Below are 576,716 nucleotides of genomic sequence, written 5' to 3' on the forward strand. Positions count from 1 at the left end.
CCGTATACTTATTGGAATGAAATATTTTGATTTTTTTTTAAATAGCTTTTCATTTCAAAATGCATTTTATATCAGCTTTTTATTGTTATTTGCCTTTATATTATTTTATCATTTTAAATAGTTTTAGATTGTGATGTTAAAATAATGTCAACAAAATGCAGTATCTTTTTCAAAATCCAAACAAAACATTTTGATTGAACTGAAGCTAAGTTCGGGAGAATTTTGTTTTTCAGGAAATTTTGAACATTTGACTTTTTGCTCTGCTTTTAAATGATTTTTTTAAAATGGCTTTTCCTGTGAAAAAGAAAGTCCTATTTTTAGCAGGCCCTACCATTACTGAACTAATCTTTTGCTTTGGAGAGCATAATCCAAATTGTTGGCTGAAGCAGAAGTAAAAAATGAATTTGGCAGTGTCATCATAATGTAGGATTGCCATCTGTCACATTATTTCTGGGACCTGCCTGATTGATTATAGCAAATGCCTTCCGGTAATCACTGCTTGCAAAATTTGTATTATGTTCAAAGGTTATTTCAGAGCTCATGAGACAGCATTGCATTGGGATGTTGCATCACAAAGCAGTACCATTACAATGAAACATCATGCTGCAAAGCAGCTTGCTGGCAACATGTTATCATGCAGTGGTAGCTGAGCTTACCCTACTGGACACCTCCCAAACCATTGGCATCCCTAAAACTTGTCAGCAGCACAACAAAATCACACGTTCTGGCAGCCTTCAACACATTCAGCAGTCTGCTGACGAGCTCTCTCCTGCTAAAACTGCAAGGGTGCTCCTAGACAAGAATGAAGATACTTTGTCAGAGATGTTTAAGGAAAGCATTGAAATTTAACCATGAAAAATATGGGTATTACATAAATGTAAAATGACATTGCATTTTTAAATGTATTAATATTATTTTGTGAGAAATCTTAAGAGCATTTAATTGCAATAGTGATTGCACCCTGGTCCTACAAAGAAGTAAAGGCACATATACCACTTAATTGTGCAAGCTTTTTCAGGATTGGGGCTATAGACCAACAGTCACATAAAATGGTTACTTACCTTTAAATTACTATCGTGTTAATTCATTGACTGTTGTAGATTAACCAGGGGATAAATTGCCCACCAAATAGTCAAGGAGGAATCAAGAGTTGCTCCCTCAAGTAGCTAATGGTTCAGAAAGTAGATATGCTGAAAAAGATGGTAGCTTAAGGCTGTAATGATTAAATGAATTGTCTAGTTAAGAAATTGATGCCAATTAATACTATAATACTTCCATTATATTTCCACAGTTCTTCATCCTCAAGCTTTCCTAAAATATTTAAATAAGCGTAACAAACTAACATGCACATTTCTTCTTACAGGCCCTTTACTCTTAAGAAAGAATCATAATAGCTATTATTTTCCTAATGTGTATCACTCCTGAAAGCTCTCTGATAGTCCTTTATATTTCAACACAGTTAAAAGGAAGGTCTGTATTTTACTCTACATTGACTCATTAGTGACTCAGGAGAAAGTGCCACCTACTGAATCCCCAACATCACTTCCCACATCATCAAGCTGTTTCTTGAAGGTCTAGCATCTCATTTCTTAACTAGTATAGATCTCCTCTGCTTGTAAAAAGTGCATCTCTAATTGGATGGGAATGTTAAGTTAGCTGACAGCATGGCTATAAGGGGCACAAAATAAATTGGAAAGATCAATAGTAGAGTTCCTGAAATCCAGGGATCTTGACTTCAGTTTTAATATGAATAATTGCTCCTTATCACCAGTGAAAGATTTATGTTAATTCTAAGTTACATTAATTATTCATTGGCATATCTGCAATGAGGAAGCAGGTCAGATAAAAATTTCACTTTCTCTTGGAAGACTTGTTTACAAACTCCAGCCCTCAAACCACCAGTGCCAACCCTTGAAATATTGATTTTGTGGTTACTCTGTTTTACCAAGATTAATCTGGGGTTTTTCATTGTATTTAAAATTGTCACGCTGCATTGTTTCAGTTCAAACCGCTCCATAATAGTTTTAAGTTTAGTTCTTGTGGGCAAAGTAACAGCTGCTATTCCTTAGCGGAGGTTGACTCCATGCAGCTGATCTGTCTAAAGCTTACCTACAGACAACAAAGCCACAGCAGAATAGCTATGGAGGCCCATTATTTTAGTAATAAACTTGTGAATGCACAGCAAAATCCAGCTGCATGTCATTCAACCAGAGCACACCAAGAATGATTGTTTTATCTCTTTACATAAAAAAACTCAGATAGTTATTGGTGAACACTGAAATCAACATGTTCACCAGTGCGGGATCAGACTCGATCTACTCAGGTCCCTTCCGACCCTACAAACTATGAAACTATGAAACTACAGTGGGTGCATCTACACATGAATTTGATCTTATATCAGTTTATTTGTGAGTAAACTATTCATGAGTAAATGCTTCCAGGCAGGCATCTACACATGCAGGGAGGTAGTAGTAGATTTGCTGCTCCTAGAGGCAAACTGCTCCCACTTCCTGTAGCCCTGCAATGGGCCCCTGCGGCCACCAGGGGGAGCTCAAGGTACCCTCTGGGTGCTAGCCAGGGGCTGGCAGGGAACACTGGACCAGGAGACAGCTGCCTCCTAGCCAGGGCTGGGACATTGCTCCCTGCCCCTGGGGGACTACCTGCTATCGGGGTAGGGACAATGTCCCACTGCTCTGGCAGCAGGGAGTTCTCAACCCTGGCTCCCTGGTCAGGGCAGCAGGCTTAGAAACACCTGCAGGGGAGGGGCAGGCCCCAGGCCCCTGCCCTGATCTGCCAGTGGGTTAGCTAGCAGCGAGCCCCTGGCTGGGTGGAGATTCACCCCACCCTAGCCAGGGGCTCACTACTAACTGCACCACAGGTGGTTGGGTCGGACCTGCCCCACCCCTACAGATCTTTCCAAGCCCTGTGCCCCAATCACTCAATCGGTGGGTGCATGGAGTTGGGACCTGGCCCTGACTGAGACAGTTCCCAGCCCCAGATCCACAATCACAGGGTAGGGGCTGGAGATCCTGCTCCCTGCTCAGCTCCACAAGTGTGAGGCTGGGTGGAGAACAGGCTAAGGAGCTTGAGCTCCACAAGTGCAGACCTGGGCAGGAAACAGGGTCCCCAGCCCCTGCCAGTAGAGAGCTCTCAGTGCCAGCTCTGCAACCACAGGGACAGTGCTGGAAGATTCTTATCTCCCAGCCTGAGTGCCATGGTCATGGGGCTCAGGCTGGGAGATCCTTATTTCTCAGCCTAAGCCCCACGGCCACAGAGATTAGGCACCCCACTCCTTAATTGCAATGGCAGTCCTTATCTCCCAGCCCCTGCTCCCTGATCTCAGTCTTGGAGCATCCTGATCCAGGGGCACAGGGACATAATCTGCACTCAGGCTCTGGTGGTGGAGCCCACTGCAGGAGAAGGCAGCTCTGGCGGGCAGGGAGCAAGCTTCTGTTCCCTGGTGGCTGGCTGACCGGAGGCAGATTTGCTCCTGGTCAGGCGTCTACACGAGTGCTACTGCGCAGTAACTATTTACTTGTGATGAGCAATGTTTACTGCACAGTAAGCATGTGCCTGTGTAGATGCACATGCTTATTGTGCAATAAACTATGCTACTTTGCAGTACGGCATCTCACATAGATCTGCCCGGTATGTAGTTGTAAAGTTCTCCTTCCTAGGAAGACAGCATTTAAATCTTCAGGTCTGTAAAATTAGCATCTTTCACAGGCATTAAATTCATACAGAAATAATTTAGGAAAAATAATGAATAGGGGACTATATTTATATGGGAAGAAATTCATATGCATTACACGTATGCATACATTTGTAATATATAGGCTTGTAGTGATTTGACTTAGTTTTTTCTGGAAAACGTGATGAAAACACAAGGGACATGGATCCTTTCTACTGACTTCAGACATCAGTAGGGGAGATTTGTTAGGTTTCATTGGACAATCCAAGTAAAAGATCTGCTGCCAATTTTTAAGAAAAAGCACTTGTAAGTGGATAAGTTCAGACCAGGAGCCTGTGAGTATATAGTTCCTACAATAAAAGAGACAACAGAAGCACTTTGGAATTAGAAACAACAGAAGCATTCCCAATGAGACATGGAAAATGGGCGAAGGAAAAAAACCAACCTATTTAGTTAAATAAAACAGGCAGGCCAGCAGCACATATTGGAATTTGGGACCCAACCAAAGAGAGCTGACATGAGGACATACTTCAGGGAGGGACAAATACAGCAATGAATGGTGCCTTTGTGTGACTATTTTAATTAATTTTTGTAATGAAGCCAAAGTGCTAATTTACCACATCCCAAAAGTAAATAGAAAAGGTTATTCCCTTAATTTCAGAGGAGGAGATAAAAAAACCTTGTTGTCAAACTGCCAGTTGTCACTTGTTATTGCAATTAGCCGAATAAATCTGGTATGTTACTTGGAATAGTGGAGACTGATAAAATAATAGACAATATATATTTAATTATCTCCCTCTGCTTTCCCCTTCTCTCATGTGCATGCACATGTGCTTGAAGACACACACACATGCGCGCACGTGTGCGCGCACACACACACACACATTTTGATGAGCTAAAGTTTATACTTGTTGATGTCTGTATACCACACATGCCAAAAAGGATTAGCCTGTGGAGATTCCATGTACCATTAAGTATGCCTAAGCCATGTGATGGTTCTCTCTTGCATTCTCATAAATCTTCTAAACTTTTGAACATACAGCAAGGTACAAGCCTGGCAGAGTACAAAAAATACAAACATTACTCATAATCCATCTCGCCTTCTTATTCACTACTTGCAGTGGGTGTCAAATGAGTAAATTCCTGTGCAGAAGCTAATTACAGAGAGTGATTCAGTATAGCATGTCTGCAAGCTCAATTTCAAAAGGAGCAGAAGCAGCATTCTTCTTACCAGCACCGCTTAAGAGTATTTTATTTAATAAAATCTGCATTGTATGCTATTCAGAAAATGTTTCTGTTCCCATCACTCAGACTGAACACAACAGCTGTTTCTGTGAACTTGCCTCTGGAACAGTGCTATGCAGGTCATTGTCATGGGCCATGAGAAAAATGCACGGGCAAATCTGAGAACAGAACTCTGTGATGGGATTTGTGTGTGCATGCCTTGTCTGGTGACAATAGCAACATCTCTTGTTATTTGTCTGTCCCTTTCTCTGGGCTTACAGACAGACATAATACTGTATTAGGCATTCACTTAATAAGGTATTTTACACTCGCCATGTCAGAATGCACGTTTGACTCAGCTCATGCAGGATATGGGTAGAAATGCTGGAAGATAGAAGTGCTGTTCTAACAAGTTCTTGTGTAACAGAAACAGAGGAATGATCTGTGTTAGGCTGACTAGTTCAAACAAACTATACTGGCATTATATATTGGTCAGAAAGAAGTTTAATTATTATTATGTAACAGTGGTTCTCAACCCTTCTAGGCTCAAGGCAGCCTTCGATGGATTCAAGGCACCTCTCTATAACTTCTGTGAATTGAGTGGTAGCCTATTTTACAGATGTATTTATTACAATGTTTACTAACTTTCAACAGACCAGGGGCAGGGGAATGTCCCTGTGCTGATCCTTATCTGCTTACCTCTTACCCCTGGCTTATCTCCTCACACATTGCACTACCCTTCAAAGGATCTTGTGGCACCCCCAAGATGCCTTGGTACCCTGGTTGAGCATCTCTTAACTAGGCACTGTACAAAGCACAAGAAAAGCAATTCCTGCCCCAGGGAGCTTGCAATAATAGTCTATTTTTTATCTCATCATATTCAGAGAAACTCTTCCCACTGTAGAAAATACAACAACTATTTTCATCCCTCTTTTTTTACCCCATTTATTTCTATCTTCCTGAACAACCTTAGATCACAGAATCCTTTCCTCTGGAGTCTATCAATAACACTTAATTGAAGGCTGGCTTGTTCTGGGAGACTGAACAGTTTATAGTGTAGGACCGAAGCTAAATATTACATGCATTTTACTACCACTAGATTACTTGAGTTGTGAGTAACTCAGAATTAATGAACAGTAGCGTGGTGCCATCTACATAAAAAATAAACTTGGTTGTCTTTTGTATTATGTAGCATATTCAGCATCACCTGAAAGTCCCATTTACTTTCCCCAGTCTGATCTGTTTATTGTCTATTTATATTTAAGGATGGGTTTTTCAAAACTGTTCTGTATTCCTGGGTTCCTAGCTTTGATTCATGTTGTTTGGGAGCTGGTAGCCAAGCCCCCTGGACAACTTGGAAACACTGGGGCTAAATTCTTCAGGATCAAGAGCTGGATCTTACATATATCTGCAAGGTGCCACACACCCATAGCAACTACAGCTGTTGTGATACTTACCGTGTTCAAATGTACATAGGTGTAACACCCACACACACTTGGGTTGTGTATGGTAGTGTTTGCTGTTGGTGGTTGTGTATCATGTATTTGTGTGTGTATGTGGGCAAGATGGCCCCTGTTGTTTTGGCCATGTGCTCTGCACATAGAAAACAGGAGCCCATATGTGGGCAAAATATGTAAAATCCTCTGGCCTCATTGGCTAGAGGAAGCAGAAGACTCTCCAGGCAGACTGAGAGAGAGGCTGGAGCTGGCACTCTCTAGCTGGACAAAGCTCGGGAGATGTCACACCAGGTATATAAGAACAACTCAACTAAGGTTTTCTCTCTTTCTCTTGGGCTGCTACAAGCTGTGCAGTTGAATTGGGAGTCAGAAAACCTGCTCCCCATGGTGGGGGGGGGCGCTTTCCCCCTCTTCACTGGAAAAGCGAGTAAAAGCTATGTGAAGGGAAAGCTTCAGGTACAGGGAGAGAAAGTCTGTCTCAGAGTTTGAGACCCCTATTCCCTCCCTCTTTTCCTCTTTTTTTTGCTCGAGTGAGATAATACTGCAGTGGTATTAATTCCTGTAGCAAACTGATCAGGCATGGAGTCCTGGCAGTTTTGCTGGCAGTTTTGGCCACACAGGCCTTAAGTGAGGCACTACCATGGGGGTGTTAATCCCTGGAGCATATTGGCCACATGGGCCTGGTCCGCTCTATTTTGTAATTGTAGTTCTCAGCACAGTGGTACAGCTGAGACTGGATGTCCAGGCTGCAGCCATAGGCTTTTGCTGCCTAGTTCAGGCCCACTGAGATAGGTCTGGGCCTCCTTTTGTCCCTTTTGTAGTTTATATCCCAACCAAGCAGTGTGGCTGGGCACTAGCTGTAGTTCAGGCCCAAGCCAAGATAGGCCTGACCTTTCCTTCCAGTTCTTTTGCAGTTTTCTGCCCAGCAGAGCTGGGATTGGGACTAGGAATTTTGGGGTGCGGTTTGCTGACGAAAGCTGCAGTTAATTCCTCAAAGCCACCATGCGGAAGTGGAGGTTGGCGCTCTACCACTTCTCCAGGAACAAAAGAGCCCCTTGCAATGCAGAAGTACTCATGCTCTCGAGCAGCTCCCTGCGATGCAGCAAAACCAAGGAGCAGCTCATAGCACTCTCCAGTGTGTGGCCTGCTCTCCAGCCCATTGCTGGGTGAAGGTCTGCAGAACTACCCTTTGCGGAGCCCCAAGTCCCAGACTGTCTGGATGTGGATGAAGCCTTCTCAAGACTGTGCCACGTATAGACTTTGCTTTGTAGTTAATAGTGTTTTAAAATGATATTTTGTGGGTATTATTTTTTTATTTTTTGTAATAGATTTGGGTCTTTGTGTTTACACTGCTTGTGAGGAGGAGATTTTGTTTTATGTTAGATTTTTTTTTATATGGGACACCCCAGAAAATGTAGTGCTTCCAGATTTCTGGGTGAGGCTCGAACCATTATTCGGTATAATTAATTGAGTACCCCAAAATGTGAACCCAATCCTTTTTGCTGCTGACCGGTGCCTGGCAGAAGGGTTATATAAAGATTAAAAACTACGCAGAAAATCCTGTGACTTCTCCCTCCCTGAGTTCACAGTACAGAGTCATCTCTATCAGAAACTGGCTTCTGGTGGTGGGGAGCAGGGGTTTGGGTAGTTGTGGTCTTCAAGCGCAAAGGGGCAGCTGGGTCTATCCTGGTCTTCGACTCTACAGAGCTCAGGTCATCTGTATAGATTTCTTGCCGGCTGCCCAGAGACCAGGATTACATGCCATCTCTTCAGCATCACTGGTTGATGGCCATGCTACCATTTTCCTGGTCCACTGCTGTGCCTTACAGTCTGCTCAGAAGAGAGGAACAGCAACAGGTGCATATATTACTTGGAAAATTCAAGGGCTGAAATGCCTACAACTTCTGTTTCCCAATCCCCTCTTCAGGGTCCTTTTCTCTTGAATTCTTATGAATCTCCAAATGTTCATTATCCACTTTCATGGTGTAGGAGAATGTGCCACCTATGTTCCACCACTTCCTTCTCTCATTCTGCCCTGTGTACACAAATAGCACATTGCCACAGGATGCAGTGAGCAATTTATTGTCTAAAAATCAGTCAGAGACAGGGAACAAGACTGAATCTTGGACCGCGTCTCTCATGAGATGTTTCTATTCCTCCTTAATGCTCCATAACAGAATTAACAATGGAACATTTAGCCTTCCTTGATAGGTACCACCAGACAATATGAAAGTGTCTTTTTATCCTTTGATTTGTAGGAAATATGGAATTAAGGAAAAAAACACCTCAAACATAATTGCCTCTATAATTTTACAAAACTATATTGGCAAAACTCATTTTTCCCCTTAAAGGAAGGCTAAAAGCTGCAAAGAAGTATCCAGAATTATCAAGAAGGGAGAAAATTTTTCTTAATTTATATCAATACCAATACATAGAGTGGTCCTGAATGTTATCTTTAAAACATTGTTCTCGTCTGATTCCTGTTGATAGCTGGGTTCAGTTCTCTGCTCCGCTACAGATTTTCTGTATGACATTGTACATGTTACGTAGGTCTAAATCAGTTGTTACTAACTGAGGTGCTGCTGCACCGTGGGGTGCTGTGCAAACCTGTTGGGGTGCTGCAATGTTATCACTGCTGCCACCACAGGGTGAAACTGCCCATGCACCTGCTTTCAGGAAGCACCCTGAACTGAACTGAAAAGTGACTGCAGCAGAAAGGCACACCTGTCTGCATTATATTATACAGACAGGCATGACACTTGTGCTGTAGCTTTTCCCAGGTCAGCTTTGCCGTGTCTCCTGACAGTGCACACAGGGCAGTCCGCCTGGGGGCAGCAGCATTTACTGCCAGGCTGCTGCTGCCACAGGGTGAAACAGCACCGCATGTCTTGGAGCCAACCTAGAATGAGCTACAGCAGAAGTGGCCTGGCTACCCACATAGTGCAATGCAGGCAGGTATAGCTTTCTCCTGCCGCCCCTTCTCACTTTTGCTCTGATGTGCCTTCTGAAAAGACAGCCACCCAGGATAGTTCCACCTGCCCCGCGCACTCCTGTTTCCAGGCTGTGGCAAGAGCAGGTACTCCTGCCAAAGTCATTTCCCGATTTGGCTCTGGATGAGGTGCGCAGCACAGCTCCGTCTGGCCACAGCGGCACTGGCAGTGAGATGAATATAATGTCAATAATCAATTCATAACATGCTATTTAGTAACAGAATTATGACGTTTATATTATAATCTTGATAATATATTCACTTTTTAAAATGGGGGTGCCACTGAATTTTGAAAAGTTTTGGAGGGGTGCCTTGAGTCTAAAAAGGTTGAGAGCCTACTGGTCCAGATCGTCAAAGGTAGCTGGGCTTCTGTCCCTTCAACCCCCATAATGGCACTTCCTGACCTCACGGTGGTGTTGCAAGCGTCAATACGTGAAAGAGACCATGTATGAGCCACAGACACTGTCATAGACCATGTATGAACCACAGACGGAAAAGTGATCATGTAGGAATGGAAAGTCTCACTCACCCCTTTTTTTTCCTTTGGATATTCAGAATCCGACCTGTTGCTATTAGTGGCCAAGTGCTTAGGAATAGAAATAAAACCAGTCTTTCGCTGTCTCCTTCATTCTTTTTCAGGCTGTAGGAGAAATAGTTGCACAATTGGGTTTTTTTAGTTGTTTGTCGCGTGTGTGTGCACATGAGAGTGAGTGGGTAGGCTGTGTGTCTAGGTGAGTCTTTGAAAGGGAAAACTAAGTAAGGAAAAATGAGTTTGCTCTTAGTTCTGAATGTGGCAAGGCCTGCAATCATCCGCATCTTCTGGGGCAGAGGATTTCACAGTCTTGCTCCAGCTCCTCGCTCTCACATAAACAGCTCTTCTCCAGCCTGTGACATGGGAAGGTAACTGTTATTTTCCACAGAGGGGAAAGCGATCTCTCTGGTAGAAGGTCAATGCCCTCTACCAGGACAGAGACATTTCACTGGATTCTGTGAGAACGAGAAAAGAGCCCAGCGGGATACTCGCCCATAGTAGAGGCCGAGAAGAAAGATCATGGTCTTAAGATACTGGGGAAGATTGATCAGATAAGTGGGAAGAACACATTGGACAGCAGACAAATAAAAACCATCATTCACCTGACATCATTTGCAGGACAAGGACGACAGTAGAAAAAAATTGTGGCTTTACTCCCTTGCTGCATAAAAACAAATCAGAGGCAGTTGTTAATTTATCAGGATTAAAAAAGTAGAGACTTTAAAAAGACAGGAGACTTCTCAATAAAAACAGGCAGTTTTAACACAGCAGCCAAAAAAAGGAGAGATCTTTATCATATTCCTCAGTCTGGGCCTTTTCTCTTTCTCCTAATACTAATTAAGGGACTCGGATACAGCCTTGCTGACAGAATGATACTATCGGCCGAACTCCCTGAAATCTCCGGACGAGTTTGAGGAGAGGAAAGTCTGTCAGCTCTAATCCCCACTTCCTGTGAAATGGTAACTTTATTTGATATTTGTAGTATTACCAGGGCCAAATTCTCACTCCCTGTGCAAAGCCTGATTAACTGGGTTTAGTGGGACACAGCTTGCCGGAAAACTAGGTAGAGGACAAAGGAACAAGCTCTGACCCTATCCCAAATCCAGAGCCTGCAGCAGCCATACAGTTACCCAGCCTTCACTCTCACAGCCTCTGCCCTGCAATAAGAGCCACGTGGGCCCTGCCACAGATGCGTACCATTTTTGGATGTATTAGTCAATGCCTCTTCTCTTTACATCAGACAAAGGTATAGAGGAATCCAGCCCATGTAAAGAGCCAACAAAAAATAACGTTGATGGCTCAAGCAGAGCACAGGTCTTTTGCTGGCCTCTGGTGAAGGAAAGACATTCACCCACAGTTGAAGCAAGCTCCCCTGTACAGCCTCACTGTGTATGCACGCTGAAGGTGAAGCGAAGGTCCATCTGCTATTAACCTACAGTATTTGCACCCATCTAGGTGAGGTATGATTTATTCCTGGTTCTGTGTAATCATGCATTTTTAATGCTTCTCTCTGTCTTAGAAAATGCACAGGGTGCTCAAGTCACTGCGCAGATGATGGGAATAATCATCAGATCAAAAGAAACTGCCAGCAAACTCTTTAACAGCAGTATTTTATAGCTTACTGAAATTTCAAATGATGTTAGGTGGTTTTTTTCCTATAGGTATCAGTTGGGTAATCCCTTTAACAAGACTCTTGCTTATAAAATATTCTAAACTGTACACAAATGGCCTTTATATAGGCTGTATAGTATTGTTCTTTTGAGCTTGTATATGTTGTTCTGTCTGTATCATCCACACAAAACACACACGGCACTTTCTATTCTCAAATTCTGAGATTCAGCTGTAAGTGGATTTATTAAATCATAGGGCCAACAAATAGTTGTAAGTGTGTGCTGTCTAATAACACAGAGAGAGATACATTAAAGGAACCACAATGGCTGGAGGGTTAGTAAAGAGAATGGAGGCAAAATGTATATACATCCCATGCCTTTAGTAACATTTTAAATCAATTTAGGCTATACATAAGTATCACTCTTGAAATGCTAACTCTGGTCAAACATATGCTGTGCATTTTAGTTCACTATTTAAGTAAAGCTATTTACATATTGACCGGCACTTTTGTTTGGCTCCAATTCTTCTGTAAAATGCTTTTCCTTCCCCAAGGTGAATCTTTCATAGCAATGCTGATACCTTATTTTTCCCTGGCCTCTTTCCCCATCTAAGTGCCCAGTATTCTCCCAACACAATTGAACGGGACAAGACTCACTTTGGAGCCTGACAATACCACTGCTTTAATGGACAGTTGCTTTAGGTCCTAGGCTAAATGAAGTATCTGAGCAGATGGCCTGTGAAGCAGTTAATTCACCGGATGGAGATGGTAAACTGCAGAGTTTGGATGCAAGAGCATTGCATAGTCTCTTGTGGCCACCTCTAAACATACAGGCAAGGAGGGGGGCACTGGAGGTTGGTTGGACATACAGCAGTAGGTCTACACAGATCTACGTGCTTCCATGCATAATGCATCGCACCCAGTGCTCCATGCTGAGGAGCCAGAGAGGAGCCTCAGAGTTGTCATCTACTTTGCTTCTGGGTACGTACAGAGTTGATTTGAACAGTCTCAAGACGTTTGTCTGTAGAACAGGGATTGCATGAGTGACAAGAGGGTTGGATTTCATTCTGAAAGGACTGTTTGATGTGAAAATTAGCACTGGACCGATTTCTGGTAAATTTCCCAGTGAGTTTCAAGGTGCTAGTGTAAACTTGGAAAAGCCTAAGGGGGTTAGGAACCTGGTCTCTTGAGAGACTACCTCTTTCCTGGTACCAGACAGCTACAGATGGTAGTGGAGGAGTATGGGCTGAAGCTTCATCAGCTCCAGCACAAGGGAGTTGCTGTTTGGGTCTTCTCCACAAGGAGTTTTTAGAGATGGTATGTATTTCCCTCTGTCCCTTCTCTGCATACCCAAATCCCTTATGTTCTCTCAGACAGTGAGATGGAAACTTGGGTACTATGCTGACAGATAAAGGGCTGGAGAATGCAGAATGACTGAAATGGTCAGAATGATACACAGAGGTGATGGATTAGCATGTTCTTCTTTTTTTTTGTGTGGGGCAATCTGTCAGTAAAGACTTTTACCTGGAAGTTGGATAGGTTCAAGCATTGCACTGAAAATAGTTGAAGTTCTAATTTTGTATTTAAAATTTGGAAAGCCATCTAAAACTCTGCACAGACACCAGTGAAATAAAAAATGAACAAATAAGAAAAGCTAGAGAACTGGAAAAGGTAGTGAATTGGCATCACCTGCCAATACTTTTTCAGTTTGATTCAGCCTCTTTGTCCCAATAGATCGTGCACTGTCCTAATACAAAATAAAGGTCAAAACTCCAAGCATCATATTCAAACATGTATCAAGGTATGTGCAATAAATACTTTCCATTTCCCCATTCCTATTTATATGTATTTACTCAAATTCAACATGGGGGAAAAAAGGGCCACCGACATCGTGGCTTGCGGGCGGTCGCTGTGCCCCTCCCCAGCCTCCTGGGACATGAGTCATTCATGGGATGAGGTGTAGGGGGGAGGGAAGAGAGGTAAGACCACTTGACTCCCCCGCCATTTGCCCCACACCGCCTATCCCCCTGCTGCTGCTTTCCCCGCTACACTGATGGTGGGATGAATTTAAGACTACCTTCTGATGATTATATCCTATACACAGAAAATGATAACACATTTTTCAATATTCATAGCATAGAATCTAATTATTGGGGCAGGGGAGGTCATCTTAAATTCAAAGTCGACTTGGTTTCAGGTAACTATGCCATTCAAAATATAGTAGGATAAAGAAAATGTACATGTGGCTTAATACTATACTAGCACCAATCATGCATTAATTGCCAGTGCATTTTAAAATGCAAAATAATTTTAAACATGCCAAAGAATGACTAGGAAGCAAACTTCCATATTTTATTATCTTTCTCCTGCTATGATCAATTGGTGCCCTTGTTTCCCTTCCCCATCCTATTCCTATGCAACAGACAAGGAGCTGACAAATGCCATGGAGGAAAAGCAGTTTACAATTCATCTCTTCCGTTCTGTTCTAGGCAATGTCGCCCTTTGGCTCCCGTAGTAGATGATACACAGAGGACACACTATATGCATGGCTGCCACAGGGTAACCTCTTTGAAACACTCTCTCAGCTCCTCTTATTGATATCCTAATAAACCATTGCTTTTGGAGCATCCATTTCTCCAGACGAAGGTGTTTATTTAGTGTGAGGTTACAGTATTCTGTGTAAGGCTTGATTATTAACTTACTGTTCTGCTTGATTATTATCTTACTATTATCTTATTATCTTACTATTTAGGACAAAATGCTCTTTCCACAGAAGTCAGTGGCAAAGCTGTCACTGATGTTGCTGGGATGGGGCAGCGGCCCTCTGTAGTAGCAGCATACTGTACATGCAGCCTGCCTGTAGCAATTCTGAGGGTAGTGTGACCTGTTGTTTTAAGGGATCATCTGTAGCTTCCCAGGTTCAACCCAGTTCACCTATCTCTTTTATTTCATTTCTGAAAGCTCTGGTAGTTTTTCAGCTCAGTATTATGAAACCCCAGCTTACAGATGCAGTTTCCACAAAGCATCCAAGGACACAGTTAATTTGAATAGAAAATAACTTTGAAGATTGGCAAAAGGAAATATGTTTTTACTCAATGCATAATTAGACTATGGGACTCCTGGCCAATGGAGGTCGTTGAATCCAAGATCTTCATCAAAGTTGGACTGGACAGTTACATGGATAACAAGAACACACAGGGATATATGGCAACTATTAATATTAAAAATTGTTTTGGAAGGAGACAAAACCTCACATTTCAGGGTTTAAACCAATCTGAACTATTATGGATTAGGATGAGACCTTCCTAGGGAACAGATTATCTCTGATTTGCTGCAGGAGGGTTTTTTGCATTTGCCTCTGAAGCATCTGGTGCCGACTGCCGTTGGACTAGGTAGAACTGGGCTTTGATTCACTACAGTTCTTATGTGCCCATATTAAGAAGTGGCTTAAGGGCTTTGCTGGCATGAGGCCTTAAAAAGAATTCATTAGGAAAAAGATGTCATTGGTTAAAAACATTACTTTTGGATGGCAACGCAATGCCACTGATAAACAGTAATCTGTTGCAATAATCACTTATGTCAGCTTTTATGATTAAACTGGAATACAGGCAAAGGAAATCAAGAGATGTGGATGTGATCAATCAGCCCTGCTCACAGAGGGATGAGAGTGCATGTTATGGAAAGGTGAGTCTGGGCACGAGCTGGCTGGCCTACTCCTAGGCTTCTTCCAACTGAGTCTTCAGCCCAAACCATTCTGAACAAGAGAAGGAAAGAGGAAACAGAAGCATGAGAAACCAACATCTCTTGCAGACAGGGGGATGGAGAGTCTTACAACCTCTTCCTCCTGAGCACCCATGTTTTCTCCTGTTTCTGATGAACTTCCTAGCTCCCGAGGAAAAACGTTATTATTAATGAAAAGCTCCAAGAAACTAAAAAAGTAAGTGGAACAAGGATTCCACCTCTGTATCTTCTGATCACTATTAAAATGTTCAGTATTTTATACAGCACTATTTGATACTGACCTTCACATCACAACTTCATGAAATGTGATGGTCTTGAAATTCGCCATTTTCCTTCATGATAAGTGGAATTTTTCTCTCCATGGGGTGGGGGATGAACCCCAGCACTGCATATTGAAATCTTGAGAGTTGTGTCAATAGTTTAATGTATCATTGCACAGCTTGATATTAAAAAAAGGGTTTCAGTGCTTTCATTGAGGAGTTTTTGAAAATGAAATGTTCTTGCAGAAGTCCTGTGTACATGAGGGCAATGTCTGAGTCTTTCTGTGTTCCACATTTAGGTATTTTTGGTTTACCTTCTACAGGGGAATGGGCAACCTGTTTAAATTCAGGGGTCTGCAATTACCTATTAAAGTTTAACTCTGTTGGGTTATGGCTGTGTATATGTTAGAAACAAAATCTTGTTCTCAGTAGGAGAGAGTATGTCACAGTCTCTGTCAATGAAAGACTCTTGTGATTTCCCCCCCGCCCGCCGTTCTGTATAGAGGCTGCCCTCTCTACTTACTGATTCCTAGATTTGTCAGCTTTATGACCAATATGGGATACATAAAATTGCAATCTAGGCATTAGCAAGCAGGATAAGCAGTTCAGCCAAGTCATCACTCTCTTTCCAACAGTGACCATAATGGCAGTGGTACAAATATATTCATGTGGCTAAGAAAGCAGATGCATTTGTAAGTGTAATGTCTGGGTGAACAACAATGTGCTTATTACAGGCTTTCTACTGTACTATGCTTGTGCCTGTGTGCTACAGTCTCTTCTTCTTCAGCAATCCCTTGCAGTTGAGGATGATTGTCTTCCATGAATGTCTTATCTGTGGGTCTGGAGATGGCTGTCAAGGTCGATCCAGGATTGACAGTAGTGGTGTATTAGGATTTATTGGGGCCCTGGGCAAACAGAAAATTGGGACCACCTACCAGCCAAGGGCAGGTTCCCTCTGTCCCCACCAAGGGGCTGTGGCTGGGCCCACCTGGCCTCCTTCCAGCAACATAGGTCTTCCATGTACCACTGTGCAAGAGGAAGTGCAGGGATGTGTGGCTATTGGGTGCAGAAGACAGAGGATCAGATAACCTGCCAAGAAATTCAGGGAGGTAAAAGACCAAGGGGAGACCGGACCGGTGCAGGAAAAGTTCCAGCTGGAAATTTGGGAAGCACCAGAGAGATGGAAGGGATCAGGGAAGAAAAAAACCAAACAGTACCGATGGGGAAAATGAGTTATTGTGGTTGTTACGCAGTTGCAAGAGACTAGGATGGATTTGATTTAAATCAAATCAATTTAAATCATGATTTAAATCACAAGCTAGTTTAAATTTACAGGCTAGCTGACCTCCTCTGGTGGGCTTTAAACCAAGTTCGTCGGGGGATGGGGATCCACAGGAGCAAGAGACAACTCAACCAGGTGTAGGACCTGCCCAGGTAAAAGCTCAGGTATATATCAAGGGACCAGTTGTCTCTCCAGAAGGGGGGTGACCAGGGCTCCCTCGGGGGATTAAGGTGTCTCTTCACTAATGCAAGAAGCATGGGGGACAAGCAGAAGGAGCTTGTTTTCCTGCTTGCAAGTAGTAAAATCAACCTGGTTGGCCTAGTGGAGACATGGTAGGATGAAACTTTTGACTGGGCAGTAACATAGAGGGCTATAGGTTGTTTAGAAGAGATAGGAAGTGGAAAAAGGGTGGGGGGGGGGTTGCGCTCTATGTTAGGGAACAGTATACCAGTTCTGCCTTCCAAAGGGGACCAGAGGAAGGCTTAACTGAGACCCTGTGGGTCAAGCTTCAAGGAGGGTGGGGGGAGAGGGATCTGGTGGTAGGGGATTACTACAGGCCACCACATCAGGAGGAAGAGCTAGATCTGGAATTCTCCAGGCAGCTGGGGGAGGCCGTGCGTGCAAAGGATGTTGTGGTCATGGGTGATATGAACTACCCTGACATCAACTGGGAGGAGCAGTCAGCCAGGTCTAGCCACTCACAAAGGTTCCTGACGTGTGTAAAGGACCCACTGCTTGTGCAGGAGGTACTCGTCCCCACTAGGGGAAACGCCATACTGGATCTGGTGTTAGCCTCTGGGGACGACCTGGTGGGGGAGGTGCTAGCACAAGGGAGGCTAGGGGACAGTGATCATGAAATGATCCAGTTTGCTATTCAGAGAAAGTGGGTAACTAGCATAGTACAAATGTTTGACTTTAGGAAAGCCAACTTTGATGTGCTCAGGGCAGTAGTCAGGGAGGCACTCAGAGCCCAGGGGGTAGCTAGTATGGGGGTCCAGGAAAGGTGGTCCTTCCTCAAGGAGGCTATCCTTGGGGCACAGCAGGACACAATTCCTCTGTGCAGGAAGGAGGGAAAAGGGTCCAAGAAAACTTCATGGCTGAGTGCGATATCCAGGCTGGCCTGAGGGCAAAGAAAAAAGCATACTGGTGGTGGAAGCAGGGGGCAGGGACAAAGGAGGAGTACACCTCCCTGACCTGAGCTTGTAGGGATTTGGTGAGGAAAGCTAAAGCAGCACTGGAACTTAGATTAGCTTCTGGGATTAAGGATAACAAAAAGTCCTTCTTCAAGTATACAGGTAGCAAGAAGAAGTCTCGGGGTAACATTGGACCCCTACGAGGCAGGGTAGGGCAATTGGTGACGGACGCGCGAGAGAAGGCAGAACTCTTCAACAAGTTCTTTGCCTCCGTGCTCCTGTCCGCTGACAATGGGGTGCTCTCAGGTGACAGCGTAGAGAGGCCCAGGAAGGATGGGAGTCCCCTGACTGTTAGCTCAGATCTAGTTAAGGATTACCTGGAGGGCTTAGATGTATCCAAATCGGCGGGCCCAGATGACCTTCATCCGCAGGTGCTGAGGAAATTGGCTGGTGTCATTGTGAAGCCATTGGCACGGCTGTTTGAGGACTCCCAGTGCTCGGGCCAAGTCCCTGAGGAGTGGAAAAGGGCCAATGTGGTCCCTATTTTCAAGAAGGGGAGGAAGGAAGATCCTGGCAACTACAGGCCAGTCAGCCTCACTTCTATCCTGGGTGTCATGTCTGAATTCAACCTGTCAGTTAGAGTGCCGATGCCAGCAAAGCAAAAGACTATAATAACTTAGTAAGGACACAGGCCATAAAAAACCCCTCAGCACTAGTGGCCTTTATTTTTCCACTGAGAGATGCATTGCAGTTGGAGTTTGTTAAAAGTTCTGTTCTCCATGTTTTAGAAACTTGTTGACTGCAATGATAAAGATTGCAGGTGCACAGCACGTTTGACCTTTTGAACCTGCTGAGGGCAGTAAAGTAGGTCAGATGAATATGTATCTAGGTTGCTAGTTTAAGAACGTAATTGGCGGTCAGTAAATATTCACAATTGGCATGTAGTGATTGGTCAGTGCTGACTATAATTAAGAACAGTCTCCCGCCAAAAGGCGGAGAACTCCAAGCACACCAAGGAGACACAGTCAGCAGATTGGCCACCTGCAGACATCTCCCCGCCACCGACCTTCATTTTGGTGTATTCGTTTCTCACCGGTTTGTCTGTCCTTCTCGTCAAAGAGCTCTCAGAAGTTTACTGATCGAAAGTGCATTATAGTTTTCCCTGTGCATGAGCTGTTGACCAGTTCTGGGACTATTGAGTCGGGCAGCCACACCTAGCCTCCGGGTTAGAAAGCAAGGCCTTGGCTCAGGAACCCCGTGAACCAACAGACCCCTTTAGATTATTCTGTTTATGCACTGTAACTGAACAAATCAGGTCTCCTGCCTATGCTGCGACCATCGGTAGCGTAAGTACAATAAACTTTTCATATAATCACTACGCTTCAAGCCACCTGACTCCTACTCACTGCTATTCCCCACCTGTCCGGTCATCTACCCCTTCCGCGCCAAGCCGGTCGTGCCAACCCAGGCTCGCAGGTCGAGGGTACACCGGTGATCGAGACGCAACACTGGGGAAGGTCTTTGAAAAAATTATCAAGGGCCACATTTGTGAGAGCCCTGCAGGGGAAGTGATGTTGAGGGGTAACCAACATGGGTTCATGCCAGGCCGATCCTGCCTGACTAACCTGGTCTCTTTCTATGACCAGGTAACAGAAAGCTTAGATGTGAAGGAGAAGGTCGATGTCATCTTCTTGGACTTCTAGAAGGCCTTCGACACAGTGTCCCACCCAATTCTGGTGGGCAAGTTGAGGGGCTGCGGCATTGACAAATGTACGGTCACATGGGTGGCAAACTGGCTCCAGGGGCACACCCAGAGGGTGGTGGTGGACGGGTCGATGTCAACCTGGGAGGGTGTGGGCAGCGGAGTCCCCCAGGGTCTGTCCTTGGGCTGGTGCTGTTCAACATCTTCATTAGTGACCTGGACGAGGGTGTGGAGAGCACCTTGTTCAAGTTTGCTGATGACACCAAGCTGTGGGGTAAAGTGAATACACTGGCAGGCAGGGACCACATCCAGGCAGACCTGGATAGGTTGGAGAAGTGGGCAGATCTGAACAGGATGCGGTTCAACAAGGACAAGTGCAGGGTGCTGAACCTGGGGAGAGGGAACCAGCATGATGGTTATAGGTTAGGGGCTGACCCTCTCGGCAGCACAGAGGCAGAGAGAGATCTTGGAGCCAGGATTGACTCCAGGATGAATATGAGTCGCCAATGCGACAAAGCAATAGGCAGAGCCAACCGCACCTTGTCATGCATCAACAGGGGCATCACTAACAGGTCCAGAGAGGTCTTGCTCCCCTCTATGCGGCGCCGGTCAGGCCGCAGCTGGAGTACTGTGTCCAGTTCTGGGCGCCTCACTTCAAGATGGATGTGGACAACATGGAGAGGGTCCAGAGGAGGCCACTCATGTGGTTGAGGGCCTCTGTGGCCAGCCCTATGAGGAGAGTCTGAGGGACCTGAATCTCTTCAGTCTCTGCAAGAGGAGACTGAGGGGGGATCTTGTGGCTGCCTACAACCTTATCAGGGGCCAGCGGCAGGGACTCGGGGAAAGTCTGTTCACAAGGGCCCCCCTTGGAGTCACCAGGAACAATGGCCACAAGCTGAGGGAGGGTAGGTTTAGGTTAGATATTAGGAAGAACTACTTCGCTGTAAGGGTGGCCAGGGCCTGGAACAGGCTTCCCAGAGAGGTGGTGCTCTCACCTTCCCTGAAGATCTTCAAGAGGAGACTGGATAGGCACCTGGCTGGGGTCTTATGACCCCTGCCACCCCCAGTGCTCCTTCCTGCCCATGGCGGGGGATCAGACTAAATGATCTGTCTAGGTTCCTTCCGACTCATTGATTCTATGATTCTATGATTCTATGAATGACAATTTAAATCACTGGCCAGGAAGCCTCAATTTAATTATATTCTACAAAAAGTGCATTCTTGTTGCATAATCTTTGTTTGGGGCTATGAAAATAGGCTTCAGGATACCCAGCATATGTTCTACATTTCTCTTTAGCTCAATGTTCAGAACTTGGCTATGACAATTTCATCTATTTTGTCATGATTTTGTTCACAAATCATCATCGGATTAGGCCAGTTCTCAATATATCTGTCATAGCTGAGAGTACCCTGATGCAAGGGAGAAGAGCCCCTGAGAGACACCCCTGCCAGTCTTTGAGGGTGGGGTGCAGACCCAGTTAATCTCCCTGGGGGCTGGGACTTACCTGCAGGGCCAGCAGCAGTGTGGACTAGAGAGCTCCAGATGCTGCAACCAGCCCACTTTACTAGCTTGTGCTGGATTTGGGTTGGCTCGTGTGCAAGAGTTGACATCATAAGAGTGCAGCCCATGCCGGCTTAGGGGAGAGGAGAGACCCAGGACCTCTGCTGCAGCAGCATGGAAACCGAGCAAAGCTGGCCCTGGCAGGGATGGACTGAGCAGGCGAGAACCTGCTTGCCTAAGCGGAGGCTTGGAGGAGCCTCTAGACCACAAGACCCAAACCCCTAAGCAGAGGAAGCGGATGGTGTGGCAAAGAAAGTACAGAGACATGTCACCTTCTTTAATGGAATGACAGGAGCCACAACTGTGAGTTTATTCCAGGAGGGGATCTAGGGTCCCATACTTATGTTTGGGTCCAATGACTCTAAATAGTTGGAAGGTAAGGATTTACCAGATTAGCCCTACTGGGTGTGGCAATGGAAGCCTAATGAACTGTGACTGATGGGCTGAAAATATTAAGCACTGGGTTATCAAGCCCCCAGGGGGCAGAGGGTCTCGGGCACCTTGCTCAGAGACTAGGTGCGGGCGGCCAGTCGGAAGCATAGACGGCAATGACAGGATGGGAAGTGACTCTCCTTAATACACTGGGACTACTAACCGGGCCTAAGCTCGATTAGTTAACTGATTTGCTGACGGTGCCGTCCTACCATCAGATGGCCAGCAGCCTGACTAAATAACAACACCTGGTTGGTGTAAGGATGGGTATAAGGGGAGGCAGAACCCCAGGAACGAACTACCTGAAATGCTTGAGAGGCAAATGTAAACAATCAAGAATCCTCCCTCTTACAAAAAAATCAAGATGTGGTGGGCAAGATGGAGGGCATGCCTGGGTAATATGAGTAAAAGGAAGCCAAGCTGGCAGGCCCCAAGAACTGGCACTCAATAGACAGAAGCACCAGATCTCGGTGGCAGAATCAAGTCTGTTATAGCTGTCCACAATATTGCTCAAAACAGTCCGCTACTGAGTTCCATCACACGTCTTGTGGAACAGTTAGTTTGGTACCTCCTGCTTTCTTCAGAGAAGCTGCTGCAAATTGTTTATTACAGAAACGTTTTTCAATTTCAACAAAATTCTGCTCAAAATGTTTCTCTTTTGTTTCTACTGCCTCACCTCCTTGCATTTATCTCCAGACTCCTCCTTGCCCAAATCTACTCCACCTGCAACAATCCTCTATTCATTTAACTTCTTGAAACTTTGCACTTTTAGAGAGAGGTAAGGGCCTGACTCTGTGAACACAAATTTGCAGAGAGACAAGAGGGCTGATGGGCTGGTAATCAGGTCTGTTATCTCTCATCTCCATATACAGCTACTAACAAGGACGTTATCTCTAGAGACACAAATCCACAGTTTGAGAACTGAAACTAAGCATCATGGAGATGCTTAGTGGGATCTTCCAGACTGAACACTGAGTCCCATTGGGTAGAGTGGGTTTCTTTAATCTTTACTGATCTATAGAGGAGCCTCTGGGAGCCCCATAATATTGGGCCCCTAATATAGCCTATGGCCTGTTGTAACCTATTTATAAAACTTTTCTAAAAAGGTTACATGATTATATTGTCTCAAATGGTATATAATTAGAAGTTATAATTAAAGGTTCACCGATACATCAGTCCGAAATCATATTGGCACCAATATAAAGAAAATTGAGTTAATCAGAAATCACCCAGATGTGGCTGATAATTTGGCTGATAAATGCCCATGCATGCCTGCAGCCACAGCATGCAGGCAATGAGGAACACACCTAGGCAGCTTGGAGAACTGCATGCAGCTGGTAAGTGTATTGTGGTGGATAGGGAGAGGGGAAGAAAGGGGCCTGGGGGTACAGATCAATGCCCCCTGTGGTGAGGGAGGGAATGGCCTGGGTCTGGGGCAGGCACTGCCCAGCTGGGGCAGGGCAGAGTGCTGGATGGAGCCACGGCTCATTCGGGGGGCGTGGGGAGCAGGCACAGCTCCTGCCACTGCAGGCACTCTGGGAGGTCACAAGGGTGTATGTGCCCCTAGATCTGTGCAGGACATGGGCATGGGCAGGGTGGACTGCAGCTGTATGCTGGGCCCGGGGCTGTGTCAGGCTCTCCCCGGCATGTGGAGGGGGGGCGCCTAGGCTGGGTTGTGCTCAAGGCAGGCGGCAGTGGCACTGGAAGGTGGGCTATGGCGAGGGCTACGGTGAAACTTGAGGTGGCTGAAGCCCCCGCCATAGACTCCTCCCAGTGCCACCGCTACCCACCCTGACCACAGCCTGGCCCAGCCCCCGCCAGGAAGAACCCCGTGCAGTCCCAACTTCAGCCCGTAGGTGTAGCCCGCCCTGCCCCGCCCAACACAGATTCAGGGGCACACACTGCCCCCATCCGTGCCCTCCCAGGGTGCATGCAGTGGCAGGATCTACCCCTCCCCACATCCCCTGGGTAAGCCGTGGCTTTGTCTTACACCCTGCTCCAGCTGGGTAGCACCTGCCCTGCGCCAGCCCCAGCCCCAGCCCCAGCCCCAGCCGCACTCCCTTTCTCACCACAGCAGGTGTTGATCTGCCCACCCACACCCCTTCCCTTTGTCCCAGCCACCAGTGGAGGGTTTGGGATTGATTGAGAGTGTGGTCGGGGGGTAGAAAGGTAAGAAAGGTTTATTGACTTAACAAAAACACAACTATGCATAGTATACTAAGACAGATAACGACAGACAATAATTCACGTCGGCAACTTACCAGCAGTCCCCTCTGATGCCTGATGTACGACAAGTTTCTCTTTCCACAAAGCTCAGCGAAGTCAGGCGTCCCTGATCAGTACTGTCCGAGAGGTACTGGGAAGGATCCTGATATTCAGTCCTTGGGCTCCTTGAGATCCATGGGGCCACTGATCCAAGTCAACTGCTAATTAGTCCTTTTCACAGAGCTGTATCTTCCTTCTGAATAGTTTCCATGTGTGCCAGCCAATTTATAATTTCTGAGCTGTGCTGATAAGTTACAGCCATTCAGATTCTTTTTACTTCAACTGTCCTTAGACTGACTAATAGCAGTACAAGCCTTGCATTCCTTTGATAAGGTTAATTTTAACTATGCCACAGGGCCTTACTACTTTAAGGCTTTGCTAAATTTACTAGGCCTTACTTTATACAAGGCCTTACTACATCTTAAACTTTAATTAGGCTCTTAGCAACAACATATAGCTTAATATCTAAACAAAGGACAGAAAAACACTTGGTCTAATCATCATAGAGCCTTCAGCAAGCACCTTTATCACACAGACATAATTTTCAGCTGTCACACCATTCCCCTTCCACCATAACAGACTTACCAGCTGGATGCAGCTGTATCAGAAATCAGATTGGTATTGGCCAACATGCCTCCTTAAAAATCAGCTATCAGTATCAGCCCCCCAAATAGGTATGGCTGCACCCCTAGTCATAATGCTTATTCCATTATATCTTTGAGCTTTAACATATCTTAAATTTAAACTATCTTTATATAGGTTTATTTAAAAAAATTAAAATATGATTAAATAAAAAAAATCTGATTCAAATAAAAAATCCGGTTTTTGTTTTAAAAAAAAAAAAGTTGATTTTTATCCACCCCGCAAGAGACTAGATTCTTGGGCTCCATTTCTGTCTTTGATGTCTACTCACTTCATGACCCTATTAAGTCACCTCTGTGTTCCTCAATTCAGAGGCATAACAGGGCAGCTCCATGTCCAAGGCAGCCACAATCAGAAGGCATTGCTGGCTTTTGCTGTGCCCATTGCAGCACAAGTCAGCTGTTGCTGTGGCAGCAGCTACTACAAAGCAGTGCCCAGGGCTACTGCCCAATCACCGCCCTCAGTCATGTTATTGCCTCAATTTACCCATCTGTAAGAGTGCAACTGCAATTTTGACCTATGCAGATGAAAGCGGCTTAAGATCCTGACATGGAGAACTAATTAACTGATAATTATCAATACAGGAGAAACATCCTGAGTTGGAAAAAACCCCCATTTACCTCACATGTTCCTTCAGGAAAACATCACTTGAGGAGCCACTTGGAACTCTGAGTATAATTGCCCTTCATGTCCCGCAACCCTGGAGTCCTAATTACCTCTGAAAGTCCTAGTATAAGTTAAAAAAAGTGTGTTAACGGTTTTTCCTAGGAGCTCTTCAAAGCCTCAAAAAGATACAATTCTTGGGAAACACGAAGGAAATCTTGGTGAGTTGCTGCTGCTAAAAATAACTGTGGTCAGGAAATGCTGTTATCCACAAAGCAGATAATTAATCAACTGTCAGCATGAAGATGGTTGCGCTCTTAATCATGTGGAACTTAACAGCATGGGTTCAGTTGTCTTCAGTGGGAACCAGACTCTTGCCCTCGTGTATTGTAGGGCTTCATCTGCTCTCGAGGGGTCCTGTTGGAAGAAGGTTTTGAGGTTCTCTTCATAGGAAAACAGACCAGCACCTTGGCATCGGGGCCTCTAGGCAGAGTGGTTAACAGGGGCGACATGTAGGGGGTGCACGCAGGTGCACGTGCACCCCCTGAGCATGACAGTGCATCCCCTACAAAAAGGCACCACTGACATCGCCAGTGGAGTCTGCGGGTGGTCACTGCTCACCGCCCCACCACTGATAGTGCCACCGGTGGCTGCGGGTGGTCGTCAACCCTTGTTTGGTGCTCACCACCCCCCAGCAGTGTCTGCAGGACTTCCCCGCTGACTACTGCCATGCTAATGCTGCTGCTGTTGCACTCCTGCCACCGTTGTGCTCCCCCACCCTCCAGGGACATGCGCTGTTCATGGTGGTTAAGGTATTTTGCAATGTTTCCAGGGCATAAGTTTGAGGTTGACTCCAAACTTGTGCTGATGGCCATCACCCCAGCTGTAAATGGGAACCACATCACTCTTTCATGTATCAGCATCCCCACGCTTAAAAACGGCAGTGGGGGCTTAACGCTTACAGAAACATGGTGGGATTCATCCCACGACTGGGCAGTTAGCATTAGGGGCTATAGGCTTTACAGGCAGGATACAGAAGGAAGGAAAGGTGGGGGTGTGGTGCTCTATGTCAAGGAGCAATACACATCCTCTGCCAGCAGAATGGGGTCAGAGGAGGGGCAAGTGGAAGTGCTCTGGGTCAAGATACAAGGGGGCCATGGGGAGAGGGATCTAACGGTGGGGGTCTACTACAGACCCCCCAACCAAGGGGAGGAGCTGGACTGGGAATTTTCAGGCCAGCTTGCAGAGGCACTTAAAGCAAGGGATGTAGGTGTCATGGGTGATTAAATTACCCAGACATCTGCTGGGAGGAACAGTCAGCCAGGTCAGACCGTTCCAGGTTCCTGGCCGAGATACATGACCTCCACTTAATTCAGGAGGTGCACAGTCCCACCAGAGGAAATGCCCTGTTGGACCTGGTCCTGGCCACAGGCGGTGACCTGGTAAGGGGCCTCCAGGTTCTTGACCACCTGGGTGATAGCGATCATTGCTCGCTGGAATTCACCATCCAGTGCAGGGTGTCAAGGGCCAGCAGCAAGGTGGTAGCCCTAGACTTCAAGAGGGCCAACTTCAACGAGTTGAGGAGAACAGTGGGAGAGGCGCTGGGGTTCTCGAGAGCAGGGGAGCTCGGTGCCCAAGCTGAGTAGTCATTCCTTAAGGAGACAATACTCAGGGCCCAAGGGGTGACCATCCCAACAAGAAGCAAGGCGGGCAGGAGTATCCGAAAGCCCCCCTGGCTCACCAAAGGTGTCCAGGAATGCCTGATAGCCAAAAAGGTGGTGTACTACCGGTGGAAGGGGGGTGCTATCTCCAAAGAGGAGTATACCTCCTCTGCTCAGGCCTGTAGGAGGGCTGTCAGGAAAGCTAAGGCAGACATAGAGCTAGGACTAGCGTCCAAGATCAAAGATAATAAAAAGTCCTTTTTCAAATATATAGGGAGGATGAAGAGAGCACTGGGAAATGTGGGGCCCCTGCAAGATCCTCTGGGCAATCTGGTGGTTGCACCAGAGGAGAAAGCAGACCTCTTTAACCAATTCTTCACCTCTGTTTTCTTGGGCAGGGACCAGGACTTCTCCACCATGATGCAAGATGGACTTGAGGGGAACGCCTCCAGACCTCAGGTTGTGGAGGACCGGGTTAGAGAGCTTCTGGAGGGGCTGGATGTGCTCAAATCAGCGGGTCCAGATGCTCTCCACCCCAGGGTGTTGAGGGAGCTAGCAGGGGTTATTGCAGGGCCCTTGGCATGGCTTTATGAGTGCTTGTGGTGCTTGGGCCAGGTGCAGGATGATTGGAAGCTAGCCAAAGTGGTCCCCATCTTTAAAAAAGGGAGGAGGGAGGACCCTGGCAACTATAGGCCCATCAGTCTTACCTTAATCCTATGGAAACTCTTTGAGAAGATCATCAAGGAGCACATCTGTGATGGGCCAGCTTCAAGGATGATGCTCAAGGGCAACTAGCATGGTTTCATTAGAGGCAGATCATGTCAGACCAACTTGATTGCCTTTTATGATCAGGTCACAAAAGCATTGGATGCAGGTGTCGCTGTGGATGTACTGGACTTCAGTAAGGGCTTTGACACCGTCTCCCACCCCATCCTCATTAAAAAACTAGGTGACTGTGGCATTGATGCCTGCACAGTCAGATGGATTGTGGATTGGCTGAAGGGTCGTACTCAGAGGGTGGTGGTGGATGGGTCATATTCGACCTGGGGAGAAGTGGGCAGTGGAGTCCCCCAGGGCTCCGTCCTTAGGCCCTCGCTGTTCAATCTCTTTATCAGCGATTTGGACGACGGGGTGAAAAGCAACCTGCTTAAATTTGCTGATGATACCAAAATTTGGGGTGAGGTGAGCACGCTAATAGGAAGGGAAAGACTGCAGCAAGACCTGGATAGGTTACAGGGGTGGGCTGACATAAACAGGATGCACTTCAATACTGACAAGTGCAGGGTGCTGCACTTGGGCAGTAGAAACCAGCAGCACACTTATAAGATGGGAGACTCCCTTCTTGAGAGCACGGAGGCAGAAAGGGATCTTGGAGTCATTATTGACCCCAAGATGAACATGGGCCGACAATGCGAGGTCACGGTTGGCAGGGCTAACCAGACCTTGTCACGCATCAAGTAGGGCCAAGGAGGTGATCCTCCCCCGCTACATGACACTGGTCAGGCCACAGCTGGAGTACTGCGTCCAGTTCTGGGCGCCGCACTTCAGGAGGGATGTGGACAACACTGAAAGGGTCCAGAGGAGGGCCACCCACATGATCCGGGGACAACAGGGCAGACCCTACAGAGAGAGACTGTGGGAACTGAACCTGTTCAGCCTTCACAAGAGAAGGCTGAGGGGGGACCTGGTGACCATCTATAAACTCACTAGGGGGGACCAGAAGCATTTGGAAGAGACCTTGTTTCCCCTCGCGCCCCCTGGCATAACAAGGAAGAACGGCCACAAGTTGTTGGAGAGTAGGTTTAGATTAGACATCTGTAAGAACTACTTCACAGTCAGGGCGGCTAGGAGCTGGAACCAACTTCCTAGGGAAGTGGTGCTGGCTCCTACCCTGGGGGTCTTCAAGAAGAGGCTTGATGCCCACCTGGCTGGAGTCATTTGAGTCCAGTTTTTCTCCTGCCCAGGCGGGGGGTCGGACTCGAAGATCTACAGGGTCCCTTCCCACCCAACTTCTATGATTCTATGAATCTATGAAAGCTCCCCTTCTGCCATTTTTAAGTGCAGGGACACTGATACACGAGACAGTCTGGGTGCTTTAATTACAGAGGCTCTCGGAGCTGCTCTAATTAAAGCCTTACCCCCCAGCTCCTGGAACACATGTACAAATGCCCAATACTCCCGCTTATTTTGTTGGACTTTTCCTTCCAGTATTATTTTGTGCCTCTTTCCCTTCGGTTGAGTCCATGCCATATTTTCCTGCCAACCCTCACCCAATCATTCACACCATGGTTTCAATCCTCTTTGCCCTCTCACTGATTTCATCTCACCCCCCGCCCCACCAAGGCCCCTTTAGCAATATCCTATCCCGGCCCCACTAAGTTCATTCCGGTTCTTGAATCTATAAACCTATTTATAGCTCAAAACCTTTGAAAGGAGATCATTAAGGAAAAAATCCTGCAGGTGTAGAATTTTCTGGAATTTTCTTTATATGATACTGACTGACGGTAAATAATAACCTTTGGCACTTAGCATTCCTTCCAGATGAAAATCTCCAAGCGCTCCACAAATACAGATTCTTTAAGCCAGTGAAAACCAGGCAAATTCATCTTAAAGAGGATGCAAGCTATTTATGTATCTGAGTGTGAAGTGGCCTTTGCAGATCTTACACTGACACCACGTTCAAATGCACTATGTTTTTCTTATATATGCATTCAGTAAGGTTCACTCTTTCTCTATTGCTCCATTAAGGAACCTTCCTTTTTTTCTAGAGAATTAAAGAACAAATGAGTTAAATGTACCTGATTCAGGTTATATCGAAAAGATACTTTAAGCCTGGCATTCAAGTAGAGACACAGTAGTTCCTCTTTTTATTCTGAAGCCAGTAAACATTGTCATTCATCTATCAAATAGAAAGTAGTTTCACATCTATAAAGAGAAACGGATGGACTTTTTTATTTCTTAGGGCCTTCGCAGTATTATTTTAACATGAACATCAGAGCCATGTTAGACCACATCCAAACGTAATGACAAATGAATTAAAATTTTGTACAGGTGGTGTTTTAACTGCCTTGCGCTGATCTCACTAAGGAGAAAAATATAAACCTGCAGGGTTAAGTTTGACAATGTATGTACTACATATGGAAATGGCCAGCAATTTAATTTTAAGGGCTACAAGTCTACAGGGAAAAACCTTTGTTGAGGGAAAAAATTGCAACTCTGGAACACAACTCAGTCAAGCAAGCACTGCTGTGTCTGCTGCATCCCTCATTCAGACTCTCTCCATTTCCCCCACCATCCTTCAAATGTGTGTCATTCTGCTCTATGCCTCTAAGGCTTGGCCGCATGCCTTTTTGCCGTTTCTTTTCAGGAGAAATGTCAAACCAGTGGTATAAGAACAATCACATTGACTTAACCAAGCAAACCCATCTACCTTCACCTGATACAGTTTGACAGTGGCTGTAAGCTTAGCCAGGGCAGAGATTTCAAACAGTAGATGCATACTTTCATACTTCTCTTTCTCCCAAGTTTTTTTTATAGCTTTGAGGCAATATTCTAGTGACAAATGTCTCATTGTAGAAGGAAGGGTTTACTTCGAAAAACTTCTCCTTGCTATGCATCTTCTTTTTCTCTGCCTATCTATTGCAGTCTCTGGATGGAGGTCTCAGATGCATTCATTTTAGTGTTGCTGAGCTCTTGTATCAGCACCTGAAGCAGTAGTGTAACTAAATGGGGGTCACTGGGGTGCCGCCTTTGTTGGGAGGCACATCACCTGCAGCCACAGTGACATCAGTTCACACCACTGCATTTAGCTTGGCAGCAGCTGGCACTGCCACACACATCACAACTTCCCCAGTGCAGAGCTACCTTGCTATGCCTCTGAGATGAATGGACTGATCCCAAGAACATGGGTATGATGCTAGGCACTCAGGGTACCCACCACCTCACTAGAGCTCTTATCACCCTAAGGGATCAAATATGATGGACAGACTTCACACTTGATCCCTTGGGTGATAAGATAGGAGTACCCATAAATAGGGGTACCAAATATGGTCCTAATTATGAAACTGCTTGAAAAATATTAGGCCCCAGTTCATAGACTGTAGAGTAAGCACATATTAACTTCAGCTTCACTGATTTCAGTGGAACCATGCCCGTACTTCAAGCAAAAGCACAAGCTCAAGTTCTTTGTCAAATGGGAGCTTTAGGTCGTGCCAATTCCAAAGCTGCCATCCTCGAAACACACTCAGCTGCTGCCTTGCGCTGGAGGCACCCAAAATCTCTAGGCACCTCACTCTGTTTTCCCCATAAAGATCGCTAGGACTGCCCCATGCCCAGGAGCACCTCTGTCTTGGCAGTGGTGAGCAACTTGGTGTTTATCTCATCTTAAGGTCCATCTGGATCCACAGACAAGATGTTCCTCCGCCCATGCTGTTTGCAGAGCCCAATCAGTGCTGTCCAGTTGGTGGCTTGCAGGCTGAATGTGGTCCACAAGGGGTTAATTTGTTGACCCTAGGGTCCCACTGGATGCCACTCTTCCCATTATTTCTGCTGCAGAACAGCCAGAGGCTCTGGGCTCCCTTCCCTCCTCCAGCTTCTGTTTTCAGCCCCAGTCTAGGGGGCAGGGTTGTGGGGGGGGGCAGGCAGCACAGCCTATGGGGCAGTGGGGTGAGAGGGATCCACACGGCATGCAAGGTTCACACTGCAGTTGCCCGTGTGATCTCTCAGATGCTGAACAGCCCTGCAGTAGGGGTTTCTGCTCAGAAACAAATGGAGAGGTGGGAGCAGGTGCCTTTTTCAATTCAGTAACTCATTGGTTCTATTCCCTTTTTCGCCTGAGTGGGTTCAAGCCCAGATCTCCCAGGGTAGTCCTCTATCTGTCAGACTACAGCATATCCATTGGGTGTTGGGGGAGGCTCTCTCAGTTTCTCCAGCTAAAGCTGTTTCATGTTGCATAGAAGAAGCTGGCAATCTCCGAGGCAAAGAACTAGCACAAAAGTGAGGATACTTTCCTGTGAGAGACCACTCCCTCCTCCAACAACTATTTAAAGTATTTTATCTGAAAGCTGCTTAATATAAAGTGCATCAACATTCACTGGAGCAAGGCGTGGGTGTTAGATCTCTCCTCTTCTGGGCCAGTGCTTTAATCGCTGCTTGTACTCCTTCTCCCTCTTCCTGGTCTAATAAATCTTTAAATGTTCCATGCAATTAGAACAGTTTCAACAGAAGACTTTAATAAGAGCTTGCCGCTTGTCCCTGCAATGGTTTTGGAGCTGGGGAATGTGGGTTCATATCCCTCTCAGGCAGGGAAGGGGGTGGCAGTGGCCCTTTCTCCAACAGTTTTGAAAGAGAAGCAAGGTGATATTTTTTACATTTTTGGGTGATATCAGCCGTGTGTAGATGAAACAAGAGGCGTGTGTGCACAACACTTTAAAGCGGGCTAAATGCTTTTGTACTGCTTTAATGCTGTTGGTGTTCGCACACCTCTGCAGCATATTGTGCATTAATTCCAGCTGCTGTAGGAAATTCAGCGGCGTAATGCACCTTAAATGACTTGGGGGGCAGCAAACTAAAACTCCTTCGATGAGGTTTAGTTTGCTGCCCCTACAGCTGTGGAGTGAAGCACCAGGCTCTGTGCAGCTCCACGGTGCTGCAGGAAGCCCTGCAGGGAGCCTGGCAGCAGCCTGGGAAAGCAGCTCCACCCAAGAAAAGCAGCGAGCCTGATCTCCCCCTCCCTGCCTGCATGAGCTGCTTAGGGGCCTGGTGCTTCCCTCCACGGCTGCGGTGCCCCCCAGGACTGCCTGAGCCAGGTGGCGGCAGGCAGATGCTACCTGGTGGGGGGGCCCCAGCACTGCCATGGAGGGAAGCACCAGCCCCCCCCTGTGTACCAAAACCCCCAGTTTTTCTTTTTTTTATTTATTTTAAAATGCATTCCCTCCCCTTCCCCAACCATTTCTGACTTTTTCTCTCCCTCTCTATTCCGTATAGATAAGTATAAGTAAGCTAAAATGTAGGATAAGCTTTAATGTTTTTATTTTGGTAGTAAGTTTTTCGTTTTGGATATCCACTGTTTTATATTGTATAATTATTAGGTTTGTATTGATTTTTACTGTTGTATATTGTATTATTATAATTTTCGTATTGATTTTATTGTTTCATATGGATATTGTATGGTTTAGGCCTGTGTTTGTAAGTGAACCAAAGTAATATCAAGTTTCCATATTGTACGTCAAGTCTCTGTCTTGTGTCCTCTGCCTGGGCATCCCCTGTGTTGCAACTGATGGGTCACGTACCCCTCCCATGTAAATTGGTTCCCGGATGAATAAGAGTGATTGGGAATGACTGAAATACAATGGTAGCAGGCCTCTACTAAATGGCCTGTAACGACCGGGCCATCACCTCGCATTAATTCATCCAGGAACCATGGACCTCACCCAGGAACAGAGACAAGAACCCAGCATTTGAAAGACAAAAGACCCTGCAGAACCAGCAACTCTACTATTGTACCGCACCATTACAGAGACCTGAAACTGGACATCCCTGCATGGAGCACACATGCTCAGAACACCAGGGGCTGACCCTGGCCTGGGCATGCCTCCTGTCACTAGGGTCACACAAGGTCTGCCCCTATAAAAAGGGGCAGTGAAGACAGACCCAGTGGGAACGCCATTTCCATCCGGACCAGACCAGCTTCACGTCACCTACCCACCCCAGAGGCCCTGCCGATGACCTCCTCTGGACAACACCAAGCTAAAGGAGACCCCGACTGGCCATTGAGAATCAACTTCCAGCCTGGGATAGGTAGATATCACCTGCACACCTCCTCCTAAAATTTGGACTCTCTCTGTCTCTCTGTCTCTCTTCTCCTGGACTTCAGCTCCTGCACCAGGCCTCTCTAACCCCCGGTGCCATTGTGTGTATGTGTGTGTGTGTGTGTGTGTGTGGGTGCAAGGGAACCAATAAGACATTGTGTCACCATCTCCCCTGTTCAATAAAACCACTGTCATTTGCAACCCTGAGTTGGGTCATGTTTTACTGAAACACAGTCTCTTCCCTAACTTAAATTCCAGCCTCGTTCTCTCTCAGCTCCAGCCGAACCTCTCTGCTAGTTTCCTGATCGCCTCCCAATTCTATCTCCCCTTTTCTGCCACCTCTCAGCCTCTCCCTGCTTTTCTGTTTTCCCCCTGCTCCCCACTCTCCTACTTCCTTTTCCCTGTGACTTTCTGCTGCCTTTTTCTGCTTTCCCGCTGCCCTGCCGCCTTTCAGTTTCTCCTACCACTTTTCCTGTGATTTTTTGCTGTCCATCTCTCTGTTTTTAGGCTTCCCCCACATCTTCTGTAGTCCTCTTCCCCCACAACTTCCCAACTTCTCCTGGCTGTTCTTCAGTTTTCTCCAGCAGCTGGAGCCTTTCTCCAGCTCCCAGCACCTACTGCCACTCCCTGCAGCTTCTCTAGCTGCCCCAGAGCCATCCTCTGGCTCCCCACACCCAGAGCCCCTCTTTAACACCCACGCTTTCCCTTAGTCCCATTTTCCCTCTCCCCACCTACCTTTTCAGCTCCCCCGTAGCTCTGGCTCTGGTCCCAGCCTCTGTGCCAGCGTGGCTCCCCTGTTCTACAGGATTTGGGTGTTGTCTTTTAATCAATTAAGATCAATTAATCTAAAGTTACCCCTGAGCCTCAGTTCTTCAGCCCAAGCTACTGGTTCTAATCCTGGTCCTGGTAACTTTCACTCCCAGCAACTTTCACTCCCTACACTTCTACTGTCTTACCTTAACCTTTCCCCAGGTATCCCAAGTACAACAAGCACATACATACATACATACATACACAGTACAACACCCAACTTAGGAACTCACCTGTGTGTATGTGTAGGTGGGTGGTATGTGTGTGAATTAATGAATGCACACACACATATATATAGATAGATATCATTGTGTGTGTGTGGTATATGAATTAGTAATCTGCGTATGTGTATTGGATGTGCAGGTGTTGGTAACTGATTCTACTAAATGTGGTGTGTGTAAAGTGTATGGGCTTAAACTAGTGATAGGGGTGCATGAACCTAGACTGGCTATTTTGAACGTGTGCATATCTGAGTTGCTAGTGTGAGCATGTATGCCTAGTAGGGGTGAATGCACCTAGTGAGTGTAGGTGTGCTTGATTTTTCTGTGTGCATGTGCAATTGTACACCACGCTGTCCTGTCTAACAGCGCAATATTGAGATCCTAAGCATTCACCTGACCCCTCAGGGCAACACCTGCAGCCCAGGGATGGCTCCACCTGATGGCAGTTCACCCTCCCCACCCCCCCGCCGGAGAGGCAGGTAAGTGTGTGCGGGTGTGTGCACGACATGAGGGTTTAATCCGCCCTAAATTGAAGCAGTGTTTTTAAAACCCACTGCTTCAATTTAGCGCCCCCATTTTGTCTACACACTGGACCATCTGCAGAGCTGGGATGAAGTTAGACAAGCTTTGACAAGCATGATAGTCTTCTTCAGAAAAAGAGAGAGAAGAGAAGTCCTGGGTCACAAATTCTCATGGAGAAAAGTCCTGGTTCACAAATCCTGAGGGAAAAGAGGTGCCTCCAAGCAGCCCAGAGCAAAGCACCGAAGTCACAGAAAAGGGTGGGTTTCAAGACCTAAACCTTCTCCTCTGCATATCCAATGGGCTAGTTGGGGTGACTCTTTTTCTCAGTGTGTTGGTTCTTATGTATCCCTTCCTTGGGTGTCTCACTCTTCCCATATGTTGCATAGGGAATGTGGGCCTAACTGGCTTATGGATTCTGCTATAGTAGCCAGGTGCTTAGAAGTTAGAGGCAGAATGGTAAGCACGGCAGGGCCTCAGCCCTTTTTGTGGATACAGTCCTTAGCGCTTCCTGATTGGCTACCGGTGATATCCTGTTGAGATTAATAATAGTGGAAAGTTTGGTCCTGCAAGGACAGAGGATACAGATTGAACAGGGCTGGCTCATGGCAGCTACATAAGCCCTTCAGGAGGCTGCCATCTTGGCTACCACATTAAAAGCAGCATCAAAGAGTGAAATGAATCACTAAACTGTAGAGAAGTAGGGCTGGAAGGGATCTCATGAGGTCATCTATTCCAACCCCCTGCTCAAGACAGGATCAGCCCTGTTTCATCACATCCACACATCACATCATCACAGCCAAGTTTCGGTCAAACCTGGACTTAAAAATTGCTAGTGATGGAGATTCTAGGAAAGTCATCTGTTCCCATGCTCAACCACTGTTGCAGGAAGCATGCTGCTGAGCCAGCAAAACACTGTGCCTGGGATATATCATGGGGTACTGAGCAGCTGGGCAAGAGAGATCCTGTTTCCACTGACATATTTCTTCTGTGAGCTGTTGAAACCCATGGCTGCCTTTGCTAACAGTGCTAACTAAATGCCTCCCCTGAGAGCACACTTGACTAGCCACCACTCCTGGCTGGCTAAGAATCTTAAACATGGCACTGAAGCACGTCGTTGATTTTCTACACCATTGCCCATGCTACCTGCCACATCACTTGGGGCTTACTCCTGTAAAATCTCACCCAGAATGTGAGCAAGAGGTTTCCATATCTAAACCAAGCAACTAGCTGCTCCTACCTCATGGCTCTCCCTACCTTTGGTTCATTTAGTAGCTGCACCTGTATCCCTAACAATTTCAAAGAGGAGAGCAAGGTCCTCTAGTCCATTTGATCCAGTGAACTTTTGGGCACTGTAATTTAACATATTCTGGCATTGTTGAGGCCTGGGAGAATCTCTGAGGCTTGTGGATACCCTCCCAGTCCAAGTGCTGAACAAATGTTGCTATGCTTGGTGTTTTGGAAGCATCTTTCTGCCAGTCCTGAAGAGCGCTTGGCAAATAATTTGCGCTGTTAAGTGCTTTATGGGCAAGGTATTTTTCTTTGGGTCTGATGTTGTAACTACTGTTTACCTGAGGTCATGTCTGAGTACCTAAGCTGTTGAAAGTATTTAGCCTCATAACATCCTTGTGAAGCAGGAAAATTATATTGCCCCATTTTATAGATGGAAGACAGCCCAGAGGAGGCACACACAAACACACACTACTCCAAGCAGGCTGCCTCAAATACCAGAAGCATTGTAGCTAGTTCCATGAGCACTTGTATGGGCTAATTAGCGCTGCTGAGTGCCAGTTATCTCCATCCCAAGCTAACGAGCCTGCCTGAGATGGGAACAGTGGAGCAGAGTTCGTGAGAAGGAATGAGAGAAGCCAGAGAGCAACGGCCTCTTGGTGAGGTCAGTACCAAGGAGCAACTGGGGAAAACCATGGCTGTAGATCATGCTGTCTATTCCCAAAACCAGGTAGACCAACCGGAATCTTAGTACCTTGGGGTGTGGTATTACCTAAGAACCAGATTTGGGGTACCTGGAGAGTATGCTCATATCCTGATACGGCGACACCTAGTGAATAAAAGTGTAAGAAGACCAATTTTAACTGTAATTAAGAACCAGGTTAGCCGCGTGTCATATTTTTTTGAACTATCTCCTATTAAGTCGTGGCAGGTAAGAAAAACACATGCAGGAAACTCTGAGTTTTTCCCTTTTTATAATCAGTTTTAGGAACCCCCACTCACAGAGGCTTTAGGTGGGATGAGGTTGCAGAAGAGACACAGACTTACAAACACAAGGCCTGGGCCTTGTTGTTCCACATTTGTGCTAAGGGCCAATCCCAGCTATAAGCAGGTACCCAGTTGCCTAGGAGGTGTCAAATGAGCCAAATATGATCACTTCCTTCCTGTGGGTTCTGGGCCACAGAAACTGGTGTGCCTCAAGCACTCTGGCCTGATGGGCCATCTGGGCTCAACACACCTTTGATAAGAACATAGGAATTGGCATCCTGGATCTGACCTGAGACCCATCTAACCCAAAGGCCTGCCTCCAGCAGTGGTCAGAACCAGCTGTCTCATAGTAAGGTGCAAGAAACCCTACCATAGATAGGGGGGAAGGGGCACTTACTCTTCCTGAAGATCTCTTCCCCATTCCTAGTAGAGATTGGCACAGTCCTTAAACTTGAGGGTCAAACTTCCTTCTGAAAGTCTTTCTTAGCATTAACTGCTTTCAGAGGGGATAGTCTTGTCATCTACACAAACATACAGTCAAGCTTTGTTTCTGTTTGGGGGGGTGGGTTGCTGGTCATTTATCTGCCTCAGGGCTGAAAAGCCTTAGAACTGAAACATACTGTTATTACATTGGATCATTTGCCAAACATCATTTCTATTATTTGGGGCAGAAACAATCTCTACATTGTAAGGGTCATGGTCTTTTATGAGAAATATATACAGCAAAACTCACATTAAGTTGTAGCTTAAAGGATCTTCGATCAAAAAAGTTGATGATCCCTTAATAAAGAGGCTGAGGGATTTACCTGTTGTTGTCTCTACAACAGATTTCTAGTTGACAGCCCTTCCATATATTAGCCCCTCCCAGACAAACACTACCATCTCTGCCCATCTTCCCAAGAGAATGTGACATGATGATGCCCTGAGTGATTTGTCTCCCTGACTGACAGAAGAGTAATAATAGTGGGAAATCGAGGGGAACCAGGGGGTGGCATGGGGAGGTCTACAGAGGGAGGATGGCAGTTTGGGGAACATTGTGGGGAATGAAGAGATGGAGAATGGGAGTACAGGGAAAAGGAGGAACAGGTGCCACATACCCCTATATATGACGGTGAATGAGGGGACCTGAGTAGGGAGAAAGAGATATGGGAACACAGAGTCCCTGGGAAAGGGTGGTAGGACTTACAAGGAGTCCCTGACATTGAGAGAGATGGGAGGTGGCACAAGGAGCTTGCTGGGGGAACTGGAGAAATTCAAGGAGCCCCTATTGCGGCATGCAGCTACAAAGCATGCATCCCCCTTGCTTTATCAAACTCTTGTCTGGGATTTGAGTGTAAAACCAGAAAGCAGAACATGCAACTATTCAAAATGCAGAGCTTCCTGTACACAGACAATGAGTGTAGCCAGCACATGCCTGAAGGACAATGAATCACAATGCAGGTCTCCCATGCTAGAGCTCTGCCATATCCAAGACCAGACCTTGGCAAACACTCATCATGAGTGACATATGGTTGCTCACCTTACCTGTATGAACCCTGCAATACGCTCTGGGTAGGGCAAGTCCCTTAATAATGTGAGGACTTTAATGCCGAGGTCACTTGTAATTTTTCCTTTATTAAAATGACTTTCTTGTGATCTGTAATTAAAATATCTACCAAGCCTTAAGATCAGGCTGTTTCCATCATATTCAATAAAATATATGATATCTGGGTTTTGTAACTTGGTCTGTGGTATGAATTTCTATTTGTCCTCTCAGATGACTTTGCCTAAAGGGGTGATAATAAGGAAATGTGAAAGCTAGTGTCAAAATACTTTCTTATAGGCTGGAATGTGAAGTTTTTTATGGTTCTTGACATTTTCTTTTATCCTCCTGCTTCCACTTCCTCCCTTTCTGCTTATGCTTCATATTACTGCAGTGAGAGATACATAATTGGGATAATATTGCCTTCACATTCCTTGGGTATGGCCAACCCAGCCTCACACCAGCACAGGAGTTGGAAGTTCAGCTCCTGTTCTCCACTCACCTGGCATTAGCAGTAGCCGAGACCACTGGGGAAGAAGCACATTTCCACCTAGTGACATTGTCTTATGTCAGATCTAAGTGCAGTTTTTGCTCTTGGTCTTCCTTTGCCAGACCAAATGAGCCCACTCAGCTCTGGTGAGAGGAGGTGCTACGCGCTGCCAGGTAGGCTGCCTAGGCTCAAATCTTAATGTGTCATAGATAAAACTGGGCCATAGACGATCACAGATGGTCACAACCCAGGGGAGCAGGAACAGACAAGGTCAGGAGGAAGGGGTCCCGACTAGAGTTGCATGTCAAGGGATCCAGAAACTGAGGTTTGTAAAGGACCAAGAATTCGGCAGTCACCCTGGTAAAAACTCAGGAGACTGGGGAGGGGCAAGGGGCTGGGAAGAGGTCAGGAAGTCACTTAGTAGTGTAACTGGAGGTGGGAGGTGAGCAGAGCACCTGACCTGTATGCTGACTTAGTGCCAGGAATGTGCTGCCCCTCCTCCTTTCCTCACCAAGTCTTCTTCCCCTGGCACAAGATTAATAATCATGGGAAATGCAGTCTTTGCTTTGGCATTTGCCAAGCAAGTGCAGCTCCATGGCCAGAGTATAAGGGTGCGGGTGGGAAGAGAAGGGAGGGTAAGCAGGGTGAGTGGAGTGGCACCTCCATTGCTCAAGTTGTTGTCATGGGAGCTCTGTGCCCAATAGTGTATCTGGGAGGCAAGGAGGAAACAGAGCACCAAGGGTAGCCCCTGAGGAACCCTCTCTGCAGAGTGAACCTGTTCCCCCTGCTGCAGCAGCCCAAGCCTGTGCTGCTATAGCAGCAGTTGCAGCAGTCACAGCCACCACCTGACTATGGAGAGCTGGAACGGGTAAGACTCCTTTCCCCAACCTTTTGCTTTCCAGTGATCAGCATAACACCTCCTCCCCCAGGCACAGAAGGAGTTTGCTGTGTCTCTACAGTCAGTAGGCACAGGGGCAGGAGCAGGCAGGTATACCTGTAAGAGGCTCAACCAAAGCCACAGGCCAAACCAGCAGCCAGCTGTCAGAAGACGGGGGTCTGATCTGGAGTCTGGACTCAGGAAACAGGAATAAGTCAGAAGCCCCGGCTAGATAAGGAGGCATCTGTCCCATTGTGTAGCCTTCTAGGTACTGCAAAATCTGCTGCTGCTAAGTAGGCAGCATGCAGGGAACTGGAAGCAGCTGGGGGTAGTTAGGCCAGGGGCAGCCAAGCTCCCTTAGGTCACCAGGGTCAGCCGGGCTAATTAGCCGTCTTGCTGCCCTGAGTGACTACCCCCAATGTTGTTCCTTCATTATGCTGGGCAACACAGGAGACAGCTCCAGGAGAGGAGAAGTGAACTGGATGGTGGGTGCCCATTCACATGTATCATGCCAGTTTGGGTAGGAAACTGAGCCTTGGAATAAGCTTAGACCCATTTCCTCAAAAATCCTGAGGCACCTCAAACTCCCTGATTTCAATAAGGCTGCCTGCAGCTCGCAGCATCCTCTCCACACAAGCTGTCAGCTATAAGCCATCCATGGCAATGGAGCTTGTAGTAGGCAGCAACATTAATGCCTCAGACCCCATCTGCATGGTTCCTTGGAGGGCTTTGATGTGAGCCAAATCACAGCTATGCAAGACTGAAACGACTTAACAACAGGTGACATGCAGTTCTCCAATTTATTCTGAAACAGGCACGGTCTGTAAACATCGCTTTATGTGGGGTAGGGACATATTTACTACGTCAGTACCGCTGTGTTCAGCATGGTGGTTTTTCACTCCTCTTTGACACTGCGCTCCACCAGAGCTTTGTCATTTCCAAGCCTACATTTCCAATGTTTTGTATTGCTGCTGTTTTTTTTAAGTTTATGGTTGTTTGGAGGCCCGTGGGCATTTGGTATCTGGTCTTTTCAATGCAGACAGCTGCCACCATTTTGAAACTCGTGTTCTCTGGAATAGCATCTCAAAACTTGTGCTTCAAGGATGACATTCCCCAAGGCAGTCACTGTGTTACAGGCCGGGGACCCAGGAGCAGCCGTGATCTCTCCTGGTGCCCCCTACCGTGCCAAGTTGGCGATCAAGCACCCTCGTTCTCGCCCGCCACGTCTTTGATGGTATCTGTAGTCTAAGGGCTGCCTTCTTGTCCCTCTGGACACGGTGCTCTTATTTAATCCGGTCCCTGTTCTGTATAGATGGATTTTGGTGCACCCAGCCTTACGGGCTATGCGTGGCTCCTACTACCCCTTATACCACACCCCAAGCCTCTCAGATGTACTGGACGTTGTTGAGTCAGTTTCTATGTCCCGTGCCCTCACGGATGCCCTCCGGGCTAGTCTTCTCTTGGCAGCCCCCACCGGGGCGCTTCTCCGTGCCCTCACCCGCCCTGGGGCCTCCATCCTCACGCCCTCGCCCGCCCTGGGGCCTCCATCCTCACGCCCTCGCCCGCCCTGGGGCTTCTCACAATTGGGGCTCACGTGGCCATAGCCATGCCTGGCCCCCCAGTGCACTGTGCCCCTTCTCAGGGCTCGGGTCAGTGCATCCCCTCCTCGGGTCTACAACCCCCGGTGGCCATAGCCGTGCCTGGCCCCCAGACCCGCCTTCCTGGGTCGCTCACCCACACTGGGGCTCCTTGCCTGTGTGCTTGCCTGCACGACACTGCCCCACTGGGGCCAGGGTCTATACACCCCCCGCAAAACATGGCACCCTCTCCAGCGCCAGGAACCCCCACACTACTGGGGAGCTCCCATGAGGCCTCCTCCAACCCCTACAGCCTCACCTGGTCCTCCAGTATAACAACAAACAAAACCATCAGCCAATTGGCCCCAACTCAAACTCAAGCCTCCTGGCTAAAATGTACACCCTAAGCCCTCTGGCTAATCATCATTTCCATCCCTGCCAGGGCTCCTCCGCCTGGTATCCTCACCCATGAGGTGCTCAGGCCATCAGGCTCCCCAACTCGGCCTGCTCCCACAGAGCTCCATCTTCCACAACTGCCAGAGGGGAACTGCCTATGGCCTCAGCCTGGGCTGTTTCTATAGGCCAGGCCCTGCCCCCTCCTGGTCAGCTGACCCTTGCGGTTGCCCCAGCAACCAACACCTGTCCTTCTCTGGGAGCAGGCACTTCAGCGCACTGCGACACGCTGTTTGGATAGCATCTGTAGCTTCGTTTCTGGACCCCTATATTTCCACGTGCTTTTTGACGTGCCACTTTTACAGGATACATTTGTACTATTATAATTTGTGTTGCCAGCACTGGAGCAGCACTTGCAATATACTGTTGCAGGAGAGCATGGTGCTGCCCCCCCAAAAGAAAACAATGGAAGAAGATGAAGAGACTAGTGTAGCAGAAAGATGTACCATACAGCATGGAGGGAATCGCAGTGTGGTGGCAGATCTAGGCTCTTTAATCTGTCAAATTCCTCTAATATTCATTGTTAAAAGCAGTAACAGAAATCCTGATCCAACTGTAATGCCACAAAGCTTTTACACACCTGCACAAGGTAGGTTCATGCCTCTGTGAACATGTTTTGTAACTTGTGATTCAAAAAAAAAAGAGGAAGGCTCTAATGGTTGAGACAGGGGGCTGGCACTCTCCTAATCTCTTTTTCTGGTTCTCCCACTGAGTCAAAACGGTGGCCTTGGCAGATCACTTTGCTATATGTACCTCAGTTTCCCAGTGTGTAAAAGAGGGAATATTTTCTGCTTTCACAAGTATGTTATGAAACTTGGTCCTTGGAAGGGCTGCCCTCAGTTTAAGACTCCAAGAGTGTGTTTAGTGCTTTTGTCTGCAGGAACAGAGCAGGGTAATATTGCATTTTTGTGCTCTGATATCAGTGTGAAAGATCAAGTTGAATTTGGATAATACAAGACTTACGGTGGAACACCTGGGGCATACAAATCTCCCTGGCATTAGCTAGGCACACACTGTTTATAATTTTAGAGCTGCTTTACATGGATATGCTTTGCAAATAACATTTGGTTTTGTTTAAAAACAAAACAAAATGGTGAGATCAACATAAATAAGGACATCTGCAATGACCACACACAGTTTACAAGTCCCTTTCACATAACATTTTAACAGACTTCCCCCTTGGGTTGGCCAATGAAGCTGGGATTTCGAGAGGAGCTTAAGGGAGTCAGGTGCCCAAATGCCACAGAAATGCAGTGGGAGTTGGAAAGCTAAATCCCACGGTCGTTTAAAAATCCAGCACTATAAATTAAATGTAAATATTTCTGTCAGAACAATACTACCACTGCAGAAGTAGGACTTCATCCTATACGCCTGCAAATTAATAATTGCTGTATCTCAGTGGGGGCAAAATTGGGAAGATACAGCCAGAAACTATCTGGAACGTGATTAACGATGTGTGCCGTATTGCAGCAGTGTTCAAAGGCCCCAGTCAGCCCTGAGACTTCACCTGGGTCAGCACTGCACAAACGTGTAGGAAGCAGGGAGTTGCTTAGAACATGGCAAGATCAGTCCTGGACCATGGATATGGAGAGCTGAACTTTATGAATCAACTAGGAGCACAATATTTGGTCCCCCCTGGAAACACAGAGTGTCCAGGAAATGTGGTACCCCCCCGAGTGAGGCACCACAAACTTCCTAACGTGGCAGATCAGCAACAAGGCTAAGCCCCAGCCCCTTGGAAAGGCAAGCAAGACTGTTGCCCCTTTACTGTAAATCATTCTTATATACAAGAACTATTTATTAGAGGGTTTTAGAGGTTTTTAAGACCCAGCTAGAGAAACCCTTGGCTGGGCTAATCTAGTTGGGGATGGTACTCTTTTGAGCAGGGGGTTGGACTAGAAGACCTCCTGAGGCCCCTTCTAAACCTAATTTTCTATTATTCTATAAAGTTCCTTTTACATAATAAAGAGTAATTTCCACACCACAACATCCAGACTATAATTCCAGCTTTGAGACCCACATGTGATGCTTCAGAGGAAGGTGAGCTTCCTACCCACAACCATGGACCTAAGGAATTGTAATAGGAGAAAAACTTCTTTGTAACCACAGCAGTCACTAGCTTATGCTTTGATTATCCTGACCTCTCAATTTCAAAACCGTAACAGTATGTGCCCTAGGCCTGCTGTAACCCCCCTGATGGCTGCTTTAGTTCTGACTAATCTTTGCTCCTGCCTCTGTTTTGCCCTGATGACTTGTTAAAACAACTTGACGTTGTAAATGAAGAGGGGAGGCTGTCCTTAGCTGGTGAGAGCTAGGTGTTCTTCCTATTTCCCAGCCCACTTGGCTTGGAGTTCAGACCCCACCACTTCAAAGTCTCTCTCCTTCTTTCTCGCCTTTTTCCCCAGACCAATGCTGGGCCCCTCAGACCCCAGCCCTTGTCTGGTCTTCAGCCTTTTTCCTCAATCTCTTTTTCCTTTAGCGGAGGCCCCTCAGCCCAGGTCTACCAACTCCATCCCTGGCTCTTCAGGCCTCAGCCTCGCAGAGAAGGGTACCTGCCACATACCCCACTTGTGGTCCCCTGCACCCCTACAGCCACTCCCAGTCCTCCAGTTGTTCAGCAAGCACAGACAGACTTACACTAGCACAACTGAAATATAAGCCAACCGCCTCTACAAACTTCATCCCTGCTGATCATCAATACCCTACCACAAACTATAATTCCCAGGGCTAGGCCTTGTGGGTAGCCTGGGTAACCCTGGGCACTGCTTCCCTGGCAGCTTCCCTGGGGGAGCTCCCCCTCCCTGCAGCTGGCAGGGTCTGGCTGCCAGCTCTGGCTCAGGCCTTCAGTTTATATGCCTGGAAGCCATGCCTCCTTTCTGTCATGTGCCTTCTCCAGCTCTGCACAGGCATTTTACCCTCTTAATTAAGGGCTAGGTGCACTCCTGCAGCTGCATCCTGCGCGGGCAGCTCATCCTGCTGCACCCTCTCAAAGTGACAGGAGCCCCTTGGCTCCCTGTAACAGTCCCCTCTTTTCCCTCTCCATTGTGCCCGAGTAACAGGGTTTGGGTTCCCTGTTACACGAACTGTAAAAGTTATTTCAGTTCAAACCAGGTGCTGTCCTGACCACACTGAATTCCTCTGGCTGGCACCAGGTGGTGTCAAATGTTTTCTTGCCGCAAAACTGACAAACCATGCTTTCAGTTCCAGAACAGGTCAATCTGACACATACTAATACAAATCCCAGACAACAGTTTGATAATGGTCCAGAATTTGAACTATGAATGAATTACCAACCATGAATGCAAGCAAGTATATTAGGGGGAGAGGGCCTGTCTAGCTTCCCATTACCAGACAAGGTTTTTACTGATAGCCAGTTTGGGATACCTGACCTGCTTGTATGAGAAACCCATTGACCCCCGCAGAGTGTAAGGTGCTGTTTGAAGTACACACTTCAAGTCCTTCTCTTACCATGTTTCTAATTCAGTGGATGCCATCCATGGCAATCTGGATCAGTCTACACATAATGGGGCCTGATTATAAACACCAGATCTTGTGAGCCAAATGCTGCCCTTGATTGCAACTAACCAAATGAGGGATGTGAATGAGCTGGCCCAGCCATGACTGCAAGTAGAATCCTTACCCAGGATTTCCATTTTTTCTCATTCTGCTTTATAAATTAAAGGGGCTTTTAAAATTATTTGTATTTTTAAAGTATGCCTCGTTGCAGACAGGACATTGGCTGTCACCACCTGTCACTATCTGATTTTCCATGTCACAAAGGACTCCAAGACACAGAACATTTCAAATGATTATAATAATTTCAAGTAAAAGTAGACTTGTATTTTTACCTTGTCTATAAGAAGAGTTTGGTCAACAGTCAATTCTAGATTTTATAGATAAATTACCTAGAAGAAGGGGGCCATTTCTCACCATCTAGCTGAAGATTTACATAGCAAAACATGACAAGCAGTCTCTACTCTAACTGCAGAGCAGCAGCTCAAAGACAAGTGCTTACAATGCTATTTGTATGATTAATAATCAACATTTATTTCCACTATAGGAACATCTAAGGGATCCAACTGTAGATCAGGGCTTCAATATTCTAAGCAACGTACAAGCCCAGTTAAAGATATTACAGTTTAAATAGACAAAGGAGATAAAAAAGGTTGTGTAACCCCCATTTTACTGAGATTAAGGAACTTGCCCAAGGCCACTTTGGAAATCCAAGGAGCCAGGAACTGAAAAGAAATCTCCTGATCCAGTTCACTTAACACACGACATCCTTCCTCTTTTTTTTTTTTTTTTAAGGAACACAAGCTTTGCAACAAAAGCCATTGCTATTTGGTTGTTGCTAAGGGGCATACACCACAGGACACGCAAAATCACTCAGTTGCATAGAGCTTTTGGTTATCTTGCAACATTTCTGGATCTTATGCCTTTGTTTGGGTGTTTCTCATCCATGGTAATTCTCTCTCTTTTTTTTTAAACCCTTGTCTCTCACTTTGTGAGTCATCATTGAATGAACCTGCTTTTCAGCTGAAAATGAAAGCAGGGAACCCAGTAATTATTAGCAGGTCAAAACCTGGTTCAGTGAGAATGAGATGCCCTTTCATTCTTTCTTTCTAATATTAAAATAATACTAGTATGATCCATTCAATACCTTCTGATTGGCTTAATCCAAGATGAGTCTGCCCCAGGATAGGGTTAGAAAGAACCCCACTCCCCCTTTGTTGTTATAACCTTCGTCTTCATCAGCCCATCTGCTGTGCCAGTGGGATTATCCTTATCTCACATTGGATATGGCCTCACACAAATATCAATGCACTTTCTCCCAGGTTGCCATTCAAGCAGAGAAGGATCTTGTTGAACACATCCTTCCTGAAAGCTGAGGCTTGTTATGATGTCTACGAGAAACTTACTGAGTAACAGCGTCTTACCTGAAGAGACACTTGTGAACGTTTAGCATACCCTACCACCTATATCTGTTACACTGCTGTACACATATTGCCTGTCACACTTGCCCTCTGTTTGATCATTTACCGCTTGAGCGACTCAGAGAGACAGCTAGCTTTCTAGGGTCTGGAAAGGATCTAGTCCACTATGGGCACTGCCAGAAATAAATAGTAAAATTGCTCCCCACTTCCTGTTGCCTTTTTAATTTTGGTGAAAAAGCAGGGACATGATGATGGCTATTTTTTCTGTTTTTTCAGGAGCATCAAAGAGCCCAGATTCCAGCTCAATAAGTACCTGCTGAGTCTCGGACGTAGCTATCATTTGGTTGCAGATCCTTTAAAATACTTCCCAGCCTGGCAGTCCTCTAGGACCAACAAGGACATCCAAGAATTCAATGTATATTCAGCAAGTGCTCCTGAGTGAGCTCCCATGGGCCTGGTGTGGGTATGGCGGTAAGTCTGGACCAAAAACCCAACAACTTCCTTCAAAATGGTGGCAGCAGCAGAATATCCAATTCTGCATTCCTCCGCTGCATTGGAAGGATGCGAGACCCCTCTCTGGAATAAGGTATGGCTTATATGAATGCAAAACACTGTCAGTTAATGTGACGTCTATGGACCTATAGCTGCACAAGCTGTTTTAGGCTAAAAAGGAACATTAGAAGAGAATATGGAAAGCAATTTCTCTGTCCAAAACAGCAAGGGGGATTCAGGTAGGCAGAATGTAAGTAGTAGAGTTGGAGTCTAGACACAAACTAGAACTAATGCCACCGCTGTCTTGCAAAAAGTCAAAACAAGATGAATTACAGTTTTAGGCAATCGATGCAGAATTTTTTTTAAAAAAAGCAGTATACAAGTATCCCACATCTAAAAAAAAATGCGGAACATCTCAGGAAGGACCACATTCCATCCAGAGACAACTTTCTAGCAATGTTGCTCAGTTTGGATAGCCAAAGCAAGGACAAATTGGAGACAAAAAAAAAAAAAAAGATAGGAGGACAAGTGTTCACAGAACGTACAGAGTTGTGGGTTTGTACTGAGTTATGAGAGGAAACAAAGTTTAACGAGCATCTTAACAAAATGTTTTCATCTTGGCAAGTGCGGTTTTCTCTGGGAAATAAAATGAACCTTGTTCTTCAAAAGAAAACAAAGGAGGGAAAAGAAAGCAACCCAGAAGATGGGACATTATTTAGCCTCATCCTCCCTAAATGAACAATTCAGGTAAAGGCAGTGGGTTGTTAAACTGCCATCATGTCCCAGATTTAGGTGCCCAGATTTGCAGAGCATAGATCTGTTGCACAGATTTGGATGTCTAACATCTGTGGTGCTTTGTATCTGATTTTTCACAAGTGCTGAATACTCACAGCTTCTACGGAGGTCACGGAGCTGTGGGTGAGGAGCCCTCCTGAAAGTAAACTTCAAGCTCAGCACCAAAAAAATGGAGGTTCTACAAAACAGGTGGCCATATTTGCACATGTGGGACTACTATTTAGTCTTTTACCTTTGAAGGACTATGGCCTATTCAATGCTGAGTGATCTCAATGTTCCTTACAGATGTTACTTTAGGTGCTAGGCAACTTGACTTCTGGAGTGCCTGCCAGGCTATGGCAAGATGATCATTAATAACCTCTCACCTATGTGTAACCAACTCATCTCTCTTCAGAGCAGATGGTTCCATGGAGAGCCGAGTAGATATGTGGCTCTATATTGTTCCTGCAGATACTCATTCCCTTTTGGGAATTGTATTCCTCAAGGACAGTAGAAATGGAGGAATTCCTATTGTCCCATGAATGCAAGTACAGGTCTTCCTAGACAGCATGTGGAAGGGGATGTCTCCTTGTGCTCATTCCCTCACATGGGCTCATTGCACCGTAAAAATCATACACTGAATAATCCTACTGTAAGAACAGAGTGAGAAGTGTCTGACTGAGAGGTACTGACTTACGAACCCTGGGCTTTACAGCTTTGTTTGTATTGCCTGAACTTGCCGAGGCGATGGTTGTATGACAGCTTACACGCCTTGTGGTTTTTATTTCTCTGTTCTTTGGCAGTTCAGACCATCTGATTTTGCGGAAAATGACATGACATTTCACAATGCGGCTATCCTGGATTGCAATCTTGTCAGTTTTCTCAAACCAGGAAGGGTGAAGGAATTCCAGGAACACCCAGCAAGGGCAGGACGTGACGCCGATTACTTTTCTTGCCTCACTGTGATTCAGAACTGAAACAGTGACACTTTCTTCATCCCCAGAGACACAGTGTACAGTGATAACCAAGATGCCATATACTGGGTGAGATGAGATGCAAGATGTAGGTGCTGAGCTCCTCTGGCTGTTAGAACAGTTCAGAAAGACGCACCGATTAAAAACAGTAAAACCCCAAACAAACAAGCAAGCAAAAATCCCTTATAGTTCCTTAAGGAGTAACATTGCAATATTACCTGAGATTAGATTCCTTAAAGCACTAACTGAAGAATTCAGCAATGAAAGTTCCCGTGAATGACTTACATTCAGTTTAATCATTCATGTTATCTGATCTTTGGGAAGTGAGAAGAGAATTTTTCCCAGAAGAGACAGAATGATTAGGGTCGCAATGATCTAATGTCTGCACCTGGAAGGTGAAAAGTCTTGTTACTCATCTCTTAAATGCACATTTTAAATAGCATTTTTTTAAAAAAAAGGTGATGAGATGAGAGAGCATCTAAAATTGAACCACATAAAATCATCTCTTCCAATAGTATCAGATAAACTTTCTTTGTCAAATGGCAACTATGTTCTGCCCAATTAATAATTGCTGCTCTAGTAGGTAACAGGAGAGTGTTTTGAAAGTTGTAATGAGGATGCTACCATGTTTCACCATGAGTAATAAGTCTAGGATATGGGAAAGTGATGATTTCAGTTCTTGTCTAGCCAGATGTTCTTAACTATGTAGGTCTTAACTTCTTGAACATGGGATATTTTGGCCAGCAACTTAAAGTAGTGTGACAATATGACCTTTTATGTTTAGATATCTGTTTCTGCTCATAAACCTTATTGAGGACAGCATTAGGGATGTATATAAACCAAAAACTCCATCTTAAAGAGCAGATATGCAAAAGTTTCCATTTTAAAACTAAGGTATAAAATCAAATAAATGCCTGGAAGTCAAGATAAAAGTTCCTAGTTAAATGTTGTGAACAGCCTCAATTTACTGGTTAATATTAGGAACTGAGCAATACCTACACTCCTACATGAAGCCTCTGCACCATCATATTAGATAACATACAAACATGTAATAAAAAGATTTGTTTCCAAGCTTCCCATACAAATAAGAGATGTACTTAACCCTGTTGGTCTGAAGTCAGTCACAGAAGGCACCTTAGGTAGAGGTAAGGTGCACCTCCAGAAGGTAGAGGTGCACCTTATAGACTAAAAGAATCAGAAATGCAGAATCTTTTGTGAGCTTTAGTTAAAATGCCCCTGCTACCATTTTGAAGTGTGGGACACTGAATAAATGAGTTACCGTGGGCACTTAAATTAGAGTGGCACTCGAGAGCTGCTCTAATTGAAGCACCCCCTCCCACCTGTGGAGCACGAGTAAAGACACCCTAAGTACTGCTGCAGCCTTGTCATCTGTAGCCGTCATGGTAAATACTGCATGGCAATACTCTGAAGATATCATTGCTGCATAATTGAAGATAGGATATGGCTTCTGACTGAAGAGGAAAATCTGCACATTAATTTATTTATTTTATAATTTATTAAGCCTGCCAGAGGTACTTGGCATCTGATGTTTCAGAAGCACTGAGTACTCACAGCTTCTGTCAAAGCTACTTAAGAGCTGTTGCTGGGAGCCCTCTCAAAATTAGGATTCAAGCTGGGGTCCCCAAAAATTGAGGTTCTCCAAAATGAACAGCTTCTTTTGAAAGTGTGGGACTATTCTTTATTATTTTTCCTTTGTAGAAAGGAAATTGTAGCCTTGATCTTATTCACTGCTTTAACTGCCCATTGCTAACATTATGATAGTTCCTAGGCAGCTCACAGGACGCATGGAAGTGTCATGATTCTTGACTTCTGAAGTTTTTGGTGTTAATAACCTCTGTACTACAACCTCTGTCATGAGCAACCTACAGTTTCCATTATTGTGGGCCATCAGCAGCTTTCAGAAAACCCCTCTCCCAAGAAATGTCACCTCGTCCAAATGTCCTTCAGCAGATGCCATGCCATAGTGAGGACTCATGCTGCTAAAACTGCATTATGTTTATGAAATATGGGTCCATGTGAATGTGAGGCCAAAACTGAGGGCTGGGTCTAAGAACAGATTGCAATTAAAAAAACCCCAACAGCTAAATACTCTGAAAAAGGACTAGAAAAACATGATTATGTAAAAAATGATGCTTCATTCCCAATCAACTTTTCTTATGCTAGTTACCTGAAGGAGTGTTTTACCTCTATTAGCCCTTAAGACTCAAGCCAGCTGAGAAAGAACTAACATTTTGCTCAGTCTTTTTCAGCGTCATCAGCAGAACTGTTTACTGAGTCATTTTATACCCAATCAAGGACCATGACTGACCAGAAGGGGGTCACCCAAGGTTTAGTCTAAACACAATAGAGCTGTGTGGTAAGGAACTTGGGGTACTTTCCACTTGAAGAGGTCAGGCAGCCTGCAAAGCTGCTGGCAGGTGTCAGCCAGGGCTAACTGGGAGCCAGCCAACCCAGGGAGCCAGTGGGTGAGGCTTAGCCTGATAGAGGGAGTCACCGACTCAGGAGGAGAGCTGGGCTTAGAGCAGGTATAAGCCCAGGCCCTGCGAAAAGCCTGGCAGCAAGATCTGGAGCTTGCTGAGAGAACGCCACCTTAGTAAGGTGGCTGCAGCTCCAGCAGGTCAACACGGAGGGTAACACCTAAAGCAGTCTAGAGCTTTGGGTAGTAATTAAGGGGCTGGAGGAAGTATCTAGAGATCCAGCCTGGGATCTGGGTGAGCCCAGAGAGAGCAGCTCAGTGTGTGAGAGCTGGTCCAGGTGAGCCCAGAGAGATGGGATCAGCATGCAAGACCTAGTTTGGGGTCCTGACAGTCCAGTAAGAGGGGCCGTGTGTAAGAGACCTGTTGAGGGGCCTAAGAGAGTAGACCCATGAGTGAGTGTGGGTCAGCAGGCTGGAGGACAGATCCCAACAGACTCTCGCTGGCCTGTTAATGGGTCCAGCACCCAGGGAGGGGTCAAAGGCTGGAGGCAGCGACAGCAGAAGACTGCTGGAGCCAGAGAAGGGCCTGGAGTTCTCAACTGGCCTGAGGTGGGGCCAGTGCTTCACAGATGCCAAAGGTCCAGGTGTGGCTACAGCCAGAAACAAAGGGGTTAGAGAAACTGAGGTCCAGAATGAGGATGGCTGGGACAGGATGTAGAGGAGGGTCCACAATAGCTTGGATGAGGCTGAGCCCAGAATGAGAGCCACTGAGATCAGGGGCTAAGGAAGAGGTAGAGCTGAGGCCGAGGGAGCCTCGAGGAGTGACATTAGTAAGGGGCCAAGGAGCTTGTAGCCCTGGAGGGGCCAGAGTTGTCAGAGAGGAACAGCATAGCCCTGGGGATGGAGGCCAGGGCCTAAGCTCTTCCTGAATATGACCAAAAACTACACCCTATTGGGCTTTAGGGTCACTATGATGGGACTGCTCAGGGCAGAGCAGGCCTTAGAAAGTGCCACTAGGGCCAAACCACAGGGAAGGGCAAGTGTGGGGTGCCTTAAAATCCCAAGTCCTGCTGACTTTCAAGAGACCCTTTAGTTGGGGAAAGGCTAGGGAAGTGAACCCTGAAATAAAAGGAAGAGCAGGACCATACAGCCCCTGGGGCCAAGGTAGGGACTGAGAGAGTGGGACCTGAAGGCACCAGAGGCCCAAAGAGAGGGGCCAGAAAGAGTGGGACCCAAATGGACCAGAGACCTAAGGAGCAGCTGGGAAAAGAATGGGGCTGGAAGGATCCAGAGAGTGGCCAGGAACAAAGGGCGACTGGCGGGGTCACGGGAGAGACCAAAGAAACCTGGCCCCTCTCTGGGCTGCCAGGCGAGAGACTGAGGGCCCAGAGAAGGGCTGTATGAGAAACAGAAAGAACATCTGTGAGGTTTGGGGCATGGTGTAGGGGTAGAAAGGAGCCACACAATTGGCCCTGAAGGTCTTGACCACAGATAAGACCAAAGCAGCCTCCTGCATTTTATACAACTAATTACATCAAGGTGTGATGGGTGAGAAGGGTGGTCTGCCCATAGAACAGGGTAAAAGTCAATTTTTTTTGTCTCCAGGGGCTTTATGGCCATCCCTGGATATGTATTGGAGGGCTTCATTTAGTCTGAAGAATATTAATGGGACGTACGAGATGGATAGAACTTAACTCACCATCTGGAAGCCAGGCTTAGTTTGTGGGCGGGGTGGGGGAATACAAACCTCAGTCCTTTTTATTTTATATGAAATCATTGATAGCATATTAAAGGGAACCCAGCACTGCCATCAGCTATGCTAGCTAGCACTACGGAAGAAAGAGACTTGGGGGTCATCATTGACCACAAGATGAACATGAGCCTTCAACGCGATGCTGCAGCTACTAAAGCAACCAAAACACTGGCTTGCATCCATAGATGCTTCTCAAGCAAATCCCAGGACGTCATTCTCCCCTTGTACTCTGCCTTGGTGAGGCCGCAGCTGGAGTACTGCATCCAGTTTTGGGCTCCACAATTCAAACAGGATGTGGAGAAGCTTGACAAATTCCAGAGAAGAGCCATGCACATGATTAGAGGTCAGGAAAACAGACCTTACGAACAACAGGCTGAAAGCCATGGGGCTCTTTAGCCTGGAAAAGCGCAGGCTCAGGGGTGATCTGATGCCCACCTATAAGTTTATCAGGGGTGACCACCAGGATCTGGGGGAACGTCTGTTCACCAGAGCGCCCCAAGGGAAGACGAGGTCGAATGGTCATAAATTACTGCGAGACCGTTTCAGGCTGGACATAAGGAAGAATTTCTTTACTGTCCGAGCCCCCAAGGTCTGGAACAGTCTGCCAGCGGAGGTGGTTCAAGCACCTACATTGAACACCTTCAAGAGTAAATTGGATGCTTATCTTGCTGGGATCCTATGACCCCAGCTGACTTCCTGCCCTTTGGGCGTGGGGCTGGACTAGATTTTCCAAGGTCCCTTCCAGCCCTAATGTCTATGAAATCTATGAAAACTCTCTTCCTCTCAGTTTTTTTTTCCAGAGTCATTTTTCAGAGTAGAAACGCACTTTCAATGGAAAGATGACTAAGACTTTAAACTTGAAATTGCAGCTGCTAGTAACGATAAACTCTCATCCTCCTCTAGGCACAATTTTTTCCAGTCCCAAAGATCACATAGCACAGAGGATGAGTTTTAGTGTAGTTTTAAAGTTAGTCTATAAGCTCTCTCAGACAGCTTGTATTGCTATTTCCTGCTATTGATGCAATAAGCTATCATTTCTAACAGGGAATACAATGCCCCAGAAGCCTCATCACCAGCATGATTATGTCTAATATAACTCAGACATTATATACCAGTTAGAAAACAGTTTTGATCCCGCCTGTGAGTAGTAACATAAAAGGGGAATGAGGAGGTATTTTTTCCTGTATTGGCTACCTATATCCCCATGCAGCCACACAAGTTGGAAAGACGACTTGATAGGATCACGGATGTGACAGACTGGTATTATTTGTAGTATTTCTGGGTTTATGTTACAAGGCTCTGTGGTCTCAGTTTCTCTGGACTGGCTTGTGCAATAGGAAAGTATGTGTTAATGGTATTTTAAAGTGCTCTGCTAAGAGGGAATGGGCCATGAAACAAACAAGGAATCAATGTGCATATGTTGATACACTGGAGCCTAAATAGATCCAAGCCCCAGGACCCGGGGAGACTCCCTGCTGTTGCTGGTGCCAGGGACTGACTGCAGAACATCCTAGTGCAAAGTGACTAGGCTTGAAAAGGAGATTCCCCCAAAACAGGTAGGAGGAGGTAGGATGAGAAGAGACTGAGAGATGGAGGACTGAACAGCTAGGGCTGTTTACTTGGTGGCCAAAGAGTTGGCCTTGGCATTCTGGACCAAAGGCTCTGCCTGTTGTATTGCAGTCAACCCATAAACGTTAGCTTTGTTTAAGAAGAGCTTCCTGCCTCTGTATTATACCAGGTTTGACCTGAAAGTCAGTCCTTATCTCACTCCCTTGAGATTTTACAGGCTTTGTGATTTATGGCCAGATGGAGTGGACTGATAAGCAGAATTATGAACAATTTAAGCAGGCCTGATTATTAAAATTTAAGCTGACTCCTGAAGCTTATAGGTGTGAGCAGTTATGCCAAAATAGGCTGTGCCGCTGGGCTCTGGAGATCCTGTCTCTGGTGGGACACTACCAATGGCTGTACAGGTTTACTCAGCGTGCTCCACTCACGGGGTATGCCCCTCGACTCGTCGCCACATCTTGATTTTTACAGTTACATGGAGGGTCCTGATGTGTATGTAACAACCCCCAAGAGACCCTCATATGACGGACGGTCTTGGCGTTCCCCCCGCCTTTCACCTCCTCCACACGCCAACCGTGTGTTACTCTGAAGGGTCCCTCATTGGTACCCTTAACATGCAGGATCCAAGCTACCAGCCTACTCCTGAAGCAACTTGTGTGGTTGTGCACATCAAGCACCCCTGGATGCGCCTTTTTGCCACTGCAGTACCTGATCTGCAGCAATTATAAATGGCTATTAGTCAGGCTACTCCACACCTTCTCATTATTGAAACTCAATGACCAATTAAACATATAAATAAATCAATTTTTCTCCCCTCAATAAATACATACACTTCTAAATTTGCGCAGTCCAACTTGAAAACAAAAAATTCATATACTTCTACGTCCAGTATCAATGCAACCAAAAAAAAATAAGTGGCGTTGCCAATGTGCCTGGATACATGAGGCACTCACGCCGCCTGACTCACACACGTTCACTGTGCCTTCGTGGGCCAGCTGTCAGCATTCAGGTGGGGCTTTTCCTTTTCCTTACGCCTGCTTTTCCTCTCCTGGAGGCTTGGGCTCACCTGTTATCCAAGAACACCTCCAGGCTTTCAGTCAGTGGGGTCGGTCCTGTGCCCTTTCTGTCTCTGGACAGCTAGGGTCTTGCTGCTGCAGCACTCCTGCAGCAGCCTCCTCACTGCCCTGCAACTGCCTGCCCGGCTGATCGGGGCACTGGCTTATGATATCAGCCCCAGTGCGCACGCCCGCACACAGCGAGCACAACCTTCTAAACCGAGCCTGCCATGGTGTGGCAGACTTTGCCGTCAGTGTCTCCACACCTGTGGGTGAGGGGTATCCATGTCTCACCCTTACCAGGCTTGCAGTCACTGCTTGCAGGTGCCCCAGCATGCCTCCCAAAGCCCTCCCTTGCCAGTATCAGTATGTCCAGCATTCCCCGCTGTCACAATAGGAAAAAAGTTTGGGGGAGTACAAAAGCCTCAGAAGATGCTGTCTGCTGATGTTATAGAATCATAGACAGTTAGGGTTGGAGGGGACCGCTGGAGGTCATCTAGTCCAATGCCTGCTCAAAGCAGGACCATCCCCAACTAGATCATCCCAGCCAAGGCTTTGTCTAGCCGGGTCTTGAAAAGCCTCCAAGGATGGAGCTTTCACCTCCTCTCTGGGTAACCTGTTCCAGTGTTTTACTGCCCTCCTAATGAGAAAATTCAAGTGAGAGTCCATGGGATTTGTGTAGGACTGATGAAGGGTTAACCTAATGAAAAGGAAACATCCAGACTATCTCTTTTGGGGCTGATATTCCACCTGCAGCTGTGGGAGGAGGAGGCCCCCTCACCTGGCTGGGGAAGAAGGTCCAGCTCCCAAACCCCAGGGTATTTGGACTATAAGTTGTATTTAGAGCCGTCCACAGAGCAGTCAGAGCTTGCCCCGAAGAGGTGGATAGGAAAACTGCTGAGGCACTCTAGGACACTAGGGCTGATAAAACGTTTGCCCAGCAAGGGTAGTGAATCCAGATAAGTGTGTTATCAATCAGAATGTGGCCCTGAAAGGACTGTTTAGTCCCATAACTTAAGTGCCAGGAGCCATGGGCTCATGCTCTCTAGGAGCTACAACTAGGCTGGCTTCAGAGGTACTCCAAGAGGCCATATAAAGCTGAAGGTCCCAAGCGATACCCCTATGCCCCAACAACTATTTCTGCCCCTTCCCTGCAGGGACAAAAAGGGAAGAGCCCTGCCTTACTATGATTGTCAGTCTGGTTTTTGGCATACTCCTAGGGCAACACAACTACAGGCTGCCATCATGAGGCTATGGCAAAGCCAGCCATGTGGCTCTCTTTTTGCACAAGGAGCTGAATGCTGGTGCTAGGACTGCCTTTGTACATCTGGTTGCAGGCCAGAGACATACTGAGTAGCTCTAAAGTCTTACTGATTTACACTGAATCATGGCAAAGTAATTCTGAAAGAGACCTCAGGAGGTCATCTAGTTCAGCCTCCTACTCAGGGTGTAATCATCCTTGTCTTAGTCATCCTAGACAAAAGTTTACCTAACAGGCACCTAAAATTTCCCAAGAACATACTCCATAACCACTGTAATGAGAGTGATTTAAGTACTGGAAGAGATTATATAGTTAAAAACGTTTTCCTTATATCTAACCTACATAATCTTTTTTGCAATTAAGCCAGTTGCTTCTTGTCCTGGCTCCAATGGACATTGAGATCAACTGATCACTGTCTTCTTTATAACAACTCTGTGTGTGCCCCTATGTGAGACACTTTACTAAAGGATCACCATGGAACTGTATGCAGCGGCTACTGCACAGTAGATTAGTCTATTGCTTGGTTTTCTACTACCTGTAAAAATTGTTCCCAGTCAGCCCAGGTAGCAGGGGGCAAGGGAACTGTCCTGTCCCTCAGGCAGCTGCCTGCTTCCCAGATCCTGCTTTGAATTGGCCAGTTGGAGCCAGGACTGGAACATTGTCCCCTGCCCCAGCAGCAGGCAGCTCCTGGGCCACCGCTTTGAGATCGGAGCTGGGACAATGTCCCCTGCCCTAGCAGCAGGCAGCTGCCAGAGCAGGGGACATTGTCCCAGCTTCAGCTCCGATCTCAAAGCTGGGGCCCAGCAGCTGCCAGCAGGGGACAATGTCCCAGCCTCTACTCCAATCTTGGAGTGGGAGTTGGGCAGCAGGCAGCTGCCTGGGGCAGGGGTGTGGGGTGGGAGGCAGCTGCCCCAGAGATAGGACAGCTTTCCCCACTTCCCAGAGCCTGGGCCTAACCCCTGGTGCCCCCTGCCAGCCAGGGGCTGGCACCTGGGGGAGCCTATAACTCGTCCTGGTTGCCATATGGGATTAGAGCAGAGCAGGGCAGGGCAAGGCAAGAGTAGCCCTGCACTGAACTGCTCCCATTGGGATCACGTGTAGATGAGCTTCCAGGGAAAGCTTTCAGCGCATTAATAGCATGTGTAGACATGGCCTGTATGTATTAAAACTATTACTCAATCTTCTCTTCATTAAATAATTCCAGTTTTTCACTCTTTTCTGTCTATGTCAGGTATTCTAGACCTATAATAATTTATGAGGCTCTTCTCTAGACTCTCCAGTTTGTCCGTATCTTTCTTAAACTTGAATACAGTGCTTCCCCTGCGGTGCAGCTTCACAAGCTCAGACTTGAGTGGAAGAATGACTGCTTATGACTTTCACACAACATTCCCAGTACTCTGTTATCTTGGTGACTCATATGCATATTACTGCAATTTCCAGGTCTTCCCTACAGCACTGTATCCTAGGCAGTCACTACTCATTTTGTATGTGTATGCTTTATTGTTCTTCTCTCAGTGCAGAATTTTACACTGGTCCCGTTTCAACTTCACCTTTTTTCAAACCATTTTTCTAATTTATCAATGTCATTCTGAATGCCAGTTCTGTCCTGTAAAGTGCCTGCAATCTACCCACCTGATAGTAGCTTCGTTTAGTATGTCCTTAATATCATGGGAAACAGTATCAGCAGTCTTTCTAAAGTTGAGGGTTATCATAGCCACAAAGTCTTTTACCCAGTCCTAGAAGAAAATTATGTTGGTGAGGAATGAATTGTTCCTGACAAGTCTAAGTCGGCTATTACTTATCATCCAGTTATATCCTCTTTGAGTGAAAAACCTATTTCCTTTTGTGCACTTAATTAATACTTTTATAGCATCCACCCAACTGTTTCTGGTCCCTGTTTTATGCTTTGGATCCGTAAACCTGAACATTCAGACTGTGTACTTACCTGATTCAATTCTGGAAGAAATGAGAGGGAAGAGGCCCCTCATATATTTTGGCTGAATGCTAGGGCACTTGTGCAAGGAGCCAAAGAACTTACTCACAGGGGATTTGAACCCGCATCTCTGACTTCCCACCCCAGTACTCTTGTCATCACATCACAGAGTAAGCAGCATTTGCTGCTTGCTCCTGTATTCCTTCTGAAGTTGTTCTACTCTTAACTGCATAGATGAAGATATGCAAGGCCATGAAGCATCACACACGTTGAAGAAGGAATCAGACCTTGGGTTGTAGGCTGGACTGTTGCTCCAAGTGGGGCAGGAACTTCACTACAGAAGTGCTCTCTGTCCAAAGCATCCAACAAATAGTAATTGCAAGGGACAGTGGCTCAGCTTTGAAAGGAAGCCTAGAAATGGGTCTGGGTAATGTCTGGCCTGGAATGTGGTGGTTACTGGGGAAGCCAGAAAGTCAAGTCTCCTTTGGGTCTCTGGCTTACTGGGAAAGTGTGCTACCCACTTGGCCGTTGGGGCTAAAATAGGAGAAGGCCCCTCCCCTCCTCCAGAGTCTACTACTTGCTAATCAGGTATTTCTGGCCACCTATATATTTTTGGGCCTCAGATACCAGCATACCTCCACAAGGGACACATATATTATGTAGCCCTGTACACACCTGGCCAGTGCACAGTCTACTGAGCATGCTCAGGCTGTGCATCCACATATCCACACTGTGAGTGGCATTTTTAAGACTTGCATGACCAAAAGATGCCACTTAGATTTACAAACGGAAACGGAATTGGCAATTGCAATATGATAGTGTGAAGATGTGTGTCAGCTGTGCCATAGCATGGGGGGGAGGGAGAAGTGGGGTAGCATGCGAGGTGACTGCCGAAAGGGGCGCCAACAGCACTGCCGAGCAGGTCGTTTGGGAGGGGCACGGGAATGGGGGGAGGGTGGCTCCTGCTACTGCGTGCACTACCAGGCAAGCATGGGGGTGAGCATGTGCCCTTGGATCGGTGCACAGGGCAAGGGCGACCTGCCACTGCGGGCTTTCCCCCGCGCGTGCCAAACTTCCTTGGTGCAGCACCGTGCACCAGTATTTTACAAGTACCAAAGTCAGGCCAACCAGTCTGTAGTTCCCTGGGTCTGCCTTGCTCCCTTTTTTAAAGACAGGCACGATATTTGTCCTTTTCCAGTCAGTTTGGCCCTCACTTGATTTCCATGTGCTCAAAGATAATAGACAAGGGCTCTGCAATTGCTTCAGCCAATTCTTTCAGTACTCTAGGATGAATCTTTATCCAGCCCTGCCAGCTTAAAAATATCAAGTTTACCTAAGTAGTCCCTGATTTGTTCTTTCCTTACAGCAGGATGAGACCCTACCCTCCTTGTCCCTGATGCTAATTGTGCTTGTCATCTGAAAAGTGGCCTTTTTATGAAGACTGAAGCAAAAATATTTTGGCTTTCTGCACACTGTCAGTTGTTAGCTCCTCTTCCTCATTCACTGGGAGCCCCTTACTTTGCTTATCTACACTGAAAATAAGAGAAAGACAAGAGAATATTTCTTGTTGCCTTTTATATCCCCCCCGATAGCTGTATCTCAAATTGTGCGGTGGCCTTTCTGATTTTGTCCCTACCTGCTCGTACAAGACCCTTACATTCATTCTTAGTAATTTTGCCAAGTTTCCATTTTATGATAAGAATTCTTTTTAAGTTTCAAGTCACTCAGGAGCTCATGCTTTAGCCACCAGATAGCCATTCCTGTGCTTCCTATCCTTCCTTTCTATTCTTTCCCGTAGTTTCTCCTCTTCCCTCCTGCATTTTGAGTGTCTATTTATGGGTTAATGTTGGGTTGGGTTATATCAAATTTAGCATATACATTTCTTGGCAGAAACTAGGTTTATACTTGTTCTGCGAAGTACAATCACATTTCTGGGCATAGAGTAATCATAATAACCATAGTTATTTCCTCAGCATCTTTGCAGTCCAAATTGGGGGTTCACTTATAATATAGATATTAAAACTACTTTTGATCATTTCTTTCAAATCGCCTAACATTTCACATGTTCTAACAATGGAAACTGATGTGAAAGTCTACAAGCCTTGCTGTTTGTATTCAAAGTCATATGCATCTATTGCTCTTTATGTAAGTAAGTAATGTAAATCTTTTTAGAAGCAAACAAAAAATTAGCTCACCATTGGAAGCTGTTTGAAAAAGATAAAGTTTAAAGCTTTGCATGAAAAAGTGGTGCTGATTTTGCAATCCAAATTGCATTTGGGGGAGAATTATATCATGGCAGTGCTGGAACAGAACAAAGGACTGTTGCCACAAAAGACTGGCACAAATTGACCTTTTGTTGCAGATTCTGTCACTCAAATACATAATGAGCAGAAAAGCTACATAAGCTGTGCTATAAGTAGGTCTACATATACTTATTTACCATATCTCTTGCAAACTATGGCACATGTTTTAAACTACCATTCACCCATGAGTAAGATTCTTGCACCTCATGTTGATTTTTACGCTAGGTAAAAGGGCCTGAATGGCATATAAAAAGCTGCTAAAAGTCCCACTTCCCACTGAAGGAGGATTTCCCTGCTACAAAGCAGAGAAAAATCTCTAGAGCAGTAGTTCTGCCATTCAATATCTTTACCAATGATTTAGATGAGGATGTGTAAAGCACATCAGCCAAGTTTGCAGAAGATACTAAGTTATGGGGGAAAGTGGTCATGCTAGGGGATAGGATGTGAATCCAAGTGGATCTGGACAAGCTGGAAAGACAGGCGGAGTGGAACCAGATGCAGTTCAATATGGATAAATGCAGAGTGCTTCATCTGGGGAGAAGGAACCAACTACACAAATATAGGTTAGGAGGAGATGTCCTGGCCAGCATGATGGCTGAAAAGGACCTTGGGGTTATGGCTGATCACAGGATAAACATGAGCTGCCAGTGCAATGCTGTAGTCAGAGCTAATAGCATACTGGGATGCATTAGCCAATGTGTCCTGAGCAGGGCTAAGGAGTTATACTGCTTCTTTACTCGGTGTTAGTGAGACCACAGCTGGAGTACTGAGTCCAGTTCTGGGTACTGCACTTCAAAGAAAAAAAAAAAGGATGTGAAAAATTTTGAAAGTCCAGAGAAGAGCCACAAGGATGATGAAGGCCCTGGAAGACAAGTTTTATGAGGAAAGAATAAGGGATCTGGGACTGTTCAGCCCCGGGAAGAGAAGACTGAAGAGGGACTTGGTGGCTGTCTATAGGTATATAAAGGGTGAATATCAGGAGGTAGGAGATAAAACTGTTCACTAGGGCACCCCAGGGGAGGACAAGGAGCAATGGCCATAAACTGGTAGAGGATGGATGTAAGGAAGAACTTCTTTATGGTAAGGGTGACCAGAATTTGGAATAGACTTCCCAAGGAGGTGGTGCAATCTCCAACCTTGGAAGTCTTCAGGAGGAGACTTGACAGACACCTTCCTGGGATCATTTGATCTCAGCAGTATTCCTGCCCAGAGCAGGGGGGTTGCACTCAATGATCTCTTGAGGTCCCTCCCAGCCCTTTATTTCTATGATTCTCAATTTTTTTAAGCTTAAGGCACCGGTGACAGGGCAAACTTGAGGCTGGATCTCAGGTTGGCCCCCCCACCTGCCTGGGGCAGTCTGCCCTAACTCGCCTGCCATGACTTGAATGTTCTAAAATATAATAAGCGGGAGGCTGCCCATCACTACCCTGATGCCAGGGGGCACTATCCACGGTTCCAAGCCTCCCATACACCATGGCCCATGCCTGACAGATGACATCCTGATTATATTTGCTCCCCGGTCTGAGGCCAGAGCAAATTCAGTCCATCGTTAGCCTCCTTCTCTCACCCATGCTGCCCTCATCTCATAGAGGCCACTCACACTCCACCCCCTCTCACAGGGGCCTTTGACATACCGCCTATCACTAGGCCACACTCCACTGCCCTTGCTCCCCTTTGGGCCTTTGGGCTTCGCTGCTCTCTCTCTGGCACTACCACACAGCAACTTCTGATCCCGCTAGTTCACCCTCTCTGCGTGGTGTAACCTTGTGCCTATGCTGGGCTGCTTCTGCCCCTAGCCCCTCCCCGGGCAACTGCTCTCATGCTCTCGTTTTTGGAGGCTGGCCCATGTACTGCTGTTCAAGTCGCCTTTGCACCCCTACTCAGTACACCCCTGGTGCAGTGCTTCAAGTCACCCTCTGCAGCTGCACCCCAAATCACACAGTCTTTCAGGCACCCTGCTGCACCCTACTCTACACGAGGCAAACACAGTCACTCTTCATAACACCCCTACCCTGCTCTGGGGTCTTCAGAACCCTTTGTCCCTACTGGGCTCAGGTGCCTACTAACAGGAGTGCCTGGCCCTACTGCTTCCCTACTGTCTACACAACCCACCAGATGGTGGCGGCTGGGGTTAAGGCCCTCCTTTCACCAGGGAAGAAACTGGCCTGGCATTTCTTGGGGGCTGTCCCACCATGAACAGCCCCCCTCAGACCACCCATCCCCAGCAGCATGCAGTTTCAGGTCATGCCCAGGACCAGGAGCCTCCAAACTATCCTTATAGCTCCTGTCCTTACTTCCAAGAAGTTCCAGGAGCAGTAGCTTGGCCAGCTGCTGTTACTGCCTCAGCTGCAAGCAGCAGACTGCTGCCTCTGCATGGCTTGGGTTTGTTTGAAAATGACCATCTTAATCAGGCACCTGCTGGCTGCCTGTCTCCAGCCCTTAAAGTGGCAGGCACTCCAAGGTGCCTGCCACAGCATCCCTCAAAAAATGCCAACTTTGTTTTCACTAATTTTTCATTACAGAAAGATAATAGAGCAATTCTTTGTTGCAAGGAACTCAGAAGCTAAGCCTAAACAGTCTGCCCAGCTAAGGGTGGCCTGGGTCATGGGGGCTTTCCCTCACCCCAGTTCTGGCCCCCTGAGCTGAGATCTGCCAAACTGGGGGGCCCAGCACTCTGGGGCTTTCCCCCACCCCATTTCCCCTCCCTCCCACTCTGCAGAGGTGTACTGGTGAAGGCTAGCCTGCATTCCCTGCGCAGTGGGGTTAGTGGGGGCCCACAAAGCATCCTGGGATGCTGAGGGACTGTGACGTCAGTTGAATCAGGAGGGAATATCGAACACAAGTTCAACAGAATGGTCTAACCTAAACTGATTAAATCTGATGCTGCATGCCTCCAGGGCTATCTTAAACCCAGTACTGCAATTTTGAAACCTGTCTGTGTGCACTGAACTTCTGTTCTGTTACAGGTTTAGACCGGTTTCACTTATACCAGTTGATTTGTTATTTTTGTCCCTAGCCAGAAAAGCAATGACAGGTCAGAACGTTTTTGCCATGCTGTATTCCTACTTATAATTTCTGGGTTTATCTTATGAATTAAGAGTAGGTGTTTGCACACCCAACAGTCTTAATATTGAGTACCCTTAAGAGGTTCCCGTGTCACCCTAGTTGAGAATCACTGCTCTAGAGGGCCTCCTCGCAAAGCCTGATGTAAGGGCCATGCCAAAAGCACAGCTAGTTTTGCAGCACACATCTCACTGGAAATTCTGGGCAGCACTGCAGTCCATTAGCAATTTGGGGAAGGTCTTGCACCTTGGCTATAATGCTACTTAAGTCACACAGGGGTCCTCTGTAGCACCTACAGCAATCCAGGGCAAGGACAGCACAAAGGTGGCTTTAAACTACTAGCGCTCCCCCTTCTCCTGGGCTGGAAAGTCTGTCCCATGTGCAGCACAGTCAAACAGTTTGTTTCTTCTGCCTTTGCTGACATAGCAAAGGTTTGAGGACTTGATCCAAAGCCTGTTGCAATCAGCAGCATCCTTTGCAGTGACACTTGTAGGCTTTGGAGCAGACTCTCAGAAAAGCATCATTCTTCCAGAAAGCGTTAAGCACTTGGTTTGCCTTAATGCCTCCTGAGTAGGGATGAACTTTAAGCACATGATCAAGTGCTTTCCTGAATGAGGGCCCTAAATCTCAGCAAGAGAGAGCCATGTTGCCACTGAATTCAATACTCCAGGAAGATACCAAAGGCCTTGTCTCACTTTACACTTGCAATGTGTTTTATTGAGGTGACAGAAGGCATCACTACAAGTAGTGCTTACTACGATCTAAATTAAACATGTCCTAAGCACCAGGGCCCTTGAAGACTCCAGTGCACTCCAGTGTGCTGCGGGGGCTGGGAATGCCAAACAGCTGCTTGTAGGTCCCAGCCCCCGCAGCTCCAGATCCTGTTGAAGATACCTGTTTGCCAGCCCCAGTCCCCTCACTGCAGTGATGTCTCTGGATTGTATTGGCTCCATGGAGCAGTCAGGGTACTTGTACATATGACACCATTACCATGTACATGTGACAACAATGTCACTTTGTGTGGCTTAAAGGAATCACACTGTACATGTGCAAGATTTTGTGGGGTTTTAAATGAGTTTGCATTGTTACAAGCTAAACTACATCCCGGTGCAGTGTATTAGTTTGTAATGATGTGTTGCAGCTATTTGTCTGCTCACTCCCCTCAGCCATGGGAGAGTTAGGCAGATGCCCCAGGAAAAAAGATCGGGCCCCTCTCCACATCTGTCTTTAGCAAGAACCTGCTGAAGGCAGAAGCGGTGAGGGACCCAATCCTTTTTTTTTTGGTGGAGTCTGCCTGCCTCTCCTGTAGCTGGGGGGTGAGCTGCCAGTGGGCCAAGTCTCCCCTGAGCTGTGGGGGGCCCCAGTTCTTCCCTCCACGATAGGAAGCTGCTAGTGCTAGCTGCTAGCTGCCCCCCGGATGAGCTGCTAGTGGGGCGGGTGCTGCCCCAGCTTGGGATCAGGGAAGCGTTGGATCAGGCCAGGTGCTGCCTCTGAGGTGGGGCAGCATCCAGCCCATTAGCAGCCCACCCAAGTGGTCCCAGGAGGTGTTGCCATTGTGGAGGTAAGGACCAGGGCCTCCCGCAGCTCAGGGGCCACTTGACCCCCAGCTGTGGGCAGGCTCTAATGAAGGGGAAAAAAAGGATCAGGCCCCTCACAATAACAGTGATGGAAAAATAAAACACCACCACCATTTTTCAATTTGAATTTAGGGGGCATAGAGTGTAACCCTAAGGACTGAGCCCCAGTCACGTGTACAAGCGCCTCAGAGGCTAGCTCAACAGGTGCTAGGTAATACCACTTGGCAATACTGCTCACTGGAAGACTCCTAACTGCTATGCTACCGTGCATGTTTTACTAGCACGTGGTGGATGCTGGTGCTTTAAGTTCAGTTAACGCATCCTAAGTGGAATGTGTGCAACAAGGCTCCAAGACTTGTGAGTAACCCTCCCATTTGTCTCTTATGCGGATGCACTGTGCACTCACTATAAGCTGATATGAGATTAATTTTCAATATCTAAACCCATCCCAACAGTTGGCAGCAGCACCTGGGGGACTGGCAGGAAGCCAGGAGCCCCCGGAAGGGTGTGAAGTCCCTGCAGCCCTATGAGCCAGCCCACTACCAGCATTTGTATCCCTGCATCTTCCATCCCAGCCTTCGCTTATCCCTTGATAAAGCAAATAGTGCATAAAAAGGAGGGAGCATCATTTGCTTACCAGCTACAACCATTAGAGAGGATGATGAATCTGAAAGGGAAAGAGGTTTCTCACTAAAATCTATGCCTCCCTCACTGTAAACAGTGAAACAATACGCAGCCTCTTTGATCATGCTCTGCTTGTGTTTTGTATCCTATTTGTCGACAATTGAAAACACTTTGAAGTATCATTTGGATGGCTTCCAAGTTGCTGTTTTATAATAAATGATTAGTCAGGTTTCAAGACTTGCACCAAGTTGTTTCTTCGAACAGTAAAGGCTCTGATCATATGAGGTTATGACCCATCCATTTCCTTCCATGCATGTTGGGTGAGTGTTATCCAGCAAGTTTTACCAAGCGCAGGTACCAGAGAAGGGTGTGAAAGGGAAAATGAGCAAGAAGGTCTGCTGAGATCCTTTGAGCGAGCCACAAGCGAGGGAGCAAAATGATGAGCTTTTTTGACAACAACACTGGATGGGCAGTAACTGGGAAGACTCCCTAATAGACATAACCCCCTCCCACACACACATATTTTTTATATGTATATCACAGGGGTGGGCAATTACTTCAGTTGGATGGCCACTTAATGACTTCTGATGAGCTGTGGATGGCCATAAGGGGAGCCCTGCCCCTTGACAGGTGCCCTGCCCCCTGATCGCTATTTTGGGACCAGAAATCCCACTCCCTAACCCCTGAGCTTTGCCACTGGAAGTCCCCCCTTGCCCTTGGAAGTACTTCTTTTGTGGGGACTTGCCAACTTGGGACTGGAAAAAAAACAAAACATATACTAAAAATCAAATATGTACTATAACATATTTCAATTTTATTTCAAAATATATTTTTCCCCTGACTTGCATGTGTTTGTGCAATGTATATAGAGGTGATTACATAATCGAAATGAAGTCGTACTCTTGTTTACTGTGTGTGGGGTGGGGTGTTGTTGTCGGGTGAGTGTGAGTCTGTGTGTGGGGGGAGATTTGTGGGGGGCTGTGTGGGAGGGGTTTGTGAAGGCTTGTAGGGTAGTGTGGGTGGGTGTGGGATTTGTGGGGGGTTTATGAAAGGTTGTGGGGAGGTTGTAGGGGGTGTAGGTTTTGTGGGGGCTTCTGGGAGGTGGGAGAGTGTGGGTGAGAGTATGGCTTTTGGGTATGTGTGGGTGAGTGTGGGGTTTGTGGGAGGGTGGATGTGGAGGGGTGTGGGTCGGTATAGGGTTTGCAGGTGGGTGTGGGCCCCCCTGCCACATCCCTCCCCACCTCCATGGTATATAGCCCCTGCTTCCAGTTGCAGCAGCAGCAGGCAGCAGGGCCTTGGGGCACTCATGGCCTATGGCAGGCAGAGCCCCTTGGCAGCATGTGGCTCCAGCTGAATCCCCGGAGCTGCATATGGCAGCACAGAGCCTGCCTGGCCCCATGGTGTGTGCCTTCAAGCCAGACCAGCATGGCAGATGGGAGCCGTGTACCATCAGCCTGGCCTGGGCCAGCTCTGTGCCTCCACATGGGGCTTTCAGCACTTGAGCAGGGGCCACATGTGGAGGCACGGAGCCCACCCAACCCAATGGCATGCAGACCAGGAACTGTGGGAAGTCATGCACCATCACGCCATGTATGCTCCTTGCCTCCTTGTGCAGTTCCTCACTGGAGTGCTAGAAGTCCCATGTGGAGGCATGGAGCTGGCCTGGCCCATGGTGCGTGGCTCTCACCTGCAGTGCCAGGAGCCTCACAGGCTGGCACAGAGCCAGCCTGGTCTGGCTCAAAGGTGCGTGCCATGTACAGCTCCTGGGATTCACCTGGAGCTGTGCGCTACCAAGGGACTCTGCCTACCACAGGCCATGAGTTGCCCTATGGCGCGCTGCCTGTTGCTGCTGCCGCCACTGGTGACAGGGGCTGTGCACCTGGGGGGAGGCTGTAGTGGGGGCCCACAACCACCCACAAACTCCACACCCAGATCCCCCCCTCCTACAGACAGGAGCTCCCCTCCCCACTCACCAATAGCAATAGCGCTCAGTGCCTCCACATGGGGCTACCAGCTGGATGGCTGAGAGCCCCACAGAAGTCCAATGGCATGTGAGCTCTGCAAGCCCACTTCCTGCCAGCTTTCAGAGGGGCAGCCATAGGCCAGTAATAATTGTATGATGGAAGGGCCCCGTGGGCCAGATAGAATGGCCTGGAGGGCTGGATCCGGCCCACGGGCTATATTTTGCCTGCCTTGGTATATATGGTGGTACTGAAAAGCTTTAACCATGACTGGGGGCCCAGTGTACTGTACATGCACACAATAAAGGAGAGTCTAAATAGACATGATGAATGCACAGTGACCAGCCCAAGGTCACAGGTCATAAATAAAGTTTAAAATAGAGTTAGAGGCTTCTTGGCTCACTGCCCTGTCCAGTAGACCGTGCTTCTCTCAGAACTATCTCCATCTGCCTTGACATACACTCTACTTAATATCCATTACTCTTTTCTTACTTAAGGAATTTGTACCAAAATTAAAAGATTTGTAATTTTTTAGGCTCGCAGAGACTATCATGACCTTCTAATCTGCCCCTCTGCATAACCCAGAGCATAGAAAAGTATTAAAAATAATGCCATTTACATTATCTCAAATAAAACACAGAAAGATAGGATTCTGACTCAAAATATATTTATAGGGATGAACCCAATAAAATTCCTCTTAGGTGTGTGTTTCATAGTTTCATACTTGGTAGGGTTAGAAGGGACCTGAGCAGATCATCTAGTCCGACCCCCTGCCATAGCAGGAAAGAGTACTGGGGTCTGTGGCAGGGCACTGTGTGTGACTGCAACTTCAAGGCCCTGGAGCTGGCATCCGCCAGGTACCTAATCAGGGCAGCCATTTTAGGTTCAGGGCTGCCCATATAAACCAAGTCAGTTTAGCTGTAAGGGGCTAGGCAACAACACTGCCTGGCCAGAGGGCTGCTGAGTTTCATCTGGAGGTAAGGGAGGAGCTGTAGGGGATAGTAAGGAGGCTCCTGGTCCTGGGTATGACCTAAAACTGCACCCTCCCGGGAGTGGGTGACCTGGTGGGGCTCTCAGTGGTGTGGGAGCCTGCAGGAAATGCCAGGCCAGTTACCACCCTGGTGAAAGGTGGGTCAGGGTGCCTTAACCCCTAGCCTCCACCACGAGGTGGGTTACCCTTTTATGTGTAGGGCCCAGGGGGTGGACCCCTAAAGAGAGTGAGGGGCTAGAGACTCAATACTGACCAAGAGAGTACCCTTGACTGGCCTATGCTGGGGCCAGGACCAGACTGGTTGAAAGGGCCAGGGGCCCACCATGAGGGATGCCCAAGAGCCGAGGGCCAGGGGCTCCAACTGGCCTGGAGGTGGGCCAGGGCTGGTAGCCAAAAGTCCCAGGGGGACCACACCCGAGAGGGGAAAATGGCTTCAGGGAGCTACATAGCTTGTATGAAGATGGGTGAGGTTGCCTGATGAGAGGACTCTAGGTTGGGGTTCAATCAGAAGAATTCTGGGGCCCAGTTTGGGGCCAGTGATAATGAGAACACCTAGATGCCATCTGCGAGGCTTGGGGTGCGGTGTAGGGGAGGAATGGAGCCGCAGATAGCACTCCCTGGAGTCGCGGCAGAAAATGGGCAGCCTCCCACTTAATTAACAACTTTATTAATCAATTAAGATCAAGGCATGGCTGGCAAGAAAGCAGGCGGTTGGCCTAAGAACAGGTGGGTGGGCCATGTGGAGATCGGCCCCAAGCAGGCCCCCTGTTACAGGGTCAAATGACCCCAGCAAGGTGTACATCAAGCCTCCTCTTAAAGACCCCCAGGGTAGGAGCCAGCACCACTTCTCTTGGAAGTTGGTTCCAGATCCTAGCTGCCCTGACCATGAAGTAGCACCTCCTGACATCTAGCCTAAATCTACCCTCTGCCAGCTTGTGACCATTATTTCTAGTCATTCCTGGTGGTGGTTGGGGGAACAGGGACTCCCCCAATGCCTGCTGGTTCCCTCTGACTAGTTTGTAAACAGCCACTAGATCCCCCCTCACCCTTCTCTTGTGGAGGCTGAACAGGTTCAGGTCCCGCAGCCTCTTCTCATAGGGCCTGCCCTGCTGCCCCCTGATCATACGAGCGGCCCTCCTCTGGACCCTCTCCATGATGTCCACATCCCTCCTGAAGTGTGGCGCCCAGAACTGGATGCAGTACTCCAGCTGCGGCCTGACCAGTGCCGCATAGGAGGATCACCTCCTCGGACCTGCTTGAGATGCATCTGTGGATGCATGCCAAGGTGCGGTTGGCCTTCCTGACTGCACCCCCACACTGCTGGCCCATGGTCATCTTGGCATCAATGATGACTCCAAGATCCTTTTCTGCCTCTGCACTGACGAGAAGGGAGTTCCCCAGCCTGTAGGTATGATGCTGGTTCTTCCTCCCTAGGTGTAGCACCTTGCACTGGTTAGTGTTGAATCCCATCCTGTTCTTATCCACCCACCCCTGTAACCTGTCTAGGTCCAATTGTAGCCTATTCCTCCCTTGTAGCGTGCCCACTTCCCCCCACATCTTAGTGTCATCTGCGAATTTGAGCAGGGTGCTTTTTACCCCCTCGTCCAAGTCACTGATGAAGATGTTGAACAGTGCAGGCCTGAGGACTGAGCCCTGGGGGACCCCACTGCCCACATCCCTCCAGGTCGAGAATGACCCATCCACTACCACTCTCTGGGTGCGGCCCTCCAGCCAACTAGTGACCCATTTGACTGTATAGGTGTCGACAAAACAGTCCCCTAGTTTTTTAATGAGAATGGGGTGAGAGACAGTGTCGAAGGCCTTTCTAAAGTCCAGAAAGACTACGTCCACTGCTACCCCAGCATCTAAGGATTTGGTGACCTGGTCATAGAAGGCCACAAAAGGTGTTAGGTGTGTGTTTATTGAGTCCTGCAGTATGTTCATAGTTAGTAATAAATCTATTTTTTGTTTTACTTATAGGAAAAATGAAGCCCTTGTACTCTGTGCCTCAGTTTTCCCATCTATATAATGGGAATAAAGGAACTTCCCTACCTCATAGTGGTGTTGTAAAGCTCTGGTGAAATGCAGTGAAATCCTTGAAATATGCATGTACTGAGTATGACTGCCAGACCAAGGGAACATCCATATTGTATAAGATCTAAAAAGGGACATAAGAAAAAAAACCCAAGTGGTTGTTCACCTAGTGCAAGTCAAATCTTAAAGTTTTTACTTAGTCCTCATTTAGGTACAATAATCTATAACTTCTATGATGATTTTGGCTGAGGTAGCCCTAAGGAAAAATAGTGTAAAGACACCAGGACTTGGTCTCATTAAATATGCATGCATGTGCTGTCTGTAATGAGTCCAGTTCTTGAGCATCTGACCTGTAGCTCACAATGAAGACATTACATGGTGTAGAGTTTTAGCAGCTCCCTACTTTACTATTGGTTTACTGAACATCTATACCTATCTATACACCTATATGCGTAGAAGTCTTTAGAACCACTCCTTGCTACATACTAAACTTTAAACTTGGAATAGGGATATATAAGCTTCAAGTCTGTCATCTAGTAAGGAACAGATTCAGTCCCAGGGCCCCAAAATGTAAAGGAACAGCACCAACGTATTGTGCTTCAGAGCAAAACAGCTTTCATATTCATGGAGTGAAATGAATCTAGCATGAAGTTGCACACCATACTTCTGGTGCTGAAGGATTATCTGATGGCTGCTTTTGCCAATATGTTTATTAATTTTCTGATATAAATATCCATATGTTTTGTTAAAAATATTTGATTTAGAAAATGTAATTCCTCCCAGCCTGTTTGTAAATACAAAAATCTTGGAACTGTTTTGAAAATAATTTCAATTTGCTTACTCTTTAAATTCTACCTTGGTTGGACCAAGATTTTGAGGGACAAAAATTAGTTGAGCGTGGTTTTATGCAGAAATCACCAAGAGTAAGGCTTTCACAACTGTATTCTGCATTGTTAAGGAATTCAATTTGTTTCTTTTAAAGATCTTGTAGTTGGAAGGGAAGCCATATCAACAGAGCGGCATGTTTGCAAAAGTGCATAAGTGATTTGGGAGCTTGCATCCCATGTTCAAAAATGACAGAAGCATCTAAGCCTAGGTTATCCAAAGTCCTGAGCTATGTCACTCCCTTCTTGGGGTCATATCATGCCATATTTGAGGTCAGGAAGGAATTTTACCCCATGGTCAGCTTCGAACGGGCTCTGGGGAGGTCTGACTTCCTTGTAGTGGAGGGAGTGGTTCTCTGGCCACAGGCCACTGTCATTCCTCTATTTTACCTGTGGCACATTAGGGTGTTACGCCTCGTGGCTGTGTCAGGGCTGACTGTAGTTTTACTAATAGGCTAGGCAATGGATTTTTATAGGATAGTTTGGACAGGGATAATCTTGCCCCAGTGGGGGCCTCTGAAGGTCTCTTCCAGCCTTACTTTTCTGTCATTCTAAGATGGCCTGTAGCTGCTTTTGAAAATGGTACCTCAAATCTATAGGTATTAACATGGCTACCAAAAACCAACTGCTTACTTACAAGAACAGTTCTGTTCTTCATTATACCCAAGCACATGGTTATTACTATTAGCTAACATCTATATAGTGATAGTGTCTAGAGCAGTGGTTTTTAACCTGTGGCCTGCAGACCCCTGGGGGTATGTAGGCTATGTCTAAGGGGTCTGCAAAAAACTATGATCAAACCAACGTAAGTGAATACCCACTTACAATTCAAAGGGGACTACACCTCCATTTGAAATTTTTAAAAGGGGTCCATATCACCATTTGAAATTTTTAGGGGTCCACAAGGGAAACAAGGTTGCAAACTTCCCCTGAGAAGTGCCCCACAAAGGTCTATGAACTGTAAAAATAGATAAGAGACTTTATGTCCCAAAGCGCTTACATGTTGCCTTAATGAGACTTACCCCTAAGGAACTGTACAAGAGCATCTGCAGGTGTCGGCTATTTGCAATAAACCTGTTGCTATGAAGGTCACTACTTGGCTCTGCTCATATTTTCTACTCCTCCTACAGAGATCCAACATGGTCAGTTTGTCATGTGTTTATCTAATCCCATGGGTATAGGACTCCTTTGGGAGCAGCCAGGAATTTCAAATATTGCTTTGCCTCCAGTGGCATATTGCTTTTTGATCCTTCAGAGTCCTTCTAATCCAAAACCCTGAAGCCACTGAAAACAAAGTTCTTAAGGTTTTCTCAGGTTATAGCTACAAATATATATAAAACATAAGAATTGCTATTTACTGGGTCAGACCATAGGTCCATCTTGTCCGGTATCCTGTGTCGCACAGTAGATACTGAAAGGGAGAGTGAACATGGGATAACCAGTTTTTTTCCAGGTAACATTGCCTATCCAAACTATCCTATACAAATCCATTTTCTAACATATTAGTAAAACTACAGTCAACCCTAACCCAGCCACAAGGCATAACATATCACCAGGTAACATGTAAAATGGTTGAGCCAGTATACATATACATCTATGCACAATACTTTCATGTGAAAATTACAGAACCAAACGGCTTAAATTCAGATTTGGAGTAAATCAGTGGAACTCCTTTGATTTCAGTGAAGTTGCATCATGGCTACCAGTTTCCAGTCTGTTTATTCCTCATTCAGGTGTTTTCTGTGGGGCTTGACATGACTTCTGCTCCTAACATGACAGCAGGGCCACAAGGGATTCAGTGAGTAGCTGTACAGACAAACATGCAGGCTTGCAACTAAAGAGCAAGCCACATGATGTCCTAATTCAGGTGATCAATGAGAATTTCTCATAATTTTCTTGCAATCAGGATAAGATTCCAGGTCCATGCTAGTTGGCCACCACAACAGATTGTACCACCCAACCTGTATGACCCCAGGAAAGCAGGACTCCTGCTTATTCTGCTTGTCAAAAAAATAATCACCCATGTTCCAGTAAAACACTAACATATTTTGAAGTACTAAAACCCTGAAGACCTGATTTAAAAAAACAATCCTGAACTCCACGTTCTATTCTCATGCAAAAACATTCCACACATTGCGGGATTAGGTAGAATTCCCCTTCCTCTGTCTTGCCGTCATGTAAAATTTGCTTTTAATAACCGTCAGCTTCCTGAGCCGCAACCATATCTGCTCTGTAGTGCTGTTATTCACCAGGGTAAAATAAAACTCCAAGCAGGGGGAATGCAGGTGTGTTTATTCTGGGCCAGAGTAAAACAAATGTGCTTTCCAGCATGGACGGAGAGACATGCTAAATGCTAATTTGTCAGTCAGAGGCAGGGGTGCAGCAGAAACTCCCAGAGATGGGTTCACTGGGGACCAGGAGCCAGAGCTACATCTGCTTCCCCTTTGGAAGAGCGCAATGCTCTCTTGATCACACAGGCCCAGGATTGCTGACTAGAGCTGGGGAAGGGGATGTCCTCTTTCTACTCCTCTGCCCCTTGGAGGAAGTTAATACCGGTGTTAGTACTAGTCTTGAGCATTTGGAGAGCAGAAGAGCTGCAACTGTATAAAACCCCTCCCCATCAGCACAGGCAGTGGCAAGAAGGCTTCTTGATCATCATCAGTGATCACCATCCAGCCCGTACTTAAAAGGAATCATTTTCTTGATTTGAACCCATATTACTGCACCTGCAGGGTGAGTCTCAAAAAGAAATCTCGCCATCCTTGAGCTAGTAAAGGTATGGAAACTGCAGACTTGATGCAAATATGTGGGATTGTGAGCCCATAAGGCTTCCACTGACTTTGATGGACTTTGCTCATGCCTGAAATCCTCCTTATGAAAAAGTCCTGTGGAATTTAAGAGAGGTAAAGAGCCAACTTGATAAAGGCCTTTAGGAGGGGTTTTCAAAGCAACTGGGGGCCAGATCCAAAAGCACTTGAAGGAACCACCACTTACACAATGCAACACCCGCATTGGAAGCATCTTGCCCCAGAAGGGTGATCCAAATTGTCAGGATAGGGTACTCAGAGCATGTGGATGTTGATCAAAGAGTAGCTTAGAGCCAGTCAATAGGAAATGCTTGATATAGGGGCACGGGTGAACTCCCACCCCTTTTGGGGCTTAGGAAACACACTCACAGCTGTATACCTGAGTCTAAGTCAGCTGCTGTGGGCCTGACTCTGGTCCTGATCTGGACTCAGGACCAGAGTCAGAGCTGCAGCAGCCACTTGCATCCCCTTCCACTTTGTATATGAATCTAAGGTGAGGGGCTTCCTCCCCACCCCCATGCTGATTGAGGAAAAACCCCTTGTCTTAGATTAAATACAGTAACAGCTTCTAAAATGGCTAATGGCTTAGTGGGATGGGAAGGGGAGGGATGAGCTGGAAATGGTGTTGCTGGCGAGGGTTATATGTTGCAGAAGGAAAACAAAGGACAGAGGTAGAAAAGGGAAGTTACACACACAAGTCCTCTCTCCTCTGCTTATTCCTGCAGCTGTCTGTAAAACCGTTGTGATATGGTCCGTGCCTGTGATTTCTCTCACCAACCCTGTTAGCCACCATGCATGCACTCCAGACATTTCAAAGCACAGCCAGGAGTGGCAGGATTCACTGTGAACCTTTCCTCTTCCTTTTCTGCTTCTCTGAAGTTTGAATTTTGTTGTGCTAGATGCTCCAGAAAGACACAGGATGTCACCAGATCAGTAAAACCTCATTGCATTGACTTGTCTTCAAATTTTATTAAAAAAAAAACAACCCGTGACAAATTAAGAAGGAAAGACACTTCCTACCCAGCTGTGAAGCATGCAAACTGAAATGGAGCACTGAATGCTGTGGCTTGTTTGCTGCTAGCCACCAATGTGTATTAAAGATAAGTAGTCATCACAGAGCGTTGATGTCCCCTTTCTGTACTTCTGATATATGCATCATTATTTCGACAGACAAAAGCCATTGGTAAAGGATTGCATGCAAGTGCATTTATGGAAATAAATCTTGACAGTCTTTTTATTCCCCTTGTGTGATGACAGAATCAGCAACTCTGAAAAGCCATTGAAATATTTTTTCGCAACTAAGATGATTCACGATTTCCTGTTGATATTACTGTCTCTCCACAAAGGGTTTTCTTTTTTTGAGTCTGAGGAGGAAGAGAAGAAGGAAGAGGGGGACATGGGGAGGAGGAAATAATAGGAGAATAAGTGAATAAGCTTTGCTGCTCCCAGTTATAGTCTTTTCCTCTGTAATTCTGAACTGTCATTTTTCTAAAAAGGCATATTCAAACACATCCCACACACCATACAGTACAGCTTCGCATGTAGGAATAGGAGTCAAATACAGAGATATATTAAAAAATGATAACATGTTAGGGTTAGCAGCTGCTAATTTTAAGGAATGTCTGTGTTAAGTTAGGTAGTGCTAGTGATCAGTCACACAGTTGGGGTTAATACCCTCTCCAGCGTGCACTGCTCCGACCTTCTGCTAGAGGGCTGGCAAGCAGAGGCATGGCTAGGGGCTACAAATCTGCTCCATGCGTGCCCTGCTCACGGGGCCTCTAGCTACAGTAGAGGTTGGGGTGGGGTGGGGAGTGGGAAGGGGCCCCTCAGGTCACATGGATCACCCCTTCCAACCCCCAAATCACCTTGCTGCCCCCTATCAGGCCCTGGATCCCCTCTTTACCCCCAGATATCTCCCCACACCCCATCACTGCCTTGCCACCCCAGGCAGCCTGAGGGCAGTGGCAGCAGCAAGCAGCAGATTTCCCCTCCCTGTCTGCTCCCAAGTTCCCTGCAGCCCGTGCTGCCCCTGTGCACCCACAGTGTCCCCCTTCTCCCCCACCGCCCGGGGCCTAGAGTGATCAGTGGTCCTATTTTATATCAGACCTTCCTGTTTTTAAGCCCTTTGTCCTCTGGCCACTTCTAAATGAAGAATTGGATTGCAAAAAGTCTTGTTTTTCAGTTAATTGGTGGAAATACATGTCAGTCATTTGTCTGTGTGATTCCATTGGCTGTGCCTAGAGGTAGGGCCTGCAGAGCCAAGAGGAGCAGGGAGGAGGGAGGTGGCCTTTTTGTGGTGGCCCCACCCCTTGCTGCTGATTGGCCATGGGGCTTAGTAGCCCCAGCGCTCATTGCTGATTGGCTGAAGGCGCCGGTGGTCTCTCCCCTCCTCCCCGCTCCCCAAGGGGATGTCTTGTATTCTGGGGATACATCAGTGGCCACCCTAACTGGGTCCCTCAGCTTGCCTGGTAGTACCTTGCCCCCTGCCCTGCCACCTTTCCTCCGGCCTCTGCTTCAGTTGCAGGGCCTGGTGGGGGCTGGATCTGTGTGCGCTGGGGTGATGTGGTCTGCAGGCACCCAAGAAGCAGGCAGGGAAGGAGAAGCCCCTTACTAGCACCTCCACCACTCTTGAGCTTATCAGGACAGTAGGGCAGTGATCCAGGTGTGGAGGGGCTGCTGGGGAGCAAAGGGGGCACTGGGGTAGCAGAGGAGCAATTTGGGGGTGGAGGGGCTGGTTTGGAGGTTGGGGGGCAATTTGGGAGGTAGAAGAGGCAGCAGCCTAGCAGCTTCTCACCCACCCACTCCCCCCTACCCACTTTCTCTTACCACCAATAATCTTACCCCTCCCCATCCCTTCCCCATGCCCCCCTTCCCTGGCTCCCCTACCACCCTCACACCACCCCTGCACACCTGCTGCCCAGCTGTTTCCAGATGTCAGTACAGATATGTAGAATTCTGGATGATAGCTAGTCTACCTGGGAGCAGTGCCTCTTGGGATACTGGAGGACTACAAATTAATTGTTTTATTTCAGATGAACACTTAGAAGTTAACTTAAACTAGGTAGTCCAGCTCAGAGATAGTCCTGGCCCCCAGTGGCATAACTTTAAGATGCCTAAAAGGGCAGGTAGCACTAGCTAATGACCCTCAATGTGTGATCATTCGAGTTAAGTGCCCTTAACATGATCTAATTGTAATGTGTAATCTCACACTAAGTGGAATGCAGCAGATGAGGCAAACAACAGTCTAGATGTTGAATTAAGCAAATAACAGCCTAAATAACTTCTCATATTATTTTGCAGCTGTTTGCAACTTGAAGTCAATGGAGCTCTAACCGTTTACCCCAGCTGAAGACATAGTCTGCTGAGCATTTCTAGAGGGAGTCCAATGTTAGAACCATGATATTTGTATTCAGGAATAACTCAATAGCCATCTTTTCCCTACCCTGCTCTGGTGGTGAGTGGCTAAAAACCCAGAGGTTGGGAGTTTGAGGCCATAGCAGAAGTCTTCAGGCTGTGGCCCTGTCAGATTCCAACAACTCTGTGAATTTTGCTAAATTCCTTGTCACAAGATGCACAAAAGGAAAGGACCTCTTTTCCCTGATATGAAAATAAAATGAAACATGTCGCCAAGCAACATTTCACCTGGAACAGTAGGGAAAGACTGAGCAGAAACCCAATTAGAGGCAGAGCAGAAATCTTTCAGAGGCATTTATAAAGAATCATAAACCACATTTCAGTCCTCCTAGTGTCCGTGACTGAATGAAGAGAAATTGCACAGAGTGCAGAATCAGGTGACTTCCCTTGCAAAAGCTTTATTACCTTAGAAAATAAAATTCAAGTGTCCATGTCAGCTGCCTTGTCTACAGGTCACAGAAATGATTTTCCACTTTTATCTTCCCCCATAAATGTGGGCACCAGCAGACTTAATGTCCTAAAGAAATGGCTGTGTTGTTACCATCCCCTACTCTGTGTTTTCAGGAAAATAACAGCATGCTGGCAAGTGCTTCTGGAGTGAAGAGTTGTTTCACCAGCAATACCTTCTTGCCTCTGGTTTGTTTATGGGGGATCTTGTCTGAAGTTAAATGGATTCCCTAATCCATATATTTTATGTCTGTTTGGCCTATGGTGCCTTTAGGTCCTATGGTCACAAATGGCTAATTATCTTAGTTGGACTTTTAGCCTCACTCTGTTTATATAACCTTCATGGAAGAGCTCAGCAATCTCTTTTCTACACAAGTATCTGTACAGAGAGGCAAGGATGTGAGGGCTTCTTTTGAAAGCAGCGACATCTATGAACTCTTTGTGCTGTGGTATCCCTAAGGCCCTGACATTCTGTCTTTTCATTTGGTTCTGCATCAGTTTCTTATGTCTCCACATGTAGCTTTTAAGTATATTTTTAGACATATGGACAGTTCAAACACTTTGCCTGGAGCCTGGCACTTGCCTTTAAACTTGGGCCTAGGTATGCATTAAAGGGGGGCCTAAAGTTAGGCTTCTAAATCCTCACTAATGTTTCTAAATATTGTAGCCTCAAATGCATGAAGCTGTCATTGACATTTTTAAGTCCTATATTCAAAGCAGCTTATTTCAGATAAGAGATGTTAACATTCTTTAGAAAAAGACATCAGGTGTTTTGTGCCAGAAAGCTGCAGATGCTGCATAAGCTACTAAACTTTATCAGAAACATAGCAGATTTAGCAGACACATCCTTAATGTATGGAAGGAAATCAGTGGAACTGCACTACTGATAAGCGAGAAGAGAATCTGGCCATCAGACATTCAAAACATGTGACCCAAAATACAAACAGCTTTACTTAGGGGCTGCAAGCTGAGTAAAAAGTAGAAGTAGAGGAAACAATGAAGGCACAGACAGAAGTACAGCTCCCTAGTCTAACTCATGGCACTTCACAGAAAGCACCAAGAGTTAAACCAATCCTCCCTACCCAACCAACATTTGCTGTTGTGTCCATAGGGTGGGGGATCTAGCTTTAATTTGGAGCCAATCCAGGGAGAGAGGCTGCATCTCTGGAGCCCTTCCCCCAGCTCTGCCCTGCCTCTCCCAGCCCCTGGCGCTGTGTAGGGATGGGAGGGGGAGAAGACGGGGAGGAAGGTCCATTTTTTAGTTTTCCCAGCCTCCCCTGGAGTAGGGAGGTAGGTAGATTGGAGCCCCCCGCCCTCCCCCCACAAGTTGAGGGGCTGCAACCCATCCACCCCAGCCTCCAGCATGGCCTGAATAACCCCCAGAAAGAGCTCCCTCCACACCCTTTCCCCCTCCCATTCTGAAAACAATGCCAAAACCAGGGCTGAGTTGCATCAGCCCAACCCTGATCCTGGCACAAGTTAATGAAAGCTTTCTGCTTTGGGGCATCTTCATCTGAACCTTCACGGGTTCAGATTGTCATGGGATTGGGCCCTTTTAAAGTGCTCTGCAGCTGTGCACCTGTGTTTGGTCCAAGCTTTAGAATGCTTGCAGGGGCCAGATCAGGCAAAAATCGTCATCTCTGTCTGCACCTAGAGTGATCAGCGAATCAAACCTGTTAAGGAAGCAGAGTGCTCTCAGTTGCCATTAGAAAAGATTCAGCTGTTGGATATTTGGAAGTGCACATGCCAAAATGGGACCCTCCTTCCTCCCCCTCAGCCCGGTCTTCCAGAAGCGTTCCAGACAATCCCCTCTTCGGCTGAGGGATGGGGGTGTTGTGGTGCGAGGGGTAAGGCATACTGCTGATAGCCCAGAGGTTGCAAGCTTGAGGCTATAACACAGATGCTCACAGCATGGCTGTGTCAGATGCCAACAAAGCTGAGAATTCTGCTAAATACCTCGTCACACAGGGACACAAGGAAGGAAGCCAAGGGGTCTGTGGAATGAGACGGGGACCATGTGCTCTGCCACCCCTAAGGACAGCCGCTCGTTCTCCTCTCTGCCTAGACCTGAGGTGCTGACAACCTTCTAGCCACTAGCCTGTGCTGTTAGAGCTGCAGGCACTGAACCCTCGCGGCTCAGCCACCAGAACCCTTCTGAGTCATGCCTGCTTCCTGCTGTTTCTATTCTTAAGCCTGCTTGCCACCTCTGCGGTTATCATCTCATTAAGGCATAAAAGCAAACAATAAAAGCAGAACAGGCCCATTCCTTTTCTGGCTGTTCTGCTGTTCGTCTGCCTGTTTACCCATACTGCTTCCATTCTGAAAACTGTGGCATCATTTCGATCTGATGAATGAAGGATTTAGACCTCCCTGCTAAGCAGCTGAATGTGGTTACTGAATAACAGGGCTACCTAATAGGTTTGCAGTGTCCTCTGAACCAGCGGGTAGTTGAAGGGTAGTGTGGAGAGAAGGTTGGGACTGAAATGGGGACTCTAGAGGGAGAGGCTGGGACTGGAGCGGGCAGACCAGGGTTTGAAGCATGGTATTGTCTGGTTGAGGGTCTGGCCCTGGGACAAAGAGCACTAGAGACACTCGCCTCCCAGATGCAGCATGACATGTAACCCAAGAGTCCTGCTTCTTGCAAGTCCTCTGCTGTCAGTTTATATTTGTGAAATCCCATCCCACATCCCCATCTACTGCTGGTCTGCAGAGAGGATGACAAGCTATTTCTGCTCTCATTTACTCCCTTTGCTGAAGTGACAGGTCTGCCTACTCCATCCAGCTGGCTACTAGAAGTTGGGGGCATGGCCACAAAGGGATGTGGCCTGCTGCAGGATTTAGGGCTCCCAAGCCTGCTGGGAATGGCCCTTGACAGCAAGAGAGTGAGTGAGGTCTGTGGGAGAGGACTTGGTCACTCTGTGGCTGCCTGGCTTGCCACTGCCAGACCCCCCACCCCACCACTGAGCCTGTCCCTGTCACATCCCCACTGGACCCCTGTTGCATCTGCTAGCCCTATGGATCCAGCTTGGGTGGAGCCCCATGGATTTAACCTCATACCCTGTTTTGGTGTCCACATGATGCCACTACAGGGAGATTCTGCTTTAACCCCAACCCCAACCCTCCCCCCCCCAGGAATTACATCCATAAATTCATCAAAAGAATATTCACGGTGCAATCAAGCACTCAAAAAAGGGCTGCCTGTGCATCATGAATTTGTCTCATTGCATGTATGTACTGTAGTAACATCTTCCATTACATGATCCCCTCCTCTACCCCCTCCTTTGCCTCATTCAGTTCATAGGACAAACTAACCACTGGGGAAGGATCAGGCTTGTACCATGGAGAAGACTGGAGATCTTGTATGGGATCATGCCAGTACAGGCTATTATAATGCAAATGCAAAAAGGGGAATATGGACACAAAGATAACCTTTATTGCGATACATCTTAGCTTTTCTGTACTTGTCCTCGCAGCCTTTCATGTTTTCTTAATGTAGCTTTTAGTGTTCAACATGTATGTAAGTTAGTGAAAAGGCAATTCAAAACACTCAGATGACATTGTTTTTCTCTAAGAGCATCTTGTTTGGAATGGCCGAGTGGGCAAAGGCGAATGCATAATGGTTATTCTGAAAGCAATTAGATTCTGACCCAAGGGGAATATTTTCTGAATGGGATGAGCTTTAACAGAGCAGCCCCTTTTGTTGTACTCTTTCTTATATAAGATAACTTTATTTTTCTAGAGTCGACAGTTGGGTTAACAATGAACACATTAAGTATCACATGAAAAGTGCTTAACCATGAACATATATGTGTGTAGCATTGTAAAAATAGGTTAAATTCACTTCTTAATTCATTACCAGAGAAAACTGTAAAATAGAAATTTACTTGTATGTACCCTTAACCTGAAAAACTCTCAATTCAGTTTAAATGCAGCTACCAAACATTTAGCTTTCTTATTTGAAGGGACACAATTGTCATGCAAACAGTTGTTGCTTTGCATTAAAGCTGTGACATGAAACAACAAAAGCAACTGGCATTCAGCATCAAAACTAAAGATTACTTTCCCATCTTGGAGTGATTCTGATGACATGAACCTACTGAGGTGCTTCCTGGTAAGTGCTGGCAGGGCTCGGGGTAGGTCTTTGGTAGTGCCCAGATTAATTAGGCCCTCCACTTTGGCCTGAAATGATCCTTATTTACCTAAGACTCGGTTTACTGCATGCACTCTGATATGAGGCAGACCAGCCACCTAGGCAGCTCGCTCCTGTGCAAGCTTTGCAATGATTCAAATTAGTGCTGAGAAGCATCTATATACTTCATTTATGTCTCTGATTCCTGAGACAAGACCAAGACGTGCTGAACACTGGGGACAGAGTGGCAGTGCTGTCTTTTTGCACAATACCATTCCCTCAGGAAATCAGAAATCTAGGTTCAAGGCAGCCTTCACCCTGAGGAGATACAGATCCATATCTTCCATTTCCAGAAATGCTCCCTGACTATCCACCATCCGCGCTTCCTGGAGCAGGGACCAGAACCCGGTACCTCACCTTAGCGCCTAAGAGGAGTAACTGCCTCAGTAGAAACACTGGAGTTACATGGGCCTAACCCAACGACCTGCGGGGACACATTCCTCACCAAAAACCACTCTGCCTCCAGTCTCTCAGGACTACTCCTGGGAGGGAACAAGTTACAACTGAAACCACTTTTCAGAGCTGGGCCTATGAACTGCACTTCATCAGCCTCCTAGGTAGTAGGTACAGAAACGCATGGACTCAATATACACAGTGGAGTTCTGGCGCACTGCGACCGGCCAGACATCTGACAGCCCAGGCACCTCTGCACTTTTACCTGTGCTGCTACATCCCCCTTTCCCCGCTACCCCCCCACCCCAGCCTGTCCCTTCCCCCCGCCCCCAACATCTCCATTTCTATTTTCACTGACTGGCTTTCTTACCTGCATTGCGGGCCAGGCCAGCCTCTGGCTTCTTCACTATTTCTTCCATCCGGGGCCATCTGCAGGTATTTCCTCAGCCTGACAAAGGGGTTTTCAACCCTGAAGCTTCCTAATATATATATTTTTAAGTACTCCTTTGTTTTCATAATAAACATATAGACATAAAAATACAGGATAGGCCATCACACACCATGAGTAACATCATATGTCCAACACAACACAACACAACACAACACATCATTGTAGAATCATAGAATCGTAGAAGTCGGGTGGGAAGGGACCTTGTAGATCTTCGAGTCCGACCCCCCGCCTGGGCGGGAGAAAAGACTGGACTCAAATGACTCCAGCCAGGTAGGCATCAAGCCTCTTCTTAAAGACCCCCAGGGTAGGAGCCAGCACCACTTCCCTAGGAAGTTGGTTCCAGCTCCTAGCCGCCCTGACTGTGAAGTAGTTTTTGCGGCTGTCTAATCTAAATCTACTCTCTAATAACTTGTGTCCATTGTTCCTTGTCATGCCAGGGGGCGCTAGGGGAAACAGTGTCTCCCCTAAACCCTTCTGGTCCTCGCTAGTGAGTTTATAGACAGTCACCAGGTCCCCCCTCAGCCTTCTCTTGTGAAGGCTGAACAGGTTTAGGTCCCGCAGTCTTTCATTGTAGGGTCTGCCCTGTTGTCCCCGGATCATGCGGGTGGCCTCCTCTGGACCCTTTCAATGTTGTCCACATCCCTCCTGAAGTGCGGCGCACAAAGATGGACACAGTACTCCAGCTGTGGCCTGACCAGTGTCGCATAGAGGGGGAGGATCACCTCCTTGGCTCTACTTGAGATGCACCTGTGGATGCACGACAAGGTCCAGTTAGCCCTGCCAACCGTGACCTCGCATTGTCGGCCCATGTTCATCTTGGAGTTAATAATGACTCCAAGATCCCTTTCTGCCTCCGTGCTCTCAAGAAGGGAGTCTTCCATCTTATAAGTGTGCTGCTGGTTACTGTTGCCCAAGTGCAGCATCCTGCACTTGTCAGTATTGAAGTGCATCCTGATTTTGTTAGCCCACCCCTGTAACCTATCCAGGTCTTGCTGCAGTCTTTCCCTTCCTATTAGCATGCTCACCTCACCCCAAATTTTGGTATCATCAGCAAATTTAAACAGGTTGCATTTCATCCCATCATCGAAATCGCTGATGAAGAAATTGAACAGCGCAGGCCCGAGGACCGAGCCCTAGGGGACTCCGCTGCCCACTTCTCCCCAGGTCGAATATGACCCATCCACCACCACCCTCTGAGTACGACCCTTCAGCCAATCCGCAATCCATCTGACTGTGTAGGCATCAATGCCACAGTCGCCTAGTTTTTTAATGAGGATGGGGTGGGAGACGGTGTCAAAGGCCTTGCTGAAGTCTAGAAAGACTACGTCAACGGCGACACCTGCATCCAGTGCCTTTGTGACCTGATCATAAAAGGCAATCAGGTTGGTCTGACATGACCTGCCCCTAATGAAACCATGCTGGTTGCCCTTGAGCATCGTCCCTGATGATCTTTACTTCTTGCTGTCAATTCCTTTATAAAAAGACTGGCTCTGTGACAGCTCCGTTTGGGGACCTTTGATGGTGCTGCTGATGCTACTGGTGTTGAGCCAGCTAATTTATTTTACTTGTTGTCCTGTAAAGCGGAGGACCAGGCGTGAGACTGTAGGCGAGGAGGCGACCTCACTGGGGCACACTGCCGTGTTGTGCAGAGGCCCCAGCACCAGGAAGGACACACCTTAACACACACACAGTGTCACCCCCCCACATCACGAGTTTTGCCTGGTAGCAGCCAGAGGTGCAGGGCCCCAGAAGCCGGACTCCCCCTGCACTTATCTCCTTGACAGCTGGCAGGCTTTGTAGCCTCAGCAGAGGCCACCACCCCTGTAGTTTTCAGCCCACTGCGCCTTAACACGCACAGGGTCATCTATGTCACAAGTTTTGCCTGGCAGGAGCTTGAGGTGCAGTTCACCCCAAACCCCTGCACTGATCTTCTTGAAACTTGGCAGGCTTCGTGGCCTCAGCAGGGGCCACCACCCCTCCAGTTTTCACTCCCACCCCTCCGGTGGTGTAACACATATGTGTGACACGAGTTTTGCTTTCAAGAATTTGGGGTGCAGTTTCCCCCAAACCCCTGCACCTATCTTCTTGAAATTTGGCAGACTTCATGCTCTCAGAAGAGGCTACCACCCCTGCATGTTTCATCCAAATCAGACAAACAACAACAAAGTTATAGCTATTTCATTGATTCTCCATTATACCCTATGGCCGGATCTCCGAAGCGGCTCTGAAACTTCGGAGCCACTTTGGGCGAATCGAAGTGGGAAACTGATCTGGAGCTTTGGATCAGATTGCTGGTGTCTGAAGCGGCCGGATCCAAAGCCTAATCGAATAGCTGCCTACTCGCACAGGCCTAATAGCCACACCAATGCCATGCAGATGTCACTCGGTCACTACATTATGGGGCTTCCCAGCCCCGTCTGTACATTCAGTCCCACAGCCCTTTGTAGCCCCCTCTCAGTCCAACCTCTAGAGTATCTTGAGTGCCTGTGGGTCTTTCTCCTACAGCCTCACTGTAGGAGCCCCAGGAGCTCCCCTCTTTGAGAAGTCAGCGTCATACTGACCATTCCAGGTCAGGACCTGATCTTATACAACTCTGAGCACCGCCCTTGTGGTCACATAAGTCCTCCACCTTGCATAGGGGTTTCCTATTAGCCCAATAGGCCTCCTGCTCCTACTGCACTGCTGTTACTACCTCCAGGTAGGCTCTTACAGCTCTGTAGCCCCTAAGCTTGGTTTTCCCCTGGCTGCTTAATCTAGTATAGTTGGCATTAACCCAGCTGTTCTTTTCCTCTTAAAGTGGCAGGGGCAGAGCCCCTGTTACACTCCTGTCTCTTTTTCTAAAGAAAGGTGTAAGGTGCCTGAGTCTTGGAGAAGGCCCAGGATGTGAAACCTGAGCAGAGCAGGCACCTTAGCTCCAGAGACAAGTGAGATACCTTTTTTCAGCATTCCCTGTTGGCTACAGCAGGGGCTCTCTGCTCAGCCTGGTGACTGTTTGGGACCCTATTCCCAGGGTGCTGCGCTCTTCCTGGGCACTGTATAGAAAGTCCAGGAGCTAACTTGGAGCTGTAGATTTGCTCTAGTGTAATGTGAAAGTAATGTGGGTAATAGCAGGTGGAAGGGGCAGTCTGCTGAGCTGTATCGACTGTTCATCTGGGCTGCAAATCCCAGAAATCCCTAGAGGCGGGGCACAAGGTAGAGAAAGCTGAAGGCTCAGTGTTGCCAGGTGCATGATAATTATCATTTTTGCATGATAATTTCAACCCTTGTATAATGTTAAATCAACAATGCTAAAAGTGTTCAAAATTTACAATAATTTTTGAGGCAGCTAATTGACCAAGAAGTCTTAACTGACTTTCGGGTTTGCTGTCAGTATTTTCTTATGACTACTTGCCTGGAAATAAAAAAATGCTTTAGCTTTGATGACCCAGTTCTCGCTCACTCCAGCTTACAGTGAGTAATATTTATATATATAAAAGCCTTAGTCTGTCTGTCCGTAACACTTTATTTGCACTCTGATTGGCTGTCTTGCTAGCCCCAGTGCCCCAGCCCTCCAGGCGATGGCAACATAGTGGACAGAGGGAGCAGAGCCGGGGGGGGAAGTTGGCTCCCTGCAGGCCTCAAAAATGGAGCAAATGGAGAGGAGGGGTGGGAAAGGGGGAGCCTGGCTTCGAAGATGGGAGGATGGGGACAGATGCAGACCCCTCTCCAACCCCCACCCATCATTCTTGATGGGCAATTGGCTAGTAAAGTAAATAACAAGACATATTTGCATATTCGCTTGCACACTCATTTGCATATTTTTCAGTGTGTGATAGTTTTTCAGCAAATATGGTAATGCTGAACTTCCAATATGATCATTTCATATTTAAGACCTGGCAATGCTGGTGAGGCTGGAGTAAGGGGAAAAGACAGCAGCGTGCACTTGGAGCCTGGTCAGCCCTACACAGAGGAGTGCACAGCGGAGGTGGAGATCTCACTGCCTGGGTCAGCCAGGACTGGGGACTGAAGGAGCTGGACTCAGAGTTGGGGACAGCTAGGTATAGGCTGCTGTTTGAGAGCACTAGGAACCAAAGACTTGTTTGGGCACACCTCTGATGGTGTGAGTGGGGAAACTAAGGTGCTGAGTGTATGTTATCACAGTGTTGATGTTTCTTTACCATTTACCTGTTCCCTCCCTTTGGCACATTGGCTTGGGACCCTGACGCCTATGAATATAAAAGTGGGAACACCCCTTGCTTCTTGTACCAGTTTCTGGGTCTGCAGGGTTGGCACACTAGTAATCCCACACCTAGAGCTTTGGTAGGGTGGTACTCAGTATTAAAACATCAAAAGCCCTTTCTGAATTTTAGCCTGAAATGTTCAAGCCAAAAAGGCAAAACATGTCTGATCTCCTATGTGCAGGGGTAGCTATTTTGTGCAGGAATCAGGCTGAAAAGGCATTTGGGTAGCAAAGAAACAGGATGTTTGGGTAGCAAAGAAAAGACTCAAGAGCAAGAAAATTTTGACTCTGCCTCCTTTCTCATTTCTTTGTGCCAGTCCCTGCTATCTTGCCTCTGGTCCAGTCTCATTTTGTGAGTGGCATCAATCAAAGGAACAGATACCTCTGCAAGCACCTCACACTTCACCCACAAAAGAAATTACCATAGTCTTGGGTACACAAAAAGCTCAAATGAAGCAACTGAGCATACCACCCAAGTAGTAGAAATCTATGCAGCTTGCAGGCTAGATAAGGATGCATCAAGAGCTGATACACCAGGGGTGGGCAAAATGTGGCCCACGGGCCAGATACGGCCCACCAAGCCATTCTGTCTGGCTCGCGGGGCCCCTAAAAAAATTAGGAAATTAACATTAATCTGCCCTGGGCTGCCTGTCATGTGGCCCTCGATGGCTTGCCAAAATTCAGTAAGCAGCCCTCTGCCCAAAATAATTGCCCACCCCTGTGATAGACTTAGAGCACAGACAGATGGGAGTGAGGAAAAGAGGCTGTGGACCCAGAAAGGAAAAGGGCCTCTCAAAAATATGCCAGCCACATTTCCAAGAAAGCTGTTATTGTTTAAGAATTGCTGCATGTGGCTTCAAAGGATTTTCTTGTCACCCGTTTGTGTAATTAAGTATTTTGTGTATTTCTTTTTAGGAAGAACAGCAATATTTCTATTTTTAAATCATTTCTTTCATCTTGCTTGGATGCTTCTGGGAATATTAATATGACTATGAAATCTGTGCAGTTTCTGAAGTACATACTGCAAGGTCATCCAAATCCCCCACAGCTTCTTATTAGCAGAGAAAAAGAGCAGAGCAGAAAACTCCGCGCAGTCCACAAGGGACCTGGCGGTGCAATCTACTTTTCATGAGACGCGTTTGATACTGGATGTTATATGAAACCCAACAATAGATACGCTGATCTTAATCTGGGTATTGTGTTACAGATACAAGCAGTTCATTCGGTAACTGTCCTCTTCTCATTCATATCTAACCATTATGTTCACTTCTTCCATGATGCCTGCAAGACATGAAACAACAATAGGATTTCATTTATATATATTCAAATACGAAAAATAAGCCACAGCCAACATTTTTGCTTTACCATGATGTGTGCACCTTAGCTGAGTAACCATGTGATTACTTTAGTGTAAGCTCAGTGTTTCTTTCCCTACCTCTCCTGTTTCGTTATTCCTCCTTGTTAAATTAAGTCTGAAATTCAGTGCATCTATTAAAATGCACAAGGTTACTCATGCAAGTTTCCAGGATCAGGGGCATAGTATACAAGCTTTTTGGCCAGGGATCGTATCTTTTCTGTACTTGAGCACTTTTGAGCACTGAGAAACAATTAATTAATGGCAATAGTATGTGGCCATGGTACAAAGCTATGGGCCATCAACCAGAGGTCACAAATGAGCCACCTTTGTGTCCTTGATGGGTGTTATCTTCTAATTTAATCCTGAAAAATGTTTTACATTTAATTTTAATGTAACCCCTGGTTAGGTTGTATTTTCACCTACAATTTGTCATGCATTATCTATTCATGAGACCAGGCAGGTCTTGATATTAATTATTGTTATTATTACATCACGGCGGTTGGATATCTTGGAATGCCATGACAGCAATTCTGTTTTTCATCTGTTTCTGCAACTTTATGGTTGCTGTATATTTGGTGCTCAAAATGTCCCTGTTTTTTTACTCTGCATTTTTTAGTCTTATGGTGTACTTAATCTAAGAAACATTATGAATAGAACACCAACAACTATGATATTAATTCTTTAACTTGCTGCATGATATGTAACATCACACAGATTTCCTTAGACCAGTCATACACAACCAGGGGGCTGGGGCAACCAGGGCTGCCATGAGATTCTTGGAAGTATGAGAAGATAAATGAGGGATGAAGAGGTAAGTAGATAAAGGCAGGCTGAAACCCTCCTGTCTAGCTCCTCCCTGCTGTCTGGCCTCTATGCAAGGAGCCATGCACTGTAATAAATAAATTAGTTTTTGAAATGGGGTGCCTCTCAATTCACCAATATTACGGAGGGGTGCCTTAAGTCTGATAAGAGGTATCTTGAGTCTAAAAAGATTGAGAACTACTGTCCTACACCTTGCTGAATGAGCAGTCTCAACCTCAGGTTAGTGCCAACAGCTAATATTTTCAAAGTTGGGTGGTAAATCCTGTTTATACTCTTTAAAAAAATTATCTGGTTTTCAGAAATGCTAAACACCAACAAGTTCCTATGAAAGTCAAATAATAATAATAATGAATAAGAATCATTAATAGCCATGATTAATGAACAGAATCAGAGTGCTGCACTCCATCCATATGTCATCCTGTTGGATTGTACCTATTTTTACCAGGACCAAATGTGGCCCAGAAGCTCAAATCATACATCAGACCTAGAGGAAAACAGATTCTTGTCAGCAGGGGGTAGCTGCAGGGTCATACTTCAAATCTGACCCATAACAAATTTCAGCCAGCTCCTCAGCATTTATGGAAAAGAACCCTGGAATTTAACAGAGGTAAAATACATAGGATGGGATAGAAATGGCAACAGAAATGTAATACCGCCCTACAGAATTGTCTCTGAGGGCTTTTTTACACATGTGGGGTGGGGTGCTCTAATTACAGCAGCCCTGAGAGCTGCTCTAATTAAAGTACCTAGACTGTCTGGTGTATAAGCATCCCCATGCTTCAAAATAGTGGCAGGGACACTTTATCTAAAGCTCGTTGAACAAGCTTTAGTCAAAGCGCTTCCGCTGCCATTTAGAAGTGCAGGAACTCTGATACATGAGACGGCTGGCTGGAGCGTGGGCGACTGGTCCCGCTGACCAGGGGCGGGGGGTCCCCCTGTGGCAAATCGCTGCAGCTGCTTCTGGGAGTGGCTGCGGTGATCGGCCGGCACTTGCAGGGGGGCACCAGCGCTCCCCCCTCTCCCCTGCCCATCGCCTAAGCAGTGAGCACAGCTGGTCGGGGGGGTCCATCGGTGCTCTCAGGGGGTGCACGTGCACCCTCTACGCACCGCCGCTGGGCTGGAGTGTAGTAATTACAGCCTCCCAGGTGGTGTATAGGCACCCTAAATGTGTACAGAGTTCAGTCACAAGTGGTACCCTTCCGTAGAGTTTTTGAGCTAATCTGTATAATTGTAAAGCCAGATCAACACATGCAAAAGAAAAGCTGGAATCCTCTATTATTTGCTGTGCTATTTTCCCTGAGAGTGCAGCCAAGAAGACCCCGCTGTATAGGAAGGAAGGGAGATTCTTCCTGGACAATATGGTGTCCTTTTAGTTTTTCTTGTAGCCCTGGGCCTTGTATTGTTTTTCGAGAGAGGGAGGTGAACAGCGCTGTGATCCAAGGCCCCCACTGTTCACGGAGCTCAGCCAGTTGGTCAGCAGCACTTCTCAGAAGACAGCAGCACGGTGTGTAGAAAGGTTGGGTAAGGACTGAAGAGCCATAAAATTCAGCATGGCAGCAGCACGATGGCATAGTAACCTTCTTTACCCTCTACTCAACTTCTAATATCTAGCAACCTCCAAGGAGAGGGCCCCCAATTCTGGTATTCAGCTATTGCATCCCATGCATTCAGGCTGCATCATTTGCCTGGATGTATGTTGCCCTTCTAGCACGGTGCAGTCTGCTTTTCGTGACCTCATTGGGCAGCTCTGTCTCACTGAGTGGTTTTGCTCTCATTATAAGGGGATATCGTGCAACGCAGACCTTTACCTTAAGAGCTGAAATAATAGCACAGTTCATGGGAAGGTCAGAGCTTTGGGCTCATCTTTGCTAGAGAGGCCTGGTTATTTATTCATTATATTTAAAGTTTTATAACAGCTTGAAGGGAATGTAAGCCAGAGGCAGCATTTTCATTCCATCCTCCCTTGTGCAATTCTTGTCCTCAGTTCCTTATTTTAGTGCCAGTCTTTACAGATGGGAAAGGCATTAGCTTGCTCCCTCCCATTGGGTCCTGCTGAATTCCTAGGCTAGGGACAGACATTCAAAAAGCCCAAGCATGAATTGATCCAATCGTTGCAGGTTAGTCTAACCTGCAGAGATTGAACTGATTTGCAAGTAGAAAGACGTTCCCTTTTCATTCCCGAAGAGTCCCCCTCCAGCACCAAACAGAGCCCCCCTCCCTATCCCACAGTGTGGGCAGGTGAAGGGGGAAGAGTCCCCCTCTGGGGCTGAGCAGCCCTGCACAGAGCTCCTCCCTATCCCCTCGCTGCTCCAGCAGCAGGATGTGGCCAGATGCCATCCTAGTATAGCCCCGTTAAGGTGAAGGGAGCAGGGAGGAGGTTAATTTCTCTCTCCGTCCCTTCTGCCCCACTGCCAGGGTCTGCCAGCCCAGGCCACCCATCTCCACTGCTCGCCTGCAGACAGGCAGACCCCAGCTATGGTCATGGGGAGGGGAAGGAGGAAAGAATTAACTCCCTCCCTGCTCACTTTGCCTTAATGGGGCTATCCTGACTAGTGTGTCTGGCTAGAAAGCAGAGGGACAGGGCCAGCCCTGCTCTCTGGAGCAGAGCACAGCCCATCCCAGAGAGCATGCTGGGATGCTGGAGGACTCTGGTTTAACTTAATCCGGGAAGGGGTCTGGGATAGTGTAACCCGGGCGGTACTCCAAGGAGGTACCCCCTCTCCAATTGAAGGGAGCAAAGCAGGTGCACAAGTGCTGTGGGAGGTGTAGGGACTCTCCTCCCCCTATAGAGTAAAGCCAGACCACTAATGGGGACTTATATGGATACCTTTTAATACTGGGAACATAACTGGCATAAAATCAGAGGGTATAGTGGATACTACAATGCCCCAAGGCGGCAGGATTCAATAAAGGTTAGACACTTACAATCACTGACAAAAAAACAGGGTTAACAAAATATAAAACACAAACAGCAGAACTAACAATATGGGTTGGTGAAATATAAAAAGGCACAAAATGCAAAATGTTGAAGAAATATAGGGCCTTGATACCTGGAGGGGGAGAAACACAATGGCCCCTTTCCACTGCAAGAAAATTTGCTTTTTGTTATCTCACTCACCCCAGCTAGGACTTGAACCCAGATCTCCCATGAGGTAGGTAGGAACACAGAGGCCCTGTTCTAGCCTGCTAGGGGTCTTAACCTTCCCAGAGCCCCGGCCTCATGTCAAGGTGCCTGGCCTCTGATTAGAGGAGCTGGAAGCAGAGGTAGGAACCCCTCAGGTTACTGCTCAGATCCTTCCTAGAGCTGAGGAGCCTCTCCTGCTGGCTGCAGTCTCTTGTAGGGGATCCTGGAGCCCAGCGAGGAGCCTCTCCTGCTGGCCACATGACATGCTGCTAAGGGTCCCACTGCTGCCTGCAGGTCCTGCTCTTTCAGACTCTTCCAGGGCACTGCTCCTGGCTCAGCTCTGTGAAGCTCCTTCCTTGTTGTCCCTCACTGGTCTCTCCCCTGAGTCAGACCATGCTGCCCCTTTTATCCCCCTCCAGGTGACCCAAGGGGCCAATCGGGACACGGTGGGGTAAGTCTCTGGGGCCTGGTTGGTGCAGAAAGGGAATCCCAAGTCCTCCAATCAGCTTTTACCCCTTCAAAACCCCTGGGCCAAATCATTACCAGACTGGTGAGGAAAGGGAATCCCAAGTCCTCCATCCCAAGAATCATCTTTTGCCCTTTCAAAACCCCTGGGCTAGGTCACTGCCAGCTAGCCTGTCACAGATAGAATTTGCATAACGTGGTTTGACCCAAATCAGTTAAGTCTGATACTACATTCAACCAGGTTTAGCTTAAACCAGTTTTGGCCATTTTGAAACTGGTTTATGTACACTGAACTTATGTTCTGTTACAGGTTTAAACTGATTGCAGATCACTTAAACCAGTTTATGTGTAACTTCTGTCTCTAGCCCCAATATTCTACCAGGACAGCATTTCAGGTACAAATCCCAGATGCATCACTCTATTGTTAATTCTCCTGGTACAGAAAATCTCTCTTCTGACTCCATCTATGGAAGGGAGAGAGAGATGAGGCTAGGAACAGTGCTGAGGAAGGCAGGGATTGCTCCTTGCCAAGTCACTTTGCAAAGTAAAACCGTTGCTGTAGCTGGTCTCTAGGCACTGCTGGCTGAGCATTGAGAAAATGGGTCACCCAGACATCTCCCTGCCTCTGAAGTCCCACCCACCTTCAGATATATGGAGTCTGTGTGGGATGGCTGAGCGCAAGAATTAACCTGGCTCTGTTCAAGGTCCAAGAAAAGGTTTGAGTTCAAGTATAGGTTTCAGAACAGGAATAACTTGGCACTAATTCTGGTAGCAGTGCTTTTAGTGTGGGAGTTTTAGCCCTTTCAGGAAAGACGTATGTCAGGTCATAGGGTCAGGAGGAGTCTCCACTTGACAAGCATTTGCAGTTTGATTTGCCACTACCTTGCATTTAGTGCTAAGTCAATGCAAATTGCATGTAAGTACTGCCAAAGCAGATATCAGCATTCACTTTACCAGTGTTTTGTCCCCATTTTACACCAGCTACTTGACAGCAAAAGAAGATTAAAGTTATTGAGAATGAGAACATGTGGTGCATATATCAGGCTATCTATCTGTTTAATTTAGATTTTAAGACTAGGAACTACAGGTCCAGTGCTGATTACGTACTACTTTTACACACATGTAACTTCATTTGATTTCACTGGAGCTGCCACGTTTATACCAGTGAAACAGAAGTTAGAACCTGGCCCTAATTCCCAAATGTGGCTTAGTTTTTCAGATGCTTGCTTGGAGCCACCTGCTGGCTGCCTGCCATACTGCAACCTTTGATGATTTTCCCTACGTTGTATAGTACTGACACATTTAGAAGACTAACAAAAAGATGAAATCACAAACTGCAACATTTCCTCCAGTTTCACTAAATAGACATAACATGTTAACTTTGAAGATGTTACTGGAGGTATTGTCTCTTTGCTGTCTTTCACATGAGTGGGTTTCACAGAAATAGTTCCTCCACAAATCTCCAAGCACGTAACAGGAGTTAATTAAGGTGGTGTAGCAGGGCACCATCCCCAGCTAGCTACTGTTACTAGTAGCCTGCTGCTCTTGGAGTAGAGATAAGGTGCAGGTTGCTGGGACTAGTTAATGAGGGGATTGGCTGCACTGCACCTGGTCAGCTGGCCGGAGGAGGCAGGGCCGTAGGCCCATATAAACTCAGGCCTGAGACCAGGAGAGGAGGGCTGCCAGCAGCCAAGGGGGAAGCAGCTCTCCCAAGGCAAGCAGAGGGGAGAGGCCTGACTTCAGGTACAGCCCCAAGATGGGTAAAAAGATGGGGCACCCCTGGGGTGGCTGGATTAATGTTATAGCCGGGCAGTTTGGATTTTATGTTATAGCCCAGGGGCTTGTGTTTTGTTCGCTGTTTTAACTGGTGGATTGGGTGAGGCTGTTAGGGGATGGAGAAGGCCTCACAGGGGACCCTTGGCAGTATGGGGACCCTGGTGCCAGAGAGGACGCAGCAGTTGGAGGGGGTACTGACCCGAGCGCCCAGTGCGGGCATAGCGTGTGACGGGGCTGTGGAGAGCCCGAGCGCCCAGTGCGGGTGCAGTGCGCAACCGAAGAACACCAGTTCCATCTGCGAGGCTTGGGGCATGGTAAAGGGGTGGTTAGAGCCATGCATAGCCCATAAGGCTGGAGTGCCTCGAAATGCCCAATACAGACCGGGGCCCATAAGGGATTCAGGAGCCCTGGGGCCAGTGTACAGCAGGAAACTGTGTTCAAGAGGACGGAAAAGCAGCTTCCCTATCATATATATTCCATCAAAGACATGGTGAGTGAGAATTGAGGGTGCCCTCTAGGACAGCTTGGCATGGTAAGGGGGCCTTAGGGGAGATCATGGCAACTCCAAGGACACCAACCTGTTACAGGTGGTCTCACAGCTCTTCTGCAAAGATCAGTATCTTTTACCCATTTTACTGAGGGATAAGACTAAGGCACACAGGAATAGGCCTCCTGTACTTAGCACTCCCTCAGCAGAAGCGTGCCTCGTGGGCAGCCCCTCTACTGTAGTTCATTCACAGGCTGTTCTTGCTGGTCCCCCTTGGGTTGCCAGCACCAAAGGGAGCGGGCAGATAGAGGTATGCAAGGGAGTCCATGCTATGCTGCATTCCTGAAGGGTGTACCAGCCTGCATGTGCCATATGTGCCCCCTACAGGCCTTCAGCCTTCTCCACGCCCTTCATCCTCTCCCCCCTGTTGCAAATCCTGAGGTTTTCTGCCCTCTCTACACTACCAGCTCTCTCCCACACCCCTCTATCCTAGTTCCTCTTAAGTCCCTCCTTACCATCTTCCTTACCCCATTAATCCCTCTTTTCCCCTCTCCATACATTTCCCCCCTCTTCTATCTTCTTGTTTACTAACATGCCCTGATTTCCTCCATCCTTAATAAAAAAACAAAACAACCCTTCATCATTCATCCTTCCTGTCTCTCTGTCAAGAGCACTCAGATGGTACCTTGACTAATCTTCTGCACCTCAGTCTGATGTCTCTCATTGTGTTCCTCATGTCTTACCTTGGATAGCTTCCTGTCAAATTCAGTGAGAACTCAAAGGGAGCTCCTACTATTTCCTCCCAAATATATTATGCTGCCTCTATTTTCATTACAGTGCATAACACCAGCGGGGTTCCTTCCACCCAGGCCCATCACTCAGGAGTTATCTTCCTCTTTCAGCTGACTCAGAACAAGTCCCCTGCCTTACCATCTCTGCTGTTAAATCACTTATTCATGCACTGGCCATTTCCCTCTTTGGTGCTGCAGTTCCCTCGCACTGTGTCCTGATAATAACCTCTAACCTCCCTCCTACTCATCCAAAATGCTGCCCCTGAAATTGTTCCCTGTGCGCCTATTCAACAGGACAGTCCTCTTCTTTCTGAGTAATTTCATTTATGTTATCAATAACACTGCCTTCATATCACCTTCATCTCCTCTCATGTACAACTCGGTGTCCTTTTCTGTTGTACCCTGTGAAAAGACTACTGCACCTGGTAGCACAGTTTGGGGAGGAGGTGAGCAGCCCTAAAAGGGGAAAGAACATGTTAGATGTGCCCAAGGGGGCTGAGGGAGTTGGCTGATGTGATTGCAGAGGCATTGGCCATCATCTTTGAAAACTCCTAGTGACTGGGAGAGGTCCCAGATGACTGGAAAAGGGCAAACATAGTGCCCATATTTAAGAAAGGGAAAACAGAGGATCCAGAGAACTACAGACCAGTCTGCCTCACTCAGTCCCTGGAAAAATCATGGAGCAGGTCCTCAAGGAATCCATTTCTAAGCACTTGGAGAAGAAGATGATTAGGATCATTCAGCATGGATTCACCAAGGGCAAGTCATGCCTGACCAACCTGATGCCTTTTATGATGATATGTCTGGCACTGTGGATGCAGAGAGATCATTGGATGTGTATACCTTGATTTAGCAAGGCTTTTGACGTGGTCTTCCACAACATTCTCGCAGGCAAGCTGAGGAAGTACAGGGTAACTAAATGGACTGTAAGGTGGATAGAAAACTGGCTGGAGCATTGGGCTCAGAGGATCAATGACTCGATGTCTAGTTGGCAGTTGGTATCAAGTGGAGTGCCCCAGGGTTGGTCCTGGGACCAGTTTTGTTCAGTGTCTTCATCAATAACTGGAAAGATGGCATAGAGTACACCCTCAGCAAATCTGCAGATGACACCAAGCTGTGTGGCGTAGTAGATATGCTGGAGGGTAGGGATAGGATTCAGAGTGACCTAGACAATTTGGAGGACTGAGCCAAAAGGAATCTCATACGATTCAACAAGGAAAACTGCAAAGTTCTGCACTTATGATGGAACAATCCCATGCACCAGTACAGGCTGGGGGCTGACTGGCTGGCAGCCGTAGAAAAGTACCCAGGACAATAAGTGGAATATGAGCCAGCAGTGTGTCCTTGTTGCCAAGAAGGCTAATGGCATACCGGGCTGCATGGGTAGGTATGTTGTCAGTAGGTCAAAGGAAGTGATTTTTACCCTCTACTCAGCACTGGTGAGGCCACATCTGGACTACTGTGCTCAGTTTTTTCCCCCCGTCCCACTACAGAAAGAATGTGGACATACTGGAGAGGGTCCAGCAGAGGGCAACAAAAATGGCTTGGGGGCTGGGGCTATGTCCTCCAGAGATCTGGGCTGTGGCTATAGGAGTGGTTTGGAGGCCACAGGAGGTGCCTGAGAGGCACTCTGTATATTGAAACGACAGGGGCCATGGGACCTCTGGATTGAAAGCGTGGAAACCCAGCAGTGTGGAGGCCGTAGGGGATGCCTGGGTGATGCTTTGTTTTAAGCCCTGAAAGAGCCAGGACCCCAGGGACAGAGGCAATGAAGGGGCTGAGGTTGACAGCCAATGCCTGAGCAGGGGGACTGAGGCCAAGAGGCCGAGGCCCAAGAAGGTGAATGGAACTAGAGTGAGGCCAGTGAGGCTGCAGCAAGTGTAGTAGCAACACCTCAGGCAGGGTTTGGGGCCAGAAGATGGCTGCCCTGTGAAGAGCAGGGCAGAGTAAAGCATCCAAGGTTTAGGCTAGTCTCTGAAGGCAGCCACTCATATTTACTTTAATTAGACATCAAGTTGTGGCAGGCAAGCATAGGGTGGTAGTGTGAGAGACTAAGGGGATGGGACAGGTAGGAGCAGCTGGTAGGAGGCCCTATGACTCTCCTCTAGAAGTGGACTCTGTCACAAACTCCCCCCTCCCCACAATCTCTTGCCATGTAAGCGGGGGACAGCAAGAGACAGCAGCAGCTGGGGATGGGGTAAATGGGAGAACAGAGATGGCTTCAGGGACTGCTCCTCCCATGGCACGGTCTAAAAGAGGGTTGCAACCACATCCTTCTGCAAGGGATAGCTTCCAAGGCACAGGAAATACTCAGTGTTCTCCAGAGTCTCACCATGAATCTGAATTACTAGACCTGGGGACTGATCTTTAGGAGCTTGTTGATAGAGGACCTTAGTCTTCTGAATATTAAGCATCAATCCCATTTTCTTGTATGCCTCAGTGAAGTTGTCAACAATTACCGAAAGGTCTGTTTCCAAGTGAGCACACAATACAGCATCATCAGCATACTTCATTAGTGAGATTAGGGTAGTCTTGGTTTTGGCTTGGAGTTAGATGAGATTAAACAGTTTACTATCCATTTGGTAGTTTAGGTCCACTCCAAATGGAAGCTTGTTGATGGTGAGATGTAGAGGGGTGGAGCAATGACAGAGCCTTGTTTAACATCTATCTTAGCTTCAAAGGGTTGTGTGATAGATCCATTATTAAGAACCACTGCTCACATATTATCATAGAGCAAGCAAAGAATGGTGATGAATTTTGGTGCTCATCTGTACTTCAGAAGGATCCTCCACAGTGCTTCTCAAGTGACAGTCAAAGGATTTTGTGATGTCAAAGAAGGCCATGTAAAGAGGTTTATATTGTTCCTGATACTTTTCCTGCAGCTGGTGAGCAGTGAAGATCATGTCAGTTGTAACTCTTGATGCCCTAAACCCACACTGAGATTCCAGGAGTAGTTCTTCAGCAAATGAAAGGAGACAGTTCAGGAGGGTTCTCGCAATGATCTTTCCTGTAGTGAACAGCAAGGCAATCCCTCTGTAACTTCCAGTTGGACTTGTCTCCCTTCTTAAAGATTGTAACAATAATGGCATCCCTGAGGTTGTTTGGAATTTTCTCATAATTCCATATCTTTATGATGAAGGCGTGGAGTTGTGATGTGAGCTCCTCTCCCTCCTGCTTGAAGATTTTGGTGGGGATTCCATCAGCTCCAGGTGCCTTGTTGTTCGTCATTTGCTTGATGGCTTGCCTCACCTCATCAAGGGTTGGAGAGATTCCAAAATCATCTCTGACTCGGTATTGCGGGATGGAGTTGGGAACACTCTCCTCAATAGCAGAGTCTTGATTGAGAAGATCTTCAAAATACTCCTTCCAAAAGGCATTGATAGCTCCCTTTTCCTTGATCAGGTCTTCTCCATCCTGAGGTCTCAAAGGAGTTGGTCCATGAGTGCTCAGACCATAGATGGCTTTGGTGGCATTATCATGGATGTCAGTGAGATGTTAAATCTCCTTTACCTTGTCTTCCCACCATCTGTTCTTCATATTGCGAGTCCTCCTTTGGATCTCTGCCTTGGCTTGTTGGTGACTCAATTTATTTTACTTTGAGTTTATGTCATTCTGCCAAGCACAAAAGGCCTTGCACTTGCAGTTGATCAAATCTTTGATCTCCCATACATTTTCATAAAACCAGTTTTGATGTTTCCTGGTAGAGAATCCAAGTGTCTTCTTCACAGGTGCTGATGACAATGGAATTAAACACCCGAAGTGCTGCCAACATTCTCCTATTGCTGTTGATTGAAATTTGCCAGTTTTCCATTAAGGCACTGGTGAAACAAGTCTTGCTTGATTAGGTCCTTGAGTCCTTCAATGTTGATCTTCCATCATCATTGCTTCTCCTGCAGCCATCATTTAGTAGCCAGTTTCAATGACATAACTCAGCAAATGAGTCAATGATTGGCCTAGCAGTCATTAGCTCCTACCATAGCTCAGGTGATGCAGACATCTTTGCAATTCTGGGCATGAACAATGACATAGTCAATCAAGTGCCAATGTTTGAATCACAGGTGTTGCCATGAAGTCTTGTGCCTGTTTTCCGGTAGAACAGGGTGTTGGTTATGATAAGTCCTTGTTCTGTGCAATCAGTCAAGAGGAGGATGCCATCAGAGTTGACCTTTCCCACTCCTTCCTTGCTGATGGTTCCGTTCCAGAGGTTCAAGTCCCTTCCGACTTTAGTGTTGAAATTGCTGAGAAGAATAAATCTATCTCCTTCTAGAATGCCAGAAAGGATTTGGTCAAGGTTGGCATAGGATTCTTCTTTGGTTTCATTTACAGCATCAAGAGTCAGGGTAAACACACTGATGACAGTGGTGTATTGGCTCCCTGCCAATTTAAGACAAACAGTTATGAGGTACTCACTAATTCTGATAGGGAACATGTTGAGTTGGTTTACGAGTTTCATAGATTTCATAGACATTAGGGCTGGAAGGGACCTTGGGAGATCATCGAGTCCAGCCCCCTGCCCAAAGGGCAGGAAGTCAGCTGGGGTCATAGGATCCCAGCAAGATAAGCATCCAATTTGCTCTTGAAGGTGTTCAAAGTAGGTGCTTGAACCACCTCCGCTGGCAGACTGTTCCAGACCTTGGGGGCTCGGACAGTAAAGAAATTCTTCCTTATGTCCAGCCTGAAACGGTCTTGCAGGAGTTTGTGACCGTCGACCTCGTCATCCCTTGGGGAGTTCATTCTTGATGGCAAAACCAACTCTTTAAAGCCGACATTCTCCTTCCTGTTATCCTACAAGAAGAAGGTATAACCGTCTCCTTGTTCTTTGAGCTGCCCATCTCCTGCTCACCAGGTCTTACTTAGTGCAGCAACATCAATGTTGTGTCACCTGAGTTCTTGAGCCATAATTGAGGTGTGGTACTCTGGGCATTCACTATTTTCAGGTGTGTCTTAATTGATTTTGACCACAGGAAAGGTGATCCCAATGGACACAGTTATCCAGCCAGGAAAAAGGTAGTCAGACTATGTATAGGGCACCTTTTCTAGGCCCCTCCCTATGTGGGATGAGCAGAGTGGATCCTGAAAAAGGCTGTTCAGTCACAGTTGCAGTTGCTGAATTGCACTCCTGATTACCTGATCCAAGTGCTAGCTGATCTTCTTGTAACTGCTGCCTTCAAGCTGGTTCATGACTAAGAGCTTTCAGACTTTACAATCCTGCTCCCATCATCACTAGCTGGTTGCCAAAGGGCCTGAAGAATGTGCTGAAAAAGCTGTTTCCATGGAAGATGCCTGTGCACGATTTCTTTTATTGTGGAGAAGCTGCTGCACATCTTTTACACAGTTCTAGGCAGAACAAGAGACCTTGATCCAATGGCAAGAAGATGAAGACAATTGTAAATCTCTGTTGCAGCCTTCATCTGCCTTCACATCTGTTGAGATTCTAGGATCTTCTGCTTGCTCCACTGTTGATGACTTGCAGACCCATGGCTGGGGGCCCTGGGCAGGCTTATCATAATGGCAACTTGAACTCACTATGTCACAGCACCATCAAAGGATATATGTGGCTTTTGAGGAGGGAAAGCATTGCTATTTGCTGTCTCCACCACATCCTGGTGGTGCTGTGTGGCTGCTTGGTCCACAACTGCTTAGTCATCAGAGTTACCTCAAGGATGCTGAGGGAGTTGGTTGATGTGATTGCAGAGCCACTGGCCCTTATCTTTGAAAACCTGTAGCAATCAGGGGAGGTCCCGGGCAACTGGAGAGGGGGAGATACAGTGCTTGTTTTAAAGAAAGAGGTGGAGAAGGGTCTGAGGAACTACAAACTAGTCAGCCTTACCTCACATCCTGGAAAAATCACGGAGCAGGTTCTCAAGCAGTCCGTTTCTAAGTACTTGGAGGAGGAGATGGTGATTAGGATCAGTTAGCATTGATTCACCAAAGGAAAATCATGCCTGGCCAACTTGACTGCCTTCTATGATTTGAGGAATCCTCCATGGATGCAGGGAGAGCATTGGATGTGATATGCTTTGACTTTTGCAAGACTTCTGACATGGTTTCCTACAACATTCTCGTAAGCAAGCTAAGTAAGTCTGAGTTGAATGAATGGACTGTAAGGTAGATACATAAGTAGCTGGATAATTGGACTCAAAGGGTAGTAATCAAAGGCTCAATATCTAGTTGGCAGCCAATATCAAGTTGGGTGCCCCAGGTATCAGTCCTGGGGCCAGTTTTGTTCACTATCTTCATCAATGACCTGGAAGATGAGATAGAGTGCACTTTCAGCAAGTTTGCAGATGGCACCAACTGGGGGGAGCAGTAGATACACTTGAAGGCAAAGCTAAGATTCAAAGAGACCTTAGCAAATTGGAGGATTGGACCAAAAGAAATCTCATGATGTTCAATAAGGGTTAGTGCAAAGTCTTGCATTTAGGACGGAATAATCTCATGCATGAGTACAGGCTGGGAACTGACCAACTGAGCAGCAGCTCTACAGAAAGGGACTTGGGGGTTACAGTAGGTTCATATCAGTTGCCTATGAGCCAACAGTGTGCTCTTGTTGCAAAGAAGGCTAACGGCATATTTGGCTGTACTGGTAGGAGTGTTGCCAGCAGGGCAAGGGACATGATTATTCCCCTCTATTCAGCAATGGTGAGGCCACATCTGGAGTACTGTGTTCAGTTTTAGGCACTCCACTAACAGAAAGGATGTGGACAAATTAGAGAGAGTCTAATAGAAGGTAATGAAAATGGTGAGGGAGCTGGGGCATGTGACTTATGAAGAAAGGATGAGGTAAGTGGGCTTATTTGGTCTGGGGAAGAGAAGACTGAAAGGGAATTTAATAGAGGCCTTCAACTGCCTGAAGGGTGGTTCCAAAGATGATGGAGCTGGACTGTTCTGGTAGCAGATGACAGACCCTGACATTTCTCTCAGGGTCTCAAGTTGCAGCAAGGGAAGTTTAGGTTAGATATTAGGAAGAAGTTTCTCACTAGGAGGGTAGTAAAACACTGGAACAGGTTACCAGAGAGGTGATAGAAGATCTATCCTTGGAAGTTTTCAACACCCGGCTAGACAAAGCATTGGCTAGGATGATATAGGTGGGGGTGATCCTGCTTTGAGTAGGGGGTTGGACTAGATGACCTCCTGAGGTTCCTTCAACCCTAATTTTCTATGATTCTGTGAACTACGCTTATTTTGTGTTTGAACCCTCAGTCTTTAAAGAGTTAATGATTTTCACTAGTTTATGGATGAACTATGTTTAGTATATAGTTGATCTCAAAATCTGCAACAACTTGTAGAGTGTTCTGACAAAACTGAGCTACAAGTTACAAATATTAGCTATGTTTTAAACAGCAGATGGTTAGAAAATTCATTTCAAACTGTCTACACCATGTGGCATTGCCATGAAACATTGTGTGCTAACTTTGATATTGTGAAGAAAGATGAAAAACACTATTGTCAGACAGGAAATCCTATGAAGGTCTTTTGAAATTACTGGCTTTGCAGTAATTTTCTCTGTATTCCGCATGCCTATAGCATTCACTGAAAGAACTTGCCTTCCTTTCAAAATGCACAAGTGTACCAAAACAACTGTTTTGACATCATAGCATATATTTCAAAGGCCTAAAAGGGTGTCTGGATACAGAAGTCACAGGGCTGAAACTGCTATTACGGGATGAAGATCAGGAATCTGTTTGTTAACTAGCAATAACAAGTTCACTAAGATCTACTGCTTACAGTTTCTTACTAGTGTTCTTAATAACCTGAACTGATGGATATTCATTGGTTCTTCAGACAAAGGGACAAATACTAGACCACCTGGAGACACCTACAGTCTAAGCACAGCACCTCCTTGACTCATCTATTCAATCATGGGCTCTAAAAATAACAATGAGCATCACATAAGCCACATGAGGAATTGATGACTGCCAGACAGGTCACCATCTTGTCAGGTCCATTATGAACATCTGGTTGCTCCAGAACACCAAAAACAGCCAAAAGTAATGTAAAGGACTCTCAACACCAAGTCTCTTTAAGACTGGAAGGTCTGTAAGAATCTCCAGCAGTATCTCCATTAAAAGCTCTCTGTGCCCTATCCACAAATGAAAGCAACATTAAGGAACTATGGAAGGGGTTTAAAACTGCTGTCCATATGGCCTGTGATGAATCTATTGGCTATCACATCCATCAAAACCAAGATCTGTTCAATGAGAGTGACGCCAAGATCCAAGCCCTCCTCAGCTGGAAGAGAAGGGCTCGTTCTGCTTCGCAAGATGACACCTAGGATTTGGGAAATCAAAAATCAGCAGTAGCAAGGTAAAACCAAGGAGACACAACTTTATCCATTTGACAAACATGACATGCATAGCTTTTTCTGGGCAATGGAGGCCATCTACAGCCCAACTTCCCAAGGTCTTCCCTTCCTGTGATTGCAGGATGGCTTGACATTCCTCAAAGACAATGAATCTATCCAAGCTAGAAAGAAAGAGTACTTTGAGGCACTCCTGAAGCAGAAGTCAACTGCAGTAGATACTACTGCTGGGCATGTCCAGATAAGCAGGGTCTTCCCCTAACCTAGCTGGGGCAACTTGTCATTTGCCAAAGGAACAAGTAGCTGCTGTACAAGGGAACAAAATGTCCACGCATGTCTGGACATGCCCACTGAGTCCATCTCCCAGTACCTGAAAGGGGATCCCTCACCAACTCTCCTATCATAGAAGAAGTCTGGCATACCATCAAGGAAACCAAGAACAACAAGGATAGCGGACAGGATGGCATACTTGCTGAAATCTTCAAGTCTGGCAGCAAGGAAGTGGAATTCAGACTCCATGAATTTATTCTGCAAATGTGAAACAATAAAGAGATCCCTGAGGACCTGAGGAATGTCAACATCATGGCTATTTTCAAGAAAGAAGATAAGCCTGTGTGTGGGAACTATCAAAACATGCTCCTCCTTTCCGCAGCACAGAAAATCTTTGCCCGCATCCTCCTGAACCATATTCTACCTCTTCATAGGTTTCATAGATTTTTTTAGGGATTTTTTTAGACCTTTTAATTGAAAGGATCTGCTTGAGAACCCGAGACTCAGTCCAGCAATGTGTCTCTAACTAGGTAAGTACAGATTCTTGACTCTGAGTATTGGCCAAGGGGGCTTCCTTCAGTGTGGTGTCTCTCAGACTGGGTATACCTATTCCGAGGTAGATGACAAACTTCCAGAGGATATGTGACGGTGAGGCCCTAACTGACAGACATTTATTTGAAAGTGCAATGGGATCCGATCTGTGATCCCAACAATTGTGGCTCCTGCCAAGGCAGAAGCATGGCATGTGCATGGCAGGAGGCAAGATTGTAGGATTGGGGATCAGATCCCAATCATGTCATATTGCTGGTGCAAGGGGGTGACCAGGACCATGAGGAGGGGGAGCACCAGCAAGTTGGGTACCCAACAATCAGCTGATCATTGGGTGGCTCAAGGAACCCATGGGATGGGTTCAAGTTACCATATGGTCCCTGGATCCGTCCTGATTAGCTGATCCTGGGCAGAATTGGAACTGCCCCGGGGTTGCTGTCCTGGGGCAGTCCCAATCTGCTGTTAACTGCCAGGGACTGCCCCAAGATTCAAATCCTTGGATGGTCCCTGCAAGCCAATTATCAGCTAACCAGGACAGCTCTGGGGCTCAAGTCACAGAGTGGTCCCAATCCTGCCAAGTCAGCTGGACAGGACTGCTCCAGGGCTCAAGCCCTGAGAATGTGCCTGCTATACATTCAATTTAAGATGTAATGGAAACCAACCTTAACATTATTACACAAGTTTTACAGCTGGTTTCTTGTTCTGTTGTGCCATTAATCCCCACAAGGCATGGCTGGTTTACACAATTCAAGCACACTGGTTAAATGTCACATTTGCCTGGGCCCAGGCCCCTATTACACATTACATATATATTACACAATTAACTGGTAATTGCACAATAAATGTAGACCAGCTAAATGTACAAAGTAATTATTACACAATAAAAATGACTATCCATCTCTAAAAAAGAGGCAACCCACTATTAAATTAGTACTTGAAAACGTGTAACAACTAGATAGCTGGTTTCTATCCAGCTTTAATTTGAATGTGTAGCAGGGCCCTAAGAAATGGGAAACCGGAAGAAGGAAGAAGAAAGGGAGAATATAAATGAAAGAAAAAGAAAAAGAAAAAAAATGAAGAAAAATTCTCCCTGATGTGTTTGGTCATTGGAGATTTTACAACATGGTTCTAGGGACATGGAGTGTTATTTGTTTAGCATCCAGAACAAGGAAGCATAGGGGTAACAGCACTGTAACAAGATTAAAAAGGGGAATGCAGTCTTCCAAAAAAAATGAGAATCCTGTTGTAGGGTAGGGCAACCTTTCTGCAAGCAGTTTATATTGCAGTCTATGGGTGATTGTACACGTGACAAAAATGTACCTTTTTTGAGGTTTAATTGCATCACACTTTACATGTATAGGTTTGGGGTTTTTTTCCAATTTAAAGGAGTTTGTTATGTTTCAAACTGCCATGTAGTTTAGCTTGCAACATAGCTACTTGTAATGTTGCAGCCTTTCATCTGACAGCTCACTCCCTGGCCATAGCAGGGGCAGGCTGAAGGCAAAAGCAGCGAGTGGCTGATCCTTTTTTTGTGTGTGCAGAACCCACCTTCATCTCTCGCGGCCAAGGTTTGAACTGCCAGCAGGCTAAGTGGCCCCTGACCCTGGTCCTTCCTTCCACAGTGGTGGCACCTCCAGGGACTGATAGCAGGCTGGTGTTGCCCCAGCTCAGAAGCACCCAATCCAACACTTCCCTGAGCTTGCCTGGGCTTCCAGCACACTGTACACTGTCCCTGCCACCTTCTCTGGCCACCAGCACACTCAGCTGCCCTTTTGCCACCTCCCTGTGCTGCTCCAGGGACAAAGCACCCCATTCCTGGGTGGTCCCAGGTGGTCGGAAGGCAGTGGAGACAGTGCAAGGGGTGCTGCTTCCTGGGTAGGCTCAGCGAAGACTTGGATCTGGCAGGTGCTGCCTCTAAGCTGGAGCAGGACCTGCCCACTAGCAGTCTACCCCAGTGGCCCCAGGAGGCACTGCTACCATGGAGGGAAAGACCAGGACCACCCTGCAGCTCTGGGGCTGCTAGCCTGCCAATAACTCATGCGAGTAGGATCCACCAGAAAAAAAAAGTGGGGAGGGGGCCTATCCATTTTTTTTTTTTTTGCAGAGCCTGCCTGTGGCCAGAGGGTGAGCTGCCAGTGGGCCCTGAGCTGTGTGGGGCCCCAGTCCTTCTCTTTCCAGTGGTGGCGTCTCCTGGGCTGCCTGGGCAGGCTGCTAGTGGGCAGGTGCTGCCCCAGCTCGGAGGCAGTCCCCAGCCCGATCTAAATGCTCCCTGAGCCTGAGCTGGGGCAGTCTCTGACCCACTAACAGTCTACCCAGGCAGCCACAGGGGGGTGCCGCCACAGTGGAGGGAAGAACCAGGCCCCCTCTACACCTTGGGGGCCACTCAGTCCACTGGGAGCTTGCCCCCCCAGCTGCAGGAGAGGTGGGCAGGCTCCACAAAAAAAGAAAAGGATCGGGCCCCTCGCTGCTTTTGCCTTTTTTGGTGGAGCCTACCCACGGCTGGGGGGAGAGCTGCCAGTAGGCTGGGCAGGCCCTGAGCTGCAGGGGGTCCCCTTCCCTCTACCTTGGTGGTGGCCCCCACAGCCCCCCGGGCAGGCTGCCAATGGGCAGGCTTGGGGAAGTGTTGGATCAGGTTGGGTGCTGCCTCCAAGCTGGGGCAGCACCCAGCCTGCTAGCCACCTGTGTAGGCAGCCTCAGGGGGCACCATCACTGCAGAAGGAAGGACAAGGGTTCCCCACAGCTGGGGCTATGCAGCCCGCCAGCAGCTCGCCCCCCAGCTGCAGAAGAGGCAGGCTTTGCAACAAAAATAAAAGGATCGGGCCCCTCGCCATAACAGTGATGGAAGCCCCTACCTTGAAACAGTGGGGTTTTAATCATCACCATTAAAAAACTACTATTTTACTTTAGGGGACTAAACCCCTGTCACACATACAAGTGCCCTACTAGATGGGCACTATAAATACAAGAGATTATGTCAGTTAAGTCAGAGCCCAAATCCCTTAACGATTACAAGCATTGCTTATCTGTACAAAGTTAGTAACACACAGCTCTGGAGAACACGAGGGAGGATTTAGGTTTGTGAATCTAATATTTCTAAGTTGTTCATGAATACTGATTTCTTGAATATTTTGTTTCCTCAAGACTGAATAGAACTCCCCTTTGAGAAAGAAACCTCCAAAGTTATATTACTATTCGGTTGCACAATCATTGCTTAACTGAAGATCCCAGAACAAGATTTGGTACATGGCTTGCCAGCACTGCAGGTGTTGGCAGTAACAACTGCAATTTCCCTGGGTTGGTCGTAGCCAGGTTAAGGTGGCTCTGGAAACACTGTCCTTCTGAACTGGTGACCTAGATTTGGTTTATGGGCATGTTAGAAATATTATTAAAAATGCATTATCAATAGCTGTTAGCTCCCATCAATAGTGTTGTCCTCTGAATAAGCACAGCTGCCAGCCCTCCTTGTCTCCTTAATGAGAGAGGGAAGGGGGGGTTGGAAACTGAAGGAAAAACTCCAAGAGCTCTTTGTACTAAGGTATCACTCTCTCTTTGTTCTGCAAATTTACTATCTCTTTGTTACACTAAATCACACTTTCTTTCATGGCTCCCACATTCTTAGGCTAAGATAAGAATAATTGCAATCTTAGCCTTGAAGTTAAACCCTTCATAACCTCGAGTGCTTTCTGGGCAAGCGCAATAACCTAATACATATTAAGCCTATCCGCCCCGCATACTTAAGTAGTTAATTATAATACACATGGGATGCATGATCTGACGTATTCACATGCATGTTTGTATGAACCGGAAATGAGTTGTAAGAGTTCCTGCTTCTGTACACGTGCCAGAAGAGAGGGGATAAAAGCCTGCTAATGATCGTGCCCGGGGGCAGAGGGTTTTGATCTTTTGTCTTCTCTCTCTGACCCTATTTGCAAATATATACCTTTTGTCTCACCAACAATGTGTGCCTAAGGATTATTATTCAATGAGCCTCCAAAGAAACGAACCATGATTTTTACATCAGGCATGCTCAGGTCAGAGCATGATTTTGGCAGGAGTTTTTGAGTTATGCAATGTGATGATGCAGAAGGCAAGAAAGAAGGGCCTTACAGGCCGAGTTAGCACGAGACGGCAAAGCAGCAGTGAAAAGCAGCACTGGAGGAAAAGACAAGCGCCAGAGGAACACCAGAGTAGGCGTGGTCATGCTTTATAAGTGCGTGCCGCCGGCACGTAAAGGGCCAGAAGCCCACGCCAGAATTACAAGGAGCCCAACCCGGAGAGGCCAGGGGACCAGAAGCGAGGTCCAGAAGTTCTGGGAGGGGTGAATGGTGGAAGGCAGCCAGTCGGTGGCAAATCCACTGAAGTGGCTCGGGGGAGCCAAATGACTTACCCTCAGCTTGGTCCTGGCCATTGGGGACAGAAGATTGGGACTTAACCGGGGACGCTGAATCTAGAAAAGAAGAGAGAGAAGAACTGTGAGTGCAGTGGACCGAAGTGGCCCACAGGGGATGGTTACTATGGTGAACCCTAAAATACACAAAGGGGTTTTCACAAGGCAAGGACTTCCTTGCAAGTACTTTTAAGTATAGAATTTCATTAATATTATTATTCATATTAACTATATAGAAGTCTATATGTATGTATTTGTGTGTGTATGTTTGTGCGTAATAGAAATGATAATGTGATGTCATTAAATATATTAAAATACAATATTATTTAATGCTATAAAATGAGACCAGTGAAACTCTATAATGCATCTTCAAACATTAATGAGTCGATTCATTTTTAAGTATTTTGTTTTTGTAACTTTGCACATGTGGCTGGTCTAAATTTATTGCACAATTAAAGGGTAATTGTGTAATATATGTAACATTTAGCAGGGGTGTTATAATTATAAAATATTTAATTACAGCTGTTTCTTTTACATACTGAATTACAGAATGCATAAATAGTTGTGTAATGATGTGTGATTACATTCTGTATCAGGAGACTGAAAGCAAAATGCCTTAAACCATGATCTTAAAATTGGACTACTAAGTTGAGGTTTTTTTCAACTATGACAACCCAGACAGCTGAAAAATTGAAAAAACTCTGAAGTAAAATAATCTTCAGTAAGTTTGAAAATGGAGTAAAAATATCAAATGTTTTTCTGATATATGTTTTTCTGGTATATATATATATATTCAGGAGAATATGAATTTATGCCATTTAAATTTTTAAAAGTTAAATTGAAATATGAAAAGGAAGTTTTAGGACAACTTGTGTGACAAAAATATTATTCAATTGTGACAAAATATCATCTGTCACAAATCCTGATAGATGCAGTTTTTTTCCTTAGACAAAAACATTTGATGATCTGCTCAGGTCCCTTCCGACCCTAGAAACTATGAAACAAAGGCAAATCAGATTCACTTATCAGTAGGGATCCTGGTTTTCCCTGATAAAAAAAACTCACAAAATCTCTGATAAAAAATTGCAAATTTTCTCATAACCCACCCCAAATCTGTGATTAAAATGAATGCCTCCCCCACATCCCCTCCGGCCCTGCTGTTGCCTCTCATGCCCCCTTGCACAGGCCCCCCAGTCCTGCTGGTGCCCCTCACTCCCTTCCTACATCCCCTGGCCCTTCTGGTACCCCTCACTCCCCCCACAAGCCCCAGTACCTGCTCCTGCTCCTGCCCCTCACAGCTTCTGTGTGGCTCTGCTGTTCCCTGCAGCCTTGGGTCGCACACGCTGGGCTGCAGAAACCCCAGGGGAGGGCAGCAGGGTGGGAAGCGTGAGTCTGAAGTGGGCAGCATGTGGCCTCCACCCTGCACACAGATCTGGGGGTGCAGGTCCCCCTTCCTCCCCCCCCCCAAAATCTGCACAGCAGTAGGGAGCCAGCCTCGCCCCCCCTGCCCCCTGGATGAGCCACTTGTGGTCCCATCCCATTTCCCTCAGGTGCTCTGTAGCTGTGCATTGCAGCCCCAGGCCCCAAGCCCCAGGCACTGCCCAGCGACAGTATTGGTATTCCTGAGGTCAGTGGGAATTTCCTCAGTGTTCCAGATTTTAAGAAACAGTGTGTGGAGCTTGTTGGTCATAGTTTCCCCACCAACTTTGAAGAACTCAGCTGGTATGCCATCAGGGCCAGATGCTTCATTGTTCTTCATCTCTCTAATCACCTGTTGGACTTCTTCAGGTTGTGGACTGGGAAATGTTTCCCTTACTGGATTCTGTGGGATTGATTCAATGGTTTCATCAGCAGGGATCCGGTTTTTCCATTTGCTGTGGAAAAACATGGTAAAATGTGGATTTTCTCATCTGAAGGAGAAAAACACAGATTTTCCCTTTTAAAGGAGAAAAGCATGGATTTTCCCCTTTAAAGGAGAAAATGAAGGAAACTGGGTTTTCCTTTGCAAGCTGGCAGCCTTCCAGCTTGCCGGGAGCTGCTTGGGACTGGTGGGTGTGGGAGGGGGTGACAGGAGGCAGGGGGTGCCACATGTATGCAGGTGCGTACATGCACATGGCTGGCATACAGCCAGGCAGGGTGGTGGGAACAGGCCCGGCAGCTGGATGCAGAAAAGTCTATGGAGGGCAAGGGTTGGAGGACCAGGACTTGGGGACTGTCTGTGGGGCTGTGGGAAGGGGTGTCTGGGGCATATGTGTGTGGCAGGGGTGTGTGGAAGGGATGTGGAGCAGCATGGGAGCCCCAGCCTAGGGTAGGGGGGTGCCACAGGCTTCCCTTCCTCCTCCCTTCAGCCCATGGCAGGGCCAGACTTGTTCTGTTGCCACCCACATGAATTGGGGCTGCTGCAGCTGCTGCACTCTGGCCCAGGCAGGACAGGGCCTGGAGTCCCTCAACCTCCTGCCATGCTCTGCTTCATGCTGCTGCAATGCTGGTCCTCCCTGCTGCACCGCAGCCCCAACCCCAGCTGGCAGCATGGGGCAGCATGTGGTGACCCAGCCTTTGCCTCTGATTCCACATGAGGTGCACTGGTCCCTACAGACCACCATTCTGTAACGTGCATGGGGCTGGGCAGGGTAAGGGCAGCTGGGGGCCCTGTCCTGGTGTGGCTCTATGATGCTATAATGGTTCTTCTACCAGGCAAAAAGACTGAGACACAGTTGTCCTAGACTAAAAGTAAGTGTATTGAACCCTAACAATACAACTCTAGTTAGAATTGAAGCAGCAATAGCAGTTAAAAAACTTGAGGTTTGTAGCTAGTCAAAGCAGATGCTCACGACCCCGTAATGTTGCAAACACAAATCTCTGGTTCATCAGGCTGTGAAGCCTTGTCTGGGGCTCTTGGTTCCCACATCTGATGTCAAGACAGGGTCTTGGATCAGTGACGGGATCTCTTTAGGCTTTCTTCAGGGCTGTTCTGAAGGGTGCACTCCCTCCTCTTTTCATATACCATACAGCTTGCATTTCTTAATATATAAAATTAGCTCAAGCCTTCCTCCTAATGCATATTAATCATCTTGCTTCTATTTGCCAAATATGGTTACCTTTAACTGGAATTTTCTATTCTTAGGTAACCTTTTCATTCTTAGTTTGGGGTAGGTTTTGTTCTGTCTGTTCTTTTGTCCACGTTATATTTATTCAATTTAGATAACCAATTTACCAATTTGTTTCAAGTCAGGGACAGTGTTTTTCCATGTGCTCCTTTCACTGGATGCATGTCTCGAGCACAATTCAAGCTAGACATGCAGCTTGAGCTAAGCACAGAGGTCAGACCCAGGCCTGAAGGTCTCTGGGTCCCAACACTGGCAGAGCGCTGTGACTTGGGAGTGTGGGGCACCAGGGAGGATGGGGGACTGTGGGTCAGGAGTGAGGGACACTGGCATGGCCAGGGGGCTGTAGGTCAGGAGTGAGGGGCACCAGCAGGGATGGGGAGCTGAGGGTTGGGAGTGGGGGGCACTGGTGGGGGCTGCAGGTTGTGGGTGAGGCACACCAAGAGGGGTGGGGGACTGTGGGTTGGAAATGAGGGGCACCAGCAGGGCCAAGGGACTATGGGTTGGGAATGAGGGGCTGTGGAAAAGACCTACCCGCTGAAGATGGGAGGTGGTGGGACACCATACTGGGAGATGAGTGCGGGAAGAAGTTCAAAGAAAAAAAAATCAGATGAGCTGGAAGGAGCCAGGGACAGGTCCCACATCAGCATGAGCATGTTTTTTACGTTCCTGCAAGGGCCAATTGGCTGGCCGGATGCCTGGGGCCAAGATAAAAGGCCTGGCAGAAGAGCAGCAGGGGGACTGGAAGAGAAACTCCCAGCCAGTCCAGAGGGATAGAAGTACGTCCACAGTCCCAGGGAGGGGACCTGGTGGGCACCCCAGGAGGGGGAAGCCTCAGGGATCCATGACCAGTGTGAGCCAGGGGAGTCGATCATGGAGCCAGAGTGGGCACTGGCTGGCACCACTGAAGACTGAGGTCCGGTGGTACCCAGCAGCACCTTCAAATGAATGCCACGAATGGGCAGTAATGACCCCATCCAAGAAAGGGATGACGCGATGGGGAATAAGACGGTGCCAAGGACAGATGACACCTAGACAGGAAAAAGGCATCTGCAGAAGGCGCTCGGGGAAGGAACATCACCAATTGACTGTGGCCATCAGACCCTATGAACTCGAGTGTTGAAGACCATCCGGAATATCACCTTCGACAACATGAGTGGTAACATCGCGGTTGGTGGTAGGCAGGGTATAGGGGAGGTGGAGCCCCACATAAAAGGGAGCAGAGGAAGCGACCAAGGGAAGACTTCAGGGGGGCAGGACCAAACATCGTCCTCCTGATTCAAACCAATTAATCATCAAAGATGTGGCAGGTGAGGCCCCTGGAGAACCAACCTGAAGTCGCTTGGTGACCAGAACGTCTGTCCCAAGAAGTCATGGCAAGGTTTGAGAGGCATCTCTACCCGCGATGTACAGGGGAGAGGCACGGGAGGTTAGAGGGGCACTGGCAGGGCTGGGATAGTGGGGACTGTGGCTTAGGAATGAGGGGCAAAAGCATGGGCAGAAGCAGGCACTGGCATGTCAAGGTTGTTCAGCACCACAAAGCAGCAGGGGGACAGCTGCAGCAGCTGGGAGCTCTGATTTTCCATGATAAAAAATCAAACATCAAACATCAAAATATATAGGTATTTAGAATTTATTGTATTATGATTGGGGCACTGGTAGGCTTCCACATTGCTTAAAAATTGAAAATATATGAATAAAAAATTGTGTTTAATTGATACCTATAGAGAGAGCACAGCATTTCAATTGTGGAAAAATGCAGATTTTGGGTTTTTAAATCAGAGAATCTGCAAATTTGATTTTTATCAGAGAATTTGCAATTTTTAAGCAGAGAAAACCAGGATCCCCATTCATCTGTCACCATAGATTCTTGGTTCAGGAGCTTTTGCTAGTGCTCCTTCCAGCAGTTTTTGATGGACTCATTGTCTTTGAGGAGTGTACTTCCATCTTCAGATCTAAGTGGGAAAAGTCTGCATGGATTTGGTCTGTACAAAGCTTTGACTGAACCGAAGAAGCTCCGCATGTCAAGGTTGTTAACAAAGTGTTGGATTTCTTTTGCCTTCTCTTCCCACCATTTATTTTTGATTTCTCAAATCTTTCTCGGCTTCAACTTCAATCTGTTGAAAAATCCCCTGCTTCTGACTGGGACAGTTTTGCCAGTCACAGAAAGCTTTTCTTTTCCAATTGAGAAGGGCTTTGATCCCAGCATTATTTTCCTCAAACCAGTCCTGTTGGCATTGGATGACAAAGCAAATTGATTCCATGGAAGCCTCATGGATGGTCTCTTTTAGAGCTCGCCAATCTTCTTCAACACAAGTCTTATCATTTTCAATCCTAAGGTTGAGAGTTTCTTATTGAGATGTTTTTGGAGGGCTTTGGGGTGTTTAAGAGTGTAAAGGCTTTTGATTGTTGTACTGTCTTAGGACTAATTTGGGCTGCTTTCAATGTTTCAATGCAACTCTGATGGATATGACTGACCTTATTAAATAGTGATTGGTCCAGCAGTCATTGGCTCCTCTCATGACACACGTTATATGAGCATTTTAGATGGTCACGTGTGACACACATGAAATAGACAGTCACGGAAGATAATGAATCAGATACATTTTTTGAATTTGCAAACTAGACTCAAAACACGTAGGAATCTTCAGGTACTAAAGAAAACGAGCATTCTGTTGAGAAATGTCTCGGGAAAAGATGTGCAGGAGAAAATGTCTGTAAATATAGCATCTGTAGGGAAAAACATATTACAGACACAGGCAAGAGAAACACTACATCACAGCCTCAGCAGCTGAAGTGTTTAGACAAGCTTGTGGGTAAGAACAAGTCTGCATGGAACGGTTTCTTTATCTTTTATCCATCAAGGCATTCATCCATTCCTGGAAGAGGTATTCAGACTTGGGTAGGGCCAGGACTAGTATAAATCACAAGGCAAGATTTTATGCTGTGCACATCTGGTGTTGTGAAAGAGTCATCACCCGGCAGAGACTAAAGGGGGCTACACTTTAGTGTAAACATCCTACTACCCCTCCACCCCCACCAGCTCAGATCTAGCCTACTCACCCCCTCCAGCCTTCCCCAGCACCCCAGATTCCTGCTCACTGTCCCCCTTCTCCACTTACTTGTGGCTGCCTGAGCTGTCTGTCTCAGCGGAGCAGGCAGGGAAGGATTAATTCATAGATTCATAGATTCTCAGTTCGGAAGGATCATCGTGTCTGACCCCTTGCCCCTGACAGGAAAGAGGACCGAGGTCAGATGACCCCAGCCAGATGTCTGTCAAGCCCCCTCTTGAAGACCTCCAAGTTAGGTGATAGCACTGCCTCTCTTGGAAGCCCATTCCAGATTCTGGCCACCTTACTGTAAAAAATTTCTTCCTAATGTCTAACCTAAATCTACTCTCCACTAGTTCGCACCCATTATTCCTACTTACTCCTAGGGGTGCGCTGGTAAATAGCATATCTGCAATTCCCTTTTGTCTTCCCTTGATAAACTTATAGGCGGCTACAAGGTCTCCCCTCAGCCGTCTCTTGTGAAGACTGAAGAGATCCAGATCCCTCAACCTCCCCTTGTAGGGTCTTTCATGGAGGCCACTAATCATGCAAGTGGCCCTCCTCTGAACCCTCTCCAGGTTCTCCGTGTCCCTCTTGAAGTGTGACGCCCAAAACTGGACCCAGTACTCCAACTGCAGCCTGACCGATGCTGCATAGAGGGGGAGCATCACCTCCCTTGATCTGTTGGTCATGCATCTTGCTAATGCACGGCAAGGTGCAACTGGCCTTGTTGATGGCTTCGTTACACTGCTGGCTCATGTTCGTCTTGGAGTCAGCTATGACTCCAATATCCCTTTCAGCCACTGAGCCAGTCATCCCCTAACCTATAGGTGTACTGGGGATTCCTCCTCCCTAGGTTGAGTACCTTGCATGTATTTATCTTATTTCGTTCTGCTCATTGGTCAGCCTGTATCTGCTCCCTGCCCTCCAGTGTATTAACTTTACCCCATACCTTGGTATCATTTGCAAACTTGGATTAACCTGCCTGCCCAGGTGCCCCTGCAGCAGCTGCAGTGGGGCAGGCAGGTTAACCCTTTTTTGCATGCTCCCCTGGGACAGGCAGCACAGACCGCCACAAATGAGTAATGCCCCAGGGACAGAGGAACACAGGGTTGGGGGAGGCATGGGAGGAAACCCAAAATGGGAAACGTTTGGGGAGGGAATTTTTGCATTTCAGTCCTCTAGGCTCTTGCTCGCCTAAACATGTGACTGATCCAACCTAGAGCTAACACTAAAGGGCCTTGTGTCTTATGCTGTGAACTTCTGTAACTGGATGGGTGTCCCAGGAACAGTCGTCACACCCATGTGTGGCAACCCGATTCCTGCTCTCTCCTGCCACACCTTGGTCTTGTTAACAACACTTAGAAAGGGAGGCTGCCTACAGGTCTTGGAGCATACCCTAACTTGTCTGCTTCACCCATGGATCCTTCTTGGACCAGCTGCTCTCAATCACTCTTTCTTCCTCTTGGCCCATGTGTCTCCCACGGGTGCTTGTTGCCTTATGGGCTAATCATGGTCTCCAAACCTTGCCTACAGCCGTGCCCATGCATCACAGGTATTTTCAGTCAGCACTAAGGTGGGCACCACATCACTAAGCCACCGTAGACCTCTTGTCCCTTGTTGGGGTCTCAATCTCCATACCCACTGCTCTTACTGGTCCTGCACCAGTCCTGGCTTCTTGGGCTCCGGCCCCTGTCCTGCCTGCTTGGGCTCTTACCTCTGCCCTTCCTGGGCTGTGGCCCCGATCTCTGTCCCTTTCTGGACCAGGAGCTTTTAGACCCATTTCTGTCCTTCCTCATTTACCCCACACACAATATATATACAAGGGTAAGACTTTATTTTGAGCTATCATGCAATCACCTATATATACATTACTCAAAAGAACATAGAAGCCAAAAAATATATTTTAAAAATAGAATTAAAATGTTATAGTAGAGGCTTGATTTTTAGTACAGGATTCTTGTCTGTAATTTGTTAAAAGCGTATATTCTGAAAGATTTTGTGTATGTGGCCCTCAACAACTCACCAAACCTCATTAAGTGGCCCACCAGCCAAAATATTTGCGCAGCCCTGTGCTAGATGGTAATTGGTTAGCTTAACTTGGACAATGGTTTTATTTTTTCAGTGGGACATGGCATCTCTTGGTTATACTCTGGTTTGGAAACAGGATTAGGAGACAATGGCCAGCTCCCAGGGGTCACAAGCATTAGATCCAGCTGAAGGTCAGGGGAAAGGAAATGTGAAACAAGGAAGGAGAGAGCAAAAAGCAAAAGGAGCCCACCTGCAGAGAAAGGGCAGGCTCCTTCTGGTAGCCAATAAGCTTTCCTGCCTCAGTGCACTTGATTTTGAAGTGTTTGCACTTGATTTTGTTACCAGGATGGGTACAAGCCTGATTGCTCTGCTTTTGAACTTGCATACACCAGGGGTTTACCCACCGCCCAGGAGTCTGAGCAAGATGGTTGACTATGAGAACACAACTATGGACCGCAGCAAGCCTGGATTGTGCCCTGCTCTGGACAATTAGCATCATCCATGTGGCTATTATTTGCAGCTGCATCCTCCCACCCCAAACTACCTGGGCCTCCCCTCAGCCCTCTGCCAGACTGGGGGCTGGTGCCCTGCCCAATGTCTTCTGCTCTTGCATCTCCCTTTTCCTCTGCCAGCTCAGGCCAACTCCCCAGGGATGCCCAGCTCGCCGCCCCCTGCGCCTGGCTGCCTCCGCTTTCTGTCCTCCATCGCCCCTCAGGGCGTATGCGCAGCGCGCTCATTCCCCACAACTCCCCTCCCCCACCGCTGTCGTCACATCGCACTAGGGCTCCTCAGCGCGCCTGGCCCCGCCCCACGCGCTCTGCCATTGGCTGGTGCGCCATAGCGCCATCTCGGCTTAGCAGCGCCGATTGGCTGCGCGCCGCTGGTTCCCCAGGCGCGCGGCGCAGGCTAGAGGGAGGCTGCAGCGTCTCATTAGCATACGCCCCGCCCCTCCTCCCGCCGTTGCCTAGCAGCGGGCGCGGAGCAGCATCCCGCCCGGCTGAGCAGAGCGCGGGGGGCGGGAGATGCGCGCGTGCGGGCGCTGCCACCGCTCGGGCTGCGAGGCGCTGCCGGGAGCCGCCGGGCGCGCTGCGCGGGGCCATGTGGACCTTCCTGGGCATCGCCTCCTTCGTCTACGTCTACAAGAAGTGCGGGGACCTGCTGAGCGGCGCGCACAAGGAGCTGGCGCTGGCCGCGCTGCTCTTCCTCTCGCTCGGCTGGTTGCTGTCGTCCCGCTACCGCAAGTGGCCCCGGGCCCTGCTCTCCGCCCTGCCCCTCGTCGGCTTCCTTTGGGGCGGCTCCAACGACAGCTCCCTGCCGCCCGGCCGCCCCCGGGCCCCGCAGGTACGTGCCTCGCGGGCGGGCGTCGCTGGGTCCCGGGGCATCCCTCCCTACACCCAGGGCAGCCCTGACTGGTCCGGGGCCACCCCCTCCCTAGACCTGGGGCACCCTTCCCTGGTCTGGGGGCACCCCTTCCTGGTCCCAGGAAATCCTCTCCCAGGTCCCAGGGCACTCTTCCCTGGGCTCCCCTCCCTAGACCAAGGGCACCCCTGACTGGTCCTGGGGCACCCCTCCCAGGGCTCCCCTCCCTAGACCTGGGGCACCCTTCCCTGGTCTGGGGGCACCCCTTCCTGGTCCCAGGGCTCCCCTCCCTAGACCTGGGGCACTCCTCCTTGGTGCCAGGACACCCCTCCCTTTTCCCAGGACTCCCCTCCCTAGACCTGGGGCACCCTGCCCTGGCCCCAGGGCACCCCTCCCAGCGTGCTCCTCTGCAAATGCCCGCCCTTCATTGTTCCCCCTTTTTTTTTTTGACTATGGAAAAATGATAGCTCTCTTCTTTTCTCGTAAGACTGTTTCAGTTGCTGAACTGCATCTGATGAAGACTGCCCTCAGTCAGGGCAGTGCTATTGTCCAACCTGATTTATGTTCCTCTTAATTTACTAGGTGGTATAGTCATCATAGTGTCTGTCAATGTGGCAACATGTTACTTGGTAATGCAGATTCTTGGGTAGTCATTTTACTGATGCCTTCAAGGTTTTGCTGGTGTAAGCACTGCAGAGACGTGCCTTGCGCACAGCCATGGCAAAGTATGTTGGATTTCTTTCTGCCTGATGTCACCGGCAAAACCACCACTTAAATTCTGGCATGCAGAGTCTTTGTTACCGGGATTGATAAAAGAAGCAGGAAAAAGTGTTGGAATTCGGGTAGTGGCCATATCTTCAGCAGTTAGAAAAGGGATGTGCAAGTTTGATAAGGGAGGTAATGAGATAATGAATGAGAATTTCTTCTATTGGGCTCCTTGTTGCTTCCCTTCTTGTTTAAGGTGTCCTGGTGAAGCAACAGAGAGTGCAGGGTACAGTGCCCTTAGTCTGAACTGAATCAGACACGCATAAGCTTTCCTGAGCCACCGCCTTTTCTGTATTTCAGGTTTTAGGTGGAGAAGTGATTGTCAGGAAGGTGTTATAACCTGTGAGACTTTACAGAGGCAAATGATAACTCTGCTTATAGTTAAGGTTGTCTAACACTTACCAGGATACAATTTTTGCTTGGTCAGTTTGACAGACTTATATGAGCCGACATTTCCCTGCTGGGCACAAAGGGGAGAGAGAGGAGAGCCCCGAGGGGCGCTGGGGGGAGATCTGTTTTAGGATTAAAGATTCACACAGCTGGAAGGATTTCATCTAGTCCAGCCCTCTGCTTAAAGCAACAGTAGCCTTGTCTAAGTCACCCAGATATAAAATTTGGTTCATCTGCACTTAAACTTTTTGTGGCAGAGATCCCACCCCATCTAGAGTACTCTGTCGCAGTGTTCACCCACCGTTATAGTGATAAAGTTCTTACGATCGAACCTAAATGTTTATTTTTGCAATTTAAGCCCATTACTTATTGTCCTTTCACCTTGAAATGCAGAATATCTGTATATGAAGACTGTTGCCAAATCATCCTTAGGTTTCTCTTGTGCAAACTAAATCATCTCAGTTTTCCCAACCTGTCATTACATAATGTTTTCTAGATCTCTTGTCATTATTGCTGCTCCTTTGGATTCTCTTCAATCTGTCCCTGTCTTCCTTGAAGTGCGGCACCCAAACGTACTTTGTATATCAGGGTGGGGAGTTATTTGGGCTGGAAAGTCTTGTCGGGGTGCTGAGGGCGGCACACGCCAAAGTATTGGTGTTTACAACAGTTGGACTTAAAAATCACCACCCGATTTCCCACACACAAAATTACCATATTTCCACAGCGATTTCCACACAGTCACCAAATCACCAGTTTTTCACAGAATCACCATATTTCCACACACACGTCTACAAAACAGGTCCCCACCCCCCATTTTTCCACATAAAAATTACCATATTGTCACAAAAAGGTCCCAAACGACCACACACAATTACCATTTTTCCACAGAAGAACCACGTTTCCAGAAGGGTCCCAAGTGGCCCCGCACAACGGCAGGTTTTCCCCACACACACTCACCATGCGCCCACATGCGTTTCCACACAAAGCTCCAAGGCATAGCGCACAGCCGCATTTCCACACAGCATGCCCCCCCGACAAGACGACCGTGACCCCCTCTTGTCTGGCAGCACCTGGTGCCAGGTCCTGCCCATGTCCTCCTCTGCACCACCACTGCCCTGGTGTGCGCCATGCTGCGCTGCCTTGCTACATGGTGAGGCCAGATGGCGCAGGGCGGTGTGGGGCTCCCTGGGATGGCGTGAGGAATCTGCGGGCTCAGGGCAGGCAGCACGGAGCAGCATCCTGTTGGCACCCGCTCTGTAGAGCAGTGGTCTCCAAACTTTTTTGATTGTGCACCCCTATCAGTAAAAATTTTTTGATTGCACACCCCTATCAGTAAAAAATTTTTGAGCACACCCCGCCAATATATGTATATTTATTTATTTATAAATTATATACATGTACTACTCAGTGTGACACTGTACAAAGTTTGGAGACCACTGTACACTGTACTACTGTACCTCCACATTGTGGAACTCCCACTCTTCCCTCAGGATACCTCACGTACCGTACGTGACATGTGACCGTCTGACATACGGACCAAGTGAGGGTGCCAATGTCAATCCATATATTAAATATTAGTAAAGCTTAATTTTTTTCTTATTTTTTTAGATAAAAAATAAATATAAATAGAAGTTCTAATATTTTCTTCCCACACCCCAGTGGATCATCTTGCACACCCCCTGGGGTGCGTGCACCCCACTTTGGAGACCACTGCTGTAGAGGAGCAGCCTGTGTCCACCTGCTGCTCGGCCATGACCCTTGGCACTCGGGATGGGTCTGGGAAGAAAGTGGACAGGGGCTGCGGGTGCCACTCATCTTCCTGCAGGACGTTTCTGGGCTGCTTTGTGCCAAGCCAGACCTGTCCTTCTGCATGTACAGTGGCTTGGGGCCCATGTGCTCTACTCCCACCACTGCAGGGGACTACACCCAATGCCTCTGGGTGCATGTGTTGCTCTCCCTGCCATTGCACGTGGCTGCTGTAGACCGCATCTGGAGTGCTGCTTCTTTCCAATGGGCAAGGGCTGGCATGGCAGCCAGAGGGGCTACACACAGCAGTGGTTCTCCATCTATTTGGAGTCTAACAAACACGATATAGGTCTACCCAAAATTTACCTGTGGGTTGCATAGAATTAGTTGGTGGACCAGGTACAGCCCATGGGCCATATTTTGCCCACACCTATTTTATGTGCTTTGCATACTGTGTTCCTGTTAGGATATAACTCAATACGCAGTTTGCTTTTTTGCAACTATGTTCCACTGTTGATTCAATAGGTTGCAATCCACAGTAAGCCCCAGGTCCATTCCTGTAGTATTGCAACTCAGCTAGTCTTTCTCCATTTTGTGTTTGTGCCTTTGATTGTTCCTCCCTCAGTGCAGTACTTCACACTTGTCTGTATTGAATTTCATCCTGTTTATTTCTGACCTTTTTCCAATTTAGGTCCTATGGGCATCTAGGACTTGAAATTTGGCAGGGGTGAGGCCCTGATGTGAGGATTTTACTTGCTGCAGCTCCTATAAAGATTTGCCCAGTTTGGGCCTCCTAAAACTCTCCCTTCTGACCAATGATGTCACATCAGCAGAGAGTCTAGTGTGCCCTGCAGCTCCCTTCATACAAGCCCTTCCTAGTGAGCTCAGCACACACTATACAGGCATGTCTCTTACTACTCTGAAGTCGTGTCATTGAATATCAATGACTGATGTCATCTTACTCAGTAGCTATGTCGTGCTGGGTTAGGAGAATGGGGACTCATACCTGCCTGGGATGGACAAAAGTGACTAACAAGAGATGGTTCACATTAATTCCATTTCATTTTTCTCATATATTGCTATTGGTAATAAATACAGACAAAGAATACTGGATAAATCATTTACATTTTTGTTGGCCTTCATTTCTCCATAGGGTAAAGGAGGAGTAGACGTCTTGGAACCAGTTCTGACAGAGGCTAATGCAAATATGACATTAGTGTCTCAAAATGAGCCAGAAGTTATCATTGTTGGTTCAGGCGTACTTGGTTCTGCTTTGGCTGCAGTTTTGTCAAGAGATGGAAGAAAGGTGACAGTAATAGAGAGGGATTTGAAGGAACCTGACAGGATAGTTGGAGAATTGTTGCAACCAGGAGGCTATAATGCTCTTATGGACCTGGGTCTTGAAGGTAAGTACACTTTAAAGTACAGTGAAATCTGGTAATTAGTCACTGAAAACTCATCACTATAGTTTATTTGTGCACTGAACCTGAGATTCCCATTTATTTGTATTCAAAACACTTTCTAATTTGTCGCTTGTAAATTGTAGTCATTTTCGAATGTACACACTACTAAATCATAATGGACTTTTCTTTGGATAAGTAGTTTAAGGCATGTGAAGCCACTTTGAATATTTTACTGTACAGATTTTGTGTTACAAAGGTAATTGACAAGGAAAAAAACCCATTGGAAGGCACACTTACAAAATATATCCAGTAGGTAGGGAGCTATCTAATTTGCAGGGGCTGCCCCCAATTTCATAGGTAGAATGTGGGACTGGGCATCCATTTCACAGATGCCTTCCCATGCCTTGGATTGGCCAAGGGGCCACAATGGTCCTGCCCCTTACCACTGATTGGCTGTGGGGGCTGCCTGTCATGTGCGCCTGCCCCTTGCCGTGGATTGGCTGCCAGGGCTGTCCATCATGCAGCCCCACTCCTCACACTGATTGGTGGAGGGGTGGGAGCAGCAACCATCTACCTAGGAGCCCTTCTAATGGGTAGTCCTACCACCCTTTTCCTCCCTGGTGAGATGCTGCAGCTCTTAATAAGATTTCTTTTCTTTCCATGAATTTTGCAGGCAAAACCAGTACCTATAGGAATATAGTCCTACCTATGGGAATATATGGACTGAAATGGATTGCTTGTATGTTTACAAACCAACCATTTTGAAAATGTTCCCTTTTGTTGAATGCGCACTGAAGACATAAACGTTTGAAATAGTGTCTAATTTTTACACAGTAATCCATGTCTTTTTCACTGTTCTTTAGGTTTTCACTAATTTTTTGGGATCTAATTTGCAGATACGGTGGAAGGTCTTGATGCTTATGTAGTACATGGTTACGTAATTCATGATCGAGAGAGTAAAACAGAGGTTGAAATTCCTTATCCAAAGTCAACAGAAGGTCGGGTGCAAAGTGGAAGAGCATTTCATCATGGGCGCTTCATCATGGCTCTCCGAAAGGCAGCCCTAGCAGAACCCAAGTAAGGAAGTTTAAAAGTTAATGAATTTAGATTGCCACTTTTGGGTACTGATCCTACAATATGATGCTACATGGCTGCTGCAGAGATTCTATCAATCTCTGAGGATGCTTCATGGTATAATGATGACATCTGCATAGCTCTGAAGCCATGTAAAGGCAGCAAAACTACTGCAACTTTAACTGCCTGATTCAAGGTCAAAGTGAGGGGGATTTCACTAACTTATATTGCCATAGGATTATGCAGATATAGCAGCTGATGTGTGTTCCTGAGTGGCAGGTCCCCCTCTCCTTTTATCCTAGAATCATAGAATCATAATGCCTTTTTTGCCACAGTCTTTACAGGCAAGGTTAGATCCCAAACTACTGCACCCGGAAGCATAGTTTGGGGATGAGGTGAACAACCAGCAGTGACAAAAGAACAGGTCAGAGACTATTTAGAAAAGATAGACATATATAAGTCCATGGCCTGGATGGGATGTACCCCAGGGTGCAGAGGGAGTTGGCTGATGTGATTGCAGAGCCAGTGGCCATCATCTTTGAAAACTCATGGTGATTGGGAGGGGTCCCGGATGATTGGAAAAGGGAAAACATTGTGCCCATATTTAAAAAAGGGAAAAAGGAGGATCCAGGGAACTATAGACCAGCCAGCCTCACCTCAGTCCCTGGCAAAGTTGTTGAGCAGATCCTCAAGGAATCCTTTTCTAAACGCTTGGAGGAGACAAAGTTGATTAGGAACAGTCAGCTTGGATTCACAAAGGGCAAGTCATGCCTGAGAAACCTGATTGCCTTCTATGATGAGATGACTGGCTCTGTGGATGTGGGAAGACCAGTGGATGTGGTGTACCTTTATTTTGGCAAGGCTTTTGATACGGTTTCCCACAACATTATCCCAGACAAGCTGAGAAACTATGGGGTAAATGAATGGATTGTAAGGGGTTAGAAAAGTGGCTGGAGCATCGGGCTGAGAGGGTAGTAATCAATGACTCAATGTCTAGTTGGCAGCCAGTATCAAGTGGAGTGCCCCAGGGTTGGTCTTGGGACCAGTTTTGTTCCATATCTTTATCAGTGACCTGGAAGATGGCATAGAGTACACCCTAAGCAAATCTGCAGATGACACCAAGCTGTAGCTTGGTGCATAGTAGATTTGCTGGAGGGTAGGGCTATGATTCAGAGTGACTTAGACAAATAGGAGGACTGAGCCAAAAGGAATCTCCCAGGAAAATTGCGAAGTCCTGCACTTAGGATAGAACAGTCCCATGCACTGATACAGGCTGGGGGCTGACTGGCTGGGCAGCAGTTCTGTAGAAAAGGACCTGAGACAATAAGCGGAATATGAGCCAATAGTGTGCCCTTGTTGCCAAAAAGGCTAATGGCATACTGGGCTGTATTGGTAGGCATGTTGCCAGTAGGTCAAAGGAAGTGATTTTCCCCCTCTATTCAGCACTGGTGGGGCCACATCTGGAGTCCTGTTTTCAGTTTTGGGCCCTCCACTACAGCGTGTGGACAAATTGGAAAAAGTCCAACAGAGGGCAACAAAAATGATTAGGGGGCTGGAGACATGACTTCTGAAGAAAGACTGAGGGAACTGGGATTATTTAGTTTGGAGAAGAGAAGACTGAGGTGCAATTTAATAGCAGCTGTCAACTACCTGAAGGAAGGTTCGAAACAGAAAGGAGTGAGACTATTCTTACAGATGATAAAACAAGGAGCAGTGGTCTCAAGTTGCAGCAAGGGAAGCTTAGGTTTGATATTAGCAAAAATTCTCACTAGGAGGATAGTAAAACACTGAAACAGATTATCCAGAGAGGTGGTGGAATCTCCATCCTTGGAGGTTTTCAAGAACTGGCTGGACAAAGCCTTGGCTGGGATAATCTAGTTGGGGATGGTCCTGCTTTGAGCAAGGGGTTGGACTAGATAACCACCTGAGGTCCCTTCCAAACCTAATTTTGGAAGCTGCTCCATCTGCAGAGTGGAACTGTGTAGATACAGAGTAGATCATCTGCAGATCATCCTGATGTATAACCAGAATGATAATTAATTTTTATTTGCTTTAGCATGCATATGTTTTCCTTCTATGGATATTTATAATATGTGGAAACAGTACATAATAGTCTATTAAAGGAGGATTACTAAGAATATGCAATCAATAGTGCATTAGTCTTTGGAACAATTAAGACATGAATTTCTAGGAATATGTATTTCAGGCATTGGGCAGGAACAAAATAATGGACCACATAAGGAGTAATCCAAGCATCAGGGCTTGATTCTCCCGTTGCATACATGTGTCATTTATATTTTTGATAACTGGTTATAAAACATTGGTGCAAATGGAGAATTCTGATTTGATATGCTGGTCTGACAAGTGTTTTTAGGTGCATGTTGCAGGCTTTCTTAGACATTGGGGCTGGAAGGGACCTCAGATGATAATTGAGTCCAGCCCTCTACCCCAGGGGCAGGAAGTCAGCAGTGGTCATAGGATCCCAGCAAGATAGACATCCAAATGTCTTTTGGACGCATTCAAAGTAGGTGCTTGAACCACCTCTGATGGCAGGCTATTCCAGACCTTGGGGGCTCGGACAGTAAAGAAGTTCTTCCTTAATGTCCAGCCTGAAACAATCATAGAGGAGTTTGTGAATATTCGACCTTGTCATCCCTTGGGGCTCTCTGGTGAACAGACGTTCCCCCAGGTCCTGATGAGCACTCCTGATAAACTTATAGGTGGCCACCAGATCACCCTTGATCCTGCCCTTTTCCAGGCTGAAGAGTCCCATGGCTTTCAGCCTCTCGTCATAAGGTCTGGACTCTCTCAAGCTTTTCCACATCCTTTTTGAATTGTGGAGCCCAAAACTGGACGCCGTGGCCTCACCAAGGCCGAGTACAGTGGGAGAACGATGTTCTGGAATTTGCTCGAGAAGCATCTATGGATGCAAGCCAGTGTTTTGCTCACTTTACTAGCAGCAGCATCACATTGAAGGCTCATGTTCATCTTGTGGTCAATCATGACTCCCAAGTCCCTTTCGTCCGTAGTGCTAGCCTGCATAGCACTACAAACCTATAACCATGCTGCAGGTTTTTCCTCCCAAGGTGGAGAACCTTGCATTTTTCAGTGTTGAAAACCATCAGTTCTCATCCGCCCATTTCCTGAGCCTGTCAAGGTTTGCCTGGATCACCCTCCTGTCCTCAGGTGTGGATGCTTTACCTCAGAATTTGGTATAGTCAGCAAATTTAGCCAGTCTGCTTCTGACACCAATGTCTACATCATTATTGAAGATGTTAAATAGTATAGGCTCTAGGACAGAGCCTTGAGGAACCCCACTGGTCATAGGGCACTACGACGATTGGCTTCTGTCAACCACTACCCTCTGGGTCCTACTGTGGAGCCAGTTCCCCACCCAGTGGATCATGGTAGTTAGCCAGTTTTGCCAAGAGGTGATCATGGGATACCAGATCGAAGGCTTTTTTAAAGTCAAGATATACGACATCAATCTCTTCCCCCTTGTCCAGGTGATTGGTCACCTGGTCGTAAAAGGAAATAAGATCGGTCAAACAAGACCTACCCTCAACAAACCCATGTTGGCTATCCCTCAGGATGTTGCTATCAGCCAGTCTGTTAAGAATGGCCTTATTGATAATCTTTTCTAAGACCTTCCGCAAACTACTGATGGGCTTGTAGTTTGCCAGATGCACTTTCCTCCCTTTCTTGAAGATAGGCACCACAAGCTTTCTTCCAGTCTTCGGGCATCTCACCAAAGCTCCATGAGTTCTCAGAGGTCTGTGCCAGGGGCTGAGCTATGATGCTAGCCAGCTCCTTGAGTACCCTGGGGTGTAAACCATCAGGGTCAGCTGACTTGAAGGCATCCAGCCTCTCAGGGTGTTTCTCCATGAGGTCAGCATTGATGGAGGGTAAGGAATCACCCTCACCTGAGCCTCCCTGTCCCATAATGGGAACGGGTGTCCCATGGGACTGGTGAAAGACTGACGCAAAGTACCCATTTAGCAAGTTTGCTTTTTCCTGGGCATTGGTTGTCAGTTGTCCATCTGGTTCAGCCGGGGCCTAGTCTTGCCTTTGCTTTTCCTCCGGCTCCCCACATATCTAAAAAAGGCCTTTCTATTGTCCTTGATACTTGTAGCTAGTTGGAGTTCAGTTGCAGCCTTGGTTTTCGTGGTTTGCTTGCTGCAGGTCCGGACTAGTGCAGAGTATTTCTCCTTGGAGATGGATCCAGTTCTCCATCCTTTATAGGTCTTCCTTTTAAGATGCAGGAGGTCTGCCAGTTCCCTGGAGAGCCAAGGGGGCTGCTGTGTCCTTTTGCTGCCTTTCCTCCGAGATGGGATGGACTTTGCTTGCGCATCCAGGATTGCTCCCTTGAGGAGCAAAGCCTCCTTAGCTTGTCAAATCAGCTTTCCTGAAGTCAAGAACTTCTGTATTGATGACTGACTTGCCAGCTGTGCAGCGGATGGTGACGGTGATCAGGTTGTGGTCGCTGTCACCCAGCTTCCCTTCAATTGTTAGGTCGCTGATTAGGTCATCCCCTGTTGCCAGTATAGGGTTGAGCAGTGCTTTACTTCTCGTTGGCCCATAGACTTCCTGCATCAGGTAGAGCTCATCCACACATGAGAGAAAGCTTTGCGACCACTCAGATTTGCCCGAGCGCTCTTTCCACAAGATGTCTGAGTAGTTGAAGTCTCCCATGACAGCCATGCACTGGGAGCATGCGGCTTTATCCAATTCCCTGGCAAACTCCTGGTCAAGATCTTGATCCTGGGTTGGGGGTCTCTAGTAGACTCCTACCATTGTGTCCCCTGTGCCGTGTTCCCCACAGATTGTAACCCAGAGGGTCTGCAGTCATCCATCCTGGGCGCCAATGTCAGCTTGCAGGGACACGTAGCTTTCCTTGACATAGAGAGCTACACCCCCGTCCCTTTTGTCCACTCGATCCCTCTTGTACAGGGTATAGCCATCTATACCTGTGGCCCCGTCATGGGTGGAGTCCCGCCAGATCTCCATTATCCCCATGACATCGTAATTATTTGTGTTAAGCAGGAGGACAAGTTCCTCCTCTTTATTCCCAAAGCTTCTGGCATTTGTGTACAAGCACGCAAGTGTCCCTTTGGGGGCCCTTGCCTTGCCTACAGTTCATTCCGGGGCTGGGGCAAGGGTGGGCTCCCTTAAGTACCTTGGCCTGCTGGCTTTGCAAGGGTTGCTTAGTGGGCCAGCAATGGCAGTAGTCCCCCCATCCCCTGGCGGGCTTAGTTTAAAGCCCAGTGGAGCAGGTCAGCCTGTCTGGCTGAGAAGAGCCTTCTCTCCAGTGGAGAGAGGTGGAGGCCGTTCCTTTCTGGCAGCTCACTGCCTCTCTCACCAAAGAGCGGGCTGTGGTCATGGAAGCTAAAGCCTTCCGGATGACACCTGCGCCACAGTCTTTTGTTCACTACCTTGATCGTCCTCTCCCTCCTCAGCCTGAGATTGGGAGGATCGATGAGAACACCACCTGTGCCCCCAACCCCTTAAACCCCACTCCCAAATCACTGTACCGCTTCATGACCCGGCTGGGAGCGCTCCGAGCCATGTCATTGGTGCCCACATGGATAAGGAGCATGGGTGTGAATGATTCAGTGGGGAAGCAGGCTCTTAACACCCTCCTATTCATATCCATCGTCTAACCTCTTTAAAAAAAACTACACAGACAACTGATACAAACTCCAAGACATAACAGCCTAATCTGCCACAGGTAAAGCAGAGGAACCACAGTGGCCACTATCCTGCTGCTGCAAAGGTTGTTAAAATTTAAATTTAAATATAAATTTGAGGGATCCTAGGAAGAGGGTCTTCCCCCCCACTACGGAGAAAGGCAACCCCCCCCCACAGCCCATACCAGTCTGACTGTGGGGTAAAATTCCTTCCTGACCCTAAATATGGCAGTTGGTCTGACCCGGGGCAGGCAATTATTTTGGGTGGAGAGCCGCTTACTGAGTTTTGGCAAGCCATTGAGGGTCACATGACAGGCAGCCAGGGGCAGATAAATATTCAGAAAATGAATATTCATTTTCTGAATATTTTAGGGGCCCTGCGGGCCAGATACAATGGTTTTGTGGGCCGCATTTTGCCCACCCCTGTTCTGACCCCAAGTGGAAGGACAAGAGCATTGGTACACCCCAGTCAAAATCCCTGGTCGGCTATAGCCAGCACCCAGTGCCTCTCAGGAAGGTTAAAAAAAAATCCTTGATATGTAGGACCAGGGAGGAAAGAAAATTCCCTTCTCGCCCCACGTGGTAACCAAGGAGGTCCAGAAGCACGGGAGATGCACGTGGTAGAACACCTTCATAGATCATGCCTGGCCGGTGGCTGTCCCACCTCTCCTTGAACACCCACAGTGATGAAGAGCTCCCAGCTTCCCTAGGTAGTGTGTTCCACCTCCCCACTTCTAACCATGATGTTTTTCCTGATAACAGTCTAAACCTACGTTGCTGCAACTTCGGGCCACTGACCTATGTCCTGCTTTCTGCAGCAAGAGAGAAGAGCTGTTTTTCCTCCTCTTTCTGGCAGCTTTTCCAATATTTGAAGACTCCTGTCATGTCCCCTCTTAAGTTTCTTTTCAGGAAGCTGAACATGCCTAGTTCCTGCAGCCTCCCCTTTTATGATTTGTGGTCCTAAAGCAATTTATCATTTTTTGTCTCCCACCATTGGACCCTTGCTAACTTCTTTATGTCGTTTTTCAAATGTGGAGCCTCAAGCTGCACACTACTGTAAATGAGTCCTAACCAGTGCCAAGTAGAGAGGCACTATCACCTTTACCTTGCACTTAATGCTTCTACTGTTGCAGCCCAAAACTTCAATAAGTTGGGTTGAAATTAGCTTTTCTGTAAACAAGTGACATGAGTGGAGTAGCATTTGCTTACATCAGTTCAGATTTGTTTCAGTACTTTGGCAAGAGGAGCTACCCACTGTCAGCAAGACAGTTGCTTGGGTTGCTTTGGGAAGCCAAGGGTACAGCTGACATTTGTTTCAGGACATATTGTTCTTCCTGATGATGTGATGCCAGAAGAGAAACTGCCTTTTTGTAGAAAGGATAGTTCTATCCTGTTGTCCCACTTTTGCTTATGTAAACAAAAAATTGTTATAAAAGATTAGTAAGGTCCTTTAGTGTCTGTTGTGTTTTAGACTTTGGAGAGCAACACCTTGTAACATTTTTTCATTAAACTGCCTCGTATGAGAGGGGTGTCAAGAAAACTAAAAGTTCAGACAGACTAGATATATTTTGTTTGCCTCATGTAACCTTCCACAATAAATAATATTATAACAGTCCTCTTCATTCTTCAGTAAAAATGTGTTTTTGTTCCTGTTCTGCCTAATACATTGGATAAATTATTAAAAAATATTAGGTTTAAAAATACCAACTTCAAAATGATGCCAGCATGGATCTCAGCTAAAGTGATCTGCTGCTTTATATGCTTATAAAAGGTAGATCTGTCACAGCAAAGCTTTAATTTTAATGGGGTCTGGTTATCCTACTCTTAGGATCCATTGAAAGTCCCATCCTGAATACTTGTACAGTTTTAAAGCTTATAACATGCATCTGGTTCTTTTCGCCCTATTTTTTAATTTTCTCTCTTTGCTTTGATTGTGTTCCAATTCTATGTACATGGCAGTCCAAATGAATATCAGATAGTAGAGAGATGGCAGACAATTTTAGTGAATGCCATAGGGCAGAGTTTTTCAAACCTTTTTTAAGCAGGGTACCCCTTCTGGTGGGGTACCCCTTCCAGACACAGAGCAGAGGGGTGGGGGGAGGTGCTGACAGACAGCCAGACGTGGAGCCGGCAGCATAGGGAGCTCACACGTGGCTGCCACTGCCATCAATACACTCCATGTTGCCACTGGGCATTGCTTTCCCATGCCCAAGTATCCCTGCATTGCCAGTTTCATGTCCATCTGGCCGTCATCACCCCCTCTCCCTCCCCTGGCTCACAGCGGCAGTGCAGGGAGGTCGCATGCGGCAGCTAGAGCTGCCCCTGCTGCCATCTATACACTCAGCACAGTGGAGGTGGAGGGTGTATTGATGGCTGGCCGCACGCAAAGTTGGTGGCACAGAGAAGCAGGGATACTTGGGTGCAGGAGAGTAGTGTTTGATGGCGGCACAGTGTGATATACGCCGGTGGTGGCCCCGCACCTCTTTCTTGCACCCAAATATCCCTGTTTCTCCATGCCTCCACGCACCAGGGGGGAGGAAGTGCTATTGGCTGGCCTCACGCAAAGCTAGCAGTGTGGAGAAGCAAGGATACTTGGGTGCGGGAAGGCGGCACCTGGCAGCAGTGGAGTGGAATGATGGACAGCGTGCCACTGCTTCCCAGGTACCCCTGCTTCTCCACACTGCTGGCTTCTCATCCAGCCGGCTATCGGACATGAAGCTGGTGGCGCAGAGAAGCAGGGGTACTTGGGTACAGGGAAACGGCAGTGCAGAGTGATGGATGGCGGGAGTGGCCTCACCCCCCAGTGCCATTACTTCCCAAGTACCCCTGCTTCTCTGCGCTGCTGCCACATAACCCTTGGGGCCTTCCCAAGCACCCCCAGGGATACTGTAGCAGGGTGGGGTCCCTAGGGGTGGCAGTGTTATCCCTAGGCTCATTAATCGTGCCACTCTTGCCCTATAGGCACCCGCTATCTTGCCCGCCATAGCTTGTTGGTATAATTGATATAGGGAGGCTGCCCTTGATTTTTGGGCTTGGACACAGTCTGGCTAGATCTTACTGAACCCTGTGGCTCATAAACCCCTTGGCGTCCCATGTTACGGTGGATGGTTCCCAAGTCTCTCAGCCTTCTGGGTTATACGCGTGGCTCCAACCGTCTCTTTACCATGCTCCAAGCCTTGGAGAAAGCACTGACGTTGTCTTGTCTAGGCCTTGCCATGATTTGACCCCCTTGTCCTCTCTGGGCTCTCCGCAGCCCTCATCTGTGCCTCACTGGCGCCTGTGCACCCCAGATACTGTGCCCAAGCTGCCGCTGGGGTCCCCACACTGTAGCGGGCCCCCATTGAGGCCTCCTCCTTCCCCTACCAGCCTCATCCAAACCACTCATGTTATCAGACAGCAAACAAACAACAGCAATCAAACATGAGCCCCAGGGCTATAATGTAACACAAAGTTCAAAGCATGCTCTTCCCCTTTAGAAGAGTAAAACTTCTTCTCTAATACTAGGTGCCTAGTAGGCGAGGGTACCTTATGGGCTCCTGGTGCCCCATTAGCCCTAAAGGTAGCATAGCCAATGGCTGTAACATCTCTGAGCCCTTTCTTCCTGAAAGCTCCTTCCCTTTCAGTTACTGGCAGGGAACTGAACTGCCTGGTCCCAGCCCCAGGGTTTATATGGGCCTAGGGCCCTGCCTCTTCCGACCAGGTGCAGGTGCAGCCAGTTCCCTCATTAGCCACTTGTCATGGCAACCTCCACCTAGGCTCTTATCTGGCTCTTTGTGTTCCCTCCCCCGGCAGTCTCTGCTGTAAGGGGAGCAGGTACCTCAGTGCCCTGCGACAGATACACATACCCCCGGTTGACAACCCCTGCCATAGAGTCTTACTTTCTCTCTGAATTTTCAAAACAGTAATAAGGAGTACAACGATAGGCAAGAATTTACTGGTAGGTTTATTCCTTGTACTAGGCAATATGTATTTATTTTCAGGTAAATTAGAAGTTAAATACATTGGATAACAAATAACAGTAGTATAGCTAAATCTGGCTAGTTAATTACTGAGATAACTCATCCTTATTGTTTTATTCACCACTGCATTATAATCCTGACAAAGTCCTTTTCATTTGTACACAAAACACTTTGGTCAGTTCATCATCTGCTGAAGTGTAATTAGTAATTTTCAAATGTGCAATGGATTTTGGGCCTGATAATTATTTGGATTAAAGGTACTGACCTACACCTGTCAAGTCAGCTGATGTTGACAAAACATTGGATACTTTTCAGTTTTTCATGGCTCAGTAAGATATAGGCAGTCCGCTGTTCCAATATGCAGAATTATCGTCTGCTTTGGTGATGAGTACATGTAAGTGTGCAAAACAAAGGTCTTTAATTATTTTACTTAATCAAAAATCATATAATTATTAAACAGCACTGACTTTTTCTGTAGATTGTACATTGTGGTTTTTGTGTAAAGTCATCTAATTTTCATGTATCAAGTCAGAATGCATTTGGTGTGCACTCCGAATTTTTTGTAGTTGATTGTTAAATATTCATAATGAAGAAAGAAATATATCTTTACTGTGCCTTGACATGGGGTCTTACAGTGTCTTGCGCAAAGTTGAAAATCACTAGCTGCTGATAATTATTCACTGATGGATATTCAGTCATCATTACCAGTCCACTTTGAGTGAGAGATTAACCAGATTTTACTCTAGTATTAATTACCATTTTAGTTCTGAGGATGTTCTACATCCATAAAGTGATTTAGTCACATCCTTGCTACTTTAAGTACCTATATCCAATATTAAGGTTTCACAGAGACACTCTGACCTCCTACTCAGCTGCTTTTAATCTTGTAGGTACTTAAAGTCCTTTGGTGATGAACTTTTCTTCCAGTGGGCATGTGTGCGACCTCTCAAATCGTGATGTACCCAAGCTGTTTGGCATCTACAGCCTGACAGTATTCTCAGTCTAGGCATTCGTCAGGTCTCTAGTCTGTGGCACCTGATTATCCAATAGACATGTTCTGAAAATGTCTGTCGAATCAGGCCAGGTAGACAAGCATGTTTTAATGTGTCCCACACTACCCAGTGGTTTAGAAATTAGGCCATTCACTTGGGAACTGAGACACGCTATGAAATCCCAACTCTTCCTGATTTAGAATGATGTGGGTCCAGGTCTTTCATGTCTCTTGAAAGTACCCTAATTGCTAGGCTTTTGGTATTCTTAGGTGAGCCTTTTTAATTCCATCCTGTTGAAGCCATTAATGCTCTATATAAATTATCAAATATTCATGAGGTGAGAAGGGAGAGGTTGATTCTTCAGCCCCAGTAGTCAGGGAGAGCTATGATCAAGTTCCTGCTCATATGAACAACTTATTTATACAAAAGTGGAACAGCTTCAACAAGAGAGAATGTGAGGAGGTCTGGCCTGAGAGCCAGTTTGTTCAGCCATCATGTTTAGGATGCTTTCCAAAGGTGTGAGAGATCTAGGTTCATGGACCTGTTTAAAGTGCTGTACTAAACCTGATGATTAATGCTCTGGTGTTTCACATAACTTCCAGACAAACTTAGGACACATATGGGTAAATGAATGCTTTTTGTTTGCAGAATGGGATCATAAACAAACAGTGTTGCGATATCTGTTTGAAAATTAGGCCCTGTGAGTCTCTTTGTTTTCTGTAATTTGTAATGTTCTTGTTTATTCCAGCACCCAATTCATTGAAGGGACTGTATTGCAATTACTTGAGGAAGATGATTGTGTGATGGGTGTTCAGTACAAGGATAAAGAAACCGGAGATACTAAGGTGAGATTGCAGATTTCACTATTCCGTGGTGTATCCTAGTCACAGGTACAACACTTAAGAAGTGGCTATTTCAGAATGCTGATGCATAATTTCCTAAATCATTAGGAAAATAAAGGAGATTTTAGTAAAGAGAGGTAGTGTTACCTTATGGATGGAGTGCAAGCCTGTGATTTTGGGTAAGTTCCTTCATTATCTGTGTGCTGATTTCTTTTTTCTCCCATACTTAAGTGTACATATGTAAAATGTACAGCAGTATAGAGTAGTATGTTGCATTAAGAAATGTGCGCAATTTGTTTAGGTGGAAAAATAACTAATTTCAGTCACTATAGAAAGTTGGAAGTTTCCTTGGATTTTTCCAGGTCCATTCCCTTAAAAAGATTGCAGTTTCAGTATCAGAAGATCTATTTGTTTTCTGATCATCTTGTACGTTCAGATGACAGGATTGATTTTTGTGCTTTACATATTTGCTGGTTTTGCAGTTCTGTGCCCTTGCAGCTTGGTGGGGTTGGGAGAGCTGGGGAAGCCGGTTCTACTCTGTAACCTTAGAAGTCACTCTGCTCACAACAAAAGATTTTTTTTTTACTAGTTTTCCCGTATCCTAAGGGAGGTTGGTATCCATCCTTTTGGCCTGCCCAGAAAGAGCACAAAAGTGACTGAATGCCACTCCCTCTGTGGAAGGGAGACCTTTGCACAGAGAATCCTCATCTAGGCGTAGATCTGGAGTCATATTAGAAATTCATATCCAGTAAACAAAATACTGTCCAGCAGCATTCATGAAATATGACCTTTGGTTTTCCTCATTCTTTACAGCCTGGAAGTTGAAAAAGTAAATTAAACTTAAGCTCAGGAACTTAATGTATGACATAATGACAAGAGATTAGAGTCTGTCATGAGCTAATAGCTGCTAAATTACAGTAGATGACAAGGTAAAAAGCATATGCTTATTTCTCAAGGAAGGAAACATTTATCTTTAAACAGTTTATCATAATGGCCTTATTATGGAAAATAATTATTTTAGGAGGAGTTGGTTGAAGGTATGATGATGCAGTAGAATGTCACGTAATATACTTTGTAATGGTGTACTGAATCTGCTTCATCTTATTAAAGGACAGCTAATTTAAAGTGCAAGGTCTTAGTGTCCCTTCAGTCTGAGCAAATCAGTTTACTCCTTGTCTATACTTCTAACTCTTGTTAAGGAAACTTTACTTGCTTAGAAGCAAGCATCCTTTTCTAATTTTTCCACTTCTTTTATTAAAGACTTAGTTCATTTCAAGCATTACTCATTAGTGCCCCTTAAAGAAGAAAAATTTTAATTAGTTTGCTACTGTGCCTTATTTTTAAAAAATAGGGGAGGAATAAAGAGAAGACGACCATTATAAGGTTTACAATTAGCAATTGCTGTATTTTTTTATCTGCCTCTCAAACCTATATTCTTATAGAGACCCTATATCCCCATATTGTCTAAATTCCTGTTTGGTAAAGATGAAGGAGATGAGTGAACCGACTTGTAAATTTCAGTCAAAAGGAATAATATATAGATCAGGCAATGTTGAGATACAGGATAAAAAAGCAAAGGTATATATAATTTTAAAATAGAAATATATTTGTCTCAGTTTCATCACTCTTGGATGATTCTTTTCACTTCAAAATCAGTGAAATGTTGAAAAACATATGCTTGAGGTAGTTTCATAATGTATAGTTTGCTTTCTGGAAGCAAAAAGGAGGTTGTATGTACTCCTTTTAATGGATCCAAATCATTGTGAATCAGCGTGTCCAAAATTAAATAAGAAGTGGCTATGCTGAATGAGTTGGTTTATTTGTTCTAATCTTGCCCTTTGGTGCTTTCTAAAGAAATAGTAATTAATCTCTGATAGAACTTTTTCATTGGTTAGAAATTAGGGATGTAAAAGGTTAAACTAATTATATTTATAATGTTTAACGTTTACCATTTACCTCCAGGCTTGGTGCTGCCTGTTGTTGGAAGGCAGAATGAACCTGAGTTGCAACATGTATGGCTGCTGAGGCAGGGTGGTAACTAGCAGTTACCTGGGGTGCAGCTGGACAAAGATGTGGAGGAGATGGCAGGGCTTAAATAGGACCACGCACAGTGGTGGGACTGCATGGAGCCAGGTGTCACCTGCCCTAATAGCACCCACAGGGGCTCCCACCTGCCAGGACAGCTGCACTACATTGTGCCATGACCAGATGGTGCCTCCAGCCCAAGAGCACCCAGGCCCCAAGTGGCACCTCCCTCCCACCCTCCCCTGAGCTCCGGTAGCTGTTGCTTGGTAAAGACCCACAGCAACACTCCCAGCCTGGGGTGTGTTGCTGCTGGACACGCATAGGATTGTGCCAGAGGCATCCACCTGAGGGCTGAGCATCCTCTGCTAGGAGGCAGAGCACTGGAGCAAGCCTTCAGTCAAGCAGAAGTAGCGTGGTACTGGCCCAGCTGCTGGCTGCATCCAGACAGGGAAGGGATTGTGCTGTTCCCTTCCCCATCTGGAGGCAGCCAGTGGCCGAGCCGTGCTAGAGCCATTCCCCAGACAATCAGCAGCACCAAGCTGGGGACCCTGCCACCCTGCACTGCTGGTACTGCTGTCTGCCTGCTCCTGCACACTCACCACGCAGAGCCTGCTGTAGGTACAGGCTTCAGTCCCAGTTGGCAGTGGAACTTGCTGCAATCCCACCTCTCATCCTCGGCCCCAGCTCCCCACGCTGCCCTGCCCCCTTGTCATAGGACCATTTAACTGTTTAACCGGTATAATTAGAATTTTCAGATGATATTTACATCCCTATTAGAAATTCATATGTAATTACTGTAGCCTACTGTAACCTACTGTAATTGGTTATTTAATCCTTTTTTTACTTTATGCAATTTAAGATTCTTAAAAATAAACTACAACAGCGGTGTTTCTCGACTGTAAAGCTGCTAGTCTTTCTCAGTTGCTCATAATGCTCTCAGCAGAATTCTTATTAAGTAGGAGATATTACAAACCCATCTTACTGCAAAGGAGATGTGGTATGGGGTGGTCCTTTTAAAACTGAGGTAAATGAATTCAGCTATTTTTTAATTATGCACATATTTATATTTTAATATCAGATTTTAAATTATGTGAAAACTAATATTCAGGTAAAATGTTACTTTTTATGTGTTTGAACAAAATATTATTTTTATATTACAGGAACTCCATGCACCTCTGACAATTGTTGCTGATGGACTTTTCTCCAAATTTAGGAAAAATCTGGTTTCCAATAAAGTTACTGTCTCATCTCATTTTGTTGGTTGTATATTGAAGGTAACATCTCATATATATGACACACAAGAAGTGGATATATCACTGCTTTTTTCCCAGGGCCTTGAAATTTAGTGAATTGCTTGCGTGATTCATTGAATTTCTGCTTAGATTTCCTAGGGTTCAGTTATGCCTTTCAAGGATTTGATCCATGTTGAGAAGAGAAAAGAAATGCGCTTTAAATGACTTCCTGGAAAAAATATGCCATCTGCCTTAAGGAGGGTATGGTTTCTGGTGGGGAAAGCTCAGTGGGAAATGGCATTAAGTAAAGTTTATTCAGCATGTGAAATCAGCATGCTTTTTTCTGTCTGTCAATCAGTGGATGAAAATTCATACTTTGGCTCAACAGTTTTAAAGACTGTTCTAATGTTTGGAATATTTGATGGGGAACAGCTACTGTACAAAGTGGCACAAGAGAGCTGGCCCAAATTGAAAACTGAGGCAAAAGGTAGATCCTAAGTGTACACTCCATAGTTTTGGCAGGTAGTGTTGTGAGTGTCTATATTCACAGCTCCCCTGTGGTGACAGTTTTCCTTCTTTCTAGAACAGAGCAAGGCCAGCTCAGAGACTGAAAGAAAGCCTTCGCTGCTACCCAGAAAATGAATGTAAATTTACCTGCACACAGGCAGATCAAGGATTTAAAAAGGGGTGGGCGGTATGCTAGATGCCACTGGTTCTGTAGCTAAACCATTTGTGGGGTGGGGGTGCTGGAGGACACCCTGGGGGTAGGATTGACAGGGAGCAGGTGCAGGAAGAGGGATGTTGCTGTCCCTGGCCAAGCCTGGCCCCCTGTGCAGCCCTTCAGAGGGGTACTTGCTCAGGGCTGCTGCACACTTGTCTAGCCTCTGAGGGCCTTGGCACATGTTCATTTAATGGCTTGATGGGATCTGTTTCCCGATCTTAACAATTACATCTCTTGCCATTATACATGTGCGTGGAAACGCATGTGAGTTTTGGAATTGGGGATCAATCCCAGTGCAGGGACAAGTACAAAGTCAGGTGCCTCGTGAACTGGTGTGGTCCCAGGCCTGGAACTGATAATCAGATGATTGTTAGTCCCAGACACAGGACTGCACTGGACCCAGTTAGAAATTCTGGGACAGTCTCAGGGCTAAGACCCACAATCAACTGATTGGGGGACCTGGTTCCAGGTCCCCCAACATGCAGTTTAGCCTCACTGATGTACTGCTAAGGCAGGAACCACATGGAGTTGTCAGAAGGCATACAGATGTGTGTGTGCTCTGTTGGCTTGTCTGACTGTTGCTGTTTGCTGCCATAACTTCTGAGAGGCAGCCTCATGTAGGCAAGGCCTTTTTCCAGGAGGCAGATAACTAATCACTCTGATGCATATTTTTCTCTGCATGTGCAATCATAATTGCTAGTAATAAACGAGATTTACAGAGAATTTACCCTCATGGAACAGTTTAAAAAACAGTGTTTTTATTGCTATCTTTTACTCAGCAGCTATAGTCTGTTTTAAACTGTGTCTTGAGTTCTGATCTTAAATGGTTTTCAACCAAATTAATTAGAATAACAATACACTCTGTACAGGAGCACCATTATCTTTCCCTTTCTATGGGGAAGAAGAGAAGTTAATTTGATAATTTTTACTTGTAAATTATTGATATGTGCTACCCTCAGATTCTGTTGAATCTTTTTTTTTAGGAAGATTGCAGTTAATATAGTCCATATATTCACACCAACACACATACTCTGTTCTAGAATGTTTTAGGTCCTGGGTACTGAAGTAGACTTAATGAAAGATGTGATTACAGAGAACTACAAGAAGCAACAGTGATGGAACATGTTGCTTTGCCGGTGCACTGTTAACATTAATTTTTAAGGAATTGATCTGTTTCATCTTCTGCATTGTCCTTGTCTGTTACAGTTAAGGCTCTGTACATGCTTAATTTCCTACATTGTCAAGTGCCATTGAAAAGCACATCACTTCATAGGAGTAATTTTTATTGCAGAACATGAAGTATGTATATGAATCTTTGCATGTTGAAGGCTTTTTGTAAAACCATCTGTATTGTAGTCCCTGTCTCCATATACTGGTAACTTCTTGATCCTTCCATTTTGTAAGCTGAAGTTTTGCCTACCTACTCTGTACGTAAGAGTGGCCCTATCTTGTTGAAATCAATACCAAGACCCTCAATTGATAGGTCTACATTGGATGAAAAAGGAAGGTCCGTGAAGACAAATTAACTTGGGTTTTAAATTTGATTGCCTTGCCTTCACTGTTATTTTAACCCAAGTTAGTTAACACACAGTAGCCAAGCCAGGCTAACATTTCCTTGCAGTGTAGACGTGTAGTGATTTCAGTAAAAAAAAAAAAAAAAAGTGTCCATGGCCATGTGTAGATGAAACTAGAGGCATGTGTGCATAACACTTTAAAGTGGGCTAAACACTTTTGCACCGTTTTAATGGTGTTGGTGTTTGCCTCAGCTGTATATTGTGCATTAATTCCAGCTGCTGTAGGAAATTCAGTGGCATAATGCGCCTTAAATTATTTTGGGCACAGCAAACTAAAACTCCTTCCAGGAGTTTGTTTGTTGCCCCTACAGCTGTGGAGCAAAGCACCGGGCTCTGTGCAGCTCCACGACTCTATAGGAAGCCCTGCAAGCAGCCTGGCAGCAGCCTGGGAAAGCAGGCTCTGCCCAAGGAAAGCGGTGAGCCTGATCTTTTTTTTTTCTGCCCTTGGAGCCTGCCTACCTGCCTGAGCTGTGCGGGGGCCCTGTGCTTCTCTCTGCATCTGTGGTGCCCCTGGGACTGCCCAAGCCAGGTGCCTGTGGGCTGGTGCTGCCAGAGTGGGGGCTGCCACTGCTGTGGACGGATGCACCAGCCTTCCCCCTTCCCCCTGCTAGAGAGGCAGGTAAGTGTGTGCAGGTATGTGCACAACATGGGGGTTTAATCAGCCCTAAATTGAAGCAGTGTTTTTTAAAACCCGCCACTTCAATTTAGAGTCCCCATTTCGTCTACACATGGCCCATAGTTCATAATGAATACTTTCTTTATTTGGTTTAACAAAAATAATCTTGATTTAACAAAGTTACAAGCATTTGAAAATTATGCACTACTGGTTATGGCTCTGATCTAAGAAGTTCTTGAACATGTGCTTAACTTAAAGTATATGACTAGCTGATGAGTCTTCTAGTCTGTTTAAAGTTAAACAGCTGCTTGTGTACTTTCCTGAGGTGTCTATAGTAGAAAACATAATTACATCTGTAGGCACTCCTTCCTCTTGCCTCTCTCTTGTTCATTTGAAAATAAATCCCATGGAAAAAATACTAAAGTGACCTGTATTGTATATGCACACAAATATGCTAAAATATAAAAACAAAAGATTAAATGAACTATATAACCTGTTTTACTGTTTAATAAATATTAAAATTGTCAAATGCAATGAAACCAAGTAAACATTGTTTGTGAAACTATCACATTAATTGCATTTTATAAAAATGGTTATACAGCTAATGTTAACGTAAAATTTAATGAGATATTCTGTTTTGGATATAATGGAATTTAAAGCTTATCAGGAAATGATTCTGTAAGAGGGCATTCTTTCACCCTTTTTACTAATCCTTTTTTTCCTTTTTTTTTTAAAGGATGCACCGCAGTTTAAAGCAAATCATGCTGAACTTGTTTTAGCTAATCCTAGTCCAGTACTAATCTACCAGATTTCTTCAAATGAGACTCGAGTGCTTGTTGACATTCGAGGAGAAATGCCAAAAAATATCAGAGAGTACATGACTGAGAAAATACTTCCACAGCTACCTGGTAAGATTTTTGTATTTATATTCTTCAGAACTGTAATGCATTGTTTACCAACTTGTGTGAGTTTTATGTGTTGCTGAAGTATTATCTATAAGTATTAAGCCATCTTTGGCACTAGGTGTAGTTTAGATGAATGTGCATGGATGTGCTTTTGCAGTCATAATTTATTTCACTTGGGGAAACTGGTAGAAGCTCTTTTAGCTGTTGCTCCTTTTTTCATGATATAACCTGCCCCTGCATTAGGAGTGTTTGCCAGTCTAAGACTGCTAGTAAATACTTTCTAGAGCTGCTGTACGCCTGCCTGCTATATAAATTAGGTTGTTTAGAGACTGTGACTCTGCTCTTGGGATGTAGTTTTCTGTGGCACAGAAAACAGTTGTGAGACCGAGGAGAGGAGCTGTAAGCTGGCAGATGTGGCTCAGGCAAAAAGCCCTAAAGCTAGTGTGATCTTGGAATGTAGAAAGTGGCACTTTTAACTCTGAAACGCTTGGTTTTCAAGGTGCTTAAGCTTTGCCTTTTCAGTAGAGGTGCACTGATTCATAGGTCCATATTGTATTGGCACCGATACAAAGAAAATGACATTATTGGCAATCGACTTTTTTGGCTGATAATGTAATCAATTAAATGCCATGTGCATGTGTGCAGCTGCAGCATGCATGCAGCTAGGAGTGTAGCCTGACAACTTGGAGAGCAGTGTCTGGCTGGTAAGTCAGGGGGAACGTGGGGGAGGGAAAGGGCACGGAGGGGCAGATCGAGGTCCCTGTGGTCAGAGGGGGGAGTGGGACTAGGGCAGGGGTGGGCGCCTCACAGGGCATGGGATGGAGCTACACCTTGTCCAGAGGGCACGGTGGAGGGGTGCCTTCCACCGCCGTGCACACCCTTGGGGAGGCATGGGGAGCATGTGTGCCCTGGATCTGTTATCTGTTCATGGGGTGAGGGTGGGCTGCCTGCTGCATGCTTGGGGCTGGGGCCATGCTGGGCTCTTCGCAGCAGGGGGGGCTGGGCCTGGGCTGCACTCTGGGAAGGTGGGGATGGGGTGGGTGGTGGCAGTACTGAGAGTGGGGGCTATGGTGACTTTTGGGTCGGCTGCAGCTCCTCCTCCTTGCACCACCATTGCCTGATCTGGGGGTCTTGATTTGCACCCCCCATACCCCTTCCTTCCCCCACCTTCCTTCCACCCAAGAGACTTATCAGCTGGACACTGCTCTCCAAGCCGCCGGGCTGCATGTTGCCAATCAGATCAGTATCAGCCAATCTGGCTGGTCAATAATCAGCCATTGGTATCAGCCCAAAAAACCTTTATTGGTCCACTGCTACTTTTCAGCCCTAAAAGGACAAGAGTGAATGACGTGTGGTGGCTTTATCTTGCCTTTTATATTTCCTAGCTCTCTAGTACTTGTGTTTCTTTTTGGTTGATTATACTTCTTACACCTCATAGTCTTCTGTTTTTATCTGCCAGCTTCCACATTCTTGATGGATTCTGGGCACTACTAAACAGCGTTGATATTTCTTCAGTGATATTTTTGTTACTAGGTAGGACATCATTTAGTCTGCATATGTACATGCAACAGTAGAACTGAAATTTCGGAAGTAGCTGTATGTTTTTCTGAAGATATTAGGGGAAGTAATTAGGCTGAAATGGACAAATGCATATTTAGAGGCTGATTTTGGGGTTTTCAGTTGCTGTTAGTTAAGGCAGAGCTGGAATAGTAAGATTAGTCTCCCTGAAATAGAACTTCTTTTGGCTCATCTGGAAATGATTGTAAGCATTCACATTTGAAGGAGGGAATTCACTGCGCCCTTTTTTCCTGCCTTGGATATCCCTTGATGTTTTGCCTTAGTAATTGTTCTAGGTTCTGATCCTGTGCCAATTAAGTCACTGGGAATTTTTGCAGTGACATTAGTAGTATCAGTATAGAGTCATTTGATATCAACAGATTCAAGTCTAATGTGTTGTCCTTTCTGACTAAAATGCTAGAATTATTGCTAGTACAGAATTTTTGCCTGATCCGTACAGCATCCTGAGTGATGAGCTTCCCTTTATTTCCACAACTGCATTCTTATTTTTGTGAGGTGTTAGGTATCCTCAGTTCTCAGTCAACTCAATTGGGATTAGTGCCAGAAAGGATTGTACCTTGACCTTCTATTACCTAAAAATTTCACAATGTCAAAAAGTAGTTCAGTTTACATCTGTAATGTCGGCAACTTGGAAAGTTTACAACCCCAAGAGATTATGGTTGCTTCTTTGCCAGTTATTTAACTTGAGGACCCTGAGTAAATCAGGTAACTAAATAGTCTGTTCGTTTCAGAACATTTAAAAGAACCGTTCCTAATAGCTGTTCAGAATGATCGTTTGAGGACCATGCCAGCAAGCTTCCTACCTCCTTCGCCAGTCAACAAAAGAGGTGTGTACTGGGTAGTAAGAACAAAAAATGTTTTTGTATGTTTTAAGGATAACTTTCCCAGTCATGTTTGTTTTATCTATTGTGAAAATGGCAAATTTAAACATATCTCTGTGTGTGTGCACATGTTCAGCACCCATTAGCAGCATACTAGTATTGATACCTAGAATTAAGGTTAACAGCTGGTCTATTTGAAGACATTCTGGGTCCATCTACACATGTGCTTTAATGCATGTTAGCCTATTTTAATGCTCAATAAAGTGTCACAAAAACACGTGCTTGCACTAATGCATTAGGGCTATGCAAAGCTTTGGATCAGGATTCGGAGATGATTTGGAGGCCGAATCTATGAATCCGAATTGAATCACAGGAAGCTTTAGGCTTTCCAAATTGATTCAGACCTTCCGAATCTATTCAGAAAAGATTTGGAGATTCGGCCATAGGGTATAATGGGGAATCAATTAAATATCTATAACTTTGTTGTCTTTTGGCTGATTCAGATGAAACCTGCAGGGATGGTAGCCTCTGATGTGATCATGACGTGTGCCAAGTTTCCAGGTGATAGGTACAGGGGTTTCTGGGAAACTGCACCCCAAAGTTCTGAAAGCAAAACTTGTGTCACGTGTGTTAAGCCACAGTGGGGTGCAAACTTCAGGGATGGTAGCTCTTACTGAGGCCACAAAGCCTGCCACATTTCAAGGAGATTGGAGCAGGGGTTTGGGGGAAACTAACCTCAAACTGCAGACAAGCAAAACTTGTGACATGGATGACACGGTGTGTGTTAAGGCACTGCAGGGATGGTGGCCCCTGCTGTGGCCACGAAACCTGCCAGCTGTCGAGGAGATAGGTGCAGGGGGAGTCTGGGTTCTGGGACCCTGCATGTCTAGCTGAGGTTTTGCTTGTCCACAGCTTAAGGTACAGTTTCTCCCAAACCCCTGCACTTATCTCCTTGAAGCTTGGCAGGCTTTGTGGCCTCACCAGGGGCTATCATCCCTGCAGTTTTGACCGTGCTGTGGCTTAACGCACACACGTGACATGAGTTTTGCTTTCAAGAATTTGGGGTGCAGTTTCCCCCAAGCCCCTGCACCGACCTCCTTGACACTTGGCAGGCTTCATGCTCTCAGCAGAGGCTACCACCCCTGCAAATTTCATCTGAACTGGACAAAAAACAATAAAGTTAGAGATATTTCATTGATTTCCCCCCCTACGGCCAAATCTCCTAATCAGCTCCGAAGCTTTGGAGTCAATTTGGCTGACTCGAAGCGGGAAACCAGTTTGGAGCTCTGAATTGAATTGCTAGCATCTGAATCGGCCAAACCGGAAACGAGTAGTTTCCTATTCGCACAGGCCTAATGTGCATTAAAATAGGCTAATGTGCCTTTTTTGGTACCTCACAGTGGAGGTACTAAATTTAATGCACATTAGGAAAAGCACTTTAATTAACATGTAGATGTGCCCCTTGTTTCCTTTTTGGGGGTGGGGGTTTTTAACAGGTTAATTGGGCTGAAATCTCATGCTCATCTTTCCCAAAGTAAATTTTCAAGGAAAGTTTTTTAAGAAAAACCCTCTAAACACTGTAATTTTGAGAGGCTTATATGTTATTAGAACATAGTGCTTGAGGTTTAAAATTTTTGGATGTGATGCATTTTGACACATTTTTAAGCTCGCCAGAACCTCTCAGGTTAAACTTTAACCATGCATTATTTAAATTTAGTTTCACGCAATAGTTTGTTTAATTTACATCTGTAATATCAGCAACTCAGAGGGTCCACAACACCTAGAGGTTATGATTTAATTCTAATGTATTAATATACTTGTATTAGAATGATAAACAATACAATTAATTAATAATTATTAATTCTTGAAATCGCTTTGATATTGAGTTGTTATTCAGGTGGTTTTCATGCTAGAATGTCTTCTTGGCTGAGTCTCAGCACATTTTAAAAGAGAAATAAAGGTCTTTTATTTCTAAAGTGATGTACTAGGCGTGTGTAGTTTGACCATAGTCTTCTTTCACACCTAGGTGTTCTCCTTTTGGGAGATGCATATAATATGAGGCACCCTCTAACAGGTGGAGGAATGAGTGTTATTCTGAATGACATTAAAATATGGAGGAGCTTGCTTCAGGACATTCCAGACCTTTATGAAGATTCTGCTATTCTGCAGGTAGAGTTAGTGCTTTCTGGTACACTGCATAGGTGACTCTTTATGTAATTTCAGACTTTTACTTAACATCTTGTATAAGTAGGGGCTGGGGCAGCTGAGAATTGGGAACGACGTGGGAAGATGGCTTGCTATTACAGTTGCATCTGCTTTAGGAGTCATTTGTTGGTATACTGTACTGCTATTCCTATGTTATTAAAGGACTTTTGGTGTAGACATGGCTCATCAACAGTTTGCTCTTGATTTCAAGAGATGGTTTTAAAGAACAATAAAAACAGCTCTTAACGCAGAACTTCAAAAAACGTAGGAAAATTAACTCATGATACACTGCTACAGGATATAGCTGCGTTTTGGAGGTATCATCCTTGCCTCTGAATTAGTGCTAAATCAGTAATGATTGTGATATTAAGGGGCTGGTGTTACTGACAGTGCTGATTTTTGGAGATGTAAACTCAAAGTCCAGAATGTTACATGTACAAAGTTACTATTCATCTCTAAATTACCCCTGTAGTTTGGGTTGAATGTGATTATTGTTGCCACATTGTTGCTGGGCACTAGGAACATTTCAGTTAAAAAGATGTACACACATTGGCTAAGTACAGACATTTGGGGGCATTAGGGGGAGGTTAAATCAATTCAAAATGGCTGCTTGATATCAGGTAAGTCAGAATGGGGTGGGGCTAACTGGGGGTGGGGGTTGGGGGGTCCAGTAGGCTGGAAGGGATTGGAGGCTTGCCTGGGGATGTGAGGGGCAGGTGCAACCTGCAGGTGGGGTGGGGGGAGCAGGCATGACCCATGAGGGTAGGAGGAGCAGGCGTGACCTGTGGGTGGGATAGGAGAGGCAGGTGTGACTCATGAGGGGTAGGGGTAGCAGGCATGAATAGTGGTGGGGGCAGGCAAGGCCTGCGAGGGGTTGGGGGGCCGGGCACCACCTGTGTGGGGGGGCAGGTGCAGTCTGCAGGTGAGGTGGCAGGGGTGGGGGGACAGGCACAACCCATTAGGGGTAGGGGAAGTAGGTTCAACACACAGGTGGGGTTGTGGAGGACAGGCATGACCCACAAGCAGTAGGACTGGCAGGCATTACCCTGGTTGGGGTGGGTAGGGCAGGTGCAACCTGTGGGTGGTGGGGTAGGCACAGACTGAGAGGGATGGGGGTGGGGAGGTGTGACCCACAGGTGGGGTGGAGTGGGGTCCCCCCTCAGGGAACCTACAACCCTATCCCTCCTGCCCCTCCCTGCCACCAGGATTTACTTGCTCAGCTCTGGCAGCAGCAAATACTGATAGAAGTGGCTGCACCTAAAGCAGCTTGTGGAATGGGGTTTGAGAGCCTTGACTGTGGCGGGGAGAGCAAGGGGCTGGGGAGAGAAAAAATAGACCAGTGCTGGAGAAGGGGGGAATGAAAAGAACAACCCCCAGGCTCGGGCCAGTGGCTGCGCAGGGGAAGTGGGCAGAAGTTCCGTGCACCAGTTTGACCTAGATCGACAGTGGAAAGACATGCATGAGCTTTCAGTTAGATGCATTTGCTACAGCAAAGTAAGGAAAGAGGAGATCTAATTGCTTTTTAAACAGCCTGCTGCCAGCATTAGTTTGGTTAATAATTTTACCTTGAAATGGGAAGAGGTATAAAAATCAGTAGATAGAAAGGACAGCAGGGAGCAATAGAACTTTTAAATGAAAATAATTTGTTAGTGGCTTAGAAGACTCTTAAATACTTTCCTATATATCCTGGCATTAATACTAATATTTCTTCCGTTTGCAGGCAAAAAATGCATTTTACTGGTCAAGAAAAAGGTCTCATTCTTTTGTAGTGAATGTTCTTGCTCAGGCCCTTTATGAACTGTTTGCTGCTACAGATGGTAAGTTTAAGACAGTTAAATAAAAGTCAGTTTTTGTGATTGTTATAACTTAGTAAATGGTGTGTGTACATGTGTAGGTATTCAGGCACTAGGATTTTGAAGGCTTTTTAAGACACACAAACCTTTCTAATTTCAGATATATTTTTGAGCACTTTAAAATAGCTGACTGACACTGAGCAGAGGAAATTTAGGGTGGGATTTTCAAAATCATCCAGAACTGACTGACCCTTATTACTGAATCCAGTGGACATTTTACCACTGACTGCAACTGGAATACTTAAACTGTTGCTGAGTGCATTTGTTCATGTTAACAGTTTAAAGGTGTGATTTGATTTTTTTTTTAGTGCCAAATGCATGATAAAATATCACATTAGTTAAATATAGGGTTATGAATTTAAACAAAACCCAGGAGTTAAACATCTCTAGGTTTTCTAAGGTATCACTGACATAGCTTGTGATGGTTACATCTAACCATCTAAGTAGAAAAATATAATTTACAAAAGATTTTAGGAATACTTGTCAGTGTTGGACTAATGCACCTCCAACTTGTTAAGTTGTTAATGTCTTCTGTAAACCAGTCAACATAAATGACTCTGTGATCATTGGTGTAAGCATCCTCATTGCAAAATAAACTTCATTTGCTGTATTGTTGCAGGCTTATAAAGATTTTGTAAAATGATTGTTTTAACTAAGTAACATAAATAAATAATGGAATGGCTGCTGTTATCTTTACTGTAATTTGGATTACCACCTTGTTTACTGGTAAGTATTTTCAGTTCTTATTGAAGGTAATTTTAATTAATTTTGTAGATTCTCTACATCAACTCAGGAAAGCCTGTTTCCATTACTTCAGACTTGGTGGAGAGTGTGTCTCTGGTCCAGTTGGATTGCTGTCTGTGTAAGTTGCATAAGATTTCAAAATAACTATTGTGCTGTACTAGGAGATAATATATACAATATTTCTGAATAGCTGTGATTGTATATTGTGGTCTACTAATGTTGACCTTGGCTCCCACTCCTTGGGACTCTGCATGGATAGGGGTTCTAGACTACCAAATATCATTACAGAATTGAGCAATTACAAATTTTCAGTAAAAAAAGTGGAAAGAAAAGTTTAGATGCCTTGACAAGGGCAGAAAAATTGAAGGGTAGCTAAAGATTTGGTGGTAGAAGAGCTGTCTGTCCACCAGGAGATGAGATGATATAAAGGTGTCAAAAGCAACCAGCCTTAGATAAAAACGGAGGAGTGAGTTCCTGGATGGTTTTTAAAACAGTATCCTGAAAGAGATGTACAGGCATAGGATAGTGCTTTTTGAACGTGTCAGAAGGTGAGCAACTGCATCCTCATACATTGGAGTCATGAAATCTAGGACCTGAAGAGGATATTGGAAAGCGAGTTGCAGTTATCTACGTGGGAAGTGATGAAGGCAGAGGTGAAGACTGCATCAGAAATAGAGCTGAAGCAATGCTGCACTTGAGCAGTGTTTTAGAAGGAATTACTTAACACACAGCAGTTCAAAGCTAGACCAGTTTTTTTCCAGTTGAGACAGCAAAGTGCCACTGCCTAGATCAGGCAGCAGTGTGCGCTTATGAGACTGAAAATCCTGTGACTTTTCTTTATTAATGTCTTCCATTTTCTTTTCCTGTGTAGGTTATCTCCTAAACCAATGGTGTTGATCGGCCACTTCTTTGCTGTTGCTCTGTATGCTGTTTATTTTTGCTTTAAGTCAGAATCCTGGATCACCAAGCCACGGGCATTTTTCAGCGGTGGAGCTATACTTTACCGTGCTTGCTGTGTACTTTTTCCACTTGTTTACTCGGAAATGAAGTACTTAGCCTACTAAATTTTAAATGACTGGAGAAAGAATACATTTTAGGGGGAAATGAATGGAGAAACTCACCAAGCCTTTAAAATCTTTTGGACATGTACTGTTTAGTACTGTTTTATAGTCTCTTCTTTAAAACACAACCCTTTTGTTCAAGAGTTGACTTAATTTTATTCCTGTGAGTAAATGTACATATAAATATGTAAATATGCTTTCCTTTACAGTTTAAGTTAAAAAAATCAGTTAGCCATGAGTAACTATCAACCTATGGTGCGAGTTCTGGCAGAGAGCAGTTGCCTCACTTTATTCATTTGCATGGAATGAGCCATTAATGTTGATAATATTAATAAATTGAAGAGTGAACAATTTAAACCATTTGCTGCTATTCTACTTCATGCTTTTTCTGTTCAGTATTTCCATAGAACCTTTTCTTTATTACTATGAGATATGTAGGAAATTAAATTTTTCCTCAACAGCATACTGCATATCGCATGCATTTTCCTGTCATTCTGTATTCTTTTCAACATCATCTTTAATAATGCTTTCTTTTGTTACTCTTGTGTATTTTTATTTTATCCCCAGGATTCTTTTGATTGCTTTACATATCCTTGGATGTCTCTTTCATTTTGATTTGCCCAAAATGACCATGTATCAGTGTAGCCAAGAGATTGGAGAGCAATGACAGATTTCACTTTTTTCTTTAGCATTTACAAATAAAGGGACTAGATCTTCAAACAATGAGATTATGTAGCTGTATATAAACATAATCAACTTTGTTTCTTGGACTGTGAAGAATAGTAATGGAGAGGCTTTTAATACATTATTTGATAAATATTTCCAATGACCAGTTTTTCCTATGAAGACAAAAATATGTATATTTTTTTAACCAATGTCTCTTTTGATACCCTTTTGAAATTAAACATTGACACATTAACGATGTAGGGGCAAAACAACAATATTTAAAAATACTGTTGTGTGTGAAAATTAAATAATGCCACTTTAGGGGTATTCCAAATTTGCAGAATTTATATTTGAGTCTTTTCAGAATTTATGCCAATTTTGGAAAAATTATTGATGTTTTATGTGTTCCAAGTTTAATTTTTCTTTAAATATTCTTTGCAGTCGGACCCCTGCAAGCCATGGGTTAATGATCCCAAACCCAATATGCACCCTCAGCTAAATTAAATAAAGAATGATGGTACTATATTGTTCATTTGTAGAGTTTTGTCTCATGCATCTGTTGGGTAGGCCCTGTTTTAGCTGTTAAGATCTTTAACAACAGTTTTTTTTCCTTGAACAGCATTCAAGGGGTTCAGCAAAAGGAAGGCAGGAAAAAAGAAGCTATCAAATTGGCACTGATGGTGTTGGCACTTGACTGCCCCAACAGCTCTGGCACCATCCCCACCTTGGTGCAATATCAATGTCTACCAGGGCAGTATCTTCAATAGAGGTGCTGCTAGAGTCGCATCATGAAAGTGAGATCAAAAGACAGAGTGGAACAAAGTCCTGCATGACTCTAGGCATCATCAGCAATCGCCCAAGGACAGGAGGCTGGTTACACCGCAGGGTTTAGGTTTGCCACACAAAAAACCTGGAAGATTGGGAATCAAGGGAAATGCTGAATTGCCTGGAAAATGTTTAAAAGCTACTTTGAGCTGGATATGTAAGCCACAAGGGCAGATAAATAGTTGCTTGTCTCTTCATTGTTGCAGCCAGTGAAGTGCTGTATATAAAGCTTTTCATGCTACAGGGCAAATGGAGAGGAAAGCCTTGCAGAATATATTATGGTCCTCAAACATTTTTCCTAAAACAGATATCACTTATGAGAAGTGGAAATAGAAGTTTGTCACAGATCTGCGGGTAAAAGTCAGTCCTACAAATATGGAACACGGTAAGAGTTTTATAAAAGGCCAGATTGTCCTGGTATTAAATGGTAATCATATCATAGAATCACAGAAGTCGGGTGGGAAGGGACCTTGTAGATCTTCAAGTCCGAACCCCACGCCTGGGCAGGAGAAAAGACTGGACTCAAATGACTCCAGCCAGGTGGGCATCAAGCCTCTTCTTAAAGACCCCCAGGGTAGGAGCCAGCACCACTTCCCTAGGAAGTTGGTTCCAGCTCCTAGCTGCCCTGACTGTGAAGTAGTTCTTGCGGATGTCTAATCTAAACCTACTCTCTAATAATTTGTGTCCATTGTTCCTTGTCAAGAAAGACTTTGAAGAGAAATGGATGTGAGAGAAAGGGCACCGCATATATACTGAGTTGCAGAACAAGCAGAAACTTAAAAAGCCTAGAAGAAGGCGGACAAAAGAGGATTTTAAATGTAATTACCAAGCCAGTGAGGGACGAGCTGCCAAGAAGTAAATTGGGCAAGGACAGAGGAAGAGGAAGCAGGAAACATTATGGCAACTAGCATGAGTGTGGAAAGTACTCTGGGTTTGGGCAACTACCATATTTAGTAGCATACCACATAAAAATTAGCCCTTCTTTAAAATTGGGTTGCATGTCTTAAACAACAAAGCTGTCTCTTTTCCTGCACAGAAGAGAAGCATGGAGAGACTGTAAAATGGTTGCTGCTACTCTTTCTTTCCCTGCTCCTGCCCACTTAACTGGCTGCATGGAAGGAGAGGCAGAGTGCAGACTTCAGCAGCAGGTACAGTTTTCACCCACCCTTTCACGGCTACTGCAGAATTGGCAGTGGCTATCAAAGGTTAGCTTTTGCCTGAGCAGGAAAGGGAGGGTGAGTGACCTGAAGAGTAGGCTTTGTCTCTGCTCCATGCAACCATGACTGAAAATTTTTTTTTCTTCATTTTGCCTTCCCAAAGCAGAATGACTGTTTAATTTGTGGGTGTGGGATATGTGAGGCAATACTGTGTGTATGAATTGTGCTCAAATATACAAAGAAAATCGGAAAGTACATGAAGTAAGCATTGGAAGTGAACTCTTCAAGTGAACACGGGAACCATCTGAAGTGCAATTTAGGAGGATGCCAAAAACATGAGAAAGGTTGACTAAATCAAAAGGGGTTCCATCCTAGCAAATACCTTTACAACACTGAGTTTTATTTTCTTCAATGCATGTTATAGAAGGCATGTTCAATTGTTGAGCAGTTACAAATTTCCAGTAAAAAAAAGTGGAAAGAAAGGAAAGTTAAGATACATTGGGAAAGGCAGAGAAATGAAGGGTAGCTGCAGATTTGGTCATAGAAAAAGCAATCTGTCCACCAGGAGTTGAGATGATGTAAAGGTGTCAAAAGCAACCAGCCTTAGATGTGTAGATGAAAACAGGAGTTGGTTCCTATTGGACCTGGAAGACGGGCATTAGGGCACAAACAACGTCACAAATATCAAGTGAAACAGAGAGGTATAAAGAGCACATAAAGGAGTCATAAGTGTCTTTGAAAGACTGTTAGAAGGACATTCCCGCTATTAGGGTACTGCGTATTGACACTTAAAATGGAGAGAAAACAAAACAAAGTTTGTAGCTGTACAAAGAAACATCCAACCAGTCCTGGCCCTGTGCACATGTGAGATACTCGGTCTTCTGAAGGGGAGGCCTATCACAAAGAGGGTGACTGAGAACACTGAAAAGGTTCTGAAAGCATGAATAGCATTGCACGAAGGAAAGGGTGTCTCTCAGTAACATAAAAGGGTATATTGAAGAGAAGATGCCAATACACAGAAAGTCCCAAATATGTAAAAGAAGACCTATAAAACATGATATGAAGGGGTACCATTTGGAGAACAGAAAAACTAATAAATGGGGTTCACTCTTTAGGAAATACGGACAAAAAGGATGGGAAGTCATATATAGGTTCAAAGGAGTCGAATAAAAGCATAAAAAGTATGCCTATTTCAGTTGCCTGCAAGAAGTGAACTATTCTTGATGACAGCATGAGCCAATATCTTCAGCCAATTAGATGTACTGGCAGAATTTTGGCATAGCACTTTAGAAAATGTGAGCTCCAACAGCTCTGCTTTCAACACACCATTTGAGAAAGACTGCTTTCCAAGACTGCCTTCTGGACTATGTTTGGCTTCGGAAATACTTCACCATATGGTGATCCTGACGCTAAAGGCCTAGCAGGTGTTAAAGCACACATTGACAACATAAATCATTGGGGAACAAGTCCAACTGAACCCCAGGAATAACAGAAGAATACTGGAAATTGCAAGGCCTAACAAAGTTGCACTGAGCATAGACAAATGTCATTCTTAAAAAAATGGGAGACTTTATTTGGGAGACTGACTGCACAAGGAATCTCGCCTAACGTAGCAAAGATTCTGACAATACCCAACATGCCAAGGCCTGAAGATAAAAAGGGAATTTTAAGATTGCCAGGCATATTGGATTTTGTCCGTTTATCTCAAGTCATCTTCTCCATAAGGACTTAGAATGGGCTTGGATGCCAAAACAGGAAAGCAAGTTTTGTGACTTAAACCACATCTTGTCATCAACTCGTGCTCCAATTCTTTGACTCATTTGACTTGGCATCAAACTTTTCATGGATGCTTCAAAAGAAGGGTTGGGAGAGATACCATTACAGTGTCATGAGACAGATTTCCAGTATTGAATGAATGCATGAAGAGCTATGATGCCTTCAGGGAAGATGTATGCAAAATTGAAAGAAGAGACATTAGAGTCTAAACCAGATTTCACCTTTACATATCTAGGTGGCACTTAAACAGCTGCGTAGCTGTAATCTTTTTGTACTTGGGCACCATTTGGATTCTGTTTCCATGGGCAAGACAGGATTGTTGAGGCATGTGTACCTGCCAGAAGTAAATGGAGAAGGAGGGCACCTTCCACAGCAGCAGAAAGCCCATTTTTTAGCTCCACCTCACCAAGAAGGGGGTTACGTCTGCATTTCTATCTTCCTCCTGCTGTGGAAGGGAGAACCCTGCTCCTACTAACTTTTCTACAGCTTTCATTTAATTTTTTATTGGATAAAATACACAAACAGGAGTGCAGTAGTTTCTACCCCATTGGGAGCAGGCATCACAGCCAAAACCCACCTCACACCTGTCCCAATAGCATTCATGTTGAACCATGCTCCCTCTAGCTTGCATGCTACTTCCTGCTTCCATGTCTTCCTCTTGTGGGTCAGCATTAAGAGGAGAGCTAGAGAGTGATGCCTAGCCCATGACTATGTGGTTAGTAGGCTTTGCTGAGAAGTGGAAAATCCAGGTTTAAATCTCCTTTGGGTGAAGGGAACTTGTCCTCTCTCTGGGTGAGTGCCCTAACCACTTGGCTAAGGCCACAAGATAAGAGAGTCCTTTTCTGGTGTCAAGCTCTTGCTAGGTGTGGATTTTTTGCAAATCAAGTTTTGGGATTTACCCAGTGTTTTCCATGTGCCCCGAGGCCTATTCTGCCCTGGAGCCTGAGCAGCCAGAATGAAACCTTCTGAGCTGGAAGTGGAGATAGAATCCAAACTGAACAGAAGTGCCAAGGACTGACGTTATGTGGCTGTTGTAAATGCCACTTGGGCATGCAAAGTTGAAATAAATTGCAGCCCTACATCTGGCCAATGGATATAGAAAATCCACAACTTACTATGTGAACATAGATTAACAGCAAGAACAGATCACAAATCACCAACTGAAATGCACAAAAATGGACTTGGAGAAATGCCACCAAAGAAACAGTGCCTACTTCTGCACAGTACTTTTGCCTACTTCTGCCATACCTGTGGAATATGGTATGGCCTTGGAATTCCAGTCCTGGTGCCACTTCATCACGGCAGCGCACACTCACAAGTGGAGCCTCTGTTGGACAGTCCACAATCAGATGGTACGTACCAAATGGTAAAAATACATGTGAACATGATAAAAAATTTCACAGACCACATTTCTAGGCATATGAGAGGAACTAGTAATAGAAATGGCCAAAGACAAAAGGTTGCAACCAGTGATATACAAGCAGTAGTTGGGGGGGAAATGAATGTTTTCCACCTGCAGTGTCTCAATATAAAAATGAACTTCCAGTGACCTCAGGAGTACTCATGAAGGATCATGTACTATGATTCCTACAGCAATGAGAAGGAAAATACCAGAATGAATACATAAAGGATGTTTCTGAACAATCAACCAAAATGTCGAGCTAGGTATGTTTTTTGACCATAGGTGAGTGAGTAGTGATATTGAAGTCGCGGTGAGGAAGTATAGAGCGTTTCAGAAGTACTGTGATGGTCATCAGAAAGAACCAGTTCAGATAGCTCATGAACAAATTGAAGTTCAGTAAGATCAAGTTAGAATTGATCCATTCAATTTGGGAAGGAGTGATCACCTGATTATCATGGGATACAGTATGAAATTTTCAGAAGTAATGAGACTGAAAATATGATCAAGGGAACAGTTACTGAACACAACAATATCTAGGTGCTCCCTCTGGAATGCCAAGAACTGTCAACACAGAAAATGGATTACAGTTTAAGAATAAGGAATTCCTGAAATTAGAAGACAGTCAGTTCCAGATACACTTAAATCACTAGATTATCAGATTATGGACTTCGTATGGAAAAGCATCTGATCAAAAAAGCAATAGAGGGAGAAGATCCACAGTTGGCACTACTCAACTATGGAGTTACAGTGCTGCAGTATGCACAGGCACACAATGAGCTCTTGTGCAACAGGCAAAGAAACACGTGATTACTAGACCTGGGACAGAAACAAAAGTTAATGAAGACATCTGTGAGTATGGCAGAGACTGGAAAAGTACAGAGATGCAGTATGACAATAAAGGGGCAAGAACACTCTCACAGGTTACAAAAAATATTTGGTATGAATTTGGCAAGATGGAATCTGGCCAGTTAAAGCTAAAATAATCAAACATGAATCAGCTCATTTATACTCAGCAAATCGCAGATGAAAACCACATTTTAAGAGGGAATCCTAACCACCTGCTCAAGATACCTGACAACACAACCACAAGTGAACTGAAAACAGGGACACTAGTTAAACACAATTTACTAGTTGACCCAGTTAATAGCCATGAGACTGAACAGCTAATTGCAGAAAAGGATGTAGGTGATGAATGTCTGAAATACAGGAGAGCTGGAATATTGCTGAAATGGCTAAAGAGACTGGGAGAGACAACATGTTTTGGTAAACAAGTGAAGAGTTATGATGAATTAATATTAACATATTAGTTTACTTAGGAATTAATATGAGCAAAATGAATAATTGAGAAAGTCCGTTTGGAAACCTATTCAGTAGGTCAAGTATCCCAAAAGGCAGAAGCAGGATTAGGCGTGGAACAAGGTGAGGTCGTCAGCTTTCTCTGCAAAACAGAATAAAGACAAATACTTGATTAGGTACAGTTTAAATACATAAAATACAACTCGGTGACATTTTCTATTTGAGGGCAGGTTCCAAAGGAGACTTAGGCCTTCACAAGCTATACTGGGCTGGCTGAGGGGAACCCATGTTGGAGTGCCGTGAGCTAGGAGGTGCCATGGGCCTGGCCCAAACCATGCTTTCAGGGATCATTTCAAGTTTGTGACTGGGGGAATATCGCTGAGAAAGTCAGGTCTGGCTGCCCACAATGAAGAGTATTTGTGTTCCCTGCTGAAAGCTATGTCTGGAAAGTGCTCTTGTTCATGGAAGAGCAACTTGTTCTCCCTGAGAGCAGAGCGCACTTGCCTGAGCCGCCAGCTTTTTGCCTCGTAGTGGTAGTGTGGGAGGAAAAAGCAAGCGTGGTAGTGCTGGTGCCTGGACAGCCAGCTTGGAGGGCGTGTGCGCTCACAGCCTTTTGCTTTCCCTTCATAGTGCAACAATGTGTGCTTTTCAGTTTTTATGTGGTTGTCTTAGTCTTATACTTTAGTATTTTAGTATATGTGTATTTTTTGGATGTATATTTGTTTTGCAGGGTAGATTCATCTGTATTGTGGTAAGAATATATTTTAGCAAGCGGCTGTCTTCTCTTTCTTGGAGCATGCATTCTGTGTCCGATACCCTTTTTTGGTTTATATTTTGGTTTTTCTTTCACAATTACATTTTTGTTTTAAACAATTATTTAATTACATTTAGAAGTAGGGCTTTTCTGAGTAGTGGATCTTTTCTATATTTTTTTCTGTAAAATGCATTTTTTTCCAAGTCTTATGAGACTCACATTTCTTTTTTGTATAATCATCCTCTCCAAGAGACTTACAGAATGTTTCTTCCTCCCATAGCATATGCTCTGGTGGCTGAGTACGGGTACACTTTCAATAGTGACCTACATGTGTTTGGTCCCTTTTCTTCTCCGGAGGGTGTAGAACTGAGTCTCCCCCCTTCTACAATCTGTGCTCCAACTACTGCAGTTGGGCACCAAACCTAGCCATGGTTTTAAGAAAGGAGAGCGAGCTAGCTTTCCATATCCAAAGGGATATTCCAGAGAGGGTTTGGGGCTCTTAAGTCTCAGTAGCACAGGGGTTCATAATTTAGAAATACACATCTGTGTTTTTTCCTATGGACTTGCATATTTGCCCTTTGTGGACCTGAGCCTTAGCTCCTTTGCTGTGGGCTATGGGAAAGTGCCACAGTGAACAAGTGGCCTACCCTTCATGCCACTGGATATTCAATATTTCCTATAGAAGCTATTCCATTTTACAGAACTGAAAAATTAACAGAATACAGGTTTCCTTCAGTTAATGCAGGTTCTTTATATGCAAGTTCACTCTTATGTGATAAGCATATTTAGACCCATAATTCATTATATGTGAGGTAAATTTGCTCTTCTGCGATTGGCAAAGATGCCCCCCGCCCAAGCAGGTAAGTCTGTGGGGGGAAGGGAAAGGGCTGTGGCCCCACTCACCCAAGGCCCAGCTGCAGTGGCCTCAGGAACAGCTGGTACCAGCCGCCTGTAGCCACTGTGCACCACCATGCTCTGCTTGTCCCCCCGCGCCTGGGCTCACCCCAACTCCTGGGCTGCACCGTGCCACGGTGCAGGCAGGTGGTGTTGGCTGCTCCAGCACAGGCTGGGGTGAATGAGGACATATGGAGCCCCAGGCAGCGCACAGTGCAGCACTCACCCCAGCCGCGGCTGCCATCACCCTACCAGGGCACAGCAGAGCCTGGGAGCAGAGGTGAGTGGGGACAGGCAGAGCATGGTACAGCTCAGTGGCTGCAGGCAGCTAGCACTGGCCACTCCTGGGGCCGCTGCAGTTGGGGCTAGGGTGCGTGCTGCTCTGTTCCCTCTGCTTTGCTGTCTTGTCTAGCCCCGGGAGCAGCACCCCTAGTCCCAGCCTCCCTCCCTCCCTCCCTTCCTCTCTCACCACCATGGAAACCTATTGCCATTTGCTGCATTGTAAAGTGGGTTTGGTTTATACGCCAGTCTCAGGGAATGCTTGTATAATATAAATCAAGGAAAACCTGTATGTAGAACCAGGTGAGTAGCCTAACAGCTGAGCTATGGCCTCACAGTCTGTTCTCCTTGTCCCCGCTGTTTAATTGGCCAGGATCACTATAACAATCTCCCCAGCCCTTAATCACATATATCTATTCTTGTACCTGTACTGAATTGAAATATCAATTTGATAGGGTCAAACCAGCATCAGAAACATGGACATCGCTTGGAGAAACAAATGATCCTCTATCCATTGAAATTAAGGGTTAAAACTCCTTGAGTAAGCATTGGGTAAGACTCGGATAGGATCTTCAGCATCCTCAGATTGGATTCCCAGTAAGGAGTGGGCTGTGATGGTATAGTTCTGTAATGGCATGACTATTCCCCACCTCCTCCACCCCCTCTTTTTCAGAAGTTTTTTAGCTTTTGGTTGGACTGTCATTTATCTTTAAACTAAACCCAGATAACAGTCTGACGCTGGAGAAGTGCAAGTGGCTGTCACTGCTCGGACTGGTAGACTAGAGACCCACCTATGTTGTCAGTGACTTCAGTGGTGCAAGAACAGGGCCAGGCTCCTCCGCTGCTGTGAGTTCATCTTGGTGAGAGTTCTGAGTGGGAGAACTGGTACAGAGTGATCTGCACACATAATTAGTGCCCTTTACTTTCTGTTATTGCTTTATTTGTGCTACAAAAGTCAAATGTCCATAAACAGTTTTTCTGAACATAAAACTAAGCGATTTTATACATATACAATTACATACATATAGCATTTATAAGATGTAGTAAAAAAGGGCACTGTTGTTTCGATGCAATAGAAATTGGATACCATGATGATTATACAACGTTAGTTATACAGACTAGTGTGCATAGTTACATTTTATCCAGACAGTTGCAACAGATATTGCCCCAAAACGCAGAAAATACAGTTGTGAAGTGCTCTTTTTTTCTACATCCCCACCAACCCTCTGGTTCAGTGGCTTTGGACTTGCAGGAAGGCTCAGTCTTTTTCCATGTTCACAGAACAGTCCTGAATTCATCAACAATGAAACTAGGTACATGTGCTTCAACAACCTAACAGAAATGGAGAAGAATAAAGTCAATTTTTGATAGCCATATTCTGCCATAAATACAGCAAACACTGTCTAGAGAAAAATCACATGTTAATTGGTGGAGGGTCACACAGACCTATGTGAACTACCTAGAGTCTACTTCAAGACCCAGATTATTTTCTGAAGTGATTACCTGATGCATACCTGGGGGGGAAGGAAGGGCACAATGTCAGGAAACTATAGCCTCAGTTTAAGTCTGAGCAGACCAGTGGGCTTTTTAACTTAAACTACCTATCAACCCATTGAAACATCATTCAATAATTAAGTCTATGGAACACAAGCAATTTCCGTTCTGCCTCCTCATACCCAAACATCAAAACTTCTCAGCTGGCATCACAAAATAATTAAAACAGGAGAGAATCTGAACCCACATTTCCCCAGTCTTTTACCCGCAAGTATCACTTAGCCATGACCTTTTTCAGAAACAGCAACTTTCTTTAACTTTTCATCTTGCTAATTGTGTTACAATCTAGACCAAATGGTTTGACAAATAAAAGTTCGGCCAGATGAGTAACTGTACACTAGGATAAATATGCTTATTGTTGTGATATAAAGTTGAACCTTAGTGGGCCCAATTTATCATGAATTCTTCCCATGTGAAACGCCTGAGAAGACAGTTTATTTTCTTGAGGAAAAATTTGCAACTACAGGACTCGTTTTGCCATGTACAGAACATATTGATAAACTCCTACTTCTAGATAGAAGCCAAAGCATCCCACATTTCATGTTTTCACTTAAGACTGCAAAATGTCTTATAACCGCCATTTTACTTTTTTTGATCATCAGCTCTAGGATACAAATTGGCTTCTCCAGGGGTTCATAAATAAGAAGGATAAGCATTTGTAAGTGAGAATGACAACAGATATGAGGGCAATTATACAAAGCCATGGGTCTGTGAGACACATGCATACCCTATAGAAGGTATACATTAGAAGGATTTCTAATGATGCACTCCCACTGAATAGCAGCTTTATGTGCTCTTTCAGCAGCTTTGTGCTAAGCACCTCAAGGTTTGCTTGTACTGAGGCAGTGACAGGCCTTGGCAAGGATGTGGTTGAGCATGCCCTGCCTGGACCTACACCCAACCACCCACACCGGTGGACATATTCCAGGCCTGAAAGCTCTTCAGCAAGGCTAGTTCAGGCTTGCCCCCAGTGGCTGCTCTTGGGCATGCCAAAGCCCAGGTGCTGGGGAGTAGGTGAAGAGGCATGAGCCTAGAGTAGCTCCACAGATCTACTTTGGGATCTGGAGCGTGCCTAGGAGGTGTGAGGTATACTTGGTCCCATCCTCAGCAGGACCAGCCACTGTCATAGCATAGACAAGCCCTTGGAAGACTCAATGCAACTTATTCACAATTCCTGATCCAGAGCAAATGAATATTAGGAAACTGCTAGAAATAACGCCTACTACACACAACAGCAGGAAGCAGATTTAGTTCTTTTAACGGTGTAAGTCAGTAGAACAGATGAAAATGTGCAGAGTCCTCCCTAAAGGGAGGTAAAGATGATGCAGTTCGCCCAACTCTGGATTTTCATTAAAAACTAAGCACAGGAAAATGTAAGGACTAAATACAAGCTGACACACAGTTATCTTAGACTAACAGTAGAAAATGTGCCATATCCTCACTTAGTGTAAAAATCAGTGTTATTTCATTGGCTTTTATGTCAATCCTTATATTAGTATTAATGCTCCTCTAAGTCCCAAACTGAAATCAGAGTTCTCTTACTTACCCTTCTGGGTAACTTAGTGTAACGAACGTAATCTTCCAGGAACATAAGGGCACCCACTACATCGGCAGGCATTTCTGGTATCTTCTGGCTATTATTAACACATACACATTAATGAACCCCAGGCCTCTAGACATGGTGGCTTTGATCAGCTAAGTAAAATATTAGGAAGTGCTAAGCTATTTATTCAGGCTGGTCAATATACTTCACAATTTTACAAGAATGGCATGTAACACTTGAATTATGAAGAGGAATACTCTTAAAAATTAATGCAAAAGCTAATTTGAAGCCTAACAAAATAAGCAGTAAGAAAAGTGAGAACTCCATACCTTGTGCACTGCTCCATCGTTGAGCGAATAAACTGACCAATCAGAGCCAGGAACTGTTCCGTGTATCGTGAATGAAACTGTTTCAACAGCGTGAGGAGCCCAAGCACCAACGGGAGCCAGTCAATTTGGTCTGCTGGCTTTCTGCACACTACTCCTATATGGAAACAAAACATTTTCCCCTCTTTTTTGATAAAGCAGAACACATCCTTAATATCCGAGCTAAACTATGTTTTATTCACAAAAGGCTTCATATCAGGCCTTTGCTTGTTTTTCATTAGCAGATGTTAGCCCATGTTAGTCTAAAGTTAGGCAAAAGGCAGGGTAGAGATGCAACTTATAACTAACTGAATCAGACATGCATATATTGGGGGTACCAAATCCTTCAAGTCAAAGCCAAGCCCAGCCACTCCAAATCCTGAAAGCTCTTTGCCTCACATTTGGTGCCTCACAAGGGACCTCTGGGGGTATATGGAAGTGCACCACTAAGATGCTACACCTGTTTGCTGGTTTTGCAGCTTTTATGGTACTGTTTCTCAGATGAGTTGTGTAGAATGACTGATGAACTCTACTTGATCGGGGAAACAGTGCACTTTGATGCAAAAGCCACAGTTAACAGCTGAACAACTATTTCTTAATGCAGCAACCTGTTTTGAACTAAGTAACTTGTGAGCGCCCCAGATATGAATGATCGGGGTTCTTCTCCATTGTACAGATTCCTTACAAACAAATGTGGCAATCCATATTTCTTTCACAGCAAATAACTTAATTGCATGAAATGAGGAACAGTACTGCAAGTTGGGCATCAAGCACCGGGGATCTTATATATTCTATTTCTCGAGCTTGGTTTTGTGCATAAAGATATCACTAAACATTTAGAAACCAGTCTCATACCACTTTATCATATTTGGAAAAATACACTTAAATTCTAAGTTACAAATGGGATAGTGAATCTATCAGTGAGGATATGAAAAGTGTGTATACACCTAAATGTACTTGTTCTATTCATATAATAGCAATTCATATAATACCTAGATTTTTGTTATATTGCAGTTTGGGCAACTGGGAAATCAGGAACAGAAAGTTGACAGTGGGGAAATAAGGCAGCCGCTTTGTTGTTATGTATATCTGGAAAGGAAAGGAAAAAAACCAATAGTTTTTACATAGTTAACATAAAAGCAGTTTTACATGCTTGTATCTGCAATAGCTGAAGACAAACACAAAACACCACAGAGCTTGTTTGTGTCAGAATATATATAAAAGATAATATATAAAACATACATATACATACATACATTTTATATATATATATTACATATACACCCATATACATATACACACACACAGAGTATACATTTTATAAATATATATACACAATGCATTTATGCATAAATATATCTTATACTAGCCAATCGCCTATCAAGAATGACAGGGGGCAGGGGGAAGGAAGGAAGGGAGGGACAGAGCGCCGCCACCTAACGCCCCATGCTGTCTGGTCCTTGGCACAGCTTCGTAATCATGGCAGTGCTCCCACATGCTTGGAGCACTAGGATTGGCTGTTTCCGTCAGCCAATCAGAGCGCGAATAAAGCATTACAGACAGACTTAGGCTTTTATAATATTAGAATAAGTAAATAAAATACATATATTATAGATACACAAATACATATATAAAAGAACATTGCTAACCAAGTTCAAGTTTTCTGGAAAGATAACAATAAATTGGTTTTGGTCATAATTTGACACACTGGCAGATCTCACAGGAAAGTACGACTCTGACCTTATTCAATGGGTTACGAATGCCTGCTGCTTCTAGATAGGCAGTGATTTCATACAAAAGTGTGTTTTCTTCTTTTGGGTAAGGCAATGATGGATTCTGATAATGGGCTTCAATGTCAGCCAAGACTGCTCTAAATGCCAAAGAGACATATTTTCATTTAAAAGTGGTTAATTCAATTGTGATAGTAAAAGAAAAACTAAGACCAGAAGGGATCTCAAGACATTATCTAATCCAACTCCTCCAAAACTTTGGTTCACAGCAGAAGCATCTTTTTCTAAACTATCCCAGGCAAATGGTAGTCTAACCTGCCTTTAAAAACTTCGTGATGGTGATTTCACAATAATCCCTTCCAGTACTTTACCACCCTCATAGATAGAAATTTATTTCCAGCATCCAATCTAAATCGTCTTGTTGTCATTTAAGTCCATTATTTCTTAGAATCATAGAATCCTACAAGTCAGGTTGGAAGGGGCTTTGTAGATCTTCAAGTCCGATCCCCTGCCTGGGCAGGAAAAAAACTGGGCTCAAATGACTCCAGCCAGGTAGGCATCAAGCCTCTTCTTAAAGAGCCCCATAGATGCACAGAACAAATATCCTCTTTATAAAACTCCTTTCTGCATTTATCTAATCCCATCTTACTCTTTTTCTCATCTAAATAATCCCAATTCTTCAATTTTTTCCTCGTCAATTTCTATGCCTCTATATCATCCTCAAGGCTGACACTATACACTTCAGTTGAGAAAGAGGAATCCTGCTAACACGAAGAAACAAGTTTCCTACAAATGTTTTCTTTAGAAATTAAGAACAATAATAATAAAATAAATACTGCTGTTAATTTTTTTGGATGCCCATTTTACTAGGCACTTTTACATGTGCTCCACGGGGGTGTGTGTGTGAGGGGGGCAGTGTTTTAATTAGAGCAGCTCCGAGAGCCGCTTTAATTAAAGCACCGCTGCATCTTGTGTATCAGCATCCCCGCACTTAAAAATGGCAGTGGGGGTGCTTGAACTAAAGCTCGTTCAACGATATACAACATGCAGAAAGCGGCTGGAATGCAGCAACTGCCATGCTCCAGTAGACTCAATTAATCAAATCTGCTCTGACGTGCTGGAATTCCAGCACGCCGGAGCAGCCTCTGCACTCATGTATAGGCACCCCTGTATTCCAGGCACAGCACATGCCATGAGCTGTCCAATAAGAAAGGGTAAATAAAAGTGTAGAATTTGGTGAATTTTATACTAATTGACTGATTTGATTTTATTTCCAAATCTGACCGGAGTTTTAGGTATGTCCAAATGCTAAAGACATTAAAAGGCATCTTTTCATTGATGGTTGACTGACTTTATCCCTGAATTTTATCTGAATCTGAGATTTAAAAAACTTAGCCTGCATTTGGATTCGTTTCCCTCAAGTTAGCTCATGCCACAACAACAATTAACATTGCAATGATACAGGCTGCTCTTCAATGAATTTTGCTTCTTACTTATTGAGATTTTCCAAAGCAGCTGCCAAATGCTTGGAGTCAAACCTACAGGAGTAATTTAATTCATTGGTAATCTGTTGTCTTAAAATCTGCATTTGACCAACCTGTTAAAAAAATACAGTGAAAACAAAAAGTTTAACAATTTTTTTTCAAAACAATGAAAAAAAAGATCCATTGTAACAATTTACAGTTGTATAAGGCTGTATATCAAGGGGGACTTAATTGCTTTACATATATATGATTAATTTGTGGGTATAATAAATATGTAAAAAACAGACACACATACCATTTCTGTGATGGACAAATTTTGCTAAACTAATGTATTAATTTATAATACATACTATTTTACCAAACATTTGCCTACCACTAAAATTATACCATCTTGTAGGTTAACTATAATTTTTTTTGAGGCAGCAAAGCAGCTACATTACATAATAGCTTTGGATAGAAACCTGATCAGATTTGAGAGTGTTCCTATGCAGAAGATCATTCCTTAACACAGTGAAAGTATGAATGACCATGTCCTCCCTAAGTCTGATCCTGCACTTAAGCTGTGCTGTGTACTGCCTGGGGATATACAAAAAGATAGCAGTAAGGAGACAAGGCAAAAAGAAATTTGATACGCAAGAGCCAACCAGTTGCGCATGTCATCCAGTCTCATAGTCGTGTCATTTATTCCAAATGCTGAAATCTTGCCTGACTATCATAAATGTTCACAAGGGGACAAAATAACTGCTTGGTTTCTTTTCTTTTCCCCTGCATTACTTTGGAAATACAACTACAGTAATTTAAAAGTACTAATATCACCTTGTACATCTTCCTGGGTTACTTAGAGATCTCCCACCCTTGTGCTGCCCAGGTCCAGTTTTGCTCAATGTATTATAATGCATTAGAGGCACACGAGGGGATGTACGATAACTGCAGATTCAACTTTTAGGTGAAAATATGTAATAGAGATCATATGACTTGATGTGCACTTTGTACAGTATTAACTCATAATTCTTTAAACAACTGTACCTTCATTATGGCATCCAGATATGCAGCCCAGATCTTCTGAGTTTTGGCAACTGCTGCAGAATAGATTTTGCTAGAGTTTGCTGTGGCAAAACATAAAAATCAGTATGCATATCTAGAGACCCTCTAACAATAGCTTTCTTGAAGTCTACATCTAAGGTACTTACCCACAATTCCTTTGACTGGACTGACAGCGTTCATAAGAGCTTTTAATGTTTCCTGTACTGTTCTGTCCCTGAGTATATGTCTCTGAAACATGCTGAGGAAATTCTAAAAAAGAAACAGACATGCAGACTGATGCTTTATCCTGGTAGCATGCAGGACGCTTTATTGTAGTGAGCTCAAATGGCAATTTTATTATTAGAACAGGAGCAGGGTAGGAACTCTCTCTGAGACACAGAGCTGAATAATTCCACCATGAATGTGTATGTTTCTCACTAACTGTTATTCTGTACTATGACAGTAGCCTGATGCTTGCATCAGTGATTAATATAAAGGCATCAACCATGTGCTTACTTCATTTCACATTTAAGCAAAACCCACTTCACCTATACTCTGGTTGTCTCCTTTATTTCTTCCCAGAATATAGCATTCATTTAAGCTGCTTTAGAGTCATCAAACAAAGTTTGTGTTTCAAGTGCTGACTTGGTAAGAAAAGGAATTATACAGAATGGATACCTTCTTACTTATGTTAGGTAAAAATAAAAAAAAGGAAAGAAAGAAAATATACCACTCCAAGCATAAATCATCTAGCTCTTTGTACAGGTATATGGTCCCCTTTACACATGGCCATGAAAACTGTACTCCTTTTGAGTGAGCCCTGGTTAAAAAGCAGATTAAAATGGGCAATTTGTGGGGAAGCAGCAGCTAGAACAACTTTTAATGTTTCAAATCTGAGGGCTTTTGTCTGTGAAAAGTGAGCATTTGGGCTCAAATTTTTTATGTGAAACTTCTATAAAAGGACTGGCAAGACATTTAAAGTGACATCAATCAAAATTGTTATTCCTTTAAAAATATTACTGGGCAGTAAAACTCAACGTTCATGAATAAAATAGAAACTCAAAGGTTACCTGCAGCTCCTTCACAATCATGAAACAGAGCAATCTATCCAAACCATTCAGACCAAAGGTGCCTAAAGTATCTTGGATTTCTGAGAAGAGACGGCTGTTGGTTACTTCCAGGTGAGTTTTGTTATCATACCATGTGTTCATTTGATCAATGTAACATGTGACTCTAAAAGAAAATTTAAACACAAATAACATCTTAGAAAAAACTATGGGAAATTTCTATAATAAGAAATTAACTTGGATAAATATTGGAGAAAACAGCTGCAGTGAACTAGTAGTGCTCTCCTCTTCACTGGGTTGTCATTTTTATTTAGTTCATATGACCCCAATTGGCTAACACGTTATAACATTTTTGGTAAAAACTGAACCAAAACCAACAACCACCATCTCAATTAGGTATTCTAGACTAATCTTAAAAGGTACTGGATGATTTTTTGTTCTTAGTAGTTAAACACTGGATGATGATAATGACAAAGAGAAGATAACAAGCAAAATATGTATTTATTTCATTTCAAGGGAGAAAATTTTTTAGTGCTTCAGAGAGATTGGAATGATGCAGTTTATGACTTCTGATACTCACTTTGGGTCTGTGATTTTCAGTATTTCTCTGCAAAGCCGACCGATAAATGTTACCGATTCATCTACAGGGGTGAATTTAGGGATTGGAATATGAGTAGACTGATACATACTCTGCCAGTCTTGGATCTGAAAAATATTTTAGAATAATTTTAAAACCTTACCCTCAGCCCTTTTCAACTTGGCTTCAAAAGAATTCTCAATTAAAAGCAGAAAATAGAACATTACGCAAAAGAAAAAGAGAAGGAAAGAACAGAGCTTTCATGAACAAAGGCAAGCAACTTTGAAAAAAATAGATCTAGAGGGTGGGGTAACAGCATGAGGAGTTGGGAAGGATATTGTCATCTGCTTTATATGGGCTCTTTTGCTAGCTTACAAGTAACTATGTCAGGTTTGCTAGCTATTATCAACAGCGCCCATAGCTTATCAAATCATCCAAGATTTGAGGTTTAAGTAAAGGCTGGACTACTGTTTGCTTCATGGGTACACTACTGTGTGGTTCATTTTCTGTTACATTTCACATGATATTCTGCCTTCATGGGCAAGCAGGGGATAGTACCAATTTTTTTTTTACTCTCATAATTTTTAATATTATCAGATTCTAAAAACTTTGGGTAGGAAGTATCATTTTGCTACCTGTCTGCACAGCACTTAGCATGACAGGACTCTGAGCTCTGACCATGCCTAAAAGAAGAAGTTCATTTGCACGTCCAGAACGTTACAGTAAAAGTTGTTAACTGGCATCTTACCAGCTGGTACGCTCAAGTAACCGGTATGCCGGCTCGTAAGATAAAGTGAAAGTGGAAGTGCCCACCGTGGCACTTCTGGTTTCTTCAAGCCCCCACGGCCCAGGGCAAAGCAGCCTGCACTGCTGAGCCCCCACAGCCCAGGGGCATAGCAGGCTGTGGGGGGGCCCCCCACCTCCCTGTCCCGCGGAGCTCGCGGGAGGGGCAGCAATGCCACGGGAGGGGCAGTGACGCCACGGGAGGGGCAGCAGGACCCCCCGGACGCAGTGGGAGAAGTGGTAGCCCAGGCCACTCAATTAACAGCATATTTGTTATCCGACGTCCCCCATTCCCAGGGGATGCCAGATAACATAGCTTTTACTGTACAATGATAATGTATAATTTTCTCTGGAAGGAGCAGACATACTCCATCATGCATGTTCATTGACAGGAACTAAAACCAAATTTGAAGACACTTATGAGCTTTCTTTATCAATTTTTGAATAAACAGGATGTTTGTACCTTTGTTCTTAGGAAGTTGTTGCATTCCTGTTCTACATTGTAGTTGATAATGCGAGACACTTCTTCTTGCCAAATCTTTAAACCATAAATGTTGACATAGTCCTGAATGTACTCAAAAGATCGATGGTACCCATCCATTGTAGCTGCCATGTCTTTCAGTTTTGGTCTTAATTGACTTGGCTGTAGAAAGGGTAATTAGAAAAAAAAGACTACAGGTCCAGGAGATGCAGGATGCAAAAAGAATAGCAATGATTAATATTCCTAATTGCTCTAATGGGAATCAACCTATCACAGGCAGAGCCCTGATCAAGTTAAGGTTTCACTGTGTGCCCATCCACATGCCATAGGAGGCCCTGAACTGAAATACACTAAAAAACCCCCCAAAAACAACTTGAAAGGGTTATTTGAGGTCTCGGGTCATTAACAAAGATTATAGCACGAACAGAAATGTTTCAAACTTCCAAGGCTCATGTGCAATGCTGAGCCTCTGTCTGTGAAGTTGAGTACATCACTAGTACTTAGAGCCCAGGGAACTGTATTTCTTAGATACTCTTTAAACTGACTTATGTGTATCACCTGCCACCTGTCACAGGAAAACACACAATACTTGCCAATCCCGAGTTCAGCAAGTGAAGAAAGAAGGTTTTTTTTCCCCCTTTCTGACAATTATATCTACCTTCACCACTTGCTTTGTTTTGTCATCTAAGTTAGCTGTTTTTTAATTTCAAATAAAGCATTTCAAATTACTGTATCCTTAAGAAGTTCAAAGGTGTACTTGTATATACAATACCCAAACCTTGGTATACAGTGCTAGACATTATTTTTAAAAAGTTCCAGGGCAATAGAGGCCAGTCAAGTACCTGAATGGAATGTAACAAAATCAAATCCAACTGTACAGCACCTTTGCTCTAGGGTGAAAAATGAGTCCTCTGTGAAGAGCCAGAGCTACTCGTTTTACTAGCTCCTTCCTTATTCCATCCTCTAACAACTGCTTTGGATCCACCTAGGTAAAAGAAATACTTTTTTTTCCAAGAAGTCCAAAAAAATAATGCATCTAAAAACATATAAAAGCACACTATCTTTCTAGGAAACCGATTCTCCTTAAAAAATAATTACTTAAGCTACGGAAAAGAACTATGCAACACCTTGGTGAAGTGCATGTCCTAAGTTTAAACTTTGTTTAGACTCATGCAGTATGATTTAAGGGGCTGGTATATGTGAAACATAGTAGAGTACAATTAAAAAGTATCTACTGTCTTGAAAATGGTATCATTAGTGATGCCATAATAGAGGAAGAGTGGTTTCACGTCAGATGAAGAAAGTTAAAAAAAAAGTTTTGCGGTAACATTAAACATGAAAAGCATTTGCACAATAATTATGTCTTTAATAATCCTGACTTAAGGGATTTAGCGGAGTGCAGCTCCCAAAGCTAGGTACCAAAGTTTGAAAATTTCAGTTAAACTATTTGCTGTTACTTCTGTTTTCCCCTCAGAATTACACACATAAGCATAGATTTTTTTATGCTTAAATGCTACTGGCCTTGCATTTATTTAATTCATTTTAACATATAACATTACCTTGATGATGCCAACTAAAGTAGTCTTCATCATAAGAATACCTTCCGTGAAAATTGAAATAGCATGGGTTAACTTGGCAACCTTCAGTGAAAGGACAGGATGCCATGCATTAGAGTCAAACAGTGATTTAAGTAAACTGCACTGCAAAAAGCATCACATCAAACTTACTTTTTATTACAAACTTCCTTTCATGCTTTAAACTTGTGGTTTTAACATTATACATTACCCTATCCATACATCCAAACAGAGTGAGTTTTTCTACCACAAATTCATGCTGGCATTTTAAACAGCAAGAGAACAAACCAAAGGTGTTTCTTAAGCTATCAGCAGATGTCTCATTTGACCTAGGGCTGACTGTCCCAGTGTCTGACCCAGATTGAAATAGCAGCAGCACTGTCCTTTACACACACTACGCTTCCAAGTTGCATTGCTGCTCCTTGGCCAGTAGCTGGCCAGTGGGATCACTCAGTCTGATAGGCTTATCCCTCAGACGAACCACAATAACCACAGAGCTACAACAGGATGTCTGGGGAAACAGTGGTAGCACATTTTATCCAGTGCACATCAGAGGAACTTGAAACAGGACAAGGGATGTGTGTGTCTGTAAGATCCTGAAACAAAAGTCTCTCTCCCAAGACAAAAGTAACATCTGTTCATAGCTTTAGAGGCTTAAGGAAAAACAGGGTACCAATTTCCTAAAGGCATAAATGGCAAGTAGATGTCTGGCTCTTTTTACTATCTATGTGTAGAATGCCATTTAGGTGAGGGTATGTCTACACTGATAGGGTCCCCCCTGAAGCTCATACCCGCTGACCACCTATGCTGTAAATCCCTATGGCTCACCCCCACCGGCAGTTTGCGCTTGCAAACTCTGCTGAACTTCCAGGTATGCCTCCGATTTGCTGCTCCTGAGCTCTTTTCTGTATTTGTAATTTAACCAAGGCCTGACAGCAGCAATCCCACAATTGCCTGTTCCTGACTTCCACCTTTTCTGTACTTCCTCTACAAGCCTGCAAGTAGAGAAAAAGCAGGCTGCAGACATGTCACACTTTGGAGCATGCAGACATTTCAGGAATCACTTCAACAACATCCTTCATTTTCTGAGGACCATTTTTAAAGCATTTTGGCCATTTCTTAAGTGCTTTTTTGGCTGGAAACTTCTGTGTACTTACTACTCTGTCTGCTTCAAAGGCATTAGGAGGGCTTCAGACAAAATGTCTGTTCCAGGTGCAGATCTGAATCTGGCATGCAGTATTTAAAATAATTTAAGAAAGAATAATTCAGGTTTCAGACATCAGCCAGTCTTTGAGAGAATCTCAAACAACTGCAGTGACTTAATGAGGTACCTAGATTTTAGTCTGCATGCTGGCAGTTTGCACGTGGAAGTCCCACTCAGGAGTGCTGGTAGAAACTACTGGAACAATATAGCTCTGAGTATCTCTGAAAGTGCTAAGAAAGAAGTTTGCTCGTGCTCTCCCACTCTCTCTTCCCCCCTTTATTTCAAGGAGAAAATGAATTTTAATTTATTGTGAAAGTTTCCAGACTGACAGCAGTGGTGAAGGAACTCCTGTAGCCCCAGAACACATGACCCAACATCCAGAATATGTCTTCCTCTCCATCACAAAATCATCATGCATTGATCTTGCCTCCACTTCTGAGGAACAGCGGGTGGCATGGCTGTGCTGGCTTATTCAGCCCTTGTTGTCTCAGGTACAATTTTGAATAAGGGCACCAACTCCTACAGTGGTCTTAATGTCTGGGATTTGCCTTTTCACTACAAAGGTGATCCAAGATCACTGGCTCATTAAAATGATGTCTATTCCCTTCTTGAGTTTTCAGAGAAGTTGGCAGTAAAGCTTGAAACCGTTCATTACAAAACTAGCCAGTTTTAAGTCTTACTTAGTGGACATGTTCACCACTAGTGATACAGGTGTTTTTCACTGAACTGTGCTTACTTACACCACACTGGAATTTGGCCCTTATAAATTCTGCTTTTCAGAACTCCCAAATTTAACTGCACCTCATATCGTGGTCCGAGCTGAGCATAATCTCGTAACCTTTCTTTGTCGAGGCGAGTAGGCACTTCAATTATATCATGCGTCTGAAGCTTTATAATCTTGAGAAGGGAGGTAAACATGCTTTCTGGAATGATCTGCAGGACCTTCACAGAAGAGAGACTGTAAGCAATTCTGAGTTGAAACAAAACCTTAAGTTTCTGGAAAAGCAATTCAAGAATTAAACAACTGAATCCCAGCAAATACCTACCTTTCTAACATAGGATACCAACTCGCCAGAGTAATATTGAGACACGCTGAGAAGATCAGGGCTGTTTGCTTGATTAATACGAAGCAGTGGTAAGTCAAGTGCAGAAGCAAGCTAGAAATAAGGTTTATATTTTAATTTCTTCCTTTTGTTTTCCCCACTATACACTACTTATTTTAAAAACCTTTAATTCCTCCTCATGACCCTCCAAAACCCAAGTCAGGATCATGTGCTCCTGCTAAAAGCAAGGACAGTACAGTTTCTCCATTTGGCAAATTTAATATAAAAGAAAAACTTTAACATGGCAGAGAATATTATATACATTCCTTTTATTCTTAAGCAAGTGTTCTGCAGTTCACTCACTGCAAAGAAATACACTTCCTTGTCTTGTGATCCTTCCAATATCCCTCCCCCCTTAGTTCTCCTAAGGTCTTTCTCATTCTTACTGTAACAGTAAAACTATCCTTCTAAAGTGATAGTCATGTTAGTCTGAAGTCAGGCAGAGGGAAGGGCAGATTTGCACTTTATAGACTTTAAAGCAGAGAGGTATAAAATGAGCTTTTGTAAGGCTAAGCTCACTTGGACATTGGAGTCTATTTTCTTTGCAGCTGCCCACTCGTGCACAAAACTAGCCGAACACAGGGTAGAGTGGAGGAGGGTTGTTAGAGCATCTAAGGTGCTCCAACAGTCACAGCGGCCTTGGGACTGATTTGATTTGACTCAACTTGGCCTTCTCATTCCCCTGATATACCTCAAGTACATGACATCATCATATGGACATAGGAGAAGAAATCTTTTGAGAAATGTCATCAGGCCTTTAATAACTTCCACTTCTCTAACAAACTAATGCTGGAATACTTTAGACATTAGTGAAGGTCTGCGATAGCTGCATTGCTACCACTATGACAAACCTAGCCATGGTTTGACCACAGAGCCAGTCATCTCATTATAGAAGGCAATCAGGTTGGTCAGGCATGACTTGCCCTTGGTGAATCCATGCCGACTGTTCCTAATCATCTTCTCTTCCAAGTGCTTAGAAATGGATTTCTTGACGATTTGCTCCATGATTTTGTCAAGGGACTGAGGTGAGGCTGACTGGCCTTCCCTGGATCCTCCTTTTTCCCTTTCTTAAATATGGGCACTATGTTTGTCCTTCTTTAATGATCTGGGACCTCTCCTGATTGCCATGAGTTTTCAAAGATAATGTCCAGCAGCTCTGCAATCACATTAACCAACTCCCTCAGCACCCTTGGCCATTCCATCAACCAACTCCCTCAGCACTCTCCCATCTGGCCCCATGGACCTGTATACATCCAGATTTTCTAAATAGTCCCTATCCTGTTCTTCCACTACTGTTGGCTGCTCATGTCCTCCCCAAACTGTGCCGCCCAGTGCAGTAGTCTGGGAGCAGACCTTGCCTGTGAAAACTGTGGAGAAAAAGGCACTGAGCACTGCAGCCTTTTCTGCATCCTCCATCACAAGGTTGCCTCTTTCATTTGGTGAGGGACCCATACTTTCCTTGATCCTCCTCTTGCTACCAACATACCTGTAGGAACCCTTCTTGCTACCCTTCACATTCCTTGCTAGCTGCAACTCCAATTGCGTTTTGGCCTTTCTGACTTCATCCCTGCATGCCCAAGCAACGCTCTCATATTCTTCCCTAGTTATGTGTCCAAGTTTCCATTTCTTACAAGCTTCATTTTTGTGATTTAGTTTATTGAAGACTTCCCTGCTAAGCCAAGCTTTTCTGCTGCCATACTTGCTGCACATCAGGATGGTTTGTTCCATTTGTTCCTGTACCCTCAGATACATTTTGCTAGAGAGGAGCTGATTTCCCCACTACAGACAGACAAGGCCTTGGATATGTGGAAAAGACCTCATTTGATTATCCTTCAGTAACATCATGAAATTACAAAAGTACATTTATATAAAAATAATACATGCAGAAATGAAAATGACAAAACCAAACCGAGTTTGACACTAGCTACAAATAAGAAACAAAACATAACAGGAACAAATCTAGTTTGTGAGACTATCCATGCATACCATACAGTGAACCCTAAAGGCAACTCAGTTTTGAGGCGAATATGCAACAACCACACTGTATTGGTGCCCACAAACTACCACAGCTACCATCATACCAATTTCTATCCTAAGCACACTACTAGATCCAACATTTACAGCCAAGCTCTATGTTGTAGCCAAATCTGTTTTGATCACACTAACCAGAACACATGCTTTAAGGATCTAGAGTAGGGATCCTATTATTACCATACAATCCCCAAACTGTAGCCACACAAAATCAACAAGGCCAGACTGAGACCTCACTTTGGCATGCTGCAGTACCAACCCTGAGAAAAGGACAAGGGAATCCCTTTGGTCATCTGCTATAGACCCCAGCTTGAACAAATCACTAATGACCTTCAACTGCTCCTGGAAAAGGATCGTCTCAAAGTCACCATGGGGGACAGACCTGTCCTAGTTTACAAATAGTCCCCTAATCTCAAACAGTGTTTTTCAAGCAAGAAGTCACTTAAGGCACTAGGCCTTGCAATGGATCCAGATGCAAGCTGTACCCCCTCATCACCACAGACCATATCTTCACTGGACCAAGTAACACAGGTTATAAAACACCTTAGGTTCATTCACCTGCACCTCTACCAATGTCAAATATGCCATCATCTATTAACAGTGCTGTCTACCTTGAAGAGCCAGAGCAACCCCTACATGTAAGAATGAATGAACACTGCTCTGACATCAGTTCCAGAAAGACACACAAGCTGTGGCAGAACACTAACCTCTCTGGCCATTCCAGCACTGACCTCAGGGTCACTGTTCTTAAGACAACTAAACCTTAAAAACCAAGTTGAAAGAGAAATTGTGGAACAAGAAATTGTCCACAGACTAAATTTGGCCGATTCAGGGGACAGTGATTTGAATCACTGTCCCAAATCAATTTGGCAGAATCTCCAAAATCACCCAGGCCCATCCCCCACCCGCCCCAGCTCCCACTTTTTGGAAAAAAAAGCCCCAACTCAGCAGGTGCTACCAGGTCTGAGGTGCTACCAGGTTGGGGGGAGGCAGGGGGGCACTCTGCATGAGCCCCCTGAAGCACTGAGGCTGCTGTAGGAGCTGGTGAGTCCCAGGGGTTTTCTCTTTTTTTTTTTTTTCTTAAAGGGCCAGAGCTGGGGCGGGCAGGGCATCTGTGGAGGGGTTGGGACACCAGTGGGCTCGTGCAGAGCACCCATGCAGCTGGGGGCCAGTAGGGATTGCCCCACACCCAGGAGCACCCAGTGAGTCAGGACTTTGTTTTCCCCGAAGTGCTGGGAGCTGGGGCAGGCAGGGCAGGCATGGGGGTGTTGGAGGGGCAGGCAGGGGTCCCCACATGGTCACCTCTCTGCTTTTCCAGCCCCCTCTCCCCTGCCCCTACTTACCAGCTCTGAGTTCAGCTCTAGCTCCCTTTTGCAGTGGGTGGGGACTGTCCAAATCACTGAAACTCCGAATTGATTCAGGTCTTTTAATTGGTCCCGTTTCAATTCAGATTCGGAGATTCAGCCACCGAATCAGGCCGAATCTCCTCCGAATCAAATCAGCACCTAAAACCTTTCACAGCCCTAATGCAAGTCTACCCTGCCTTCTCCTAAAGTGATGACAGATCATCATGGCACAAACTGCATCATTCTGTCATGTTGCCTTCATTCCTTTTCAAACCTGTGCACATAGCAACACAGCTGTGTTCTCTGAAGATATCAGTGCTTGCAGTAGGTAACTTCAATGGGCATCTAGCAAATAAATGTCTGGCTACCCTAATGTGAATGAAGTACCTGGCTACAGCAGAGGCATTGAGCTCACCTCACTTCAAGCTGCAGGTCTCTTGCAGGCTAAATCCAGGCAATGGGGCAAGCAGCAACTGAGGCAGTAGGACAAGCATTGGTGGTGGGGAAGCAGCTACAGACCAAGCAGCTGCAGAATGAATGGGGCCATGTCAGTCCCACCCTTGCTCACCCTCCACCACCAACAGCTATGTCCAGCAGGGTCCCAGATTCTGTGGCAGGTCCTGCCTCCTGCTACCCCGCATGGTCTGTTCCCCCAGTAGCTCAGCCCATGTGTTTTACATGCTTGCGGTGGACACAGTACTATGTCCAACTGGATTTATTTTGAAATATCAGATGCAAGTTATCTTATTATTCTACACATTTTGGATGCAAAATATTTGGACTAATATTTTGCTATACTTTCAATACTGACTTAAGGTTTATGTTAATGTCTTTCATCCTTACCTTAAGGAAAGTAGCTCTGAGTTTAGTTACCATAGATGGATTGGCCCTTATGCTTTCCTGCATAATGGAGGTGAAGCTGGGTAGAGGAGGAAAAAAAATAAAAATACAATCAACCTCATCACTGACAACAGTTCTCAGAAGCAGGGAATTCTGATACAGACCCTGCACATTAAGTTCATAGAGTTCCACCAGGGATGTCCCTGGCCTGAAGAAATGCCTTTCACGTGACATTTCAGTCATTTTAAAATAAATAGGGTAATGACAGTTCCAGAAATTCAGTAACATCCAATGAGATGCCAGCCAAGCTCAGTTACAACCTAATGTGACAGCTGTTTGCAAGCTTGCTTGGGTCCAAATAAAATAATCCAGGAACAAAACAAACAAACAAACAAAGAGGAAAGAAAAAAATAAAGAAAAATCAGCGCTATCCGTGAAAAAGTCAGAAATTAAACCTTGGTCCACTTAAATGTTCACGGCTGTTATAAATAGGAAAGGTTAGAAAGCAAAATAGTACAAGGTAACTGTCCTCTATAAACAGGCCAAAGATGGGTCCATAATTCTCATGGGATGGGGCTCTTAAATACTGCAGTTTACTACTTACTGTGAGAGTTATTGATGCTTAGGACTCTGGGGGAAAGCTAGGAACTGACACGCACACAACTGCTTTTGAATGAGTGTTTTGTCTTTTCAGAAATAATAAATAAGGAGAGCAAAACAATAAACTTCAAATTATGAAGGGAAGAAACCCAATTATATACCTGTCAATCAACTGCCAAGCATAAGAAAGATCCCCAACTATCTGCATGGTGATCAAGACCTCTTCTTTAATGTTGATGGTTCGGATCATCTGATGGAGAAACTTGCGGGTGTCAGCAAGAAACTGACACACTTGTAGGTTAGATTCCAGCTGGTGAAATTCTTGAACCTGGAGTAAGAAAACAAAACCAAAATCAAACCATCCTATTTGCTTATTTAGGTGATAAGAAACAAACTATAGTAAAATCCCTGTTATCCAGAATGAATGAGGAATGTGGGGGTGCCGGGTATCCAAAAATGCTGGTTACCTGAGAAGCACAGGTTTCTGAATGGATGCAGAATGGCGGGAAGGGGGTAAGGGGTGGCGGTGGCTGCATGTGGAGTGGCAGCAGCACAGAGTGGTGGATGGTGGTAGCGGTGGCTGTGTGTGAACTCTCCCCTACACTTGCGGCCAGGCAGAAATTCCAGTTAGTAGAGTGTTCTGGATAGCAGGGATTTTACTGTACTAAATATACATTTTTCCTTAATAAAATATGACAATAAATTAGAGTTTTGATAACTATTTTCCATGGAATTGTACCCAGTAAGCACTTTAACACCATGAAGCATACACTGAAGGACCATGACAATGCATCTTTTGCACCCTGGGAAACAAAGGCTGCTTACAGATACGGGGGGAAAACAACACAACCAACCAACCACCCGGCACTTCACTTTCAGCTCAGTGTGCTCCCACCTCAAGTGCAGCGCACGCCCAGAAGAGGCACTGCTTTAGTTTGACTTGGTGCACCTGGGGTCTGTATAGATCAGATGCTTCAGCGGGGCTTTTTGGTGCTTTTATGAAATAGCTGATTGAGATAAAAGTGCCAAAAATCTCTGCTAAAACACCTGATCTATATAGACACTGGGAAGCCAGATCAAATGAATGTGCCTTCTCTTCCAGTAAAGCATTGTTTTTTTCATATCTGTCAGCAAAGTGTCTGGTTCAGATTGCTGGGCAAGTTCTGATATTGATATTTGCTTCTTAAATATTCTCCTGGAATTTCAGTTGCATTTGTGTTTCTCTTTTCCAATCTTTCCTTAAAATGATAAGTAATATGGTCAAGTGCTATTTAACACGGGTCCATTTCTTCACAGAAGCTACTGAAATTAAGGAGTGGATAAAGCATTTCCTATTACAGCCCCTAAGTTGCAATCAGATCTGCGTAGGCAGAGCATGTGGAGTGGATTACAAGATCCAGACCTGATTACAAGATCAGGACCTGTAGTTGTATAATTAGGTTTAAGTTTGTAAAGCATTTTCTGATGTAGTTTAAAGGCCAATGTAAGATTATTATAACAAATGACTGCAACTTTTTTCCTTACCTCTTCCAGTGCCTGTATTAGTTGCACAGTTTTTCTGCCTGCTGCAGTAGAATCATCATAATTTAGAGACATTATTTGTTTGGAGATTTCTCTAAACCAAGCCTGCAGGTTTTCTATTTAAAGGAAAAGGAAAAAATAAAATGAGGTGCTCCTCAACCTCATGATGATTTGATGTATGACTTGCCTATGACATCAATGAAGAGGAATCCTTGCTAAAAATGAACGAAGATTTGTTATTTTACTGTTAAACTTTAAATTTTAAAAATATGTGGACTTTAAAGGAATGTTGTCAAAAGTAGAAACATACTCTATAATTTAAGAATCTCTAGGCTTTGCTAACCAGATCAATGTTTGCTGTAAAGCCCACTAAATGCCACATTGAAAAAAACACCAAAAACCAGGTGAAAACCTACATACCATAAGTGATGTTTCTAGTTTAGGATTTGCTTTATACTCAGCTCTTTTAATGAAGCTAGCCCAGGCAATTTTAATATCTGGACTTACTAGTTGGTTGGAATTACAGTGATGAAGGCAGCAATTTAAATACATTAATCCTATTTTAGTTAAGAAGTGAGCAAAAGAAGGGTTTATTCAAATAAAACTTAATTTCAGCCTAGGTTTAATGGTGTGTTTCTATACTTCATGAAGGGTTATTGACCACATGAGATACTGAGTTGTGAACTGAGAGCTGTAAACCAACTAAAAACATGAAGACATTAGAGAAAAAGGAAGACATTTACAAAAGCCAATTTGGTTCTTTAAAGTCATCTCTACGAAGAAGCAACAGCGTCTTTCTTTGTAAGAGCATGAAGAAAACAGGAGGAGGCTGGAAAGAACTGGAAAGTGAGTTGATGCTAAAAACAATTCAGGTTGCAAGCTGAGAGGACCAAGACCATCCTCTAATTGAATATACATCATCATCCAACTCTTCAGTGCATAAATTACAATATTTTGGCTTCTATTATACATGAAGTGTCAAATGATTCCCAGTCTTACCCTTCACACCTGAATCTGATGTTAAAGGCCATGTGATCAAGCCCAACCAGCTAAAATTTGACTGAAGAGTTTACACATGCAATAACAATGTGGGCAGTGAATTCAAATCCATGCAAGTATGAGTGCCCTTTGAAATGCTTGAAGAAAGTTAAAACCCATCATAATTTTTCCTGTGATCAGAATACCACATATCCTTTTCCTTTCAGTATTAAAAAACAACAACTCTTATTTCAGACAGACATTTTCTACAAATTACCATTCTTCTCCACTCTAGTAAGAGGTTTAACTCCTGAAAAAACATCAGCAAGCTCAGTCATCCTTTCAGAACCCTCCTTCTTATAGTTCTCCCATTTAGCTTGCTTTTCTGAAAGCATCTGCTTGAACATCTATTGAAAAGAAAATATTCAGATTACGAACTTGGCACTAAAGCATATTGCAATAACATTTGGGATTTAAAAATACTCAATCAGTTGGGGGTGACTCGCAATGAACACAACATCTGTTAAGGATATATGCTTTGAATCCCAATAAGATCTCTCCATTATATTTTTTAAAAAGCAAAAAGTACTTGTTGGAAAATAATACAATTAGAAGGGTTCCATACATCATGGTATAATGCTTAACTTACTGTGTTTTACAATGTGTTTATACCATATGTGTTATTGATTTTCTAGCTAGTTATAGAAGGGTCCACTAACTTAATTTGCAGAGAGTCTGATTCTCTATAGCTTTGCACCTTGTGTAATTATTTCCACCTGTCCAAATAAATGGTTATTGAAAAAAGGAGGTACTTAAAGTTAAGCAGGTGCTTAAATCCTTTCCCCAGTTAGTTAAAATGGTAATGTTTTACACAAGTGGAAGTGGTTTCCCATTATCTTCTTGCCTAATGAAACAACTGTAATTTTGGATTTAAAAACAGTTTAAAGGAATAATAATCCACCAGGATAAGAAATATACAGCTTCTTCTCCCAAACAGAGTTCCCAGTTTGCCAGTTACCAGCTTGGTCAAGCAAGACACCCAGTAAATATAAAGTGTGTTACCTCCAAATGAATTTTGTAACTACTAAGAAAGGCCTGTACAGTAGGGCTGTGCGAAACAGCACTGTTCCATTTCACCTTGAGTTTCACCAGTTCGACAGAACATTGTTCCACTTTGAATTTCTTTTCGATTTGAAACACTTGTTCCATTCTGTCAAAACAAAAATGCTGTTTTGATGCTGTTTCAATGTTTTGCTGGGGACAGGAAGTCAGACCAGCTGGGCTGACTTCCCATCCCCCCCAATGCTAGATCGTGCTGGGATTAGGAAGTCAGCCCAGCTGGGCTCAGTTTGTTTCCCCAGCTCTATGGTCAAAAGGTTTCAACTAGCCATGTTTTGTTTCGAGGCTGTTTCACAGCCCTTTGTTTCGTTTCGATTTTGCTGTTTCAACCTCAAAACGAGTGGAAACAAAACTGCTGGCAAAATTTCGCACAGCCATACTATACAGGATACTTTTTAGTGGCAACATTTTGGATTTCTCCAAGTGAAAATAAGCCAACAAGAAGGCATTACATTCACCTGTATTACAAGATGATACAGTTGTCACGGCATTATTTTATGTGTTCAAAACTAATTCTTCAGTTCTGCATTACAATACAAGGGAAGTCATTTGCCAAAAAGCGGACGTCACTAACATGTTACCTCTTTCAAAATGAATTCAAACTGTGCTGTATCCAGGAGAAGCTGGAAAAGGATCTTGGGCTTGTACTTGGAATCTGTTTGAATTTGATCCTTTACTTGACGGAGACGCTTGTTATTTGGGTCACAAGCTAGAAATGGAAGGACAAAGGTTCTCAAGTATAATGAAATTTAATCAAGCTGTTAAGAAACATTTACAAACATCAGCATGTTAAAAGGTCCAGCATCCTGCTCTATCGTGCTAGTTCTAGCATTGTTCCCGTGGAACTGTTCTTTTAAATATTTATGGTGAAATTAAATACTGCGTAAATGGCCCATCTAAAACCCTCAAAACAGGAAAATAAAAGGGGGACTTAATTGCTGCCTAGACATTATGTTGGTGCTCTGTACATGAACAGATTTCACCTGAAGTGAATGTAACGCTGCTTGCTAACATCCCCAGGCCCCTGCTACACATTACATGAATTATGCAATTAACTGGTTCATCACACAATAAATTAAGACCAGCCACATATGCAAAGTAATTATCATACAATAAAAATGACTATCTAGCTACAAAAGCAGCCAACCAGCTATGAGGTTAGTGCTTGAAAGTGTGTAATAACTTTATAGCTGGTTTCTATTCAGCTTTAATTTGAACATGCAGCAGGGCCCTCAGAGACAGATATCCTCTACCTTGCCACACAACAAAAATGGCAGTGGCAGTGGCTGCCCCATAGTGCTCTGCTAGTAGACCTCAATCCTAACTTGCAGGGATCAGCTCTTTGGTCAAGAATGTAATGGAGACTCAAGTTGCATTCAGTTTTTATTTGCCCTACTAAGTTGCAAATGGCACCTTGTAGGCAATGAGGACTCTGATTTGTATCATGTATTTGTATGGTGAATTATAATTACTATTAGCATAATACCTAGTGTGGGACTAAGCCCCATGTTAGGCACTTAACAAGCATAACTAAAAGATTGACTTTGTGCTAAAGATCTTACAATCGAAGCCCACTTGGACCTGAACTGAGATCATCAAGACTTATTTCATACAGTATACAACTGCCACTGGAAAGAATTATTTTTTAAGGGTGATTAGTGGGAGACTATTAAGACAAAAGCTGTTACGCATATACGTACTATTGAAGATGATGCAGTACTATCCAAGGCAGGGAAAAAAATAAGTCAGTTGCTTCCTGGCTTGCCCAGCATAGAATGATTTCTAGAGCATCATGATTTCATATAACTTATTTAGTTCTATTTTTGGTTGGAAAAATTAAAATGGGACCTGGGGGACTGTTTGTTTAAAGATAAAATTTCAGGGTCAACAGAAGATCAATTCTCCAACTAATTGAATGTAAAGTTTACACTGGCTTCCATGACTCAGCACACTTGGGACTTACCCATGATCAAAGACAAAGCTGCACAGACATCACAGCACAGAGCATTCTGTGCTACAAGCCTTACCCAAGTCTGCAGTGTGAAGCATCAGCCAACGGATTGCAACGTTGCAGTCTCGTAAGCAGTTCATCAGCTTGGGGATATTATCCAGCACAAGTTCCTCCCTCAGGCAGCCCTCTTTGAGAAACTGCTGCACTTGTGCATGCACCCGCTCGGTGACAGCAGCATATCTGCTTGCCTTCAAACATACAATTCTTGCATCAATAAGGGACAAGTGGAATATTCAACTCCCTTGTGCAGGTTCCCATGAACACAAAGTGGATAGAAATTGAGTAAGAGGTGCCATTAAATAATTATCCACATAGATCCTATATTGACAGGCAGTGAATGCAGTTCATGCCATACAGGGGTATTGGCATGGTGAAATGCAAGCTACAACCTAGAGCAGAGAGCTTAAGTGAAGGACAACATTTTCAAAAGTACCACAATAACTTAGAAGCCTGGTTATCTGCCCTCTCTGGCTACTTGTGCACTTTTGAAAATCATATCTGAAAAAGCAGTAGGACTACTGAGCTGCCAATGAAAACATTTCACTGTCCATCTGCTAGAAAGGATAGAGCAGTGAATCATAACCCAGAATTAATTGCAATTCATACTCACAGAGAAAGGAAAAATGGCTGCAAGTATTCATGTATGGTGATTATTGGCATGAGCTAGGAACAGTGTTCCTAAACATAGGCTGCTTGTGGACCGCATTTTAAGAGGTATTTAGATGCTTAAATACCATAAAAAATCTAGCCCTTTGTTTGCAATCTAGCAAAACCCTTAGCATGTGACTAATCTTTAGCATTAAAATGGTGCCACTAAAGTAACTGAGTTCTAGACACAGGAAAGTAATAATAAATGTGCCACTTTTTGTGCTATGGCATATTTTTACTCAAAGTGCTTTCTCTAGACTATTGGATAGTCAATTCCAGATGGGACCACAAATCTTTCAAATACTCAACAGAAATCATCTCTCTGAGGCTAAGAGACATGCCATTTAGTTTTCAGCTCCTAAATCTGTATACACAAAAGACTAAATCCTTAGTAAGAAAAATCTTCCTGAGCATTGCATAATATAATGGTGACTATCAGAAGCCATAAACTGAAGTCACAACACCGGATCTATCAGAGGAGGACAGGATAATAATGCAAGTACATGTGAAACAGTACCTAAGAGGGATCAGCCTCTGAAACTTGAACGTATCCTCAGTATTGACTCAATCAAGGTGTATACAGGAGAAATAGGATCCACGTGCCAGTTACCGCATGGAATACATTTGAAAACATCCACACACCTTGAATCTTATTTTGAAACCGAAATGGGCATGTACATACCTGCTCTTTGATGTTTGACAGATCTAATGTGTAATTGAGGGCAGTTTTTGCAGCCTTGTAAGGTTCCCAGGCTTCTGCTAGATTTACAGTGATCCCCATATAAATACTAATAACCTAAAGGTGGAAGCAAAACCAAAAAATAGTACTTATATTTTCCAGGATAAATATTTTATTTTCTATATACAACCATAGGTCTCTGCCATGTTCTGTGACTCTACCAAAAAAAGCCACAAACATTTGGCAGTGGAGAAGTGGTAGCAGCACTAATTGTCGCTCCCCAGCAGCCAAATCTCTGGACCTGTGGGGAGCCTTGTGGTTGGATAACACAGCCCTGTGCAGTGGAGGCTCTGATCCAGGAAGTGGGAGGCAGGATGTGGGCCACATGAGGCAGTGTATGGCCACCAACCCTGCAGGATCTGGGTTGCAGACCCACCTCATCTGGCCCATGGAGCTGAAAGGTTGAGTACCACTACAAAAAAAATGTGTGTTGCAGCTTTGAATTCAGCATGCAGTTTAAAATCAGCAGTCATATTTACCCAGTTATCTGGAAAATATTTATCCACTATCTCTCTCATTTTTGCTTGATGTGTGTGAAGAATGGAAGGGTCGAAATAGAGTATCACATATAACATGGCAGCTTGAGTAGCCAGAGCAGTGCTGCGGTGCTCAGGTAACGGATATGCAGAAACCTGGGAAAGGGATAACCATGACTTATTATATACAACATTTAAAGAGCACATTATATTCATACACCACATGGCCATCATATGTTATCTACATGGCACGCGATTCATGTTACTGAGTCTTTGCACCCTGCAGATGTGACCCCCTCACCTGCTTATGAAAGTTAACCCTGCAAACATTAGCTAGATTTTATAGACTATCTGAAAATATTGCCCTGTTATACAAGAATCAAAGGAGGGTGCCTGGCTGAAGCAAAGTGCTAGAGACTGACTGAAAGGAACAGAGCAGAAGGAAGGTATTTCTGATGGAGAGGAGCTGGCATTGTTAGTATGAAAGAGAAGCAAAGCCTGCCATAATCAAAGGGCAGCATGATCAGGGCAGGGGCAAAAGCCTTCACTCACTCCCAATTTACAAACTGCATGATTTGGAAAGTTATGGGGTTAAGTGCCTTTTAAAAAAAACCTGATGCCGTTTAAGAGCTATGCAATATACTGGTTAAAAAAGCAGACTCCAATACTGGTTACAAAAACAGCATTACAAAAAATTAACTCTTTTTTCTTTACGATATTTAACTGCAGTCTTAAAATATACTTATAATATGCATATAATGCTTGAAGAAGATCTTGCCTGCATGTGGGCTTTGTTGTTTAAGTTGTTAAATGAACTGTTCCAGTTAAAAAAATTTCAGAAGAGCTCAGTCACCCATGAACAATTCTGAAGTGTCTAAGAAGATAATGCCTTTGGACACAAAACATGCCAGTGCATTTACACAGACCTGAACAATCTGATAACTAACCTTTTCATTTTTAATCTGCTTTAATGTTTTATCCTGTTTCTATACTTTCTAATATGTTTGGGAAAAACGTATATACTTTTTAGCTATTGTCTTTGTGCTTTGTAAAGAATATTTGATGGAAACTGGAACTGCAAATTGTAAGTGTACTCAAAGTAGGGGATTCTAAATCTAAGCTCTATTTTGAGCAAAAGACAGCCCACCAAGAAAAAGTCTCTCATCAAAAGTCATATTGTGCCCATCTGGTGCAAGATATCAACTGATATTGATAGGGCTTTATTTTTAAAAATAGAAATATGCACTCTTTCCCAGACATGTATTTTAGAAAAAAAAAATCTTAACTTTAACAGAGGGGAAGAATGCCTCAAGGAATCGCACATTAAGAAAGCTATCAGAGAGAGAAATTACACCAGAGAGCGGGCCTTCTTCCATCTCCTTGTGTGTGAAAAGCTTTCATTTGTAATCTTTTGCATTTTCAAACCACTATGTATTAAAATTAAGTGATTCAATCTTCAAACATTAAGGAACAGCACTTATGCACAGGAAACATTTTGTAACGGATCTTTGTTATCTCTTAATTCTTCCTTTCATTTAAAAGTTCTAAGACTTTGCTTACTTTTTAAATGATTTACGGTAAACATCTAAACAATCTGGTGCTACTTAAAAATGGCAGGCATCTACGCATGCACGCGGTTTAAAAGGGCCCGCCAAACAGGGGAAAAAAAAAGCTCAGTTAGGCTCCGGAGCAGTGAGAGACACGCAGGTGAGGTAAGCGGGCTCGTGCTGGGAAGGGGTTAACTCCTCGCTTGCTGGGAGGAGGCCGCTGCCTGGTGCCGGGCGGGTCAAGCCCCTGCCCAGGCCCCTACTTGGCCCAGCCCCCCAGGGAGCCGCTCGAACAGGCTGCGCAAACAGGCGCTTGAGTTAGCGTGGAGTTCACGCAGGAGAGGGCGCGGGAGGGCACGAGACCCTGCCTGCGACCCCCCAGAGTAGTCAGCCCCAGCCGTAGCCAGCCTACCAGAGGCATGACAGATGGGCACGCGCCGCACCCCTCGGGTCCCCTCGGGCTCTGCGACCCCCCCATCGGGCACCTCAGAGACGGCCACCCAGACGGAGCCCATGGTCCCGGGCTCCACGCAGACGGAGCCCCTGGCTCTTGGCTGCGGGGGCTGCCTGTCCCTTTTTCAGGCTCTGGGGCCCGGGAGCATGGCCACCTCCCCTTGCGGGGTCTGCTCCCTACTGGGGTCTCTGGCGCGCCAGCTGGAGGAGCTCCAGGCCACCAGAGACTGCGTGCCATCAGGGACTGCGAGCAGGAGATCGACTCCTACTGCCAGGCCCTTCTCCCCCGGGAGCCGCAGGGGAGAGCACCGTCTCCCTCCGTGACTAAGGAGGACTCTGGGACCTCCCGCTCTGCCCAGTCAGGGGCATGGACCAAGGTGGTCAAGGGCCCTAAGGCCCGCCGCACCAAGGCCCCTCCCTCGCCGGAGCTTAGCAACAGGTTCGCACCTCTTGCAGCCCCGGCAGAGCCTGCTCAGTCGCCGGCTCCCGCAGGCAACCCAGGGTCGACCGCAGCTACTGGCCCCGCTCTCCCCAAGACAAAGCGAAAGGTGTTTGTTGTGGGAGACTCCATCCTGCAGGGCACTGAGGGGGCAATCTGCTGCCCTGACCCCTTAGCCCGGGAAGTCTGCTGCTTCCCGGGGGCCCGCATCCGAGACATTGCGGAGAGGATCCCAGAGCTCCTCCGGCCCACAGACTACTATCCCATGCTCCTTATTCACGTGGGCACCAATGACACGGCTCGGAGCACCCCCAGCCAGGTCATGAGGAGCTACAGGGAGTTGGGAGCAGGGCTTAGGGGTCTGGGAGCTCAGGTGCTGTTTTCCTTGATCCTCCAAGTCTTGGGTTATGGGCTGAGGAGGGAGAGGAGGATCCACGCAGTGAACCAAAGACTGCGGCGCTGGTGTTATCAGGAAGGCTTTGGCTTCCATGACCACAGCCCGCTCTTTGGCAAGAGAGGCAGCGAGCTGCTGGGAAGAGATGGCCTCCACCTCTCTCCCCTGGGGAGGAGGCTCTTCTCAGCCAGGCTGGCTGACCTGCTCCACCGGGCTTTAAACTAAGCCCGCTGGGGGATGGGGGGACGACTGCCACTGCTGGCCCGCTGAGCGACCCTTGCAAAGCCAGCAGACCAAGGCACTTAAGGGGGCACTTAAGGGAGCCCACCCCTGCCCCAGCCCTGGCACAATCTGTGGGCAAGGCAAGAGCCCCCAAGGGCACACTTGCCTGCCTGTATACTAATGCCAGGAGCCTGGGCAACAAGCAGGACGAGCTCGTCCTCCTGCTCAGTGCAAAGAATTATGACGTCATTGGGATAACAGAGACCTGGTAGGACTCCACCCATGACTGGACCACGGGTATAGAGGGCTATACCCTGTACAGGAGGGATCGTGTTGACAAAAGGGTGGGGGTGTAGCTCTCTATGTGAAGGAAAGCTACATGTCCCTGCAAGCTGATGTTGGCGACCGGCACGGACAGCTAGAGACCCTCTGGGTAAAAATTCGTGGGAAAAACGGCACAGGGGACACAACGGTGGGAGTCTACTACAGACCTCCCACTCAAAGTCCCGAGCTTGACCAGGAGTTCGCCCGGGAACTGACTGAGGCCGCTTGCTCCAGGACCTTGCTTGTCATGGGTGACTTCAATTACCCGGACATCTCCTGGGAAGATCACTCAGCAAAATCTGAGCGGTCGCAAAGCTTTCTCTCATGCGTGGATGACCTCTACCTGACTCAAGAAGTCTATGGGCCAACGAGAGGCAAAGCGCTGCTCGACCTGGTACTGGCTATGGGGGACGACCTAATCGGCGACCTAGTGATCGATGGGAAGCTGGGTGACAGCGACCATGAGCTGATTACCTTCACCATCCGCCGTAAAGCTGGCAAGTCAGTCAGCAACACAGAAGTCCTTGACTTCAGAAAAGCCGACTTTGGCAAGCTCAAGAGGCTTGTCGGTCAGGCCCTTAAGGACCATGACCCCAGGGAGATGGGAGTTCAAGAAGAGTGGTTGCTTCTCAAGGAAGCGATCCTCCATGCACAAGCGAAATCTATTCCAACACGGAGGAAAGGCAGCAAGAAGGCACAGCAGCCCTCCTGGCTCTCTAGGGACCTAGTGGACCTCCTGCAGCTAAAAAGGAAAGCCTCCAAAGGATGGAGGACGGGATTCACCTCCAAGGAGGATTACTCCGCGCTGGTCCGGTCCTGCAGGGAGCAAACCAGGAAAGCCAAGGCTGCAACTGAACTCCAACTAGCTTCAAGCATCAAAGACAACAAAAAGTCATTTTTCAGATATGTGGGGAGCCAGAGGAAAAGCAAGGGCAATGTTGGACCCCTGCTAAACCAGATGGGGCAACTGACGCCTAGGAAAAAGCCAACCTATTAAATAGGTACTTTGCGTCAGTCTTTCATCAGTCCCATGGGATGCCCATGCCTGCTATGGGACAGGGAGATCTGGGTGATGGGGATCCCCTACCCTCCATAAATGCTGACCTCGTGAAGGAACACCTTGAGAAGCTGGATACCTTCAAGTCAGCCGGCCCTGACAATCTGCACCCCACGGTACTCAAGGAGCTGGCAAGCGTCATAGCCCAGCCCCTGGCACAGATCTTTGAAAACTCCTGGCACTCTGGTGTGGTGCCCGAAGACTGGAAGAAGGCCAATGTGGTGCCGATCTTCAAGAAAGGGAGGAGAGTGGATCCGGCTAACTACAGGCCCATTAGCCTGACTTCTATCCTGGGGAAGATCTTAGAAAAGTTTATTAAGGGGGCCATCCTTGAGGGACTGGCCCAGGCTAACATTCTGAGGGATAGCCAGCACGGGTTTGTTGCGGGTAGGTCTTGTTTGACCAATCTCATTTCCTTCTATGATCAGGTGACCTATCACCTGGACGAGGGAGAAGAGATTGATGTCATATATCTTGACTTCAAAAAAGCCTTTGATCTGGTATCCCACAATCACCTCTTGGCGAAACTGGCCAGTTGTGGCCTTGGCTCCATCACGATCCGCTGGCTGGGAAATTGGCTCCGTGGTCGGACCCAGAGGGTTGTAATTGATGGTAGTCACTCATCGTGGTGCCCTGTGACCAGTGGGGTCCCTCAAGGCTCTGTCCTGGGACCCATCCTGTTCAACATCTTCATTAACGATGTGGACATTGGAGTCAGGAGTGGACTGGCCAAGTTCGCCGATGACACCAAACTTTGGGGCAAAGCATCCACGCCAGAAGATAGGCGGGTGATCCAGGCTGACCTAGACAAGCTCAGCAAATGGGCAGACGAGAACCTGATGGTGTTTAACACCGAAAAATGCAAGGTTCTCCACCTGGGAGGAAAAACCTGCAGCTTCCTTATAGACTTGGCAGTGCTACGTTGGATAGCACTACAGCAGAAAGAGACTTGGAGGTCATCATTGACCACAAGATGAACATGAGCCTGCAATGCGATGCTGCGGCTAGTAAAGCGACCAAAACACTGGCTTGCATCCATAGATGCTTCTCGAGCAAATCCCGGGACGTCATTCTCCCCTTGTACTCGGCCTTGGTGAGGCCGCAGCTGGAGTACTGCATCCAGTTTTGGGCTCCACAATTCAAAAAGGATGTGGAGAAGCTTGAGAGAGTCCAGAGGAGAGCCACGTGCATAATCGGAGGTCAGGAAAACAGATCTTACGATGACAGGCTGAGAGCCATGGGACTCTTTATCCTGGAAAAGCGTAGGCTCAAGGGTGATCTCATGGCCACCTATAAGTTGATCAGGGGTGACTACCAGGATCTGGGGGAACGTTTGTTCACCAGAGCGCCCCAAGGGATGACGAGGTCGAACGGTCACAAACTCCTGCAAGACCGTTTCAGGCTGGATATAAGGAAGAATTTCTTTACTGTCCAAGCCCCCAAGGTCTGGAACAGTCTGCCAGCGGAGGTGGTTCAAGCACCTACATTGAACACCTTCAAGAGTAAATTGGATGCTTATCTTGCTGGGATCCTATGACCCCAGCTGACTTCCTGCCCTTTGGGCAGGGGGCTGGACTCGATGATTTCCTGAGGTCCCTTCCAGCCCTGATGTCTATGAAATCTATGAAATGCTAACATCAAAGGTATAACTTCCTAGTCAATCCCACCTGGAGAAGGCACCGGGGGCTCAAGGAGTGAGACTTTGGGCAGCTGGTCTGCTCCCCTCTTGGACCTGTCCAGGAGGCAAGGGAGCAGCAGCCACCGCTTCCCCGCCTTTCTTTCCCAGAGTGGTCCGTTGTTTTGGGAAATGGTGGGAGGCTTTGCCAGCTCCTGCTGGCTTCCAGTTGCCGCTGCACCACCCAACTGGGCAGCGATTTTCAAGCCTGCAGGGCTGGAAAGCAGGCTCTTGGGAAGTCTCTCCAAGCCTGGTCCCCAGTCCTGCCAGCTTTCCCTTGCTGCACCCACCACTCAAGCTGCAGGGTGGCAAGAAGCCAGCAGGGTCAGGTTTCTGGCTTGAGGAGGTTCTCCCTGGGGTCACGAGACAAAGCATGCACCCACTCCTCACGCTGGAATTGAAGGTGCATAGAGCAGACAGGGGTTTGGCTGTCAGGGTCTGTTCAGCTCCCAGCATCTAGCAGTTGAGCCAAGCGAGCAGCAGTGCCCCCTGCCTGCTTCTCACGCCAGAGTTTCAGGTGTAAGGAGGTGGCAGAGGCTTTATTTCATTGCTCCAGTGTCTCCAGGAGTAAGGAAGAGGGAGCAGATGCAAACTCTGAACTGCTGTCTCCTGGAATCATTTCTAGTGATGCAAGATTTACACTACTAGAAATGAATGTTTATACAGGTTTTTTGATTTATGCAGTACTTGTGTTCCTGGAGAACACCGCAAAACTCAAATTAGCATAAAATGAACCTACTTTATAATGTAAGAAATGGATAAATTTCTGTGTCAGCTGCTCCCGGGGCCGCTCTAGCACGGGCTGGGGTGAGCACAGACAAGCGGAGCCCTGGGTGGTGTGGGGAGTGGCACTCACCTTAGCCCTGGCTGCAGTGGCCCTGGGAGCTGCCAGCTCCAGCTGCCTGCCGTCACTGGACTGCACCGTGCCCTGACCCCCACAGGGCTCTGCCTGCCCCCACTTACCTCAGCTGCTGCTGCAGCTAACCTGGGAGTGGTGGACACCACATGCTTGCAGCCACTGGGCTCTGCCATACCCCAACCCCCCTGGGGCTCTGCCTCCACTGGGGCACCATGCTCTGAACCCCCTGGTGCAGCAGAGTGCAGCAGCTGCAAGCAGGCAGTGCCCGCTGCTCCCAGGGCTGCAGCAGGGGTGGGCAGCTGCCTGCAGCCCGATGAGAGCAGGCTGGGGCCAGTGGCTACAGCAGGCTCAGGCTGGCGATGGCTCCAGGCACTTCCCAGCATTGTGCCCGTCTCCACCCCAGCCCTGGGAGCTGCCAGCACCAGCTGCCTGCACCAGGGCCTGGTGCAGCCCAGTGACTACAGGGAGCTGGCATTGGCTGTCCCCAGGACAGAGATAGAGGGATAGAGATGGTTACTACACATCTAGCTGCCTTTGACCGCCCCCACCTCCCCTGCTTAAATGACCAGGTACTCATTTCAAACTGGGTATACTGGGAACAACCTTGCTATTGACTCATGCCTCATGATTCACAGCAAGGCATCGCACCACATAGTAACCCACCTGGTTATAAATGTCATCTGATCTCAAGCGGCCTATAACCATGCTGATGAATGTTTCACTTATAGGTACCCTACTGAAGTAGGTTTCAGGGTAGTTTGGAGGTCTTTTGGCCCCAGGTTGACTTGAATACCCAGTGCTTCGGAGCAGCTTACATATATCATCCATATTGGAATCAGCAGAAGATCGAGCAGCACTGTTATAAAAGCAAAAAAACCCAAATGTTGTTACATGACCTGACTTACTTAAGAGACAAAATTCTTATGTACTGGTTTTTAGAAGTTATTTTTTCCTGCAGACAAAAGAATAATTTTTACCATATCATGGGAGGGCAGTTATAGATATGGTTGTACTTGAATTCCAACTAAGAGTATCAAAGGAGACAATGAACCTTATATATAGATCACACAAGATGGAAACAGGAGGCATTATACTTAGAAAAGGAATCTAACTCCTTCCCTCCCTCCACTTCCTCCTCCCCCAAATTTTCTTTTTTGCCCCATCTGCACATTCTGGAGAGGTGACATGGAAATCTGTCCATTTATATCCAAAGTCAACCAAAAGTACCAATACATGTGCATGTATTCAAGTACTGTCCCACTGTCTCTTTTAGTGAATTTATTATGGGTGAAAAGCTTTAGACCAGAGGTGTCAAACATACACCACATGGAGTGTATACAGCTCGTGCAACTGGCCTATCCAGCATGCTGGTAGTCTGACAGCCTACTGGGGGTTGCAGGGCAGGGCTAGTGGGACATGGCCTGCTACAGAATTTGAAGTTCCTGGGCCCTGATGGACATGACCATAGGTGGCAAGGCCCTTGTTTGCTCTGCCACTGCCTCCAAACCTGCACTGCTGCCCAAACCTAGACTTACAGATCCAGCCCAGGAGTAACCCCCAATGTGGTTCACATTGGTTCAGACCATAGGGTTTTAGCAGGACACCACTGCTGTACACTGTTAACCTTGGAGGCTTTTGCTTGGTTTAATCTAATGCTGCCAGCCTTACTCAGAAATCCTTTTATTGATTGTGCTATTCAAGAGTGCTTTGCAACTCAAGGAGGTATAGCATGGGAGACAAATTTGTGGTCTAGAAATTAAGACAACCTCACAAAGATCCAAAAGTGCTTTTGGAAATCTCTGATGACAGAGTGACAGTACTGATAGTCCATGAGGAATCTATTGATAAATTATGTCACGTCCTTAAGTCATCTGTGGCACTGAACTTCCAGCTGGATCTAAGCAGCCACACCCTGATATATGCAAGGAGATCACTGACTTCCATAGGCTCTACATCAGTGGCAGGCAATGTCCAGTCTGTGAGCCAGGTTAGGCCCATGGCAGACTGTTTCTCAGCAGCCTCTGCTCACATGGATCTCTTTGGAAACCGGCTGGAGCAAAGATGTGGCAGGGCTCTGACAGCATGGGGTCAGGGTGTCCATGCTGCGAGCCCTTCCAGTGTCGCTCAGGCCAGTCTCCATGGTGGCTCTGGGGCTGGGGGCTGTGATTTTGTGGCACTAACAGCATGGTCCAGAGCCAGAGCCAAGCCATGATCTGCTGCCTGCATGGCCTTGCCTGGGGCATTCAGGCAATAAATCACAGCTCTGCCCTGGCTCTGGACCATGCTGTCACCGCAACAAAATCTTGACCCTGGTCCCAGCCTCAGAGCAGCTTCCTACCTAGCCACAAGCCCTGCCAGAACTGCTTAGGTCAGTCTCCATGGAAACCCTGTCATCCCCCCTCTCCCTGCCTCCGCTGTCATGGCCTGCCACTCCTGGGGTCTCTATGGAAACCGCCCAGCGCAACATGAGCAGGGGCTGCTAGGAAATGGAGTGGATCTACTGGTTGGATCCACCATTTTGCCCACCCCTGCTTTCATAGACATTAGGGCTGGAAGGGACCTCAGAAGATTGTCCAGTCCAGCCCCCTTTACATGATCAAGGGAAAGCACCTAACCAGTTCCAAGACTGGAGCCAATGTTTCTACATGCTACATTAAATTTATGCATGTACAAAACAATTAAGCTTAATATGCTGCTTGCTGTATTCTAGTTGTAGAAGCCACATTAAAGCACAATACCTGTATCTATAGTAGGAAACCAACATCCTTTCTCTGACCTCCCCTTCAATTTTCTGGTCGATAACCAGCAACATGACTCCATACAAATAGAGTGCTTCACACTGTTGAGAAATACTATAAATTAACAAATTATGCCATCTAATAATAACATGCCTTTACTTTTGAAGCAAATCAATCTTTAGACATTACATAGACAGTAAATACCCTATGTTTGCTTGCTGAGTTGCATTAGCCTCATTCTTAGATTGATAAATTATGTTTCCAAGCCAGTTAAAACTATTGGCTTCATAAAACTGGCCATTTGTCTTGTGCAATCTGTGGGAAGAGGACAGCTATTCAGTAAGATGGTCTGAGATAATCAGCTCATTTTATAGGAGTTGCCTAGTGACAATGACTTTTGGATTTCTAATGATGTGGATCTAATTTGAACTACGATTGAGTGAAAATGAAGTTCTCTTTATTCCCTTGACCAGTCTCATAAAAATTCCTCACAAAGGAGAGCCACAGATCTTCATCACATTTGTGAAATTAAAAATTTATTTTTGTCTATACCTAATGTTAAGTTTAGAAAAGCTGGATGCCAAATTTGCTGATAACTAAATGACTTCATTTATAATACTGATTACTAACTCTTGAGTACTTACTAGAAGCTGCTTCCCATCTTCATTAAGGAGCACAGTTTCCAGTGTTTGCTGAATATAAATTCCTTCATTGAGATCATCCAAATATCTAGAAATGTCAAAAGGTCAGTCATGCTTTAGGAAGAGTCCTCTCTCTGCTTCTTAAGCCAGAAGCCAGGTACCTTCACAATTCAGTCAGACAATTTCCCCTGAAGGTCAACAGAACTATATTGAAGTCCCACTCCTAAAGCTCATTGTTAATATTTCCAATGTTTTGGAAAAGTCTGCCTGGAACAGGTTCAATAAGCACAAGTTACTTGAGAGCAAGGAAAAGCTGGCATTAGAGGCCTGAGGCTACTAGATGCCAAACCTCTTGGAACACATACTGGCCCAATTAACATCTCTGTGGGATTTGAGAATACGCAGTATCCTGCAAACCTGGGCCTCATATTCTAGTGAAAAAAGAACACCGAGTTTTTAAGTTATCTACTCACTTCTGTGTGGATGGACGTAACCTAAAGAAGAAAAAGCCTAGGATCCAGTCATAGACTATGAAGCAACAGTGGGATATTATGCACAAGGTTAAACAGTACATTATTACCAGAATCTAGAAGACACTGAGATTCTGACAACATGAATAGAGATTACCTTACAGATACCAGATACTATGGAAATCTCTAACATATTTCTATCCTGTTTTGCTGCGATAGAGTGGGAAGTGAAGTATCTTCACATTGATTGTTAAGAGGTTTTTACTACTCCAGCTAGTTTAGGATTTTTGGATCAGATCAGTAAAACCCAAAACTCTTATCGACTTTATAGACATGCTAGAGCATCTTCCTTATAGAATGGTGTGAGCTGTTTTCAGCAGAGACCACAGGATAAGGCAAATTCTTTGGAAAAAAATATTTGAGACTTATGATATTGCTTTCTTCAGACAGAGATGCAAAAGGTAACAAAGGGTTATCTGAATATATTTCATTCTCTTGCAAGCCTTTTTGTGAATGTGCATAAGAATCATTAACTTCAATTTATATGCAAAGAAACTGAGGAACAGAGTTAATTAACTCTCCAAGATTACACAGTATGACATTAACAATGACAGGAGTAAAACTTCGATAATGCCCCCTCCTCCCTTTTAAATGTCTACCTTAGTGTTTTCTGCTACTACAAAAATCAATATCAGAAGCAGTTGCTAGTTGGCTTTGGGGAATCTCTGACACTTGACTAGGTTACGTTGTTAAGTGTACACATATGTAGTTTAGCACAGGGGTATCCCAAAAAAGAAAACATACAACACAAGACTAAGATTATATTGTTACTGGTGTCATTATGTTAATAAACCCTGTTACATGTACCTGTTTAAATCTACAATGTATTTATGGACGCTTTGAAATGCCAGATAAAATCTTGTTAATATTTCTATGTTGTTTTCACGGAACTCTTCATCTAAATCCAGTAGCTCAGGTCTGGCCTCCAACTTGCCTTCACAGATTTCAGGCCCCTAAGAAGAACAGGAAATTTATTTTCAAAGAGTAAAAAAAAAGTAATTGTGAGAGTTTTCCATGGATGAATTATCAATTATTATTTCTTTCTTGTGCTCTGTGAAAGATTCACACAAAAGGAGACAATGACAGACAGACTATACAACTAAAGCCATGAAACTGCATAAAGTCCTCCCAAATACACCAAGGGACCAAACTGAAGCACTTTTTATCTCTTTTGGTTATAGTAACTATTATAAGGGGGATTTCAGGCAGAAGCAGAAATTCTAAATCACTGATATGTTTTGAATCTTTTTGTTCTTCTGTTTCCCATAGGCACTGAAGAGAATGAGATCAGAGACTGGATTAAAATTCAGGAACTCTGAATCTCATCTATTGCTCAGAGGCCACTACTCCTTCTACACGGAGAACTGCATGATAAGGGACCTCTTTTATCGTATACTTCTTGGAAATAGAAGGGCAAATCAGTCATCATGAGGTGTCCCATACAAATTGTTCTCCAGAATAGCAGAGGTAAGTGGGTATTGCCAGAGGCTTAACTCAAGAAGGGAGATCACAGCTCCTCTGTGGAAACTAGTCATATCTGTGCTGGTTAATGTACCACACATCAACTGACTGAGTGAAGGTATAACAAACATTTCTTTATCATAACAGAAACACAGCAGTTTTCACAGCAGTACAAGATACAGAATAGAGCTAAAGACCACCAGAAACACTACAGAAGGCCCATATTACTATATTAAGGGTCACACCCAAGTTGATAGACTTTGCTGGTCCTGATGAAAGTGAGATTTTATGTATTGAACTATTCTAAATAATGAGAATGAAGGTTCCAAAATAAGAACTTATCTCAGTTCATGAAAGATCCATCACTTTGAAATGGTGTCTGGTGTGATTACTAAGGTAAATCAATCTTGCTTTCCTCTAAATCCTCCAGTCAAGTGCTCTGATAGGATCAACATTAACATTCCAGCTCCTCAAGCACAAAACTCTTGATTGCCACATTCAGACTCACAGAAATAAGGCATGGAAAATGTGATGAAATGTATGGATTTAGTTTACTCAAGAAATAAAGAACTAACACATAGGCATGTCCACGTCATAGTCTATTTATGGATGAATTTGTGGTCAAGGTCAAAATATGTATAAAATACATTTTATTGTACTCTAAATTTTGGTGGTAATGATCAAAATCAATTAAGTATGCCGATTTTTACAAAGACATGCTCTATACTGCCTAACAGATACTTTGTTCCAGAAAGAAAATGGCAGTCTAGAGCTAAAACAATAGAAAAATGCTTACCTTAAAATAACTGAAATCGAATATGATATCACCATACTTCTGTTGATCAGCCTTGTCTTTTAGCCTAAACACACCAGGAATAAACTCAGATAGTCTCAAAAGTTCTGCAATGATGGCATTCCCACAAGAAACAATCCTAAGAATTGCCTGGCCACAGAGATTATTTTCAGCTAGAAAATCAACCATCTTGAAGACTACTGTGAAAGGATAGCAAAATTACTGTAATCCGTCTGCAAGCTTCAGTCTTTAAGTCATTTAGAGAAAAAATCGTTGCTGGAAAATTGGTTGCTCCATTAAGAGTACCTGCAAAAAGGAAAACAGAACAAAAAACACAGAACCATGTTCAGTATATTTCATATTCATATTTTTGATGACTGGATTCATCTGGAAAAGAACTCTGTGTCCTCCAGAATCTCAGAGTAGATGGCTTATAAATAAAACATACCATAGTCTATTTTCACTGTATATAAAACACTTAGCCAGCATCATGAGCTTATGAGAAACAGTTGCACAACTTCCAATACTGAAAGATTTTAGAACAACTGCTAAAGGACAAAATAGTCTCAGATGCTTATAAAGTTGAATCTATCTATTCATAACACCATTACAAAGTTGGTACTGTACAAGATGAGTTTAGAAACTGTACAGGATGAGTATAGAAACTATTTTCATAGTGCACCATGACAGTTTGTCAATGTGGCTAAACACTTGGAGTGTATGGAAACTGAATGTAGTTCAGGGCCCTTTGTTTGTTTATTGCCAAACCAATATCTGTTTATCCCAAAACTCTGTATTATAGATAAGGTAACATTGTCAGTAATCTCTCTTCAAATCAGAAACCTTATTTTACCCAGTAAAGAAAAAAGGCACGACAAAATCTTTCTCCATCGTAGTTGACATAGAGATGATTTACGGTACAGCCCTTATTAACACACTGGGTAACCACAATTATCTTATATTACAGATAAATTAGCTGAGCCACAGGGAGGTTATATGACTTGTCTGAGCTCTCACAGCAAATCTATGGCAGAGCTGGAAACAAAACCCAGCTCTTTGGAAAGCCAATCTGCAATTGTTGCTAGAATATATCCCATGGAGTCCAAACGGGACTTTAAACGAATTATAGAGTAGGTCTGCTCAAATAAAAATTTTTTGGCATTATTTCAGGAATAACAAACCAAAATGTAGAAGGCAGAACAGAATTACACCTTAAAGAGATGCATAAGACTTCATAAGCAACAGCTCACTTTTTCAGATGCTACAGCATATTTGAATAGCTAGTCTATATGGTACAAGTCTACTTTGCGTTCTGCCCGACTTCAGACTAACATGACTAAGTACTTTGCCAAAATAAAAATACAGACATTACCAAATTTGGCCCTAACTCATTTGTTTTCCCTTCACTTGCCTCTCAGCTCAGCCAATGGGAAATCCACAAAGTCACTTCCACTTTTCTTTCTTTCCTTCCAGAAAGGCAGTTGTGGGAGTGATAGTCTGAAGTCAAGCAGAAGGCAGAGCAGGGTGGCACCTTCAAGACTAACTGGCTTGGAGAAACATGAGCTTTTCACAGAATCATAGAAAATTAGGGTTGGAAGGGACCTCAGGAGGTCATCTAGTCCAGGGGTTTCCAAGCCCCAGACTGTGACCTGGTGCTGGGCCGCAAAGGGTTGGATGCTGGTACGCAGGAGGGCTGGCCCATCCTATCCTGTGGCAGTGGCTGCCGCGGTTGAGGTTTGGTCCCTCCCTCCTGCCTGCCGGGTGAAAGTGTCTTTACGGTTGTTCCAGTTAGAAGTTCCAGATGTGGGGCCCTGCACAGTGTCACTGGAAGTGACTGAGGACCAACAAACTCTGGACTGGAAGTGACTGACATATGGTAAACTCGGTATAAAAAAGGGTTGGCTGCTAGTCTGCAGTCACTTCCAGTCTGCAGTTTGCCAGTCCTCAATCTAAAAAGTTTGGGACCCTTTTATAGCCCTCTGTTCAAAGCAGAACCATCCAACTATATCATCCCAACCAAGGCTTTGTCAAGCTGGGTCTTAAAAACCTCCAAGGATGGACAGTTCAGCACGTCTCTGGGTAACCTGTTCCAGTGCCTTACTACCTTCCCGGTGAGAAAGTTTTTCCTTATATCTAACCTAAACTGCTGAGACTATTGCTCCTTGTTCTGTCATCTGCCATCACCGAGAACAGTTTAGCTCACGGTGGGCAATTATTTGGACCCACAGGCCACACAGGCAGTTTTGAGGAGCTGCTGGAGGCCGGTCAGCACCTCCTCCTCCTCTGCCCCACAACAGCTCACCAAAGCCAGAGTCCACAGGCCCTGCAGTTCCTCCCTGCCACTGCCACCACCAACAGTGCCCACTAGCTGCTAGGCACAGTCCTGGCCCCAGCCCACCCCACGACCGCTCCAAACTCACCCCGGCTGGAGCAGACCAGCTCCAAACCAGCCAAGAACCAAGTGCACAGCCCCATTCCTGTCCCGTCCCGCTGCAGACCTGTCCCGGCCAGAGTGGACTAGCTCCAGGCCAGCCCACAAATGTGCACAGTCCCGGCCCACTCCTGACCTGCTCCAGACCGGTCCACCTATGATGAGCAACAGCAGCCCAGTAGAGGCAGCTACAGAGCATGGGGGAAAAGCAGCCACCCCCCCACTCACTGCTGCTGGGACCGTCTTGCTGCGGCTGCCTGGAGCCCACACTTGGTGCCCAGCACCTGGCCACCACTACTGCTCTTCATGGGCGGGTGAGCTGGAGCTGCGCTTGTGGCTGGTTCAGAGCTGGTCTGCTCCAGCCAGCCCAGGTCCACAGCGTGTGCGGGGTGGGCTGGGGTCGGGGCTGCGCATGCGGGTCCCTGCCAGTCTCCCTGGGGCTGGTGGCAGTAACTGGAAGGAGCCATGCCAGCTATGCTGCACGCCCAGGGGTGGCAGGACACACGCCACAGGCCCGACAGCCCCAGGCCAGCCGGGACCAAAGGCCCTCCCTATCCAGCCTGTGTAACTCCATCCTGAAAGGAGCCACGGTTGTATTTTCAGTCAGTTCTTAAAATGTTTCTTCTGAGCTCACAGTTTACACAGACAACGCCTGCTCCAGTTTGCACGAGCAGGTCCCAATCCATAAGCCCTGTTGCCCGGCCCTCCAACCGCTGCCTGTGCCCTGCGAAAGGGCCCAGAGGCCTGGACACGCGCCTTTTGGGGCGACAGCCTGTTCTGGGAGGCGCTTCACACGCGCGTCTCAGCAAGAAGACCTTCCCCGCCCGCCACATCCCCGGCGCCCTCGGGGGGCAGCGACCCCCAGAGCGGCTCGTCCTGGGGCAGCCCAATTTGGCGCCAAGCCCCGGTGTAGCCTCCACCCCTCCCTCAACCGCTGTCCCCCGCCCCGCAACCGTCTCCAACCGTCACCCACACCCACACTCACAGCTCGCAGCGGCCTCCGCTGCCGGGCCAGGCCGGGCCTCCCGTCACGTGAGCCGTGTCATGTGAGCGGACGAGGCGGGGCCTGCCGGCGCAGGGCCTGGCTGGGCCGCAGGTGGGTGCTGGGGAGGGGGGGTCGGGTCGTATCTCTGTCTCTGATATGTCCTCCATCGGAGGTCTATATTGAGCAGATTCTTTCTGGTGTTGGGTGGTAGAACTGGAGCTTGCTCCATCCACTCTGTTAGAATTTTTACATCACACTCCATGCATTGACCTGGTATTGCAGTGCTTCCAGGACGGGTGCAAAAAAACAGGAAAAAAGAAAAAATCTCCTTCCCCAGCCCTTGCAACCGCCCCCCTAGCCAGGCCCCGCAGGCAGCAGTTGAGGGCCTTCGCGGCACCCCAGGGTGCGTTGGGCTCCTTCGGGGCTTCCCCCTCAGTGGTGCAGATGGGGCTGCCAGGGCGGGTGTCCCACAGGACTCTGGCACGCGAGGCAGAAAAGCAGCTCTGTTACTTTTTTCCGCAGGCACAGAGAGGCATCATTGTCGTCATCATCATCTGAGGGGCCTCGCGTCTGGAGCGGTGAGCGCTGCTGCGCCTTAGGGTGGGAGCGTCCCGTTGAAGTTCAGCGCCGCCTTGAAGATGTCGCGAGGAGCCCTTGGGCGGCTCTGGACTCCCATGGGAAACTCCCGCTCGCCTCTGTGGAGTGCGAGGGTCTGCGGTTGCTGGTTGCTTCCCGGAGCGTGAGCTGCCAGTTGAAGCAGGGTGGCCTGGTTTTGTGTGGGGATGGCCGACCTGCACCGCCTGAGCGCTGTGGGCAGCCACCGCGTGTGACGTGCGACAGGTTGGGCAGGGAGCAGAAAGTAGAGCAGTAGGTCAGACGGGGAGGGGAATGGTGCCTGGGGAAAGCACAGAGCTAATTTGAGGCCTGCCTGGCAGAGTGGTTGGCCCCTGCTGATTTATCGTGAGAAACGTCCTTTGTTATTTTAAACCAGGAAGCCGGTGATGGGTTAAGCTGCAGCCCCCCCAGGCTCCCGCCTGGTTCCCTGCACAGCTCCTGGCTCTGGACTTCCTTTCGCCCTCTGGCTTTTACAGCCTACTCACATCCCAGGGAGCAGGCAGTACAGCAGGGAGCCCGCAGCAGGGTGCACAATCCGTGGGGGAGCTGCCCACACACATGGTGTAGCAAGGTGGGGATTGCTTACGTGTGTACAGCTTGGGGGTCCTTCTGCTGTGGCCCATGTGGCATATGGCTGCTTGTAGCACACGTGCTGCAGATTGGCCATCCCTGTTTTAAACAAAAGTTTGTGCTTTGCAGAAGTTCTGGGCAGCTGTTGGAAAGTTTCTACTCAAAGGGAGCATGCGGGACTCTTCCAGCTGAGTTCAGAGCTGGCTAAGGGGTCCTCACATGGTTCCTTAAAACCTAAAGTCTTAATTTTCCTTCCAAACAAGCCAGTATTACACAGATGCAGTGCTTTCTTTCTGCCTGCTGGCGAGCCACAACCCCACTGCCTTTGCTCTGAGTAAAGGCAGTGCTCAAGCTTCAGCAGTGTAAAAGTGACCAAAATCTTGACAGTAGCCCTACAGTCTTCCAGTGTCCTGGTTTTCTGAGTGGGCAGCAGTGAAACTGAAAACAATCTGGTCAGTTTTGTTTTCATGAAACTGAAAAGCAGAAGCAGACCTGGGTTATTTACTAGGGAAGAACACCTGAAAATGAAATGAAATATGTTTCATGCACATGGCAGCAGCAGATGAACAGTAGAGTAGTTGCTTATAAGAATGAATGGAACACCTTAGGCTACAGAAAAGGGATTTGTTTTTTTAAGAGGTGGGTAAACACTTTCTAATAGCAAAGGTCATTTAAGCAATAGAATAATTTTTCAAGGGAGAAAATTGATGCAGTGTCCCTAGAGGTGTGTAGAGTATCACGACAGAGGCATACTTGTCAGCTGGTCTTTAAATTCTCTCTCTCTCTGCCATGTAAATCTTGTCTGAAGACCTTGTTTCTCAGTAGAATAAAGAATATATTTATCCCTTATCATTAAGCAAACAAGCAGAGAAATGACTAAGTCATGTTTAGAAACAGCTTTCCAAGCAAAGTGGCTGCTGAGAGATGTGAATAAAAACCCAGTGCTTTATGGGAAGAAGCAGCATCTTAGTTCAGTCTGGCTCTGTAGCATCTGTATAAATTGTGCACTTCAGCAGGGCTTTTCGGCAATTTTATCTAACAGCTAGATGGATTCAATCGCTAGTAGATAAAAGCACCAGAAAGAACCCACCAAAGTGCCCAATTTATACAGACATTGGGCAGTCTGGGGCAAACTAATGCAGTGCCTCTTTTGAGCGTGTGCTGTGCTTGGTGCAGGGGTGCTGTAAATTTAAAGCACTGTTTTGGGGGGTCTTTTTGTTTTTTACATCTGTAGGCAGGCAGTGATGAGGGGGAAGTACTTGGATCCCTTCAAGATTGAGCTGGAAAACTTTATGGGTGGCTGACATAATAGGATAGGGAGTTGTGACTCAATCAGTTGGTGTGATTTGTGTTTGCAGTGCCCAGGTTGAAATACCTCTTTTTGCAGTGTGGCAGGTACACTTCAGAGCTTTTGCTAAATACCAGTTCAGCCAGGAAAATCTCCCCTCTTGTGAATGCTCTTGGCTTCATTTTTGTTTTCCTTGCATTTATCTGAACATTGGGACATTGGCCACAGCTGAGGTGGGGTTTGAGTCAGGTGCACTGATGCTCCTATTGTTATTTAAAAAAAGCCACAGAGTTTCATTCTTTTGCTCAGATGCATATTGATCTCCTAATTTAGACTCAGGAAGCAGTTTTTCCCTTAGGTCAGATTGAGACAGAATGTGTTCATGCATCTCTGTGCATATATGTGTGTGGTGTGCCTTCTTAGCTTGGAGCTTGGTTCCAAGGATCCTCTCAGCCTATATTAACTAATCACTTGTATATCTTTGTGGCAAGGTCTGGGGGGAACCCTAGTCTCCTCTGCTTTTACTTACAGTAGGTTATAGAGTATTCTTGGCGTTCCATGTATTGTACCCTGTAGTTGATCTGAGGGTTTAAAGTAGCTTTTTAATGGAATTCTTGCCTGTGAAAGCAGGGAACTGGACTCAGTAACCCAGGAAGCCTCCTTGATCTTCAGAGACAGGGTTTTTTTTTAAAAGGAACCCTTCCCACTTCTGGTTTGACAGTCTTTTAGATGATATTCAATATAGTAGTAACTACGCTTCCTAGGGGAAAAGAGAAGCTTAAATTGTGCTGGGCTGGACCTGTTGGAATCTGAGCCGGCTTCTTCAAAGATGAACAATACATAAGCCAAAAGGGAGAGAGAAGAACAGCAAAGATAGTGCATTTTGCCTTACTTGCAATTTTGCTGCTAGTAACTGACAGACATAGCTTATGGTTTATCAGGCACTTGAAGGGAAACTTGTATGAGTACCAAACTAGTTAAAAGACTGATTTTAGCTGTCTCTTTGGTTTTGAGGTCACAGCAGTGTTGCAGAGACAGTTTTGGCAGACAAGTCCATACTTAATAGAAGGCAAAAAGAGAAGGAAAGCGTACACAGCATTGTGCCTAGCAGCAGGAAAGCAAGTCTCACAGTCCTGAAAGATTGCAGAGTCCTTGGTCTGGTCCCTGGCTTGGTCTGGCCAGGACACCTCAGAATGAGGGTGGTAAAGGTCCAGTCCTGGTGAAGTTGCATCCTTGAGTCCCAGGAGATGTGGGAGGTAGCATGACAGTAAAGCTCAAGTCTTATGGTCTATATGTCCTGCTGGCATCAGTGTCAAATCCTGGAGTGCCAAAAAGTGGGGGATATGTGGAACAGTCCATCCTTTCATTATTATTATTATTGTTATTAGATCTAATTTCCAACACCCCAGTTTTCGTCTGTTAATTTTTGCTCCTGTTTATCTTCATGCAGTCCTTGCGTGGAATCCATAGAGCATTTGGTTTGGAGGAGTTCAGTCTCTCAGGCTTTAATTTTTGCTGACTTATATATAAATCATTTTACTAGAGGTACATCAGTACATCAGTTCATATCGTATCAGTACTGATAAAAGGAAAATTGACATTATTGACAATCAGCAATATTGGCAATTTTGGCTGATGTGGCTAATAATGTCACAGATAAATGCTGTGTGCATGTGCACAGCTGCAGCATGCACATGACCAGAAATGCAGCCCGGTAACTTGGAAACCAGTATCTGGCCAGTAAGTCTATGGGGGGGAAGGGGCGTGGGGGAGAGAAGGGGCATGGGGGGTGCAGATCAAGGCCCCCACAATGAGAGAGGGAACAGGGCAGGGGTTGGGGCTGGGGCAGGGGCAGAGGTAGGCATTGCCCAGCCGAGGTGGGGCAGTGCACAGGGGGCAGGGAGGCAGGTGGCTCCTCTGTTCCATGCTTGCCCATGCCTCTGCCCTGGTCCCACTCCTTCCCTCGCCGTGGGGACCTTGACCTGCACCTCCCATACTTCTTCCCCCACAGACTTACTGATGGTGCTCTCCAAGCTGCCAGGGTGCATATAGGCAGTTGGATCAGTATCGGCTGGTATGGCTGATTAATAATTGGCCATCAGTATTGGCCAAAGAAAACTTTATCAGTGCATCCCTAAATTTAATGCAACAGGCTTGGTCTTTACTTTGGTCTTCTTAAAAGTATAGGGCTCTTCACCACAGATCTATGCTTCACTCCCTGTGGTCAGCATAGTGAAATGAGAGCTGGTATTTAGGATGGCCATTGATTAATGGTGAGCAGTTGAACAAAACTGTAGGATCAAGCTATCTCATTACCGGTGGGAAGTCACATCTTGTGTGGCAAAAAGCATACCAACAGAGAGAAGGCAGTAGGCCAGAGCTGGACTGTAGTAGGTATAGCAATGGGAACTGAGATGTTCACTCAGTAGCAAAAAAGACAAATGTTATTCATGTGACTACTGTGAGCCCCAATGGCCTAGTGGCACCAGGCATTACTGAATAACTCCTTTGCTGAGAGGAAGAGAGAGAGAGAGATCTGTCCTATTTCTTTCTTTTTTTTTCCTTCAGTGAAGGGATTAGGTAATTTGGTTTTGAAATATATTCTTAAGGCTGTTGTCCTTTGTTTTCTGGTCTCTATGAGTGAAAGCTAGGTTTTTTCAGGAAACTTCTTTTTTGTCAAAATAGCCCTTGTAATCTGGCAGTGTATTGCTGACTTGAGTCCAGTAGCATGCTTATTAATGTGAAAACCAGAAGTTGCTTTCTGCAGTGGAAAGGTGTTCAGCATTGTGTGATAGGAGTTTTGAATCTCTCTGGTTAAATTTTGGTTCCACTGAGGCTAGTGACTGAACTCCTGCTGATTACAGTGGAGCCAGGATTTAACCCTTACTAACACAGGATTAGATTGTGGGGCCTCTTCATTAGATGTTGTGCTTTTATTTCTTTTGCCAAATGTTTTGTTTCTGAATTCTCTTTTTTGTTATTTCCATCCAGAGTAATTATTTCGAGATGCCTGGGGATTCAGTGATCTCATTCAATGCTGTGTATTCTTCTCTGTCCGCTTTAAAAAACTGCCAGTCGTACATAAACACTGGCATGGATATTGCTAGTAACGTTGCTTTTGACCTCGTGGAAAATCGCAGTAAGTATTTGTTTTGAGTATATTGTCTTGCTTATCACATTTGAACCGTACAGACAGTCTTAAGCACGCATACATAGGCCTGGGAACAATAAAAATCCATCTTCATTATAAGAACAGCAGCTTTTCTTCTAGCTACTTTGGAGGCTTGCCATTTAAATCACTTCCCTGTCTTAAACAATAATTTAAATGGAATATAACTCCCAAATAGACATGCTCTAGCTTTTTTTTAAGTCCAGAAAACTGATTACCTTTTGCTGTTCGCTATCCTGCAGCCTTTTAGAAGTTTTAGCCATAAAGGAAGAAGACTTGTGCAGCCCCCCCGAGTAGATGACTAGCTTGACTGACTCTAACACTACTTCTTTATCCCTATGTGTTTTAAAACGTTCTAGGCTGTTTTCAAAAGTGACTATTGATTATTAGGGATGTGCAGCTTGAGATCTGTTGTAAGAGGCTAGATTTTCATAAAATATTCAACCCATCTTGTGCTATCATGCTCCTGAAAGAGGCATCAGTTTAGCCACCCATTAAGGGAATTCTCTCAAATCGCTAGTAGCTTCTGAAAATCTTGGCCTATGTATTTTATAATGCCAACTTTGTATGCATTTGTTTTTCAAGATGAAAGCAAAATACCAGGTTCCCTATTCTTGCCGCCACTGCAGCTGCAATCTGGACTACATTTGTCAAGCAATAGATTTATCTGAGCACTCTAAAATAATTAGGATAAGTAGGATATGGTAGCTGTTCAGGGGAATGGAAGGTTCTCCTCTTCCTGCATGTACTACAGAGAGTTTAGTGCAAAACTGTTGAACTCAAAGATCTTAAGATTTTTTTTAACAAGGAGGAGGCGAGAAAATCCCAAAAAAGCAGACAATTCCTTTTTCATGGCATACTGAAGCTTCCATTCAACTAAGCCAATGCTTAGTTTTGAGAAAGAAGGACACTATTCCCTTTTAGAATGATGCCTTTCTCTTGTCTGACACTTTCATTTGGTCATGGCTGGAGATGGCTTTGCCCTGTGCCATTCCTGTTATCTTGGCAGTACAAAGGGAGCAGAAAGTTGGTGGTTCCCTCCCATTTCCATTGCTGGTATAACCAGCTCTATTCCCCCTTCCTTCTGGTGTCACCACATCTTTTACTTCTACATAAAGGGCAGCTGGTGTATGAGGAAATGTGCTGAGCGTGCTGTGTTCTCTCAACCCCAACACCTCAAAATGAGCCCTTATAGCTGTTATTGTTGGTAAAAGTTGCACCTGCTGCCTGAAGGCTTGGTGAGGTAGAAAGCCACCTGTGGCCCACAAGGTCTGCAGCTAAGGATCCATCCCAAGAACTTCAGTTTTGCATGTTTTGTGTCCTCCTCAATTCCTGTGGAGTACTTCAGTTAACCTTTAGGTTATTTTGACCAATTTTCCCCGTGACTTCACCCACAGAGGCTCATACTGCATGTGTCATCTGAGAAGAACACTTATAAATGGCATGGAGAAAATTAAATATTTACTAGTTGCTATTTCTCACAATGCCACAACTAGGGGACATTCAGGTTTAAAACAAAAGGGAAGCTCTTTTTCACTTAGCATGTAATTAACTATTTGAATTCATTGACCAAAGCTTTTGTGGAGTCTGATAGTGTAGCCAGATTTGACAGGGACCTGGACAAATTCATGGAGGACTGGTCCAAGAGTGGCTATTAAACATGATAGGACTGCATATCTCACACACCTTTCAAGCTCCATTTTTAGATAGGTTTCTCACTAGTGCTTTTGAAAGGCAGTTTCAGAACCTCATTGCTGTGATGATTAGAAATCTTCTAATTTTCAGCCTCATGTTTTTATTACCATTTGCTGTTTTGCCAACATTATCCTTTATTTTAATCAGATCATCTTCCTTGATGTTTACCTCAGGTATTTCTAGACACATCACAGGCAATTGCATCCCTTTTCCTACTTTCATTTTTCTGGGCAAATAAGTCAAACTCTTTTAGTCTACTCATCTAGTCTTTAATTTGCTTGTCTGTTTTGATTATCCTTGAAGCCCTTTTCTGCATCTGTTCCAATTTGAATTCATCTTCCCTGAACGTGGATAATCAGAATTAGACACATTATTCTAGATGAAGTCCTACCATTACCTTGAAAAATGGCATTAGAATTTCCCTATTGCTACTGGAAAGATGTTGAGCAATGAAGCCTAAGATGTGGTTTTCCTTTTCATGGCTGCATCACACAAGTGGTTTATAGATGTGTCAGGTTGTGGAGAGGAACAGGGATGGGAACTGGAAAAGAAGAAAAAACTCCCTGCAAGGAAAGAGGAGTCTGCTGAAAAAGAGACTGCAACAGGAAAAGAAAAAAGAATGCTGGGGGAGTGTCGGTTCCGGAGTAGCTGCTCCATACAGCTTGAGTGGTCCTGGAAGGAGGAGAGCATCATGCATGCAGAGATGGGAAGTGGAGGGGCTTTCCCAAACATCTGGGATATGGGGCGGGAGCCTCTGAACTCCCGAGAGCTGACCCCAAGCTGGGAGGAGAGCTAGGCTGGGCTCTACTGAGCCATGGGATGGCAGCTGTGGAGACAGCGCAGGGAGGAGCTGTGCAAATGGCGGGGGAACGCTGCCAGAGATGGGACTATATGATGTACTCAGTGTAGCGCAGCTATGCCGCCAGTCTCTTTGGGCCGCCTGCAGATGGCGGCTGATGGTAAATGTGGTGTCCACGCCCCCAATGGGGTGCAGGCAGGGGCCTGTAGTCAAAACCACCCCCAAAGGGGTGAGGCCCGCTGGCCGTCGATGATGCTTCAGCGAGGGACAACCAGCACCAGAAGACATCAACTAAAACAGTCCGGAAGGGGTAATCCGCTGGCATCCGGCGCTCGACGTCCTCGTGGCGGCTTTGTTAAAAGGCTAATAGCTAAAAGCATAAAAACGTAAAAAAGCTAAAAGCCTAAAACCGCCACGGGGCCGCCACTGGGTAGGGCGACCAGCGCCTTAAAAACACCAGTAAGTTATGGGACACAACTGAAGAGAAAACAGGGTGTGCTCGTGTGGGTCACAGGTTCAAAACGAGTGCTCCCCTGGGGGACACCGAGCAGAGCACCCTGGACAGTGCCCACCGGCTCGCGAACTGAGGGAGCTCGCCGGCAGCTACTGCCCAGTGGTACTCCGCCCGGAGATGTGCGTGAAGGACACCGAGGAAAGGCGCCCCGAGGGCACTGAGATGGGCCTGCCACGAGAGAAGCGGTTGCACCCTATACAGGTCCCAGGTGCAGCTAGTTTTTTAAATTGTTATTTGTTTCCTTTGAACCCCAAGGTGGGTATACTGGGTGAGGGGACTGGCAACAACTTCAACCCAAGAACCTGGAAAGGGCAGGATTTCCCAGAGCCACAGACTGTGGCTTAGGCTTCGGTCACAGGTGAGGACAACCTGGCGAGAGAGTCACGGGCTGGGAGACTGGGAGAATTAAGCTCCTGAGAATAAAGGCTCTGAATGGGGTTTTCTCTTTTGATTTAAACAGTTCACAGTACATTATTAGAAGGTGGGGTACCCCCAAGAGAGTTGGGTGCATAAGGCCCCTTGTGATGACCTGTAAGGCTTACCTGAGGTTGAGGGGAAGTCCAGTGATCCATTTTTTTCGTGTTGCCAAGACTCAAAAAATGCAAACCTAGAATGAAAGAAAAGAAAGAAGGTTAGATCAATTGAGAAAGACTATGAGTGTAATCAGCAGCGTAACCGCTAGATAGCAGTAAGATGTGGTGCAGGGGAGTTTGGAGGCCCAGAAGTAATCTCTACATGGATTTCTATTACCTGGCTGTGGTAGAAACCAAACAATACCTCCCTACCAATAACATCAACAAAAAATCAAGAGATGGCAGGCAAGAGTCGGTCCTTACCGCAGTGAATTACGGGTAGGTAAAAACAAGACTAACAGGTCGGGCCAAGAAGACTTCAGGCTGTGAGGAGTTACCCTTAATCGGGGATAACCCCTGACATGGCTAATACACCCATGTCTTTTTCCTTTTCTGTTGTTTCCAAATGATGGGATTACACATTAAAATATAAATTGTTGTTAGTTCTTAAGTGCATGACCCTGCTGCTTGTCCTATTAAATTTTAAGGTGTTTATATTATTCAGACCTCAAGAAGCTTCATCTGATTTCTGCTATCCCAGTGCTCAAGTCTTCCAGTGGAATTCCAGTATCAATTCTAGTCTTTCTCAGTGTTGATGACACTACGGCTCAAAGTGACATCACTCCGGGGCAGGATTATCTCTGAGCCCTGCTACCCAGCCACTCTAGGCTATACCTTAGAGTAAACCCCCTTCCCCTTTCCTCTCCCTCTCCCCAGCCTGGATAGGGCCCAATGCCTCCCCTCCCCTCCTCACCTCAGCACCCGAGATCTCTGCTCACTTGCCCTGCCCTCCTCCCCTGCTTATCCTGTCTCTTGTGGCTGCCTACCCTATCTCTTCTGGGGCAGCAGTCAGGGAAGAATTAACATGCCTGTCCACCCTGCTCTCTGGGCCAGAAAAGCAGCAGCAATGACAGCTGGGCAGGCAAGTTAACCCTTCCCTGCCTTCAGCTGTGGGACAGGTGGAGCAGACAGTCACAAGTAAGTAATACCTCAGGGCAGGAGGCAAGGGAAAGCCTGGAATGGGAAGAGGGGTTGTGGAAAGGCTGCATTTTTACCTTTCAGTCCTCCAGGCTCCTGGTGGCTTGGTGTATCTGCTTCAAACTTGAGCGAGCGCTAACACCAATCAACATTTGTGCAGCTCACAGCATGAGGTGTAACAAGGCCCTGAGACTAACTTATTTGATGATGGCTTGACAGCAGTTAATTTTTTTTGGAATAGTTGTTATATACCAGGGATCAAGACATATGGGAAAATAAGCTGCATCATTTCTTATGAGGCTTTTGCTTTTCCATCTGAGGTCAGAATTTGATACTTGATGGGCAATTGGAGGAGTATCACAAGTGCTGTTGACCTTCAGTAATTAACTTGTTTTCTTCAAAATGTACAATCCTGCAAAAACTTACTACCAAGCATAGCATTTATATTAAACCTTGCACAGTATGTTGGGCAGTATAATGAAGCAATAATACATAGTGACTTCTAGTAAACTCATTTGCTTTAAAGTTAGACCTGCATTAAGATATTGATGCCAGAGCTGTCCCAGATGTATTTTCTACAGAAATGTGCCTATTGTTATTTTCATGATAAAGGTGCATTTTTTAAAGATAAAACACTGATTTATGAAAGAAAATGCATGTCACTTCTGACTTGTGATCTATAAAAACTTAATCAAGAATAGGCTGCTTCTAATAGACTTAAGACTTTTATGTTACACTACTATTGAGTGCGTTTCCCCATCCAATATCATCAGTTAAATTAATATTCTCAGTTGTTTCCCTCTATTTTAGCGACATTTGAAGTATTGTTCCCTCTCCTTTTTCCTCCTGGATGTGTTGAGAAGGAAAAAGGTCTCTGATTTTTATGTTTTTAGAGTTTATTATTTTCCTTCTTATTTATATAAGTTACGAAGCAGTCACAATGTCAGTCTTCAGGTAGAGTAAATGCCAAAGCTTGCCAGGGGCAGGAACAGGTCACATGCAAACAATACTCCTAGTGAGTTACAAAGTAAAATAGAAAGAAACTAGCCCCTCTATGTCTCTCTAACTATTGTAATATCCTAGTGTCCTGTTGTTCCATTGTGTAAAATCTCATAAAGAACAAAGAGCTTTTCCTACCTTGGATATGGGAGCTATAGCAACCATGTGGCAAGAAATGGAGTTAGCAGATGTGTTAACAGATAGTAGTGATAGTATATGGAGTAAAGAGGGAGTCAGGCCAAGAAAGCTGCTCATAGAAAAAGGTTGCCAGCCTTGTGTGTAGAAATCGACTTGTGGATGGATTACACTAATCTTACAAATCTTTGTTCTTGACTAGCTTCAGAGGATCTAAAGTACTTCACAAACATTTAGTGAAGCTTCCCAGCTCTCTTGCGCAGTAGTTAAGGACTACAGGGATTATTTTTTCCATGACTGAAATGAAGGTACCCTTTGGATGCATCATGGCTGTTTAGCAAGACACGACAGTTACACAATAGTTTAAGGCAGAAAATGAAGTAAAATTGTCCAGCTGACCTGTCAGAGGATATTTAGGGAGATAGTATGCTATAATCTGAGCACGTAATTTCAACCAGGAAACTACAGTTAATGGATTTACTGAAATAAAAAGTGCCAGAGGTTCTTTTGTGACCAGATTAATCTTCGTTTAATATCTCATCTTAAAGATGGCACCTAAGCAATACAGAATAACTTAATCTAATGTAATGGCATCACTTCAATGCTGGCTACAAGTCAATGCAAGTATTAGCTGTATCGTTGCTAGTTAAACTGCTATGGCTTGCTTTATGCCAGCCTAGATGCCCTATGCCAAATCATTTTTTTAGTTTCTCTGTACGTCTTAAAAACATGCGCTTTGTAGTACTATGAAACGAATCTGTAACTTTAAAAGGATATGTCTCAAGTGTAGCAGTTTAGATGCTCCTAACGCATATGTACTGTCCAAAACTCTTTACCATCTTTGTCTTTCTCCAGAGCTTTTGACTCTCTGCCAAGTCCTTCAAAGGGAGTGTGGCCTTATTGGATGCAGCCCCCCCCAGAGAGTGTGTACCAGCATTGGACAAACAGTTGTTCTGAAACTTTTGCAGCAGTATATTTATTAAGCACAAAAGCCCTGCTCTAAGCACTAGAATAAACAATTTGAGAAAGTAAAGAGGCCAGATTCACTGGAGTGAAAGTAAAGGGGCCAGATTCACTCCTGACTTTGAGGAAATGCTTTACACCTGCTAACATGGTTCAGTATTTTGAGCTGCAGGGAAGGATGATCTTGTGGGTAGGTCTAAGTAACCTCAGGCACATTCACTTCATTTCTTTCTGACTTGGTTATCCTGCCTACAAAATAAGAATACTTTCGTAGTTTACAGAAGTGTTTAAGCCCCAGGTTTGCAGAATGAGTCATTCTTTTGACTTTAGTGGAACTACTTGCAATGCTTGAAGCTAGCTTATTTTATTTATTAGCTATATGTGAACGTATCTTTGCATGGTTGAGCCTAATTCATTATGTTTATAAATAACTTTGGGAACCTCCAGTGAAGATGCTATAGTAGCATAGAGTTTTATTATTATTTATGATAGTCTAGTAGAGAGACCTGCTCACATCCAGTTGTCAGGTAAGATTAATAATGGTATCAAAACACAATGAAGTTTCCACAAGTACATTGAGAGTTTAAATATTCAGGATTACAGGTTTAGTGTCTTTGATGTGTTCAGGCATCATATTCACTTTCCCAATTACTGCTGGACTCTGGAGATGGCTCAGTGAAAATCCTTTATACATCATGATTCCCAAGCCTGCTGCTTCTGAGGATCCCACAGTGTTCGGACTATTTTTGGCATTACACATTATGCTTATCCAAGTAGAATTTCATTAGCCATTATGCTACTCAAACCCCTTGTGCATTTAAATCTATCTGAACTTGTTCCAGTTTGGCTTTTTCACTCTTATTTTTTTACTGGGAGGAAAAACTTATTATTGCTAAATATTCAGGATATATCATTATTGTTTTTGAATTTGAGCAGTACCTAATAATATGGGACAGCATTCCTGTTTAGGCCTCCATGTGCTACTTAATAGAGAGAGAATAGCATTTATATACCTGATTCTCCAAACCTTTTGCTTATGCATGTATCTTCAGTGAATTCAGTGAAACTCCGCTGAGTTGTGTGTAAGGATTTTCAGCCTTTGACCTTTAGCATTACACATGTGTATGATAGTGCTGAAGAGGCAAAATAGACCTTTTGCCTTTCAGGTAGTTCAGGCAATTATAATTGTTCACAAAAAATCACCAAATTCAATACAAAAGAGAGTCACCATCAGCCTGCAATCTTGTAACTCCCCCACCCTTTTTTTTTAAAGTAAGAGATTAAAAAGTAATGTCAAGGTCTATAGTTATTCCCAGTCCTTTTGGTAGTTGTTATTGTTTAAAGATTACCTTTTTTTTTAAATAAACTGTTTTTTGCTTTCTGAATGCAACCTGGAAGATCCACACAAACAAAAAAAAGGAAAACTGTCTCGGTAAAGTCAGTTTTGTGGTACAAAGTGCTGTTGTATGTATTGTGGCCTGTGTCCAGCAAAACACTTAAGCATGGATTAAATTTAAAGTACCTGAGTTCCCCCCTTGAAGGCAGTAAACTACTTGAGAATTTAAAGGTGGGTACCTGCTTAAATCCTTTGCTGGATTTGGTTTCTAGGAAGCTGGGAGTGAAATTTGCTAGAAACCAGTTATGCATATGTAGAAAATCAGCTAGTCTAGAGTACATAGAGTCATAGAATTATAGAAGTCGGGTGGGAAGGGACCCTGTAGATCTTTGAGTCGGACCCCCTGCCTGGGCAGGAGAAAAACTGGACTCAAATGACTGCAGCCAGATAGGCATCAAGCCTCTTCTTAAAGACCCCCAGGGTAGGAGCCAGCACCACTTCCCTTGGAAGTTGGTTCCAGCTCCTAGCCGCCCTGACTGTGAAGTAGTTCTTACGGATGTCTAATCTAAACCTACTCTCCGACAGCTTATGGCCGTTATTCCTTGTTATGCCAGGGGGTGCGAGGGGACACAAGGTCTCTCCCAAACTCTTGTGGTCCCCCCTAGTGAGTTTATAGATGGTCACCAGGTCCCCCCTCAGCCTTCTCTTGTGAAGGCTGAACAGGTTCAGGTCCTGCAGTCTCCCATTGTAGGGTCTCCCCTTTTGTCCCCAGATCATGCAGGTGGCCCTCCTCTGGACCCTCTCCATGTTGTCCACATCCCTCCTGAAGTGCGGCGCACAGAACTGGACGCAGTACTCCAGCTGTGGCCTGACCAGTGTTGCGTAGAGTAAGGGAGGATCACCTCCTTGGCCCTACTTGAGATGCACCTGTGGATGCACGACAAGGTGCGGTTAGCCCTGCCAACTGTGACCTCGCATTGTCGGCCCATGTTCATCTTGGAGTCAATAATGACTCCAAGATCCTTTTCTGCCTCCGTGCTCTCAAGAAGGGAGTTTCCCATCTTATAAGTGTGCTGCTGGTTACTACTGCCCAAGTGCAGCACCCTGCACTTGTCAGTATTGAAACGCATCCTGATTTTGTTAGCCCGCCCCTGTAACCTATTCAGGTCTTGCTGCAGTCTTTCCCCCCCTTCTAGCGTGCTCACCTCACCCCAAATTTTGGTATCATCAGCAAATTTAAACAGGTTGCTTTTCACCCCGTCGTCCAAATCGCTGATAAAGAAATTGAACAGCGCAGACCCAAGGACCGAGCCCTGGGGGACTCTGCTGCCCACTTCCCCCCAGGTTGAATATGACTCATCCACCACCACTCTCTGGTATGACCCTTCAGCCAATCCACAATCCATCTGACTGTAGGCATCAATGCCACAGTTGCCTAGTTTTTTAGTGAGGATGGGTTGGGAGACGGTGTCAAAGGCCTTGCTGAAGTCCAGAAAGACTACATCCACGGTGACACCTGCATCCAATACTTCTGTGACCTGATTATAAAAGGCAATCAGGTAGGTCTGACATGACCTGCCCCTAATGAAACTGTGCTGGTTGCCCTTGAGCATCATCCCATGCATTGCTTCAGCTCAGGGATCCATAAAACAAGTGAAGTATTTCAGTAACCTTAGATCTCTAAAATTTGTTTTCATCTCAATAACATCATGTGTTTTGTGTGGCAGATGAAACAGCTTGCTTTTTAAGAGACTTGGCCAGAGTCTTCTGTATTATATGTCACTGTTAATCTGAAATAATTCCATTCACATCCTTCTGTTTGTTTTTGGTCTTAAACCACTGTAAGCAAAAGCAAAGTTCCCTCTATTACCATGAACCTCTCATCATTAGCATTGGTCCCAGCAGTGGCCCTTATCCCAGTGGTAACCTCTCAGTATGCTGAGTAGCAGCGGTTTGCTAGAACTGTTGCTTAACTTCTGTTTCCTGTTGCTTAACCATTTTTGCTGAAATTTAACAAGTTTATATGTAGTCAGGAAAGTATTACAGCAAGTTTATTGCAGAATGGGTCAGACTCTCTGAAGCGTCGTAAGTCAGTTACAGCCATCACACTGACATAATCAGAAGACAAGACTAGGGCTGATGGCTTCCTTCTGACTTTCAGCCCAACCCTGCTTTTCAGGAGGCAGCTGCTCTTTTCCTACTGGCTGCCATCTGGAGTTCAAGCTCATTGGGCCTGTGGAAAATGTGCAGTGCTCAGAGGAACTCACTTGGGGGCTGGAAAGCAAGCTCAGTTCAGAGAAAATATTTTGAAACAGCAAGTTTCTAAACATTTCCACTGTGCATGAGCAAAATACGTATGTCTGATTTAGTCAATACTGTGAAAATGTACCCTGCCTTCAACCAGCAGAAGCCAGGCTAGGCTGGATAGTGTGTCAGAGAATAAGTTCACTAATGTCAGGTTTTCAATAATCTGACCAAATCTGAATGGATTTTCATGGAGATGAGAAAAGTCATCTCCCTGATATTAGATCTGCCCCTTTGCCAGATATCAAATTCCTGCTCTAGTGTGAAGATTTCAGAGATCTTCAAAGAAATGATTGAGTGAAAAAAGATGCGGTAATGCCCTGGCCTTGCTCTTGGAAATGGCTGAGCCATTTTTGCTGAAATTTTCCAAGAATATTCATTTTGAAAATGGATGCCAGATTTTACATCAGATGCTTGTTTGTCAAAGTTATAAGTAACTGTTACTTGCCTTTCATGAAACTTCCTAATGAACAGTATCTTAGACCAGCCTTTCAAGCACACAGTTGGATCCATGTGGAGCCTGAAACTCTAGACACTATTATGCAGGGGTGGGCAAAGTATGGCCTGTAGGCTGGATCCGGCCTGCCCTCTGGCTGGATCTGGCCTGGAGGCAGGCACTCACCAACTGTATCTGGCCACACCGACAGCTGTCCCTGCTGCACTGTGCATGGGGCTGAGTCCTGCCTGGGGCATCGCCTGCTGTGTTCACAGCCTTTCCTGTTGGAGGGTGCTGGCCCCAGCAGCAGGCTCAGCTTCTCAACAGGGTTGCTGCTGACCAGGGAACTGCTGGGCTCCCTCAACCTCCAGCAACTTCTCCTCCTGTCCCTGCTGCAGTGGTAGGGAAGGGAAGCTGCAGCATTGAGGGGAGCAGAGTGGTCTCTGCCTGCAGCTTGTTTTGGTCCTGTTCATGCATGGCCAGGCAGGGAGGCATGTGGATGGAGGGGGCTTGTGAAGGAGGTCTGCTGCTCACAAAAACAGGCAGGTGTGGGACAGGCAGACAGGTTGAGAGCAGCAGCAGGAGCCAGTACAGCCCCACCGGGCAGGCACAGGACAGGCAGGTAGGTCAGAAGGAGCAGCAGGAGTAGGCGTGCACTTGGTGCAGCCCTGCTGGGCAAGGGTGTGGGATGGATGCAATAGTAGGAGCTAGTGCAGGCTTGGCTGCAGCTCCACAGGGCAGGCATGGGACAGAGACCAAGAGAGGCAGTGATGCCAGGCTTGGTGCCCTGTTCCTTCCCTCTCTTAGGGCCTTCTCTTGCTGCCTGCTGGTGGCAGCTTCTTTCCTGCCCTTTGGAGTGCAGGCAGCATTGATTTCCCGCTCCCCCTGTCTGCAGAGGGGCTGGGCTCAGCCCTGTCACAAAGAACGGGCAGGGGGGAAGCCCCCCCACCCACACCCCAGCCACCCACCCCACACATGCACCCACACCCCCACATCACACCCTTACCATACCCACACATCCCTAACACCTCAGCCACCCCGCACCACACCCCCACACATCCCATACACACTCACATGTATACCCACACACACCCTCACACACCTTCCCCCCATATCCAAACACCAGCCCCCTAAGACACATCTACACATAACACCCTACCCCATCCACACTCCACTCCTCCATACACTACACAAGCAGCCCTCCCCTCCAAGGCATCCTTCCTGGGTAAGGGGAGAGACTTCCCGTGGCAAATGTCAGGGGTTAGGCAGTGGGACTTCCAGTCACAAGATGGTGACCAGGGGATGAGGCACCTGTCAACATGGATGGGGGGTGGCCCTTGATGCCTCACCAAAACTCGTTAAGTGGCCCTACAGCTAAATAATTGCTCACCCCTGCTGTTATGAGTAAGAGTTGCGCTCATGACTGAATTTCTCTTCTGGTAACTAGCTCTGTGAGAGTAATCTGTTCAAAATCAATAGCTGGCCTTGTAAAACTCGTTACCTTGCTGTCCACCCTCTAAAGCAGTGGTCTCCAAGCCTTTTTGATCGCGCACCCCTATCAGTAAAAAAATTTTTGCGCATGCCCCCCAATATATGTATATTTATATAAATATAAATAGAAGTTCTAATATTTTCTTCCTGCACCCCAATGGCTCGTCTTGCGCACCACCCCACTTCAGAGACCACTGCTCTAAGGGATATTCTTGCTCACCTCTATGCATGGCTGGCCTGTGTCACATAAGTGACACTATTTTCTGGTGCACAATCCAAACCAATCTGGCTCCTCTTGCTTGAAGGCAGGGTAGCTTTTCACCTTGCATAAGCATTCGTAAGTAGCAGCTTTTCTGCTTGTTCACTCTTCCTACTGCATAGCCCACTCTGCTTTGCTATAATGCCTCTTACAATTTTTTCCCCTACAGCTGTCTTTGTGTTTTCCTTCAGATATGTCACGTTGTACCTTGCAATTAAGTGTCCTTCTTACAAGCTGCTTTTCTAATTCCTCAAACTTCTACCGCTGTGTCAAGATGCTTGCTGACAAGTAACAAGTAGCTCAACGTCCTTTTAATTGTGGATTTGGCTCTGCACAGTCCCACAGGCACTTACAGTCAAGAACACTTGACTTTTCCACATCTCCCTCTTAACCAGGCCTGGGAATACCGTTTCAATCATCACAGGCCTTCTGGTAGTCTTTCTGGGGAATCTTCCTGATCAGTGGTTTTAAATTTCTCCTGCTGTATGTGGCACAAGCCCAGCATGTATGCGATGGGGTCTGTGTCTGCCCATGTCTCTAAACACTGACACATCCTGTTTTCCTGATTTGATCTTTAACTGGAAACTCAAGTATTGTCCCTGCAGCAACTGTAATAGAGCAGTAAACTTAATGATACATTCATTCAGAGAAATTGGTTCATGTTTGTGAAGTGGCCCGTGATATTGTTACCATGGAAAGCATAAATGAATTTGCTGACTCTTGAGCTTTTAAAATCTGCATGCTGCTCTGTTGGTCATGCCATTAGTGTGCCTCATTTTTTGCTAACCTATTAAAATGAAAAAAAAAAGCTCTCTGCTTTCAGGAGGCTGCAATATATGGGCCAGACTGACAGTTTGCCGTTGGCTCTGATTAATGGGCAGGATGCAGTTGTGCTGACCCAGGAGCAGAGCAGGAACTAAATTGTTGCTCCCTCTCTCCTAACCTTGCTCCGGGGGGTGTGGGCTAGGCCAGCCTGGCACAGTTTATGGCCCCCTTCGTAGTAGCTGTGTTTGGCTTTTTCTGCTGCCTGTGCACAAAGAGGGAGTGGTATTTGCCCTGTTGTGACCCAGGAGGCCTGGAATGAGTCGAGGAGTTACGAGCTACTTGACACTTTTGTGTGCGTGCATGATCTGACTCTCAACGGAGGTCTAAGCTAGAGGGATGCAACATAATGAATAATGGCAACAGATTGTGATGGGTTGGATAAGAGATTTAATATATTTTTAGGGTTGGCAGGGACCTCACTAGATTATAGAGTCCAGCCCCTGCCTTGGGCAGGAAAGAGTGCTGTGGTCAGAGGACCCCAACTAGGTGCTTGTCTAGTCTCCTCTTAAAGACCTCCAAGGTAGGGGAGAGCACCACCTCCCATGGAAGCCCATTCCAGATTTTGGCAGCCCTCACTGTAAAGACATTTTTCCTAATGTCTAATCTAAATTTGCTCTCTGTCAGTTTGTGGCTGTTGTTCCTTGTAACCCCAAGGGATGCACGGGTAAACAGAATATCCCCTATTCCTTGCCCCCCCCTCCGGCCCGCCCGATGAATCTCTGGACGGCCACAGGATCCTCTCACCCGTCTTTTGAGGAGGCAGAAAAGATTCAGGTCCCTCAATTTCTCCTCGTAGGATCTTATCTGCAGGCCCTTAACCATATGAGTAGCCCTCTTCTGGACCCTCTCAAGGTTTCATAGTTTCTAGGGTCGGAAGGGACCTGAGCAGATCATCTAGTCCAACCCCCAATTATTCACATCCCTCTTGAAGTGCAGTGTCCAGGCTGGATGCAGTACTCAAGCTGCAGTCTTAGCAGTGCTGCATAGAGGGGTAGTATCACCTCCTTAGACCTGTTCGTGGTGCGCCTTCTAATGGGTAATATGATGTCAGGACAACTGTGGAGAGGACTTCCATGTTGGCAGGACCAATAAATTTTTAGAGAGGCGGTTGTGTATAGATATTGCCACATATATAAGGATTTTTAATGCTCCATTTGGGCCTGGCCATTGAGTACTAGTGTGTGTATTTTCATCAGGAAGCCAGAGGAAATTAATGAATTTCAGAAGGGATTTGCTGTAGAGATGGAGATTGGTGGGTGTAGAGGAAAAGGAAATGCTGTGGGACATATTGTAGAGTTGTGCTTCCCAAACTAGGGGTCCTGGGATGTGGTTGTGTATCCTACAGAACTGTGCTTAGCATGGATGAGCTCACATTGAACATGGATTTGTGAGCTGGCCAGAAGTTGGATCAGAAGCCTGGATGTGGGGTTATGGCCCAGAAAAGGGTGGGTGATTGCTGACTGATTTCATAAAAGCCAGCTGAAGCTATAGCATGTTGCTAATGCTGCTCTGAACAGGTATAGACTGACTGACTTAAATTCAGGAAAAAAATTCCCATCTTGTTTTTTTTTCTAAATCGGAATCAAATAATACATGGGTTTGGTGTGGGACTGAGTTACTAAGGGGATAGCTAGTGAAGAGCCATTTTATTTGTTTTTAGAGTAATTTGTATCTGTAGTGGCCAAAAAAGGTCAACATCTAATGGATATTTGATGCTCCAAAATAACTGATTGGTGATGTCATTCTGATTCTGAGGTTGACATGTCTGTCCAGTGTCCCTCTTCATTCTCCCTCCCCATGACAGATAACACCCTTATTGGTATTCTTCATAAAGAAGGTAGGAAAGGACTAGTCTGTCCCATTTGCAAGTGGTTTCTTCGGAATAAGAGAACATGTGGCAGCTAGTAAAGGGACTATTACGCTGTCCTTAGTTTCCATGGAACTGATGTCAGTCCAATGGATTTTTCAGTCTGCTTTTTTAAATAATAGTTTTATTAAAATATCGGTGACTTATAAGCTGCGTCCAGGAACTTTGCTAGGCATGGTATTTAAGGTGATGCACCATGAAACTCTTGTAGTGCACTAGTATAGTAGAGCAGAAGTGGCCCACATGCAACATGGGTTCCACAAGGGGTAAGGGTAGCCTGTGTGTGTGACATGTGGCAGATCATGGGGGAGACAGGTAGCACAGTGGCAGATAGAGCAGCAATTTAGGCAGGGAGCAGAGAAGGAAGGAGAGCAGCAGATCAAGCAGGGGAAGAGGATCAGAGTGGCACATGGGGAGTATATGGGGCTAAGTTGTGGCATGCCTGGCAAAAAGATTGGCACCCACTGTAGCAGAGTATGCAGTGTGGTAACTTTTCCCCAGATACTCCATAGACTTGTCTTTGGTGCTTGTTTAGAAATAGGACTACATTGTACTCCTACTGGAACACCAGAGGGCACTCTTGTACAAATTAAAATCCTCAAATGTCACTGGGAAACTCCAGACTAAGCTCCGAATGAGATTTTGTTTCGCCACTGTTCCTGGTAGAGAATGAAACTCTAGCAAAGGGTGGACAAAATACAGTCCATGGATCAGATCCAGTGCGTCAAATGATTTGATGCAGCCTGAGGGGCACCCACCATTTGATTAGATATGGCCTGTGCCTGCCACCGTGGCACTCCACATGAGGCCAAGCCTCGCCTGGAGCATGTTGTGCTGCCCTCCCACCCATGCCTGCTGCCCCAACCCCAGCCCCAGCTAGTGTGAGCAGCTTCCCAGTTCAACACTTGGGTGCTGCTTGGCTCCCCCTCCGGCAGTGCTCCTTCTCCTGCCTCTGCTGCACTGCTCCAGGCAGGGGGCACAGGAAGCTGAAGCTGAATGGTTTCTGCCCCAGCAGAATATGTATTTTTTTGTATAGGATTTGTTTTTATCTGATATCTTCTAAAATATTTAACAAAACTTGTTAAGTGGCCCAACCTAAATAATTGCCCCCCTGCTCTAGAATGTCTCTCCATCTTGTAGACACAGGAATTTTTTACTGACATCTGATATATGTTTAAAAAAAAGCAAACTTTTTAAATTAAGGTTATTTTTTTCCTAGCAGCTAGGGTAAAGGTGAACACTCAGCAGACTCAAACCTCTGTGCTAGTGATGCCTGCTGGCTAGACTGTAGGTATTGCTGTAAGCAGTCAGATCAGACTAATAGTCCAACTAATCCAGTATCCCATCTCCAAAATGAACTTCTGCCAGATGGTTCAGAGAAAGCTGCAAGAATTCTTGGTGTGAAAAAACTCATCCACAGCGAAGTTTCTTTCTGACCCCAGGTGGTTAGTGGTTACTTTCCAAGAACTGTTTGCTAACCAGTCGTAGGCTTTGCTGCCAAAATGGTGTTTGTGTCCTTAATTAGCAGCATGCACAAGTTCAGTAGAACCATCAGATTTACTGTTCCTCTCCTATGAGTATCTGCTCCTGTTTATTGAAGGAAAAGTCCATAGTTTTGCTATTGAGATAAGGTGCTCCTGGTTTGTTTCTTAAGGGAAGCCCCTTTGCTTCCTCTCTCCTTCAGATTTCTCCATTTATACCTGTATTTTTGGGAAACAGCTTTTCCCTTCTTTTCATTATTAGTGTTGCAGAGCACTAACATGCGCCTGCTCTTTTAAGGGTAGAAACTGCCTAGAGAGAGGGCCCTAGGAGCCAGGTAGAACCCCCACAGGTGCAGATGCCTATGGCAGGAGGCTAGTGGGGGAATTAGCCTGCACCTGTACCTGGTCAGGTGACCAGAAGGACGCAGGGCCCTGGGTACATGTAAGCCAGCAGGGATTACGTCTCTGGCATCAGCCAAAGGGGAAGGAGCTTTTGTAGAGAAAGCTACCTGGAGATGCTTGACTGCCTGTTCTCCTGCTGGTAGGATTAAGGGGCCATAGGAGCTCATAAGTACTTGTGGGTAGGAGGCACATTATACTGAGAGAGAAGCTTGCCTTAAAAGGGATAGAGTGTGGTTCCCAGGGTTATTGTTGTGTTGTAGCCCAGGGGCTTGTGTTTTCTGTTGTTGTTTATGCCGGTGGACCATGCTGAGGCTGTTGGGGAGGAGGAGGCCTCATTGTCTACACACTATGGTGTAGACCCCAGCACCGGAAAGGGCACAGAGACCCCAGTGCCAGACAGGGCTGCAGAGAGCCCAGTGCTGGAGAAGGCACACAGACAGGGGCCAAAGACCCAGTGATAACTGGAGACTGAGCTAGATTAAGGCCTCAGAGGGACGATGTTTGAATACTATCTGCGAGGCATGGGGCGTGGTAAAGGGGTGGAGTTGGAGCCGTGCTTCTAGCCCATAAGGCTGGGGGAAAGGGTATCGTAAGGCACATCCTGAGTGTGGGACCCATTAGGGGGTCCGACAGCCCACAAGGTTTAGAAGAGCCTGTCAGGACTGTGACCGAACAGCAACCAAAGGGCAGCCTCCTGATTCATCATTTATACCAGCAAAATGTGGCAGGAACGATTAGTAGGTGCCCACTGGGCAGAGGCAGCACTGTCACAGTGCCCTAGGGACATCATGGCCATCCCTGGGGTGGCCATATAGTGACAGTTAGTAACATAAGAAAACCTGTATGATGTTGTCTTATGTCACATTCATAGTTTCATAGTTAGTAGGGTCAGAAGGGACCTGACCAGACCAAGTCCGACCCCTTGCCATGACAGGAAAGAGTACTAGGGTCAAACGACCCCAGCAAGGTGTTTGTCTAGCTTTATTTTAAAGACCCCCAGGGTAGGAGCCAGCACCACTTCGCTTGGAAGTTGGTTCAAGATCCTAGCCGCCGTGACCGTGAAGTAGCACCTCCTAATGTCTAGCCTGACTCTACCCTCTGCCAGCTTGTGACCGTTATTTCTAGTCACTCCTGGCAGTGCTCGGGGGAACAGGGATGCCCCCAGTGCCTGCTGGTCCCCTCTGACTCGTTTGTAACATTGTGGTTATTGGTCTGTTATATACATGTAGCAGCATTAAAAATGGACCCACCTGAAGTAATAGGAAGGGTTGCCCTGCAGAGGGACAGAGTGTGACGAGACAGTTTGTCCTAGTAGGTACATCGTTTGCCCTGAGGGCTAGCGAAGCTGTTTTGGAGGTAGCTCTCTTGGAAGCGGGAGGGGTGATGTAACCCCAGCAGGGTTTGAATGAGAGACGTTAGCAAAACCCCAGGAAGAGCCATGGCCTGGGATTGGCTGAGAGGCTTGGTTGAAAGAGGGAAGCAGTTTTTCCGGGGTGGAGAGACAGGCTGGAGACCAGGGAAAGGATCTCCCGACGGCCATCTCCCCCGAGAGCCCCTGGCAGAGCCCTGCCGAAGTAGTTGCGGAGGCTTCATGGAGAGTGGTACACTGTTCGTTCTCCCTCCCTTCCCCTCTGAGCCCTGCCAGGGCCAGACAAGAGAGGAGCTGCCTCTGAGGAGACTCTGAGTCTGGGAAGACCCTCTTGCAAGCCCCTGTGTGGCTGGGTGAGCCCAGCAGGGAAGGGGCAGGCTCAGGTGCTGGAGGGAGCCCTGGGCTAGAGGATCAGGGAGAAGCAGGGTGGGGCTGCATTTGCTGGGTGCTGTGAGGCTGTGCTGGGCAGGGGAAACTGTTACAACCTGCAGCCCAGACACTGCTCCCTGCTGAGCCAGAGAAGGGGTCTTGAGCAGGAATAAGCTTTCTTACAGGGACTGCAGGGGAGGAGCCACTGCCTGCTGCATGGAGACTCCTGCGGCTCATGTGAGGGACATCAGCACCAGGGGACTGCCTGATCCTGTGCAGGGGCTTAGACAGTCCTGTTCCCTGAGACACCCAACCAGGGGCAATGCACACAGGGTCCTCAGTACAGGTCTGCAAGGTTGTTTGGAACTAGTAAAGGGACTATTACGCTGTCCTTAGTTTCCATGGAACTGATGTCAGTCCAATGGATTTTTCAGTCTGCTTTTTTAAATAATAGTTTTATTAAAATATCGGTGACTTATAAGCTGCAGCAGCTACCCAGGGAACCACTGGCTACCAGGTACCCCAGGATCCCATTTTTCAGGTGTAGGCGTGGGTAGTGTCATGCCCAGGGTTACATACATGTTAAGTTTTTCAGAGCAGGGCATATGTGTGGCATCTTTAAAATATATATGTTTATGATACTGTCAAGCTGTCAAGTTCTTAAAAAGTATTTTAATTCCTCAAAGAGATTAAACTGCTCTTAATGTGCCTTTCCTAAATAAGCCATTACTTTTTTGTACATTATCCCTTACAAGCAACATCCCTATTGGGAGCAAGGAAGGTTGGATTAATGTTTATAATATAATTTTTAAATGGTACTTTTAAAGCTTATGTGCTCCTAACAATTCAAATGGAAAACTTCCATTTGATGGTGGTTTTACCTATAATCCAGTGGCTACTTTTGGCTTCTACACTTATAAAAACTGTTGAAGCATTAGGAAGGGTTCAGAAATGAGCACTGATTCATAAATTGTTTTTTTTGGGGGGGGGGGGGAGGGAGGGAGACATATTTACAATGAGAGCCTTAACTTCAGTCTAGTTTTTATCCAAAAACTGGCTTATCCATAGTCTACAAGTACTTACGTGAGAGAGAAATTTCTGATAATAGATGGCTCTTTATCAGAAAAAGATGTAATGAGATGTATTGAGGTGAAACTAGACAAATTCTGGCTGAAAATAAAATGTTAATTTTAGTGAAGATAATTAAGTGTTCAAGCCAGGATGCAGTTGATTATTTCTTGAAGTTTTTTGTCTTTCTAAAAGATGTGCGACACTTAAATCAGAATTTGGTAATGGTGGTTTCTAGTGGTGAATTTTCCTGCATAGGTCAGGAAGATAAAATATAGTGAAGGAAAAGGGCTATGATGCATAGCAAGCAGTTTATTTTCTATTCTGTGTTTTGTTGCTTGCTTAGTTTTGGGGAGCTTTGTTAACCAAAACCAGCATAGCCAGGTACTGCCATTCTCTCCTTGCACAATGCTAGAAGAAAAGAAATCCGGTAGGTGGCAGCAGAGACTTTTTTGGAGTTATCAAATTGTTTTCCATTCACCTGCTGCAGTACAGTGATAGTATGGATTTAGAGGTCCCAGTGCTATATTGGCAGGCTCCTGGAATGTAATAGCATTAAAATACAAACAGGGATTAAAGTTCATGGTAGTGTGAGAGAGGATTAATACTGTGGGCCAGAGATTAATAGATTTTTAAGGCCAGAAAGGACCAATGTGATCAACTTGCTCGGTATCCTGAATAACAGACCATTTCATCTACTTGTGTCTGCCCAAAGCCCAGTAAATTGAGGTAGAATTAGAGAGCATCATTTAGAATGAAATTCAGTCTTGATATAAAGTTAGTCTGAGGAAAACCAGTCTCGTTTTTTATTGTACCTGAAGACTGTTTCACAATTAAAACATCAGAACTGTTAGTCTCCAGTGGAAAGAACAGTTAGGACCATTCAAACAAATACCATATGGTTTTGATTCTCAAGACGGTTAATTTGCACCGTCTTGGAATGCAGTGTTGGTTTCAAATCTATGTTTTCCTCTTCCCATCAATTTCCTAACCATGCTGCAGGTAATTCTCCTCTCCAGAGCAATTAGGAAGGTTTGTAACTATTTTATGGGTTACCTCATGTATCCCTTTGTTGCCAGTCATTCCATAAACTACATTAACAACAGTCTTCAAAGCCGCTTTTAAATGAAACTAAGGTGCCTTTAGGTATTTTTGCAGACTCTGCAAAGGAGTGAATTTCACTCTGAGAAACGGAGTGCTTTAGAACTGGAAGTTCTGGGCTTGAAATGATTGGGTGAGGCTCTTTGGCATGTGCTATGTATGAGATCAGTCTACAAGATCATCTTAACGCTTTATTGCAGCCTTTATTTTTTTTGAAGGATTGCAGAATCATATGTGGGCTCTTGGGTGCAAGGTTACCTTCCACCCCCTGAACAAAAGCTGAGGGATATTTTCTGTGTATTAATATAAAAATATTTTCTTCTCCATAGTGTATCAATCTGTTGTGTTGCTGCAAGAAAATATAATAACCCCTTGTTATATATGAAAAGTGTCTAGGCTGTGGAGAATAGTCTCTGAAGGGTTTTTTTTAGTCATTTGAATAAATAATAATTGTATCTTTCAGTGATCTAATTGTGTGTGAAAATGACTAATGAGGAAAAAATAGCTGAGTTGGAGACACTCAGCAAGATTAAGAAACTAAAGCAGTTATACTATTTTTCTTAAATCTTTCCATGATGGAAAAAACTAACTGGTTTAAAAGTAAGCACAGTTGACATGTTTTCAGTGTTTGGTAAAAGCAGAGAAGACTCTTACATAAACATTAGCACTCTGGGGCCTTTTTTATTTATAATCTTTCTCCTTGTAAATACTTGAGAAAGCAAGTACTGTATGCTGTTATTAACAGACACAGGATAGCTTGTGACCTTCGGCATTCATATGATAACTGTTCTGTTGCCTTTTCCTTTTTGCATTCTTCACCAGTTTTTCCAGTGAATGTATTCAGATTTATTCCTGCAACTTCATATATAAATACCAGAAAAGTTTTTGTTCCAGTTCACAAAAAATGTTTATTTGCACTACGTGCTGATGGATAAAAATAGTCTGTGTGTATGTGAAGTGGTGTATGATCCCATGGGAACCTGAGCAGCAGTATTAATTTCAGAAAGCAGGATGGCACACCAGGATGTACTTCAGGATTATGTGATGTATGTGTGCAGATGACTGATACAGTAGCCCGGGAAGTCTCTTTTAAGCTCCATTTCTTAGAACTTGGTGATGCTCTTATGCTGGTCCTCTGCATGATGGTGAATTTCAGCCTACATGTGCAGCAGCATTTTGATTATACAGACTCCACCTTCTCACTTTTCTCTGCAGGAATCGTTTGTAATTCTGCTCATGTTGTGTAAGAGGCAAAACAAGGGAAGTGCTAGGAGTCTTAATTATCTTGCTTAGGGCAGGAAGCTAGGAACTTGTGTTCCTGTAGATGGTATATTAGCATTCTGGCTTTGTCACTGTGTGACCTCAGGGATGTCACTCGGGTTTTGTGCACTTTAGTTTCCCATCTGTAAATGGAAAAGTTTGCCTTTCCCAGAAGCGTTTTGTGAGGGTTATTAATAAACGTTTGTAAAATAGTTTGAAAGTGCAAAGCTTCTATGTAGACAATAAAAGCCAGATTCAATACAAGTATCAAAATGGGTGTAAGTATGTAAGTGAGATTCTGTTCCAGTTCCTGTTCAAGTCTTGAAAATCTATAAATGCATCTACTTTTGTCATACACTGTTATCTTACTCTTAAGACTGAGTCAGAAGAAGACAGCAATGAGGTGAATGACCCATCCACCCTTTTCATTAAATGTTTTGCAATAATACTTGGGTACCTAGTCTACTTAGGCACCTAAACGAGAAAATAGAATCTGCCCCTCTTCCCCCCCACTCCATTCTTGTATTGCTAGTATCAGATAGGTCCTACTGGTCAAATTTTCAGTGCTTCTCTTTAGCAAAATGTTCAAAAGTAGGCTGTAGGGGCACTGTGGTGGGAAAAGTTACAGTGGCAAAGGGTTATAGGAAGAGGATGCGAGTGACAGCAGAAGAGAAGAGAAAGTGAAAATTATTCCAGCAAAGACAGCATTTATTTGCAGTTGTGTACATGATATGGTGTTTCTGAGAGCCAGTTTTGTCACTGGGAAAAAACAGAAGCATTAGGGGAAGGTTTGAATTACTGATATAGCTGAGACAAGGTAAGGAAAAGATAAGGGGCAGGCTTTCACTCTGAGAAACTGGCAAATTGAACTTTGCAGCCATTCCAGGTGGAGAAGTGCTTTCCTGTTCCATACACAGACAATAAGTAATACATTTTGGAAAGAGCATGTGGGACATCCTGTTCCACTGATGCAACAGGCATTAGTAGAATTTGGAGTTGAAATGCTATCAGTTACCATGCGAGAATGATTGGTCCTGGAAGAAGTCAGTTATTGAGCAGAAGAAACTGCTGTGATTATGTAGACTGAGCTCTGTAAAACAGGCCAAAGAATGCATCTACACAAGCAACAACTCTGATGCAATGAACTCCAGGACGCTTCACACTGGAGTCAGCTGCTCCCAGGCTCAGCATGTACATGTGTGCCTGGGATCACAGCAATTTGAGCGGGGGGAGAGCAGCCCTGAGCTGACAGCAGGACCAGGAGGTCAGCCTCAGGTCTGGGTGATGGCGTTGGGTGGTGGAGGGGTTAGCTGGGGCACGAGGGTGCTACAGTTCAGGGCTAACCAGCAGGCACCCCCACATTATAGCTCCCTTATGCCTCAGCCAGCCCCATTCACCATCTACACACGTTGTGGCAGTGTAAATTACTCTGCTGTAGGATAGTGCCTGTCCCAGATAGTACTGTCCTATGACAAAGTTAATTCATTTATTGTGCCCTAATACGAAAACACTTATAGATGGTGATGCTTTACTGCGTGGGCTAATTAGTTAACTCCACAGTAAAGTGAAGTGCATGTGTAGTTGCACCCAAAGAGGCTCATTCAGTAGGTTCTACATCATGCCCAGGACTTGAGCTACAGCATTTTTTTTAGAAAGCCGTCCAGTACTTAAATGAACACTTCATGTGATGGAGAACTCACCCCATCCCTAGATAAATACTTGATTGATTACTGCTACCAGCAGAAACATGTACCTCCTATGCCTTTTTTTGGTCTTGCTTCATTTTCCAGTCATTAGATGATGTCTCAACATCTTTGTCTGCTAAACCAGAGCCCAGTACTATCAGAAATATCCTCCCCAAGTAGGTCCTTACAAAACATGATCAAAATGCCTTTTAGTGTTTTTTGGGGTAAATTAAGCTGCTTTAATATATTTCACTGTATAAAAGTTTTTTAAGACTTTCAAGACAACATTCTTGTAGTTTCTTCTGAAACACAGAGCTTATTCAGACAAAAAGTAGAATATTTTGTTTCTACAGATCAACTGAGATAGTTATCTCTTGAGAGAAATAATAGAAGCTTAGAAAAGATTAATTTTGTTCTTGGTAGTCCTAGGACCAGGGGCTGCTCTCCACCTGATCCATGGAGGCAGCTCTGGGTCCCAGCTCCAGGACTGGTGATTCTTCCTTACCTGATCTCTGACTTCAGGATCCAGGACTGCATCTGTCCCATAGATAGGTGTGTTGGTGAAGCCTGGCATCAGTTTCCCCCATGCTAGGCTCCCCACTTTGCAGTTGCACAATAGGGATCTGAGAAATGTTATCCCTGATCCAAAAATCGCTTGCCCAGACTTTAATGGTAGGACAAGCAGGACATGCAAGTTTTGGGATAAGATATAAAGTTCCTCAGATCCCAGTTTTGTGCTTGCTTTAATGTCTGCCAGCGTTCTTAGGTCCCAGTTTCACGCTGGGGCATGGCGGTGTCTATACGCTGTCCTTAGCTTGTGATCAAAGACTTGGGAAAAGAAATGCATCTCTCCACTAGACTTCTGAACAAAAGTTTAAGAATAGGTCCATGAAAAAGTGTGCTATCCTGTGGCAAAAGTGGACAGCTGTCACGGGCAAGAATGGCTCAGATGAATGAGCTTCATGGTTTTTAGGAATATCACATGTTACTAGTTTATTTGTTTCTAAACTTCAGTTCGCAAAATGCAGTTCATTAGTCCCTAGAGATCTGGTGGGCCACGTGACGCTGACCAGCTGCTTTTACAGGTGTTCAAGGGCCTTACTGCTTGTAACAGCAGCTGGAAACAAGAAACAGAGCCTAGCTGCCTCCATTTGGTGCAGGAGGAAACTGGCTATCCTCATAGTCTGTGGTCATCAGGAGCACTGCAAGTGTCAGTGGGAGAAGGGAACCAAGCAGCTGGACATCATAGGTGGTGAGAGGAGAGTCGGTATCAGCGTTTTGGGTGCAGAGGAGAAGGCGGCAAAACAAACAAGCAAACAGGTGGTACAGAAGTGTGTGCCAGGAGCAGACTGGGAGGAAGCAACTAAGTGGATAGGAGGAAGTAAGAAACAAAGAGCAAAAGGATAAAGTATGATTGAGTTTTGGGAGACGCAGGCTATGAAAGGACAGAATACATGCTGCACTGAAAGCATAAAAACAACTCAATGCATTCTTAGTGGTACTTTTTCAAGTAAGCAAATGCGATAGTCACCACAGGACAGTTATACTATTCAAAGTGGAAGAAATGGGTGTTTCATGAATGGAAAAGGGCCAGTTCCATATAGAAATGGAGGTTTCCTTGTATCATTCTCTCCATTTTGAGATTTGTTTCAGGCTATTAAAAAATGTATGAACCCCCATATATTTTAGCCTTTGGTAGGAAGAGCCAACCTTAGACTGTTCGTGACTTGTAATGATTAATGCTAAGAAAAGACTTATAAGGGGAGTCAGTCAAGGTGAAGAGGAGGATGAAGACAAAAAGAACAGAACTCAGACAGTGTTCACACATTAAGGAAGTATTTTAATAGGCTTTCCTCAGACAGTAAGTGGGAGCAGAATCATACATTGCATGTAAATGTCAAGTAGCAATAATTCCTTGTCGCTGAAAATGCTACTCACTCCCCTGCTGCTTTAAAAAAAAAAATCTGAGTAAAACATAACTTGTGATTTCCTTATCAATCATCATGGTAAGTGGGGGCGAAGAGATTTTTCTTTTTTTTCTTTTTCTTTTTGTCTATTTGGAGAGATTGCCACGGCAATTTTACAAGCTTTAGTTAAATCTGTAATTATCAGAATGGCTCTGATTCATACACAGTCTCCAAATTATATCTGATACATCTTCTCTTGAAGTCTGCAGGTCATTTTCTCATACAGTAATTTTTGGGGCTGCTTTTTACCCCTTCATTCTTTGTAGAAGATTTGTAGTCCTGCTGTCTCAAAATAACTTGTCTTGCTATCATTACACTAATTATTACTGACTACTGTGTTCTTCAATGGTATATTTCTGATTATTATTCTAATAGAGTCAGCATATACATTTCTACAAAAACTGAATTTAAATATTAAATCCTCCAAATTAACATTGAACCTGGATTAAAATTGAGAGGATTTGCTTTTCCTCTGGACTTCTGCTTATCATCATTTGCAGCTGGACTAGATGACCTTGTGAGGTCCCTTTCAGCCCCCACTTTCTTATGATCCTATGTTTGTAACTATGGATGTAGAGCACAGTGATGTGGTTCATGTTTGAATTAATATCAGAGAATGCAGTTCCTGATAGCCCTATGATAGGATAATAATCTTTTCTCCTGATGTCCTGTCTGAAGGTAACCTTGCTGCATCTTTTAATGTCTGGTCAAAACACTGGCCCCTGTTTCTACACTTGGGTTCAGTTTAGATTTCCAATTGTTCAGAATAACTCTTTGGACATCCCTGAGGCCTCTTAAGCACTACCCTTTTTCCACAGGCCCAAAAGAAAAAAACAAGCCATAACTTAACAGAAGTCTCACTGAGAAATCAGCAATTGTTGTTAATTTTAAACAAATGCCTGTGTCCTCTCAAACCCACAGTTTACATTATGCATAAATAAGGAGCTCATGTAATGCAGAATACTATCATCCCTTCTTTTACTAAGGGATATAGAAAAGAGGTGCATTTCCATGAGCTAAGTAGTGACATATTGTTGGAGAAATCTTTGTATTAGGTTTGCAGTAAAAGAAATTCCAGCTATGGAAAGATTCAGTTTTGTCACTTAGCAATATACAAGCAGTTTCAAATGAAGGCTTCATACCAGTGATACATGCCAAAAAGATTTGCCAGTCCACAGAAGAAGTTTCATCTTCAGAAGTGTGTGAGTAGCAGAGTGGGTTGATGGTTTTCATTATGCTTGCAGTTTGTGTCCAGTCTGCTATTTCTCTGTAAGAGGATTAGTATTTTTTGACATATCGGGGAATTATGGCTCTGAAAGTTTTAGCTTTGATATTGCCACATGGTTAACATTTGAGGAGTGCCACATCAGTATATGATTCACACTGACTTGGATGCTTTATACATGGGCAGGGTCACTTGTCCTTTGATCAAAGCAGGATCTGGTACTCTAGATTCCTTTAGATCAGGCCAATCTTGGTTATCCACCATCTGTCATCTCTTTTAAAAAGACACTCAGAAATACCCAAAGGTTATGTGCTTGGCATATAGTTCAGCTTGGAGCGGTGTTTATGCTTATTGCACCAGTTTGTTCCCACAACAGAACAGTTTGCCTCTCTCCAAATAGAGGTCGGCAACATTTTCCAGCAGGGGCCTGGCATGACCCACCTTGCGTCTGAGATAAAGGGCACTGACACCTGGCTGCCTCCTCTGTTTGTTCCTGCTGCCTGGCTGTGGCATGGAGCAGACAGCCCCCTCTTCCCTGCTGATGCCCTGGGCACCTGACAACAGAGCCTCCTACCACTGAACCTGTAGCTCTCTGTGCTGGATCCAGTGGTTTTCCCTGAGCATATAAAAGTGAAGAACAAATTTGAAAACAATGGCTTTGAAATTAAACATGGCTATAGCAATTTTCATATAATACCCATGCACATAATTAATCTAGAATTGAGGCATATTACCAGGGTTTTTTTTTAAACTGCTGCAAGTATTAGCGTAGGTACTCCGTAAATACACGTTTGAACAACACTTTGGCACTTATTTCTATGTAGTACAAACTATGCATAATACTAGGCCAAAGCTAAAAGCTCATGATTTACCCATGGTTCATTAATCTGGGCTCTAGCAGTCAGGAGCGTTTCAAGCCATGGTGACCCCACAGCTCAGCATTGCTCTATATGTGTGTATACTCCTCATCAGCTTCTTGGCCTTGGCTAAGATCAAATAGAGGTTTTATTAACTATTACAAGGTGGTATTGTTGTACTGGGTCTCCTGTATGTTCTCTGCTTTGTAAGCATGACGTTCCCCTCCTTCCCTTTTCCCCCTTCCCATTCCCTCACCTCTGGGTTTAGTTGGTTGCATGTTTCATATGTAACTTAGTTGTGTTCCTATTCCTACCTCCATCCTGGGCTGTGTAGCCAGTTTCTTGGGTCTTTCTGTTTTTCCTTTTGCTTTGAACTTTGTCATTTGAATTTTAATATTTTCTAATAAATTAAAATTTTCACACCAAGGAGAGAGTGTCAGGGCTGACTCTGGCCCTCCTGGTGCCGGCATGGTATTGCAGCACCTCCAGGCCTGGTGCCAGTTCCCTGTGGAGGAAACACTTGTTTTTTTTAAGGGCCATGCAAAGTAAAAAAAAAGGTTCCCATCAGCTTTTTTGGCACTAGGGGAGGGTGTCAGAGCTTGTTCCGGCTTCTCTAAGTGCCACCTTGGTATTGCAGTACCTCCAGGCCCACTGTTTGTTCTGTCAGGGAGCAACTGCCCATTTTTTTTTATTTTTTTTTGTGGCACTTAAAAAAAAAAATAAAGCTTCATCAGTGTGTTTATCAATGTGTTTGCCGAGTGTGGGCCATGTGTTTTAAAAGCTCAGTGTTGGCTGCATTTAATCAACTTCATAGCTGGTTTCTATTGCTGAGCACATGCTACTTTTGGCAGCAGTTAATGATAGACTGTATTTAGTGAGATTTCCTTGTATGCGATTATAAGATATGGGTTGTTTTTTTTCTGTGTCTGTTTTAGGGAGACCTCATTTTGTATTGAGCTCCGTGCTGCTGTGGCTACTTTAAAGCTGGCTCAGGCAGGTCTGTGACTGCACTGTGAATGTTCCCCTAGTTTGATTTCCTCCAAGTGGTTTCTGAAGTCAGTGGTGCAAGAAACTTTGAAAGCAGGAACTGAGGAATTAAAACAGATGAGCAAGATGCCATCAACAAGGAGCCTGATTTTTTTTTTCTTTTTTTTTTTTGTGAGTAATTCTGTTAACATCCATCCTTTGAACCTGTAATATTAGAGGTCTGGTTATAATGGGGAATAGTGTAAAGAGGAAGATCCCATCTTATCCCCCTAACACTCCTGCAAGATCATTTCAGGCTGGACATAAGGAAGAATTTCTTTACTGTCCGAGCCCCCAAGGTCTGGAACAGCTTGCCAGCGGAGGTGGTTCAAGCACCTACATTGAACACCTTCAAGAGTAAATTGGATGCTTATCTTGCTGGGATCCTATGACCCCAGCTGACTTCCTGCCCTTTGGGCAGGGGGCTGGACTCGATGATCTCCCGAGGTCCCTTCCAGCCCTAATGTCTATGAAATCTATGAAATCTATGAAAATCTAAGACTTACGCAAAGATAATATATGTACTTTTTTTTTAAGTGGATGGGGATGGTGATAGAAAGGGTTTCCTTACCTATCTGTTCCTCCCTGATTTATTTCAGTTCTGAAGGAACTTGGAGGAGGCAGAGGAGTTCAGATACAGGCAGATTAAGAACCACAAAAGAGACCAGAACAAGGAAACAAAGAGAGGCAACACACTCTAGCACATGTGCTTCTTCCTACTAGTTAAATTACCCTTGTGTTAATTCTAAATTGGTCTTTCAGCAATAGTATGTAGATGGTAAGTGATAAGAAGTACCTTGCCTATTCATAGTTAGTATCAGTGTGACCTTGGAGTTTTAATAAAAAGGGAGAAAATAATTGCTGGGAAAACTCTGCCAAACTTGGCCTGGAGGGGGAGAAGAAACTTGAGTTGAGTGAGCATCAGTGGGTGATCAGGCAAGCATCATTTTCCTAGTAGGGTGGAGAGTTCATCTTACCTACATTCAGCCTAAGGTATTGTATATATTGAAATCAACACAGAAGTTTGTAGCTCTAAATTATGTTCACATAACTCATTACAGACTTGTTTTCCATCTTGCCTGTTGAATCCCCTATTTGACTGTATGAAAGAATATATAATGAGTGCTGTTATGTGTGCATTTATGCTGCCTTTATTTGTGATTAATAGTCCTTTACACTTAAGCACATGCTTAGCTTAAAGTCTGGGGCCATAACTATGTGATTAAGTGGTTTGCTGAATGAAGGCCTGTGTGAGCAGTCCCATTAATTTAATTGGATCCCCTTACAGTAAATACTACTGTGTAAGTAGGGCTGGCAGAATCTGGCTCTTCTATATGTCCAATAATATAACACTTACAGTGCTTATTTTGACTTTCCAGGTCCCACCTGTTTATAGTAAGAACTGGTTAATTTAAAAACTGGTATCATTAGGGTTTTGCTTGTGAAAGCATTCAACATTGGCCCAATTTCTGCTGCCACTGAAACCCCAAGGAAGTTTCATGTTGAGTGAAATGTCACATGATTACATGATAATAGCACTCATACATAGCAGATTTTCTCAAAAGTGATTTGTGGTATTAGGTATCTCACTTAGTAAGCCTGACTGAGATGCTTTAGTTTTCAGAATATGCTCACTACCCACCCTCAAAGTGAGGCCCCTTTGAGATGTCTTGAAAACTGAGGCCCCCGAACTAACCAGTACCTCTTAAATATGTTGACTTTGCAGGATGTAACATTTTCAAATATGACTCCAACAGAAGCATACAGCCAGAGGGTTTTTTGGGGGTATCACCTTGTACCCAGAAGAGTTTGGATTCAATGATGCCATATGAACCTTCCTATTTCCCTGCAAGCCAAGCTGAACTTCCCCTTCCAAAGCAGCTGCTGTAGCAGTAGCTACTATGTCTTCACTTAATACTAGATACAGTTGCACTCTATATAGTAATCAACAGGGATCTGGGTTTTCCGCTTCCCATGGGAAAACAGTGAAAAACATGGATTTTACCCATTCCCGGAGGAAAACATGGATTCCACTGGCGAAATCCATGGATTTTGCAGAGGTTTCTTCAGGCTGGCAGAATTCTAGCTGGCAAGGGGCTGGGAGGAGGGCAGTCAGGCAGGGTGTTCCCATGTGCATATTTTATTCTTATGGCTGCCAGGCAGCCTGGAGAGCAGCTCCTGCAGGTAAGTTGTATGTGGAGGAGGGAGGGTGGGGATTGAGGCCCCCATAGTGAGGGAGGGAGGAAGTTGGACAGGGCTGGGGCTGCTGCCCAGCTGGGTAGTGCATGGGGCTTGGGACCTAGGACCACAACATGCAGGGCCACAGTGGGGAGCAGTATGGGGCTGTGAACGGCTCATCCAGGGGGCGAGGAGGCGCAACTGGGGAGCAGGGGGGCCTGTGCCCCCCACATCTGTGTGCGGGGCAGAGCTGGGGATGAGCTGCCCTCTGCAGGCTTGGGCTTCTTCCATGCTCTCCTTCCCTGTGGCCTCAGCAGCCCAGTGGGTGTGATCCAGCACTGAAGGGCACAGTGGGGCTGTGTGGGAATCTCCTTGCCATTGTGAGTTCTGCGCTGCCTTGGTGACACATTTCCTGATTGCATGGCTGCAGCGTGGGGGGATGTCACCGGGGCAGCGTGGAGCTCATAGTGGCAAGGAGATCCTTGTACAATCCCTCTGTGCTCTACAGCTGTGGGTCACACCCGCTGGGCTGTGGAGGCCCCAGGGGAGGGCAGCAGGGCAGGAGCCCGAGCTGGCAGAGGGCAGCCCATGCCTGCCTCTGTCCTGCACACAGGTCTGAGTTACATGAGTCCTCTTTGCCCCCTGGGACTGCATGCATCAGTAGGGAGCCAGGCCCGCACCCCACCCCCAAGCCTGTAGTAGGCAGGCAGCAGGGGGGAGCTGAGCCTCATCTAGCAGGGCTCAGGTGGCAGGGGGCACCAGCATAGCTGTTGCGGGGAGTGAGAGGCACCAGTAGGGCTGGGGGAGTTGTGGGGGTGGGAGGAGAGCAAGGAGCATGTGCAGGGGCAGGGAAGAGGGGGGAGTGAGGGGCACCACCAGGCAGTGGTGACGCAGGGTGCACATGCACCCCTTGAGAGCACTAGTGCACCCCCTGACTGGCCTTGCTCACTGCTTAGGCAATGGGCAGAGAGGGCAGGCAGGAGCACCAGCGCCCACCCTGCAAGTGCTGGCTGATCACTGCAATCACTGCAGCTGCTTCAGGAGTGGCTGCAGCCATTGTTTGGTGTTTGCTCCCAGAAGCGGCCACAGCCATAGCCACAGGCACTCCTGGAAGTGCCTGCAACAATCACAGCAATTGGCTGTTGCAGGATTGCGTGTGCCTTCCCCCCACCCCCCTGGGTTGGCAGGACTGGTCACGGGGGGGGGCATTCCCCCCCCCATCCCGCCCCCGAGTAAGGTAGCACTAGTCTCCCATGCAAGTTGGAGAATTTGCAGTTTTTTCTCAGAGAATTTGCAATTTTTTATCAGGGAAAAACAGGATCCCTGGTAATCAGTCCTGCTGTTTTTTAGTTCTGCAGATAGTCTTACTGGGTGCATCCACACATGCAGGCACGTGAGTTTACAGCAGCTCAAATAGCAGCACAAATTTGTGCCAGAGATTTGTGCATGAGCACACGTGCCTGAACATGCACTTGGTGTGCAGGACAGGGCTGGCTCCTGCTGCCACCTGGGGCTCCCAACACTGAACACAAAACGCTGTGTGCCATTGGGCCGGGTTGGCTCTTGCGTCCGTGTGCCCCCTCCCCCCCCCCCCCCAGTCCCCTCACCCTCATATCCCTGCTTACTGGGGACAGAGCCTGGGGCCCAGGCAGCTCCGAGATGCTGCTGCCAGCCTTGCCCCACTTCTTTTCCCTCCAATACACTGAGGCAGTGTGCTGGAGCAGCAGGGGCACGTGGCAGGCATAGAGATGTTCTGGCCAGGTGCTAGTATGCCTCTGCAGGACCCAGCCTCCAGGTGCTTCAGGGCACACTCCAGGATTGTACCCTGCACCACTTTTTTCTAGCGCTCTTTTTTTCTTTTTAATGCTGGGATTTCTTGGTATCAAGCTTAGAGACCACACTGCAAATATGCAGTGCAGGGAATATTTTTTTGTTCCTAGCATGCCTCCTGTAGCATCTCAAACTGCTTTGAGATGCTGCAACAGGCACGGGCTCGTTCATCTGGATGCGGCCACTGAGTGTATTGGATTATTTGCATAAATAAGTAATAATCTATATTTGCAGAGCAAACAGTTTCACCTATAACTGAGATTCCCAAGTCTGGTCCGTGATAGGGCCCCATTTTCACTTGCTTGTACTTTACCAGTTTAGCTGTTGACTGAAATTTTCCATGTTGAATATTTGCGTGGAGCTGAATATTTTTGGAATGGTTTCGCTACAATAGTACACTCATGTAAATAATTAGGGAAGATACGTTTTCATCCTATTTAAAAATATTCTGGCAGCCATTTCATTGAGACACTGTAGTACTTCTATGGTTCAGAACAATATCTTGGAGTTTGGCGGGTTACTGTCATATGAGAGATGTGCCTTTTGCCATCCCCAATTAAAATTTGCCTGAAATTGACCAAGATGTAAGCTTCAGGAGAACTGTAATTTTGCTTTTTTCAAAATACAGAGGCTGAACATGCGTCAGGTAAGTTCCCAGAAACTTCTGTCTATAGTGGGTGGAGAGAATTAGAGGGGGAGCAGAACAGGGAAGGCTGGAAGTAAGTGCTGGGGGAGGAGGAGGAGAGGGATAGCAGTAGAGGAGTATGGGATGAGGGACGGTGGGTGGGTGAGGTCAGCTGAAACAAAGCGGGAGCAGAAGCTGGGGGAATGGATATTAAGGGAAGTAGACAGAGACAGCCTGGGGATGCATGGGCAGAAGCATGCTTAATTTAAAAACAGAGTGAAACCAAGAAAATGTAGTTGTCTTCAACCCACCTTCCCCTCAAATGAAGAACCAAAAAGTTTTCATCACAAATAATACATAAAATGTAATATGTGAAATACCCAAAATGGAAACTAATTTTTTTATCTTTTAAAAAGAACTGAGGAATAGAAAGTAAGGCTTAGACCTAGGAAACTTTCACTAGATGGCCATGGTGGTCCCTGCTCCTATTCTCACCACCTTCTGGCTCCTGCAATCCTTCCTCAACCTCCTCAGCTCCTTACCTATCTGCATTCCAGCCATCTTGTTTGTGCGGTATGGGTGCCTGGCTCCATTTCCTCCTTTGCCCCAGGGGATTTCTATCCACGCTTTCCACCTTCCAGGAGAATGCCCTAACCGCCCTACTACAGATATTCTGGAGTGACTTGTTTTCAGGTTCTTGTTTACACTGTTTCACTTTGCATAAAATACTTCTGCCCTCATTGGAACAGGAAGGGAAGCCAGGTAGGAGTCCTGCCTCCAGATGGGTGCCCTAACTGGCAGGCTGTGGAGTCATTCTCACACATGCACCATTTCTGACTCAGTGTATACCTAAATAGTCTGTGCATGGCAGACCAGCACAAACAAGCAGTGGAGATGTGGTTTCTCCACTGCTATCCTCACCAAGTAGCACCACCTTGCAGCTGTGTAGATGGCTCTAATGAACTTGCCTTGAGTTTCCCTTTACTTTTTCAGTTACCATTCTCCAACTGGTAGTTCAGCTATGACTAGTTGCTCTTCTCATGCTAAGAAAGTGTCTGGCAAGTCAGGGGGTTTGTACCCTACCTACCTGATGGACAACAGTCTTTGTTGCCTTAGGATTCAAGTCTCGCCCCTGCAGGCTTTAGAAACACATTTATTGAGATAGGTAGGGTACCCCCCTTCTACTTTGTTCTAGCCCAGGACCTGCATGAAGAAAGTGCAGTGGATTCTTCCTAGTTTCTCTCTGCTCTGCCCATTTCTTATTTGTCAGCTCTTTTCCTTACTCGCCTTCTCTGGTCCTGCTGCTTAGCTACCTGTACAGCTCCTTGGAAGGAGGTTCCCTCCTCTCTGACTTGCAGCCTGTCTTATCTGTCCAGGGATTGAAGGGCTGGCATCAACCCCTTTGGAGAAGGCAGTTAGTATCCCTGTTAACTCTTGAGTGGCTAGGATAATATGGGATATTATACACACCTTAGGACTAGGTTCAGATTCCCTCAGGTAGAGGGGAGAATTGAACCTGTGTATCCCTCATTTTGGAGGGATATCTTACTTTTAGCTGAGATGTAGTGCCACCTCTTCTTGTGAATTTAGCTCTGCAAGGTTTTTCTCAAAAGAAACTATGGAATATTTAATCAGAATTTGCAAACAATTTTCAGTCACTGGAAACAGCAGCTTTCAGTGAATGAAGTTTTTTCTGTGTAAGATGCAGTGAAGTGTGGGTATCACCGTGGGAGCACTCTCTGCTCTAGAACCAGCAACCAAAATCAAGAGCCTCGAGTCTGCTTTCCTCTGCTGGCGGCGGACGAATGATCGAGTACGTGTTTCATCCACTTGTGCTGGCTGGCCCACACAGAAGAGTGGCTTTTGGCCTTTTCAGAGTTGGGACACCCCTCCACATTTTTTTGAATGTGGTGACATCCCCAGTTGAAAACCCTGGAACTGGTGCTATGGGCTCCATATGTTTTCTGTAGAAGAGACATAGAGGGCCCATGAAAAACCTTCCTGCATTGAAAGGGGAAGTTAGACCTCAATGACCAAACTATATCCTTGAATCACCCAGCTTTAAACTAACAGTATTCTCTGTCCTGCCTTGCAGCACTTCCAAGACTCTTCTCTCTAGGCCATTGATTTTTAATTAGCTGGGACAGGGCAGTCTTGAAGAGTTAAAAGCAGTCGCACACTGTGCAGCCTTTTGGTTTTTCTGAAAACTGCTATTTCAACTTTGACCATTCAGTTAAAAACAAAAAAAAAAAGGAATTGAAAACATCCTTGTCGAACCTGGGATACTGTGTCTTGAGCTCTGCCTCTTTAAATGGTGAACTTATTATACTTGTTTGGGGAGTTAATACAGAGTTCTTTTAACATCCTGTGCTTGGTTTTTGTATGGATCCCCTTTGGTTACACTGCATGGCTCCTCCAGACTAAAGTTTGCTGCCTCAGCTTACCTCAGTGGTTTTTGGCTGGGGTGCTACTGCTGCCATGATGAGGAAAAAGTGCCCTGTGTGCCTGCTACACAAGCTAGACTAAGAAGGGCTTCCGCATATGTACTTTCCTGCCTGCATTAAGGCTCTCTGATCAGCCAAAAACAGGCAGAAGAGCCAGCAGGTGCTGCAGCTTGTCTGATCTTGCCAAGTATCTCTGCATCTTCTAGAAATGGAGGCATGTGGGGCAGATGGATTTGTCCCACGTGCATCTCATTCCAGGATAAGATTTGTGGATGGAAGGGCTGGTCTAGGAAGGACTATAGCAGTAGCCAGCTCTCCTGCCTGCTTTAGGTTGATCACTCAGAGAGCCCTAATTCAGGCAGAAGAGCCCATGCATATTACAGCAGCTCAGCAGACAAGTTTCTTTGGGTAAGTGTGATATCTTTTATTAGACCAGCTAAATAGTTGGAAATTTTTTTTTTGCAAGCTTTTGGGTATAAACACCCTTCTTCAAGCAGAGAGAGAGTTCATTGTTTTTTTGTGTGCTCTCCTGGGTGGAATGGAAGCCAGTATGCAAAATGCAGGTCTATGAAAATGCAAATACTTGGCAGTGAGGATCAAAGGTCCTGGGAGACGATAGTTGTGAGATGGGGTGGGAGGGGAGGAGGAGAACATAGCTGGTAAATGCAGGCAGGTTACCAGATGGCAGGCAGGTTATATATAATGTGCCATAAATCTAGTATCTGTATTTAGTCCATGATTTTTTGTATCTAGTAGATTTATGAAGTGAAGTTCATATGCTTGTCTACAAAAGGTGTTTTATAAATTTCCTTTGAGGATTAGAACTGAGACTTCATTTAATAAATATGCTTGATACAAAAAATCATGGACTAAATATAGACATTGGATTTATGGCATATTATAACTCGTCTGGCCTCTGATAATCTAGGTAACTGGTCTGCATTTTACCATCTACATTCTTCCCCCTTCCTGCCTTTCCCCCAGCCTATTTCATATATATTGTCTCCCAGGGCCTCTGATCATCACTGCCAAACATTGCATTTTCACAGACGTGCATTTTGCATACTGGCTTCCATTCAACCCAGTAGGGCATACACAGAAACAACAAACTCTCCTTGTGCCTGAAGAAGTGTGTTTGTACCCAAAATCTTGCAAAGAACAATTTTCCCAATTATTTAGTTGGTCTAATAAAAGATGCACATTTACCCAAAGAACCATGTCTGCTTATGTCCTCAGACCAACTTGGCTACAACCAACAACTAAAACACAGCAGCTTGGGGCATTTTTACTGGGCTGCTCTAGCAGTGCAGTCTCGCAGCACCCTGGTTGAGAACCACTGATATAGCGGCTAACAACCTATTACTGCTACTAGTTATTCTATTAGCTCATGCAGTAGAAGTCTCTTGTGTATGTCAAAAACGTGAACATTGGTGATGACCAAAGCTGTGCATCCATCCTGTGCACTGAATGAGGCAAGACCCCAGGGGAAGAAATAGTATGTCATATTACAATTAAAAACTATTCTAATGCATATACATGAGGGATGCAAATTTAGTTTGTACAGGCTGTCTTCAATCTGGTATTTTCTAATTTTGGAGAGACAATGATATATGCTACAGCATGGTCTTTAATTAAAGTTGCTTATCTTAAAAGAATGTTTAAGCATATGTAACATTAGTTAAGAATTCATATATTTCTAAGGATAAAAATTTATGCTAAGTTGTATGAGCTGCTATGCTAAATGCTTAGCTTTTCTTCGTACACATGGTAAGCGTTAATATGAAAACGTAGTTTAAGTTGAACTGTTTTGCTCTCTATACTAACTGCAGGGCATCTAAAAAAAAAACAAAAAAACCCCAAACAGTTGGAGTGAGGAGGAAGGGGTGGGGGTGAGCCAGGGAGAATTTATGAGATTGTTAGTAAAATCTTGTCAAAATGAAATAATGACAGACTAAGACTGTGCTTGTGGTTTTGCTAACTTTTTTGATGTGTACAAGGTACGATAAAGAAGAAAAAGCATAACATACAAGTCAATGAAAGAAAATGCTACAGAACTTTTAAACAAGTAGAGTATAAATGCAGGTGGTGGTTAAGACTGGGTTGATCTACTGCCTTCCCAGAATTGCAGCTGCTGTGTCACTCCTTTTGGATTGGTAACACATAAATCAGCATCTTGTTGGGTGACTGATTTTAATTTTAATCAATAAACCAATTGAGGTTGGTCAGCCTGATCCTTTGACAATTACATTTTATGAGAAACAGCTTTGAACTATGATTTTAATGTGCATTTTTAATATATAGAAAGATCTGGCAGAGGCATATCCCTAATCTTGATGTGAGAAGTGTTCCTAATGTCATCCAACTGCAGGTCATGGTAATGGGGAGAGAGACTGTCAGGTACCTGGTTTCAGTGCCAAACAGACAAGGCTTGGAGAATCAGAACCATGATCTTTGAACTTTTGTCTGAATGAAGGACGTATGTAGTAAAAATAGAAAGATATGTAGTGAATTTAGCATAATTTAATCTTGATGCAAGGAGACTTGACTAGAATATGCAGATTTTCTGGTATTGTATATAAATTGATAAAAGTTTGGGATTATACATACTGTTTGGAATACAGGTAGTCCTCAGACTTATGACACAATTGGTTCCTGAAAACTGCATCTTAAAGTGAAATATCATAAGTCAGAACCAATTTTCCTATAGGAGCAGTGTTATAAATGGGGGATTGTTTCCTTTCTGATGGTTGATACAGCTGTTTCCAGTTGGTAAGCCCGTTGTGGTAGAAGGAGAGGGGGAAGGGAAGGGGCATGGTGGGGCAGATCAGCATGTTGTCGTGTCATGGTATCCCGTTCCCACCCCCCAACAAGCCACAGCTCAGTCCTGCACTTGCCTGGCCCTGGCTGGGCAGTGCTTGCCCCAGCCCCATTCCCAACCCCAGTCCCTCCCTCACCATGAGGGGTATTGATCTCCTCCCCATCCCCCCCATTCCCCTTCCCTTCCCCCTCTCCTTCCACCACAACAGACTTATCAGCTGGATGCAGCTGAATCGACCATCATAAAGTTGAAACCCATGTTGGAACGTCGAAACAGGGTGTCAATTTATAACACCATTGGTGACGTTTGTTGCAACTTGAAACGTCGTAAGTCGAGGACTGCCTGTAAATTCTTGTGATAGGAATTTGAAGCGAGGTTAGGAGAAAATTTCATTAGATACCAAAAAGGCACAGACCCAGCAGTTTGCAGAACAGAATTATTTGGCCTGAAGCATAACTGCTTGTTTCTACTGTGGTTACTTTGAGTGCTTTGGAGGCAGCTGTCCTAGCAGATGGGGTTTGGGTACGAGAGACATAACAGCGAAGGGCACAGAAATGGAGGGTAAAAAGGAAATGCCTTGGATTTGTTTTCAGCATGAACATCATCCCTTAGCCTGCTGAACTAATGAGCGTAAGTGGACTCTAGAGAGGGCATCCACAGTCCTTTCCACAGGAGGGAAGGTCACCAAATGCAAAGTGTGTTCTAGGAGTAAAGGAGTTCATATAACCAACCCCCCCCCCAAATTTGAAAGACAAAATGGGAACTGTAAAATTGAAGTGACCCTTTGAGGAGAAAAAGTTTCAAAGAATTTTTTCTCTTAATCATCAGCATGTGGGAGAGGCTGCCCCCAGATATATGGAGGATTCTGTTGCCTCTCAAAGAGCACATGCTATGGATGAGAAATAGAGGCTGGACCAGGACACACGTGTAGTTCACTCCACCAAGAGTATCTTTGTGTCTGCAAGGGCAGGCTGACATTTATCCTTAAGCACTTGCAGCCACACGTGTAAGCTGCAGGAGCAGAAAGACGGTGAGGAATTTCATTTAAGATTTGGAAACAGGCCCTTGGCTGGGGACCGGAAGAATAAAGGGCAGGAGGTAATTAAAGATAATATGCCTCTTGCCTCAATGGGGCTCCACCCCTTTGTTTATGCTCCATTTTTAAAGGCAAGATCAGCAGCAACCTTATTATTTATTTATTTTTACATAAAGCTCTTTTAAGCTTTTTGTTAAGGCAGTATTCTCTGCAGATGTGACACAGCTCTGATGCTGCATTTAACCATGGCCTCTTTTTCCCCTTTCAGTGCTTGAGAAGATTTAGGCCAGTAAAGTTTCAGTATGCGGTGGGTATGAGTCATTTGGGCCAAGGGAGGAGGGTGACAGTTACTTGCTGCACAAACCTTTCCTGTGATTCATGGAGTACCATATCTGTCAGCCCTGAGAAGGTGGTTCATGTGCCTCTGAAGAGGAAGGAAAAATACTGTGAGCACTGCTGTTAGATGAGGACTGGGTAGGGGAAACTGGGGGAAACAGGTTACTTAGAAGAAAGTAGTAGAAACAACGAGGTTCTGTCTGCCATAGCTGTTCACTTTCGTAATGAAATATTAGTATATATCAAGCCTAAATGTGAGAAAGGGAGAGAACACTGCAGGAATTGCTACAAATTACCAAAATAATGTAGCTTATGTTGTCATTTTAGTATGCAGATTTTGTGTAAATATGCCATAGCCTTTTTCCTCCTTGTCTTTTGAATCCATTGTTCTTTTGTATGGGAAGAAGGCGCTAGTCTCAGCTTTATGCCTCGGCAGTGGTTTCAGATTTTGTTGGTAAGAGCAAGGAGACCACATGTATAGCAACATGCATGTTCCACCCCAGGAATGGGCAAAATGTGGCCCATGGTCTGGATCCAGCCCACCAGTTGATTGTATCTAACCTGTGGCTCTCCCCATGGTGCTCCACATGGGGCTGAGCCTCACCTGCTCTGGCCCGAGGCAGCCAGTGTTGTGCTTCTGCCTGCACCTGTCCCACACCTGCTGAGAGCACCTCCCTGGCACCAGCCCTGGCCAGCACAGCTTCCTGGTGGCTGCAGCCAGCCAGGTACTGCTCAGTTTCCCCCAACTCCAGCGGCTCCTCCTTCTTCTGTCTCTGCTGTGCATCTCTGGTAGCAGGCCGTGTGGCAAAGTGGCGGTGGCTTGGGCACCCCCATGCCCAGTGGGTAGAGGGAAGCTGCAGCCAGGCAGCTTCTGCTCCAGCATGTGGGGCTTTAGCTCCTGGATGCCTTCTACCCACTCTGCCCAACTGGCACGACGAATAGCAGCTACCTGAGGGTGGCTGAATGGATGAAAGGCAGCCCTCCTGGGAAGCTGTGTGCACTGGCCAGGGCTAGGGTAGTGCTGTCTGTGGGCACGGGGCAGGTGCGGGCACGATGCCTCAGGTGGGAATGGATGCAGCTCAGCCCCATGTGGCGCGCCACTGGGTAGCCGTCAGTTAGAGGTCGGGGGGCAAACTGCACCTGCACCACACCACAGTGTCCCAGAGAGCTTTGCTGCATGCGCTTCCTATCCTCCCCCCTCTCTTCCCCAGCTGTCAGCCATCTCCTGGGACCTAGTACACGGGGCAGCGTGTGCACACGTACACTATATGCAAGAGTTAGACTTTATTTTGAACTGTTATGTAATCACCTCTATATGCACTACTCAAAAATGCATAAAGCAGGACATTATTTTTTAATTAAAATATGTTATATATGTTATAGTAGATATTTGATTTTTAGTATACGATTTTTTTATCTATAATTTGTTAAAATGATATCTTCTGAAATTTTTTTTTTGTGTTTAGCCCTTAAGAGCACTTGTTAAGTGGCCCTCCAGCCAAAATAATTGCCCACCCCTGTTTTACCCAGAGCGAGATTTGTCTTCCACTATACTAGTAAGCAGGATAAACAGTTTAGCAGATTTAATTACCCTTTGCTTGGCCTGGCAAAATTAACTAAATTTTTTTGTGCAAATTCCTTGCTAAAGTCAGTTGCCAGATGTTCTCATGTTGCTCTAAATGGGACAGTATAAATGACCTTTTAATTCTGCATGGAGGATGGCTCAACAGGGTCTCTGGCTCTTTTTTTCCCCTTAAAGTTTTCAAGGAGTTCGTTTGGCACCTAGACTCAGTATAGCAGGAGTAGATGAAGACTGAGGTCTGCATTGTCATATAATCTTGGAGTCTGTTATCGTTACTGTAGAGCCTCATAGCCCTGTCCCCCAAACAACACAAGATCATCTAGTGAGGAGTTTCTAGCAGTAATGCTGTGGATTTTCCATGCATCCCTGGAGATCATCTGGGTGTTACTTTACGCCTCATGGGCTATTTTGTGGGATTGGGGTCAATCAAGACTTAAATCTTTGCTACTGTCAACACAGGATGCAGAGATTGAGTCGAGAGGGTCATCATCTAGATAGAAATGAATTTTTTATGCTGCTGGCAGTTAACGTCAGATAGATGTTGGGAAAGGGTTCCAGCAGCTGTATAGAAAACTAAAGATTACTCTATATTATGAATAAATCAATGAGCATCTTCAACAAAACAAAAGAGAGAATTGCCAAATAATGGATATAAACAAAAAAAAAAAAGAAGTGTTTAGATTTTGAAGCAGACAGTAGAAGGTGAAATAGAATATTAGAGGTATACAGCTGGATCTACAGTTGCTTATACCTTTTTAGCTCCATGATAATGCACATAAATGTCTGGGTTCAAGAAATAGTCTAATTTATGTAGTAACAAAAGGCTTGGACTGGTAAAAGATTTCTTTGAAGATGAGGGAGGAGGGGTGGATACTGGGGAGGAAAAACTATCTTTTTACAGTAACCAAAATCAATGGGTGCTCACCTGCAGATGCAAATATGCTCTGAAACAAGTTTAATTTCTAGTTGACTTCTGTAAACAAGTAAGGCCGATGTGGGAACAAATCCTCATCTAGTGCAAACTGAAGTAATTATCAAAGTCAGTGCAGCTCTGCTGATGGTCTAATGCAGGAGTGGGCAAAATGTGGCCTGCCAAACCATTCTGTCTGGCCTGTGGGGCCCCTTAATAGTTTAGAAGATTAATATTAATCTGCTCTGGGTTGACTGTCATGTGGCCCTCAGTGACTTGGTAAAATTCTGTAAGCGGCTCTCCGCCCAAAATAATTGCCCGCCCCTGGTCTAATGCAAGGGTTTTCAGCTTTTTTTAAACAAGTGTACCCCTTCTGTTTCAAAGCTTCAGCTCATGTACCCTTTTACATTTTTTTCTTGTTTTTTAAGGGGCAAGGCGGGGGCAGATCAAGGCCCCTGTGGTGAGGGAGGAAATGGGGTTGGGGGTTGGGGCAGGCACTGCACGGCAGGGGGAGGCAGCTCCCACTGCTACAAGCACCCCAGGAGGGAATGGGGGGGGGTTCATGTGCTCCCAGATCTGCGTGTGGGGCAGGGCAGACTGCCACTGGGCTGGGGCTGGAGCAGTGCTGGGCTTTTCCTGGCTGGGGCTGGGCTGGGCTACACTTGTGGCGGGCAGTGGCAGCATCGGGAGGGGGGCTACAGGAGGGGCTGCAGCCACTCCAGAGTTTGCTGTAGCCCGCCGACCCCAAGCCCAGGCCAGCCCAGCCCAACACCCCCACCGGGAACGGCCTGGCTCTGCCCCTACCCCGGCCCCAGCCCACGGTGGCACCACGTGTGCAAGCTTGGGGGCACATGCTGCTCATGCCCTCCCGGGGGTATGTGTAGTGGCAGGTTCCCCCTGTGCACAGCTCAGTCCAGTGTCCCTCTCCAGCTGGACAGCCCCAACCCCTGCCCTTGCCCCAGCCCCACTCTCTTCCCCACTGCTGGGGCCTAGATCTGTCCCCCTACCAATGCCCCTTCCCTCACAACAGGCTTACCAGCCAGACCTGGCTACTCTCCACACTGCTGAGCTGCGCTCCTGGCTGCCTGTGTGCTGTGCTGCGGCTGCATGCATGCACGCTGTATTTATCAGCCACATTATCAGCCAAATCAGTTCTGTGTACCCCCTGCAACCTTTTTAAGTACCCCTAGGGGTATGCATAACCCCCGGTTGACAACCACTGTTTTAATGCTTTTGGTCAATCTTCCTCTCCTAAGCGATCAGTGTAAAGGACCCAAGGCATCCTTAATTTGTCTGTGATCATTTATATAAGTGAGGTATTGGGCTACTTGTGTGTTCTGCACAACCTCCAGGCCATGTGGGAGCTCTGGGAGGAGGGAATTACAATGATTGATATTTCTGGTCTCACAGAAAGTTGTGCTGCTTTTGTGATGGTGTCGTATGATAAAGAAGAATTCTACTGGAAAAAAGTACACTTCGATAATTCAGGGAACAGGTATCTCTTTGTGAAAGGTAACAGCTGAAACAGGATGCTAGAAGCATAATTGAAGATGAAGACGGTGAATTAGGAGAGATGCAAAAGAGTAAAATATGACTTACTGAACACATACTGTGTTTCAGTAGGCAACATTTAAGAACTGCTACTATTCAATTAGTCCATACTGTTCAGTCTTCCATTATTTCCAGAGTTTTAAAATGCTGACTTGGTTTTTATTTTACAATATGAATATTTATCAAGGAGAAAGGGGACTAATTATAGCTTCGAACTACAGTGCAATGAGAGAGGGCACTTAGGTTTCTATTAAATATTTCTCAGACTATGTGATGAGTCACGAAATACAACTTCTGCTGAAAATACCCTGATTGCCTAATGACTAGGTGTTGGTAACTGAAATTACACACACACTCTCTCTCACTTGCATGAAACCTGGGAAGTGTCTGTCTGAGTAACTTGTTTGTTGAAGTTACTCAAGAAATGTAATATGATTAATCATTGCAAAATAGGTAAGGAATATAACCTAAGGTTGAGAAACGTGAAAAATACCTGCTGAAAAATACAAATCTTGAATGTTGTTTTTACATTTATATTCACAAATTTAAGAAGTTCTTCATAGGTTATTTTATTTGCCTTCTGTATCTGCAAGGAAAGAAAAGCACTGACTCGCCATTATGAAATTAACAGAATTAAATAATTTAATGGCATTACATTTTATGACATAAATTGCCACAGTCTTGTCAAATGCAGAGTATGAGTGAGTATATTAAACTTTTATTCCAGTGACTTGTAGTTCAATCATAATTTATCCAGGGTAATCAGGGGACATAAAGTACATTTTCATTCATTGATTTTAATGCCAGGCAAAATCGTTATAATCATATGATTGCTTGATGAATCACTTTACCTTTTTTTTTTCCTAGTGACTTCTCTTTGTAGCCCAGTTGCTTTGTGATTGAAACATATTTTAGAAAGATACCTCATAATAAGAAATTTCTATAAACTAGCCTATATGTAGAGCTCAATTATATGTGGAACTAACTAGCTAATTGTAAATGGTAAGATATATGCTTTTAAACAGATAGTTATGGAGATTTTATAAACTATTTAACCCTTCACGGATCTCAGCTGTAACTAAATTATGAGAGACTTGATGCATCTTCACGTAATAGAATTTATGTTCATTGTGATGCAAGTCATCCCTAATATTGTATTTTCATATTTACTCTTAAAACAATTGCAAATGACTTTAGTTAACTCCTAATCAGTTGTGTTCCCATTTATGTAAAGTAGTGATGAACACCTACATACAGAATATTTTGTTTTGCAGATGATATAGAGGAGGTTAACACTATGGAAAATGTGATGTTAGAATATGCCACAATGGACAGACAACTAAACCATTACATGCAAGCAATTGAAGCTACAGTAAATCAGGTAACTGATCACTACTTTCTTAAATATGGAAAATGTTTGTAACTTTGTAGTACACTTTCTTTTAATTATTGTAAAAAACTACATTAAAAACATGAAGGTTATGAAACCAAGCATTAAAGGTTGGGAGATGACAGAATTGAGGTTGTCAATGCAGCTGTGATTTGGCATCCTTGTGTGTATGGACAGTAATTGTTATTAATTGCACACTCACATTATTTCTCCACAGCACACCTGCCCAAGTCAGTACACGGGATGGGCAGTCCTCAAGAAACGAATCAGGATTGTGTAGTTAATAGACGGTTGTCCTATAAGATGCCTGCTTTGTTTGTGTAGGGAATGAGGCAGGTGGCTTCAGAAATAGAGAAGCTGATGATGTGACTTAAAAATTGAATGTCACTTTCACAAATGAGAAATGCCACTTTCTATTCCTGGCTGTGTTATCAGCTTCTGTGTGATTCTGAGCAAATCACTTTGGCTTTTAAAATAGTAATTGAACAAAGACGAGTTCCATGATATAGAACCCCAGATTCACTCCCATGTGGAGTTACTGGCAGAGCCAGAATACTTAGTCACACCACAGACAGACCTGTACCACTTGAACAGAAGGTTGCTATCTCTTATATAAGCAAGCCACTAGAGGGGGACGAGGTACACAGTTTGGCAGTGGGTTTCACAGCTTTTTGCTGACAACAGAGGAATGATGCAATTTGGGAATCTTGGGTTTCATTCCAGATTCTGGAGCCCGCTGTATTCGTAGTTAGAGACTTCCCCTCCCTATCTTCCACCCAGATGCCTTCTCCCCAAGCACGTTTCTTTATTTGACTGAACCTGCCAGTCTGTCCATTCTCTTCCCCAACACCACTGCAGTCTTTGTCCCTTGGTTCCTTATCCCAGTTCCCATTTCTCCTATGCTCCCTTTAGCTCTGGTGCCTTGTCATATCTCAACTTCCACTGGCTCCTCTTTTCACATTGTCTATTTGCTACTCGCTTGACTCGGCTCCTCACTTTTTTGCCTCCTTGCAGGGCAGATTCTTTTTCTCCTCGCCGCTTTCTGGGCATCAGCAAAGGGAGAATTGGAAATCCAAGGAAGCTAGTCTTGTTGCTTTCAGATCTTGTATCTGACCCCACACCAGTCTCCAGCTGCCATTAAGAACAGTTGCAAGGGAAGTTCTTTTCAGTCCCTTCAGCCCTGTAGTTTATGCTCAGTACAGATTGATTCTTTGGAGACTCTGCCTGTCAAATTGCAAATAGTCTTGGCTGAGCATTGGCAAACAGACTTTTAGAAGCTCATTGTTTGACCAATTTTCTCTTGATTTTTAACAGAACCAGGAAAAAAAACTTGTAACCTGCCTGCTGGGTAGCAGATCTCTGCTCCAAAGCTTGCAGCATCATTTTTTCTGTGCAACAGGTGTCAGGAATTTTCACAGAACAAAATAATGTATTTTTTCTCTCCTCTTGTTCTAAGAAATGGCTGTGTTGTTTTTGCAGTAATTTTCCAGGGGTGGGGGGGAGGGAGGGGCACAGTAAGGTTAAGGTGTGCAGCACGTAACTATTTTGGTAAAGCTCTCCATTTTTTGTAAGGTTCTGGAAACAGTGCTTATAATGACAAATGTTGGGCAACTTTAACTATAAGTACTGTTTCCTGCATTGGCTCTAATAAGCATTCCCTTTGCACTTATCACATAATAGCTGAGAATCTGGTTTAAATATTTCAAACGCCAGACAAAGGTCAACATATTTTGTTAGAGTACACGTAATTTTTAAATGTCTTCTGGTACACTTGACCCAGACCTTTTTAAGTCTTCAGTAACAGGAGAATTGGCAACATGTGAATCAGGACTGCAATCTATTAAACAAAATAGAAACTGGCCATCTAATTAACCAATAAGTTATCATTGTATGATTCTGTAATAGCTATTTTAATGGACTTTTGACATTAAAAGATGTTTATTTCTTGAGCCCAGGAGTCAGCAATGCATTCATGCCCATACTTAATTTTATGCATGAGATGAGAGCAAGCCCATTGCCTGCTTAGGAAAGCACTTTAATACATACTCGGTTCCCACTGATTTTATGTGCTTTGGAGCTTGGTTGAACTGGAGATTATTCTGGGGGCACTTTGTTACGGGAATGATAAATGTGTATCTTTAACGTGTGGATTTGCCAACTCTGTATGTGCAGTGTATGCTTTATACACTCACATGGTCTTGAGAAGAATTTTCATTTAGTTTTTGTTGTAAATGTCCCACAAACTCTTCAGTTTTTTGCTAAAACAAGTTCCCTCCCTCTAATAGTTTCGTTCCATATCATTGTTGGGGAACAGTCATAGCAGCTGGAATAGGAGGGGCAGCGTGAACAAAGCCTTCCGTTTTTGCTTCGAGTAACAACAGCAGCTGCAGCTCCAAGGCAGTCTATACAGTTAAGAGTATGAGAAGTTATATTCTCAGTAAAATATAATGATTAATCTTCTGCCCCACTTCTCCTATTCTATTTCCCAACCCTGAATGGGGGATACTTTGTACTTTCCACCATTGATATTCTGAACAGGTGATGGCGTGAGGAACTAAAGCATCATATGGGTGCCTACAGTACAGAGATAGCAGGGGAGAATAGCAGTTGCTTTGCTGTAACTGCTCCTGGGCAATAGAAGTTAGTTCTCTGTCATCTTTTAGTGCTTGTTCTTCTGTACCTATCACTGTAGTATCTGACCTCAGTGAGCAGACTCTGCTGTGTATGGCTGACCTCCAAACTTCCCATCATCTTTCCCTCTTCCTGCACTTCTGACCTTCTTCATAATTGTTGAAGTCGGGACGGCTTTTAGTGGAACCAGCTGCAGGCAGAATATTCCATTAAAGCGGCTTCCCTTAGCCAGGCTCTTCACTGATTGGGAAGGACCCAAGAGAAGTCCCAACATTTTCTGTGGAACAAAGTACTAAGCCCTTATTCTTCAGAGGCAGATCTCATCATTTATGAGGTGTTAACAGAGTTTGACCTACAGGTCAGAAAAAAAATGCCCATCTGATCGTTCTTTGTGCTTATTTGTTCTTTGCTATTGTACATGAATAAACTGAAGAACACAGTGATCTCAAACATGTGACAGGGTATTTATGCTTCACCTTCTTGTTATAAACCTCACTTAAAGGGAACATCATGTGGCAGTACAAAGCGTGAGGCTGAAAGAATACATCTTTCTGCTGATAACTGCTGTTAATACTTGAAACCCCACTCCCCCTTCACTTTAAACAATCCATACCCTTGTCACTCAAATGTTTACATGATAAAACAAAAGCTTACACTGAAAATGACAAGGAAATATAGTTACATGTGTACAAAAGCCGAGTTATATTGACCTAAATTGCAGCAGAAGCAGCATCCTCTTCTGGGTGAATCAGCAACCTGTTGAGTAAGAAATGAACAATTGGATTGCAGTACTATGTACAAAAATAGACTGTGGGAAATCCTTCATTCATGGAAACTCCCTCTGCTACAAGATTTAGTGTACCTGTGTAATGACTTGCCTTGTTCCTACTTCTCTTTTTCCCTCTGTGTATGTGTTCCTATAAATTACATAGAAACATAGAATTTTAGGGTTGGAAGGGATCTCCAACCCCCTGCTCAAAGCAAGACCATCCCCAGCTAGATCATCCCAGCCAAAGCTTTGTCTAGCCAGGTCTTAAAAACCTCCCAGAATGGAGAGTCCACCACGTCTCTGGGTAACCTGTTTCAGTGCTTTACTACTCTTAGTGAGAGAATTCTTCCCAATATCTAACCTAAGCTTCTCTTGCTGCAACTTGAGACTATTGCTCCTTGTTCTGTCATCTGCCACCACTGAGAACAGTCCAGCTCCATCCTCTTTGGACCCCCCACCCCATGGAGTTGAAGGCTGCTGTTAATCCCCCCTCAGTCTTTTCTTCTCCAAACTAAATAAGCCCAGTTCCCTCATCTTTTCCTCAGAGAAGTCATGTGCCCGAGCCCCGTAACCATTTTCGTTGCCCTCTGCTGGACTCACTCCAATCTGTCCATATCCTTTCTGTGAGGGTTCTCAAAACTTTACATAATACTCCAGATGTGGCCTCACCAGTACCAAATAGAGGGAAAGAATCACTTCCTTCCATAAGCTGGCAATGTTCCTACTAATGCAGCCCAGTACACTGATAGCCTTCTTCATAAGAAGGGCCTTTTCTGCAGAGCTGCTGCTTAGCCAGTCAGCCTCCAGTCTGTACCGGTGCATGGGATTGTTCTGTCCTAAGTGCAGGATTTTGCACTTGTCCTTAGTGAACTTCATGAGATTTCTTTTGGTCCACTCCTCTAATTTGTTGAGGTCTCTCTGAATCCTAGCCCTACCCTCTCAGCATATCTAGCATTCCCTCCATCTTAGCGTCATGTGCAAACTTGGTGAAAGTGCACTTCATCCCATCTTCCAGGTCATTGATGAAGTTATTGAACAAAGCCAACCCCAAGTCCAACCCCTGGGGCATTCCACTTAATACTGACTGGCAACTAAACACTGAGCCATTGATTACTACCTTTTGAGCCCAACAGTCCATTCAGTTTTATATCCACTTTACAGTCCACTTATCCAACCTGCACTTCCTTATTGTGAGAATGTTGTGGGAGACCATATCAAAAGCCTTGCTAAAGTCAAGGTACATTATATCCGCTGCCCTTCCAGCCTCCTCCGAGCTGGTCATTTTGTCATAAAAGGCAATCTGGTTGGTCAGGCATGACTTGCCCTTGGTGAATCCATGCTGACTGTTCCTAATCACCTTCTTTTCCTCCAAGTGCTTAGAAATGGATTCTTTGAGGATCTGCTCCATGATTTTTCCAGGGACTGAGGTGAGGCTGACCAGTCTGTAGTTCCCTGGATCCCCCTTTCCTTTCTTAAAGATGGGCACTATATCTGCCGTTTTCTAATTGTCTGGGACCTTTCTCAATCTCCACAAGTTTTCAAGTTTGATGCTAGTGGCTCTGCAGTCGCATCTGCCAACTCCTTCAGCACTCTTGCCTATGAAAACTGGGGTAAAGGAATTGAGTACTTCATCCTTTTCTTCTTCATCTGTCACTAGGTTGCCTCCCCCATTCAGTAAAGGACCCACACTTTCCTTGAACTTACTTTTGTCACTTGCATACTTATAGAAGCCCTTCTTGTTATCCCTCACGTCCTTTGCTAGCTTCAGCTCTATTTGCACTTTGGCCTTTCTGATTTCATCCCTGCACACCTGAGCCAAACTGTTATACTCATCCCTAGTTGTTTGTCCAAGTTTTCAATTCCTGTAAGCTTCCTCTTGGTGTTTTAGCTCACTGAAGAGTTTCCCTGCTAAGCCAAGCTGGTCTTCTGGTATACTTGCTAGTCTTCAGGCTGGTTCATTCCTGAGCCCTCAGTAAGGTTTCTTTAAAGTACAGTCAGCTCTCTTAGAGTCCTTTCCACTTCAGACTGACTTCCTGGGAATCCTGCCCATCAGAGTGAATCGAAGTCTGCTTTTTGAAGTTCATGTTCTTACTTTGTTACTCTCCTTTGTTCCTTTCCTCAGGATTCTGATTTCAGTCATCTCGTGGTTGCTGCTACCCATGTTTGTATCCACTTCGGTGTTCCCCAGGTATTCTTCCCTGTTTGTGAACTGCAGATCAAGAAGAGCATGGCCCCTAGTTGCCCTTTCCAACACTTGCATCAAGAAGTTGTCCCCAACACTGTCCAAAAGCTTCCTAGATTGCCTGTGTACTGCTTTATTGCCCTTCCAGCACAAATCAGGGTGATTGAAGCTCCCCCGTGAGAGTCAGGACCTGTTATTGGGAAACTTCTGCTAGGTGTTTGAAGAAAGCCTCATCCATGTCGTTGTCCTGGTCTGGTGGCCTGTAGCAGACTCCCACCATGACATCACCCTTGTTGCTCTCCCCTCTGACCCTAACCCAGAGACTTTCAAGAGGCCTATTCTAGTTTCATACTGGAGCTCTGAGTAATCATATGTTTACATAAAGTGCAACTCCTCCTCCTCCTCTTCTCCTCTGCCTATCCTTTCTGAACAGTTTATACCCATCCATTATAGTGCTTCAGTCATGTGAGCTATCCCACCAAGTCTCTGTTTTTCCAATCACATCATAATAATCAAATACATTTGGGCTATTCTCCAGGAGGAAAAAATCTAATGCTAATTTTATTTTTAGTTAAACAAACAACGAAATGACCTCAAAAGGCCAGATTTATGTTTTGTGTTTGGACCTGTATATACTCCTTAAGAGGAACAGAGAGGCTGGAGAAGAGGCTGATGTAGCCAGCTGAAAATTTCCTGGGTGTGGGGGGATGTTGCAATTGGTAGTGAGCCCAGATACCAGTCCTGATACCTACTCAGCTTTGTCATAGGGCATGTGCTATGTGCTAGACTACTATACTTTGTGTTCTTATTGCATATTTAGGGAGCTGTACCTAGTTGATGTGATTTAGTATATGTGTGAAGTGCACAGTGCAGTGCTGAGGAAATGGTATTTAATGCATTGAGACCTAGGTTAATTTGGTCAATGGATGCAGGTGAATTAGTACAACTCTGCACCTAGGCTAAAATACCCTGCGGAGTTAATTAGCCCAGGCCAAACAGAAAACTAACCCAGTTATACTGTTGCCAGTTCCAAGTTAGCCTGGGCATCATACTGTGCTATGGTGTCCAGATACACTCAGCACAGTCAGCTTTAGAAGATCTCAGAATAACACAGATCTGTCCAGAGAACAAGGAAGATGAACCCAGGTCCTTGATCACCCTTTTTTTTTTTTTTTTTTGCTCCACACCTGCTGCTCTGAATAAGAACTTGAGAAAAGAGATTCTGGATATTTATTGGGCTGATGAGAGGCATGTGTTAAGGTGGGGCTGTAACACCACTTGTAATTAAGATTGCCCATCCCTTCCTGTTTTAAGCCCCTGTTTTCAGTTGCTTGTAAGTGGTACGAAGTATAAAGTTTCATCCCTCCCTTGCTCCTCTTGCAGTGTGTAAGAAGAGACTTTAGGCTGATTAAAATAGAGGGGTGAGGAAAAAGAGGTATGGGTATGATGAAGCAGATGGAGGAGCCCAAGGGTAAAGGTGACAGGTGCTAGCATTGGAGGAAAAATAGTGGAGGGAGGAGGGAGAAGGCTGGGGTAGAGCAGAAGGGTGAGGGAGGTGGAGCTGGAATGAGGCAATTGGAAGAGACCAGGAAGGACAGTAACCTGTGCAGGCACCATACTCATGTGAGTCTCTAAAGCAAGGAAGTGTTAGACTTTTCTAGAGCTCACTGCACCACAGCCTGTACCTGAGGACTGCAGGGGAAAGAGATTGTATTCTCCCTATTTTATAAAACCAAAAAGGAAGAGAAAATGACTTATTGGGTTAGCCCTCACAAGCTTCCCCTTGCATATCTATCCCAGCAAGTTTTTCTGGGTGACTCTTGCATATTTCAGTGTGCCATGGGCACACTGGCACTCTTTCTACTACTTGTTACATAGGCTGCCAATATAGCCTGGTGGGTAGGGAACTGGACTAGAACTAGGGACATTTGGGTTCTGTTTGTAGCTCTGCCAGTTACTTGAACAAGTCATTGTGCTAGCTATTTGCCAGATGCCCTGGACTTGAGTATCAAAGGTGTTACTTAAATTGATTTGTGTATTTGCTAATTTGTGCAGGAGCAGCCCATTCTGGGTAGGGGTGTGCAAAGTGGGCTGTATTCAGTTCGATTTGGCTCAATTCGGGGAACAGTGATTCAATTCACTGATTATGATCATTGTCCTGATTTCATTTGGCTGAATCTGATTTGGAAAATCAGCCATTTGGCCATAGACATAGCTTTATATGTTTTTTCTACATACCTTGAGGTACCAGGTACAGCTCATGAATGCTGAGATGGTGAGATGGATGGAGCATCCCACTGGAGCACAGTGGTGCACCCCCCTCCCGCGCCCTCCTGGCTCAGCGATTAGCCGTGGGGGGACCCAGGGAGCTCCCCCAAACCTAGGAGGCACTAGTCGCCAAACCAGGGGAGGGGGTCCCCCTGCATGCTTCATGGCGGACCTGGAAGTACTTCTGGTCCATTTCTGTGTTTGCTACCAAGTGTGCGGGGGATGCTTCCATGGGACACTCCATCCACCCTGCCATTTCAGTGTTCACAAGCTGAATTGGGCTGAATCTCCTCCAAGTCGAATCAGTGACCGAAGCTTCACACAGCCCTAATTCTGGGCTTTTCACATATCCATAATGTTCAATTACATTGTTACTCAATGGGTGTATCTACATAGAAGCATAAAAAGTTAGGGTTGGAAGGGACCTGAAGGGTTGGAAGGGACAGGAGGTCATCTTGTCTAACACCCTGCTCAAAGCAGGACCAGCCCCAGTAGATCATCCCAGCCAAAGCTTTGTCTAGCTGGGTTTTGAAAACCTTCAGAGATAGAGCTTCCACCACCTCTCTAGGTAACCCGTTCCAGTGTTTTACTAACTCCTAGTGAGAAAATTCTTCCTAATATCTAACCTAAATTTCCCTTGCTGCAACTTGAGACCCTTGATCCTTGTTCTGTCATCTACCATCACTGAGAACAGTCTACTTCCATCCTCTTTTGAATACCACTTCAGGTAGTTGAAGGCTGCTATTAAGTCCCCTCTCAGTCTCCTCTTTTCTCTAGACTAAATAAGCCCAGTTCCCTCAGCCTTTCCTCATAAGTCATGTGCCCCACCCCCTCACCATTTTTGTTGCCCTCCACTAGTCTATCTCCAATTGGTCCACATCCTTTCTGTAGTGGGGGGCCCAAAACTGAATACTCCAGATTTGGCCTCACCAGTGTTGAATAGAGGGAAATAATCTCTTCCCTTGACCTAGTGGGAACATACCTACCAATGCAGCCCAGTACGCCATTAGCTTTCTTGACAACAAGTGCACACTGCTGGCTCATATTCAGCTTTTTGTCACTGTAGTCCCCAGGTCGTTTTCTGCAGAGCTGCTGCCCAGCCAGTCAGCCCTCAGCCTGTACTGGTGCATGGGACTGTTTCATCCTAAATGCAGGACTTTGCACTTGTCTTTGTTGAATCTCACGAGATTCCTTTTGGCCCAGTCCTCTGATTTGTTTAGGTAACTCTGAATCCTAGACCTGCCCTCCAGTGTATCTATTGCTCCGTCCATCTTGGTGTCACCTGCAGACTTGCTAAGGGTGCCCTCTATGCCATCTTCCAGGTTGTTGATGAAGACATTGAACAAAACTGGTCCCAGGACCGAACCCTGAGGCACTGCACTGGATACCAGCTGCCAACTAGACATCAAGCCCTTGATTACTGCCCTCTGAGCCTGACGCTTCAGCCAGTTTTATATCCATCTTACAGTCCATTCATCCAGCCCATACATCCTTAGCTTGCCTGGAAGAATGTTATGGGAGACTGTATCAAAAGCCTTGCTAAAATCAAGGTACAGTACATCCACTGGTCTCCCCACATCCACAGAGCTAGTCACCTTGTCATAGAAGGCAATCAGGTTTGTCAGGCATGACTTGCCCTTGGTAAATCTGTGCTGACTGTTCCTAATCACCTTTTCTCCTCTGGGTGCTTAGAAATGGATTCCTTGAGGATCTGCTCGATGATTTTTCTAGGGACTGAGGTGAGGCTGACTGGTCTATAGTTCCCTGGATCTTCCTTTTTCCCTTTCTTAAATATTGGCACTAAGTTTGCCCTTTTCCAGTCATTCAAGACCTCTTCTGATCACTGTGAGTTTTCAAAGATGATAGCCAATAGCTCTGCGATCAGATCAGCCAACTCCCTCAGCACCTTCAGGTGCATCCCATCCAGCCCCATGGACTTGTACACATCCAGCATTTCTAAGTAGTCCCTAATGTGTTCTTATTAATCACTGAGGGCTGGTCACCTCCTCCCCAAACTGTGCTGCCCAGTGCAGTAGTGTGGGAGTTGACCATGTCTGTGAAGACTGAGGTGAAGAAGGCATTTAGCATTTAGCCGTTTCTGCATACTCCATCACAAGGTTGCTTCCCCCATTCATTAAGGGACCCACATTTGCCCTGATCCTCCTCTTGCTACCGACATACTCGTAGAAACCCTTTTTGTTACCCTTCACATCCCTTGCTAGCTGCAACTCCAGTTGCGCTTTGACATTCCTGACTTCATCCATGTATTTCCGAACAATGCTCTGATATTCTTCCCTAGTTATTTGTTCAAGTTTCCACTTCTTATAAGCTTCCTATTTGTCATTTAGTTTACTGAAGAGTTCCCTGCTAAGCCAACCTGGTCTTCTGTCACACTTGCTTGTTTTCCTGCACATCAGGATTGTTTGTTCCTGCACTCTCAGTAAAGCTTCTTTAAAGTACAGCCAGCTCTTCTGGACTCCTCTCCCTCCTCAGACTGGCTTCCCAGTGGATCCTGCCCATCAGTTCCCTGAGGGAGTCAAAGCCTGCTTTTCTGAAGTCCAGGGTCCTTACTCTGCTGCTCTCCATCCTTCCTTTCCTCGGGATCCTGAACTCAGTCATCTTGCCCAAGTTTCTACCCACTATACTACACTCCCCACCAATTCTTCCCTGTTTGTGAGAAGCAGGTCAAGAAGAGCATGGTCCCTAGTTGGCTGCTTCAGCATTTGCACCAGGAAGTTGTCCCCAACACTCTCCAAAAATTTGCTGGATTGCCTGTGCACTGCTGTATTGCCCTCCCAGCAAATGTCAGGGTCACTGAAGTCCCCCATGAGAACCAGGGCCTGTGATTGGGAAGCTGTTTGAAGTAAGCCTCATTCACCCTATCCTCCTGTTCTGGTAGTCTATAGCAGATCCCACCATGAAATCACCCTTGTTGCTTTCCCCTCAGGCCTGTTGAGTGTCTCTGGGTTAGGGTCAATCTCCAGCTTCATACTGGAACACTGAACAGTCATAAGGCTCTTTTACATAAAGTACAACTCCTTCTCTTCTCCCCTGCCTGCCCTTCCTGAACAGTTTGTACCCATCCATGACAGTGCTCCAGTCATGTGAGCTCCCACCAAGTCTCTGTTATTCCAATAACATCATAGCTCTGTGACTGTGCAAGGACTTCCAGTTCTTCCTGCTTGTATCTAAGACTCCGTGCATTTTTGTACAGGCATCTGTGGTAACTAGTTGATTGCCCTGATTTCTCAAGAAGTATGAGAGCACCTCCCCTGTTGCCCCTTCCTACTTGCCTTTTCTCCAGGGCTCCCGCTTCCCCACTTACCTCCTGGCTTTGGTCTCCATCCCTCTGTGAACTTCGTGTAAAGCCCTCCTCACTAGGTTAGTGAGTCTGTCTGCTAGTGAGCCTTCCCCCTCTGTTAGGTGGATCCCATCTCGTCCCAGCAGTCCTTCTTCTTGAAAGAACATCCCATTGTCAAAGAAGCCAAATCCCTGCTGGTGATACCACCTGCATAGCCAGGTTTTGATCTGCAGGATGCACCTGCTCCTGCCTAGGCCCTTTCCCTTGACTGGAAGGATGCCCTCACCCTTGCACCCAGAGCCCTGTAGTCACTTTTGATATGGTTAGGGTCTTCCCTGGCAGTATCATTGGTGTTTACATGGATGAGTAGCATGGGGTAGTAGTCAGAGGGCCAGATGAGCCTCAGTAGTCCCTCCATGGCATTTCAGATCTGGGCTCCAGGCAAGCAATGGACATCCTGAGACAACAGGTCAGGTCAGGAGATGGCTCCTTCTGTCCCCCGCAGAAGGGAGTCTCTGACCACCATTATCTGTTGCTTCTTGATTGTGGTAGTTTCAATCCTTCCCACCTTGGTGAGACCTGGCCTGTCTTCCTCCACCAATGAAATATGCTTCTCCCTCTCTGCTGCTAGGGCTGCATATCTGCTCTCCAGACAAACCACTACAGGGGGGAGGTGAAGATCTCTGCTTGCTGCCAGAAGTCACAAGCCTCCAGCATCCACCTTCTTGGGTGTCCATGTCCTCTCGCTTCTCTAGCTACATATGGCATTTCTTCCATAGAGCTACATATGGCATTTCTTCCATAGCCAGATCTTCTCCTGCATCAAACCAATGAACTCCTCATGGCGGAGCATGCTTTGGAGCCTAGCCACCTCCTGTAGTTTTCTTGCCAGCTCCCTGAGAGACACCACCAGGAGGCACTGCTCACCACAGGCACTCCCTGACCTGTCCATCACTGGAAGGAATCTGCAAGCTGCAGTCCCACAGTGCCAAACCAGGACCTGGGTGGAAGCATCGACGAAGAGCAGTCCTGCCAGGACAGAAACATCACAGGTGCAAGCAGAGGCAGTGGCTCTGGCATTGCAATATCCTCCAGCCATTTTCCTGGGTCTCTTAATTTGCCTTCGCTTTTCTTCCAAGCGGACCTTCCCTAGTGAACTCACCTGGAGTTGGCATGTTTATTGCTTGTTGGCCCCAAACGGTTCCTTTTTTTCTTGCTTCCTCACACCAAGCTGAGAGGCTTGACCCTCAAAAATGTAGGGGGTGGGGAACACGAACTGGCCTGCAAACTGCCTGCAAACTGCTTCTCCTGTTCCCAACCCCTGTTCTCTGGCTTCCTGGTCACTGGCTCCTAAACAAAGAGCAGGGACTTAACGTGATCTTATGACACGCACTTGCTGGAAATTCTTTGTTCATGGAGAATAATTGCAATCCCTGATCCCCATCACAAATGGGGTTCAATGGGTTACCCACAACTGTTGGAGTAGGGTAGAGACGCACTGAGCAAGTTAGTGTAACTGACCATGCAACACTTAACTGTGCATTAGCATAATGTACTGCAAAGTAAGCACGTGCATCTCCACGTGCACATGCTTACTACACAGTAAACCTCCCTAATCCCAAGTAAATTTGCTACCTGCAAAAGCAAGTAGAAAATTTACTCAAGATTATTAATGGTACAGTAGCACTAGTATAGATGCCTGACCACGAGCAAAGTCTGCTTTTGGTCAGCCGTCCATCAGGGGGTGGGAGATAACTCCCTGCCCCTGGGAGCAGCATGCTGGCAGGGCGGGCTTCGCAACAGGAGCCCGAACAGGGACTATGTCCCCCTGCCTGGGCAACAGGGAGTTCTAAGCCCCCTATTCCAAGATGGCAATTGGGGCTAGGAGATCCTTATTTCCTAGCGCCGACTCCATGACTATGATGCCAGTGCTGGGACACCCTTATCTCCTTATAAGGGTCTTCTAGCACTGGCCTCATGGTTTGAGTGCTGGTGCTTGTAGATACGTCTCCCAGCATTGGCCCCACAGTTGCAGAGCTGGTGCTGGGAGCTCCCTACTGGCAGGGGTAGGGGAGCCTGTTCTCCGCTCAGCTCCATGCTCATGGAGCTGGGTGGGGAACAAGCTCCTCAGCCTGTTCCTCCTTGGCCCCCCTACCCCCAACTCCACGCTTGCGGAGCTGACCAAGGAACAAGCTGCCTAGGCTCTGCCCAGTGTGTAGGGTGGGGGCTAGAACTGTTCTGGTCAGGGACAGGTCCCAGCCCTGTGCCCTATTCAGGTGATCGAGGCACAGGGTTTGGAAAGAGCTGCAGGGATAGGGTAGGTCTCAGCCCCCTTCCCCTGATCCGTCAGTGGGGGCTGCTAGCTGCCCCACTGGTGGATCTGGGCAGGGGCCTGGGATTGCCCCCTCCCCGGACCAGGGGACAGCTGTCTTCTGGCCCTGGGCTAGGGGGAGCCTGGAGTTCCCCTGGTGGCAGCAGAGGCCCATTGCAGGGCTGCAGGAAACTTGGTGCAAAGAGCAATGACTCTGCTGCCTAATCCCCACATGTGTGGCCGCCTGCCCAAAAGTGCTCACTCTGGAGTAGCTTACACCAGTGTAAATTTAGGTTGGATCAAATGTATGTGTAGACATGCCCAGTGATTGCTGGGTCTCTGCTCAGATGTTTGCACCTTATTGAGGCTTGTTATTTGTTACTCTGTGTGACTGGCTTCTGATATCAGCTTTGACATTGATAGGGCCTACTAAATAGTTTTAGGGCTGCTAATAACATGGTGCGGAGCAGGGGAGGAGGGTGGCGGTGGTGGCTGGACACTGAGTGGGGCTGGATGGCGGTGGCGGCCGCTGCCATGTGCAAGCTCCCCCCCACCCTGTGTCTAGCCAGCCAGGTGGGACCTGCAGAGGGGAGCCACTGCCATTGTCCCCCACCCCCCGCCCTGCTCCTGGGAGGCAGTGATGTGGGGTGGTGGGAGGCGGTGCTCCATTCCTGCCTGCTCACCTACACGTACCCTAGAACCTTTCCAAATACCCCTGGGGGTATGTGTACCCCTGGTTGACAACCCCTGGGCTAGATGGATTAGTCTCCCATCCCACGTTGGGCAGTTTTTGGATTGCCAAAGAAGTCTATAACATACAGTTTAAATTGCTAGTATTTTTTACAATGTAAGTATAATGTGTAACTTCACCCTCAGGGTGACATGCATATGAGATTGGGATCCTTGCTTCTAAGGCAGCTTAGTTAACTTAGGTCAGGTCTAGTTAACTTAGGTTAATGTAGTGGGAGTGAGATGGATAAAATTCTAACTACACAGAATGGTTGTATTAGTAGCTACTGAGCTGCACTAAGTCAAGGTTTACCCATCTCAGCTAACTCAGGTTAAAATCAGCCACTCTTACATTAATGCTTTTTTTCTGTATGGTTGTGAATCTAGTTGGGGCAGCCCAAGGGTCGAGACAGCTATAATATTTGAAGCATTTCAGATTAAAGCTGCACTTTGAAGTACTTTGAAAACAAAGCATTCACCATGGAGAGAGATCCAGCCCTGTGCTGTACTCCCCTGGCTGGAGTGCTTCACATTCATCACAGCTGCAGACAGGGGTGTCCCCCTCTTGCCCTCCCCAAACATATAGTTGGCGGATGCAAAGCTGAGCCCTCCCGGTAATCACTGAATGCTCTTCTGTCCACCTTTGCTCTCCTGTGTATCCACTTGCCCAGTGCTTTGGAATGCTTCAAAGGGCATGTCCTTCTGTACAGTTCATCCTGCCTTGGTTGCAAGGCGCTGTTAGCAGCAGGGCTTTTGATTCTAGAATCCCATTTTCCCATTGATTGAACACGCACACACTCTGAGTTAATCACGGTCTGTTGGGAATGATTTTGGGGTTGGGTTTGTTAATGTGGTTATCCCCAAATGCAGAGTCTTGTGTTAATTAATGTAATTGTTTCCAGGGATCACAGTGGGTGTGTTTTTTATACAACTGAAATGGGATGTTCTTAAAAACAAAAAATAATTAATTTAAGGAAGTTTTTAGGGATTTTTTATCCAAATTATTTCTTGAGAGGCATGCTCCATTCCTCAGGTTTTTTTTCCTTTCTGTATAATAGATATTTTATGCTAAGGTGGAGTTAAACAACACACTCTTAAAGTACCCCCAAATTACTATGAGGGTAGTGTCTATTAAAGATGGTGGGATGGCAAAGGAATTACATATTTAGGACCTGTTGATATTATTCACAATTATGTATTCCTTGGCTATTTTGCTGAGAAACTCACCTGGACTGAAGCAAACTTGGTCATCTAACATATCATGTACATTGCATTGAAGGGTGTGTTTAACTTTCATAACACTTAATAATGTACTTTGTCTTTAATCATCATTAAAAATGTGTGAAACTGTCACTCAGCACCTTTGTTTTGTCAATATAAATACCTGATAAGTTTTTATTTGTTCTTAAATTCTCAACATTGTCATAGATTTTCCTGTCACTGAACACACACAGTCGGTCCTCTCTGCAGATATTTTGTTTCCTTCCCTCCACCTCTTCAATAAATCTGAAATTCTTTTGCAAAAGTAGTCATAACTCGTGGAAGAGGTGATATTTTTTATTAGACCAACTTAATATTTGCAAACAAATTATTTTATTTATTTGCAAGCTTTTGGGCACATGCACCCTTCATCAAGGATAGGAGAGAGCAGAGATTGTAAAACTTCTCCTAGGCAGAAATGAAAATTCATATTTCACAGGAGAACTGAAGGTGTGGTAAAGTCTCCTGTTTGGAATAGTTCATTTTGTCCAGGTTAGGCATAGAGAAAGGTTGAAAAAGTCTTTTTACCTCGAAGTTGTCTGGTGGCAAGCAGGATGTAGAAGTATATTTCCTTCAGGTTATGATGTTTCATATTTCACAGAAAAGTGGAAAGATGGAAAACTCTTCTGGGCAGGAATTTCTTTTGTGGTGAGGTATCTGTGTGTGTCTGTGCTCTGAGAGATGCAAATTTGTTCCAACAATGGCAGGAGCCTGGTGTTAGCATGTACAAGAAGGAAGAGCACAGACCATCTGCAGATGCTTCCTCAGCCTGATAAAGGGTGTTTAATGTGCCCAAAAGCTTGCTAAGAAGAATTTTTCCAGCTATTTGAGTTGGTCTGATAAAAGATACCAGATTTGCCCAAAGAACTCTGTCTGTCTATACAAGAAGGAAGCATTTTACCAGCTGATGTGCTAACACCAGGCTCCTACTATTGTTGAAACAAATTTGCATTCTGCTGAGTTGCATTCCTGTAGGGTTACCATAATTTTAGTTTAAAAAAAAAAAGGACACCTGTGGGGCCTATGTAAATGATTGTGGGGTGGGGGGGCAGTGATATGCCTGTGCCCTTCCCCTACCCTTCACTCCCATGCCACAGCCCCCACAGCCCTGCTGCTGCTCCTCACTCCTGATCCACAGTACCCTGCATCCTGCCAGGGCGTGTGGGGCCTTCTGTCCCCAGGCTCCAAACCCCATACACACCCACAGCCCCCCCCCCACCTTCACAAATTCCGCCCCCCCACACACACACCCCCATACCCCAACCATACAAACTACCTGCATAATTTTGCATAACGTTGAGTTTTTTGGCGCATAGTACCAGGAACCAAGGGCAGAGAAATATTAATTTTTCTAAATTTTTTAGGGGCCCCATGGACCAGATAGAATGGCCTGGCGAGCAGTATTTTGCCCACCCCTGGGTTAACCTATTCTTAGGTATTTCCAGCGATGGAGATTCTGCAACCTCTTGGGGTATCCTGTTCCAGTGCTTAACCAGCCTTAGAGTGAAAAACTTCTTCCGAATATGCAATCTAAATTTCCTCTGCTGGAATTTGAAAACCCTGTCCCCTGCAACAACAGTTAATAGTATCTCCATTCTTTTTATAGCTACCATTCAGGTATTTCAAGAGTGCTATCAAATCCCCTTTAGGGTCTTCTCCAATATTTTGTAACATTGTTACAGAAAAGAGCTAATAGCACATTATTTTATATATATGTAAACCATGACATACAAGGAAATATTGAAAGAACTGGGGTTTAAGCTAAAGAGAATGGGCATCAATTGATCTCTGTGTCCACAGGAAACAAGGCATGCAATTAGTTTAGATATTAGGAGGAATTTTCTAGTTTCAGTGATAAAACTCTAGAAGAGATTATTTAGAATGGTTATGGAAACTCCATCTTTTTAAGTTTTAAAATGCTCCTCTACCCTTGAGCACAAATCTTACTGTGTAATCACAGCTATAGTACATGCAGAACATGCGCCACGTTCTTAGTTCTCCCTCGTGTTCATTTTTCTGCGTACATCCCTTTATTATCTTATTTTTTCTGACACCCATATTTGTGGGTTTTAGATATGTTGCTAAGTTTAGAATGGTTGAATATTAGTGAGTGTGAGTTAGTATGTGGTCTGTGGCATGGAGTGCTAATGGTAATGGTAAGGTGGATGCTTGTAGGTGGAACAGAAGGCACCTGCTGTTTGGTAGCATACACTTTTTGTCTGTTCTTAAGTTTGAACTAGCTGTTGACTGTTTAGCAACTGTCACTACTTTGATGCATCAGTGTTTTTATGTACTAACATACTGTGTGCCACATACCCCCAAATAAGATCATGCACCTTTATTTTTGGGAAAGCAGAATGAGGAATAAAATATTGTTCCAGAATTATGTGTGTAGAACAGGGACCAAGCCTAATTTTTAATTCAATCACCTTCCCTTTCCTGTTCAGGCAAAAGCTACAGTTTTAAGCCTTTGACAGATGAATTGTCTGCAACTCTTGGGTGTTGGTTGCTGAAAACTGGACTTCATGACTACATGAGTGGATCTAGGATTTTGAAAAGAGCAAAAAATAGCTTGTAGGGTTGTGAAATAGAAGGGAAGACCAGGAGTAGTTAACAGGGTCAGTAAAATTGCTGAAGGAAGGATAGTTTGATTAGAGAAATAAGACCATTGAAAAGGTTACAGGGTTGCTAATTGTCTTAAATGGAACTATTGGGTTCAGCAGATTCCCCGCTCTTGAACAAAGGACGTACTCATGGTCGTTTTCACCCTTGCAAAGCTTTATTTAAGGATACTCACAGAAGCAGATGATAGAACAGAGCAGAGAGGACAGTCGCCTCACATCGGCCTTAAGCAGCAGCCGCTACCCCACATGGTTCCCCTGGCCCTGGAGTGTCCTGATCCTGGGGATGCGATAGCCTGCGCTGGGGCTCTGTGCAAGTCAGGACTCTTGCCAGAGTGGAGGAACCCGTAGCAACCCAAGAATATACAGCTTATGTAGTCTGAAGTAAACAACATTATCACAAGCTAGGAAAATGGGGATGAGTCATGATCCAGTGCACCTGGTGTTTACTACATTCCACCGTATCACGACATTCTACTATCTAGGTTCGTGGCTCACAGAGCAGGAGGCCCACTTCACTGGCCTCCTATGGAATCAGCATGCAAAACTTTTGATATTAGGAAAGCTCTTACTATTACACTAATGCATGTGGAGTGAAGAGGGGTTAGTAGGAATCAGGGAGATTATAATGAGCTATGAAGTAAATTGACTCCCTCAGCTGTGCTGGAATAGAAATGCCACTTCTGCTTCTGGGCAGTTAGTTTTAAACTTTCCATGGAGCAGGAATCAAAGTGCGACTGTGCCACTGGACACCCCCCCCACCCAAGATCTGTCTCCTCTGTATGCTGTTCTGTCCATTTAGCTGCTGCCATGAAGAGAAGGAAAAGAAACAGTAGCTGTATTGCAGCATCTCCATATTTTGGCTTTTGGTATAAAATCAGCTTCCCTAGTTAAGACACAACCCCAATTTTGGAAGGCAGATTTTTAGGGAAAGGGACATGTGGCTTATGAGTAAGTACAGTATTTTTTTTAAGGATTATTTGCAGCTTAATTGAAGGTAGTCATAGGGTGGTGGGGAAAGGACTGGACTTCAAGGGATGGAAGTATAGTGGAAATGGTTTTTCCATTAATAGTGACACATGAACGCTATCAGAAGACAAAAATCTGACAGAAAAATGTAGATCCTCATGGCGGGGTAGTTTCCTGTGAGCCTAGATCATCAGTGACATTTTCATAGAATTGTCCCAATTATTGATGCTTGTATATGTCTGCTCCCCATCAGCCAAACAGGCTGCTATCACCAGGTTTCAGGCTTATGGGCAGTTTTGGGTTCCATCTATCAGTTTTCTATGGTTAGAGCAAAAATGTGTAGTTATACAGTAGTAACTGCATGATCCCTATATGGATATTTTGCAGGGTATTGAATTATCAGTGGGTTGCCAAATTAAGGATGAGCAGGGAAGCTGTTTGCTATGACTTTTACTTCAAAGGTGATACTTCTCCACTAGCTGGAACTCATCTGATCAGACAAACTGGCCCTTTGAAATAAAACCTGCAACCAGCAGCTAGAGTGCCTCAGCAATCCTGCAACGCTTCATCTTCACAAGATTGGTACTTAACCTGCTCAAGCATCAAGGTCTTATTGTAACATGAACAATCGGTACAAATTACCCTGAAACCAACATTAAAGATATACATCAGATAGAAGGGACTTGGGGGGCTTCTCATCCTGCAACTCGCCTCCTTTCAAAATGACTGCTGAAAATAAAGGAAGGCTTTATAATGTGTTCAGAAACTTAACACATCTGGGCTGCAGCACACCAGGGAAAGGAATTACAAACACAATTGGGCCCCTTAGAAAATGTTCGGAATCTTAAAGTTTAACACTGGTATTCTAAAATCGTTGGAGCAGAAATTCAGTAGGGCTGGAATTAGGCATAAAATCAAATATATTTGATGGCACAGAGCTGTCAAACCACCTACAGCCGCATCATTTACAGTCAGCTAGGTTCCTGATTCCAGACTTCTTAGTAATGGTGATTTGAAAAAGGAAGAATAATCAGGTTATTAAATACCAAGCAAGCCTGTGACACTAGGGTCCCCTCTACACTTTATGGGTATCATGCAATTAGCCAGTTAATTTTGCAATTACCTTGAGATCAGCTACACGTGCAAAGTATCTGTCATGCCATAAAAAGCTCCATCTAGCTATAAAGTTACACCTTGAAAATGTGTACTGACTTTATAGTTGGTTGCTGTCGAGCTTTAATTTGCATGTGTAGCAGGGTCTCCCAGCAGCTGGGGCATACCACGCCCAGCCGGGGCCAGGAGTCTTGTAACTAAGGGACTGTTAGCTCCAGCAGCTGTCAACTCTGGCTCCTGGCAGCACCCCGCAGCTGACAGGACTCAGAGTCCTGAAGTTGAGGATGCTGGATCCCACAATCGCACCTCCTACCTTGCATGTGTGGCATGGCGGGAGGTGTGATCATGTATTAGATTCCATCATTCTTTTACCTGCACATGTGGAGGGGCCCTAAACACAACAGTGGCTATACACACTGAAGCAGATTAAATATATACCCCTGCAGTGTCAATGTATGATAGTCCATAGTTTCACCAATATGGAATGCAAATGACTCTTTAGGAATTAGTTTTTTATGACCTTTTATCTGGAGTGTATTTTAGTATCCAGAATTTAAAAAAACAACAAAGGAAAATAATTTTAAAAAGCATATTTGTACAATGAACTCCATCTCTGTAATATTTTAAAAGAAAATGCTATTGTGAAAAATTATTAATTATCTTTATTTTGTATTTCAGTATCAATTAGTGGCTTAGACATGAGTGATGCATTTCATTTTTAGAAACCACTTGTTCTGGGCAGTTAAGGAATACTTAGTTTTTAAAAGGGTAAATGTCTCTTTTTTGTTATTATAACTTAGAAATACTTTTAAAAATCTGCACAAATTGCTCCCATGCCAGATTTCAGCCTATGACAGATTTCAGCCTATGATAGATAAGTGGTCATCAGACTAAAGATGATCACAATGGCAGTGCTCTGCCACAATGGGTGCATCTACATGAGACACTTAATGTGCAGTAGACTAATTCACTGCACATTAGTGTGTTCTGGCAAAAACCATGCTGATGCACAGGAGAATTCGTCTACTGCTCATTAAACTTCACAAAAAGACCACGAGCCTTTGCTACTGTGCATTTATGTAGTACCTTGTATTAGAAGTACTAAACTTAATGCGCAGTAACAAAGGTGCATTAATGCATGTTGGACCCACCCAATGTTGCAGTGATTTTGGAATCTTAGTAAGTTCAAGTTAGGAGGTGTACATTTTTATATTTCCTGTATTTACTTTTATAAAATGGGCTCATCATGCAATCTTTTGAGGCAGGCATAATGTCGAAGTCCAATGCACATTATTTGTAAATGTTGAAACGAAGACTCCCACCTCAGAAAATTAGAAAAATGCAGCCCCTTCATTTATCTTCCCCACAGTTGCTCCCACTGTCACTAATCTTTGCTATTATTTTAGCAAGGATTGATTTATTTAGACTGTAATTGGATCTACTAATGTGGACCCTATATAGGGCTAGGGATGAGGGGATAGGGTCTGTCTGTGTTAACAGAATTGATAGCATTATCGGAGCTTTCCCATAAAAGCCACTTTTATCAGAATGAATGTTTTGGGGTGTCTTGGAAGAATGAGGATTCATCAGTGTTGGTAACTGAGTTCAGGGCTGGAAGAACAGAGATGAAATACAAAGTAAAGTACTGTGTGTACTTTCCACCACATCCCTTCTGTTAGGTAAATTTGATTTTTATTTTCCTTCTGTAAAGTATTTTCAGTAAATCCTCAGAGCATTGTTTTTATTGAATGACTAATACGTTCTAGAAGATCTGAGTTGTGTATACTGAACTGAGTCACTTCTTTGTTTTATTATGACATATTTCAGGGTTCAAATCTCTATGGAAATGAAATATTGTACAGGACTTCAACCTTTTGTTCCAGGGGTATGTTTGTGTCTTGTATTGTGTCAACACAGCCTGTGCTATGGGGAAAATCTTCTAATTGGTGAAGATTAACACGGTACTGTATCACAAAATGTATCGAGTGATTTAGAAGGGAGATGAGCCACAGGTGTTTCTGCAGAAACTAATTTTTGTGTTCTGATTTTGCAGACAGTCATTGTACTCTGGGAATAACAGTGCCTGCTGCTGTTCTGTATCACCCCGTTTTTTGTCATTTAGCATCAGGATCGCAGTAATGTTTCAGAAGTGCTGCTGCTGACAGCTGCACTGACATTTACCTATTCATAGACTTAAGTTTTGCTTGCCCTCTTCTGTTCTTAGACTGTAGTTAATTCCCACATTGAATCTAAGATCTTGCCCCGTGCAAAAATGTTATGAGTTACCCTAACACAGTTAAAAGTATAGGCTCTCAGTTGCAAATGACCAGACTAACTCTAGTATGGATGAGTTTTTTTCATCTTATCTGTTGTTCTAAGAAGCATAACATACACTGAAAAGGCAGAATTTATACTGGAATAATAATCCAGACAGGGGTTATACCTGTCTAATTGTATTTGTTTAAATTTACACCTTAGCTCATAACAGTATAACTTTCCTGTGAAGACTTGCCCTTACAATTTTTCTTGAATAATTTTATTGTATCTACTTCTTCTTAAACTTATTCTCTGAACTAGCCTTTGGCCTTTTTTTTTTTATCACTGTTGTCTTGACTCACCAGTTCCCATATCATGTTTGCACAAATGTCATCTGCCATGCTGCACTTAGGTTTGAAATGCCTAGTTATCTCAGTTCTGTAATTCATGTTATTCCTACTACCTGGTTTATGTTGCATCCTTGCTTTTCTCTCTGGTTCATTGGTTGCATTGCGAGCTCTTTAGGACAGAGAGTTGTCTTCTGTATCATGGTCTCTGAAGCACAGAAGTCATGAAATGTTCATAAATAATCTTGGCAGCCCAGTGCTTTTTTAGTCTAATATCTGTGGAGAATTTTGGGGCTTTTCAGTGTATCCTATAGCCTTGAATAAAAACAAACCATGAATGACTGTGGTTTTTGTACTTGCAAAACCAAAATATGACACTCAAGGGTCTGTAAAAGCAAAACAAAAGTCCAGCCCTGCTCTTCACTACTAGAAAGTTCAACTACTCTGTCTCACAGAAGCACTTCAGTTATTTATAGCTGAGCTTCTCGTATAAATGCAGCTTGTGCACTTATAAATATTTGTACTTAAAAATATTGAGAATGGGATCTTCAAAGCTTACATACATGATTTAGAAAACACAGCATGAGGGGGAGAGGAAGAGACTCTCTGCAGCAGGCCAATTAGCTACCTCGTGTGGAAGGTGGGGCAGTCTGGTTCAGGACATCGTTCTGGTGAACTTTTAATGACCATTTACACCACGCGGAGCAGCTCTCCCCCTAAAAGGGGAGGGAGTCCTAGAAGAGAACTTGAGAGAAAGAGACCTCCCAAAATAATCAGGAACCTGGTGGTTAGGGTACTTGCATGGGATGGAAGGGAGAGGATTTTAAGTCCTTGTCCAATTTATTTACTCACTTCTCAGAGTAGGCTTTTTAAAATGGATTTCCCATTTTACAGGGGACTGCCCTAAGTGGTGGGCTATTGGGTAAAATGGGTAGAGATCTTTTTTTCTAGTTAAGTGAGAAAGGGGTGATCTGGTAAGGTACCTAGGTCTAAGAGAGGGTAAAGAGCTAAGAAATCTCAATCAGTCAGTTAGGCATCTGTCTTTTAGGAACAGTTCTCCTCTGTCTTTCCTGCTGGTGCAGCTCTTGCTGAGACCACGGGCGTCTGTGGATTCCCATTCTTTGGCTCCTGGCCTTCTTCAGATACGTTTATGGTAGGCTTTTGGACCAGGTCCAAAGAAAAGCTCTGATGCCTAAAACAGGACGTAAGCAGCCATTAGGTGCCTGACTCTAAAATTGTGACCCTGCTTAGCTGCCAGCTGTACCTAGAAGCACCTAACCTTGCTAAGTGTCTCCATTAGATACCTTCAGTTCTGTATTCTCCATATGCACAGAGTTGTACTGGTCTCAGTGGCCTGGTACTCCGTAGCCTAACTCTTGCTTGAGTTTCACTGGGATCTAGGGACTCAGTAGAGCAGCATCAAAGTTCCTTGAATGATCAGATCTAGTAGGTGGGCTCAGAGCACATGTACACTTGTACACACAAAGCATGCCTGGAGCAGGATCTGTGCTGGTGCATTAATAGCCTAGTGATGAGAGTCTTTACCCAGGAAGTGGGAAATCTGGGTCCTAGATCTCCTAAGAGGCATAACCCACATCTTTCTTCCCAGGCAGGTGCCTTAACAACCAGGCTCTAATCTAAGCTTGTTGGGGCTCTCTATTGTGCAAAAAGGAATATAAAATTGATGGGGCCAAAAGGAGAACAATCCAGAAGGTTTGCAAGGTCCTTGTACTGGTTAGGGCACTTACCTAAGAAGTGGGGAGTTCTGAGTTCTGCCACCTGCTCCTAAATTTGTCTCTGTTATCACCCAGTAACTGTTTAATGTAAAATGCATAAATGCCCACTGCTTCCTGGGTGAAGTCTGTAACTGCTAATAGGCTTTATTTAATAAAGGAGGGTAGTACCCCCAGCATTACTACCATATCATCCATCATCCTTAAAAAAATGAATTCTACTTGATTTGGAGGCTGCAAGTCCTCCTTTAGATCTGGCCTCGGATGCTGAAGATGGTACCTGAAAGCTTGTTGCTGCAATGCTCAGCATTAAGTCTATATGTGGAGCTAACATATTTATTCAAACCTATGTTGTCCCTGTATTTAAGATGTGCCCCATATAATTAGATTCTAAATATGGAAAATGTATGAACTTGGTATCAGTTTTCCAGGTATAGAATCTAATTATTGGCTTGAATTCATCCCCTTCCCACTGCTACAGCAGGGAAAATAGTGGATAGGGGGAGAAGGTGTGTGGGGGGGTCAGGTAGCCCCCTTGCTCTCTGCTCCCCCCTTGTTCCCCCTGCAGCCTTTCTGCCTCTCCTTCCTCCTGCCACCAGCACCCCAGCTCCCCATGGCTTCTGCTACTCACCCCCTTTTACTGTCTGACACTGCTCTGGCTCTTTTCCGTCCTGGAGCACAGTACGTGGAAGCTCAGTCCTTGCTGGGCCATGCAGCAGTGTTGTTTTCGTGCGCTCTGTCCCTGCGGGGGAACCCAGCCCAGGTTGGAACCAAGCTGTACCTGACAGTAAGTGGTGGGGGGAAGGGGACAGATGTGGGGGGCAGAAGTGCAGAGGGGAAGTGGGGAGTAAGGGGGAGAGGCAGCTACTGTAGGTCTGACCTGGGCTCAGAGCCGCAGCAGCTGCCTGCCCCCCTTCGCACTTCGTATGCAAATCTAAGACAAGGGACTTCCCCTCCATGCTGGAAGGTGGGGGGGAGGATCTCATCTTAGATTTGAGTAAATATGGCAGTTCTCTCTCTTGTTTCAGTCTGTAGTTCCACTCAATTGTGGGGTCATTGGCTCAGATCTTTCTTTACTCATGCTAATCAGTGGTATTTCCTGTTCTTATCCTCAGTTTGTTAATGTCTTTCCTGACTACATCCTGCCTTCAAGTTGTCCATTTCCTTTTTCCTTTAGCTTTTACCTCCATACTCTCTTCTCATTATAGTTCCTTCTTCACTTCAGAGGGTGGGTTTTCCTAGCCATCTCCATCTGGTCTCCTTAGCTTTCTAAATAATGTTTCTTACGCCCAATTTCTTTTTTGTCTCTGTCTCTCGGTGAAACACCCAATATCCATCTTAGCATCCTTGTCTCAGTTTGCTTGAGTGTCCTTTTACCCTTCCTTTTCAGCGTCCAACTTTCTACTCTGTATAATTGTACCAGCCTCATTCCTATCAATTATACTTTTATTTTTGGCTACCCTGACTTTTTTTTATCACTTACAGTACCTAGAAGGGAGTAAACATAAAAATTCCATTGTAGCCCTCTCTTTCCAGCTTCACAGTTGCCTAGATCCCCAAGACTTGAATGTCTGTACCTGCCTAGGGCATTTTCCTGTCTTTCATGTCTCATCCACCTTTGTAGCTGGAAATTATTACATCTATTTTCCAAATTTTTTTGGGCCACCTTTTCTAATTTAGCCTGCTTCCATTTCTGCAACTTCTCTTGTATATATGTTATCATAAATAGGTCATCTGCATATAGTAAATCCCTTTTGGTAAGCCTCTAAAGCAGTGGTTCTCAAGCAGGGTGCTACGGCTCCTTTGGGGTGCCTTGAAATCCTTTGAAAGGTGTCACAGTGCTATGTAGTGTTAGCATTGTTAGGTGGCAGACATGATTCACAAGATAATCCTCAAGTTTTCAAATAGGAATCTATAGTGTTAAAAACATTTTGACCTGTTGTCGTCTTTGAGTTCTTAGCAACAGCAACATTTCAATATTATTTTTCTGTAGCCAAAATGAGTCAAAGGTAAGAGCTTGCATTTTCTGAAGAGTGTTTCAAGTCTATAAAGGTTGAGAACCACCACACTAAAGGATCCTTTCTCCGTGCATCTTTTGTTATATTAAGTAGGGAGGAGTCTTAACATTAAACCTTGGTTTATCTAAACCTTGATGTTAAACATCATTCCACGTGCTTTTTGATCTCACCCCGTAAATGGCTGCTACAATCTTCATAAGGCAATCAGGACTCATAGTAGAGATGATGTCTTTTGTTAGACCAACAAGATTTTTGCAAAAAAAGTCTTTAATTACTAGCTTTCGGGCACAAACACCCTTTATCAGGCAATGAAGAAAAGATTGTAAAAGTTCTCCTGGGTAAAAACGGAAGTTCATATTTCATAGCATTTCACAGAGGAGTCAATAGATGAAAAACTCCTCTGGGCAGTCAGTTCACAGCTGGTATGGAGCCTCTCACTTCCTGTGCAGATCTGTGATGATGCAAATTACCTTGAAACAAAGGTAAAGAAATGTAAAAATTGCCTAAAATTCGATATCTTCCATGTTTTAGCTTCTTTTTTTTAATGAAACCGTCATATTTTCCCAAGCAGGAAGCAACTGTGACCATCTGAAACCTGAGATCCTGCTCCTGCCTTTGTTTCAAGGTAATTTGCATCATCACAGATCCTCACAAGAGGTGAGGCTTCTTGCCAGCAGTGAACGATTGCCCAGAGGAGTTTTCCATCTATTGACTCCTCTGTGAAATTCTATGAAATATGAACTTCCATTTCTACCCAGGAGAACATTTACAATCTTTTTTCCAATCCCTGATGAACGGTGTTTGTGCCCGAAAGCTTACAATTAAAGACATTTTTTTTTGCAAAAATTTTGTTGGTTTAATAAAAGATATCATCTCTACTATGAGTCCTGATTGCCTTTTTTTCTAGACCAGTAATGCTACAACCTGGATACTTGACAATCCTCATAAGGTTTTTTAAAAAAACAACAAAAAAGCAAGTGCCAAGACTACCTTGCGGAGAGCTCTATTGAATATCTTCTGCAAATCTGTACCCCAGGGTCATTTTCCCCTCTAGGAACTTTTGCATCCGTCTCATCAGGAATGCTGTACCTGTGGTTTACTTAACTTATATTCCTCAAAGGACTGCATTTAAATGTCTGTATTCTTAATTACTATTTAAAGATTTTCATCATAAGATCTACCAGCTTTATTACCTTTTACTTTCTGTAGCTGTAGCATGTCACAATTTTCCCTATCAACGGTTTCTAACCTGCTTCTTTATTTCAGCCTCTTGGGATTCTGTCTTCTTACCTAACTATCTTCAACAATTGCCAATCTCTTCAGCTCTCATTGATTTTAACCATCTCAGTATAATTTCTGCTGGGTCATATACTTTATCAGATTATATATTTGCTACAACTGTACTCACTTATTTCCTTGTTTATGATTCTGGTCCTTCCATATTTTTCTTTGAAAAATAAACCATGGATTTCACTTTCAAAGGTTAACAGTTCTTCAAAATATTTTTTCTATTGTTTCTTGATGTCTTTTGTTTTAATCAGGGTGGTTGCATCTTTATCTCTTACCAATGCTGTGTTTTCCACATCCTGCTTACAGCTTCCTTTCCTCTCTTTTTTTTAATATTCTTTTTCCTGCTGTCTTTAATATAGCATGCATTCTTCCCTTGTGTCATTTTGAGGTTTGCAGTGACTTTTCTCTTTTACCATTTTTGCCATTCCTGAAACACCTCCTTTTTCTTTGTGTTCAGCACTTCTTTATTCCACCAGCATTTTTAGTTCTACCATAACTTCCCTTTCCTTGCCTTTGTGGGTCCAGTCCTTGTTCCCAAAATACACCCCCAAAGAGATGCTGACGACTTTAGCAGATCAAGCGAGAAGGCAGAAAACTTGAGCACAGTCAGTACATTAAATAGCATGTACAAAGACATACACATTTTAAACAGCATGTTAAACTTAATTTTGTGGTAAAGGAAGTAACTAAACTAAAGCAGTAATTACATTAATTTGAGAGACTGCTAATTATCTCAACAGGATTTAGTGAGCCTCAACCCTGATTGGGAACCATATCATTCCAATTTCCACACTCCTTTCTAGCTTGAGCATGGAATTGATGCAGGCCTTTCTGAAGCACAAATCACAATGCTATCTGCAATTCTGTTTCAACACACCAGCTCCTGAAGTGGAAGTTATAATTACTGCGTCTGTGTGAGTGCTCCTGCAAGAGTCTTCCTTTGCTTGTGGATTATTATTATTATTTTTTTAACTTGCTGATTCTGGTCTCCTGCTGAGTAGTCAGCACCTCTCATTCTCTGTCTTGCATGAGCTGTGGAATGACTGATTCCACCTATTAGTCGTTGTCTGAGTGGTCATGATCCATAACTTGCTCATGAATGGAACCTTTTGATATATTATTGGGTACATTTGTGTGCTGTGCATGGTTTTTATTTAGCAAGTTGACTTTTGTCATGCCTAGTCATAAGAGGATGCCATAAACTTGGAAGCCAGTGGTGTAGATAGCATAGCTCTTGTGGACAGAGTTGTTATCTCTAGTGAAACAGAGGCCATATGGAGAAGAGGATGCAGGAAGAGTGTGGGCTGCTGGGGATAGGCGCGGGGTAATGCCAAGATAAAGTGGATGCGCAATATTAGTATGCCGTTGGACTTCACTACGTGGCAGAAGACAAAAACAAAAGCAAGCAGTCCTGAATGTAGGCAGATAATAGTGTGAAATGTCAAGCTGACATATGAGGAGTATTCAGGGTAGTGATAGTGGTTAGCTGTGAGGTGTCTGCTAGTTTCATTTGAGTGTAAATAACTGTGAAACGATTTCGGGTTGAATGTAAATATTGCATGGCAACCTGTTCACAGAGGGAATACTAAAAGTATAAAGAGCAAGATGTAACTATAACATTTTACTTACTTGCATAGGGCTAGATTGTACAATGGCTCTTGTGTTGAGGTGGTGTGAAGATATATGGTTCAATGGAAGCATTGCACAGCATTCATCAGTGACCTGGAAGAAGGGGTGGAGTACACCCTCACCAAATTTGCAGATGACACCAAGTTGAGGGGAGTAGTTGACATGCAGAGGGTAGTGCTAGGATTCAGAGAGACCTCAACAAAAGGACTGGACCAAAAGAAATCTCAGGAGGTTCAATAAGGACAAATGCAAAGTCCTGCACTTAGGACACAAAAATCCCATTCACTGGTACAGGCTGGGGACCAACTGGTGAGGCAGCAACTCTGCAGAAAAGGACCTGAGGGTTACAGAGGACAATAAACTGAATATGTGCCAAAAGTCTGCACTTGTTGTGAAAAAGGCTAATGGCATACTGGGCAGCATTAGTAGGAGCATTGCCAGCAGATACAGGGCAGTGAGTCTTCCCTCTATTTGGCACTGGTGAAGCTACACTGGAGTACTGTGTCCAGTTTTGGGCCCTCCACTACAGAAAGGATGTGGACAAATTGAAGAGAGTCCAGTGGAGTGCAGTGAATGTGGTTCTGAGCAGAGGCTGAGGGAACTGGAAATGGGCTTATTTAGTCTGGAGAAGAGAAGACTGGGGTGGGTGGGATTTGCTAGCAGCCTTCAACTGGCTGAAGTGGGGTCCAAAAAGGATGGAGCTGGACTGTTCTCAGTGGTGGCAGATGACAGAACAAGGCGTAATCGTCTCAAGTTGCAGCACAAGAAGCTTAGGTTAGATATTAGGAAAAATTTTCTCACTAGGAGGGTATAACGCACCCAGAGAGGTGAATGCCCAGAGAGACATAAGATAAGAGAGTGGTGGACTCTCTATCCTTGGAGGTTTTTAAGGCCTGGCTAGACAAAGCCCTGGCTGGGAAGATGTAGTTGGAGATGGTCCTGCTTTGAGCAGGGGGTTGGACTAGATGACCTTCTGAGGCCCCTTCCAGTTCTAATTTTCTCTGATTCTCTGATTCACTCTCTGAGAATGAAATACCACTCATCCCTCTGGTTGTGTTTATGAAAGTGTAAATGGCTATATCGCACTTAAGTAGTACAACTTGCTTCCCTTTTTCACCGTGCTACCAGTCGCATGTTGCCATTTGGTAAGGGAGAGAGGAGAAAGCCCATTCACCTATTCCTTGTCCTTTTTCTAGGTAGTTCCTCTTGGTGGCAACATCTGAGAAGTATCCTGTGTGTTTCTTCTACCTTGAGGGCTGACATTTTCTCTGTCTTCACATAGACATTGCCAATAGCCAATACTATAGGGCTGTGTAAGGTACACTTTTAAGAAGGAGACAAGTCTGTTTGAGGTCATGTAGGGTAACAAAGTCAGTAAAGTCATTAAAGGGAGTTTCTGGTCAAAGATCATTTCAGATTCCTAGGAATGAAAACCTTCATGCTGGGAATGTTGTAGTTAGTCAGAAACTGGTCTCAGTTCTTACTATATGGCCCCATTGACCTCATTGTTATTTCCAGTATGAATAAGTGGTCACCAGGGCCAGTAAGGGACCCACAGTCTGCATTTGTAATAAAAATGAGAAGAGTGCATTTTAAATTTGAGGCTTTGCCTTTTATTGTCTTTGGGAAATTTGGGAAAAATGCTGTCAGTGTGGAGATGAGGAATTCCTCAATGTTTCATTTTGTGATCCTTTTGGATTTCCCATTGCTTCTGTACTTGTTTTCATGCAGACTTCTGAGCTTTGTCAACTCTGATGGTCCTCAGCTCCTCCTATCTTGCATCTAAACGTTGAAGGGACAGATATATCAAAGTCCAAAATTGTGATTAGAAGAACTCTGTCCAGCAGCCCTTTAACTTTGTAAATACCTTAAATTTACCAGGGTCCTCCATGGTTGACATGAAAACTTCCTAGGCACCTACAGTTCTGTCTTCTGTGCATGTGCAGAACTACTCCAGTCCGAGCAGCCAGGTGCCTAGCTCCCACCAAAGCCCCATCAGGATCCAGAAAGTAGGTGGAGACGTGGATGAGGCCCCTGAGGGATCTAATCTGCTAGCTGTGCTCAGAGAACGCCTAAAAAAAAAATGGTTGTATCTGTGTTGATCTAAGGACATAGGTAGACAAGGTTCTTTGGGTAAATGTGATAGCTTTTATTAGACCAACTAAATAGTTGGGAAAAAATGTTCTTTGCAAGCTTCTAGGCACAAACACCCTTCTTCAGGCATAGGGAGAGTCTGCTGGTGTTATGTTAAAGCAACAAGATCACACTTCTCACAAAATGCTTTTATAAAGGATAGATGGAGCATAAGGTGGTTTCTTAGCCTGAGTGGTTTCTAATCAAGTCTCCCACCTCCCAAGAGAGAATCCTGATCAGGAAGCTGTGGGCAAGGCTGTGTGGGGGCACTTTCGCCCATTCTAGTTCAGTTTTCAGGCACTCACCTGGGAGAGTCCTGAATTATGGTGCCTGCTCCCTGGGCTATTTATGTTTTTTACCCAATGACTTTTTACAGTAAAATGCATAAACAATTCAGGAAGGAGGGGCCAAAATCCACAGCTCTCCACCTTTAAGTTGGGTGCTGTAACCAGTGGACTGTATGGTAAGACTTGTTCTGGCCCCATGAATCTTGCTTTCCTTCATCAACCGTAGCAATGGAGGGTGATCCTGGTCAGTCTAGTATATAATCTGGTGGTTAGGGCACTCCCCTGGCAGGTGGGAGACATGTGTTTGAAACCCCTTGAGTTGAGGAGGACTAAAAGCTAAGTGTAGCGGGTTCAGGGTTGACTAGCTCCTTGCACAGTCATCTGTGTCCTTTACTGGCTTCCCAGCTTCAGTTTATTGTCTGTACTCCCCAGGGGCAAGCTCGCTCCTGGCTGGATTCAGTCAACATAAGCATGTATCACCGTGAAAACACACAACACGTGGTCTTTTCCCAGACCACTGAGAGCGCCTGGGTTTGGGTCTGCTGCTGCCAGCCTGCACCACCTTCTTCTCTCGGTTACTCCAACCATATCGCTCACAGTCTCTACCCAACTCCCAGGAGAAAGGGACTCCAGGCAGGGTCCTCAGGCACCGCTGTGCTGACTCACCAGTTCTCAGTTCTTGGCTCTCAGATTTTCAGTCACTTGGCTCTCAGCTCTTGGCTGTCTGCTTGTCTCTAGCTCCTCTCCCTAGGAGCCTAACTCTTTCCCTCTGCTCTCAGTGGAAGTCTCTCCCTGTGGCTCCCCTTCCTGTGTGCCTTTTTGGTGTTTGCCAGCTAATTCTTTCCCAGCTACCTGCATTGCCTATGCAGCCTGTAGTTACCTCTTACTGCCTCTGACTGGGCTATAACCGTTGCCTGCCTGGAGACTGCCCCCAGGCTCCCTGAGGTGGCAGGCTGCCACACTGCTACACCAGCTCTCCCGCTTCTTGGGCCAGTTCTCTAACTGCTAGCTTATTCAGCAGCTGTTTCTCAGGTGCATAAGGGCCAAAGATGGGTGCAAGTTCAGACGTGTCCCTTTGCTTAGGGTTCTCTTGGCTACCTTTAGGTAGCTCCCCACCAATGTGTGAATTTTTGGGATTGAACTTTTGAGGAGCACAAGTGTCTATGCCTGACTGAATTTTGGGTTCCACTTGTGTGGCCATGTACCTAAAAGTGGCAAGTTACATCACCTGATTTGTAGATTGTATACTAGCAAAATGCCCGTCATGAATGATGGGGCAGGGGGCAGGGATGAAGAACAGTGTGTGGCCTCACGCCCTCCCCCTGCTGCTCCAGCCCTGCTCCCCCTCCTCCCACTGCGTCTCTGGGTCATGCCCTGCTCCCCTGCCGTTCTGGGTTGTGCCCCCCTCCACACGCAGGGGAGCGTGGTGCACAGCTGCGTGGGAGTGGGGTAGCGCACAGTCGCAGGATGTGGCGCAGGGAGTGCTCAACACCTGCGTGGCAGGAGGAGCAGTCTGGGGGTGTAGCACAGGGTGCACACAGGGGGTGACACATGCCTGCAGGGCGTGGCACGGAAAGCGGCCCTGGGGTATGGCACAGGGTGCATGGGGGCATGGTGTGTGGCACAGGGAGCGGCCACATGGTGTGGGGAGCAGCCCCAGGGTGTGTGGCAGGGCCCACGGGGAGGGGTGTGCCCATAGGGAAGGCACTGGGAGTGGCTACGGCGCAGGGGAACGCCTGCTGGCTGCGGTCAGGTGGTGTGAGGAGCAGACCCAGGGGTGGCACAGAACACGTGGTGGGGTGTGCACGGCCATGGCGCGGGGGGCGCACTCACCAGTTGTGGCAATGTGGCATTGGGTATGGCTCCAGGGCATGGTGCGCCCCTTGCCAGCACCGTGCAGCTGAGTGCCAAGTGCCCCCTGCCATCGAAAGCCACACCCCCCACATGGCCGGTCGCCCCCCCCGCAGTAGGGAGCACAGCTTGGCCCTGCCCACCTCCGTCCCCAAGTCTGCCTCTGCCTGTCTGTCTGTCAGTAAGGCCCCGGGCCGCGCATGCATTACGGACAGATGGACACACAGCCAGAAGTGGTAAGGCTTTTATTATATTAGAATAGTCGTAAAAGAGTCATCTCCATTTCTTCTTGTCTTTCATAGGCCCTACGTGTCTATCAAGTTGTGTGGAGGTTACAAATCATACATTACTTTAACATACTTTTTTTTTTTTTAATAAATAATACCTGTAAACTTTGTTTGTAACTATCTGTGCCTTGGGCTTTAATATCATCCAATAATATGCAAAAAGCAAGCTCTTGTATGTATGAGAGGCACCAAAAATAGGTACAAGTTTGGGATAAAATGTCACATTTTCATCCATAATTTAAAATGTGAGTTAACCAGTTGCCATCAGACTTGACAGGAAAAGACATCACATCTTGAAAAAAATAAAATCTTTCTCTGTGCAAAGGCATAAAACAAATATTAGCCTGAAAAATGGTAGCCTTATTTGTGTGCTTTGTAAGCCGCAGTCAGCTACTGGAGAGCAAACTGCTCGTACACCAATTATATATAGGCCACTGTTGATCCTCTGGATCATGGTGTACACATAAGAGGTCTAGTCAGATGCCTGATGAATTGATTTGTGGCTGATAAGTCCAATTCGAGAGTGACACGGCTTGTTACAAGTTTCATAGATCTATGTTGTCTGAGGTGGAGTCCAAGCTTACAGCATCCTGCTTTCTTCTTTTTCACTTTGTTTCCATCCTGTGGATCAAAGCCTTTTCATCTTGAGCTACATCCTATGCCAGATGTTCCCTCCAGACCGGACTGGATTCTGTGTGCGCCTCCCAGCTTTTTGTCTTGATGTTGAATGACTTCGTATCATTTTTGCATATATCGTGGTACTGCCATAAAGGGTGATCCTGCTTTCTAGAGCCATCTTGAATCTCACTGTACAAAACATTCTTGGGTATATGGTCTTCTCCAATTCTTCTGACATGGACAATCCATTGCAGCCATCTCTTCTTGATAGTGATTTCTAAATGAGTCAGTTCTACGTGCTTTAGTACCTCTGTGTTTGGTACTCTGTCTTCCCACTTTATTTTCAGGACCTTACACAGGCATCTTGTGTGGAAGCTGTTCAGTCTCTTGATGCGCCTAGCATATGTAGTCCGTGTTTCTGAACCGTAAAGCAGGGATGATGGCACACAAGTCTTGTAGATTCGCATCTTCACCTTAGCTGATAGTTTCCTGTTATTCCATAGACGTTTCTATAATAGCCTGAAATTCTTAGCTGGTTTTCCAATTCTGTTAGTCATTTCAGTCTGAAGGTCAAGATTCCTGTTGAACATAAAACCCGAATAGCAAAAACTGTCAGTGACACCAAGAGACTTATCCTCCAGAGTGATGTCAGGTATTGGTTATTCCACCCCTTGTTAGCTGACTACAGTCTTTTTGAGACTAACTGCCATCCTCAAGCTCTTGCATGGCTCAGAAAGTATGCCCAAGAGATTTTGCAGGGAAGATTCACTGTGGGCAACCAAGGCTGCATCATCCACAAACGGGAATTATTGGCATTATAATTTTGTGCTTACTGTTATTGGTAACTCTTGCTTAATTGCAAATTGTTACAGCTTGTGAATAGGTTTTTTAAAGAATTCTAACCATAGGGAGTTTGAAGGGAACAGTGACATCATTTCTGAGCTAGAAGAACCAGAAAAAGAAAGCTAAGCGACATTGGGGAGTATTCCATTTCTGAGTAATTTTTAACAATATGCAGCTGAAAAACTGTCCATTTTCTTCAAACTGTATAAGAAAAAAACATAACTCATTTTACCTAGACAATGCAACCATCTGGGGGTGCAGGGCTTGCTCCGCTCTCACCACTGTTGGGTGGGGTGATCAGGGCCCCAGCTGTGAGGGAGGAGGTGGGGTAGGCCTGGGGCCTCAATCTTTCCCGTCCCCTTCCCCCCCCCCATGGCCCTTTCCTCTTCCCCATCCCATCCCCATAGACTTCGGGGGTGGGGGTAGATCTTTGTTTCCTCTTGAATTCCAAAAGTGATCTCTGACCTAAAAAGGTTGGAGACTACTGGTCTATAGGAAAGGGGGTCATCCACATGTTGATTGTGTCATCCTCTGAACAGATATAATGCTTACAGAGAGAGAATAGAGAACAGGGAGTTGTGATGGGGAGTCCAAGGAATATCTGCAAAGCAAGATAGTTTCTCCAGGATACTCTAGCATAATAATACTATCTGAAGAGTGACATTGGCCTGCCAGGTGGCAAAACTGTCCATTGCATGCTGGGGTGAGGAAAGAGAAGGGAAAGATTCACAGTGACAGAAAGAGTTGATAAATCAAGGAAGAAAAGAACTGAAGTGAGACCTGGGATTCAGTTGCTAATGACTCTGAGGATGAGCACAGTATAAAACTGGATAGTAATGTATTAAGAATATGAAAACGAATGTAGACTTCTGTAAGATGCCTTGCATGTTTCTTCAGATGCACAGCATGTGAAGGGCTCAAGGAAAGGACTCATCCCTAAAGGATGCACAGTGGTCCCAAATAAATGGGAGTTCTTTGTTCTAGCTCTTGTCCTGCACCAGCCCATGGGACAGGACTGCCCTACAGTAAGAGTTATGTCATTATACACATTTTCTCCCTATATATAGGAGAGCATGCAGAAGGCATTTTGCATTGAAACACATTGTATGTTCTCCCTGGAAAGCGTAGGATTTAATTTAAAGACACAAATGAATCCTACTGGAGTATTGTCACACAGATCACCACATACGTCCTAGTTTTGAGTTTAGGCTGCAAGTGTCAGCTGAGGGGTATATTTTTAAACTAATGTCAGTTCAAATAAAGCATCAGTCTGTTCTTAGAATTTCTACTGTAGTTTCCCAAAAGTTTAAAGGTTACATTTAGTCTTTATGAAAAATGACAACAGGACTCACACTGCTGCTCTTTTTGCAAAAAGATGCTGGCAATGCTGAAGAATTGCCTAGGAACAAGAATCTCCTCCGATGAACTAAAAATTCAAAGGAAGTGCCAAATGAAAGGGTCATGTTGAATTTTTGTTGAGTTGTAAATGAGGGATTTGAAAAGCGCCCCTTGTGGTATTTGCTGTTTTTCATAAGCTGTAAGAAACCTTTGAAATACTGACTAAACCAGAACCTATTTAAGCAAAGTGAACTCCATTCACAACTGGTATAAATCAGCACAGCTCTCTTCAGGTCAATGAAAAAAGGCTGATTTTACACCAGCTTAAAATATCTGGCCCTCTGTTTTCACATAGAGGAAAATCTTGGGTTTTAGTCAGTCAGGTCATTGAACCCAAAACAGCTTACTGGAGCAAATAGGTTGCAAAATCTGAAATTCCCTTAGGGCCTGCTTCTACTCCCATTGAAATTAGTGGCTAAAATCCCATTAACTTCAGTGGAACCTTAAAGAAAAGACATCTTAATGTATATGTTAGGATATTTTCAGGACTGTCTGAATTAATCAGTGTCTGCTTAAGTGGATGAACAGTTTGATACCCTTGCAGATCAACCCTGCTCCATCTTCCTGACCATTTCTAACATTCAGTGTTTTGTTAGTAGTAGCAGCTTTTTTCTATGATAGGCATCATTTGTGTTTAAGCAAAAGCATTTAAAACAAAAAAAAACACTGTGTGAAGATACTGTACTACAATTAAGTTGAATATTAAAAATGTGTTTGGGATCAGATCATTAGAAGACGCAAAGGAAGAAAACGATTAATAAGCATTTTACTTGCCATCCCTTTCAGTCTGTCATGAACCACAATTAAAATTGCTCGTAAAATATCCCTTCAAGTCTGCAGGTTTCTTTGCTTTGCTTATTGAATCCAGGAATCATAGAGAAACAGGATCAAGGAGGTTTGCGTTTTGATTGTTGCATTTGACTCTTCTTAGTAGTACCATAAATAACAGTGGTGTTTTCAAAAGCACTGAGAGGATTTGGGTGCCCAGTTGCCATTGATTCTCTTCTTTTTGCTTTGGAAAACATCACTAGAGATGGGGCCAGAGCTGCTGCTGTGTGGTTGGTGGGGGCTGCAGGCAATACGTGTTCCATGCTCCATGCCCTGGGCTGGACTGGGCCCTCAGCTGGAGCGGTGATGGGAATGTAAGCAATGGGGGTGGAGGAGGTGATCGAGGCAGCAGAGGGAGGTGATGTTGGGACCAAGCAGGGGTCAGGCAGTGGGAGGGGACAACAAGCCCTGGGGGGGTGGCACCCATGGGCACAGACCTGGGGGGAGCAAAAGTAAGAGGGGGCAAGTGCCAGGGGGAGCAGGTATTGTGGGGAGTGGCAGGCACTTGGAGTGGGTAGGCAGCTAGCAGAGCAAGTTGCAGAAGAGTGCAGGCACTACAAGAGGGGCAGGTACCGTGGGGGGAGCAGGCAGCAAGGAGCAGGGGTAAGGCCACTTGACTCCCCTGCTGCCTGGCCCCCTGCTGCTGCTTGCAGTGGTGGGAGGGGATGAATGTAAGACCACACTTCAAAATTAGATTTTGTAAATGAAAAATTATAACAAATGCATGTGTTTTATATGTAGAATCTAATTATTGATGCATTGTCCTAGATTCAAAGTTGTCCTGGATTTGGGTCAATATGAGAGAGCCTTTCCTGTTAAAGTATATACAGTAGGGAGATATTTTGTCTGAGATACAGCTTCCAACAGGTAAAAGCACCATGAAACAAGCCCCTTTCAGCTCATCAAGACAAACCTTGCATTCGCATCTAAAAAAAATGTGCCAGTTTCGGTGCCTAACTTGCCTTAGTCACACTCCATACCTATGGTGCCCTTATCTGTGGGAGAAAGGCAGTAAAGAGGTAAACCAGTGTCAGTTTAGAGCAGGGGTGGGCAATTATTTTGGGTGGAGGGCCACTTAATGAGTTTTGGTGAGGTGTTGAGGGCCACAAGGGTAGCCTTGCACCTTGACAGGTGCCCCACCCCCTGGTCACCATCTTGTGACCAAAAGTCCTGCCCCCTAACCCCTGACTTGTGCCACTGGAAGTCTCTCCCCTTGCCTGGGAAGTACACCTTTGGACAGGAGAGGTATTGTTTGTATATTATGTGTGGAGGGGTAGGGGCAGGTATATGGTTCGGGGAGCATGTGGTTGGGGTGTGTGTGGGTGTGGAGTGTGTGGGATTGCTGTGTGTGTGTTTGGGTATGGTGTGGGTGGGATGTGCGGGAGGTGTATATATGGATGCATATTGGGGTGTGTGGGACTTGGATGTGTGTGGAAGTATGATGGGGTTTGGCTGTATGTGTGGGGAGCTGTCGGTGTTTGGGGGTGTGGGGCTGTGTGGAGGGATGTGGGGGGCTGTGTGTGGTTGAGTTGTGAGTTGTGCTTGTGGATATGGCAGGGTGTGGGTCAGGATGTGTGTGTGTGTGTGTGTGTGTGTGATGAGTTTGCAGGGGTGTGTGGGACAGTGTTGGGGGTGTGTGTGGGTATGGTAGGGGGTGTGGTGTGTGAGGGAGTGCAGGTGGGTCGGGTGCGCATATATGGGGGGCTTCCCGCCTGCCTGCTCTTTGTGATGTGGCTGAGCCCAGACCCTGCACAGGGCCAGAGGGAGGGGAGAGGGAATCGGTGTTGCCTGCCTGGCTCACAGTGCTCTGCAAAGGGCATGAAAGCAGCTGCTGCTGCAGGCAGCAACAGAAGCCCCTGCGAGGGGAGGGCGGGGGCAAGGAGCTGAGACTGGCACCACCAGCTCTCTTGGTCTCTCTTGCACACCTGTGGGGCTGCGCCTGCCTGGCAGGGCTGCACCAAGTGCATGCTGGCTTCTGCTGCTACTCCCCCGCTTCTGCCTGTCCCATTCCTGCCCGGTGGGGCTTTGAGAGCAGCCGAGCTCCTTCACACCCCACCATTCCATCCACACTCCCCTGCTCAGCATGAGCAGCACCCAAGCAAGCTGCAGGCAGAGCCCACCCCTCAATGCTGCAGCTTCCCCTCCCTACCTGCTGCCCAGAGCGCTGCAGCAGGGGCAGAAGTTGTCATTGCTGGAGGCTGAGGGAGCCCAGCAGTAGCATCCCTGCTCAGAAGCTGTGCCTACTGGCGGGGCTGGCAACCTCCTGTGGGGGAGGCTGGAAGTGCAGCACGTACTGCCCCAAGTGGGACTCAGGACAATGCAGAACATGGCAGGAGCAGCTGCGGGCAGGTCCATATACAATTAACTGGTGGGTGCCTGCCTGCGGGCCAGATGCAGGCCTTATTTTGCCCACCCGTGATTTGGAGCAACTCTGCTGACTTCTTAATTACATTGGTGTAAATCTAAGGGTGCTTCCTGAAGGCACCAATATAATCAGGAATGACATTTCACTGTGCATGCTTAATTTGGTTATGGAGGATGAATATATCCAAGAAAAAAAACGATGTTGACCATTTAATTTTAGGAAATGCATTAGCTGTAACTGCTGCAAACCAATTTTTGACATGCTGCTTCTGGCCTTTTTTCTCTCCAAACTGTTACCCTGACATGGCTGCTGGGAGATTTTCCATGTGCAGATGGTAATTTGCTATTGTGCAGACCCAGTTTAATAGGTAGTGTGTGTCATAATCATGGGTCAGCTCTCATAAATGTGCCTCTGTTGGCATTTCACAATAGTCTCAAAAGGTGTTGCCCAATCTGAGTCCCAGCCCTGCAGCCATGAGGTAAAAAGGTGTTGAAGCTTCTGAATCAGATGTGGGCCCTGAGGCAGTTCAGGCTGTAGCAGAACTATGTTCAGACTAGCGCAGATCTCATTGCTGAATGACAGTACCCTTTTAGGTTGCCCTTGCAAATGTTTCCAAGAGCTGTGCTTTATTTGTACATCAACAAATGATATGATATTCACTAAGGATTTGAATCCAGCCATTGAAGAATAATAAATGACTGTTTAGGTTGAGCTGAAATTTTGCAGCTGATTCAGTTACAGTGGTGACTCACTTTGAATTGGTTCTCACATGATTCAGAAAGTGTATGGGTGACTCAACCCACAAATTTACTTAGCTCCCATGTTATTTTCCTTGCAGTGAAAAAAAATGTTTATCAAAAGTAAATAAATAATAATTGCAACAGACATTGACTTTGCCCCTGGGTAAAATAAATGTATATGTTAAATGGCTGCACATTTGCAGAACTTTAATGCTGAAATCAGACTGCATAGGATTTCTAAAATAAAAAAGAATGTGCCATAATTCTTTTTTTAACTTGTGCTGTCGCTTTGCTAAGTAGTGGAAGGAGTCATTTACACCTGATAGAGGAACTTGGTAGGCCTGTGCAAAGTGGCAACTATTCTCTTTGGATTCAGAAGCGGTCATTTTGGAGGGACAGTGATTTGATCTGGTGATTCTAATCACTGTCCCGATTTGATTCGGCTGAGTTGGATCTGAAGATTTGGCACTGCTTCGGAGATTTAATAGACTAAACAGGCAGCAGTCCTTGAGGATGCTGGATGCAGCTGCCTCCAGCTGGTAAGTCTGTTGTGGTGGGTGGAGGAGGAAGGGGCGTTGGCAGGGTGCAGCTCAACACCCCCCCATAGCAAGGGAGGGAGTGGGGCTGGGACAAGCCACGCAGCCAGGGCAGAGGGGGCATGGGACTCGGGAAGGGGCGCTCCTGCTGTGTGCCATTGGTCCGGGAGCTGCTCATGTGGTGGCTTGTCCAGCAGCTCTCACCACTGCTCCTGCCACTGGTACAGGAGGGCATGGGGCAGGGGCATATGGCCCAGAATCTGCACAGGGCAGGCAGGGCTGGGGCTGCACTGGGAGGAAGGCGCTGGGAGCGGGGCTATGCCCCACCCAGTGCTAGCCCAGCCAGCGTGGGGCCATCACAAGACTGAGCCCCTGTCTGCCTCCGGACAAGTAGTGTCCAGTGACAGGAGCCAGCCTGGCCTCCCCACACCTGGATGAGCAATGGCTTCACCCTGGCTGGGTGAGTGGCAGCAGGGCATGGGGAGAGGCATATACCACCCAAAAACATGCCGCAGCCTTCCCATTGCCCCCACTCAGCCGCCTGCCTAGATCCAGAGGTACCCACCCCCATCTGCATGCTCTGCCACTGCTTGCCGAGCTGGGGCAAAGCTGCTGCTTGTCCAGGAGGTGCGGGGAGGCCAGGCCAGCTCCCGCCACTCTGCTGCTTATCCAGAGGCAGCGCAGTGGCTCAGTCTCGTGCTGGCCCTGCACTGGCTGGGCATCTCCCAGCACCTTCTGCCTTCTCCCCAGTGCAGCCCCAGCCCTGCCTGCTGTGTGCAGATCCTGGGGCACATGCCCCCGCCCCATGCTCTCCTGGACCAGTGGTGGGAGCAGTGGTGAGGACCGCCAGACAAGCTGCCACACCAGCAGCTCCCAGACCAGAGGCACGCAGCGGTACAAGCCACACCATTTCTTCCCTGGACAGTGCATGCCCCAGCCCAGGTCCCAGCCCCAGCTCCAATCCCTCCCTCGCTGTGGGGACATTGATCTGCCCCCTCCACCCACCACAACAGACTTACTAGCTAGAGGTAGCTGCATCCAGCGTCCTCGAGGACTGCTGCCTGTTTAGTCTATGGCCAAATTGATTCAGAGGCTTCCAATTCGATTCAGAGTTTTTAATGGGTCTCCTGATTCTATTCGGAGATTTGGCTGATGAATCGGGCCAAATATGCTCTAAATCAAGTAGGCTATTGAAGCTTCTCACAGCCCTAGAACTTGGGTATGTCTATACAGTGCAAGGCAACATCATGTGCCTGCCCCTGATCAAGAAGCCATGTACTAACTTTAGTGTGGTGCTACATATGCACTAATAGGCTGTCCTGATGTACAGAATATATAGGTTTGAAGGCTTCTGGTTTAGAAGCTGGGGTTGTCATCGGTAGTCCCTTGATGCAAGGATGGCAGTCTTTTAGTAGACAGGGAAGTCACTGGTGAGTGCAGAGAAGACTGACGAGCCCAATCCAAGATTTACATGTTTAATGGCAGACATGACATACAATTCCAGAAGGAAGGAGTAGATCCTGGTGATATTGAGTCACAGCTGTTTCCCTTTGTCTCTCTCACCTATTCTTTTCCATAGTGAGGGGAGTTTGTTCAAAATGATTGATGTGATGGCACAGTAATTCCTGCAATCTGATCCATCTCCTTTCTTGAATATGGTTACAATTCTGATCTCTCTCAAGTCAGTAGGAATCCAGGTCAGAAGCTGGTATACTCAGAGTGGGAGTGGCATGCCACAGCATCATGCTACCGTGCACTGTGTAGATCCGTCCTTAGAAAGACTGCTGTAACGCCATCCGTTATTTTGTCATGGCCAAGTTTCTCAAAAGTGAACAAGTGAGATTTTGCTGCCTCAGTTTTGAGACAGTTTAAGAGGGTTTCATTTCAGAACTGAGCATCCACCTTCTGAAAATTAGTCCCCTTTTAAGATGTCAAGTTGGACACTCAAAAAGTGAACAACTGTAATATTATTTATCACTTTTTGAAAATCTTGGCTGAATCCTATAGCAATACCAGAATGACAGAGGTCAGAATTCTACACACAGATCAGCATCTCCTTTTTCAGTTTGGCCCAGAACAATATAACTATATACTTCTAAGCAACATAATATGCTGAATGAATAATCCCACTCTATTTTTTTCAAATTAAATAATAAAAGATCTGGAAAATGAGCAGTTCTGCCTGTCAGTTGAATTGGATTAATAGATGTCATTAAAATGATTACATTGCCCTTCTTCACATGTCCCATGATTTCCATTAAACTTATTAATAGTGTCTTAAAAGATCCATCTCCTATTAGAAAAAGGCCTCTTCCACTGAAGAGAAATATAAAGGTAATTCTTTGCCAGATTGTCTCTCCAGATGGGAGCTCTTGCAGTAATTTGGGTGTGTCACAGAGCTTCAGAGTATTTTAATGAACATAAATAGAAAGACATCTTAATAAACACATAGGACATCATAAATCATACTTGTGTATACAAGGAATCAAGAACTCTGAGCTGATTAAGATCTAAAGGATGTTTGCACTTGAGAGACAAAGAGAAAGATGCAAAGGCTAAGAAGTAGTGGTGGAAATGTCAGATGCGGGACTGCTGTAGGGTGGTGTGCAATGGGGCATTTTTGTGGTTCATAGAATGCAGTTCTATCAAAAAGTTTGTCAAACAACCACAAATTATTAGGCCTGTTTGTAGAGCCAGTGGTCTCAACCATCTGAGATTCAAGGCACACTTTAAAAAATGCCTGCTCTTAGTTTTCACTTGTTTTTTGACTATGGAAAAATAATAAAGGAACTTTTCTGTTGCAGAGAGCTCAGATCACAGCAGCTCAGAATGATTGTAACACCATTAATTCCTCTCTGAAATCCCTGGGTTTACTTTGTGAATCATGTTGGCACACCTAACAGTGCTGACATAGTATGGCAACCCATGGTACCCTAGAAAGGATTTCAGGGCCACCCAAGGGTGCCCTGACACCCTGGTTGAGAAGCACTGTTGCAGAGAGTGAACCAAAAGTGTGTTTACTTTAACTTACCCTCAATTAAAGGAGAAGGCATAATGATGGCTTTGAGCCTGAACCACAGCACTTAGGCCAGACTCTTTACCTCTCTGTGCTGCCATCTCCTAATTTGTAAAACGAGGCTGCTTTTGGCTATGTCATCAGCCTAAATTTATTAATATTTGTGAAGTGTTTTGAGATGTTAGACTCGCAAAAGCAGGGTTCTACAAATTGGACCATTTCAGACAGGTTTGCAAGAGATGTTGTGGCAGAGTTGTTAAGGTATCTTGCTACAGCTTCTGAGGCATAAGTCCAAACCTGGTTCTAGAGTCGCACAGAAGGCTTCATGTAGCGGGTTGTTCCTCCTTTAGCTTGGGCCAAGAACCACCCAGTCTCCTTTCCTACCTCAAAATCAAAAGACTACTAAAACATTAACAAAATCCCTATCCTGCCCCTCCCATCCAGTGCTAGGGCTTTACCGCAGTCCTGCATTGTTGCTTTTCTTCTCAGTTACCCTCCTCTCTTCAGGAGCTTTTAACTTCCTCTAGGGCCAGCCAGTCATTCCTTTCAGCTGGCCCAGTGCTCCTAGGCAGGCAAGTCTCTAACTCCCTGCAGCTGGGCTCCAGCCCTTGAGCCATGCACCTTGTACACTACCACTAGTCAGCCCAGCTGTAAGAGCTGGCTTTGCAAGCTAAGGAATCAAAGGCAGAAACTGGCCAAGTCAAGAGAGCACTAGGCTTGGATAGACCTTTGATCTTTTTGTTGTGCCCTTTTGAGCCCTGATTCCATAACTTGTGGCAGATGGTCTAAAGAGGGCCCTATTTCAGTCAGCTGCCAACACATGTTGTTCCTTTGGCACTAGTACCTTTCATTTTGTTGTCTTTATATGTTAATCAGGGAAGTCAAAGCTCTTCACCCAATATGTCATACAGTGTCTGGGGTAAACACCTGCATACACTTCCAGTCTGTGGAAATGAGCCTTGGGACATCTTGGTTTCTGGAGCAAAAGAACAACTGCTCATTTATGTAATATTCTTATACAAGGCATGAGAAGGACCCCAGCAAGACACAGGAGTAAATAAACATGGTTTTAGAGGTAGGAAACCTACAGACAAGGACCTCAGTTCCATTATCTTTCACAGGAGCCACTCTGCAGCCCTGCAATGTCATTTGTCAGCAGCACAGTCAGGGTAGGTCGTCTGTCAGTAAGTGATACCCGGGGATATGGAAAGAAAACCTCTTGGTGTACTTGTAGTAAAACAATGTTGTGTTTAAGTGCGTGCCCAGCAGTGGTGGTGAAGCATCCTACATAATGATCTTAGCTCTGCCTATATCATTAACAGTCCTACAAGATGGCTTGCGATATACGTGTTGTCCAGGTGGTAACTAAGGCTGAATGTGAAACACGTGTGGCTTTTTTCTCTGGGACTATTGCAGCAATTACCTTTGCAGCTGCTGCTACTTGTAAACAAGCTGTTGTGACTGATACTTCTGCTCACATGTGTCCTGATCACTCCCAGTCCTTAGTTATGTCATTTCCAGGATGTTCAGAAGGGTGTGTATACCTCCACCCCCATTTCAAAATCAGTGCAACTCTCATCGGATTGACTAATTACTGGAAGGTGTTGCTTAGCACACACTTTTTGGCTGACTGTACCACTAAAAGCACAGTCGTTTGCTTAACATACCGTGCATGGTTTCCATGTGAAGTAACCCATATTAGCGTTTGCAAGGTGTCACTGGCTTTTGGTTTGCAAGTGGACATTTATCTAATATGCTTCACAGACTAAGAAGCAAGTACATCACAGCATTGTTGTGCTCTTAACTGTTTCATAGATGCCCACTCTTTATGTTGTCCTCTTATTTTTGTCATGCTGGTAGTTCTTGTCAGTTATGAATCTGCAAAGGAGGATTGGGTGGGGAGTACTGCAGTAAACCATACATCACCTATTAGTGTGTCAGGCTGTCACAATATATGTTACGGGAAAATTCAGCCTCATCAGAGGGCATTCAGAACTGAAGTCAGATTTTACCTTCATTGCTTTGTCACTTCTTAGATCACTTTATGCCCTGGCCATGCCACAAGAGACTCGGTGCCAGAGAGAAGTTACTTGACTGCAACAAATGTATTTATTTGCCATTGTAGTGGGTGGATATACCTTATTATTCACCTGTGACAGAAGATCCACTAGTCATTTTGGTAACAGCCCAGGTGACAACACAGCAACAAGTGTGGCCACAGCACCTGTCTATCTATACCAGTTAAAGAGAAGCTCCCTCCCTTGGTAGAGGGAATAAGAGTTTAAAATTGCCAAGCTTTGTAGCAGTAGTAATTATTGAACAACTCATAAAGGAATAATATCTTATTGATTTTTATCAAATCTGGCTCTCCAGGTTTCTATACTGTTTGTTACCTGAGCCCTGTAGTGTCCCATTCATATATGCCCTGCTACTAGAATATTTTCATCCAACAACCAAGATTAATAGATTGCTATCATGCAGTGGCTACTGTTGAGTGGTATTATGTTGTCATTCAAGTTCTCTGTAATTGCATACATTGCCTTCAGAAAGTAGCTGCTTCATTGTTGCTTGCATGTTAGGGTTATAATTGTATACTTAGCCAGTTGCACCCTCCTTCCACCCCTATGAGGAGGCTAAGCTCCATCATCATTAGGCCAATGAGGATATCTGAGGTGTCCTATACTTGCAAATATTGTACCTATTTTCTTTGTGTAGGGGTCTACCCAGCTTCAGGAGGCAGCTGGCTGATTTTGTGAGCAGATCATGGGGCCGGCTGCCATTTTTGCTGGCTTAGAATGGAGAAGCCCCCCACTCCTCTGGCCGAGGGGCCGTGGTGGCCTGCCCCTGCCACTGACTGGTGAAGAGGGCTGTCTGTCACCTCCAGATATCTCAGCTTGAGCTGCTGTTTTCTTATTCTTGCAACTTCTGAAAGACAACGTTTTTTTGCAGCTGACACAGAGCAATCCTGTTGTGAGGGATGCTTTCTTGAAACAATTTAGAAGAATGAGTCCTGGATTTATCTGTCGGTGCAGCCCTTGCCCTGGGCCTGGAATGTCTTGTTTCTTCTTTGTCTCTCTTAGTGGTGTTGCAGATATTGGATCCTGTTGCTTGCCTGTTCTGCAGCTGCATGTGAGCACCATTGCTCTTGATCTGCTGTTGGTTTTCTCAAAAATTTTTTATACCACTTTTACTTTGGAAATCATCAGGGGAGATCAACAGCAAATAGGTAGAGCCCTTTTCTCCCCAGCACCACCTGGGGTGATGAGGAACAGTGGTAATAAGCTGATGGAGAATAGGTTTAGGTTAGAGATCAAGAGGCAATATTTTACAGTTAGGGTGGCCAAAATCTGGAACCAACTTCCCAGGGAAGTGGTCCTCGCCCCTACCTTGGGTAAATTCAAAAAGAGGTTAGATGATCACCTGTCTGGGGTCTTGTGAACCCAGCATTCATTCCTGCCTGTGGCAGGGGGTCAGGCTAGATGATCTGTTCAGGTCCCTCCTGACCCTAGCAACTATGAAATGTAGCATATCACCCAGGCTTCTCACTTCCATTTATCATTTGGAACTGGTAGGGGACATGATGTAATACTGTCACCTGGCTAATGTACTAACGTGGCAGGGTTTTTTTACACGATTCCCACACCACTGAATGAATTGTCATGTACGTTGGTCTGGAGATGAATCACTTTACTATGGGATGTAGAGTTAATCGGCAGCAATCCTCTTCCCTGCTCCCTCAGAAGTGCAACCTGTTGACCCATGTATCCCTGTTTGGAATTAGCTCTATCACTAGTTCTCAACATTTTTAAAATTGAAGCTCCCCTCGTTTGATTCAAGGCACCCCTTAGAAAATATCAGATCTCAGTTTTCACTTCTTTTTTTGACGATGGAAAAATAATAGAGCAATTTTTCTATTGCAGAGAATCTAGAAAGAGCACCACAAGTCAGAATGGTTTTTAACACTATGGACTCTTTTTACCTGACACCACTGGGTTCATCTTGTAAATCATGTTTGCACATCTAACAATGCTGACACTGCATGGCATCCTTTGGCACCCTTGAAAGGATCTCGGTACACCCTGGTTGAGAATCATTGAACTACATCAATAATTACCTCTGTGTGGTTTAAAGATCACTCAAAGCCGAGGAATCAGATTTACTTCATTCAGTGTCTGATCAGTACTGTATAACATAGGGCTTTGCATAACACAGCGATTGTTTCCACTTGCACTTCAAAGAATCTCATAACATCCTCTTTTGCTAGCTTTACATAATGGTACCAATTACAAGTTAACGTTAACATAATACAGAATACCAAATGTGCATAAGCAGTTGTTAGCAATGTTCACTGAGCATCTGAACCACTCTGCACTTTTGCATGGATCAGTGGGTTTTCAGGCAGTTGTAAGTCCATTAGTTCTGCTTGTTCTGTGTCCTAGGACTTTTCTCAACTTGCTGTGATTGCTGAGCAAGATGGCCAGCTTCATTGTCCCTTATCTCGCCTCTCCCTGGAATTCCACGGAAGTGCTGCCCCTGCAGACATCTACATCTTTCTGCAGTGACAGACTTGTATGACTGGGATTGCCTCTTGTAACACCACTGCTGTTTGTGGCCATTCTTCCCCATTGTAGATAAACACAGCATCATTTTCATGAAATGATGGCAGCTTCCAGGATCCCGAATCATACTGCATTTTTTTAATCTATAATTTCCTGTGACTGGTGTGAGTTTTGAGCAGTGCAGACATCTTTGGGTTTGGTTTTCTGTTTCACAAAATGCCAGCATGTGAAAACTTATGCTTTGTTTGGTCTTATAGGGCGCAGACAGAAGTGACAATTTTTGCCTGATCTGGCCACAGAAAGCGGTCTATAGCAATGACCAAACAAGTGCATGGCTAAAGATCACTTCAGAAATGGCCAATTGGGAGAAAATCTGAACCATCATTGCGTGAGGGGTCAGATGAAGATGTTTCAAAACAGGTTTTCATCTTTAACTTCTTTCTGTCTGCCTGCCAGCCTCCCAGCTGTTTGCAGAATGGGAGGGAGGAAAGGGAGGTGAGGGAGTTCAGTCTGGGAGTTTTTCAGCCCCTGCTGGAGGGTGGGGCAGGCGTATTGGAGCACCCCAAGGTGGGAGGACTCAAATTCACCCATACTACCCTGTAGCACTGGCTGGGGAACCCCTAGAATGAGCTCCCTTGCCTCCCTTTCTTTCCTCCCATTCTGAAAACTTTCCAGGCAGGGGGGGAGGAGGGACCATTGCTAAGAGCAACCTGGTGCAGTCTGGAGCCAGCAGCTACCTTCCCCTCCCCCCAGAACTAACAGTGAACTTCTCTTTGGTCCAGGGGATTCGGGGGATTGTTGTAACTCAGAACAGTTCCTGCTAACAGGGCTTAGCCTCCCCCCGCAAACTAATTTCATGGTGGCAGGTGACAGCAGCAGCACCACAGTGCTGCCACCCTACAGCACCGGGCACCAGTCAGCATGCAGCCAGGCCAGTGCCCCATGCACACTCACCTCCACACGGCTCCACTGCTCCAGCGCCATTGCCACACCTGCTGCCATAGTGCCATGCCCAGTGCCCCTGCTGCGTGCTCCTCCAGCCCCCCCCAAATAATATTTTCTCCTGCTGCCTCTGGGCAGGAAGCTGTGCATGCTGGCTGGGGTCAGGGCCAGGGCAGTGTTCTCAGCAGGTGCAGGTAGGAGCATGGCACGGGCTGCTCTGAGTCGGAGTAGGTGCGACGCGGACCCATGCAGAGCATCACAAGGGCAGCCGTGGGCCGGATACAGTCAGTTGTTAGGCCGTATTTTGCCCACCCCTGCTGTACTTTAACAGCTCCCCATATGGACCAGAGTCTGGCTCTGCGCCCTTTTTGCAGTATGTATATCATTATTTTGATACTGTTTTTCATTCAAGTCTTGTGGTGGAGAAAATGGGGGGACTAGGCCATATCTGAACCCATACATAACTGCAGCCTACTTAATCATGCTCACTAAACTGCGGCCTCATTATCAAATGTTGACTAGGTTGGGTATACCATGCCTAATGAAAATGGGTGTGATGTGTATGATCATTTTTAATTGTAGTATCTTTTAGTAAGGGCATTTCAAGGAAGTGAAAATAATTGTCACAGGCCAAGTACACAGTATTTTTTCCAACCAGCTTAAAAAATATTTCCTACTTTTCTCCGGGGCGTGAGGGTCAGCATAAATGCTGGCTTGCATCCATAGATGCTTCTCGGGCAGGTCCCGGGACGTCATTCTCCCCTTGTACTCGGCCTTGGTGGGGCCGCGGCTGGGGTGCTGCGTCCAGTTTTGGGCTCCGCAGTTCAAGGGGGATGTGGAGAGGCTTGAGAGGGTCCAGAGGAGAGCCACGCACATGATCAGAGGTCAGGAAAACAGATCTTACGATGACAGGCTGAGAGCCATGGGACTCTTTAGCCTGGAAAAGCGTAGGCTCAGGGGTGATCTGATGGCCACCTGTAAGTTTTTCAGGGGTGACCACCAGGATCTGGGGGAACGTCTGTTCACCAGAGCGCCCCAAGGGATGACGAGGTCGAACGGTCACAAACTCCTGCAAGACCGTTTCAGGCTGGACATAAGGAAGAATTTCTTTACTGTCCGAGCCCCCAAGGTCTGGAACAGTCTGCCAGCGGAGGTGGTTCAAGCACCTACATTGAACACCTTCAAGAGTAAATTGGATGTTTATCTTGCTGGGATCCTATGACCCCAGCTGACTTCCTGCCCTTTGGGCAGGGGGCTGGACTCGATGATCTCCCGAGGTCCCTTCCAGCCCTAATGTAATGTCTATGAAATGTCTATAAATGTGGCTCTTGGTTTGTTCTGTACATTCAAAAATGTGCAATAAGCCTTAATAGTTTCTGTGATGTTGCTGTTCATTTGAGGCCAGTATAAAACATCTCTGGCCCTTTCTTTAGATTTTTCAGTCCCTAACTTGCCTTCAGGTATCGGCTTTTAGTATATTTTCTGTAACAGTTCACTTATTTATTTGATTTATATGCTACTCTTTTCAAAAAGACTCAGAAAAGCTGACAATGAAAGATAAAACAAAGAGGAGAACAAAAAAGTATAACAAAACAACCTCCCAGCCTACCCATCCACTGCAACATTTAAAAGCAATGCACCCCACCTCACTTTCTCCCTTCCTATTGCCTTTAAGCAAAATGATCTACTACTAAGAGTTGGTCTTCAATTTGATACAGGTTGGGAGTATGCAGTTCCAGCCATCCTGTGATGACTATCTTAATTATTTTCTGAAGGATGTCATCCTCAGCGGTAGCTCTGGTGGTCATATATGTTCTCTTTAAGATTGAACAGGGTTGGTTTGTTTTTTAATCTGGCTGAAATTTATTTAATCTAACTCTGGACTCTGCATTGTCACATTTATGTCAAATATTCCAAAGAATGCATCTTTAACCAAATCTTTTCTATGTTTGGCTTCAGTTTGTAAATCATAATTTTTTTATTTGGACAAAAAAAATCGCTGTGTTCTTAGGCAGGGTGTTTTTTGCTTAAGCCCTTTTGGGAATGACAGTAAATGATTAATGGTCAATTCATTAACTGAATTTTTTTACATCACTTGACTAAAACCAACGCTGCGTGTATATGTTCAGGTTTTAAAAGTGTAAGCCACTGGGTGCCAGTGTTGAACATGGGGCTATAACAGTCCATGCTGCTACCCTGTTTGGTGCTATACACATACACTTTAGTTTTGCACTTACTGCCATACAGTACCTCAGTATTGGATTCTCTTTGACACTTTCCCAGAAACATTTTATTAAATTTGCATCTTGTATCTACTAGACACTTTTTTACTGGAATGCGCTTAGACTGCAGGTTTGGACAGCTAGATTATACTCCTTTCATTTTTGGTGGGCATGTATATTGGTAACGGCCTCAACTTTACCCTGATCAAGCTGTCCACCTTGCTGTGTTGCCCTTTTCTCTCAGATGTATTTTTTTCCATTACATGGAATTTACTTTTTTGTTTGCTTAGCTTTAGTGCGGGAGCTCTGTCTTTTTCCAAAGCTACTCACAGCCTCTGGCCATGTTCTTCTCTCCTTTTTTTTTTTTTATTACTCCCAGATCAAAGCATAATCATTGTAGACCTTATTATGCTGCACACCATCAGAAATGTGTCGCATCGTCCTGTGGAAGGTCTCGGGTGCAGACCAAAACTTACTGTCTCTCGAGAAGGTTTTTGAACATGCATGGATATGTGCTTCTTTTTCTAAGGCCATTTGTCAGATCCTTGATGCAATAAAAGTGTAGAAGAATATTTGGCTTTAGCCACCTCTCAGAATTTCTCCCACTGTAGATAACAGGAAATGTTGCCTTTTAACCTATTTTTTTAGATTTTCTTACATCTACTCAAAAATAGATTTCTGTCTTCCCCTCTCCCTTATAATGGCCAGTGAAAGTACCTACTATATTGCTACTTTCATTGATCCTAAGATTCCCAAAACAAGGTGCTTAACTCATCTTCTGTCACAGAGCGTCTGCCACAGTGGAGCTTTCCTAGGAGTTAGGGGATAGTGGGCTGTCTTAAAGCTTTCATTTTCCCTGGAGGACTTTCTCAAACTGTTAGTCAAGTGTTTTGGTCCTATACTCCTCAAACAGTAGCTGTCTCTGAAACAAAAGTTTGTCATGCCTTTAATCCAATAATGAGAATTTTTCCCCCTGGTGTTTTTACAAGTCACCTTCTTTTCTTATTTCTTTTTGCTATTAATTCACATACTTCTGTAGTGAGGATAATGTCCTAAGTTTCACCATTTACACTGTGTTGCCCCTGGTTTTTCCTTTACTGTTTCTGGCACCATATTGGCGTGTTACATCTGTGTTCAACCTTAAGTTAATAAATCTTACATTTGCCTTCTGGTTAATGGCCCATTTGCCTTCTGTGGTCATGTTGTCCTTGCTCCTATGACAAATTCTTCTGATCTTATGGTGTGGTCTCTGCTGCCATGTGCAGATTCTTGCAAAGCAATGTAAACCATTGCAGATCTTGAGTCTTTTTTTTTTTTTTTAAATGAGCGGATGTTGCTCTGGTTTGTTGAGTTTTGCCCCAACACATGCAGCTTCATGTACTCCATGAACTGATTTTGAGGTTGGTGTGCTGGTCTGCTGCAGGTCTCTCTAACGCAGAATCCACATTATCCATCCTCCAGATTTTGCCTGGACTTTGTGACATCCTTTTCCTTCTAACTGCACTGTTGAGGGTTAATTTGGGGTCTTACAAGAATCTGTCTTTAAGTGTTTGTCCCAGATCCCAGTCATAATGGGACATTATGATGGTCTCAGTTGGCCCCCAAAATTTCAAGTGTGCCTTTTCAGCCTTCGATCAGTCACAGATGTTTTTATATCTTCTCCTTTTGTGTATGGTCTGTTTAAAAACATGTGTTTCATTTTTATTTGGAATGCAGTACTCCTCACTTTTCTGTAATACAGTTTCATAGCCTCCTCTGCCTGACTAAACTGAAAGGTATTAAAAACATCAAGTGCTTCAGAAACAGCTAGTCAGAGATAAGGCAACCTCCTGCTATCTTACTTTGTGCTGCCACCCACTGCTTGCAGAAAAGGAAGACGGCAGGAGGCCTTCTCCTAGAAAACAATATGACCTTCTTTAGCTGTCCTCCACATTTCTGAAAAGTTTTTATGTGGCTTTTAACTGCTCCATTTTTCCACTCAATAGTATTTTCTTTGTTCTTTCTACTGCTGCCACAACGAGTTTTTTTAGAAATATCTCAGAGCCCAAGGACTCTGGCAGAGGTCTGCTTCCTTCAGTGTCAGGGTTGTATCTGATCAGCTTTGTGTAACATGAGTGTCTGCACAAAGCAGCAGTTGGATCCATCTGGTTCTTTTGGGAGCCCCTTCATAGGTATAGTTCTGTACAACCTGGATTAGTTTTAAAAATTAAAAGGAAAAAAAATCTCTTGGTTTCTGCATTCTCAAAATCCTTGTTACATTTCTGGAACAGTGTTGAGTATCTTTGGTTTTCAGCTTCCATTATTTTTTTTAGTTCCACAAAGCCTTTCACTTGCAGTTAACACATTTGCGAGTACTTTTGAGTCAGGGATTGTGTCTCTTTACCAACCCAGCCTGGAAAGCATATTGCTGTGTCCTGGCACTGAAAATAAATGCAAGCTTGTTTCCTTCTAGAGTAGCTGTCTGGGTTGCATTGCCTGGTCACATGCCATTTGGGTATTGTGTATAGGTTACAAGCTGTGTAGTAGAGTTAGACCAAAATAAGGGATAAGGGGCTATTTTTTTAAAATGTTCATGAAATTTCAGCCTCTGATGCTGTAATTGTGCCAATATAGCCATGTCAGCAGAGCCCGCTAGTGGAGACACAGCACATGCTTGCAAAAGGCTTTTTTCTGCCAGCGCAGCTAAACTATTTCCCCAAATGACACAACCCAAGCAGACAGGCCGTCTTCTGTTGACAGAGCTGCATCCACATGAGTGCTTTTGCCAGCATTGCTCTGTTGGCTAGGGGTGTGTGAAAAGTTCATACCCTTAACTGACATAGCTATGCTGGCAAAGCTTTGCAGCGTAGACCAGACCTTATTATTTGGTATAATTCAGATAGCTTAAGAGGTCGACACCTTCATTGCCATACTGGGTGCTATTAAACTCTTGATATTTACTTTTCATGTTGGTAAAATCTGATTATGTGATTTAGAGTATTCCTTGTACTGAGTATAGGGAAGAGTCTACATGTAGAGTAACACACTAAATGTCACTGTGCAGTAATTGTCTACAATTGTAATAGTGACTGTCCTGTAAATAAATAATTATCTAGAAGTTATGGGTCCAGAATGTATGAGCTGTCAGTCAAGCTGAAGACAAGAGAAGTTCTGATTAAGTTTGTATTTTTGCACCTGTCTCTCCTTGCTTTCTACTGACAAATTTGATGATGAGTAAGACGATTTCATTTTTTTCTTTCAGATAAAGCAAGACACTCCAGAAGTTGTACCAGATCTAAAAGAGCTAGTAAAAGAAAAATTTACTGCATTGGAGAGCAGAAACAGTGACTCCGACCTGCAGAGACATGAAAAATATAAACATTTTAAGGAGCAACTTAAAGACGTGAAAAAACAGTGTAAGTTGTCTTTTAAAAATGATGGTTATGCGGAGATAGAAAATGGCTCTACGTATACACGGCATTTCAGTAGATGAATAAATTGTTTGAAATACAAAACAGCCAAACGCAGTTCAGACTTTCATATATGCCCTTCTTATAAGACTCATTTAAAGTAATTTATCGTTCATGCAGTTAGCTTTCTTGCAATGCTTGTGTTATTTGCGTACCTATGAAATGAAAGTCTTGCTTCGGATCCTTTTTAGTCCAAGGTGGGCTTTTTGTTTTAAATGAGGCTGTTTTCTCTTAATTGATAAGATCTTCTGAAAGGATTAGGTAAGCTGTTTTCATTTGTCACTTTAACAAATTGCTCCTGTTTCACAACTTAGGATGTGTTGCAACCCTAAAGAGACCTTTGCTTTTATCATAGAACTATATTGTTGGAAAGTGCTTACTGCATGTGTTCTCAGGTTTACAGCTTCTGCACACGCACCACGTAACGCTGCAGCATATTAAAATGTATCTCACTTACTTCATGTTGAATCACGAAGCGGTAAAATTTTAAGTTATTGTGCTTGTGCTGCTGAAGGAGCTTGTGAGTTGGCAGTTCTTGGTGTTTATTGGTATGGGACAACAAAATATACTTTTTATGTGCACTCAACATAAGAGCTATTTTTTAAAAAATCTTTTAATAACTGGCTTTGGGAAAACTCACAAGTCCTAAAATAATATGTCAGGTCCTTACCCTGTCAAATTATGATTAAATTTTAAAGTTACATCATTTTGTTTTACATCCCTTGACCCCTGTCCCTGTTTCCTCCCCTCCCACCCCTGTCCATTTTGATTTCAACATAAACTGGTATCTCAGGAACTACAAGAGTCACAGATTAATGATTTATGCTGTTGGAAGCTGGAGGTTCTGGCTGTTTTCATGTGTTGTAAAATGCTGTTTTTTGACTCTTACTATTCTGGAGACAAATCCGAAAGCTGATTAAAATCAGTAGAAAGATTCTTCTTTTCATTTCAGTGGGCTTTGGATTAGTCTCTTATGAGTTGTGGCTTGAGAGGGTAGGTGAATTTCCAGGCCTTGATGAAACCTTGTGAAGGTGAATTTTAAGCCTGATGTCTCGCAGTTTGCCAGGAGTAGAGCTGAGTGCAGTTGTGTCCTGGCCTTACAGTTGGCAAGGTGCTGGACATCAGAACTAGCACTGGTTTTTCAGCTGAAAATTGCTCTAGGTACTACTCCAAGAATAAATACAGCAAGGTTCAGACCACAAAATAGGGTCATTTTCACTCCCAGCATAATCATAACATTATTGCTGCTGCATCATTATTTTGTAATTCCTAATTCCAAGGTGTTTGTAACTCAGAAGCTAAAACCTTGATAACTGACACTGCATTTATTTTCCACCTTAAAATTGCCTATGGACGGGGCATTTATCTTAAATACATGTTTGATTTAGCCCAGAGGTTCCCAAACTTTTTCATATTGCGTACCTCCTTTCCAGCTTTACTAGCTGCCTGTGTATCCCTACCAGCATATGTTTTATATTTTAACCCCTTAAATACTAATTATTATTATAATGAAAATTGAATCCTCCATTACACAATTTCTCCTGCATATCCCCCAGAGTGTCTTGCGTACTCCCTAGGGTATGTGTATCACAGTTTGGGAACCCCTGGCTTAGGCCATGGTACCAGTTTAAGCAGCAGGAATGTTGGAAGTTCCCTAAGTTAATCAAGAACAATAAGAATTACTTTTTTGGGGGGAGAGTATTTTATTATTGTAGCTGTTCAAAGTCAAATTGATGACTGTTACATTGGCCTTTTGGATTTTTGCTGTGATTGTGCATTGCAGGGGCATCAGTGGGATGTGCCTGTTGATGCTGAGTGGGCAGCTGTGCTCTGTATGTAGTTTAATGAGCAGTTGTCAGTCTGTAGTCAACATGCACATTGTTTTCTGTGGGGGATCCACCACATTTAGCATAATCCAAAAGGTTGAATGAAAATCGTTAGATGACCTTGCTTCTTGCACATTTCCTAGACCAGTGGTGTCCACCTCATCCAGAGGGACGGGGCCCACCTATGGGCTCAATCCAGCTCATGGAGCCATTTCATCTGATCTGTGGGGCTCCCCATGGATCTGGAAATTTGGTGATAGAACAGGTTCTGGTAGTGTTAATTGTCATGACTCAGAGTGCTGTGGCAATTAATGCTGCCACTGATCCTCTGCTGCCAAATTTCTAGACATATGGAGAACCCTACAGGCCAGATGACATGGCTCCATGCATAAGATCAGGCTTGTGGCCCACATCATGCTCATCCCTGTCCTAGACCATCACAACTACAGGAGCTCAGATTATAAACTCTTTGGAGCAGAAACTGTGTCTATCTATGTGTTTGCAGCACAGTAGGCCTGTGATCTTGAAAGAGACACCTAGACATTGCTGGACTAGCACATACGTAAAATAATAAAACGTGAAGACATTACATTGATCACCTGCCGAGAAATATAAAATATACCAAAGTACAGGAAGAACTAATCTGTTCTAGAGAAGTTGCAAAAAGCCAGGAAGTTCTGAGTTGCTATATCAGCTCTTCTGATGTCTGGGGGTTCATCCAAAAATTGCTGAAGTCTTTGGAAAGACATCCATTAGTTTCAGTAGGCTTCATGTCATGTAGGGCTCTGTTATGTGCTAGTTGTTTACATCTATGTCGAGGACTTTATGGTCACCCAGGTAAGTGTTAAAAGTTATGTTGTATGTTCATTCTTTAACTTTCTTCCTTTACAAGTACATGATCCTCTGGACATAACTCCAGTAATACAACATAGGTTATACCTATAACCTCAGGTATACGTTTTAAAATGGTTTTCCATAATTTTTCTATTTTAATAATTTTACCAGCAGCTGCTTGCTGTATATTTTTTGTAAACTTTCTTAGGCACAAACAGGAAGAATTCTCACCCTGTTTCAAACAGTGTAGACGCATAATATGTATAGCCCAGGTTCACTTGCACCTTGGAATTTGGTTTTATTGATAATTCAAATAACTATATCAAAATGTAAACTTCAGTCAAAGATTTCTCTGGCTTGGTTGCTCCTGGCATTTCCTGGCATGACCTCCTCTGACCCAGTCCTTACCTTCCTGTCTCAAAGAAGCAATGTCATGCCACTTACGTCCTTGTTGGAGTTAAATTAATCTAACTGTCAGCATGAGTCACCAGTAAATACACTGCATCCTTATGCTGGATTTAACACCTGAATTCAGGATGGCTCAGCAGCAGTCCCTGCATTCACATACCACCCTGTTACAGTTAAATCAGAAAATGATATACACACATGCACACACTGCAGAAGATGAAGTGGTTAAATGCAAGGTAGCTGCAAATAAGACCTAGTAAGCAATCACTATTGTTCTTAGGCACGGTTTGATACTTAATTTGTATGTATGCTGTGAAAATGCACTTTAATGCATATATATAATATATATTTAATACTTTTCTGTTAGATGCAGAGTACTACATAGAAGTACAAGATACTACTTATGTGTACTTAAGGTGATACAAGAACCTAGATTCTTTATTTCAGAGCTAATATACAGTCATGAAATGAGCGCTGTCATAATGCATGTGCACATGCATGCATGTGTTGAGGTTGTCTTTAACTCTGCTTCCTTGCTGATAGTTGAAGCATGCAAAGTGTTTCTGTCTATAGAGTTTTTGATATGAAATTCCTTGGATTACAACAAGAAGAAAGAGATGGGAAAGAAATAAAAGGAGTTTCTCTCTGTTGGGTTTCTAAAGACTCCAGAGCTATTGTGATAGGTACATTAAGAAATTCTGCTGTGAACCTTTGGAGCTGACCTAATGAGGAAAGTGCATTGTGTCCTCCTTCATGTCAGAGGTGGTAAATGTGCCTCGTAGAGCATCCCTCCTGCATATCTTTCAGTGAGTGTAGGAGCTCTTCCTCAATCCCTTATTCTGCATCTTGCAGTTAACAGTTCGCAGGCATTCACAATGTCATGTTCCATGAATTTAGTGTAAATTATTGCAGATCTCACTGTATGTGCGTGAAAAGCAGTTTTCAAAGATATCAAAGTCCCATTTTCAAACATAACTTGTGTTCCTAAGTCCCACGGCTGCATGACCCCCATGACATACCCAAGAAGAACATCTTGGAGCATACTCTGCCTTCTTGCTCCCATTCCAGGTGCCCCAACCTCCAGAGTCTTAGAACAACATTGAGTATACCCGGAGCACTGTTTTTCGGCTTTCTGATTCACATGTACAGGATTTAGTATGTATAGAGCAAGAGAAAGTGGGCAGGGCATACTCTGGCATCACTCCTGGGCAGAGCATGCAAGTAGTGTAGGTTTGCCCAAAGTTCTGTTTTTACTTGAGATCAAATCAAACCTGTTTAGGCTAGAGAACAATTAAACCACACATTTTCAATTCTTTGTTTCTTATAACATTAAAAGTATAGTTCTTTTACCCCTCTCCTACTAAAAACTGGCTATCTTTGACATGTTTAAAGACATGGAAAGTCTCTTTGAAATGTCAGAAGTATTTGAGATACCTGCAAATTGGGTTAGCAAGGAAACTGCTTGGTAGACTTAACTATAGATGGAGTGGCCAGTTCTTCTGTACATAAGAGTCCCAGCTCTGCGAGGTCCTGAGCTCTCTCCCTGTTTCAGTATGAAACACTTTGGCAAGTGCTTAAGGTTAAGCATGTGAGCAGTTCTGTTGAAATCAAAGGGATTATTCATTGCACCTGTAGGATTGAACCCCAGGGGGATACTGTGGGAACTGTACTTTGCATTTTTTTCTTGTAAGTTTAAAAGTCAATTACTGTTTAATGTTAAACCAGTAGAGCCTTTCCTTTGATGCCCAAATGAATCAAAAGGCTCCTTCTAAGGTGGGAGAATTTGCCTTTAAAGGAAAATAAATATGAAGGCACTTTTTAAACTTGAGGTTATTAGTTTATTTTTTCAAGAGATGTTGGAAGAGCTTATCAGGAGGTACCTTCTGACCCATGTTCCTAATTTTTTTGTGTAAGGTTTAGGTTCCCGTTTAATATTCAAAGGATGCCAAGTTTCATAGGGGTTTTATAGTGGCTGGTAACATGCACTTTGGAATTGTAGTCATTACTTTCTACACAAATGCACTCAAGGAAAACAAAACTCCTCTGGTAGTTTTGTAGAAACCATTAAGTGAATGACAAAATATTGCTAAGACTGCCAAGCAACTTAAGGAGTACGTTTGGCACAAAGAGGAAAGATGAAAATGTTGACGGGGTAACAAATCATTTTGAGATGCCGTATTAGTTTTGGCATTCTTTCCTCACAGCAAAACACGAGTTGGGATGGAGTGTGGAAGGCAAAAGCATGGCATTTGTAGTGAACCTCCCTGCCCTCTTCACAGCCAAAAAACACATGCTTTGGAAGTTTTGGGAAAAAGAGTTTATTTCAGGTCTTGATGGTTTGCTTGGTTGGATTCATGGCCAGTATAAATAGGGAGACATCTCAAAAGAAACTGAGTTTTAAATTTAATCATAGCTGTTCAAATAAGTTTGCCAAGGAGTAACACTGGATGATGTGCTTATTTCAAAACCATACATTTGGCAGGATGTAGACCTTTAAAAATGTTCTTTTAAATGCAGTTTTGCATAGTAAAATACAACTGTGGAAGAAACTCACTTTAAATTCATAAAACAGTCCACCAGTGATTCCAGGAGAAATTGAAGTCAATTGATTTGCTTCTGATATGATGAGGAAACAAGCAGCAACATGACATACTAAGTGTTTCGTGCTTGACAGGCATCATCTAATTAATCATCAAGCACCCAAGTACGGAGTCCATTAGTGTTACTGTCTCCTAGGTAACAGATAAGAAACTTGCAGCAGATGGGTGAAGCTACTTGGTCAGTCACGCTGCAACTCATTTGTGAACCTAGGTCCTCCTAGGGTTTCATTTTAGTTGTTCCTAACTTCCAGACCTGTGCATATTTCTTACAGTTCTGTTCTTAGCCATGTTGGGAGCAGAGCAATTCATGTACACAGGTCTTTTCCCCTATAACAAGAAAGTGTAATTTTTTTTTTAGCAAAAAGTCCAAATCTGGAAGTTGGGGTGCTTTTATGTACACTATTGACAGTTCAGTGGTGTATGAGCCAAGCTTTTAATCCTAATAACATTTCTAGTGGACAGGATATTGTATGTCAAAGAAATGAGGAATGGTCCAGGAATAAGTGATCTAACCTAGGACTTGAGAGAGACAAGTTATTTCTTTCCCTGCCATAATTTCCTATGGTTCCTTGAGCAAGACACTTGGGCCATGTCCAGACCTGTGCGGATGTTTGATTCCCCAGGGACAACTAGCGGTGGCACACTTCGGCCTTTGCTAGTTGTCCCCAGGGAATGGCTGTGCCATGCACGTACTGGTGAGTGGCAAGTTACCCCAGGTGGGGTAGGTGAAGCTGGGGCCTTACCTCGGTCCTGGGGGCTTCCTGGGGCTGCAGCAGCAGCAGTCCTGCTGCACAGTCTGGCTGGCAGTGGAGTTTGGCTTCAGGTGGCACATGCTTCTGCTATGTGTGCCGCTCCGCTGTTTTTCTCTATGGATTTTTTTGACCCCTGGGTATCCAAGAAACCCCTCCGTGCTGCTCCCATGTAGCATGGAGTACGGGACATATGGTATGTGGTGCCACAGACGTCACCACGTACCACACAGCTGCACTTCTCTGGACATGGTCTTGGTGTCTTTGTCTCAGTTTCCTTTCTGTGAAATGGGAATAAGATCACTTACCCTATTTCCCAGAGTTGTTGTCAGGACAGACGCATTAAAGTTGGAGAGATGTTTAGATACCATAGTAACATGGGCACTGGAAGAGCTTGAAACAGGCATTCATATAACAAAATTGCATTATCAGATTTAGCAATCTCGTTTCCAATCCTAGCCAAAAAGTCAGTGACAGTATTCACTATAGAGTCTGAACTCTTGTCTCTCCAAGTCACTGATGAAGTATGATGGCAGAACAAAGCAAATAAAAACTCATGTTGTTGGCCATACTCAATAGATTAACAGAGAGCTTCAGTCTCTGGTAGAACTGTTTGGGAATTTTTCAGTTAAACATTGTCAAAACCAGAACTTCTTGCAGAAATGTGTTTGTTTGAACAAAACTTTTTGGGATGGTAAATTCTGTCTAGGGTAGAATTTGAGATCAAAATGAAAGAGACCAAGCCCTGAAAAGTCTTGTGGAACACGGGAGAATCCGATTCTAGTTCCTGTTCTTCCTGTTTCAGTCTGGGAGTCTTTTAAGTAACCTGGGTCTTTTAGGTAACTGCCTAACCACCAGTCTGTGGCTCTAGTGTCTATCAGTTCCCGATTAATATATCATTATTTATATGAAAGGGGCCAGCTCTAACAAAGGAGATGCAGGGAGAGCCTGACTCTAGCCCTGTGACAGCACTGATATGAGAGACATCTGTATCAAGCACAGCTGCAACTTGAACCTGGGTCTTTTGCATCCTGAGTGACTACCACCATCACTGAGATGATGGCTATTTTGGAATAGGGCTCTCCCTCCCACCCCTTCTACTCCCTACCTACCCACATGTATTTTGAAAGGATTTGATTTCATTCTGTTGTGAAATTTTTCACAGAACAAAAACCTCATTTTCAGGCCATCTCAAGTCTTCAGAGCTGTCAGACCACCATGAAACATGTATCTGAAAAGGAGGGGAAATGAGTGTGTCCTTTATATAAAGAACAAATGCATCAGCTTTTAATGTACAATAAGAATGCCTCGCTTGAGCCATCCCCCCAGGTGACTGCTAAGAGTACTGGTGGTATTCAATACATTTTTGCTAATCGTAGAAATATAGAACACAGAAGTGGAAGGAACTTCTATGTCGTGAAGCCCCATATTACTGTACAAAACCACATCACAACATTTGGTTTGCATACTTGTAACTAGTTGAGTTTTTGCCCCCTGGTCTCCTATTGGAAGTCCATTTCAAAATGTCACTCCTGCATTAGTTAGAAACCTTTTTCTAATTTTCAGCCTAAATTGATTCGTGGCTTGTGTTTGCCCATTTGTTCTTTTGCCAGCATTGTCCTTTTGCTTGAGTAGCTCTTCCCCCTGTTTAGTTCAGTTCAGTCTGTTCCCATATTTCTTGACTATACAGTAATCCATTTATGCAACATGGAGTATTACAAAATTGCATGTCTTGTGACCATGTTTGGACTCATCAGAAATGTTTTATAAATTTCAGATGAGTAATATACATATAAATAGATGCCAGGGGTTGCCTCTAAATTTCTGAAAACTTTGGGAGGCTGCAAAATATGACTCTCCATCATCCGATGCAAAACACTAAGAAAAATGTGATTTCTGTCCTTAAACATGATGAGTTGCATCAGTTCCCATTTAAGTCTTTTGAATCAATTGGGGCTCTTAAGCATTACATTAATGCAAATATTTGATGATGATGATAATACTAAACATTTTCTTTTTTCTGATCTTCTAAATACTGTATTTACTTGAATCCAAGATGAGGTGCTTTTTTCTATCAACATGGGAAGAAAAAGCCTTACTTTAGGTTCAGGTACCAGCCTGGGCAGGCAGCTGGTGAGCTGTGGCTTCAGCCCTGGTAAGAGGTATGGAGGAACAAGGTGTAAGAGGTCAGACATGGGGGGCAAGGTTTGGGGCCAGGCACAGGCATAGATCCATAGATACCATAGGGTCAGAAGGGACCTCAACAGATCATCGAGTCCGACCCCCTGCCTAGGCAGGAAAGAGTGCTGGGGTCAGATGACCCCAGCCAGATGCCTATCCAGCCTTTTTTTAAAAACCCCCAAGGTAGGGGAGAGCACTGCCTCCCTTGGAAGCCCATTCCAAATTTTGGCCACCCTCACCGTGAAGAAGTTTTTCCTGATAGCTAGCTTAAATCTGCTCTCTGTCAGTTTGTGACCATTGTTTCTTGTTACCCCAAGAGGCACCCTGGTGAACAGAGCATCTCCGATCCCTTGTTGTGTCCCCCAGATGAATTTGTAGGTGGGCACAAGATCACCTCTCAGCCGTCTCATGTGGAGGCTGAAGAGAACTAGGTCCCCCAGTCTCTCCTCCTGTAAGCCCCTAACCATACAAGTGGTCCTCCTCTGGACCCTCGCAAGTCTATCAACATCTTTCTTGAAGTACGGTGCCCAAAACTGGATGTAGTACTCCAACTGTGGTCTGACCAGTGCTGCAGAGAGGGGAAGTATCGCCTCCTTGGTTCTATGTGTCATGCATCTGCTGATGCATGATAAAGTGCAGTTAGCTTTGGCATGGGGAGGTTGGCAAGGGGCCAGGCACAGGCATAGCGGGGGCCAGGTGTGGGCTGCAGGTGGCAGGACATACAATCAGTGGTATGGGGGACAAGGGGCTGGAGGAAAGGGGGGGGCAAGTGACATGGGAGGCAGGTGGCAGAGGGGACAAGTGGCAGAGGGGCACAGGCAGGTAGGGGTTAAGGGGCAGGGGAGGCAAGGGGTGGGGGTGTGGTCCGTAGGCCCTTGCTGCTGCTTTGGGTGAATGAATGTAAGGCTACTCTCCCAAATTTATAATTTTCCATGTATAGAATCTAATTATTGAGTACTCATCTTAAATTTAAAAACATCTTGGATTCAAGTACATACAGTAGTCAAGAGAATAACTGTACTGCACAATTCAGTATAATTTTCCTTGACATTTCAGAAGTCACAGAGATGCCGTTCCTTTCTCATAGATCTTATGGTGTAAATTTTAGACAGGGTAGAATGTACACAGATGACAAACAGTAAGGAAGGAATGGAGCATATATGATGAAGGCTACAGAATTTCCGGATCATGGTTATTCAGTTTCTAGCTATTTGTTTCTACTAATGAAATGGAAACCAAAGAAGAAAAAATCTATGCAGCTGTAAGGTTAGCAAATCTATTTTTATTTACAGTTTTCATTTTCACTGCTGCATGGAGGGATGCCCATCTTTCCCAGAGAGAGTATTGTTTTTCATTGTCCTTTCTGTGATTGCTTGCTTCTTTTGATACCTTTTATTTGTGACCAAACGAAAAAGGAAAGAGGAAGAATTCCTGGGAACTCCACTGCAGGCAAGCATTTTTGTTGAGCACTACAACTCATGGGGTTTTTCAGGCATGACAAGAAAGCTGATGTAAGATCAAGCAACTGATGGCAACCCATTGATACATGTCAGTAGCACACCATATAATAACTTTACAGAGATCCAGTGAAAAGGAAGATCCCTTTGTATATTTATAGTTTTTGGAATGTCCTCTTTCCTGTAGACTAGTGCAGGCTTGTCCACCATACGGCCTGGCGGCATTTTCTGTGCCCACCACGGTGCTGTGACGGGAAACGAAAGTAAACAGTTGCTTGTCCCCTTGTCTCTCCCCCAGCCCCTCAGCAGTTTCCTAATGGCTGCTGAAGGCCTGGGGAAGGGACAAGGTTCCTACAGGCACCGTGGCAGCTTGACATTGCCGACACGGTGCGTGTGGGAAGAGGAGTAGCCATGTGCCTCTTGGGACAGGGTGAGCCCAGCCGAAGCGGCAGGGGCTCAGCTGCACTTTCCCCTACCTGTGCCAGGCAGTCCCGAGCAGCACACGACTCCGCTGCCGGCTCTGCTGGCTGGTGCTGACCAGGGCAGGTCTGTCCCATCCAGACCAGCACGCAGCTGAAGTCGGCTTCCCACGTGCTGCAGGGGACGGGAGGAGGCTGGCCAGGTTGGCACCAGCCAGCAGAAGCAGCGACGGAGCCATGTGCTGCTCAGGACTGAACGGTGCAGGCAAGGGGAAAATGCAGCCGAGCCCCTGCCGCTCCGGCCAGGCTCGTCCCATCGCGTCCCCAGTGACACACGGCTCTGCTGCCGCTTCTCCTGGCTGGTGCCGACCTGGCCGGCCTCCTCCCATCCCCAGCAGCAAGTGGGGGGCCTCGGCAGGTGGGGTCCTGGCATGACCTGTGCGGGGTGAGGTGGCGGGAGCCAGTGTCTGCTGGACCTCACGCTCTGGGCTCGCAGTGCTGAGGCCACCGGGGCTGCATGCGCAGGCGGCCGGCACCGCGGTGAGTGGAGCCATGCGGGCGGGCGGGTGAGGGGCTGCGGTGCAGCAGCTGCTTTGCTCCAGCCCCCCTCAGGCAGTGCTGGCTCGTGGGGCTGGGCTGCTTGGGGGATGGAGGTGTGGAGCTATTTATTTCTCCCCTTCAGTCTCTGGGGCAGTAGCTGGCTGGATGCAGAATGGGTCCCTCCTGCCCCTGCCCACCAGCAGCTCCCATGAACCTTGCAGCAACAGGCAGATGCAGTAGGGCTACACAGGCAGGGTCTCTCTGGCCCAGGACAGAGGGTGTTTGAATATGGCTCGCTGGCCCGCTGGGTGATAAAAAGTTCATGATCCGGCCCCACATTCAAAAAGGACGGACACCCCTGGACTAGTGTGTCTCAATATTGTTCCAACCTATTCAGCAAATGCATGGTGGACCAGCTAGTGAAAATTGACATTGCTTCTGAAACTGGTGGGATTTTTGCTAGTTTACAGGACCTAAAGATTTCATTCACTGTATTGAGGACACACTGTGAGCCTAATACACATCTTCTAATTTCTTTCATATCAGAAATAGTTACCAGGCATGTGTATTGACCACTTAACACAGTTTTTAGTATCTCAGTTGTTTCATTTCCCTCTTGAAAGTGTCAAAAGTGAGTAAACTGGAGTAAAGGGTGATTTCTTTTCAACTTAACATTTTCTCACGAATAAAGTGCCTTTAAGATCAGTTATTTTTCTTCATGTTGCTGTAACTTGTTTAACAGTACTTCAAGTGAAAAAATATAGATGTTTCCCTCAACTCTTATCTGAAATTTTATGAGCGTGATCCAAAACTCACTGAGTTAGTAAAAAATCTTTGCATAGACTTCAGTGGGCTTTAGATTAAGCACTGTACACAGTTATTTTTTTATGACTCATTTACAAGCAAGAAACCAGGAAAAAATATTCCCAGTGTATCAGCTTATAATGGTGTGCAAGTCATGAACAAAGTTAAAGAAGGGTTTTTTTACTGAGGAAAATTAGTCACTGATTAAAATACAAAACAAGAAAACATACCAAGTGATCATACATAATTGTTTGACAACTCCATTATTAGTGTGGGCAAGGTAAACTATCTAGCCACCTATTTAAGTATTTTCTTTAGTACCTATGGCTACACTTATTGTTTTTCCCGGTAACCTGGAGGAAAATGCTTTTTTCCCCCTAAAAGCTTCTGGTGAGACCTGGGCTGTCATGCATCGCAGATAGCTGGATTCAAATCCTGGAAGCATTTACCTGATTATGTGCACATAAATAGTCTCATTAAAGTTACTCACCTAAATATTTGTTAGCACCTTGGCTATGTTTTGGGGAGAAATTTTCCAGCTCCCCTGTACTCCCTTACCACTTCCCTCATTTAACCCAACTGAATCAGCATCCTTTCCGGTTTTTCTGCTGCTGCTTTCCCTTTTCAGATGAGTCCACAAAAGTTTCCATTCCCCCTCCTCTTGCAGTCCTCTTCTTCAGATTACTTACCTGCTCGTTCCTCTTTAGAGACTCGCCATGCCACAGAACATGTGTTACCTGCAACTGAGACATTTAATTTCACCCAGTGAGGTCCTGGCAGTCTTTCTCTGCACTGAAAGAGAGGTATTAATGTAGAAAACTACGTAACTTATTTTTTGTGGTTCAAAGCGATAAAACCTTTTTATTTCTTTTCAGAACAAAATCATTCATATGGCAGTATGCTGTAGACAGGTCACTTTATTATAGTGGCATATATTAGAAGCAGCAATTGAGAAGAAAGTAGCAGTTATACAATATTAACAGTACTTTAGTGGTACTCTAAAAAGTACTAACAGTGGTACGCTAGCTGTTGCTTTACATTTTTGCTGGAGTTAGAAAAACTAGTAGCTCACTGACTCACAATACCCAATGTATCAAACTTCAGTTGTAAATGAAAGAGGAACATTTCCATATAATTTATTTGGCTTAATTCCTTTGCCTAATGGCTGCATATATACCATAAACATTGTGAAGGAGCAACCATGGAAACACTTGTTTTCTTGCGTTGCTAAATTTACTCTGGGTTGAATATTAACACAGTGCCTGGCAGTACTTTAAAAGCAAAAATAGCTTAAGCGTGACTCACTATGAGTCATTTACTGCTAGTCCTGCTATATGCCTGGAGCTTGACATTGAACAAGCTGGCAGCCTGCGTTGCTACATTTTTTCTAGGAACTCTGAACACATTTCATTCTTGTGAATTCTCTTGTGCAACAATATTAAACACAGCAGCGTGTTTATTTTGCTTTCAAAGTCAAATGAATCAGAAAATGGTGAAACAAAAGAGTATTTTTCTTGGAGGTTCTGGAAAGAATGGATTCTGAGAACTATCCTTTAGCTGAAATAACAAAATGATTGCATGGATGTTAAAAGTTAAAGCACTTTATTCAGATTATGTAACACCTTTTAAACATGTTAGCATGCTTTCCAACTGATCTTTTCTTTTTCAGTAAAGGCATAAAAATATCAGCATATTATTTAAGACTTCTGTAGTTTGTGAACCTCATCTTTTTGGTTGGCAAAGGTTTTATAATGAGAAGTTCGTTGACTGTAAGAGGCAAACTAAATGAGTCAATGGTGTACCTTTTGGACTCTGTTTCATACGTACACCCTAAGTATGGTATTTGGTATCTGACTAAAAGCATGAATAGCTTACTGGATAGCTGTGGGAAATCTTATAGCTGATCAGCTGATTTCATGTGGATGGACAGGAGTGGCAAGGAATGCCTGAAAGCAAAAGCAACTTTGCTGAGGCAGACATGAGATGACAAACTGAAATATTCTGTAAGGGTCAAATTCTGCTCACCCCAAATAGGTCCTAAGTATTTGCCTTAAAGTGAAAATGGATAATAAGATGTTAAAACACTGAACAGCTTTCACAAAAATGAGTTTTCAAAAGCTTTTTCTACTGGGGGGGTGGGAAATTCCCCCCAGGAAAGAAGGGAATCCCTTCATGTTATCAGCACATCATCCTTTGCATCTTTGTGAAGAAGATGCCAGAAACCAGGTTAAAATACTAATAAAATCTCAGCAGTCTGCACAAAGAAGATCTCTCAGTTCTGTGCAATTGCATAACCAAGGCATCATAGCTCTTCACTCTCTTTATAGAAGGTGTACACGGTATGGAGCACGTGCTGTATCCATCAGTATGCTAAAGGGTCCGATCTCTTACAGAAATACATAGCCTTTAGCTCAAGTTTTTGTGTTGCACTTCGGTGACCTTTTATTGAATTTGTTCTTTTCTCTCATAGTGAATCTGAAGCCAGAAATAGAAAAGGCCTGTTAAAACCTAACAACGGCATCCTAGGTAGTGTTTGTCGTTATGCTGTTGTTCTAGCACAGAAATGCAGTATCACTACAGCATAAATACAGGAGTACTGGAGACTCTCAGAGCATCTGCTTGAAACGTACAGTATACCTCCACACATTGCTGTCCAGTGAATTTTACTGAAATACAGCCAAATGGTGGTGTTTACCAAACTGTGGTGACATAGAGAGGTCACTGTCGGAAATAATGCCACGGTACTGCCCTATACCCAGAATAAGGCAGAACTGTGTTGTCTTGGGTGGTACAGGATGGGGACTGATTTTTCCTAAATCTTAACTCCTTGATGGTGACCAATGAAGTACTATTCTTTTAAAGATTTTGGTAGTTACTCAGGCCATCTGCTATTTAGCAGTTCTTTCAAATTGACTGTATACCCTTTTCCTATATACTGTACCTCAGCCACACCTCTAAAGCAACGAAGACTGTAGAAATATGTTAATTTATATGAAGGGCAAGATGGTGTCTTTTAAAATATACCCCTCCCCCTCATACACAGTGCAGCCTGGGGCAGGGACTGGGATTTCTTCTACCTATGGAAAAGGAACGATTAAGTAAACTGGAGCAGGCATAAGCAGGGACTGTATTGTATAAGCCCCACTTCATGCAGGGCCACAGAAAGGCGAAATGCTGCGTTTCCTTCAGCATCCCTTTGCACCCTCACAGGACCTATGTAGTTGAGTATTAAATGTGATCGCTGTCACAAAGCCTTTTCCATAAATGCATAACAAATGCATAAAATTGAAGTCAGGATGAATTTACACATATCTAATTTAAATTACAAATGAAAAGCTGTCTGAATCAAATTGTTGTAAAATTAGTTCCTTTACTTGCCTACCCAGTTTGGAATCCAAAATAATGTGTGATATTATGAACCGGTGAAACAGAGATATACACCTGTGGCAAAGCAGGAGGCAACACATACAGTGTTCAGAAAAGCTTTGGCAATCAAACCAACACAAGCTTTTACGATGGCTTCCCAGTCTTCTTCCTTTCCTGTATTCTCAAGTGCCCTTCAGGTATGTCTGTATGATACAAAGCCAGCGGAGCTGTGGCATTCTGAAGAGCATGGGGAAGTTTCCACTGTCAAAATATATTCTGTGGTTACACACAGAACTTCAGTATTGCTAATGCAGCATCAAAGCACCTTGTTTTGCATTTCAAAGTGATGTGATCAGTTCTGTTGTATCTAAGGAACTTTCAACTCATATACAATACACGGAGGCTTAACCTACAACCAGGAATTCTATGAGTACTATAAAGCATTTTTTGGGACTTATAATATGGGCTATAAATAGTCTGAAAATATTGTCTACCATTAGTACTTACTTCCATGCCCCTATTTATGGAACCAATCAATTCCTGTTGATTGAGTGAGCGCTTGATTCCACAAGCCTTTAATTTCATGAGTAGTTTCTGTTATTTGAGGTTTACTTGAAGTTCGTAGTACTATTTATAATCAAATTTGTACAAGACCCAGTAGTAGAATCATTGGCTTGTGGGTCGGTCATTTTCCCACAAGAAAACACTGAAAATAGGAGACAACATGTTAGAATTGCTTGTTCTGGGTTAGCTGTCACCTTTCTGTTCAGAAACCTGAACCACCATGTCATCTTACCAGCCTGTTTTGTTTATACCTAAGGCCTCTTTGTAAGAGATTTCTTCATAAAGTTCTTCCATCTGGGACTGATGTTTTTTGGAGGCCAAAGATAAATCATAAAAATCTGAGCTAGAAAACACCCATCATAGCAAAAAATGCTTTCCCCTAGAGCAGTGTTTCTCAGTCTTTTTAAGTTCAAGGAACCCCTTGATAGAATTGAGGCACCGTTTGGAAAATGCCACTCATTGTTTACTAAAAAAAAAGAAAGAGCAGTTCCATTGCAAAGAACTCAAAAAGGCCACAACAGGGCAAAATACCTCTGGGTTTATCTTGTGATTTTTGCGTGCACACCTAACAGTGATAACACTGGGTGCATCTACACATGCAGTTAACATGACACAATAAACTCTGGAGTTGTTTGAACCAGAGTACACTGCTCTGGCAGCAATTTGAGCTGGGGTGGAGCAGCACCAGGCTGGTAGGGTTCACAGGGGTCGGCCCTGGTCTGCAAGGCTAGGGACAGACATTACACGTAAACCAAATTAAGTGATCAGAAACATGCACTGAACATCTGTTTTGTTACACATAAACCAGTTTGAAAATGACTGAAATGACTGGTTTGAGATAAACCTGGTTCAGTATATTATTGGACTTAACTGATTTGGGTCAAACTGGTTTACGCATTGTCTGTCCCAGTCCCCTTGCTGGTTTAAGTTAACCCAGAAACTCCCAGCATCCTGGCATGCGCTCTAAGCTGGACAGGGCTCTCTGCTCCACCGCAGGGCTGGCCCCTCCCCTCTGCTCCGCAGCTGGAGCTCAGCAGAGACTGCAGGCAGCTCCCTCTCCTCCCCCTCACCACTCCGTGCTAAGCAGGAATTCCCCCCTCCCCTCTGCCTTGCTGACTTTGTGTTAGCCAGCAGACTATATGCTGGCTGCAGTCTGTACTGTGGCACATGGGACAAAGGCAGAATCAACAGGTAGCTGGTAATGTCCCTCTGTTGGTTTGTTAATGGGGTGATAAACACTGTTATCAATTCCCTACTGGGCTAATCAGAGCATCCTGCCAGGGCCTGGCCACACCTTCCTCAGCTCAGTACTGTGGAAGGAAAGGGAGGGCTGCTCTCGGCTTCTAGCCTGAGCCACTGTGGCATGTGTCTGCATGTCTGGGATGTCTTGAGCAGTTACAAACTGATTTAGCGTAGCCAGGTTAGACTAACCTGGAAAGATTGAGTCAATTCAGACTCAGGTTTTTTGAATGTCTTTCCCTAGCTCAGGTGGTAGCACTGGGCAACGGAGGGACTGGCAGGAGCTGTGGGTCTGACTCCTCTGTCGACTGGGCATAATTTGTGCCCTGTGCTCTTTGTTTACGCATGCATTTGATCACAATTAATGACTCCGCCCTAAGATAGTACTGTCCCAACAGTACTATTTTATGGCGGGGTTAATTAGTTTACCATGCCCTAATACCAGCACATGGGTAGACTGATGTTTTGCTGCGCAGTGAATTAGTGAACTCCGCAGTAAAGCACACATATAGTTGCACTCACTGGGTGGCATCCTGCAGTGTGCTTGGAAGGATCTCAAAGCACCCCACGTTGCCACAGCACCCGGGTTGGGAATCACTGCCTTAGAGTGGTTTGGAGGTTTCATGTAATCACAAGAGTATTTGGAAAGAGAGATGCCTTTCATTAAATGTTTTTAAAAGTAACTAGATAGAAATGTTTGGTAAGTTTTGCAAATCAGAAAATCTCCTAGTTGGAAACTCTTATAGGTAGTACATGATTTAGCTGGTGATCATTCATAGATTTCATAGACATTTTGGCTGGAAGGGACCCTGGAGGATCATCAAGTCCAGCCCCCCTGTCCCAGGGGCAGGAAGTCAGCAGGGATCATAGGATCCCAGCAAGATAAGCATCCAAATGTGTCTTGAAGGTGTTCAAAGTGGGTGCTTGAACCGCCTCTGGCAGCAGCCTATTCCAAAATTTGGGGGCTCAGATAGTGAAGAAGTTTTCTTATGTCCAGCCTGAATAGGTCACAGCGGAGTTTGTGACCATTCGATCTTGTCATCCCTTGGGGCGCTCTGGTGAACAGACGTGAGCATCCCTGATAAATTTATAGGTGGCCACCAGATCACTCCTGAGCCTGAGCTTTTCCGGGCTGATGAGCCCCATAGCTCTCAGCCTCTCATCGTAAGGTCTGTTTTCCTGACCTCTGATCATGCGCGTGGCTCTCCTCTGCACCCTCTCAAGCTTCTCCACATCCTTTTTGAATTGCGGAGCCCAAAACTGGACCCAGTAGTCCAGCTACGGCCTCACCAAAGCCGAGTACAAGGGAAGAATGACGTCCCGGGATTTGCTTGAGAAGCATCTATGGATGCAGGCCAGCATTTTGCTCACTTTACTAGCCGCAGCATCACACCGAAGGCTCATGTTCATCTTGTGGTTAATCACAACCCCCAAGTCCCTTTCATCTGCAGGGCTAACCAGCGTAGCACTGCCATTCCTATAAGGTTTTTCCTCACGAGGTGGAGAACCTTGCATTTTTTAGTGTTGAACACCATCAGGTTCTCATCCACCCATTTCGCGAGCCTGTCAAGATCCACCTGGAGCACCCTCCTGTCCTCAGGTGTGGATGCTTTACCCCAGAGTTTGGTGTCATCGGCAAACTTAGCCAGTTCGCTTCTGACACCAATGTTCACATCATTGGTGATGTTAAACAGTATAGGCCCTAGAACAGAGCCTTGTGGGACCCCACTGGTCACAGTGCACCTAGAAGATTGGCTCCCATCGACCACTGCCCTCTGGGTCCTACTGCGGAGCCAATTCCCCAGCCAGCGGATCGTGGTGAGGTCGAGGCCGCAGTTAGCCAGTTTAACCAAGGGGTGGTCGTGGGATATCAGATCAAAGGCTTTTTTAAAGTCAAGATATACAATGTCAATCTCTTCCCCCTTGTCCAGATGATAAGTCATTGAGAGAGGAGGAATGAAAAACATCTTTCGGTGACTGAGGTTTTTAATCTTCAAATGTTTAAACCCAAGATAGGTTTAAGTTAGGTGCCTAACCTAAAATTAGGCTCCTAAATCCGTGTTTCTGTATCTAAACTCAACACCTTACTTTTGGCCAGTAGCTATAGATTTAGTGGTCATTCCTGAAAACCTTGGCTATGTTGCTGATGACAGGGGAAGAATGCAGCTCAAATTCCTCAGGTTTCCAGGCAATGAATGTTTGTCTCACATTCTGCAAAATGTACTCAGAGCTATGTGCTCTTTCCTTTGTATATAAGTAAAAAATATGGTTTTGTGTGTGAATTTACACCTGTTGCTTGTTGTTGATTTTAAGTTAAATCTATGTGTGAGATATGAACATAATTAACACAGCATCTGATATCTAGCACATCATCATTACTGTACTTTCGGGGTGAAAACAAGCAGTAAGAATCACCAAATTCTCAAAAACCAAAGGACCTATTAACATGTTAAGTTTCTTTGCAATAACACATGGGGGATAGAAATAGAAGATGTGAGATATGTGAGGGTTATTCAAAAGTTGCTTAAATAGAATATTTTAAAGAGAAAATGATGGCATGTTAACACTTAAATATTTAGTTTCTTGGTTTAGAAATCTACTACAGTAAGTGAATCAGTTGATAGCTATCAGTGGTTAGCAGGTAAACAAGAGATTTATTTCCCAATGGCTTTTTCATATGATGGTGACAAACTCCATTGCACAACAATGGTCACATTCCAAAGTTGCAACCAGGTTCTGGAGGGCTTAATTTCACAATTGCTTACTATGTCCTATGCAGTACAGTGACCTTTTGATGAAGAAGTGTTTTTTTTTTAACTTAAAATTGGACTAGTAAATAGTAGGGTGCCTGGTTTTACATATCCAAACTTTGCTGTCTTTGGTTAGTGTACTTGCAAATTTTTAAATGCCTAACCGTTATTATCACCATGTGAGAATATCTAAACATAGCAATTGTTGCTTCAGGAGTATAAATCATAAACTTAATCTTTTTCATCTTAAAAAACCCCCCAAAAAACAAGAAACCACAAGTTTTGTTGAGACTAGCATTAACAGCTGTCTTTTAAAAAAAAAAAAACTTTTTAAAAATCAGTTTGTGGCATTTTTAGCCAAGTATCGTAATGAAAATGAGGAATTTCTTATGTAGAAATGCTTTTTACCTTTTAAGAAACAGCCATTGCAGAGAGTTATCCACAATAGCAATACAGAATGTAAATAGACATTTTTGATGGTTACATTAAAAAATAAAAGACAACCCAATGTAATTTCTTAATCCTAAATTTTATATCTCACAAATGCAAAGTTCACCAACTGCTTTTGGGTCATTTAATTTGATATTTGAATTTTAAGTAGCCATCTATAATTCAGTCTTATCAGAAATGCATACTTTCTAATTTGAACATTCAGAGTCTACCTTGAGTCACAAAAATAGGAGTTTAAATTGCATACACCTCCGTGAATGTTGCAGTTGTTTTATTAAATATATTTCTTGTAGTGTTTTTTAAGTTTTAAAGTTGATTTATGGAAGCCTAAATCCCTCTCTTTCTCTAATGTTGTTAAGGCATATCATACATTACATTATAGTCATATATATATACCTCTGTAGGTATATGGATATTACATATAAAGGTGTTACTTACTATGGACCCAGCCCCATGCCTAAATATTTAGTGACTTTTCTTGAGTCTAGCTGACTTTCAGGGATGCATTATGGCCTCTTGATGTACTACAAGTGTTTTTTTCCATTTTCTGAAATCTGTATTGGGAGCTGTTTAATGTTCTCTTTATGTAATGGATAAAGCAGTTAGCTCAGTCAGGCAGAAGACCAGGGCAGGGTGGCACCTGGGAGACTAACCTGTTGAGAGAGATGTAAGCTTTTGTAGATAACAATCTACTTTGTCAAATTCTAAGAATAGACTTACAGAGAGCAGGGATACCAGAAGTCTGTGGAAGTTTATGCCTTTCTAAACAAGATAGTCCCCAGCAGGCAGTACAGCACGATACTTAGCAAAGCAGAGTGGGAAACAGCAGTCTTTTTAAATTCATTTCCCAGTACCCAGACAAAAGGCAGGTCAGAGTGGCATCCCAGAGACTATCTTCAAAGGAAGAGGGATCCAAGAACCCATCCAAAATTTAGAAGATTAGCAAAAGGCTTGTTTTTGGTTTTTGTTTGACATTTTCAAAATAGATTGTAGTATAATTTTCTTGATCTCTGCAATGAACTGTTTTCATTTTAGAAGTATATTTTGTATTATACCATAAGTCTTTACTCCTGCATGAGCCATACCATAATATCTAGTAGCTGTGCTTGAGGGCTATGCATTTCTTGCGTGTGATTTCATCTCTGCAGTTCATTTCAAACATTTTCAAGAGCATTTTTATATTTTCCATTGTTAGTTTAATTCATGATTATTGTTCTCATTCTGTAATTCGACTAATGCAGACACAGAAGTTGTAGTTTGGCATTTGTGTTTAAAGGACTCTCCTCACCTCTCAGAATTTTGTAATATCAATACCTAAAGTTCAGTGTTTAGAGAGATGACTACTTTGCCAGAAAAAAAAATCTATTTCAGTACATTAAAAAATGATTTACAGAAAATATTATGAATAACAAAACACAGTGTTTTTGCCATCACTACATCCGGCACTATGTTGTAACACTGTAATTATTGGCTTTGCTCGTTCTGAATTTCATGAAAGTTTAACCCTCTGCCCTTGCTAAGTTAGGGAGGAAAAGAAAAGACTATCTAACCCTGGCAGTTTGCAAGTAGTAGAAAATGGAATTTCTGGTTCTTCTTGTGAGTTGGGTAGGGAACAAGAATCTAGGCTTTTTTTTTATTGATTGAGGGGTTCTCAATACAATTTTAAAAGGATTTCATAAGGCCAATCTATTTCCTCCTGTTAACATGAAAATTGGACTTGCCAGTATAGTTGAAACCAGTGGCCCATCTAGTCTGGTATCCTTTTACTGACAGAGGCCAACCCCAAATGCTTCTGGGCAGTTATAAGGAAACTCAGGAGGGACAATTAAGACTAAAATGCCCATAGAAATTATTTTCTCTTAGCCTCGTTATTTACAAGTTGATGTATTCCTGAAACATGGAGATCTATATTACTGTACTTCTTTCTTTAAAAAAAACCCAACTTAGTTATTGGGTTTAGGTACTTCAGTTCTACTTTAAAACTATGTCCTACTGACTCACACGCCTTGCTTCTCAGCTACTGTCCTGGGGCTTAGCAGAGATGCAGTGTAAATGAGGCCTACGTCTTCTAGTCTTCTTTAAGTCCCTTCATTGGTTCTTCTTCTTTCACTTATTCAAGAAAAGCAATTGCATGTCCATTCAGAGTATATAAAAATTATCCCTACCCTGCCTATTTGACCTGTTACCTGATTACATGCCTGATAACTGCTGACCTTCACTTACCATTGCCACCCACCCCAGTTGTCTACTTTCTTCCATGAGCATCTACATTTTCTGGTGTATTAACTCATCAAGAATGAAACAAGCACCAGTACAAAGTATTCTATTGCTCCAAAAGTCTCTTCAAAACTCTAGTCCACCATGAAGCATACAGAGTACTGCAGTCAAATTGTGATGCACGTAGAATACTGCAGTCTAATAGTGCCACGGCAGATGGTATGTTGTCATTACTGCTCCTGATTGGCTAAGAATTGTGTATATCTTGTTATTTGTATAGTCCTGCCTTTGCCACCACCCCCAACCCAATCCAGTTGTCTCATCCAGCTGGTCTGCCTTGTCTTATAGGTTGCAGTATCTAGGGTAAAGATTGTCATTCTCTGTGCAGTGTCTAGCACAGCAGACCTCCAACCTATGCAACATAACTGTTGTGTAATTATAACAATACTTCTGTGCAAATTTAACAGTTGTTTTATACACAAACAACCTTGTTATATTCCTGACTAGACTGCAGGTAGAAATGTTGTGGTCTCCGCTGTGGGCAAAAGCTTATGTCACGTATCACTAATTATGTTAGTTTGGCTATTTATTTCCTTGTGTCAAGAGCCAGCATTTTATTAATGGAATTTAATCAATGGAACATATTAAAGCTGTCTATTTTTCATTCAGTCTCAGCAAATGCAGACTTTTTTTCATGACCAATACCTAATCCTTCAAGGTTGCATAAAAGGAGGATTTAGGGATTAATTAGCTTTGAAAATGGGTCAGGGAGTACATCTACATGTGATTAGAAGTTAATCAAGTGAGGAAATAAGCAAAATAGTAGAAAAGCATTAGAAGGAAATTATTTTGTGCGAGTTTTATGTAATAGCTTTAAGAATATGAGTTTTATGTAACTGAAGAATATATTCCATTTATGTAGAAGAATATTCTCAGTGAGTGTCCACTACTGCAGCCAAGAGAGGTAACTTGAAGTTTCAGAAAATTGCATTTACAATTATACCCAAAGGAAAACAAACCAACCTCACAGAGTTTAGTGGAAAATATGTTGCCAGCACCAAGAAGTTGTTAATAAATGGGCACCTGTGGCATATGTCTGGCAGAATTTCTCAGAGATCTATTGAGCATCCTGCAATCTAACATCAGTAAAGCTAAGACTGATCACAATGGCAAGGTCTGCATCTGTTAGAAAATGACACAGCCTTCTGGTCAAGAGCAGATAATAAAAGGAGCCCTTGACCATGCAAACACCTGTATAGTTGAGTTCAGGCTAAGAATCCAACAAGACACTTGACTGACTGACAAGAGTTACAAAATGCAGGTGGCCTTTGCTGCTAACATAGGTTGATGACATTTACCCTTTCACTTGTCTCCTGTTTTCCATAATGTGTTGCATGGTAAGGGTGTGTGCGTGTGTATTTGCATGCATGCACAATAGAGAGAGAGAGAGAATATAAGTGTTTGCAGTTACCTTTTATTCATCTTGCATTAAAATTAGATTCTGATTTTGTTCTCCTTCAGCCCTGCTCCTCCTCTTCCTTCCCAGGCAAAATTCTCATTTGTCCTGAATTAGGATTTCAGGATTTTCCCCAGTGCTATTCCAGCAGCCAGGAATCAGTGCACTGTCAGGGAGTGGTTTTAACCATTGCTCCATCTTCCCCATATCACTCAAACTAAGCACTGACAAGGTCTTTTGATGGATTGATCTGCTGCATACATGATGGATGGAAAAAAAGAACTGGTATTGGGTTGCACTAGTTAAAACTGAAAAGAGTACCACACAGCTTATATGAATGAAACCCTGGAAAAAACCTTAATTGTTACAGCAAATCTGCAGATTTGTTTAACTTGGCTTGACGTACAAACTTGATAATGAAAATGTTTTGGATTCATATTCTTTCCCAAACATGTCCCTATTAAAATGAATAGAACTGACCATTTCTGACTTAGGGAAATTTTGATATTACAAAATTTCTCACAAACTGAAAACTCATTAAAAAAATACTTTGGAAACACTAATTGGACCGTGTTTGTTTAAATAAAATATGCTCCGTCCAGACCCTGCCTGTTGCTGACTGAAATTGAAACTGTTGTCAGTATCACTACTGTTATAATGTGTTTATAACCTGCTGTTCAAAACAACTTTGCAAAAGCCATCTGCTGCTGCTATAACCTATATATAACCTGATATGTATTAGATTCCAGACCTTCTTCAAGAGTGTCTAAGGAATTAAACCATACCCACTGCCCTTACTGTACTGCAATAACCCATGGTTTTTGATATTGGCCTTCATATTTGATTTGTTAAAATCTGACTCCTGAGTAGTTCTTTTGATTTTTTTTTTCAATTATTCTAGGTCATAGTGTTGTCTGACGTGCAGCATAGAAAAGTATTTTTTAATAATAATAGGAAGAAAAGCTAGAATAAAGGGATTTTTTTTAAAAAAGAAAGCTTTAATTATGAGAACAACTAACACAAATGCATTTGTCTCAACTTACTGATAAATATAGGAAAGGACTACCAGCTACTTGAGTTACTGTACTGCAGCAGGGAATGGTAACCACAGCTGTTCTTATGTTAAGTAAAGCAGATACTAAGCTTTTATTGTCCTCTAACAAATAAGAGAACATAACCACAGTGACAGGTCAATCGTAACTAAATGCCATCCAAAATATTATAGTCATGTTACAGTACACTTTTTATATTTATTGCATCACAAAGATTTATTGAAGAGATAAAAGTGGTTACGGAAAACACTATGCAGTAACTATGGCAACAGTTATTTGATCTCACAATAATTAGCTTAGTATTTGGTTGCACAATACTTTCACAATACCTCCATGGTTAGTTCATTAAACAAAATTAGCTTTTGTTTGAACTATCGTCATTTGTTGTCCTTAAGCTTAGTTTAGGTTCAAAAGAATTGGCAAATACTGTTTTTCAAACTGCTGTCCATGAATGCCATGTATATTACAACCAAATTTACTAATTTCATTATTTAATGACTTTAGATAGGTTTGAATAGTGTTCTTATGGTTTTAGCAGGAAAACATCTGCTCATCATGTGTATATGCTTCTATCCACACACAAAATACTATTATCTTTGTCTGTTTCTAATGTGTGTGCATGCACACACACTTATATCCAAATATACACACAGAAAAAAGTATGCTACAAGTTTACAATCAATAGTTGGAAAGTCGAGCCCTCAAAGTTAGGAAATGACAGAATTAAGATGGACTTTATAACTTTAATTCAGTTCCTGTATGTGTGTTTATTAATATACAGTCTTTAGTTACACAACTGCATAGTTTTTTTCCAACAAGATGAATGTTCAATATTTTGCTTTCTCCCCATTGTAGAAGAAAGGGCTCTGCAATTTATAATCATTATTCTTTATGTTACTTTAGCGCTGCAGAGCACTGGTTATGGACTAGCACCCCGCTCTGCTGGTACTGTTTAAATACAAAAGTAAAAGTTGTTTCTTATATACTTTCAAAACCAGTTTTTACATGGCCTTTTTATGATGGTCAATGGTATAGTAGCTACACAGGTCACAAACATTAACTAACATGTTTTATATTACTCGGAGATGATCAAGTAACAAATGGGAAGCTGAGGCACCGGGAGATTACGGTCTTAGTTTTGGGTGCTGAGTTTGAGTCCGTATATTCTAGCCAATTAAGAACGCCTTGCTCTACAAAGCACCATTCCAATGAACTTCAGTTGTAACTGCATGAATGCAGAAAAACTTTTGACTTCTTTGGTTATAAGACACTTCCTTCTGTTTGTGAAGCACCATAACTTATCATTTCCATTGTAAAGAATTGTATTGACACCAACACGATTAATTTGTGGGATTTGGAACCTTCAGATCCACCTTGCAGGTCTCTGACACTTGAGATGGCAGAATAACTAACAGAAGTAATAGGTTGTTATCCTCCATGCGGACCAGCAGTACAGGTGGCTGAAATGCTTTGTTATTGGGTTTAACAAATATTAGCTGAGAGCAGAAAGCTGGTGAGACTTTGAAAGCCTAAAATTGAGCCTAAGATTCCCAAGAGAGTTGCTTGTGAGCACAGGCTCTTCTACCTTTTATTTCCAAGTGTGATCTCTTTTAGCCCACCCCTCTCCGTCTTGTCACTACCCCAGTCTTGGCTTCTAATCCTAGTCCAGTTTTCCTCACCTTATCAGTTGCAGTCTTTACTCCTTAGGCTTCTTGTACTTGTCCCCTTGTCCAAGAATTTCTGGTCTAAACCCCTATAAATTCCCCATCCCATTCTCCTTTCACAGCCTTTCCCAGTTCTCCATTCTCCCAGATTATTGTTCCCAGTTTCCTTGCTTAGCTGGTTCGCATTCTGCACTCTCTTGTTCCTTGTCCTTTCACCAAAACCTGGCTTGTTCTTTCCTCCCAACATGTTTTGCGTATCTCAACACACTCCCGGTCCCAGTCTCCATCCCTTGGGTTCTGCTCCCTGTCTTTTTTTTCTCAATTAGTCCCTGTTTGATCCCTAAACCTCAGCTCCTCACCTGATTTGTTCTTCCCTTTTCCTCTTCACTCCCTCCATCAACCATTAGTCCTCAGTCTGTCTTGTTATCTAACTAGTCCTATGTCCCCCAACTCCCAGCACTGATCTCTTTGGCCAGTCGTTCTCAGTCTCATCCTCACCCCAAACCCCTGCTCCAGTTTCCCTTTCTTATTATGCCCTGCAGATTCCAGTCCCAGTTTCAGGGTCCTACAATGAAAAAACCTGGACAAACTTAGTAGGCAGTACTACCAAACACATTCATAATAAAAAATGCAACATATGCTGTATTTCCACTTTTTTAGTAAAAAACTAAAGCTTCTACATTTCATTAACAAAATTCATAGTCCTCTCTTCCTTCCCTGTGACTTTCTTCCCCATGTAGGAGTTTCTGTGGTTGGCTGCTGCACAGCTTGGCACCTGTCCCATCCAAAGCATGCTTTGCAGAAGCCAGGATATGCTTTGGCCCACAGAGTGAGGAACATCATAAATACCTTATGACCCCTCAGATAAAGAGGTTGGAATTACTTTTAAAATGAATGTGGTGTTTTCTCTGCTCTGTGGTGTTTGATTTTGAGATTGATTGTGCAAGAATTGAATAGTGGGTGATTGATATATGTGCTGCTGTCCAAAACTTCAAGTTTCAGAGTGTTTATTTCATCACCATCTTCCTGCATGGAAAAAATACCAAATTAAAGCAGATTAGCTTTAATTCAGGGACCTACAGTTCGTGCATACTGTTTGTGTGCCTGCAATAATCCAGTGGTAAATGAAAGTTAAACTGAGGCAGCTGCCCTGTGTTAAAACTAACAACTACTGTACATCAGCCATTGTACAGTCAGTCCCTGCGCCCTCCCTGAATTAATTTGTTTGAATTTAAGTTTTTATCTGTACCTTAATCTAATTTTAAGTATTTATACATTCAGTGTTGCTATGGCAGTTGAGCACTGCATGTTCTCAACACCCCTCTAAGATAGGGAAATGCTGTTATTCCCATTTCCAGATGCAACAATAAGGCTGTGTCTCTGTCGCCTATGGAGTGAGCCCAGAGAACCAGCCCTGCCTATTCCATATGTGCCCAAGCCTGCAAATTAGGCAGCATAGGTGGCTTGGGAGGAAATAGCTAACATTGGCTCTGAGTGCTCACCCTGGAATCACATTTAGGCACTCTGTCTTGTCAGAACCTGATGGGCAAGATAAATAAAATGAACGGTATTTGACACAAGAATATTTTAATGCCTGGCTGACTGAGATCTGATTGAGGAAGATGTCATCATCGTCAATCCCTCACAGTTGAGGACAACTGTCTTATCTGTGGGTCTGAAGTTGGCCGACGAGGCCTATCCAGGATCCACGGGTACTGTTGAAGCTCAGGCACGTTTCCTTGTGGGGTGTGTGGCTCTGGATTTAGTCCATAACACACTGTTTCTGACGCTCCTATTTTTCCATCTTCTGTTGTCATTGTGAGATTTCAGAGTACTGAGATCCTTGCAGCAAGCTCTTCCTCCGTTTGGTGTGGTCCTGCGTGATAGTTTTCCTAAAGCTGATGTTCATATTGCATTTTTTCAAGTTGGCCTTGAGGACATCCTTGAAGCACTTTCTCTGCCCTCCTCTTGAGTGTACACCTTTACTGAGCTGGGAAAGTAAAACTTGCTTCAGAAGTCTGGAGTCAGACATCCAGATGATGTAGCCAGCCCAGCAAAGTTGATGTCAAATGTTCGTTGCCTCAATGCCCATGGCTCTTGCTTGCAAGAGGATGCTTATTTTGGTGCATTTGTCTTCCCACTGGATTTGAAGGATCTTCCAAAGGTGGTGTTGATGGTGTCTCTCCAGCAATTTGAGGTGGTTCCTGTACACTGTCCATGTCTCAGCTCTATACAGTAAGGTAGGGATCATTACTGCTTGATAAGCCATGAGCTTGGTTTCAAATCTGATGTCATGATCTTCAAATACCCATTTCCTCAGGTGTCCAAAGGCTGCACTTGCACATTTGAGGCCATGTTGGATTTCTTCGCTGAGGTCAGCTTTCTATGAGAGATGGCATCTGAGGTATGAGAAATACTCGATATTCTCCAGAGTCTCACCAGGAATCTGAATTACCAGAGCTGAGGTCTGTTCATTAAGAACTTGTTGATGGAGGATGTTAATATAGCTTAGTAAAGATGTCAACAGTTGCACGAAGGTCTGCTTCCAATTGACCATGCACTACAGTAGCATCAGCATTCAGGAACTCGAGATTGGGGTTGGAGTAGTCTTGGTTTTGGGTCAGAGTTGGCTGAGATTAAACAGTTTACCATCCAGTAAGGAAGCGATGATTGCTTAACTCCCCTGTTAGCCTCAAAGGGATCTGTGATAGATCTGTTATTGAGAGCCACCACTCGCATACTGTCATGGAGCAGGTGAAGAATGGTAACGAGTTTCAGTGGCCATCTGTACCTCAGAAGGATTCTCCACAGCGCTTCTTGGTTGACAGAATTGAAGACTTTTGTGAGGTCAGTGAAGGCCACATAGAGGGGTTTATGTTGTTTCTGGCATTTTTCCTGAAGCTGGTAAGCAGTGAAGATCATATCATTTGTGCCTCTTGATGCCCTAAACTCACAGTGAGATTCTGGGAGGAGCTCTTTAGCAAGTGGAAGGAGACTGCTCAGGAGGGTTCTTGCAACAGTGTTTCCTGTGGTGGACAGCAAGGCAATCCCTCTGTAATTTGCACAGTTGAACCTGTCTCCTTTCTTGAAGGTTGCATGATTATGGTATTCCTGAAGTCATCTGGGATTTCCTCATCATTCCAGATCCTTAAGATGAGAGCACAGAGCTGTGATGTAAGCTCCTCTCCCCCCTGCTTGAAGATTTCAGCAGGGATTCCATATGCTTCATATGCCTGGTCATTCTTCATCTGCTTGATGGCTTTCTTCACCTCGTCAAGGGTTGGGGGGGGATTCTGAGATTGTCTCTGACTGTGTGGTGCAGGATGGAATTGAGAACACTTATCAAAGATTGCGAAGATGTTCAAAATGCTCCTTCCTGCAGGCATTGATGGTTTTATTGATTAGGTAGGTCTCCTCCATCCTTAGGTCTAAAGGGGGTTGGTCCCTGAGTGCTCAGACTATAAATGGCTTTGGTGGCACTAAAAAAAACACACACATTGTGGATGTCAGTGAGATGTTGAATCTCCTTCACCTTGTCTTTGCACCATCTGTTCTTCATATTGTGGGTCCTCCTTTGCATCTCAGCCTTGGCTTGTTGGTGATTCCATTTCTTTTGCTTGGAATTGATGTTGTTTTGCCAAGCACAAAAGGCCTTACTCTTGTGGTCAGTCAACTCTTGGATCTCCTGGTCATTCTCATCAAACCAGCAATGTTTCCTGGTAGAGAATCCAAGTGTCTCTTTGCATGTGCTGATGACAGTGGACTTAAAGGCACCCCAAATGCTGCTAACATTCTCCTACTGTTGCTGATTGGAATTAGCCAGTTTTTTCTTGAGGCACTGGTGGAAAAACTCATTTGATTGAGTCCTTGAGTCGTTTCCCTCTCTGACGATCATCACCTTGTTGTGGTGGAGAGGCTTTTGTGTCCCAATGACCCTGAGAGCAATGCTGTCTGGAGCTCACACTCCTGTTAGGGCCACCCATGGCAGTAAAGTTGAGGGGGAGGTCCCAGACAATGAACAAACCACAAAGTCGCCAACAGCAGATCAGGTGGAGGAAGGCTGTAGCCCCAATGGCTGTGAAGGCGGAAGAAGGCTACAACGAAGAAGTGGCCCCAGTCGTTGTGGTTCGCCATGCCACTGAACCCAGCCACCATCCTCCAAGACCATGTGGACCTGACTGATCACCAGAGTCCCCACGCGAAACATGCCATGTACAGGCTTCCATCAGGTCCAAAAGCCCTGTGGCAATGGAGAATTGGTGATGGGTAGGGCTGTGATACCTGAAGGCCTCCAGCCAAGAATCTATACACAGGCAGCGGATGCACAGTGGTTGTCGGGCACCTCTGTCAGGACGGGGTGTCCTTCAGCAGCTGCATCCACGACTGAGCAGCCCTTTTTAGGGCTCTGCTCACCCTGATGGGAAGGGGGCTAGAAAAGCTGGTAAATAAGCTGTCCTATCTCTCCTGGCTGGGAAACCGAACCCAGTGGGATCACCATTCCTGTGGTCAAAATAAGAAAAAGCTAAACGTTGGAACCTGGAATGCGAGAATACTTGACAACCCAAAGAACGATCACCCAGAACGATTAACTGCCATCGTGGCTTAGGAGCTAGCAAAGCACAACACTGACGTCACTGCTGTCAGCTACAGAGGCATAAACACCAACGGCTGGGAGGAGCAAGCTGCTGACTGTTTGGCATGGTGCCAGCTGGTCCACCAAGGTGCAAGCCACTTCGAGGCCCAGCGACTTGATACCAAGGTGGAATGGCAATGGTGGAGGAAGGAGAAGAAGACCAGACCAAGGCTGTGAATCCCACTCCCCTGCACAACAACATGCCCCCATTGCTGAAGAACATGTGCATCCAGAATTGGGCTGCTCAGTCACCTGAGGACCCATCAAGCCTAGTGGATGTCAACTCAAGGGACAGCTGACAGCAAGTCCTTCAGTGTTGACCTTCCATTGGCATTGGTTCTGCTGCAGCTGTCATTCGGGAGCCATAGCTGAGCGGATGAGTTGGCGATCAGTTCAGTAATCAGTAGTTCCTAGCATAGCTTGAGTGATGCAGACATCTTTGCAATCCTGGGTATGAACAATGGTATAGTCAGTCAAGTGCCAATGCTTAGCTTCCAGGTGTTGCCATAATGTCTTGTACCTGTTTTTCTGGTGGCGTTGATGTTCCTGATGGTGATGGTGTTGGTGATGGTGAGACTATGTTCCGTATATTTGGTCAAGAGGAGGATGCCAGTGGCGTTGACTTGTCCCACCCCTTCCTCACTGATGGTTCCATTCCAGAGATTTGAGTTGCTTCTGACTCTGGTGTTGAAATCACCAAGCCTAATAAGCCTGTCTCCTGCCGGAATATCAGAGAGGGTTTGGTCAAGATTGGCATAGAATTCCTCCTTGGTTTCATTGGCGGTATCAAAATTGAGACATATGTGCTGATGATAGTGGTATGTTGGCTCCCTTCCAGTTTATGATGGAGAGTTGTGAGGTGCTCATTAAGTCCTATAGGGATCTCATTGAGTTGATTTATGAATTAATTCTTAAAGGCAAAGCCAACTCCATTCAGTTGGTGTTCTCCTTCCTGTTTTCCCCTCCAGAAGAGGGTATAGCCGCCTCCTTGTTTTTTGAGCTGCCCATCTTCCACTTGCCGGATCTCACTCAGTGCAGTGATCTCAGTATTATGTTGCCTGAGTTCTTGAGCCATGACTGTGGCTTGGCACTATGGGCATTCACTATTCGGATGGTCCAGGAGGGTCTTGATGTTCCAGGTCCTGAAAATGATAGCATGTCTTTGAGTTCAACCACAGTAAAGGTGATCCCATTGGACATGGTTACCCAGTCAGGAAAAGGGGTGGGTATGCAGACTATATTTAGGGCACCTTTTCTAGCCCCTTTCCCATGTGGGGTGAGCAGAGCAGATCCTAAAAAGGGCTGCTGAGTCATAGATACAGCTGCCAAATTGCACTCCTGCCTTGTCCAAGTTTTAGATAACCTTCTTGTAACTGCTGGCTTCATGCCAGTTCATGAGTAGGAGCTTCCAGGCTTCTCAATCCTGCCTTATTGTAAGTAACTGGTTGCTGAAGGGCTTGAAAAATGTGCTAAAGCCATTTTCATGGAAGACACCTGTGCATGATTTCTTTTATCGTGGAGAGGCTGCTACACATCAGCTTCCACATGGCTCTTGACAGAATGGGACCTTGATCCAGTGAATAGTAAAGAAGCCAGAGGCTAGTCTGCATGCAAGAAAGGCAGTCAATGAAGATGTAAACTGAGGAGTCAGTGGGTGAGAGACAGGCTGGAGGGGGTGGGGCGGGGAGAAGGGGAATGAATATAGCTGGTAAATAGTGGAGAGGCTACCTGGGGACTCAGATGTCAGGCAGGTTATAATGTGTCATAAATCCAATATCTATATTTAGTCCATGATTTTTAGTAGCCAGGAGACGGATGAAGTGAAGTTTTTAGGTTTTGTAAATTTCCTTTGAGGATTAAAACTGAGAGATTGGAGAGTATGGTTATGTTGTGAGAAGTGTGCCCCCACAGGTAATTGGGCATTCTTGTCTTTGATAGATTTCCAGTGTGTATTCATTGTGGTGCACAGTTGTTGTTTGGTTTCTCCTACGTATCTTCCATACAGGTATTGGGTGCATTGGACAAAATATATACATTCCTGGAAGTGCAGCTGTAAGATCCAGGAATGCTGATGTTCTGCTGTGGGGTGCGGTAATTATGGGGATGGTGGATATATGTTGACAGGTTTTACATTTCTTGTTCTGACATGGTCTGTGTCCATTTGGTGTGGTTTGGGCCGTTGGAAGTTCGCTTCTGGTGATGAGGTTAGCGAGGTTCAGTGCTTGTTTAAAGGCTATGATGGGTGGTTTGGGGAAGATGTCTTTAAGAATTGGGTCTTCTTCTAGTAGGGGTTGCAGTTGTTTGAGGATTTTCTGTGTAGATTCCAGGGAAGGGTGATGTGTTATAACTAGTAATATGCAATTCATGGGGGTTTTCCTTCTGTACTGTAGCAATTTTTGTGGTATCTGGGTATCTTAGACCCCAGTCCTGTATGTGAGTGGTCCATTCTTTAAAGCCACATGCTTGTAGGAATGGGGCCTTCCATTGCAGAACCTTCAAGGCAGCCCTATCTTATTGTATGTTTTGCAAAGTGGTGTTTGTGCACCTGTCACCATATTGACAGCTACCAGCAGAGAGCGAGCGAGCACTCGCAGCCTCCAGTCTGCGTTTTATAGGAGTCAGCCCTGCCCTTTCTGGTCAGCTGACTCACCAGGTGTGGGCCCTTAGCTCCTCCTTAGCTCCTCCTGGTTGCCCCTAGCAACCAACACCTGAGCCCATACTACTACTTTTCAAGTAACAGGCACCTTAGTGCCCTGCTACAAGCTGTATTTTAATATTTGTGTTAAAAAATCAATGAATATTTTCCACAGCATAGCAAAGTGCATTATAAGATTAATACCAGACACTGTTCAGAATTTCATTTTTTGGGGGGAAGAGAGTGCAGTTAAAATAAAGCAACATACTTCAGTATATGTTTTACTGCCATTTGTGCTAGTGGCCATAGACTCAGCTATGGCTCAACCCCTTGGTGCAGAATTCTGCCTTCATTAAAATATTTCCCTCTGAAATTGCTCCTGCCAGAGTGGAATGGACTTGCAGATGAGTTATTTTTTAAATATGTTTTTGCACATAGCAGGTATTTGTTTGCCTAACAGTATTGAGAGTGACAGCTTTGCATAGGGAAACTGAGGACATGCAGCCCTTTTTGGGAAGTGCACATATCTGGGTCCTAACTCAAATAAATGGTACAATAATTCTGCACAGAAGTAGCATCAGCAACTCCATGAACACTGAAATTCCTTAGGAAAGGATGGTTCTGAAGTTGGAATATGCTTAGTGGATAAGGAGTGGGAGGCCTGTCCTTCCATAAATTAGAACAGTGTCTAGTATGCTGAGGCTAAATCGGTCTGGAGGTTAAATTACATTGGGAGCTGATTTCTCAAGATAAGCAATAATGGGTTTACCTGCACATCAAAGGGCTGCCTCTACCCTATATTTGGTACATACTATTTTATCCTCTTTGCAACATCAGAAGAAAATATCTGTGCCAAGGACAGATTGTGGTTTGATTATTTTACTTTTCTGTTCCAAAAATTGAGGTAACTAATATATGAAAAGGGTCAACAGATTTATAGTCTAGGCGTTAGAAATAGAACACAGCATTTTTTTGCAGACAGCATTATGTTTAGGACCAAATTTACTGAAATGTGTGTATGCATTTTGGGTTTCTCTTTCTTTTAATGCTACATATCCAGAGTATCATACAAAAGTACAGTGTTTTTCTTTTGGCTGACTGCTTAGTCAGATGTTCATTTTGAAAGAATTAGGGCAAATGGAACATAAAAGAGATCTCTCTCTCTCTCTTTCTCTTTTTTTAATCTTCAGGGGTTATTTTTTCAAATGTGTCAATGAGTTTGGGGGTGCTGAAGGGTTTTTTTTATCTCTATTGCGTTGTATTCTAGAGGCTTTGGTGTTTTTTTGTCTTGTCCTCCCAACAAGAAAATAGCCCCAATTCATCAGGTTGAACACACAGCTCTCCAGTGACCAGTTGCACTGTAGTCCCCAGGCAGATATCTTATTAGACCACCTATTGGCATTACAGATATTTACATGTGTTAGCAATTGTGAAAGGACTTAGCTTTGATTAAAAACTGTAGGTCAAGGGCAGCATCTCTGAAAGCTATAGTAGGTATTGTGTAGTTCATACAGCCTTAATAGAAAGAAGGTTGCTGAATGTGTCTTATGGAGTACATAGAGACTGTGGGCCTTATGAGTCTATCATTTATACTAGTGTAAAATAGGAATAGACTTACTGAACAAGTGAAATCAGAATTAAGTCAAAGTTGTCAATGTAATGTCCCTGAAATTGAAGATTTCTTATTTTTCCATCTCTGGCTTTTTCACTGAAAACATGGGGAAAATATGATTGAAACCACTCATTAAAAATAGTAAAATAAGGAAAAGAGATTCTTAAGTGGGTATTTGAGTTATCTCTACGATGCCATGCATGTATACAGTTTTGTGGACTAATTAAAAATGACAGGTCCCTGCTCCACTCAGCTTACAGTTGAAATACTTGGTGGAATATGAAGTGTGAGAGAGAATATTTGCAGTGTTTGTTCATCAGAAATACTCTCCTTTTTTGCATGTATGTAGGATTAGTTAAGGCTTTACCATCCCTGCAGCATACTACACATATTAGTCTCATCTTATTAAGTTGTGAATAAGCCCATTAGTTGAAACAATAAGACCTAGATTAATTTTCTGTAAGCCAGATTTTTTTTCATTACAGCTTTAGCTTTACTTATAAGCTCTCTTGACAGGGACTGTGTTCAAATCCATAGCAAAGTGTCTTGAATATTGTGAGTACTACTAGAATACAAATAAAAAAGGGTGATAACAACTAGAAAAGTTCCTTATTCCTTTCCATAGAAAAGTTCCTTATTCCTTTCCAGTTGCATAAAAGAGATGAAAATGTTTTAGATCTTAAAATATTGCTTTGTGAAACAACATTTTTCTGTAATCCAAATAAGCCTGTGCTGAAGTTCAGCTGTTGACACGGTAGTAGAGCATTCAACTTATTCTGTTAGCATTCTCCACCCTTATTAATGAATCCTTTGGTCTCATGTTAACTAAATGAATTCATAGCATAAATAGATTCTTGATGCAAGCAGCAAAGATGAATGCCCATTTGTTGACTAATTGAGGAAGTCGTTTTACTAGCTTAGTAGGTGAAATGATGTTATGAGCATACGTAAAATGTTGGGCCACTCTTGTGGGTTGTTGAAACCCTTTTACGTAATCATGTTTTGGACTATCAGGCCTACTTTCTACCTCTCTGTGCTGTGACCTACAGAAGGTCCCTGAGCTTCCAGAGCACTAAGGGGCAGGTGGGACTATACACTTGATTCTAAAGGGACAGCACCCTCTTTTCAGGGCTGCTTACCACTCATTTCAGTACTGCTTTACTTCAAAGTCTGCTGCCTTCTTCGGATGGAATCACAGAGTCTGTGTGAAAATGGTATCTGAGGATATGCCAAGGATGCCATGGATACCCCTGATGATAGAATCGTTCCTGGCTGAAAAAATGCTTCTGAAGGGAAAAACTGTGACAGTAGATCCTGGCTATCAGTGATGGATCAGGAAATCTGGAAAGCTCAAAGTTTGGAAAAGTAGAACAACCATTTTGGGGAATCTCCCTTCCAAACAACAGTGGAAGTGGAAAGACTCCCATTCTGCTCTTTTGCATTAAGTGCAAGTCTTATATCCAGGGAACTGCTATACCTTTCCGTGGCTGGGCTGGAAAGGAGTGCCAAAGAACTCAAGAGTTGCTTTGTCCTGGTCTGCTGTTACTGCCGGTGTCAAGTATCACCCAATATATTTGATGCTACTGTACCTAACAGTTAACTAGCAAAGGTAGAATCCTAGTGCCATTGAACTCAGTGGAGCATTTCTGTGAAGTCAGGATTTCATTCATTGTCTATAACCTTCCCTTTTTGGAGTAAAGGACAGAGTGCATTTTAGTTATTCGGTTCCTTGGACACAGTGACATTCTAAAAGCTTCCAGCCTAAGGCTGTTTTTCCTTTGGTTTAACTCCCACATTCTAATCCTGTTACTTTTAGATCTGGGTCAGCTGTCTAGTAGTCATACTGGACATCTAAAAAGCTTTGGACCATGGATTTCATAGATTTCATAGACATTAGGCCTGGAAGGGACCTCGGAAGATCATCCAAAGGGCAGGAAGTCAGCTGGGGTCATAGGATCCCAGCAAGATAAGCATCCAGTTTGCTCTTGAAGGTGTTCAGTGTAGGTGCTTGAGCCACCTCTGATGGCAGGCTGTTCCAGACCTTGGGGGCTCGGACAGTAAAGAAATTCTTCCTTATGTCCAGCCTGAAACGGTCTCGCAGTAGTTTACGACCCTTTGACCTCGTCATCCCTTGGGGCGCTCTGGTGAACAAACGTTCCCCCAGATCCTGGTGGTCACCCCTGATAAACTTATAGGTGGCCATCAGATCACCCCTGAGCCTGCGCTTGTCCAGGCTAAAGAGCCCCATGGCTCTCAGCCTGTGTGAGGTTATTTCTTTGGTGAATAAAAGACACTGTTGCTGGATCAAGAACTGTTCTTTCCCGTATCTCTGAGAAAGGCCTATAAGCTGACAGATAGCTATGCCGTTTTCAAGCATTTTGAAGCATCATACACAGTCTTCCATGTTTGGAGCTACCACTTTGAATGTGGAAAAGAGCCTCATCAGTATGCTGGTGCAATACACGTCTCTTTGTACTTAGGAAAACCTGAAAGTTCAGCATCTGCAATGAAGAAATGATTAGATGATAATATCAGCTGCCTGTGTTGGAGCTACCTTTTCTCAGGCCTGGGAAAATTTAAATTTTATTGCTGAGTAAAGGTCATTGGTACAAGGAGGTTTCTTCCACCTTTGTCTTGTTGTTTATTCAGAGCATTGTTCATAAGTAATGAAGCCAAATTAAGAATTTCAATATTTTTTACAACCTTCCCTTTCTCAAGAAACCTCCACCCCCTCCCCTCTCCTCCCTGAGTTGGATGTAATATGACCCATTTTCTAGCTGCTCAGTTTGGATAGTCTGTGCTCTTCATATCAGTGTATCTTCCCATGACACAGGCTTGATTATTTTACTCTGAGTACTACCATAAGGACTTTTTCATTGCTAGTAAACTGTTCACCTGTTTGGGCACACTTATGAACATAATATTCCTATGTTGATGCTTTACCTTAGTTGTTTACAGGTAATCTTTCACATCATAAAATTGCACTGTTGATTTATAAAAGCCTTTAAGGAACTTGACATTAGGTGGTTGCATTTCTACCTCATTTTGGCTTTTGTTCTGGCACCCATCACCACGTTCTTATTACTTGATTGTCTTTAACTTCATTTTGAGAGGTGTGTGCATTCATGCTCCAACTGCGATTTGAGAATCCTCCTATGATATCTTAAATCATTTGGTTTATGACAACTTTACTGACCTGAGACAATTAATATGAAGTTTGTTAAACTGACAATTATATAGGGAATACAAGTTAGAGTGCAAAAGTACATGATAAATGAAGGATTGCTTTGCCACAAGGCAGTACTCTTAGGCTAGGCCTTAACTATAGATTTATAGTGCAAGGCAGTGGCTCCCTCCCTCCCATTATGCAGCTCCCATTATACTGCCTCCTGACCTGGAAACGGTCAGGAAAATTAGGATACTAGATTTCAAAACGGAGGATTTCATCCAACTCAAGTTGTTAATAGGCATGCTGCCAAGGGAGGATAGATTCATGGATTGTAAAGCTGGAAGGGACCTTGCAAAATCATCAGGGCCAGCTCCCTGCACCAAGCAGAAAAGATAACTGGGGGTCAGGTGACCCCAACAAGGTGACTGTCTAGTCTCCTCTTGAAGATTTCCAGGGTAGGTGACTGCATCACCTCTGGAGGAAGCTTATTCCACAGTCTGGACATCCTGACTGTGGAAAAAGTTTTTCCCAATGTTGAGCCTGAATCGATCTTCCATGAGTTTGTGGCTGGTTTTCCCCTCGAGTGCCCTAGTGAAAAGTTGCTCACCGAGCCCCTGATGAACTCCCTTAATGTAGTGGTAAACTGCTACCAGGTCCCCTTTCAGCCTTCTTTTCCTCAGGCTGAGGAGTCCCAGATCCCTCAGCCTTTCCTCGTACGGCTTGCCTTTTAAGACTCTGATCATACAGGTGGCTCTTCTTTGGATTATTTCAAGCTTGTCCATGTCCTTGTTAAAGTGTGGTGCCCAGAACTGGACACAGTACTCTACCTGTGGTCTCACCAGTGCCAAGTAGAGTGGAAGAATCACCTCTTTGGTTTTGCTGGAGATGCATCAATTGATACATGCCAGAGTATTGTTTGCCCTGCTGGCTACAGCATCGCACTGCCGGCTCATATTCATATAGTGGTCTATTATTACCCCTGGGTCCCTTTTATCCACGGTGCTAGTCACTTTGGTGCCACCAAGCCTGTAGGTGTGTTGGGGGTTGCTTGTCCCGAGGTGGAGCACTTTACATTTCTCAATGTTGAACTTCATCAGGTTCCGATCCACCCAATTTACTAGTCTGTCTAGGTCCACCTGTATATGTAGCCTATCTTCAAGTATGACCACACTCCCCCATAACTTGGTGTCATCCGCGAACTTGGGCAGTGAGCTCTTCACCCCCACATTCAAATCGTTAATAAAGATTTTGAAAAGTACTGGACCCAAGCACTGACCTCTGTGGGACACCACTGTGCACTTCTCACCAGGATGACACAGATCCATTCACTACGACTCTCTGGGTCCTATCCTGCAGCCAGTTTCTCACCCACCTGACTGTCTTGAAGTTAAGCCCACAATCCTTCAAATTTCTCATGAGGACATCATGGGATACTAGATCAAAGGCCTTTTGGAAGTCAAGGTATACAATATCAACCTTCTCTTTCATGTCATGGTGGTGAGTTACCTAGTCATAGAAGATGAGGTTAGTAAGGCAAGACCTACCCACAATGAAGCCATGCTGCCTGTGACTCAGAATCTTACCTTCTGCAAGCTTATTGCAGATAGACTCCTTGATGAACTTTTCTAGGATTTTCCCTAGGATGGAAGTTAGGCTTATTGGCATATAGTTACCCAGGTCCTCCCTTCTGCCCTTCTTGTCGATGGGCACAACATTGTCTCTCATCCAGGCCTCAGGAACTTCTCCAGAACACCATGAGTTGGGGAAGAGTTTCACCCTGGGTTCTGCAATGACTTTGACCATCTCCTTTGACACTCCCGGATGAAGATCATCTGGTCCCACTGACATGTATATGTCTCATTTTTTTAATTGGTCATACACCAGTTCTACGGCAATAGTAGGAAGGCGATTATTGATACTATGCTCATTCTCTACTCTACTTGGCATGGTTTTCCCCTTGGTCTGGTGAAAGACCAAGGCAAAGTAGTCATTCAGGAGTTCAGCTTTCTCCTGGGTGCTGAGTTGTTGAGCAGTGGCCCCACACTCCCATTTGTTTTCCTCCTGTTCCCTGTGTACCCAAAGAAGGACTTCTTGTTGTCCTTGATTCCCGCTGCTAATCTAAGTTTGGTCACCACTGTAGCCTGTCTTATCTGTTCCCTGCCAATGTGGGCCACCATCATGGAATAGTCCTCTTTGGGGCCCACCCTGAGCTTCCATTGTTTATACACCTCTTTCTTCTTTCTTAAGAGGACCAAGATTTCCCTGTTTAGCCAAGAGGGCTTCCCAGACCTTCTGTTACCTTTTCTGCACATGGGAATGGACTTCCTTTGTGCTTCAAGGATCGTGTCCTTAAAGAACAACCGTTCCTCGTGCACATCTTTTGCTTTTGGTCCCTGGTCCCATAGCATTTGCCCTATTAGTGACCTAAGATTCTTGAAATTTGTAATTTTGAAGTCTAAGACTTCAGTCCTGCTATCCAATTTGTCTGCCTTACATCAGACAGTGAACATGATTGTTTCATGGTCACTGTTGCCCAGACTTCCTCTATATTTAAGTCGGTCACGAGAACGTTTCCTTTGACCAGGACCAAGTCTAGCAGAGCATCACCTCTGGTTGACCCATGCACCTCCTGAGTCGCAAAGAGCTCCTCGACACAGGTCAAGAAGGATCCAACTTGGCTGAGTGTTCCTTCCAAGAGATGTATGGATAATTAAAATCGCCCGTGACGTCCACGTCATGTACATGTGCAACCTCAGTCAATTCTCCGGTGAACTCCAGATCGAGTTCCTCCCCCTGGTTTGGTGGTCTGTAGTATACACCTACAGTTAGGTGTCTCTAGCTGCCCCCTTTCCCCACCCCCCCGCACCTTGACCAAGAGGGTTTCAAGCTGTCCATTTTTGGAGTCGGTGTTGGTCTCCAAGGAGGTATACTACTCTTTCACATAGAGAGCAACACCTCCACCTTTCTTCCCCACCCAGCCACTTCTATGCAGGGTGTAGCCCTCTCTAGATACGCTCCAGTCATGTGAAGAGTCCCACCAGGTCTCCGTAATCCCTACTAGATCATAATACTCACTGGTGAGAAGGAGGGATAGCTCCTTCTGCTTGTTCCCCATGCTCCTGGCATTTGTCTACAGGCACCTGAGTCCTACCGAGGCCCTCATGTTCCTGTCCCCCTGATAGCGAACTATTCCCTCAGCTCCTGAAAAAGTGGCTTTCGCAGTGTCCCTATCTACTGGGCTTGCTTGTATGTTGATCCCTGGACATGTCTGAATTTATGTATCCCCGTCCCCCCCACAATCTTGGTTTAAAGCCCTGTCCAGAAGATCGGTCATCCTGGCCATGAACAGGGACTTACCCTTCCTCATGAGGTAGATTCCATCCCTTCCCAGGAGTACCCTCTCTCCTGGGATAGGATTGGAGGATAAGGTCACCCAGGAGGGCTAGGAGCTTCTAAAGGGCACAGTAGAAGCTCAACCAGAAACTGTCCCAACACAATGGAAGCACAAGAAGAATGGCAAGAAACCAACGTGGCTGCACATGGAGCTTCTAAAATGCCTCATGTCCCGGGGAGACAACTAGTAAACTGGGCTTACCTGCAGAACCCGAGGAGGAGCACGCGACGCCACAGAGAGGACCCGCGCGGCACATCAGCCACCTGTTTATACAGGTGCATCCAGCCAATGAAGTCATGGAAGGACGCCAGCCGGGGAAGTTAAAAGCGGCAGCTGCAGCCGCAGAAGGGGCAGATAGCCCCAGGGCAGAGCAATTAACAGCTCCGCCGGCGAGAGGGGCGGAGAACGCCACGGAGGGGCAGCTACCGGCTCCACCGGGGAGAAAGACAGCAGCATCGGCTGACGGCGTGGCTCCAGAGGAGAAGAGGCAGACAGCGTGGCTGGAGGCTGCTCCTGATAGAGGAGGAGAGGGAAGCACAGCCACGGAGGGCGCGACGGAGCACAAGCCCAAAGACAGCGTGACCGGCAGGTGGAATGCCGAGGTGACGGTGTGGAGACTCAGCCACAAAAAGGGGGAGAAGACCCAGGAGAGCAGGGTGTAGTCGGGGCGGGGATCACTGCCGAGCCACAGTGCCGTGGAATTGTAGTGGCACCAGGGAGACTAGGGGCCAAGGATGGCCCAGAAGGACCGGGGAGGTCCAGATAGGATGCTCAGCATGTAGAGGGGCTGAGTAGCGGGTCTTTATGTTTGTTTGTTGTGTTTTGTTTCGTGATGTTGGTTGCCCCAGCTGGGATAGCTAAGGTAGCATCTTCATAGAAAGAGGGTCGCTGGTGCTTTGGTGAGGCCGAACCTGTGCTGTGACCTCGTACAGGTTCAAACAGGAAAGAACGCATTAGAGGTGGCGTGAGGCCGGCGTGCAGGGATGGTGGAGCCCCGTGATGTGACCGCCAAGGGACCTGGGCCACAGAGTGTACCACGAACCGACCTTGACACTGTAGAACATCAAGTCGTGGCAGACGAGAACAAGGTCGGGGACTTGGGCGAAAGAGAGCTGCTCCGATACTGAAGCGGTCCCAAGAGGGTAGTGTCACCTACCTACAGGACTAGAACCACCCGACAACGGGGAATCGCAACCTGGCGGTCACACCTCAAATGCAAAAGGAAAGCACGCAAGCAATGGAAGAATGGGCATGTCACCAAGGAAGTGTACCAGGAAATAGTAAGAGCCTGGGGGAACTAAATCAGGAAAGCAAAGATAAAGAACGACCTGCACCCAGGAAAGAAGGTTTAGGACATCAAGAAGAGGTTATATAAGTATGCTGGCCAGAAAAGAAGGACCAGGGAAGCTGTGGGTCTTTTCTTAGCAAGTCAGGGGGAACCCCTAACTAAAGATGTGAAGAAGACCGAGCTACTCAACACCTACTTTGTCTCAGTCTTCACTAAAAAATTAAGCTGCAGCCGAACACCTAATAAGGATTATCTGGATAAGGAAGAGGGCAAGCTTAGGGAGGAGACAACAAAAGAGACAATCAGCGAGGTTTTGTTGCGTCTGAATGAATTCAGGTCAGCAGGGCTGGATGAATTTCATTCCAGGGTACTGAAGGAGCTTGTAGAGGAAATCTCAGAGGCCTTGGCAGGGATCTTTATGAAGTTGTGGGATGAGCCAGGGACCAGAAGACTGAAAAAGAGCTAATGTAGTGCCCCGTCTTCAAAAAAGGCAAAAAGGACCAAGGGAACTACAGATGGCTTAACCTCACCTCCATACCTAGGAAGTTACAGGAGCCATAGCCTACGGAAGACCATTTGCAAGCATTTGGAGGAGGAAAGGCTGGTCACAGGCAGCCAGCATGGATTTATGAAATGCAATTGTGTCAAACAAATTTGATATCCTTGTTTGACAAGGTAACTGTCTGGGTGGATATAGCGTATTTGGACTTCAGAAAGGCTTTTGACAAGGTCCCACAAAACCTTCTCATAAATTTGATAGATGTGGTTTAGATAAAACTACTACAAGGTGGATAGATAATTGGATCCATGGAAACAAAGGTTAATTATTAATGGGTCCATGTCAGAATGGCAGGAGAGTTTGCATCAGGTCCCACAAGGGCCTGTCTTGGGCCTGGTGCTGTTTAACATGTTTATTGACAGTTTAGATGCTGACATAGAAAGCTTCTTAAGGAAGTTTGCAGAAGACATGAAACTGGGAAAAACTGGGAACATCTCAGAGGATGTGAGTGCAATTCAGAAGGATCTCGACAGAGTGGAAAGTTGGACTAGAGCTAACAGTATGAAGTTCAGTGCAGACAAATGCAAGATGCTACACCTGAGGAGGAATAATCAAAAATACAAATATAAAATGGGTGACACCTGGCTGGATGGCAGCACTATGGAAAACAACTTTGTAGTCTTGATAGATCCCAGAATCCATATGAGTCTGCAGTGTGATGCAGCCTCACAAAAGGTGAATGTGGTTTTGGGATGCATCAATAGAACATTAGGCGCAAAACAAGGATGTTGATAATGCCTCCTTACTTGGTACTGGTTAGGCCTCATCTGGAGTACTGTGTGTAGTTCTGAGCTCCACCTTTTAAAAAGGGAACGGAAAAGTTAGAGAGGGGCCAGAGGCAAGCAACAAAGATGATGAAAACTTGGAAGGCAAGTCGTATGAGGAGAGGCTGGGGAGCTAGGCATGTTCGGCTTGCAGAAAAGTCACTTAACAGGGGACATGATAGCAGTCTTTAAGTACTTGAAGGCCTGCCATAAAGAGGGAAAGCATCTTTTTTTCTCTTGCTGTAGAGAGGAGGATGTGGACCAATAGTTTGAAGTTGCAGCAAAGTAAATTTAGATTGGATAACCAGAAAAATGTCTTCACATTTAGAACAATGAGGTGGTAGAAGACTGCATAGGAACTCTCCATTGCAAGATGTTCAAGAAGAGTTTGAACAGCCACTGGTTGGGGATGATCTAGGAATAGCTTTGCTTATGTTCTTCTGTGGGTATTTCCCACCCTTCTGGGTTTTGCTGGTGCCTTTTCTGCTACAAGTGTCAGAGTGTTTTTAAGCCTTCCTTAGAGTCATTGGGTGTTGGCTACAGCTCAGGCTGGGGACTTTGATTGGGGTGTGCCAGTGGTCCTCCTGAGACCAAAGCCACAGGTTCCTGGCTACAGGGTCTTAGTCCTCCATTGCTTCTCCATACTCAATTGCCATATTTGTGATCAGGAAAAAAAAATGACCTCATGGTCAGATTGGTACAGAGGTTTTTTGTTTTCCTTTGTAGCAGGGGGTATGGCCTATATATTGACAACGTTTCATAGAAGCAAGAAGCTGGCTGCTGTGTTTCACCTACTTTAGTTGTGGCAGGTTAGGGTGTTAGTTTTGTGTTGTTTTGGAGTTGATGGTACTCTTTTGCAGAGTTTAGATTGTGGTTTGGGATGACAGGGGGTTGGACTACATGACATCTGGAGGTCCCTTCCAGTCCTAATCCTCTGTGATTCATGCATGGTGCTGAGGGCATACTCATGGACACTGTCCCTGAGTAGTACTAATTAACTCATCCTTGATACCACATGAGCTCAGCTGCACAGCAGCATGCCTGGAGCAGCACATCATGGCTGTGGGTTCTGTTGCCCAATGTGGTTATGCTGCAATCTAGATATGGCTTTAATTTGCTACTGTGAAAGAGTGGATCGTATTTAATTTATAGTTCTGGTTAATTTGGCACCCAGAAAGGTAAATCTCATTGTATGCTGTTAAGCTTATGAATAAAATATACATAAGATGTGTATGTGTGTATGTGTATATATATATATATATATATTATATTATATTATATTATATTATATTATATTATATTTCTTTGTAGCAAGAAGTGGAATTTTGAGGCTTCCAGATTCTGCCCAGTGTCTGTATCTTTCTGATGTTGTTATCATGACTTAAAAATTACAAACTGAAAATAAGCTGATCAGACTACAAAATCAGCTCTCATAAATAAGAGACTTCATAGAAAGGGAACTTTTTCATAGCCAGTGTGATGGTTAACTTCAGTGATAAGCTTATATGGTTTATAAAAATCTCTCGCTAAGCATCACGTCTCTGTGAGATTCTAGGAAGTAACATCAGTGTAGATTCACAAGTCTCAGTCAGCAATGCAGCGTGAGACATTCTAAAAATAAAGGAAACGTGAGTCATAACATAGTTTTGTCTTTTATTGTAGCTCCTGTACTAAAATGTTGATCCAACTGAATTAGATCAGTAGCTTCCAAATTATTGTCATGTATACAATTTTATTTTTCTGTTCAACTATCAGTAAATATTTACTATAAATAGCTGCCACTGGCAAGCTGTTGGAAGACTAAATGTCATTTTGACTACATGCCTGCTGGAAAAGGAAGTTTATAGGGGAGCAGCATGAAGTGGTGATAAATCAAATGCGTGGAACTTACTGACAGTAATATTTTGACGTAAAATATTGGATTCTGTTTCAAAAACAAAAAATACTTATTCCCTTTGTTAATCCTCATGAGGCAGGGTACATTGACCTTCCCTTCTTGGTGATCTTTCTGCCTTCTACATCAGTAATGCTATTAAGAATCAGATTATTCTGGAGTCATATTAATTTATGATAATTAGTTTGCAGGACCAATGAAACAACACACAGAAATAATGTAAAGAGAAGCATTTGGATACTGGAGCTGGTATGTCTTTCCTTAGGTTGTTTCTCACTGTCCCTATGTCTAATATCCACCAAGGCTAGTCTTTACACCTCACAGTACTCATTTCCTTCTGCTTTTTTTTTTCTGGTTCACTCCAGATCATTAATTTTCTCTAGCCCATGGGCCAGATCTAGCCTTCAGTGCCATGTTATCCATAGATCCAGAAACTTGGTAGCATAGGAGTGGTCCCTTGCTGCCAAATGTCCAGACCCATGGTGAGCCCCAGGCCCTGTGTGCTGTAATGGGCACCTGATGCCAGTGCACAGGGTTGGGAGAGGGTGGCACCAGAGCCCAGGATCAAATCTTGGCATGTGAAGGTGGTACCAGGTCCCCAGGGCACGATTCTGACAGGAGGGGGTGGTGTCGGCCCCTGGAGCCCAATCTCATCATCCCAGTGTCTAATCCTGGTGCGCAGGGCTTGATCTAGCCCAGGGGCCACTCCCACACCACTCACGTGGTCCACCGGGCTAAAAGATTAAGTACCACTACTGTATAACATATTTACTGCCAGAAATCCCCTATCAGGGGGAGGGAAACAATTATACCCATTCTACAACTGGGCAAGAGGCCCAAAGAGGCTAAGGCTCAAATCCACAAACATATTTAATTGCCTCCCTCCCATGGATTTTGGTAGAAGTTAGGAGCTTAAAAATACCTTTATGGATCTGGGCACAAGTAATTTGCCCATGATTTCAGAACAGAAAAGTAAACACTGTTCTCCTAAGTCCCAGATTTAACCACTTGTATGTCATCCTATTTTTTTACTGGGAGCTTATGAATGAATATCCCTGGAAACATTTAAAGATACCTAGGGTCAACTTGTGCCACCTTTAGTCATGCTGAGTAATATCTTCCTCCGCAAGTAACCCTTCCGAAATCCATCACTCACCGTGAGTAAGAATGACTGAACCTGACCCTTAGCAAACAAATGTCTCAGAATAACACTTTACTGAAATCTATGAAGTTTTCAGGGCAGAACCTTGACAGTGTTCCCATTCAGGAAGTGAACAAGTTAAATGCTGAAGCTCCTGGACTCGGAAGATTTTTTTAGTAAGTCTGTGTAACACCATAGGATTGATTTCTAGTCTGTTGCTAGAAACAGCACAAAACATGAAATGGTAGTTTGTAAGCCTTAGCAAATTAAGTCCTATCCCTGGCTTTTGCCTAGCAATTTTTATTATTATTTTGTGAAGAAACTAAACACGGGGTGAGAGACTGAAAACGAGAGTGGAAATAAATAATTAATGTTCATACTGGAAAGAGGTTAATCGTGTAGTGTCCTAATGATCCAATCAGTGGTAAATTAATGATCTAGAGTGAACTGGGCAGAATAGCAGAAGGCAATGCATTCTTTAGGTTAGGTAAGAGACTGATCGTTTTTGGATCTCATTTTTGAGATGGAAGGCTAAGGTCCAGCTGGAGATAAGTTTAATGACTTGATATTCAGGAAGGGTGTGCCTTCAGCATCCGAAAATGAGGCCCATATATATAAGCCAGAATCACATTTGAAAACCGGAGTCACATCTGAAAACTTTAATCTGTGACAGCAATATGAAAAAATTAAGAAGCAAAAACTATTTAAAAATTGTCATTGGAGGATCAGTAGTAAAAGTAAGAAATATAAGGCAAATTGCACCTAACATCAGACCTCTTGAAAAAAAATGTTTAAAAACATCTATAGTTGATAAAAAGCAAGATTAAGCAGGGTTTTTGCTTGTATAGGAAGGAGTGTGGGGAGAGGGTTGTGCGTGTGTGCACATGCATGCACCCAAGCAGCAAGCAGGGTAATGACCACTTTCGGGTCAGTGATAGCTCTTATACAAGCAAGCTATATAGCATACAGTTAAGACTTGGTTATGAAAGTTAAATGCATTTAAAGTACACAGAGTAATTGATTTCAGATGACATGCTGAGTCACAGGTTTTAAAGGAAATTGGCATGGAGATAAGTGAACCTTTAACTGACATTCTGTAAAGTTCACTATATTATGGGAGACTTTGAAGGATTATAAAGTGGCAAATATAACACTTAATATGTTGTTTTTTAAAACACTTAAGAGTGAAACAAAAACAACAGCCTACAAGAAATAATTGAACAACCTCAATTAATTAAAGAATTTGGAAACAATTTAGGAAGTTTAATATTTTAGCAATTATTCTAATTCTGCTACCAGTCTTGTATATTTTGGTACTCCAGCTGGTATCTTCATCCTTATATCCACACAAATATTTCTGTTGGAGCTAAGGCCTATACACTTAGTTTTGCTGTTTGCACAAATCCTTAATATTGTTTTCAGGTTTTTTGCTGAGTGATTCTGTTGTTGTTCCTATTATGTTTTTTCTCAAGTTCCTTTTTCCCTAGATAAGCTTTTACAATTGTGTGATCCCTATATTCATAGGCATTATGTCATTTTCATATGTATTGTAGCACCTGCAGAGACCAGCCAAGACTGAGGCCTATCATGCTAGGTACTGTATATACACATAGTGGGAAATAAGAGCTTTCAGTCTAAATAGAAAACAAAGTGTGGGAGAAAGGAAATAGTATCCTAGTTTTACAAATCAGGAACTGAAGTAGAAAGTGATTAAGCAACTTCTCAAATATTACATGAAGTCTATGATGTTTGGAGAGAAAAGAGGAGTGTAAGAAAATGAGTGTTTCCTTTCTAACCAACCTATAAATCATTTACTGACCAAAGGAGTAAATTCCATCTTGAATAGGCCTTGATTCAGCTAGTGAATGTAGTCACTTGTATTTAGATGCATTAAAGTGCCTTCCTAAATCAGGACACTGCACACTAAGTTCTAGTTTGGAGCAGTGCTTTGGACTAAGGGGAAAATGATAAATAAAAAAATCTCGCACTAGATCTTATAAGGGAAAAAGCACCCTCTAATGATTTATCTGCAGATGTACTCAACCCTGAATATAATTTCTTAGTTTGAATTTATTCAGTAGATTCACAAGCTTTGATGAAAATAGAGAAACCAAGTGCTATCATGTGCCATTTACTCATTTTCAGCAGGCTTCATAGCAGCGTCATTTCACAAATGCTGGGAAGCTGAGTTTCAGGTCCTTTCTTTATTTTTAGTAGACACTAATGATCTGGAAGTGCGTGAACTCTAAGTAGGAAAACTATAAATTTATCTGCCTTCTGAGATGATGATCTGGTTTTATGCTACTTGACATGGGCTGTTTCTCTACAAAATCAACAGGGATTGGTCTTTTTGCATCCCAGTGTGATTACTTCCCTCCCCCGTATGGATTATTTTCTTCATCAACTTATATGTCCTTGCAGCCCTTATTCCCACTAATTCTTTTGTCTTTTTGGCCATAAATGGACAGTTCAAGCCACTAGTTATGTTTCTGAATATGTGAAAACATTATCTCTCTTTAGTCTAGGCACTTGCTATAAACTTTTAACTGAGATATCTACATGATTTAGATATGTGAATGTGTAGGGTTGCATTCAGTCTCCTATACTCTCTGTGAGAAGCACTTTAATTACCTTAGGATTGTAACTGAGAGCAGTGGGGTGGTTTGAAGAGTATGGTACTATTCAACTTCAGTAGTAGTAGTCAACTCTTTTACTTAATTTACTTGTGGGTTTTCTGTGTCTGTTTTGGTTTTGTCTTGACATTGGTTTTGGTATGGCTCTGCTTTCTTTTGATTAGATGTGCCAACTTTATTATATATATTGAATATGCTTTGGATTTGCTGCTGGGATTTTAAAAATCATTCCAACAAAATATTTTTTCTGGAAGAAAAAGATAAAAAATAAATGGAGTCTGTCCCTACACTCATTGGGTGTGTGACATGGATGATGATTAAGGAATGAATAAGAGCTATGCGTTAAAGGAGGTGGTTCTCTGTAACACCCTGGCCTTATATGACAGAAGAACTGAAGGTGTGCGGTTAATAAAGCAGGAAGTCATGGCTGAAGTAGCTGAATGCTGTCCTAGAGAAACAGCGCCAGATTTTCTATGTAGAGCTCCCAGAAATGCAAACCTGAATTGCTCTCAGGTGCCTCTAGAGTCTGACTGGACTGGATAACATTCCTAGAGATTGGGAATAAGGTCTTGCCCAACTCAAGGAGGTGGGCAGCCAACTTTGTGGGGAGATTGCAGGTCTGGCAGCCATTTTCACAGGCTGGCCATGGTGGCCCACCTCTCCCCCCATGCACACACCTCTGATTGGCCTCAGGGCCTTGGTGGCCCTCACCGCTGATTGGTTGCAAAGGTTGTCCATCGTACAAGCCCACCCCTCACCACCAATTGCTTGCAAGAGCTATCTGTCATGCGGTCCTGCCCCTCACCACCAATTGGTGGAGAGGGGTGGGGCCACATGACAGGCAGCCTCTCAGTCAGTCAGTGGCAATGGGCTGGGGCAGGGGCAGCAGTCATCTCGGGCGCTTCTTTGTGATGACAGCCCCCCTCAGCCCTTCCCCACGGGCCGCAGTGCCACTTATTTTCAGCAAGTTTTTTTCCCCACAGATTTCACAGGCATTGCCTGAGTTTTGCAGGCAATGTTGGATTTCCACAAAATTGCAATTTCAGTAGGTTCCTAATTATAAATTGTACTTCATTGACTGTATAGATACTCTGTAGAGATTCTAAATTATCCTCCTAAGGCAGGTGCTCAAAATTTAGATAGGGCAACACCTAAGTCAAGGCACATACCAAGATGCTTTGATTCTTCCCCCCAGTTCTGTCTTTTTTGCTTCTGCCACACAGCTCCCATACAATACTGAAATAGTTATTTAAGCTAAGCTTTTACATGGCTGACTGGGTCTGAGGAGGGGATATTTCTCATTTTTTGGTCACCTACTTTGATATAGCCAAGGCCAAATGTGAAAAAGAATTAAGAACTCAAAGCTCCCAACTAAACTGAGGATTATCATCACTAGGCCTCAACCCCTTCATTAAATTATGAAAAGAGGGACGTCTTGGAGTTTCACTCTAAGCCTGTAAAAAGGAGTAGAAAATAGCAAGTACTCTGAATACGAGTCTCAAGCTGGGCACCCAAAATTAATGAACACAACAATTTTGGCATTCTTCTTTGTGTTTCAATTTCTATTATACAGAATTCATAACTATATGGACTAATAGATAATATGGCCAAAGGAGATCATTATGATCATCTAGTCTGACATCCTGTGCAGTGCAGGCCAGAGGACTACCCTGAACATAAGGTTGTTAAGACTAGACCGGGGTGCTCAACCTTAGGTCCACAAAGGCATGGCATCTGGCCTATGAGGATCTCCATAATTCAGAAAATTTGGCAGAGGAGGAGAGGTGAATGCTCCATGTGGCCAAATCCAGCCCTGCTTGGGCTAGTGCTGTGCAACAGGATCAGGGTCAGACCCACCCTGCATTTGGATTGGGGTCAGGCCACTCCCTACACCTCTTCCTCTCCAGCAGATGGATCAGGGTCAGGCTGTGCACCCCACTGTGGGTGGATCAGGCCCCTGATGCACCAGGCCTGCATAACAGTTTAAGCCTACCAACTGGATCTGGCCTATGGACAGACCTGGCACTACCCATCTGGCTCACCAGACAAAAAGGTTGTACACCCTTGGACTTGACCATATTTTTTGTAACACATCCACTCATGACTTAAAGGATAATTCAGATTTACTGAGAGTTCCCTTTGGTTTATCTACTAATAGTCAGAATTCATGCAGATTTCAAAGTGTGCCCAAGGAGGCCAGTATCATGTTCCTCATAATACAATTAGGGAGCCTGAGCCACAAAGAGGAACCAGCAGGTTACTTGACTAGTCCAGTGCTTTTTCTGCTAAAACATACTTCATCTCATTGCCTGGCTCATTTTGACCCAACTGTAGCAGGAAGCTTGGTGCTTCTGCTACTTTAAGGGTAGGCAGGCTGCAGAGGTGGCAGCAGACCATCAGGAGCTATATGACCCAGTAGGGGGCTGGGCTTAGGATGTATATAAGCTCAGGCCCTGAGCTGAGCAGGCAGTTGGGCTCTGGAGGCTGCTGTGAGAATATGTCCTGAGCACCATGGCCGTAGCTCCTAAATAACACCTAGAAGATTACACCCTGTGGTAACATCTGGAGGTTTGTGAGGGACTAAGGGGAGGAGAAGGTCCCAACAAGCCTAGGATCAGGGCCACAGCTTGGGAACAGGGTGGAGAGGGCCAGAGGCCTGAGAACAGGCCAACAATCTGGGAGCAGAACTAAAGCTTACGTGAAAGTGGGGGAAAGGACCAGTATGGGTCCAGGTACCTGAGAGTAGAACAGAGATGGGAGCAGAGAAGGTCTGGGACCCAGTGGGGACTAGGTACCTATAGATGGGAGCCAGGCTGGGCTCAAGGCCAGAACTATATCAGACTAAGACCCAGGAGTAGACCAGGAGCAGATGTGAACTCTCTTGGGAATCCCTGGGCAGTCTCCCCTTTTTTTAAAAGTTATATGTTCATCAAGGTGTGGCAAGAGAACAGAAGGGGAGGGTCAGGGTAAAGCAAGGGAGTTGAGTAGCCAGTGGGGGGGGGGGGCTGTCACAGACATGCCTGAGACAGGCCTTTGGTATATTAACATAGCAGAAAATCTTTCTGTTCCTTCCAGAATTAGTGATTACCACAATGCTACTTTATCTCAAATTAGTGTTGTAGAATTATTCATTAATTCTGAAGCACTCTGACATTGTGCCAACAAGAATAATTGAAAATTCAGTGAGAAAATGATTAATTCTGTTATTCTAGTTTTCATGGTATACAGTAAAAAAGGCACTGAGAAATGCATTGATTCAAAAGAATACAATAAAATATTGTCTATACGTCTATTCACTGAGGACTAGCTTGAGCACTGAATGAGTCAGGAGCCTTCATTCTTATGGAAAAAACGATGTAATCATATTTTTTAAAAAGCATCTTAAAATGCACATATGAGATTTAGTTTACAGAAGAGACAAGATTTTTTTTAGATTAAAAGAAAAAAAATATTATTGGAAGACTCTCGTTGTTTTGATTCTCAGCTGCATTATTCCAGATGGGAATGTATGGTGCCAGGTAATGAGTTGCAGTGTGTCCTAGGAAGACTGGACTAAAAGTCAAGTTATCTACTGATTCCTTTTGTGCCTTGGGGTACGTACAGGCATTACAATATTAATGACCTATCCAGGGTTAGGTCTGTCTAAATGTCCAATCAGGCAGGTGTTCAGAGTGGTTAATTCGGCTAATAAATGGCACACCCAATCCAAGTCAGTTTACCTCAGGAGGTGCACTAAGTTAGATTCAGAAAGGATTAGTCTGAACTAGGAAAGGGTTAACTCAGTCTCCTGAACACCTGAACATATTCCCAGCACAGCCCCTGAGAAATCCACCCTCTTACCCTTGCCCTGAGGTTGTCCTACTCCTCCCTCCATCTATCCCCCCTCCCAAATGCTGACCTAGCTGTTTTTAGCCTCCCGACCTGCTCCCTCCGTACACAGTCAACCACCCTTGCCCTCACTGGGCAAACCCTCCCCCATAGGCCCACAAGCCACTTCCCCGACTCCAAGTTACTTGCACCGAGCTGCCTGTGCAGCTCCTGGCAGGAGCAAACAGTTGTACATGCTGCTTCTGGTCTATATTTAGGCGGCTTAAAGTAGGCTGCCTAAACGTAGGCTGGGTGCAGCAGACATTTGTACATACCCTCAGTCTCCCTACCCGCATTATGAGAAATACGATACTAGCCTTGCACTTTGAGATCTGTGTGGTTTCTGATTAATAGTAGATAAAATGCAGGAAGCTCCATATCCATATTCAAAAGGTTATGTACTAGGGATGCACTGATAGAGATTTTTTTGGCCGATACTGATGACTGATTTTGAACGAGCCATATCAGCCGACACCAATCCAATTGCCAATATGCAGCCACACCACATGGAGAGCAGTGCCTGGGTGGTAAGTCTGTTGTGGGGGAAGGGGGGAGGTAAGGGGTGTGGGGGGCAGATCAAGGCCCCCGTGGTGAGGGAGGGAGTGGGGCTGGGGCAGGTGCTGCAACAGCCATGGCAGGGGGTGGGATGGAGCTTGCGGGGAGGGGGGCAGCTCCTGTTGCTGCGTGTACCCTGGGATGGCATGGAGGGCATGTGCGCCTGGATCTGCATACAAGACAAGGGCGGGCTACTACTGGGGGCTAGTGCAGCACCAAGCTCTTCCCAATGAGGGGCTGGGCTGGGCTGTGCTGTGCTTGGGGCGGGCAATGGCAGCACTGGGAGCAGGGCTACGGGGAGGCTGCAGGCACACCAAAATTCACCATAGCCTGCTCCACTCCCATCGCTACCATTGCCTGTCTTCAGCACAGCCGTGACACAACCCCCCTTCCAGGAAAAGCCTGGTGCTGCCCCAGCCTGCAGCAGCAGCCCATTCTCACCCTGTAGACATATCTGGGGGCACACGCCCCCCCCCCATGCCCTCCTGTGCTTGGGCAGCAGTGGGAGCCACCACCCCCTTCCCACACTCCCCAGATGAGCCATTCACACCTTCATCCTGCGCCCTGCCTCAGCTGCATAGCACCTGCTCCTGCCCCAGTCCCACTCCCTCCCTCACCGGTGGGGCCTCAATCTGTCCCCCCCCCACCACCCACATGTCTCTTCCCTCCCAACTGATTTACCAGCTGGACCCAGCTGCTGTCCATGCTTCCCAGCTGTACTCCTGACCACCTGCGTGCTATGCTGCAGCTGTGCACATGCACAGGGCATTTATCAGTGACATTATCGGCCACATCAGCCAAAAAAGCCAATTCTGATACTGTCAGTTTTCCTTATATTGGTGCCGAACCGATATGGGATTAATGAATAGGTGCACTTCTATTACATACAATTTTATTGCAACAACAATGACATAAATAGAATGTGTAACAAACACTCTTCAGACCTCTTTAGATATTGCAAATGTATTGATGAAATTGACACTTTTTTCTTTTCTCACCTTAGTTTCATTTGTATTGATTATTTTTTATGATTTGATCACAGAAATTAGCAGAGAAAATGTATACTTACAGGATAAGCAATATAAATATTTTTTTTCTGAGAGAGTATGTAAGACTAAGAATAAGGATAAAAAAGAAGCTGGTAATGAAATTGAAAAGAAAATAGAAAATAGTTGTGTTGCAGAGAAGCCAATGTAGGTATGTCGGAGGGAAAGATACAGAAGAATTTGAAACCAAAAAAAATACCAAACTGAAACAGGAATGACAAGCAAACAATTCATTATAAATAGCTGAGCATCATCATTCACGTGATCAGGGGGCAGCAGGGCAGGCCCTACAAAGAGAGGCTACGGGACCTGAACCTATTCAGCCTCCACAAGAGAAGGCTAAGGGGGTTCTAGTGGCCTGTTACAAACTAGTCAGAGACTAGTCAGACTAGTCTATGGGTGCCTGAGGCTGCAGCTGGGCCAAAGGCCAAGACCCTGGTAGGTCCTCAGACGTGGTAAGGCAGAGTGTTGGATCAGAGAGACCCTGGTAAGCCCTCAGACGTGGTGAGGCCAAATTTAGGTCAAAAGGGCAAGTTGTAGGCCCTAACGAGGAAGCGAGAGTGACGAGTTACTCAGAGAGGGGCTTGGGTCAGAGCTCTGCCCAGGGCCAGGCAAACTGGCGGGTCACTATTCAGTGAGGGTTGCGAGAGGGCCCGAGAGGCTGCATGGCAGCCAGCCGAGGAGTGTGAGTAGGCAAGCCTGATGGCCTACACGGTCACTCAAGGGAGCAGGGCAGGTTGGGTGTGGCCCAATGAGAGAGGGCAGAGTGTGAGACGGGTTGGCTGTGCAGTATGAATGAGGCCCGATGGGACAGAGTGAAAGGGTGAATGTATGAGGCCTACCAAGGGGCTGAGGTTGGCTCAGCCATGAGCCAGAGCAACTCAAGGATGCCATCCGCGAGGCATAGGACACGATAAGGAGAGGTTGGAGTCATGTACAGTGCCCCCTGGCATCGGGCAGTAAAATAAGCAGCCTCCCTTATTTATACACCAGCTTTCAGGGAACAGCAAGTTGTGGCAGGCGAGACTGGGTAGACTACCCTATTTAGACAGGTGGGCAGGCCAGTGTGAGACCCAGCCCCGGGGTGGCCCCCTGTCACACTCCTGTGTGTACCTTCCAAGTAGACTCTTGTGGTGAACACAGCAAAGCTGTTATGTGGATTTATTTGGGGTTTTACAACAGAGGATTTTAAATGAGGCAACATTTAAAATTGCAGGAAGAAATTAAATTTAGTTGTTCCTATATTTCTCTTTGTTGCAGAACAGCAGATTCCCTGTGGTGTTTAAAAAAAGGTTGTAAAGAAGTTTTGCAGTATTATTAAGAAAGAAGAGAGGAGCGGGTATGTCTAGTCTCACGGGTGCATTCTAAACTCATGAGAGATTTTCTAAGATGTTTGGATTTTTATAATTGATGGAAATGTGGTATACAGCATTAGGATACTTGCTTGGTACCAGAATGAAACACAGACCAGTGAGAAACATGAATGGAAGAGGAAGTTTCTGTTGGTTGTGCAGAATGTATAAAGTTGTTGCTGGCAAGCACGTGGCATTTAAGAATATTTTGAAGATTTATGGGGTATCTTTTTAATTGCTAGTGTTTGAGAAAGAAGACAATATCAGGTACTGTCAAGCAGCAGTTTAAAAAATGACACACACTCTTATGATTTTTCATAATGAAATGGCATTGTATCAACAGTTAAAGACGGAAATATTTAATCATGCTGTTGTGAAAGACTTTTCTTTCAAAGTCAAGTAGATATATCTATGGATAAATATGAATGGAATTATATTTGGACAAAGTTAATCAGTGATGGGAGTGTTGCATATGATGCTGTCTTGAGTAAAGGTATCTGATTTTGTAGTCATAGCATTAGAAAAAAATAAATTCCAACTGTATGAAGAGACCATATTTACATAATACACTTTTGCCTTTTCCTGCTTTTCTGATTTGCTTTTGCTGAAAACAACCTTGTACAAGGAGATATAACAAAGTTAACTAACTATTCCTGAGTTTCTGTTATATATGGAGTGTATATATTTCAAAGAACAGAAATACAGCTTTCTGGAACTTAGTTTGTCACATATTTTCATAAGTGGAAGTTAGTTTTCTAATGTGCTGAAGAAAAAAAAATCTGATTAGCTTTCAGTGATGTCCTATCCTGTGCCTGATGTTTAAAATAAATCTTGGCTTTATCTCGTACATATACATTCTGTTTCATAATAGAACCAGGAAATTCTTGTGAACATGAGCTAGCTATATTATTGGGGTTTGGCACTGGTGCTGAATACAAATTGTTGAAATTTTGTCTTTGTGATAAATATGGTCAGCAGAAACTGAAATAAGAATGCATCCTTAGGTAGTATTGCTATAGCTTATAATCAGTATGTGTTGTGTAATTCTCAGAGGGGATTTCCCTTTCTTTCCTGTAAACTGTAATGTTTCATATAAGGAGCATTAAGACACTCTTTTGTAAAACAGATGCTTATCAAAACTATTCAGGGTTTCCCCCAAGTTTCCAATGGGAATTTGAGGTGACAGCCAAAAATGGCTTCAAGGTTCTAACTGGAACAGGGAGATATTCTGAAAGCTTTTTAAAAAAAAGACTTAATGTTTTAATTTAATAAAATTGAAACAAAGCTATTGAGCTGCCATGAACAGAGTACTCTGAATAGCATATCTTCCCTTTTAGGGTTGTGAGGAAGCTATGGTGAGTTTATTCATCATTATTTCAGCAACTTATAAGGTCAGTGGCATTTTGTAAGCTTTTATTCAAGTCACCAAATGAGTCATTTGGTGTGTCACAAATAGTTACATGAAACTTGTAAAGAAATCTAAATGCACCCCGCCCTTTCCCCTTATTCTACCTGTAAGTACCGCCCCCCGCCCCAGTCTGTACACAGTAGCAAAAACTGTGTTGAAGCTAAGCACCTAAATGTAGGTAATAGCAGAATTAAGTTTGTGCATGCAGCTTTAATTGGGCCTCCTGAGTCATCTATTGTGATTAGAGCAAACTGGAAATTGGAATTTTCCTTGCTATAGAAAATTGCATTGTTCCAGTACAGGGTTTTGCATTCTGATCTGGATTAGAAAAAAGAAACTTAGAAATTTCTCTTGGGCCCCTGACAGAGGTTACAGTTAAGCCATGAGTAACCAGTTAGTCGGATCTTAAATAGTGACCTAGCCACACACATTCGTGCAATTAATAGCATGATAAAGAGGGGAATAAGCTGCAAAATTCTTCCACAAAATACATGAGATAATTTTGTGTCTGGTTTCCATCCCACCTCAAATTGCACATGTGGGGAATGTGCTGGGACCTCACCGGGGTGTGGAACTTGCTTCAGAGCGGTTCTGGGGCCTCAGGTGATGGGCGGTCTCAGGCCCAGGACTGTGCCAGAGCACATCCCACACTCCTGCGTGGTCCCCACTGAAGACTCCAGTGCAGTCCTGGGCCTGTGATCAGCTGTTTGGTAGTCTCAGTTGTGGGGTCACATTGGAGTTGTTCAAGACTGCACTGGAGCCCCAAGGCTGGGACTGCCCATCGGCACATCAGTGGTCTCAGCCCTGGGACTGCACAGCTTCACTGGCATACAGCTTTCTGCTTGTTGGTGCAAGGTGAGGCGGGATCTCAGAATTGTGTCCTGCCTTGCATGTACAGCATGGTAGAAGGAGCAGTTGCTGGGATCAGAGATCCAATCCCATCACACATTTAAATGAATGCCTATTGAAAATCTGTGAAGCAGCCTAGATATGGGGATGCTAGAAGGGAGGAATAGGCTGCAATCAGACCTAGACAGGTTACAGGGGTGGGCGGATGAGAACAGGTTGGGATTCAACACTGACAAGTGCAAGGTGCTGCACCTGGGGAGGAAGAACCAGCACCATACCTACAGGCTGGGGAACTCCCTTCTCATCAGTACAGAGTTAGAAAAGGATCTTGGAGTCATCACTGATGCCAAGATGAACATGGGCTGGCAGTGTGGGGATGCAGTCAGGAAGGCCAACCACACCTTGTCATGCATCCAAGCAGATCCAAGGAGGTGATCCTCCCCCTCTATGCGGCACTGGTCAGGCCGCAGCTGGGGTACTGCGTCCAGTTCTGGGCACTGCACTTCAAGAGGGATGTGGACAACGTGGAGAGGGTCCAGAGGAGGGCCACTCGCATGATAAGGGGGCAACAGGGCAGGCCCTACGAGGAGCGGCTCCACAAGAGAAGGCTGAGGGGGGATCTAGTGGCCTGTTACAAACTAGTCAGAGGGGACCAACAGGCATTGGGGGAGTCCCTGTTCCCCTGTGCACTGCCAGGAGTGATCAGGAATAACGGTCACAAGCTGGCAGAGGGTAGATTTAAGCTAGATATCAGGAGGCGCTACTTCACTGTCAGGGCGGCTAGGGTCTGGAACCAGCTTCCAAGAGAAGTGATGCTGGCTCCTACCCTGAGGGTCTTTAAGAGGAGGCTGGATGAACACCTTGCTGGGGTCATTTGACCCCAGTACTCTTTCCTGCCATGGCAGGGGGTTGGACTAGATGATCTGCTGAGGTCCCTTCCGACCCTACTAACTATGAAACTATGGAAGGACTTCTTGAGGTGATTTTGCTGGACTTTTTGAAGGGTTCTTGGCTGTAGTCTTCTCAACAGTCTTGGCTGCAGGTTTTTCTGGAGTCTTGTCTGCTTTCTTAAAGAAAACGTCCAAGGAAGTTTGGACAGATGTTTTCCAGGGAGATGGGCGACACAGTGAACTTGTTCGCTGGCATGGTGTCATGTCCAATCAAGTGTCGTAAAGTAGAAACGAAAACTGGGTGTCAATTTATAAACACTATAAGTGCCATTTATTGTAACTCGAACATCTTAAGTTGAGGACTTCCTGTCGTTTACTCTGGCCTAATAGTACTGCTCATGTGGATGGTAATGCTTTACTGCAGACCTAATTAGTCAGCTCCTGAGCATGTGTAGATACCCCCTGTGAGAAGGATTTTGTGCCTCAGCTTGCAGTCACTCTCAAAATTCACATATTCCCATTATGTTTGTAAGTGTCTTTTATATTGTTGTTTCTAAATGGAGCCTTTCTATTCCATTTGGAAAGCTGAGGTGTGTAAATCAAACTGATTTTGTTTTTATTTGCCCAGATGTTGCAGTCTGAGTCTCAAGGTTAGCATCAAGATAAATTAGGGCTGGTGTTAGGAATAGAATGTAAAATATAGCGCAATATGTGTTTTATCCCAGCAAGATACAAGATCCAGATTTCACGTGTCAGCACCTCCATACATTTGGAAGGAGGGAAGGTATTTTTAAAAAGCTGCATACATAAATGGAACTCACTTTTAGAGGAAGACAAAGAATATCAGGAGTGTATTTCAGATGTGGCTTGTCTGCTGGAAAAGTTGGAGAAGCTTTCTTGATGTCAACAGCTATTTACAGATGCTTGGTTGGAAAACCTCAGTAACCTCTGCAGAATTTGGAGGTCAAATTTCCCTTTTACAAGGAAGAGCGAGTCACATAGCCAGTAACCAAGCAAAACTGTTTGTGTTAATCTTGACATCATTGCCTCCAAGGATTCTGGAAGACATTGACTAAACTTAAATGACATGCGTGACTTCATTATGTCTTTAGAGAATACTGCTGTTTTCTAATCTCTGTGTTTATTTCTTGCCCTTACTGATGCTTCAGCAGGAAGGATTTGTCTTGTTCTTGTGAAAATGTTGATTTATGAAAGGAGGAAGATATTGTTAGTGCTTTCCATGGGTGTGTGAAATGCTACTGCTTCTGCTACAAAGTTACTTACAATGCTGAGAATAGGCTCATATGATGCTTTTGGGAGTACAGAGAACTGATGTTCTCATTTGATGACTGGTTTTAACAAAAGATTCTACTCAGTGCATGAGATAATTGATGATGCTGTTTCTTAAAAGATAGGCATGTTCACCACTGTGGCATTCACTGCTTGCATGCCTATGTTTAGACACTTGAATATAGCAGTGCCGTTTTTTTCAGAAATACTGAGTACAAACAGAACTTAAGGCAAAGGATTGTGAGTGCTCAATACTGAGAATCAGGCCACTTTTGTTCTGGGGCCAAAACGTTGGTTTAGGAGGCCAACTCTGAGCAGCCAGACTTGAAAATGCTAGCCCCAGTTCCTCAGGTTTTCTGTCTTTGCAGAGCACTTGTTGCTTGTTTCCTTACCCTGCTGACTTTATTATCCATATACACTTGGTGGACAGATGAGAGGAAATCTCTCATTCTCATTTCCCTTTCTCCATTAGGTTGCCACTGGTTGAGCTCACAGATGGGCATCAAGGACAGCTAGATTGTAGGCCTAAATCACAGGAATGGGGCTTTCTCAGCAGTGACTATGTCTACACTAAAGTTACAAGAATGACTTTAAACTAGCTAGTGTGGGTACCAGTAACCGTGGCAAAACAGAGCCCAGCCACAGAGTAGTTTGGTCTCCTGAGAAGCAGAGTATCTCAGAAGTGACTGTAGCAGAGATGCATCTGGGGGTGAACAATTAAAGAAATTTGCTTTCTCTGACTTCTAATTGGCAGTAGATTGGTCCCAGGCTGGGGGGATTGTAAAGGTAGCCAGAAGGGTTTTTGTCTCCATCTTTTCCCTTTTTTAGTCCTCTGTTGTGTAAAACTTGGCTAAATTACAGGAAGTGGCACAAAATCAAATGTTGGCTATGTTAAGCATATGCTAATGGTTCATAGTGAGGTATCCACAGGAAAGTGCCAGAGAAAGCAAAGAGATGAATTGAATGGAGAGATTCAGGTCAGAAATAGAAAGATACGTTTATGAGTCAAAGACAGAATTGGTAGCTGAAGCCATGCAAGTTGTTGAGATCACTTAATGAAGGTATATGTATAGAGAGAAACAATGCTAAATTAATACTGTCCTGTAGATAAACTTCGTAAAATTTGCATTTCTTTCTGGCTTTCTCCAGAGGGTCTGTCTCTGCTTACATGCTAACAAAGCCTTCTTAAGAGTAGGTGTGAAGATTGCAACTTCACGAACCACTTCAAGCAAACATTCCTTATGCATGTAGAGCGAGAAATCCCCACAAAGTGTGGAAGAACGTTTTATTTAGTGCATACTGGTATCCTTGTAACCATGAAAGAAAATAATTCAGTAAAGCAATCAATACCAAGGAGGCAATCACTATAGCTAATCTTTGGGTATTTTCCACAGCAACTTTCAAAGTGAGTATAATGCTGGATAAACACCTTGATGCTATGTTTTTTTCTCTGTAATCTGCTTTTTTATGTCATGCTACCTGCAAATAACTAAATGAGCCCAAACTTATCAATCAGAATCGTTACTGAAAAGAGAGAGAAGTGACAGAAACTCCCTTTAGTTCCCTAGGGCAGCGTTTCTCAACCTGTGGGTCAGGACTCAAAAGTGGGTCGCAAGAATATATGAAAGGGTCATGAACAAACTTTGAAAAGAGATTAAAGGACTTTAAAAATGAATTATCTTTTAAAGAAGAAAAATGTGCGAAACTGGCTTTTCCCTTGCAGGCTGTCAAGAGCTCCAGCCTGCAAGGGGCTGCTTGGGCCTCTCCTGCCCCACACACTGGGGTCTAGACACAGGGGACAGTGGGTCAGGAGTGAGAGGCATTGGGTTGAGACTGGCCATTGATATTTACAAATGGGTCCTGGTACAAAAAAGCTTGAGAACTGCTGCACTAGGGGATCTTGCTCTGTCCTGCTTAATGTCTACTTTAGGTGGTTAAGTTCAAGCCTAAAAACCCCTTGCTTACCTGTTACCTAACGCTTAAGGCCCCTAGTGTCCATAGACATCTCAGTTTTCAACATCACAGTTTCCCAGGTGCTAAAAATTATGCTTTTTGTCACGTCCAGAATGGTTTCCACCATGACAGGGCTGAGAGCTTTGGCACCTGTTATACACTTGTTTCTGTCAGGATTAACAAACTAGGCAATCTTCTGCATACAGTGCCTGTGGGGTTCATTCTGGTAGTTATTCTCAGAGCACACCTAGATGATCAGGTTCTGCACAACGAATGGCAAGACAAACCTGTATTGTGTCGCTTTTATCCCATGGATCAGAGATTAGAGCATTTACCCAGGATGTGGGCGACTTCCCTTCAGTTCTCTCCTCTGCCCCTACTCTCCTTTGAGGACTGAAACCATATCTCTTACCTGCCGGGACAACCAACTAAACAGACGGGAGGACTCTTCCTGTTGAAGCTGAGCACTTTGCATGTACCAATTAAATAATCATTAGGACAGGGAGAGTGACTGCAGCTTTGTGGTTATGGTACTTGCCTGAAGGGGGAAGTCTGGAGTTCACAATTCAGCATGTCCTTATCTCGCATCATGTGTTGAGTGGAGCAGGAGCTACAACCTAGGACTCCACCCTCTCAGGTGAGTCCTAGTCATGAAACTAAGAGACTCCAGCTCCTTCACTCTCTGTGTGGTCTTTGGATCAGTGACTATGTAATCATTACCTGAAAGTGGGACTGCTTCTGAGAGACATCGAGAACAAAGCCCCACCTCAAAAGGTCGTAAGCCTGATGCTTATAGCATTCTCCATAAGCATTCGCCAGTGACATGGAAGATGTGGCTTCAGATCTGCTCAGACGAAAGTAGTAAGCCAAATCTCTCTCACCTTGTGTGAATGCTGTAGCCAAGTAGCACCACCACTCCTACCCTCCACCTTGTGTTGGAAACAAGACCTGATGCCTCATTTTCTGAAAGAAAGGGCTTATGCATCTCATTCCAGAAACAGTCTCAGAAGAGACTCAAGAACAGTGGGGAGAGACCTTGTTCCCCTGAGCGCCTCCCAGAGTAACAAGGAATAATGGGCATAAGTTGCTAGAGAGTAGGTTTAGACTAGACATTAGAAGGCGCTACTTCACAGGGTGGCTAGGATCTGGAACCAACTTCCAAGGGAAATGGTGCTGGCTCCTACCCTGGGGGTCTTTAAGAGAAGGCTGAACATTTACTTGGTTGGGGTCATTTGAGCCCAGTTTTCTCTCCTGCCCAGGGCAGGGGGTCGGACTAGAAGATTTACAAGGTCCCTTCCGACCCGACTTCTATGAATCTATAAGAGCATGCAGGCTGTTGTAGATCCTTTTCCCAGGCATCAAACTCTCCTCGGATAGGTAACCTGGACACCTAACTCAGGACTGTGAATTGTCCTGAATTTGGATGTCCAGGCACTCGCATCGCTTTTGGAAAACACATGGAAGGCACTTGGGTACAGCAGTAATGGCTGGCCCTGTTAAGCCTTTGGTTTGGTAGTTTGTCTACATGATTTATGAGGAAGAGATGGAAAAAACAGGATTATTTAGTCTGGAAGAGAAGATTGAGGTGGGATTTGATAACAGTTTTCAAGTACCTGAAGGGAGATTCTAAAGAGCAGAAAGATAAACTTTTCTCTGTGGCTGTAGGGAACAGGCCTATGAGCAATGGCTTCAAATAGCAGCAGAGGAAATTGAGGTTGGCGATTAGGAGGAATTTCTGACTCTGGGGGTAGCCAAGCATTGGACCAAGCTGCCTAGAGAAGTTGTGGAACCTCCACCCCTGGAATTTTGTAAAAGCAGGTTAGACCAGGGTGGGCAAAATACGGCCCACCAGGCCATTTTATCCGGCCCGTGGCGCCCCTAAAAAATTAAGAAAATTACTTTTTATCTGCCACTGGCTGCCTGTCACGTGGCCCTCGATGGCTTGCCAGAACTCAGTAAGCTGCCCTCCACCTGAAATAATTGCCTGCCCATGGGTTAGCCAGACACTTGGCCAGGATGGTTTAGTCAGATATGATCTGGTCTTGAGCCAGGGGATTAGACTAGGTGACCTGGTGAGATTCCTTCCAGCCCTACTTTCCTATGGTCCTGTGATCAGCCAGAAGACAGTTTGAGTTGATTTGTCTGTCTTCTCATTTGAGAAACTCAGAGCATCTCAGAAAGAAACTCTGATTACAAGGCAGAGCCTAGGTATATATTTCCATGTACACAACATGTAGCGTTCAGTGGTCTCTGCACTCCTGCAAATAATCATTTGTTCTTTGTGTCCAAAGCAAAGAGCATTCCAGATCCCACATCACCAGGCTTTCCTATTTTCCAGTTCCTTCCCTTTCTACTCACATGCTCTGAGAGAGAGCTCCAGGTGGTCGTCAGTATCCTCCAAGAGGGCCAACATAACTTTCAAATTAGTTAAACCCATAAATTGTATTGGATGATAAACAGTGCTTGCACTGGATATCCATTTACAACTAAAGGTAATTATAGGTCATGCTTGAAGCAAGACTTTCGTAAAACTAAAAGAAAAGTCTGATTCATTTCACAGGGAGGCCCGCCTACCCATTCAGTCACTGACATTTCTTTCTTTTTTCTACGTTTCACAGAAGGAAAAAAAGTCCTGAATGTAAGACCTGCCTGAACCTATTCCTTTTTTAGTATTCTACTTGACTTGTAAAATAATGTTTTGACTATAAGGTTTTCTTATTTGCAGAATGCAAATAACTTTGCATTTCCACAAATCTATTTACATAACAGTAGCTACAGTTGCACAACTCACTGGATCTGATGCTGGCCTCAGATAAGTGGGTTTTCATCATTTCAGATACAGGTTTGGTTTAAGTTGCTCATAGCTGTTTGGGAGCATGGTTTGGAATATTTTTGTGCATTATTAGCATCCTGTGGCCTCTCAAGAAGGCTAGTTCCCTTACAGTGGGAGGGTATAATATGTTTGCTGTGAACTGGGATTTCATTTAAAATCCGGTGCCTGCAGTACCAGACATAATATGTCTTATAATACATTTTATGTATTGTACTATGTATTGTAACTTGGTTTAAAGTTTTGAACAAAAATGAGCTTGATTCTGCAAATTATTCTGCATGGAACTGTGTCTGCGAGGCAGCCTTCAAGGTCTGAGCTTGCAAGCGGCGGTGGTTCTATGGTTAAAGATTTATATCTAGCTTAAGAGTCATAGATTCAGTGAGACTCCAGTCCTAAGCAGATGCAGGAGGAGCTGCTCCCTAATCAGCCCAGGGACGGGCCTGCCCAGCCTCTTCTTGAAAACATCCAAGGAAGGAGATTCCACAACTTCCCCGAGGCAGCTTCTTCCATTGTCCTACAGTTTTTAAAGTTAGGATTTTTTTCCCCCCAGAGGTTTAGTTTAAATCTGCTTTGCCACAGTTTAAACACATTGCTTCAGATATTATCACTGTTTGATTCCTGTGCGTAGAACTGTCTTAAAGTCTATTTGTCTTCCTTTCCTTAGGGATTTGTACTGGTGACTGCTAGCAGAGCCTGAGTACTGCTGTATTTACTTTAAGATTTCATGAAGACATTTCTTATAAAAATTGCCCTTCATTCAAAAAATACTTAATTTACCCATCCTCACTCCTGGGTTAGTTGATTCTCAGTGCACAGACAGGCCATGTCTCAGTATTTCTGGAATCCCTTTGATCTGAATTTCTTTCAGGTTGACAGAGCAGAAGAAATTCCTGTCATGCAATAGGAGCCATGGCGGTAGCACATGCAGATGTAGGCCTTCATCCTGTAATGAGCTCTGTGCTCCAGGAGATCCTTCAATACAGCAGGCCATGCTGCTGTAGTAGTATACCTACCTAGAAATCCTTGCACACATTACATTAAAATTCTCTGCTAATGCAAAAATGGACAGTCCTTTTCTGATTTCATTGGCAATGGAGCAACTTTCATTAGAAACAGAAATAGTGGGTATAAAGCAGAATCCTTTATGCCTAATCACTGTTGCCAAACTGAGTAGTCAAATGATGAATGTTGTAAGATCTACTGCTGTATCAGCACATACGCTGCAGATAATTTAAAAGCATACATGGTGCAGCACATTTACATAGCCTCATTGTAACAAATGATTGAAACTTCCAGTCAGCCAAAAATGTCTGTCTTCATGATGGACTTCATTCTGTTTCCAGATGACCCCTTGCTGGTGAGATATAATTGGAAGATATCAGAATATTCAAAGTTATGGGTCTGCAAAGATTTGGAATAGTCCTTAAACTGTCTGCTAAATCAAGATTTCACCAGTTTTTGGTTTTAAGCATTCCTTATAAATTCACTCCAAAGATTTCCAGTATTTTTTTGTTTCATAGTTTCATAGTTTCTAGGGTCGGAAGGGACCTGAGCAGATCATCTAGTCCGACCCCTTGCCATGGCAAGAAAGAGTACTGGGGTCAAATGACCCCAGCAAGATGTTCATCTAATCTCCTCTTAAACACCCCCAGGGTAGGAGCCTGCACCACTTCTCTTTGAATTATTTGTACTGGTGACTGCTAGCAGAGCCTGAGTACTGCTGTATTTACTTTAAAGATCCCCCCCTGCAAACAGTTTATATTTGATACTTATTTAAAAGGTTTCAGTTTACATGTTACTCAAGTTACTTAAATTAATTCCTACAGTGTCATACAATTATCCAGCTCTTCACAGGCATACAGATGTTAGCTGCCTGATTCCTGCCCAACTCCCATTGGAATTCATATTAGAGCTGGGAGGCACCTACAGTCTGCATGAGACCCTTATCTGTTAGGCACCCAAAGAGCACATCTAGTCTGCAAGGAGAGTGCATTAAATTTAGTACGAAGCACAGGACCCCTGCCTGCTCTCACTTGCGAACACAGTGGGTGAAGAGTAGCCAGTGCCTCCCTTTTACAGAATAGCCTACGTTAGATCAGTGTTTCCCAGACTTCTGATACCTGGGGCATGCTTCACTTCTGGATTAAAGTTCACACTTCACTCTTACACCTGAAAGGGATAATGGGAAAAGTGGCGATGGTGGCAGGAGCACATTTTGCAGATGTCGAGTCCTGGTGCAGCTCCCCGGCCGCTGGAAGCTGCTCGCGTGCTGGAGGCAGGGAGCAGTGGGGCTGGGACCACAAACCAGGTATTTAGCTGTTCTTCTCACTGCAGTGTAGCAGAGTGGGAGTTGGTGGCTTTTGACCCTGGGATCTCCCAGGGTAAAAAAAAAACCCAGCAGAACAAAACAAAACAAAAAAGCTGGTGCTTTTATCTGCCTGTTAAAACTTACATCAGATGAGATTTCTAAGTACTTTGGGATAAAATTAGTCTTTTACCATACATCTTTTTAGCACTTAGTGCAGAAGCACTCTGACCTGGCTGGAGTCTCTGTGTACTGAAGTGATCCAAATAATAATAAGACATCAAATGGAGACATTTGGCAGATGAACAAGGAACAGAGAACTGAGTATTGAGGGCAGCATAATGGAAGATATGAAGCCAATAGTGGAATGGAAAGGAATTATTTGTGATCTTGGCAGGGACCTCAAAACACAGAAAGCCAGTAAACTCCAGAAGGCTGAGAAAGTCAGAGAAACAAAAGAAAGCAACACAAATAGGGATGTTCTGGAGGTGGCCCAGAAGAGGAGTTTAATGAAAACTAAAGGCCTGAAGCTAGAGCACTTACACTGAATGATACTTTATCAGGCTGTAAGAAAAAACATGGTTAGATTGAAAAAAGGGTTAAGCGTGACAGGAAGGAAAAGGGAGGGGAACATGAGTGGTAGGATCTGTGGCATAAGTGCGTGAGGCCTTGTTTGCTGGTGGGGATTAGGCATCTAGGAAATGATTCAAATAAGACCATTTTGAAAAGTGTGCAGAGTAATGAAGTATAAATCTGTTGTTATAAAAAGAGAGTTTGTAACAGGAGGATAATGATGCACTCAAATCACTGGAGTGAGGGGGAAGCCAGGTGACTCTTCCATATGCTCCTTTGTGCTGTATTGAAATTTTTTTTATCTTTGAGATCTAGTCATGGAAAACATTTTGGAACACTTAAGTAAAAGATTCATATTCCTTGTCTTTATTCCCTGTCCACTTGCAACAAAAGTACCTCATTTTTCAAACTGCATAGCTAAATGTTCCATGCCAGGAAGTCATGAAATGTTAGTCGAGGCCTGATGTGCTCAGTATGAAGCAAACCTGAGATTCTGTGGCAAACTTTCTCTGACAAGTTGGTGCAGTGAACTCAGCAGACTCGGGGGAATTCAAACACTGAAAACAGTAAGCACAGTTCAGCCGGCTTTCTTTGTCATCTGTAGATATTCCATTCATTTTCCACTGTATCTAAATGTGGCATGTGCTGCATATTTTTGTATTGCAAAAACTTGGCAGCTAGGATTGGGAACAGTGGGACTTTTAACACCCTGGCTGGAGGGAAGTGGTTTGGGGTTTTGGCACTGAGGATGCATCTTTGTTTTTTTTTCCCTTTCCTTTTTTTAACTCATTCTTGTGGTTGAGGTTTGAAGTAACTTAAAATATCGGGAAGGGGTGGGTAGAACACCATGTTTCTCATCCAGGCAACCCTGGTCACCAACCACCTCTGCCGTACTGCAGTGCATCACTTCATCGTACCTACTACCACAGCCAGGAGTGATGATGTACTTTAGCTTAGAGTGTTGGCTAAGCTAATCAGCACTGAAATAGTTAACGATTTTGATATTTAAAATGACATCACTAGCCTCAGCATTCACATTCCATTGACATTTCTGTCTTTCTCATACCTGCCTTGTCTGAGGATCAAGGAAAACAACTCTGCACTCGCTTTCCATTCAGGACACAGCTGGAAAGTTTTCTTCACAAATAGAAGGGCATGTTTTAAATTAGAATTTAATTACTTTTACAACATTTGTGGCAGAGTTTGGATTCATCAGCACCTGTAGAACTGTGGAGTAGATGAGACTCAGACTATACGATACATAACTATAATAGCAGATTGAAGGTAACATGCATTCTCTTAAGCCCTTATTGGATCCCTACTAATGTGTTATATATGGTTCATTAAGGGGAGCAGTGCCGACAGTATTTTGGTCAGTGGGGATTGTTGTCTAGAATGACAGCTAGTCAGGGATTTTCTGTCAGATTATTTTGATGGAAAACACAGTTTCTTGCAAAACTGAAATTTTCTATGGGAATTTTTTTTTATTTGGTCAGGAAAAATGTTAATGAAATATTTTGTATGAGTTTGGTTTGACCCAAGGCAAAGACATTTCTTTGGTAGATTGGAAATGTTTGGCTTCAGATTTGATGGAACTATCTGCCAATGGTGCTATATTACCTTAAGAACCATTTGAACAGGAGGACAAGGGAACAAACAGCCTAAGGAAACTGAGGAATCTTTTTTCAGTGGAGGTTTCAAGAAGAGGTTGGTAGCAATCCTACATCCATGCACTTGAGGTCCCCTCCAATGATATGATTTTATGGTTTTATACAGGAGTTGCAGTTTGGGTTCTTTGTGCCCCATCTCCTTTTTAGAGTGGGCTAGTTACATCCTGTCGCCTCCACTCTGACCAAGTCGTAGAGGGTATTATAGGAGTTGCACAAATACAGTGTGTCATAATAAGGGATGGAGTTGGACCCATGAAGGAGAATGAGGGCTTAGCCACATTAACTGCCGTTCACAAAAGGAACAGAATACAACTGAATCTTCAATTGGTTTGAAACAAAAAAAATTAAATGAAATGTTTCAATTTAAAAATCTCAGTATATTTCACTTTGATCAAAAAAGAGGAAAAAACATTTTGACAAAAAGTTTATTTGTATTTTTTCATTCCATGAAAAATGTCAGTATTTTGACCTTTTACACTCATTTGGGACAAAAATAGATGCGGAGATGTTAGGATTTCCCATGAGACAGAAATTCTGATTTCTCACTGTGGTGTACTGATTGTTAGTGATTGTTAGCAGAGGTAAAAGTAGGTTGAAGCAGGAGGCAGAGCTGTTGCTACATGAGATGCAAGGGACTGCTGTTACTTAAGTCAGCAGGAGGGAAAGTTGCTCTTCTGCTGGGAACAAAAAAGAGAGGTAGCAGTGGCCACGTCTACACGAGATGCTGACAGTGTTACTGCACAGTCATTTAGTACTTGCAGACACAAGTACTAAATGACTATGCAGTTACCAGAGTTACTGCGCAGTAGCATCCCCGAACGGCTTTTTTGGTAATGCTGACTGAGCAGTTGCTCATTACTACTGCACAGTCAGCATCTTGTGTAGACGTGGCCAATGATCCCCTCAGCTCTTCCGTTCTTAAATCTCCAATCACCCACACCTGCTAGGAGACAAGAGTGTAAGTCCTTTTGGAGGCACTGACCTGATCCTCTGCCACGTAGAGCATCCCAACCAAGCTAACTCATTTAGCCTTTTGGGCTAAGTACAGACAGTCAAAAAGCTCAAGGCTGAATCAATTCAGTCTTCACAGGTTAGTTTAAACTGCAATTAAATTGAAACAGACATGAACAGATATTTACCTTTGATTCAGGAAATGCAGCCATGAAGTCGGGGGGCTCTCTGGCTGTGTGTACACTTCCTCTTCCTGCTGCCCCCAAGGTCTCTGGAATTTGCAATCCAGAATGACAGCAATAGGACCCTACAGGGTTGCTCATCACTTTTTCTTCCTGCTTCCAGGTGCCTCTGGGATTTGTAGTCCACAGTTGCAACCAGCAGTAAATTTGAGCAGCGGAAGTGGTTTTTGGCTCCCCTCCCTGGCCCCAGATCCCAGCTGGGGTTTGCTTTGTGGGGGGCAGTTCCCCTCCCCACCTCAGATTGGTCTGTATCCCCAGCCAGGCTTGCCCTCCTGCCCCCCCACTCTTGTCAACCAGACCTCACTGCTCCAGCTGGGGAGCAGAGGGGCAGGACCAGCCCTGCTTTTTGGAGCAGACAGCACAGCACAGCCAAGGGCTGGAAAGCATGCTGGGATGCTGGGGGACTCTGATTTAACTTGAACCAGGAAGGGACCTGAGACAGAAGTTTCATAAACTGGTTTGACCCAAATCTGTTAAGTCTGATACTATGTTCAACCAGGTTTATTTTAAACCAGTTTCAGCCATTTTGAAAATGGTTTACTTGCACTGAGCTTCTGTTCTGTTACAGATTGAAACCAGTTTCTGATCATGTAAACCAGTTTATGTGTAACTTCTGTCCTTAGCTTAGATGTATAGTCAGCTCAGACTTCAATAGGATATGGACATACGGACTCCATCTGGCAAAATATTGTCATGTTCTGGTTTTAGCAGGGTGCTAAAAGAATATGCTGTGGCGTACAGGGAGTTAGTTGTGCTGTTTCATGTCTGTTATGCTTTACTACATCTTACCTGGAACGCCCATTCTTCAGGTCTATCCTTGAGGGGGGCTGTGGAGGTTCTTCTTCAGAGGGTCTGCAAGGGATGACTTCAGAGCTGGGAAGTTGTGAAGGATTGTGAAGGGTTCAGAGCTGTGACAGTTGCCAAGGCCAGGAGAAATCTGTGCAGCTTAAACATTCCCAAAAAAGCATGTGGGGCATTAAAGTCAGTATGGCTGAGATGCTCCACAGTAGCTGCAGAGAGAAGCTCTGAAGCAACTGCCTATACATGCCTACTGAGAAAATTGTATGCTGTGTGATTGCATTAGCAAGGCAACCACATTAAACAGCTCTTTCAACATAGAGACAGGTTCTAATAATAAGCAATAGAAAGCATTTGCCACATCTCTTTCCAGAGGTTGTCTTTGCTGCTCTTCAGGAGTTTGCACTCTGTAGACATCCTTTTCCTTTCCACATTTGTCACTGGAAAAATATTTGTATGGGTCAAAGGCATAGTGCAAATAGAGGAAGAATATTATTGTAGCAAAAAAAAAGCAGTTCTCCAGTGTATCTCTTCAAGTACAAGAAGCAAAAAGCACGCATCTCCTCAAAGAAAAATAAAAGACAGGGAATTGAAGTTTGAAATCCCTGTTTGTGTGGTGTTAGAGTGTTGCACTGAATGTCCTGAAAGGTAGTGGCTGCACTTTAAAGATTTATTGTGTTTTTGAAGCTTCTTCTGGTATGAGATTTTTCCTCACAGTTAGTTAACACAATAGAGGAATACTTTGTAGCACTGGACTGGGAGTCCCGTGGTCTGGGTTCAATTTCCAGCTCTGCTACGGACTTCTTGTGTGACCTTGGGCAAGTGTCATGGATATGTCATGGATACAGATTTTCAAGAACTCCATGCCAGATATTAAGGTACTTAGCATCCACAGTCTGAGCCGTTTTCAGAATAGCTTAGTATTCAGCAGCTGCTATGTTTTAAAAAAAAGTCCAGCAGCAGATGCACTGAACTCCTTTGAAAATCTGACTGTTAATCTTCCTGTGCCTCAGTACCTCGTTGGTAAATAGGGATGATGATACTTCCTTTGTCTGCCCTGGTTGTTTAGACTGCTGCTCTTTAGGGCAGGGAACTGCCGCTTACTGAGTATTTGTAGTGGTTAGGACAGTGATGCCTGAGCTCAGTCGTGGCCTTTAGGCATTTACCATTACAGCAATAACAACACATGCAATGTGTCAGGATACACTGAAAGTCTGGACTGCAGCATCTGTATTCTTTCTACTGTCTTGATGCATTGTAATAACAGGAGACATTCTTTTCCTTCCATCTCTTTCATTGGCTGTGGGGATTTGACTGTCCCTGGTCGCTTCCTGCCCTTCCTGCTGTGTGCCTCGTCAGCTGCCTTCAAGTGACACAAAGGCCTGTTTCTGGCAGGATGGACCTGCTTCCTTTTGTTTGTTTCTTTGCTTCTTCATCCTGTTGCTGTTTTTCTCCATTTTGTCTCCTTTTCAGTTTTCTTCTTGTTTTCTTTCTTCCTTTCTTTATTCCCCAAATCTCCCTTTGAAATTATTACCTCTCTCTGCTCATCACCCCGGGTTTTTCACCCAGTTTCCCTGTCTTCCTCACTGCAGTCTCCCATGAAGACCCTTCTTAGGCTACATCACCTACACCAGAAGTTCCCAACCCCCAGGCCGCAGTGCGGTACCATGCTGCGAAGGGTTGGCTGCTGGGTAGTGGCGTGAGCACCCCGCTCGGACCCCTGTCTGTCTACCTGGCCGAGCGGCTTCAACTGCTGGCAGTCAAGCATGGGGTTAAAGCGGGGCAACCTCTGGAGGGAGGCAGCTGGCTCCGTGTGCTCCGTCCCACTCCTATGCTGGTCAGCAGTATAAAAAAGGTTGGGAATCATTTACCTACACGCACAAATCTGCCTGTCCTGAGGGTTATAGAAATATAGGGTAGGAAGGGACCTTGGGATGTCATTTAGTCTCCCTGCTCTGAGGTATACCAAGTTTACCTAGACCTTCAGTGACCATTTCAGAAGTCTATCTAACCTTTTCTTAAAAACCTCCAAGTAACAGCCTCCCTAGGTAACCTGTTCCACTCTACACTATACTTAAAATTAGTTTTTTTCACAATGTAATCTAAACCTTCCTTGCTGCAAATTAGGACATTTTTGTGTTGTCCTACCCATAGTCGACATTAAGAACAACTGATTGTCATCCTTTTATATGGAAAGTCTCTTGTGACGTCAACCCTTAAGCTTCTCCTTCCAAGACTAAACAAACCAAATTCTTTCAACTTTTCCAATATTTTCTAAGCCTCTTATCTTTCTTAATGCTCTCCTTTGGACTCCCAGTTAGTCTACATCCTTTTTAAAGTGTCATGCCCAAAATTTGACATGCTACTTTAGCTGAAGACTCACTAGCACCCAACAGAGCAGAGTAATTGCCTCTCATGCCTCATAACAGAGACCTGGTGGGACTCCACCCATGACTGGACCACGGGTATAGAGGGCTATGCCCTGTACAGGAGGGATCGTGTTGACAAAAGGGGCGGGGGTGTAGCTCTGTATGTGAAGGAAAGCTACATGTCCCTGCAAGCTGATGTTGGCGACCGGCATGGACAGCTAGAGACCCTCTGGGTAAAAATTCATGGGGAATATGGCACAGGGGACACAACAGTGGGAGTCTACTACAGACCTCCCACTCAAAGTCCTGAGCTTGACCAGGAGTTCACCCAGGAACTGACTGAGGCCGCTTGCTCCAGGACCTTGGTTGTCATGGGTGACTTCAATTACCCGGACATCTCGTGGGAAGATCACTCAGCAAAATCCGAGTGCTCGCAAAGCTTTCTCTCATGCATAGATGACCTCTACCTGACTCAAGAAGTCTATGGGCCAACGAGAGGCAAAGCACTGCTCGACCTCGTACTGGCTATGGGGGACGACCTAATCGGCGACCTAGTGATCGATGGGAAGCTGGGTGACAGCGACCACGAGCTGATCACCTTCACCATCCACCGTAAAGCTGGCAAGTCAGTCAGCAACACAGAAGTCCTTGACTTCAGAAAAGCCGACTTTGACAAGCTCAAGAGGCTTGTCGGTCAGGCCCTCAGGGACCATGACCCCAGGGAGATGGGAGTTCAAAGAGAGTGGTTGCTTCTCAAGGAAGCGATCCTCAATGCACAAGCTAAATCTATCCCAACACGGAGGAAAGGCAGCAAGAAGGCACAGCAGCCCTCCTGGCTCTCTAGGGACCTAGCGGACCTCCTGCGGCTAAAAAGGAAAGCCTACAAAGGATGGAGGATGGGATTCACCTCCAAGGAGGATTATTCTGCACTGGTCCGGTCTTGCGGGGACCAAACCAGGAAAGCCAAGGCTGCAACTGAACTCCAACTAGCTTCAAGCATCAAGGACAACAAAAAGTCCTTTTTCAGATATGTGGGGAGCCAGAGGAAAAGCAAGGGCAACGTTGGACCCCTGCTAAACCAGATGGGGCAACTGACGCCCAGGAAAAAGCCAACCTATTAAATAGGTACTTTGCGTCAGTCTTTCATCAGTCCCATGGGATGCCCATGCCTGCTATGGGACAGGGAGATCTGGGTGATGGGGATCCCCTACCCTCCATCAATGCTGACCTCGTGAAGGAACACCTTGAGAAGCTGGATACCTTCAAGTCAGCCGGCCCTGACAATCTGCACTCCAGGGTACTCAAGGAGCTGGCGAGCGTCATAGCCCAGCCCCTGGCACGGATCTTTGAAAACTCCTGGCGCTCTGGTGTAGTGCCCGAAGACTGGAAGAAGGCCAATGTGGTGCCGATCTTCAAGAAAGGGAGGAGAGTGGATCCGGCTAACAACAGGCCCATTAGCCTGACTTCTATCCTGGGGAAGATCTTAGAAAAGTTTATTAAGGAGGCCATCCTTGAGGGACTGGCCCAGGCTAACATCCTAAGGGATAGCCAGCATGGGTTTGTTGCAGGTAGATCTTGTTTGACCAATCTCATTTCTTTTTATGACCAGGTAACCTATCACCTGGATGAGAGAGAAGAGATTGATGTCATATATCTTGACTTCAGAAAGCTTTTGATCTGGTATCCCATGATCACCTCTTGGCCAAACTGGCCAGTTGTGGCCTTGGCTCCACCACGATCCGCTGGCTGGGAAATTGGCTCCATGGTCGGACCCAGAGGGTTGTAATCGATGGCAGTCACTCATCGTGGTGCCCTGTGACCAGTGGGGTCCCTCAAGGCTCTGTCCTTGGACCCGTACTGTTCAACATCTTCATTAACGATGTGGACTTTGGAGTCAGGAGTGGACTGGCCAAGTTCGCCGATGACACCAAACTTTGGGGCAAAGCATCTACGCCAGGAGATAGGCGGGTGATTCAGGCTGACCTGGACAAGCTCAGCAAATGGACAGACGAGAACCTGATGGTGTTTAACACCGAAAAATGCAAGGTTCTCCACCTTGGGAGGAAAAACCTGCAGCACCCTTATAGGCTCAGCAGTGCTACGTTGGATAGCACTACAGAAGAAAGAGACTTGGGGGTCATGATTGACCACAAGATGAACATGAGCCTGCAATGCGATGCTGCGGCTACTAAAGCAACAAAAACGCTGGCTTGCATCCATAGATGCTTCTCGAGCAAATCCCGGGACGGCATTCTCCCCTTGTACTCGGCCTTGGTGAGGCCGCAGCTGGAGTACTGCATCCAGTTTTGGGCTCCACAATTCAAAAAGGATGTGGAGAAGCTTGAGAGAGTCCAGAGGAGAGCCACGCGCATGATCAGAGGTCAGGAAAACAGATCTTACGATGACAGGCTGAGAGCCATGGGACTCTTTAGCCTGGAAAAGCGTAGGCTCAGGGGTAACCACCAGGATCTGGGGGAACATTTGTTCACCAGAGCACCCCAAGGGATGACGAGGTCGAACGGTCACAAACTCCTGCAAGACCGTTTCAGGCTGGACATAAGGAAGAATTTCTTTACTGTCCGAGCCCCCAAGGTCTGGAACAGCCTGCCAGCGGAGGTGGTTCAAGCACCTACATTGAACACCTTCAAGAGTAAATTGGATGCTTATCTTGCTGGGATCCTATGACCCCAGCTGACTTCCTGCCCTTTGGGCAGGGAGCTGGACTCGATGATCTCTCGAGGTCCCTTCCAGCCCTGATGTCTATGAAATCTATTAAATATATAACACTCTTGTTAATATGTCCCAGAAATGTAATTTTTTTTTTTTGCAGCACCAGCAGTATTGCATCTCTGACTCTTACTCAGTTTGTGGTCCACACAGCCCCCTGATGGTTTCTGATGTGCTGCTACTTAATCATTCCCCATTTCATATTTGTACATTGGAATTCTCCTTTCCAAGTGTCTTACTGATTTTTATCTTGTGGATTTTAAACCATTTCCCCAATTTATCAGGATCATTTTGAATTTTGAGCTTGTCCTCTAAAGTGCTTACAACCCATCTTAGCTTAGTTTCACACACAGACTTTGTAAGCAGAGTGTCTATTCCATTGTCTAGGTCATTAAAGCAAATAATTGAATTGAACTGGACCCACAATAGATCCCTTTGGAGCCCTCCTTGGGATGTCTTGCAGTTTGTTAGTAACTCATTGATGAGTACTCTTTGAGGGCTGTTTTGAAATGGTTGTGCATTCACCAGACAGTAATTTCCCCTGGAACATGTTTCTCTAGTTTGTTTCTGAGAATGTGATGTGAAACATCGTCAGAATTCTTGCAGCAGATAAGACATAGCACACCTGGTATTTCCTCCTTATTCACTAAGCTGAGTATCCTTTCAAGGGAGGAAATCATAGATCAGTGTGATATAATTTATTCTGGTAAATCCATATTGGCTATTTTGTTATCTTTTATGTGCTTATGAATTTATTGTTTGCTAATTTGGGATAGTAGCTTTCTGATTAGTGAAGCTAGGTCCTGGTTTTTTCCTTTTTTTCCCCCTTACACCATATTCTTTCTTCCGTTCCCAGCACTTGCTATGATTGCCAGTGCTGCTTGCATTTCTGCCATGTTCTTGCAACACCTCTGAGTGGTGTAACGCTGCTGGCAGAGGCCTGAGGGCCTTCTCACTTCAGAGAAAAGTACCGCTTTCCTGGACCCACTACATGACATTCCTGAATTCCAGATCAGTGCTGTCCATGATAATCAGCTCAGTTTCTAGCCCCATGCTGCAAAAGTCAGGGGCCTGGTGTAGTAACCCAAGAATACATAATTCGAAAGTGCCTCTTCACAGGGAACTCTTTTAACTGGTAAATGATTGTGTTTTTCTGTCTCCTCACATCCGTGTGTGTGTAATAGGATAGAGTGACTGTTCTCTTACACTTTGTAGGACAGCACCTTGGCAATAGACATTTTGAAATGAAAACTTCTGCATGTTTACCAAGTAGACACATGACTCAGTCCCATTTTGCAAACCTGCCCATTCTCTGAGCATGAGTTTTCTGCAGAGCCACTTTGATTCAACATGCCTTTTCCTTTTCATGACTGGAAGGTTGTACAACACCAGCATTGGGGTGAGTTGGAAAGACTGCTCTCAGAAGTCTTGCTAGAGTTGGGATTGTTTTGTTGTGAAGAAAGCGTTCTTGTCTTTTGTCTGTGACTTGTGTTTTGTGCATTTTAAAGCACATACAGATATAATTTATGACTTTTAAACCTCAGAGCACTTCTTCTAGCTGTGTAGCCTGCTCAGCTGCTTCATCCAGGGATTTTGTTGGGGATCCCTATGCCTCACAATTGCCATGCATCTTACATATAAAGCTTTATCACACTTTATTCACACTGTAAATTTGCATCGGTTGTATAGAAAAAACACATCAGGAGGCCAAGGGAATGAATCGTGATTGCCTGTACCAACCTGGGAAACAGTCACATGACGTAACCACCAAAAGCCAGTATTTAGATTATGTTTTGATGCCCTGATTGCTGCTTTAGGAGGAGTGTTGCCAAGCCAGTTATGCCTCAGTTGCTATCAGCTTTGACCTCACTCTTGTGAAATGCTGACACCATGGAAGGTGTAACCTCATTGCTTTCCTTTTTATTTCACTTGCTTAGCAGATGTTTCACACTATTTTAATTGATTGCTTCACTTAGGTGAATTTTAATCCATTTGTGTATATGAAAGCACTAATGTACTGAGTGAGTGAGAACAAGCAAGATCTGATGAATGGGACAGGGAATGCAAGAATATCCAATGGTGTATTAATGGGAAAATAGCTGCAAGTTACACCAGGGCATTGTTAACTGTCCTGTCGGCATTGAACCTGGTGGGACCAAAAATGTGCCACGTAAAGGCTAGGGACTGAAGTTACATATCAACTGGTTTAAGTGATCAGAAACTAGTTTAAACCTGTAACAGAACAGAAGCTCAGTGCACATAAACCAGTTTCAAAATGGCTGAAACTGGTTTAAAATAAACCTGGTTGAATGTAGTATCAGACTTAACTGATTTGGGTCAAACTGATTTATGAAACTTCTGTCCCAGTCCCTTCCTAAGTTAAATCACAGTCCCCCAAAATCCCAGCATGATTTTCAGCCCTGGCTGTGCTGTCTGCTCCAGGAGAAAAGGGTTGGAGGGGAGAAGGGAGATGCATGGATTGGTCCCCAAAGGCAATACCCTAGCTGGGGTCAGGGAGAGGTTTAAATTTTCCTTCCCCCAAGTACAGAGCTTCCTTGTCCTGCTAAAAACTTACTGTTGGCTGTGACTGTGGACGACAAATCCCAGAGGCACCTGGAAGCAAAAAGAGGAAGTGATGAGCAACCCTGCAGAGTCCTGCTGATATGATCTGGACTGGAAAACCCAGAGACCTCAGGAGCAGCAGGAAGAGGAAGCGGACACACAGCCCATGTTGACTATGTACCAGAGAGCTGTGTTCTAGTGCCCTGCCCCACCACACACACACGCACGCACGCACGCACGCACACACACACCTGGCCTGAGCCACTCTAGACATGTGGCTGTATTTTCTGAATCAAAAGTGAATATCTGTCCAGTTGTTTCTCAGTTTAATCTCTGCAGTTTAGACTAACCTGAAAAGACTGAATCGATTTAGCCTTGTGCTTTTTGACTGTACTTAGCCAAATAGATTCTCAGCAGGCCGTGCTGGTGTGTGCACTTACAGCATGCCAGCTATGCTTTGGGGATTGCTGGCTGCACACAGTGAATGTGAGGCAGCTTTCCCCCCCTTTCTTTGAGGGGTAAGCCACCTCACAGTGCTGAGGAATATCATGCACGCCAGCAGCTGCCATGGGGTAGTCGATGTGCTGTGTAAATTCACCTTCTAACTCATAGGCGAGTGGTAAGGGGTGCATGTGCACCCCCTGATGGAGCTGGTGCCTGCCCTGACAGCTAACACTAATGCTGTTGGTAGGGCTGGTGCCCCCTCTGACAGGGCCCCTACCATCAGCAGCTTCTGTGGGTGCCTCCCCAGATTCAGGAGGCACCAGTCACTCATGTTCAAACTTGGCATGTGATAGCTTGTTTATTTGCCTGCTCCTATGATATGTACTCCTCTCTTGGTCTCTTTATGAGGCCGGAATAATATCGCAGCTTCTTAAACATTAATGCAGTATGAGCTTCACTTGTACTCCCTGTCCTGCCCATCTGATCTTGCCATTGCTTATACAGACAACACTCCACACCTCTGCTGAGAAGGTTCAAGATCTTTTTTTTCATCTGATAACTCTGCTCTTTTTCTCACCTGGTTGAGTTACAAAGGGTAGATATGACAGAGCTTTGAGACTTTGGAAGGCTGTGCCAAGTACTCAGCCCTCCTGGAGCTCAGTTGTTGTCTCCACACATACTTGCACTTGAGCACTGCCACTTAATACATTGCCTGCTGTTCTGTACCCTGCAGAGATTTGCAGGATTAAGTTTGAAATGCGGGCAGTACAATGCAAGTGACAAGTATAGCAGTAATAACAATTTACAAGGGATGTACTGCATTAGCAAGGACACTTCGGTAAACCACTGGAGAGAGAAAATGTACAAGCTGAGAAATGTTGAGAATGTAATATTGATCAGGTCTAAAGGGAACTGTTAATTAGAATCAGCAGGAGAGGGCAGTTATATTCTATGGACTTCTATAACTCTGGGTTTTACCAACTGCTGTTCAAAACGTCTAATCTGCCTTGTGATCTAAGGGGAGGTTGAAAAAAATTGTACAGATGTTTTAAAGTAATGATGATACTGCATTTAGCTTCACAGGACTCTGTGCTATTATTATAGGATGATCTTACCTTGAGGAGAGGTTTGGACTATATGAACTCCTGAGGCCCCTTCTAACCCTACTTTTCTATGATTCTGTTGAAGGGTGTTAGACAAATGGAGAAGAGTGAGTTTTATTTCAGTTTGTAAGCGGCCCAACAAAGATTGTAATAGCAAACGCTTTTGTCGCTTTACATAGGCTTACTATATCCAGAAGTTGTATTCCACAGACACAAAATAATCACAGCTCTTGTCTTTACCTAAGTGAAAACTTTGTAGTTTTATGTTTGAGCAATAGTATATCTGTAAGTTCCTCTTTCCTTTTAATGATCTGCAAGGTTTATTTCCTAACTTTTTTTAATATGACATGAAAAAGCAATATGTCCTGTCATTTCCCATGCACTTCAGTTTCAGGAAACACCATTTTAAAATATTACTTGCTACTGTAAAAAAAACCCATAAAAATCACATGTTCTTTAAGCTGTTTCAGCGCATGACTTAAGTTGTAGGAAATAAACCTGTCTGTTGTGCAATTAGAAGGCTGCACTAGTTTCTATTGCTTTTGTTGCCTTTATATCAGGGTGGATTTGATTTAAATCAAATCAGTTTGAATTATGATTTAAATCACTCATCAGGAAGCCTCGATTTTAATCACTGTTTTCTACAAAAAGTGCATTCTTGTTTGATATAATTTTAATACACATTATTCACAGCTCAGAGATAGATGTAGGTTTCATTGTTAGAAGGCACACACTATACATTTTAGAGCAGTGATTTATTTTGATGTTTTTTCGGATTAATATTGCAGCTACATCAGAAAATTGAATTATTTCATAATTTTATTTACCAAAGCTGATTGAAGCAGATAATTGTGAAGTCAGTGGGAAGTGAACTATCTCCAATTCACTAGATTAATCAGGGATATTTGAGGGGTATTTTTGCCATGCGACACTACATTAGGAGGATGTCAAATGAGAACTGCAGTCATTATTAGCTTGGGGCTTTCTTCACTTTCTTCTAGATTTCTTCCCATCTTTGATCTCTTCTCTCTTTTATGACCTGGCAACCCTACTGCCACGATAGGTTTTCCCTTCTACCATACTATTCCTTCTCTAGATCTCAAATCAATGGAAAGGCTATACTCAGAAACTTATCCCTCAGGGCTATTGGAATATTCCTCTCAAAATATTTCTCTTTTGTTCTACTGCCCCTCCCTTCTTGCATTTATCTGCAGACTTCTTCTCCTTGCCCAGATCTACTCCACTCCCAACAATCCTCTATTCACTTAACTTCTTGAAACTTTGTAAATTTGTGTACACAGAGTTAATCCTTACCTCGCTCTAAAAATTCAGAGAGACAAGAGGGCTGATGGGTAGGTAATCAGGTTTGTTATCTCTCATCTCCATATATTGCTGTTAACAAGGATGTTACTTCTGGAGATACAAATCCACAGCTTGAGAACTGAAACTAAGCATCAGAGATGCTTAATGGGATCTTCTAGAGTCCCACTGGAAATAGGGTAGGTTTCTTTAATCTTTACTAATCTATAGATGAGCCTCCGGGAACCCCATAAGATTGGTCCCCTAATATAGTCCATGGCCTGTTGTGACCTATTTATAAAACTTTTCTAGGAAGGTTACATGAATGTATGATCTCAAATACTATATCATTAGAAGTCTTTAGGCTTTAACATATCATAAATTAAAACTCTTTATATAAGTTTATTTTATTTTAAAAGGATCTTAAAAATAAAATATATGATTAAATAACAAAAATCTGAACTAAATAGAAAAATCTGGGGGTTTTATTTTTAAAAAATTATTGATTTTTATCCACCCTGTTATGCAGTTGATCTGTGTGCTCAGAATGTATTTGAAAATTCTGTTTGTTGCCTCTGTGCACTGTGGGGTGGCAGTGCTGAGTGGATAGACCACTGGCTTGGAACTTAGGGGCCTGAGCTTATTTGTTCCTTGTTCTATGACTTTTTTTGGATGACAGTGGACATATTTCCCAAACCTGTTCACATATCTCTTTTCCCATAACAACATTGACTTCTTACATAAAGTGCTTTGAGATGAAAGTGCTAGGGACTGTTATTCCACAAACAGTTAATTTCTAGGTGCTCAGGCACTACAGTGAGAGAGGCTGTGTAGGTACATAAAAAAACTGATGGAGAGAGATACAGTATTCCAGACGCGGAAAGATAATTCAGTAGGATAGGAGGGCTTGGACAGACTTCTGTTTTCCCTGTATCTTTCTGGAGCCTGGGACGGCCTCTGTTGACTGTTCCTCCCTGCCTTTCTACCAAAGGAGGTAGGATTAGAGGATTCTTCCTAGGTATGGACAACCAGCAGACATTGCCTGCACTTAGGACAGTAAAAATTCTGACAATACAGCTAGTCTTGTAGAGGATGTTGGGATCTCTGCATGGGTCACACCCTTTCTGGAACCTACTCTGGCCTTGCTATTTCCTCCATTACCTGTGACGGGGCGGGGGTAGGGGGGTGGCTCCCACTGCTGTACGCACCCAGAAGGGCATGGGGGGGTGTGTGCCACAGATCTGCATGGGGTGGGGTGGGCTGTGGCCAGTGTGGCACCAAGCTTTTTCCAGCAGGGCTGGGCTGGGCTGAACTAGGCTTGGGGCAGGTGGTGGCAGCACTAGGAGGGGAGTTAGGGGGGACTACAGCGAATTCTGGAGTGGCTGCAGCCCCCTCCGCCCCAGCCTGCTCCCATAGACCCCTGCAGTGAGGAAGGGAGTGGGGCAGGGGCAGGCACTGCACAGCCAGACTGAGCTGTGCACACCCCAAAAGGGCGGGTGGGGGCAGGCATGCCCCCAGATTTGTATGTAGTGTGGGCTGCGACTGGGACAGCACTGGGCTCTTCCCACAACGGGCCTGGGCCAAGCTGCGCTCGGGGTGGGCAGCAGCGCTGGCGGGAGGGCTATGGGGGTCTGCAGCCACTCCAGAATTTGCCTTGAGTCGGGGGATTGGACTAGATCAGGGCTAGCCAACTGGTAGCACTGGCAACCTCTGTGTGCAGCATTTGGCAGGTAGGGGAGGCAACAGGCAGCAGAGCAGTAGATATGGCATGGGAGCAGAAACCAGTGTAGCAGATCAAGGGAAAAGGATCAGAGTGGTAGTGAGGGAGGGTGCAGGACTAATTTGTGGCATGCCTGCCAGCAAGTGTTGGCACCCACATGACTAAATGATCTTCGAGGTCCCTTCTAGGCCTACTTCTCTCTGGTTCTATGATTACACCCTGGCCAGTCTCTGAAATCAGTTATCTGCACCAGCCCACAAAGTACACACAGAAATGTACCCCACTTTCTTATCATATTTTCATGGTCATATCACCCAGAACACTTTTTTATAGTGATTTTGGGGGTGTGTCCAGTCAGGGAATTTCTACTTTATAGGAAATTCCCCTGTATTAGAATAAAGTATTGGCATCCCACAACTTCCAGCAAGACAGAGAAACCTGCACCATGGCCTGCAAGCTGGAAGGCCCCTGGGCAGCTGGAGAGCCAGCCACAGAGACAGTCAGCTGGGGAGCTGACTGCCTGGCTTCACTGCGGGCCAGCTGCCCCTCCCCAGAAGAAGCTGGGGAGCTAGGCTGCCCCTCCTCCCTGGCTGGGGTCTTACCAGCTAGTTAGCTTTATAGTTGTATGGTGGGCAGATGGGCTGCCTAGCTCTCTCATTGGTCTGCTGGGGAGCCAGGCAGAGACTGGACTGCCACTCAGCTTTCCTGATTTGCTGGCTGGAAATCAGGCGAACAGGCTGGCCAGCCTGTGCACCTCCCTTCCTAGTTTCCATCTAAATTTTCAGTACCATCCAGCTGTTCCCATGGGACATTTCGGTTCTGTTAGATCAATATTTCCCAAAAGAAAAATGTTTCATCAGAAGATTTTTGACCATCTCTAATGTTGAGGCAGTTATGGCCTACAAGCATTGGTGATGACACGCTGGCAGTGAGGAGGTGACTTTGGTGATGGCACATGGGCATTGAGGAAATTACTTCGGAGAACGTAAGTGCCAAGATCTGAAAAACATTTTCTTGCTGATGAAGTGTTGGGGGAGGTGTGTGTTTGTGAACTGATCATTCAGAACGTGCAAGTTTGTCATGGGTTGTTCAGAAGTGGTTTGTATGTAGTATGTCATCAAGGGGAGTGTCCATGTACTTACTCCCCAATGTACTCCAAATTGCTGTTACTCCCAGCTCCTTTTGTGGACACTTTTATACCATGCTACCAAAACCTTTTAGTGCAGAATAAGAAGTTCCACACAATAAGTTGATGAGCTATACTGAATTTTAAACTCATGCCCTCAACATTTCACAGTAGCTTCCCTGGGCATTGTATCAGTGACCTCCCAGATCCCTTCCTCTGTGTAATGAAAGGTTCATCTTCTAATGAAATGGTGCATATCTCCCCTCCACCCCCCATGTCCTTTGCAACCACTTCTGTGCATCTGAGATGACTAGTTTCTCCCTCTTACGTGAGTAAGTTCACTTTCTGCCTCAAATCTCTAGTAAGTGAAATGTTTTCTGAGCATAGAAAAGAGAACTCATATTCTATGTAGTTTCCAAGGAGCACTTCTTCAGTTCATAGTGGGTTGAACAGTAGAAGATCACAACAGTAGAAATCTTCTCTTCTGAGGTCTGTGACAAAGGCTGTTGTCATGGAGGGGAGGTTCATGGTAATGAATGTTCCAGTCAGTCTGTCTTCCTTTGTATATGCCATGGTGTGTAAGAGACTTCTCCTAGTCATACTGTTGGTACTATCAATGAAGACTTACAGTGTCCAGGTCTTCAAGGTGATTTGGTTATAATTGTGATTATTTTTATCAGGCCCGTGCTGTGTAAGTTATTTTTTTAGCTAAAGATGGCAGGTCCATAAGGCTGTTGTCTTAAGATGGAGAAATCCAGTCTGCTCAAGTTTTCCATAAAGGGTGGTTCATTGGAGCCTATCAACGCTTAATAGGTAAGCCCAACATCCTCCAAGACAGTTTTCAGTCCAAACATCCCAGGCTTTTGGAGTAAGGAATTACTGTCATTCCTCCCAGGTGCGACACATTGACTTCTCATACTGAGTTTTGAAGGCCATGAGAGAGTGTCTCGCAGCCAGAGTTGTTTGTCTCTGTTGGCTTTCCAAATAACTGAACTGCAGGTTCATAAATAACGATCCTTTTTTAAAATTAATATCTAGAGAAACTGTATATCCAAAGCATTTTTATAATTGCTTTGAAAGAAATCAAATTTTGTAATTGACTTTGAGTAGTGTATTAGTTGAAGTTTTGAAGAAATCCATGGAATTTTTGACTGAATAACTCACAGTTAGTTTTCCTAATTGTTTACTATTTGTAATTGATTTGTACTTTGTGTAAAGTGTTTTCTTTCATTTTTCACTTACATTTGAGTAACCCGCGTGCCATTGCATTTGGATCTAGATCCTGGGGTATGGGCTTGTTTTCATTAAGGTTATTGCAAAAAAATGACGTGATTTCTACCACCATAGCAAGGTAAGCTCAAAGGAGAAGACTATTTCCATTAGGAACAATGTATCCTAAAAGGCTTGTCTGTAGCATAGTGGTTAAATGCTTCATTAAGTGGGCAAGTACACTGTCCTTTGTTGTGGATTTAATGGCATATAAAGGTTATTTTAGAGACAGCTGCTGATGTCAGTTTCTGTCCTTTCCATTTCCACACCTGGAAGAGCCAGGATGGTTTGGGGTTCATTTTTCAGACGCTTCACTGGAAAAAAAAACCACACAACAATCTGTACCCAGATTTGCAGTTTCAAGGCTCTAAAATGTGTTAGAAACTACCTTCCTCAAATCAAAGTGTATATTGCAACACCAGTAAAGTAGTCAGATTGGGGCATGTTTTACTGCAAAGCCTAGTTTGACTGGGTTGGCAAACCAAACTGTTGCTTGCCTCCTGGCAAAAGTCAAAAGCCTTTAAATTCTCTCTGATTGCATTTATAGATTGCTCTCCTTATTTCTTCTCTTGAAATAAGTCAAATTAAACTGTGTCCTGCAGCCTTTGTTGGCAGATTTCAAGGCAGATTAAACTATTGCTGGCCTTTCTATCAAAGATAACTATATCTAAATTATTTGACTCACTGTAATACCCAGACCCAAACTTTTCTTTCTCAGTTATCACAGACTTTTTTGTTCAAAGCACTGATGGATAGACAGACAACCCATTCAAACTGGGAGTTACCCTTTGGCTTTTTCAGCAGTGTACTTGTGTGGCAGATGTCAATTGGATCCATTCCATTTCCCTCTTAGCAACTCAGCCAGGTTTGAGAATGTATCCAGTAATTTTTACTGTTACAGTTCCTGACTGAGCTCAGTCTCCAACTTTGTAGCTCCTTTTACTTTTTGGCTTCATTTTCAAATTCATAGAGAAGTTTCTGTATCTGAAACATTTAAGACTGTTTTGTTTAATAAAAATACATTTTATGCACTGTGTTGTGTTTAATGAAATGCTACTTATTCTTTTAATGTTGCTGTGTGACAGAAATCATGAGCAAAAGTATACTTATTCAGTAAAAAAGCTGTGTATCAGTCACCATTTTCTAACACACTAGAATGTAAAACTAGTAAGGCTCTAAATGCACAATTGCTTAAATGTATAGAGATGCAGTGTACCACCCTGAGTGTTTGAGGCTCTGTTTAGCTGTATGTAAACATACACATTTTAGATGCACGGTTCTCTACCAGTGAGACTGCACCGTTCTTTGCAAATTAACTGAAGTACAAATGGAGAAGATGGATAGAGTATTATATCAAGACCTTCCACTTGCTGATTAAATTGCCTGTAGTTAAATTGATCTACCTTGAACTCAGTTTTTTGCTATGCTAATCTCTTTCTCCTCCAATCACAGGGATTCTCTTCATACTGGCCAATTCAGTAGCCCCCATATTATTTGCGGATTCAAGGCTGCTGTGAATGACACTCAGCCTGCCCCCACCTCCTGGTGCTTTCTTTATCCAGCCGGCAAGTGCACTGGCATTTTGTTAGCCCTTCGTTATGCTTGTCTTGGAGTTTTCCCAGCCAGGCCCAGTTGCTGCTATTTTTATCAAACCAACAGTACACTGGACCCTTTGTAGTCAAGTTCTCTCACTCTTTGGAGTCGAGACCTTTTCTGTCTAGGCTTCAACCTGCAACAGCTTACATGCATGCTTAACGTTACCAATTGACTAAAAGGATCAGAGCCTTCACAGCCCTTTTGCGAAGGAGAAAAATGTCATAGAAAAGCAAAGAGGGTGCTGAAGCTTACAGTGCATCTTATATCCAGAACTGGATTAATAGAAGCTGGTACCTCTGTACATGTGTCACCATGCTCTGTATGGAGCAGCAGAGCAAACCTCCTACCCCTAAAGAATCAAGAGTGATAAACAGGCACATTGTCCTTCTGGAAGCAGCAACAAGTCCCACCTCTCACTTGAATAAGCAGCAGCAGTCAGAAGGCAAGCTCACAGTGGCATGCAACAGTAGCATTGTCACCCTTCTCTCCTTAGAATAGACAGCAGGTATTTCCCCTACAGAGGTAGGAGTGGCAACATGGGTCCCTCTTAGCACTTAACCTAACAATATCTGCTCCAGTGAGGTGAAAGCCTGTGCATGTTGCCCTCTTCCTACCATATACCATATCTTCCAAGCCATCCAGTTGTGGTAACTTGCTATTGAGATGACTATACCAGATTATCCCCTTTCAGAGTTCTCGTTTTTGGCTTCCTGCAGATGCGGACAGGTGTCTCTAAATCAGCTACGCTCAAAACAGATTTTTAAGGTTTCCTGCACAACATTAAGGCTAATTTTAGATGAACAAAAAAAAATCGTGTTCCTCTAGGAGCTGGGGCCTTAGGCGCAAACCTGTGAGCCCATACCTTATTCTAGCTGGGCTTGTGCAGTTTTAAAAACAGCCTTTGCCATTATATTACATGCTATAATTTTGACTGGAAAAGACCTTGTGCATGTGTTTGAATTTTACAGGTTTAGCATGTGATTGAGCAAACACAAAAAATAAAGAATGGACAGTCTAACACATAATTTCTCTTACTTTATTTCTGATGGTAGTTTTGTTTTTCTTTAAATTACAGTTTTCCATAGCACTCAGCCCCATGACTTGTAAGCAGATATGCCAAAATAATGAAGGCTTAGTAATATGAGTTTATACAGCTTCTGAGACTTTATGACTGAACCTTCCTTGAGAAGGTTCAGAGACACCACTTTTTGTATGAGTGAATTTTGATGAGAGACTGAATTAGTAAAGAATAAATTAGTGAAGTTTCACTCTACTAATATGTGCTAGGAATTTGAGAAGGTTATTTACATGTGAAAGGAAATGGTTTTGCAGTGTGGAAAAAAATGAACTGCTAAAGTTAATTGTTTACTAAGCATGTGATCAGATGGGAAGTGTTATTGCTTGTGAAGTGTTATTGCTTGTGTACTATATACTTAATGTAGACTTGGACATAGTTAATGCCTGTGCTGTGGTTTCCCTATTTGTGAAAAATATGAGTCTTCCCAGGCTTTCCAAGATGTTGGGAAAAGCTTATTTAACTGATATTAACTATTTTTGAAAGATGAAATAAGTCACAGAAATATAACATACCCTACTAGTTGCCTTGAATTAAAATTGAATACAACAAAAACATGTGCAGTTGTCAAACTCATTATACTGTTTTACCAAAAATAGTGACTTTGACACTGCATTGTAATACCATTCTGGGCACTAATAGACTGCACAAATTACACCTTAAATAGCAAGGTACAATATGTAGTACTAATGAAAAACTCATTACAGACTTCTGTGGTGATGAGAGCCAGGGGTAGAAACACTTGACATCTTAAAACTCTTTAAATATGATCTCTCAGCTCTAAATGTAGAGTATATGGGTGCATTTCAGTTGCTCATGTCAGCGTTTGTAGTTCGACAACAAGACGCAAAGATTAGCTTCAGTGTTTCTTCATGTAGTAACTAATAGACAAAGAAAGCCCAATTACAGAAAAATGATTTAACTGAAATATGCATGGCCTGGAATTTTTTTCTTCTCCATGCAGAAAAGTCAGATACACTGACTGACATAAGTCCCTATCTCCTAGAAGCTTTTGTGCACATTGTCCTTGGTGAATAATCCCTTCCTCAGAGCTGCATGAAGCTGTTGGTGTCACTAAGAATGTGCAGGAACGGATCCATGGCTTAGAACATCTGCCTTCCTAACTAATCCAGGGTCTGTATGTGGTCAAGATCACAAAAATTGTGTCTGTTCTCCTGTATGATCTCTACCGGATTTGCTGTCACCAGAAAAACCTACTTTCCTCACCTCTTCCATAGTCCAAAGCACTCAGGAGTGCCAGAAATTCTCTGGGGAGCATATTCAGTTTATGCTAAAAGTCTGTTGATGTTCTAAAGTGCTGCTTACATAACTGCACCAGTACAATAACTGCTGTGAAAAATATTAATTGGGCATGGCGTTGGTAGGAATGCCTCCAGAACACATTTTAAATAGTTCTTTGTTATCACTATTTGTAATGGGTTAACACTGAGAGGCCAGGGTCCCTTTGTGGTAGGTATTGTACAAACATGAGCCTGAAAGATCTAAAACCAGATTCAAAGTAAGAGCGAGGATTAAAATGCTTGTGAGTCTATAAAGAACTGTAGGTCCAGGCTATGAGGAGTCCAGTCACTCTCCCAAATTCATACTAAATTTCATGCCTGGGGTGCCTGTAGATGTGTGGGGAGGCTGTTCCAATGCACTCTAATTATAGTGGTTTGGAGCAGACTCAATTAATCGAGTCTGCTGGGGAGTGGTAAGTAGCACGGTCCAGCTACCCTCTGTGTCTCATGCATCAGTGTTCCCATGCTTCACGGTGGTGGCGGGGGTACTTATATTAAAGCTTTTTGCACAAACTTTAGTTAAAGCACCCTGCTGCCATTTTGAAGTGTGGGGTCACTGATACACGAGTCACTGCAGGTGCTTTAATTAGAGCGCACCCCCCCAATCCCTGGAGCACATGTAAAAATGCCTTGGATACCTAAACTTAGGCCCCAAAATTTATTATTCGTATTTAGACAAGGAGCAGCCTGTTCTTCATAAGTGATGTGCTCTTCTAAATCTCATTGAAGTCAGTGGGAGCTGAAGGGTCCAAGGTGACATTCACACAAAGGAATTAGAGGTGATAGCTCTGAACTTTCTGGCAGCCAATGTTTAGGTGCCCACCTCTGGGAATGAACTTCACAGGCCTGGGTTTGTGAATTTGTAAGATTATGTAGAGAGGGTATGGAGTCTCTATCCCTGGAAGTTTTTAAGACCAGGTTCGACAGAGCTTTAACTGGGATGAATCATACAGAGCAGGGGGTGGAGTAGGAGACCTCCCGAGATCCATTCCAGACCAATTCTTCTGTGATTCTACGATTAGGTACCTAAGCTCCTCTACTTTAAATGGAAACACTGACATGGCTGAAAAGGGGATTTGCAGTACTTAACATCTTGAGTGGGGGATGCCTGCGCCAGCCAATAGGAAATACTAAAGAGCGGGGTTTGTCTGCAGTCCCTCTCTCCAGTACTTCAGTGCCCTCTTTCAGCTCTGAGTTAGATGCTAGGGTGGGGCTGCCTGTAATCCCACTTAGATTTAGGCATCTAAGACAGAGGTGGGCAAAATCCAGCCTGTGGGCCGGATCTGGCTCGCCAAAAGATTCAGTCTGGCCTGTGGATGGATGGCCACCAACTCATTGGATCTTGCCCACTGGCAGCTTCTGGCTCTGGCGCTGCATGGTGCCGGGGGTGGGAGGGACTGCTTCCAACTAGCAGCATGAGCCTTGATGCAGCAGCTTCAGTTGTGGACCTGGGTGTGGGCTTCAGCTGCAGCAGATAGCTGGTGGCATCAGCTATGGATGCCACTGGCAGCATATTCAGGAGCCCCAATGGCAGTTCTGCAACGCTGCCAGTGCAGTAGAAGCTCCTACCTCTATCCCCAACCTGGTACCTCCTGGCAGCATCAGCTCTGGACCCAGGCAGGAGCTTCTGCCATGCCAGAGGGTGGTACTGTCAGCTGTGACACGGCTGGCAGGTTCTGCGTTGGGGCTCCAGACCCTGCTGCTGCACCCACAGTTGACGCTGCTGCCCACCACAGTGGAAAGCTCCATCTGGGTCCACAGCTGCACTTCAGGGCTCCTGGAAAACTACAGCTCTGGCCAGGTTTTGGACGGAGGGGGACAGAGCAAAAGAGAGAGGGGAGGGGAGGGAGATGTATGTGCTCTTCAACAGGTCGCCAAAACTTGTTAAGTGATACTCCAACCAAATAATTGCCCACCCCTGGTTTAATAGTTTCTAGGGTCAGAAAGGACCTGAACAAATCCAACCCCCAAGATCAGGTGTAAGATCTCCTTTGATGTGCAGGTGGATAGATTGCTCTTTTCAGTGAATGGCAATCTATGGAATTCTAAATGGCCACAAGCTTCTAAAGAGTTGGCTTTTTCAAGACAGTGGCACCTCTGGCTATAAACAGTAGCTGATTGTTAGACAGCTAAAGAGGTTTTCTGGCAGAAACTTGGGAACCTAGGAGGTCTCATTTGACAAAGGAGACTAAGTGCGTTTTTAGTGAATCAGTATTTCAAACATAAGCATCTTAATGCCCCAAAAGTCTTGTTTAAGATGTCTCAGTTTCTTGGTGAATTGCATCCTTTGGTGCCTTTACAATTTAAGCCTAAGTGCCTAACCATAGACACCTGGATTTGAAATTATTGACCAAAGTCTTTTGTTTGAAGTTTTATGAGGACTATTTTCATAAAACTATGCAATACATAATCTAAGCTTCAGAGCCTTTTCCAGCTCCTTTGGTATCCAAACATCATCAGCAATGAAAAGATTTTCAGCAATTAGCAATTATTTATCCTGCAGCTCATCTGCAGCCCTGCGGCATTCTGATTTGATTGCTATAGACATCATGTGCTGGAACATCTAATGTATGCCAGGTTCTTGAACTGGAACAAAATGCAGCCTACAAAAGTGTAACCTTCCAGATGTTTTCTGCAGGAAAGATCAAAGCTTTATTGTGCCAACGTTTGCAGAAACTTTGGCTTCATGGGAAAATCTGTACCTATTGTGCTTCGCTGGCATAGCTTGAAGGAAAAGAATCAATGCTGTACTTAGATAAAGGATTCTATTTGGCATTTTTGGTTATTGAAGTTGTGCATATTGCTGAAGCTGGCTGTTTTATTAGATTCCTAAATCAGAATTTACCTGTTGTGTCATATTGAGAAATTTGATTTTTTAAAAAAGATTCTTGCCCTCCAGCTTTCACAAGACAGTTTGTTGTGCTTTCCACAAAATAAAAAATGCTGATTCTGTGCCTAATTTTGTGTGTTAGTTTCCAAAAGTTGCATATGAAGAAAAGCTTTGAAATAGTAAACTATTATAGGTCCCTGCTTTCTCTGTGCTACCCAGTTCTGTATTTACAGATCATTAGGTGGATCCATCTCAGTCTTTACCTTTAGTATTTGCCTGTGCCAAAATATCGGAAAGGTATTTGTAAATATTCTTGCAAGTAAAACTTACCAGTTTGTTTTGTTGATAATTCTCTCTCCCTTTTATTTACTACATCTCTAGCATTTGGGCAAGTGAAGCCTCCTTAACAAAGATGCTTGCCAGAATAAAAAGTATCTCGGAGGCTAGCCCAAATAAGTCTTTATATCAGAATCATCCTACAGCCACTTTGGAAGCTCTTTGTGAGTTGCCAGTTGGAAGGGAGAGTGAGCGATTTAGGGCGGGGAGAAAGAGGAGGAGGAAAGATGCACAAGTGAAAAATATACAGGAGCAAGAAGTTTTGCATTGGAAGGTAGAGCTGAGATTGGGATTTACTTGATCCGGTGCCTGTAAATTGAAAATAGTTGAATGCCATGCCAATATAACTGCCCTTTAGTGACATTAGAGATGCATGCCAGGAGCTAAGGAACATCGTGCGAGGAGTCTGCTCTGGCATGCTGGAAATCTACTACGTTGGAGCAGACTTGATTAACTGAGACCGCTGGAGCACATTAATTGACGCACTGTGGCAGCCTTGCATGTCACATGTATGAGTGGCACAGCACGCCTCCACACTGAGAAAATGAGAGCAGTGTGTTTTGAACTAAAACACGTTCAATGTGCTGTAGTTCAAAGCACACCACCACCATTTTCTCAGCACGGAGGTGTGCTGTGCTGCTAACGCCGTGTTGGGAACATGTGCACTGGGCACTTTTAATTGGTATGGCTCACTAATTAAAAGTTCCCAGTGCCATGTCGGGAGCACATGTAAAAATGACATAGATCTCTAAAGTTCCCACTTGGCTGAGTAGCGGAGAAATGGGGCACAGAACAGTAAACAGAGTTGGAGCAGCTACAGTACTGCTAATACCAGGAGTGGGATTTTTGCATAATCACCATGTATGTGGGTCAGTAATTTTTAACTTATTTATACATAGAAAAATGATGTGTCAGCCTATTTGAAAGTTCATCTGGGACTTGTTCATATTAATTGTGAAGATGCATGTTGCTTTAAGAAAATGGGCTTTTTATTTTCTGCTAAGATGTGTGAACAGAGTTGAATAAAATTGAACAGACTTTTTTTTTAATGTAGGAGGGAATGACTACTGAACAGCCATACCTGTCATTCTCTCATAAATTACAGCTGGGAAAACCCATTAAAATGATTGATGTTGCTCTGAATTTACTTTGAGGTGAGAATATACATTGTCTCCTTCTTTTAGGACATGCTGGGTGTGTCTACACGAGGCGCTTTACTGCGCAGTAGATTAGTCTGCTGCATAGTAAAGCATCACTATCTACAAGTGCTTACTTTTACTGTGCAGTAAATTAGTCTACTGTGGAGTAAGATACTACCTATACATACATACTGTGCAGTAAAACACATGTAGACACTGGCCAGGAGCAAATTTTCTCCCAATCAGCCTAGGCAGCAGGGGGCCACACAGGACAGGGAGCTGTCTGTCCAGAATCCTGGTGCTGGTTAACTCCCTGGCTGCCCCCAGGAGCTGGGAGCTGATCAAGGCCAGGACTGGGGAGCTCTCTGTCCCATCCCTCCTCCTCTCTGGGGAGTGAGTAGGGACTGGAAATCCAGCCCTTGCTTGTCCCTCAGAATAGCCAGCTCCCTAGGGAGCAAGCAGGGGCTGGGAATCCTGCCTGGCGGGGAGCTTGCTAGCAGCTGTGCCCAGATGTGCACAGGGCCAGAAGAACTCTGCCCGCTGTGAGAACAGTTCTCTCCTGGCCCTGTGCACATCAGGTCCCCTCCCAATGTGCATGGAACCAGGAGACAGCTGAGCTCTCCCAGCCCCAAGGCAAGCAGGGGGGTGGGGGGGAGCCTGGAGCTCCCCCTACTGCTGCAGGGAGGCAGAGTAGGGATGAAGCAGCCCTGTACTAGGCTGCTTCAGTTGGAAGTAAATCTTCTTCCAAGAGGGAGCACGTGTAGACATGTTCCCCTGTAGGCTTACTGTGCAGTATTTTTACAGTGCCGTAAGCCAACTTTGAAATAATAGCACATGCAGAAGTTTCCGCTGAGGTTTTAACAGAAGTAACAAATTCTTTTACCATGTAGACTTGCTGAAATAAACTTTCAATTCTCCCTTGCTTAGTACTGTATATTAATTATGTTTATAGGAGTCACCATTTAAAAATGCACATTTGCCCACAGAAAGCAGAATTTTTGCAGTAGTTTCCCATCCAAGCAACAGTGCAAGGGAAATTTGTCGTCTCAAAGACCACTATGAGACCATGTTTGGCAAATGCTGATTAAAAAACTAAACAAAATCTGTGACTTTCTTTAGATGTTGAATTAAATCAATAATTGTATTGTTGTTCTTCATTGTAGCTGGTCTTCAAACAGATGCTGATGAGGCCACTGAACAAATTGATGAAGATATTGCAGTGACTCAAAGTCAGATGAAATTTTTTTGTCCTATCACACAGGTATGCTTATCACTACCATGTAAAAGACTTTCTCATTACTTTACTGTTTTTTCCTAGCGACTGTCATCTTTTATTCCTGCATATAAAACATACTTATTTGTTGTAAATGTATATGGATTTGTAGAAACCAGGCAACATCATTTTATATGTCTTGTTGTAGCAGAGCTACTTTGCCTGAAAAAAAACCTCTCCGCTATCATGGAGTTTATCCTGTAAAATCATATGTTGCCAGAGGAGAGCACTTTTTCCACTTAGAAGTAGTACAATGCTGATCTCTTTCTAATACAGAGAGTCATGGTTGATTGTAACAATACAACTAGATCATAAAGGCATAAGTTAAATTGGCTAGAAAGAAAGAAGAGTTATAAATATAATCTGATTCTTTACAGTGAAACTAGTGAAACTGAACTAGCAAAACTAACTGAATTAGTCCATGTCCCATAGTAATTCTGAGACTGTATTCAAGATCATAATCTGGTCAGTGAAATAGTCTTATTGATTGCAGGTGGAAATGAAGAGGCCAGTTCGAAATAAAGTCTGCGGCCATGCTTATGAAGAAGAAGCCATATTAAAAATGATCCAAAGACAAGAACAGAAAAAGAAAAAAGCACGGTAAACTGGCAAGAATGGGTGGAAAATTACTTGCCGTGTTGTGTTAGTAGAATCTTACTTCACTTCTAGGAAACATTTATCTTGGCAGGGCTGAAGGAAATATTACTTAGTTTGCCTCACATCAGTCTCCTCATTAGCACAGTACACATGGAGCATAACTTTTTAAAAGGAAAGCAATATCTAAGGAAATGTTCAGGAAGCATGTGAGGAAGTAACAACCATTCACTGTCCCTGCACAGTGGAATAATGAAGATCTGAAAAAGCCATCAACAACAGAGAGAAGCATTCACTTCTGAAAGTTTAGTTCATGTTTTACTACAGTATAACCTCATAAAGCTGGATATCAAAAATCCAGAATTCTCAAAAATCTGGCACTTTTTAAGCTCTCCTTCCCCTCCCCCTCCCACTCCTCCAGATGCAGAGGGGGAAGCTTGCACGTGACCATCCACCACCCCACTCCGTGTGCAGCTGCCACTCCGGGACCAGTCACTGTTACATGCCTCCCTCCTCTGTGATGCGTGACCGGCCACTACTCCAAATTTAAAAAAACAGAATTTTCTAATTTCCTGCAGGGGCTTGGTCCTGGGCATGCTGGATTTATGAGGTTATAATGTATCATGTGGTTTTGAAACTCTGAGAGTCATTGTTGAAAAAAATAATTAAACTTGCTCCTTTACAAACATGAGGAAAAAAGATTGCAGTGTAATCCCTATTGATGATTTCTGTTTCCCAGGTTAATAAGAGAAAGGAAATAATATGGAAAATCATAAACTTTTAAGGAAAAGGAAAAATGATCAAAAAGAAGAATGAGTTATACTAGACTTACCAACTGCAGTAACTCTTTTTTACTACAGGCAGGGTTGGTAGCATCATCTGGAGTTAAAATCACCTGTCACTTTCCATCATAAGGCCCTCTCTCTAGACACTTAAAACTTTTCCCAAAATTTTACTGATATACTCAAAATTTTCCTTGCCAGGTTTCTAACTTAGGCTGATGTTTTGTTTCGCTTTGTTTTGTTTTTAACTTTAATCAGAACATCTCTTAAAAATGTCTTTCCATTGAAGACACTAGATCTTCTCATACTTTTGAGTGGGGACTTACAAGAGGTCACCCCATTTGTAACTGCCATCAGGGATCGCCCTTTTGTTGACCTGTGAACATTCACCCAAACTTGGCCAAGCTTTGTGCTTCAGGAAGACTGCAGTTTGCATACACCTTTAGGGTAGAGAACAGCAACACAATTCTCCAAAAAGCATGTTGTCCTGCTCGCACACTATGCCCACAGAATGGCAGTGTGCTCTTTCCCAGGGACGCAAGGACTGAGCAAGATTCCTGCACCTGAGAGGAGGAGTTACTGGGTATAATAGCCGAATGGGAGAGACAGAAGCTGGTTTGGGGATGAGGGTCTTCTATTTCCCATCTAGAGAGACCAAGAAATTTAAACACAAAAATCGCACCTTGAAAGCACATTATCACTGAGGGGAATCAAGAAGTTAGAAAACGCCATAATTAAGAAGGTCTTTGCAACCTCAGTTCTGGTAGTTCTGAGTGTAGTTACTTTGCAATGTTAACATATGCTTTTATGGTTCTTTATTTTTTTCTGACATAATCATATAGAACATCAGAAGTATAGATGAGTAATAACTGGGTTTTACTCTAATTCAGTTTAGAAAGTTTTGTGGGCAGTCTACCCTCAACTCTTGGTTCTGCATGTATATATAGGTTTAAGTGAGCCAAGTTATGTAATTTCAACATTTTTCTGACAAATAGAGTCATTTTTTGAAAAGCCACAGTCTGGGGATCCTATTCCATCTCATCCCTAAGGCCCCCACCTCCAGTGGGGACATTTCCATTTGCATTCTTGACAGCCATATTCAGGGGAAAAACAATATCTTTACCATGGTTTAAGGGCAAACTCCTGGATTCCGAGTCAAAACCCAAAGTAGTGGTCTGTGTCAGGGGAGCACAAACAGCTGAGAGGGAGAAAGGAATGGGAGACTGAATCCTCTTCCATCCTCATCCTAGAGCTGCAGACATAACTAGGCAAGGGATTGCAGTACTGGCTATGGCATGCACATGGTTTTTTTTACTTACAATCTGAGGCCTCTGGATCTGATTGATGCACTTCACAGGCCACTGGCTGTGCATCAGCCAGTCACCTGACTTGCCCACAGTCCCCTTAATGCACCCACAGACAGGCTCTTCTGCCAAGATCAATTTGACTGCACCTTAGAGTGCATGGCATCCCTGACACCTGTCCCTACGCCTTCCACTGCTGTGGAGGCTCTGCTAGTACCTCGTGTTTACAAAAGATGTTTATAGGAAGCTCTCAAGGCACTGGATGATAATTAATTAATCCTCACAAAGCTTTTAGCAGGCAAGGTACTATTCTAATTATTTCATAGGTTGGAGGACTGAAGCATGAAGTGATTTGGTGATTTGCCCAAGGCAAATGGCTGAAGCTCCAAGTGCTGACTTCCATTTCCCTGTCACACTTCCTAAAAAAACAGAGCTCCAAGGAAAGTGAGAGCTCTCATGTTTTAACTATGGGTATCTGCTGTACATGTTGTGTTCCGCCACCCATGAAGAAAGACCTTGAATCCCTGAATATCTTTCCCTGTAGAAACCAGATGACTTCCAGATATAAAATAAAATACAAGGAATGCAGTCAACAATATTCCTGTTTATCACTTCCCCAGGTAACTCATGCCAGAATCAAGTCAGTGACCTACAGCTGAAAGGTTGAATATTTCATCACACTCATTTGTTTGAGCCATCCATTCCCACCTGTTTAATTAGATTTTTTTTCCAACAGAGATTTTTTTTCCTATGAAGAAAAAGATGCAGCCAATATCTGATAGAAAGTGAATTTGGAGGGGTGGAGAAGTTGGAAGGGAGACAGCAAAGACTACTTTCATATTACAAATGTATTTTGTTAGAGTCTTTCTCCTCTTTTTAACAGATGCCCTGAGATTGGCTGTGACCATTTTGATGTAAAAAGATCAGATCTTGTGCCAGATGAAGCACTTAAAAGGAGGATTGACAGCCAGAATAAACAAAGCCGGTCAACACTGTAGAAATCAGCTGGATATGCTGTTGCCACAAAGAAAATTTGTTACTGGAGGTCTTGTGAGATAAGCTGCTGCTTGTAAGCAGGTTGTGTAACTGATTGTTATTTAAAGTGTTTCATTTGCAGGCAAAGTTGAAGGTCTCAGCTGTAACTATGAAAGCATTTTTTTAAACTGCCAACTATAAGGCATTCCAGTTTAACTTGCTTCCCCCTCTTCCCCAAGACTCTAAAATCCTGCATTTTGACAATAAAATGTTTTGCAAAATCTAACTTTGCTTGCCAGACTGCTCATTTTGTCAGTATTCTAGACCTACAAATCTAAAGCCCAATCCTGCCAATACCAAGTGTCATGATTACTATTGGAAGCAGTCCCGGTGAAATCTCTGTAGTCAGTGGGTCTGTGGTAGGAGGCTCTATGGCCAAGGTATTCACAAGTAAATTGGATGTCTCCTGTTTTGGGTATACACCTAGGCCTTCCGCAGGGCTGAACATCTGCATCTTGAATTTGAGGATCTTTCCCAATTCTCGTTATTAATTGCAGGCTCTGGCCCTTATTTCTGCTCTGCTTCTGGTGTGTAAAGGCATTTCTTTGAGATTGTTTGTATATAGAAATCCCAAGCAGGTTCACATTATTGTTTTAGGTGAAGGGAATGGGTTTATTTACAAAACAGGTTTCATCCACAAAGTGCATAGATAATAACTACATAGCAAGTCCCCCTTAAAGTGTATAAAGTTAGCAGATACAAGAATATGTGTTATATTGTGTGTTAGTGTGTGTATATGTGTTAGTGACACTATTCATAGGGGCATATTTAGTTGCTATGTAATATCAGCTTTACAAAGTTTTGTTAATTCAAATTCATCTGCTGTGTATTCAATGTGTAACTCCATAATTAATGCATGTTAATCTAAAAATGAATTTCAAACCTAAAATAGGAGCTAAAACTTGCCATTAACAGAATACTTTCCACATTTACAGCACTTCACAGAAATTTCCTGTGAAGTCTGTGTAATTCTCCATGATATGCAGAAAGCATGCTGGCCTACATTTGCATAGGTGACTGATGATTGTAAGTGCCTTTGTTTCTGGATGTCCAAACTGATGCTTGTTTAGGAACCCTGGCTATCAAAATGGGGGAGTACTGATCTTTCTACAAATCAGGCCCCTGGTATGTACTTCATTTTAGGCAATCAGAATCACTAGGTCTCATGAAAACCTAACCCTTTACACTTAGGAAGAAACTTTCAGTCAAACACTGCAATAGAGGTCTTGAGTTATAATATATTGTTTAAAATAAATGGGAAAGTGACTGCCCTGAATCCCTGAACCTTTTTCCTTTCATTTTTGATCTGTGGTTAGATTGACTATGGCACTCTGAAAAAGACAAAAATCTCTGAGAAATACTGATTTGAAAGTCTGTAGAAATGTTTTTGATTCACTCGCATAACCGCTGCGCTTTATGGGCCCAGCTTTAACCCTGGAATTCATCAGGCCTCTTCTTTCTGGTGCAAAATTGTGCATACAGTTGAAGCTAACAACTTATCACCCCAAATTTAGGTCAAGTAGATGTCTAGATCCTTGCACGTGTCTGCAGACAAGGAATTTTAACCCTTCAGAAATATAAATTACAGTATCAGAATTGTACTCTGAATAATTTATGCGCACAAAATGGAGGCCAGTGGCAGGGTATACCTAGTTCTAATATGCACCAGAGTATGATCTGGTTTGCTTTGGTCTTGTCCCATTAACATAGTGATACGCTGATATTCTTCATCAGTTCAACACATTTCTGTTCCAGTGGGTGCTTCTTAACTAGGGATCGCTCTCTCAATTACATTTGTTTCCCAGACTTTGAAGGAGTTTGGTCCAGATCCAGAGAAGTGGAGAACCTTAGTAGGAGTGGCAGGTGCTCATCCTATCTCTGGGTCAGGGACTTAACATACGATATGTAAAATGCCTGAGTTAGGCAGCTAGAGATGTAAAAAATAGCAAAGCAAACCTGAAACACAGCATTTAAGGAAAACAAGTGTTTCAGCACCCACTTGCACAGTTAAGTAGAAAGTATTTTTGAATGGGCACATTCTTGCCTCACAATGGCTGATTTTCCTTGTTTTCCTCCTTTAGCTTGGGTAGGGCAGTGTCTGTGCAGTCAGGAGACTTGAATAGCAAGTACAAAGCACAGCCTATAAATTCTGAAATCCTTTCACTTTTCAAGCAAAGTAAATGGAAAATGCTGGGAGTGATATTTTCCTCCCTTTAATGGCCATTACAGATGATGTCTTCAGAAACATTTCTATTTATACTGATGCTGGTTCCTCTTATAAGTCGAGAAACCTCTTTATAAGAATAGCCAGTACCTCACTGTAATAGCAGTGACCTGAATTATATTTGATCAAAACACATCAGGACTACTGACCACAATATATAAATACAATAAAAATCAATTATACATTACATAGATTTCCCATTGCTAAAACAGATTGCCTACACTAATTGCTGTCTTTGTGTGAATTGCATTCTCTGAGCTGTGTGGTTGAGCTCAACCCATGTCATTTCATCATGTGCCTAGAGCTCCTAATGGGATCAGTGAATTTCTCAGTGTTACGTTATTGAACTCTGCTGAGCAATAGTGAGAGCTAGTCTTTGCCCTTTATGGTGTAGAATGAATAGTTCTCTATTTCTTTTGAGGGATGGGTATAGAATGGATGGTTTGCTATTTCTATTGATACTTGTCCATAATGTTCCGATGGATATTGCAATACTAAAAGCTTGATCAGCACTTGGCACAGCTGTGTAAGTTAGGTGTAGGGGTGCCTTTTATACTTTCCCAATCTGAACACTGCTAGGCACTGGGATATTCCCTAGATGTAGGTTAGAGCAGCCTGAAGACCACTCTAACATACACCACCTGTCAACAATACCAAGAGCTCATTGTGGATGCATCTCAGTCATGTTCATGCGAGTTCTGAGATGAGCAGGGTGGCAGAAGAACACCTGATGGCAGCTCCAATACATTCCTGCACAAAGAGAATTCTCTTGGCATCTGGCTCACAATGCTCAGAGCTGGTTCATGCTGGGGGAGCTGCCCGGAGTAGCGAGAGTGCAGCCCACAACTGCAATCTACAGCTTACAAGGAATTCAGACTGTTGCATAAATATGGCAGGAGGTGTTATTAATTGTTCTTTCTGCTTTCATTTACAAGAAGCTTTTTCGGAATAATTTAGTAGAATAGGCAAAGTAGGTAAGCCACTTATTCTGATGTGGTCTGGGTTATGCAGAAATACTCCTCCCCCCCACCCTTAGTAGAAACTAGCTTCAGAGAATTAAAACATAAGAATGAAATGTTTGTTATAAATAAGCTGATCCCTATGATTCATAGAAATGGAAACTTAACTGCAATTTAAGTTTCAAATCTTAATCTGTTTTGGCCATAAGATAGCATATGTAAACATGCATATTTTAAATACTCACAGTATTTTTATCTCATGGTTTGACATCAAGTAATTTGAGGAAAGAATCAAATTTGGGCCTTTTCTGATAAAGAGAAGTCTTAAAAGTATGTGATTTCAAACCTGGTTCAGGAAGAAAGGAAGGGATCTGTGTGTCAGGGGTCTGACTCTGAGAGGTGCTGAGCACCTTTCACTTACTACAGTCATTGGGAACCAGGCCTCAAGTACTTATAGGAAAGTCTGGTCTAGAAAACCAGGCAAAAGAGTCCTGCAGTACTGTTTTCAATGGTGTCCTAAAGTTCTTGCTCTTAGAAAGATTCTCCAATTAAACAGAATTCCCCACTTTAAACTTAGGAATTACCTCTGAACAGTGATGGATTGAGATTTATTGGGGCCCTGGGCAAACAGAAAATTGCGGGCCCTTCACCAGGCAAGAGTAGGTTCCCGCTGCATCTGCCAGGGGGCTGCAGCTGGGTCTGCCTGGCCTCTTCGGCATGTCCAAGCTGAGCCAGGGGATGTGAATGCCACTAAGGTGAAGGCAGCCCCGGCCCAGCCTGGTGCCTCCATCCAGCGGGTGTCACACCACCAGGGCTGCAGTCCACCAGTGCTGCAGCATGAGCCAGGGCCAAGGCCGGGTTGGGGGGCATGGGCTCTGCACCACACCCTGCTGCCCACCCACCCCTCTGCTGGCCCCGGTAGGGTGGGGCTGTTCCACTCACCTATGGCAGAAGAGAGCAGAAGTGGGACCACCCGTGGTGCCTCATGGCAGCAGAGGGTCCTGGGAAGCTACCGCCACCTGCAGGGAGCCCCATGCCTTCCCCTAGCCCCTGGCCCTGGCCCAGCTGAAGAGGAGGAGATGCGCGCTGCCTGGTCCAGATGCCTGCAGCCAGGATGCCTGCCTGGGCCATGCTGCCCCTGGTGCCCCAGGGGGTCCGTTCATTAATCCACCCTTGTCTCTGAGGCTTTCAAGTAAGTGGAGTTCATGAAGTGTATTTATGAATTATGCAGGATCTTGTCACAGAGATAAAAAATAATTGCACACTTGTGTTAAAAGGAGCACAGTTTCCTCTGAACTACAGATATATTCCTCATTACCCATCTTGGGCTGTGATCTCATACAGCTTGGAAGATTAAAAAGTGCCAGGCCAGAGCAGTGCTTTCTTGGAAATGCTTAACGCAAATACAGGTGCTGCAGGAAGTGGTAAGCAGATGTAAGTCTTGTAAGTGTAACTCTTCCTATTTATTGTCATAATTATGACTTCATACCTAGAGAGAGGTTTGAACTATCTGTGGTCATTAATATTTTATGTCATTCCGCAGTAGAAGTTACAAGCCCTGGTATCGTGGCTGATATGTTAACTTAAGAATTTACTGTTTTCCTAAATAAATTTTATTTGAGTTTTAAGTGTATGTATATCTCCTCCAGTACGCAAAGACTTGCTGACTGGTCTTATGGTGGTTTGTGGAGCTATATTTTCTCTTCATAGCTCCATTTCAGTAATGGTAGCATGCAACAGCTTAAACTGAAGGGCATCTTCCTGCTGAGGTGCCTCTAAATGAAAAGTGTTACAGAACTGTGAGTGCCTATACATGTGCAGGGAGGCTGTTCCTACGCACTGTAATTACAGCATGTCAGAGCAGGCCTAATTAATCAACGAGCTTTAGTTCAAAGCACCCCACCACCATTTTTCAGCATGGGGATGCTAATACACGTGATGCTTTGGGCACTTTAATTAGCATGGCTCTCGGAGCTGCTGTAATTAAAAAGCCTCTCCCCCACACACACTGTCAGAGCAGCACAACTATAAGAGTCCTGTGCTCTTTTTCTTCCTTTTACTCTTTAGTCGGTAATTTTTAAATAGATGGTGTCCTGTTCCCAATACAAATGTAGAGCCCAATCCAGTTTAGCTTCAGAAGTGCTTAAGTAGGACTTGGGCAGGATTTAAGCACCTGAGTTCCAAAGAATGATCCAGTTTGGCCCTGCTCTGCAAGCCACAAAACTCAGCAGGCTTGAGTGATGCCTACATTTTGGTTTAAAACTTTCTGTAGACACCTAGACTCCATGCAGAAGCAACTGGTTTGATCATGTAGGAACCTAGCTGTTCCTAAGCTTCACTGCAGTCCAGTTTGATGCTGGGGAGGAGGGACCCGATCCCTAACACTACTTTGAGCACACTTAATTCATGCTGACTGTATTGAATTCAACTAAAAATAACGATGAGAGTACTCACCCAAAAAGTGCTAGGCAATCACAGTTCTGATGCTGGAGACCTCTATTCCAGGATTTTGCAAGCTGTGATGCAATTTGAACCTGGTTCTCACACTGCCTTCTACAACTACCTAGCTATAGAATAGGCTGAGTGAGGGCACTCTCCCTCTCCCCTTGAAGTTGAGGCGCTGGTAGCCAACAATGGGATAGAGAGAGCAAGAGGGACCTTGCCTGTGCAAGTCAGTGGTTACTGTGCTTCCATGGACAGGATGAGTCCTAGGTTCCAGTCCTGCTAGGACTCTGTGTAGGTTGCATTAGAGATGCATTGGTTAACGAAAATAAGCCTGACAGCAGGGACCAGAAGCCAGGACTCCCTTCTCCCAGGGGAGCGCCATCAACAAGAGGGCGTCCCCTGGTGGTTAGGGACCCTGCTGTGAAGTGAGAAGGGAGTTCTCACTGCCCTTAAGTGCCTCCAGACTTTCTGCATTGTTCTTTAGAGGCAATGCCTCTTTCCATTTTCTATATAAAGTGCACAGGTATTTACACTAAGTCACCTAAGGCTCCCCATTTACTGTACAGAGATCTCAGGCACCTAAATCTGGCCAAACTGGATTGCTCTCCTGGGCCAAGATGCTTAGATTTTAGGTACTGGGACACATACAGGTATTTGAAACAAGGGCCAAACTGAATTTGGCCCTTGTTCAAATACCAAGCAATTGTATGTAAACTCTGAGGGCTGGTTCCTATTTTGCTCACGAGGCACCTGCGTGGATGTTATGACTAGGGACAGAAGTTATGCAACAAACTGTTTTAAGTGATCAGAAACTGGTTTAAACCTGTAACAGAACAGAAGCTCAGTGCACATAAACCAGTTTCAAAATGGCTGAATCTGGTTTAAGATAAACCTGACTGAATGTAGTATCAGGCTTAACTGATTTATAAAATTTCTGTCCCAGGCCCCTTCTTGGTTCAAGTTAAATCACAGTCCCCCAGCATGCTTTCCAGCCCCAGGCTAGGCTGGGCTGGGCAGGGCTGTCTGCTCCAGAGAGCAGGGCTTGCCCTATCCACCCCTCTGTTCCCTAGATGGAGTAGTGAGGGCTGGTTGATGGTGAGGGGGCAAGCCCAGCTGGGGATACAGCAGGGCATGGGACTGCCTTCCACCCAAGCAAACCCCCACTCAAACGTACTGCTGGCTGCAACTGTGGACTACAAATCACAGAGGCACCTGGAAGCAGGAAGAAGTGATGAGCAACCCTGCAGGGTCCTGCTGCTGTAATTCTGGACTGCAAATCCTCAGGGGCAGCACGAAGAGGAAGTGAACACAGCCAGAGAGCCGTGTTCTAGTGCCTCCCAGCTTCTGGCCTAAGCCACTGCAGGCACATCGCTGCATATCCTGTATCAAACATAAATGTCTGTTTCAATTTAATCTGTGGATCTTAGGCTGACCTGCAAAGATTGAATTGATTACGCCTCAGTCTTTTTTGACTGTCTGTAGCTAGCCATTGAGTGTTAGTACAAACCCTATTCTACCTTACTGAAGCCCCTGAAAACCTTTAATGCAAGAAGTGGATGGGTCCTGGTCCTCCTCAACACTTTTTGTGACATAGTCTGAAGGCTATGATGAAGACATGGTACAAAAGCAGATGTGTTACCAGTTTTTCAGGGACTCAGGTGAAAGGAATAACCTTACACTGAGAAATCTAAGGGACATTTGGATGCCTAATAGATGAAATAGGATCTAGCTGTGAGAAAATAATATTTCTGTTTACAAAATATGAATTATTATGAAAATATTTTAATACTATAATCAAAGAAAGAATTTTTTCTAAATCCTCAGAAAGGAATCATACATCCGGATGGGAGACTCTGCCACCAGATTCTGAGTCACTATTCAGTAAATATCAAAGGTAAATGGTGATAGAGCGAGTACTAAGCAGACAAATTACAGGAAAAGATGGTAAAGACTCATGGATGTGTTTAGCTACATACAGCATGAATAGTTTCATTGTCTTCAAAGGGACTGCTTATTGGTTGAAATTCTGTATCCAGTGAAGTCAATAGGAACTTTGCTGTTCTCTTCAATGGGTACAGGATTTGAAGGGACAGTATTTCACTCATAGTGCTTAAAGCTATGGGGTGTGTGTAAGTCTTTACAGGATCAGATCCTGAAATAAGCAGCTTGCTCTAACTGACTCTGTTCATGTTATTCCAAAAAAGCAAAAAGGAGAGGCTGAAAGCATGTGTGCAAATTAAATTGCACAAGGAATATACCAGAGGAAGTTTGTGCTTGCAATTTCAATATGAATAATACCATCTTGGCCGCAAGGAAAATTGAGTGACACTCATTCACTGTTAACTTACGCAATTGACTTTTGAAGCAAAAATATGATTTGAGGTTTAAAACCTGAACTTCCAATTTGAGCATTCAAAGAGACATCACAGAAGAAGCCTTCATGCTTTAAAAAAAGAAAGGAGCAAGCAAAGTCAGAAGATACAGTTCATAAGACTGCATCATTTGAATTTGGTAACAATTATCTTTCCACAAGCAACTATTCAAATTTCCTGCCAATACTATCCCTAGCACTTCTAGGAAGGCTCCTGGGAACACACCAGAATGTCATTACCACTTCAGTTTTAGGATTTCACTTTATATTCCTCTAATGTACTTCAAATTGTGTTTCTCCATAAAATCTGTTATTCATTCCTGGCACTCATGTGTAAAGCTTCAGGCAGTCAGGGATGTAAGTTATGATTTGCAGGCCCTTTTCTGTTTTAGAAGAAGTCATGAGAAATCTCACCCTCGCCCAAAGGTTACTGAACAAACTGTGAATTCACAGTTGTTCAACCATCACAAATTCTTAAAAATGGGGCCACAAAATGACCAATATAATAAAGCAGGGGTGTCAGATGTACAGCCTGAAGGCTAGATCCAGCCCATAGAGCCATATCGTCTGGCTCATGTGCTCCTAGTGTGGCTGGGAATTGTAGGCAGGATGAATGGGGGTGTGACCTGCCTCCAAAATGTGAGGGGGGTGGTAAAGGAATGGCTGCTTTAACCCCATGCTGTTGCCTGCCACACTACCACTGCCACATCAGTGTCCAGTCCATGCATACAGGTGAGTTTGACACACTCATAATGGAATATAGTATTTTTGCTGCATTTAATTTACTGATTCTTTAAAACTATTACTGGTTAAATCATCATCCCAAAGCATGAAGCAACATGTAAAAGGAAAGATATTTTACTTCTGGTTTTGCCTGGCAGTTTAATAGTAGCTAAAACATTTGTATGGTGCAGCTTTTTTGGCTGATAACTACTTTTTTTTTTTCATTTCTTCCATTGACAGACAGGGTATTTATAACACTTAAGTGGCCTGGTCTAATTTAGCTTTACTCTGGGAATCCCATGAGACAGATCTCGTTACTTTAATAATGTGTCTCAAGCATCTGAGAAGAGAGAGGGAGAGGTGGTTGTGGAATACTCATTGTCTAAAGCTGTTCTAGTTAAAGGAAGTGGGGACTCGGTTTGCTTGAAACAGTTTTTGAGTATCTGTGGATATAAGACTGATCCATCATAGAAGCATGTAGGTGAAGGCAGAGAGGATGAGACCCAGATAAGCGGGCATATGAATGCTACATGACAGAAATTCCTGTAAAGAAATAAAATAACACAACAGGGAAGGGGAGGGCTAGAGGCAGCACTAATAACCAGGCGAATCTCTCCACTCTTAGTTAGAATCTTGCCGGTGCAAGAAATAAAGCCAGAAAAGATAAGCCCCAAAGCAGAGAACAAGTATTTTAATAAGAATACATAGAGAAAAAATCTACTCACTGGTGTGTTGAAAAAACCTTCCCCACCTTGTCACTGCTCTGAACCCACTTTGCTAGCCAGGCCTCTCCCAACACTCAGCTCAGGCATTCACTGGTCAGTAAAATCTCCAAGCTGGTTGCAAGTCATGCAAGGTGCTCCTGTTCAGATAGGTGCTGCGCTCTGCTAATGAACCCTCTCAGGGCAAGAGTCAATCCTGATGGACAGGTAATGCCCTTGGACTGTGACCCCACTGGAGCTAGGACTGTCCTTAAGTGTCCATTGCAGAGTGGGGTTGGCCAATCATAATGCTGTGCATTTGCAAAGGGCATGCGTGACAGGTTTTGGTGCACAAATGCCCCTATTTGAGCACACAAACCTGTATGTCTGGCTCATAATAGCATTTAATTACTCCAGGGCTCAGGCTGCAAAACAAATCCACAAAGTCAGCATCTTTTCCTAGTAGTAACCCCTTCAGTTTTCAAATGCTCTGGCACTAATGTGGTATGCAGTATTACCCATCTTGAGATGCAAAACATTAAATACATTGATTGGGAGTCGTCATAGATGCAGTTGGAGTTAAATTAATCACTGACCTATTTGGGACCAATTTAGCCTCTGCTGCCAACTGCAGCAGTCCTGGAGTATCTTCATATTTTGCCCCTATCCACTTTACAGCAGAGGAACAGAGGAGCACAAGCACCACCAAAGCCACTCATCTGACCCATCCCCAAATGCTCCCCACCATCCTTATGGGTTGCTCTGTGTGTGTGCAGAGGGGGTACAGAACTCGTAGTTCCTTTGTATCAGTTTAACCTACAGAAAAGGAGTTATGACATCAGCCTGGAAGATGGGATGGAGTGCATCCTCAGCAAGTTTGCAGATTACACCAAGGTGGGGGTTAAGAAAGCATAAAAAGGTGTGTCAGCGTTCACTGTTTAATGAACCAACCTAGCAATGTGCTTCTCAGCGGTAGCAGCGGGTGATGGTATCTCTTGCCTAGCAGTGGACTTCCGTGGTAGCTTGTGAGCCTGACAGCAGGGGTCTGTTCAAATGACTAAGCATGAGAGGAATTCAAATGAATGATGTGTGAAGAACAACATGTGACATAGGAGCACTTGTGAATTATTGCAGACTGCAGGACCAACAGATTTCTGGGAATGCTGCTTTTATTTCTGGTTTTATGACTGCTTTTAGATACTGCCTGACAGGTTTTTAGTCAGTCAGTCATGTTCCCTCCTTTATAAAATCAAAAGCTGTTTGCTAGAGTTCTGCTGCTTCACCCTACATGTGTCTGAGTCATCTCATTGCTCAGAATACTTCAGCAAAGAGATGTTTCTTATATCACCGCTCCGTATACCCCACCGGGAAAATACAGTCCTGCTCAGTGAGCTGTCACTAAGCTGTTCCTCAGTTAGGCTCTTCTTAAGAACTATTCTGAGAAACTCCAGGCTACATAGCATCATGGAACATTAGGCTTGGAAGGGACATCAGGACGTCATCTACTTCAACCCCTGCTCAAAGCAGGACCAGCCCCAACTAGATCATCCCAGCTAACGCTTTGTCTAACTGGCTCTTAAAAACCCCCAAGGATGGAGATTCCACACCCACTCTGAGTAACTTGTTCCAGTGTTTAACTAAGCTTCTTGTGAGAGTTTTTCCTAATATCTAACCTAAACTTTTCTTGCTGCAACTTCAGACCATCGTTCCTTGTTCTGTCATCTGCCCCCACTGAGAGCAGTCCAGCTCCATCCTCTTTGGAACTGCCCTTCAGGGAGTTGAATGCTGCTATTAAACACCCCCCCCCCAAGTCTTCTTTTCTCTAGACTACATAAGCCCAGTCCCCTCATCATCTCCTCAGAAGTCAAGTACCCCAACCCCCAAACCATTTTTGTTGCCCTCCGCTGGACTTTCTCCAATTTGTATCATATCATTTCTGTAGTGGGGAGCCCAATGTTCTTTCTTATTTGTTCTCCTAGCCCCTTAACTCTTTAACTCTTGGCTGCCCCACAACCCCAGCTTCAATAAGAGGCATAGAGGGCACCCCTACCCCAACAGTCTTATAACCTGGTGGTAAGAACTCTCTTGAAATGTGGGAGATGCAGTTTTAACTCTCCTCTGGCTGAAGAAGGCCTGTGTACCAAGTTTCTCATTTCCTAGGTCAGTACTATAAGCAGTATGCTACTATCCAAAAGCTGGGTACCACCATCACTAGCTGTGTGTACTGCGTTTTCTGATGAACTCGCTGTTCTTGGTGTGTGTTGAGTGTGCTGTAAAGACACCTAATATACCTCAAGAGATTTAGGAGGTGGCACCTGCCTGCTCTGACTGGGAAAGGCATGTGCATAGCCTGAAGCTTATGTCAGGTTGCTGAATGAATGTAGGTACCTCCAAGGTTAGCTAGCTACTGAACAGGTGTTCCTTGAAATGGTTTTTGGAATTAGGCATCTAAATACCATTTTAGGTGGCCAAGGGTGTCTGCCTGGGTCTTGCCCACAGGGATAAGTCCTTGCAAGCCTAAGGTTTAATTCTGATGCAGTTGCATTTGCTGGTATGGGCTGTTTGCAAGACTAAGGACTAATCTGTGCAAGTGCAGGTCAGAAGAAGCAATAAAGAGGAGTAGGAGAGAGGAAGGAGAAGAGTTCTAATAATCAAATCAAATGGGTGCTCAATAAAGTCTCTCTCCTTAACAGGATTATAGAGCTCAGTGCTTCTCTGTACAGTTCTGACTGAACTGCTTTCCAGGATTGGGGCCAAAGGCATAAGCATGCCTTAGCTATTGGTTAAAATCTTTAACTCGCCTATTGTACTCGCACCTCGTGTGCAAGCTATAGTTTCCATGACCTGATAGAAAAACTGAAACTCTTTAAAAAGAGTGACCCACGGTGAATACTGCTCCTCCTCCTCCTCATCATACACAAATCCCACATGTTCACATGTGAATACAGTAAATGTAAATTCTGCAAACATTAACATAGATAGGTGTGCCTTTGACTGTCTGACTAGTATCTAAAATAAGCAGTATATATGTGAACATACACCACTGGATGAATTAAAGTTGTTGCTCATGTGTAAAATGTTCATATGCATATCGACCCTCCCTGCCAAAAATATCATATTGCATTACATTGTTGCTGATACAGAAAGTTCTCTCTCCCAAAGCAAAATCCTACAAACCAAATGAAATCTGGAAAGGGCCAAGAATTAGAAAAAAAATCTGATTGTCAGATAGGCATATTTCATCCAGAAAATAGTGAAAATAAACTAGCATGTTTTGAAAGAGAAGGTGCATTGCTTATAAACAATCCAAAGTCCTTTAATAGAATCATATTCCTGTAAAAAGGGAAAATGTAGCCCCTGGGAAAACCCTTTTTTGACATGTGCTTTTTATGTTCAAATGCATTAATGGGACTGCTATGCTGTGAGTCATCTAGCAGTTTCATGTGTTTCTTAAAATACACTGAAAGTAGCTGAAGGCATGTATCGTTCTGCAGTGTGGTTATCTATTAAGAACCTCAAAAAATACCTGCATTCTTAGACTCATAGAGATTTATGAGACAGAAGAGATCTTAGCTAGTTCTTCTGCATCATTCTGTTTAAATAGACCAAGCTCAGTAAAAATCTAAAATATTACACTAATTGAACAAACAACCTAGCAGATGATAGGCACATTGTTTTGCTATCCAAACCTCCCCGCTAGATTACAAAGAATTTGCATATGTGTAAATAGCACATTTAGATTTTTCTTCCTGCTGAAGAATTCTGTCAAAACTACAGCTGGCTAAACTCTATGATGAGAACATATGTTGCTCCTTTTTTTCATTTGCAAATAATTTGTGAACTAATCCTATTCGGAAAATCTATTTATTAATAATTTACAGCCACAATTTTCAGCCTGCATGTGGTTTGCAAGCTGTTCAGTTTGGGTATTTGCTAATCACAGGGTGCAACTGGTCACTTGGGATAGGAAGAAACATTGCATTTGCCTCTGAGCAAGTTGTGCCTGTGTTTGTCCTGGAACAGATATATCCCAAGACTGGCATGTAGACACATCTCACTTCCAATCAGGTTTTAGTAAGCAGCTGAATGCACTGCCACTTTTCTGCCTTTGATTCAATGATGCAATCCCAGAATAACCATTTAAATGCATTTTGCGATGTCCCAGTATAAACTGTTAATAGTTCTTGTCCCATGCACATTTTTAGGATTTATCCTGGGACAATGAGCATGGACTTCTGAACGACTGCATGAAGCCCCAGGTTAAAATAGCTTATCCTGGGACAAACGCAACATCTGTTTGTAGCCTTACTTTGTAAGCTGTAGTTTCCATGACCTGACAGAAAAACTGAAACTCTTTAAAAAGAGTAATCCACAGTGAATAGTCCTCATCATACACAAAATCCCATGTACTCACATACGAATACTGTAAATGTAAATTCTGCAAACATTAACATAAACAATACTAACTGGTTTTCATGAGTATTTGCAAACAGTGAATAGCAGCGAGAAGAAACACTAGTACTGAATAGTGGTTTGGAAATGCAACTGAGGAGAAATGTATTACCGTGTAGTGGTAAGCACTGGCCACTCCCTATCTGAATGATCTTTTTCTACCATCACAGCCAGGTACAAAATCTCCATAGTGCACATCTGGAGCCTCCTTATTAAAAGTAAATAAATAATTCTCCCATTGTTGATGAAAATAGTTCATTGGGGGAAAAGAAAGAACAGAAGCAATTAGGAAAAATAAAAGGTCAAGTGGAACAGCCAAAAGGAGAAAAAGATTGAGTGTAGGAGGAAAAAGTTCCAGTTCTCCAAGCACTGTCTGTACAGATCTGCATTCTTGGTGATACATGTCACATGCCAGTGGTTTCTATTGGGGGTTTATGTGAGGGGATGTAGACGGGTGTGTGCTACCTGTTTCTTGGTCTCCATACCTTCAACCTGAGCAAAAACTCAGATGTGTGCATTGGTCCATTTTTAGAGAAATTGCTTGATTATTTTTAATCATTATAACAGGTTTGGGGAGTTTCGACTTTTTGGGATGTCTGGCCATGCCAGGGTTTTTCTTTTGTTTTGCAGCCCTTGGTTCAGGTTGCCTTCCATTGTTGGGCTTCAGGGTAGCACAAACCAAATCCACCAACATTTCCTCTGTACCATATAATTATGTCTGTGATAGACAAACACACAATGCTACACCCACACAGGCACGTCAGTCCTTGCTGCCATATTAGGCACCACTGGGAGCTTAAAAATATTCACCCAGCTGCTGCCTAACTCTGGAAGTGTCCAAATTCTACTCTTAAAACTACTTCAGACACCTACGTTTAACTGAAGTGGGGACTGGAATCCTAGTCTCCCAGCTGAAGGCTTGAAATCATGAGACTATGATGCTCTTCCTGGCCCAAAGAATACTTAAGTAATAAATATTACGAAGTGGAACAACTTCAGCCAACAAGAATGAGAGCACTCCCCATTGGAGTCCCTGGCAAGCTCTCATGGGAGCTGTGGCTTCAAATCCTGACACCACAGCAGGAGGAGCAGGATCTGTGTTTCTTGTCCTCTGCTGAGTGCTCTAGCCATAAAATAAAAGGGAGAGGGGTGTGAAAGGCCTGACCCAGCTGAAGCACCTAACACCACAAACGATATCACAGCTGAGAATCCCAAGTGGCAGGAGACAAGGCCGTCAATCCCGGTGTGGAATCATAGTACTGTGATATTGTGCCTCACAGACCTTAAAACCATATGTGGATTTAGCTTTCAGTCATAGGGATCAGGAATAAGGCAGGGTAGATTTGCATTTTATAAACTAACCAAGGTGTGGGGAGGTGTAGCACAAGTTTTTGTGAGCTGAAGCTCACTTCATCAGACACTGAGCAGTGATGTGGGGATCAGGGCCCAGGATTCTTTGCTTTGTCCAAGAACCATTTTTGTGTCTGGAAAGCTTTTTTCCAAGACCACCTATTGAACACCATTTTGCAGGTCCCCTCTCCCAGTCCCAAGTGACCAAGGACTTGGAGATGACAAAGTCTCCATCCTAGGCCCCCAAATCCACAGATGTACTTTCCAAGGATGGAGAAGCCTAGAAATTTAAGGACTTGATTATGCTGGCTCATAAGGCTCAAGCATTTGACATTTCTGGCATTATTTCCCAGCTGCATACACTGCTAAAGAATAAAACATTACAGCCACTTTTAGAGACACTGCATTTTCCTCACGTGCTGGTTCAGTTATGACTGGCATATTTCCACCTCAGATGTCCAGACTTGCACTCGCAAGTCGGGTAGTAAAAGGAGTGGGTACTTAAACGTGGCACCTGCAAATTCACGCTGCAAGCACAATTTCTGTAAGTAAGAACTGCACCTGTAAAAATGGAAGGCCAGGTCTCAGCTTGTATCAGAAATGAACCAGTGCTAACCTAACGTGTCGCCGTGCTCAGAACTGTGACTAGAACGAGAGCCGCATGTAATGCCGCAGTGGGGGGAAGCGCAGTGACACTGTCATCCCCAGCTGCACGTGCTGCCGTGAGGAGGAAATGGCCACCACCTTCAAGGCCTCGGCGCAGGCAGGACAGGAACGTGAGGGAAGTCACCCCGGCAGCCAACTGGGTGCGTTTCTGCCAGACGGTCTCCACGATGCCCCAGGGCAGTGGGGGCAGCGGTTTTGGGAGGTAGTTTAGCCCTGTAGTCTCCCTGCTGCCACCTGAACGCCTGTACCTGATCTGCAGCTCTGTTTTCTACTCCCTGCCCTGCGCTGCCGGTCCGATCTGCTGTTCTGCTTTCTGTTCCCTACTCTGCGCTCCCTGCCTCATCTGCGACTCTGCTTCCTGTTCCCTGCCCCGTTCACTGCTCTGCTTTCTGCTCTCAGCCCTGTGCTCCCTGCCCCATCTGTTTCTCTGCTTTCTCCTGCTCCCTTCCTCATCTGCTCTGCACCCTTTCCGATCTACTGCTCCGCTTTCTGCTCCCAGCCCCGCCCTCATCCTCGGCCGCCTGAGTGGCATCCTCTCTGCCCCATCTGCTCTTACACGCTTTCTGCTCCGGCTGTTTCCCTTTCCTCCTCCCGCTCCGGGGCGGGGCCACAGGCCGGGGGCGGGGCCGGGGCCAGGCCGGCCCAGCCTCAGCGAGTCTCGGCGGCAGGAGGCGCAGGCGGCGGCCGCACTCGCCGCTCCCCGCCGGGCCGCTCGGACCCGCCGCCGCCGCCGCCCCCATGCGCCGCCCCGGGCCGCTCCTGCCGCCGGCCGCCCGCTGCCGTCGCGCCCCGGCCAAGCGCCCCCCGCCGCCGCCGCCCGACGACGCGCCCAAGTGCCCGCGGCTCGGTCCGGACCCCCTCCCCGCCGCCGCCGCCGCCGCCCCGGACTGCCTCAGCGCGCCCGGCTCGCCCTGCCCGCCCGCGCCTGGCTCCGGCTCCGGCCCTGGCCCTGGCCCCGGGCCCTGCCTGCTGGCCGGATACCTGCTGCTGCCGCTGCCCGGCCGGGACCACGCGTCGCGGGCGCTGCACATCCACGCCGGCCGCGAGCTGCGCTGCAAGGTGGGTCGGGCCGGGCCGGGCCGTCGCCCTCCTCCTCCCGGCGCGGCCGTTGGTCCCCGCGCTCCATCCCCCCACGTTCTAACCCCCCCCCCCCGCCGCTGCGAAGTTTCCCCTCACGTGTGAACCCTGTTCCCCGGGCTCGGGCGGCTGCTGCCACCTGCTGCCCGCCGCCTACCGAGCCCACTTTGGGATGGGGCTTGAGAGGATGGGGGAGGTTGTCAGTGCCGTGTCGCCCTGCCTGCCTGTGAGGACCTTGTCGGTGCGGCGGTGTTCCCAGGCAGGGCTAGGATGTGAGTAACCCCAGCGCGCTGTCAGACCGCCCCGTCCTCGGCCCCTGCCCGCCTGTCCGTGCGAGCCCTCGGCCTGCTCAGTCCCAATGTGTGCTCCCCTGGGCAAAGCCGACCACAAGGCCGTTGGGGACGTCTCGGATTTTCGCATTGGCAGGATTTGAAAGCATCCCTCCGACTTGTATTCTCATGGCTGCTGTGGAGGGCCAGGGTGTTTCTTCCTGTCCCCGCTGCGTTATCCATAGAAAGGTGCTATAAGGGAAGCTGGCTTCAGCACCCCGGCTAATGGAGAGTGTCCTTTTTTACTCGTCTTTACAGGTGTTCCCTCTCAAACACTACCAGGACAAGATCCGACCTTATATCCAGCTGCCATCGCATAGGAATATCACTGGCATAGTCGACGTAATTTTGGGGGAGACCAAGGCCTATGTCTTCTTTGAAAAGGACTTTGGGGACATGCACTCCTATGTGAGAAGCTGCAAACGGCTGCGAGAAGAGGAGGCTGCCAGGCTCTTCAAGCAGATCGTCTCTGCTGTAGCTCACTGCCATCAATCGGCCATCGTGCTAGGTGACCTCAAGCTCAGGAAATTTGTCTTTTCTAACGAGGAAAGGTGAGGCGTGATTTCAGGTCCACCTTTGTGGAGGGCTGGGGGGAGAGAGCCCTTTTTTGGTTGTGGAATCTGTCCAAATTAATGAGGATTTTTGTAAAAGCGTCAGGGAGGGCTAGAATTAAAACAGCCATGTTTGAGGCAAATGCTGTAAGGAAGTGGAAATAGGATGATATACCAGCTCTTGCCTATAATACATGTATTGTGCACAATATTTCTTTATTGCTCCCCACCGTGTGTCACAGCTCTTATATGTACATATTTATTTTTACTTAGCACTTCACTGTGTGCTTACTGGGGTGGGTTTCTGTCCAATTCAGCAGCAGCTCAGCAGGGGGGCGTTGGGGGCAGGGGGCACCTGGCATGCAAAAGGATGACTTTGAGCTTGGTTGGTATTGAGTGTTGAAAGTAGGTTTTTCATGAGAATCAATCAAAGTGAAATGAATAAAAGGCACAAGCAAAAATTGAGAGGGATTAAAGTATTACACAACTAAAGGAAACACTTCTGTTTTTGAAGTAGGTGAGGAATGTATCAGTCAGATCCCGCTGCTGTACTTGGGCCTCTGTAGGTTGACTTATGTCCCTGTGCAAAGCCCTACTAAAATTGATGAGACTGTGTGAATCATGGGTTCAAACGTAGTAAAGATTGTCTGGGAGTTGCCCTAGAGGAAATGTACATTTGACACTGAAATACAAAAATGTGAAATAGGCTATTTGAAATGGTTATAGGGAGAGAAGACCGTGAGTGGTCATGTTCATCCCAGAACACAGATTTGTACAAACGAGATTTACAGAACCTAAGTTGGTGGAAATACTTCTCTTTTAACACAGATGGGTGGGAGGGAGGGAGAAAGTTTGGACAGATGTCCCTCTGCAGTGCTTGCTGCTCTGTTATTGCTATTTACTGTAAACAAAGCTGAAGAGATGAAGAGAGTTAGTCACCTCAGCTGAAAAGGACTGCTTTAGAGACATTAGATTTCATAGACATTAGGGATGGAAGGGACCTCGGGAGATCATCGAGTCCAGCCCCCTTTACCTTGTAAAGCTTGTCGCAAGCAAGCAACATTAATAATGGAAAGAACACTTTAAAAAATTCACTTTTTATACTAAGGGCAGTATTAATATACCAAAAGACCATAAATTACCTTGTTTAGTACTTTTTTATATTTTAGTTCATTATTTTGTACAAAAAGTGACAAGTACTTGATCACTGGCTTTGAAAAAAAAAAAAGAAAATTGGAAAAGGAAAGAATGAAAAAATGCCTGTATGCCTTCAAAACAGTAATTCCCTTGAAGGAAACTGTTTCAGCTTTTCCCGCCCATAATCAGATGAAACACTTGCTGAAATGTTAGATTGCACATAGTCTTGCTAATTTGGAAATACTCATTGCACAGGCTAATGTCATATGCGTCACATTTGGCAACAAGAGGGTTAAGCAATGCAAGGCAGACTCTGTTAGTCTAACAAGCACAGGTGCAGAGTTTTAGTGCTACAGCAGCCAATCAAAGGCCAGCAATATAGGTTGAGTCATATTTTCCGTTTACAGAACCAATGGGTATTTTACATTACGACAGGAGGTCACATTAAGGACACACTGCAGTTAACATATTTACACACCAGTAAGCTGGAAGGCAGGACAGCCCTCGAAGAGCCATCACTCTACTCTTCAACTAATGCAAAATCTTCCTATTTAACCTAATCAGTATAGAGCTCTAGGATGAGCCTGCACTTGCAGGAAAGATTTTTCCTTGAATGTATTAATGGTGCTATCTAGGAAAGATTTATAAATAGATGGGAGGATTAATTACCATTACATATGCAAATAGGATCTGGACTTTGAGTTTTAAAATCATGAAGTCGTACAGGGTGTGCACAAAGTTAGAGCTGGACATAGTAATACATACGTAACATTGTAGTAAATTAACTATCATAGTTACAGTTCAACCTATGCCAAAGAAAACTTGGTATACGTCAGTAGCCTATATATCATTAACTGGAATAATGCTATAGTTGTAGAAATGTATTGTATTAACATTTCCCTATAGCTGGTAATGTTCGCCATGGCTTGCTAACCTGAATACCCATTGGTGTACTTTTTATTACGCTCGGATCAGGTTTGGGGTAGCGGTATGAGGTCCTCTGTTCAGCATTCACAACTGGCTTCCTCTCTCTTTGGTCATGCTAGTACAAGATGAACTGCAGCTGACTGTAATAGTAGCCTCATTTTATTAAACTAGCTCTGTGCTGCTTATTAAAATGGTTGTTTAACATATAAATTCCATTTCTTCATTCCTCAGGACTCAGCTGAGACTTGAAAGCCTAGAAGACACTCACATAATCAAAGGGGAAGATGATGCTCTGTCAGATAAACATGGTTGTCCAGCATATGTCAGCCCTGAGATCTTAAACACCACAGGGACCTACTCTGGAAAATCAGCTGATGTTTGGAGCTTAGGAGTAATGCTGTATACCCTCCTCGTAGGACGCTATCCCTTCCATGACTCAGACCCCAGCACTCTCTTTTCTAAAATCCGCCGTGGACAGTTCTGTATTCCTGACTACGTCTCTCCCAAAGCCAGATGCCTCATCCGCAGCCTACTGAGACGGGAACCATCTGAAAGACTCACAGCTCCAGAGATCTTGCTTCATCCTTGGTTTGAAGCTGTTTTGGAACCTGGATATGCTGACCAGGATATAGGAAGTTCTGATCAAATTGTTCCAGAATTTCATGGAGACGGCGATGATATGAGTTCCTTTTTCTGTTAGTCTCAAAAGCCTCAAAAACCTCACCATTCTCACTCATGGCATCTTTTCAGGGTTTCATTTTTTCCATGTTGCCAATGCACAGCATGCTGAAAGTGCCATTATGGTCAGAAAAGTGACTGTTTAAAAAACCACACACACACAAAAAAAAAAAACCCAACAAAAAACAGAAATGGCAAGTGCTCCCTGGATGTGCTCCCTGTGTCTGTAAGGAATCATATCTACTTATTTGGACGGCAAGTAGTTACTGGTTGTACTGCAGAGACAGTTCAGCTGTGGAAAAGCCAGCTGGTCTCTGTTCTGCCTCGTACATCATATGATCTCCATCAATGAGAAACTCACCAGCTGAAATTTGACTGCAGAGTCTTATTGCTTCTGATGTAAGAGACAGAAAATGAGCAGCTTGGTTCCCTCCTTTACTCCACAGCAGTGAAGTGGAGTATACAGTCTTGACAGTGAAACAACTGAGGCGAGACAGAAAGACTTCATGGTCTTATAAACTGAGTAAATCTGACATGGAAATCAGTAAAAGGGGAACCATGGTGGGGCACCATAATGCCTATTTTATAGACTAATTTTCTGGCTGTAAGTGCACTTTAATGGCAGGAGGAGTCTTAATCTACCAAGTCCAGCTACCTGCTCAGTTGTCAAGTAGAACCTACTAGCAGCAGATAGATGAAGCTATTAATCCATAAAAGAAACACATATTAATACTCTTGCATTGGGCAGACTAACCCAGCGTCCCTTTGAGGAGGAGGCAATACATGATTATTTCATGTAATATCATCTTCCGGAACATTAAAATAATTTTTAATGCATTTAAGCTTAACCATGCATATCCTATGAAATTGTCTACCCTGGATGTATTTTTCACATAGTCAGAGCCCTTTTTAATTCTGAGGATGCCCATTACATAGCTGTGTACCAAGACATTTGTCCAAGCTGTGGCACCTCATCTGGGAAAACAAAGATAAGAAATATCTCAGACACCGTATGTAAAGACTTTTGTTTTCCTGTGGGCTCAGTTCTTCAAGCCTTTGTATCTCCTGGGTTTAAAATCCTGTACAAAAACAGGAATTTAAAAGAATCTCCAAGTAACCCTAACGACCATTCAGTCTGCCTCTGGCTACAGTTGTTTTGTGGGGTGTTTTTGTTGTTTTTTTTGCATGATGATTGGTAATACTTCAGATGTACGTGGATAATGAATTCATCAAAATCATTAGCTTCCTGGGTTGGGGATAAGTAGATCCAGGTCTGCCTAAGATTTCTGCTTTGTTTCACATGTGTACCTAGTTGATTATGTACAGAAATATTAATTTGCATTAAGTACGTGGCCGAGATGTGATGTATAAAAGGTTCTCAGAGCAAATGAGTTAAATAGGTGAATGACTGCTGTACATCAACGACACGGCACAGTAACAATGCAGTTCTTTGAAAGGGCTAACCCGTGGCAAGCTACAGTACCACCACGCATTGTGAGAATGCCATGTATACCTCATGTACTGTGTACTTTGTACATACCTTACTGTTTTGGGGGGGGGGGTTTTGGCTGTACTTTGTATGTCCTAATAACAGAGGTGTCAAAGATCAGTTTAATGTGAATTATTGTTGGCAATACTAACTTGACAGAATCATGAGCATTAGAGAAGGGCAAAGTACCTCTGTTGCACTAAAGCTCTCATGATTGCTTGACATTTTGTATCTGTGATACAGTTTTAAACCTTAATAAAAGTAAATTTTGTATATATGGGTAGACAAGTCTGCCACAAAAGGTAAAAACACTATGTCCAACCTGTAAATATGTATATATGTGGGAACCTGGATGTTAAAGTCTGACTTGTTGGCAAGTTTTAATAAACCTGGTTTCATAAATGCATGTTTTCAATTTTTTATTTATTTATTTTTGCTATCTGCAGGTTCAGTTTCCCTGTTTTTTGTTGCTAATATATATCTGATTTTAAACATGTTTTGATCTCAAAGATGCATATTTAACCTATGCTGCTTGTGCCTGTTTGGTCATACAGGAGATGATGCTATTTGCTGGGCACCAGACCCTGCAGTCCTCACTCAACATTTCTGTAAACTTCAGGGAGAGCTGAATAAGGACTACAAGGTATGCCTCCTAGTTCCTTTCACCTGGGGTCTTGAAGAAAGGGGGAGCAGGGGTTAGTAATTCATTAAATTTCACCAAAGCCCTATGCAGTGCATCCATTTTTGTTAATAGGGAAACTGAGGCAAAAGATTAAGTTTCCAATTTGCAAAAAGCAGGTGCTAATTTTGACTGTCAGGTTTTGGATATTCAGTCTTAGAAATAAGGACCCAAATTCCCATTGCTACGCAATGTGTGTGTTCATGTATATATGTGCACGCTGCGTGTAAATGCTACCCCATCAGAATGCTGTCATTCTGCACCTGTGGACATAGCTACACGATGTGCAAGGCAATGGAAAATTGGATCCTCATGGCCTAAAACAGCAGCCCAGAACAGAGGCTGCTTTTAGAAATGTACGTTTTATCAACATGCCGAAGGGGACAGCAATTCAGTTGTGAATCAAAGCCAGGAGTCATTATTTCTATTCCCTACTGGCAATGCAGAAAATGTCTTGTGCTCTTATTAACAGGAAATAAAAATATAGAGAGTTGCTTTTCTTGGTGACTTGAAGAGGAGGGATATAAATAGTAACTGTATCAAGGATATAGAATGTACCTTCCTGGGGGAAAGAGCTGTCCTTATAACCCACCCAGGAATGGTGAAGTCGTCATGATAAAGGGGAGAGGAAGAAAGGGATCTTGATTTTTATTTATAACTTGCTTTGTATTTAACTTTGTCCTTGCAATTTAAATATGTTCACTGAAACTCATGCTTCTGTTAGATGCACTCTGCATGTGTCAAACTGCAGCAGCTTTTACTGTTTTTGAGAGGGAATTGAAGAAAAGGTTTGTAGGTAATTGGTCGATGCAGGAGAATTTCTCTTAACCTTAATTGCACCTTCACTCTCCATTCTGAGAAACTGGTTTTGCATGTGGTAAGCATATTTTCCTTGTGAGTGTACGTCACACCAAAATTCTCAAGTTACTTAACTGAAGTTATTTTTGTTGAAGTTGTGTATGTGTATGCACATACTACCTAGGTAGTCTGATTAAATTACCTACAACCCTACCATGAGTTATATCGTGCACAGAAGCCCTAATGCACCTTTATCAAATGCTTACTGAAGACTCGTGCTTTGGTAAATGCTTGAAAGCCTTTGGACCTAATTTTTGCCTACAATTAAATTGCCTTATAAAGCTAGGGTCTGGCCATTTATTATACTGCAAAGGAATTAAAATAAGCACACATGGTAGAGGTATCTGGAAACACCCCTTTGCATTGTTTCAGGGATTGTAATGCAACATCCATTCAGAAATCCAAATAAATTGGTATGATGTGGAAACTTCACAGTTTCAGAGTGTGTTGAAAGACCCAGTAGGTGACTAAAACTGTCATGGTGAGTGTGAGAACTTTTATTTATGCAAGATGTAGCTTTGTTTTTGTGGGGGTTTGGTGACCTTGTGGGGCAAGTTTATTTTTCTTGACTTGCCCTTGCTTTGGTCCTGAACCTACAGGATCATGAAGCTCCTCTGAGATGCAGACAGTGTTTAGTTTTCATTGACTATCCACTATGTGCATGTGCAGTTGTGGTTGTTCAGTGCTCCATGTAATTGGAACCCAAAGCAATGTTCCCATCACTCCTGGGAATATGAAGGCTGGATTTTTTTAGTTTATTATTTTTCAAATTACTTTTTCAGCTCTAAAGTGATACTGAGTCTTTATTTTGGGCCTCATGACAGCATGTTTTGCTTTTTTCTGTAACAGCAAAGAGAATCAGCTTAATCCTTTGGCTAACCTAGGAAAAAGGACAGCAAACTCAGAGTTAAGGTTAAAACTTCTTAGCCTGGCCACCTGTTCCTGAGTAAATGAAGAGGCAGGTAATATTTCTCATGCTATATGTAGACACACTTGGACAAGTTAATACAATTTCATTTTTTTAAAGTGAGTTTATTTCATGAGAGTCCTAATCTTGGTTTAAAACACTTTTGCACAATTGTGTTAGCAACTGAAGAATGGGGTTGTTACATAGAGAGATGCAAGCTTAAAATTCATTCTGCATGATTAAGTTGTAAAGTTGTTTAATGTGCTTTTTCTGTAGTTCTGCTTTCATGGATTGAGTTAAGAACAGAGGAACAATTTTAAAAACCCTCATTATTCAGTCAGTGTTAAATCTGTTCTGTGGGGTCTCCAGTCAGATTATATTTTATGCAAAAGTGGATTTGTAAAAAGTTTCTTGCTCTCATTTTCTATTGCCAAAAAAAAAAAATGTTTAGCATGGTATTGCATATATACCATTCTGTACAAGCCTGTTATGCAAATCAGTTTTCAAACATTTTCTTCATAAAGGACACTTATAAAACACATTGACTCTTTAAAGTCTGCTCTATTTATCCAGTGTGCATAAAGCCATGTTCCAAACTCATCTGCTGCCAAATTCCTCTGTTAAATTAAATCTCTCTTTGAACTATTGGTGATTAAAAATGCTGTAAAATCTGCAATATTTTTCTTTATATGACTTCTATAGCTTGTCAAATATTTGTCTTTAGAGTGAAATCCTTCTGTCATGTTTGAGCCAGGATTACAGTTTCACCACAAAATTACAATCCTTAAAGCCATTAGTTTGTAGCAAGAAATAATGATGAAACCAGCCACCTAGAAAATGCTTCAAAGAAAACTCCATAGTTGCTCTGCACTGTATGTGCTTATTTACAGTATTTACCAGATAAACAAACTGATGTGCAGCACTTTGCTTCCTAATTTGGCTTTGAAGCTGTAGCAGCAGAAGTATCAATTACATTCTGTCAAATACAAACATTAACATAACTGTATGAAGCAATCATGTTTCTAACAACAGCAGGCAGTGGACAGAGGACCAAAATAAATAAAATCCAAAGAGTGAGAGGCAGTGCTTTTCTTTGCACTAAGGTTATGGGTTGGTGGGGGGATGGAAGAGAGCTGTCCTCTCCAGGAATGCTGGCATACAGAATGGTATCTTGCGTGGTTATGTACAGGGGCACACAGATTGCGTCTTCTCACACTGAAATGCAGATGATTAATGTGCTAGTCGTACAGCAAGGATTTAGTCTCATCATACTGGGTGTGGATTTCTGCATACAGCTTCCATTATTAATTGTGGCTAATTAGTGCGTAAGCTGAGGAAAGAGACGAAACTATACTTTGGTGGTGTGGTGTGAGCTCATATGCAGGCTTATCATTCTAAGAAATACCATGGTGACACAGAGGGTGGGTAACAGAAAATAAATGTATCATGAATCAGCACCTCCTGTTTGTTTATTATACAGCTCTATTGTGGGGAAAATATTCTCCTTCGCTAACTAGTGTCCCTTGGCAAACAACTATAGTTGAGTTTGATAAATTATTAGTGGAGATGTTCTCAGTGGCTTTGCTTAGATTTTACTCCTCTTGCGCAAATTGCAGATTAGGAAAGGATTAAGTAACAACAGTGTGGCTAAAGTATTACACATAACATTGGCTATTAGCCAAGGAATGTAGCATGCAAAAACTGACATTGCCTAACAGCTCAAATATAGCTCTGGCCACCACAGAAAATGACTGTCCCTGTTACCTCTGTTAAACAGTATCTTGCTGCAGCAATGTGTTCGCTTATGATACTTTTTACTTCACTTACGGTACTTTTTACTAGTGACAAATCCATAAATGTTTAGGTGAATCACAGAAACCATAAGTGTAATTGAGTGTAAAACCATTGTTGGATTGTAAAATAATAGTCATGTCAAGTCTCAGCTTGTCACATTTGTGGGAACTGTTAATGTTTAAATGCTCAAAGATTTCACAGTGCAACAGACCAGGAGGGAGAAGTCCCAAATAACTCAGGATCAAATCCTGCTCATGTCTTTTGGAAACCACCTGCATGAGTAAATGCTACTCATTGAGAGTAAGGGTTGCAGAATAAGGCTCATGGAGACTACTTGAATATAGAAGGCAAACAGGATTTAGCGCTTGCTATCGAGGTGAGACTTTAGAGCATACTCGAGGCTTAAGTTGGCCCTAAAGAATGAATTATAATCTGCAAAACATGAAAGGCAACGTCCTTCCCCTGGAGAATAAATACCAACACTCCCAATTTACATCTGTGAGTAGGGATTTCACCCAGAAAGCTTATACATTCAAAATAAACTACAACTAAATTCCTTTGCCTTATCAGAAGACAAGGTGGCTGGACTCTCCTTTGCTTGATGCTTTGTGGAGTCATTTGTACCAGCACAAAACAAGTGCAACATGGGTGTAGGACACTCGAAACACTTGTTTTTACCAGTGCAAACAGCTGCACAAAGTGCAGAGCAATGGGGAATTGGGCCTAGAGAATGGAAAATTTGCCATCAGTTTTCCCAACTCCTACGTCCATGAGTTTCTCAATAATATCTGGGAGAGCCCTGGCCACCACAGTCAAGTCAGATCCTGCAAATTCCATTTATAGAAAAAAAAAAAGCTTCTGACCTTGGGGTTAGAAAGAGAAGCTTGAAAACATGACCTCTGTACACCCTGATCGTTTGAAAGTCAGAAGGCAAATAGAACAAACCTAGCCTGTGTTTTTGAAAGTGTTTCATTTGTATGCCAACCTCATAATTTTGCAGGGGGAGGCTGACTCATAATTTTTGACCACTTGCTACTTACTGGCAGTACTGTGATGTCTCTCCATATATTACACTCTCAGCACTAGATTATGCATCGTATCGCTTGGTATGTAAATGGATGCCTGCATGTCCCAGGGGACTCCACCTATGTACTATCAGCTGAGCCTCTGTCCCAATATCAGAACAACTGTCAGAAAAATAACAAGTCAGCAAATAACAGTTCTCTCCACCAACATGTTGTTAGAGGAACTTCACCACCACTGCCGACAGAATTATTTACTGATTTAGTAACATTTCTCCAACTCCTTTCCCCCAGCATTTTGGGGAAGAGCTGGAATGTACACTTACATCTGAGGAGGAGAATTCTGCTGGTCTCTTAGTGAACAGAAAAGCCAGAGACAGCTTTTTCAAGGTTCATGCTGGTACTTGGTCGTGTTGTTCCAGATGCAGCTATTGAAGGATGGGGTGAGAAAGTTTTCAAGATCTAGAAAGAGCCTTGTTTCCATGGGAGCAGCCAGGGTTCAGAAAGCAGAGGTGTGGCAGATGCTACCAGTGCTGCCCTTCAGACCATCATAGGGTAGAGGCCAAAGTACAGCTGAAACCCCTGGGCTAGTGCAGGACACTGAGGAGTGCAGCAGAAGCAGGGGCAGGAAAGAGGAAACCACCCACCATTCCTGCCACTGCTGCTGTCCCTAGCTGAGCTCAGCACCTGGTAGGTAGATATTTTCTGCAGGGCAGAAGCAGCTTTGGGGCTCTCCCACACCTGGGTCAACAGGCTATAGTAATGGATGAATTGCTTATTGGCTCCTCAGTGTCCTCCCATGGCCCAAAACCACCAGCTGTGAGAAGCAGTTTGCAGGGTGCCAGCTGGGCAGCGAACTGCATTGGCAGCAGGCAGGTTTCTTTTCTTTGTCCCTCTTCTCTATTGGCTGTCCTCCCCCTCTTCCTCCTCTGTGTCCCATGTTGGCTGGGAGCAGGGGCAAGAAGAGGAAACCTGTCTGCTGTTGCTTCCCCTGCCTTGGGCCAGCAGCAGGTAGGTTTACCCATCCTTCTTTTGCTCCCTGCTCTGCCTAGCCCTCCCAGGTGTCCCACCACCAGCACCTCAACAGCCTGACCTCAGCAGGACTGGCATTACCTGATATGATTTGAGCTTCCTGCACTCCAGCTACTGCTGCTGTGGTTCAGGTATGGGTTCCAGCTTCTGCAGCTGGGGGAATGGGGTCCTCATATGCTGCTTGCAAAACCCCTCTTCCCCTGCACAGGTTCCCTGGGGCCCCAGTCTGGTGCCCCCTCCAAATTAGGTCCCAGAGCTCATGCCCCACTTGCCCCCTGTACATATGCCAGGTTTCCCCCACAGGTGTCCATGCTACAACAGCAGCAGCTGGAATGCAGGAAGCCCATGCTGTATTAGGTGCTGCTGCAGCTCTCAGGCCTCACCTGCATCCCACTCTGCCCAGAGCAGGAGTAACTCTCTACAACTGGCTGTGAGTCAGAGCGCCCAGAGGAGCTGCTAGCTCCCTCACAGTTGTCCCCTCTTACTGCCCCAATCTGCCTTGGATTTGGAATAGCACCCACAACGTTACACACACTACATCAGTGGCTGCATTCCCTGAGCAATGTGTTATGATAATCAAACTTGCAAGTCATTAATGCACAGATGCCCATGTTCCAGTGAAGGGGCTTGGCCTTCTCACTAGCTGCTGAGGTCCAGAGCTCCACAGCGATTTGGGCACTTATATGCCTGTGGGAATGTAGGCCTTCATTTCTCTGTGGCTCAGAGCTGCCCCTGTCACAACAGGCATAGCAATTCTGCTTTTCTCCCAGTGAGGAGCTTTCAATCCACAGTTGTAGTGGCAGAAGTGCTGGCCTTGCCATAAGAGCTTTGCGTGGCTGGGCATGGGCAAATAAGATAAACTAGCTCTTCTGGTACCCAGACCCCAGCTGGCTAGAGAACTGGGTAGAAATCTCCTTCCTACTTCAGCTGTCTCTGATCAGAGGATAGGATGTCTGTTGAAGAAGAGACGATATGGGCTGCAGCATGGGGTACACAAGCACAGCAGGCCAAGAGGCTGAGCTCAAGGCCTAGGATGGAACCAGCCAGGCTTCAGGCCCCTGTGAGCCTACTCTGTTGCTAAAGATTAGCTACAGCCCAAATAGAAGGAGGCCCTGATCAGTGATGGATGACAGATGTCTGGAGCAGCTTGTGCTTGTTGTTTGCTGATGATGACTGTTTGTATGGGTAAAACTGCTGGAGTGAATCCTGTGTAAATCTTTGCCTTCTTGAAACCTGCAGTGTGGGGTCTGTATCTCAAAGCAAAGGGTGGGGACTGTCAGCCAGGGGAGCCCTTCTTTATGCTCCATGTGGCTGCCTCGACTATGTAAGCTGCAGGGCATTTGGTGCAAGAAGCAGGGGCCAGATTTGGAAAGGTATTTTGATGCCTGGACTGACAAATACGCATGCAATAGCCTTCAGAAAACAAGAATGTCCCATATATCTTATGATGCATTTTTATGTATACCTCAGCTTCATTGTGGCCTTGGGAAAATACAGAGAGGGAGAAGTATTGAAGATATGAGAAGAAAGCATGTATCTGGAGGACACAGGCCTTCCATTAAGGCAGCACCATGTTAACCTGTTCTTTAGAATATTCCCTTCTTCCTATCAACATGACCTCTGTCTTGCTTAGCTTCAGTATAAGTCAGCTGCTCTAGCCAGGTGTTAATCTTATCTGGGCATTGGGACAGCTGGGAGATGGTGCAGGAAAACTCCCACTGCTGTTCAGGGAAGCAGCTCTCTAGGCAAATGAGCCCCAGTGGAAGATTCTGTTTTGCAGTTTTGAAAGTTTCACACTACGGGTGATTTTAACTTGTCCAGGAAGTGAGAAGTGGTATCAGTCTTTTGTAAGGGGGTATAGCATGTCTCATTTGATTGAAAGCCTGAACTAAGCTGTTTTGCAAAGCACTCTGACTATGAAGTGCTCACCTCATTTGGCATGCCTATACCTAAACTTTTATTCCAGCATGCACCTACAAGTGATTTTTCACAACTCTCATTAAAGTCAGCAGGACAATTGGAAGTGAATAAAGAATGCTGGTGATGAATTATTAGAGCCTTGTATAAATAGACTGCTGCATAGCTTGTAGATTATCAGAAATATACAGCACATAATTAACAACTGTACTTTTTAAAGGGCCTATTACAGCATAGGTAAGCAGTTGGCATGAGTAACTCTAACAGGCAGGATTTCTTAGTTGTACCCCAGGCTGGATGTGATGCCAAGTGTACGTAGAGTACATTGGCTATTGGAATCCTGAGCACTTCCGAGGTGACAATCACATTTTTGGAGTATTGTGTCCAGTCTGAAGGACTGTGTCTAGTTCTGGATGCTGCACTTCAAGAGGGATGTGGACAACATGGAGAGGGTCCAGAGGAGGGCCACTCGCATGATCCGGGGGCATGCCCGATGAGGACAGGCTATGGGACCCGAACCTGTTCAGCGTCCACAAGAGAAGGCTGATGGGGGGATCTAGTGTCCTGTTACAAACTAGCAGGCATTGGGGGAGTCCCTGTTCCCCCAAGCACTACTAGCAGTGCCTAGGAATAACAGTCACAAGCTGGCAGGTTTAGGTTAGATATCAGGAGGTGCCACTTCACGGTCAGGGCAGCTAGGGTCTGGAACCAACTTCCAAGAGAAGTGGTGCTGGCTCCTACCCTGGGGGTGTTTAAGAGGAGGCTGGATGAACACCTTGCTGGGGTCGTTTGACCCCAGTACTCTTTCCTGCCATGGCAGGGGGTCGGACTCGATGATCTGCTCAGGTCCCTTCTGACCCTACCAACTATGAAATTATGAAACATGAATACTGACTGAGACATATATCTACAATAAATATGTCTAGACTCCAAAGAATGAGTTAGAGCTACCTGAAGAAGCAAAAAGTTGTTTATGCGATTGTTGATAAGCAAAAATGTATGCCCAGTCTTTAAAATCCCTAAGATTGAAGTAGTAAAGTTGGGGGTAAGAGGAGTTTGCAGGTAGGTATAGTTATGGTTCAAGCTCCTGTAGTGGTTCAAAGGAAAGATAACTAAATACTACAGTGGTGTGTGTGTGTACATCTGCATGTGCACACGCACACACTACACTGTAATGTGTAGTTATCCTTCTTTTGAACTACAGCCATTAATATCTATCTATCTATCTATCTATCTAGCTATCTTTAGTTTTATACAAGGTCTTCATAAAGTCCTTGTGCACTTTTAAACTTTAATAACTTAGGTTGTAGGTACAATAGAAACAATCTGTAAATAGCATTTAAAAGCAAATTTATTAAAGTTTTAGGACAACTAGAGTACACAATGCTAGACTTCATAAGTAATAATGAATTTATTCTTAAATAAGGTGGAGCTCCGTGCCACTATGCTCTGAATTTATGACCGTTCCTAAATGATGTTTTCCCAGCGAAGAGGATAGGCAGAGGTGGGCCAATTGCTTGGCCACCTCGTTCATCTGCTTGTCACTGTTGGACTTCTTTTTTTATGGGGAAATGTTAAAAGTGTAGTTTACTTGTCAAAACCATGTTCTTTGGTGGAACTCAGGGCTAGGATCACTAATGCAATTAGTGCACTTACTCAAGAGCAACTGGGAAAGGTTTTCAAGGAGTTGGAAGATCAGATTGAACGCTGTATCTTGGTGGATGGTGGTTATGTTGAAGTCTAGCATTGTGTCCTCTAGTTGTCCTAAAACTTTAATAAATTTGCTTTTAAATGTCGTTTACAGATTGTTTCTATCATACCTACAACTTAAGTTATTAAAGTTTAAAAGTGCACTCTTACCTCTGATCTGGTTGCTTTGCAGTGCTCAGGGAGCATAAAAGAGCTGGAATCTTCTTGCAGTTGGTCAGTTGTCCTTATGAAAAGGACCTCTTGGGGTAACAGTGGTCATGCTGGTTCACATGCAAATGATCACCCTCTCCCACTGCAGCGCTTGAGATAGGCCAGGGAAAGGGAGAGGGGGTCAGATGCCCACAGGGCTTCTCTGATTCTTAGCTGGCATATAGTCCTTTAGGGCTCATACATCACCAGTGTAAATTAGGGCTTACTCATGGATTGGGGACACACAAACCAGCTTGCAGAAACAGGGAGCAGTACAGTAGGTCTCTGATAGCTGTCTGTCTGTCTTGTGCTCATCAGCTCCTGGTGCAGAAGAAAACCTGTCCAAGAAGGTCTCAGGTGCAAACTGGTGGTACTCTGATCTTCAGCAGGTATCCAGATTTTCTGGTTTTGTGTTATAGCATAGTACGCCATACTATAACTGTTTATATTATGGTATACTATAACTTCCATATAGCAGATCAAACTCATCCCTCGCTTAACTCTCCTGAAGTTGGTGGTGATGACCAGGCATTGATTCTGCTCATTAGTGTAATGCGATCAGTGAAATCCAGCAGCCCTTACTCAACTTTCGTTCAGCAGAGTCTGACTGACAACGGAGGGACAAATTCTGTTGTTCTTCAGTGCATGCAGAATCCCTGTTGAAATCAATGGAAACATCATTCAGACTGCACAGCCTTTTAAAACGGCTTTAAGAAGAGAACAGCTTGGGGTCAGAAGCGCTGCATTAACCAGCAACGTTTCACTAAAGTTTTCTGCTGTTGGGGTTTTTGTCAGCATCAGCACTTTGTGCAAAGTAGAACGCTGTTACACGCTCATCACCAGAATGCAGAGTTGTGAAAAAGTGATGACTTGTATTCATAGAGCCAGCTCAGTAGTTCCTTTTACCAAAATGAACTGGGTAGTTACACATAGCAGGAGCAATTCTCCCAGCTGCAAAAGGCCAGTGCAAAGACTAGGTACCATGCATGTCCCAGTTCAGTCCTATTTTGAAAGCTCCTTGGGGAATGAAGGGGTACATACATGCTTGCAGGTAGTGGCTGTTGCCCTCAGTGGTGGAAGCTTATGTCTTCCATGTTCTCTGTCACATGAAAGACAATTCCCAGGGGAAATTACTTCAATGAGTATCTTTCAAAAGGTGAAACAGGGTGCAAGGTTCTCTGTATCAGCCCTTAGCCTTCAAAAATGTCACCAATTCAGCCTTATTGTTTTATTTTTTGTTTTCCTTCTGTCTTTGAGCATCACAGTTTGATACATAACTGTTTGCTAATCTTTCATATAGGCATTTGGTTTTGCATCATGTGCTGCCTTGTAACCTTGCACCAGATATTACCACCATTTAGGATTAAACCCGTCAGGCAGTTGCTATGCATGACTCTCAGGAAACTCGGTGACATCATGTGATGGCAGCTACTGAAATACTGAGGACAGCTTCCAGCTGGAGCCAGGGCGGCTCTGACCCCAGGACATCTTTGGCTACTTTGCTAAACCCACTAGGCAAAACTAAGTATATATTTATTGAGGAGGAAAATGATTTTATTTTTCCTGAGTGGAATCAAGTGCCATTTCTGAAGGGTTTATGAAAGAAAGTCCTAGATTGTTAATCCCGACATTTACTTTCAGATCTCAGGACAGGCCACTTAGCCATCAGTGCTGCTCTAATGAGGTGCCAGTCAGCACCATACTGACACAGGATGAACAGGAGGTAATGTAATGATGTGCTGTGTGTGCCTTGCCTCTCCCCACAGCTCTTGGCACATACACAACCCTGTGAGGAGGAGGGTACATTAACTCCCTTCAACAGGCAGAGCACTTGGGGTGGGCACAGTTTATGTTGGTACAGAGCCCCTGGAGTGGCACAGGCAGACCTCAGATCACAATTCAGTAGTGCCATATTGGGATGCACTAAACATGTGCATAAGTGCTTTGCTGAATTTGGGTCTTAATTCTTAATCAGGCTGGTTCAAACTTTTGTCTTCATTGTAACTTCATAAATCCAGGGTGGCCCAATAGATTTTCATCACAGTACCCCAGATTTAAACCAATCTGGCCATGAAGCAAATTCGCCTTGGAGTTTTTCCCAGACAGCTGTAATATTTGGTCCTGATCTTGCCAACACTTAAACGTATCAAGAGTCCCATTACATTCTTTTATTTTAGGATCGTTTTATTTTGCTGTTTAATCTTTTTTCAAAATATTTTTAATGAATATTTATTTTTGCCAATGTTTTGCTACGCTGAGAACAACTGAAGGTTTATCAATAAAAGCGTGAAACAAAAGATATTTTACTTTTAATGGGTGAGCACAAATCTGGCCAGAATCTATCAAACATAGATTCTTGTATTCAAATGCAAAGAACTCTATTGGATTTACATGAATGTTGTGCAGTTGGTATTCCTTCCCTGAGAAACGATTGGTATTTACAGTCTGATCCAGCTACCATTAAAGTGAGTTACAAAAGTCCTGTTCATTTTGATTGCAGCTGGATCATGCACAGAGTGACTTGGAAGCAATGCCATACAAACGTGATGTTCCCAGCTATGCATCTGGTTAGAATTTTGTTCTTCTCATGGGGTGTGTTCACACATGCAGGCACATGAGCTTGCAGCAGCTCAAAAAGCAGTGGCACAAATTTCTGCTGGAGATTTGTGCCTAGGCACATGTGCCTGAACATACACTTTAGTGTGGGGCAAGTTGTGCCACTTGGGGCAAACTGACCCTGCCCAGCTCCTCCTGGACCTGCAGGCAGGGGGAGCTAGAGGCCAGGGCCAGCAATTGTGCTGGCCCCAGCAGTGTAAAAAGCTGCCCTGGAAAGTAACTCAAGGCTTCTTGCCCTCAGGAGATTCTGAGGCCCTACCAGTTGGTATCTGGGACACTACCCCTTGTGCCAGCTGGACTGCTGAAGCAGCCCTAACCTAGCAGGCCCCTGTACCCTCTGTGTATTGCAGCAGTCTGGCAGTGGGGGCTGCTGCCACCTGTGACAGGACCCGCCCCCTTGGACCTGTGGCCCCTTAGCTGCGTGCCTGCTAGACCCAGGTGGGGACTATATGGCTGCCTGGGCTGTGGTATGGGCATCAGCAGAGCCTCCTGCACCTCTGGGCCAGCTGCCAGGGGGCCATGGGTGCACAGTCGGCCTTGGGGCAGCACTAATGGCTCCCTACTATTTTTCCTGCCCTTATGTTAAGTTATATATTAGACCTTTGGGGTCCCATTTTTGCAGGTACCATTCAAACACACCATTTTTGTGTGTTTGAATGGTACCAGCAACGATTTGGGGCATTCTCAAATTGGTGTCTTCCAATTAACTTTGCTGGATTTTGGATAAATGCCATGTAAAAGCAATAATTAGCAGGTTTCTTTATGAATGAAAATAGCATATTTAGGTTGAAGCATATAACTTCTTCCCCCTTCTGTGACTCAGCACTATCTCCACCCATCAGTGTAATTGTCCAATGGCCTGGGCAAAGAGTCAGTGTCAGATATTGCTATTGTCAAGCAAACAGACTGCTCACTCCACCCCACAGTCTGCAGAAAGGATTACAATAAAGATTAGGATCAGGCATGCCTTTCCAGTGTTCTCCATCCCAAAACACCTGTAAAGAGAAAACACGTGCAGGAAATTGTGCCATAGGAAATTCCTCAAGGAGGAAATCACCACATAAATACTAATTAGAGGCAATGACAGATTATGGGGCTGAACAGGGCTCAGGGCAACCAGTTGTGACAGCTGGTGTAGTATATTATAGTCTGTATCTCTGTGGGTGTGTCTACATGAGACATTTACTGCACAGTAGACTAATTAGCTGCACAGTATAGAATCATAGAAAATGAGGGTTGGAAGGGACCTCAGGAGGTCACATCTAGTCCAACCCCATGCTTAAAGCAGGACCATCCCCAACTAGATCATCCCAGCCAAGTAAACATTGTGCGTCTACACATGTACCAGAATTTGGCTGGGGTAAACTAATTTACTCTGCAGCAGGATAGTACTTATAAATACAAGTAGAATACTCTGGCTGGGGCACAAGGGTGCTTCAGTGAGGAGGGCTGCCTGCCAGCTAGTCCCATACTGAAGCACCCTTGTGCCCCAGCCAACCCCTGTGCACCACATTGACCCTGGCCAGAGCAGCCCCAGGCTGGCAGGCTGGCCTCCGGGACCCCCTGCCAGCTGGGGCTGCTTGGACTTGGCTCAGTGTGCTGCAGTCTTGGGTGCATGTTCAAATGGCACATCCAGGAGCAGTAAACTCCTGAGCAATAAGCTCCAGAGTTTATTGCTTTGCATTAATTGCATGTGTAGACATGCCCTGTGTGTATTAAATATGCCATCAGACACTGCCATTGCTTACGTAGTTGCATCTGTATCCTAAAAGATGGATGAAATAAAATCTGTTAAAATGTCAAGTAACGAAGTAATAAAAACCTGTTGAAATCCTTTGTAGTACCCTCTTCCCCCCACCCCCCCCAAAAAAAACAAACCAGAATTTGGAGTTGAATTCCCTTAGCTAAAAAATCAAGCAAGATGCTTGATGTGCCTCCTAAGGACCAAACCTACATCTTTTTGTTCACATAAACAATGCTTGCCCATGTAGGGCATCAACAGGATTAAGAATTACTCACCTGTATAAAGGGTTGCAGCCCTTACATTGTAGGTTGTCACTGATAATAAGCAAGTGTATTTGCCACCATAACCTTAATTTATATCATTAGGGTCTAAATCCACTTAGGTAAATGTATATATTCTGAAAACTCAAAACTCGATCTAACATTTGCTTCTCACCTGTTCTTTGCAGCTAGTTTGACTGAAGCATAAGAAGATTATGTGACTTGCCTAAAGCCGCACACTAAACGGATGGATCAATCCCTATTAGATCTCTGGAGCTTTCTAGCTTTCATCTGGTCATGCAATCACATGGTCTCTTTATATAGTCTTTGAAGAACAACTATACAAACAAACTTAATGGAGTTTACTAAGTTTTGTGGTGGAGCTCAAAAAAGTTTTACCCCCTGAGGCCAGCAAAATTGCAATGTGTCATAAAAGGGTGTTTTGTATGTACTAGTCCAATTAAGCCAGCAAAGGAGGAAAAATCTTGTGAGCATATGTCCAAATATCCACAAAGAAAATCTGTGAGAAAAACAAAAGGATGCCATGGGTAACCGTATGGTAAGTATTGTACACATGGCTCTCCATAAGAAGTGGTTGCCTTATAAAAGAACTTTGTGGCTTTATCCTTCACAAGCAGAGAAAGACGCACTAAATAATGTTACTTTCTAAATCAACTACACAAGTGCACCAAAAACTCATTGTCATTTTGCAGATATATTTGTCACAAATGATTCATAACCACTCCTTGGCACTGAGGCTGTGGAAACTTCTAAAAGATGCTTCCACTTGCAGTCAAGTATCTAAGGAAACAAGCCCACAGGTTTGTTCTGTTTGCCTTCCCTTACCTAGGATAACCTTTTAATCTCCTTTGTAGACAGCTAGGTTGCCTAGCTGGGGAGATGTTTATCCCTTATTAACATTATATTTCTCTCTCTTGGTTTTCTGCAGCTGATGCTCTTGTTGACTGTGCTACTGGGAGGAGTGAACAATGCTGATCTTTCACACATCTGGAATTAAAAAAAAAGATCTGGGCCATTAAGACAGCAGTCATTTGCATACCAAAAAGCTAATCTGGTGTCTGAGGCAGTTGCCAACAACTGCTTGGAATAAAGCCAGAAGTTGCATGGAACAAAGAAACAGAAGTTAGCAGAGCTTTGGGATCCACGTCACCATGAACCAGTGCTTTGTGGCTTGACCTGAGAGCAGCTCAGATGTTCCTCATGCTGTCAGAAAGGTGGAAATAACCGACGAGCTCTGAGCCAGCAAGTGAGGACTGTGTTCCTGTTCCCGAGAACCAGGGCCTGTAGCTAACTTGTTTTCACTGCACTCCTTGCCTCTCCAGGATGTGTTCAGACACACTGACCCAAGTTCAGCCATCATTTGCTTTCTGCAAAGCGTCAGTGATGATGTGGTCAGCAGGGCATCTGGCCTCATTTTTACATAGTAAACTGAGAGATGAAAGAGCAGAAAAAGATGATGCATGTGGGGTGTGTATGTGAGTGCATGTGTGAAACAAACTGTCCTATGGGCATCCCTAGCCCAGAAAGAGAGCTGCACTCTGGCAAGAAGACAGCTGTACAAACCTAAGTGCAAAGTTCATAACCAAAGACAATGTTATCTCCTGGGAGACTAGTAAAAGCACAAGACTAAGCAATTGTTTAGTGTACTACACAATACCCCAACTCTGATTATTTGGGATACAGATAGCAGGTAAGTGATCAACTGATCGATCATTCATCAGCTCATCCTAGAGCATGTAAAGAAAGCCTCATGACCAAAAACTGTGCTTAGTAGGCCTGGGAGTAGAGGCTGGTGAATACCAAGGCTATCCACTTAGCTTGCTTCTACTGTCTTCCTCTTGGCTAGGTACAGACATTCAAAAAGCCTAAGGTGGATCAATCAATATTACATGGTTTCTGTAAATGGTGTAGTTTAGCTCGGTAGTGAACACAACACACGTTCACCCTTTGGCGGGGGAGGGAGGCAAATCTTAGACTAGGCTCCATCGTCTTTAAGCCAGTCTGTGAACTGTTCTGTTATGGGGATAGACCGGTTTTGTGTGCCGAACTTCTGGTATGGGTATAGAACGGTTTCCGCTCACTTATACCAGTAAAACTGTACCTGGCCCTTATGTTGATATTAGCTTCCCCTAGGCATTTGATTCACTTCAGTTGCATATCATCAACTTGGCTCATCCCTATATTTTGATCAGTGTAAGAGATTCAGAGACAGACTCCACTGATGCCATAGCTTTCCCTCTCTCTGCCCCACACACCTCTTGGCACATCCGGTGCTTTTTGAGCTTCTGAATGAGGACTAGGATCTCTGTGGATGTTGAAATGTGAAGCCTATACAGTGTATGGGTCAGCACCAGCAAAAAGTTTACGCTTGGGTAATCCCATAGGTTTTTAAAAGCAATTTATGGAGCAACCTTCTGCTTACGAAAAATAAAATTGGGATACAAGTGGGCATTCAGTACCACCTCATCTCACTGAGGAACACAGTAGAATAGTGGTGCTCAACTTATGGCCTGTGAGCCAGATGCAGCAGGCACAGAGGATCAGCTGCAAACAGCTTGGCCTGTCATGTCCCCTTCCCTGCCCTGTGCCATGCCACTGATCTCCTCCGTAGCCTGTAGGTAACCTCTCTTATTCTCTCCTTCCCCATCTCTATTCCTTCCTTTCCTCTGCCATCTTGTCAGCCATCTCCCCTCCCCCCTTTCTCTCCCTCCCTGTCCCCTCTACTAGATGGGAGCAGTGGCTCAGCTGGATTGTGGGTACCCCACCTGTCACTTTAAAAGGCTGAGCTCCATTGCCATAGCCAGATACTTGAATATCTGTCCATAATGTGTAGGAAGCAAAACTGTGATATCGTGGGTGACTTCAACTTGAGAGGATGCTTACTGTCCAAAACTTTCTTAGAGGTTCTAAAAATAATCAGAGAATCATAGTGAAGTAAGTCTGGAAGGGACTTCCAGAAGTCATCTACTCAATCCCCCTGATAAAATAGAGAATAATTTCATAGTACACAAGGTTTTGCATGCAAAACAGTTTAACTCAATAGATCTAATTTAGACAGAGAAACAGAAGTTAATCACTGGCCTGAAAAATAGCAGTGACCTAACTACCAGGCACTATGATCTAGTATCATTTCTTTTGTGAAAGCAGTTTATGGCCCCAACCATATAATATATGCCATATATGATATATAATAGATATATATAATTACATGTTGCAATAAATATTATATATTGGAACTTTAGAAAAGCCGGTTTTCAACAGGAAATTGTTGAGATCCTTGACTAGAAACCCAGATCTAAAGTGCTAACAAAAGTTGGATGTTGTTCAAAGCCATCCTATTGGGTACCTCAAAAGCCATAATTTTATTATCATGCAAAAAGCTACGCTGGGCATGCAGGTATGCTGAGTAAAAGGAGATGTGAAAAAAGCAAGAAAACATAAAAATTACATTAAGCTTAGCAAAAAAGAGGAAGCAAATGGCATGATTCCAAATTATAACTTAAAAATGTACATGACTGAAAGGAAGACAAAAGAATCAGTGACATATTCCTGGCCAATAGGGCTAAAAATCATCAGAAGGCATTTTAACAAAATATTAAGAATCCCAAACCCCAAAATCAACAGAAGTCTTTTGCTAGATGCAAACAGTAAAATTTTAACTAGTGATGGAGAGTCACCAGAAATGTTCAATAGATATTTCTATGCGGTATGAAGCAGGAGGCTGTATTTGTCCCATATGATATTGTGGATGGAATAGAAAGTTTGCCATCTGCAACAAAGGAGGATGTGAGGCAGCATCTGATAAAATTAAATACTCTAAACTCATCCTGTCTTTGAGTCTTAAAGGAACTAGCTGAAGACGTCTCCGTACCGTTCATTGTAATAGTAACAACCCTTTGAAAATTCAGAGGTGTGGAAAACTGCCAATGTAATTCCAGGCTTTAAAAAAGGGTCAAAGGGTAACCTCAAGGACAACAGCTTGAGTGATCTGATGGTGATCTGGGGTGGACCATGCAACAGTTAATGTAGGACTCTATGAACAAAGGGTTAGAGGCCAAAAATAAAGTGGATGTCAGTCAGTGTGGTTTCATGGCAGGTTAGTCTTGACAAAAAATCTACTGTCTTTTTTTGGATGGGATTACAGGTCTGGTTCACAGCAAGTATTTGAACTTCTCAAGGCTCTGTATGACATGACATTTGATCTACATGCTTGCATTATATAGGATTAATAGGGCACCCATTAAATGGATTAAAATGGGCTCAATGCCAGATACCAAAAGGTGGTGATGGTTAATGGGAAGTTAACAGTAAGCAGAGCTACTTCAGGTAAGTCAACTTGCTCAAAGCTATGCGCTGCTGTGGTTAGCCTGATGCATTTAAAGCTAGGTATCTTTCCTACTGCAATGAAGACACACCCTGAGAGGAGCGGTTCCCTTGACAGAGCTTATCTCTCACTGTGTGTTCGTACAGCTCCTAGCGCAAGGAAGGGTGGACAGTCCAAAGTGGACCCTCTTTGTAGGTATTCCTAGATGGGAGAAACAGAGCAGAGAGCTAAGAATAGTTTGATTTTTTAGGAGGCTATGAAAACCACTGGGAGTTTTGTATGCTCAATATTTAGATGCTTATTTAGAGGTTTAACTTTAGGCTTTCAGGTTTGACACTTTTGGCTAAAGTTACATGCCCAGGGCCAAACAGCAAATCAGCAGCATAGCTGGAATTAGTCCAGGAGTCCAGGACTGCAGCCTGTGCCCATGCGCTGAACCATGAGGACTCGCTTTGCTTTATAATGTGTCTTTTCCACGCTTAGAACAGCTGCTGACATTACTGCACACCAGCAAGTAGCACGTCTTCCTCTGAGCCACACTGACGATCTCTTTTATTCCCAATGTGTATATCAACTTCTAGCACCAAGGAGTAGAAGCAGCGCTCCACAAAAGAACTAAATACTTAATAGGCACCACATTAAGCATTTAATAGAAGAAAAATGAAACAAATCATGCATGCAAATGCGTTCATTTTGTATTTTCTCATAACATGTCACTTTGCTGTCTCTTGTGATAAATTCACTACTGACTTGAAAATTCAACTTGCGTGGTAGTTTTTCTCTGCTAATGAGCTCCGGTCTCTCAGGTAACAGGGAGTTCTTTGCAGTTTGATGCAGTGACCATGGGGGATGTATAATATTGTTGTTTTTTGTTCCCAGTGGTACCCAGAAGATACAAAGAGGTCACTGTCTTTGCCCGGAAGAGGTTATGCAACCATCATCCGTCAGTGATGGCTGGTGTTCACAACAAAGGATGGGGCTGGTGATTTGATGTTTTTTCTGTCTCCTGAAGGAAAATGATGTTTGCGTACCAGAAAACTAACAGGATGGCTCAATCAGTTTCTTCCCCTTCCAATGTGAAATAAATGAATAGCAGCATCTGCTACCACATCCCCCTGCCCTTGCTAGGTACCAGGGTCCTCTGCTTCCCTCCTCGTTCTCTTGCCAGATTGCTGGCTGCCTGCCCCCTTTTCCACCCTACGCCTTTAAGCAGGTGATAGCCCTTTTGCTTCCCATCGCCAGGCCGTAGGCCCCGCGTGCTGCTTCCTTGGGCTCGCTGGCAGGCCAGGCCTTCTCTCGCTCGCTCACTTGCACTGTTCCTGAAACGTGGGCTGGCAGGGCTGCCCTGAGCAGGACAGAGCGGTGCCTGTGAGCCCCGGCACTGCTCTGCTGCGTCAGTGGGACAAAGAGCTCTTCTAGGTGTCAGAGGCTGCCATTTCTGAGAGCCCCTCTCCCTTCTGATGTCAGCTGAAGGTGCTACAGGAAAGACCCTGCTTTCTCCTTATTTCCCCCTCTTCCACTTTCCCCGCTTCACCTGCAGCTCGCTAATGCTACCCTCTGCTTGCGTTTTGGAGAAACCAGGGAAAAGGAATAACCACTATTTAGAGAAAAGAAAGGGGGAGGGAACTGAACTGAAAGCTGCTGGGGCTTAGTCCCATTATCTCTTTGTTGCCAGCCGCCACTAACCATCTCTCCGCACCAACACTAAGCACGTGGGACTTTATTTTCCACCAGTGGCAGGTTTCCACAAGAGAGGTATGGACATACTCTGTACCGAGGACGACTCTTTGTGAGCAAGGTGGTACCCGCTGACTGCCCCCAGGGCATCAGACGTGTTCTGTATCCTGGGAGAAACGAAACCAACACTGCCCGAGCTCCAGGCACTGGGCTCTACAGCTGCAACCCCATCGTCTCCTGGACACTTGTTCATTCTTAGATAGTAATTCTTAGGTAATAAAGGGCTTAGTCCGTCTGTCTGTCCGTAACACTTTTGGAGCATGCCGATTGGTTACTGAAACAGCCAATCAGAGTGTGGAGTGGTGCCATGATGGTGGGGATGGAGTGGGGGCAGCAGGGGCATGGGGTGCTGGTGCAGGGGGACGAAGCGGACAGAGGGGCAAGCTTTGCTCCCCACCCTCTGCTTCTGGCTGCGCTCCATCACTGCCCCACCTCCCCCCAGTCATTCTTGGTGGGCAATTCGCTAGTTTTAAATAAGTAGAAGAAAATGAATTTACTGGGCCTGTCAGACACTGCAGGTGCAAAAGGGTTGGCATACAAGTTCCTAGCTCTGTCCTTGCCGCAGTCTGACAGAGGGGTGTAGAGGCAATCGTGTCTCATAGCATCACAGAGAAGAAGGGCTGGGAAGGACCTCCAGAGGTCATCTACACCAACCCCCTGCCTGAGGCAGGATCAGCCCTATCCAAACCACCCCTTATAACCATAATTTAAATTCTACATAAGTCTACACTCAGACCTGATACAACATGGGCTTCACACCCTAACCTGCCATAGATAAAGCAGGGAAACCATGGCAGTCAATGTCCTGCTTCTATAAAATGCTGTCAATATATACTCAAGAGGTCCAGGGGCCAAGTCTCCTACTATGGAAGAAGGCAAAAGCCCCTCACAGTCCTTACCAATCTGACCGTGGGGTAAAATTTCTTCTTGACCCCAAATCTGGTGATTGGTCTCGCCCTGAGTAGAGGAGCAAGGCCCTGGAGCCAGGATCCTTCAGCTTTGCTCTTAGTGGGAGAGGCAGCATACCCCAGCTGAAGTCCCTGCCTTAGCTGAAGCCAACACCCAATGCCTCTGGGGAGGCATAAAAACACCCTGACCCATAAAGCAGAAAAAGTGGGAGAGGGGGAGGTGGGGAGGTAGCAACCAGCAACACCCAGAAGCATGGGAAATACTCATGGTAGAAAATAGGTATAACTGCACCTAGATCATCCCTGAGCAGTGGCTGTCCAAGCTCAGTCAGTGGCTGTCTGACACCACCAGTAATGTAGAGTCCACCGCTTCCCTAAGCAGTTTATTCCACTGCCTCACTATTCTGACAGTGAACACGTTTTTCCAGATATCCAGTCTAAACTTACATTGCTGCAACCACAAGCCATTGATCCAAGTCTTCCTCTCTGCAGCAAGAGAGAAAAGGTGCTTTCCTTCTTCTTTATGGCAGACCTCCAAGTATTTGAAGACTGTTATCGTGCCCCCTATTAAGTGCCTTTTCTGCAAGCTGAACATACCTAGCTCCCCAATCTCTTTTCATATGATTTGTCTTCCAGACTTTTGATCATCTTTGTTGCCTGCCTTTGGACTCTCTCTGACTTTTCCATGTCTTTTTTAAAATGTGGAGTCCAGAACTACACACACTACTCAAAAGGAGGCCTAGCCAGTGCTGAGTAGAGAGGCGCTATCATCTCCCGTGTCTTGCACCTGATGCTTCTACTAATGCATCCCAAAACCACATTAGCCTTTTACGCAGCTGTGTCACCCTGCAGGCTCATATTGAGTCTGAGCTCTACCAAGACTCCCAAGTCACTTTCCATAGTGCTGCCATCCAGCCAGGTGTCCCCCATATTGTATTTGTGTCTTTGATCATTCCGCCCAAAGTACAGTGCCTTGCATGTGTCTGCATTGAGCTTCATCCTTCACTAGGATCCTTCCACACCACACATGTCTTGCCCCACCTCACATGTTCAGGTCGGTGCAGATGTCCCCTGCCTGCAGGCAGCCGTGCTGTATCTTGCTCCTGCTGCTGGTGCCAGCAACCAGCTGCTTCCCTGCTGGGCACTCAGCACCCACGCTGCCTGCTCCCTGCCCTGGCCACCCCAGCACAGCCAGGTCCCAGACTGCTATCTCTGTCTGGCTGCTTCTGCTGTTATCCAGCCTGTGTCTCACTGTGCACACAGACCCCTTCTGAGCTATGGGGCTAAAATTGGTTCCTTATTACCAGTTCCTTATTCCCCATTCCTGGTTCCTTTTTCTAACTAATTTTTACACACATAAAGGTTCTTAGTAATGAATTAACCATGCTAAAGAGTTAGCCTTTCATCAACAAATGAAACAATAAAAATATAAAATAATGCCATTGATTAATTACATAGCTTTGAATAAAGGGCTGAGACTAGGAGGGGATTATGAGGCACACTCCTTTTCAGATCACCACAAACCATATGTCTATGCCATCAGGAGACTTTCCTGAAGAAGTCTGGGCCGAGTCCTGCCCAACCTGAACTTCATTTGTGAGTACAAGGCTAACAGTTGGCAGCCCCTCGGGCCCTTGTACTAAATACATAGCCCCATATAAGGAGGTGGGTTTGGGCTGGAATTATGGGTAAAATCCTTTTGTCACCCCAAAATTCACATCTGCACCGTTGAGGGACCCCAATGAAGAAGACTGGGCAGGCCCCTGCCTGACCCAAAGCTTGGTTTTCATGTGCCAGCCTGCCAATTCATGGTCCAGCTGGCCTGTGTGTGAAATGTGTTGCCATGAAAAAGGAACTGTGTTTGGGCTGGGATTATGGGGTAAAATCCTGTTTGGATCATCCCAAGATACACATTTTTATCACTAGGGCACTCTCCTGAAGAAGTCTGCGCATAGTGCTGTCTGACTTAAAAGTGTTTTTTGAGTCCCAACATGGCAACTGCCAGCACTGCAGTCCGGTGTGCTAAAATATGTAGGCCTGAATAAGGAGCTGCATTTGGGCTGGGATTTTGGGGCAAACTCTTTTTGGGTCACCCCAAAACACAAGTCTGCACCACTGGGGGTTTTTGCATTCCTGTGCGCTACGTGTATAGAGAGCTGAGTATGGCCTGGGATTACCAGGTAAAATCCTTTTTTGGTCACCCCAAAACACACATCATCACCACCTGGAGACTCTCCTGAAGAAGTCTGGGAGGCCCCTGGCTGACCTGAAGCTCAGTTTTTGTGTCAGCCTCTCACCCAATGGCCCCTGGGCTATTTACAAAGCACTGAATAAAGAGCTGATTTGGGGTGGGGGTTGTGGGCGAAAATCCTCGGGTCACCCCAAAACACACGTCCCCAGCCCCAGGGGACTCTCTCAAATAAGCCTGGATAGGGCACTGCCTGACCTGAAGCTCGCTTTTGCATGCCAGCCTGCCAAGTGACAGTGCCCCAGATCTGTCTGCTATGTATTTTCCTGAGAATAAGGAGCTGATTTCAGGCTGAAAAAAGGAAGTCAAATCCTTTTTGGGTCACCCCAAAACACACTATCCGGGGACTCTCCTGGAGAGGTCATTCCAGCTTTGCTTTATTGTTCAAGTGAGGATTATGTGCAGTGAGTTGATGTCTTGGCATAATGCTAATGTCTCGTGAAACAGGCAGATGCTGTCGGCTACTCTTGCCACTACTGCCACAATAGTGGTGCTAATACTGTGATTTTCAGTTCTCAACTATCTTCTATGTTATGCTTCTGGAAGAAATAATATGCATCACTAATAATAATTAATTTTTGCAATTAAAACCATATTTACCTGAATTCAAGATGGCTTTGAATGTAGAATAACCACCCAAAATAGGTAAATTCCATATATGGAAAATGACAACATATTATAATTCTGTAATATGCTGTAATTATCTATGTATGGAATCTCAATCTAATTATTGGAGGCTTGTCTTAACTCTGTCCTGAACCGTGGAGGGGGGGAGTCAGGCAGCCTGACCCCTGTGTCTTGCTCCCCTGCCACTTGCCTTGCACCTGTCCCCTGATCCACAATCCATGACTGGCCCGCCGTTCACCTGCCCCACATCTGATTTCCAACCTGCACTGCCACCTGATCCCCATCACATGCTGCTGTCCACTCCTGCTGCTGCCCAGTCCCCAGCATCTGCTGCCTCCTGATCCCCTGCCTGCTTCCCTACGTGCACTGCTGCTCCAACCTGTGACCCATGCTACTTTCTAATCCTCCCATGGTTGCAGTTGCCAGTCCCCCAACAGCCATGGATATTAAAAGATCCATGAAGAGGACCAGCAGAAACTCCTGGCAGGACAGAGGAGTGATGGATACCCCAGTGGCATGAAGGAGTGACAGAGACTCTGGGAGGTTTGGAGGAGCAGCAGAGACCCCCAGCAGAGAGATGGAGAGCCCTGGCCACACAACAGAGTCTCCCCATGGCATGGAGTAGAGGCAGAGAGCCCTGACAAAGCAGTGGAGACACTTGGAGGCAGCATCCACAGCAGCGCTCCCTAGCATTGCACCCTTGCACCGCTCTCCAGCATCCCAGTGACATAGTAACTCCTATGCGCGCCTCCCTATCCAGCCCTTGCTACTTTGGCTGGTATAGGTGGTAGGGCCCCAGGAGAAGGGTGGCAACCCCTCACATTGGGGAGCAACACGGCCTCTGGGGTGGGCCTCCCTACCCAGCACTTGCTACTAAGCTGGTGCAGGTGGTAGAGCCCTTGGATGGCAGTCCTGAGTGAGACTCCCTTCCCACATGGCTGGGCTAGGTAGTAGTTTCCTGGATTGGTTTGCCATTAACCATGACTGTGATCAATTCTGAGTTACAGTTAAAGGTTAATAGTTAAGGTTTTGCTTAGGGTGTACCCTTGCTCCCTTTTTCTCTTGTAATTAGGCTGACCATAAGGACATCCAGGACCCTCCTCCCTTGCCCACCCCCAACCCCGCTCTCTCAAGTCAGCATCACTGATGCAGGCAGAGGCAGGGGAAGGGCGATGTGGTGAGCCAGGCAGGTGGGCAGCAGTGCCTCTGCAGCCACCTACCTGACATGCCATGCCATGCCACTCTGCATAGCTCTGTCTCCCCGCTGGATTGTGCCCTGCCCTCCCCACATTTCCAGGATGCTCATTTTAATTGTCACCAGCTGGCCAGGACCAGCCTCCAAAATCTGAAACTGTCCCAGCTAAACCGGGACATATGATCATCCTACCTGTAATAAACCTGTTTTAATTTAGCATTTGCTTCTTAGTGGGCAGGTTTGTTCACATTACAACACCCAGTTCAAACTGACTTCACCAAGTTTCTGGGTAGGGACTCAAGGTGAATTTGAAAAGTGGGCGTAAAACCCTTATATCTGTACACAGCCATTCTTATTGTCATCCAGTGCCTGGCAGACCAGCAACAAAGAGGCCGTACAGGGTGGGAGTCAACTATAGGCGATGCGTGCCTCCTGAGGCTGGGGGGGCATGGCGACCGCCTGCAGGCGGTGACGTGGGTGTTGGAGGCAAGGGCGGGCCGAGCGGGGACTGTCCGCAGGCAGCTGCAGCAGTGTCAGCAGTGGCATTGCCTATGGAGTCTACTGGCAGGCTGGCACTCAAAAACTGAGCTTTGGGTCAAGCAAGGACCTGCCAAGGTTTATTCAGGAGAGTCCCTTGGAGATGATGTGTTGTTCGGGGTAACATGAAGCAGATTTTGATCAATAATCCCAGCCTGAACACAGCTCTTTATTAAGAAGGCATGATGGTGTAACAGGGAGCTTTGAGTCCAGAGCCCAGGCAACCAAACAGGGGCCAGCTGTGAGAGGGAAGGCAGCAAGAAGACATAGCTGCCTGGGCAGTAAATGGCCCATCATGGCAAAGGGCACATTTGCAGCCAGGTCATCTGACCAGAAGAAGGCTGGATTTAGGGAATATAGGATCCCAGGGCCTGTGGCAAAGCAGTCAGTCTGATCCTGCGGGCTGCGGTGGAAGAGTCCTGCAGGGAGAGGACTGAAGCTGTACAACTGGCTGGGATGCTGTTATACCTGGGAGCTGCAAGCAAGGAGCTGGGACCAAGGATGAGGAGGGCTTTGTCACAGATCAGTCATCTTAGAGTAGTTTTATGGCTAGTGGACCTAGATCTTGGTTATAGCTGGCGCGTTTATATTTCCATTTAATTTTACACTGGTGGATTGGGCATGACTAGCAAAGGGTGATTAGGAGGCTGCCTGAGGGGCACTCTGCAATTTAGGGCCTGAGTGGCACAAGAGGACTGGAGTCCTGCCAGGGGCAGTGCACAGGACTCAAGCAGGCAATAGTAGGCCTGAGGCTGAGAGGACAGGAGCACAAGCCCAACAAGGGCAAAAACCAGGGACATAGACCCCTAGATGTGAGAGGGCTGAAACCAGGGCCAGAAAGCCCAGAGCCCAGCGGAGATGGGGCCAGAAGGCCCAGCACAGAGCTGGGTGAGAAAGGAGCTGGAGCCCAGAAGCCAGGGCCAACACAGTGGACCTTAGCTAGACGACCCAGTGAGAGAAAAGGGGAGGAAGCTGAGACCCCAACAAGGGAAATTGATTGGATAGTAACATCTGCGAGACATACATGTGGCTACAGAGGAGGTCAGAGATGACACAGTTAGCCCTTACCAGGGGGCATGAATGGGTCAGGAAGGCTCACCTTCCTTGTGGTGACTTGAACAGGAATTTGCCCCATAATCCCAGGCTAATTTCACTTTTTTATGTAAGGCAATGTACTTGATGCATGATATTTTGTTAGAATTTAATCAGAAATGTATATTTACTAACTCTTTTGGCATGTATAATTCATTACTAACAACTTTCAATTGTGTAAAGATGAGCTTTGAACAAGGAACCCGGAACTGGAAATAAAGAACCTGGAACTGGGAATAAGGAACCAACTTCAGCCTCATCTGTTCTCAGGCTGTAAACGGAGAATCAGTTTGGTGTCAATCATATAATGATGTAAAAGGTATGCACGCGAAGGGTCGTTCTGAGAAAAGTGACCTACTTAAAACTGTGAAGTGTGTGTAGAGGTGCCTGAGAAATAGGAAATAGAGCCCTCGCTCCTGAGGAGTGTGAGCGACAGCTTGTGACCAACAGCAAATATATCTAAGTGAGAGTGGCTGATCGGCTGCCAAGTATGATGGACAGGCAATGAGTTTCCAGGGACTATTGGTATAAAAGCGTCCCGCTGAAGTGTCCCTGGGTGTGCCTGGGAGGTCTGTGTGAGTGGCTCTGGTTCTGTGTGAGTGTGTGTGATCGCTTTGGGACCAAGTGAGCGAGAGCAAGTGGATCTGTGTGTGTGCGGCATGCCCACAGATCTGTGTGCTTGCTCTTGGTTGCCCCTCTGTGGTGAAGAGGAGCCCACCTTAGATTGCCCCTCCATGAAGAAGATGAGAGCACCTTAGACTGACTTCTCAGTGGTGAGGAGAAGACCTCCTGCGTGTGATCCTGCTTGAACTACTGATCAGCTAGCCTGGTAAATTGGTAATGTATTGATCGCCGTTGTCCTTGTGTGGTCCAAGTTTGTACTGACTGTTGTTACCCATTTTAGATTGGACGAACCATTCATTTCCCTTTTTACTTATCTCTCTGTTATTAATACATTTCTTATGTTTCATCTTTAATCCTATTAATGTTTTATATACCAGGAAAAGCAGGGTGGGCACATGTGCCAGCAGTAATAGCCTGTGCCACTGGCCACCCTGGTTCGCTTATACCCTTTTGTCACCCATTCCCAAGCTCGGTGAGGGGGGGCTCAGGCTCCCACGAAGGAACCTGGCTCAACATGGGCATGTGAGATTGGCGTCCCACAGACTGGCGCGCCGCAGAAAAATCCGGGTGTAACAAGGCTGCAACTTCCTTTTCCTGCATTCTGGGAATCAAGGAACATGCTACTGGCTGGACTTTGCAAAGGGTAAAACAATGCCACATGCCGACCACAGCCTTTCCTCCAACTGGTTGGAGGTGAAGGAGGTCACCCCATCAGGAACCAGAAGACCTGCTATTATATGTTAGCACTGGCTAGCCTGTTTGTGTGGCAGAGCACTATTTCAGAACTGGTCAGCCGTGTGTCACAGATGCTGTAGGAATGGAGATTCACCTTTAACTCCATGGTGGATCTGATGTCTGTCCCTGCGACTGTGACGACTTCAAGTCCTTCCCTTCCATATGCTTTCCAGCTTGTCTGTACAGCGATGGTTTGGTTTTGCTCTGCACTGTATTTCAGATCCAATCAGCAGGGACAATCAGCTGCAGTTGTGCACTGCAGTCCTGGCTGCTGCTGAGTCACACCAGTATTAGCACCAGGTGTGGTCACTGCCAGCAACCAGCCGTGTGCAAGGTAAGGCCCCTGACCAGGAGTAACAGCCAGCAGCACCACAGTCATGTAGAGTTGAGCTGGTTGGCATTTCTCCTTGCACATGCACAGAGACCTGAGGGGCATATTTCATGGTACATCTCCAGTCCTGCAGCAGGCATGGTTATCTGTCTCAGGGTAAGATCAGAAGGAAATGCTAATGGGCTTTCAGGCAGCCCTGAATCATGGAGCACACAGGCTTCTGGTGAGTGTTAAATCAGGAAACCAGACTTTCTCTGTCTCTTCCCTGATTGCAAAGACATCCAAAGTATTTCACGGGCAGGCAGTCTGTTGGGCTTTGCCCCACTGTGTTTCTCACTAATTGCCATTTGACCACTACGATCTTCCTCAGAGCCCTGCAAGGAAGAGTGCAATAAACAACCTCCAAAGCTGCTCTGTGCTATCATTCTGATGTGCTATAATCCAGGATTAATTAACCAGCATTAAGGAGCACATACAACTGAGTGGCCGTGGCAGCAGAAGAGGGCTCTGAAGCAGGAAGACAGCCAGGATGACCGCTGCCAGCTCTAGCCTGGGCTCTGATCTCTCCCAAAACGCTAGGGAGGAGCAGAGGACATCAAAGAGGCAAGGGCTTAGCTCAGATCGGCCCAAAGCGTTCACAAGGAAGAGTCCTCCCTGCAGAAGGGGCAGGTGGGAAGCACAGCCTTGCAGAGGAGCTAAAGGAGTAGAAGCCCTGGAGCGGCACAGAGCACGGATGGATGGAGCGGATGGCAGTCGCATGAGGAAGGCATCTGACGGCCTTTTCCTGCCCCTGCCCCAGCTGGACACTCCAATCTTCAGTTTTCACAGAAACTGCTACACTCACGCATAAAGAGGGCTCAATTCTCCCCTAGCCTTCAATGGTACTTCAAAGCCAGAGCACCCAGGCAGGTTCTGGAAGGCCTGGGCTTCACTTCCAATTTGGCCACTGCCCTGCAGTGTGATCGGGCAAATCACTGCAGCCTCCTGTGCTGCTGCTTACAGCCTGTTTATTTGTAGTTTAGACTCCCTGGCACAGTGACCGTCCGTGTCTGTACAGCACCTAGCGTAATGGGGCTCCCGTCTACAGTGCAGTTTTGTTTACCCTGGTTTATCAGCTGATTGTCCCTGCTGATTGGATCTGAAATACAGTGCAGAGCAAAACCAAACCATCGCTGTACAGACAAGCTGGAAAGCATTACCCTGGCTGAAGCCTGTAGTGAAGTTAGTGCAGTCACCTTGGTGTAGAAATGGTGAGAAAACAATCACTACATAATAATATCCTAAATTTCTCCTGCACTGTCTATCCAGGTGACTCCAGGCTCTATACCAGTATACAGACCATCTCACAATACCTACTGAAGTCAGAACATATCATTGCTCCATTATACAGCTGGGGAAACTGAAGCACAGACAAGCCCAAGATTACACAATGAGCTTTTGTGAGAGTCAGGAAGAGGGCCCAGAGGTCTGGACTTTTATTGTAACAATCTGGCTATTGAAAAAAAATAGAAGTAGGGAGAAAGAGACCTCTCCAATTTTTGCTGACACCCCTCCGTCTCTTTACTACAATTTTAGCTTTAAAAAAAAATGTTCCCAACAGCATTCCTAGACAAAGTCATAATAATTTAAAACTTATATCTAAATCTTTTGGGGAAAACAAAGCAGCCAAGAACCTTTGTGTGGGTATGGTAAAGGGGAAACCACTTGCTTCTTTATATATAACTTGTTTTATGTGGTATTTTAAAAAAATCTGCTCTGTTACAATAAAGACTGCAATAAGTCTGCTCTGTTACAATAAGACTGATTCACTGATACCCTGATAGCACCAGAAATAACTGTGACTTACGTCAGAAATCTCAAAGCGCTCTTGAAACACTCAGTTAGTCTTGTAACACTGAAAACTCAGCATTTGCTACCTCAGCTGAATGCATTAACCATTTTTCAGGTATTTAGATTGTGTGTACGCCGCAGTCAGTGTTGTGACTGTATTGTAGCGCAGACATACGCAAGCTATATTTAATTTACCTAGCCCAGGTGCCAGTAGCAGCTGTGCAGAATCCAGCGCATGCAAACCACTTGATTTTTATATAGTGTCTCACTGAGTTATTGCAACTTGCTCGGCGCTCCATTCTGCTTGGCTAGACTACCAAGTTGAAAGTGACTGCAATGCAGATACTCCTAGAATTCAGCATTGTAATCACTGCAACACTGGTAGGTGTTACACTTTAAATAGTAGGCATAATATATTCAACTGTAGATTCAGACTGCAGTAGCATACTGTGCATTTAATAATATACTTAAATGATAAGCGCTTTGGAGCAAGGGCCATTTTATTTTGTGTGTGTACACTATTTTGTACTGCATTGGGGTTGTAGTTCTTGACTAGCACTCCAGGCACTACTGGAATACAAATAATATCCACTTTAACTCTAATATGTAATTTTAGGTATTCCATCTAAAGCCTGCTGAAACCCATGAGAGAACTTCTATTGACATCAGAGGGTCTTGGATCAAGCTCTTTATAGATCTCATAGATTTCATAGATTTCATAGACATCAGGGCTGGAAGGGACCTTGGAAGATCATCGAGTCCAGCCCCCCTGCCCGAGGGGCAGGAAGTCAGCTGGGGTCTTAGGATCCCAGCAAGAAAAACATCCAGGTTTCTCTTTAAGGTGTTCAAAGTAGGTGCTTGAACCATATCCGGCAGCAGGCCATTCCAGACCTTGGGGGCTTGGACAGCAAAGAAGTTCTTCCTTATGTCCAGCCTGAAACGGTCTTGCAGGAGTTTATAACTGTTCGATCTTGTAATCCCTTGGGGTGCTCTGGTGAACAATCATTCCCCTAGGTCTTGGTGAACACCCCGATAAACTTATAGGTGGCCACCAGATCACCCCGAGCCTGCGCTTTTCCAGGCTAAACAGCCCCATGGCTCTCAGCCCGTCATCATAAGACCTGTTTTCCTGACCTCTGATCATGTGTGTGGGTCTTCTCTGGACTCTCTCAAGCTTCTCCACATCCTGTTTGAATTGTGTAGCCCAAAACTGGACACTGCGGCCTCACCAAGGCCAAATACAAGGGGAGAATGACGTCCTGGGATTTCCTTGAGAAGCATCTATGGATGCAAGCCAGCGTTTTGGTCACTTTACTAGCCACAGCATCACATTGCAGGCTCATGTTCATCTTGTGGTCAATCATGACCCCCAAGTCCCTTTCGTCCATAGTGCTAGCCAGTGTAGCACTGCCGAGCCTATAAGGATGCTGCAGGTTTTTCCTCCCAAGGTGGAGAACCTTGCATTTTTCGGTGTTAAACACCATCAGGTTCTTGTCCGCCCATTTACTGAGCCTGTCAAGGTTGTCCTGGATTACCCTCCTGTCCTCAGGTGTGGATGCTTTACCTCAAAGTTTGGTATCATCGGTGAACTGGGCCAGTCCACTTCTGACTCCAATGTCCACATCATTAATGAAGAGGTTGAACAAAATAGGTCCAAGGACAGAACCTTGAGGGACCCCACTGGCCAGAGGGCACCATGACGATTGACTTCCATCAGCCATCACCCTCAGGGTCTGACCACGGAACCAGTTCCCCAGCCATCAGATCATGGTGTGGCCAGGGCCACAGAGGCCAGTTTTGCCAAAAAGTGATTATGGGATACCAGATGAAAGGGCTTTTTTAAAGTCAAGATATATGACATCAATCTCTTCCCCCTTGTCCAGGTGATAGGTCACCTGGTCATAGAAGGAAATGAGATTGATCAAGCATAATCTACCTGCAACAAACCCATGCTGGCTGTCCTTCAGGGTGTTGCCATTGGCCAGTCCATTAAGAATGGCCTCTTTGCTGATTTTTTCTAAGACCATCCCCAGGATAGAGGTCAGGCTGATGGGTCTGTAGTTTGCCGGATCCACTTTCCTCCCTTTCTTGAAGACAGGAACCACATTGGCCTTCTTCCAAGCATTGGGCACTTCACCAGAGTGCCAGGATATCTATATCTATATCATCTATATCTATATCTATATCTATATCTATATCTATATCTATATGAAATAACTAAGTACATAAAAGTGACATGCCTCAGTGGACATTTTAGTCCATCTGCTTGCTCGTGTATGCAGAGAGCTTGCTTGGGTTGTTTGTGTATGCCATATGGACCAGTTTTTAAAAAAAGATTTAATACCCAATACAGGACCTCTTTTGAAAAGAAAGCCTCAGTATTGGGTCCTCAGTACTTGGACATCTGGTCCTGAGCTCTATTGAAAATATGACTCTTGTATGTAGGTGAGGGTGAATTGTTGTCACAGGACTCACTGAGTCTATGGGAGGTTTTCTTTTTTTTTTTTTTTTAAATCTCTGTGGTGGCTTTTGATTTTTGGGGATTTGTGTAGCTGGGTGGGTGGATGTGATGGCATGCTCTAGGGCTGTTACATTTTTCACTAAGAACACAGATTGCTGCCAAGTTAAAACTTGGACTCTATGGCTAGGGACAGACATTCAAAAAGCCTGAGCCTGAACTGATTCAATCTTTGCAGGTTAGTTTAACCTGCCTAGGCTGAACTGGTTTGTAACCACACAGATATGCCCTTTGGACTGAAGAAATGTAGGCATATGCCTGCAGTGGCTCAGGCTAGAAGCCGGGGTGGAGGTGGGGGTGCTAGAGCAGCCCTCCCTTCCCTGCCATAGTGCTGAGCTGAGGGGGCATGGCCAGGCCCTGGCAGGATGCTCTGATTAGGGAGGGGTTTCCCTCCCCTGCTGGTCTGCTTATACAGCAGGAAGTTACACAGGGAATTGTTAGCATTTATCATCCCCTCAGCAAAACAAAAGGATTTCTCATTAGTTCAAGTTCTTCTTAAACAGCTTTTTCCAAGGAAGGAGAGACGTTACCAACTTCCTTTTGATTAGCTCCAAAGAGCCCTGAGCCTGCCCTGTCTCCCTTTGCCTGGTCTCATACAGCACAGACCATAGCCAGCATGTGGTATGCTAGCTAATGCTGAGAGCTGTCTCTGTAAGGCAGAAGAGAGGGGGATCCCTGCTTAGCATGAGGGAAGGAAGGGGAGCAGGGGGAAGCCATGAAAATGCCTGCAGTCTGTGCCGAGCTCCAGGCAAGGAGCAGAGGGGAGGGGCCCGCCCTGCTGTGGAGCAGAGTGCCCCCCCCAGCCGAGAGAGCATGCTGGGGGAGTCTGGTTTAACTTAAACCAAGAAGGGGTCTGGGACAGACATTGCATAAACTGATGTGACCCAAATCAGTTAAATCTTGTACTACATTCAACCAGGTTTATTTCAAACCAGTTTCAGCCATTTTCAAACCGGTTTATGTGCACTTAACATCTGTTCTGTTATAGGTTGAAACCAGTTTCTGATCACTTAAACCAGTTTGTGTGTAATGTCTGTCCCTAGCCATTAAGAATCTGAGAAAGGAGGAGAGTAGGAATTGTCATAAATTAAGGCCGGAAATTTGTCTCTGGGTCACTGAGGAGTCATGTATTTCAAAGAGTGGGGGTGAAGTCACTGGTACTGAGGTAGGGCTGTGGCTACCACACCAGAGTTACAGAAATAAATGGTTTAAAACTGGTATTGAAACATCATCCCAGTGGTTAACAGCTCTTATTATAGGAAAGGGGCAACGTTAATCAAACTAATACAAAATCTTGCCACCTTTGATTGACAAGCAAGAACCATTTTTCTCTGTGACCAAATTATGACTTTTAAATATAACCAGTTATTCACCTAAATCATCTATATTTTCTACTCTAATTTAGTCCATATTGGGCTTACAGCAGTGAAAGATTTATATGAAAGCATGTGAACTCTGTGTGGCTTGGAACAAGTTACTGGGTATATCTTAATCCTGCCTCTGCCTGTGATTAGCTCTCTGGTTTTGTCTGGTCATGTCAGGGTCAAATTTCTAAAAGCTGCCTTTAGTGTAAGCTGCATCTGTTTTTGGAGCACCAAAATAAGGTTCAGGGATAAAATCTGGGCCATAACTTTGCTGTGCTTCAGTTTGCCTGGCTATAAAATGTAGATAATTATTATTAATAATGATGCAAAACTCTTACGTGTGTATAAACTCCCATTTTTGTGAAGAATCCCCAAACATCTTTTAAACTTCACAAGCAGTTCACAGAGGTCACTTTATCTATTGTTGGAGCACGGCAGCTGTGGGGTGATTTGTGACAAATATTTAACATTCCACAGCAACGATTTAGGATAGGAAGTGGAAAAGAGTCCCTTATCCACCTGAAACTGGAGGGAGATTTTAGATAGATGGGTTGCAAATAACTCTGTTGGGATTTGGTTCATACCTAACTATCTCGGAGGGTGGTTGTGAGACTTAGCTATCTATTTAAAAGCACTCTGCACTCCTTTGAGGACAGGCACCATAGAAAGGGAATTTCAGAATAGCCTTGGGCAAACCTGAATGAGTTAAAAGCTATCTGATAAGAAGCCAGTGTTTTGGGTTTTATTTTCAAAACACCACATGTGCAAATGAATAATGCAACATTCAACCTCTTGAGCAAGTGGCCATGTACATAAGATGCTGTTTACTCAAGATATTTCCATCAAACACAATCAGGTTGCTTAACTAAAAGGTTGCAAGCAAACGTTACAAGACCACCATTGCAACAGGTACTGACCTAAATGGCTTCACACAAAGGGCTAGTAATGGATTACAACTAAATGAAACATGGGATAGTGATAAACACTGATCCCTCCCCCATAAACCTGTCTTGGGGTGCAATATGCTTCTGGAAAATAAAATCCCACGAGCAGCCAGCAAGGGGAAGAATGCTAGAGATTGTCTGCAGATCAGGGGCAAAGCTGAAGGGAAGTTAGGTACTGATGAGAAATAAAAATTTGACTACCCTTGGGTAGAGAGGAAGGGCTGTTTGGAGCCTAAGGCCTGAAAATTCGCTTGATCATTGATTAATTCAGACAGTCATGAAAGTTCGTACATGCTCTTAAAAAGATGCACAAATTGCAAAAAAGCTGGGTTTGAACAATGAAGCTATTTAAAAGGGCCCATGGTAAAATATATCAGTTCCCTTCTACAAGTTGGCCATAAACTGGAGAGGTAATCAGTAGAAGATTCATAAGAAACTGCTGCTAGGGCAGATTTATTATTCTGAAAGTGCAAGGACTGGAAGTCTAAGATGTATAGCTATTGAACTGCTTGTTCCTCACAGGCACCTGCAGAAGAGCCATCAATCTGTCATGACTGGACACTGTTCCCACGAGCAATGGCTGTGAAGGGTAGTAATTTTGACGATATGGTGCTGTTGAAGAAGGCAGGGCAAAACCCTCTGTCGTTTGCAGCGCATTCCAGCTAACTTGTACATCAGGAATCTCCAAATTCTGCAATGCTGCCTGCCTGCCCAGCCCCTCCCCTTAAGCCATCTTCCTTTGTCATGCCCGCCCCACAGTCCAGTGCATCCTACACTGTTTCTCTGGGATCTCTAGGGCTTCATGTATATTCAGTTGAATGTTTCTTACGTTACCTCCAACAATTCAGAATTGAAAATACATTGATTTACGGTAGTTGTTGTCGGGGGGAGCTGGAGGTTTCAATATCTGCCTGGACCATAAGGAAGGTATAGCTGTTGGTCTTGTTTTCTAACAGTTAGGAGGTCGTTGAGCTTTTTGGTATTGGGGGTGGGATGGGACAGTGGGGAGGGGGAAGAAGAGTTAGAGTCGGATCCAGTTGGGCCCCGGAAGTGCCTCCATTTTCTTGTGACGGCTGAAGAGATCTAGGTCCCTCAGTCTTTCCTTGTAGGGCCGTTCCTGTGGGCCTCTGACCATATGCGTGGCCTCCTCTGAACTGTCTCGAGATTCTCTGCATCCCTCTTGAAGTGCAGCACGCAAAATTGGACACACTACTCCTGCTGCGGCCTGACCAGTGCCACACGGAGGGGAAGCATCACCTCCCTAGACCTGTTCATCATACATCTGCTAATGCATGATAAAGTGCGGTTAGCCTTGTTGATCACTTTGTCACATTGACAACTCATGTTCATCTTGGACTATGACTCCAAGATCCCTTTCTTTTTGCCCAGGTGCAGCACTTTGCACTTGTCTTTGTTGAACTGCATCCTATTTCATTCTGCCCATTTTTCCAACCTGTCCAGATCCACCTGGATCCGTTCCCTACCCTCTACTGTGCTAAATTTGCCCCATAATTTGGTATCATTTGCAAACTTGGACAGAGTGCTCTCCACACTTTTATCCAAGTCACTGATGAAGACATTGAATAGCACCGGTCCAAGGACCGAGCCTTGTGGAACTCCACTGCCCGCATCTTTCCAGGTTGATATCAACCCATCTACCACCACTCACTGGGTGTGACCCCTAGCCAGTTTGCCACCCACCTGACCATGTAATCATCTACATCATGGCCTGTCAGTTTATGTACGAGAACAGAATGAGATACTGTATCAAAGGCCTTCTTAAAGTCTAGGTAGATGACATCTACCTCGACTCCTGCGTCTAAGCATTTTGTGACCTGATTACAAAAAGAAGCAAGGTTAGTCCAGCAGGATCTACCTGCAATGAACCTGTGCTCATTTCCTTTCAGCATTATTTCCCCTGCTGGGCTCCCATAAATGTGATCCTTAATGATTTTTTCCAGAGTTTTCCCAAGGCTAAAGGTGACACCAACTGGTCTATAGTTTCCCGGTTCCTCCCTCCGCCCCTTCTTGAAAATAGGGACCACATTGGCCCTTTTCCAGTCCTCTGGGACTGGACTGGAGCACCATGAGTGCTCAAACAGCCGTGCTATGACACCAGCCAATTCCTCCAGCACTCTTAGATGAAGTTCATCCGGCCCTGATGATTTGAACACATCCAACCCCTCCAAGCGCCCCTTCACTAAGGCTGTGCTAACAGTTGGTGGGCTTGTGTCCCTCCTGTGTCTATCTATGATCCAATTCGGAGATGTGTCTTGATCTCTGTCTAGGAATACAGATGCAAAGAACTCATTGCAGAGCTCAGCTTTGTCCCCCCTCTCTGTCACCAATTGCCCTAGTTGGTCCTGTAGGGGTCCTATGCTACCCTATACCTTTCCTTTGCTCCCTATATACCCGAAGAAGGACTTTTGTTGTCCTTAATTTTTGTTGCCAGCCTGAGACCCTAATGCTGCTTTGGCTTTCCTGATTCCCTGCAAGCATGAGCCAGGGAGGTGTACTCCTCCTTTGCAGCTACCCCCTGTTTCCACAGTCTGGATACCTCTTTCTTTGCCCTTAGACTTTCCTGGACTTCTCTGTTCAGCCAAGAGGGCTTCTTGGCCCCTTTGCCCCTTTTTATGTGCAATGGGATTGTCTCCTCCTGTGCCCGTAGGATCTCTCCCTTGAGGAATGACCACCCTTCCTGGACCCCCATTTCACCAATGCTCTTGAGCTTCAATGCCTCACTAAGGGGACTGAATCTCTTTTTCCCAGTCACAGATAACCCTGCCTGTTGCAGTTTCTGCCACTGCACCCTTGGGGAGAGGAACTGCAGTAGGTGATGTTTGTGCTTAGTTGGGCTAGAGAGCAATGTCAGTGTTGGGTCCTCACTGGGTCCTCTGTGATCCTTCCTCCAATCCCCAGTGGACCTGGGCTAGCCACATGATAGGAGGTATGCCAGGAAGGCCAAAGAAGGAGACTGTGTTGCAGCCTGCTCGGGACAAGGGGAGCTTTGGGCCCCACAGGAAGACGGAAAAACCCTGGGCAGTGAGGGAATGCAAAAATATGGCCTGTTCCTGAGATGGTGTTACGTGAAACAGGGTATGGAGAGGTGGCGAGTCAGGGAGAAATGACAAAGAAGGGTGTAGAAGAGCAGAAGAGGGAAAACGTGTGCCTTCCATGGCACTGAATTTGGGGTCAGGAGGCTGTGCTGCTCAGACGTGTAGGGAGCTCATTCAGTGCTGGTGTAGGGGTGTCCGGATGCTGTCCACTGCAGATGTGGGGTGGGGGGGTGGATACGGGGAAGGGAGGTCTTACCTGCCCAGGCTCTCTGCACCGAGATGCAGAAATGTGCACTGAAGGCAGCTGCTGTTGTAGCTCAGAGCAGGCAGCAGCAGCCCTGCGGCATGGGCTCCCTGGGAACCGGTCCTGGTGCCCCCTTTACTTCTCCTGCCCAGACGTGCTACTGGGTGCGGGGCTGCCAGGCGATTCTGGTGCTCGCTCATGGGTGGTGCCCATTCACGCCCCCTCCCCAGTTAAGCCACGGATGCTGCTAGTCCTAGCTCTGTTAGTGACCTGACACGTCACTTCATCTCTTCAGCCTGCTCTCTCTCTACCGCTGTTAGCCTCTTAGCTTTTTAGCTGATGCAGGTGATCAAGCACCTCGTGCAGTGAGGCTCTGGCTCTTCGGCTGAGCGGAGCCTGGCTCGCCATTTCAAACAGTCGTGGGCTCTTTTGGATTTGAACGCGTTTTCCCCGCGGACTGAAACCACCTGAGCTACCTGGTGGTGAGGGCACTCTGGAAGGCATCTGCACCTTTTTTCCCCTGGCTGGCAGGGAGCGGGGATACTTGTGTGGCCGGCAAGTCATGGTGTAGGAGGAGGAGGGCCATGAGGGAAAAATAAAAGTTTTGCTTGAATTTTGCTGTTGCCAGGGAACGGCAATTTCTTTGAGGACTTGAGGGAGATGGTTTCTCCGTGTATAGAGCTCAGTGCTTACACTGATTTGTCAGAGGTGCCCCCACCTGCAGCTTTGAGGTGGTTGCTCCTCGTTGGAGTCACGTATCAAAATAAATGACCCAAATACATTTCTACCTCTATGCAAATAAATTATGAGGCTGGGAGGGGCGGCGGGAGCGTGGACTATCTGTCAATATTAAAATGCTGCTGCACGTGTAGCAGCTGCAATCAATCAGTCAGGCATAACTATTATCTGATAGGATTTTTAACCAGTAAAATTAATCAAAAGTGCAATCAAACCAGTTGGGGCCTAAATCACACTCATCACACAATGCATCGAGTACAGCATGCCAGAGAAAGAAGTGGGGTGGGGGACGAAGAGCTTTCCTTTGACTTTGGATCACAGTTTGAGGCCTTGGACGAGACCAAGAGCAGACCAATAGCGCTCTGCTCTTTCTGAAATGAATGGCGGTGTTTGACTGCAGCGGGACTGCATCACAGTCTGTACTTAGGAATTAAATACACTGCAGCACCCCACGCGGGCCCCACCTTGTGAATAAACAAAGGCACCAAGTTTCCATGCGATGAGCAATGGACAAATATTTACCACCAAAAAAGTCAACATTTTTGTAGAAACAGTATTGGAAGGGTTCATTAAAAATGGTATTTTGTTTGTAAACAAGCTTCTAAGTTTTATGTGGTTTGCTTTCAGCTACTATTTTTTACTTTTTTTTTAATGTAGAAACAGTTCCCAGAAGAGTGACTCGAAAGAGTTCATGGTCCTAGCAGATGGAGTCACATCCATTGGATTGGATGTTGTATGTTGAGGCCCATCAAGCTAAGCATGTTGTGTAGAAGGCTGAATCGACCTATTCAGAAGTTTGTGCCTCAAGTGAGCTTCCTACAGCTATATTTATAAAAACAGCATCATTTTCAGAGAGCTGACAACTCAGGAACTGCCATTGGCATCCGTATGAATTCTTTGGTGTGCTTCACTTTTAGAAACCACATACTTCAAGACGGACTCAAACTTGGGGCCCCCATTTTTTTAAATGTCTGTGCTCTTCTCATGTCTGTTAAGGCTTCATACTTACAAGCACAAACCTAAAAAAGCTACATGAAGCTTAAAGTCCCCACAAGAAAAATGGATACAGATGCATGCTGCATACCCAACCCTGCAGCCCTAGCTTCATCTTAAATAAAAGATGAGGCATACAACTCAAAGGTCATAGAAAGATCATCAGCCACATGTAATTGCCAAGTCTGCAGTTTTTGCCTTACTCTGCAATGTATTTGTTTCCTGCTTTGACAACTCTAAATGTGGTGCAGATTAGCACTGCCATCCTGGGCACTCAAAGATATAGCCTTCTCAAATATGACAGATTTGAGTCTTCCAGACTCTGTGGCTTGACCCCCATCTTTTTTCCCCCTCTCCCCATTTTTTTTAACTCAATCAGTGCTACACAGCTCAATGCAGCAAGACATTATGGTGATAGCTCTGCATAAACAACTCTCAGCTGTTTGATTGCTACATTCGGGCCTGCATGACTAACGTGACAAGGACAGCAGTTTTCCGGTCTTTCACAGAGGAGCAAAATGGGGTCTGCGGGTAGGCTGCTGCTCTGGGACTCAAGCAAGGTGCTAGTCTTTTTTCTGGTACTAGCCTGCTACATGAGCGAGGGCAAGTCATTTCCCACTCTAGCTTCTTTCTTAAGTAATTTGAAATAAATGGATGACATGTGCTATATAAGAGCTTGGCATAACTCTCTTTAGCAGACCCAGGAAGCTATTTCTACACAGCATCTTTGTGACGAAAAAACAAAAAAGTATACCAGTGGTCTCCAATATTTTTTGGCCCAAGGGAAAAAATACTGAGCAAGTAACACACCCCAGGCAACACCAAGATTAGGGAACATCAAGACAAGAACTTTACTCTTCTTGTCTACCTTGGTTTCCTTGCTTTAGTTTTCTGTAAACCATGATATGGGGAGCACAGGTTTATCCTGATGCCTCTCACACTTCACTCACTTGGAATATCTGATAGTACTTGAATCCCTGGGGCCCGCTGAGCTCATGAACTCTCATCTCCATCGCACTGAGTTCTCCTTGCCTGTATTACTGTTTAATAATTTCATACCTAATTTTAAAAGGAAGCTCAGCAGTGTGGCAGAGAAAAGGATATGACAGGAAGAGTGTGCTTCTGGGAGAAATGGCATGCAGTGAAGAAAAGGGAATCGAAGCTGGATTTTGGAAGAAGACTTCCTCACTCTGAGATTCATTATTGGTCAGTCAGACAAGTACAGTCAAGCCATATAGCAAAGTATGGCCTGAACCTGAGAGGTGAAGGGATCTGTGAGAAACCAAACACTTCTCAGGGCTAGGGCAATATAGAAGAAGGCCAGCACCTTGACCAGCACCCATCAGTGACGTAAGGATCTAATCAGTATTGTAACAAGGGCAGTGCTGGGAGGGGCCGTCACATGAAGGCACCAAATCAAAGGAAAGTAATGTTGCATAACGGCACGTTGGGGGATGCTCTGCACTGGACTTGCACCAGGTGCCAAAATGCCTGGCGACAGCTCTGAACCCAGCGCAGAGCATCCTTAAGTGTCTTCTTTGCAGCTAAACTGCTTTGGATTTGGAACTCACCCAAAGACTCCTGAACTGCCTGGAGCATGCGGCAGATTATTTTACTGGCCTTTTGCAACTTCACTGAGTACAAGTCCATGATTCATTTGAAAAGAGAAGATCTAAGATGTGCTGCTTCATTGATTTTTACTTCCTTGCTCATTAAAAGGGCATCGTGTGTCACACACACAAGTTCTCTATCATTTTGTCTTCCATACGGCCATATTGTCACATGTACTGCTGAGTGATGGACTTCTTGCTCTGAACTCTCCCTTCCATCCTGCCCATTTCTTTTACTTTTCTATCCTTCTCTCGGTGATCCTCAAGGCTTTCTTGGAGGTTAGATGAACATCTTGCCGGGGTCGTTTGACCCCAGTACTCTTTCCTGCCATGGCAGGGGTCGGACTGGATGATCTGCTCAGGTCCCTTCCGACCCTAGAAACTATGAAACTATGAAATACAATTTTAGATCTTTTTGGAACAGAACTTGGCTGCAGAAGAAGTTTATTTATGGGATATGAAAAGCATCACTTCTGAATTGCTATTGGGCATCAAGCCCGATTTGGTAATTGTTACCATCTGAGCGCTGCTCTGTTCCCTAAGTGAAAGGACAATTTCTCAGTGAACCAGTTTCCACTGGTGAATCACTTCCTTGGTTGACATTAAATGAGAGCCTCGTCAAAGAGGTCAAAGACCACCACTGGTCATCCTTCATTTCATTATCAAGGATGCAGAGAGTTGAGGGTAAGGAAGCTTCCATTTCCACAGCCTGCCTGATGGGTTTCTTTTCTGGATAATTAGCAGTTTTGACTCACTGGAGCAGATCACAGGAGCCCCAAATCCCAATACAAGGAAAACAGAATAATCAGGAGAGGCTCTTTTCTCTTTACCTTACACCTCTTTCTTTGCAACTCCCCCTTTTTTTCTAGACTAGCTCCACAATTTCTGCAAATTGGCACAATGCCTGGGAAGTCAGTTAAGCTTTGCTGATTTATTGCAGCTGATACTCTGACCCTGTAATTTTGTTATCTAGCTCCATAAATTGTTTTGAGATACATTTTGTGTGAGACATGATGATCCTGGGTCTCTGTCTACAATGTATGATGGTATTTTCCCACACATTGCCTAATGCGCCTTGTGCTATGGGAATAAGGGAGTGGCACTGCTGTGTCTATCACGAAACAGAATGATCCAATTTTAGAAGATAATAAAAAAGCTGAATAGTATCTTGTCGTGGAAGAAGAAGAGAGTAATTGCATCCTAGGTGAAATCAGTTTTGTCAACCTTCTCTGGGATTTGTGGAGAGAGACTCTCCAAACCGGGGAACAAAGGAAATGGGTATTTGTGCTGTGTCTTTGAAAACGCGGATGCTGCGCATACATCTGTATCACTACCTAATCTCAAACCCACAACTGCCCTGTAGCCAGCAGGACATATCTGTAGCTCCACTTCAGATGGCAGTCCAGCTGACTCCTGGCACCTCTCCTGAGTATTGGGGTCCAAGGGTTGATCCTATCCCTTAGCCTACCACACCCCTACAGTGTGTCCCGGATTCATCTGAGCACTGCAGAGCTTAGCCTAGGAAGTCTGCCAACGGATGTCCCACCATATCCTGTGCTGGGCCTCTGACCTTTCTGTACTGAGCTAGCTGTCTGTGACCTGTAATTAGAGCCAAGCACCGAAGGAGCAACAAGTAGTGGGAAGACTTATTCCTAGAAGGCCTTCACTTGAGGAAGACAGATGGGAAATGTCTGTGAGCAGAACCCTTCTAGGAATCAGACAGCCCGCTACTTGTTTTCCCTTCTGTACATTGTGTGTTTTGCCCCCACGAGGTAATATAGACATAGAGGGCCAGTTCACATGGCTTGGGCTTGCCGAAGGTAGCCTTTAGGTTTGACCCTAAATAAAGGTGTATACCTACTGAAAGAAATGCAGGAGGAGTCCTAAACATAAAGGTAGCTGGGAGCAGGAGAGAGGATCATAGGAGCATACTTGCTTGGCAGAAGGTCCCTTTTTTGCAGCTGACGAAGAAGCAAACTGTCTTCATAGGAGACAGAGTCCATGGTTCATAGGAAAAGCAATGGATAGGAGTGGAGCCCTGGACTCATTAGAGAACTTGGAAGTCTGGCTAAAGAGCATTCGAGTATGGTGAGGAGACTAGCAAAATCCCCAACCAGGTGCTTAACTTTTTATCTGGCTGGGTGTACCTCTTTTGTTAGCTAAAGTAAAACGTGATTGATTTTTGAAACCCTGACAATGCCTGTGTGTGTATTTGCTTTTGTTATCATGTGTCACTAAAGAGCTGACCTGTCAATCCACCATGTCCATGAGCCTGGGTCGCTGGGAAAGGGCGTGCTTCACTTACTGGAAAGTCTGGAAAAGCATCATTTGTCTTGAAAGACTGGAGCACTTGGCCTGTAAGAGTAAGAAAGACAGCAGCTTTCATCAGGAAGGCCAGGGAAGGAGGTGCTGCAGCCTGCTCAGAACAAGGGAAGTTTTAGGCCTCACACTGCAAGAAGGACATGGACAGTTTGGAAATAGTCCAAAGCAGAGCAACAAAAATGATTAGAGACCAGGGAGACCAGACTGACAATGAAAGGCTAAAAGAACTAGATTTAGCCTGCAGAAGAGAAGACAGGAGGATTAGATAACAGAACACCTGCAGAAAAGGACCTGGAGGTTACAGTGGACATTAAGCTGAATATGAGCCAGCAACGTGCCCTTGTTGCCAAGAAGGCTAATGGCATCCTGGGCTGCACTGGTGGGAGCATTACTGCAGATCAAGGGACATGATTCTTCCCTTCTATTCGGCACCGGTGAGGCCACATCTGGAGTCCTGTGTCCAGTTTTGGGCCCCCCGCTACAGAAAGGATGTGAGCAAATTGGAAGGAGCCCAGTGGAGGGCAACACAAATGGTGCGGGGGCTGGGGGACATGACTTCTGAGGAAAGGATGAGGGAACTGGGCTTATTTAGTCTGCAGAAGAGGAGACTGAGAGGGGCTTTAATAGCAGCCACCAACTACCTGTTAAACTGTTCTCAGTGGTGGCAGATGACAGAACAAGGATCTATGGTCTCAAGTTGCAGCAAGGAAGTTTAGGTTGGATATTAGCAAAAACTTTCTCACAAGGAGGGTAGTAAGGCACTGGAACAGGTTACCCAGAGTGGTGGTGCACTCGCCTTCCTTGGAGGTTTTCAAGACCTGGCTAGACAAAGCCCTGGCTGGGATGATCTAGTTGGGGATGGTCCTGCTTTGAGCAGGGGGTTGGACTAGATGTGACCTCCTGACATAGGTGACTGGTAGGGGGTGCACGGGGGTGCACGTGCCCCTCCGACAGGGCCGGCGCCCTCCCCGACGGCTGACACTGATGCTGTCAGCAGGGCTGGTGCCCTCCCGACAGGGCCGCTGCGGTCGGCGGCTTCTGCGGGTGCCCCCCCAGATTCAGGAGGCACCAGTCACTCGTGCCTCCTGAGGTCCCCCCCAACCCTAATTGCCTATGAGCCTATGATAATGGAAAGGACAGAGATGGGCTTTTCTCAATGGCTGTAGGGGACAGAACTAGGAGCAAGGGCCTCAAACTGTAGCAGGGAAAATTTAGGTTGGAGATTCAAAGGAGTTTTCTGACTATGAGGGTGGTCAGGCATTGGAACAGGCTACCTAGAAAAGTTGTGAATCTCCATCCTAGGAAACTTTCAAGAGCAGGATAGACAGACACTTGGCTGGAGTGGTAAAGGCAGAGATGATCCTGCCTTGAGTAGGGGGCTGGATTAGAGGACTAGGCCCCTTCAAGCCCTACTTTCTTATGATCCTATGAAGTTTAAAAGCACACAGGTCCAGTGTGATGTGACTTAAACACAGCTGCCTAATGAATATTCAGTGAGGGAAGCTCTACAAGGGACAAGGCTCATGACTAAAATTGTGTACCAATTATGCTAGCTGTGTGTGTTAATAGTTTGGTGCAATTTTATTTGCCCAATTTGCTGCTACTACGGCCTTTGATTTTGCTGATTCATGCCTGATTTTCTATAACAGCTGAATTTGGGGTGCTCTTATTTTAGGGAGACCAACTTTCTGCCAGCATTTTCAGAAGTGCCCACTAAATCCTCAAGCCAGATTCCCAAACATTGATGAGCATAAATTCCTAGGTACTTTGGAAAAGTTCAGTTCAAGGGGGCCAGTTTTCAGGTATGCTGAGTACCCAAAGACCCTTTTTGATTTAATCTGGATTTCTGCCAGCTTGAAAAAAGAAGCCGCGGGTATCAGAGGGGAAGAAAGCCAGCCTTACTCACTCCTGTGTGACTCCAGCTTTCCCCCAGTTTAACTCGGTGGATTTTCAACACCACAAAACCAAAGGAGTGCAGCAATGAGTCAGACTGAGTCCATTTCAAGGGAAAATGTTCTCCCGTGCTTATTGCTCAAGGGCTTACATTTAGGAGCAGTTCGTCTCCAGATAACTCCAGTGGTGTTGACGGAGTTCATGGGTGTAACTTTTTGCCAGTGTGAGCAAGAGGTTCATATTTTAGCTTTTAAACTTCTAAGTTTAAAAGGTGCTAGCTTTACAAGAACTTGTAGTTGAATCCAAATGCATCAACCAAAAACCACGTGCTTAAATATATAACTGAAGGATCAGATTCGACTCCCTTTTACACACATTTGACATCCACCTTCTTGACTACACCTATTCAAGCCAAAGGGGCTATTAGAGGGACAAGTGCTAGCTGTGTGACTAAGGAGCGCAGAACTATCCCCCCAAAGCAAATGAGGCATCAGATAGCCCTGATTGCAAAATGGGTGAAAAGCTGTTTCTTCCCTGATCATTTACCCATCTGATTTGAAAGAAAAATGTATCATTTCTGTGAAAAAAAATAGGTTTCTACAGATGTGTCTCCCTTTTTCGTTGAGTTTGCACATTTCACTTCTACAGGGGGAATAACAGCTGCAATCTTTCCTCATCACAATTGCAAAGAAATGATGATTCCCTTTAACTGCATTTCCTAACTGCCCCAGTTCCTCTTTCAGGTTTATGTCTTTCTGTATGAAGTTCTCTTGGCAGCATGGAAATTAATTGAAATGAGACTGACTAAGAGGGGAAAACCCAATCATGTCAGGATTTCAGTTGTAGCTCCTGAATTGCGTAAGTGCTATTTTTAAAGCAATTGCAGACAATCTCATGAATCATTGCAAATGTACACAGCTAAACACAGGCCATTTCTTCCCAAAGGCTGAGCCTGATTGTTTATCATTTGACATTAGTCTGATTACGCTAAATCTTGCAAACAGATACTTCATGGATGCTAATAATAACCATGCTATTTCGGCAGTGCCCTTAGTGTGTGATGCTCAGAAGCGGTAGGCCTGTTCTAGAAAGGTGGTGAGTGACCATTACTCCCATCAATACAAATCTCCTGTTTGTGATTACTGGTTATATCCTCCTCCCTGTGGCTTTCCTATCTCCTTCAGCCCTTCAAACCACCAAAAATGCTGCTGCCAGGAGCGGACATAGATTAGAGCCACCAATTTAGCTAAGTTCCCATCACTCCATATTACTCCACCTGCTCTGTCTTCATCAGCACGTCATTTCAGCATCTTGCCCTTCTCTTCTAAGACATCCTTATCTCTCTCCCTCCCAAATTATTTGTCTTGTTTCTCTTTGTGTCAGGCTCTGCCTCTGCAAGTCCATGTCACCTATTTGTCTTCTTTTCCTCTGATTTTCTTCCATGCTGCACTCTGCACGTGGAGCACCCTGCACGTGAGCTGGTCTGAGGGAGCTTATTGGAAGACCCTTCTAGAGCAAACTCAAACCACAAGTATTCAGCTGAGACATTTTTGAGTTCACCAAGGAAAAAATAAATATGGAAAAAAAGGACCAAAAAGGGATGGGAGGAAATGAAGAAAAAAGCCATTCTTGTAATTTCATCATGCCTTGCAATAACCCTTACTAGGTAACCATGTAATCCGACTGATGTCACTGCTGGCTTCTCTCCACACTTCCTTATTTCAGCTCGAGCAGGTTGAGCATTCTCTACTGGAATATTTTTGCTAATAGGAAATTGCAGTGAAATATCTCACTTGGGGTTGGGTCAACATCTGAGCTGCTCCAGTGCCACATGTGAGATTTGGTCTAGGTGAGTCATGTCTCCAGTCACTTCTGTGGGCTGAACAGCAGGGCTGAGGTACATAATCCATGTGCACAGGGATTGCTACTCTGGTTGGACAGTTGTGATACCCCGTTAGAGTCTAGGAACTGCAATGCATCATGGGATTTGTACTCTTGCTAGGGACCCCAGCTTATAGAGCGGAACTGGGGCATGAAGCAGCCAAATGAGGCCCCGGATGGGAAAGAGAAGAAGATGAGATCAGCAGTCACTTGTACAGCCACACATGAAGGGAGATGAGAGATTTGGCTTCTGCATCAAGACATTACCTAGCACCGTTCATGTATCTGCAATTAGGATTAGTGGAGGGAGAGCTCCCCATGAATAGTGACAGCTTGCTTTTTTTTCTAACGAGGACAAGATATGTGGTTGTATTTGTACCGTGTAGAGAGGTCTTGAGGGCACTGGAAGCCTGATGTAGAACCAGGGGCTGAGGCTGAGGCTACAGTTAACAAGGAGTGGAATATTTTATACTATAAAATCAATATTTGTAGGTGTGCTGGCTACTGTGAAGTAATGGTAGTCCTGTCTCCAGGTTTCAAGAAATAAATTTCTGTCCACAAAGGGAAAGATGGATTTAAAAAAAATGAATATACTCAATTAATACAGAAGTGAATTTTGTCTTTAAAGCATCAGGGTTTAGTAGATAAGCCTGGGTTTGTGGGTCAGAGAGATTGGGGTCTAGCAACCAATAATGCATTGAAGACATTCAACATAAATTTCTCCCTTTTTTGACCAACCTTAGACCTGGTTGTTTTGTTTTGATTTTTAAATTTTAGAGACATTTCAAAATATTGTATTTTATATCCAAAGGGGATCTCGTTTTTCCTGAGTAATCTGTTCTCTGCACTTTGCTTCAGAGATGGCACGGTTAATGTCTTATTCAAAGACCATGGAGTAGGCTAGTTGAAAAGCACAAACGTTTAGATGCTTTTATAAGGCCCCTAAAATATTCCTGTGTCTAGTGGCATGTTGTGCACACAGAAAGCTTTCTCAGCTTTGAATAAAATAAGTTTTAATTCAATTATATATTTGTCCATTTATAATTCACTTTATCTGTTGCAGTAATAACGTCCAGGAGATTATCACGGAAAAATAGGGTTGGAATGGATCTTAAGGGTCATTTAGAACAACTCATAATGAAGACATAATGAATGAAAAGCATTAAAAGGAACATACTTTAAGATTCATTCCTTATTGGTTCCCAGAGAAATTCTCTACTTAATTGCTTTAATAATAGATAGGACATTAGAGCGTAGAGAACCCAAGAGAGACTGGAGCCCTCTGAGGCTAAGCAATAGTTACACAAATCTGAATGGAAAGCGTCTTTCCCAAGGAGTATGCAATCCAAATAAAAAGAAGGGGACATACTGATATGGGGTATGACCTCCTGAGGAGACTATTTGGTATGCTGAACTACCCACGTCACAAGAAGTGAGTACAAGGGAGTAAAGAGCACGCCCATATTCAAATGAATGAGCTGTGGTATAGATAGCTGAATAGCAGCCACCCTGGAATTTGATCAGTTCACTTGCATTAGCATCCCTGCCCTAGCAAACAGGATCAGGGTATAATTCGTGAGCAGAGGGAGTCTGGCTTTGGGTTGATGTATCAGGAAAACAGCACCATGCTCATCTAATACCAAGCCTGGGCATTACTCATGGAGGGAAGAATGCCTGGCACCACCCTGTGAATCACCCAGACTTGTCCTTTATCGTCCTGGGCTGGGAGGCCTTTGGGCGATGTTTTCACTTATGAGATCTGACAAGATCACAGCCCAAGGAGGCATCGCTGGGGCCCAAGGGCTGTGTGACATTTGCAGATGCAAAGTTTGCTCCTGTCCTAGGGCAGGTAATCATTCAGTGCTTTGCCCTGTGATGACTGTTGCTGCTAAGTAGTAAGATGCCCATCCAGCTCTGTGAAGCTCAGGAACCAGAACAAAAGGAAGATTCAGCATCTTTCCACTCAAGCTGCTCCCACTCATCTCTGTTATTCACGAGCTGAATACAACCAAGGAACAAATGGCTTTGAATTCAATACCCAATCCACCAGCCTGTGTTCAGTCTTTACCCAGACAAAAGCTCTGTCGAAGTCTTCGCTCTCAGCAATGTCATTGCTTCCCCCCTGCTGAAAGTAACAGCGCTTGCAAAGGTGGCAGATATATCCCTGTAGATATTCATATCATCAAGCAGCTCTGCGCTCTTTCCTGGAGAATACATAAGCTGAAATGTGTGTAGCAATTCTATCGGTTCCTGTCATCAAGATAGATGAATGGCCCTGCTTTTATTAGTCATGCTGCTTCACTGGTGCCTCCAGCTATATAACCAGGTAGCTGCCAGATACAGACGTGGCGAATTCCCTGCTCTTCATGATGATGCGAGACTAGGATCAATAGTGCAAGCCACAGAGCCTCTTTTGCTGCCCCAAATAGCCTCAGCTCCTGATGAAATCGGTGGGTCAGTGCTTCCTTTGTGCTGCTCCAGTTGTTCTCACGTGTGCCAGAGCCAGAAGCAGAGAGGCAAAGGCAGCTCTGCGACCATGGCTTCCTCTCTGCCGGGGAAGCAGAGAATAAAGCGTACTGGGAGTGGAGGCCACTGAAAACCCTGGAGTGTAGACCCTGCTATCCGCAGCATAGCCTGGCCGGGGAATACAGCCTGTAGATTGCCCTTTCACCCCAAACGAGGAACATTTAAAAACACAAACAATCCCTTCTGCTGTGGGTTTGCTGTGTTGTCAGGTTCCCCCTCATAGACGCATGGCACCATCAGCACAGTTATGTCCCCGAGGCCCAAGTCTAAATGGGAGGTGGTGTGGATGTCTGTTCCTGTTGGAGGAGCTTGGGCTGAGATTGTCCACCCAGCACAATCTTTCCTGAAGCTCACAAGAAGGGAATAAAAATACCAGCTGTTTTTGCACGCTTTTCTCTGTCTGTCACACCTTCCAGGAGTGCAGGGTCATGGGATCACAGAGCAGTGGAGCTGGAAGGGATACAGGGATGTCATTGAGTCCAGCCTACTGCTCAGGGCAAGATCATCTCTATTTACCCATCCTAGACAAGTGCTTGTCTAACCTGCGCTTAAAACCTTTGAGTCCAAGGAGAGTGCGTCTCTGCTCCTTTATTGTCCCTGGGATGTCCGAGAGAGAGGGAGTCTCTCTCAAACTCATGTTCCTGACACTTGTTCTCAGGACTGTGTTAAGGAGTTGCACCGTGTAGGCGTGCTTGTGTCTTAGCCCCATTTTGCTCGGAGGGGGGGCAACCGAATTTTTTTCCAGATGAAGTCCACCTCCATTTTGAAGGTGCAAGTGAGGGCATACGCCTTTTGCTGACACTGCAACAGGATGAATTCCCCCTGGCTCTGCAAGCAGGAAGGTTTTTGAAACACTGCTGACTGAGCCGTGTGCCTGTGTCCTTTTGCTGAATTTCAGAAAAGAGGGGATCTGTGCTGTTAAACACCGCAGTGCGGATGACACATACTTGGAAGTCCAAGTGTGTGGGTGAGAGGGATGAGGAGTGACAGTCATTCAGTTTAATATGTTTAATTTGTGGCATGACAAAATATAGCTTGTTGCCAGCAGACACAGTCCCACAGGTTGGAAATCCCCTGGGAACAGCAAGCATTAGAGAAGGGCTTCTGAAAAAGGCCCCTGGCTTGTGCCCCTGTGCAGAACGAACTGACTTTTTGATGTACTGGAAGGGCAAACGTACAGGTTTCAGAGACCAGCTGAGCAATTTCTTGCTGTCCTCTCCAGATGAGATAATCCTGATGGAAGGGGCTGGGCAGTAGGATTTCCCTGTGATGCTGAGCTCCCATTTCAATGCTAGCTAGACCCAACATGTCCTGATGCCAGCTTAGGAAACGTTATTTTCCCTTCATGATCTCTTGCTGGGGGCACTCCCTGGCGTATCCTCAGTCTTGGCATTTCTTACTTGAATGTGAAATGATAGGTTTCAACAGGCAGCCCTGTTTCTTAATGTGAACGTTACTCCATGTCAGTGGCTTTATAGATAGCATCGTGTGCTGTGGAATTACTGAAACGTCCTTTGTCCAGGAGCGGCGCTTCTGTCTGCGCCAAGACGGGGCGGCCAGGAAGGGCCAGGTCCCGTTCTTTGTGTGCAACTGTCTGTTTTATTGTTTGGAGGGGAAAACAGCAAGATTTGCACCTTTCTGTCAAATTCCTAAACCACTGTCATTAGAAAAATGAGCAGCTACCTCTTTCCCCAGTCTAGTCTGATGGGACAGGCCGAGGCAGGTTACAACAGGGCTCGTCGGTTATGTCACACAATGTTATGTGATGTGGTAACATAGTGTGACAGCAAGATGAAATGCAAGACCCTGTGTCAAAAAAGGCTGCTTTCAAAACCAGGCCTGTTGCTGCCCTTCCCATGGGGCAAGAAACATTTCACCCAGCGGTAATGTCACTGGGGCCAGAGTTTCACTGTACCCTTTTTCTCAGAGCCCTTTCGGGGGGGTGTGCGTGTTTGGTATTGCTGACTTCAAACTATCCCAGGCAGCAGAGTTGATGGTGAGGGAAGGACAACCATGATGCTGTTGCTTCCAGACTTTCTTTACTAACATTTCATTCTTTTTCGAGCTTGTAGGAGGCTCCACACTAGGAATTGAGGGACTTCCAGATGCATTCAGCATTGGCCTAATTGTGCGGCCATGGAAGTCAAGAATAAAACTCCTCTTTGGCTTCAGTCACCATTGAACACCTTTGAAAAGCCCACTCTCCAAGTCTCTGTTTAGCAGGAACAACATAAATAAATCACAAGGTTCTCCACCCTGCCTTGTTGCTCTAGCCAATGTTTTGGTATTTAAGTATTCATTGGAGTAAGGACTTGATTTTCCCAGAGAAGTACTTTAGCCACTAGATTATATAGTAATGGCCATCTTTCAATCTCTCTTTGGGGTCCAATGAATCTTTAATGATCCCACACAAAGCAGAACAGCTTCAATGGGGGGGACAGCAAAACACCCACTGTGGCACCCCTGTCGTCTGGCAGGCAGAGCAGGTACCTGGGACATGAGACATGCAGGATCAAATCCTGCTGATGCAGAGGCAGGAATTCAAACCAGGTCTCCCTGATCTTGAGTAAGTGCTGTCGGAGAAAAAGACTGGGTGGCGGAAAAGGCTGCCCTGAGGAAAGGGCTGCCTGTGGTGTTTGACTTCAGGAGAGATAATGTGTCCGTGAATCCTGATTGGAGAGGGTTGCATAAGACCAATGGGGGTGGGGACTGGCAGAGGGGACAGACCCCTCTCTTCAGCATTTTTCTTTTCATAGATACCTCTGCACTCAGCTGGCTGGCTTTATGCCCCCATTAAAGCAACTTCATTCTCACCTTGCCTTGCACAGGCATTTTGGGTTTGGGTTTGTAAGCACCATGATGCATAAAAGTTAGAGGGCTGCAATGCTGAGCCTGTCCCCCTTGTAAAGCAGGGTGCGTGGGACTCTGTGCTTCTACTAGCACAGAGGAGGAGAAAAGCCAGTTTCATTTTCATAATTTATACAGTTGTTTACTCATAGACCCACCTACTGAGGCTCATTGCTATAGCTGGATTTTGTGTTTTGAATGCATAAATGGTAAGAGATTAGCATTGAAAGGGCATAGGCATAATGCAGCACATAGCATGGCATGAGTGAGTCACCTTGAACTTGGTAAGAAAACGCATGCAAGAGGTAGAACAGGCTCTGCTTTAGACATCAGGGTCACTTCATCATGAGTAAGAGCTTTTGGTCTTTCCTAGGCAGGACTTGTGGAGCTGAGAAGGGCCACACCACAGATTCTGGGACCCGTTGAACCCAGGAGCTGGTGTTCTGGGGGAAGTTCGGATATGTGGACACAGCACGCTTCAGCACTATGCAGAGACACCAAGTCTTGCCAAATGAGCTAGCATGGGCACCAGAAGTAGTACAGGTATGTTAGCATGGCATTCAGCTCTGAGCAGTAGGATATATTATTCCCGGAGGGGGTGCCACCTGAACTGGGCTATACTGGATATTATTCAGTTTCTGTAGATTGTTTTTCTCTTTCCAGCCAAATACAAGTGATGCCTATGAGCCCATATTCTCCAGAGACTTTTAAGCAATTGTGAAGTGGAAAATCTGTGCAAAGGAAACCAGAGAGATTCTATTTTAATTATCTAGAGCTAGAAATCAGAGTACCACTATGGATGGGATCTCAAGCCTTTAACATACCAGGCTTTCTTGACAGACTGAACCCAGACATTACTGCTGCCCAAAGCACCTGGTAGAAGTGTTAAGCGAGAGATGCAAAGAAATGATCTGTCACTATCTATTGTGGAAATGGCTTTCTGATACCTGAGCATGGTGTCCCCATGAAGAACAGGGGCTACCTTGCTGAATGTGACTGGAGCCTGGCCCTTTAAAGGAAGGGAATTCTGGGAGTTGTAGTCCACAGAGGGATACTGGGCAGCGTTCTGGGAAGGTGGTGATGAGACTATATAAGCAGCCCTCTGGTTTGCAACAGGGTTGTTGAAGAGCTGTGCCACTGGAGAACGCAGACGCAGAAACTTCAGCTCGAGATGGAAAAAGAATAATTCTGTATTAAGATCTCTTGTTTTCCCCTTGCAGAAGGCTCTTGGATAGTTTCTGCCAAGGTTCCCAAGAAGCTTCCTAAGCTGGTGGGGAAAGTGAAGTGTGAAACTGCTGGTGGAAGAGCCGGCTACAACCATGTTTGTAGAAATGGTTGGGATTGCCATTCTGGGATCCTGCTTATGTAGCAAGCAGCTGAACACTCCTGTTACTGGGATACTGGTTCTGCTTCTCCCTGTAAAATGGAGCAAAGAGAGAAAATCTCTTTGGCTCTTCTGGCTGCATCTAAAATAAGATGAGATGGACGTGTCAAGGTGTAAATCTGAAAGCAAAGATCATAGAATCAAAAAAAAGGAGGGGTGGGCAGCTTGGAAGGGACCTCTGGAGGTCATCCAGGGAGGTCATCCCCCTGCTCAAAGCAGAACCACCCACAACTATTCCCATATCATATATAGGTATGTAAGATGTATGTTGCTTTGGCCAAACAGCTCTGGTTTACTTTGGTAATAGAAAGAGGGAGGTTCAAAATGGAGCACCGTTGCTCTTACAAAAGCTTTACATCCAAGCCGGAGGGGCTTCGTAGTATCTGTTCTGTAAAGTGTGGGAGGGAAATGCAGATGGGTCTACTGCAGGGCTGATCTAAATCCTTGATAGTTATCATGATATCACTAAACCTTCTCTTTGTATCAGGTAATTCTCACACAATACACTACTGGAAGTGTTATTGCCAGCGCCGGTCACACGTCCTCTGAACAGCTATCAGATGGCAGCACTTGATGAAAGTAGTGACGTGGACTTTTGTTGGACTGACAGCCCTGAGGAGCAATTCTTTACCAAGCCCCCGAGTCAACTACTTTCCTCCTCTTTGCGGTGTCTATGAGGGGAAACTCATTAAACTCAATCAATATATAAATAACCACTTCACTGAGACTTCCTACCTGCTTTAGTCTTCTCCGGTTAGCATGCATGCAGCGGACTGAATGTCACCCCTGTGTACAGGGTAAGCATGAGAGGTATGCAGCTGCTAAGCCTTCCCTTGGCTTTTATAGACCTTGCATAGTCTGTCTCTGCAGGGGTGATTTTTTTTCTCTGCAGGATGCTATTACTGCTCACAACTGTCCTTGATTGCTGTAGTTGGGAGAGGGCTGAGACTGAAGAGGCTGTTATTTGGCACTCATCATTTACTTAAAGCCTTGCATCCTTTTTAAATGTTGTTATAATATAGCATTTTCATATGTTTGAACGCTTTTATGCTACATGTTGTTCATTTCCAAGGAAACAAATGGGAATGGCTTTGAAGAGCCGATTAACCTGTGAGCTAATTTTACAGATTTTTTTTACCATCTCATTTTTTTGAGTCCCTTCCATAGAATTCCTCTTTGCTGGGAGAGACTAGATTTCAGCAAATGGAGGTGGGATTTTCAAGAGCACTCAGTACTGGCCTTTTCGTTCCCACTTAACAGAAATTTAACCACAGTCTTTTATAGAAGCAGAGTTAGGTCAATGCTGAGGGCACTTGAAAATCTCAGCCTGCCTACTCTGAGCCCTAAATCTTTACATGGGAATCCTACTTAGATAGACCAAGCCCTACCCTCATTGAACTGGTGTAAGTGTATTCCTAGCAGACTTTTGGATCAGATAAGGGGGAAAACTGCTAAAAAATCAGGGGAAAAAGAAATTAGTAGAAAACATTAGAAAATGTTGCTGGGGGTCAGCGAGGTTGGAAAGTACTTTTCCGAGGCACAACTTTGACTGTTCTTGACAACTACCTACTTGGGTATTTCTGTAGTAGCCGCTACCTGGAGAATAGCATTACCACCATTCATAATTATTATGCTTTTACAATTTAGTTCTGAAAAGCTTTGGTTGCTTTGAGCTAAATCTACAAAGGAGCACAAGTGGCACATGGTCACATTAGGGTCTAAACATTTAGGCTCCCCTGAGATCATTGAAATCTCTACCTAGCTGTGGCTTAACCCTGTATATGCCTAAAGCCACACGGGGCCTCCATTTCTGCTGGTGGGCATGGGTACAACTTCCTACATGCTAATGCCACCAAATTGCTTGGAGCTCTATCTTATATCTAAGCTCTGGCAGGACTGTCAAAATAGGTGTTTCCTAGAGGAGGTGTATGTGTAGACTCTTTGGTGCTGGCAGGACCTGAGCTTTTGTGTGTCCCAGAATATATTGACTGTTGCAGAAGTTAGAGTAGCTGTGTAGGATGTAGGAGAATAATGTTCAAGTCTATTCGCTACCTGATTTGGACCAGAAGTGGGAGGTTGGCTGTCCTACTGATATCCATATCGCTAGGATACCTTTCATGTAAGAAAGGTTAACCAACTCCAACAGGAGACAGGAAGAGAAACTTGTGCCAAGGTTCTCAATACCCTGGACCTCTGGGGATATGGAAGATCTGGACTCAAGTCCCTACTCCAGGTTGGGTATGGTTGGGATTTGAAAAGAGGTTTCCCATTGCTCAGGTGAACACTTTAACCATGAAGCTATTCTCACTTTGGTTTTTGTTTTTCATAGAAAGGCCAGACCTGGATTTAGGAAAGGGTTTGTGGCTGACAATTCTGACCAGAGAAATGCTCTAAACTACACTAAGGGCTGAGGCTTAGGCCCTGTGCCTCTTCTGGGCTTTTCTTTCTGGCTAGCTCCTTGCTTATATTACACTGGCTTCTCGGGATACCATCATTAGGCACCTAACTTCCCTCGTGGATTATATAGGCAGCCTATGCTTACAGGGTCCCAAGCCTGGGGAAGCCTGTTGGGTCCAGAGTCATGCATGCTAGAGTTCAAGGATACCTAAGCCCTGGGATGGTCCACCTGACTTCAGGAATGCTGGTGCCTAAATGACTTTTAAGATCTAGGCCTTATTGTATTTTTTTGATGTTTCCTGTTTCCCTCTATGGGATGGTTTTGAGGAAGATGGCAGTCTGCTAACCAAAGAGCTTTTATGGACAGGATATCCAGAGAGTGATTGCGTTCTTCCTTCCCTTTCTTAGTCTTGAGACCCATAGCTTACTTTGGATGCTCTTGAGAACACAAGATTTCTGTTTCAGAATGCATGTAGTGTTCACACACTCACGGTTTACATAATTTTTCCTCCGTCACTGACTCACTGGGTGGCCTCTGAGAAGTTTGTCCCTATTTCTCATCTCTAAAATACAAACGATAATTACCTACCGACTTCACAGAGGTGTTGGAAGGCAAATATCTGTGTACATTTAAGGGCTATGCATCATTGTTCAAGAGGATTCAAAATGTAGGAGGCAGAGGATGAAGTAGCTTTTTGGAGTGTTTAAGTCTTCTGGTCCACTGCAATTGAAAGACATAATACTTATAATAAGGCTAGATTAGCCAAAGAGCGAATTTGCTGAAACTGTAGTAGACTGTACCTAGTTGTCCTTTCCAGTCTAATTGTTAAGGTTTGCTCCATTTATGCCCAAGCAATTGAATTATCTTGCAGGAAATCACTTCCTGTTCATGCCATACTTAATAGATATTAAATGCATGGCTACTTTAGGAAAGTGGATTAGAATAGAACAGATTACACATATTTCTCCAGCTTTTTAGGTGTATTCTTAATGATGGCTATTGTTGAGAGCATTTTTGGAGCAGTCGTGTGGCAACCACCTTGAACAGCTTACTGTTGAAAGCCTTAATACTCCATTTAATAATAATGAAACTAGTTGATACTAATTTTATACAATCACTTCCTAAGCTACTTAGAGAGCATGCATTCATGGGTTTAGTCCGTGTCATGGGGGAATGGCATGCAACATAAGTGAGGCCAAGAAAAGCAGAATTATTCAAGCAGTGGGGAATATTTGGACTTGCAATGGATCTAGGTTTGGATTTGGAAATGTATTGAAGTTCCTAAATGTATTCAAATCACTCCTCTTCTCAAGGTGGCTTCCCTCCCTGCCTCACAGGATCATAGGAAAGTAGGGCTGGAAGGACCTCACAAGGTTGCCTAGTCCAACCCCCTGCTCAAGGCAGGATCATCTGTGATAAACCATCCTGACCAAGTGTCTTTCTAACCTGCTCTTGAAAACTTCTAAGGATGGAGAAGCTACAGTTGTCCTTTCCAGTGCTTGAACACCCTCACACTTAGACTGTTCCTCCAAACCTCCAGCTTAAATTTCCTCTGCATCTTGAGTCCCTTGCTCCTAGTCCGGTCCCCTACAGTCATAGAGAAGACCCCAACTCCATCCTCTCTATAATCACCCTTGAGGTATTTGAAGACTGTTATCAAACCCCTCAGTCTTCTCTTCTTCAGAACTAAGTAACCCTAATTCTTTCAGCCTTTCCTGTAAGTCCTGTCTCCCAGGACCCTGATGATTTGTGTTGCCTTGCGCTGGACTCATTCCAAATTGTCCGTCTTTCTCATAATCACCATCTATTAGAAGACATGCCAGAATGTCCAAGGTCCTCCTGGTAGTCTATAGTGGACGTGTGGCTGAGGCATACCTGTTTCTATAGTCAACAGTGCGCAAAGAAATGATGGGCATGGAATCACATCCAGCCCAGATAACTGGGTACCTCTTCTCAGCCTGCTTGGCTGGGGATGACCACTGATGCGGTATGACTCAAGCTGACCAGTCTGGAGATAAATGGCTTAACTGCTCTATGCTCCATTGCCAGAAGTCATGAGGCCCTATTCATTTTCTCATGGAGGGGGTGGCATTTGAGGTCTAGCTACTCCCCCTCCATGAGGTGCCTAACTGAACCCCCACCCTGTGTTTAAGGAACTAGCAGGTGGCCATTCCTTTCTCAGTTTCTTGAGTCAGGGACATATTAGGGTCTTGAGGAGTGGGGGACCAAGTGTACCTCTGCAGGTGATCAGCACAAAGCCTGTTCCACACAACTCTTGCTTAAACCAGCTTTTGCGGTTTCTGCGGTAAATTCTTCAAAAGCAAATTTCAAAGTGTAACATTTGATTGTCGATTTCACAATTTGCTCTGCACGCTGGCTTAGTTACCTAAGACACTCAGGCGGAGAACAGAAGCAATGCCACGGGACTTTGTAAACCAGGCTTGTGTGCGGCATGGTGGTACCTATGCCTCATGTCTCATGTGGGTGAATTTCATCCACAGTGACTCATTTCCGGTGAACAGCAGAGAATACACGCGAAAGATTTGCTATTTTAAATTATCCACACACTTTTTTTCAGAAGTGGCTCATGAGCTGCAGGTTTCCTGTGAAAAGCTTGGTGGAGATAATTACAATGTCAAGTGCACATGAAGTATTGTTTAGTTACTCGTCTACCTATAGAACAGACAACAACATATATATTTATATATATTTATATTTATATATAAGACTTGAACAGATGCCTGTTGGGTTTTTTTTAAGTTTCATATTCAGTAGTAATTTTACATGATGTTGGTTAGTTGCACAAGATGTGTGGTCTTTCTGTTCCCCTGACTGTCTTGCCTAACTAGCCACTATTGTGTGTAAAGTGAATTGTAGATTCTACAGTTAAAAATAAAACTTGATATTCACCCTGAGAGAAGATACAGTAGAAAGAGAAGCGATCTAAAGGGAGGAAATGAAGAAAGGGGGAAAAGATGAGGTATGGATAATGTCCCATTCAAAAACAGCCTGAAAAGATTTGGATTACTCTTTTAGGGAATAGGCGAGGGAGCCATACAAAATAAGGGTTGGCGTTTCTATTTAGTTTCTTGCAGGGTAAAAGAACAAGGAAACAGAGTATAACCTGACAAAAATACCTTCCATTTAATGCCTCATCTGTAGAACTCATTGCAAGATGTACAGGCTGAAAGCTTACAGCTTTGAAAAACAATTATTCAAATAAGAATGGCAAATGAGAATACCACTGGGGTATAAGCATGTGATGGGAATGGATTAGACAGGGTGGTCTTGCATGAGGTTGGACTAGATGACCTCTTGAGGTCCCTTCTAGCCAACACTTCCTTCTATGGTGCTGTGATTCTTGCTTTGGTACACAGTCTAGTTGCTGGTGCTTAAGTGCAGTAAGAAATTTCCTCTCTGGGAAGTTATTCTGTAACTCTCCTGTATGAGGTATCATGCATCTTGCTCTAAAGCAGCAGATAGTAATGCTCCATATCTAACCCAACCAGTGCGCTGCTCCAACATACATACCGTAAACATGCACTGATTCAAGCCAAAAACATGCTTTGCATGAATATTTGTGCGTACTGAACAGCTGACTCTTAACTGGTATTATTATGATAGTGCCCAGGAACCCCAGGTGTGGACCAAGACCACATTGTACTAGGTGCAGTACACATGCAGAACAAAAGGATGGTCCCTGCCCAGAGACTTCATGCAAGAGACAACAGATGCAGAAAAATGGATGGGTGAGTACTAAGAAATGTACTGGTTAGCCAGAGGGGTGGTAGTTATAGCACACCAGCAGCCTAACTGTGGTCAACTTTTTTTGGAGGTACTTTCTTCTCAGCAGCCCCACTGCTAGAGCATCTCTTTCGATGTTTATATTATTTTGGCCAATGGCACCAATCAGAAAGGTGACTCCAGTGCATAAGACTCCAGAAACATAAGACCGTTCACTACCCCAGTGATAATTACAGATTTAAAGCTAATAAAATGACCAAGGTAATGGCAATCCTCTGTTTTATTAGTCAGTTTAGGCCTGGAAGCCACATAATATATCAAAGCATTTATGTTACATCCATTATTGTAACATCTGGGCAATCCAGGTTTTAAGCTCTCTGCGATGATACCCTGTTAGGTGTTTGTATGACACCGCATTCAATGGAGCCATGAGACCAGGAGCCTCCAGTCCAGAACTACTGGAGTACAGCATAGCAATATTCTCCCTCTGTTGTACAGACACCGCATATTTTTTACTCATGTGCATTAAATTTGTTTACTAATGCAATTTGATGCTAATGAGTCAGTGATCCTAACAGACCAATAATGCTTTAGGATCCAATAATCCTTGCATTGAGCAGTGATTTATTCAGTGAGTAGTTCCATTGACACACCGTGAAATCAGTTTGCAGAAAAGTGAAGGTTATGAAGGAGCAGTTGACCTTTTGAAGATGATGTTTGTCCACCCGGGCAAGATGCAAATCAACTGAGTGGTAAGAACTGGCAGACAAATGACTGGCCAGAAATAGAATTGAACCCCAGATAAATCCTCCTACCCCTCCCCTCTCCTGCCCTGCTACTTACTATCAGTAATTTATGATAATAAATTGGGGTATCTGGCAAACTCTTACAGGGTTTGTGATGGAAGAAATGATGAAGCAGAAGAAGGGAAATGGAGGAAAAGGAAAGAGGGGGAAAAGAACAGCTCTACAGTCCCTCATATGTTGGTGAGATGTCAGGAAAGCTACACTATAACATGAAAGTGTCTTTTTTTGTTCTCTGTAAGATGGACTCAAGGGATGCATAGCAATATAACACACTTAAAAGGGTGCACAACCCCCCAAAGTTTGAGAACTTCTCGTTTAAGGGCACAGCCCTAAAAGATGCTAAGTGCTCTGCACCAAAGCTTGAAGTGCTGCAGTTTTGCTGTAACAATAGCTTGTTCCCATCATTCTGGATTCCCCGCCCCAATTATTACAGCAAATGCCTGACTTGGCAGACTGAGATGTATACCTCCAAGTTTTTGATCCATGATGCTGATGCAAGAGCTGAAGGCACAAGGATTGAATATGCATCTGCAACTAATGCAGATGCTTTTTGGGGGTAAGTCATGCCTGATAAAGGGGCTATTATTCAGGAATTGACCTATTCATTTTAAGAAGATTAAGACTGCTCCTGGTTTTCTAAACTCTCCTTAATGAGTGCTTGAAATGCTGCTGCTGGGTACTGCTGCAGGGCCACCAGTAAAAACTAAGACTTATTATTAAAATAAATAGATGCTGTTTCATTACCAGTATGTGGTGGAGCAAGCTGGTTTATAGGAAAGCTCTTTGTTACCTGCACTGCTGTCCATGCAGATGCTGTGCATGGAGGCAAGGGTGGGGTGACATCTGGGCATCTTGTGGCTTAGACTGGCCAATTTTTAAAAAAATATATTTTACCATTAAACACAACTGAGTAACTCTTTATTTTTTGCATTAATACCATGATAGGGTAATATAACTCTTGCTAAAAATATAAAAGCATAAGCCAAACCAACTATGGGTACTAAATTCAGTAGTTGCAGAGAGGTATTGAGGCCCTGGGTGTTGACAGGGAGGCCTAATTTGACTTGTCTTAGGCCCAAGAATTCTGTGGGCGGCACTGCTTCAACATGCCGAATGTTTGCTGTTCAATCTGTAGCAGCCTGGCTCCCAACTGTATTGTTGACTGGTGTTGTGCTAACGTTGGTTCCTTCTGAAATTTGACTCTCTCTTCCCAGTTTGGCCTCCACAAAACACAGAGACTTTATGTGCAGATAAACCATGTAAAGTAGTGTCATTTTATACAGCCATTCTTCAGGCGATTATTAACATTTAAATTACCCTTGTAAAATTTGTCTTTTAATATTCTGTGTCTGAAAATATATATGACCTTGATTTTTGGAGACATTGCCAATATTTCTTGCTTCATTTTACAAAAGCCATGTAAATAAGACTATGTATTGTAATCTGTATGTTGGCAGAGCAGTTGACCCTGCAGTAAAGGCATATCTGGTCTTTCAGGTTTGTAAGCCAAAGGTGGACAGGTAGGGTTATTGGCTAGAGGATTGCCACACCTTAACCATGCTAGGCTTGTGGGCCTCAAGGTTTGAGAAGACTCTTGATCTTGACTATAAGCCAGGTTTCAGTTCAGTACGAGCATTTTTCCTATTTCACAGCACTGCGGTAAAGCGGGGCAAGTACCAAAATGTGAAAAAAGTTATTGTGATAGGTTGGTTTCTTTGAGATATGTGACTGTAAAAACCAAACCTGTATCCTGAGATTGGGAGTTGTAACATTCAGCTGCTTGCTATGTGTAAATTTGCTCATAGGTTTAACAAGACCTAACACTGTCATACCTGATGAAAGGAAAGATGCAGCCTTTCATTTTGGTGCTTTCACTTAGCTGTCATACTTCATGTTCCAGTAACTGCAGCATGACAGGGAAGGGAAGACCCAGCAGATTCATGTTGATGGCTCATCAACAGAAGGACTTAGTCCAAACTGCACTTTCTGAACAGAACTTCTTCATTAATATCTAACAGAAATGTACTCCGTGCATTTCTGAGGCACAGTTGTCCATATTCAAATGCAAACTCCCTGTACATGGGAGTATCTTCCACTTACCTGTGAATGAGAGCTCAAAATTGCTTCTTGACTCTTTTATACATAGCATGAATTCTATCTCTGGCCAGGCATCCCTTGTAAATAGAATCGTAGCTGCTTTACAGTGCTCTGTTTCTTCTCGGTTGGATGTGATATGTTCTTCTGATGCCTAACAAAGCAAGCTCCTGCTGCATTGAAACCACAACTGGAAAATTGGGGCCTATAAACACAATGGAGCAAGTTCAGATCTCTTGACACTCCCCCAGTCAAAGAGTATGAGCAACCTGTTCTGTTACTGATATTTGGTTCCTTTAAATTCTCCTGGTTAGACAGCTCTATCATTAACTATTTCACGACCAAAGGTCTGCAATCGAGGTCAGGATTCTGCTGTGCTAAAAATAAGACGGGTTCATTAGAGATGGTCTTTGCCTCAAAAAACTTACAGTCTAATGAGACAAGGTAGACAAAGCACAGGAAAGAAAATGGCTTGCTTTAGATCACACAAGAAGAGGCCATAGTGCCCTACCCTCTACATCAGTGGTCACCAACCAGTCGATCGTGATTGCCTGGTGAATCAGAGAGCCTCTGACAGTCGAGCTCAGTCAGAGACAGATCGACTGTCAGAGGCTCTGTGATTGGGAGTGGTGGGATACACATGGGGGAAGGAAGGACGCGTGTGGCTGGGCTGAGCTGTGTCCCCTGCCACTGGGGCCAGGCTGGGGGAGCGGGATGATCCCCCTCCATGCCCCCTGCCCCTGGGTGAGTTGGGCCTAGGCCAGGACAGAGTTGGAGCCTGGGCAGCTTGTCCAGGTTCACAGGAGGTTTGTGCTGTACACACCCTAGCAGAGGCCTGGGGGACACATGCCCCCCCAGTCTGTGCATGGGGTGAGGCTGCTGTGCATTGGGCTGCAGTCCAGTGGGGCTCGGGGCGACCAGTGCAGCAGCAGCCGCCTTGCCCCACGTATACTCCCTCCCTCACTGCAGGGGCCTCAATCTGCCTGCCCCCAAGTAGATTAATGAATGCGTGGCCCCGGGATCCCCAGCAGCAGGGAAGTGAAAGCTGCAGTTTTAAACTCAGCACCAGGATTAAAAATGTGGCTTTTATGTTTGCTTCCCTGGGAGCTAGAAGTGGGGCCCCTCCACCTATAGGGCTGGGTTTGGGCCAGGAGAGCCATGCCGCACCTGGGGGAGGGGGACAAGCTGGGTGGCTCCATGTCTGGGAGGGAGGGGGCTGACCTGGGTTGGGAGAGCTGTACCCCACCTGGTGGGGTTGGGCTGGGCCTTTGTGGGTGGCGGTGCTGCCACCTTAGGGGCTATAGCCCCAAAATTAATCTTAGGGCCACATAGCCACCCTTCCCAGTGCTGGTGCTCACACACAGAGACACGACACGGTGCTCCCGGCCCAGCCCAGCCCAGCTCGACCCTCTGCATCTGCGTGGCTGCACGGGACAGCCAGGCAGCAGCACCCTGCAGGTAAGTGTAATGGAGGCCGTGTAGGGAGTGAGACTGAGCTGCAGGTGGCTTTCAGCAGTGAGAGGGCGGGGGGCCCAGGGCTGACTCTGTTATTGAGAGTGGGGGAGGTCCTGTGAGAGGAAAGTGTACGTGTGTGTCCGTGTGCAGAGAGTGAGAGTAGAGCGTGTGCGCCTGTGCGTGTTCATGTGTGTGCACATTCAGTCATACCTGGGGCAGGGAGAAGAGGCAGGTGTGTGCCCCCCAGCTCGGCGGGATCTGCCTAGCCTCCCCCACCAGTACTAGGAGGGGAAGGGGCCCCTCTCCCCCCCTGCAGCCCAGCTCCTATGGGGTGAGGGGGCCTCCAATTCTGTGCTTGCCCAGGGCCCCAGTACACCATAATCTCCATCTTGTCCCCTCAACTGACCTGTTGGGTGGGGGGGGGAGAGGGCGGGGGTGGGGCACAGTAGATCCTGGGTTGCCCTTTCCTTCACTAAGTGAACTTCACCTTAAAAAGGTTGGAGACCACTTCTCTACATCTTGTTGCTCTCGGTCTCTTTTGTTAGCTGTTTTGTTACTTGACCTGAAAAAGGTGGGATTGAAATAGGTCATCAGACAGAGATAAGGACATTCATCTGCTCCTCTGACTTTACCTGATAATTAAAGGTATTTTATCTGAGAGAGAGCTCTGATTAGTAGGACAGGGGTTTTTTTCAGTGTCAAAGGAAAAAGGGAAAACAAACAGTAGTTACAATAAAATCTTTATTTTGGAGCTGAAAATATTGCAGTCTCAAGGTGTAAGCTGCTATAATAGCTGTGTGGCCAGGGCTTGCATTCACTAGTAGCTTACCTTCTAAGTAGCAAACTCTGCAGCTTGTAGCAGTAAGTGTTGTAATGACCAGGGGATTTGTGACATGTATATCATGGAGGGGTGTGGGCACCACATTGCCTAACCTTTAGATACCCTCCTGCCTAATGGAGTCCTCATTCCTGAATGAGAAGCCCAGATGACCTGGCTAAGACTCAGGGCCTTGTTATTCGGTAATTTTGGTGGCTCTTGGATCTCTTAACCCTTGGGTTGTTCATCCACAGGGTAACATCTTTAAGTGGCTCAATGCACTCATTATGCATCTCAAAACGATGCTGCTGCAGGGCAGGATTATCTCTGAGCCGCACTACCCAGCTCCTGTTTCATTAAGGTGTGGCCACTCTCCGTGGATATGCCACCCAAGTTGAAGTCCTCCAGTATCCCAGGGTGTCTCATAGTCCTGCCTGCCGAGCAGTGGTGGAGGTCTGTCCTGGCTCACCAGCCCTGTAGGGGAACTCACAGCTCCATCTCCTAGTCCTGCCCCTGCTCACTAGGCCTCTAGTAGCAAATCACAGCCCTGCCGGTAAGGGACAATCAGAGAAAGTTTCTGGAAGAAGGGTGTGACTGCTCCAAACTCCAAGCCAGCACTAATACGGACCAACATTTGTGCAGCGCACTGCGTAAGGTATGTAGCAAGGCCTTTGTGTTCCTAGGAGCCAGCATGCTGAGTGAGGAGCTGCTTAAGTTGGCCAAAAGGAAATGCCAGTGATAAGGCCCCTAAATCAGATTATTCCTTCCAGGCAACGTCTAATGAACATTTTCAACCCTAAACCGTCTCCTGAAGTCCAGTGCTTAAGCCAAGTCAATCCTTTCTCAGGAAAGAGAGGGGAGAGGCACATGCCCATGCTATTACAACCAGTTGCCCAGTGGATAGTGCATTTACCTTTAGATCCCCAGGCCGTCTGAATTCGTGCAGGGAATGCCCTGACCAGTAGGCTATTGGGTATTATGGAAGGGAATTCTTGCAATCTCTCCTTTTGCAGATGCTCTACTTTAAAAAAAAATTAAATATTCATTGGAGCAGTGATTTAAACCTGACTCTTTCGTGACCTAGCGAAGTGTCCTAATCAGTGTCCTACAGAATCAGTCTATTGAATTTTTCTCTCTCCTATCTAATGAATGTTTATACAAAATGGAAATGCCTCAACAGAAGAGAGAGAGCGACACATGCCTCAGATGCCTAGCTGCCTGGGATGTGTGAAGCCTGGCTTTCAGTCCATCTTCCAAATCTAGCAAAGTGCATTTGGAAGGAGATGTCCTAGTCTCCAGGTAACTGCCTTAACCACTAAGCAATCAAGGAAAATGGGTTGAGCACTTGGATCCAGAATCTCATTCCTAGCTGTCTTTTGTGTGTGGCTTAGACACTTCTGAGAATGCCTCTGACCTTAGGCCCCATGCACAAGGCGGGTGGGAGAACACTTTTTTTCAGAGTCCTGTCAAAAGTCACCCGCGAGCTGATCAGCTGGGGGGTATCAGGTCTTGAGAGGTTTAACAGTCTGGAATTGGGGGGGACTTTACTGGCTGAAACAGAACGTCCTACTGCAGGGATTCGCAACCTGGGTGCCACAAGATCCTTTCAAGATTGCCGTGAGCGGTCTCACAATGTTAACACTGTTAGATTTGCAAACATGATTCACATGATAAACCCAGAGATTTCAAATCCAAATCCAAGGCTGTGGTCTTTCTCAGCTCCCTGCACCAGAAAAACTGCTCTATTTATTTTTTCTGTAGTCAAAAAAGAGTGAAAACAAAGAGTTGGCATTTTCCAAGCTGTGCCTCAAGTCTGTCCAGGGGAACCTTGTGTCTAAAAAGGTTGAGACCTATTCTGCAGGGTTGGATGTCCGCTGAACAGGGTTTTAGGGGATCTTGGTAGCAGTTGCGTGTTTAGCTCTTTCTGTTCTGCCATTATCCCTGTTAGTGGAATTAATAGAATTGTATTTGTTTGCAAAGTTAAGATAACAGCAAGCTTTGAAGGACAAAATCTTTAATACCATGACGTGGACATATGTAACCTTTTTTCCACTGAAACTTGAGAGGCTCTCAATATTTTTAAATAGCTCTTATAGCGGTGTCTAAAGGTCAAAACAGTGTTTCAGTCTATCTACCTGGCTATAAAATGATGCTTTCTCCATAGAAAAGATTATTGCATGCGATAAGATAACAATTTCATCTGCTTGGTGATTTATAACCTTTTATACAGTAGAAATATTCTGGGTTGGCTCAATATCAGTGGTAAAGGCTCAATGCAGGTTTCTGGCCAAAAACCCTCTGATTGTAGGAAGAAGATCAAGATAGGAGTACCAGTTTCTTCTTTTTCCAACACTGCTGCTTGACACATCTAGGTAAAAATGCATCTCCAGTGGAAGAAAAAGAAGCACTTATAGACTGACTCTCCATTGTCCTGCACCATCATTTACACCAGTGCAAAAGGGGTGCCAAATACTTCTATTCTGACCATGAATTATTTTATATTCACATTGCCCCTGTGTAAATGAAGGAGCAGGGTGTAGGGCAGTGGAGACTCAGGCTGATTATGAGGAATGATCTGGAACTGAAAGATGACTTTATGCAGCAAACAAGTATGAATTAGTAAGTGGATAGTAGGAAGGACAGTAGCAAACAAGCATGGATGCAATAGTGCAGGGGTGGCCAACCTGCAGCACATGTGCAGCATCTGTGCATAATGCAACAGACCACGGAAGGGACAAGCATTGCAGCAAGAGGAAGCAGAAAGCAGAGCAGGGAATCAGGCAGGGAGCACAGAGCAGGAAGAAGAAATAAGAGCAGCAGATGAGGCAGAGGAAGAGGGTTGGAGTGGTACTCAGGGAGGATTTGTAGCACATCTACTAAAAGGCTGGTCCCCACTGCAATAGTGGATAAAGTTAATTATCTACCCACCATTAGAGATGGCATCCAGGTAAGCAGTTTTCGAGAAGGAGCCAAGGACTTAATGGAGAGGTGTTCCTTCTGAGAGATTACTTCATCTCCCTGCTACTGTAAAATTACATTAGTAGTGTCCTCTAGTTCAGGGCTTGAAGTTGAAGGTGAATTCAAGAGCTTTGGAAGAGAACAGTTTCCAGCATGTCAGTAAATACAGGCGAGCACGCCAAAGAGATGAAATAAAAGAAAGCCTGGCAAATAAAAGAGAGCCTGGTGAGGTACCGGAGGACTGGAAGAGGGCCAACGTGGTTCCCATCTTCAAAAAAGGCAGGAAGGAGGACTTGGAAAACTATAGGCCAGTTAGTCTTACCTCGATCCTAGGCAAGCTGTTTGAGAAAATTATGCTGGCACACATCCAGGAGGGGCCAGCAGGGAACTGCATGCTTAGGGGCAACCAACACGGGTTCATCAGTGGCAGGTCCTGTCAGACCAACCCAGTGGCCTTTTACGATCAGATCACCAGATCATTAGATGCAGGGGTAGCAGTGGATATAGTCTTCCTGGACTTCCGGAAGGCTTTTGACACTGTCTCTCACCCCGTTCTCATTAAGAAACTGGGGGGGCTGTGGTGTAGACACCCACACAGTCACATGGGTCACCAACTGGCTGGAGGGCCGCACCCAGAGGGTGGTAGTGGATAGGTCCTTCTCAACCTGGAAGGACGTGGGCAGTGGGGTCCCCCAGGGCTCGGTCCTCGGGCCTGCACTGTTCAACATCTTCATCAGTGATTTGGATGAGGGGGTAAAAAGCACCCTGTTCAAATTTGCTGATGACACTAAGATGTGGGGGGACGTGGGCACACTGGAAGGATGCGACAGGCTACAATCAGACCTAGACAGGTTACAAGGGTGGGTGGATGAGAATAGGTTGGGTTTCAACACGGACAAGTGCAAGGTGATGCACCTGGGGAGGAACAACCGGCACCATACCTACCGGTTGGGGAACTCCCCTCTTGTCAGCACGGAGGCGGAAAAGGATCTTGGGGTCATCATTGACTCCAAGATGAACATGGGCCGGCAGTGTGGGGAGGCAGTCAGGAAGGCCAACCACACCTTGTCATGCATCCACAGATGCATCTCGAGCAGGTCCAGGGAGGTGATCCTCCCCCTCTATGCGGCACTGGTCAGGCCGCAGCTGGAGTACTGCGTCCAGTTCTGGGCGCCATACTTCAAGAGGGATGTGGACAGCATGGAGAGGGTCTAGAGGAGGCCACTCGCATGATCAGGGGACAGCAGGGCAGGTCCTATGAGGAGAGGCTACGGGACCTGAACCTGTTCAGCCTCCAAAAGAGAAGGCTGAGGGGGAATCTTGTGGCCTGTTATAAACTAGTCAGGGGGGACCAGCAGGCATTGGGGGAGTCACTGTTCCCCCGAGCACCGCCAGGAGTGACCAGGAATAAGGGTCACAAGCTGGCAGAGGGTAGGTTTAGGTTAGATATCAGGAGGCGCTACTTCACGGTCAGGGCGGCTAGGGTCTGGAACCAACTTCCAAGAGAAGTGGTGCTGGCTCCTACCCTGGGGGCTTTTAAGAGGAGGTTAGATGAACATCTTGCTGGGGTCGTTTAACCCCAGTACTCTTTCCTGCCATGGCAGGGGGTCGGACTAGATGATCTGCTCAGGTCCCTTCCAACCCTAGAAACTATGAAACTATGAAATAAGTAAACACCCCTCGGAGTCTGTCTCAGTGGTCTAAAGCGGGGATGAAAGGCCAGGGCACCCTTTACTCCTCCATACTCCTGCCTAGGCAGATGTGTCAAAGGACCTGGGGACCTCTCGCACACACCCCTTGTTGGCCACAGACGGATACATCCCCTGGCCGGGTTAAGGTTGGCACACGCCCAGTGGGTCCACAGAACCAAAGGTCCCCGAGTCTGTGGACTTGTGAACCATCACAAGGTAATGACGCAGTTTTTAATTTTAAGTATGCTCAGTATGTTCTGTGTTATGTAATTTCATTGGCGCCAAATGCCAAGATGGTAACTGTCACCTTCCCGGAGGTGATTGGTATGTAAAATGACTCGTCCGAAGTATTATAGACAGAGGTGGTGTGATTGGAGGTAATAAAAGGGACCGGATCCATTCCTTGCATATGGGTGTTGGTGCTTTGGTGGTTTGCAATGCTGTGGCTGGAGGGCCTGGGAGGCCAAAGGCTGGCGTGGTCCAGCATGTGATTGCATCTTGTACGTTTTGTGAGAGAGCGGCAGGAGACCATCGGTTGGCTGAGCCAGAGTGACTCTGAGGAGGGAGCCTGTCCGTATGTAAGCATGTGCCAAAGGCTGGAGGGTCTGGGAGGCCACGAGCCTAACGATGCAGTGGAGTGACAACCCCACAGGAGTGAGTGAGGGCCTGGGAGGCCAAACTCTTTTCTGTGAGCTTAAGGTTGTGTATGTCAGGCAAGGGTCCAGGGGACCCATATCCCTGTGGTGTTGTGGTGGCTGGAGGAGCAGCTGGGGTTGATCGGTTTGGTGTGCGAGTGGTACTGTTGCAGAGCCCAGTGGCTGCCCAGGAGAGACTGCTTATGCTCTCTAGTTCCCTCTCCTGCTGTTTGTATGGGATTGTTGTTTATATTGCTGTGGTTGTTGAATGTAGTGGTTGTTGTTACCCCTTCTTTGTGTGTCTGCCGTTTATTGCTAATTTAATTATATTTCTCTAACTAGAGCCAGGCTGTAGGCTTACCATTACTCAGAGGTGAGGCTTCACCCCTTTCACAGCAGGGTCCTTGCAAGGGTTAGTGACCAGATTTGCTTAGTTAAAGACTTTCCCATTCAACACCATGATCCAGAAGGATCAATGGTTGCCTACTGGGACAGAGTACCTGCCTCAATAGGTGTGATGCAAAGTGACCTAAGAAAGACACAGACTCTGTGTTGCAGAACATGCAAGAGAAGAGGTAGTTTCTTGTGTTAGCCTGAAGTCAAGCCAAAGGAAGAGGAGATTTGCATCTAACATGCAAGAACATTCCTGATATAATTTGGGATTTAGATGCTTAGATTGTTTTACTGCTCAGCGTCGGTGAAACCGGTTGAGGCTAGTTCTTTGTGATAACCCACTCTGGCCACCTTCTAAATCCTAACTGACCCCCTGCCCCTCCCAGTCAGATTTGCTACAGTCTACTACTGCTAGATTCATGGAGGTGCTAGGATCACTTCTTCTGTGCGCTCCCAACCAAACTTTTGGATCAAATCAGTATTCTCAGATAAGAAACTTGATCTTTGGCAGCATTGGGCTTGTCTGCCCAAGCTTTAGCTCACCAAGGAAAACACGAGAGTATCCTGTAGAGCAGTGTTTCTCAACAATCACTTGTTTGCACTTCAAATAGATGAATCAACAGATATCTTGAACAGTGCAATTTTGTGGGGTTTTGTTTTTATCATGGTGGGACCAGGGTTTTTGACAAAATGGTTGGTGGGGCATAAGGTTGAGAACCACTGCTGTAGAGAATGCTGGGCGCTGTTTCATGGGCCTGTATGCTATGCCCTCCCACGTGTAGAGCTAATGAACCAGCTCCACTCATGGTGCCGTTAGTACCACAACTCCAAATACCTTACACCAAAGCAAGTAATAAACATGCAAATTCAACCTGTCCACAGGAAAGCATGCATCCGGTTTCCCATTTGCTCTAGGGGTATCTAGAGGGCTTCTGTTTCATGTAAACCTACCAGTTCTGTGTTTTTCCTCTGAAAATATGCCATTACTTATGATGTACATTAGTAACAGAGTGAAGGATTTCACTTAGGTCAAATAATAACTAATGCATTTCCACAACACTATGCTACACAAGTCCATAGTTTCTTGACTCTAACCCTGGAGGGCAGGGGGGACAGGAGTTCAATAATCCTTGAGGCCAGATGTGGAATGTGTGTGGAAGTCATACTCCCCTGATTATTACTCTTCAAAAAATAATACAACTTAAATAACCTAGACTTAAATCTGGAGTTGCAGAGACAAGTGGTGGAGCCTGCAGGCTGAGGCAGTATTTTTAAATTGGAAAGTTGTGTAATTGTCTGAGTCTCTCATATAGCATTTCTCATTCTGCTTACTTAAGCCTTTGTTAACATTGCTGAATGACATCACACTTCCTTTAACAGAAATGTATTAGTTAATGGAACAGATAGGGATAAGGGAGGAAGAAAACTAATGCAGGGAAGCACAATGAAGATGGAAATGAAGAACATCCACCTACACACGTAGCATGCCAGTATCATAATGAAATCATTATGTACAGATTTTATAGCTGTCTTCACCTCTCATATATTCCCTCTGGCTAATGTTTGAAGCAGGGTGGGTCCTACAGTCAGTTATTACAGTCATGTTTTCTTCCTCTAGTCCTGTTAGGAAGTTGAGATGCACTAATGCTGTAGTTTCAGCTCACCAGCCATTCTGTTGATTCATTTCGGCTCCAGGAGGTTTGCATCATTTCATATTTTTTCAGTCCTCTGAACCCCAAACTTTGAACTAAATTTGTTTGCCTTGGTTTTAAATGGTTATTATATGCAGCTGTCAGTTAGACATGGTTTTGGCTCCTCCCTCTTGATCTGCCCAGTTCAAAACTACATCTGTCTTGACTTGAAGGGTTTGCTGGCCTGAAAGAGGACCCGGGCAACTATAGGCCCGTCAGTCTTACCTCAATCCTGGGGAAACTCTTTGAAAAGATCATCAAGGAGCACATCTGTAATGGGCTGCCTTCAGGGATGGTGCTCAAGGGCAACCAGCACGGTTTCATTAGGGGCAGGTCATGTCAGACCAACCTGATTGCCTTCTATGATCAGGTCACAAAGGCAATGGATGCAGGCGTCGCCATGGACGTAGTCTTTCTAGACTTCAGCAAGGCCTTTGACACTGTCTCCCACCCCATCCTCATTCATAAAGTAGGCAACTGTGGCATTGACGCCTACACAGTCAGATGGATTTCAGATTGACTCAAGGGTCATACTCAGAGGGTGGTGGTGAACAAGTCATATTCAGCCTGGGGGGAAGTGGGCAGCGGAGTCCCCCAGGGCTCGGTCCTTGGGCCTGTGCTGTTCAATTTCTTCATCAGGGAGCTCAGGTGGTGTTTTCGTCGATCCTCCCAGTCTCGGGCTATGGGCTGAGGAGGGAGAGGAGGATCCACGCGGTGAACCAAAGACTGCGGCGCTGGTGTTATCGGGAAGGCTTTGGCTTCCATGACCACAGCCCGCTCTTTGGAGAGAGAGGCAGCGAGCTGCTGGGAAGAGATGGCCTCCACCTCTCTCCCCTGGGGAGGAGGCTCTTCTCAGCCAGGCTGGCTGACCTGCTCCACCGGGCTTTAAACTAAGCCCGCTGGGGGATGGGGGGACTACTGCCACTGCTGGCCCGCTGAACGGCCCTTGCAAAGCCAGCGGACCAAGGCACTTAAGGGAGACCACCCCCACCCCAGCCTGGCACAATCTGTGGGCAAGGCAAGAGCCCCTAAGGGCACACTTGCCTGCCTGTACTCTAATGCCAGGAGCCTGGGCAACAAGCAGGACGAGCTCATCCTCCTGTTCAGTGCAAAGAAATATGATGTCATTGGGATAACGAAGACCTGGTGGGACTCCACCCATGACTGGACCACGGGTATAGAGGGCTATACCCTATACAGGAGGAATCATGTTGGCAAAAGGGGCTGGGGTGTAGCTCTCTATGTGAAGGAAAGCTACATGTCCCTGCAAGCTGATGTTGGCGACCGGCATGGACAGCTAGATACCCTCTGGGTAAAAATTCGTGGGGAATACGGCACAGGGGACACAATGGTGGGAGTCTACTACAGACCTCCCACTCAAAGTCCTGAGCTTGACCAGGAGTTCGCCCGGGAACTGACTGAGGCCGCTTGCTCCAGGACCTTGGTTGTCATGGGTGACTTCATTTACCCGGACATCTCGTGGGAAGATCACTCAGCTAAATCTGAGCGGGCGCAAAGCTTTCTCTCGTGCGTGGATGACCTCTACCTGACTCAAGAAGTCTATGGGCCAATGAGAGGCAAAGCGCTGCTTGACCTGGTACTGGCTACGGGGGACGACCTAATCGGCGACCTAGTGATCGATGGGAAGTTAGGTGACAGCGACCATGAGCTGATCACCTTCACCATCCACCATAAAGCTGGCAAGTCAGTCAGCAACACAGAAGTCCTTGACTTCAGAAAAGCCAACTTTGATAAGCTCAAGAGGTTAGTCAGTCAGGCCCTCAGGGACCATGACCCCAGGGAGATGGGAGTTCAAGAAGAGTGGTTGCTTCTCAAGGAAGCGATCCTCAATGCACAAGCTAAATCTATCCCAACACGGAGGAAAGGCAGCAAGAAGGCACAGTAGCCCTCCTGGCTCTCCAGAGACCTAGCGGACCTACTGTAGCTAAAAAGGAAAGCCTACAAAGGATGGAGGACGGGATTCACCTCCAAGGAGGATTACTCCGCGCTGGTCCGGTCCTGCAGCGAGCAAACCAGGAAAGCCAAGGCTGCAACTGAACTCCAACTAGCTTCAAGCATCAAAGACAACAAAAAGTCCTTTTTCAGATATGTGGGGAGCCAGAGGAAAAGCAAGGGCAACGCTGGACCCCTGCTAAACCAGATGGGGCAACTGACGCCCAGGAAAAAGCCAACCTATTAAATAGGTACTTTGCGTCAGCCTTTCATCAGTCACACGGGATGCCCATGCCTGCTATGGGACAGGGAAATCTGGGTGAGGGGAATCCCCTACCCTCCATCAATGCTGACCTCGTGAAGGAAAACCTTGAGAAGCTGGATACCTTCAAGTCAGCCGGCCCTGACAATCTGCACCCCAGGGTACTCAAGGAGCTGGCGAGCATCATAGCCCAGCCCCTGGCACGGATCTTTGAAAACTTCTGGCGCTCTGGTGCAGTGCCCGAAGACTGGAAGAAGGCCAATGTGGTGCCGATCTTCAAGAAAGGGAGGAGAGTGGATCCGGCTAACTACAGGCCCATTAGCCTGACTTCTATCCTGGGGAAAATCCTAGAAAAATTTATTAAGGAGGCCATCCTTGAGGGACTGACCCAGGCTAACATTCTAAGGGACAGCCAGCACGGGTTTGTTGCGGGTAGGTCTTGTTTGACCAATCTCATTTCCTTCTATGACCAGGTGACCTATCACCTGGACAAGGGAGAAGAGATTGATGTCATATATCTTGACTTCAAAAAGCTTTTGATCTGGTATCCCATGATCACCTCTTGGCCAAACTGGCCAGTTGTGGCCTTGGCTCCACGACGATCCGCTGGCTGGGAAATTGGCTCCCTGGTCGGACCCAGAGGGTTGTAATTGATGGGAGTCACTCATCGTGGTGCCCTGTGACCAGTGGGGTCCCTCAAGGCTCTGTCCTGGGACCCATACTGTTCAACATCTTCATTAACGATGTGGACATTGGAGTCAGGAGTGGACTGGCTAAGTTTGCCGATGACACCAAATTTGGGGCAAAGCATCCACGCCAGAGATAGGCGGGTGATCCAGGCTGACCTGGACAAGCTCAGCAAATGGGGAGACGAGAACCTCATGGTGTTTAACACCGATAAATGCAAGGTTCTCCACCTTGGGAGGAAAAACCTGCAGCTTCCTTATAGACTTGGCAGTGCTACGTTGGTTAGCACTACAGAAGAAAGAGACTTGGGGGTCATCATTGACCACAAGATGAACATGAGCCTCCAATGCGATGCTGCGGCTAGTAAAGCGACCAAAATGCTGGCGTGCATCCATAGATGCTTCTCGAGCAAACCCCGGGACGTCATTCTCCCCTTGTACTCGGCCTTGGTGAGGCCACAGCTGGAGTCCTGCGTCCAGTTTTGGGCTCCACAATTCAAAAAGGATGTGGAGAAGCTTGAGAGAGTCCAGAGGAGAGCCACGCGCATGATCAGAGGTCAGGAAAACAGATCTTACGATGACAGGCTGAGAGCCACGGGGCTCTTTAGCCTGGAAAAGCGTAGGCTCAGGGGTGATCTGATGGTCACCTATAAGTTTATCAGGGGTGAACACCAGGATCTGGGGGAACATCTGTTCACCAGTGCGCCCCAAGGGATGACGAGGTCGAATGGTCACAAACTCCTGCAAGACCGTTTCAGGCTGGACATAAGGAAGAATTTCTTTACTGTCCGAGCCCCCAAGTTCTGGAACAGTCTGCCAGCGGAGGTGGTTCAAGCACCTACATTGAACACCTTCAAGAGTAAATTGGATGCTTATCTTGCTGGGATCCTATGACCCCAGCTGACTTCCTGCCCTTTGGGCAGGGGGCTGGACTCGATGATCTCCCGAGGTCCCTTCCAGCCCTAATGTCTATGAAATCTATGAAATCTATGAAATCAGTGATTTGGACGATGGGGTGAAAAGCAACCTGTTTAAATTTCCTGATGATATCAAAATTTGGGGTGAGATGAGCATGCTAGTAGGGAGGGAAAGACTGCAGCAAGATCTGGATAGGTTACAGGGGTGGGCTAACATAAACAGGATGCGTTTCAATGCTGACAAGTGCAGGGTGCTGCACTTGGGCAGTAGAAACCAGCAGCACACTTATAGGATGGGAAACTCCCTTCTTGAGAGCATGGAGGCAGAAAGGGATCTTGGAGTCATTATTAACTCCAAGATGAACATGGGCCGACAATGCGAGGTAACAGTTGGCAGGTCTAACCGGACCTTGTCATGCATCCACAGGTGCATCTCAAGTAGAGCTAAGGAGGTGATCCTCCCCCTCTATGCGACGCTGGTCAGGCCACAGCTGGAGTACTGCATCCAGTTCTGTGCGCCCCACTTCAGAAGGGATGTGAACAACATTGAAAGGGTCCAGAGGAGGGCCACCTGCATGATCTGGGGACAACAGGGCAGACCCTACAGTGATAGACTGCGGGACCTGAACCTGTTCAGCCTTCACAAGAGAAGGCTGAGGGGGGACCTGGTGACCATCTATAAACTCACTAGCGGGGACCAGAAGGGTTTGGGAGAGACACTATTTCCCCTAGCACCCCCTGGCATAACAAGGAGTAAGAGCCACAAGTTGCTGGAGAGCAGGTTTAGATTAGACATCCATAAGAACTACTTCACAGTCAGGGCGGCTAGGGTCTGGAACCAACTTCCAAGGGAAGTGGTGCTGGCTCCTACCCTGGGGGTCTTTAGGAAGAGGCTTGATGCCTACCTGGCTGGAGTCATTTGTGTCCAGTTTTTCTCCCGCCCCGGCAGGTGGTCGGACTTGAAGATCTACAAGGTCCCTTCTGACCTGGCTTCTATGATTTCATGATTCTATGAACCTGAGGGGTTCCCAGTTCTGCTTCCAGCTCCTCCAATCCAGGCAGCTTGACATGAGGCCAGGGCTCCAGGAAGGTCAAGACCCCTAGCATACTGCAGCAGTGCTGCTGCTGGTGGCTGTGTGGCAGTGTTCCTACCTACTTCATGTGAGATCTGGGTTCATGTCCCAGCAGATGTGACTTGGGGTGAGTGAGATAATAAGAAGCAAATCTTCTTGCAGTGGAAAGGGGCCATTGTGTTTTCCCCCTGTCTCCCCCTCCAGGTACCAATTTCCTTGTCGTTTGACATTTTGCATTTTGTGCCCTTTGTATATTTCACCAACCGGTATTGTTTGTTCTGTTCTCTGAGTTTTATATTTTGTTAACCCCGTTTTTTGTCAATGATTGTCAGTGTCTAACTTCTGTTGAATCCTGCCCTGTTGGGGCATTGTAGTGTCCACTATACCCTCTGATTTATGCCTGTTATGTTCCCAGTATTAAAAGGTATATGGTTAAGTCCCCATTGGTGGTCTGGCTCTGCTCTATAGGGGGAGGAGAGTCCCTACACCTCCCACAGTGCTTGTGTACCTGCTTTGTTCCCTGCAATTGGAGAGGGGGGGTACCTCTTGGAGTACCGCCCGGGTTACAAATGTGTTGGGTCAAAAACAAAGCCAAATGGTTCCCTATGGCAAATGTATCTGTGCAACTGTAACTGGCATGGAGAATACTTCAGAGCTCCTTCATTGGTCAGTGTATAGTTATAGCAGGTTACAGAACATTCCCTATGTTCTTCAGCTTCTTAATAAAGTTGGTGTGTTCTCACAATGAAAGCTGAACAGTGCTTATGCTTTTCCAATGTGCTGTCTCTTTAGGATGCTGCTTTGAGCTTATATCAATCACAACTTTGTGTTCAATTCAATTGCAGCATGTTGCAAGCATATATACTTTCCCCTGGTGGAGGCACTTATGTTTTGTTGTTTTGCTTTCTTAGACCAAAAGCTTGATAGCTTATGACTGTTGTGTGTGTTTGCAGAGGACATAATTATTTTGTTTCCGTGGTGTTTGGGAAAATATTTTCTAGGATGCTATACCAAGGAAGTGTTTACATGATAGTCATTGTCTCTCTACAGCTTTGGACTTCATTATTGTAGTGATGTGCTGAAAAGAGAACTAGGAAGGACTCAAAGATTAATTGCAGAAGTCAATAAACAGATGCAGTACTAAGAAACAAATGTGCATAATTGCTAAAATAATATCTGATGCTGTAGTTTAGCAGCCCCTAAAAAGCTAAAAACAGGCTGATGACAAGCAGTGAAGTATTATGTTGCCTGCAGTGTGGTGTGTGGCCTCATATAGACATTGATTTTCTCATGGGAGAGTTGCTGCTCTCTCAGGAGAAACTATGAAAGTATAGATGTTGAGGCTGTTTTCTCCCACCCAGAGTAAAAATGGCTGCTTCAGGAGAAAAATGACTTGGGAACAACCAGGATTAAATCACTCCCAGGAAAGTTGCTTCTGGAAAGTGAATATCTGTACATTCTATGGCTTTTCTCAAAAGAAAACCTAGTCCTCCAGCAGTCCCTCCCCCCTCCCCAAGGAAGACAAATGTGTCACTCGCTGGGTTCTTGGTGTTCCAACAGGGAGCAGAACACGGTCCCTTCATAATCCTCACATTGTGCCAGAGGGAAACACAAGCCGACCATGGGCAATTTGGGTCAGCCAATCAGGACTGCCCTATGTACTACTGCCATCTGTTGCCAGGCAGACTAAGGGAGCCTCCAGAGCATGCTGAGATGCACAGTGTCAGCACTGCAAGCTCTCCACTTTTCAAGGCCTCAGAAATTGAATGTCTGTACATGTGGCCCTGGGTAAGTTTTTCTATCAGGAGAACAAACCCGAGAGAATTCTCCCAGTTTATTTGAATGTGAGTATGCAGCCTGTGTTTTCTCAATATTATTGCCCATGGCCTAATGGAGATTCGGAATCATTGGTCTAAGTAGATCTGTTATAACCTGTCTGTCAAGCAGGGTGTGAGCTGTCTCTGGTAGCAATGTTTTCCCCATTACATGACCATGTGAAGTGACTGAACTTTATTGCAGATTGATATTGGTGAAGCCATATTTCATTTTAGAAACTCAAAGCACTTTTTGTGTAGTAACTTTCTGAATCTCGATATGCCTTTTAAATAGGAAAGGTGTATATTTATCCATGTATCAGGTGAGGTGGCTCATTCACTTCTGAAATGTTGCACCTATGGAGTAGACCACTACAGCTGTTGAAGAACATACAGTGCTCACCCTGAGTTTAGAGTGAGAAATACATTGTAGAGCAGCTAAACTACCCAGCATTCTCTTTACATGTATAGGAACTAGTTTTTGTTTCTGGTGACCTTACAAAATAAAAATAATAAACAATCCCATGTTCAACTGAGGGGGAATCTAGGCAGGTAAGAGGTCATTTTTAGAACTGCATGGATCCAGAGTTTCCAAGCTAGCACAAGAAGAGAGGTATGTCAGACTTTAAGGAAGAATCATGTCCAGAAGTTGGCATTTTGGATTAACTTGAAACAGTTTGTCTTTTTAATATTTCTGGCCTGGGTCTCCAAGATCTGTGACATCTCAGAACTGAAGAAGCTAAAAGCCTTAGGCCTCCTAGTCAGTGCGTAGTCATAAACCTAGCAGGAAAACAAGGTGGTGGGCAAGCCAGTGTAGTCTGGCTTCCATCTATGTTTTGATCCAGTCTGATGAGGAAACTGGTCTGAGAGAAAATTCCTGACAAGCTTGATGGCTCAGTAACTATTCTCTTCTTTCTATTCCTCCACTAAGGTTGACATCCCCAAGAAAAGTGGCAGGCAGCAAGATGTTGTGAACTAATCTCAAGTCTGGGAACTAGAAATGTTTGTGTCTTAATCTCAGCACTGTCAGTGATTTACTGTGTGAACTAGTGCAAGTCAGTCACTTAACTCTTCTGTGACTCAGTTTCTATTGTGAAGTATAGTATTAATACTAGATTGCTGATCTCACTAGGATAGTTTAAGGCTTAATTTAATTACATTTGGTGAAGCTTTGAAGAGACAAACCGCAGAGCTTTACAACTCCATACGTTTCCAGTTAAAGAAAAGAGAGGGAGGGATGTGTGCTATACAGACACTATTTAGAATCAGTGTTGCACGAAGATATAGGATAATGAAGCCTACAGTAAGGGAGTTAATGCTTCAGCCCTTTGAATCAGTATTAAAAACTGTGAACTCTTTGGAAAAAGGACTGTTCTCTATTAGAGGTCCGTAGTGTGCCTAGAACACCTCTAAGTGTTGCAATCTCTAAGGATTAGCATAATAAATAAATTATCAGAAATGGAAGGCTTAGGATGACACCAAGTGTCATAACTGTACAAGACACTATAGCCAGTGTCTTTCTCCTAAGATCTTTAGGTTTCCCATTATCTGCAAATCTCCATATCTTACTGCTTGCTCCAGTCTCTAGGACATTAAAGCATTGTTCACACTATAAATAAAGAGGATGAAATTACAGGGTACTTATTCATGCTAGCTAGGAAGCTGAATAAGCTTGAAAGGGCTTCCTGATTTCTTTCCAAATTCAAAATGTTATTGTGTTACTATGTAATCAAATAAATAAGGTGTTAATCAAAATGATGTCAGCCTTGGACTTACAATACAAAAAATATTCTGCTGTAATCAGAATAGTATAATTAAGCAATGAAGCATGACAGGGCATGAATTATGGGCCAATAATTTACACCTCTGTTACCGCTGTGGGCCATGGCGTTGTGCCATTATAGTACCTAACTGTACCTCGATACGCAATTTGATCCAACTAGTGAAGTATCCAAAACAGCCGTAAAGAAAAAAAATGTTACTTGTATATTATCCATCCTTCATGGATATTATAATATATGGGTAGTACAAAACGTTTGTGGCACAGAGAGGAAGAGCAAAATACTTGTGCCAAACACTAGGGTGAATTAAGTCATAAGTGGGCATGTGTAGATGAAGGGCCCTAAATTGAAGTGGTGGGTTTTAAAAAACACCACTTCAATTTAGGGCTGATTGAACCCCCGTGCCATGCACACACCCTGCTGACTTACCTGCCTCTCCGGCGGGGAGGGAAGGGTGAGCTGCCAGCGGGAGGAGCGGTCCCCAGGCTGTGTGTGTGTGTGTGTGTGGGGGGGGGGGGGGGGTTGGTGCTTCTTTTTGCACCAGCAGAGGCCCCCCGCCCCCCCAGGTGGCACCCGCCCATAGGCACCCGGCTTGGGCAGTCCGGGGGGGCACCACAGCCACAGAGGGAAGCACTGGGCCCCTGTGCAGCTCATGCAGGCAGGCAGGCTCCAGAGGAGTGGGGGAAGATCAGGCTCGCCGCTTTTCTCGGGTGGAGCTGCTTTCCCAGGCTGTTGCCAGGCTGCCTGCAGGGCTTCCTGCAGAGCCGTGGAGCTGCACAGAGCCCAGTGCTTCACTCTGCAGCTGTAGGGGCAGCAAACAAAACCTCCTTGGAGGAGTTTTAGTTTGCTGCGCCCCAAGTCATTTAAGGGTGCATTACACTGCTGAATTTCCTACAGCAGCTGGAATTAAGGTGCAATATGCTGCTGAGGTGTGCAAACACCAATACCATTAAAGTGGTGCAAAAGCATTTGGCCCGCTTTAAAGAGTCATGCACACATGCCTCTTGTTTTGTCTACACATGGTGACTTCAGTGGCAATTGTGCAGTGGCAATTGTGTGCATATATCTGCAAGCAGAAATTTTGACCTTTAGTTGATTTCATAGTTTCATAGTTTGTAGGGTCGGAAGGGACCTGAGCAGATCATCTAGTCCGACCCCTTGCCATGGCAGGAAAGAATACTGGGGTCAAATGACCCCAGCAAGATGTTCATCTAACCTCCTCTTAAACACCCGCAGGGTAGGAGCCTGCACCATTTCTCTTGGAAGATGGTTCCAGACCCTAGCCGCCCTGACTGTGAAGTCGCGCCTCCTGATGTCTAGTCTGAATCTACCCTCTGCCAGCTTGTGACCGTTATTCCTGGTCACTCCTGGCGGTGCTCAGGGAAACAGTGACTTCCCCAATGCCTGTTGGTCCCCCCTGACTAGTTTATAACAGGCCACAAGATCCCCCCTCAGGCTTCTCTTTTGGAGGCTGAACAGGTTCAGGTCCCGCAGCCTGTCCTTATAGGGCCTGCCCTGCTGTCCCCTGATCATACGAGTGGCCCTCCTCTGGACCCTCTCCATGATGTCGACATCCCTCTTGAAGTGCGGCGCCCAGAATTGGACGCAGTACTCCAGCTGCGGCCTGACCAGTGCCGCATAGAGGGGAGGATCACCTCCTTGGACCTGCTCGAGATGCATCTGTGGATGCATGACAGGGTGCAGTTGGCCTTCCTGACTGCCTCTCCACACTGCCGGCCCATGTTCATCTTGGAGTCAATGATGACCCCCAGATCCCTTTCCACCTCCGTGCTGACAAGAGGGGAGTTCCCCAACCTGTAGGTATGGTGCCGGTTGTTCCTCCCCAGGTGCATCACCTTGCACTTGTCTGTGCTGAAACCCATCCTAGTCTCGTCCGCCCATCCTTGTAACCTGTCGAGGTCTGATTGTAGCCTGTTGCATCCTTCCAGTGTGCCCACATCCCCCCACATCTTAGTGTCATCAGCAAATTTGAACAGGGTGCTTTTTACCCCCTCATCCAAATCACTGATGAAGATGTTGAACAGTGCGGGCCCGAGGACCGAGCCCTGGGGGACCCCACTGCCCACGTCCTTCCAGGTCGAGAAGGACCCATCCACCACCATCCTCTGGGTGCAGCCCACCAGCCAGTTGGCGACCCATTTGACTGTGTGGGTGTCTCCACCACAGCCCCCCAGTTTCTTAATGAGAACAGGGTGAGAGACAGTGTCAAAAGCCTTCCGGAAGTCCAGGAAGATTATTTCCACTGCTACCCCTGCATCTAACGATCTGGTGATCTGATTGTAAAAGGCCACCAGTTTGGTCTGACAGGACCTGCCACTGATGAACCCATGTTGGTTGCCCCTAAGCATGCAGTCTCCTGCTGGCCCCTCCTGGATGTGTGCTAGCATAATTTTCTCGAACAGCTTGCCTAGGATCGAGGTGAGACTAACCGGCCTATAGTTTCCCGGGTCCTCCTTCCTGCCTTTTTTGAAGATGGGGACCACGTTGGCCCTCTTCCAGTCCTCTGGTACCTCACCAGAGCACCACGAGTGCTCGTAAAGCTGTGCCAGGGGACTTGCAATGACCCCGGCCAGTTCCTTTAGAACTCTAGGGTGGAGATCATCCGGACCGGCTGACTTGAATATGTCCAACCCCTCCAGAAGCTCCCTAACTAAATCTTCGCTAACCCGGGGCCCAGGTGTGCCTCCCCCGGGGCCCGAGGGGGGTCCAGCAGGCAGGTGGCTGTTCTGGTCCCTACTTAGGAAGATGGAGGCAAAGAAATTGTTAAACATGTTAGCTTTGCCGTCTGGTGTGACGACCAAGTTACCCATGTCGTCCTGCAAGGGCCCCACATTACCCGGGACCTTCTTTTTACCCCCTATATATTTAAAAAAAGACTTCTTTTTGTCCTTAATCTGGGAAGCTAGTCTCAGTTCCATCTCTGCCTTGGCCTTCCTAACTGCCCCCTCCATCCCTGAGCAACTACAGAATAGTCCTCCCTGGTGATGACCCTTTCTTTCCACTGGGTATAAGCCTCCTTTTTAGCAAGGAGACATTCCTGGATGCTTTTGGTGAGCCACGGAGGCTTGTGTGCTCTCCTGCTCCCTTTGATCCTCGTTGGGATTACCTTCCTTTGGGCTTGGGGGATCATCTCCTTAAGGTGCGACCACTCTCCTTGGACACCTGGCTCCCCTCCCCCCCGGGACCTCAGCGCTTCTCCAACTATCCTCCTTAGCTCGTTGAAGTCTGCCCTCCTAAAATCTAGGGCCGCTGCCTTACTGCATGCCTTTGCCACCTTGCGCTGGATGGTGAATTCCAGCAGGCGATGATCGCTGTCGCCCAGGTGGTCGAGCACTCGCAGCCCCCTCACCAGGTCATCACCTGTGGCCAGCACTAGGTCCAACAAGGCGTCCCCCCTGGTGGGGCTGTGCACCTCCTGGGTTAGATGGAGGTCCTGCACTCTGGCCAACAACCTGCGGGAGCGTTCAGACCTGGCTGACTGCTCTTCCCAGCAGATGTCCGGGAAATTCAGGTCCCCCATGACAACCACATCCTTAGCCTTCACTACCTCTGTGAGCTGACCCAAGAATTCCTGGTCAAGCTCTTCTCCCTGGTTGGGAGGTCTGTAGTAGACTCCCCCTGTTAAGTCCCTTTCCCCTCAACTGCCTTGTACTCTAACCCAAAGCACTTCAGAGTGCCCCTCCCCTGACTCCTGGCTAATTGACAAGGATGTGTATTCCTCCTTAATATAGAGTGCCACGCCCCCACCCCTCTTTCCTATCCTGTCCCTCCTGTACAGCCTATAGCCCTTGACATTGACCCCCCAATCATGCGTTTCATCCCACCACGTTTCCGTAATCCCCACTATGTCCGGGCTGGCGTCAGCCAGCAGGAGGGTGAGTTCCTCCTGCTTGTTGCCCATACTACGAGCATTTGTGTAGAGGCATTTGAGGCCTCCTGTGGGTGTGTGTACCGACCTCCTAGTCCCAACATTACCCTGGTCCCTCTCTCTTACCTGTTTGATTGCTTCGCTCGTCGGTCTGGGCTGGGCTGTAGAGGTTTCATAACACACCTATACACCATTTAAAATGAATTTAACATGGTAATGAGCTTTGAGATTCTTCGAGGAAGCAACTTGCAGGCATTATTATTGCTGACAAAGCTCTAGCTGCAATCTTAGTGATATAGGAGATGCTTACAGTTTCAAAGACAGGCATTCATAAGACCCCATTTTGCAAGAGGCGTTAGCTTATCATCTTATTTCCCTCCTTTCTTCCCCACGATCGATGTAGCGGGAGTGTTTGAATAGACTTAAATAAGGTGTGTTGAGCCATTCAGAAGATGAGTCCTTGGGAAGCATCTGAATAGTTCAGACTTTGGCAGCACATTCTTTGAATAGGGAAGAATGTAGTCTGTTACTTAAGCAAACACCTGCTCCCTCTGTAATTAGATTAGTTATAAAGGGTCAAATCCTGCAGTCATTATTTGGGCAGAATGCCTGCAGAAACTGATGGTCATTTGCCTGAATAGGGATCTCAGGATGTACTCCAGGTACTTGGTTTGGAGATATGTAAAAGGTCATTAAAAAAAAACAAAGCAAAAAAGGTGATGCCACATCCTCCCCCACACCCATCAAAAGTGGGATAGCAGGCAACTTACCCAGCCTTTACTCGAGCTTTTATACAAAGAGTAAGAAGTAGCTTTGGTAATAGGTCTCGTTAACTAACTGGTGTTCCTGCTGCTTCTTGGCCCAGCAGATGATCTATAAACAGGAGACCATTATGGCTAGGGACCTACTGTAGTGACCTACCGAATTTACGGTGGAAGTGGAGTACGTGGCAGTTCCTTTAATCTTGCATATTCCCCCACGTGCACCTCGCCCTTGGTGCCCCTCCACTGCTCATTAGCAGAGGACCTTGCTGCTCCCTCCTGATCTGCAGGGAAACTAAAACTGTGGTTTTAAACATTTTGCCTTCCTGCCAGTTAGCAGCAAACAGCCAGGCTGTCCGGGGCCTCTCAGCCAATCAGTGTTGGAAGACAAAAAACCATAGTTTTCACCTCTTCACTAATCAGGAGTGAGCTGCAACCAGGGCCCCTTTGCCAATCAGCAGGGGTGGGGGATGCAGGGAACCTGCAAGATTAAAGGAGCCACAGTGCATCCTGCTTCCACCATGAATTCAGTAGGCCCCTAATTATGGCTCACCATCTGCTGGGCTAGGAAGAAGAGGTTTTGTATGCAACTGCAAGCAGAAGTATTGTACCTCATAAGAAGCCCACTCAGAGGTGGTTTCTCTGACATCAGCTTACAAGCAGCCTGCACAATGTCACCAGAAGGGATTTGTATACGGGGCGTAGCATAGCCAGGCTGCTCAATTGCTGTCCTGGGCCGTGTGTCCATGAGCAGGAACGTGCGGTTTGCAGCGCCTCAAAGCCTTCTGAGGTGCCATGAAACACACGTGGCGCTCATGAATCCATTCGCTGCACTGCGTATTTGCAGTATGGCAGGAAAATTAGATATCGGGAGATCCTGGTATCTAAAAAAACCACAGCAGAAAAAAGTGGGGTGGCACATATGGCTGCAGCATGTGCTGCCAAAAAACTACAGCCTAACTGGCCAAAGCCACACTCTGGCTGCTGGCCAGACTCTGCACACTCAGGTCACCAGTGCTGCTGCCTTGGGAGGCCCCCAGGACCCAGGTAACATTGCTGGGGCCAGCCCAGGTGCTGGCCTCAGCCTCTCCTACTGTACCTGGGGCAATTTATGTGCACCAAAGTGTACATGCAGGGGAATGCTCAGGGATAACTAGCAGCGGCACAAATATGTGCCACTGCTATTTGTCCTCAGGGAAATGCACGTTGCTGTTCACGGGGATGCGGCCCTGGCGTACAAGCAGCCAAGTCCTGTCTGTTTCCTGCCCAAGAGCGTTACGGGCACCAGTCAATTCTGTGCTCTCTTGCCCTTCCACTGCACCTGCACTGATACCTTGGCCTTCTGTCAGATAGCATAGGCATTTAGTAGTCCTGTTCAAGGGTGAAATGCATCGTTCTTCAGGTAGACAAGGTTCTTTGGATAAGTATGATATCTTTTCCTAGACCAACTCAAGTAGCTGGAAAAATTCTTTGCAAGCTTTCGGGTATAAATACCCTTCGTCAGGCTGGGGAAGCATCTGCAGTTGGTGTGCGCTCTTTAGGTTTCTCTTGTATCAAAAAAAAATTATATGCTCTTGGCAATACTTACAGGAAATGAAATGTTCCCGGGGCCAAACATGTATTGAATCAAACTTTGCTGACAAAAACTTCTATCCTGGCTGTGACACCAAAGCAGTCTAGGTCCATAAAAGTTATCTCACTGCTTGAAGTGCTTCTGTGCCTGTTTGCTGTACCTGTAAATCAGTTTTGATGAACAGTCCTTTGAAACCCATTTCAGCTGATGTATGTACTCATGAGAATGAATGAACTTTCAAGCAATTGACAGTGCCAGACCTCTGTAAGTCAAATAACTTCTTGGGGCTTTGAGCCTCAGAGTGCTAGTACAAATACGAGTTTACAAGATGCACAGGCATCATTTTCTGGAGAGCTTTCACCTTGAAAAGCAAGTTGTGTCCTTGGGGTTTAAAGGCTGTCAGCCTAAGCATGTGCAATCAGAGTCCAAGGAGATATGGATCTTTTTTTCCTCTTTTTCCTGCTCTTCAAGTGAATTTAATGCTGGTAGGAGGAGGTGGTTTAACAGCGTGTTACTGAAATCCTCTATTTATCAAAGGAAGGGATGTGACGTAGTTAGTGCAAACTTCTCTCCATTGCTCATGTGGTCTGGAAGGGGCATTTGTGACAGTAAGTGATAATAATAGCGAGGCCACTTGGAACTGAGTTGCTGTGGTTTAGCTTTCACTTATCTCAAGGTAACTGTGAGTACATGGGCAGTTATCACAGGCTAGCTTCTCTGTGTAACTCTTTTCTCTCTGTTAACTTGCTTTAGTTGGTTTGATTGGCTTTATCCTAGGACTCTGTGCAGCTGAGGAACAAGGGATCAGCTTATTTATCAGAAAATAAAGGACATTCAATTCAAAATTGTTGCAAGAGAATCAATTTTATAACATAATTGAGACCAAGAGTCTAGTAGGATTCCAAAAACTAGCTGGACAGTGATAAAGGGTGACAATATATGGAGAAAAATATTGAGCCGTGTCTTGGCATTCACGCTTCCAGCCATTAGCAACATGGTATGAGCAAGACAGCTGCCCTTAAGCAGGTTGTTTTCTGTGGACCTGTACACACTGACCTGAAGTACCTGGCATCGATCAGTCTTTGAAGACAAGAGTGTGAACTGTCTTTCTGGTGGCTGCTTGGTGTTGCCTCAGTGCCATCTGGAGGAATAAGTCCCATCCCCTCATCACTTTGCATGCGAGGTTGGGCATTGTACAGGGGCTGAGAGCTGGGAGGCTTATAGCTCGTTTAGGAGATGAATAATCCCCATGTGCCAGAGTCCACTAGCTCGAGATGACGAGTCAATTCTTGCTGTGCACGAGGCTGCCTCTACAGGCAGTCTTCCTGATGGGGGGCCGTGCTGCACATCTGGGGGAGGATTCTCCTTCTCTCAGCTGATATTGCAGATCACCTTCAGTTGCAGGTTGATGCAGAAGTCAGCGCTTGCTACGACACGAAGGAAGAGGAGAATCATGTCCTGTTAAGTGTTCGGAAGAGAAATTTCTAACTTTCCTTTTCTTTTGATGTTCAGGTATTTTTTCAGGCTAAGCCTTTTTTGTTTTTCGTGTTGCATTGTCAGATTAACCAATATGACTGTTTAATTAAGTAAACAACAAATCCCAAGTTATGTGAGAGTCTATCTTTAATCACTGACTGTCTGCCACTGTAAGAACAGAAAGGCTGCCCCAGGAGCGATTTGTAAACACGGTTATATTTGATCTGTCATTACCATAATGAAGTCTTAGTAAGCCACCTTGAACTGTTTCTGCATTAGACCTGTGTCTTTTAAGGCCTCTTTTTCCTAAATCAGAGTGTAGTGGGTCTCACTCAGCACTGGTGTAATGCCATAGATTTGGCTCCTGATTTATGCTAGGGTAAGAGTGATCAGAATGAGAGCCTCCAAGTCTGAAGGGGCTTTCTTTGGATGTGGCTGGCTTTGAGTCATGCCTGGGCATTGTGACTCAGGTCTTCAAAGGTTTTCGAAAGGTACACGGTCACAGGTCCATTACAGATAAGGCTTTTTTTTTTTTACGATAAAAGCATGTTAGCTGAGGCTTGCCGGGGAATAAAGCAGCTCTATTGCCACTCTTAATGCACCAGAACAGGGGGTGGAATCAGAGCATACCCCTGCAGTCCGATCCCATTCTCTCCTTGGTTTGATACATGGAGCCCATCAGGAAAGTATCTCCACTTAAGAAAACACTTAAGCACACACTTAAATCCCATTAAAATATGTAACAAAGTCCTTTTAACTATGATACATGTACTTAAAAGCATGTCTGTGATGGGTTTAAGCCTATGCTGTCTTGAATTGGGGCGTATGTGGCTCAACTAGAATTCAAGGAGTTGCTTTCCAGGGCAAGATGTGGTCTTAAAATTTGAATACCCAAGGGACACACATATATTATTCTCCTTTGACAGCATCACAAGTGGCAGTACTGCTGGCTTAAAAGAATGGTATGTAGCATGGAGTATTTATATGTGCCACAAACTGGAAGAGGAGGACATGCTTAATGGTGGGGTTAGAGGATGCTTCTAATGTATATATAAGGGCATGTGGGCAGGATAGATTTAAAATGGCAATGCTAAGGTGAAGTGAGGTCCTGGGTTTTCATTCATGTCTCCTTTCCTATTTGAAAAGCACTACACTTTTGGACCCATTGAATACAGAGCCTAATCTTGCATTTGTTTTGCCTTCACTGATAACAGGGAATGCTGGATTCTGTGTCTAGTACTTCAGGCGTGTTACTCTGACAGGGAAATGACTTACATGGCTTAATTTTTCCACTTAGATAAGATTAACAAATGACTGAGAATTTAGTCAGAGTTAGCAAAATTCCTTTTTTTTTTTTGTTTTAAAATTTAGCAGTGCCATCTGCAGGAAGCTTAATGAATTCAGCTCAGAACCAGGAGGGCACACCTTTGCTCTTAGTTCTTCAAAACACATTTCGCTGGCAGTATAATGCTTTTCCTAGATAAGGAGAATTCGATTGATAACAGTGTGAAATGCGCACGTTCAGATATCAAAGAGTACATGAGTAGAGGTCCTTTGAGGTCAGACTGTTACCCAGAAGCCTCTGACTTTGATATAACTGTTGTCTCTTGATTTTTTTTTTTTTTTTTGCAAACTACTTTTTCCTGTAAAGCGTTTCCAAATACTCTGGATTACATTCAGATCCTGATCCAATTCTGATGGCAACCTTTCCGTGGAGTTGGAGTCTGCCCTTAACACTCACGTATCCTACTAAAAGCTCTTTTACATTGCATGCTTACTCTCTTTAAAGGCACTCAAATAGACAAGCAGATTAGATTATTTAGCACCACACAGTGCAGCATAAGTGATGCTGGTGAGTCATTAAATGACATTTTTTCCCTCTGACTCAGAACCGATTCAATGCCTGAGCACGTTGCTAAGGGGCTCTGTGTTGTTGGAGGTGTTCTTTTTCAGAGGAGGAGGGAAACACCCCCCACCCCCAATCCAAGGTCCTACCCCATTATTGTTGTGACGAGGACCATTTGCATGGATAGACTTTATAGAGTTTTTAGCCCTAGAGCAAATTCTCCTTAGTTTCCAATAGAAAATGGTTGATTTCAGTGCCAAGAGTGTTTTGAACCATCAGGAATAAAATGTTTTAAAGACAGTAATAATAGATTATTACAAACACATTATGGCATTTAAGACCTTTGTATGGAAGGAGCACCTACGTGGAACTTCAGTGTACACGGATATCAGGCTTTTCTGGTTTTGTTTGTCATTTCAGTGGCTGCTTTCAATTACTGTTGCTTGCATGCAGCTGTCTTACTTGCACTTGCTTCACAGACAATGGAGCTCACTGTAGGGTGATCACGGTGCTTTGCAGATGTTCTCAAAAACTCACCTGGGATATGGGAGGACTGAGTTCAAGTCCTGTTCTTGCATACAAATCCTAGATCATTCTGAATTGGGGAGAGCAGGGGCTTCTGAGAAAAGCTCAGACAACTAAAGTTATTTATTCTGGAGAAGAGCTGAGGGGGGATTGATTGAGTCCCAGTATAGATTAGGCTGACTAATGCTGAGGCCAACAGGGAGATCAGCTTAATTTTTTAATGCTACAGTTATGTCATGCTAGGATTAGCATGAATGTACTGTACATCCATGCATGTAAATCACCTTTTATTTTTTCATGCTCGTCCCAGTATTGAGCAAAGTGGTGCAATGCAAAAATGCTAGGCCTGCAACCCTGAAGTTGATGGAGTCCAGCCCTCCTCTGCTAGTGCTGGCCTGTTGGCTTTTTCCTCAGGGGTTGGAGTAGATAACCCTTGAGGTCCTTTCTAAGTCTGTGATTCTAAGACTTGTCACTGGAGAGAACATACTACAGCACCGGCATGATTCTTTTAACCTTATTCAACAGTGGAAATTGGTGGAGGGGCATCTTTTCTACTTCTTGGTGCCACCGCATTTCATCTGTCAAGAGAAGACCTGCTGTACTGGGTTGGACTGAAGGTCCATCTAGCTCAGCATTCTGTCTCTGACAGTGGCAAGGAGCAGATGCTTTAGAGGAAAAATATTAGAAATGGGGCAAGTGACACATGATCCATCCCTTGTTACAGCCTCCCAGTCACCAGCAGTAGGTCACATCCTGTTGTGTTCAGTAGCCCCAGATGGAAGTGTGCTCCATGCATTTGTCTAATACCCCTTGGAACCTGATTATCCTATTGGCTTTCATTACGTTTGGGGAAAGTAAGTTCTAACAGGTTCTGAATGAGATGTTATAAGAGGGTGCTGTTAAAAAGGGATTGTCCAATTTAATTGTTGCTAGTTACCTTAACATCCAACTCAATTTGATAAAGGAAGGAAAAGGCAATTACCCTACAAAGTAGCCATCTGCAATTAACAGCTTTGTTTCATATTGCTCTTGCTATAGTAGCAGTTCCCGGCCTTATGGCTAAGTACAGAAGCTCAAAAAACCCAAGGCAGAATTGATTCAGTCTTCAATCTAAACTGCGAGGATTGAACTGATAACAAACTGAACTGATGTTCAGTGTTTGGGTGGCCAGGGTGGGCAGAAGCCCGCACTGACCCAGGCCAGGGGGGTGCTCACATGCACCACCCCTCGTGGCCAGGTTGTCTAAGGCAGCACCCACTGAGAGGCCTTTTCACCCTTTTGCAGCTTGAGCTGGGAGGCTGGGATTGCTGCAGTCTCACCACTTCCCCAGCTGTCTGTCTCCAACAAGAGTGTGTATGGGGACACACACACACTGCTCACCCCCCATCACATCCACCCCAGTCAAGGTCTGCTCAGCACAGGGAGAAATCCCCAAACAGGGGGTGTTTCACATCCCCCACAGCCAGATCTGGGCTGGGATTTCCCCAGCTCTGCTCCTTCCCCAGGTGCCTGCCTCTGAGAGTGTGGAAGATGTACCACCCCCTCCCATCTTCTACACTGCCTCCCCCCCAGCCAAGGTCTGCCTGGCATGGGGAAAAAGCTCCCACCAGGGGGCTATTTATACCCCTCCCCCACAGTTCCAGCTGGGCTGGGATCACCCCAGCCACCCTCCTTCCCAAGCCATCTGTCTCCAAGAGGGGCAGGAAGAAAGGGTGGGGGGGATGATGATAGGGAAACACACCACTTCCCCCCCTGCCCTGGTCTTCCCCAGCCAAGGTCTGCCCAGGGCTGGGGGGAAAGCACCCATCAGAGGGCTTTTTGCTTCCCTACAGCTTGGAGCCAGGCTGGGATTGCTCCAGCCCCACACTTTCCTCTGTTATCTGCTTGGAGGGCAATCCCAGCCTGGCTTGAGCTCTGGGGAGACAAAAAGCCTTCCTTGCCTCCCCCCACCCATGCTGGGCAGATCTCACTGGGGGAGTGCATTCCCACCTGCCTTCTCTGCCTCCTCCTTCCCACCCCTCACCAAGGCAGATGGCTGAGGAGGGGATGGGGATGAGCCAATCCCAGCCTGACTTTGAGCTGTTGGGGGCATGAAAAGTTTGCAGGTGGGGGCTTCACCCCCAGGCTCCAGCTGGGGGAGGGAGTGCCAGCTGGGAGTGGGGAGGGGTGTGTTCCCCCCTCTAGGAGGTGAAGCTGGGGAGAGGGTGGAGCTGAGCTCATCCCATCCCAGCTCACTGGGCTGGAAGGGGGGAGGAAAAATCCACTACTGCAAGGGGCTTTTCCTCCCCTTACTGTACAGCCTGGGGCTAGGGGGGGCTGGAGGTCCATTTTCCTGTACCCCCGTCCCATCAAGCTGAGAGGCAGAGGCAGAAAGCAGGCTGGAAAGCAGGGATTTTAGTGCCTTAGCTCTGTGACAGCTCTGTGACTAAAGCAGACCACACAGCCCAGGGCTGCAAAGCATCTTGGGATCCTGGGGGACTGTGACATAACTTGAGTCAGGAGGGGATCTGGGACAGAAGTTGCTGAAACCAATTTAAGGTAAACCAGTTAAGTCTGATACTAAATCCAAGCAGGTTTATCTTAAACCAGTTTTAGCCATTTTGAAAATGGTTTATGTGCTCTGAACTTCTGTTCTGTTACTGGTTTAAACTAGTTTTCAATCATTAACATCAGTTTGCATGTAACTTCTGTCCCTAGCCTGTGAGATTAATGCCTCTATTGTGGTAAATGCTGTATGAACTTAAAGCAAGAGACAATCCCCATCTTGAGGACCTTCCAAGTGAGAGGGGGGGATGTGGAAAAAATAAAAATATCCATTTTACAGAGGAGGAATGAAGCCACTGAGCACACGTGGGTTGCAGAGTCTGGCCTAGTCAACGGCTAGGAGTCAACGGCTCAATCAGGAATCAGAGATCCAGGCTTGAGCCATCCCCATACCCAGGATTCTTAAATTCCTTGATGCTTATGTTACATTTGTTTGACCACAATCATATTGGGTCAAATTTTGTTCTCATCCACATGGATGTAAATCTGGAGACATTCTAGTGGCTTCAGCTGAATTACTCCAGATTTAAGCTTTTATGACGTAAGAGCATAAGACCTGCTCTACATTTACACAGTGTAAATGAGATCAGAATGTGGTATGTTATGGCATAGGGCACAAGCCACTACCCCAATTCCACAAAGATCAAGGTGGAAATTTAGCGTACTTCATTCTTAGCACCAGGTTTCTATCACCTTATGTTGTCCCAGGAGGCTTTTCATAATGGGTGCTGACAGAGGAACTTGTTTATCGGGTCAAAGTTTGTTCACCCTTGTTTTCATCAGGAAAGAAAGGTGAGCGTGAGGTTACTCCACGTATCTCTCTCACATAACAAACTTAATTGCTTTGGAAGTGAACTGCAAGTAACAGTTCAAAGAAACCAGATACCATAAATGCAAATTCTAGCTTCGTGGCACTAACATCTCTGGTTCTCTTCCATTACAATCAAATGCATGTATCAGCAAGCAGAGTCTGATCTACCATGCTTTGCAAGAAGAGGGAGTTGTGGGAGCTAAAATGGGAATGCACTGTGTTTTTTCCTTATGTAACTTGGCTATACCATGCAAACTGGTTCATGTAGTGTTCAAGCTTTTGGTAGCTTTGGCATTTTTAAATTGGAATCATCCTTTTAAATTCAGCTGAAAAGGGGCAACAAATGTCATCGTATTATGTATGGTATGTTAGGCACTTGAACCTAGGATAGGTGAAACTACTAGAAATAAAGAAAATTTAGAGGATGGGGCTTTGCTTGGGGCTATTAATGATTCTTTGCAAAATTACTCTATCTGTAGATCACTGGCACCCATAGTAGGCACCCAGTTGTAGAGTGTAATGTTGATCACATTACAGTTCAGTTGTGTGTTTTTTCAAATCCCTTCCTTTTGGGCCCTAATTCAGTAAGGCAGTTAACAATATGATCAGTCTCATCAAAGTCATTCTGTGCGTTCGTGATGGCTGCAACCGTCTCTGACACCAAGGAACAAATTCTCAATTCTTGGAACTAACCGGCAGATTGAGCTAAAGGGCCCCACTTTCAAACTATTGTAGACTTGCCTCACCATAGGCTGATGAGGTGCAAGTGGGGACATGGATAAAACAGTGCTCAGTGATAACCCTTGGTGTTAGGGATGCGTGCTTCAGTATTTTGCTGAACTGGAGATTGGTGAATAACTGAATCCTAGTAATTCAGTTAAGGACTCATTTAGCTTTAAAAGAGACCTGGAAATGGATGTACAGTTTTCAACTAAATGGGGGAGAGGAAAGACACAACTGAACCTTGTATAAATGCAAACTTGTGCTTTTTAAAAAGAGCTTGGAAGCTGTTTCTTCGCCCTAGAAAAATGAGGGAGTTCTCACAACTTTTGGACAAACTTTCTGCAATAGCTGATGAGTAATGTTTCCATTTGCTTAGTTTGTATAGGACATAATGAAATATAAATGCCATGTGGAATGCTTTGTCACAGAAGAATATTTATTAATAGCAGATTTAAATTCATCATCCTGTCTTTAATTCAAGTAGGGCTTTTTTTTCTCTTAAGTTCCTTAGAACCTGCTGAGCAGTGACTGATGTGTGTTTATTTCAGTTGAGTCATCTGTGTCATTAATATTATCTTATTTACCAATGTTTGTCATTTTATAGCTTTTAACTGGCAGGGTGACTCACCTCACAGTGAAATGGAGAACAAAAATATAAGAGGCTTTTTTCCTTCTTCCTTTTTGGCCTGGGATAGGAACCGAGAATGACCTTTGAGGCAAAGTCTGAGTCATGCAGTTATTGTATTTACCTCTGCTGTTGTGAGGTTTAATAACTACAAACATCCCCACGCACAAGGAAAAAGTCTGTGATTTAGTGTTCATGTTCACTTGCCTTCCACTGCTCACAGGGAAGGAGAGATCCCATGCAGCAGCTCACTAGAAAGAGGAGGTACTGAACACCACTATCATTCTCTAGAGCATTATACAACATAACAAAGGAGGCCAGGAGAAAAAAAGATAGGGTAAAGCAAGAGAGAAATACTTCCAGAATTGCCCTTCTACTGGTCATTGTTGGGTTAAGTGAAATGGTTTACGGTTCTGCACATTTCCATTCATTCACTTTTCGCCTTTGATGTTCAAGACAAATCTGGCCAAACTTAATCGAAACTTCCTTCTTACCAATCTGAAATAATATCCTCCCAATAGCTATATACAGTCATTGCCATGCAGTTTGGCATTGCACTGATACCTAGAGGCCTCCCGTTGTGCTTAGGCTTTGTATAAGAAATGCTGGGACAGTCCTTGCCTTCACCCAAGATGAAGCTCCATAACTGCTGTATAATTCGGGCACTGAGATGTTAAGGACTTGATTCAGTAAAAGACTTGGGATCCTAAGAGTTAAGTGCTGCAGGGCCACATTTCTTGGTGGTGCCTGGACACTGGAGTGAAATCCAGAGATACATCTGGGTTAGACTGGGCACAACATCAAGCCCCTCCTCAGCCAGAAGGGATTCAGACTAAGGGTTCCCATCCTCACCTGCAGGCTGTTCTAGGCATGAGGGCATTCTCTTTAACTTCTGTCTACACTGTGCTTGCTAAAAGAAAAAGGAAACATGACTCTAGCCATCAGGTATTTCATCATGGGCTTGAGCAGAGGTTTTCAAAGTGGGTTTCGTGGAATTGGGGGGTCCCACAAAAGGTCATCAGGGGTTTCTGCAAAAAACCTGAGATTAATGGCAGAGTAGTCCATGAGATGGTGCACTGCCATTATGGAGCGGGGCCACCTGGGTCCCCGTCAGTCAGTCCACAGCAGAAGACGTGATGTGAAAGGGTTTTGTGACTTTAAGAAGTTTGAAAACCACTGGGATAGAGAGTCAGTCCAGGGAGTCCTGGGAGCAAAGATAAGACCCAGGTTTCTCTCCTGCCAAGTGACTGCTGTAGCTACCGGGCTGACGAATCATGCTTACTCTTGATTTTTCAACAGGAGAGCACCCTTAGCCCAGAACAGACCATCACCTGGTGGTAAATAATGTGGATTTAAAGCCATCAGGCTGAGTTGAAGAACAGAGCCGCTGTTGCCCACTTCCGGTATGAGAGCTCTAACCACTGTGGTATCGTATGAAGGGAGACATCACCACTTCCATCCATGTTTGCAAAGGAAGTGTTGGCCTCTGCCTTATTTTGTACGGAGCCCAATGCTCTTGGTGGTGTTGAGTCACTCAGCTAACCCCCATCAAACCAAGTTCCTCAGGGACCTGAGCAGTGGAAGGACCAGGATGTAGGCAGTCCGGCCTAGTGGGCAGGCCACCAGGGAAGGCCCAGAAACAGGAGCTAGAGTCCTAACTTCCCAAACCGATGGAGAATTCCCGGAGCAGAATCCAAGTCACAGGCCATGTCGGGCTGCTGGAGTCAGAGACTGAGTTTCCAAAGCAAAGGGGAATTTCCAAACAGGCAGCATCCAGAAGCAGAGCGGAGCAGGGTCAGAAATTAGAAAATCACGAGAGCCGGATCCAGGGAGGCAGCAGCCCTTCAGGCAGAACTGTTGGCTGGCTCGCAGCCTGCTGCCACAGGTGGAACTGCATGGGGAGGCTGCTCTCCCCAGCGGTCAACCGGGATGCTCAGAAAGCATCCTGCAGGTTCATCAGCCATGGTGGGGCTGCTGGATATCTCTGGCAGGTTTAGCACACTGGGCAATTAGTCCTGGCTCGGCTGCCTGTTAAGGCCCCTGACACAGAAACATCGACTCTGTGTTGCACTGCTCATTTGCATGTATAATCACTTGGTTTCTGCTTTCTACCAAAGCTAATGGTTTAAAGCTAATTGCATGCTAATGATAAATGAATTAATTAGATTTCTTTTTTTTTGAAAATAGAATTGATTGAAGGAAAATACCAATATGAGTCCACTTCAGGGCTGGATTATGTTATATAAATCCTCTGCTCTGTTGCTTTAATAAACCAATTACCTGAGTGGTATTTCTTCTTTACTGGTGTGCAGGAAATTGAATCTCACATCTAGTTTCACAGATCGTGACTCATGGGTTACCTGGCTGAGATTATGGGAAAATGACTGTGCTGTTCTACTGTATTTATCTAATGAGTTGAAGAAACCTAGAGCAGAAAGTGTGCCCCCACCCCTTCAACACGCACACAAGTGCCACGCATTATGGTACACAATGCCTGTGGCTCTCAATGCATTTCTGGCTGAGTCCAACTCTTCCTGTGTGCTCTCCAGGCAGAGTACTGAGGATAGTTGGTGCTGGGATTTCTCTCTTTTACCTAGGATCATATATGTGGGCAAATGCAAAGGATGGACTATGTGCTTATCTGTACCCTCCTCTTCCAAAGGGTTAACATTTAGGCATATTTCGTTACTTATACAAGGTCTTACCTTCCATACCTTGAGTACCTGAAGTGTTGGGCTTCCTACCTCCTCTGTCAGGGGAATGGCTGTGCTAGTCCGGGTTTTTTCCCCCAGTTAAAAGGAATTATTTCTCAGTTAACTCAAGTTTTGTAGTGACTGGTTAATATGTTTGTAGTGACTAGTATGGCTGTTTTAATTGTCTGTGGCTTGCCATATGGCTAAGCTGGTACAAAAAAGCTTGTGGCTGTCCTCACTATGTGGCGCAGGATCACTCCTTCACTTTATTTCCCCTGGTATATTCACCAGTATCCAAAGGAATCAATCACAGGGGTAGTTCAGTTCTCCTAAACAGCCCTTTTTCTGACTTATTAAAGTCTAATTAGCTCATAAACAATGCAGGGGCTGAAGGCCATTTAGAAAACCAGAGGAAAGAGCAGCTAGCAATAAACAGCAAAAGTGCAGATCGGGAAAAGACCAAATCAATGTGTGAGTCTCTGCTCACAGTTTTCAGGAGATCTGAATGCTCTTCTTAAAGGGATCAAGGTGGAGAGGCTCTGATGGTCCCCGACCAACAGTTCAGTTTGCTCAGGCTGCTCTGGACACGCAGGACTTATATTGGGCTGCCCCCTCAACAAGCCAGTGTCTGAAAGGCAGAACCTGCCTCCATGCAGTTGAAATCATTGAGAATTTTTGGCAACAACAAAATAAAATCCAGAGCTTTTTGATCACTTCTGGCTGAATGACTCTGAAGCATTTCCTCTGCGATGTGAAGTGGCTACATCTCTCACTGTCACCACGTTGTGCTTCAGGTTGGTGCGTTCTTGTTAAACAGAGCACCGCATTTAGGACGGGTGGCGCAAGCAAGGCCAGTTCTGCTGGTGAATTCGCACGACACTGGTGTTCCTATCTCTCTCTCTGCTACTGATTTCCTGAATTATTTCAATGTGCCACTGATCTGCGCTGGAGTCAAGAGTTTGCTTTACCTGGCCCAAACTGAGGATCAGTCTTTCATTATGCCCATTTACTAGTTACGCAACCAGGACTCTGAGGCTCTCGATTAACTATTTGTGAAGCACGCTGAATGCCATGGGTGGGGGAGACAGAGACGAGCAAAGGCTGTTAGGAGTGCACATCTGGAAAAAGGATCCACTGTCCACGATGCGGCTGTTTGTCACGAAGTTGATAATAGGCATGTTTATTCATAGAAGGAAAGAGAATATGTTCGCTCCAGTAAATTATTTGTATGTTTGATGGAGTGACTGTCAAGGTGGGAGAAGCATATGACTGAAGATACAATGACTTTTGCAATAATTGAATACATCTTAGCTAGTTTTTGAGCCTATAAGCTCTGGCAGGTATAAAGATCTCGCACAAGTACAGTTCATCTCAAGAGAAGCAGAACAACAAAGTGATGGATGAATTCACTGATAGTTTCACTAGGGTTTAAGCTTTTTTTGGGTAGTGACTTTGACTTCATAGCAGTCTGCAAGCAGCTTACCACATTGATGTAAAATAAACATTGATGCTTAATAATGGCAGGTTTCAAAGTGGTGAGGCAAGCTTTGACAGTCAACAGTTATAATGCATTGCTGACTCATCTGCTTTAGATATCATTTGGGTGCAAAGATCTTTTGTTTATTTTAGTAGGGAAAGTCTGGCTTTCAGTAATGAGATCCAAATGCTAGTGGTTTTGGTCCAGAGCTGTTGGTTTTGTCATAGAAAATGACTATAATGTTCTGTGATGGATAATGCAACACACCATAGTTTTTTAGGGCTGTTTAGCAAAATAAAAATTACCCGTAAGATCTTGGTTACCCTTTTCTTTTAGCATGTATACTTGCGGAGATAGTTGACTCATGATAGCAAGGTCAGTGTCTTGGCTGTTTGTATCGCTAAACACTGTTGTAAAGTGTCTTGATGTGGACAATGTCCTTACTATTTCTTACTGCAGTGGGCCAGGCCTTGCTCTTAACTGGACATGGGTCTGTGTTAAGTTTCTGCTTATACTTTGTTAGAGCACAGAAAGCGTATACCTCCACCTTGAAGTTATAGGCCTCACCTTCACTAGAGTTTTTACCTGCTGTGGCACTTTACTGACTGATACAACTATTCACTATACTGATAGCGTAGCAGAATAAGCCAAGAGCTGCACTGTATAACTTAGGCTGACTTTAAAGCACAGTATAGACAAGACCTTAAAGGATTCGGGCCAGTAGAGCTGACTGTTACTACACTGCTTGATATATGAGTCAACTGAAGCATAGAGCAACTGAGTCCCCCCTGCTGTTAAGTGGTAGACCTCAGACTAAAACCCAAGCATCCTGGCTCCCACCCCTTGTTCTTACCAATGGGCATCATCACCATACATTTCTTCATTCGTATAATGGATAATCTGGTTTGAAAACTGGCCATACTTGGGCTTTTCTTTTAAATACACCAGGCAAAACTATGAAAACAACAACAAAATATGCCAAAACTTACCCAGAAAGACACCATTCAAACTGTACCGTGAACTAGCACAAAAACAGGAAAACACACACCATGACTAGCAGTAAGACCAGTTGCCCGGGCAAAGGCAGCATGGGATCAGGTCATCGAGCGGAGATGGGCACAGTGCTGTTTTGTACAGTCCTAATAAGCATGTCTTATGCGTCTTGGGAGACTGAGTCTCATCTTCCAAGGTGGCTTCACAGCCTACGTCCCACTGACTTGCAAAGAGTCTGAAAAGCTGCCTTGTGATTTTTTTGAGTACCCTTTCTGAAACACTTAAAAGGAGCGTGACCTTTAGAGCAGGTGATCAACACCACCTGAGAACCTGATCCCTTTAAAATGTGTCAGGCTAAGCACCCTAAATCATTAACTGCGCTCAGTTTTATTTTATTCACGTTCTGGCCTGGTGAATTTCTTCTCTCTTCTCATCTATGGTTTGCAGTTGATATGTTAATTATTCTTAAAGCCATGAAGCAAAATTTATCTTTCCTGGTGTGTACTTACTGTTTTGTTAACTATAGCTTTTCTTTTTCATATGGCAATAGATATCAACTTCCAGATTTTTGAGGCACTGTCTGGTATCATTGCTCAACGTGCGGCTTCCAACTGCCCCATCTGGACATTTGTAAAGATTGCAGTTTTTGATTAAGTGCTGTGCTGTTTGTTGGATCCCGCATTCACACAGGGGGCCGACCAAGATACTCACTTTGTGAAGTGTTGTTTTGAAGTGTCTGTATCCAGATCTCAGTCTGTTAGAGTCTCAGTGCACTGTTAAGTACAGTGTTGAGCTTTTTACTGTGACTTCTTGAACATACAGGAGCACAGTATTCTGCAGGAGCATATACTACTGTAAGTTCAGTGTTTCTGAGCACTTTGAAGTTGGTACCTTGTGGTGGGCTGGCTAAACATGTAAAGGCAGCAAACCGGGCAGTGACTATACTGCTGACCTTCTGAATGCAATATTATAGGTGAGGGAGTGATCTAACGTGACTCCTAGGTAAGTTGGGGTATGCTCATGGGGAAGGGTGTGTTTGGCTACTCTGATATTTAGTGTGCTCTTGACTCAACAATTGTCCAGGTGGAAGAGTAATGATACTGGTTGATTGCGTTTCAAGATAACAGTGACATCAGCTTTTCTACAGATTGTTAGAAGTCTGTTACTTTTGAGACATTTATATATGAATTTTTGAAGCCATCTTTTCATTGCGATTCTGAGCTTGGTAACGTATTCTGGGAATGTGTTATTTGGTCCAGCAGCCTGGCCAGTCTCGATCACTTTGATAACTGCATTAAACTTGCCAGAGATGGGATTTGTTAAATTAAAGTTGACGTTGGGTGATTTAAGTTGTTCATGAGTCAGGTATCTCATCATTTTTGTGCATAGCTTGCTTGGGCCCTTGTATTTGCTGCTGTTGTGCAGTATTTTCACAATGCAATTTGCTGGCACAGGACAATGTTGTCTTTCGGTGCTTTTGCAGGTAAGGCAGCTAATGGTGCTCCATGCTTCTCTGCTTGAGTGGGTCATCTCCAATCCTTCTGTGGCAGTAAGCCACCTCTCCTTTTTTATATTGTTCAATGTGACAGCCAACTCTTTTGTTGTTCTTCTTACAGTTGCAGGGTCATTGCATTGCTTGATGATGTTAGAGCTGTTCTTGCTGCTTGTCCTGGCATGGCACTTAACTTCTAGGTACACAGAGTTTGACTATTTCAGTTAGGCAGTTTGTAAAGGTATTGTAGCTTTGATCAGTGTTGGTTTCTGATGGATCCTCTTATTGGTTTGCTCTCTCATTAGTCTGGCTGGAGGTGACAGTGATGACTTTTTCAGGGTGCCTCCTGTGAGTAGCTGTGCAGCAAAAGTAAAATTCACTACAAAGGCAACTGGACTTCCAATTTTTCCAATTTTGATATACCATACTTTCCAATTTTGATATACTAAGCACAAGATGAGCCAGAGCAACTTCTCCTGTCCACAAGGGGAAAGCTTGACTGTTCGTCAACCTAAAGTTGAAGACTATAGCTCACTTAAGCAATCAGTGCTGGAACGCATCACCAGGGAAATAAAGCCACTCGCAGTCCTTCTGCAAGAAACACATACAGAGCAGCTGCAGAAGATGAAGCTCTCAGGCTACAGCTTTGCAGATTCTGTAGCCAGCAGGATCCATGGCCTTGCTACCTTCATCAGAAACCGCCTGCCATACACTACCAAGGGACAGAGCACTTCCCAGAGTGCAAGAGAGAATGGAGCATTGTCCAGGTCAATGACATCATCGTTGCCAATATATGCAAGTCCTCTTCTGCCATGTTGTCAATCACATCCCTGCCCAGACAACCTTATATGCAGATGACTTCAATTGTCATCATCAAGATTGGGGATACTGTTAACAGTAGCAATGGAGGCAATCTTTGTCTGGGCAAACTTGAATGATATAACTTTCATCTATGACCCAGAGGAGCCACCTCACTTTCGCTCTGGACGCTGGAGCATTCAGACAAACCCTGTTCTTGCCTGGGCAAAAAAGGTGACGTGTTAAATACCGATAAGAAAGGTACTTGACAAGTTTCCATCATCTCAGCACAGACCTTCACTCATCAGCGCCAACAATATGCTTTTTCAGCCCACATTCAGACCAGCTCCCAGATGGAGCTTTCAGAAGGCAGACTGGCAGAAATACCAAAGGCTGAACCATAACCTGAGAAGCTGAGAGTGACTCAACTCTAGCTTCTGCTTTCGCTTATGAATGTGGTCACCGATGCTGCTTACTAAACCATGAGCTGTATTCTCCACGTGTGGACTTATCGTAAAAAAATCAGGACTAGACTATGCCTGTAGGTTGAGAGCTCTTTTGGGAAGGCTTGAAAATTTCCACCCTTCTGACTCAAAAACATCAAACTGGTTTTCTCATTTTTAGCATCCTCTTACCACTCCTTTTCCCTTTCTCCCCCTCAAAAAAAAAAAAATCTTTCCAATTTGAAAGCTTTATGAATATTACAATTTATCAAGCATTCACTGAACTCGACAGCAGTGTTTAATTTTGTTTTTTATTTTGGATAGGGTTAGCCATTATAAAACTAGGTACTTAATCCTTTTTCTCGGTAGCCACCTGGGTCAGAGACTGCACATGACACAGAATCTTTGTGCTCTATGCAGAGCTGTCTGTTGTCGGGGGACAAACTGGGGTGACCATCCCTGGGCCTTTGGGGGGACCCCGCAGACAGTACCATACAGCCATCAGCATGTGTCAAGGGTGTCACCACTTTGCAGGGCTGCCATGCGCCACTGGCTTTGCATCTGGCCGCTTGCCATCCCCCGTGCTCTGCACTTTGGCTGCTTGCTACCCCTCCCCCTCCCCTGCAAAGACCCTACACAGGCTGATATGCTCCAGGCCCCACACCCCACCCCACAGCCCTAGGGGCGGCTCTGGCTCTGTGCTTGGGTGTTGGGGAAACCTCCACGTCACAAAATTCCAGTGCAAAATGAGTGGCCCAGTTTCATCCCTGGATATACCCATGTTTTTTTCACTGAAGCCAGTGACAATTGTGGGTATGTGTCCGAGGGCAGATTTGGGATGCAGGCTTCGTGGATGTTGGAAGAGCAAGTTCAAGCCTCCAGTAGAAGAGTGTGTTAGGAACATGGAGGAATGGGTTATTCAGGTGAGGTTCGTTAAGAATGAGTCAATTTTTTGGAGCGAGCGGGGGGAGGGGTGGGAAATCTCTAAACAGTAAAGACCCTGAATTTTTGGTAGAGCTGGGTTCCTGATCATTTCACAGAAATGAATATACTGCCCCTTGGGTCTTCACCTTCCTCATATTTCCATTCATTGGCTTCAGCGATGCCAAATAAAGACTTCCACTTACTTGGTTTCTATGATCTAACTACTCTGGGTGTTTGGCCACCTTTTCTTCCCTATTATCTACAACACCCTGGATTTTGAGGTGTTCTCTCAGCACAATGCTAGCCTGGCCAGGGCTTTTTAGTTTCTAAGATCAGATAGAAACACATGCATTTAGTTTAGGATGGACACACCAGGTCTTGTTCACAATGTATTAATTTTGTGACTTAAATATGAATGTTTTATATTCTACATTATATATTATACATCTTATATATGTGTGTGTGTGTGTGTGTGTATACATACACACACACACACACACACACATACATAAAATTTGCAGACAGTAGGGGGAGCTCAAAATCTGTTTGAATTCAAAAGAAGACTAGAAAAGGTGATTTGATGTTATTCTTTGCGTGTTAACTAGGAAATTCCCATAAATATTCTTTTAAGAAGGAAACATATGGACCATAGGGAGATAATTAGAGTATGTGGAACAGGTGATATTGCAATTAATATAAACGGTCCTTAACAGTTGTTTTGAAACACCACATAATCTTTTAAAATGAAATATTTCTACACCCACAGAGAAAGGTCAGAGGCAGTTTTATTACCTGTTTCACAGAATAATTGCACAATAGATTCAGCATACCAAACCATTAGGAAACTATTGCAACAGCTGTAATTTATGTGGCGAGTAATATTGCTTAGACATAATAGGCCAGATTCATATCTGTTGTAGCTCCACTGAACTCAGAGATAGCTTGGGATTACAGATTTGTAGTAGCATAATATTGTGTTATGTTTTCAAAATGTTGTACAAACACTAGTTAATCCTTGCCACATCCTCATGCAGTAGCATAGGAAAGTGAGCATTGTTGTCCTCCCTTGGGAGCTAAGGAAATCTGAACGGAGAGGTGCTCAGTGGCTTATGTAAGGCAGAAGGTCAGTAGTTTCTCTTCCTCTGAATTACTAGAACTGTTGTCTCACTTCTCTCATCTAAGATGCATAATTTACCTGCAGTTTCTTGCCAGGGTCTTTCAGATCTCAGGAAGAAACAGTGGGCATGTTGGTTTGAGATTGGTAGATGATTACAAAGAGAATGAATGGAGCACTTGTGGATCCTGGTTTGGAGGCCACAAGAAGGGTGTTGGTCTTTTCCTTCCCTACTCCTATTCCTTTAGGTGTCAAATGCATTTGGCCCTGTGTGCTGGGTGAGCGGCTGGGCTGGCCCATGGGCCAGATTGGACCCATGGACTCCCCTGCTTGCCCCTGCCCTCCTGCCGGATCCAGTACCCACAGCACCCACTCTGGGATGCCTGCCCCACATAAGGCTGTCCAGGGCTGTGCCTTATACATTGCATACTCCAGGCAGTCCGGGACCTGCGCTGCATGTGGCTGGCATCAGCGCTATGATCTATGTGTGTCTCAGGCTCTATCAGTAAGGCTAGTTCGGTGGCACACAGGTCAACTCAGACGCAACTCAACTGGCGGTCGGACAGTGCTGGGCCCAACTATCCATGGTTTTATATTGCTTTTGCTGCATGTAAAGTTGTGGGTTAAGATCTGTGGTCATTTCCTGAGATCCCTACTGTGGGTTGTGCTTTACCTGTGAAAGTCCTTAGTCAGTCCATGCTCCCTTGTTCATGCAGCCTCTATGATCAGAAAAGCTAATAGCTTGGAAAGCCAATAGCCACCAAATTGTAACTAGCCAAGGAAAAGAAGGAAGGAATGTTATCCCAGCTGTCATGTCATTTCACAGCCCCTTTTTATTTTCTGGCACCCCTTGATATGTGTTCAAACCACCTGTGTACCTTTGGTAAAAGGTGTGCAGACTAATACCGCTTCAAAAATGTATCAACACTTGTTTGTGGAGAACTCAAGCTCTCAGAAGGCAGGAAAGATGGCAATAAAGTTGAAGCGTAGGTTTCTTGTGCAGAGGTCTTTGCAATATGGTCTCTCATTTTGATGCTTCATGACAATTGACGAGTAATGAAAATACAAATTGGAATTTCTCATACATTTTACATGGACCAATGTACTATTCATATAAATCCAGCTCTTCAGCTGATATGAACAGGCAAAACTCTTTTTTTTAAAGAGTATGTGTGTATATACGCACATACATGTATCTATATACATACATACAGACATGAGAATATACAGATTAGAATTGGCTAGATGTCTCACTGAGACCTGGCTGTATTATAAGCATTGTAATAAACACACACCAGGCAAAGGAACTGTGGGAGGTGGAAAATTTGCAGCGTCAGTCATGAATCTTTGAGGTATGTACTAACACTTAGCGCTACATTAAAACATGCTGTCAGAGATGTAGGTCAAACAAAACTATATATCCAGATCAAGGACGTCAGTCTATGAAGCATTTATGAGGAGGTAATGGTGTTGGCAGGGAATACAATTCAGGGACATGATTTCTGGAGACCAGAGACTGAACTGAGGAAGCCACACTCCGGTTGAGATGAAAAGGAAAGTGATAGACAAGCTTTGAGCTAACAAGAGGCATCCTAGTAGGCAGAGGGAAGAAGATGACCAGAGCAGAAAGGAAGCATCGTGATCATTCTCTGTGTTAAAACAACCCCCCAAAAACAGGGGGTGTAAGCAGTAGTGCAATTTACACTGTATGTAAAACTGACGTCTGCGCCCTGCCTTGCTGGGTATGAGGAATACATCGTTTCAGCATTTACAATGTGTGATCTGCCTGCAGATGTAGCAATGATAAAGAATATGAAAACAAGTTAGTGTAATCCACCAGACTGTAGTCTCTATATTTCACTATTTTTTAGCATCGGTGTTTAAAGAGGTAATTTTTCACCCCTTAAAGATACAGCAGTGGAAAAATTAGTTAGAAGCCTTATGCTCAAAATATCCAGTTGTTATTTTTTTCACTATGACTCTTTTGTTTGATGGAAATTCTGTGTCAGTAGTAATCAGTAGTGCTCAACAGTAATGATCACAAGTACAAGTGATTAATGCAAAATATAGGGATAAGAATCATAGAAAATTAGGGTTGGAAGGGACCTCAGGAGGTCACATCTAATCCAACCCCCTACTCAAGGCAGGACCATCCCCAACTAGATCATCTCAGTCAAGGCTTGTCTAGCTGGGTCTTAAAATCCTCCAAGGATGAAGATTTCACCACCACTCTGGGTAACCTGTTCCAGGGCTTTATTACCCTCTTAGTGAGAAAGTTTTTCCTAATATCTAACCTGAACTTCTCTTGCTACAATAAGAAACTGTTGCTCCTTGTTTTGTCATCTGCCATCACTGAGAACAGTCCAGCTCCATTCTCTTTGCGGCCCCACTTCAGCTACTTGAAGGCTGCTATTAAATCCCCTCTCAGTCTCCCCTTTTCTAGACTAAATACGCCCAGTTCCCTCAGCCTCTCCTTATAAGTCATGTCACCATTTTCTTTGCCCTCTCATGAACTCTCTCCAATTTGTCCACATCCTTTCTGTAGTGGGGGGCCCAAAACTGAATGCAGCACTCCAGATGTGGCCTCACTGGTGCTGAATAGAGGGGAAGAATCTCTTCCCTTGATCTACTGGCAACACACCTACTGATGCAGCCCAGTATGCTGTTAGCCTGCTTGGCAACAAGGGCGCACTGGTGGCTGATATTCAGCTGTATATTCAGCTCATATTCAGCCATAGCCCACTATAACACCCAGGTCCTTTTCTGCAGAGCTGCTGCCCAGCCAGTCAGCCCTCAGCCTGTACTGGTGCATGGGATTGTTCTGTCCTAAATGCAGGACTTTGCACTTGTCCTTGATGAACCTCATGAGATTTCTTTTGGCCCAATCCTCCAATTTGTCTAGGTCACTGAATCCTAACACTACCTCCAGTATGTATACTGCTTCCCCCAGCTTGGTGTCATCTGCAGACTTGCAGAGGGGGCACTGTATGCCATCTTCCAGGTCACTGATGAAGACATTGAACAAAACCAGGCCCGGGACTGACCCTGGGGGGCTCCACTTGATATTAGGTGCCAACTAGACATTGAGCCATTGATTGTACTACCCTCTAAGCCCGATGCTCCAGCCAGTTTTATATCCATCTTACAGTCCATTCATCCAGCCTGCACTTCCTTAGCTTGCCTGCAAGAAAGTTGTGGAAGACTGTATCAAAAATCTTGCTAAAATCAAGGTATATCACATCCACTGGTCTCCCCACATCCACAGAGCCAGTCGCCTTGTCATAGAAAGCAATCAGGTTGGTCAGGCATAACTTGCCCTTGGTGAATCCATATTGACTGTTCCTAATCACCTTCTCAGAAGGTGAAATCTCTGCTTGGTGTCAGAAGCAGACTGGCCAAGTTCGCTGAAGACACCACAATCTGGGGTAAAACATCCACACCTGAGGACAGGAGGGTGATCCAGGTGGATCTTGACAGGTTCAGGAAATTAGCAGATGAGAACCTGATGGTGTCTAACACCAAAAAATGCATGGTTCTCCACCTTGGGAGGAAAAACCAGCAGCATGGTTATAGGCTCGGCAGTACTACCAACGAAAGGGATGTGGGAGTCATGATTGACCACAAGATGAACATGAGCCTTCAATGTGATGCTGCAGCTAGTAAAGTGAGCAAAATGCTGGCTTGCATCCATAGATGCTTCTCAAGCAAAACGCAGGATGTCATTCTCCCGTTGTACTTGGCCTTGGTGAGGCCGCAGCTGAAGTACTGCATCCAGTTTTGGTCGCCACAATTCAAAAAGGATGTGGAGAAGCTTGAGAGAGTGCAAAGGAGAGCCATGTGCATGATCAGAGGTCAGGAAAACAGGCCTCATGATGAGAAGCTGAGAACCACGGGACTCTTCAGCCTGGAAAAGCGCAGGCTCGGGGTGATCTGGTGGACACCTATAAGTTTGTCAGGGGTGTGCATCAGGATCTGGGGGAACGTTTGTTCACCAGAGCGCCCCAAGGGATGACAAGGTCGAATGGTCACAAACTTCTCCATGACCATTTCAGTCTGGACATAAGGAAGATCTTCTTTACTGTCCGAGCCCCCAAGGTCTGGAATAGCCTGCCATCAGAGGCAGTTCAAGCACCTACTTTGAATGCCTTCAAGAGACATTTGGGTGTTTATCTTGCTGGGATCCTATGATCCCTGCTGACTTCCTGCTCCTGGGGCAGGGGGCTAGACTTGATGGTCTTCTGAGGCCCCTTCTAGCCCTAATGAATCTCCTCCAAGGCTAGGGACAGACATTACACATAATTGGTTTAAATGATCAGAAACTGGTTTAAACCTGTAACAGAACAGATGTTCAGTACACATAAACTGGTCTGAAAATGGCTGAAACTGGTTTGAGATAAACCTGGTTGAATGTAGTATCAGACTTAACTGATCTGGTTCAAACCAGTTTATGTAATGTCTGTTCTAGACCCCTTGCTTGTTTAAGTCAAATTAGAGTTCCTGACATGCTCTCTGGGCTGGGCGGGGCTCTCTGCTCCACAGCAGGGCTGGCCCCTCCCCTTTGCTCCCTGGCTGCAGCTCCAGCAGAGACTGCAGGCACAGGAGCATCTGCCTGGCCTCCTCCTGCTTTCTCCCTTCCTGCTAAGCAGGGATCCCCCATCCCCTCTGCCTTACACAGACACCTCACCATTAGCAAGCAGACCACATCTGGCTATGGTCTGTGCTGTAGCAGACAGCAGTGTCAGTTTAGGGCTTTTTGGAGCAAATCAACAGCTCAGCAGGTAATGTCCCTCTGTTCCTTCTTTGTTTAAGAAGAGCTTGAATTAATGAGAGAGGCTGTTTGTTTTCTGATGGGGTGATAAATGCTGATAACAGAGCTGATAAATGCTCTGTTATCAAGCGGGGGCGGGGGGGAACCCCTCCTTAATCCTTCTGGGGCCTGGCCTCGCCCCTTCAGCTCAGCCTTGCAGAAGAGGAGGGAGGGCTCCTCTAGTGCCCCCAGCTTCTAGTCTAAGTCAGGTATGTGCCTGCATGTCTGTGATGTCTTTGTGGTTACAGACTGATTTAGCTTAGCCAGGTTAGACTAACCTGCAAAGATTGAATCAAATTAGGCTCAGGCTTTTAGAATGCCTGTCCCTAGATTCTTTGAGTATCTGCTCCATGATTTTTCCAGGGACTGAGGTGAGACTGACTGGTCTGTAGTTCCCTGGATCCTCCTTTTTCTCTTTCTTAAATATGGGCACTATGTTTGCTCTTTTCAAGTCATCTGAGACCTCTCCTGATCACCATGAGTTTTCAAAGATGATGGCTAAATGGCTCTGCAGTCTCACCAGCCAACTCCCTCATCACCCTTGGGGGCATCCCATATAGCCCCATGGATGTGTTTATTTCCAGATTTTCTAAGTAGTCCCTAACGTGTTCTTTCACCACTGAAGGCTTCTCACCTCCTCCCCAAACTGTGCTGCCAGGTGCAGTGGTCTGGGAGCTGAACTTGTCTGTGAAGGCTGAGGCAAAAGGCATTGAGCACACCAGCCTTTTCTGCATCCTCCGTCACAAGTTTGCCTCCCCTATTCATTAATGGATCTACACTTCCCTGATCCTCCTTTTGCTACTGACCGACTTGTAGAAACCCTTCACAACCCTTGCTAGCTGAAACTCCAGTTGTGTTTTGGCCTTCCTGACTTCATCTCCGCATGCCCAAGAAATGCTTTTATACTCCTCCCTATTTGTTTATCCACGTTTCCACTTCTTATAAGCTTCCTTTTTGTGACTTAGTTTACTGAAGAGTTCTCTGCTAAGCCAAGCTGGTCTTTTGCCATACTTGCTAATCTTCCTGCACATTAGGATAGTTTGTTCCTGCACTCTCAGTAAGGGTTCTTTAAAGTACAGCCAGCTGTCCTGGACTCCTCTCCCCCCTCAAACTGGCTTTCCAGGGGATCCTGCCCATGAGTTCCCAGAGCAAATTTAAGACTGATTTTCTGAAGTCCAGGGTCCTTACACTGCTGCTCTCCATCCTTCCTTTCCTCAGGATCCTGAACTCAATCATCTTGTGGTCACTGCTGTCCAAGTGACCATCCACTACTACAGTTCCCACCAATTATTGCCTGTTTGTGACCAGCAGGTCAAGAAGAGCATGGCCTCTAGTTGCCCTTTCCAACACTTGCACCAAGAAACTGTCCCCAACACTTTCCAAAAACTTCCTGGATTGCCTGTGCACTGCTGTATTGCCCTTCAAGCAGATGTCAGGGTGACTGAAGTCTACCATGAGAACCAGGGCTTGTGACTGGGAAACTTCTACTAGCTGTTTGAAGAAAGCCTCATCCACCACTTCCTCCTAGTCTGATGGCCTATAGCAGACACCCATCACATCACCCTTGAGATCTCACCCAGAGACTTTCAACAGGACTATCTCCAATTTCATATTGGAGCTCTGAGCAATCTTGTGGCCTTTTTTACATGAAGTGCAACTCCTTCTCCTCATTTTCATTGTCTGCCATCCCTGAACATTTTGTACCCATCCATGACAGTGCTCCAGTCATGCGAGCTCCCACCGAATCTTGGTTATTCTGATCAAGTTATAGTTCTGTGACTGTGAAAGGACTTCCAATTCTTCCTGCTCATGAACAGCACTAGTTTGTGTCTGTCATGATAAAAGCACAGGTATGCCATCCTAGGTAGGAGCACCAAGATGTACTGATTACATCATTACCCCAAGAATCAAGAAGATAAAGAATAACAATACTTCAATGATAGTTCATCCCTTTTAGGCTCTCTCTCATCTCTTTCACCACAATGAAACATAGTAAAATTGGAGGTGGGAATTACAACTGCAATTTGTATTTTCTCATTCACTTGTATTATGCTCCTTCCTAGGGCCTTGACATTCTTTTAGACCCCATGTGCTAGAACTAAGACAAACATTTGGAAAAACTGAGTCCCTCCCTTGAAGAGCTCAGTCTAAATAGTCAGGAAAGACAAAGAGATATAACACACAAGCTGTTAATACTACTGTTTTCCTCAGTGGGAGGGCAGGGTAGAATAGAAGGGAGAGGGCCCACTAATAAGAAGGGAGGAAAAAGCCACAAGACAACAGATGAAGGGCAGCTGCGCTGAAGTGTGCATGTGAGGGTTTGGGAAAGAACAGCCAGTCTGTACAAGGGAGCAACTCTCTACTACTGAGGCTGTAGAAAGCAGCCTGATAACATCATGTCTCACTCTCCTTGTGGTATCTGTGCTTGAGATGCTAGCACCCAGATTCCCAGCTCCAAACCCATGGAGCCAAGCTTACCTGGAGTGTGTGTGTAGAGGAACTCTCCCCTGCGCAGCACTGGCTCTGCATGTGCATCTCTGGCTGAAACTGCTCTCTGCCTGAATGTTTTCAGCCTCTGCAGCCTCCTTTGCAGGCAGCATTAGAGGAGCCTGTAGTGCCCTGCAGCTCAGCTCTTCACTTCTCCCCTCCCATTTCCTTTATAGGGATGCATAGGCAGATCCAGGATTTTGTGAAGGAGGGTTGTGGGGAACATTGTGGTGGTGGCTGCACCCATGCTTCCAGTTCTACCCCTCTTGAATGGGCAGACCATGGTGCAGGGACTTCTAAAGTCCCTGAATAAGGTAAAAAATCTGCCGCCCTTTCCCTCTATGCTTAGTAGACAATCCCTTCTCCCCTCCCACTCTCCCCAACCCCCAGCAATCACCGTTGCTGCCTTCTGGCTGCTCTGGGGATGGGGGAGAGTCTAGAGTCACTTCTGCCTCATGCCAGATGGACAGCATGGGAAGCTGGGCTTAGCTGGGAACAGTAGCAGTGGCAAGTGAGTTCCCTCTCCTTGAGTCTGCTTCTGGGCTAGCAAGTAACACCCAGAGGATCAGGCAGGGAAGAGGTACCTTCCTGCCTCCACTATTGGCACTCTCCTGGGCCAAGCCTGGCTCCACACACAGCCCATGTGAAATGGGGCAGGAGGGACTCTGGAGCTCTTCTTGCTCTCCAGGCAGTCAGAGACTGTGGCAGTGGTGGGCAGGGGAGGGGACGGGGGGAATGTGTTATTCAGCACAGATGGGAAAGGAGTGGGGATCCTTACTTGATTTGGGGACTTTAAAAAGGCTTTCTGCTGCTGCTCCTGTGGTGTGGCCTGAAAGTGGGGTGTGACTGTGCAATGGCACCCTCTCTGGATGGGAGGTAGGGAGGAGGGGAAGGGACATGAGAGTCGAGACCCAAACAGAAAGGTTAGTAGGGAGGGGTGAGGGGGCTTCCAAGCCATGCCACTGGACATTTGCATTCCAGCTCCAAACTCTGCCTACATTCCTTTCAGCTAGGCAGGGAGGTAGAGGGGTCTGGAGCCAGAGGGCCCAGACCATTGGTAGGGATCTGGCAGGGGTACCGTGGATGTCATTTGCAATAGTAATTCTTTGCAAATGAGATCCAGATTTCTTATACGCTTGGTTGAATTGGGGCTTAGGTGGAATCAATTCCCACTTACAGTGTTCTTGAATTGCATGTCCAATGTGCACCAGGCTCTGTGGGATTACAGTATAACTTCTGTTACTAAATATGCTACTGCTAAAAAAGGAATACGTGTCTTTCTGATTAACATTTTCCCACACCAAAGCACTATTAACTGTTCCCTCAAGTCATATTAAAATAATTGAAATAGCACTTTAAAACATGTGACTGCATTGAAAGGTCTTGATTAATCTAGGAGACCACTATAGTTAAAGACACATTTAAATTGAAATCTAGCTCAGTCCCATTCACTTTTCAGTGAATTCTCCATCATTTTCTTAATATAGTGATTTCTTTTTTTTTTTTTTATCAATGAATTACTTTAGTGCAGTGTCCTAATGGCAGAAGAGTTTATAGTCTCCAGAGATCTGTTTGAAGAACTGGTGCATTACCAGGTTCAAATTCCAGTTGAATACTCAAAGTTAATTTCTACTACAGTTAAAGCAGACATCAGCACGTCCCTCTACCAGTTTAGTCTGGGCTGGGTGCAGTCAAGCCCTTTATGAGGAAACAAAACCTGGGGAATCAATGCTCTTGTCTTGCACTTAAAAGCAACTTGATTCTTTAGCAAGAGAAATGCAGTCAATAGGATCCCAGAACCAAAACAGAGAGGATGCATGTTCAGAGGGATTTCTAATGACAATTTTCACATATGCATGGGTGTAATGGTCACAGATATAAAAGTACTGTCACTTTCTTTTCCCATATCCCACCCCAAAGTCAGGATTGAGATATCCTCACATCATCCCCACTCAGTATGTTCAGTGTATATTTTTGTCTGAGATTTTAATTCCTGATGCATTATATTGTATTGTTACTTTTCTTGTAGCTCAATTGTATTTAAATTAAGAGGATGTTCAACCCCACCTTCCTCATGTAACACTTCCCCAGCACCAGGGCCAGGCGCTATACCAGATTCAAGATCCTCAGGGTGTCAATAGTTTTGGGCTCTCCCTCAGGCAGATTAGCTGGCTGAGGTGTCCCACCCAAAAAAGTGTGTTCCTCACTCTCACCTTTCCAAGAATCCACTCCAGCCTAAGTAACAGATAGGTTTCTTCATTTTAGCTACAACTATTTACAGAAAAGAAGAAAAAAGATTAATAACAAATATAATACTCATATGTACATATATGCATTATATAGGTTCAACAACACCCATTAAAACTCATAACCAAAATATTTTCTATAAACCCAACATTAATGAATAGTCCCTCTGTTACTTTAAATTCCAGTTGCCAAATCAAGAGCGAGACCTTATAAAGGGGGATAAGGCAAAATGCCACATCTATTGATTACATGAATTAGACATAGAGGTTTGGACACACCACTCATATAGACACACACAGATCATCATGCACATCATTACACACAGACACCCAAACACAAAACAACCATTCCATTCAGACATTATAATTACCAGCAGCAGTTAGTCAATAATGGCACTGGGTGGCTGGCCCAGGCCTTACTGAGAGAGAGAAAGATCCTGTAGATAACAGCTTGGAGCAGGGTGAAACAGATGTGTCTGTGCCCCAAGGAAGCAGCAGTTGAGAGAGAGGCTCACCTAAGTTGGCATTTTTAAAGTCTTCTTTTGTAGGGGTTGGTATCCTTTGTTTCAGTGCTTTGAAGTTTTTCCATACCCAGCTTCTGGTTTTGCAGTTGTTCTTCATTCATCTTCAGCTTATCTCAGCCTGAGGTCAGTTTGGTTGTCAAAGTTGGTATCTCAGCCTTGGAGTGTCCTTGCTGCCCATCTGGCAGGATGTGTGCATTCCTCCTCCTCGTTATCACCTGTGTGCCCTAGGCCACAAAGGGATTCTTCAACCATCTATTAATTAGTTTACTGACTGGTAACTTACACATTTGGCACCTTGTTGCTTACATAAACAGTTACATTTTCTTTTTCCTGTCTCTATGCCATTCTCTCACCATTCACCTTTTCACACACAGTCATACATAAAGGCCATGCAGAGTTCATTCACTTATGTCAAGCAGAAGGATACAAAATGGAGTTTTCAAGTTGCTTACAGGACAAGACTAACATGGTTACATTTCACTATTATTACACTCTACGTTAACATTGGCTACATTAGTTCAGTTCATGCTACACATCCAACAAGTGATCCCACATACAACAGTCCTATCAATATATGTCCATTCACAGATTATAGACTCTAAACATCAGTTCCCCTAGGAATTCAGTTATAAAAATAAATGGCAACACTGCTGTTGCTATGAGTGGTCACCAGATGGCAGTGTATGGCTCCTACAGGCATCTGAGAAGTAGGGCGGGGGCCCAGTGTTTCTTTCAAATAGAAACCTCTGTCTGGATGGCAGCAAGATGATTCCTTCCCTGTAAACAAACTTCTTACAAGCACTATGAAGTTAAATGTCTCGCCATGTTCCCTTTCCTTGTGAAACTAGGCTGCTTAATAGAGACTGCTTCCCTTTACCGGCAGGTCCCCTGTTCCTGCAGCCTAAACTCTCCCTGGCTGCGACCCAACCACAAGCACAGACTCCTTCCTCCCCTTTCCCAGGGTACCTGAGTCCTGAGTTTGCACAGCTCCTCTCCAAGATAGGGGACTCAGCTCCTTAATGAGCACCATAGGCTGTCTGTCTTTTCTGGTGTGTTGGCTCCCCAGAGCAGGCTTTTAGTTCCCTTCCTGGGTGGACAGATTGCCCCAATCCTGTCCCTCAAGTCGGGAAATAGATCCTTCCCCTTCTCTCTCTTTCCTGCCATCTGCTGTGTTTATATCCTGGACGCAGCCAACCAGACCCCACCGTTGTGCTGGCAATCCAATCAGGTGCACGCATAGTTTTTAGGCTTGCACCTTTTCAGGGTTCCTGCAGGCAAGCTCCTTCCAACCCTTTCTGTTAAGGCTGTAGCATTGCTTCCCTGCCCAGCCTCCTGTCTCTGTAGCCAGGCAGGTGTTACACTTACACACATCATGTATTGGCTGTGACTGTTTTTCAAACTGCCTGAGCAATATATTTTGCTTAAAAGTATAGCAGCTATTTTAAGTTTCTTCTTGGAATGTTTCATGCTGGAAGTTGAATGGGCTTCATTGCTCATTATGCACGTGCATAGCTGGCCTTATGGGTGGGTGGTGTGGGCCACAGCCCAGGCTGCTGTAGTCATGGAGTCACACACAGACACAGACACACACACCCAAGAAGATGGCATGGCTGGGGAGCCTGATCTTGCACACCAGGGGCTTTGCCATCATGTACCTTCTGGGGCTGGAGACCAAGCTGCAACTCCCCCAGCCACCGCCTGAGGGTATGGGTGGCAGTGTCCTGCCACTGGGGCTGGGCTTCCCTTGTGGGCATCCCTGCCTACCCGCTCTTCCTGCCACCTTGGGCTGAGCCCCTGCCACCTGGCACTGGGCCAGCATCTTGGGTGAGCATATGTGCTATCCTGCGATAGTCCATGGGGTCTCCTACCACCTGCAACTGCTGGGGCATGTGTGCCCCTCCTCATGCTCTCCTCCCCCACCCCATGCTCATACCTCACACAGCGCTGGTGACTTGGGGGGGGGTGCCAAAATACAAGTTCGTCCAGGGCGCCATTTTCCCTAAGGTTGGCTCTGCACAAATGAGACATGAGAAATTCCAGTGAAATCTGCATGCCTTCCAGAGGAAGGGTGTTTTGATTTTTTGGAAAATGCCCTTTCCATGTAGGAAGAAGGGTATCTCTTTTGTCATGTGCTTCTGATTTGGTGAGGGTAACCGTAGCTTTTAGCCAGCCTTTTGCATGGCAAAGAGACTCATAACTCAGTACAACTTAGTCAAAGTAACCAGCTTTGACTAAAACAGGGATTCCCTTATCAAAGTGGGAATCTCCAAAATGTATTGCAATCTGTTCCTATCTTACCAAATAAAAAGAATATAACAGCTCTGCTTAGACTGGTTATCAGAATAGTGAACTATTCAAATGTTCCCTCTTTTGCTGAAGTTGTTTCCACAGTTTTCAAATAAAACTAGAAAGACATGGAGTCCGTTGCCAGAGAAGGCTTGGTACTTGGGTCCAAAAAGGCAAAAAAAGGAGTAGGAACTTGGTACCTTCATGCTGAACACCCAGGACAGAAAATGTTAATCTATTGCCAGTCACACCACTGGATGTCTTTGCAGCCCGTCACAACTGTCAGGTGGCTGCTTTGTTTTGGTTTGTGGTAGATCCAGTCCCTAGAGAAAACTGATCGCTGTCTTGTCATTTTTTCCTCCAAGACTGGCTTTGTTGCTCATAAACCGTGTGAGGCTGGCATCTGCAAAAGGCTTCTGCTTCTTTCTGTCTGTAGCCAGAACCTGAGAGAACAAGACCAAGAGCAGTTCTTCCAAAGTGCTCCCTTTCCCCTCTAGCATCCTTGGGGCTGGTATTGAGAGTTGGTGAGAGAAGCTTTTGCAGCTACTTGTTGTCTGTATTTAACAATTGTTAAAAAAACCCCCTAACTAAATAAAAGAAGTTGGCGACACCAGGCTCTTAAACCTTCAGTGTTTGCAGAGAACAGCAGCTGTAGCCCCAGTCACAGTATTTGTTGTGCTAGACTTGTGAATTTGCTGGATTTTGGAAGCTATTTTAAAGCTGAACAGATGGATGTATCAAACACATATTTGAGGAGTGAAGTCTCGTCCTGACAGATATCCCAGTGTCACCAAGGGCTGAAATCGCTTTGGCCCCTGCTGCCTATTAAGGGTAGAGGCACAGAGTGCAGGTAGAGTCTGTGGGAAGTCCAGCTGGTCAGTGTAGAAAGCCAGGAGACTCTGGAATTGCTGCATCAGCTCAGGAATGTGGAGCTGCATAAGGCTCACCTGTTTCAGTATTGCTTGGTATCTCAGTAGAGCTTGGGACAGCATGATAGATGTAAGGGTCCATCCATGTTTGTCCAAGAACAGTCAAATCAGTGCCCTTACCTACCTGATAGATCATGCCTACCTGACAGATCATGTAGTAATTGAGTTAGATCTCTCATTTCATGGGCTGTAATGTAATTCCATTGACTTCTGAGAGGTAAATAACTCCACGGTCTATCTCCATGGTGGGAACTGAGGTCAGAAGTGGTCCCAGATTCTGGGATATACAAACTTTAGTGTAAAAGTTTACTATTTTTGAGTGAGCACAGTCTTCTGAATGTGACCCTGCGGCAACTAATGCACATAAAAAAAAACCTTGCTGAACAGTTGCTGGGATTTCTACATGCACTAGCACACTTCATTGCTTCTGTAGGAGGAGTATATTGGGTCAGCATAGTGTACTGACCAATGTACCACTGGCCATCAACAAATCCTTGTGTGCCACTCTCTCCAAGCCTTATATTATACATGCTTATTGAATTTTATGCAGCCATACAGTGAAATCCCATTAAGTTGCATCAAGCCCCAGAAACCCAGAAAAACAAGGGAAAAAAGTGATTCTCCCTACTACACTTCCACCCACAAGCACACAGCCCTGTTACTGTACTCTGCAGACCATCTACCATAACTTTAATTCTGCCCCAGTTTGTCCTTCGGCATACACTTTACTATACTCTTCTCTCCCTGTGCCCTCTCAATAGCAGTTTGGTAAAGGATTGTGAGTGGAAGTGCTATTAAAAAGGCCGGTGGACGCCTTGTATAGCTCAGAGGTCAGTGTTAAAGTTACAATGCTGATGAATGGTAGCTGTGCTAATGATAAAATGCATGTTTGGATATGAAGGAGTTAGGTGTATATTCGTTAATGCGGCTTTTAATTTCTTTACTTATCTGTAGCTGGGTCAGATACAATGTGTTTGCAGGGGCTCTAATAACTTCACAACAAAGCTTTTTGTATATTTTATTTCCCATTATTTCTGCTTTAGCATGGGGAGTTGTACAACAGAGGAGAGGAATTTACCAGAGGAGGGAAGTATATAGAGTTCCTGCTGCAAAATGTTTGATTTATCCGCGGCTGTGAAGTGTTTCCCAGTGTACAAAATCTGGCAGAGAAGTGTAGCTTGTAATACAGGAGGTTCTGTGAGGGCACAAGTTTTGCCAGCCAGCAAGTCTTGCATATGCCTAGTTCAGCAGCCAGTCAGATTTGTGGGGGGTGTGATGCATGGACTTTTGATTACAAGGTGAAAGCTGAACATCACTTTGGATCAGCTGAAAAATGGAACAAAACCACTTCCCTTTTGTACTAGACTTAGAATATGTCCATACTGCAGCCCTGAGGTATAAAAATACTCGGTGTAGATACATCCAAACAAATACCAGTAGCAGGGAAGATACAAGACATCCAGACCTGCTTAGGACCCTGGGTACTAAACTGGCAGCTGTTCAGGAGCAAATCTTCAAAAATGGAAAGGAAAAGCCATTGATCCTGGCTACGCAGCTGGTGATGCAGAGATGCTGAGCTACTTGACTCCATTGCCACACTTTGAGCTTTAGCATGCATGTGAAAGTCAGGCCTGGGCTCCATCAGGCTAACAACCTGACAAGGTTTGAGGCCCCCAGATTAGTACCCATGGTAGAAAAGTTACGGTAGTGTCTGATACTGAATAAAGAATTACCAGAAATCTGGTTTGTTCCTAGTCATGCCTGTGCAGCATGGGAAACTTCTCCATTTTGCTGCTTCATGAAGTATTGGGTCCATAGGGCATGCATGCTTCCTTCTCACTGCAGGCTTGCTGCCAAGTACCGAACATCACTCTGACACACACGTTTTGGCTTCACGGGCTGCAGTGAGGTGTAACATGGAAAACGTTAAATTATATTCAGAAATTACTGTCATCCAGGACATAGACTTTTACTTTTTCTGGTGCTGTGTCTTTTGAAGACCCAGAGCCATGGTTGCAAATTGAAGCTGGTATCTCAATGAAGTCAGGCCCCTTCACATTGTATGGGATCCCTACCCTCATGAAATGCTGAGCAGTACAAAGCTCTGGGTACCGTTCTGGAGCATCGATCTTCCTCTTCACTTTATTGAGCCAGGGAAATAAACACATCTCTTAGTTAACCCAGCAAGTTGCATGCAAATTCAAAATACCCAGCTTTCTTCTTGTTTCGGGGCCTCTTTCAAGAATCAGTATGAGAGCAGAACAGCCACACCGTAGGTTTGAGAGGCTTGCTTTAAAAAAAAGCAGAAACAAAACACATTTTGTAAAATGTGCAGCATTGTGTTTTTCAGTGCATCTCCACTCCCCTGTTGCTACAGAAGCAGCTACATTACGGTAGAGAAACAGGAAACTTTGGACTGCTTCGCTTCGCTAGCCTGGCCACGGCGACGTGTAGCTGAGTACTGCTGGTTCTCAAATGGCTCATGCTTTTGTTCCCGGGCAAAACTGGAATGATGCCAATGTATGGCCAAGATCTGTGTAACTGAAGAGACTTTTACTTGCGTGTGGCACAAGGGCTTTCCATTTTTGACATGTAAGTCCTTCCCCCACTGGCTGTTTCATATCAGAACAGTGTGTGCTTTCCCACATTTTCCAGCAGGTACAGATGTTTGGTACATGCCTTGTAGCGCTTAGCAGGAGGCGAGAAGGGAGTGAAGGAGCCCTGAGTACATTCTTTGTACTTAGAAGGGAGCATGTGAAGATCCGGCTCTGGCTGGCGTCTGCTCTGTTTCTCCACGGGACACAGCTTATTGTTCTGCTGCTTTAGCACTGGCCTTTTCTTGTTTATTCAAAGTGAGCTGAGTTCTGGGGCAACCCCTGCCTTGCCAAAAATGTTAGTCATTGTGTCATGTTTCATAAGCTGCAGGCCTGTTGTTGGAGAGCAGTGAGGTAGCTCCACCAGTAGCAACGTGTGTCTCATGGACACAGGTCCGTGAGACACGAGATTGCACAGGGATGTGGGGAAGGTTACTTAATACTTCAGCTGCACCTTTGGAGCCCTTTCCAGTTCTTGCTGGACCTACAAGGTTACTCTTGTATGTTTTCCCCAAGACTTTCATATCGGTGGGTTGTCATCGTATCCTTGCCCATCGGGGGTGCTTCCTCTAGATCAGTGGTTACCAACCAGTGGATCTGGATCCACCGGTAGATCTTGCAGCCGCTTGCGGTAGATCTTGAAGCCCTTGGAGTTGATCTGAGGCTGGGGTGGAGGACTGAGTGCCCACGTGCATGCCCAGCAGCTCAGTCCACGGGGGAGGGAAGGGGTGGGAGCTAGACTGAGGCCCTTGTGGTGAGGGACAGTGCCACAGAGGCAGGATCAAGGGTAAGTTGAGTGGGGCCCCAGCCGGGTGGGACTTACCTGCTGGGGAGGCACACCCACTGGGAAGGCGCACCCCCAAATAACTTTTCCTCCCTCTGCCTCCATTTGCCTCCGCCCCTTTCCCTCCCCATAGACTTACCTGCTGGGTGTGGGAGGAGCGCAGGGAGTAGCAGCAGCGCACAGTAGATCTTGGGTTGCTTTTCAATGCCAAAGGTGCTCTCCTATTTAAAAAAGTTGGAGATTGCTGCTCTAGATAATACAGGCACTTTCATATCTATTTCTGCTGCTAACCTCTTGTACCCCGGGCCACTTTTTTAGATACTGCTGGCCTTCTTTCTTAGTCTTGAGTCAACTGTGGAAATCATTGGCATGACTTTTCCAATGCATCCAACTCTACTGGACTGGATTCAAGGATCTAGGCATCCCCTTCCAATCCTATGGCTCCTATCTTTCAAGCTTTATTCACAGTGCTGCTCAATCTTTACAGCTGCCCTGTCTTCCCCAGAGAGACATCCACCAGCATGAGCTCTAGGAAAGGGAGTAGTGTATATAGCAATGAAAGGAAGGAAAGCTTAGGCAATACTTCTGGATAACAGCAAACACCTGAGAGATTCCTTCCCTCCCCCCCAATATGCATATAGGTTTTGGAGAATTGAACTCCTGGTTAAATCTTTTCAGTCTGTTCTGGAGAGATCTATAGCGTTATCCTTTGATCAGTTGGACTGTACAGAATATTTGTAGTTGCTCCCGGTTACATTACTGAACCACCAGGCGGTATCCTTGACCAGCAGATGGAGCTCTTTAGCTTCCAGAAATAGGATTTCTTCACTGCTTCTCTTGTCAAACCCTTGGTGGTAAAGAGATGAAACATTGCCGCTATATAAGTGCATGCTTCATGCCAAACGGAGCATACAATATGCTCAGTCTGTTCTGCATGCAGTTGCCCTGATTTTTCTTTTGGGTGAAAGACCCTATACTTATTGGTAATTGGGACAGCAAATGATGTGCTGAAAGTGCCATTGAAATACCAGTATTTGCCAGGGATTTCCACTCTTTATTCTGTCATGAGCATAATGACTGAATGACAGTTTTCATCTTTTGACTGCACCTCTACATTAAACACTGGTTAGAGATGAATTTAACAACTACAGTGACATATGCTCTCTGACTGTATTGACCGAGTGTTCAATCATTCCCTGTTAAAGTGCTCTCCACCTAATTGGAGTGGTCACCTTATTGAGACGTATCCCTGGAAATAGTTTAATAATTACAGGTGGAATTTTCAAACCCACTTATGTGCTTTGGGAGCACAAATTGGATTGAAAATCAATTAGACTTGTGCAAAGTCAGAAAAGAAACTTTTGAAAATCCAGCTCTGCATTAATAATGAAAATGGATGTCAATAGCTGTGGTTTAATTGGGTGGCAGCCCAGGTTTAGCATAAATTAGCATAAAGGCAGTTCAGTGGGATTGCTTTTAGCTTGTGCCAGTGGGCTGAGGAGTGTTTAACGAAGACTTAGACAGGTTTGAAATTATAAGTTGTGTTTTTGTAATACTGAAGTTGCCAGGTAAGACTTAATGCAGAAGAAATGCTGAAGATATTATTGCTCATGGGTTTTATTCAGTACAAAATCGAACTGCTCTCTAAACCATCTTAAAGCTTTTTTTTCCTCTTCCCTTCATATAGGATTTTACTACTTTTTAAGCTTTTTTCCAAGTTTTCTTTTCAAAAAGCCTCTTTTCCTTCTTGGGGCAGCTGTTTTAATGAGGAAGTGTTCGCACATCAGCTAATGTATTTCCAACGGTAATCTTGACTATTTTCAGTGTCTCTGTGTCTATAGCAAGAAATGGAAAAAAAGAAATCTCTCTGTAATGTGACTATTTGAGTCGGAAAATTAAATCCTTTATAGGTGGGCCTGTTAACGGAGTTTTTAACTTTTCCCAGGTTGTTGTCATTGTGATTAATGGTGGGAAGTCTTTGTTTTTAAGTGCATGGAAAGGGCCACAGTCAGGTTGATGCTGTGGTGTAGAACTTGTTCACGTTCTGTGGACATGCTACTTAATTGTGGATGCTTGTGACTGTGGGTCTGACTGATCTCTTACTCATTCCACTCCTGATTTTATACTGTTGTAAGGAGAAGACTCTGGTCCACTTGCAAGTAATATCGGGCTGTATCCATCCCCCGCCCCCCAAGCCCTTCTGCAAGAGAACTACTTGTATAATATCAGGTCCTTACAGGGCCTCTCTAATTCCTGCACAGCACCTCCTACTTCATTACCATTCATCATGAAAATTTCATTAAAGCTCTGATTAACACCCAAACCTCTGTAATGAAGATGTTACATAAATCTGGACCTTAGAGCAATCCGTGCAGCATTGCAGGGTCCACCTCCCCCTGGTTACCTGTTATTTAAGACTGCTTCCAAGGCCCTATGACAGCACTTGTTATCTGAACCAATTTGAATTAATTTTTCAAGAAAAATTTCATGAGACACTAAAAAAATGCAGGAACCAGCCTGGGTTTGTAAAAAGCAAGGCGAGCCAGCCAAATGATTGCTCTTTTCTGACTGAACTATAAAACTCTTGGTGTTGTAAGGAAAGTACAACAGGGCAGGATTGCTGGTAGAGCTGTCCAGAGTGATATATTTCTCCTGGTGATGAAGGTCTTCTTGAGTGAGTGTGGGAGAGAGATGGGGAAATCCCTGTAAAATCATCTAATCCATCAACCTATCATCAAATATAGTATCTAAGCAATTTGACCATTACTCACCAATGGAAGGTTGTTCTCTACAGTATATTGTCCAGTCCATTGTCTAGTCTTCTTTTAAATGGCCCAAGGAATTGGGGCTTCAGCACTTCCCTTTGGAGATGATTATCTCTCTCCTTGGAGTGATTAGCAGACATTAAAGCATGTGTCTGCTGCTGCTTTGATGCTCAGTCGAGAAGCATGTCCCATTCACCTGATCCTATTCTGCATGCTCCAGACTGAGAAATGGGGTAGTTAAACTGTTCAGAAAGCACCCTTTAGCTCTGCTTTCAAGGTCTCCTTCCAGTACATGTGACAGTGGCAGTAGGGGACACCTGCAGGGTGACTTTCTTGACTCAGTTCTGGGTTAGGCATGTGGTGAGAGGGAAGTGGCAGGCAGCACATGCTTCTCAGTGGTGCTTTCAGGAGTGCTGCAGAAGTGGCTAAGTATGAGGGAAGGAAAATACATCATAGGAGGAGAAGTATGAAGAAAGAAGCACCGCTAATTGGATGGGCATCTACAAAATAAAGCTCTTTCTAAAAAGTTTCCTAAGTCCTTTCTTTAAGAAGATTGCAGGAGGAGAGGGGAAAAGGAGTCTCCTCCCTCCACATCCACCATCCAAAAAAAAAAAAAAGCTAAAAATTCTGTGAAATAATTTCAAAGGACTACAGAAATGGAGACAAATGAAATATGAGGAAGAAGGGAAGAAAAAGACAGATGAGCTAATTTCCAGGGCTGTTTTTTTCAAAGGAGCTTAAGGAAATTGGATGCCCAACCCTTAGACGCTCTTGAAAATTCCAGCCCACAAGCTGGAAGCTTTAAGCATAATGCTTAAAATAGGGGCTGAAAGCATAAAGTAGTGCAAGCTGGTATGGTTACTTGTGCATGGATTCCTTTTGAAGATAGTAGCAGTAAATTATTATTTGTACTGCAGCCATGCCTAAGAGCTGCATTGTAGACTAGAACCCCCTGTACTAGACACTGTGCAGACATGTAAGGAGATGAGAAGTCCAAGGAACTAATTTAAACATCTTTATTACATTATTTTTGGGTGGTATTTTTCTTAGGAAGGAAGAAAGAAATTTAAGAATTTAAATATCTGGTTGAAATTTTCAAACCATTGCATGACATAGCCACAGAACTGAAAATTAACTGATGGTGTACAGCTAAATCCCTTTTTCTGCTCTGAAAAAACAGAAGCCATGCCCAGAGATGCTGAAAAGCATCCAAGCATGAAACTGAATGTAGAGTGATGGTGGGAAACTGGCATCAGGACCCCTAGCAATGGTGCTGCTGGCATTTGGGGAGAATGGACCATTTAAGAAAAGTTTTTAAAGAATGGACTAGAAGAGGGACTGCAAATGAAAACTAAAACCAAAAGCCCAGCTAATATTCTCACCTTTCTTTTGCTTTAGTTGACATTCATACACCAAATATGTCTGATAGTTTGCTAGAGGAAGAAGTAGCCTTGGAAGTCAAGCAGAGTTGTTCTGCTCTCATATGGAGGCTTAGTTGGGATGTTGGAGAATGACGGCTTGTTGTCAGCGCTGTGGAAGTGTGTGAATACAAGAAAGCAGCAGTGTGTCTAGTGAGAAAGTTGGTACAACACTAAGCAGCCTGCCAGCACAGTCATATGGCTTCAGTTGGCACTTCCCCTGTTGAAAGATAAAGCTCCTTTGCTAGCAAATGAAATTTGAGGTGGGGGGGAGGAGGAGAAGGGAGAGACGGGGAAATATATGGATTGATATTTGCCTTGGAAGACATGTGGGAAGCCTTCTGGGGAGCTCAAGACACTATACCAGCTAAAACAGGGGAAGGACTGATCTGATGGACAAGGCACTGGAGTGACCCCTCAAAGATTTAATTTTCGCCTCTGCTGCTAACCCTGAGCAAAACACCCCACACAGTTCTTTGTCCACTCCTTTCCTGTCTCCAGTCTTTTGTTTTAACTTTAAGGTCTTTGAGGAAGGAACATTTCTTTTACTACATTTCTCTTACTGTATGTGTTGTGCCCAGCACAATAAGGCTTAAATCCCTATTGAGACCTTTAAACATACACTGTAAAACAAATACACTAAAGACATAGCTGTGACTAGCTCTGAGCATCTCTCCCACACTCACTCAAGGACTCAGTTTTTAAGGGCTCACTCATAGTTTCATAGTTTCATAGTAGCTAGAGTCGGAAGGGACCTAGGTAGATCATCTAGTCTGACCCCCTGCCTTAGCAGGAAAGAGCACCGGGGTCAGATGACCCCGGCAAGGTGCTCATCTAACTTCCTTTTAAAAATCCCCAGGCTAGGAGCCTGCACCACTTCCCCTGGAAGCTGGTTCCAGGCCCTAGCCACCCTGACTGTGAAGTAGCGCCTCCTAATATCTAATCTAAACTTTCCCTCCGCCAGTTTGTGACCGTTATTCCTGGTCACTCCTGGCAGCGCACGGGGGAACAGGGACTCCCCCAATACCTGCTGATCCCCCCTGACCAGTTTGTAGCAGGCCACAAGGTCCCCCCTTAACCTTCTCTTGTGGAGGCTAAACAGGTTCAGGTCCCGTAGCCTCTCCTCATAAGGCCTGCCCTGCTGACCCTTGATCATACGAGTGGCCCTCCTCTGAACTCTTTCCATATCGTCCACGTCCCTCTTGAAGTGTGGCGCCCAGAACTGGACGCAGTACTCCAGCTGCGGCCTGACCAGTGCCGCATAGAGGGGGAGGATCACCTCCCTGGACCTGCTCGAGATGCATCTGTGGATGCATGACAGGGTACGGTTGGCCTTCTTGACTGCCTCCCCACACTGCCGGCCCATGTTCATCGTGGAGTCAATGACGACTCCAAGATCCTTTTCCGTCTCCGTGCTGGCAAGAGGGGAGTTCCCCAACCTGTAAGTGTGGTGCCGGTTCTTCCTCCCCATGTGCAACACCTTGCACTTATCAGTGTTAAACCCCATCCTATTCTCATCCGCCCACCGTTGCAACCTGTCAAGGTCAGCTTGTAGCCTATTGCACCCTTCTAGTGCACCCACATCCCCCCACATCTTACATCTTTAAGTGCTCTAAAATTCACATGTGTATTCAGTTTGCCCTGACATTTGGTGAGACTCTGGAGGCAGTAGGGGGTGGGAAGGGTTGCAGGATTGAGTTAGGGTTTCATAGATTTCATAGACATTAGGGCTGGAAGGGACCTCGGGAGATCATCGAGTCCAGCCCCCTGCCCAAAGGGCAGGAAGTCAGCTGGGGTCATAGGATCCCAGCAAGATAAGCATCCAATTTACTCTTGAAGGTGTTCAATGTAGGTGCTTGAACCACCTCCGCTGGCAGGCTGTTCCAGACCTTGGGGGTCGTCTGAGCAAGGAGTTCCTAGGATCCTAAGTGTGTGATATCTTTTATTAGACCAACTGAGTGGTTAGAAAAAGGTTGCTTGCAAGCTTTCAGGTGCAATCACCCTTCTTCAGGCATAGGGAGTCTGCTGTTTTGAGACTCCTTGGAGCAGCAGAGACTCCCTATGAGTCTCCTTGGAGTTTCAGAGACTCATTATGCCTGATGAAGGGTGACTGTGCCCTAAAGCTTGCAAAGCACTTTCTTCCAAGTACTCAGTTGGTATAATAAATTATATCACATCTATCCAAAGAACCTTTCCTGGCTGCGTCCTTAGACCAACATGGCTACAACCAAAAACTCAGATATAGTATAGCCTGTTCCCCAAATTAAAATATCCAGCTTTTCTTGTGGCTGACATTTGACCGATGCCTGGCTTTTCTGGTGCATAGATAGGGATCAAAATGTGTTATGCCCAGAATGGTCTTAGTCACAATACATAGATGATACATGGTACTCACTACCTATTTTGGGAAGCAAAACGGTGCTTAGGACAGAAGCTCTCAATCCAGGCACAGGCCTAACTCAGGAACTGAGGACATTTTGCGGTGTGTGCAAGAACATAAAACTGGACCTAGGCATTTTTCACATGATCCAGGACAGCTCAAAGGGTAGCCATTGAACTTGCCCTAGACCAAACAAGTGGCATTTTCAAGTCAACAAAAATCTGGAAAAAAAATATACTTTATCACAATCGGACTCTTAAAAGGTTCTTTTGTAATTTTGGAGAAAAGCAGGTTTCAGAAAGGCCTCAAGGTATTTTCAGGAAGAAAATAAATGATACATTCAGATGCTAGCAGGGAGGAGAAAGGTACCTGAGGGATGGAGCAGTTCGGTGGGTTGCAAGTGAATTGATAGGTTGAGATCCTTAACAGTGGGTTGGGAGGGGTTAGATGGGGAAGCGTATTTAGCCTTGCTAAATGTGGGGAGGAGGCAGAGGGCACTTGGTATCCTCACATTCTCCTGTTCTGTGGATATATTAAGGCTGGTATATTACCCTTTGAGGGTATCTGTGTGCCTTTCCCTGTCCTTCATCATGGGAGATGGGATGTGAAGGGCCCCTCTGGGAAGCCTGAGCCACTCTCCCTGCTCTCCCATGCAAGCTGGGATCTAGGGAGCCCTGCCCATGGTGTGTGATACCTTTTTTCTTGCTCGCTCCCTAAAGGAGATCAAGGGGTCCCTTGTCCTTTCTGTGGGTTTGGGACAAAGCATTTCTCTTGGGCATGTGCTGGGACCTATGTGGGTATCTGAGCCCCTGCCCCCCTCTTTTGCTGGGGAAGTCTTGCCTCTCTGTGTGGGGAGCTAGGACCAGGCCCTCTGGAAGCATGCTGTTGAAAACAGGAAGGCATGGGTAGCAAGCGCTAGCATAAACTGGGAGGGAGGGAGCAGTTGAAAGTGCCCACTGTGATGAGCAGAGCAGGCCGGGCCCCTCCGAGCTGTTGTTTCAGACTGGATTCATCTCCATGACATGCTCTCACTGAGAGAAAAACGTGATCACGCTGAGATGAACGGGCCACTTCAAGCCTCCCTGAAAACCTCGTTCTGTTTGGGTCTGATTTTCCAAGTGCTTGAAAACACACAAAGGAGAATCAAAAGATGATAAAGTTTCTCCCAGGTAGAAAAGAAAAGAAACTTCATCTTGTACAGGGGAGGTAAAGGATGGTGAGGTTCCCTTGGGTTTCAAAGTCCATTTGTGAAAAATGCCTGATGAAGGGTGTTTGGGCCCAAAAGCTTGCAAAGAAAGAATTTTTGGCTACTATTTTGTTGGTCTAATAAAAGATATCACTTCTACACCAAGAGTTTTGTCTAGCTGTGAGAGGAGCATTCATCTCCATGGAGTGCAGTCATTCAGCAGAGGAGTATTGGATTGAGATGAATAGGCCTTTCACCCCCCTCAGAAAACCTCTTTCTGTTTAAAGGTTTGCGTGGTGAAGCAATCTCTTGTTGGAACAAGCTCACCACACAAAACATGCATCTTTCATATGAGGACTTCTCTCATACCACCAAGATTACAGCAGTGCTGTTTAAAGGTGCATTAAAATCTGCCTTTCGTCACCATTCTTTGCCTGCTGTATAACAGTACGTGAGCAGTGGTTCTCAATAATGGATCTATCGCAGATCTTTCTGAAGTTAAGACTGGGAGTTAAGCAAGGCTGCATCATCGCGGTAACACTCTTCTCAGTATTTCTTACTGAGATCTGACCACCAACAAGTTTCCAGTCAGATTGGAAATAAACTACCGAATGGATGGTAAACTGTTTAATCTCAATCCACTCTGAGCCAAAACCAAGACCACCTTGAGCTAAGTCATCAAGCTCTAGTACTCTCCTGATGCTGTAGTCTGTGCTCACTGAAAAGCAGACCTCCAGGGAGTTGTTGATGTCTTTACAAAGGCGCACAATCTATGGGACTGTCACTTACCATTGAGAAGACTAAGGTCCTTCATCAATAAGTTCTTAATGAGCAGCCCCCAGCTTCAGTAATTCAGATTCACAGCGAGGCCTTGGAGAATACTATTTCCCATACCTCAGAGGCCATTTCTTGCAGAAGAAATCCAACATTGCCTCAAATCTGCAAGTGCAGCCTTTGGACACCTAAGGAAATGGGTGTTCAAAGATCATGACATCAGATCCAAAACCAAGCTCCTAGTTTAATCAGGCGGTTACAATCCCTACCTTACTGTATGGAGCTAAGAGATGGATGTCATACAGGAAACACCTCAAGTCATTGGAGAAGTACCATCAATGCTACCTGCGGAAGATCCTTTGAAACCAGTGGGAAGATAGATCAACATTAGTGGCCTTTTGCAAGCAAACACCACAAGCATCAAGGAGATGATCATTCAACATCAACTTCCCTGGGCTCACCACATCATGTGGATGTCTGACTCCAGACTCCTAAAGCAAGTTTTGTTCTCTCAGCTCAGTCAAGGTGTATGCTGAAGATGAGGGCGAGAAATTAGATTAGGTATGTGGGGAGCCAGAGGAAAAGCAAGGGCCACATTGGACCCCTGCTAAACCAGAAGGGAGAACTAACAACCGACGCCCAGGAAAAACCCAACTTACTAAATGGGTACTTTGCGTTGGTCTTTCACAAGTCCCATGGGATGCCCCTGCCAGTTATGGGACAGGGACGCCTAAGTGAGGGTAGTTCCTTGCCCTGCATCAGTGCTGACCTCATGAAGGAACACCTCAAGAGGCTGAAAACCTTCAAGTCAGCTGGCCCTGACAATTTACACCCCAGAGTACTCAAGGAGCTGGCCTGCATCATAGCGCAACTCCTGGCATGGATCTTTGAGAGCTCCTGGCACTCTGGTGTAGTGCCTGAAGCCTGGAAGAAGGCCAATGGGGTGCCTATCTTCAAGAAAGGGAGGACCCATCAGCCTGACCTCTATTCCAGGCATGGTCTTAGAAAAAATCATCAAAGAGGCCATTCTTAGTGGACTGGCCAATGGCAAAACCCTGAGGTATAGCCAGCATGGGTTTGTTGTGGGTAGGTCTCCGGATCTGTGATCTCCAGATCTCCGGAGGTTGTGGGTAGGTCTCCGGATCTTCTTTGGATCAGAAGCTCTGTTCAAAGGCTCACACAGCCCTAGTGCCCTATGACCAGTGGGGTCCCTCAAGGCTCTGTCCTTGGACGTATTTTATTCAACCTCTTCATTAATGGTGTGGACATTGGAGTCAGAAACAGACTGGCCAAGTTTGCTGATGAAAAGCATCCACACCTGAAGGACAGCGGGTATTCCAGGCTGACCTTGACAGGTTCAGGAAATGGGCAGAACCTGATGGTGTTTAACACTGAAAAATGCAAGGTTTTCCACCTTGGGAGGAAAAACTTGCAGCATGTCTATAGGCTCGACAGTGCTTCGCTGACTAGCACTACGGATTAGAGGGACTTGGGGGTCATGATTGACCACAAGATGAACATGAGCCTTCAGTGTGATGCTGCAGTTAGTAAAGTGAACAAAACCCTGTTTCGCATCCGTAGATGCTTCTCAAGCAAATCGCAGGACATCATTATCTTGTTGTACTCAGCCTTGGTGAGGCTGCAGCTGGAATATTGTGTCCAGTTTTGGGCTCCACAATTTAAAAAGGATGTGGAGAAGCTTGAGAGAGTCCAGAGAAGAGCCACGCACATGATCAGAGGTCAGGAAAGCAGACCTTACGATGACAGGCTGAGAGCCATGGGGCTCTTTAGCTTGGAAAAGTGCAGGCTATGGGGTGATCTGATGGCCTTTAAGATTATCAGGGGTGACCAAAAGGATCTGGGGGAACCAGAGCACCCCAAGGGATGACAAGGTTGAATGGTCACAAACTCCTCCACGACCGTTTCAGGCTGGACATAAGGAAGAACCTATTTACTGTCCGAGCCCCTGAGGTCTGGAATGGCCTGCCGCTGGAGGTGGTTCAAGTACCTACTTTGAATACCTAAAAGAGAAACCTGGATGTTTTTCTTTCTGGGATCCTATGATTCCTGCTGACTTCCTGCTCCTGGGGGCAGGGGGCTGGACTCGATGATCTTCTGAGGTCCCTTCCAGCCCCAATATCTGTTAAATCTATGAAATCTATGAAAATTTCAAGGATGTCCTCAAGGTCAACTGGAAAAAATGCAACATTAACACCAATTTGAGGAAGACTATTGCTCAGGACCACCGTAAATGGAGGAACAGTCTGCTATAAGAATCTCAATACTATGAAACCTTACCATGACGACAGGAGATGGAAAAGCAGGAACAACGGAAACAGCATGTTGTGGACCGAATCAAGAATCCAGAGCCACCCACCCTGCACGGAAACACGTGTCCCAGTTGCAGCAGAGTCTGCTGATCCTGCATTAGCCTCATCAGCCATCTTTGGGCCCACAGGTAGAACATTCATGGAAGATAATCATCCCTGACTATCCAGGGATTGCTGAAGAAGAAAATTGCCTCTTTGGTGTGCTCTGAAACTTGGGGTGCCTTATGGTGGGAGCACAGGGTAGGGGCACATTCCCAATTTTCTGTCACTGAAGCTGGAGTTCCCAAAATGTTTCTACTCCTCCAGTTTCCCTCCTAGTCTTCCACCAAGCATGTCTTCAGCTTAGAAAATATCTCCTAATGTGGTGTTGCACACACACAAGGAGTCATACTATGACTCTAATCAGTGGTGACATGTAGGGGGTGTACGTACACCCCCTGAGCGTGGCTGGGCACTCCCTGCGAAAAGGCACTGCTGACACTGCCTGCAGCACCAGTGGGTGGTCACTGCTTGCCGCCCTCCACTCCCCTTCATTGCTGACACCACAGGCAGTGTCTGTGAGCGGTCCGCGGTCCGCGATCGCCACTGGCTGCTGCTGACGCTGCTGATGGTGTCTGCAGGTGGTCGCTGATCACCAGTTAGTGCTTACCCGCCCCCCACAACTACCGACAGTGATGCAGTCACCTGCGGGAGCTCCCCGCTTGCCACCACCACGCTCCCACCACCAACAGCATCGCCGCCTGCGGGAGCCTGCCGTGGCCCCCCAGCCTCTGCGGGCACATGGCGTTCATGATCCTAATCACGCTCCAAAGCATTTCAGTTGCTCAACATGTACCTCAGGTAGTGTTTGGCACAATTTATCTTTTTGCAAAATAAAATTGAATCTTTCATTTGTGGGGGCTTTTATTCTGGAGAGGCTGAACCATTCTCCCCACCTCTTTGCCAAGCTCTGAAGAGGCTCTGCCTGCCTAAAGTGTTTGGAGCCCCTTTCCTCATTTCAGTTTGAAGCAGGCCCCAGAGGTAACCCACATTTAAAATTATAAAGAGGCAGAAATCCTAAATTAAGGTACACACCACCTTTGCAAACAGTGGCGAGAAGTGACTGAAGGTATGGGAGAAGGGGAGGGGCAGCCTGGTTGGGGGCTCGGTCAGAGGTGGGGAAGGCAGCTGGGTTTGGCAAGTAGGGGTTGGGGGTTTGGCATATAGCTCAGACAACAGAACCCAGGTAGGAATGTGTGACCTGTGGTGTTTATTGTTAATGGAAGAAGTGGATCCAGAGAGACAAAGGTGTTAACTATAACTATATAGTGTTGCCTGTCACTATACCACAGTAAACATTAAATGAGGTGCAGGCGTCTGAGTAAAGAGCCCTTGACAAACAATCACCATTAAAAAATCTTGTTAACCTCTAACTGAAGACAGAGGAAAAAAGGAAGGGAAGAAAATGAGGCTTTTAACAACACTTTTATTTCCTTTAGGTGGAAATATTTTTATTAGGAAAAGTCTCTGTTTGACAGTCTTCTTGATGGCATTAAGCATTCTTTGGAGAGAAAAAAAAGTGAAGAGAGCCTTAAGTTGTTGGTTTTGTCCTTGTTGTTAAAGTATGATCCTGTTTCCTTGCAGACTAAATAAGAAAAACACACAAAGGGGAGAAAAATGAGCAGCAAAGGGAAAAAAAATGCAATTCCTGGTGCTGACGCTTATTTTTGCAGCCTCACATAGAGAGAACGGCAGGCCCAGGACACAGTCTTATTTACCATTTAAGCTTTCCCCCAACACTTGCCTGCTATTGGGAAGGGAAGTTGTTGAGCCTGTCCTGCCTGCTTGCTCCTGCCAAACCCAGAGATAACTTTGTGAGGGTGGCTGAATACTCCCTGCCCTCCTTTCCCTTACGGCTACTTTTGAAGTCTCTGTCTTAGCTAGTTAAGCCATGTTTTTTTTCCTTTAGGCCTTCTTAAAAATAATTAAGGTGCGGGGGGCGGGGGGGGGGGGAGGACACAGGGGACCTTTGTACACACCACAAAATTGGCCTTTAAAGCAACTTAAATGCCCTTTTGCACCACTCTAATGGCATTTTTGTTTACGCAGGCAGCAGCATATTGGGCTTTAATGGCCCTTCTGTTTACACTGTTGACAGCGTATTGTGAGTTAAATGACTTTTGGATGTAGCAAAATAAAACACCTCTGAGGTGTTTTAGTTTATTACCTAACAAAACTGCAATAGCCGTGAAGGGAAGCACTGGGCCTCGTGCGGCTCAGGGATGGGGTACTTACTAAGACCTCCATGCTCCTGGGGTTCTGTCCTCGACTCAGCATTCAGCAGAGACCAGTGGGATGGTAAACAGCTTTATCTTTGTTAGGAACAGGATTCAGCAGCACACACACTCACAGCTTGCAGGGAGAGCAACAACGACTCGCTACCAACAAACTACACCCACAGGGCATCAGGGGGAAAAACTGATGGCCCCTTAAAGGTACAGTCCATATACCACAGCCCCCTTCTTTACTCTGGGAGCTCCCCCTTAAGAAGTTAAATGGTCATCAGTTGCTACTTTAACTTGGAACATTTCGGGATCACGGAGCCAGAGGTTGCTAGAACTTGGCTCACCGATGGGGTCTAGCTTTTACCGCTGTCCTATTACACAGTCCTTGTACTTCACAGGCAACGTCACCACAGCCACTCTTAGTTTGTGTGGTGCCATCGAGTGTCTCTGTGGGAACTGGTGGATCCTCTGAAATGTAACAAAACTCTTGCTCTGGGTGGTCCGGTTTTACTTCTGATGCTTGTTCTGCTGCCATCTCTTGAAGTGCATCAACTTGTTCTGCTGGTGAATAATCTTTCTTCAAGTGTCTTCTGTTTCTCCTGTAGACATTACCGCTGGGAATTTTAAAATGTAGGAATGTGGTTCAGCCCTTTTTGTCATAATGGACACTAATATCCAACCTGTACTTTCTCCCACTCTCATAGAGGTGGCAAGAATGCAGCCATGCGGTCATAGTGCATCTTTTGGTGCCTTTGAAGGCTGTGCAACTTGCAGGAGGCATTCGATAGTAGTCTAAGAGTTAGCCATTGTAGCAGGGAGGGTACTGCGCAAAAATCTCCCCGTTAGAAGCTGCGCTGGTGCATACTCAAGACCAGTAATTGGCATGTTCCTCAGATTGAGTAAAGCCAGATATAATGAGCCATTCTGCAAAGTGTTCTTAAACACTGATTTGATGGTCTGAACCATGTGTTGAGCCTGACCATTGGATTGTGGATAACCTGGATTAAAATGGGTGATGGTTATGCCCCAGTCAGTTGCAAATTGTGTGACTTACAATGGCACGTGATCACAAACAGTTTCTTTAGGTATGCCATGGAGAGCAAATACAGACTTCATTTTGGCTATTACCATGCCAGCTGTCTTGTCGGGCAGGTGCAAAACTTCAGGGTGCTTGGAGTAATAGACTATTATCGAATAAGACTGTCCCTGTAGGTAAAAAATGTCCATAGCCAGTTTTAGCCAAGGCAGATCTGGGATGTCATGTGAGATAATGGGCTCTTTCTGAGTACTGGGTTGGAGCTCTTAACAAGATGTGCAATTTGCAATCCATTGCTCAATGTGAGCATTCATCTGGGCCACGATACATGATTTGTCGAGCTGTGCTTTCGACTTTTGTATGCCTCGACGGAGCGACTGAAGCAATGTCAACATGGTGGTCCTTGTACCGCATGGAATGATTATTTTCGGCCCAATCATAAGCAAATAATCCTGAATCTGGATTTAGTCTCTGAGAGGCCGTAAGGCTTTAGTTCAGGTTTAACTTGTTTTTGCCTGCTTAGCCATCTATTCAGATGTTTGGCTCTAAGGGATTGTAGTTACCTGTCAGCCTTTGTCTGCTCCTGTAACTGCTGAAGTAACTGGCCACTGAATGGCTCAGTTTCCATCAGTCTGTGAACCACCTTTTTTGAGCAGAAAGGATCTGGTTCAGGGGGAGGGATGAGTATTGTGGCTCTAGAAAGTATGTCAGCCACTAACATGTCTTTGCCTTTGGTATAGAGAGTCTGGTTGTCATGTTCTTGGAGTTGCAACAGCATGCTCTGTAGCTGTGCTGGAACCTTTCCTATGGGCTTTGCAAAAATCGCTTCCAGGGGTTCGTGGCCCGACTGAACCCGTATTTGGGTGCCATACACATATTGGTGGAACTTCATCATGGTAAAGACAATCCCCAGAAGTTCTTTTTCAATGTGCGCGTAATTTCACTCAGACTGTGTTAGAGCCCTCGAAGCATATGCGATTGGTAGCTTCTGCAGAAACAGACACCTGCTCCTATGTCATCTTTGGATGCGTCAGCTTGGATTTCCAGCAGCTCTGCTGGCTTAAAATACCTGAGCACAGCCGTGATGATCTGGATGATGCGGATTCCTGTGATGTCACCAAAGCACTTGTGATTCTTCTGCCAGAATACTTCGCTAGCTGACTTAATACCGAAGGGAAGACAATTGAAGTGGCACCATTCCTATGGGATGCTACAGGTACACAGCTCTGCCAATTCCTTGTCCAATTTGACTTGCCAGTAGTCGTCCTTTTCATCAAGAATGGTGAACAGCTTTTTACTTGACAAGCTCTTCTGCACATCTTCTACAGTGGGGATAGAAATGTGCTGCCTCAACACTGCCTTGTTGAGGTCTTGTGGGTCTTGACAAAGTCATAGTGAAGCATCCTTCTTTTGTGTGATGACAAAGCTATTGACCCAGGGTGTGGGCTTCATCACCTTTGTAAAGACACTCAGAGCTTCCAGCATTTCAAGGGTGTTCTTCAATTTGCTTAGGGTTGCACAGGGAATTTTTCTACAGCCATTCACCGCCGGTGGTACCGCAAGGTCAATATCGATGTGGTGGGTACCGGGAAATTAGCCCAACCCTTTGAAAATGTCTGCGTATAGTTTGACAAGGTCCGGCTTGGTTGCAGGTATTATCAGGGTCGGTTTTGTTATTATGATCTACAAACACCCCTTGCATGTCGTTGTAAAATTCTTGCTTTATCCCCAAAGCAGTGAAGCATGACTGCAATTTTATAATCCTGTGCCTCTTCCTCAGCCTTTGTGACTGCAATGTATAATTGAACCTCCTGTTCACAACTCCTCCAGGTCTCCCCAAGATTTCCAGTAAAGGATAATGCTGGTGGAGGTTTGAAATGCTCCATTATATTATTTATTTTTAGTTGCAGGTGAAAGCTGTAACCCCCACACACGCACACTCACAGCTTGCAGGGAGAACTACGACAACCCAACCACCAACAAACCGCATCCAGAGGGCATCGGGCAAAGACTGGATCATCCCACTGCAGGCCCCTTAAAGGTACATTCCATATACCGCAAGCAGCAGCCCGTGCAGGCAGGCTCCAGTGAAAAAAAAAAAAGTGGCGTGCTTGATCTTTTTTTTCTCCCCCACCCAGAGCCTGCCTGCCTGAGCTGCATGGAGGTCGATGCTTCCCCCTGTGGCTGTGGGGAGGTGGGGGGTGCTTCCTTCCACGGCTGCCCAGGCTGGGGGCCTGCAGGCGGGTGCTGCCTGGGGGGCGCCACAGCCATTGCAGGGGGAAACACTGCCCCCCCGCAGGTCAGGAACCACTCACCCTGCCGGCAGCTCATCCTTTGTTCCCACTCCCCAGAGAGGCAGGCAAGGATCGGGCCCAACCTTTGTGTACATGCCATGGGGGCGTTAATTCAGTTTAATTCTCCCTAACTTGACACAGTGTTTTTAAAAACCCACTGCTTCAATTTAGGGAGAATTAAACTGAAGTAAACCCCCGTGGCGTGTACAAGCAGCCAGAGTGAAGGGTGAAAGAGTTAGGAATGCCTTACACTAGCATTTCTACCATAACCAACACTGATGGAGGTATTGATCATCTGTGTCCCTCTTTTTGTCCTGGTCTGGGACCTTTTTGGGGGTGGAATGATGAAAGCCCAACAGTAGATCCAGGGTTTCCAGAAAATGGTGTAGTGCAAGCCATGATGGCAAGGATCACTTCTTTCAGTTTACTCATTCTTCTGGCATCACTTTTAAATTAAGAAGGGATGGTATGTGATATAGCCTGTCGTCTAGTTATTTGGTTCAATTAGGTATCCTTTCTGATGCACCAATTCTGGTTCATTAATCTTTATTCTCCCACATTATACTGGCACCACGCGTGGGTGGTGTAGGAAGCCTTTTTGTTTGGACACATTCAGTTTTTTCTGTCTTTAGTACTTGCTCACTTTAGTAATAAATCTTACGCGACAGGCTGAGCAAGTGTTTTGTTACCTTGAGTACACAACAGATTCCACCCCCCACTCTGCCACCTGCTTCCTATGATGCTCATATGCAGTAGCAGGGGGCATCAGACAACAAGGAACAACTTTTTACATGCTTATTATTGCTAAAATACTGACGGCTTAATGGGATAGTAAGGGGAGGTTGATCCGGGAAAGGTGGTGGGGGTACATTACAGGAGATTCTATGAGGATGGATAGCACCTGCTTCCATGTGTTGACATTTACTGTAATCACTTGCAGCAAGTCTGTCAAGATTTGGGGATCTAGATGATGTCTGTGGTTTGTTTCCCCAGTACTGTGAGCAGCTACCTGCTCCAGACAATTCAAAGCATGCACCCCACTGGACTCTAACAGGGTACAGCTACACGTGCACTTCAATGCATAGTGTGCATTAAAGTGGTGTGCAAAAAAAATGCTAATACACTCATGTGCACTAGAATAGGTTACTGTGCATTAAGCATCACCTAAAAAGCACGTACTTGCACTACTGTGCATTAGCATAGCCTAATGCACATTTATTTAGTACCTCATGTTGGAGGGTGTCTATACATGAGCTGTGAGGCTGCTGTGTTCAGCCTCCACGTCTCATGTATCAGTGTCCCTGTGCTTCAAAATGGTGACAGGGATACTTTAACTAAAGTTTATTTGACAAGCTTTAGGTAAAATGCTCCCGTCACCATTTTGAAGCGCCGGGATGCTGATACACGAGATGCTTCAGGCGCTTTAATTAAAGTGGCTCTTGGAGCATCCCCCCTGACTCAAATGCCCGGAGGTACTAAATTTAATTTGCGTTAGGAAAAGTGCATTAATGCATGTGTAGATGCACCCACA

At 45.0% G+C, this 576,716-nt stretch overlaps 4 protein-coding genes, 1 long non-coding RNA gene and 1 pseudogene across 7 annotated transcripts; 5 read left to right on the forward strand and 1 right to left on the reverse strand.

Moving 5' to 3' along the window:
* Positions 1-120,275: 120,275 nt before the first annotated feature.
* SQLE (squalene epoxidase) lies at positions 120,276-154,087 on the forward strand. Of its 2 annotated transcripts, XM_090040633.1 has the most exons (11): positions 120,277-120,674; positions 124,747-124,999; positions 125,893-126,073; positions 137,457-137,553; positions 140,736-140,849; positions 144,455-144,626; positions 146,933-147,028; positions 149,049-149,191; positions 150,948-151,044; positions 151,855-151,942; positions 152,696-154,087. In XM_090040633.1, exons 1-11 carry the CDS (start codon positions 120,432-120,434, stop codon positions 152,886-152,888), a joined length of 1,677 nt encoding a protein of 558 aa, XP_089896759.1. In that variant the 5' UTR covers positions 120,277-120,431; the 3' UTR covers positions 152,889-154,087. The 2 variants fall into 2 exon arrangements, with proteins under 2 accessions (XP_089896760.1, XP_089896759.1); XM_090040634.1 differs by lacking the exon at positions 140,736-140,849 and having other exon boundaries at positions 120,276-120,674.
* A 6,248-nt stretch (positions 154,088-160,335) lies between these two features.
* On the forward strand, positions 160,336-160,516 carry LOC149869618 (small nucleolar RNA U3; annotated as a pseudogene).
* Positions 160,517-162,842: 2,326 nt separating this feature from the next.
* Positions 162,843-205,330, reverse strand: WASHC5 (WASH complex subunit 5). 2 transcript variants are annotated; one of them, XM_090040632.1, is made up of 29 exons: positions 205,281-205,330; positions 201,868-202,170; positions 200,418-200,563; positions 199,084-199,168; positions 198,440-198,540; positions 196,365-196,557; positions 188,735-188,887; positions 188,199-188,312; positions 186,885-187,056; positions 185,439-185,566; positions 184,016-184,145; positions 182,764-182,876; positions 181,401-181,567; positions 180,643-180,718; positions 176,366-176,476; positions 176,121-176,261; positions 174,101-174,181; positions 173,425-173,526; positions 172,524-172,703; positions 171,281-171,405; positions 170,704-170,866; positions 169,801-169,903; positions 169,637-169,716; positions 168,620-168,723; positions 167,137-167,266; positions 166,389-166,485; positions 165,361-165,514; positions 165,035-165,122; positions 162,843-163,266 (listed from the first exon to the last, which is right to left on the reverse strand). In XM_090040632.1, the coding sequence occupies exons 2-29, from the start codon at positions 202,051-202,053 to the stop codon at positions 163,210-163,212; spliced, it is 3,480 nt and encodes a 1,159-aa protein (XP_089896758.1). In that variant the 5' UTR covers positions 202,054-202,170; positions 205,281-205,330; the 3' UTR covers positions 162,843-163,209. The 2 variants fall into 2 exon arrangements, 1 of the variants encoding a protein (XP_089896758.1); XR_016441495.1 differs by lacking the exons at positions 162,843-163,266; positions 165,035-165,122; positions 165,361-165,514; positions 168,620-168,723.
* NSMCE2 (NSE2 SUMO ligase component of SMC5/6 complex) lies at positions 205,298-413,096 on the forward strand. The gene is made up of 8 exons (XM_090040635.1): positions 205,298-205,391; positions 205,803-205,858; positions 210,745-210,892; positions 256,490-256,596; positions 311,899-312,052; positions 409,046-409,143; positions 409,649-409,755; positions 412,719-413,096. The coding sequence occupies exons 3-8, from the start codon at positions 210,760-210,762 to the stop codon at positions 412,831-412,833; spliced, it is 714 nt and encodes a 237-aa protein (XP_089896761.1). The 5' UTR covers positions 205,298-205,391; positions 205,803-205,858; positions 210,745-210,759; the 3' UTR covers positions 412,834-413,096.
* Positions 413,097-429,389: 16,293 nt separating this feature from the next.
* On the forward strand, positions 429,390-435,355 carry TRIB1 (tribbles pseudokinase 1). Its single transcript, XM_090040636.1, has 3 exons — positions 429,390-429,820; positions 430,426-430,718; positions 433,014-435,355. The coding sequence occupies exons 1-3, from the start codon at positions 429,500-429,502 to the stop codon at positions 433,480-433,482; spliced, it is 1,083 nt and encodes a 360-aa protein (XP_089896762.1). The 5' UTR covers positions 429,390-429,499; the 3' UTR covers positions 433,483-435,355.
* Positions 435,356-445,441: 10,086 nt separating this feature from the next.
* Positions 445,442-455,140, forward strand: LOC149869622 (uncharacterized). The gene is made up of 2 exons (XR_016441496.1): positions 445,442-446,780; positions 449,866-455,140. It is a non-coding gene; the product is annotated as an uncharacterized LOC149869622 (long non-coding RNA).
* Positions 455,141-576,716: the final 121,576 nt, after the last annotated feature.

The sequence above is a fragment of the Crocodylus siamensis genome, chromosome 3 (assembly GCF_052110815.1).
Source record: "Crocodylus siamensis isolate JL-2025a chromosome 3, ASM5211081v1, whole genome shotgun sequence".
In the NCBI taxonomy this organism is placed as follows: Eukaryota; Metazoa; Chordata; order Crocodylia; family Crocodylidae; genus Crocodylus; species Crocodylus siamensis.

Bases quoted from the DNA above. Each gene is read 5' to 3' on its own strand.
- SQLE (XM_090040633.1), top strand. From the start codon at position 120,432: ATGTGGACCTTCCTGGGCATCGCCTCCTTCGTCTACGTCTACAAGAAG. The intron at 120,675-124,746 runs GTACGTGCCTCG...ATTTCTCCATAG, and splicing joins GCCGCCCCCGGGCCCCGCAG to GGTAAAGGAGGAGTAGACGT. The intron at 147,029-149,048 runs GTGTGTACTGGG...TTTCACACCTAG, and splicing joins TTCGCCAGTCAACAAAAGAG to GTGTTCTCCTTTTGGGAGAT.
- WASHC5 (XM_090040632.1), bottom strand. From the start codon at position 202,053: ATGGTTGATTTTCTAGCTGAAAATAATCTCTGTGGCCAGGCAATTCTT. The intron at 182,877-184,015 runs GTAATTTGTAGA...TCCTTTAAATAG, and splicing joins TACTAGAGTGGAGAAGAATG to AAAACCTGCAGGCTTGGTTT. The intron at 165,123-165,360 runs GTATGGAGTTCT...TGTTAATAATAG, and splicing joins ACGATGGAGCAGTGCACAAG to CCAGAAGATACCAGAAATGC.
- NSMCE2 (XM_090040635.1), top strand. From the start codon at position 210,760: ATGCCTGGGGATTCAGTGATCTCATTCAATGCTGTGTATTCTTCTCTG. The intron at 210,893-256,489 runs GTAAGTATTTGT...TTTGTTTTGCAG, and splicing joins TGACCTCGTGGAAAATCGCA to ATGATATAGAGGAGGTTAAC. The intron at 256,597-311,898 runs GTAACTGATCAC...TTTTTCTTTCAG, and splicing joins TTGAAGCTACAGTAAATCAG to ATAAAGCAAGACACTCCAGA.
- TRIB1 (XM_090040636.1), top strand. From the start codon at position 429,500: ATGCGCCGCCCCGGGCCGCTCCTGCCGCCGGCCGCCCGCTGCCGTCGC. The intron at 429,821-430,425 runs GTGGGTCGGGCC...TCGTCTTTACAG, and splicing joins GCCGCGAGCTGCGCTGCAAG to GTGTTCCCTCTCAAACACTA. The intron at 430,719-433,013 runs GTGAGGCGTGAT...TTCATTCCTCAG, and splicing joins GTCTTTTCTAACGAGGAAAG to GACTCAGCTGAGACTTGAAA.